Here is a 576716-nt window from a genome sequence, read left to right on the forward strand (position 1 = left end):
AAATTAAACGCTCCCTCGTTCTGGTTGATTAGGTGTTAATGCGATTTAATGTGAATAAATGCATGGTTTCATACCTAACTGGCATTGACTGGTTTAAGAGTAAATTCAATTCAAATGCACATCATCATATTACCAGGCTAATCAGCATTGATTTTTACTCACATCAAGAAGAAAAGGTCGCATGAAAACGAAGGGTATTATTAAGCTTTGGAATCCGTGTACAAATGCAATGTGAGGCTCTGATTTCACTCCAGTTTTGAAGTTTGAAGATAAGATTGCTATCTTTAAGCAACATTAATGTCTAGATTATGGAAATAACGTAACTGGCGAAAACATATTTAATCTATTACAGTGTGCGGGTGACTTGACTCAGTAAGAGAGGAATCTGCCAGTTACAGACACTCTGAAATTGCTTGATGATAACATTGGAGCTCTTAATTAAAGTCTGCCTCAGTGAGAAGATTTCACTTGTGTAAGCCTCTCTTCAGAGTAAGGATAATTCCCATTCATTTGGAGAATCTCTTAATGATCACTCCCACACTGGATTCAACCTCCAAATAATACCATGCCTCAATCAGCATATTCCTCAATCAATTCTGAATGGATTTCCTTTGCAGCTGATTACTTTAATAACTTCAACATATCTATTAGCAAATGGGCATGTGAATCTTTGTGATGACGATTATCATTTAGCTATGGGGAGGGGGGGTAATTTAATTAGGGACTAATATTGCTGTGCTCAATTATGCTCCGGCAAGACATGCTCCTTTTTATTATGAACATTGTTGTTTCAACACAGTCAAATATTGTGGTGTATGAAATAAATAAATTGGGTGTAATAACAGATGAAGTTGTTTTTTTGCTGCTTTGCTCACAAAGGAAAGATCCCGATAATGTGCCATGTGAACCAGTCTCTAATTACACGAGTGGTGCTGCTCTGCAAGGACTCGCACACTCCACTGGATACACACTCCTCTAATGAGATGCCGACGCGCGATATAGACATATTTCACCAGGAACTTTAAGATAAAATCTTAATTTTATTTCACAATAGGAATAAGCGTGATATATCCACTAGGACAAAGGGTTTTTGTTGATCAAGTTATTGTATTTGTAGTATACAATATTAATAATGAATCATTTTTAAAGATTTCTCTATGACAAATGTGTGGTGTCCTGCTTAATTAGTATGTGATGTAATATCTAAATGTAAGTTTTGTGCAAACAGATTTAAATCACATTCAGCAAGACAAAAAAAATTATATATTATCTTCTCCTCATCATGGAAACACATATTTTAATACTACATGGTTAGTTCTGATTTATCATAAAACATCTTTTTATTAACACCTGACCCAAAAGAGATGAACAGCAAAACATATATATCAATAATCTCTCTTATAAAAACAGTTATTGATATTTAATGTAATTGAATATTTAGAGCTGTATAGCTGGAAGATAAATTATTCAGGATAAAATAAACTACTGAATTATCATATTACAGTTGAAAATAAATGTAAAATGATCAAAAAAACAAACAAAAAAAAGGCTTCACTCAACATTCATGCATCAACCTAAGTGCATACAAACACAGTGGCTGCATACATCATCCCAGCTGACAGAAGCACTGCAGAGTGTCATAAAATGTGCATTTGTCATGGCACCTACTGATTTGTCGGGAGACCATCATTCATAGTTCTTAATGTTCTTTCTCTCTTTGCCTATCCAGCAAAGTTAATGTTGTTTAAATGCCCAGAGGAACTGCGATACACCAGATAGCATCCATCTCCACCAATCAGTCAATCAGTACCTGGGAGAGCCCCAGAGAGCCTCTAGATTAGGCCAGTTAGGGTGCTCTCTGGTCGAGTTAGTGGATTAAGACCCTCTCTCAAAAGGCTCAGCACAGCGAGCTATCGCAGCAGCCGAATATGTGGCATTTTCTCTGTTTCGTATTTGCGGCTTGTGGTCTCAAATGTGTTCTTAATCTCTGGGACAGATGTAATTGTTGTACTGTTGGCTGAATGTGGTCTGTTCTTGTGTGGAGCGAGTCTGTGTTGTGTTACACTTGGTCACCTAAAACACCAGGAGAAATCAGTTTACGATGTAGCGTGGCCTCCATTGGATGTAATCGCATTCAAACGACGTGTGGCACTCCATTTATTCTCCATAAATCGTGAAAGATAAATCTGCAAATACATAAATAAAGTCTGGCGTGAACCTGAAAACAAACTCCTGAATACAAACTCTCGGTTGTGCCAGTCAACTGTGCACGATCAACGTGGCATCGGTTCACATGACAAGAAGGATATTTTAAAGACATATATACATTGTTCTGTTTGATTTGCCAGACAGCACTGTGGCATCATTGTGTAAGGGGGAAACTCACAGGGTCATTGAAGGTGCACAGGCTTTTTCCCCCCTTACACATACAAAGCATTCAAATAAGAAAAACACTGAGGGAAAAACAAGCAAACGTTGCAATTAAAGGCCAATCCTCCTCATATAAAGCAAAATAAAAGAACTGTACAAATGGCAATAAAGTGTGGATAATGACCTCAGGATGCCAAAGTAATATTTCCCCCCTCTTTTTAATTGTACTTGTATTCGCCCTCACCGTTTCATGTTATGGGGTCGGGCTTTTTAAACTTTTCACAGCTGTGTGGAAGGGAAGGGGACAGCGTCCTGAGGCGCTTTCAGGCCTGGTGAGGGGAGTCACCGTGCCAGCTCCCAAGACTTGGATTCATTAGCCGCTTTAGCAGCGCAAACATTACCTTAAATGGTGAGGCCATGTGCTGGCAAGGACCCACTCTCGCCTTGTTTCAATTACATGGAATCAAACATTGCAGGTATGCTAGGCACAGGGTCTTTATTGAAAAAGGGGAAAAGGGAGGAGGAAAGTGGTCCACAAAGCCCCTGACCTCCCCTGCCTGTGAAAAGCAAGCTCGTTTTATTGGAAAACTCTTGTGAAGTGAAAGAAAGTGGTAGTTTGGCAAACAGTTTTGTATCTATCAGTAAAATGGGATTTCTTTTTTCCTTTGACAAAGCCGTGCTAACTATTACATAGTGAGTTTTATGGTGAGGCTCCTTTGATTTTACACGACTTGTCAGCCTCGTTAAAACACATGAAGAGTCTGATTGTACACGTCACTCACCGTTTCATTTTCAACATTACACCCATCTCCGATATGCAGAGCAGCATTCTGGCAGTCTGCGTTGTTCATGAGACTCCTGAGGTGCCCACAGCTGGTGCCAAAATAATGCCCTGTACCTCATTGCCCCGACACCACTAAACAGCTCTAATGGGCTCGCATATCTATTAGGAGTCTTTACAGGTAATGAGGTCACTGCATTGGAAAGGGATCCTGAGCACATTTCTATAATGTGACCCAACTGGAGGGAATTATGTGATACACCGAATAACAAAAGGAATCAGACACACACAAAAGTAAGAGGCAAAGCTGAGGGGTTCAGAAAACACAAGTGTGTGGTAAAGGTGGTGAGACAGGACTCTATGTGCTGAATCTGCAAATACAAAGTAAGGTGAGAGATAAATACAAATAGAACATGTTCCATAAGTCACTTTTGTTGCTGAGAAATGAATTATTCCATAACCAGCCATGCTCATATCATATGGTTCATTAAAACACTAGTCGTCCCTCACTGAGGCCTCGGATTGTGGGAATTATGTTGATGAAAGGGATGAAATAGTTATTTTGCTTGATTCCTCTGACACTGACAAAGTTCTGCAAGTATTGTGTGTTTGCCTTTTGTGTATCTTTTATTCAACAGGAGGTCAACTGACCTGCGGTGAGATTGATTGGTGGAAAGAATCTGGAGATAATACAGCTGATAAATCTGGATGACTTCCTACAACGGATCCATTCTATTCAAACATGTGAAGTTAATGCCGGCAGAGCGCAGGTATCACACCGTTCGAAAAGTTTCTAAAAGAGTGTCTCGTCAGCTCTTTAGCAACATCACTTATATCTCACTGTCCCATCCAAAATCAATACAATATTTTTCTCCCAATAAATAATGTAGGCTTGAAAAAAGGTCCAAATGCACGCATCGACAGTTGGCCGCAATTAGGGGGCGGCGGCAGCGGTAACTGATGACAGTCCCTCCCTCCCTCCGGCTCACATGGCATCAGCAGAAAATGAAGACAGGGAGACCACTTTGTCACTGGCTGAGGGTGGAACCTGGAAATGACTCCTAATGGAAAAAAGGGCTCCCTGAGCCACCGCTGCATCTGCTGCTCCAAGCACTTTCTCCGGGCCAATGGGCCACAGGGCCAGCCCCAACTGGTTTCCAGCTCCCTTTATCTAAGCCTTTAATATGCTCTGGGCAGCCAGCGGCGACCGCAAGCTGAGGTCAGGAGGCACTGACGGCTGAGCATGCGCTCGTGTGCGTGTGTGTGTGTGTGTGTGTGTGTGTGTTGTGAGTGTGGATGACAGCAGGAAATGCTATCAGTACCAGGGTACCAGACAGAGGGAAATGACAAAAGCATACTGTTGTGATGTCAACACTAAACACCAGAATGAAAAACAGAGCAAGATCGCAGACAATCTAAGTAAGCAACGAGACTAGAAGATTACAGTCATTACACAGTTCCTGTGCTGCGTCTGTAATTCTCATTACTCACAAGTAAACAAAAAGACATTGTTTTCTTATATTCTTAATATTGTGAAGTCTTGTGGGAGCAATGTGTAGGAGAAACTGCCGTGTTGTCTAAGTCCTAAAGGCGAGAGTCTCAGAGAGCTGCGTGCCCTCAGATCTTTGATCTTTCGTCACCTTTCAATAGTTCTGATGTTCACGTGCCAATGATGGCACATAAACTTTAACTGTTGCACGTTAAAGAAATGAAATTTGGTATTTAACATGGAGGCCTATGAACTGCCAGCTCATAACTCACATTTATATTGGCCCACACACTTAAATGACATGTATTCCTACAAAGGTCTAACGAGTATTCTGAAAAAGTACAGCTGAGACCTGTTGGTAGTACTACATCATCAAAACTCTTCATGGTCTGTTACATATTTTGTGATAATGCAGCAAGACGTTTTTGCCCTGGACAAATGGACAGTCCAGTGACATCTGTTTCATATGACATATTTGACATAATTGGTCATATTTTATAACAAAGCCTTTGTTTTGTGGCTGGAATGACGACACTCGTCCAAAAAATATTGAATCTTTCGAGAATAAAGTTGTAATATGCGAATAAACTCTTAATATTAAAAAAAAGTTTTAACATTACGAGAATAAAGTAATTTATTAATCAGACAAAGACTATCTAGCTGCAATCTGTGACAAGATGAGAAACACGAAGCAATTCAATTTTAAAATTAAATTAAATAATGATACAAAATCTCGTACATTACAACTTTATTTTCATAATATTAAGACTTTATTCTTTGTTGTTTGGCCCTAACACAAGCATGTGTTCACCCTTTTGTTCTCAGTGTAACAACATGTGCTGCTTTAGCTCCAGCTCTGCCCTCTCTCCCTCCTTCTCTCACAGCAGGATTCTCCTTTAGCTTCTTCTTTCACACTAAACTTCAGTCTTATATTATATTATTTATTTTACTGACAGCGTAGCTTAGTCATGTACAGGCAAACGGGACTCGATGTCAGCAGATACTCACCTGTAAAAAGATCGGACCGAGATCGGGGGTAAAAAAAAGTTGATTGATAATCAAAGTATTCTGATTCTGATTGGGGACCCCCCCCCCCCTTACCTGTGTAGTCATTCTCAGAACTACTGGCATGTTTAAAAACTCTCGTGCTGGATAAGAAGGTACTGCTGCTGTCACTGGGACACTGTGCACACCTTTGTCGGTTTTATCTAACTCCTGTGGCTCCCGCACATATTACCCCCTCAGGAGTTTTTTCAGCTCCTCAATTACTTTTGGGAAATTTGCTGAAGGATAAGAGTAAGCACAGATTACAAGCCGCACTAAACACACTTCATTCTGGGACAAACTTTTTTTTAAACAGGCTGATCTAAAGGGGGGGGGGGGGGGGTGACAGGGATGCTAGAATGGAGCTTCCTGTTATGTCACTGAGTTCTGGCCTGCAGGTGTTTCCAAGTGATGGAGAGGGCTCTGGGAAACATTTATATCTCAAATCCACTTTATCGACCGTTCCCCTGTCAGAGCGAAGCTAGCAGTGGTCGGGGGGTGGGGGGGGGGAGAGACGGGGGGGGGGGGTGTAGGAGAGAGAGCAAGTGGCTCTTAGCACACATGCTGACAGTGAAGGAGCCTCTAGCACTCACTCTTTAGCTGTGAGTCTGGAACCTCTTTATGGTGATTGTTTTATCAGCGTTCCTGTCTGTCCCCTGGGAGGCTGGGGCCCGAGGAGGATGACCCTCATTTTCTGAAAGCAAAGTGTTCAGTATTGATCAGTGAGAATGAGCAGCCCGTGACACGGGTTAATTTACTGGACCCGGGAAGGTTCATTGTTTCCTGTCATTCCTGAACTCATCGCATTGACCTTTACCGCCGTGTCCTGCCATGCAATGTGTGTGTGCACGTGTCCATGTCTACACACACACACACACACACACACACACACACCACTGAAATGACTCCACTGCTCAAAGTCTGAGCACAGAAAAATGAAAAGTGAGACAGAAACCTTTCCAAACAGAGAGACAGAAGGAGCCAAACTGGAAACGTGTCTTCACGGCGAGAACGCGGATCAATGCATTATTGCATTGATTCACAATGGGACTTAAGTCCCACAAATAAAACGCTCATAAACCTAAGACACCAGGTCAGGCGTTAGTAAATCCCACAGATAATTCACTGAATATGCAACCGACCACAAAGTGACAAGGGCTGAACGGTTGAACATCTTCAGGACGAGACAGAATCAATACTAAATTCATAAGCTGCGTTGTGAGTGTTAAGAGTGACAGGGGTCAAAGGTGAGTGTCTGCGGGTGAAAAGGCCAGTATAGTTACATTGAAAGGTCAAAGCCTTAATGTGAGGCTCAATTGCAAAACTTATTAGGGGCATGGCCTAACAAGCACACACAGTGTGGGGTTACGTCGCTGTGGACGACGCTAACTTAACAGATACGACAGAACAAAGGAGGGAAGAGCATGTGATGTTGCACCGTCAACGATTTTGAATAATTATGTATTTGCGATGATTTTGACTGAAATTATGATTGCGATATGACTTTCCAAAATGATTCTCATTTTCCTTTGAATAGCACATTTAAAATGATTTATTATATACATATATATATAGTTATATATAGATATATGTCTATATATATAGATATCTGTGAGAAACAATGTTTTCTTCAATCTGTAGTTTAGTTGCCATTTGAAAATTGCAGCAGTCCATATTGTGATTTTGATCAAATTTCGATGAATTGTTCAGCCGAAGTTCAGAAGTATATTTGTATGTATATATTATATAAATGACAGTAGAGGTAAACAGAAGTCTATAAAAGGACATTCATAGCTATTTGTGTGCTATAAGTCAGTTAAGAAGAAATTGATGATAATATTTCAGTCATGCAAAGCAAAAAAAAACATCTTCAGCACAAAGGCTTTTTGGAAGAGTCTCCTAATTCCAAATGTTCTCATTCGTCTTTGCCACGTTTGGTGAACATGGAGGTTAACTGTATTTATTTAGCTCATTTTAAGCAGGATTCAGTGCTCAGGAGATTGGGAGGTAATAAATCCATGAGGTGTCATCTCACTCCCCTCCCCTTTTGCTTGGCATCTGCGAGTGCTATGCCACTTCTGATTAGTGCTGCCTTTTCCTCCCGGAAAGCCAGCAGACAGGAACAAACTGATTACTGCCCATCTTCAGGGGTTTGGAGACACCTAACAGGAGGATTACATTAACATATTAACGGACGCCCCTCACCTGCAGCCCTCAAAATATCAGTCCCATGCCCCTTTATTTTTGGGGAGGGGCTGTGGGGTATGTGTGGTTCATTTCATCTTCAGATGGAGAGCAAATAAATAAAGAAAGATAGTGATTCCCTCATCTGTCACTGATGATAGGTGAAGAGGAGAGGGGGGCCCCTTTGAAGTTTTTCGACATAAAAGGCGCAAATAAACGCAAACACATCCTTTGAGCTACTCACATGAAATTAGGACCTTCTGCAGATGGGCGTAGAAAGCTGGCCTCCACAGCCACACCTAATCACTCTGACGGCAGCAAAGACTTCAGTCTCTGCTCTACTGGGAAACATCTGAATCGAGAATGAGAAACAAACTAAAAAAAAAAGAAAGAGTGTGTGCTTTAATCTGCCTCAGCTACTTTTCCAGTGTTTTTAACAATGTTACGTTTATACAAAACAACAAACAACAAGCAGGAAAAGAAAAGTTTTGCCGCCCCCTAAAATCAATATGAGGAAACTTTGAGTTGGTTGACAGAAGTGTGGATGAAGCTGACTCTGGCTGTGATATCTTCAGTCTTTGATATTTTCACTGTGGAAAAATGATTGCATGATCCTATGAATCAATTACAAGGGTGGACGGGATAGTCCCCCCTATGAACTACCTCCGAGTTAAGACTAACAGGGCAGAACAGCGAAGACATTGATAGTTATCAGAAGTGTAAGTGTGCAGGGGCTCTTTTCACATTATTATTTGAAGTACTGCTCCACACAAAATGAGCAAACTGCCAAATGAGATAAAGGGATTTAGAGACTCAAAAGAATAGAGATTTAAAAATTAATGGTGGAAGGGATCTGCCTTCATGTTTCTACAACTTGTAAGCAGAACATGACTTATAAAGAGTCAAGGAGACAAATTGCTTTTTAGAATAAAGTGATGGTAAAACGGGAAAAACAAGCAGTGAATATTTAATGTGCACCACAGCCTCTTCACAAACAAATCAATATGGTGATAGTAAACATGCGGAGACTCACACTGTGGCATGCAGGCGGAGAAGGGAGGGAGGACAGGTGTCAGAGGCCCAGCCACAGAGTTTAGGTTTACCTTGACATTTGTGAAGGTTAAAAGATTGTATCTGTCTATCTGTGTCAGTCACTTTGCTCAAAGGTCACACAGCTAGTCTATTTTTCATTAATTATAGCCTCAGATGCCTTTGGAATTCACATATCACCTAACAATCCTTACTCCCTGGACCATGGCCGCCAAAAGGTTGTAACAGAAACACATGCATACATTTATAATTCAGCATTCACAATGAAGGCTTTTGTCACGTCTGCTTTCAGGCAACGTGTGCTGGGAAAAGTATTAATTACACAATAACTGTAAACAAGATAAATGAAGAGAATCCTGAAGAAGGGCGATGCAGATGCAGTAGCACCTTCTTAAACGTCTTAAATAAACCCGTGAACAAGTCAGACTGAAAGCGGGACACATTAGCCGCCACTTCCTGACATTAGCTGCATTGATTGCTGTTCCTCTGCGACGTCATGTGACAAAAAGTCTGAAACCATTTTGCACCATCAGTTTAATCTCACGCCCCTTTCCCTCATTGCATCACCATATTCCAGGAATTCAATTACAAGCGTGGTCTAATGAGCAGAATGCCTTCTATAGACTTCCAAGTAATCAGATGTAAACATCATGAAATTTTTATCAGATGCTCTGATGCATGAGCATTGTAAATAGAAAGAGGAAATCCAAAGAGGACCTGAGGATGTGCGCTGAATCCAAACAGTGGCCTCTCTCTAAATCAAGCATTTGATGGTCATAGAGTCTTAGGAGTGTATATTTGTCTGAGAGTGAGCGAACAGTATTCTGGAGTTTAGAGGAAATATTCTGACATGGTAGCTTGAGAATAACAGCTGCAACATGACAAATAATGACATGCTGCAAACTTCCATTCACACAGCAATTATAGACTGAAAACATGGGAGGACAAAAAAATATCATCAACTTTTTCTCCTTTACCCAAGATTTTGAAAAACCTTATCCAAAATACCCTACTAGTACCTACTCTCAACTCTAGAGGGGGGCGGGGCTGTGTGCTTAAGAACACTGATTGGTGGAACACATTTTGTAACGTGTTTTAAGCCAGTGCGGCTGCAACCCATCTTTAAACAAGACCTTTTAAATAAGTCATTTCAAAAATATGGAGCAAAAGAAAAGAACGTGGACGTGGAAGTGGACTGGCGACGACGTCCAGGCTCTTTTGAGCGTATTTGCTGAAGAGGTTTAGCTGGACTTCGACTCAATGACACGAAACAACCTAGTGTCGTTTTCCGAAAATTCTGAGGTGTACTGGGAATTCTTTAACCCAGGTAAATCAAGTTCCTCAGACTTTCAGAGATACACTTATCTCGCTGGGAGGAACTTCTGAACGATAACGTCTGATGAAAAGAAGGGAATGCTGTGGAACCTCAGGTCCACCTGACTCTCTGTTCTTTCTGTCAAACAAACAAACCAGAAATTCATTGCAATTCAGCTTTTGCATCTCTGTCTTTCAGCGTGCAGTGTATTTAACACGCCTGCTTTGACAGTGTTTGTGTTGATATCGTGTTTTCAAAGCTGCCTGAAACAGAATTGGACGCAGATTTTTGTTTTTGTTTCTGTTCGTCTTTCAAATACTAAGATGCAGTCGGTCGTGACGTCACTGACAAGAATCTGAGCTCCCGTTTTGAAGCCTCAGGAGTTTGCGATCAGGCCAGTGACATGTTGAGACTTTGCAGGAGGAAGTTCAGACCCGATCACCTGCAACCATGCGCCATCCAATAAGTCAATACCAGCTGTCACTGATGTCCGGTCATATACGCCGACCATTACCATCTCCATTTTCCTCTAAATGTGAATAAATGGGATCGTTTATGAAACTGACATGGTCTATTCAAGAAGACCTAAAACCAGTGATTGAGACCATTAACTCCTCAGGAATATAATTATTGACCCTGACACTTTATACACGGTCTGTGTTTAAAGTGTGTGAACACAGATATAATGTTTCCCATTATAACACTGGCACTGCTGCTGCTAAGACTTCACATTAAGTCTTGTGAACTGGATTTAACAGTTGGCTTGTCGATTACTCCGCTCCTCACCTTTGACCCGTTCTGGAGCAGTAAATGCTTTTCTTGTTTTACCAGGCAAAGGAAGGCTGAAATAACAACGCTTCTCCTCTGCTCAGGGGGCATGTAAGAGAATGGCACACGACCTGAAGTGAACAATAGGATGCTGTGTGCACTCAGAGCACCTCTCAGAGCATTCCCCATGCAGGATGCTCTACCACTGTGACCGAGCCCTAAAGTGAGCACTGGACACTTCTGAGACATGAAATAATAATAACATCCCACTTCCGTCTCCCTGTTAGAGAGGCGGGGCGGAAAGTATACCAGGGCGTTCTATTGTCACCGTTCACTGGAGAGATACCAGTATCCCCGAGACTTTAATGGGAAAGACAATAGGGTCGGCCTAAAAAGGCTTCCCATTAAAATTTAATCAGAGACTTTTGTCTCTCACTAAATGTGACGATCTGTGTGTGTGTGTGTGTGTGTGTGTGTGTGTGTGAGAGAGAGTGTGTGTAAACGACTACAGGGACAGGTAACAGCACTCACAGTCCATCTCCATCCCCTCTTGTGTTGTTTGTTTCAAGTTCATCCCTTTCTTGTACCTTGGGAGAGTTATTTCACTTTCTCCCAGATGTGTCACTATCCTCCACTAACCACCCAACCACATGGCAACTGCTCGAAAGAAATGTTAAGGGCAAATTGGATTAACACCACGGTGTATGGTCCGGGCACTTAACAAACACAGATGCACTTAAGGGAGCCCACAGAATGATTTGTGACTGAACAAAGAACTAGAGAGATGGAGCCCGGGCACGACCACAGGACCGGTGTAATATGTCATCTACCGGAAGAGCTATCGTCTCAGCCTACTGGAAAAGGAGGAAACTCCCAAGAGCTGAAGGTAAATTATATTGTGTCAAGTAGCATCTGTCCTACTTTTGTGGCATTTTTGTTGTTGTTGTTGTTGTTGTTGGTAAAATCATGCACCATTAGCCTGGTTAGAGTCAACTTTAGATATGTTGATCAAGTCCAACTCAGTTGATGAGTTTGTAAACTTTCTTTGGTTTGCTTTAATTTCATGTAAACCAAATGCTTCACTGCAACCGACGTGGAAATGTTTACTCCACATGGAGTTGGTTTCATGTGTTTTGGGGGAGAGAGCTTCACAATTTGACTGCTACTACTATGCAAGGTTTGGCTGATGCTTGCTGAAGGATGCCGGTCTTCAGGAGCTCTAACTTCCACATTTGTGCATTTGGTAGTTAGGCGAGCTCGAGCTGGGATCGCACAAACAAACCTGAACGAGACCAGACCCTCTAAAGGGTATCAGTCCATGTGGTCTGGTCCATGAGTGCAATTACTGTGTTTGCACCTGCCCAAATGAACCACACTGAAGGGGGAAAACAAACCAGAATCTGATTTAACTGGACTTAAAAGTACAGGAGTAAAGAACCCTAGCTAGAAACTTTTTTATTTTTTTCTAACTTGACAAGTTAGTGTTTCAAATATCCACTCACACTGATGAACTTAAAATCAGTTTTCTTCAGAACCAATAAGTGTAAACACAATAAATGGCCCCAATAACCTAAATTCTAACACTATCAGATTGTTTATTTATTTATATATTTATTAATCGTGGGTGCAAATAAAGAGTGACACTAACACACCAGGTACCAAAGTGTATAAACTGAGGCTCTGGGCACTGCATGTGAGGTTTAATTGACATGCACACATGCATTCATTTTCAGTTCATTTGGAATCTGCCAACCAATAGCCTACTGAATCAACTTTAATTGAACTTCATTTCCTTCATACTTTAAAAACAAGACAATAGTCAATGCTAATGCTACCGGGCCCTATCAGTTTCATCTGGTGACATTTCATGGTGTGGCTCAGCCATTGATTACCTCTGTATGCTTTGTAATTGTTTCTTCAAGGTACTGTGATCGTGCGTGCAAGTGAAGTTCCGCGTATGGATTTCTTTCCCAATTAAGGCTGGAATTATTCACAGGGGGCTAAGCCCTTGACGGCCCGCAAACAATGACATAACATTGGAAAAACATTTTTGAACCAATCGATGAAAAACAACCAAATGATGTTGGCTGAATGATAAACAGCTCTGCTTCCTGGATCTACACCATCAGGTTCTTAAGAGGTCTGATGTCAAGTAGAGTGACACAAACACACTCCGAACAGGCCTGATCTTGTAGTCTCAGAGGCAGCTCATTCTGCAGGAACCCTGCACCACCTAGAGATGGAGAAGAAGCAGGTACGGTAGCGCAGACCTGTGGGGAACGCGGTTCCAAAGGAATGGCTTTATGGAAATGAGGGTTAAAGGGAGCATAGTCCGTCCTCTGATATGGAGCCTATGAAGTACTGACATACACACACACACACACACACATGAAACCATGTTATATGAGAGGGGGTCACCGTTCACCCTAATCACGGCCGTGACATGACATGCTGTAGGTTGCCCCTCAGTGTTAAATATTTATGTCAGCACCAGCGTATTTCCTTGATGGCTGTCAGGACTTTGACACAGGCTCCCTCTCTTTCTCTATCTCTCTCTTTCTGTTCTTTCTGCATTAAAATTCAACAAGAAAAAAAAACAAAAAAAAACACAATACACAAAAAAGGCCCGAGTTAAAGTCTTGTGCTTTAATGCACTTACTATATAAAAGGCAACTGGATGCATTAGAGTATAAGCAAAGGCATGCACTATTTCCAGGTACCTTGTTTCACTCAAAGATTTGCTGTCAAAGGTTAACTGGGAGACTTTTGATGCAATGATCCATATCCAAGCACGAGTCACCAGACACCTTAAAGGTTTGTGCTCTAACTGACAAAGCCCAAGTGAAATAAACAAAACCACAAACGTGAAGCCAACACATGGCTTTGTGTCGTCGCTTTGTTAACTACCTTTGTTTAGCTGGAAGTGATTTCACTCACATGACGCAATCTACAAGATGTTTGGGGGTGACTTGAAATCACTGGAGACAGCGCTCTTCTCTGTGAACCTTGCTGGCTCCCCATGATAGGTGTCAAAGATATTCTAATGAATGTCAGAGTACATTTCAGGGGGCCATGCTCCGTACAAACCACTGGAGTGGCCCATCTTATGGGGCTGCCAAACCCCCTCCTCTCCAAGCTCCCCACTACTCTCTTCATGTTCAAGAGGGTTAAGAAGATTAATCAATGTCAATGTCTTTTCCCTTTTGAAGCCAATAAGGTGCACACTGTCTGACCATGCCCAACAGAACATCACTTTGTTCCGTCGCACAGCCGCCTCTTCACTGCCCTCACTGACCCCCCAGCAGTCCCACTTGTCAAAGTCAAGGGGGCGTTTGGCGTTTGGTAGAGACCGGCCTTCCGGATAGCACTCAGCTCCGCCCTGCTTGACCTATTCTCTGATATTTGACCACTCGGTTGCAAGACACTTGCTCTTTCGAGCTGAAATGTCACTGGGGCATCTTGTCAGCTCACAGACACCTCAGCCTGACAAGCGATTTTACTTTGGTGTGCTACAAGGCAGAAAATATAGGGCCATGGCCATGCCGCACACAAACCATCAGCAAAGCCAGACAGACTACTTGTTACCAAGTGACTGGTCCAGGATCAAAACACAGGTTTTGGTAAGCATGTGTGGTCGGGACACATCAAGTGACGCTGGCTATGCATGACAAAAGAAAGCCCGTCACTCATCGGTTCTCTGGATTTAGGTTTGCGTAATCTTGGTTTAATTATCACAGGTTAGCGTCGGCAATGCAGCTTATTCTTGGAGCGTGGAACATGGCAAAAAGGTCAACCTTTGACTTTCCCTGTGCTGAGTTTACCACTCGCCACTTTCAACCCCCACCCCCCATCCCCGTCTATTCACCTTTAATATTTTCACTAAATCAACATGTTCTTCAGCTAAATGAGAAAGAGCACACTCCGCTCCCCTTTCTTTGACCGCCAGTGGCATTGCAGCATGAAAGAGAAGGATGGGGATTGGAAGTAGCAGTCACATCATTTCTGGTTTGCGCAACCTGCTCAAAGTTTGCAACTAAATGCTTGTCTCCAGTCGAGCTGACAGGGGAGAAGTGGGCGCTCAGTGAACCATGGCCGGGCTGCCATGAAATGACAGGAATCATTGGCATACATTTCAAACAGCCTCGCGCTATCCTATTAAAGTGCCACATCCTCACTTTAAAACAGACAAGAAGGAATCCACTTTGATAGATAGAGACTAAAATGGCTTATTGATTTTCTCATTCCTTTTTTTCTTTGTTAGGAACTTTTAAAAATTACACCCAAACTTATCTTTTTATTTAATTACAACAGATGGGAAAAATAAGAAAAGTGACCTCTTGTGACATCATAGTGTCTGTATCATTACAGCCATTCAGATATTTAAATTGTTATGCAATTAAGAGAAAAAACACAAAACGAGACATTATAGGCAATTGATCAGGTAATCGTTGTGTAGTTATTAATATGCTGAAGAATGAAATAACAAGGTACAACCTCATTAATTAGGTCAAAAAAGCTATTTAACATTGTTAATATTAAATTGCAGTGTCAAAAAATGATATCTGATTTTTTTATTTTTTTATTTAATACTTGTACAAGTAATTATGATTGAGTTGTTTTGGCTTTAGTAAATTCAGCATTTCATTAGTCAGTTGATTCACTTACAGGCAAGACGTAAACTAGTATATCACTAGTACTGACAAAACTAAATGAATTGAGTAACGGAACAAAAAAGGGTGAGGGAAATAGTCCAAACATAACTAAATGTTTTACTTTATTCAACAATTACAACTAATAACAATTCATATCTTTTCATAATAACTAGATTTGTGGTGACGCATTAATGGTAGAGATAGACATTATATGATGAGGTGATTTAACCATTTTGTAATGTTGCTTATATATATATTATATATATATATGTATATATATTCTATTAATAGAAAAAATAACAATAGCAGATAAAAAGAACACAGGGGACGGAAATAAAAAAAGTATTTTATCACAGAGGTACTTTTCACAAATTCACTGCTTACAGCCTTTTACCTTAATTGCTCAACTTGACTGCTTATAGTACATTTAACCCATTATGACAGAGGAAGTAAGGAGAAGTAATGGTCCTTTAAGCAGTTTACAAAGCTGTTAGTAGAGGAGTAGGCAGTCATGAAGTTGAATCAGACAGGGGCGAACATTTCCACAATCATAGAAATGTTTAAAGAATTAGATTTTAAAAGTGTATCCAATTGCATCGAGCTGGTGCTCAGGTTTTAGGTGATACGTGTGAGCTTCAGACTGAAAGAATAACTGCACAGTTTATAGAAAATGCCCAGTAAGTGCTAAAGACCAATTACAGGAACTCTCCAATGAAGCTTACACAACCATTTAAATTCAAGCCATATTTTTAAGGATGGACTTAACCTTTAAAATTGAGCAATGTGGTGCAGTGAGATCGGTTACTTGATAAATATTGTACTGTTAGAAGGGTCATCAAATTAACATAATTATTTCAGAGCTGCCCGGGGCAAGTGATTCATTCAGTGTCAAAGGGCTTGTGTCTAGCTGCAGGGTTGGATTTGATCAATTATATCCTTGTACTGAAGTCAACTGCCTAAATTTTAATTTTAAAATACATTAAATTCACTAATTTGTTGCCTTTTGGTGTAATCGGAAATGCAGGGAGATGTTGACACAGAGCAGGTGGGTTTAAACGTGAGCGTAGATCTCTGAGCGACTTTTCCACGCTTTTACACTGTGTGACTCTAAATACAAATGCACAGAATTAGCCTAATCGGTGACTGTGCCCGGGACAAAGTCCTAACAACCTTGTCAAATGCTTTGTGCCTTTCAGAATAGAGACTGTGTTCTGGCCCATCAGTTTCATAAGGCCTACATTATGGATCGTTGAGTATGTTGAGACACCCATAGCAGGGGATCTGCTGCCATGCTTGATTCCCACACAAATATAACAGCCATAAATGGTGTAAAACACAATGACCTGGGGGTCACGGCCATCATCCTCATCTATCATTCAATCCTCTCTAATTAGGGCTTTTTGTCATACTGAGAGAGGGTTACTCAGTAGCACTTCTGGGGTGTCAATGGTAAAAAAAAAAGTGGGGGTCTCTTTCCATCTGACACTGTGATGGAGATTGAATGTGAGCTCTGGAAAGATAAATGGGCATCCTGCAACCCTTCGACATTATCTGGAAAGCTTCTCTCTAGTCCTCCCTGGGGAATCGCTTAGCAGTGAATATTTGGAGCCACTCTTGTTAAGTTCTGCTTAGGTTTGTCAATAAGTTGTCAGGTCACCGTACTCATTTCTTTTACATTAGCGAGAACATTCAGGGAAAAGAGGAATTCAAACCAGTGAAAAGGCAGATAACGGTCAAGAAAGCCCAGGGTGTTGTTGTGATGCAATAAAACGATAACACAAACATGCATCATAGCCCTAAGTTCTCACTGACAGTGACGACCTGATAATATTGCAAAATGGTGCATACAATTACATTTAAAACAAGCAACTGAAATACATTTGTATTTGTGATGTTTTTTTCTTTGCTAACAGTTAATAAAATGACATTTAAAAAATGAAAAATATGCTCACATACTAAAATTCTTTGGTTTATATGCACAATTAAAAATGCAAACTAAAAAAAAAAATCACTACTTCACAGCTCAACAACTGTTCATTTATCACGACTCCGTGAATTAGGTACCTGTTTAATTTCCTCTGAAATATTCTTGATTTGGGACGGCGTGGGCGTGTAATTGTGTGTGTGTGTGTGTGGGGGGGGGGGAGGGGCTGGTCTCTCTCCCTAACAGCCCCAGCGGCCCTGCTTTAGGCCCAGTGACAGGGCTCTGTCTCTCAGCCACACTTGACTGGGTCCCACTGACACTCAACTGTCAAGCCAGCAGGCCCTCAACCGCCGCCCTAACATGCTCTACAGCTTCACCCAATTAACTTGCTTTCACTTGACATCATGGCAAAGAGCTTCATAATAGGTGGTCAAGGTGCAGTGTGTCTGCATTCGCCCCTCTCTGACGACTAGCAGTGTGCATACACACACGTTCAAGCGTTGCCACATCATCCCCCCCATTCCCCCCACCCCCCACCCTCTGCTACCTCTCAATGCTTTTGTGGCTCTGTAGGTCTAGCGGGCCTCTCTTGGCTGCATCTGCCTGTTCACTGCACTGTGACAGTGAGGGAGCGTTGATCCAGTAAAGGGGGATGCAGTGGGGTACAAATAGTCTTCCATGGAAACCACTAATCCTACTGGACATGACTCAAAACTACAAACACAAAAACTACATATGCAGATATGCACATTTTTCGTGGACCTGTGCTTGCATGAATGCTTGGAAGCACGTGTTAACATGCATCCATGCATGCTTTATAGTTTGGTGCCTGTATATGTTTGATAGGAGTGTGTATTTCCAAATATGACTCTGTGTGTGTGTGTGTGTGTGTGTGTGTGTGTGTGTATATGGAGTATTGTGAGGCAGCTCTTTCAGACATTCAGTAAGTTGGACACCGAAACAGACTGGGCAAAGGAAAGAAAGCGATTTGACCCACGACTGCCCGTTTGGGGAGGAAGGGTCTTGAAGCATGTCAGCTCTGCTCAGGCTCCACTTCCCCTCTGTGTCCTTCCTATTTTTTCCCAAGTGCCAGGCCCAAACTTTGAAAACATCCACCTTAATAGGACCTAGTCAGTGAGAGCTACTCTTCCGTCTATCAAACTGTGATCCAAGGTGTCAGCCTGGGCCGGCTTTGACAGAATGTCTCCAAACGAACAGTACAATGGTGTTTCCCTCCCCAGCTCTCGGCTACTCTAGTGTAGCCCCCTGGTTCCTGGCCTCTCCATCTCACTACACCACCTCTCCCCTAGATCGCCTGCTTGATTTCACCTCTTAAAACACCCGGCAACAGTGAGTTGACTGACAGCCACAAGGTAGCCTAATTGTCTTTTTTTCTATTTAGAGCATACTGGAACACTTTGGTCTTACTTACGGAGAAAAATTAAGTCTCATTCGTCGTTATTTACACACAATATGTTAAACACATGCTATGGTTTGTAAAGAAACTGCTGTGACCACATGAAGATGACTTTTTACCATTCAAAGATGTTGTAGAAATTATGAGTTCAAGTTTTCTGCTGCGGAATGATTTGACCCCAACACAAATGCATCATACCCCAAAACACCAAACTGAGCATATACAGCAAATAAATATTGGGTTTTAAATCCCAGAGCAAAACCCAAAAATTCAGTTTCTTCTTCCATTTTTCACTCTGCCCAAAATAATAAAATTCATAGCTGTCAGGCCCTGTGGCTTCCCAAATTTGAACAGCATCGATCAGGGATATTGACCATTCACCAGATGCAGCTTTTATGAAATTATACCTGCACTCCTATTAAACAATAAACTCCCCAGTGGTTCACATGACTGCCTGATAAGAAAAACCTAAATACGAGATGTCAAAATTAGCATTAGTAAACACTGGACATGCATACATTTGTATCAGTTGAAAAAAACATATGGAAATCACTCAAATGTCAATCAATATGACAATTCTATGCATTAACACTTCATTTTGTTTGGATTTTGCGATATTTAACACTCCTGCACCTTTACATCCTGTTCACTGTATCCACTCAATAGGTTGTGAGAGTTAAGTCAGAGACTCAGAAATCTGACTGTTGTTGGCTTTAGTGATCTGATTGTGCTGTTTAGTTTTAACTAATAATGCTCAGTCTAGGGCCGCATTAGAGTACGCCTAAACCACTAGAATCTCTCTGATGACTTTCACAGCTGAGGCTTTGTCCAATAAATTAAAAATAACATGGCCAGCTATGTTTGAATTAGAGCTACTGTTGCACCCAACACCACGTTAGGCAAAGGATAAAAGTCCTTTCTCAAGGCAGTGCAGGCATGTGCTTTCACCCAGAGTTATGAATCTCATCTGAACTGCAGTGTAGTGCTGGTCCCCCACTCTCTCTTTGTCTATTCACCCAGATGCACCCCTTTTGGCTGCCAGTAAATTGTGTTATTCAAATTGTACGAAAAATACTGAGGATTACCATGAAGAGGCTGAAAATCTGTGCTTTAGCTATGTTTTAGACAGCAGGTACATCTGATTTGTTTTTTCCACGCTGTCCTCGCTGTTAATTGAGGGGGAAAAAAGCAGGGAAATCAGATTTGTGTATTCAGACATAACTAAACGATGTGCCTGGGTGGCATTGGTAACAACATAGGTGTACCCACATTTATTGTACATCTCGTATTTCCAACTTTGCGAGTTCCAAAAAAACATACAAACCTATGTTTGTGAGGACATTTTGTCTGAGCGCCACAACTTCAAAGTGCTTTTTCAGGGTTAACATCTGGTTTTAGGGTTAGAATTGGGTTAAGGTTAGGCACTTAGTTGTGATGGTTAAGGTTAGGGTTAAGGGGAAAGGGAATGCATTTTGTCTATGAGGTGTCCTCACTACAATATAAAAACAAGGTTGTGTGTGTGTATCCCACTCAGCTGTGCAGGTGTTAAGATGGCAACCCTGAGCATTGCCATTCTAACCATCACTGAGTCAACAAATGAGTCCACAGTTGGTTCCCATTGGTTTTTTTAAGTTCCTGCCAAAGCTGGTGGAGACACATCACACAGATACTCATGCACACACACACTTGCCCACACACACACAGGGAAACCAAGTAGTCCCAAGGACACTCGTGTGGTTTCACATCTAGTCAGCCACCCTAACAGACCATTTGGTCTTCCAGTTCCTTTTAACATCCATATCCGCAAAGACAGCACTGGCACAATATTAATAACGCTTCATCATTTCCTCTGGCCTAAATGATTTTTTATGGCGCTGTGGAAACAGCAACCCAAGTCATGAATTGGGGTTTAATCTGGCTGAATGTCAGAGAGGTCCTCAGCAAGCAGACGTACAATGCCACATACAGTAGTCACATAATAAAACATACATCTGAGAGTCTGCCTTTTCCTCCTCGCTCCTCTCGGGCTCTTTAAATGACCCTTTCTGAAGAATACTGTATATTAAAAACTTAGCGTAAGTACGGCTGCACTGGCTTTTCTTCAAGTGTTATGCCCTGTTTTATGTTTCAAATTCTATGCCATGGTTGCTTCCTTTAGTGAATTTTCAATTCATATCAGGATAAGCGGTTTGCTCTCAGGAGTACCATTAGAATAAAACAAGTATTTAGCTTCAAGGAAAAAGCCTTTGAAACGAAGCCCTCGCTATGATAGTAAATGCAGCAATATATCTGAGAGGAAAGGAGTGGGATCTGCCTCTGAAACAATACCAGGACACATTTTAACTCTAGTTCTAACACTTCCCATGAAGCACAATGTTCACGTCATCCGTAGCCTCGATTGTCATTGTCGTCGAGCTGAACTAATGACACCATTTAATATTAAACAAACAACAAAAAACTTAAGCGATCTATACTGCTTAACTGTGGTTTGGCCGTACGTCTTGTTTTCAAGGATGGAATAGCAGTCGGGGAAAAAACTAAGCAAGAGACGGAGTAAGGAAGAGAGACAGACGGGTGTGAATAGGAAAAAAGGAGGAGGGGGGCAGTATTTTAATGCTAGTTGTCACCACGTAATGTCCTCAACACGACAAAATGCTGAAGCAGAGAAACACGAGAAGACTTTTATAAAATCCCCCCACTGCGTCCAACATATCTCTGGGATATTCCAACAGCAGGACATATAAATCTTGGTCTTTTCGCGTCCAAGTCCCTCTCCTGAACTCGGAATTCACACTCACACAAATACACACTTAAACACACTGAGTCCCGTGGGACCCATGAGTGCAGTTTGAATACATGCAGCACACTGGTGTGCCCTTGTTGGAGCCAGCCTTGGCGGGGTTACACCGAGACTATAATAACATGCTCCGAGCAGCAAGACAAGGTGTTGGTCATCTTTAAACTGTCCCATTAGCATGTTTCTGAGTTAAATTAAGAGTCCTGTGTCATGTTTACTACTGTGAGACTCCGCTGAGTGACTCATACCTCTGAGGTATTTGCAGGAGGGTTAAATTTGGACCATTCGTGATTATTGTTCAACACAGATGAGCGAGCCAGAGAATCTCGTGGCCATTGTTTAGTCAGTTGTCTCCTCCGTTTGCCAGTTGTATTCCATAGCCATGCAATGATTTGTTTTTAATTTACTTTCTCTTCCCACAGCTTACATTTTCTCTCCGTCTCTCATCTTGTTATGTGCTTGTGAATGAGCGTGTGTGTCCTCGTCCATTTATTTATTTGTTTTGGTGGACCACAAGCCAGCGAGCTGAGGAGGAACCGTCATTTTGCGTAAACAGTCATGAGACACAAGGGAGGGGGGGTGAGGCGAAAGGAAGGTGGGGGAGAGGGGAAACAAAACTGCAGGAACAAAGAGGAAGACAGAGGTGTAGCATGTTTGGGAAAGACTGTGACTCTCTTGCAGGGCCTGGGGGCACAGCAACAGCAAACCTGGCCTATTCCCCACCCAGAGCTTGTCGACAGGAATTTAATGTCAGCTCTAATGTCTGAACAGCACAGCAGGAAAAGGAGGAGGAGGAGGAGGAGGAGGAGGAGGAGGGGATGGTGGGATAGGAAATACTCTCCCCACCTTCATGTCAAACAAAAGTCTGTGTGTGACTGTGCTGTTGCTGCCACCTGAGGGACACATTAAAATCCTCCCCGCTCCCCCTCTTCTCACTCAGCGGTCACACTCGCACACATACACACACACCACTGCATAAATAACTGTATGAACGGACGCTGTTTTACAAATTCACAGACGATTGGTTGCTGGCCCCCAGGGTCGATTAGGTCGCAGGACCAGGCCTGTCCCCATATGGAGGCCTTTGGTCCCACGCCCAGTTTGATTTCCCTTCTGCCTCAATGATTAAATCAAGCTGGGCATTTCTGTGGAGGTGGGAGCATGAGAAGGGAGGGAGACAGAAACTGTTGCCAAACTCCAGGCAAGCAGCGACGCACTGTTCCAGACAAGTCACACAAACTTGTCTTCCTCTCTCTCTCTCTCTCTCTCTCTCTTACTCCCCCCTTCTGTATCTTTACCTCCTTTGTCTGGATCATCTCTTCTGTTTTCTCAAAACATTCAACGTTTGAGAAATATAAACCAATGAAGGCTTTGCAGTAAGAGTATGGCTGAGGGGAAAAAAAAGTCATTTGTAGAGGGAGGGAAGGGTCTTTAAAAAGGACATAAATCTAAATTAGGTTGAAGAACGTGTTGAGTGGACTCAGTAGTTGCTAACACATTCATGGTCACCAAGCTGCGTGACGCAGCAGGGGTGCAAGAATGTGGGACAAAATCTGCCAGCTGGATACTGACTGCTGGACTTTCAGTCAACTCTGCTGTCCAGTCAAATGTACCGACTCCTCTAACTTGCCGTTTCAGGTATTAATTGATGCCAAAATACTTTAGCATGTCGACAAAGAGCCACGTCCATCTATGGCAAAGTTTTTCAATATAAATATCAGACGTAAACAACATCAGAATAAACTCATCCATCTACGTTTGCTTCTCTTGTGCAAGTTCAGTGAAATGTCAGTGAGTGATGACTCAAAAAAAAAAAGTGTGGTTTTCGTGTGGATCGCAGAAACAACAACAAGCTGGGCTGGCCTAGTATTGTGTGTCTCAGGATGATGACATCATGACACAGCGAGTGGGAGGTATCAAGAGTCGAACAATAATCATTCATCCCCATCAACCTCTGGCTCTGTTTCACAAACCCTCATTGATCTTCCTTCCCACTGTGTGACAGCCACACTGAAATAAACACTAAGTCATTATGTTAATGCACAAACAACTATATGCAGAGAAATAACACAAACACACACAGATCAAGTTCGATCACAAACGTACACAAACTAAAATGTGTCCTTAAAGGTGTATTTGAAGGCAAGTCCATGTGTGTGCATAAAAATCTATGAGCTTGCAAATATAAGATGAAATCAAACACACTCCATTGTCAGGCCTTTTTTTTTTTTTTACTCTGGAGGTCTTAAACCAATTTACACACCGACTTCTTCCACCTACTCACATACAGCCCCATGATGTTTAAATTAAAGAGGGAAAGAGGGGTTTGGAGTGGAAAGCAGCGTCAAGGAGAGAAAGAAAAAAAAGTTTCCTGAACATAGTAGAAAATTATTTTCTCTGGACAGTTTTAAGAGTCGACATCCTGTGCTGGAGTTCTCTAATCATCACCAGTGCAATTTACAATCAGAACACACAGCGAGCCAGTTCAGACCAGCTCATCTGTTGACTTTGGCCCCAGCAGAGCTCCGTGTCCTGCTCTGTGTGTGTGTGTGTCTGTGTGCTGTTGCCATTTGAGACTTGGGTGACTCGGCACTGGGCCCAAGGGCGGGGTGAACCTCTGTGTGGCGGCAGCGACCGCACACATGCACATGTTCCCCTCTCTCTTTCATTCGCACATTAGCTCGCTGGTCTTTTTTGCATACAGGCACACACCATAAACCGTCGACTGGACATGGAACATGGAACAGCACTCCGGTAACACATGCGTGCATACGATTTGGGCATAATGGAGCACTTGATAAACACAGATATGCACGCCTCCGGGAGATTATTGCAACATGCAGCCAAAAACACAATTTAGACGGATATATAACCACAGAAATCCACACAAACACGCACATGCACACGGTGCAGGGGAAAAAAGGCCTTTGCCTCTCCATATTTGACTCATTCAGTGTGGCTCTGCTTCACAATGCACGGCCCTTGTGTGTGCATGTGTGTGTGCATGTGTGTGTCACACTCAGGATGCTCTCCCACCCACAGTTCCTTTGGCCGGCCTCCACCGTGCTCAGGCCCAGTGCAGTGCTGCTGCCTTGCCGCAGGGGCTGAACACAGCTCACTGTGTGTCTGCCCTCTCAAAACCCCAGACTGTCCCGACCAATGTGCTTCTGATTAGGTGGCTTAATTACAGCTGTAAAAACAATGTTGATATAAGCCTCAAAATTGCAGTGTGTCAGATACTATTAGCCAACCTTGGACTATAGCCATTGTTATCCAACTCCTCCAGCGACCGTCCCCCCCCCTTACGCCCCCTTCTATCTCACCCCCACCCCCCTCCCTCTGGCTCTTCCAATACTTTTCCTCATCATTATGATTTTTCCTCCCCCATTCACATTTTCTTTCAAGCCACAAGCTGCAGCACAGACTTATTCTAAGAGGCCAAATGGCTCACAAACAAACAGCAATGGTGTGTGAACTGACCTTGACAGCTTTCTAGAATACCAGCATGTCAGAAACACATGATGACACAAACATCAGCTTCATTTCATCAGGTGTGAATTACTCTTTATTTCTTTGATTAGCCTTTCAGCCTGGGATCCTTGACCTTCTCAGTGGTCTGTGGTTGGTCAAAATAAGGCTCTGGCTCCAGAGCAGGGTAACACGATACTCTATTAGCAAACACTGCAAGGCGGTGGAGGCTTCCAAAGAGGGGAGGTCAGACAGTCTGGGATGGGACACAAGGTTGTGTGTTGGGCTCTTTGTGTTTCAGTGACAGTGACTAAGGAGCAGCAGTGTGAGGTGTGCCAGAAGTCTGGTCCAGGGAAAACACGGCAACACCGTCGAGTAGAGGCAAGGAAGAAAAGCAAAGGAGAAAACCTCAAGTATGCAAATCCTGGGTGGTCCCATCTTTGGACCGCTCTAAGAGAAAGTCCCCTTTTTTCATCCGTCTGCATCCTTGACGCAGCTTCAACCTCCACTCTCCTGAGAACCAGGTGTTGTGGATGAACGGCGGACATTCATCAGGCTCCCTTACAGCTAATCGGCCGAGTTGGGACAAGAGGTTGCGGAGAGACCGACGGCAGAAGGTAGACTTTGACAAAGGGTCAGCACCGTGTTAACTGAGGGACAAGCCAAGGGCGTGTTTCCAAACATTGCAGGCCTCCATGGTGGCCTGCCTTACCCGCGTGGCCTCTTGAGCAGCTGGCACTTCAAGGTTTCCCAAACATGTAATGCCAAGGCCCCAAATTCACATTGGTATGAAGAGAGAGAGAGACAGACCGAAACGAAAGCAAGGAAGCAAACTACCCAGGGCTGTATTGATTCTGTGGACCGGGCAGGGTGTGTCTCTGCCTTTCCCATCCTTGAAAGGCCGTCTTGTCACTAAAGGTGGAGGCAATACCGTATGCCATCATTTGAATAATTGATGACCGATTCCTAAGTAATCAGTGTCCTCACAAGACAATGCATTCTCTCTCTCCCTGGTGGAGAGAAAGAGCTCGGCCTGTTTTTGTCCCGGTGCCTTTAGCAGCAAAAGGTAAAAGCTTTAATGCACTGAAGCCACTGGAAGTGCTGGCTCTGAAGGACTCCCCCTGGAATCAACTGGGATGGTGTGTCTATCCTTACGAGGGGGCCTATCAGAGTGGCCTTCCAGTAAAGGGAGTGAGAAAGAGACAGAGTAGGGGAGGAAGATGGAGTCACTGAGAGATGTGTGAGTGCACAATCTTAGTGTATCCGACACAAAATGTATACTAAGTGTAAAGTTTGTTTAGGTGGTGCACTTGAAAGTATCTGTGCTCATGTACCAGAATGTTTTCATGAGTGCCCCTGTGTGTGTGTGTGTGTGTGTGCGTGTCCTGGAATGTACAGCCCCTTTCTATAAACAGGAAAGGAGAATAGTTAATAGTATCACCACCCTTTTCCCCTCATACTGGACAGTGACTACACCAGAACCTTAAGTGTCGGTTAGTCAGATTATAACCTGAAACTTAATCCTCATCCTCATCACACACACACACGGCATCACATAAAACTCAACAGGACTGTGTGTCTACGGCAGACATTTGAAATGTGGAAATCTGTCATTTATAAGATATGTGAGCAAGGCAACAAAAACACAGAAGAAGAAAAACAAGCCAACAACTTTATTGCTGCTTATCACAACAATAGCAGGCAATTATGGAGTTGTGGTGTTGTTGTTGGGCCGTGGCTGCTGTGGATGTTGAACAGAAGACTCAGTCGGCTCATGTGCGTTTTCTAAGTGGGTTCCTCGTCATACAAAAGCACTCCTCTCCAGTCACACACACTCCCACGTGTACGAAAAGTGATCTGTTCTCACCTCACAGAGCAACCCCGAGGGTCGCACAACACGGTGACTTGAAAAGACCCCGAGCATGAAACAGCATGCAAGGCTACGGCTCCTGGGACCTGCACACGGCCTACTATTACATGTATTGTGATCACTGTATTTGTCTTGTTAAAGCACACGTGCACCAACACAGTATCATACAGGTCATGTTTTTATACCCAATCCTTTACAGCTAATGGAGGTCTGATTGTTTATTTAGCAGACATGTTGTTATGAACTAAAAGCTGGAGTATAACACTTGCTAAAATTCTACTTTTTATTAATAATTACCTCATCAATTTTGCTCTGTTTTGCTCATTGTTTTAAAGACATTTAACATTTGAGAGCTTCTCACCATCATGTGATGTGCTGATAACGCGGTAGAAGATGGATGGGTGGAGCTTGGCTTCCTTTAAAGATCAAAGTATAGTTTTAGCTGCAACAATTATTCATTTAAAACGTTTGAAAGACAACATTATTAGCATTATTTTATGCAAATTCTAATCATTTGATAGGTCCAGTTTCATAACGAATGAATGAAGCAATACATGGTACAACGGTAGTAGGCCTTACAGACATTTCCCAAGTACCTCATGGGAGTCGCTTATTATAAGGTGCTACTCAGGTATTTCCACAAAAATATGGACTAACCAAACTTTGTCGCAGGCCTCATTTGACAGAGGCCTTTAAATGTAAAATACTCCTTTTAGGGTGTTTGCAAAGTGTCTCGGTGAAAGAAAAAACAAACTGTAAATAAAGATAATTCATTCATTCATTAAGTAAATGAAAGCTCTGCCTGGCGTATAAGCAAAACGCAGAGCTTTCAGTGGATTTTTTTAATGCTTACTCTGCAATCAAATCAAGTTGCTGCCACCAGTGTTTTCCGTGGTAGCTCATCTAATGAGGATGTTCCCTGTCTGTGCAATCAATGCAATTCTTAATGGGTGTTGTCATCAGTTATTTTGCTGGAACATATTTGTCAAAGACTGAGAGCGACTGTCCGCTCTGTGCTCTCAGCTGCACACACACACACACGAGCATGTGTGGACAGGAAGGATAGAAAAATAGTTTTTTTGTAAGATCTACTCTTACAGAGAGGTACAACATTAATCAAAACTCTCTTTATAATAATAAAAAAAAATCATTAATATAGACAGGTAGACTTCATTTATTTAAAAACATGTACAAAGGAACACATTATTGGAGGCAGTGTGGGGGCAAATGTGGGAAACCATGAGCATTTGTTCTGGGACTGCCCAACAATGACACCGTACTGGGAATGAAAATGAAAATATTACTAGTAAACTAGAAAATATTATTAGTTTAAACTTATTTAGGAAATGTACACAATGGAAAGGTTAACATTTAAGAGGATGTGGTTAAAATAAGATGGGTAGAGACTGTGTATGTATAAGAAGTGTAATGAAAATGAAAGGGACAGCCCTAGAAAAAGACACGCACACACATTTTGGCTATAATATTAGTTGTTGTGCAATTGTGAGTTCTGAAGAAACCCTGTGCTGGAGTGACTAAGATGTAACTTACAGTGAGACGGTGCACACACATTTCCTTTCTGTCAGCTGAAATGTTTGTAGGAATGCCGTAAGATCATTTCAATATCAAAGGCACATGTTCACATCATTTGCATAAACAGGGGGAGGGTGAAAGCACATTAGGAGCCAGGAGAAGGTCCTTATCCAAATCAATCACGACATGTTACTTGTGTAAAAGCACTTAATTAAAAAGAGCACAAATATCAAAACCTCTCAAAAACATGGGATTGTGATTCCTTTTTATCCCTCCACACACGTCTTTGCTGTTTTCATTATGTTGTGACAGTAAAGTGAAACATTATTTAATATTTAGTGATGAAACAGAGGAGAAACTCTCTAATTCTGGCTGCAGAAGTCAAATTGAGGAGGCAGTTAGATTCTTAGAGAAATGCTGAAAGTGTCAGCGCTGCGGCTTGAGAACAGCAAAATTGCTTATTTTCAGATTCAGCCACATCAAGCAGGTTTTTTTTGCTTTTTTTTTCCCGGCTGTTTGTGGAAGTGCTTGCATATTCATGGCCCGCCTGTTTTGAGAACCTGTCACTGAGCCTGTTATATAGCTCTCCCTGCCTTTCTGTTCAGGATGGCTTCAGAGGCAAAAACACTCCATCAGACTCAACTCTGTCCAGCTGACACAGTCAGGCAGTAAAACTGACAGCCAGCGGAGTCTGGCCTCACAAATGAAGCGGACATAATAAACCACTGACACAGGGGTCACCTTCTGTCACGGCGTGTGTGTCCACACACTCACACAAAATCACATATACACATCACACGAACAATGTCCCTTATTGCTTTTAAATACCCATACATTCTCTCTCACACACACACACACACACACACACACACACACACAGACCATCACTTACATCCTCCCACTTCTCTCCTTTGGCTGGGTTAAATCCAGCAAAACCCCGGCCTTGTATTTGACCTGCCTCCCACTTCAGCTGTGAAAGAGCCAGTGCAGGGAGGAGGAGCTGTTGAGTGCTGGGGCTGCCCACTTCTCAGACAAGAGCAGCTATGGATTTATGACTTAAACCTGACTAGTTTTTTAGGTCAATATAATATTGAAATGTATGGGAATGATTCCCCTGCTGCGTGGACAGCTACCTGCATAAGTCTGCAGGATGAAAACATAAAAACAGAGTGTTTTGGCGGTTATGAAACGCTCTCATTGACGGTCTGTGAAACAGAGGAGGGGTTTGATGGGAGATTAATCAGCATTATCATCAGCATGGCTAACACACTAAAAAGAACATCCCAGTGATGATGTACGTGCGTACGTTTGTGTTACGTTACATGTTGCTAAACGTTTGCCTTCCACTTGAAGATAGTATTGTGTAAGTGTGTTTCATCAATCCGGCTTCCTCCTCCCACTCTATACTGTATGACTGCTGTGCCCCCCCCCCTCACTGTGCTGCACAGCCTCTGTACATGGAGAGCTCTGCTCCACAGTCCCTGTGGAGTTGCCTGTGTCAGTACATTACCTTATAAGTGGAGGCATTGACTGTGGGGACTCTTTGATACACATTCACATACAGTACAAACACAATTGATCTACAGCGGAGCAATGGTATGGGGATGGGGCTGGGGGGGTTGGAAGGGGGGGTTGCTGAAGAAAGATCTACACAAGTACAGCAGATCACAGGCCGTCTTGTTGAATAAGAAGTGTATGTGCAGGAAGGAACAAAACGCTCTTTTGATAAGGATGTGACATGGTGTGATCTTTCCCTGGAGCCACACGTTAAGAACCCGAACACTATCAGCGATCCGAGAAAGGCTCGGCATGCTACTGTAAAAGTGTAATATTATCCTATCAGGCATAATGTGACTGGCTGACTTTCCTTTCTCTTGCTGCATGAAAACATTTTCCTCCTGAGGGTGAGCAAAAAAATAAATAATGACTCCATCTTATGACGACATTTGCAGCTCAATTAAAAAAGTCTTCATGTAAATCTTCCCGTGTGTGGGCGCTGCGAGTTCACCACGTTCACCGTCGTAGGAGGATGTTGTCATCTATTCACCACGAGGTGTCAGAGACCTTAGGTTGTCATGACGATACACAGGGGTCAGACCTCAGCGCTGACATTCCAGCCAAAAGCTTGGTTCGCAAATATAATTATTTACTTGTTCTATATATTTTTTTTCAGACACGGTGGAAAAAAAAAACTAAATAAAAATCAGCGAGTGACTAATGAATTCCTCCTCCATTTACATTTCAAATTGTTGCAAAGGGCCAGCAGTTAGATTCAAATAAATACTCTCACCTCGACCAGACAGCAGCCAGTGATGTGTGTGAAATAGAAATAAGTGAATTGAAGTGTTTTTGTTCGACACATAGAGAGAGGGGAGTCCTCATGAGAGTGATCGCAGATGTCAAGACAAAACAGCTCGTTTCTTTCATACATGAGCAGAAAGAAACACGTTTCACATATTCTTCATAAAGAAAAACAAAAAACAGGAGAAGGACAGGAAAAAAGACCAAGTCCAAACTCAACTATTGCAACCGACTTTTTCTGAGGAAATGTTAAAATGACATAAATATGAGTGTAATGTAGGAAATGATGCCGAATAATTGGATGTAATGGCGGGTCTCCCCTTGAACTCACAGCGCTTCATGCAATGCAAACTATGTTCTAAACCCTTTCGCCGTCCACATTCAGATGAGCTGCGAATATAAACAAGTGAATGAGTGAAAAGTCCTTCTTGGTCTATTTAAACCCTCCCCCGCAGGCAACAGTATTTACAAGGAAACGGTTATCATTTAGTCTCTGTTGCAGATCAAAATGTCAGGCTCCACAGAGAATGTGAGCTGTGCTGTTAGGGCCAAAAGTGCAGTTTTAGAGCCCCAGGATCTGAGGGAAAAAAATGATTTGCAAATGCCCAAATATGTCTAATTGACCTGAAATATCGCCTGTGTGCAGCAACTGTTTGAAATCAATACTGAGAGAGAAAAGAAGATCCTTGAAGGAACATTTCAGAGGATCACCCCGCGTGTCCTTGGGAGCAACATTATGAAGTATGCGAAAATTATGAAAACAATAAAGAAGTCATTGCGGGTCATGTGAATTAAAATTACAAGTGGTTGCAGCCAATTAAGAGAGTGTGAGGAGCCGCTGCTTTTCACCTGCACACCAGCGTAATAGTGCTGCTGGAGATGATATGAATATTCTATGGACATAAAAGCCACATGAGAGCGAATCCACACATAATGCTCTCCCTCTGTATTTGTTTATTGTGTGTTTAGTGAGGGAAATCAATAGGCTGTATTCCCAGCCTTGATTGGATTCACAATTAGCTCTAGTAAGAGGCTCCCTGACAGTGGCCATGTAAGATTCAGCACAGCCGACCAGCGCGATTGTCTTTCCCTCACCTCACATCAGCCGCTGCACTTTCACAATGCTCTCTCCTGTCCAGGTGCCTCGTGGGTGATGCTCAGGTCTGGAGGAAGGGTCCTCCCGTGTGGCAGGTGGGCCATGACAGCTCCGAGATGCTCTTTGACCTGAGAGGAAGGGAAAACAACATCAATGGTAATTCCCCTTCAAACACATTAACTGGGATGAACTAGGTCCCAGCGAGCCCCTCTGAGTGGACTCGCATTGATCGCAGAAATCCATGAATAAATTTAGCACTAATTGATTTTTTTTCCCTCCTCAGAAAATAAATCTCTAATTCTGAGGAGAGGCAGTGAATGTTGCAGATTGCACAAGCACCTTCCCTTTTTAAAAAAAAAATAATAATAATAACAAACAAACAAAATGGAAAAAAAAAGGAAATGTGTTGAGAACAAACTTAATAAGCTAGAAAAATATTTTGGGCGTCCTCTCGCTCCGTCTGATGCAGCAGACCTGTTGTTTTCAGCCGCAGCCACAAGTTTCATCATTTTGTGACCTGGCAAGAGTCAATAAAAAAGTCAACCTTTATCTCAGCTGCTAAACAAACAAAGACAATTCGCTCGGTTAGGATCGGTTAGGATCGGCGAAGCAACAAGCCCAGAAATTAACCCATTAGGATCTCCGGATTCCAGCTACCTCTTTTTAATTGCTTTCAGTGGGGATTGATGCTGTAGTTGGAGGGGAAATGGTGTCGCATGTGCATTTACGAGAGCTCTCCATCCCTTCACCCTGCCAGCTGGAGGAGTGCTACTGTCAATACAGAGAGAGAGCGTTTACAAAAGATTCACAGCATTAAGTGTAAATACTGCACTGGGGTTACACCAAACACATTTTTATTATCGCTCAAAAGGGGGAATAAAAGATTAAGATATAATATTTACGACCAAGAAGTTAACTCGTGTTAAAACGTGCCTACTGCTTTAACCATTAACAAGAACAAAATGTTTTCACGTATATAGATATATATATATCTATATATATATATAGATATATACATATATATAAAAATGTGGGATCTTCTTAAAAATAAATGCTCTCTGGATAATATTATTTCTTTTCAACAAGTTAAAATATGAAGTAATTTAGCATTTCAATTGGACTGGTTTATAATAAGGGATTTTGTTTGGATAAACTGTAAATGTGTTTAATAGATCAGACTAAAAATGTATTTAGTTTATTTTTGGCGGGGTCAGACGCTGTAGTATTTTTGCTTCATGCAAATTTCCACCTTTGCTTTTTAATTTCATCAATGAAGCCAAAATATTTGCTCATAAAAATAAAATAAAAAACACAAAAAAGCTTTGTGCATAGAAAAAAAAAAACGTGCTTTAATTCTATGCTGTGATAAAAAATAAAATACCAAAAAAGATATTGTATTTGAACATGAATATGGCTGTTTTATAATTCAATAATACAGGTACATTTTATAATTACATTAAATACCACTTTGAGTATAGTAACTGGTGTATTACGATTGTATATTTAAAAGTGTAAATTGTTATTGGAAGTGATGACTGAGGAGTCTTGACATGGAAAGTTGTAGACTCAAGTATCATACTGCCACCTACTGGTGAAGACCTTTTTCAAACCGGTTCAATCAGTCAGAAGTGCAGTCAAATCAGTTCCTTATCATAAAAAAATATTATCAGAATTTCAGAAAGGAACCTTTTCTGTGACGAATAAAGAATTTTACTTTTTGATTATTTTTTACATAAAATTATAGATAATATCCACATGCATCTGCATTAACTAGGAGAAGGAAAGTCCCACGGTGTCCTCACTAAACGCTGTGTCCTTTTAAAACACACATGTACCTGAAGACGTTTTACTGACAAACCTCAAACGCTCAGTCGTGCAAAAGAGGAAAAACGCATTCCTGAAATGTTCTCTCTTCTTTTCTTTTTTCTTTTTTTTGTTTGATGGATGAGTTGCACGTTTAATGGCTGGGCAATACCTCTGCAAATAAACCAGACTTGACATTGCCCAGCATTGGAACATTTGGGATGCCCCAGAGGACAGCATCAAAGGCCTCGTGTGTCCTTGGACTCGATCTGTGCCAAACATGCACAGCGAGCTCAGGAACCGCGATCCAACACATCATCGTGTGCACTTGGCTCTGTTTGTTAGTCATCGGCTATTTCTGTCTAATTCGTCACAGTCATATTCCTCCATGTTTTCATCCTGGTAACAACAGGGTTGACAATGCAGTAAATCCATTTATGAGCTTATTGTGCCACATTAAAATTAAGTGGAAACATGAATGTGAGGTTTGTTTGTTTGTTTTTTACCTAAATGACACATTAATACTCAACTCATGGTCTGAACCACATCACTTGGGCTTTGTTTGAAAAATGCAGCCAACTACATGACCTTAATTAGTCGAGCTGTATTCATTCATGTGATTACGATGCGCTGCACAGTAGTGAAGAGAAGCATCTGTCACTTAAACTCAGAAGATTTCTCAATCTTGGAAATGTGGAAAACATTTACAAGACTCTGGATTAAAAAGAATGTCTTTGGTTTTTTTCAACTGTTGCAAATGTTCATGGATTACTGAATATATTCCTTAATCAAATACAGTAAATAATACATTTACCTCTTTAAGGCTGCAACGTGTTTGATAATCAATTAGTTTTTGTCTTGTGTTCCGTCTTGAAAATAATAAGAAAAACATCCTTAATTGTTTGTTTTTGTCTTTCACACGGTCCCAAACAAGATCATTCATTTATAATTACATACACATAAACTGATAACATCAGCACATAATTCCATTTCATCTAAATATTTGTTTTTTGTTGCCGCTTGTGTGTCGATTTTCTTCTCTTTTGTGAATTCATTGAAGAATTCAAGCACTAATTTGTCCCACCACGTCATAAATGCAGTACATTCAAAGAATATTTTAGTGCACGTTAATTCTGCCTGGGGGGATGGTGGGGGGTGGGGGACACACACACACACAATAAGGTATACGTGGGATCGCTTTCCTCCCCGGCTCTTGAGCTTCATTGTGTTTGCCATTTCTAAATCTCCCCACAGCTATGCATCTGCTGCTCTCCAGCATCCGCAATTGGGGAAAGAGACAAGATGTCACTTTTGTGAACCAGCCGTGGTGGACACGGAGGGAAGATGACGCACTCAGAAAAAAGGAAAAAAAGAAAAAGAAGTGGTCTGGGTGGTGAAGCCGGGGCCTGACGAGGGGCCGGTTTCTGGGATGGCCTGCGCCTCGGCAGATGTGCCTCGGTGTCATTCCACATCTGCAGCGAATGAATCACCAAACAGATGTTTAACGTCAAGGCCAGGATGTAACGCCAGCCAAACACACATGAACACGCCAGTCATGCAAAATACACTACATGCATTCACACATGAAGAGACAGAGAGACAGACAGAGAGAGAGAGACAGGGACAGAGAGAGATACAGAGAGAGAGAGGAAGTGCTCCACAAGGGCTCAGACCAAAGGTGCCGACGATCACCTTCACGTGACTTTGACCAAAAATGACAAAATAGACATTTTATCAAGTCTCAGGGTCTCCTTTTAAACTTGGTGAATAATGAGGCCGAATGTATTTTGAATAATCCACACAGTTTCATTTCTTTTGCAGGACCTTTCATGGTAAAGATATTTTGTCAAATCCCCGTTCCAACAAAGAGGGAAAAAACAAAAAGAAACAAATGCACTTCCACAGATGTAAATTTTATTACCTCATTGTTTCTGTGTTTGTTTTTGGGGGTAAAGATGACGAAATGTAACACTATTACAATAAACCACCGACGCCGTAAAACAGATGGTTTCAACCTTTGTAATGTCACCGTGTCACGGAGAACACATTTCCACATGTAGGGATTTATTGACAAAAAGGAAAATATTGTTAAACGACTACAGCATGAAGTAACTTTATATTTTCTGAAACAGGTCTTATAATTAAAGATGAACAGTCGCTCAAGAATTTCAGTCTTCACACAGAATCTCTGATTTTTTTTATGGTTTGTTTTTTCAGATTTTTTGAATGTGTGCCTTAGAACAGCAAACGCTGAGAATCCCTGTGTTAAGACAGGAGCAATTGAAGGTAAGGAGCCTTTAAGAAAGAGTTGCAGGATCTTGGAGAACATTCTTGAGGCCCCTTTCTCGTCTTTTAGAGAAACCCAGACAGATAAAAGGAAACACTCGGGTGGATTAAAGTGTTCAGAATGTATCAGCATCAAACCACTAGAGTTTTTGCCCTCTACATTTTTCAAACACAGTCAATAGATCTAAATATTTCACTGTGCCCTGGCTGATTTATTGTTTGATGTTTAAAAACTTGTGTGGAATGAAAGAAAATTCATTAAAGAAGAAGGCCCCAGAACGAGGCCCTGCGATCAGCTTTGAAAGTCTAGTTTAAGTGGGATATTGATCATTCTCTTTCTTCTGTGACAAAGGCCACCAGGGACGCTGGAGGTGTCGGTGGATGAAGGCACGCTGCCAATAACACCAGACGTGTGTATCTACACTGTAGGTGAGGCTGGGAATTACAGTACTGACACTGAAGAAAACCAATAACTCAAAAATGACCAAACAAACATCACATTCTTGATTCCTTGCTGGTCAAAAGAAAGTGCAGTGCACTCTGGTTTGATGCAGCCGTGTTGACGTGAGAGGGTTTGATTTTTAAAATGCAAACAAACAGTGTTTCTATATGTGCTTGTGTAGATACTTCATTATATCGTCATTATATCCACCTTATACATTTACCCCATGACACCTTGCATGAATTTTGGGGGCAACTTCCAGTGCTTCCTGTCACTGAAGCAGAATCTGTTGGACTGGAAGCTAATTAAACTTCATAAAATCACCTGTTACACCTCAAACAGAACGTTGTGACGGGACACACTGAACGTGTTCATTTACCACCAATTCTGATTAGAGCTGCAACTAACGATTATTTTCATAATCGATTAATCTGTCGATTATTTTCACGATTAATCGATTAATTGTTTGGTCCATAAAATATCAGAAATCTTGTTTTAGTCATGAAAAAAGCTTCAAATCGATTATGAAAATAGTTGTCAATTAATTGAGTAATAGATTAATAATCGATTAATTGTTTCAGCTCTAGACGAGATACAATCAGAATTTGTGTTAAATGTAAAACAGTGTCCGTATTTCCCAAATAATAATACATTTAAATAATCAAATGGACTATTTTGATGTTAATGTAACACCATTTGATTTACTGTGCATTGAGCGATGGGAGGTGAACCTTAACTAACATACACAAGCATTATTAGTCACTTTATTATACTATATGCGTTGCTACAGATGGTGAAACTAATAAGATCAGTAGGACACCATCTTATTTATGTGAAGACAAAGTTAGACCCCTTGAGTTCCACATCACCAAACCTGATGTTTTAGTGAACCAGGTGAACTACAGCAGGACCAGAACAATCCTGTAGCCACGTAATTGCTGCCGCCACCATGGAGAGAAACAATGAGCTCCCAATGTTTCACCCATTATCATTTCAACAGGAATAAGTCAGATAGGACTTCAGCTGTCTGTTGCTCCAAACTCTTCATGATTGTCGCGCTGCATTTCACTTTTGCTTCGATGAAAATGTTTCAATCGTCTCCATCGTACACCGAGAAAACCACAGCACACACGCCTGGGTTTTAGTTACATTCTATCATCCCCATCAGGCTGGATGGATCTGGATTAAATCGGAGTTAAGTGAGAGATTATAAACTTCTACTGACAGGACAGCAGGAGCACAAGAGGAGGAGTCAGTGATGAGGCAAACAAGAGGGCAACTGGTGGAATATGTTCTGCTCCAGTCACACAGTCACACAGGGACACAGTCACACAGTGACACAGTCACACAGTGATACAGTCACACAGTGACAGTGACACAGTGACATAGTGACATAGTGAAACAGTCACACAGTGACACAGTGACAGTCACACAGTGACAGTGACACAGTGACACAGTGACATAGTGACATAGTGAAACAGTCACACAGTGACACAGTGACAGTCACACAGTGACAGTGACACAGTGACACAGTCACACAGTGATACAGTGACACAGTGACACAGTGATACAGTCACACAGTGACACAGTCACACAGTTCTACACGCCCACGCCTAAGTCTTGGGTGAAGTGGCCCCACTATATTGCACGTGTCACTACACTGAACAACATCAGTGTCTCATCTTTAATAATCGGTCAAATGATTGGTTTATTTTAAGCATTTATGAAGGAAACAGCAGTCGTAAAACTCTTACACATGTTATCTGCTTGATAATATAACACGTCCACTGCTGGCAACTTTCAGCACAGCCGATTTCTTTAAACATTACACACGGGGCAAACATCACTTTTCCACTAACCTACAAACAAGACTGCTGAACTGTCCATTATTTGGACTGATATTCACAAATTGACAAATATAATGTCAAATCATCAATGTACCGGTGTGACACTTGAACACACCTGCGAGTTTTGAGAAAAATAATATGATCTTATCGGCAATAAAGCTGTCTCCATCAATCTAAAATTACCATAACCAAACAGGGCAACATTGTGTACTGTACGTACAGTGAAGTCGAAAATGTTCTTACAGAACTATCACTTACAGAAAGAGGGAAAGAGAATCTTCATGGAGATTTCTTGACCCTTGTCGACGGTGGCTCTCTCTTATTTTCTGTAACTGTAGCTGCATTTGGAAATATTTGCTGGATGATTTAAAAAGCCACTGAGAAGAAGCTCCAGTATGTGTCCCACACCCACATCCACCATTTCACAGGGGTTCACAGAACTCCAGTGGCCCACAACACAACATTCAGAACTTTCCATCAAAGCATGTGGTGGATCACAAGCTAAATAGCCTTTTTTAAATGAGATAGTGTCATACTCACGTTTAGTCTTGTCTCTGTTAATGTGTTGCTGTGAAGTAATAACTGATCAACAACTGTTTTCCCCCTGCACAAATATTTTCTTTCATGAGTCGATAGTTGATTATGCCGGAATCTGAGCACGCTGCATGAATCAGCTTTCGGCACAGCTGTGATTGTGCAACACGGCCAGTCTAATAAAAATTCACCACCTCGCTTTCCATGAGCGAGTTACTGATTTCCATGTGATCTCGTCTTCCCTCGCTCCTTTAGTCGATCTGACCACGGAGCTTCTGTGTGTTTCTGTGCGACACTTTGCTTCAAGACACAACCTGAGCTGCACTGAACACGTGACGCTCACTTCGATAGATTGATTTCTCAGCTTCAGCCGCGCGTGTTCGGCATCTTTCCACCTCACTAAGGATCTGTCCCTTCCTCTGCCTTTGCATGACATTACTGAGTGAAAGCACCAATCTGTCATGGACAATAAACAGTCAGTAATATGGAATAATAAATAAATGCACAAACCAGAGGTGAGACGGGCCCTTTACACTCGGATGCAGGCAGGACAGACAGCCCAAACATTCACTCGCAGACGCCGGGTTTCTTCCACGGCGCGAATAGAACCTGGGGAGACGAGTGAGATGCATGTTAGTATCTCTATAGAACATGTTTGTCACTGGAAAACATAAACTACTGAGCTGCTGACACATCTGATGCAGCCAACAGGGACACAAATGCTAATGACTTATCCTGGACACGACTGCTGCCGTGCACTGGCAGCAACACTGACTCACTCTTACAGCAGTAAGTTACAGGCACAATGAATATTTTTGGCTCCACTTAAGCTGGGGAAAAGAACATAAGACTGAATAACTCACATTGGGTACCTTGAACCTTGATTATATCATTGTATTTATTATTATTATTATTATTATTATTTCTCTTTCCTTTGCTCACTGAAGAAAACACCTAGCAGCTTTCTGTCCCTCTTTTCAAGTGCATTTGTTTGAAAGGACACAGCAGGAGGGGCGGTGTGATGTTCTTGCCTCGTATTGATTGACACAGCTGACGAGGGCCCATCCTGCACTTTGGCAGGAGGGTAGGCAAGCATGCGGAGGTGGCGCCCACCAGGGTGCGACGAGGTTGACGACATGGTCGTCCTTCAAAGATATTCCACGCGCAGGTTTACCCTCAGCCGCCCTGTCAAGGTCTGCGTGTGCCCCTCTGAGGGAGCGGAGACAGGGTCATGGATGACACCCGCCTCTGTGCCAGACGTGACAGCACAGCTGGGCCTCTTAATGACAGAGGGGCCCGGCCCAGCACACACCTGCCCATCCTGGGCAGGGCAAGCAACCTCACGGGGGGGGGGAGAGGAGCCACTGCCACATTGGATGGGCAGATGTTCTGGAGAGACAGCTGCACTACAGGGACCTCTCCGTGTCTCTCCTCTCTGGCGGTAATTGAAAACCATGTAAAAGGTCACTTGTGTGATACTGGCCGTCCCTCTCTTCAGCAAGAACACGACAAAAACAGCACTGACTGGTTGACAGCTAGTGTTGCAATTAGGGCTTATTTAGCGATGGACGTCTGCATCATGGTGATATCTGTAAACATCACCAGTGAATACATCTGCATACAAAAGAGGGAGAGTCCATCTGCTGGAGGTCACGGACGGTCGTCCCTAAGAGAAACATAATCATTGGATACATTAAACCAACACTGTTATGACATTTGGACTCCAGGTTGGAAATAGAGGATGGAAATAACACTAATTCCAAACTCAATCAGCCTGGCTCACGGCAGGCCAGCCGCCTCTGTGAAGAGAGTCCACTGTGGTCCAGACAGAGGGTCAGTGAGGGAGAGTGACCTGCTCTCGGGGTTTCACACTGATGAGAAGTGGCAAGGCCCTAACCTCCACAGGATTGCTCTGTGTTTGTGGTTGTCTTAAACAGAACCAGCCACAGAGCTGTCACACATCATCAGCCTCCATGGAGATTTAGAGACCTTCATAGACAGAGTAACAATGCAGCTGACAATGACGACGCATCAGGTAACAAGAAACAGGAGAAGGAAACAAACTGGCCACCACGACAAGCTTAGCAACGTAGGCAAGATGTTAACATTTTCTTTTTTTTTTTTAAAGTGACCTAAATAAATGTGACTTTTAGAGAAAGTGGGAAAGATGAAAAAGCTTAAAATAGTTAGACTGTTAAATACAGCACATCAGGAGATTGTGTCAGTGTTGGATCAGGAGTGGTCGATATAAATCTTGTCTCAATAATTTAGAAGTTTGAAAAAGTTGTTCATTTTAATGAGGAACATACGGGGGCTCACACACAAACATGTGGTTTTCAGGGAACCCTTAAAATCTCAACAAAAGCAAGTGCTGTGACTTGAGCACCAGCACAAACAGGAAGGAAACAATATATTCCATAAACTCGCCCAAATGAGACCGTTATCAATAACACTTGTGTCTGCAGGAAAAACAAAACGAGGCTCCTCAAAATGCATGTTTCTGCTTTGAGTGACCGTAGCCTTCTGCCAATAACAATGTTACCCGCAATCAAGATCCAAACCACACTCACTTGGCACGGCACGCTTTTACAAATTATGTTTTGATTCTGACCAAATGCAGCAGCTTCCTGTCTGATGCTGTTTTCTCTGCGCCTGTGCGTGTGCGTGTGTGTGTGTGTGCGCGTGTGTGTGTGTGTGTTGTATCGTGAACCAAATGCAACAAGGGCTTTTTTTGCAGCAGGAAGGACATTTTGTAACATCTCAAAAGTGCTGCACGCAGCTGATGACAAACTTGGAAAACACGCATCGTGGTCAGGGAAACAATTGTATCTCAACCAGGAATTCAGAGACACGAAACCTCTCTGTGTTCATTTAACCCGCTAAAAATGTTGACACTGGACATCACCATTAATTGTTCCTCATGCGAGAAAACAAAAATATAACAGTCCTTTCTAATCACTATTAAAACCACTGGACTTCTCAATTTAAGCATGTGAATAAGTGATTGTGTGTGTGTGTGTGTGTGTGTGTGTGTGTAGGCCACTTTGAGGAGAGCGTAACTGTGCAACGGCATGTGTGCAACACACCAGAATGCACATTTCAAAGGGAAGACAGCTCCTGGGCTTGCTGAACTTTTGCTTGTTATCAGGAGCTGAGAGTGAAATGGAGAGAATTGATCTTTTGTCTACTGGAGGTGCACTCCCTTGGGCTGCGCCGCTCGCTTGCTCACTCGCTTGGCTGCCATGCAGAGGGCTCTCTTTCTCATCCCCCCCCCCCCCCCCCCAGCCCAGCACCATCCCCTCTTCTCCCCCCTCCCCTCGTTCACTCACTCTCTCTCTCTCTCTCTCCCTCTCTGTCTCTGCATGGCCGCTGCCTCTCCTCCAGCTGACACTTGTCCTGCCGTTACTGGGAGAGATGTGTGCTGAGCTGCTGACACCAGGATTGATCTTCCTCCTTTTCCCCATAAGCTCCATATCAAGCTCCTGGAGACTGTGGAGGAGACAGAGAATGGGTGGAGGGATGGTGGAAGAGGGTCAGGGAGAAAGATGGAGAGGAGTGGGGGAGAGAGGGAGAGAGGGGGGGGGAGTATTGTCAACTCACATCACCTCCTCAAACCAACAACGTTTGGTGCAGAAAAGAAATAAGAAAACAATAAGTTGACAGTTTTATTGCTGGTGGTTGAAGGAACTTTTTGGTTCACAGGAGTGACACCACAATGACGACTCCATTTATAAACATTATCACCAGCAGTTGCTTCATGAATGCCACAATTTGTCAATTATCAATCAATTACAAAATGAATTGTGAACTATTTTGACAAATAAATGTCAATATTTTCTGCTTTCTTCGTCGTCTTTGACGATAAAGTGAATATCTTTAGTTTATAAACAAAACAAGTCATCATTTTTGAGGTTTGGGAAACACATGACATCTGACATTTCTTGATTAAAGAAGAATTCACAGATTGATTTATCTGTATGTATAGTCATTAAATGCTAATGAATTTACTTTATTTACTGCACCTTGGTCAGACTGTGAGGCTGAATCAGTATAAAAATAATAATCTTGTGTTTAACTAAGCAGCAAATTGTTCTTCAGCACTGCAGTAACAGATGTAGTAACAAGTGAATCTTTTGGACAATTTAATAGTAACGAGCTCCTACTGAAACACGGCCTTATGCATGACTTTTCATTTCTCTTTAGTTGGCATTATGTGTTACATCTGCTGTTACGCACATTTAGAAATGGAACAAAACACATTAAGTTCTTTCGCGGATCTAAAATGTTACTTTAAAATACTAAAGTCACTGGATAAGCAAGAGTTTGACAACACATGCTCACGTCCAATTCTACACTTGATCGAAACACAATAATAATATTATTAATAATAATAATAATAATAATAATAATAATAATAATGGTCCTTACACGTCGCTGCTGTTTCCTCGTTGAGTTTCACAAAATGAAAAACACAAATGAATCGATAAGATAATAATTTCATATTTGTCCATACACACATAATCTCACATAGCGAAACCCACTCTACTCACATCAGACTAAAGACAAGCGGATTATGCTGGTGTGAACTTGCACTCAAGTACTAATTACAATAGCAGTGACTGCCACTAGAACTACAATTGTGTGAACTACAATTATTAGAGCTGAAACGATTCACCGATGAATTGATTATTAATCGATTACTAAATTAATCGACAACTATTTTGATAATCGATGAATTGGTTTGAAGCATTTTTTATGATTAAAACAAGATTTCCGATTGTTTAAGCTTCTTAAATGTGAGGATTTTCTTCATTTCTTTGCTCTGGATAACAAAGAAATCATTAAAAGTCAATGATTTTGGTTTGTGGACAAAACAAGACATTTGAGAACATCATCATTTCCAGGCTTGACGAACACCGATCAACCTTTTTTAAGGTTTTCTGATATTTTATGGACCAGATGATTAATCGAGATTATAATCGACAGATTAATCGATTATGAAAATAATCGTTAGTTGTAGCTCAAAAAATTGTCACATGGTTCAACTTTAATCCTAACCCTTAATTTGATGCACTTTAAAGCACAGACATGCACACTGTGACGTGACCCTAACTTAAGACTGAATTCATCCAATTTCAACACATTAATGTACATTATAAGAAGTACTCTTCAAAATCTGGACTTGCTTTTGGATCCCCACCAAATCTTCTCTAGTTTCATGTCTCCTCCCCCTAATTACATTGATATATGTCACCAGATTTCTTTTAATATGGCATTTAAAAAGGAAAAAGGAAAAAGCACAACCCCCTAAGTGGATGTTAAATTACATCACCTATGACAGAAATATTTAACATTAGGACCCTGAAAAATAAAACCCATGTAACCACATGTAATCCAACATAAAGCATTTTCCTGTGTAGCCATATAGTGTAACAGAGAAATTGCAGTGGCTCCAGAGGACTTCTGTTGTGATTGTAAGTGCAGGCATCTGAGTGAATTTGACTGGGGATCTTTACAGTTATTGCTTGTGTGTTATTGGCATCGTGAGGGGAGCAGACCTGGGAGGAAGGGTTAAGGGTGGAGGACGGCGGGGGGGGAGGGGGGCAGGTGGGGGAAGTCTCGCAGCAAACGTGATAATTTGTCGGTTAGCCAATTTCAGGAGGCCGGATGGCCCGATACCCTTGGTAAGCATCCAAGAGCAGAGAGAGGAGAGGAGGGAAGAGGAGGAAGATGAATCAAGTTTAATAACAAAGGTTTCTAATTGCCCCCCCCAACCAAACCCCTCACCCTAGAGCTGAACTCTAATTACAGTCAGAACACGGTGCACTGTCACCCAATATTAAGTTGTAGAAAAGCAGGCCAAGGTAATCGATAAACACTCTAGTTGTGTGTGGGGGGGGGGAAGAGATGAAAAAAAAAGTATGATGCCCCTTCAATTCAGTGGGAACCAGCAGCACCCAAAGCCCTCCTGGCTCATGAGAACGCCGCTGGGACTGTCCGAGAATGATTGCAGAGCAATAATCCTGAGTACACCTCCCCACACCCCCATATAACACACACACACACACACACACACACATTTATGTAGCACAAGGTAGAGCCCCACTTTCCCTATAGGCTCCCGGAGCCCCCGCGTGTCTGAGAGGAAAGGTGAACATGGTCACCCTAATTACAGGAGCCCCAGCTCTCTCACACACTAACACACGCTCACCAGGCATGACTTAAGACAGGCCAATTAGAGCGAGAGGGAGATAAGGGAAGTTTTATTTGTGTACTAATTAAGCCCCTGATGAAATTCAAAAGGGAGGTGGTGAAGGGGATCGGGGGAGGGAGCGTACGGGTAATTGTGTGTTTGAGAAAAGGTTGCTGTAGGTACGTTTATCTGAGAAGCACAGCCTTGAGATAGTTGCTCCTAATCCCGCGCTGAGCCCCGGTACTGCACTGCAAGGTCTCTCATAATTTCATCTGTTACAAAGGCCATGGCAGACTCTGAACGCAAGATCATCAGCAGCATTTATTGTCTGTTTGGCCCATGTTTCCACGCACTAAATCCAAAATAAGTTACCATGCCAAAGAGACTGCTCTTCTGCTTGTTTGTTTTTAGATTTCATTCTCGTGTGAGAAAAATGTGACATTGATTCGACAGCTTACTACCTCCAATTGTCTCAAGCACAACTCAAAAAGTAAAGGATGGGTTTGGATAGTATTTTCTGAGGATGCAGGTTATGTCTCCAGGGATAAATTATATGTTGTTGGTGAACTACATGATGGGGGCGTGTATTGACACTGATGGAAACAGAGCATTCATTAATTCGGCTTTAAGAATATGCAGCAATGTGCTTGAAGATACAGTTAGGAAAGTTTGAGTTTGAGCACTATAAGAGTTTAGACACCTGTCATAGCAGGAACAGCACTGGTGCAGTTAAAAAGAATTTTAGTTAAATACCAATAACAGTTCACAATCTAAAGATATTCCCTTTGCAGTGTTTAACTTAAACTTAAGAGTAAAGCGCTAATAATGACGTTATTAACATTTTTAATAACTGAGAATTGCAATGTCTTAATTTATGAGAGTGATCATATTTTAACCTTTAATATCTTTAAAGCAATTAAATGAACATAATGGAGAAATTGTAGTTTGTATAAGTGTACACATATGTATAAGTTTGACAGATCCCAGAAGGAAACCACAGATATAAATAATGAGATGAATGACGGCTGAGTTCCTGAGCTTCCTCAGTCTCAGGGTTCAGTACGTGCTGCTTTACAGTCCCACAAAATGAAGAGACAGGATGTAAAGATAAGGCATGTGTCCGTCAACAAACATCGTTTGCCAAAAAGCTGTGCTACTGGTTGCTTACCTGTCCAGCTAATATAATTCCAGCTCTGTCTACCGAGTCTAAATACCAACACTGCGAGTATGTATTACCAAAATATTTTATTGTGAAAGTGAACTTAAAAACTTGTGGATTCCCAGGCAGGATCACGTGGAGCGTGTACTTTCCTATCAGCTCCATGGACGCCACAAATTGCCATAATTATGCCGCTGGAAAGAGTGAGTAAATATTTATGCACTACATGTCGTGCCAGAAACTGATTTGGGTCCGTATCCTGTTTTACCTGTTGAAATACCTGCACCCCTGGGGCTGAGTGGGCTTTAGTTTAGAAAGTACAAACCCTCTTCAAAGAAACAAAGGATTTTTGAAGCAGAATGAATCCTTCAGCCACAAAGTACAGGAGTTGCTTTTTGGCAAGTGGAATACTGCATGTTACGGTTTACACAAGCCCTTTACAGATATTTCAGCAAGTAAACTGATTTTATTAAGTATTAAGTATTTTCTTATCATGCAAATTTGTTTGTGGAAACAGGTAGTTTCCTTTTTACATCACTCTGGAATTAGGTGGAAAATAGTTTTACAACTATTCTGCTATTTCAGAGGGCCTTTATTCTGAAATCCCACATCAGAATGGCATGATATTTTGTGAGGGCCACTCTCGACTATCAATGTGAAGTGGGATTTGCTTGTGGGAACAGATAGTTTCCTTTAAATAACAGTCTGGATTTAGGTGGAATATATTTTAATTATGCTATTTCAGAGGGCTTTTATTTTGAAATTCCACACCTGTTGCTTTTATTTTGAAATTGCACACTCTCAACGTAAATCCTAGTATATATACACTGTAGATATTGTAAAACTAAGTGGAGGCTGGCTTTAAACCAGACATCAGACCAGTCCAACTTTCAATAAAATCGCAGTATTGCTTGCTGTCATTTTTAAATCGCAATAGACGCAATATTTATTCAAGCCTAAAATCGTTGTGTCAAAATATGTACACACACAGTAGTCATTTTAAATGTGTTTTTCAACAATTACATAAAAATTAACATTCCGCAATTGTAATTTCAGTTAAAATAATTGCAAATATCTAATATCAAACATATTCTGGTATCTTTTATTTACTACACTAATTTAACAGAAATAGGTAGAAGGAGAGTTCCCACTTCACACAGTGCCACACAAACATTGTGACGTTGTGACACGTTAATCCCGAGAAAAGTAGCACAGAACAGACTGTAAACACTTGAGAATTGTTGAGACAAAGTAAGTACACATACCTGAAAGACACGTCCGGTTTACAGTGTCACCACCAAATTGTCCCGCTTTCATCGTTTAACTAAACAGGTGCCCGGAAGTTCCGACGCACTTTTTTTTCGGGGCCAACCAATAAAAAACACCGATAAAGCGCAGCGTGTTTGTATTCAACGGTGATTCGCGTGAGTGTGTGTCAATCAATCAATCAATCAATCAAAGTATCGCTGTGTATGAGCCTGTCCCTCTCTGAGGGAACCATTCAGGATGAAAGTGATTGGCTTTCATACCTGTCAATCCTGTCAGTGGCTCTTTTTGTTTGTTTGTTTGTTTTAGAATAAATTATATTTACTTCCTGAAACACAAGCATAGTTGTACATGAACTTACTTTTAAAGATTTTAAAAAAAAGATACAATGTTAGACACACCTCAATGTCCAGTTTTAAAACCTTAAAATCTTAAAACCCATTTTTGACCCAGTATGAGGTCACTTTTTATTTGTTTATATATATTCTCTACAGTATTTTTATTGTTCTATTGTCTGTTTTGTTGTTTGTCTTCAGGACTTTGAGGTAGTATTTTTCTATATTTTATTTACTTCTTATCTCTGCTGTACAGCATTTAGTTTCGGCTGTTGTTTTTAAAGTGCTTTATAAATAAAGTTGGATTTAATTTAATTGAATTGGATTGGGATGGATTGTTTGTTATGTGAAGATTTCAGGGGTTCTGACAGATATTAGATGTTATAATAATGGTAACTTTGACTCTACTACCCGTCATCGCAGCCTTCATTTTTCTTGTGTTCATTGATTCGGTTTGATTTTAACTGGTGACCTGGTCAGAACAAGGGCCTTTCTGCATGTTATTCCACTTGCCATAATGTAATATTTCTGTTGTGTATCTGTATGAAGCACGGCTCTCAGGCACCGGTAAATGTCACAAGTAAAAGGGAATTTTGTCTCCTGCTCATCTTGAATAAAATGACACAACACAGAGTCAGGAAACGTTTGAACCATCCAGCGACAACCATAAGTGTGAGTGTGAGAGTGACAGGTTGTGTGTCCCTGTAATGGACTGGTGACATGTCCAGGGTTGACATCCCCGCCTTTCGCCCTGTGTCAGCTGAGATTGGCACCATCGGCCCCTTGACCGACATGTGGAGGATAAAGCGGGGGACGAATGAATGAATGATTGGAGCTGATCCGACAACTACTTGCAAAAGGGAAAAAAGTGGATTATTATGAGGACACAAATGATTTACCTCTTCTTTTAATAAGAAAATATTGAATCAGGTGAATCTGTGGAATGTCCCATGAACTAAAATTGCAAAGCAGTGGTGGTTAAACAGACAATTAACTGTTGCTTGGTGAAGAGAAGCAAAGCCATGAGTGGACGGCACCAGTCATTAAGATTTCTTCTTCATCATTAGCAGTCAATCTTAAAACAGTTCTGAACAAAGTAAACTGGCATTCAGCCACTTCCTCAGAAGCAGCATTTCATCCCTTATTAGAGATTAGCTTCACAGAGACCCCCCGTGACGTGTTGTCACAGTAAGCCATGTTGGGTTGGGTATCAAAGTAGGTGCCCCACCAAGCTTTAGCAGAGCTCCTGCTTTATTAAAGGAGACCCCATGTGGCAGGGTCTTCAAAAAGTCAAGCAATCACGATGATTTGACGGCTCACAGCGGGCGGCTGTGTTGCTCATTTCTGAGACCAATTCTTTGTCTATTCTCCACCATTTTGCAGCTTCAAATTGAATTTGCTAAGTGGAAGATGAAAATATTAATGATGTAATAATTTGAGCTCAAATTCTTAGCATGTGTGATATACTTGTGTGATGTTGAGCGATAAAGGGAATAAGATATGACCCTTATCAGTGAGTGGAAGACACATACTTTCATACAAATGCAGTATTTTATATGCAAGTGCAAAAGTAAGTCAAAAGTTTTAAGATATTGTTTCAACAAATTTGAATTCAAAACAATTTGTTTCGGACAGACTTTGTTGACTGAAATATTCCCACTCACACACCGTTTTATTTCAGGACATCATTTAGATTTAAAATCACAGTCCAGTGAGGAAACAGTTTACAACACATTTGCCTTTCTGTTCACTTTCAATTGTTAAGTTGCAAAAAGACACTGAAAAATTGACAAAGATTTCATGGAGTGATAAGATTTAGTTTTATCACCATTTGTGCTTTATGCATCCACTTGCCAGGAGAGAAGCATTGGGGAGAAATTTGAATAATTTATGCACGTAAATCCCATTAAGATTATCCATGTGGACATTTTTTGATATTAGAGACAGTGTATGATCTCAGGGTGCTTTCAAACTGTATCTGGCTTTACTTACGGTGTCGGTTTCCCCCGAAGCGACAAAGATCAACTCACTCCTGTGTTAATTCTGCAGAAGTATTCAGCACAAAGGTCTTTTCTACAGAGTCGGCAGGCTAACCACCCTTCAGCATTTAACAGCCTCAGTAAGTTCTCTCACAAGTTAGAAAATGACAAATTATTCAGTAAAGCTCTCAGAAGAATGTATTTTATGAAAGATGTGAGGCAAGCAGAACTCTTTCTGTCAAACGATTTGGAGTCATCAGCTCAAAACTTTGATTAACATCTCACTTTTAACCTCAGAAGTTCCTCAGCTTGACAAGAACGCCACGTGAGAATTGCCACTTTGTACTTTCTCACTAATTCATATGAAATTAATGTTGTTTACTGATTTTCTGCAAACACATAAGTCCAATCTCCAGCCATGTGATGGAGTTCCCCTGTTGAATTTCACAAAAATATTTGGAGGTGATGCAAACCCCAGCAACAACCACTGGGTCAAAGCAGGGTGGTGAGCTCTCACATCGAAACACAAATCATCAGAAATCTCCCTGAGTGCCAGACAAAGAGTGTGCAAGTGAGCATTTGAATGAAAGGTAATTCAACTCAGCGCTTGTCATGGATCACACAGAAAAACAACATCCAGCTATTGCCTTCTGCAGCATCGAAGCTGTCAGAGCCTCTCCTTTTTTTGCCCAGTGGTCGCTTCACTTTTCAAAGCAGAGGGCTCGTCAGTGAACCCCACCCACCACGCACAGCTCCCCACAGTGAGGGTGGGAATCAGAGAAGAGGAGGTTTTAGCCTGTGAGGCAGGTGAGTGAGGTCCACCCTGTGGGCCCCGATGGTTTCTCCGTACCCAGATGCAGTCATAGCTCTCAGGCAGAACTTTTACTCGTGCTCGGTATGTCTGGAGCGTGCACATTCAGGGTGTCCATCTCCGAGTGTGATCCTCCACAAACATCCTGCATCCTGCATTACTGTCTGCTAGTCAAGCCTGGAGCGCTGGAACTCGTCCTTGTTTATCCCTGGCAGTGTGATGAATCCAACAGGAATTAAAACACTACAACGCCTCCAAGCCTTGTGACCTCATCCTGATTCCTTAAGAGGTTATTAGCCAAGGGCCACTGAGGAGGACTCTGCAGAGCTTACCACACAGGAGCCAGTGACAGGCCCTGCACAGAAAAACTGCCAGGGAAGCACAATAAAGATAATTAGCCATGAGACCACTCGCCGCCTGTAGCCCCCCGCAACCCACCACCAGCAGCTCGGTATCCCCAGGACATCTCACCCCCTTCTTCTTCAAACGGCACTTAACTCATCGCCATCTCCTCTCCTCCATTCAACCCTGATCTGTCAGACCCATAAGCATCTCATACACACAGTGTAGGTGGTGCAGGAATTAACAGGTTACTTTTAAAGGAATAATCGCTAATTCTTTGTTATTTTTTTATACTTGTGTCTATAGATTAAACAATGGAGATTTATTAAGGCCTTTGGATTCTGTTATTATTGCTTATTTGGACATAGCTGAAACTGAATTGCTCCACTAATGACTCATATTATTGTGTGATCTTGTGGTACAAAGAGAAAATGTAAACACAGTCACAATGTAAAGGGTTCTTCACCTGAAATCATATACTGTACCACTCGACATCAAACAGACACAGGTAACATGGCTTTGTGGTGAATTTAATGAATCTTTCAGAAGTTCAAAAAAAATAAAAACATGACTCCAGATTAATTATTGTGTTGCTCGGTGACTGTTGAATGTGTGAATAAGTAGACGTTGCCAACAGGTTTGCCACATCCACTTAAGATGATGGAGCATGTGTCAGAGTTTCTTCTTCTGCCCTCAAACAGTTTGTAACGTTACGCAATAAACAGTGAACCTTCAGTGTGGAGTGGGAAGACGTGAGAAACACAGGATGAAATCAGTAATAAAACAAAAGCAAGGTAGTCTCATGTTCAGCGAACACCCCACACTCCACCATTATCCCGGCCCTCCAGCGACGTTACTTCTGTCTGAGAACAAGGTAGTGTAATTTAGAATGCATTTCAGGGCAATTAAAATTTTTCAGGCACAATTACTTATTCCCCCAGTGGGGCTGCCGCAATCACTCTATGTGTGTAATGGGTTTACGGCCTTGACGCGGCAAACATGTCCTGCCTATCTGCCTCGTGCTCTTCTCAAGGCTGTGGTTATTAATTGTGGCTAAAGTTGATAAATAAAATCACCAGTGCTCTTAATGCTAATTAGTGTTTGAGATAATATTTATGATTTCATAAGCACATATTTCTCCAAAGGCTCCGGCATTGTGCCCCCATCCATCGGTCATAGGCTGTCTTGGATGTAATCTATCTTTAGGGAGGGGAGAGGCCGAAAGAGGGGCCAGAGGAAACACAGGCAGTAAATACTAATAGTACTTAGTGGGTACTTTGGGAGCAGGAGTATTTCAGGCTATTTATTGAGCTGGGCTTCTAAAGCAAAGATACAGGCTTTTATAGATATACTGTATGATAAATAAGATTGTCCTCCAGAATGGAAAACATTTAGTGCCGTGTGTGAGACAAATATTTATTGATTGAATATATCACCACTGGCTTTTACAGGTGTACCTATTAAAGCAATTAGTGTGTGTATATCTTGTAAATAATGAATTTTTTGGAGCAGAAATGAGATGATCAACCACGTTCACCAGCGAGGTACTAACATGACACTGATGAGAGCGGTGAGAGTGAACCAAGACAGTTAAGTTGTGGACGATAAAAACAAAACAATCCATTGAAAGACGTTACATCGCTCCACAGAGCTCCGGCAAAGAAGATGCAGAGTCAGGTGATAATTATCCGTGCTCTTGCTGTTACAACAAGAGCACGGATACTGTTGGTATAAAAAGTTGTTTTCATTTGTTGGGTTTCCATTCCTCCATCATCTTCATCCCTTTACAGGAAACCTATTTATAGCATGATCCATTGTGGCTTTCCAGTACTTTGTAGCCTGCTGAGATGTTCTTGACAGGAACCGCTTCCGCTCACCTGCCCAGCGCGCAGGCATCGAGAAGCACTTCAGCTACTTTTCAACATCACAACATGTTGGTGCCAGCGACTCACCGGTCTGACTATTGATCCAAGTCACCACATCAAGGTGAGCGTCAGTGCTGCAGAGTCCATAGTGGAACCTCAACCTGAAAGAGCAGAGCTCTCCATGGCTCTAGGCGATGCCCGAAAGAGTGACAAGTGTTGAAACCACTTCAAGGGGGCTAACAGTGCCCTCAGCCCTTTCTAGTCCCCGCATCAAAGCCGAGCGCAGCCTCTGGCAGTTCAGCCCCTCCTCTATCTCCCTCCCTCCCTCTCTCCGTCTATCTGTGGTCCTCTGGGGTAGCCGGTCCTATTCTCCTCTCCCAGGGCCGTCAATGTCAAAGCATGAGTGAGTCCAGTCAAAGCTGCCCCTCCAACACACATACACACTTCTTTTTTTTTTATTCTCCCTCCTCCCTTTAAGTTTTCTCTCTCCCTCTGATGCACAGGTCCCGTCCCCTCTGCATGACTGGCCCTCACTGACAAGAGGAAATCACAGAGATCCTACCGGCAAAAGATGGCGAGTGAAGACGACTTCAGAAGCGTGTACCCTACAGCGATCACTGTCCTGAACTCAACAATGAAGACACCAAGCACGTCTTCTCCGCTATATACTATGAGAACAGGCTCACAAAAAATTGAAAGGGGGGGTGGGTTAGACAAAAAGGTTTGCTGCATGGTGATTTTTTTTGACTTTCTAAGATAAATAAGTGATAGAAAAGTGAGAAGTGAGGGTGCTTTACTTTGCCAAAAGGGACCTTGGGTTTTGCCCTGTGGGCATGGCAGCTTTCATTTTCCTCTTTCCTGCGTTCAAATTCCCAGCCGGTTTCCAGAGTTATGATTGAGTTTCACATATTGGAGTTATATCTGGCAGCCAGACTTGTTTATCTGCAGGGGCTGATAACTGCACTGGCCCGAGTATGAGGCAGAAAGTGAGGGGAGGGAAACAGCGAGTGGGAGGGAGATGCAGAGAGACAGACCCCTCATATATTCTCATCTCCTCCAGTCTTTTCTCATTGATTTAGCATGTCTTCATCAACAGTCTGACCCAGGTACGTCGTTTTTCTTTATCTCACACTCTGGCTTAGACCTCTGCTACGGGATTCAGTGGGAGCGTCTGCCAAGCGTGTGTCAGTCAAAGCAGCTGTAAAAGGACTAAACCAGACCAAGGACAGAGTTTCCCAGAACATTTGGACACCACATTACAAAGTTTTGACATATCAAAGAGCTGCATTTCATGTGTCTTTTGTTTTTAACTCTGTCATTCTGAACTGATTGTTAACAGACATTACTTCAGCTGAGGCCAGCAGAATGAAATCAGGAGAGAGCAGCACTGTTAGGACAGTAACTGGGAAGTAGAATCAGTATCAGTATCACATCACAGGGGGCAACATACTATTAGACTCAGTTAGAATCTCACCACAACTATGACGCCACAGAGGGTGTCAAGGAGTGGCTGAGTCCGGCTGAAAGGAGAGTGAGACAAAGAGACTTAGGGAGGGTTGAGAGATGTGAGGAAAGAGACAGAGGACTGAGGTGAAGTGCACGAGAGGGAGAGAGAGAGAGACAGAGAGAGAGAGAGAGGGAGAGGGAGAGAGAGAGACAGAGAGAGAGAGAGAGAGAGTGCAGAGCTTGCTGGACCCTGACTGTGTGCGAGGCCTCAATTATTCATGCGGCAGTGCACATGTCAAGAGCTCACAGACAAGCACAACAGCAAGGCCGAGCGCAAATCAAACAGCGCATCCGTGGGCAATGCCCACAATGCACCTGGAGGAACACACCTCGGCCCATTTCTCTGTTGTTCTCGGATAAACAGAGAACAAGGCTACCTGAGCACTGCCTGATTCTCCTCAAGAGCCAAGAGCTGCTGAAATCGTCTTTGTTTGTTTGTCCCCCCCCCCCCCACACTTTATTTACTTGCTTCTTCTTTTTTTTGGCAGCGGTGTTGGTGCCTGTGGGCTCGGTCTTTTCATGGCTCATTAGCCCATTGTTTGGTTCACTTTATGTCTCAGAACCAGCTTTCATGCCCATTATGTTGTTTAAGTCTGCTGCCGCTCGTAGCTGGTCCCCAACACATCAACATTAACTACAGCTGAGATTTTGTCTCCTCCAGTGCTGGAGGTTAACAGATGGCTCCAGACTTCCATTCTCATCTTGTCTTAGTTTATCGACCACTGCCTCGCTGTCTGCCCTCTTTCTTCTGTCCACACACTCCCAGGCCTGCTCCAGACACTCATGCAAACTTCTCTCAATATTATTATTGTATTTGTCAAGGTTTCAAAATAAATACAAAAAATAAATAAAACAAATTCAGCAACAGAAATTGCAGCGAACCACAAGATAAATATTTCAAGCCTTATTGGCTGGATTGGATTTATTGGCGTGAATCGACTGGACACATCTGAAAATAGTTTGATAACTAACAATAAAAAGTGTTTCAGACTGTTATGTTAGACCTGTCAGGCATCTTATTTTGACATTCATTATTCTTTGCAGGTCTATTATTTACAATCTGCCGTCTGCTTTTGTTGTTTTATGTTAACACAGTGCTGTATTAGCTGTTCATTTAAATCAGAAATTAAAATTTGAAAAAACTCCTTTTTCTAACCCACTCTCTACTAAAATTTGACATGAAGTAGTTTTTTTATTTGACTAACTCGTCTAACTTGTTTCTAGAATGAACTATTTTATATAACAGACTATATTTTGTATTGTTTGTGACTTATTGTCAATATAGCTTTGCACATTACCAGATATTTCAAAAACCCTGAAATGTAGGCAGCAACTCTGACGTCTGGAACAATGCTCTTCAAATTCCAAATTCAAAAAAAAACACACACACACACATTCATCCATTTGGACAACCCTGCCAACATTTAGTTTACTTTTAAATTGAAAATGTTGAGTTTATTTTTCCATTAAAGAAGTGCACTCTTCTGTCAGCTCACAGCTCTGATTCATGGTCCCTCTCAGCGAAGGGTCAGCGTTTTACTGTCCTCTCTGATTGGCTCCCTGCTGTTGCTGACAGGCAGCACTGATGGGTCACTGCAGCACTGCCCCAGGCACAATGGATTCTGGGACAGCTGCCCGCATCACTGCGAGCACGGAGAAGCCACAGCACCAGCAGTTTTTGTGCCTCTGTGTCCAGAGCTGGTCAGTAGTTGAACCGAAAAGATTTGATTGATTTATTATCATAATTATCTCTGTAAAAGTTGAAGTTTCAGTTTTTATTTTGTCACATAAGCAGCCGTGTTTAGATATTTTAAGACTCGTCATGATGTCATCTACCTCACTGCACTTTTCCCACATATCCTGAAATATGTTATTGGCAAAAGTCCCTGTGTGTTTGTATCCTTGACTGCAATGACAGACAGACAGACAGACAGGCAGACAGACAGACATGTGATGTGCATGGCACCGGTTTAACTGTCGTTCTGCTGAGGAGTGAAGTGGCTCTGGGAGAGAGAAAAATATCACATTCTGGAGACATCATTTTACCGGTCAGTGAATCCCATTTCCTCCACTGTGGGGGATTCCGTGCTGTCGTAATGCAATAATCTAACATGTCTCCTTTAGAGAGGAACTGTTCACAATCACTTTAGAAGTATTTTCCAGGGAGAGTACACAGAGTTATTTAAGCCACTCTGATTTTACCTGTATGTATTTCTGTGTGTGCCTTTTGTTTTTAGGATCGCGTTGAAGAGAGACGCAGAACAAGGACTGTGAGGCTTGTCACCATTGATTTGTTTCCCCTCTTTTATATTACATGTTCAACAGAAAGATAAGCTTCACAGGAAATGACCAACGATAGGTTCCAATGTGTGTCCAATAAACCCACACAGCCACCACGCATCCATGTTTGTTTCATGATAACATTCAAACATATGGGACTTCACATCGGAGTGAGTATTAGCTGAAACGTCCGGTGTTGAGAGTCATTCATGTTCACTGGCTTCTAACGGTGTACAAGTTCTCCATGGTGGCAAATGAGGATATGGGATTGCATGTTTGAACGCTGGTTTCCATGAAATATGACTCATTCTACTGTACTGTAAAGTTCATGAGGGTGTTTTGTGAAAGATCTGATGTAAAGGTAACAAAGAGCAGCGTGTCTATTTGTAGTACACAATGAAATAAATATGTTAAAATTACTTCTTGGCTTTTGGGCCGTGACTTCTTGACGTCATTGTGATCAGCGAACATCCCGAGAAGAAAGACGCCCAATACTGCCGTATAGATTTACTGTTCGTTATAAAAATGACCAAAGTTACGAGACACAATCCTCTTATCTCTCTTTCATGGCTGTTTGATTCCAAACCGACTACTTTAATTATCGTTTGGGAAGATTAAGCACCTGAAGTCTGCGGTGGAATTATTAAAATGAGCAGTAATTAGCACAGCCTCGGTGAACTGCCAGGCGAGAGTGGATCACACCCTCACCGAGGTGGCGTTGGCCTGATACAGATGAACACACACACACACACACACACACACACACACACACATCCCTTTCCCTCGTCTCTGCAGGCGAGCAAAACAGACTCGCTCTACCAACTAAACACAGTCGGCCACGTCGCTCTGCTGTGCGGACAGAGGAAGTCGGCACAGCGGCGTGCTGCCCTGCAATGGCACCAGTGACTGCTTTATCAGCATCCCATAATTTATGTTGTGTTAATTAGGTCCCTGTGGCTGAGGTTGGCTGGTAGCAGTGGCTGGTCCCATGAAGGGGGAAAAGGATGGAGAGAAAAAGATACGGAAGGGGGAGTCCTCGCAGACAGAGTCACATTAACATGCCCTCAGCAATGGCACCAAACTGAGATACAGGCATGTCATAATTAATGCTGGTGAATTATTAATGCAGCTGTGCTGCATGTGCGTGCATGTGCGTGCATGTGCGTGCGTGTGCTTATGTTTACCTGCAGCCTGTTGTGATTTTTAGACTCGCACGTCCACTCTGATAGTTTCAGGCACCATTTGCAACTCATAAAAACATAAAATATGGAAAATGTACAAGATGAAATGCAATATAGGGGTAAACAGGAAAAACAATAGAGTAAAATGTATAAAGCATAGAAATTAAATATTAAATATTAAATATTAAATATTGCAGCTGAATAAACCACTCAAGAGCAATTAAAATGTACATAGTGCCAGTGTTGAGTTTGTACAACATTATGGAGTTATAAGGACAAGTGTCATCATCTGGAACCTGGAGTAAAGCTCAGCTGCTGTAAGGCCGCAGCACAGCCGTCCTGCGTGCTCATTAGCTCAGGCCGAGGTCAGGGGTCAGGCAGGGGAGAGCCGCAGTACGCCGGCACTGTGGTGCACGGGGGCCGACACACAGCCAGTGCTGCAGGCCCTGCTGCTGTGTTATTAGCTCACAGTCTGCTGCCGGGGGCCGGTGCAGGTCACACACTATGGTCCACTGCAGCTCCTGGGAGGATCCTATACACACACACACACACAAACACACACACACACACACACACACACACACACATACTGAGGTTTGAACAGGAGAATACACAATGTGTACACTCAGAGAGAGTACTTCCCATCAAGGAGGAAAGCGCTCACACACGGACACACACATGCACACACAGCCTACATAAAATGGAAAAGCTGAGTGGTATTAAGATCCATATTGACAGAGCGGAATCCCATAAGTAGCCCGGTTCTCTCTGTATGTCAAATACTCCTCTAGGTGCGGATCATTCAGTTTTATTACCTTGCTTTAAAATTCAATTGCTCAAGAGATTTAGGTCTTTTGGCAGAATAAAACACACACACACACACACATCATTCCCTGTAGATTTTACGAGTGACAAATTGAAATACAAGAACAATTCTTAATTTTCAGGTTATATATAAATTTGAATTAAATTCAAATATTCTCAAATATAAAAACAAATATACTCTTTTCTCTTTTCCAGCTGATTGTCAGTAGTCAAGTGTTATACTGAGAACTTTTACTCTTTAGATTTCAGGCTGCCATTTCATTATGCAGCGTAACATCATTCTTTTTAATCCACTACATTTATTTTAAAGGACCACTGTGTCAGATTTAGTGGCACGAGGGGTGGAAGTTGCATATTGCAACCAACCTAATATCTTTTGCATCACGCTCCCCATCCAAGTGTGTATGAGAAACTACTGTGGCCCTCAGGTATCATAAAAAATATGGAAAGCCTTCTCTGGAGCCAGTCTTTGATTTGTCCATTTCGAGCTACTGTACAAACACGGCAGGCTCCGCAGAAGAGGACCTGGTCCTGATGCAACACACACGACTCAGTGGAAGAAAATAAAAACAAAACACTTTTTCAGATTTCAGCAGTTCTCGGGTCTGTTGACATATAAATCACATTCATTGGACCTTTAACCCTGACAACACAGAGCATTTTGGTTGCTTTTTTTAAACCTACAGTACATACAGAGGGTATATAAATGTGTAATATAGAGTCTTATTTTCAGCACAACCTCAATCTGCTGAGAAAAATAATCATTTTCACAAATTATATAAACACACCTGAGCAAAAAGGAGAAGAAAAAAGAAAAAGAAAAGAAAATGTTGTGACTTCTGCACAATTATTATTATTATTATCATCAAACCTTGAATTATTGCTACTTTATGTCACTACAAAAATGCGATATAAAAGTAATCATACTCATATGTGACACATAAACACACACAACCCAGGAGGTCCTTATAAGGAGTGTATTATACCATGGGTGCACCTGCGGCACAGATCCGTGACACTAAGGGTTAAACAAATAACACAACTTCAACCAGTCACAATAATAACACGCCACATGTAACTATGTGTGTTGTTGTTATCTTCCTGAGCATGTTGTCCCTTTAACTTGTGTCATTTAATGTGAGTGTTGTAGCACTTATGTCATATGTTTCATAAATAAACACTGAGCCCTGCATCTGAAGTAATGAGGCAATAAATATGCCTTTTGAACACACATTACAGAGGCACGGCCTGACAAGTCGCACACAGTACCCTACACAGAACGTAATGAAACTGCCTCTCAGGACATTTAAATTGGTAATCACCACACAGCTTTAATCTTGTACACGCGATAAATAATTCAGACAAATGTCCAGTCAGCATATTTCATTAACTCTCACTCAAATCCCTCTTTATTTTCAATCTGTAAAACCTTGAAACACGTTTTAATCCAGTAATGTTAAATGAGATGAAAGCATCATTAAGGCAGCTGTGTCGGTTATTTAAACCAGATCAAGGACAAGAAGGACTTCAGGGCTGAGGGGCCGCGGCATGGACGGCCATGCAGCGGGGGGAGGAGCCTCTAAATGGGCCAAATCCTCGCAGACCTTTGGCATTTAATCCAGTGTCTATTTTAAACCAACATATCTTAAATGTCTCCATGACACAAAAACTAACCAGACCTTTGTATTTTACTGCAACGTGCACATTAATGTGTCCCATAGCTTTGCTGGAGCGAAGCACAACCCCAGTCAACACTGTTTATCATGAATGTGTTGGTATTTGGCACTGTCCAAACATTGGAGCTGTTTACATCACTCTTGCATCACTGTGCTTTGAATAAAAAAGTAATATTTGTCTTCTTTTTCCAGCATGTGTCTTGAGGTTAAAGCTAGCAGAAGTGTAAGTGAGTACACTGAGTACACTGAGTACACTGACACAATGTGCCTGTGAGTATCTGTGCTTGTGTGGTCCGCACTGAATCACTCATGGAGAGGGGAAACAAAAATGAACTTCTAATATTACAGAAGATTACTCTGCTGCATGTTCTAATTGTATCTTCTGTCTCGTACTTCCTGTTACTTCCATGTCCTCTCTGTCAGTCACCTGCTATTCATCATTAATTTAAACGTTATAAACCTGTAACATACAAAAAAGATAAACATAGTATACATAAGTGCATATGCATATGAGTTTTGAAAGCCTTGTGGTTCTCTGCTTTGTAAAAAAACATTTATTCATGTCAGTAATTCAGCACCAGAGCCACAGAGGAAGTCATATCTGGAATACCTAAAGGCCTAAAATATAGATATAGAATATTTCAAAACGTTCACTTTAAAGGTCAAGAACTGTCTGAGAAGAAGATTGTACCAACTTTTAATACGTAGTCTCAATAAGGTGCATGTGTGTGTGTGTGTGTGTGTATTAGGTAGATGAGAAATAGGTCTTATATAGTTTTTTATACTGTTTATTATTATTATTATTATTATTATTGTTATTATTAATATTAATATTAATATTAATATTAATAATAATAATAATAATAAAATTGCTATACTCTTTGTGCGGAACATCAGATTGACTTTATGTCCACTATGTCTCACTGCATTATCCCTGATAAATAAAGATTGATTCATCGATTGATTGAAGGGAAGTCCACTGAAGCTGTGTTGTTGCTTTGTGTTTTTTTTACGTTGCTGAATTTGTATTTTCAAGTTCCTCTGATATCCTCTCCAATAAAACTGTCTGTCAATCATCTTCTTTTCTCTTTTTTTAAGATGTTGTCTCTTCCTGCCTTACTTCTCTCATTATGCTGTCATGTGCACCCTCCATCTCTCCATCTCTCCATCTCTCCATCGCCACCAAGTCTTCACAGTCTCATCTGATGAGTCACTCGTCATCCTTCATCAGTCTCATCAGGTCAGTAACCACCACCAGTGTTTGGACATTGGGGGATTTTTCCTAGTTGCTGCTCAGAAGCAGAAGCCATCAGCTCTGCCCTTTATGTCCCAGCACCAAAGACTCTTTAAAGACCATCATATCCGCCCATTATTGTTTTTAATCTGTAATAACTAGTCACAAGTCTCTCCTGATCGAGCTGTTATTTGATAGGAGACTTGTGTTGGTCCAGATTACTTTGGTCGTGTGTGTGTGTGTGTGTGTGTGTGTGATGAGCAGGTGCCATCTGCGTCATCATGGCAGCAACCTTCAGGTCCCTGCCCGTGCTCGGCCACCTCAGCCACGGCTTCAGAAGTACAGGAATAACAAATCCAAGATGTTTGATAAAAAAATCAAGTCTCTATCCACAAAAGTCAGGAATCAACATGAAAAATGTCAATGTTTGCACAGAGAGGGGAAAGAAAGACGTCCTTAAATATACATTTATTCAGAGCCTGCGAGATCAAACAGCAACATTGATCTGGTCTTGCTGCAGCCCTTGCTTTGCTCCCTCCCCTCTATTTCCCTTCCCTGCAAGTATCGACTTACTGCATGGGCATCGCCATGATTTGGGCCTGGAACTCTGTCACCTCTCCTCAGGGCAGAACCACCACTATTATGGGATAGGGTTCATTTGAAGCCTTAGGCAATGGTGTGTTTGGAGGGCCCCATTCATTCTCTCTGTCTCTGTCTCTCACACACACACACGCACACACACACGGTCATAAACCTCTCAGATGGGCCCTCTTGTCTTACAGTAGTGAGCCACTGTTTCCCAGAGGCCTCGTCAGACCACAAACTACAGTCTTATCAAGACAATGAATGTGAGCCAAACTAATGCCACAATTCTCCTGGATCCTCTTGCATTGATCCAACAAGAAATCAGATTACTTACTGTGACCCATCAGATTTAATTAATCTAAAGTCTGCGGCTTTAAATCGCTCCTTTGCTGACACTTTTTACAATAAAGGAATTCCAGGAACGTGACAAAATGCTTGAGGACATTTTCCCTTGAGGTGAAAATTTAGACATAAAACAGCAGCAAGAACAGCAATATTATCCAACTCATAAAACTACCCAGAAACAAAGGGAACAAAAACGGATAAATATTGACTAATAAGTCAAGCAGACTGTGAGCTAAGTCCATTTAAAAAATGAAAAATAGTTTCAGTAATTTCTCTAAAATGGTGTGTGTTGCAAACTCTACTCAAACAAAAGGAAATAACTTTTTAATCAAATCTACCACTGGGACTGTGCAGTTTAACTCAGTGTTACTCTTGTCCTCTCTTGAAATTCTATATAAAGAAAAACACACATCACCATCCTTATGGATTAAAAGATGGAAAAGGAAATAACATTTTATAACAGTTCACACAACAAAGCAAAGAAAAATGGAACACATGAAACATGAACATGAAACATGTGTCAAACCAAAACAAAGCAAAATACTATACAAAGTTGTGTCATGTACAAATAAACCTTTAATATTACACAACACACATATTCACATCCGGCTTTATGATGGGCTGTCACATTCAGTAAAACTGACCACACAATGTAAGTGATTCTCTTCTCTCTTTTAAAGGACCCTGAAGTTTAATTATCTCATATCCTGGATTTCCAAAACACAAAGTTAATTTCACACCGTAAGTGGAGAAGTGTTTCTGTGGCCTACCGGCAGACAGGCAGACAGACAGACAGACAGACAGACAGACAGACAGACAGACAGATGCTGGGTTTGGTCCAGTGGTGCAGACATGAATGCAACAGCTCCTCTCCTGTGGAGGCAGATCTCAAATTGGTCAGAGAGGAGGATCAATAACACTAGGAACAGATAGAGAGAATGATGGGCATCCCAGGCATCCCACTGAAGTAAATTACATTAGAAACTCAGACACTGATTCAGGATGGAAAAACTACACGTGGGGGGGGGGGGGTGGAACAGCCAGAGGGAGTTTTCTTTTTTTTAAGTTTTATCTAAATTTATGGACCCTCACCGCTTGTATAAAGTCAGTGCAATTTTTACATGACAGATTACCAATTTTGTTTTCTGTTTTTATAATAACTTTTGAAAATATGCTTTTTTGTCATCAAGAATAACTGTTATCGGACTATTATTCATGCGTGTATGGAATTAAAAACAGCTTTATCATAGTTATTGTTGGTTGAGTGTATAGTATTAGTTCCACAATGGTTAAAAAGTGAACTTTTATTAGTACATTTCTGATCATATTCCACAAGATCACTGTACGTTCCTGAGCAAAATGACCAAATGTAAAGCCAATTTCATGATGTAAAAAAGCATTTTTACAAAATTTTACACCACTAACTAATAAGTGAGTAAAACTCAATGCTGTCAAAGAAGTTTGTAGATTACAGACCTCAAATCACAAAGGAAACTGTCCAGAGCGCGTGTGTGTGTGTGTGTGTGTGTCCTCCAATTCTTTGACCTAAAGCTCCTCCTCTGGTGAAAACTTTCCAACCTAAGATTTAATCTTTTCATATCTGTCTGCTGGTGACCGTAATCTCTCTATCTCTCTCTTTTTTCTGTAATCATCGCATCCGCCTCCAGCCTCTCGTATGATGTGACAGCATGTAGGTGACCAGCAGGTTGGCTCCAGGGAGAGCCAGACCCGGAGGTCATCCAGCCACTGTCCCTACGAGGCAGCCCTGCCGCGGGTCACCTGCTGCCCACTTTCCCCTCGTTATTTATCTCTCGCTGACACGTCATTCCTCTTCCTGTCAGAGCCCTTCTCTCTTGTCTTCTTCTATCTCCCCGTTTTCCGCTCTCCTCTGCTGAGTTTGGCACTGGTCCTATGATCCTTTCGCCAATACAGGCTACCCAGGCCAAGGCGTGCTGAGTCGACCCCTTTGCATCACCCTTGTCCGGGTCACATGACATCCAGCTTCAGGGGCCTTCTAACGATGGGGGCTGGGCCATGGCCTATAAGTGAAAGTCCACATTGTGTGAGTTGCTCCGGCCGGCTGGCAGGACTCCTCTCTCTCTCCACAGTCCACCAGAGGGGTAATTACCTCCCCAAGTTGGGCTTGGAACTGGACTTCTTGGCCCCTTAAATCTCTGTGGACCGGCTGGGACGCAGCACCTCCTTTCATTAGGAGGGCAACTTATGGAGGGAGAGCCATGAAAACAGACAAAGTGAAGGCCCTCCTTTGGCTGGTGATAAATTGGTTTGCCTCGCAGATGGGGGGGGGGGTTGGAGAATGACACTCAGAGGACATGCAGGGGATGAGGAAGTCACAAATACAGTGCAGGAGATAAAAATATCTAAAGCTGAAGGTACAGCAGAGATGAAACGCAAGAGCTGTGTTTTTCAGCTTGGCCTCCATCCGGGGCACATCATCAGGGGAGCACACGCCAAGGACAGAGCCCAGAGAGTGAGCAAGTGGTGGGCATTAACATCAATGAGGCTCATGGTAATCACAGGAAAATAATTGCTGTCATCTCGGCTAGGTCACTTAGATGTGATTATCCCAAAGTCAGATACAGGTTTCTGTGCCTTCCCCAACCTCCCAGTCATCTTATCCAGTACAAAGTGAGACGATAAGGAGAAAAGAGGAGCGAAGTGAACATGTAATTAGCGAGCGGTTTCATGTAAGTGCTGTTTGATTTATAATTCAGCATGGCGAGAACCCCTGCTACCTAAGGCTGCTGCTCCTCTGCATTAGTACTGTGACTGGGAGCGGCTGCAGCGTGGGGGCAGAACCTGACTCATTTGTGCTCTGATTGCGGTAAGTTTAAAAAGGGAAGGAGATGTGAGGTCCACACCTGGATATAGTGGGCAATAGATCACAGAATATGGCATGGCAAGGTTTCACAAAGAACTGTTTTATCACTCTCTCTCTCTAATTAGACGAAATGATGGTCAGCGTCAAAAATGACTTACTGAGACTGAACTTTAGTCAGAAAAGTTCGATTGGATGAAACGTGCTCATTTGTGACTCGAGCACTGAGATGAGCAGAAAAGTGTAGAAGTATTGAATTTTACAGTTTTCAAAGCCACACGCGTGTATGGAGTGATTTTCTGTGGGAATTAAGCAACATCATTCCTACTCAAACTGCATCTTTGATAGAGGAGGTTTTTCTGTCAGCAGTGGCCTGGTTTCCCCTCCACTCAGCTTGGTACGCACTGGATTCTCTTTGGTTCCCCATGGGTCCAATGATCCCCAGATCATCCTTTATTCTGACGCCCTTATAAAGCTAACGTGCTGATTTTACGTTTTCAACCTGCCATGATCCCCCACAATCCCCTCTTTTCCCTCTGGTTGCGCTTTCACACTCAAGTGAGGATCCGTTGCTGCTTTGATCGCAGTCCCCCGTTAAAGGTTTAAAATGTCTCAATTCCTGATGATTGTTGGGGCCTCAGTGGTTTACTTTAAGCATTTCCCCATGCCCCATGTCCAAATTCACCACTCCTAAATGAGGTACCCTCTCTCCCAGCTTCCCATCCCAGTGCTGCTTTCAAGTTCCCCCGACTGGGTGCCGCAGCTGTAAGCCCTAGATTTTGTCTCCTCAGTCTTTGTCAAGCCCATTTGCCAAATACAAAAAAGGGCCAGTAAGCTTGGTCTTCATTGCTGCTCTCTAAAGTAATCCCCAGATCTCCCACTTTCTCAAAAATCAATTCAAAGGTTGAGATGAGGTGAAACTCCGTTCTTAACTCATCGAGCTGGGAAGTGATAAAGTCTTAGGATCACTTTTTTCTCGTAATCATTGTGGCTCCATGATGAAATTAATTGTCCAGTTTCGTGTAGCTGTGATGGCAGCTGTAAAAGAAGTTGCACGTTATAAAGCCAAATTCAGCATTTATTTATTTTAAAAGATGCAGACAAAAACAAACAAGAGTTCTTAAGTAAAACATGTCCTTAACCCAGTGGAGTTCACCAGATCTCAAATATTAGCATTAATAGCCCAACACTCTAGGGTTGTTCAACTCAAACAAAACTTTTTTTAAAGGTTTAGTGTGTAAAAATCACCCCCTTTTCCCAAGTAGGAACTACAGTGGCCTTTAAATACCAAAAAGGATGTTGTTGGATACATGGTGCAAGATGGTGGCCTCTGCAAAGCAAGGCCCTTGCCTAAAATACATATAAAAGACTTGTTCTTTTTAACTTTAAAGCAATTATACCTTTATAAATCATACTTATGGATGGTATACCCTTCTAAATGTCACACCTTGGACTTTTAAATTTAAGGCTGCTTTCATACCGAGCTTGTTGTTCTGAAATCAGGGGCCTAGATCGGTTCTAATGGGCTTGCGTGAACCCAGCAATCGCAGGCCATTCCGGCACAAATCACCCGAGCTGAGACCGCCTAGAGAAGGCACGGAGCACTGTGTGTTTGCATGTGTGTACAGAGTTTACGAGTAGTATCCGGCTACAGTTACCCACAAATCAGTGCGACCAACAGCGCTGTTGCATCAGTGCCACTGAGAGAAACAACGTTGGTACCTGATGCATCTTCAGAATACAAACTGTCTGGTTTCTTCTTAGAGATCTTCAACTGTAACATGTTACTCCCTGAGTCACAGGTATGAAAGCGCCCTAAAAGTTTTTTTTTTTTAAATCACCTCAGAAATAAGTCAGTCACTAGTTGAACCAGTCCAAACTGCTGCCTCTGCATCAGTCAGGTCTGGTTGAAAAAGAAGGCTAGTGCTGGGACAGCACTAAGTCTGCCAACCAGCCCTGGCTAATGTCAACCTGATGGAGGCTCCAAACCAGTGGGGTGGGATGTTCCACTACAACCCTCTGCCCTATGGTCTACCGCCATAATTAATATGTTGTTGTATGAAAGTTGAAGCATTTGCCTCCGAAATGTCCCGCGCCCGGCCTCCTTATTAAAGACCTGACCTCCAAGCAGCTGAAGGTTGTGCTGCAAACTTGGCACACCCCCGAGCGAAAACATCTGCTTTCCTCACAGGCAGGACCGCCATGGACCCCACGTCTCAGCTGGTTCCCACAGCCCAGCGAGAGAGAGCCCTTCCACTGTCCTCGCTCGCTGACCCCCACATTTATAACCCCACCTTCACTGCCACTGAGACCTCCTCTCAAGCCTTGGGCCCCGGCCTGGACCTCTCCATCACGGCACCCCCCTCCTGTCCTCATGTAGTACCGTGCCAGTGTGGTCACTGCACTGCTGAGAGGACTGCTCCTGTCTTGTTATCCCCACATCCCCCGCCTGTCGAAGGGAAGGAGGGATGGAGGGATGAGAGGGCATGGAGGGAGAGGAGGAGGAGGAGGAGGAGGAGGAGGAGGCGGCATCTGCACCGCTCCCACAAAGCGGCGACTGTTGGAACGCTGACAGAAGCATCTGTCATCCCCTGCTTTCACACACTCACCTGCTGTCCGAGGACCTGGACTCATACTGTCTTCCCCCTGCACTCCCTCCCACTTTCTCTCCTCCCTCCTGCCTCTGCGAGGGTTCTTGGTGGTGGTGTAAAGCTCTTGGACGCCTCCTGTAGAAATCACACACACTGTAGTTTCTCCCACGTCCATCTTGAATGAATTACAGCTGTCACCAGGGTTGGTATATTTTAAACATTGAATCATTACAAACAGTTTAACAAAAAAAATTAAATATTTAGAATCCTCATATGTAAAATTAAAATGAATGCTGCATAAATGAAACTGTTTATCCCTGTTTATGTCATCAAATTAGTGTTTTCTCTCTTTCTTCTTCTTTTTATATTTTAAAAAGTCTTCATTTGGGTAAAAATGTAAAGGTTAATTAAAAAAAAGGATTTTATTTATATATAATTTTCCACAGAACGACAATTGTCTCTAAACCTCATATAAAGATGAATGCGTTGGCTGCACTTTGCCAAGTCCTTGCCACATTAAGCTACATTAACAGATATGGCTGTGGTGTTAATGAATGTTCTGACCTGTCTTGTGACCACTTTATCATTCTCCAGTGGCAACCCTGTCCATTCCCCTAACACGCTGAAGGGTTGCCAGCAGAAAGGGGGAAAGATGCCAATCCATGTGTATGACACACACACACACACACACACACACATACAAAAAACATGCACAAGCTCAAGGACACCATCACTCATTCAAGTCCAGGGAAGGTGCCCTTTAAATGATGCCACACAGACTTGTGCACAAAAACAAACAACAAAAAACACTAGTTACTTTCTAACAAAGATTTTGAGTTTGATTTATTTGAATTTGGAGCTGGTAGAAGAGGCTATAGTATAAGTTAACAAATTATAAGTTATTTTTCTGATTTAACAGCAGGAAAAATGATCTTTTGAGGTATATTTGTGATTTAAAAATGTCCGCCTATAAAAACATGTTGTAGATTAACATTAAAATGATTATATTAGTATCACTGATGCTTTCATGTGGGGCTGCAACTGCAACTATTTTCATAGAAATGCGACAACAACTGATGCACATCTATAATGTGTAAGTAAGTAACTGGATTAAAATAATTTCCTGTGAAATCATTTGTAACAATTGCAGTAAAAACGACATAATTAAGTATAACGTGTTTGTATAGTTTAATAACTTTTATAAGTTGCATAAATTGAAATATTCCAGTAATGTCAAGGTTCTTCAGAACTATGCTTGAGACTATTACTTTGTATGCAACGCTAACAATTCACGACAGAAGCATCAGTTGTTATTGTTTAATCGGCTCTTGTCCCCATGACACCAAAGATCAGCTGAGAGTGACCAGCTCAGTGCTGGTCAGGCTGCTGCTCCGTGCTGAACACGACGCCTTGAGTGAACTCTTTCCCGGAGTGTCTCACGACTGCCAGTGTGGCGAGGGGGTGGCATTCCAGGAGGGAGGTGATGTGGAATGGCACAGGTCATGTATGAAGCAGCCTTCCTCAGCATGTGAGCGAGAGCGCTGCAAAGAAGAGAGGCAGGTTAACAAATGAGTGAGGAAGGATAACAGGACTTTGTGGCCCTCAGAGACGGAGTGAGTCGGGATGTTCTGCCAACATATCGTCTGCCAGGGTGAAGGATGCACACACACACACACACACTGTCATCTCTCTAAAGCTCCATTGCTAGCCTCTGTAATGGCTGTGTGTGTCTGAGCAGGAACCCCACTGAGCTGGCTGGGGTCCAACACCAAGGTCTCTCACCTCACAGGCTGGGCAGGGGGCCTGGAAGCTCCGGAGTTATTCCTGTGCATGTGCTCAGGTTCCACCTCTCTTCTCCTTTTGTCTCATCCACCCTCCTCTGGCCCATCCTGGCCTCCTCTTCTCCCTTATCCCCCTCTCTGGGACCATGTGGCTGATGAGCCCGTCCTTCAACTATCAGCATCTTCTATTATCTGTAATACACACACACACACACACACTCACATAGGATTTGTGTAAGCTTGCCTGTGAATCTGTGTGGCCACAAATGTTAAGGTCACCTTCATATACTGTTTTTCACATACAGCCGCAGTATCCACTTTATTAGGAACACCCGCTTGTTAATTTAAATATAAAATGAGTCAATCACATGGCAGCAACTCACTGGATTTAAGCATGTAGACACGGTCATGACGACCTACTCAGACGATGTAAGTGACTTTGAACAGGCTGCTCTGAGTATTTCAGAAACTGCTTCAGCGGTTTACAGAGAGTGGTCAGAACTAGAGAAAAAACATCCAGTGAGCAGCAGTTCTCTGTGCAAAAAATGTGCATTTTAAATGCCAGAGGTCAAAAGAGAATGGACACACTGGTTTGAGATGAGACAGGTAACAGTAACTGAAAAAATGATTTCTTAAAACCAAAGTATGAAGACAACACATCTAATAACCAAGGATATTATAGTTAACGAAAACTAACAAATAGGGAAAAAAACATTGTCATAACTGAAATAAAAATAAAAACTAGAGTTTTTTTTTAAAAGCTTAGTTTTCATCTTTGTAAATGAATTTCATACATATACATATATACTGTACATATAAAGTGTATTTAGTTTTTCTCTGCCGGCAATTTTGAAAGGTTGTATTTGAGACACAATACTTTTTTAATTATCACCGTTTTGAATCTTGCACCTGGTAAATGCTCCATGATACAACAAACTAAAACTAATAAAAACTAAATTAAAACTAAGCATTTGTGATAAAAACTAATAAAATCTAGCACAATCTCAAGTTGTGTAACTTGTAATTTAATGGTGTCATTTTGACATTTTCAAATATTTAAGCGTTAGCAAGTGTAAGATGAATCTGTCATGAGTGTAAATCTGCTGATGGTTGTTTTAGTGTGTGTTAAAACCATTGAAACTTAATGAAGCCTCCTTCAGTCTCAGGACACCCATCCATCACACACTACAGATGTTAAGCCTAATTTTGCCACTAGGGGTCACTGTTCGCAAACCAAACAGTGTGTGGTAGTCTGAGGGAGCGCCAGTGTCCTCAGCATTAATACTTAAACTTCAGGGTTTTTTGCTGTTTTGGTTTTTGGTTTTTTATAATCCAAACTTTATTGGCAGTATAACTTAAACGTCAGTGGTCGGAGTAAATTAATTGTTTTTCCAACATTTAGATGTAGGTCATTTTGAACTTTAAAACATATATGAATAAGAATTTAGTAATATTACAAAGTTTACACATGAATCATTTATTTATACTGTCAGATATTATTACTGTTATTCTCTATTCATAATTCTCTCACCCTGCAACAGAGCTGTGGCCACAGCCTCCCACAGAGGTCTCACTCTGACCACATTTTCAGGTCACAATAACTTGTGAGGACTAAACGTGCACTTTATCACCGTCAAAGACATCAAGTGTAACTTAAAGTGAATTGATTACGCCAAATAGTTTGTAACTCCTGTGCGCATGCGTGGAAATTGACGCCCACTTTTTCCCCCCCAAGTCGAGTGGAATGTCTGTTAAAGACGATCTATGAAGCAGAACTTAAAATGTACTCCTTACATTTGAAATCCCTTTAGTATTAAATGAAGCAGTGATTTGTTTCGCGTTATTGTTCCTTTTAAGATAAATACAAACATAAGCAGCGGCATTGAGTGAAAACAGACACCCCTCTTGTAATGACACATAATGGTACGGTCTGTCAACGTCCTGCGCGGGAGCGGAAAGCGTGCGTCTGTGTGACTGTGCGGAAAAGGAGCCGTGTATTGTTTTATTCTCCTCAAAGTACGCGCGACATCGAGAATTCACTCCACTACGAACATTACTGAGGTAATTTCCACTCTCACAGAGGTGAACACGGGGGGGGGGGGGCTGCTTTTACAGCCTGCGGTGTCGTGGATGAGGAGGAGCTCGTGTCTCTGTCACGATGGTTCAGGTGGTGTTTTCTCTTGTTTCTGAGTGTCGATGGCAGCAGGTGGAGGTCACACTGTGAGTGTTTACACTGACGACTGTCATGTTTGAATGATGTTAGGGGGAGGGGCTCTGTTCACCATGATGCCTGAGCAGCTTCACCTCTACTGTATGTGTTGCACGTCATCGACCAGTGAGCTGTTTCTGTTGCCATGGAGATGTATCGTGTGCAGCTAGGTTGAAGTAATAGTTGGTGTCTTATCTCCTCGTGCACGTCTATGAGTTACTGTTGATGTCTGGATGTGGAATGTGCAGCCACATCTTCCCCAGGAGCTGCACCTCCTTATCCCATCTTACATGTATAAAGTCAGGATGGAGGTGTAGTGGTTAGTGTGTGTGTGTGTGTGTGTGTGTGTGTGTGTGTGTGTGTGTGTGTGTGTTTTCTCCAGGTTCTCCTGTTTCCTCCCACAGTCCAAACACAGCAGATTTAGGGATGAGGCAAATTGGACACTCTAAATTGAGTTGGATGGGTGTTTGTCTGCGTGTAGCCCTGTGATGGACGAGTGACCTGTCCAGGGTGTACCCCGCCTTTCACCCTATATCAGTTAGGATATAGTGCCCCTCATGTGGAGGAGAAAGTGGTAGAAGATGAATGAGTGAGTGAGTGAAGTCAGGACGGAGTGATTTAAACAGGTCAAACCTGTCTTTGTCTGTAATCCTGAATCTCTTTATTCTGCTTTTGTAACACAGACCTTTTGTAATGAATGTGTCTTTATTTTGCAGCTTGTGAACACCTTCATTATGGCTCGAGACTGGAAACCCGGTGATCTGATTTTTGCCAAAATGAAGGGCTACCCTCACTGGCCTGCAAGAGTAAGTGTGCAGCTCATTTACAGGCAAAGTAAGACAAATGATCAAGCTTTTAAAGGATAGATTTTTCTTCTGTCCGTAGAATACAGAGCACATAAACACTCACATAGCACACTGTGTAAAGGCGGGGCTTCAAAGAGTACAACATGTAAAGTTAATGCAGACAAGAATGATTACTTGTGATGTGAAACTGATGCTGCTGCTGAGTTATAAAAAATGATGAACACGCACACTCAAATACATCCTGAGTCCAGATCTGGATCAACGCCACAATCTAGTCTACATCCCTGAAATATTCCCTCCTTTTTCTCCTGACCTGCAGTCCAAAGATATCCAGTGTAATGTATAAAGTCTGTGTGGAAATGACGTATTTCTGACTTCAGACCATGAAAAAAGGACTATTGATTATATTGTTCTCGAAGATTAATGCAATATTTTCCATTGGTTAAAAAGGCTTATTGAGAAAATAATAGGAGAAAAATGGAAAATAATTAATAATTATGTTGAAAAAATAATAATCACGATTACTCAGTGACTTGAAAACAAATTCAATTTCTTCCACATGTAAAAAAAAGAAAAAGTGGCTTTAAACATGAAATTTTGAACCACAAAACTATAAATGATTGTATATATCTTTACTGCATGTTTAACCCAGGGATTCCACTGAATGCCTGGGTTCTATTTTTGCCAGATGATGAGCCAGACAGGAAGTCAAACACCATTACAACATTAAAAGTGTTTTTTTCAGAATAAAAGCCCCCGTGTTGTAATAACCGTTTTTGTTTCAATTATTTTGTTTTTGTTATCGTTTTGTTACCAAAATCGTCATTTAAAAAAGAGTGCAGCTACACAACCTAAAACACAGCTCAGTAAAAAGGATCACAGGTATATTTTTAGTTCACTCCTGCTTCTCTCCACTCTCTTACAGATCGATGAAGTCCCCGATGGTGCCGTGAAACCATCCAACATCAAGTTTCCCATCTTCTTCTTTGGCACCCACGAAACGTCAGTCATGGAAATAACTTGCATGTGTTTTTGAATGTATGATGACGTCGTATATCTCCATCCTGTGTGTTTCTCTAAACACATTAATGTTTGATGAGTGTCTGAATAGAGTTACACGTCTGCGTGTCTGTCGCTGTAAACATTCTGCATTTTTAATGCTTCAGGAAGCATCACACGGACATGCGTCCTTACATTGATCTGGTTTTTTTCCAATAGAGCCTTTCTCGGCCCAAAAGATATCTTTCCATACCAGACCAACAAAGAGAAGTACGCCAAGCCCAACAAGAGGAAAGGCTTCAATGAAGGATTGTGGGAAATTGAGAACAACCCAAAGGTTGAGCTCACTGCACCCAAGGTATGTCCTACTCCAAAATCATCTTTTGATATTTATCCTCCAGAGGCGGTACTTGGGCTTGGATGAACTGTTCCTCAGAAGTTGCCCTTTGTCCCTTCCTGTTGTATTTTTCTTCCACTGTTGACGTAAAGTCAGCCTTGCAGGGGTTTCTCATGAAGCAGCTGTTGACTTTTGTTATCTCCCCCTGATGAAGTGACTAATGCCTGATCGTCTTTGAAGTCATTTCAGTGTATTTCCTATTCCAGTTATTATTATGTCACAGTTCTGTTAAAAATAAAACCCTGCTTTAAGATTCTTATCCGTGTGAAAACTGTGTGATCATCATCAGACGCTTGCTTAGTCTTGCTCAGGGAAATATGGCGAGGCTGGTTTTCATATTTACAAGGAATGAAGCATTTGATTGTTAACGAGCAACACTGCATAGCTGCTTTCAGACATGCACGGACTTCCAGAGATTCTGCAGACATTGACATTTGATTCATGTTTATATGAATGCACATTTCTTCTGCTGCTGACTCCCTCTAATCTCTGGATATGGTCTGAAGGAAAATGTAATGGTGTGAAAATGTAGCAAGAGAATCTCCAGATAATCCACAGTGAGTGACTGTGTCCGTATCCACTGGCCTGGATCCTCCAGAGATTCTCCTGCTGCTGTGAACGTGTGCAAAACACGACAAACTCTCCGGACATTATTCAGAGTTCATGTCTGAGAACAGATTCAATGATTTCATGATGGTGACTGTTTTGTTTTCTGTTTGTTTGAAGCCGCTTCCTTTCACTGAAAAGGATTCAGACAGCAGTCCAGACGGAGAGGAAGAGGCAGACGACAAGGGGATCAGATCCAAAGTACGTGTTAGTTTCCTCCTCCGTGTCCACACTTGCTTGTACCTGTGTTGTCAGCTTCTCTCTTCTTTTGCTGTCTTTCTGCTCTTTATCTAACGTGTGTGTGTGTGTGTGTCTGCCTCATACTGACGTACATATGGCATGGCAGGCAGCCACTCACAGTATTGATATTTGTGTCATTACTAGATCCAAGAGTAGTGTGTCTTTCTACATAAGGATACTCGCTAACTTTTCTCCCTTTCAAGACTTGCTTACCCCACCGCACTGCGTCCTATGCTGTCTCGGGTGCATTCAGGTTCCAGGAAGTGAGGCTGAGCAGGAGAATGAGAATGAGGAGGAGGAGGAGGAGAAGGAGCAGGAGGAGGAGGAGGAGGAGAAGGAGAAGGAGAAGGAGAAAGGGTCTCTGATCTCTGAGCAGGGTCCTCAGAACCAGGATGTACGTACGTTGCATGCTAGGATACCATAACGCGGTGCAGCGTGTCAGATTCCTCCTCTGCTGGAAAGGTTGCATGTGGCAGTTGGTGGTTTGTTTGTTTGTTTGTTATGAACTTTAAACTCTTGTTAGACCATGTTTCTCTGGTGGTGGGTGTTTGGGTGAAAGGTTCAATAATATCACGTGAGGCCCAGTGGACATTTAATTCATGTCTGTGCCTGTGCCGTCACTAACAGGGAAGTGTTTTGTGTGTGTTTCACCACCCTGACGGACTCGCGTTGGTGCTTTTTTCATTTCCCTCTCTTCACTCTGTCCACATAATGCTAAATTCCTCTGTCGGCAATGAGCTGCTGTAGCTTTACTTTTGCATGGCTTTGTCTCTGTGCTCTCTGTGGAGAAAGGTAAGTGGTTTCTCAGTTACATGTTTTATTTTCCCTCAGGTTTGTCCTTAACTTTAATGGTAACACTTTCCCACTGGGTATTTCTGAGAGTGACGTCCCAATGACATACAGAAGTTTTCTTTCTAAGAAAGTCTCACTGAGAAGGGAGGAGACGCAGATCATCTGAGGAAATATATCTGGCAGCGACTTCCCAAAATTTGCAGCATGAAATTAGGAATGCCTGAAACCAAAATAGTGTTTTCAGTGGAGACATCACTGCTGACATGAAGCCCAACATTAACAAAGGTGTCACACTTTAGGGTGCAGCTCAGAACGAAGCCACGGATGTTCTCAAACAAAAGAGAGGACGCAAGAAAAAGGTTGGTAGCATCTCTCGGTCGAGTCACTCGTGTCAAATGTTGTTCGCTTCATCATTTTATCATTTTCCTATCATTTGTCTCCAGAGTGACGCTGACCAGGAGGCGGAGACAGAAGATGCTCCTGTGAGTCCTGTGAGTCCGTCAGGTAAACTCCGCTCCATGGGATGCTGTTGACTCTGGTTCTGGAGTCATTTATAGCACATAACGCACATTACATCGTACATTACATCCACTCCCCTTGACTCTCATTCACTCTGAACGTCTGTGACACACCTGATTCAAACAAATGGGTCGTTTATTATATTTGAATCGGGTGTGTTTGAGCGTGCAGGGCAGTGGGTCCCAGAGGACCAGGACTGAGAAGCACTGACCTAAGGACACGACACACTCTCAGCACTGACATGAAAATAGGGCAGAGAAAGGGAATGAATGAATGAATAAATAATGGAATGCGTTCATTAAAGGCAGCAAATAGCACCACAGACTAGGGCTATACATTTTCACTGCTCCACCAATTCAATTGGATTACAATTAATATCAATAACGAGCAGATAAATAAGCTCAACTTACTCTACTTTCATTAAACATTTCTTTACAAGTGTAATTGAAATGAAAACTAATGCTTCTAAACTGAAATGTTGGTGTGTGTGTGTGTGTGTGTGAGATCAGGTGGAGAGGGTCCCAAACGAAGAGGCAGGAAGCCCAAAAGTGAGAAGCTGCTTCTGCAGCAGCAGCAGCAGCAGCAGGACCAGCAAGGCTCAGGAAGTGAAATGTAAGCACATGAATATGAACACACAGTGCTACAGTATCACCGCTGTACAGACTGAGCATTCAACCGTTCTGCTCCAAACCAAGCTTGCCCTTACGTTTGCATTCTTAAAACACTTTCAGGGACACTACTGAGTTGGACAGAAAGAGAAAGAGGGGACCAGAGGACAAGTCTAAGAGCGGAGAGGAGGACAAGAGAAAGAAGAGGGAGGACAGCAAAGGAAAGGACGCAGAAGTGAAGGAGCCTGAAGCCAAGAAGAAGAAGCAGTCCAAGGATGATGGCTCCTCCGGGTCTGACGATGAGGAGGCAGGTGTCGAGTCAATGCACAGACATCTTCATCTGCAGTCAACTAACAAGGATGACAAAGTTCTCATCAATCTTTTTTATCAACTGTCGTCGCAGAAAAATAAAAGCAGAAAGAAACAGCAAAGCTCAGAAGTGGACAAAGACGCTCGGCGGAGGAAAGCAGATGAGTTAAGAGAGTAAGTGTTGATGACGATGATGATGATGTTAAGAATATAATAACTAATGACGAACTCATTACAATGTTTTACTCACTCGCAGGGTCAGCAAAGACGATGGGAAGAAGAACGAAGACAAGGCGGGAGTTAAGAAAAAAGGTGAGCGCCATCATTTTACAAATGAATTAAAATTGAAGTGTCATGTTTATACTAATGGGAGATAATAGATTTTCAATGGGCAGCACTTGTAGTCATCTTGATTTGCACAGCTGAACATTACAAAGTGATCCCATAGTCTGCAGATGTTATAAACCATTGAAAGGCTTATCATTATAATTTATAATATCATATATAATTATAATGTTATAGTTTATAATTGTCCTGATCCATGTGTCTCTCTCTGTGTGAACACTGTAGCAGATAATGTTTATCCTTTGAAAGGTCTGTGACCGTGTTGTCTTTCTTCATTCCTTTGTACTCAGAAGTGTCGACTGACTTTAAGCTCCAGCGACTGCACAGTGAAATCAAGATTTCACTGAAAATTGACAACCCTGTAAGTTCATTTCTTCAAATTTAGTCTTTTTCCAACTTGATTAAAGGACAAATGTTTCTTATTTTGAAGTATTTCTAATACAGCGTGATGAAATTTGATCTTTTGCTTCTTTATGTCGCTGTGTATTTATTTTATTGCTGTTGGTTTCTAAATGGTATTAATAATATAATTCAATTAGTGCTGTCAAGCCATTAATACAATTGAGAGATTAATTAATTATGATCTGTAATTAATCTCCTTTAATCCTTTACGAGCAATATAACAGAAGTTCAAAAATGTTTAAAAAGTTTAAAAACCTGATTATGTGTTTTACAAACGTACTTTGATTCACTTTATCACTATTACATTTTTGGTCATATCACAGGCTTTTAAACATTTGACCTCCCGTCCATTTCTTCACTATTTTGTCCCCCTGTCCATCTCTAGGATGTGAAGAAGTGCTTGGAGGCGTTAGATGAGATCAGTGCTCTCCAGGTCACCACTCAGAACCTGCAGAAACACAGTGAACTGATTGCCACACTCAAAAAGGTATGGAGATTAAACTTGAACCAGAGATTACTTCTTTAACTTCTTCTTTTTTTTGAAGACATTTTTTCACGTTTTATGGCCCAAACGAAAATAATCAACAGATGAACAATTATGAAAAGAATCATTAGGTGTGTTGTCACGTTTGTGTGGGAGGTGAGGACGACCTGATTTGTATTAAAACGTTGCCGTTGTCTTTTTGAATTGTAAAGGCTGTTCTCTCATAAGCACTTATTTCAGCAGTACCCCTTAGAGTCCAGCAGAGGGCAACATATAAGGTTTCCTACCATGTCATGTGAGAGTGTCAGCTACAAAGAATAACATGTTTTTGTCTTTGTTATGACTTTATTTCTGTCTGGGACGATTAACCCTTAACTTAAGGGTTACTAGTGAGTAAGGTTAGTGTGTCTAGACCTGATGACAAAAGTACAGCAGAATGTTACAAAGTCCACACGACAAATGGCGTGTTTCTCTGTGTCGGTCAGTGAGTGAGTGAGTGAGTGAGTGAGTGAGTGACGCTTGTTCCTCTTCATGTTGCAGATCCGCAGGTTCAAGGCCAGTCAGGACATCATGGATAAGGCCACTATGTTGTATAACAAGTTTAAGAGTATGTTTTTGGTCGGAGAAGGCGACTGCGTGCTCAGCCAGGTGCTCAACAAGTCTTTAGCAGAGCAACGTCAGCACGAAGAAGCAAAGAAGGGAGCACTGAAGAGAGTCGAGCAAGCCAAGGAGAACACCTCAGGTACTGGTCCTTTAAAGAGACACATCGACCATTTAAATGTCATCATTTCATTCTATCCAAGTGTTCTCTTCCACGAGGCTTTAAGCCTTTGAACACCAATCATGTCATGTTGTTTATTCACGTCAGTAAATCATAACGACCAAAGGGAAAAAACAGCTTCACGGCGAGGAAACAGGTGCAGTCACACATGCTGTAAATGTCATGGTGGAGAGAATTTACATTAGACTCTCACACTGTGGAACCAGTTGATTACAGTCCTCCCAGTGCAACATCTGTACACATGCAAGTATAAAAACACACGCAGACATTTAGCAGCATCGAGTCCATCAAAAGAAAACAAATACTTTTAAAGTTTAAACTGTACCACATACACATTTGAATATTTGAATATTTGAATATCATAACGCTTTGGTTCAAACAAAACTCAGGCCACATGTGAAAGCTGCGTTGACTTAGTCAATAATAAAAGTATTATTAACATGCAAAGAAAAACGGCTCTGACTGAGAAAACACTGCTCCTTCACTTCACGTAAATGGACCGCTGTGTAAACACTGTGTAAACACTGTGTAAACACTGTGTAAAACTGCGCTGCACTTTATTTACGTGACTTTTTGAAGCAGCAGGTCAAACCACACGAACAGGAACTTCCATCACGATCACGATGATAGCAGTTATCATCTAAGAGACACTCACAGGACGTGTGTTAAAGAAAGTGCTGGTTATTAGAAAATCATCAAGTCATAACGAGTTGAGTCCCATTTGAAAACCAGAAGGAGAACAGAGACGTCATCTGTGTTCGTACTGTACTTCCACTGAAATCACCGCCTCTTTGAAAGGTTCCTTTCTGGAGCACAGCGTGCCAAACACACGGAAAATCCTCTTTATCTCCGTGTGGTCGGGAGCGCAGCATGTGTCGTCACATGCCTGTGAGAGTTCCTGCGTCCACACTGGTCTGTGATGCAGCTATGTTCTGTCTCACTGACTCTCTCTCTCTCTGTCTGTCTGTCTGTCTGTCTGTCTCTCTGTGTGTGTGTGTTTCCGTGCACTGCCTACAGACAAGATTTCAAACGGGGACATGAGCCCTGAAGAGAAGAAGCATGAGACAGAGAAGCTGCTAGAAGACGCCTCAGCTGCTAAACATCACAGGTATGTTTCATGGAAACAAAACGTACAGAAACAAAAGTGTGTGATTATCGTCTCCACAAACGTTAAAGGGACAGCGTTCAGGTCATTTTGCTGTGTTTTGTGCGTCTCTTTGAACGCTGGGTGATGTGGCATCAAGGTTTCACATGAAATCACTCAATAATTAGTGCAAATGTCAGATATGAAAAGATAAAACATTTCTTTATTCAAGTTAAACGTGAGGAAACCAGGTCATTTTAGAACATTGAATAATTATGTCCATGTCACCCTGATATCACATATCTTTTTTTTTTTACTACTAATAGGAGATCAGCAATCACTCTTGACACACACACACACACACAAAAGCAGGTGAACATCACTGTAACCAGAGATTACAATGACACTTGCTGAAATGTAAACACATGTAGAGAAGAGACATTTTGGTTGAACACAAACACGCTGGTTCAGCAGCAGCAGCAGCCTCGCACTCCCTCGCGCTCCCTCGCACTCCCTCGCGCTCCCTTTCCTCTGGTTCTGCACCGACAGAGTCTCACAGCAGGAGTCTGTTCTTTCTGTTCTTCTTTCTCTCTGAACTTCTACCACGTGTAATTCTTTTATTCTACGTTTAGAATCAGGATTTGAAGTTTGTTGCAGGACCAGGGAACATAGTAGAAAAGCTTTGTTCTGATTTTAAAATGCTGTGAGACATGAGGTTATGACTGCATCATAATTAACGTGTGTTACTATGTTGTTTAAAATGATGTGTAACAGTTTCAGGACATATTTGCATACAGGAAGGTGATATATTGGAATATGTGGTTACATTATGGAACATTATATGATATAGTTTTGTCCTGAATCATTTCCAGTCACATTTATTCACCTTCGAATCTGTTTTTGTGTTTGTTTGTGTTTGTTTGTTTGCCAGTAGCACCCCTAAAGCTCAGGAAGAGTCCACTTGAGTGTTGTCCTGCTGCCGCTGCTGCTCTCACACTGTCCACACTGGGCTCACTGACTGGGATCTGTGGCCCGGTCCCTCTTGAACACTGGTTTCCAGTTTACTGACACGTTCTGTCGGTTTTGCTGCTTAAAGGCTCCGGTACATCAAACTGCTTCAACTGTGTGACTGACGACCTAGATTATTTTTGTATTTTGTGTTAACTTCACATTTCTGACTTGCATCGTCACAACCGTTGAGAGTTTAACAGTGAAAAGAGAAAAGACTAGAATGATGTTCATCTATAGCGTCGTGAATTTAGATTGTTCTTAGCATGCATTCCATTTTTATTCTATGCTTTGTCATTTCTTACAGGGTTTAAAGATTCTTTGCCACCTGCACCACTTCTTATTACAGCATAGCGGCTGCATTAGCGTGGCTTCAGATGCGCACATAGAAAAGTACACATAGAGTAAAATGCTTTATTCTCCACCTTGTTTAAGTGTCTATTTTAACGTTGCTCTTCCTTTTTTAACATACTGTAGATGTAAATAAGAGTATTTTTGTGTCTCAGCATCCGTTAATAAAGTAGTACATGTCGTACACTTTGTCTCTGATCGTTTTTACGTTGATAGAAATCATGTCTGGATTGTTGGATAAAGAACTGTATATAAAATAGAAAAAAACGTTTTATATAAAAGTCACTTTTGTCACCCGGAAAGTTTTCAGTGAAAGGTGACGGTAGCTGCTGCTCTATAGTGATCATTGATCTCTGGTCTTCAGAGAAAAAACAACTGTTTTTAAAATGATTAAACTTTATTCCATCATGTTATCACAATAAAGATTTTCACAATGATATTTCATAGAATTTCAAAATAAAAGTGCTTCTTTTGATTTACTTCATAATCATATTATGATGCAAAATAAATAAATCAATCTAAAATGAATGAATTTGTCTACAATGACACCAGAAAAGCGTGTATATGTAATTTCATGTTCATATTTAGTACTTTTTCTATCACCTCAGCCACACACTGTTTAAAGGAAGGGTGAGTGACAAACTGAGGTACTAAAAATAAACAAGTTTTGTCACTGAAAAAATGACAATCTCACTTTTTTTTAACGCTGTCAGGGTTTTTCTGATGTCACTGTTTCAACTTGTCACTCTTGGCGTGTAGAGGAGGGGCTTGAGGGGAGGGACAAGGAGGGCGTGATGTGCGTGTAATTTGCATACCAGGGCGGGAAGGGTGCGCATGAACTGTGGGGAACGCGCATGAACTGTGGGGAACACACACACACACACACACACACACACACACACACACACACACACACACACACACACACACACACACACACACACACACACACACACACACACACACACACACACACACACACACACACACACACACACACACACACACACACACACACACACACACACACACACACACACACACACACACACACACACACACACACACACACACACACACACACACACACACACACACACACACACACACACACACACACACACACACACACACACACACACACACACACACACACACACACACACACACACACACACACACACACACACACACACACACACACACACACACACACACACACACACACACACACACACACACACACACACACACACACACACACACACACACACACACACACACACACACACACACACACACACACACACACACACACACACACACACACACACACACACACACACACACACACACAGAATATGCAAACTCCATGCAGGAAGTCAACAGAAAAGCTTTTATTTTGTATTTTTTATTATTAGATCATACTGCTCAAACACATGGAGTGCTACGCTGCACCTACTGTCTGATATCTGCTGACCTCCAGCACTCTCGTCTGTCACACTTTATTCCGTTTGTTCATTTTAAAATGTCATGGAAAAAAAATACAGAACTCTAAATAAGTCAGTCAATGTCACCTTTAATTTCAAATGCAAAGAAACAGCATTAGTGTTCAGGACACAGAAGAAGAAAACAACAACAACAAAACAACCAAAACTAAACATTTCTTTCCGAAATACAAAGATATTAAACTGTATTGTACAGCATTAAATCAGTGATGTGAGCAGATCACTGCAGAACGAGCTTTAGTTGAAAGCACCACGGTCCACAAACGAATAGGCCAGAAAATCTCCCAGCTTGTTGCCCTCAGCGTCGTAGTGAAGCATCCGGAAACACTTGTCACAGAAGAGACACGGGTCACTCGGAGCTAACCGGTCTTTGGTCGTTAACCATCTGCAAAAACACACGGGACGTGTCACCTTTTCTTTCTATTATTTTATTATTATTATTATTATTATTATTATTATTTATGTTAGCAAACCTTCCAATGAAGACGTGGCAGACGGCACACTTCTGAGTGCTGATCCTGTGTTTGTGGATGAGAAGGGGATACAGCTTCTTGTTCAGACAGTCGGTCTCATGTGTCAGTCTGCAGTGGGTTCAAACAAAAAGACAAATCAGGAGCAGACCCACTTCTTCGAGGTCATGAGGGATGACAGAAAGATTTGTCTCACATTGGTAACATTCAAGAGTTGCTTTCATGTGCGGTTTCCCTGCTCACACCATCTGTTCAAAGCAGAATTAGCTCTGAAGTCTTGTGACAGCGGTGAAATCTGGTGCTTACAGCGTGTTGTGATAGACTCAGGTCAACAGAATCACCCATTGATGGAAAACCCCAGTATAGTTGGGTTTTTAGCCGACATGTAAAGCCGCTTCTCCACTACATGGTCCCGCCACGCCTCAATCACTGTTTGTTTGGTTTGCCATTACAATATAGTACCTTCTCAACATGGGCAGAGTCATCACATGACTACGTTTTACAGGCAACACAAACAAACTAGTGACTTGTAAAGTTGTTTTCAGTGTACTGAGTCATTAGAATCAGTGAATTAAAACAATTAGTTCAGTTCATGCTGACTGAGCGGAGCACAGACGGCGGCAGAGGTTGTGATGCCGCTCGCGATCGCCAGCTTTCAGCAGTGCAGTCACTAAATACACCTGACTCCTCTGTTAAAGGAGATTTTAGATTAGATTTCAGAGTTAAATGTTGGAGATTTTTCAGGATTGTTAAGTCTTTTTTTTTACTGATCTACAGTTTGGCATTGATTGGTTTGATTCTTGTGTCAGACGTCTCATGACTCTTCCTGTGACGGCAGTCTGACGACGTCACACATAGCATCAGCTCAGCTCACTGACCAGAGCAGGTACTAAAAAGTGCTAATGGAAAAGCAAAATAACCGTGCAGAGGCGAGTCGAGTCACACCAGGACCATGTAGTGGAAATCGCTGAATATAATCCTAAACATATGAAACAACCTCAGATCATAACTTTTTATTATTAACAGTTCTAATTTACAATCCTTCAATTCACTTTGAAAATTGGCAAATATTTTCTCTATCTGGACCTTTCAGAATATTACTTCACATCAGTGATCAATAGTGTTTGCTCAGTGACACAAGTCTCTAAATTTCCATTAAGTTCACGTTCACCCTGCACTTTTCGTCACGCAGTTAAAACAGCTGCTCGTTTGGAGCCGTGTTGCCCATGAGGAAGAAGAAGAAGAAGAAGAAAACCTGGCTTATCAAAAACAGAAAATCCATCCCATCCATTGAACCACTGCAGACGAGGCAGCAAGTTCTCCTCACTGACTCTCTTTGGTTCGCTGGATAGTCTGTTTGCATTTTTCTGACTTGTTTGGTGTCGTCAGAGTTCAGATGAACTTTCACTAAACGAAGGAGACAAACTTTGGTCCATTTAAAGAGACTAAAGAGGCTAAAGAGGCTGTATGTGAGAACACAAATGTAGCAGTGTGCGCTAAATATCGTCTAAGATAGTATCTTAATTGTTGTTTTAACGATGTGTGAAATCACAATATCGAGTATGTCGAAATCATTTTGCAAGAACCAATGAAAACATTGGCTCTTTTGAGAGGCCACACATTCACTGCATGATCAAGCCGAGTAGGACAATGTTATCATTAACATCTAATATACTATTAACAAGAGGAAGCTGGTACAACAGGCCTTCCCTGCTTTTACAAACACATTTTTTGAGGATTGCAAAATCGCCAATTATCGTTATCAGCAAAATCCCCAAAAAATATCAGGATATTGATTTTCATCAATATCGCACACCCCTACACAAATGTGTGCTAAAGTCACAGACCTTCTTCTGCCAGCTCCCTTATCATATCTCTGGATTATGTTCAAGTGATCCTTCAGTGAGAACACAGGGATCGGATGCTCTTTGGTGATGTGTGCAGTGATGGAGTCAGTGTGTGTGTGTGTGATGATGAACACTGACCTGACGTCTGTGACGATGACGAGGTGTTCACAGTCTCCCTGGTGACAGTAGAGGTACGGGAAACCAACTTTGAGCTTCAGATCCACGAGCCTGGTGTCTTCCATCACTGCCTGGCTGTATGGCGGGAAATTACGAGCCTTTGCCCATTCGATGACGGTCCTGTATCACAATCATAAGATGACAAAAATAATATAGATAGATATATAGATAGATAGATATATAGATAGATATATCTCTACACAGTGCCGTCTCACAGTAAAGGACAGAGCTTTACTGTGAATCAGACTAAATCCACCGTTTTAAACCGATTCATGACTTTAGGTTATGGATAATTTGAAATGTCCAACTTTGGACTTGAGGTTAATGAGTGAAAGTAATGTGTCCTCGAGCACCGCGTGTGTCCTAAATCACGATTCGTCGCAACAGATAAACTGACACTAAATCATTGATGAGCCTTATTTGTACTTACTGGACTAATACTTACAAAACTTAAGTTCATGAACCTGAAAACAAGTAGAATTAACACACCTCCAGGTTTGGACTGCCCTTTAAACTAAAACATGTTTGACTCTATGAACTGTTGGTTTATTGTGTCTGTCTTTTTTTGACTGCACTTTTCTTTTTAATCTAGTTTTTTTTTTTTTTTTACATGTCGTTCACCAACAACAGACAGCTGCTTCTGCTCTCTGCTGCCAGCGTTGATGCCCATCGAGGCTACGCTTACTTTCTTTCTGCAATATATACAAAAGGCCCCCCAGTTGTTCTCAGCAACAGACTTCAGCCATTGCTGAAATTCAGGGATCTCCAACCAGGAGTCCGCAAACTTACAGTTTCCCATCTCTGGCGATTTTGGAGTTTATTTCGTGCGATTTCGGATATTATTTCGCGGCAGGGGGAGGAGCAGCGCGTTCGCTGTCACAAGACTCGTAACGCCATGTGTACGCGCGCTGCCCCGAGCCGATGTTGCAGGGCGAGCATGTCTGCGCATCGTAGATTTTAACAAACGCGTCGAGGAAAATAAATACATTCATGCATACTTTTTGCAGTCAAACTCTATGGACAACATTTAATTAAGATTTCTCAATACTTTTAAGTAAAAAATTGATTTATCAACTTTTAATACTTTTTAAGACCCTGCGGACACCCTGCAAAAAGTTGCTTTATCAAAACCCTAGTTACTGTAGATGAAGTAAAAATGACTTTTTGTCATTTCAGAGTATCAGTGTCACTTCTGCTCTTGTCCAACCCAAGTTTTTAGGGCATTTTAGCTTGAGAAGGAAGCAAATCAAGAGCAATGTTCTGCCCCAAATATTGTCTGTTCTGCTTATGAGTAAGATTATTTTCCTGAATGTGAACAGCTGGCCAAGACAGCAGGAAGAATCACAAGGAGACAATAAATGAAATGACTTTGTTTGTGCCACTGTTGATTGATAAGAGAAGCTTCACAGTGATATTTAAAAGACAATCGTCCCATTCAGACCTGGTATTAACCTCCGTCCTCAGTGATCCAATCACAGCCAGATCCTGCTCTGTAAAGGTCTGAACGCGTCCTCAGATCCAGAGGGGACATGAGGACAGACGTGTCCACATTCCTGAGCGTGCAAAAACGCATTCCATCCTTAGGAAGTATTAGACACAGCCTCCTCAGCTGATGTCTGATCACTTTCTTGCAGCCCCCGCAGTAGTACTCACTCCAATAATTATATCATTTCCTTTTTCTAATGGTTAAAACGTATTTTCAGAGTAAGAGCATTGATTGACTTTGCTCCTCTTGCCTCTCTTTCTTTATGTTCCTCTCTGTCATGCTCACATAGTTCATTCATTCATAGTTCATTCATTATTTTAGTAGTAAGTAGTGAGGTTCCCGTCAAGCAGGAGCAGGACATTTTGAGGACAGTCTCAACTCAAAAGAAAATACCTTTTTTTTTTTTTAAACTCACATGCTCATATCTTTAGACTCTGGGAATCGCGTGTCGTTGTAGAAAACTCCTTCGAAGAAAAAGAAAGCCGACTTGTAGAGCTCCTGAAAACAGATCACATGAAGATATTATCTCTGTGTTTTGTGACTGGGTCCACAAACCAGAGACCACATACTCTAAGTGTTGCTAGAGCGTGAATACAGAGTGAATACATTCAGATCAGTTTGCTGAAAGTTTCATGCGCTCACTTTGCTGATGAAGTCTGGAGCCATGTCTGGTGTGCTGCTGAACTCTCCCAACACTTGCAAGTCGCTGACGCAGCAAATGGCATCTCTGAGCTCTGCCAGTGTGTGGGAGCCCGTCATCAGCAAAGACGTGTGCGGTCTGATGTAGTTAAACTGAGGGCAATGAACACACACACACACACACACACACACACCTGTGACTACCACAGAGAACAGCAATGCAAGAAACAGTGTCTGTGACGAAGGGAACAAACACACACTTTGGCAAAACTTGCAGGATAGTAGACGTTGATGGTCAGAATGAGTTCTCCCTCAGGCAACTTGTCCGCTTCAGTTTCTGGTTGCCCACCAACAGTTAGACGTTCCTGGATATGAAACAGAATCAACCAAATGATATGATAGTATATGAAGCTTCTCCGACTCTTTTTATCTGCAGCTCAACAATTCCCCAACAAACGCACCAGTTCATCAGCGTAGAGGTCATGTCTGTTCTTGGTGATTTTCAGAGAGGCTTTGTAATCTTGTCTTTTTTTCCTTTGTCTGTAAAAAATTAAATCACACAGAGTTTCTTTATATGCTGTTGGTTTATCAATGAACTGTGAGTGCTGAGAAAGATTCATACATTAGCGTGCTCAGTCTCGGGTCTGGGGGCACAACGTCAGTGTCAGGCTGCTGATCCTTGGGGTGGCAACGGAGTGAATCATCACTGAAAGGACAGAAATAAAAACATGGAAACGATGGGACAAGAAACACAGCCATAGGTATGTTTGTGTAAGTGTATTAGAGCTGCAACTAACAATCATTTTCATAATCGATTAATCTGTCGATTATTTTCTCAATTAATCAATGAATTGTTTGGTCCATAAAATATCAGAAAACCTTAATAAATGTAGTGTTCATCAAACCTGGAAATGATGATGTTCTCAAATGTCTAAAATGATTAACCTAATGATTTCTTTGTTATCCAGAGCAAAGAAATGAAGAAAATACTCACATTTAAGAAGCTAAAACGATCGGAAATCTTGTTTTAATCATGAAAAAAAGCTTCAAACCGATTAATCGATTATCAAAATAGCTGTCGATTAATTTAGCAATCAATTAACAATCGATTCATCGATTAATTGTTTCAGCTCTAAAGTGTATTATCACTTTAAAACAAACATCTAACTTTGGTTTGGGAGAAAGAAAAAGAAATAATGTGTTCATTAGTGTTAGTATTATGACAGTGAATGATCAGACGAGTGCTGAAAAGTTTTTATTATAAAAAAACTGCAGCGGGACATGAGGACATGAGGACAGACGTCATGTTCAGGAATGTGGCCTCAAGAGTTCCCCAAACCCCGTCAGCATGTGGTTTTATGTGGTTTTATGAGTGGATCTGGGAGCACATCAGACCGGACCACAAATGATGGACTCACTGAGCAGATGTTAAGGTCTGAACATGGTAATATAGTCCCTGTCCTCAATGATCAGATCACATTTGAATAGCGCAACACATCCTATCCAATCCACTTTATTCATCGAGCTCATTTAAAAACAACACAGTTAGACAAAGTGTAACTGTGAATAAACGGCAAGTCAAAGGCCAAGGACAAGAAGTGTGTCTTATGACAAGCTTTAAAACAGGAAGTGAAAGGGCGTGTCTACTATTAAAAGGCAACTCATTTCAGAGTCTGGGAGCCAGGCCTGCAACCGGGACCTCTGAGCTTCAGCCCAGTTTTTGGTACATTCAGAAGCAGCTGATCAGCAGGTTACTGATTAGAGTAAAAAACAAAACTAGCATGTTTATGACCAAATCTGAGGATGCGTTCAGGCTCAATTGGGAGCATTCAGATCTGCATTCCCCATTGTCGCACGTCACCCTGATCAATGTCGTGCAAGTGCTTACATTATAATATCATGCATTATATTATATTCCTTGCACACACTGCAATTTCAGTCTCGCAGTTCTTTTTATAATACTGTTATCCACGTTATCATTTATGATCGATGTGTCCTTCCAATGCTGCAATCAAAGTTCCTGTAACTGGGACAATAAAGTCTGATGATGATAATGATAATTGCGGCTCACAGCAGAGGGTTGGAGACTGTTCTCTGAGTCATTTACTGTTTATTCTGAATATAATCTTATGCTTCTTATGTAATCAGAAATCACCTGGAAGTGTCTCATTCCAACAGTTGTTTTAATTGGGTTAATAATTAAATGGGTTGAAATAATGCTGGCCTAGTCGTAGCTAGTTAAAGTCCGGTTAATGAAAAGAAGTGGTGGATATGTTGAGCCTGTTCCACACTTAAAGCTCCTGGTAGTTGAGTATCCAAGTTACTTGGACATGAAAGTAATCAGTTACATTACAATATTACTCTCTGCAATAAAAGGTAGAAAAGACACAGGGACTTCCGGGAAGGCGCATGGAGTGGAAGGCTGCGTGGCATCAGCGCTCTCGACAGTCAAGTGTAAAACTCCCCGAAAACTCGAATAACTAAAGCTTGTAATCACACCGACTGTAATGTGACCGGGGAAAAGCTGGACTGGGAAGGAAAACTCGACTCGCTCCGGCTCAAAAACACGATGACAGACGAAATAGAGGAACCGCTAGCTAGCCGTGAAGTTGAGGAAGACGGCGTCCATGACACCTTGCTGCAAGTAAGACGAACATGGGGTCAGACCTTGAAATTATCAGCAAGGAGATAAGAGATTTAAAAACAGAATTAAAAGATGCCCTTCGCTCATTTAGTGAAACGCTGAGGAGCAACGTGAAAAAAGACTTTGATGATTTCAAACAGGATATAAACCAACAACTTGCTAAAGTTGCCACTGAGCAGCAACTGCAGAGCGGCAAGATCAAGAACAAAAAGATCTGCAGAATAAGTTAACTGATCTGGAATCCAGATCGAGGAGGAATAATCTCCGTATCTACGGAGTTACTGAGGGAGAAGAGGGCGAGTCTGCAGCCAAGTTTGTTCAAGACCTGCTCCGACGTGAACTCCACCTGCCGGAAGATTCTAATCTCAAAATTCATCGGTCGCATCGGTCACTTGCACAGAAACCTGCAGACGGAGCTCATTCGAGACCCATCATTGTCAACTTTCTGGAATTCTCTACTAAAGAGAGAGTCCTGAGAGAGGTATGGAGAAAGAAAATACAGCTGGGGAACAAGGTCCTGTCTTTCCACCACGATTACGCCACAGAGGTTGTGCAAAAGAGAAAGGAGTATAATGCTGCTAAAAGAATATTGAAGGAGAAAGGCGTCCGGTTCCAGGCGCCGTTTACCAGGATGAGGATCCATTGGGAGAAAGGAACTCGAGTCTACAACACTGCCGGGGAGGTTAAGCAGTAATTAGAGAGACGCGGACTCGCTGAGAAGACACCGGCGACACCGGCGACCGCGGCAGCAGAGGCCGGGCTGGAGTCACGGCTCAGTTCCGCCGTGGAGTGGCAGCGTAATGAGGGATCACGGAGGAACTACTCAACAGCAGCCGCACGAGCCAAGGAAAGCTGCAAGAGTTCCGAAGATTCTTTGACTGAAGATCAATGATTATAAAACGAAGCAAAACCGGTAGAAATGTTCTGATATAATCTGTGTTTTTAGTTGTCAGAATAATGGTTACCATTTCTATTCCTATGCTAAAAGAAAAGCGACTGTCGGGGTCTGGGTTACTTAACGTTGGACTCATGTAGAATGACTATACGCTCACTGTAGGCCCTGTCATTTCTAAGTTAGGCCCCTCTTTATCTAAGGGGGTTTTTCCTAGATCCACCAACGGGATCAGATCGTGGGAGGACAGTAAGATCCTCAACTGTTTGGAAGTTCACCTGTTATATTTGATATGTTTGTTCCATGCCACCGTTTTGGCATTGTTAGTGGGGCTACTGATGTTTTCTTTTGTCTTTATTCTTATAAGTGATACAGAGTAACAACGTGAGAATAGCGTCCTTAAATGTGAATGGCTTAAACAATGTAATTAAAAGAGGAAAAGTAATGGCAAAAAATTCAAGTGATATATTTACAAGAAACACATCTAACTCAGCAAGAACATGATAAACTGAGGAAATTTGGATTTAAAAATACATTTTTCAGTTCATTTAAGAAAGGTCCTAAGAGAGGAGTCGCCATATTAATTTACAACTCTGTCAATTTTGAACTCAAAGAAATAAATGACAAAGAAGGGAGATATGTAATAGCAAAAGGGAAATTGGATAATCATTTAGTTACTTTGGTCAATGTCTATGTGCCACCTAACTCTGATAGAATGTTCTTGAAATAACTGTTTGAGATTATAGCCCAGGAAACCGAGGGAATTCTAATATGTGCGGGGGATTTCAACATGATTTTGAATGCTCAACTGGACACAAGTAATAACAAGAGAACTAAGACTCATCTATCGAAGCTTGTCAGCACCTCTCCAGCTGAATTGGTGATGTTTAATGTTTGGAGAGCGCTCCATCCATTTGAGAAGGACTACACGCATTATTCGGCTCCACACTCACACTGTACTCCAGGATAGACTATTTTTTATGAACACAATAGACAGATATAGAGTAGAGGAATGTAACTGACTTATCTGATCACAGTATTACTTATCTCAATATCCATTTATCTAGGAGAAATAAAAATACAATATGGAGATTAAATGTGGGTATGCTGAATAACCAGAAAACACAGGAGGAAGGAGGTTAAGAAAGAAATTACATGCTGCATAGAGGACAACTTAGACAGCCCAGTGGATCCTACCATTTTTTGGGACACGGTAAAAGTTGTAATGAGAGGGAGGTTAATATCGAGGGCAGCTTACCAAAAAAAGACTAGAGAGGAAGATTATAAGAAATTGGTTAAACAATTAATAATACTGGAACAGCAACATAAAAATAAAAATAAAAAAGATGATCCGGCTTTACAACAAATAATCAATGTGAGACGGCAGATAGATGACATCTTAGGTCAAGAGGTTGAGAAAAAACTAAGATTCACTAAACAGACATATTATGAATCTGGATCTAAAGCAACTAAATATTTGGCAAGAAGACTTAAGGTCCAGCAAGCTTCTCAAACAATACATACGATTAGAGACCCTGTAACCAAACAATTACTATTTGAGCCTGAAGAAATAGTTAAGGTTTTTAAAGATTACTATAAAAACTTGTATATCCAACCCACAGCAAAAAGAGAGTGTGAAATGAAAGAATTCCTTGATTCTTTGGACTTGCCTGCTATTGGCAGAGAGCAAAATAAAAAATTAATTTCCAGCATCACGAAGAAAGAACTAGATGCCGCAATTAGTAGATTAAAATCAAACAAAACGCCAGGTAGTGACGGATTCCCTAGCGAGTGGTATAAGACATTTAGGGAGGAATTAACCCTGTTACTTCTGAATTCATTCAATCAGACTCTGACAGAGGGCAAACGGACCCCCCTCTTGGAAAGAGGCCATCATTTCAGTTATTCCAAAGCAAGGTAACAATAAAGAACTTTGTGAATCCTATAGACCTATTTCAATCCTAAATGTGGATTATAAGATTTTTACTTCAATAATTTCAAAAAAGATTGAATGATGATGAATGATAGATCAGATCCAAAGACAGGGCCTGAGAAAAGTACTAATGAGCTTCGACGCAGAAAAGGCCTTTGACTGTGTCAATTGGAGATTTCTGTATCAGGTTTTGGGAAAACTAGGGTTTCATGAACAAATTACACAACGTATCCAGGGCCTCTACCAAGAACCATCAGCGAGGATAAAAATGAACGGACACCTAACTGACAGATTTATTTTACAGCGAGGAACTCGCCAAGGATGTTGTTTTAGCCCTACCTTGTTTGCTATATTTATTGATTAGACAAAGTAACAACCTAAAAGGAAATAGGACATTTCCTAATCTGATGTCGATATTAGAAAATTATGGTAAATACTCAGGCTATAAATTAAACATAGCAAAAACACAAGTTCTTACACTGAATTATTCCCCAGGCCAAGAAATTAGAGAAAAACATAAAATAAAATGGATTTCCAAAGTAATTAAATACCTGGGTGTGGTATTGACAAAAGACCACATTAAAACATTTTGAATTAATTATAAAAACATTAACAATAATATCAAGACAGATATCGGGCAGTGGTCTGCTTTTAACATGGACTTTGAGACACGAATGGAGGTAATAAAAATGAATGTGGTACCGAGACTGTTATATCTTTTCCAGTCCATCCCACAGATGATTCCAGAAACACAATTCAGACACTGGGATACACTTATATCTAGATTTATCTGGGCCGGAAAAAGACCGAGGGTCAGGTATAAGACAACTACCAAAAGAAGAGGGGGGCTGTCCTTGCCTAATCTGAAACTCAAGTAAAGTCCCTGGTTTCTACATGCTGCCCTCTATATCAGGCCAAGATGGAAAGACATAGAGACCAAGATGGAAAGTTTCCAGATTCAGGCATTACTAGGGGACATAGGAAACAAATTGGCCCAACAAAGCAACAATGAAATTATTAAACAAACATTGGCTATCTGGAGCAAGATGGTAAAAGAATATAATATGGAGGGAGACATCAAATTATTAATTTGGCCTGCTCTAGATCCAAGATTCGAACCAGGAATTAGTGATGCTGGATTCAGGCGATGGTGTGACAGGGGCATCACAGCAGTATGCACAATAACTCACAGAGGGCTCTTAAAAAGTTTCAGTGAGTTACAGAAGGAATTCGGACTAGAACACAAAGATTTTTTCCGATACCTGCAATTAAGAGATTTTTACGAGAAGAATCAAACCAACATTGTCTAAAGAGGGCAATACAGTGGTAGATACCCTGACTGTAGCATATAAAAAGAAGAATAGAAAAATAATACCTAACATTTATCAAGGTCTTCAGAAGCAGAATGGGATCAATACAAGATATATTAAAGCAAAATGGGAGAAAGAACTAAACATGGAAATAAAAGAGGAGGAATGCACAGCATTCATCTACAAGTTCTAAGAAGTGGAGAATATTTGGATGGAAGAACTTGATTGGTGTTTTCATTACACCTCTTATAAAAAGCAAGAACAGTGCTGGAGGCAGTGTGGAAACATGAACGCAGATCATTCCCATATATTTCGGCTATGCCCAAAAATTCAAACCTTTTGGGGTTATGTATGTACTACTGTGGCAAAGATCTTGGGATACACAATTCCTAATAATGTGATGATCCTCTATTTCTGTGTCTTTAATGATGTGGTTAAAAAGAATGATCGGTATCTGTGTCAAATACTGTTGATGGCTTGTAAAAAAGTTATAACAAAATGCTGGTATAAATCTGAGTCTCCTAGCATTAACCAATGGATGGACATAGTGAAGGAAATGTGTTACATGGAAAAGATGATTTTCTCTCTCCGATCTAGAGGAGCAACCTTTCCCAGGAAATGGGAGAAATGGACAGCTTTTATCAAAACATCCGAGGACGCTACACACCAACAAGCAAAGTCACTGGACATTATATATAGGACTTTTAACTGAGGAGCCCCTATGTTTTTGTCTGTGTTTTTGTTTTATTTTCTTGTCCGTTAGTTGTCGCTTATACTGAAAATACTAAATAAAAAGTTTTTTTTTAAAAAAGGTAGAAAATGTGTTTGTTTCCAAAACATTAAGTGTCTTGTGCTATTTTAAGGTTGTGTTTTACTATGTTGTTGTTGTTGCTGAGTTCATGTTTACAAACTGTATTCATAACTATAATGTTTGTTGACTCGTGGATTATTGTGAGGGTGTCACCATAGGGGGAGTTGCATAAATTATAGCTTTGTTTATTATTGTTTTGTGAACAGCTGTATCAACTGTTTTTGTATCAGGCTACATCAATGAAAACTTAATATATGATAAGTACATAAACAAACCCGCCATGATGGTTGCCAAGTCTGCTGATTATCAGCAACTTTGGGATTGATTTTCTGGAAAGTCGCTTACAAATATTGGTAGTCATGGGTTGCAGGTTTTTTTGGGCTTGTTCCCAGCTCCATGAGTTTGTCCACAACACTGTTCCCTCCACCTCCCTTTCCACACACACACACACACACACAGCAGAGAACTTGGGAAAACTTGAGTGACAGTCTGATGGAGGAGAGTTTTTTTTTTTGTCTTTCTACCTCATGTTTGGTTCTATTTTATGACATATTGGTTTGAAGCCCTGGGACTTCAGGAAAAGGGGAAGATGAGCACATAAACAGCAGTAATACATTGGTGGAGTAGAATTACCAGAGGTTTAATGAACTTGGTAGAAGAGTCTCAAATTGATTTGTAAATATCCATATCCCATCTGTTTTATAATCTTCAGTTTCCAGGCATAAAGAGTTGTTTAGTAGCAAGAAATAAATAAGGGAGCCAACATATTCTTAAGCTAAAGTAGACTTAAGCAGGCAGACATAGGTGTCTTTAGGTGAAGACATCTTTCTTTCTGTGCCTACTGGATGTCATGTTATCAGTGAGAGCTGATCGCGAGACTCCTTGTCCGTTGATGATGACGATGATGATGATGATGATAATAATGATAAGACTTTACACCAGCACACCTGAAAACCTCGGAACTATCCCTTTAAAAAGTACCTGCACACGGCCTTGAGCTCGGCCATGGTCTCCGCGCTGACCCCCATGTCTTCAGCGAAGTTAGCATCAAACGTGTCCTCGTCCTCGTGCTGGTGGGACCAGTCTCCGGGGTTCAGTCTGCGCAGCCACTCGTTTCTGAACGAGCCGACGTGAAACGGTTTGCTGTTTACATTCGTTTCTTCATAATCCGGTATGTTTACGGTGCTGTCCGTTTGCTGCTTGATCGCCGCCGCCATGCTTCTTTCTACGGCAACAGCCAGTGCGCGGAGGCTCATGGGAAATGTAGTTGTTACTAGTGGGACTAGTGGCGGAAGTGCCGTGACGTGTACAAAAAAGTACAGTATTGCATTCTGTAATGTTTTATGTTGAGCTTTGTTCTCGTACTTTACAAACTGCACTTCTACTCATATAGTAGTTCATTAGGTAAACACGTTTTAAATGTTATGTTAAAATAAATATAACACCCAGAAGTTCATAAAAGTGTATAAAGTAGTAGTAGTAGACTCACTGTCATGTTTTTATTCATAAGGCGATTGTTTTGTTTAGTTGAAACTGGAAAAAGTATTATTTTGTATTATTCTGTTCCTGCAGAAGGACTTAAAGATTCCTTGAAGATGTTACTGTTTTTAGAAATTGAGTTTAAATCAATTGTTTATTTGTATTTCTGTCTTTCATGTCTGCAACTTGACATTTTATTTGTGCTGCTATCTGTCTTATATAGGTCCCCTTGAAAAAGAGGTTGTTCATCTTTTATACAGTATTTTAATTCTGTGGGAAAACAACCATATTATTGTGTGATGGTCACCCTATTATGTCAAAATATGCATTATATTTATACATATTAATCAACTTCGACACAGTTGTGGATTATAGATCACAATTTGTGCTCACAAATGCATCTTTACCTTTTAATGTTCCTTTATATCTTAAATGGTACATTTCTTTGTGTTGTTGGCCACAGTTGTTGGTTTGGTTGTCTGTGGGACACATTTTAATGGAATCTTCTTTGGTTGTACGACACAAAAATGGTTAGAATTTAAAGATTGCACACAGGTCCAGATTATTTCCCTTTTTAGATAAATGTTTTTAATGATTGTTTACCTTATGACATTGAGAAATGTGTTGACCCTGTTGAGTGCTTTCTCTCATTTGTATTGCATTTCTGTATTAAGTATGTATTTCTATTTGTAAATACAGAATGTGACGGTAACAGCATTTCCAAAGTGAGCGGAGTATGAAGAAAGTGTCGTCCATACTCACAGTTCATAAGATATTTTGCAGAATAAATGAAACTTACGTGTAGACTCTGTGTGGCTGAAATTTACGATGAGAAACTACATGTGCAGAAAAGTACCACAACCATATATGACCCAAAAAATCTTGATTTTAATACGTTTTTCTGAAGCTGAAAGGGGATCCTGTTGCAAAGAAATGTTCCAATTGAGGCTGTTAAAATAATTCTGCATTAATTTAGATCGGAGTCAGCTCAAAATTCAAACAAGGGTTTAATCTTGTACAAGACGAGCATTCACAAAGCAACACGCAGGCCTGTTACAAAGTGAAGACTCACTGTCTTAGGAGAAACGCAGGGTATTTATCTGTCAATGAGAATATACTTCTATATAAATGAATTTCTTGTTTTATATTTGATTCATCGTGAACAGTTTCACACCGTTTTTGGACCATAATCCTCCGTCACCTTCTCAGAATGTTTTATTGACCATGTATGTTCAGAAATAAAGGGGCAGTCAGGAGCTTCAAAGAGGAGACTGCAGCACAGCAGGACCAATCACAAAACCACCAGAAATAATTCCTTATACAGGGACATCACATGCATGCGGCTGATCAGAAACGCTAACATAATCAAGCAAAACACCCCTTGTTGTGAGAAAGTTAATCCTCTGTTTGACTGGTCATTCAGCAGCTGGAGGGTTTTGTGACATGATCATTTTTAGAATCCTCCACCCTCTTCCCACCAACTGCTGCAAATAAGTGGAACCTCCTGCCTGACCATGTGAGGAGCTGTACGTCTTTTGGCACTTTTAAAGACAACTTCAAAACTCGGCTTTGACAAGCATATATCCAGTCTTGTATGAAGTACCTAAAAGGGATACTTTGGTAGAAGTTGAAGTCACTTTGTATAATATTACTTAAGTAAAAGTCTTAAAGTATGTGACATTAACTGTACTGTGTATCACAAGTAAGTATAAAATAAGTGAGGACTCAGTCATGGTAGGTCAGTGGTAGGGCAAGTTGTCTTTCAACTGGCAGGTTGTGGGTTCAATTCCTGGTTCTGCTAGTCTATATGTGTCCTTGAGCAAGACATTTATCCCCATGTTGAAATAGTGAAAACTGTAGAGTAAAGTAGCTCATTGAGATTAGAAAAGCTCTATATCAGGGGTGTCAAACTCAACTACAGAGGGGGTTGAAAATAAAAACTGTGTCCAAGTCAAATAACAACAGATGATTGTCCATTTCCATCTGTCTTGCCTGATTTCCTCTGCTGTATTTCAGTAGAACAGTACACACAGGCCTGTAGTCACATGAATCTTCACTTCTTAATAATTTGCTATACTCAACAATTTTTACTAGATGTGTAAATCTAAAGGAGAGGGAGTCAAATATAAATGAGGGGCTGTGTGTTTTCCAAGTCCACATTTAATTTGTTTATTTATATTATTGGCGTGGTGACTTGATAAGTGTGGTAATCAGTGAGTCAGTGGAGGAAAAAAAGCAGGAAGAACACATTATCTGGTGGGTCAAATACAATTGCATGGTGGGCCGGCTGTGGCCCGCGGGCCTTGAGTTTGACACCTGTGCTCTATATAAATACAGACCAATACCAACTCTTCTTCTTCTGATAACGAGTAACAAAGATAGTTAGAGGAAATGAAGTGGAGTAAAAGTAAAAGTTGCTAGAAATATAAATAACAAAGTGTGGATTTTTGACTTGTGTTACATACAGTAAATCTGTGCTGTGTTGTGTGTTGTGTGATGTATGTGCTGTGTAAGCTCATGTATTTTGCTGTAAATGTGTTGTTCTGACCTACAAGAAAAACAAACTGCAGACGTGAACGGACTCTTTAATCTGGCACACAGAGTTTATAATTGAAATGAACTGAATAAAAATAAATATTTGCATTCACACAATTACAGCACTTTTTTGTTCTTTACTTCAGTGTACACTTCAATAATTTACACACGCAATCACAGGTCTGTTATCAGAACTTTTATTTTAATAGGTAATAACATTTATTGATCATAAAATGCAACGCAGTGTCAGAGATAAAGCTTTATTTTTATTATCGGAACGTTATCTTGACATGTTTCTTCTAAGAGCAGATGAGAAAATCAAAACCAAATTAATTCTCTGTGACGTGATGAGGAAGTGGGCTGGGTTTATGAAAGTTTGCCGCGCCCATTTAGTTTGAGTATAAATGCGACATGAGGCATTTTCTGCTCTGTGCCAAAGTTTGAGGCATCTTTTATCTAATTAATATTAAGTATTTTATTGTGCTTCACGTTAAGTGCTACTTGGACCAAATGGAGACGAAAGACAGTTCACTCAACGAGGTAGGTTTTCGTTTACTGCCATCTCTGCACAGGTGAGTGTGTGCGCGCGCGCGTGTGTGTGTCACCTGGTTCGCCGGACAAGAAGCACAGAGACTCTAAACTGCGATGCGATTTTTTTTCCCCGCTCTAAATCATGTTATTTATTTGTTCGTTTACTCTGCTATGAATACATTAATAAAACTGTATTTTTGTCATTGACAGTTTGGATTTTTATCTCCCCCAGGTTTCCTTAAACCACACAATTGAGGAAACAATGTAAGTGGTTTTTAAAATCCTGTTTTTATTTGTGCGCATGCTACGGGTCTGAGCAGTAATGCAATAATTATAGTTTAATTATTTAAACATAGTAAATTATATTTACTTGCATTCCTGAACACAAACATGAGTTTTAGTGGTTGAATTTTATGCTTGATTAATTTCTGACTTCTACCCTAACCCTGTGGGTATAAAAAAGGTGGTCTCATACATTTGTTAAGCACTATATGTGTGTGTGTATATATATATATATATATATATATATATATATATATACATATACAGTATCAATATAATATTTATGCACTGTGAAAATGTAATTCGTATTACCACAGCAACAGCAAAACTGTGCTTTTTAATTATCTGACATTAAATGTGATCATTATCAACAATTCTGTGGTTGAAGGCTGAAGTTTTTCCAGAGTGAGATCAGTCCAAGCTTCTTGGCTTTGATGATCCTGAGCTCTTTCATGTTAAAGTAAAGCCGTCATCACCGTTTAATGACAATAAAGGTAGTGATTCCTTCATGAGCTGCTGTGACACTCATCAGATCAGCTGAAATGGATCTGGAGACTGCAGTGAAGGAATGCTCAGCTGCCCTCGAGCTTTTCCTCAACAACAGATTTGCTGATGCATTGGCTGCTTTAAGACCCCGGTAAGTTTTGTGACTTATGACACACACTTTTCTGTCCCAGCTCGAGCTGCAGCTAACGATTATTTTCATAATCAATTAACCTGTTGATTATTTTCTCGATTTATTGAGTGCTTGTTTGGTCTGTAATATGTCAGAACATCTTGATCTTCACATTTAAGTAGGTGAAAAATTTATAAAATTGTTTATTTATTAAAACAAACCCTCAAAAGCGATGATCAAAATAATCAAATAAGCGTTGCCGCCCTGGTCACAGCGTTTCCTCATTATTTTCTTCTTGAAAACTTGACTATGCACGTTGTGGGGAAAAAAGAGAAAGAATAACATAAGTGCATTCATCTCCACCAGGAGGGGTCACAGCATGTACCATGCAATGGGCTACAGCAGTATCTTGGTAATGCAGGCAGGCATGACCTTTGAACCCAGCGACATGGATGCTGCCATGACATCACTGAGCGAATCCCTGGACACATGCCAGACGTATGGAGAAATGGTTTAGTAATCTTTCTAAGGAAACTGTCTGAATCTTAAAAGATTAAAAGACTGCATGGGTTCCTCTTGAACTACAGTATTGTTTGTTATATATCAGATTCAGATCAGTTCATTCATTCATTCATTCATTCATTGTGCTACTTCTCCAAAGGTCTGTTAAATTGTGCCACTTTTTGTGTTCCTCATTTTGGAAGATTTCGCAGAAAAACTGGAATAGTGGAGACTCTGACCAGCCTGTGGTCCAGACAACCAGCAGATAATCTGACGGAGGGTGAGATTACGCTTCACAATGTGTACATACTTGATGTAATTCAGTGGTAGTGTGTCATTCTGAACTGATGACTGCTCATTTCTTCATTTTTAAAATGTCAGTGTAACCTGTGACACTGATTGTCTTTAACAGAAGAACTGCATGCAGAGCTGTGCTATGCTGAGGTTCTGCTCCAGAAGGCGATGCTCACATTTCTGGACGAGAGTATCATTGGATTCATCAAAGGAGGCATGAGAATAAGAAACAGTTATCAGATTTACAAGTAAGAGGCTCGGAGGGGAAAATGATCACGTCCCTAAGCGACAACAATAATAGCAAAGAGAGGGAAAAAAACACGCCATTTTATTTATACATATTTACGTAAATTCAAGTTGTTTTTTTACAATTGTATCTTTTCCAAACAGGGATTGCCTGGCTGCAGTGAACGTGTCAAATGAATTGGAAAAACAGAAAACGTTCGCTCACTTTAAGGGCGGTGTCAACATGGGCATAGGATCGTTTAATCTAGTAAGAGTTGTGGAAAAACAAACAAACAAACAAACAAGACAACTGTCCAGTCATCATTAAGAGACAATATGCTGATTTCCCATGTGTCTTTTGTTATTTAGATGCTGTCTCTTCTTCCATCCAAAGTCCTCAGACTGATGGAGTTCTTAGGCTTCTCTGGAGACAGGGTAGAGTAGCTCACCTGAGTCCCGGTCTTGTCACAATACATGAAGTATTTTGCAAAAGTAGTTTGATGTCTTGTTATTTACTTACAGGAGTTGGGACTGTCGCAGCTGCGAGAGGGAGCAGCAAGCAACAGCCTGCGCTCCATCCTGAGCACCCTGACTTTGCTGATGTTCCACCTGTACATCACAGTAATACTCGGTCTGTGTATTCATTTTCTTATTCATTCTCTTATTATACTCTATAGTATTGTTTGTAGTGTGTCTGCACCTGCCAAGATTGCCTTGTTTCAATGGTCTTAAAATGAAAATGATTTCTTCCCTAAGGTACTGGTGAGGGAGACCTCGCTGAGGCTGAAACTTTGCTTCAACCCTACACTGAACGGTTTCCTAATGTGAGCAGCTTTTCTTAAACTTTTTGTTGCCTTGCTCAGTGAAAATGCATCATTTCTTTTCATTAATTAATTCATTTATTGTTCTTTGTCCACAGGGAGCTCTCATGCTTTTCTATGTCGCAAGAATTGCTTTGCTTAAGGGAAACTTCACATTTGTGAGTGCTTGTGACAAACGACTAAAGATCACCTGAAGTCGTAGAAGAGACCTCGATTTCACAGCATGTGGGTTTCTCTGCAGGCACAGGAGAAGTACCTGGCATGTATTGCAGCGCAGGAAGAGTGGCATCAGATTCACCACCTCTGTTACTGGGAGCTCATGTGGGCCTACTCCTTTGAACAAAATTGGAATGAGGCTTATCGATACGCTGACCTCCTCTGCAAGGAGAGCAAGTGGTCCCAGGTATCTAATGGGACTATTTAGCACAAACACACAAACTGATTCCAGTCTGACTTGACCATCGTGTTAAATTTTAAGATTGTTTATCCATCATAACATGACCTTCGCTCCTTTCTTACAGGCCATTTATATTTTCCAAAAAGCTGCCATCTTGAGCATGCTCCCAGAGGAAGAAGTCACTAAACTGGGAGAAAATATAGAGGAATTATTCAGGTGTGCAGGGGGAGAGGACAAAACTGTGTCACTCATCTTTTGTTATTGCTGCAGTAAATGTGTCATTTGTGGTTTGTAGGCAGGTGGATGGTGCCAGATTGAGGATTGCTGGAAAATCAATTCCAACTGAGAAGTTTGCTGCGAAGAAGGCCAAGCGGTACTTTTCTTCTAACCCTGTGAATTTAGTCGTCCCTGCACTGGTAAGAACATGCACATACTCTTATATGAAGTACATGAGGTTAAAAAAACAAAAACAAATCAGTTTTAAACGATGTGTGAATCTGTTTGTCACAGGAAATGATGTATGTGTGGAATGGCTTTACAATACTTGGGAAACGGCCTGAACTGACTGAAAACATCTTGAACACCTTGGAAAAGGCAGAGGAGCAGCTCAGAATGGGTCTCGGTGAGAGGAACAGCAGCAGAACTGTTCACTGTGTTGTAGAAGCATAACTGATAAATATTTTTTATTTATCATGTAGATCCATCTGAGTATCACCTGGATGACCAGTGCATTGTCCAGCTGCTGAAGGGCTTGTGCCTCAGACATTTGGGCCGTCTGGACCAGGCAGAGCAGTGTTTCAACCATATTCTTGCCAGGTGAGGTCAAAACCTTTGTACACACAGGACAAATGCTGCAATTTATAAGTGCCTCTGTCTTGGTTTCCCTCTTTTCAATGACTAATACTGCCATCTGCTGGTAGAAAAAGTAATTCCCCCACACATAATTGCAGAATGTACACACTGGTTGCTCTTTTGTTACAGGAGAAGATACATGTACATCAAAGGTGGTTATTCTGACTGTACACACAAGTCAAATACTTTTTGACAAATTAAGTCATTTGAAAGGCACTTACTGTGCATTAGTGTGTTGTTGTCATCATGGACTTACAGTGATGTCCTTCTAAATCAAAGGTTTTAAACTTGAGGTTTTAAACCCCCTCGATTTTATGTTATATCAACTTATAATGAGGACTGGGCAGGACCTCCACCTGTATTATTATTATTAATAATAATGATTATAATGATACCAATGTTTATGTGAATCACAGTTTGCTTCATAGATGTTTTTAATTGTGAACTGTGTATCGTTCCATATTATAACAAACACCCATACTCCAAATATCCAAATATCATTATTGCATTATTGTGATATCATTTTAAGCTCATTTATTTTCTCATGAACAGACTGGACACTCATTGGCCCGCAGGTCGTTTGAGTTTGAGACCCCTGTTCTAAAACATCTGCATTAATATGCACTTGCTGAATAAATGAATTAATTGAATTTATTTTATTTATTCCAGTGAAAGCAACATTAAACATGAGAACTATCTGGTGCCATTTACCATGTATGAGCTGGGTCTGCTCTACAAGCAGAAAGGTGATATCAAGAATGCCATTGCAGTGATGGAGAAAGCCAAGTAAGTGTTGGTTCCAGGTTGTCATGTTTTGGTTGAAAACCTATCCTAAAATGGCTAAATGCAAAATTAAATTAAAATGTACGTTTATGTAAATTAATCTTGTAAATGCTAAAGCTGTGTCTCAGAAATAACAGTATTTGTTTCTGGCATGAAGTGTGTTCCACTCTGCCTAAAATGATTTGTTCTCATCTGGAGTGCTACATTTACTAGCAGCCCTTTGTTCACATATGCATGCATTGAGTCATAAAGAGAAAAGTATTTCAGTGTAAAGTAACAGTTAACCGTCTTCTGTGCAGCGAGCATCAGTTCTGATATGTTGGCACTAATTATAGCGAGTCTCATTTGCAGGATGAACTACAAAGACTACAACATGGAGTCCAGGCTACATTTCCGTATCCACGCAACTCTGAACACAATGGGCTCGTTTTCAGCCAAACTTAGCCCCTCGCGTACACCAGCTTGAAGACCACAGTAGATGGAACTGAAAAACAAAATGTAAAGGTCATGATGCCGAGACTTGCTGGCTTCAGCTCTATGACAACACTTGAAATCCTCCATATGTGCCTACTGCTTTCAGCAATTCTTTTTGTTTGCAATAAAACAAATACAAGTACAAAACTGGTATGAAATTACATGTCGACGGCAAGTGCCATAGTGATATTTTACGTTGTGTTATGTCAAACCAACAGTTTTTAATTTGACCGCTACCTGAATATTTTCTAAAGGTTAAATGGCTGCTACCTTCAATCTGCTTTAAGGGCTGATTTACTGAATACATAATGAAATAAATGAGTTCCATTTGCAACCATGGACAGATGCTAATCTGATTTGCTTTCTTGGTGGTTTGTTTCTGAAGACCCTGGAAGTACAGCATAGACTCAAGTGTTGTGGATGAGCACTTCACGACACCACACGATTAATGTTAACATCTGTGTCGTATTAGATTTTTTTCATTTTTCTCTGAATTTGCCATGACAAAGAGGAAGCCAATGAATTGTGCCAGGCTGGATTGATCATTTTCTTCTCAGCCTCTCTTCTATGAGGCTTACCAGTTACAGTATTCTCAATTAAATCACTGTTCAATTTTAATATAATATTAATATTAAATCAACTATTTAATCCTTTCTAATGCACTTTAGCCATAAATGGCATCTCCTCCATGTCATCGTGCTTTTAGTAGATTATTGAATTGAATGATTTGAATTTATTTGTACATTCTAATCTTAAAAATAACCAGCTCTTACCATACCTTAACCTATTCCCATCTTAACCAACCAGTAACTCACTCAGAAATGAGGTTCTTCCCCAACAACCACAGGACTACTACTGCTCATGACGAGGTCACTTTAACTATATCACTATAAAAAATATAATACAGCAAGAAAAACGCTTCTACAGGTTAAAGTTTCAAGTATTTAGTGTGACCTACACTTACACGACCCTGGCTCTCTCAAATCTGGAGTAGTGATGTTATATGTGAAACGTGTTTCTCCTACTATTTCATGCTGTGAAAAAGGTCTATTGCAGCAGGTTTATTTAAGACATGCTTGCTTTAAACATTACATACACATGTTGCAACTTGCTAATATATAAGACCAACTTTCAGTCAAGTTAATTCAAACAGGCTTTGGGGATTGGACAGTTCTGGACGTCGCTCGACTGAAGCTGCTATTGCGTCTTGTGCCCACTAGGTGGTCTCCAACGATCACACTCCGTTATGTTGTCCACATCCATGTAGAAATCTATGGAATGATGCATTATTACGCCGTTGCCTTTAATCCGTGCATAAATCAAAACCAGATGGACTTAATCCCCAACAGAGCTGCCACGCACAGATCAAAGGACGACACGGGTGTAAAATAGTTAGAGATTTCATGCAAACTAAAATAAAAATAATTAGGACGACCATCAGAGCTAAACAGTCCTGTTTACTGTTTCTCTTCAAATAGTCCTGACTAAAATGCTTCTACAGAGCTGAGCAGCATGCACCTAACTCTGAATACAAAAGGTGACACTATCCTTTCACCATAGCCTCAAAAACAAAAACCTCTGCGTTCCACTGCTGTCAGTGATGGTGACCACGTGGTGTGGCTGAGCTGGTCAGCTGACTTCGCCGGGGAGGAAGAGGAAAGAAGATGGAAGGGAACAGAGACGAAGCAGAAAAATGTATAAATATAGCGACGAAAGCCCTCGAAGCTGGTGACAAGGAGAAGGCGCAAAAGTTTCTAATTAAAGCAGAAAAGCTGTTCCCCACGGACAGAGCCAAAGGTAAGTCCGTGGGAGGCTGTCATTGGTCGGACACTTGCTAACCCAGCTCAGCTCCCTGTGTTGTGTAAATCAATGGCTGTTAGCATGTAGCTAACATTTGCTAACACGGGTACTAGACTAAGCCCGCATCGGCTCACCCGTTGACGTTTGCGTCAGACTCACTAGGAAGTTAATAATGTATAACTTCCGAATGGTCTGTGGTAAAAACAAATATATATGATGTAATTAAGTAAGTTAGCTCAGTTTGAGTGAGCTCAGTAGAAGGCCTGATGTTGTGTTAGCTAACCCTAGCTAGCGCTTCGCTCTCTGGTTCTCTCAGGTGACGTTAAGTGACCACAGCGATGGAAGTGGCTAAACGTGGAGCAATAATACCAGCAGCTAACTTTACATTGTTTACACGACCGATTCATTTGAACATGAAACGTCAGCCCACGGTCAGTGGACGACTTGACCTGTTCATGAGTTGTATTTCAGATCACGTACGTTAGGTCGCATGTTTGCTGGTTTTACGGTGAGACTGCAGGACAGACGTGGAGCCTGGACGTAGTCCGAGAAAGTCATGTTGTGCAGGCATCGGCAGAGACGAGTGTCAATCCTTTAATTGAATGACTGGTCTGGAGAGAGCCGCGAACTATGGGTTAATCCAGGACACAGCTGTCTGTGGGACGACAATAAGTACGTGTGTAGTAGTGAAGGTGGGACTCACAGGTGTTGTGCCCTGAGTTTACAGTTTTGTGAATGACAGCCATCATGCTTTGCATGTTCAACGCTGCTGGGGACATGGGCAAGATGAAAAGGTATTGGGTTCATAACCACAAGGTTGCTGGTTTAATCCCGGAATGGGTCCCCCATTGCTCCCACTACTCCAGTGCCTGCCTTGTGTGTGTGTTCACTACTGGTGTGTATGAAGGATGGTATAAATAATGCAGAGGTCAAATTCACTATCTATAAAAAGATTTTTTTTTTTAAAATGCCAGATTTTACCCACAATTCAGTTTGTCAGAGTCTGCACTGGTCAGCAGTAGTTGGGGACAGTTGGCATGGTTGGTTTGAAATCTGTTAGTGTGTACTGATTACTGACATGTTGCCAACAGCCAATGAAAAAGAGTAGGTGGGACACAGGAAATTGCGTCAAAAGATGAAGATAGACAGGAAGTAGCGGGAATATCAAAACAACCTTTAAACTGTAGACATGATCCTTCTCTTGAGAGTTTGATGCGTTCAGTCGGCTTTAATTTGTTTTGACAAATCATGTAGTCTGCGATTCCTCATCAGACGCAGTCTATAAAAGTGTGATCCCCAGTCTTTCAGGTGCCATAAAACCAGTTAGTTAGTGAGTACTCCAAGTCTTTTCAAAAAAACCACGACTGTCAAAGTTGTGTACTGTGTGTCCCCAGCTTAAGTCTCACTGGTACCACTAGCCAGTGAGTGTTTGAATCTGCTGTTGTGGAAGGTTTTCCCATAATGACTGACATGGTCAGGTATGACGCGGAATAGTCCAAAATAATTACACCCTAAGTCTTTTCCTATCCAGTGTTCCTCTATCTCGATGTAGATGTGAAGAACCTTGATTGCACTCAGACTGAACGTCTACATCCTCAGCTCTGGTCACAGAAACCACATACAGTGGTGGTTTGAGGATGCATGTGGCCACATTCCATAGATGAATGAAAGCAATGCAGGATGTATTAGAGACCACCTCCTCTGCTGATGTTTTCTCACATATTATTACACTCATCAGTGCTCAGTATGTCAATAATAAATATAAAATGTATTATTTAAGGGTTGAAATTTGCTTTTGGATTGAGTTGTCTCTTTCTCTCTCTCCCTGTCACTTGAACAGACTTACACTCAGAGACACATAGATGCACACACACAAACACACTGACAACAGACACATTTGTACAGTCAGACTCTTTAAAAACATAATTTTTCTCTTGCAAACAGTCATTGCCAGTGTGTATTTGATTATAATTCAGGGGAAGCCCTGATCATGTGGTCACAGGAGACACATCCAGGATGCATATTAGTGCCAGGTGTGAACAGTTGTACTAAGCACTGTCCACATGTGATTGAATCACTGAGGAGGGATGTTAATACTGAGTCTGAATGCAGCCTACAATGTTTTGAAGTTGGACTACAAAAGCACATTATAAACACTTTCATGTTATATATAACCTACTGGACAGTTGTGGCTTTATATATTGCTGTGGCATTGGATTGAGGGGTGGTGTCCTCTCCTGTCCTTATGTAAAGGATGGTTCTGTGTATCCCACCATAAAGGAGAGGGTTAAGAAGGAGCAGAAGTAAATGAGCTTCTTTCATCAGTGTGAGATATGTCCAGGTTATTCCGTTCAGGTAGGAAACCTTCCATAGCAGATTTCACGATTTGAATGCACACAAGGTTTCGACGGGCATTCAGAGGGTTTATATTTGCATTTAAACAGCCACATGTATTATGTGGATAGGAATGGCCATGATGGGTAACAAGGCTGTGCATTCAATCCACCAATGTAGCAGAAGCATAAGAGATGTCAGTACAAAGCAGCACACAGGTAGTAGTTAAGATTACAACAGCCACAGGTGTACAACCTACCCATAATACAAGTGCTTTGATACAATGTACGTCCAACTGACTGTTAACCCAAAATGTTCCAATATTCTATGTATGACATTATATACAGTGTTAAAAACCTCTTCAAAAATCAAAGAGGATATTATATAGTAGACTGTTTGTCACTGAGCAACTTGATGATACTAGTCTATGCATTGAGGCCATGATGGGGGACACGAAGATTTGCTTTGTAAGTGTTTAACCATTAATATAATGGTTAATAATCTTTGACATATGGCATCTTCCTCCTCTCTGTGTGACAGCACTGTTGGATGCATTAACGAAGAATGGGAGCTCAGCAGGTAATGGCGCACATCGAAGAAAACCAGCAGAAGGCTCCAGAGCCCAGGCGGAGAGAGAAAGACAAGAGTCTGGAGGTGATTCTACCAAAGGGTTCTCGAAAGACCAGGTCGAAGGTGTTCACAAGTAAGAATTTTGACTTTTCACTACATGCTCAGTTTCTTTTTACATGTGACTTAATCACTTGATTAGGTTAATACTTAATCATCTCTGCAGTGTTTCTAGCTATTGCTATGGGAATGTCTTCAGTGCTGTGTGTTGCCCATGAGTGGAGAACTAGATACCAGGTAACCACTACATGCTCTAATTTTGGTCTAAAATTAGAATGTGTTGGTGCAAACTCTACCCACATGCTCCAGTAAGATCATTACAAAATTACTGATGGCAAATTGTGTTTGTGTCTGAGGTAAACATGGTGCTGGTGGTTACACTCTCCTACAGGTCTATTGCAGTTAATCTTAGTTTGTTGTTCTTTCCCTGGTGTTTTAAACTAAACCCCTTGTGGAACCTTTAGGGGAGTTGCACTAAAGGTTGATGCATAACATTGCATCATGTCTTTAAAAAGAATAAGGCCGGCTTGTCCCCTGTGTTTTCATCAGCAGTCCTACTTCAGTCATTAGTGATAATACATATAATTAACTTTTAAGTACGTGTTGTTAATTTGATCATGCCATTGTATTGTTAATCTGAATGCAGTTTCTCAACAGCATGCATTATTGTTTGCAGAAGAGCTGAACACTTTCTGCTATCAAAAGCTTGCTAATGCTCCTCTTCATTGTCACTCATCTGAGAAACTAAGACATAGACCATCAACAAGTCGCTTTCATTGATCTTTGTGAGAAAGGCACTGTGACAAACACTGTATATAAATACTTTATCATCTGTCTCTCAAATATGTCCCTTTTCACACTTGCAATCCGTGTCTTTCAGAATAAAACGGTGTAAGGACTACTATGAAGTGCTTGGTGTCAGTAAAGAAGCTGGTGAAGATGAACTCAAGAAAGCCTACAGGAAACTAGCACTCAAATTCCATCCAGACAAAAATCATGCTCCTGGAGCAACAGAGGCCTTTAAGAGTAAGACCGCTGTTCTTTAATTTAGCCCTGATTATGAATAAAGTTCCAGTTTGTAACATTAAGGAGGGTTAAAGAGGGTGTGTTTACATCCTTTCTGCTATGTGGAGTCCACTGTTTTTTCTTTACATGCTTGGGAAAGGCATGGGTGAGCTAAGGAGTCCTCAATTTGTTGCACTCTTCAGTCTCACCATTAGATGTCACTAATACCAATTACACACAGAAATGCTTTGTGTAATGTAAAATTGACCAGCTTGTTTAGTGTGTTTGAAGTCTCCATCATTTGGTGTAATTAAAGTAAATCAAGAGGGATTTAACATAACAGTTACTTACATAAACAATGGTTTAACATGTTCATAGAACGTGACCCAAACATCATACCTATCTCTTCCTCCAGAGATCGGTAATGCATACGCAGTGCTAAGCAATCCAGACAAAAGGCGGCAGTATGACCTGACGGGAGGGGAGGAGCCAAGCAACCTGGGTCACTCTCACCATGGAGGCTTTGATTTCCATAGGGGCTTCGAGGCAGACATCACTCCTGAGGACCTCTTCAACATGTTCTTCGGTGGTGGCTTCCCCTCCTGTAAGTGAGCACTCAAATTAACATAGTTCTAACTTGTTAAATGTCCCTGTTAAACTTAACATCATACATTCATCATCTACTGCTATATGCTCCACATGGTTTTTACTTTGGATATTTCAAATTCTTTTTTTTACCATTAAATGAATATTTCAATCTACAGCAAGTGCACAGAACGGCAGAACGAGTTACAGCCAACATACAGATTTTCGACAAGAGAGAACCGAAGAAAGAGCAGACGTATGTAAACTTTGCATATATGTTTACAAATGTGTGAGAGTGAAAAATATTTAACCTTACGAATGTATTGTTCTGTGTTTGTCTCTAGGGTGGTTTCTCAATGTTTATCCAGCTAATGCCCATCGTGCTCCTGATTTTAGTGTCAGTACTGAGCCAGTTGTTGGTATCCCCCCCACCTTACAGTCTCTACTCTAGACCGTAAGTACAAGCATGCACATTATTACTGACACCTGCCACAGTACACAAACAATCCCATGTCCTATGTATATGCCACATTTATTTTGCCCTCAAAACCTAAGAATTGGTCACAATGTTACATCTGTTGATGTCGAGCCTGCTATTGCAAGCTTGTCAAGGCTAATACTAGATTGGATTTTTGTTTGTGGTACCTTTTTTTTTAATGTTATTGGTAAAACATGTGTTTGTCCTACTTTTTCATGTCCAGAAATATGTTGTGAAGAAAGTCTATTACACCAAGTTTATCCAAGACATGGTTGAGCATTACATACACATGATGCATGAGTTAAACTCACTGACTGTTTGCGAATATATAAGACCAACTTTCAGTTGTGTCGTTCTAATACAAATACCAATGATCACAGAATTTGACATAAACACAACAAAGATGATGGTGCCCTGAGAATTTTGCACATTACTGTATTATGCCATGCACTCTTCGGAATATGTGCTTCTATCCAATCTTAATATGCACTGTCTTACCTATGTGTAGTTTCAAACCTTCTACCCCATCTCAATCTCTTCTAGGTCAACGGGTCAGACTTTAAAACGGCAGACAGAAAACCTGCACGTCGATTATTACGTCACTAAAGATTTCAAGTCGGAGTTTAGAGGCTCAGCCCTACATCAGATTGAGAAAAATGTGGAGGAGGACTACGTAGCTAATGTCAGAAATAACTGTTGGAAGGAGCGACAGACAAGTGAGTGGTTAAATACAAGCCTAGTGAATTCTGATGTTCTGAATTCATTTCCCTCGGAACTCCTTTTGTTTTAACACTCACATTGTTTTTCTTTCTTTTTTTATGGTTTCCTCTAGAAACAGACCTGCTGTATGCTGCTAAGGTGTACAGGGATGACCGAATGCGCAAGAAGGCTGAGCTCATGACTATGGAAAACTGCAAGGAGCTGGACAGACTAAATAACCTATTCAGAGGCGGATGAGTTTAGCTCGTCTAAATATAAATTAATAGATGTCTATGATTAATGTTTTTTTTTTATGGAAGAGTCTTTAGACTAGGAGCAAAAAAGTAATTAAATAATCTAGCGCTGTTGTTGGAAATTTGTAAAAAAAAAATGTCCCTCTCCTCATATCTTCCATCAACTTTGCTTCTTCATCACTCCTGCCAGACCCCAGGAATCGCCTTGTTGCAACTTAATGAACCAGTCAACACTGTACAAAGCCTCAGACATCGTCCTACATTTGCTCACCTTTTTATGCGTTTTCTTGGATACAAGATGGACAAGGACACTTGATTGCGTAAAGGCAAGTGTGTCGAGTTGTGACGACCTGTGAGCCATTCTGTGTAAGAAAAATGAGCCAGAGGCTTTTGGCATAATCTGCTTGGCATGCAGCTAAGTCAACGATGGGAGACTTCGTGGGCTCACCTGGTGACAGTGTCCTCCAGCCTAACCATTTTTGAAGAACAACGAAACAAAAGAAGAAAATCAAGAACATCGAGTGCATCTTTTTACTTCCAACTTGACTCAGTGTGGATGGGAATCAGTGGATAATGAAGAGACATCTGTGACTTTGCTACTCAAGGACATTTTTATGTTAAAGAAATGTGAAGATGTTTGGTACTTGACATGGAAAGACACTGGAACTGTTATTTTTTAAATGGTTGTATATTTTCATTTTGGAATGTATGAAAATGATGCAGTTATTTATGTAACTATAGAAGAAAAGATTTTTTTTTCTCTCCATAATGCTCACCTAACCATTAAAATAAAGTAAATCTATTACCATAGACATTGCTGACAGGTATATTTACTTGAATTGAATTGAATAATTGAATATTGTTTTTTAAGTAGTTATATCTGTAAGCTGAATAGAATACAGCTGCTAAATCACAAAGCTATAATACTATTAATTTATGACTGTTCATGTACATATCTAAATTAATTTTAATTTTATTGTAATTGTTAAATAAAACCATTGCCTTTACACCTTTACTGACGCAACTTTTCACATCAACCCCTATTGGTTTATTAGTTGTCACATGACCGCTTCCAACCCGGAAATAAACCATAGCGGTTAAGCTCCAAATCAGGTGTCGCATGAAAACAAGCACAAGTTAAACTTGCGATGCCATCGAGTTCGAGGGAATTAATCAACTGAAGTCAAACTATGCACCACCACAGCGTCACCTGCGTGTTTGTGTTGGCTTTGTACTGTTGTGGGGCTTTCATGCGTGTCTCTGCGTGGGTGAAGGAGCCCGAGACTCCAGACTGGAGGACGACTCTGAAAACGATCCGTAACGGGATCCACAGGATTGACACGTACCTGAACGCAGCGCTGGACTTGTTCGGTGGCGATGACGGACTGTGTCATTACAAGTGTAGTGACGGTAAACCAGCTACTTTATGTCTTTTTGTGATAAACATTATCCAAGTGAAGCGCTTGGTAAATATAACGGTTAAATAATAACAACAACTGGAAATGGCACAGTGTTTGAGAACTACGGTGGCCGTCACATTCCACAAAGCATGTTGTTGTTCTTAGTTTGCTTAGAGATTTTCATTTAAAAACACAAAATGCAGGCTGTGGATGGTTTGTCCATTCCAGCTCCTGTAGAAACATGGCAGCCATCACAAAGCAAGGCCCTTGCCTAAATAACACACTCATGGGTAAAATATTTCCACAAATAAACAAATAATATTCCACAAGTGCACACTTTTCTACTCCACAGTTCTAGTATGACTGGACTCGGCTCTGTAGTACCTGGTTCTTTTTTAGTACCTGCTCTGGTGAGGTTCCCAGTGAGCTGAGCCAGTACTAAAAGGTTACATGAGTCAAATCAAACAATAGTACTGTAGATCATTTAAATAGTTTTACAAATCCCATAAACATACGTTAATCTTCAGCATTTAGCAAGGACATTTCAAAAATCCCAATATTTAACAGAGCAGTGTATTCAGAGACTGTTTCCATTGTGGTCTCTCCACTATCTGCATTGTGTGTCTGCACATTTGAAATAAGATTTATAAAATTAGTATTGAATGCGTGAAACAGGTCATCAATAAACAACAATTGATTGATGCTGTTAATTTAAAAAAGAAAAGACAAAATCAGCCGATTTATAAACTGTAGGTCTCTGTTAGATATCATGCATAATTGCTTTTGTAGGTTAATCACTATGGCTCATTCACTCAGAGATAAACTTAGTTTATTTATCAATTGGAAGCTACATTGTATAGGTTACCAACCCTAGAGTGGCACAGTAAGTCGTTACATTGGTGTGCACTTGATATGGTTATCTCTGACAACAAGATAACGTCAGTGTAAGAACATCAACACCAAAAGAATCTTCACCTTTGCTCACAGGTTACAAGCCGGTGCCTCGTCCTGGATACAAGCATTCACCACCTAACGGATGTGGCTCCCCATTGTTTGGATTTCAGGTAATGTGACAGTTTTTAGGGTGGCCGTGGGTTTCCTGTGTCATGTGATTCTTAATGTCCACAGTAGGAATGAGCCAATACCACTTTTTTGTGTCTCATACCGACATCAGTCCAACTCTGTAACAAACGTTGTTCTCCTAAAAAGAAGACCTTCACAGCCCAAACATGACTCGGCTAAAATGCTGATTTTGGATTTTGTGCATAGTGAAGCATACTGTGTATATGTATGTACACATATATGTACACATATATGTGTACATATATATATATATATATACATATGTGTGAATATGTATATATGTATGTATATAGATGTATATATGTGTACATGTATATGTATATATATATATATATATATACATATACATATGTGTGTATATGTATATATATATATACATATGTATGTATGTGTGTATATATATATATATATATATATATATATATATATACATATATATATACAGTTGACAAAGACAACCTGAGTTTTAACACAAAATGCAGTTTTTAAGTGATGATTTTATTTATTATGGGGAAAAAACTATCCATGGGGCCATGTAGGTTACATGGCCCCATGTGAAAGAGTAATTGCCCCCCTTGTAAAATCATCAGGTCACTGTGGTTAGTCAAATTTTTTGGAAAATGTTACTTGCCACACCCAGGCCTGATTACTGCCAGACCTTTTGAATCAAGAGACCACTTAAATAGAACCTGTCAGACAACGTGAAGTTGCCCAAAAGAAGGAAAGACATCATGCCGCGATCTAAAGCAATTCAGGAACAAATGAGAAACAAAGTAATTAACAACTATCGGTCTGGAAAAGGTTACAAAGACCTTTCTAAAGCTTTGGGACACCAGAGAACCACGGTGAGGGCCATTATTCACAAATGGAGAAAACATGGAACACTGGGCAACCTTCCCATGAGTGGCCAGCCAACAAGAATTACCCCAATAGTGCAGCGACGACTCATCGCTATCAAATGAAAAATACTCAAATTATATGACTTAATAAAATACCTCACAGTACAGATGATGTACAGGGCTGCCAACAAAAACCTCCCTCACAATCTACAGATATTATTCCTGAACAGAGGGGAGGGACACAATCTAAGAGGGAACATGAGGTTCAGGCACAGAAGGGTAAGAACTACATTAAAATCCCTTACCGTATCGGTCACGGGGGTCAGACAGTGGAATAATCTGGATGAGGAGATGAAAAAATCTACAAAACGGAGTGTATTTAAAAAGAAGTATGTAGAGATGACTATTAATCAATACAGAATGACACAGAAGGAAAGTATGACAAAGGTCAGGGACATAAATCTGTAGACACTGTGTGGAGTCACATGTACAGACACACATGGAGTCTGATTGACTGTCTAGAGCTAGACTGCATCTCTTAGTGCTACCTGATGCTGAAACATGTTTTGTCAAAATGTCATAAGAAAAGAATAATTATGTATTGTATAATGAAAATATGTATTCTGTGGATAATGGGGGCGGGACTAGATAAGCTTTTGCTTCTCGCGCTTTCCCTTTCGGTTATGTGTATTGTGTGAACTACACTACGATGACGTGTGATGATGAGTTATCTAACTGACATGACCGAAATAAACATATAAATAAATAAATCTAAGAGGTCACAAAAGAACCCAGAACAACATCTAAAGAACTGCAGGCCTCACTCAGCGTTCATGGCTCCACCATAAGAAAGAGACTGGGCAAAAATGGCTTGCATGGCAGAGTTCCAAGACAAAAACCACTGTTGGGCAAAAAGAACATTAAGGCTCGTCTCAATTTTGCCAAAAAACATCTTGATGATCCCCAAGACTTTTGGGAAAATACTCTGTGGACTGACGAGACAAAAGTTGAACTTTTTATAAGGTGTGTGTCCCACTACATCTGGCGTGAAAGTAACACCACATTTCAGAAAAAGAACATCATACCAACAGTCAAGTGGTGTGGGGCTGTTTTGCTGCTTCAGGACCTGGAAGACTCGCTGTGATACATGGAACCATGAATTCTGCTGTCTACCAAAAAATCCTGAAGGAGAATGTGCGGTCATCTGTCTGTGACCTCAGGCTGAAGCGAACTTGGGGTCTGCAGCAGGACAATGATCTGAAGCACACCAGCAAGTCCACCTCTGAATGGCTGAAGAAAAACAAAGTGAAGACTTTGGAGTGGCCTCGTCAAAGTCCTGAGCTGAATCCTATTGAGATGCTGAGGCATGACCTTAAAAAGGCGCTTCATGCCCGAAAACCCTCTAATGTGGCTGAATTACAACACTTTTTCACACAGGGCCATGTAGGTTTGGATTTCTTTTCCCTCCCTTAATAATAAAAACCTATAAAAAAACCTATATATGTATATATATATACATATACATGTATATTTGTACATATATATATATATATATATATATATATATATATATATATATGTGTATGTGTGTATATATGTATATATATATATATGTGTATATATATGTATATATATACTTGTGTATACATATATATATATATATATACATATATATTATAAAAGAGATTATATAGAGAATTATGAGATGAAGACTTTCAAGCATCAATATGGGCATTCTCTATCAGACTCGGGTGAAAATACAAAAACATGGACATTTTATTTTACTACTATGTGTAATATGTAAGTGGCAAATGAAAGTGTTGATTTTTATGGGTAGGAGTAAGATTTGAATGACATAATTAAACACCATTCTAATCACTGAATCAAGTCCACAATGTACAGATTGTAAACACTCGAGAGTAATCGAGCTGTTGTTTCTAGTTTGACGTAGGCATCCCGTCTATGACCAAATGCTGTAACCAACACGATCGCTGCTATGACACCTGTGGCCGAGAGAAGCACGACTGCGATGAGCAGTTCCAGGACTGTCTTGAAACCATCTGCAGGAATGTGCAAAGAACTCTGGGATTGGCCCAGAGTGTCCAAGGTGAGCAGCTGATTACTTGCTATGTAACCTATAAACTCCATAATACACAATTTCTGAAGGGTTTTGCAGCAGTGACATTACTTGATTTGTTTTGTTTGCATGGTGGGAGGATTGCATCTAAAGTTTCTGTTTATTAACATTATTATTATTGGTTATTAGTATGTTTTGGAGGGGAGTTTTTCACTTTACTTTTGAATGCAATCTGTATTGTGTCAGTGTTGACACTGTTGGTAGGACAACAGCCATTGGATGTTTATTTCAAAGGAAATAAGATACGAATTCATGTTCGCTTATCAAGTTTATCATGTTTATCAAGTGTGGGTACAAGCAGTTGTAACACAATATAGATCCAGCAGGGGGCAAGAGAGAGCCACATTTTAAACAATGCAAATTTCTTATGGGGGAATTTGAGAATCTCTGTTATTGTCACCCTGGTTTAGATATTAAAATGCATTGAAAACTTCATTTTTTAGTCTTCTCTTTTAAAATGCATGAATTGCACTCTCAGTCGAGAGTGAAAGTGAAAGTAGCAGGTGCATCATTTTGATCAAACTTGTCTCCTCTTGTTGTTTGTCAGCTTGTGAGTCAGCGGTGAATCTGCTGTTTGATGCCGTTATGCACCTTGGATGTAAGCCGTACCTGGACAGCCAGAGAGGGTCCTGCGTGTGTCAATATGAGGTGAAGAAGGAGCTGTGACATCGCCACACACACACACGACTTCAGAAAAGACTTCAGAAGCTTTACACTAAGAGAAGGACACGGGCAATAAACCATTTCTTGCAGACCTTTCTCCGGATTTTCTCAGGGATAGAGTGTGGACAGAGTCTCTTGGCTGTCTTTATAATGTGCGCACCTTAGACGTATGAATGTGTTATTATCTTAGGTTACCTTATTGTATAATTAATATATTGCCTGTGCAGTTAATTATTTATATTTTGTCAACACAGTTTAATGGAACTTTGACCTGTGATGAACAGAAAACAGAGGTTTCATTGTTTCTCAATCTGTAATATGTATTAATATGTATGATTTTGTCTATTGTCAAGAATATGGCAAAGCAATAATGTTTCCAATAATGTATAATTGATATTATAAAATATTGTGTTTGTTTTTCTGGAAATCAGCAGCTCAGAAGTACAAACAACTTATGTCATTAAAATCTTATTTTCCCCATAGAAACCATAGATTTCATCAGAACTTATTTAAATGTAAGGATTTTTGTTTTTATTATTTACACTTGTCAACTATTTATGTAGATTATTTTCAGCATGCTGGATGAAATATGTTAAATTGGACTTTAAAATACATTTGTTGGTGATTTCAGCAAAGTTGAAAAACACTTAAATAAGATGATTTGTTGTTTAACAGAAGTAATTTTAGTAATATTTCAAATGAAAATCTGTCCTAATTTGAAACACTACAGCTGATGGATTAATTAAGAAGGAAACAAATAAGACCTAGATAATATTGAAAAGATGCTTAGAATCATATTTTTTTGTTTGTTGTAAAATACTTAATGTTGTTGTGATAATCTTTGTTATTAAACTGTCTAAAGATAACTTGTCTGGATTAAATGTTGAGCTGTCTAAATCCTCGAATGCATTAACCATACCTGAATGTTGCAATATGGCAAAACACGGAAGACCTGACGGTTGAACTTTGAGCGACACACGTGAGAGCCAATCAAATTCTCCCAGGTGTGTTGTGCAGTCAATGAGAGTTCAGGGGGAGGAGTTTGTTCTCCGGGTTCTCTGGCTTCCTCCCACAGTCCAAAAACGTGCAATATGGGGATTAGGTCAACTGGACACTCTAAATTGACTGTAGGTGTGAGAGTTGTGTCTCCTCCTGTTTGTCAGTTTGTCAATCAGCAGTGATTTTAAATGTGCACACCTTAGACCAATGAATGTGTTAATAACTTATATATCTCAGGTTACCTGACTGTATAATTAATATATTGCCTGTGCAGTTAACTTTTTATATGTTGTCAACACAGTTTCATGGGACTTTGACCTGTGATGAACAGAAAACAGAGGTTTCATTGTTCTCAATCTGTAATACTTAAGTCGGTTTGTTTAATATGTATGATTTTGTCTATTGTCAAGAAGATGGCAAAGCAATAACATTTCCAAAAATGTATAATTGATATTATTAAATATTTTGTTTGTTTTCTGGAAATCAGCAGCTCAGAAATACAAATAACTTATGTTATTAAAATCTTAGATTCATGGTTTTATTTTCATCAGAACTTATTTAAATGTAAGGAAATGTTTTTATTATTTACACTTTTTGTTGGTGATTTCAGCAAAGTTGGAAAAACACTTAAATCCTGTTTATTATGCTTTTATTAATAGTAATATTTCAGCAAAAATAGTGAAAATCTGTTCTAATTTGAAACACTACGGCTGATGGATTAATTAAGAAGGAAAACAAATACAATTTAATTTCATCTGTGCTGTATGTCGTACATATAGTACATTTGACAAATAAAACTACTTGAACTTAAAGACCTAGATAATATTGAAAAGATGCTTGAAATCATATGTTTTTATTTGTAGTAAAATAGTGAATGTTGTTGTGATAATCTTTGTTATTTAACTGTCTAAAGATAAAAAATGTTAAGCTGTCTAAATCCTCAAATGCATTAACCATACCTGAATGTTGCAATATGGCAAAACACGGAAGTCCTGACGGTTGAACTTTGAGCGACACACGTGAGAGCCAATCAAATTCTCCCAGGTGTGTCGTTTAGCCAATGAGAGTTGAGGGGGAGGAGTTTATTCGCAGTCAAATCGGTATCGTATGGACGAAAACAGTATCATTTCCCAGTGTTGTCAGACGAGACAGAGTCAAACATGTCCAACACGACAGAAGACAAGCAACACGGTACGTTTTCACTCACGTTCTACACTCTCACACTCACACACACACATTTTCCTTTGAAAAAACAAGTGAAAACACAGTAAATGCCGTGACTTTTGATTAGTTTCTGTGCTGCTACACAAGTGCTGCTGCTGCTCCGCCTTTTCTCTTGAGTGTTCTTTCTCCTCAGTCTCGTTATGTGTGGAGCAGGTTTTTAGCTTTAATGCCAATAAATCATGTCAAGTGTCATGAACTTCATAGTTTCTTGTCTCACCCATTCAGGAAGTGTTGTCCAGGACAGCAAAACGTCAACAGACAGCAGGGGTAAGTACTTCACATTAACATACTTATCTTATCTTATCTTATCTTATCTTATTGGAAAAACACATTCTGATTTTGTTTTGTTTAAATCCTATAAAGTCTGACTTCCAACTAAACAAAAGTGAAACGAACACCACCAAAGATGTTGTAACATTTATATTGCCTCCAGGGTCAAAGTACATTCAAGTCACTATGTGGGATTTATCAGGTTATAATGTAACCTTACTTCCTGTCATTGTGTTAGTTAGTCACCTACAGGTGGAGAGACAAGTGAAAGATATTGAGAGGATCTGCCTAGATACAGTATAATGACATGTTTATTAACATGTCATTATGTGTTTGGATAAAAGCGTCTGCTAAATGACATGTAATGTAATGTAATTAACACAAATACATGTGTCTCAGTCATTCAGGTCATTGTCTCTGACTGAAAACCCTCTCAGACATGTTACATAAATTTTTTTGACTACTGTAGGAATATGAAACCAGAACTGACAAAGAATAGAAAACATCGTCAGCTTTACTAAAGAAAGTTGCCTCTATCTGAAGATAAATAAATAGTTCAATACAACAAAGCTGCAGTGAATAGTCCTGTTATATCTTACACTCTGAACTGCTTGAGTCAGTGTTAGAAACACATGTAAATCACCTTCATGGACAGTTATATATAAAGTGGCAGCATACAATCATGAAGTACATTTCAAGAACATGTGAATGAGTTCAATGATTAATATCCACCTATCAACCCCGGTGTTAACACTGGTAACTGCTTTTACTGATGTGTCCGCCGGTGCTTTTTGATTTACTCAAGTTAGAAAGATGAATTGTAAGACAAGGCAAATCTGTTTGTATAGCACATTATCATGTATGTGCACATGCACAACAATACAAAAGAGCACAGCGGGAAAGAAAAACATTTAAAACTTAGAAAATCAAAGCATTTCCAACAAGCGCAAATAAGTAAAAACTAATAAGATAAACATTTAAAAAATTAAATATATATTAAACATGGAAATGATACAGCAGCCATTTTGACATGTTTAGCAGCTGATCACATTAACGATAGCTTTATGTAAATCAGCACAGTGTGACAGTGAAGCACTGGGACACACTCAGGACTCTAAATTGAACTCCGTCATTAATTTGATTGTTTACACCTGTGCTTTTCCGACTGTGAAAGTCTAAGACTAAGTGAAGGCAGCAGAGACACAGAGACAGAGAAAATAAAATCACATTATTGACGGTGAGCAGTTTTTCACCATCGACGACAACATTTAAACCAGTTTATAATTCTAATGTTGGAACAGACTCAAGCTGCTGCCCTTACACACAAAGTCTAATCTACATATCTGCAGGGTGGCACATGGAGGTGTCCCTTTTGGGCTCTGTTCTTTGCTGTCTTCCCCCACCTGTCAACCATCTATTGAGGACTCTAAGCTGATGGAACAATGGCTGCTTGACCCCATTCCAGCAACTGTGGAGCAATCAATGCACCTGTATTTTCACTGCTGAACCGCAAAAGCCTGAAAGGCTCAATGATCATGAATTTTCAGCAAAAAGAGTGTTTGTGACATTTAAAAAAAGGTGTTAAGCTCGACTTGTCAAGGCGTAATTGTTTTGTAATTCCTCATCATTGCATATTTGATATTCATACGTTGTTTCTTTTGTTTGTTTGTTTGTTTTTAAATGTAGCATGCACAGGAAACCTAACAGAAACGGATGCCTTTATCCACAGGTAAAAGTTAAAGAGCTTGAGATTGTCACTTCACTCTGATCCACTTGTCCTCTGACATTATACGACCTTGTTTCACGTTCAAACAGCTCATCTGTGGATCCTTTAGCGGAGTATACGACGAGCAACAAACGACGAGGCCTTGCTCTCATTTTTAACCAGGAGCATTTCTTCTGGCATCTGCGGCTGAGCGTCAGGCATGGAACCAACGCTGACCGCTACAACTTGGAGAGAAGGTATCACCTGCGGGAGTGTTTAGTCTGAATCACTTGTCTCCACTTGATTGTGTGTCTCCACGTGTGTGCTGCAGTAACGTCTTGTTACGTCGAGTATTCTACTGGCTCAACTTGTTTTGGCCTCTCTTTTAGACTGCTCAACCTGGGGTTTGAAGTCAAGGCTTATGATAACTACAAAGTGAAAGAAGTGCTAGAAGTTATCAAGAATGGTAGGCACGTACATGATTACCTGTGAGACCTCAGTGACTATAACATCATGACTGTTGTCCTGAATGATGTCCTGAATGATGTCCTGACGTCCCACCAGCTGCAGGAGACAACCATTCTGATTCAGACTGCTTTTTGCTCGCCTTCCTGAGCCACGGCGAGCAGGACCACGTTTATACCTACGATGAAAAGATTAGTATTCAGGAGATCACAGCCATGTTTAAAGGAGACAAGTGCAGAAGCCTCGTAGGAAAGCCCAAGATCTTCATATTACAGGTGAATGCAAATGAGCAAAACGATCTCTCTCACTCTATAGTGTTGAAAATCATTGATTTTTAGTTATTAAAACCTAAGTGTGGCTGTGTCTGTCTTTAGGCGTGCCGCGGAGACAAGCATGATGACCCAGTGACCGCTTGTGATGCTGTGGACAGTGAAATAAAGACAAATGAAGTGGTTGTGGACGCCGGTGCTGTATACACCCTCCCTGCTGGAGCTGATTTCATCATGTGCTATTCTGTGGCTGAAGGTGAGTTGTCTGTGTGACGAGATGTTACAATCATCTCACTAAGGCAGTGGAGAACAAACTACTTTAACTACTTTAACTACTTTAAAGTAATCAGCTGTGTGTGGAGCACATGCTGCTCATTAAGAACACAGTGACAGAAAGTGTACTCGCAGCATCAGAGCTAGTTTAATGTTCTCTGTAGTGCATGAGGCCAGTTTTATTTATTTGTAAGATGTGAAAGATGATGGAAAAAAAAACCCCGGAACAAACTTACTCGTAAAAAGATGTTGTGCCTCCTGACTTGATTAAAATCAACGACGGGTTGACGATGGCTGAAAACGCCAAGAAACGCCCACAAAAATGTTTGTTCTGCACAGAAAAAGGTGTATTATTATCAGCAGTTTGTTGAAATAAATGCTTATTGCAGATTCATAGCAATCAGAGTTTGTTAATGTGGTCGCGCTGTGCAGTCACTATCTTGTGTTCTTTATCATTTAAGGCTACTATTCCCACCGGGAGACCATCAATGGGTCATGGTATGTTCAGGATCTGTGTGAGCTCCTTCACAAATATGGGAATTCCCTGGAATTCACAGAAATACTCACGCTGGTCAACAGAAAGGTGTCCATGAGAAGCGTTGGGAACTCCAGTGACCGAAATGCCATTGGGAAGAAGCAAGTACCTTGCTTTGCTTCAATGCTCACCAAGAAACTATACTTCCGACCAAAACAGTAACAGTTTCTCATCTCAGTCATTTCATTTTCTAATTTGCAGGGGCTTTTGGGGCAAAAAAAAAAAAATGATAGAAGTTCTTCTTTAGTCCTCTTCTGTATGCTTGGCCGATATTCAAATTTCATTTTTCAAATCAAATCAGTGGCTATAAAATAACAGGAAGGTTCATTTCCATGAGTTGAAGAAATGGGAATGTTTCTGGGATGTTTCTGGAATGTTTCTGGGATGAGTTGGCCTGAGGCCATCACTTCAGTCCTGGAACCTCATGTCATTCACTGTGGGAGTTTCAGTTTCTTCTTGAAAAGCCAGATTTCTTACCTGGGTGGAACCATGACCTTTTAAAAACCCCTATTTACAAGTGGGCTTTTAACGACCGCTGTATCTCATTTATAACAGGTTTTACGTGCTGATTTTATCAGTTTGGACTTTTTTGGGCAGATAAGGTTGTAATGTAATCTAATACAACCACGCTATCTTCTGTTTGGCCCAAAATGCCCAGTTTATGGGAGAGTCCATATTAAATATCAACTTAATAAAGACTACAAGGTGAATCATGGTTTGCATGGATTGGATTGCAGTGTTGTGTTAAATGCCTTCCTGTCATTTTATCCAGCACATATTTGCACTTATGTGAACCTGTAAGAATACCATGGACCACATTCTGTACTTTTCACAGCTTTTTAGCTTTTAGCGTGCTTGTTTAATCTATTTTAACTATTGTGGTAGCACAGGAATGTTGTCTTTTTCTGTTACTCCATCTGTTTTTTCTTAATGAGTCAAGAAAATGGGAGAAATCTTTGCTCAGGCAAGACTTCTTTAAATCAAACTCCCATCTTTGCTGAAAATGTCCAGTTGCAGGTACGACAGGTGTTAGCCAGTGTCTCCTGCGAGGCAGATAAAGGAGCAGCCACATGCTGTACGTCAGTGTTTCACACTAAACTTTGTTTCAGCTGTCACAGCACATTATCCAGGGACAATGTAATCATGCATTTTGTCCAAGCTCGCACTACCAAAAAGGGAATTTGTGTTTGTGCCGTAGCAGCTCACAGTACTACATTTAATATTGCGTATTTGCACCCAAAAAACACTAGTGTGGAGAATACCTCAGGGAGATGGAGTATCGTATTAAACTCGTGCTGTGGATCAAAACACCGTGAGCTGATCTCTAACTCAGGAAAAACAAAACTACCAGCAGACGTACACTGATCCTGTGTATACCGTTATACTTTCCAGGGTTTTTCTTTTTAAATAAATGATTCTTTTGTGGCAAAAAGTGTATAATCTGTTTTTATTTCACTTGTGTGCAACAATATATTTGCAAATCTCCATCCTTAGGTTAATATTATCTACATGTCATGCAGATCAATACTTTTGATTTGAACAGTCCATGGTGTTTGTATTTGAGATATATACGCGTGTCATTGGCAACATTGGCAACATTATCAACATACTAAATAGAAGACGGAGTGATATGGATTCCTTGTAAAAATGGGCCGTTATCAAAATAAAGCAGGACGTCAGTGTTCATGGCTTCAGCTGGATCTGTTCGAGCGGCAGCTGCATTTGAGTCGGGTATTTCAGACGTCTCAGGTCGTCCTCCACCTGACGCACAAAACACACACACACACACACGCTCATTACTCAGTATCATTTCTGTTGGCTTGTTTGGTAATTAATACAATACAAAGTATTTCAAGAATATAAAAGATCCACCTGTTTCCTACATTTGTACGTAGGTACGGTAGATTGTGTCTCTCTCACTATTCACACAGATTACAGAGGATTAAAAATACTTCACCACATGAACCAACCTGAGCCAGTTGATCCTTCAGTTCGTTGTATCGTTTCACACTGAAGTTTTTCTTGCTGGCCCCCTTGTACATGTAATGCAGGAACTGTCTGTCTTTAGCCTCCGGGTAAACATAATCCTGAAGGCAAACCATAAATCAGATTTGGTGTTAACGTGGGCACAATACACGCCTGTAAGAGAGAGTTAAGCCTGGTTTATACGCGCCGCAACACGCCCGGTGCATGCCATAAAATGCTGGAGAGGTGGGCATGTTACTGTGCGCTCACCATAGGGACAACAGTCCAAACTGAGTTGTGTTCAAAAGCAGCTCCATAGACCAAAGAGATACTCCCATGGTTCTGGAGTCTTGGAGAGTTTTTAATAGAGTAATTAACAAAACAACACAGGAAAGAAATTACATGTAAACTTCATTAAACACTGTTTTGAGACGCAGAGACTTTGATGAGGTGTGAGATGTGAAAACGAAACTCAAATGAGAGAAGGTTACAAAAGGTTATTCAACCGTAACCACGAGATACATTGGCAGATGTCATGTTGTAGACATATCGTCATGTATCGCAACATGATTGTCTTGCAATGTATCGATGATCACAGAATCCTCGTATCGTGGACCATGTGTTGTGTATCGTATCATATCGTGAGGTCCTTTGCACGAGTATAAACACATCTTTTGATGATATGACTGACGTCGCCGAGACTCACCTGTTTGGTAAGGACATAATAGGAAAAGGCTCCTATGCTGGTGGCGTAGGTGATGAAGTATGTAACGGGCTCCATTACATCCCACGAGTAGACCCACCAGGTGAGCCAGGCCAGAGCACCTCCCTGCACCGATAACAGGGCCATGCCAGCCCAGAGAACCCTGGAGGTTTTGAACTCTGCTGTACGTGACAGCTGTGCCTTCATCTGTCGGACAGCAAGACAAGGGAAATGCCATCTTTTACTTTTACTAAAACATTCTAATAAGATACGCAGAAGAAATAAAATTACAAAATAAAAACCTTCTCTAGTGGCGAAAGTTCTTGTTTCAGGTTGTCCAGTTTCTCCAGCAGCTCCCGCTCCTTCAGCATGTGATATTCAGGCGTGTGCAACGCCGTGTGCAGCAGATGCACCACATGCTTCATGTCCTCCAGCTCCATGGCGTGCTCACTGGACGTGCACGCTGAGAGAATGTGAGGTTGAGTCATGCATGAAGTGAGAAAACCAACAAGATGGAGTTGAACTGAAAACGCCGGCACAATGAGAATCATCTCTGGCCGAGGAGAAATGTGTTCATACCCGTCTCAGGCGGCCGAACATCATAAACAGTGTCGTTGATGACCAGCTGAAAGTCCTTGTCCAGCAGAGCGTCGATGAGCGTGGTGCTGGCCACGCGCTCTCCGTCTGTCACATGGAGACAAATGTTCAATTTGGTGCTTTTATTGCAGTCGTATAACTTCATTTAACACTGAGCGGGAATAGGTTTGTGACCAGTGACCAGTCACCACTGCATATATTATTAAACCTGAGTTAGGGAGTCATTTACAGCTCAATAAAGTCACTCATTCCTGCAAAACCTGCAGCGACAACACTGCAACAGAATTAAGGCACATGAGGAAAATGTCTGAATAAAAGTTGAATAAAACGTCTATAGTGCACAGGTTTAACATTTGGTTAAATAATTAAAACCCTTCCTATAATCTTCCCTCTTTTTTAAAAGCACCTGCCATCAAACACACTGGCAGCACTTCTGTTAAACACCCCAGGGCCACATTGACTTTACTAATCGAACTTATATCAGTGGAACAAAGCAGCAGACAAATTGAATTTTAAACATTTACTTGATGATCCTGCTTTAAAGTAGCTTATTTAAACATACAGGCAGTTTGCATCTATTATTTTAACTTCAAGTTTTTAATTAAACAAAAAATATCCACCACTAACGACTTATTTTAATTGTCCTATTGATTATTTATGATGACCAGTCTCATCTGCCCTGTCTGTATTTGACTTTTTGTCATTTGTATTGTTCTTTTTAATTGTTGTATTGCCTTGCTACACACACACACACAAACTTGTATTTGTGTGTGTGTGTGTGTGTCTACAAACAGCGATTTTTAAAGCTTCTAAACCATGTCCCTGCATGTTGTTCTTAGATAGTGTAGATACACACGAGGAAATAGACAAAAGAAAACATGTTTTTCCAGCCTGGGAACATGAGATTCATGTGTGAGAGGCGGAGACAGAATACCCAGCTCTGTGGTAACGGAGCTATAATATGAACCATAAAACACCATCTGTCCTGTATCCCAGTTTAAAGATGAAGATATTTACACATTAGATCACTTATCTGTTACAAATGAAAGACGCTCAAACAATCACTTCAAACTGTAACTTTTCAATATAAACAAATGTGTGTTACATTCAGACCATTGTTAATAAGGTTCTCAGTAGAGCAGTGTTAGATGTGGTGTTGCCTGATGACTCACTACTTGTAACAACACACCATCATTCCTGACTTGTCTCATTTTACATATATGAATAATCAAAGTGTCATCATGTGACTGCAGTCACAGTTACTTTCACTGAGTAAGTGTGTTCATCAAATCAACTTTCTCCAGCTCAGTGCAGACGAGACAGAAGTGATAGTGTTTGAAAGGTCAAAGGTCAGTGCGCTTTGACTTCTCTGTGAGATGAATAAAGTATCTATCTATCTATTATCACACCTTGACTCCATGTCATTGAGAACTGCAAATCAAGCCAGAAATCCTGGACCTGAATGAACTAAGACCTGAATTACAGCCACGTAAAAGCGAAGTCGGCCTATTAGCACCTGAAAACCAGAAGAATCAAGAGTTTTCTGTCCAAACAAGTCTTTACAAGTCCAGACTAACACCAGCAAACTGAACCACATCACACCAGTCCTCAGGTCACTACACTGGCTTCCTGTGAGTCAAAGCACTGAATGGTCTTGGACCAAATAAGTTCCCTATGAAGCATCCAGGGCTCTAAGATCATCAGGGAAAGGTTTACTGTAGAACCAGCACTGAGTTATTCTGGTCCTGAATACCTGAGGTCTGCAAACATTGCAGCTTTTTCTTAAATTCTCAAATAATCATCAGAGTTATCAATTCATTCTTGTCTTTTTAAATGCACTTTTATGGCAAATCACACCTTTATCCATTATGGTGTCTATTTTTATTTGAATGTGGATTTTAAAGTCGTGCTTTTATTCTGTGCCTTTGTACAGCACAGTTGTATGAATAGTGCAATACAAATAAACTCAGCCTTGTCTAATCTTTACAATCAACTTCTATCTAGAATGAATGTAAAGCAGTAGTATTAGTAGTATTTTTTAGTTAGCAGTAGTAATCTATCTGAAAACGAGTTAATGATTAAAAGAGTGTGACCAAAGTTCACTGTGCAGCTTTCACTGCTTATTCACGAGCTACTAAACCTGGCGGCTGCACAGAGCGACTCCACCTGAAGAATGTGGCCTGTCCAGTGTGTGAGCAGCTGACACTACGTCATACCCTTGGAGAACACAGCAGCAGTGGCTCCGGGATCCTCTTTGTGCAGATCTGCGATCAGGTCTCCAACACTCATCAGCATCGGTCGGAGGAAGAACACGCACTTCTCATTCCGAGACGGCAACGGCACCTCCAGAGACAGGCGGCCATATTTGAACTTCAAAAACACGTCTGCTGCGAAATGAGACCATTTAAATGAACACGATAAAATAATATATGTGTGAGGTTAGTTTCATGCGAGTGTAGTAATGGTGCTTCACCACTGGAGGGCGGGAGTGTAGCGTAGAAAAGTGCTTGGCAGTTCCCAAGTAGGGGCAACCTCTGCTGAACCTTTAAAGAGAGAGAGAGAGAGAGAGGGAGGGAGGGAGGGAGAGGGGGAGAGAGAGAGAGAATAAGACAAAAGGTCAATAAAAAAACCAAATAAAAAGGTTTTAAAGTGTTGAGTTTGTTCAGAAACAACAACCCTCCCTTAGCAAAGAGTCATGTGAGCAGAAGGAGGAGGAGGAGAGTAAATCAATCCAGAGCTTTCAGGAAGACAGGATCAGTATGAATATGAATATAAATGTCTTTTTCTAAATGCTTTTCACTCCTGTTCTTAAAGGTAAGTAACCTGAGCAGCTGAGATTATGACTGACTGCCTGGCTCTTTGCTGCTGATGCACATTTTCCATCTAAATGTAGGTGTGTGTGTGTGTGTGTGTGTGTGTGTGTGTGTGTGTGTGTGTGTCTCAGTATAAAGCATTATCAGTCTAAGACCTCAGGTCTCCGTGCTGCTCAGTATACAGAATACACTTCATTATCTCAGACAGCATTATTCTCCGCCGTGTGCTTAGTATTCCTTGGACGTCGTCATTTTACTTGAGATACAAATTCATAGGTATAGCCAATATTTAAAGCCACTGAGATGTGATGCACCGTGAATCTCACGTTGGGCCCAGACACTCGACATCAGTGATTTATAAAATCATATCATGCTCCAGAGCATTAGCCACACCCCCGAGTTTGAACTCCCGTAGCCTTTTGAACTCCGATAACAGATTGCACCAAGAGTGTTCCTCACTTAGCCGAGACTCAGAGGGGTTCTATTACAATACACCACTGTCCAAAACAACACCTAGAGCAACTGCGGCCACTTTGAGAGAATAACAGGTTTACTTGATCGATATCACATTAAAAGAAGACAACAATTGGTTTATGATGCCCCAGGACAGTGTTGGTGGTTCAGAGTAGGAGCTTTAAAGCCCACCTGCATACATTTTAGGTGATTTTGTTGTTGTTGATGTTATTAATCTGCCTCCTTACTGTTCTATTATGCTGCATCCTTCATCTGAAACAGGCTCTGTCATGCAATACTATCAACCCTGTGTCTGTACACCTTCAGTGTGTGTGGGGGCGACAGGTGAACAGGTTTTTTGAGCGGTTGGAATTCACTTTTTTTGTTGTTTTTTGTCAAACTCCAACCTGTTTGACGCCATCTTGGTTCAACAGTGCAATGTTTGTCTTAACTGAGTGTCCACCAGTCGAGACGCCACAACTAAGAATGTGAAACCCTGTTCTAAAGCCACTGCACTGGGGATGCACCATATTGGACTTGTTGCCGATATATCAAGAGTGAGAGGTTGCAGAGGTCGTTTTGTCTCTTCTGTAGTGACATTAACATCATCCCACAGCAGATGTAGATTATATACAAAAAAAGTATAGTAAATAGTTGTAGGTGGTGCCAGCTTAGAAGTCAAGGAGGTTTTAAGCCTACTGTTGTAGTCATTAGTCACATGGTCAGATCTTGGCGTGTTTGCCGATATCTGACGATCGACTGTGAAGAACAATGGGATTTAGCTAAAAAAGTGCATATCCTAAATGAAACAAGGTGCTGAGCTGGCGTGCAGTACACCACACATCACTACACCAGCACTTTTGTTTTCCTGTGGCTCTGTTGGGACATTTCTACAGTGTGAAACAGAGTCTGTGCCTCGGTCACCCCTGTGGGATTAGAAGGAAGTGAGGGGCTCTTACAAACTGATACTTCAATTTTATGCTTTTTCTTTCTTTTTTTATTTTATTTCCCTCTCGTGAGCCCCGAGCATTATTAAAGAGCCATATTAAACCATTGCAGAACCCCGTTAAACTCAAATATTGATAGAAAATGTATTGGAGCCATAAATCTGAAACCATAACATTTCCCACAATATTAACGTATAACATTTTTTTACTTTCTTACCAACCAACGCACGTGTCATTTTTATAACATTTGTTAATGCAAATATCACATGCAGCAACTCACTGTATATTGACATGTAGACATGGTGAGGACAAAAAAAGAAGAAAGGTGACTTTGAAAGTGCCAGACGAGCTGGTCTGACATCTTCACACACCACCATCTCTCGGGCTTTACAGAGAACCGTGTGAAAGAGAGGATATTATTTTGTGAGCTGCAGTTTTAGGGGGGAAAAATTCAGAGAAGTCAGAGAATGTAACTCAGATATAACCATTCATTACTCGCAGGAAAATGTCTAATGAATACGCAACACACGGTACCTTGAAGACCTTTATTAGGTACATAAGACTGTACTAGAGCTGCAACTAACGGTTATTGTCATAATCGATTAATCTGTCGATTATTTTCTCGATTAATCGATTAATCATTTGGTCCATAAAACCTTAAAAAATGTTGATCGGTGTTCGTCAAACCTGGAAATGATGATGTTCTCAAATGTCTTGTTTTGTCCATAAACCAACATGATTGACTTTCAATGATTTCTTTGTTATCCAGAGCAAAGAAATGAAGAAATTATTCACATTTAAGAAGCTTAAACAATCGGAAATCTTGTTTTAATCATGAAAAAAGCTTCAAACCGATTAATCGATTATCAAAATAGCTGTCGATTCATTTAGTAATCGATCAATAATCGATTCATAATACCTAAAGACAAGGTCAGTGAGTTTAATCTGGTGTAATCTGGTCTCCTCATACACTCAGTATGTTAAACAGGCTGAAAAGCACCTGATACTGTAAGTCGTCCTTCTGCCTCGTCCTCTGTGCTTTATTTAATGGATCAATGACTGCAGCCATGTATGGCACACGCACGCTAATCAATTATGTTACTCTCATTCGTGCTCCATGCTCCATGCGTGTGTGTGTGTGTGATCAGTGACTGGAGAGACCAGAGAGTCCAATTCAACAACCGACTGCCTCTAGGGAATGATGCTTTGTGCACACATTCCCGTCCCATACTAAATCAACAGAACGTGGCTTGTATGGCAGACACTGTTGCCGTGTGCGAGCTGTGTGATGAATAATATTATATTTCCACAGCCGTGTGTTATCATTTCCTCTCACACCTTCATGTGGCAGCTACACATCGTCTCACACAACACAGCAACAATGTGTTAGTGTGTTTATAGTAAACACAATTAAATCACTCAATCTCAGGGTTACATGCATAATCTTAAGCTTCACTGTGGCTATTGTGAAAAAAACAGGACACACCTATTGTTTTATTTTCTACACCGACAGCACTGTCCTGCCTGAACAAGCCTGGACACAGTAAACACAAGGGCACCGTGCAGGCAAACACCACTCCCCTAAGATGCCGTGAGACATTATGCACAGTCTGCACAAAGGAATGGTGGCCGCTGTCCATCCCTTGTCCTTCACACATTTTGGAAATCAGACACGAGCTGCAGGGGACAACGCTGCACAGCTGCACCTCAGCACCAAATCATTTCCTCCAGCTGTTCTTCCACAAAACAATCTGTTAAAGGTATATTTACCCCCATGATCTATCGAGCATGTCTAATTTATGCCACGCCAATCGGGAGAGAGAGGGAGAGAGAGAGAGGGAGACAGTGACAAACTGCCGTCTCCCTCCTCTGCAGTAAAGCAGGTCTTGGCTTCCTATGCTGGAGCAATAATCAGGGTTATCTTGTTGACAAGCAGCTTCATTCTCCCTGCAGTCGACCAGCAGGTCACTTCATTATGAATCCTGTCACAGTTGAGCTATGGCTTGTTGCAGCTAACCTGCATCCTGCTTTTCTCATCACATCACCACAGGTTTGATAGGTTTCAGCAGAAGGTGTGACCTCTTAGTGCACACGCGTGTAATCACAGCAGAGTGGCTTATAGGTGTGCCTATACAAAGGCTGTCGAGATGAGAAATAGAATGTGTTCTTGTTGGCATCATGACCGAGAGCAGCCAGCGCCCTAACATGACAAAAGCCGTGCACTGGGGCGTTTGTTTTTATATACTGTAGTACATTTGTGATGGCATGAAGGTGAAAGAGGAGCAGGTTTTATCTCTGCAGCATGTTTAACGCTAATATGTCAACTAACAAAAACCAACATGTAAAACAGAAACCTACATTAATACGTAATATTAATACTATTCAAATGATTCAAATTCATTTAAAGCTGAATTACATTAACAGAAACAATGTAAATGCACTGGTACACCACATCCTTCATCTGTCAACACATACCATCAGACAGAGGGAGCACTTGTCTATACAGCGGCAGCACAGAAGCGTGTGGGGGCAAGAAGTGTTATGAATGAGCAGTAGAATTCACTTCAAACTCTGAGTTGTGTGCAACCGTCTGGCTTTACCAGCTCAGTGTTGCTGTTGCCTCCGTCTGTCCTGATATAAAACAAATCACTTCCTAAGTGCAACGAGATCTAAGCAGCGCTGAACTGAGAAGCACAGAGAGTCCTGAGAGGCTGAGTCAGCAGACGTTTGTTTAGAACTTAAGCACTGCACTTTTAATGCATGACATGATTTTGCACGAGCAGATGGAACAGGTGGGACATACAGTATAGTTCATGACAGCCATGCAAAAAAAGAATCTTTGTTTTTCTGTTAGCTCAGGATAAACCCTTCATCGCTCATGTTGCACAACAATGTTTGTACAGTACAGAAAAAACAAACACTTACATACATACTGTACGTTCTAACACATGCTCAGAGTGGGAGGGAATTCATTTGATTAGAATGCACAACCTAAATCCTACTGACTGAAACTTTAATGGAGCAAAACCAATTGTTTCCAAAGCAAAAAACCAACTTCCCTTCCTGAAGTAAAGCTGCTATGAATGATATTTCCTCTTTGGTCACCCAACACCAGACAATGCTTCACCACAAGGTCACATCAGGACAAGACACACACTGGATATTAACTATCACTTCAGTTTGTTAGTTTAAAAATGATTTACAGGACAGTTATGGTCAGGAAGCACAGAGGAACACGGGGTGAGATGTGAATGAATATGCCCAACAGATGGTCCACTTAATAAAAGGTATAACTTAGGTCTAATCAGCCACTTTATTACTTTATTACTGAGGAGTTTTCATTCAAGAGCAGAGCTGGTCTACAGAGCATGACCTAATAATCTACTCTAATCTACTCAAGTCTGAGTGTCTCCCTGTGGGTGATGTCCACACTTCTTTCAGGACTTAAAACTCCTTCTGTGTATGAAACCATGTCAATTTAAACATAAATGTCAACAGTCAACACGGTAAAACATGAAACACAGCAGATGGAGCCAGATTAAATCAGATTAAAACATTTCTGTGTTTCAGGTTTCTCATGGAAAAGCAAACATTTCTCTCTATTTTGTGTGAAACATTATTTCAGCATAGCAGAGATTAGGGAAGCCACAGAGTACAAACAAACCACAGGTGATAAACTCGCTACACTGGACATCATTTATGTCGCCTCAGCATTTCCTTGGTTCTCCGTGTGTAGATTAGAGGTTTTATCTCTCCAGACTTTGCCACCTTCATTACACAAATCTGCAAAGTGCCTCATTAATGTTATCAGGTTCAACATTGACATTCAGTTTGAATCTGAAAAAGTAGCAAGAGGTGATTCTGCTTTTATGTTCTGGCATCAAACCTCCGCTATCATCTGAGGGGACGTTTTGCTTAAGCACACACTTTCATTTTATGATTTTTGCATCCAACTGTAGCTGCTCTCAGATATTCATGAACTCTGGAGACATTCCAGAGCTTGTCCACAGTGTGTGTGTGTGTGTGTGTGTGTGTGTTGACGCAAATGTCTGCAGAAGTTGCTCCCGAGATTCTCCTGCCAGCTTCCAGACCAGTATTTGGTGACAGCCCTGCTGAAAGCTGGTGCTCGTATTTCGGTTCAGTGACTGTGTCAGACGGAGTCTGTGCTCCGCTCATGCAGGAAGAACTGAACTGAACTGAGTCTAATGATTCAGTTACACCAGAAAACAACGCTTTACCGGTCACTAGTTAGTGGGTCGCGTATAAAACAACAAATCCCAGAGAATGTCTCCACCCAAATCTCCGTACATTACCCGCAATTCATGTCTAAGAAGACCTAGAGTATTAATAACTAGTATTTACCAGTTGGTTTTAATTTCATGACTGAGGAGGGAGGTGTGGCCAGTGTGTGAATAAACCAAATGTGTCACAAATCAAAAAAAAAAACTATAAGGTGAGGCTGGTGAGCAACTTCGTATCGTACCTTAACGCCAAATGATGACCAACTACCCCAAACTCTAGCAGAGATAGACTACAAGAACAAACCAATCAACCCCCTCCCCCTCAAAAACAGCCCCTCTTCAGCCTCTTGAAACATTTTCAATCAATCAATCAATATTGATTGTTTCATTTGACTCAGTAAAGACAAGGCAAATGAAACACATATTTCTTCTGAAGTGCTACTATTAACACATGCAATGAAAACAGTCAGTTGCTGCAGAGCAAGACCTGCATCAAAAACACTGCAAGTCAATAATTCAATGTATCTCCACGCTCCTGCCATGCACAGTACATGCACAGTACATGCACAATACATGCACAGTACATGCACAGTACATGCGCAGTACATGCACAATACATGCACAGTACATGCACAGTACATGCACAGTACATGCACAGTACAGTAGAACTGTAAAAGAAGAATAAAATACTGTCATTAACGCCAGACGCTTTCTGCTGCAGACAGAATAACATGCGTCTCTGACTGTTCTCTGCAGACACTTTGTGGCAAATGGCTATTTTTCAACATTATGAGGCATAAATGTGACATTTGTCTCCGTTTCAGGGGAAAAAAACCTTATTTCAGCACACTCAGCACAAATATCAGTGTAAAGAGATTAGAGAAGACATTGTGGAAAACCTCCCACCAGGTAATTAAATTATGCCATACTGCAGAGGAAGCCGCATCACTTATCTCTAATCTGCACTAGTCACTGAATCATTCAATGTTTACCTGTAAAGTATTACAGTTCAGGCCCAAAAAAGCCAAATCAGCTGATAACAATAATTATTAGAATTATTAGAATAAAATGTCAGATAATCAAAGACTTTGCTCCTGAGTGAGAAGTTGAAGAAACCAGTGAATAGTGGTTTTAAAATGACCCGACTCCAGTTACACTATTGTCTGTGGAAGATAAACGAGTTATTTAAAAATAACCTTAATATATCAGTGTAAAAGCTGAACCCTGTGGTGTCAAACCAGGGATTTAAGAAAGGATTAGGATTAATATTACGGAAAGGATTAATATTACCTTCTTTATTTAAATGTCCTCTGGTATTATCCCTGGTCTGTGTCACTGCCTCCCACCTTCTTCAACTAAGGTAATTTCAAGAAGTAGTCTTGGATAAAATAGACTATTTACTCCTGAAAACTGATCCATTAGTCAGTGGACGTCTTATTAAAGGGGCTGTGCCAACACTTTCTACATAAACTGAAGTGCAGCCACTCCAGTAATAAGAGAAATGTAGACTCTGTAAGGTTTTTAGTAGTTCAATATTCACTCAAAATGCTCCTGCAGCGTATATAAGTATATAAGTACTGAGTCTACAACATTTTTGCAAAGACCATGAAAAGTAAAATAGAAATATAAAAATATAAAAATATAAAAATACAAGAAACATGAAATATTCAGATCATAAACATTAGAATGGTATGTATAATATAGACATGGATATGAGTATGCTGGGTTATGCTTGCTGTGCAGTCGAACAGCAGCAGGGAGGAATGACCTATGACCCCACTCACTGAAGGAGCTGCCCAGTGCTGTGATGGTGCATTGTGGGGGAGGGGAAATCCCTATTACAGTACTTACAGTATCATGATGATATGATTTAAACACATGACTTCAACCACATTTGGGTAAAAATGTGTCTTATTCAGAAATTATTAACTTAACGTCTGTTAGCAGCTGCAGGGATTCTTGGTTTAAATCTGAGACAGATTTTAACATATGTTCAAGTCTAAAAATAGAACTCATCTTAGTCATTTTTGTGCGTGGGTGTGAGTCATGACAGCTTCCACCCAGATATGTTTGTGTTGCTCTGCTGTAAGAGAAACTGCAATAGTACAGCAATTCCCACTCCTGGCCTACACTGTCAGACACTCAGAGAACCCAAGTGTCCTTTTGGGATCTGAGTGCTCCACTCAAGACTCAGCTGACCTCAACACTTTCTCACAGTGTGTGATACCACCGTGGGTGATAAAATGTGCCTAGTTTAAAGTGGACCATTTAACAGCTCGTGGTACATAAAAGTGAGTGGAACCTGACCACAAAAACCCCGAAGAGTGGTGAATAGATGCAGTGTGGTTTTTTACTTTAGGCTCAATGAAGACAATTTCTATCTATCTGCTGCATATGAGAAATATTATGTTCATTTTACTACAGTAGGGACTAACGGTGCATTCACACCAGCCTTTCTTCATCGAATCCTGTTTGCTGGGAAAGTGCAGTTTGTTTGGGGAGGTGTGAATGTGCAACCGAACTCTGGTCCGCCTACAAATGTAGGTCTCGGTGCGACTACACACAGGGCATTGTGGGTACAATGCAGGGCATTATGCGTAAAAACAACCGAAACATATGCACGTGTAGAGCGATAGCTGGGAGAAATGTCTGAGCCTATTGTTGCAGCGTTTCTGTGTCGTATGTTTGCATAAAACGAACTAAAAAACCCAAGACCGACAGGATTTGATGCAGCTCCAAACAGAAGTTATCCTGCATTGACCCAGAGATGAGCGAGTTCTGTTGTTCATTGTTTATCTTGTCTTCTCCTTCAGTAATTCTTGATGCAGCGCTGCTTCAGACGGGGAGGGGAATATGTCATTCAAAAGGTTTGGTTAGGTTTACTAAAGTGTGAAAGCAAACGGACCTCCAATCGAACTGAGTCTGGCAAACTATTAGACATGAAACCGACCTGAAACGTATATATATATCAATATATCAGCATATCGGATCAGCAAAAACTCCAACATCTCGCATCCCTACACAATATGATACAATAAGATGATACTGAGTATAGCAGTGTTGGTGACACCTGTTAAGAGTGTGTTATTATACAGAGTATAGATGAACTGTTCACTGATTTTAAATTAAAAACAGTTACAAAGAACCAAATTGGCCTATTGCATACTGTATATAATGCAGCTTATCTGACCCAGGGTTTATTCTTTACTACTGATGGTAATTTGTATATTCAAGTTACCATCCTCGCATTAGAATACACACACACACACACCAACCACATAATTGGCTACAAACTTTCAAAACAAGTGGCAGAATGAGGTATGAAGGTGATCTGAACAGTGACGTGAAACATTGGCATGGTTGTTGGTGCCAGACGGGCTGGTCTGAGCATTTCTGAAATTGACTGGTATCTTCACACACAACCATCTGGTCCAAAGAAGAAATATCCATATATAAAGAAGATATATCCACATATAAAGAAGACATATCCATATATAAAGAAGATATATCCATATATAAAGAAGATATATCCACATATAAAGAAGATATATCCATATATAAAGAAGATATATCCACATATAAAGAAGATATATCCATATATAAAGAAGATATATCCATATATAAAGAAGATATATCCATATATAAAGAAGATATATTCATATATAAAGAAGACATCTGGTCCAAAGAAGATATATCCATATATGAAGAAAACATATATATATATATATCCATATATAAAGAATATATATCCACATATAAAGAAGATATATCCACATATAAAGAAGATATATCCATATATAAATAAGATATATCCATATATAAAGAAGATATATACATATATAAATAAGATATATATATATTCATATATAAAGAAGATATATACATATTCATATATAAAGAAGATATATCCACATATAAAGAAGATATATTCATATATATCCAACATTTCCAGTGAACAGCATTTCTCTGAGTTAAAAAAGGTTGAAAATGACAGAAAGGAACCAACAGTGACAGAAGAGCATCTCTGGAAGCAGATGGACCACACACCTGGTGTCACTGACAGTGTTTATACTCCAGTATTTAGTATTAGAATACAGAGTATAAGTGAGCTGCGCTGAGGAGAAAAGGTCACAAATCAAATCTGCAGGAAACTAAATATTACAATTAGATATCTTCTTCTAAAGCGTTGAGGCGTATTATTCATCATCCTCGTTGCTGACTGAGCTGCTTTATCAGGGGAATAATTGAATGAGCAGTGGTTGAGTGGTGAGAGATAATGCTCAGTAATGCTCAGTCCTGCTCACTTTGCATGGCTCGATCAGTCAAAGGCACATGTTTAGATGACAGTCAAAGTAATGCACTGGAATAATGTGAAAACTGCAGCAGCAGACCAACATACAGTAGACAGTGAACACTGATCTGCAGAATCTCTACAGAATAAATAATCTAGGCCGGGTGTGACAGGAAACACAGTTCAGAGACACGTCTTTAAGCTCGAGTCAGCTGCCACACAGACCCAAACTTGATGTTTTCATCAAGAGAACAGGAAGTCCCGTGCTCACAACATACAGTATGATATAATATATATAATATGACACGGACGACTCCTTTACCTGGTGTAGAGACGTCGCGGGACGAGCCGTGGCGGGTAAACCGCGGTGAAGAGGCTGAAGACTTCCACAAAGTCTCGCCATAACTTTACCGACCATCCGCACCGAAGCCATCGTCAGCCGTGTTAGAGCCGCGTTCGTGCTGCGATCATACCGAGCAAAGATTCCTCCACAGCGAGGGAAGCCGAGCCTGGTGTTCCGGTGCAAAACGGCCCAGCGACTCACTCTCTCTCTCACTCTGTGTGTGTGTGTGTGTGTGTGTGTGTGGGGGGGGACAACAACAGATGTTGGGATAGCTACGGGACACACAGACAGACTGACGGACAGAGAGGGAGGGAGGGAGGGAGGGAGGGAGGCACAGCCCTGCCTGAGCCGCATACCATTTCCTCCTACTGGCAACATGCGCGCTCTGCTGGGCCAGATTCCACTTTCTTTCACCCCCCCACCCCTCTCTCTCTCTCTCTCTTTCTCTCTCTCTCTCTCTCTCTCTCTCTCTCTCTCTCTCTCTCTCCCTCCCTCTCTCTCTCTCTCTCTCTCTCTCTCTTTGGGCTGTTTCATGACTCATCCAGGAAGGAAAGGCAGTTTTGGAACAAGATACAAGAACAAGATCAAGCACTGACACATTTATACTGTAAATACTCAAAGTCAATTTCTGCATCACAGACATATTCAGGAATTGAAATTTCTTGACTCTCGGTCTCCCTGACAACACAGTGTAACAGATAAACAACACAGTGTAACATAAACAACACAGTGTAACATAAACAACACAGTGTAACATAAACAACATAGAGTAGCAGATAAACGTATTTAAAGAAAAATATAAAATATACTTTTTCATGCAACGTGGCAAACAGTATACTATAAATATAAAATATAAGTACAAATATTTTATATATATATATATATTATATATTAAAATACTGTCCCCAATCCAACAACAACAAACTCCATTCCAAGTGCGGTCTTTAATTCAATTAGAATAAAAACAAATATTAACGGGACGTATCATCAGGAAGCAAAGGAAACATGTTAAACTTTATTTATGAGCCACAACCTGCGTTTGTTCTGTTGCACCGCCCAGTTCTCTGTCTGTCTGTCTGTCTGTCTGCAGCTATGAGCTCAAAGATGTTGTGTAAAGTGGAACAGGTCGACTCGATTTGAATTTGTTTTGCATTTCCATTAGGAATAGAACCAAAATAACCAGGCCCAAACATTAGATCTTTCTGTAGCTTTCCCTTGGAGTCCCAGAGTAAAGGTGCGGTACAGTACAGGTGGAGCCCAGTTAAGGTACTGTTCTTAGTTGAAACGTAAGGCTGACCGAGGGCTTCACCATTCCATTCCAAACCAAACAACAAGACTTTGTATGAGAATAGACTGCAGGTGTTGAAGAAACACCCAGTCTGATGACTTTCGTGGGTCTAGCTCCTCCTGAACCATACCGTACCAACAGTGAGCTGATTGGGTGACAGAAAAGTGTCCTGTTCTCTGACCCAGGCTTTACCGTTCCAAACCAAACTGTACCATGACGGAAACACGGCTCAAGCAAACCCAGGGTCTGCAGTGAAGATGTGTTAAAATGTACTTTTTCTATCTCACTGCCTTCCAAACAGAGCAAACCCATGATTTATTTTGATATGTTCTCACTGATCTGATACATTAAAGATAAGCCGTGTTTCCATCATGGTATAGTTCGCTTTGGTACAGTACGGTACGGTTTGGAACGGTAAATCACTTGGTCAGGCCTGTGTTTGGACTGAGAACAGTCAGCCACATCAGCGAGATACGTAGCGTGACATACACACACAACAAACAACAACGGAGGACATCCAGCAGCTTGTTGTTTTCTGCTGGGTTTGTGGCTGTGTTGGCGTGTTTGCACCAAGTGGAACAGTTCAGTTTGGTTTCCATTAGGAATAGGACTGAAATAACTGTTCCACCTTTTGGTATCCTTCCCTTGCTGTACCAAAGTAATGGAGGAGTACAGTGTGGGTGTAGCTAGACTACAAGCCAAGTAGAGCTGAAACAACTAATCGATGCATCGATTAGTAACTATTTTGATAATCAATTCATCGGTTTGAAGCTTTTTTCATGATTAAAACAAGATTTCCGATCTTTTAAGCTTCTTAAATGTGAGTATTTTCTTCATTTCTTTGCTCTGGATAACAAAGAAATCATTAAAAGTGAATCATTTTTTAAGATTTTTTATGGACCAAACAATTAATCGATTAATCGAGAACATAATCGACAGGTTAATCAATTATGAAAATAATCGTTAGTTGCAGCTCTAAAGCCAAGTAAATGTACTGTTTGCAGTCGAAACATGAGGCTGACCAAGGCTTAACCGTTCCAAACGACACCGTACTGTACAAAACACAACTGTAAAATACAGTTTGACAGCATCAGGAATGTCAACAATTTCCTCAGACAGACAACACTATGAAGAAGAAGAAAATACAGTTCTCAAAACATAAACAAATATGTGATAACTCAGGAACTCAGAGCCTTTAGAAAATGAAATACCAAGAAGGATGGGCATTCAGGCGGACTCTTCTTGTAAATACAATACAAGAATATATCAGCCTGTGTGTAAATGTGTTCTGTCACTGTCTAAAATATAGATATTTATCTCAGGAGTTGTCAGTGAGAGCACAGTGGAGACACAGACAGCTTAAAGCACAGTGAGTGTTGGAATTGTATTAGTGAAACATGATTTCAGCTGATACTTGATGTTGGCATGGGACATAAAAATGTTTGCCATATCAGGATTCACAATGTGTCGTAATCTCAGTGGGGGTTTTTTTTATCAGGAACACAGTATACTGGGCAACTCTTCAACCTGCATCATACATGACACATACACACAAGCACACATGTACATGTTCATCTCATTCTTTTTAACGTCTTTATATTTTTTATATATTTTTTCTTTTTTCCTTTTTATAAATATGTTTCAAGGGCCACACGGTGGTGTAGTGGTTAGCACTCTTGCCTTGCAGCGAGGAGACCCGGGTTCAAGCCCCGGTTGGAACAAGGGCCTTTCTCCATGGAGTTTGCATGTTCTCCCCGTGTGTGCGTTCTCTCCGGGTTCTCCGGCTTCCTCCCACAGTCCAAAAACATGCAATGTGGGGATAGGTAAATTGGACACTCTAAATTTACCATAGGAGTGAGTGTGAGAGTGAATGGTTGTTTGTCTCTATCTGTGTGTGGCCCTGCGATGGACTGGCGACCTGTCCAGGGTGTACCCCGCCTATCGCCCGATGTATCTGAGATTGGCACAGCACCCCCCGCGACCCTCTGGCAGAGGATAAAGCGGTAGATGATGACTGACTGACATATGTTTCAGTTTATATTTAGACTGTACATAGACTTGCATGCCTCTTGTTTCTATCTTGTAACATATTCTGGAGCTGTGAATTTCTCTGTGAGATGAATAAAGTATCTATCTATCTAAACCCACTTCTTTTAGTGGCTTGGATTCAACACGCTTTTGAGATTCAGGCCCACAGTCACATGATTGTATCACACGGTTCCTGCAGAGTTGTCAGCTGCGCATTCATGCTGCAAATGTGTTTTTCCGCCACATCCCTGAGGTTTTTTTCTTTTGGATTCAGAGCTGGTGACGGCAGTCTCCACTGGAGTTCACTCAGCACTTTATTCATTTTAACCGGTTTCTCAGGCTGGAAGGTGCCACCAGAAGATGGCAACGTGTGACCAGGATAGGATGCACATGGTCAGCAGAAATACTGCAGTGATCATATTTGAATCTGTGCAGTTGTAAGCATGTTTGGATAAGTGTATATGCAGGTGTTGTGCTGTTGCTTGGACTTTGGTGAGAGTAAACTGTAGCATCGTCTGAATATAAATGTAAAGCCTCGTTTAAATGCAGTGGTGTAAACAGGCCGAGCAGAGTCAGGAGGAGGATCTCTGCTCACTCGCCCTCCTCTTCCTCACATATACTTCAGATACTGATAGAGAGAGATAAGATTATTATTATTTCATTTACTCTTTTGTTGTTTTATATTTTATTCCACTCCGATCACATACCCTGGTATATACAGTAAAACAGTATTTCTGATTTTCCTCTACCACCAGAGATAGCTTGCGTACCACTGGTGGTGCACATACCACAGTTTGAGAACCAAGGATATAGGGTAATTACTTCAACAAGTGGAGTTATTTTTTCAGGGCCTTTGTTTGTCTGCCTCTGATTTTCTGTTTTTGAACTACAAAAAAACAAATGAGTGAACAAAATGTCCATGAATAAAGGAAGGAAATCGTCTCTATTGTCGTTATACAACCAGAACTGCACAACCCAGTGGAGCGCTGATAATTGATTGGAGCAGATTCAATGGGCCTTTTTCACAGCAGACATTTTGACATTTTTTCAGCAGGTATTATTGATAACAATAAAGAGGGTTCCATCAGTCCATATTGTTAGGACAGGGAAAATCCTGTCAAACTGTCCGTCATGAAAGAGGCCTTTTGTCCCAGTGGACACAGATGGTTTTCCCCCACTTTCTTTAAGATTATGGGGTATTTGGTGGAGACATGTTGTTGTCCTCCTCCTTTGTACTTTTAAACAAGTTTTTAGTTGTACACCGTTCATTTTTGTCTACTTTCAAATGGCGCAGTTGTAAGTTGACTTACGTGCATGTGTCAGTTCCGTTGACGACTTGAGATTCACCCAAATCAAATCCTGCCCTGGTTCATGGATCTGGACTTATTGTCTACAAACGAATGAATGAGCTCTCAGTCGTGTAGTCGTTGAAGGAGTCATTTGCTCTCGGCTCTTCTTATTTATGACCAGGGAGAATCACAATCCAGATACCACCACAGTCTGTTAACACTTGAGTACTATAAGTAAGCGACGACGCTTGTTGAGCTGAGTCTGCTGTTATTATGATCTGACACTGAGTACAACAGCCAACATCGTGTTGTTTCCTGCCAGACAAAGTGTTTTGAAAATGTGATGACTATACAGAACATACTGTATGTGTAGCTTTTCATCATAATAAACCACAGTTAGATCTGTTTTATCCCCACATGGGCTCAAAAAAAAATTTATTAACATAAATTAGATGCAGAGGAGCCAGCGTTTTTTTTTAATTTGTAATTTGTCCAATTTATTTTCCTAATGCTTTTCCCTCCAGACCTTTGCAGTGAAGCTAAGATTTCTGAGTCATCAATAGTGTCCACAGAGGGGGGACAGGAAGGTTGGATGTGATCAATAAGTGTTTGGTAGGCAGGAAGTTTTCTCCATATTGAAATTAATTAGTTTTGAATTTTTTTCTTTAAAAGAACATGCCTCACTGGTGTGCACAGTAAATGTGGCATTTGGCAGTCGTTAGCTCCCAGTTTAACTTAAAAGAGACACTAAATAAATTGCAGACCAAATCTTCTGCCCAGTTGCTGTTTTATTTTTATTTATTTATTTATTTTTTTATTGTTTTGTTGCTCAGCCATTATCCATCACTGCGCTGGAAGATTTATCCTCTCACACAAACCACAAGACTGCATCAGCTCTCAGCTGAATGAATGTATCTGTGGGGACTGTGCCAAGTTTTTGGACTGCTGTGTTTTTTGGACTCTTGGCCAATGAGGAAAGCTGCACTTTAATTATGAAATCTGCTTGTGTAGAAATGTGCCTGTCGTTTCATTAGTGAGGAATCAAAGCGATGTGAGGAGTAATTCTGTAGTTGTGTGGTGACAAATAATATTAATTGCTGCAGACTGAAATATATAATAACACAGACACTAAACGAATACTTCAGGGAAGATTAAATCTTGTATATTCTCTTATTTTTCTCTCTTTTACAGCAATAATATGGCCTTAGAGAACCTACTCCACCACGATGATGCTGGGACCCAGAGACATAGACGACTTGTTCAGTAAGTTTTAAAAAATCTACTATTATTATTATTATTGAAAAAAGAAGGATTGAGTGCACAATTGTTGCCAGTAGATGAACTGTTTTCAAAGTTCCCCTCATGAATCAGCGTCAACATGAAGCTGTGATAAGGCTGTCACCTGGAGCTCTCGTTGCATCAACGTTACAAAGTCATTATGCGAGATAAATGATGCCTCACAAATAAATCTATGGTGTTTATTGAGCAATAAGTACGAGCTTATTACAAGACTGCCGTCATATCTGAAGGACATTTGTCACCATCTTGTGAAGTGACACTAGTAGATGTTTTGAATATGTTCCAGCAAAGAGATAAAAATGATAAATTACTCAAAGGTGTTTTGTTGTGTTGTGAATATAGTTTACATAATATCACAGCGGGGGCAGATGTCGTTTTTTTAAAGTAAATACTTCAAATATAATAGATTTTAAAATCAATTTCACTGACAGTATCCATTCAGCCATTTTCCTTTGTTCTTTGTGGGTCATGGGGGGGGGGGGGGGGGGGGGGTTGGCTTGAACCAGCCCCAACTGATGTTGGATGGGAAACAGGATAGACAGGTTACCAGTCACCAGTTTTCTTTATATCATATACCACATCCACATTTGTCTGTTGAGAGAGGCACTCACACTTAGTTAACCCAGCATTTATAGATGACCTGCAACTCATCAAATCCATTTCAGTCAATTAGACAGAAGGAACTCTAAGACACTGCAGTATAATCTTTTATTTAGTGTGTGCAGCACCCACAGTCTTAACTTAGAGATGTTTTCCATCAACTGTTTATATGTACAAAACACTACGTAAGCACAAATACAGCCACGGTGGAATAATGTCATCCTGAGAAGAGAATAACGTCACAGTGTGGCTGTACATTCATGTTAAGGCATGTAGACAGTGCATTAGCAATGATGATATTCAACTATATACATATATATATATATATATATATATATATATATATATATATATATATATATATATATATGTACTGCTGCTGAGAGTGTGCACCACAAAACACACATTTATGGACTGAAGCTTCTCACATGAAGGCTCATGGAGCACTGACAGATTCATTTTAACAGCATTATATTATTGTTTTATATTATTTTGTTATTGTTGTTGTGTGTTGATGAGCTGCTTTCACGACATTATCTTGGTAGGAAGAGGAAGAAGAGTTGTGTCCGATGAAGGGTTTGTTTTGACCTGAGATGTTGGTACAACTGCGACATCTACTGGCAATGAATGTTGTGCACATTCACTCACACATACAGGCAGAGGTGGAAAGAGTATTGAAATATTCTACTCAAGTAAAAGTACTGGTCTAGAATTGTACTCAAGTTAAAGTAAAAAAGTAGCTTGTAGAGTAAAAGTTACTTAGTTACTTTTTTAACAAGGTTCTTGTGTCGTGTAAAAAGAACAAGGAGACACAAATCTCATCTGACAAAATAAAATATGTAAGCACATAATGTATCTGTCAAAATGGGTCAAAGGTCACAAATGCTTTAACTTCCTCACTCAGTCAGGGACCTTAGTTAGCGCCACTTCATTTGTCCTCATTGTAAAAATGTTTTATGATTCATTTTTGATTTTTTTACAGTTTTTCTTGATTGCTAAGACACATTTCTTGAAAGCTGCTCTCTTTTCTCTAAACTGTCAACACAAAAGCCAATTTTCAAGCTACATTCACAAAACTTCAGACTCTTCTTGCAAAACCAAACTTTCACCTCAAAACAGTTCAATTTGTGCTCAAAACTGAACTATGTTGTCAAATCGTGCCCCGAGTCAATCAAAATTAAAAACACTACTGAACAGTCACTAAACACTTCGTGGAAAAATAGAAAACACAATGCTCAGGACATGAAGCTGGAGAAATAAATGTTTATTGTTGACTGTAGGCTAAATGCATGTTGCAAAACAAAAAACCTGTGCATTTAGCACTTGTACAAAAAGACAAAAAACTGAAATCTTGTGCATTTACACGTAGCACTTGTAAAAACAAACAGAAATCTTATGCATTTGCCACTTGTGTACAGTAAGCCCATGTAAAAATAAAGTACACAAATATACAAATAAGTTTATTACTCAGCCACATCATCATGTCTCCGTACTGGGTCAGGCCACAGGACTTCATCCACATCACAGGCCACATGTTGTCTGGCCAGGCAACGGGGTAAAAACCTCTGGCATGCTGTATCCAGACTGTTTCATGCACAGTCTGACACGATCAACAGTAGAGAGGCTGACACTGTTGATACCCTCAACATTTACATGGTCCTCAATGATCTTCTGCTGAATTTCACTCAGTTTAATGGCGTTGTTCTCACGGACCATATCAATAATTAGGGTCTCTTGGTGTGGGGAGAACATACCCGTCCTCCCACCCCCATGTGGCAGTCTTTCAATTCTACAAAAAGAGAACATGTAGTTATAAAAGATATACATGGAATACTAGGCCTACAAACAGTTAGACCAACCCTCCATTACAATACTACAGTACATTGGTACAGTGATGTACTGAAACATGTACTTACTTACAGTATACTGTGGTACAGTATATAGTATGTCATACAGTAATTGTTGTCAACATTTACAGACTGTACTATAATGTCAAAAAAGGTAATTACCTGTTCTCTTCTCTAAACCTTGGGATTATGGTGGACACAGTGAATCCACTGATGTTTGGTTGTAGCCTTGGTCCGGCCGCCCTCGTGCTCATACCATGGACAAGAACATGGTCAATCACAGTCGCTCTGATTTCATCAGATATCTTCACTGACCACCTCGACCTCCTCTCACACGAACTCTTCCTCTCAGATTTCTATCCATCATAGGGCCTCACAAACCAGTGCTCTCTGAACTGGCTTATATGTTCCCTCTCATCATTAGCCACAAGTGTGATCAATTTTGAGTTGTTGTGTTCACGTGGTGACACTTGTGCTTTAACTGTGTTTGACTTTTGTCACCTGTGCTCACCATTATGCAGCACGGCTGCATCACAATGAAAATGTGTTGGCAAGTTGTGTCTAAACAGGTGAAAAGTGCTTATGGTTTTGCCAAAAGAGTGATTGAGTCAATCAGTGGCTTCAGGCAACTGAGCATTTGGTTCAGACAATAATGTTTAGTGTTTTAGCAATTGAGAAAAAACTGTAAATTCAGGCCAACATTTATTTACTCAGTAATGGATGTGATTTAAAAAGGTAATGAAGCACACAAACACACAAAAAACCTACTCAAGTCATTACTTTCCACCTCTGACACCGCACTGACTTACATTCATCTGGACGGTATCTCTAACCTTCTCTGTAACCAGTTAAATCCTAACGCTGACTTTAATTAAACCACAATTCAAATAGTTTCCCAGAAAATAGGTCCTGTCTCAGTAGGACTGGAGTTTGGTCTCCGTGAGGACTCCAGAGCGAGGGAGAGAATACACTAGGAATTCATTTGAATAAATTGTATGAAGCACATGTGGTGTTGCTATTCTTAACTGCAGTTTAACACGCAGTATTTCATAGTATTGAAGTAGTTTGTATTTTATATCATTTTGCATTAAAGGTCTTTGTTTTCCTTTAAATGTAAAAATGAATTGCAGGTTAAAAAAATAAAAAAACAACAACACTTTTTCATCATATTTGCTGATGTGGACTGAGCTGCTGAGCTGTTGTCAATTCTGATTCACAACGTCCTGATTCACTTTTATTTATCATTTATTCATTTAGAGATATATATGTTTTCTTAGCAATTTTGCTTGGTCATGAAAAGGGTTTTCACAGAAATAAATGCAAATTGTACGGAATTAGAATTGAACAGAAATCTAGCACGGTGCACCATTATAATATTAATGTCTAGATTACAATTTATATTAAAATGTGACACCAAAGTAGTCAGATTAATGCACTTATTATTCAATATGAGCACACAGTGCAACTCTACAGTACAGTGATAATTCAAACTCGAGCCTTAGAAACCTGTTCAAGTTGAAAACATATAGCCTAGAAGAGCATCAGGACGTTTGAGGTAATTAACACATTGTCCAGCAGCTGTGAGCACAGCTTGTGCGGAGGATATAGTACATGATATATTGAAAGCTGAATACAAGGATTTATGAATCAATGTGGAATCTTTCAAAGAAGATTGATCATTTTTTTTTTTTTTATCTAACCCTATGAGTAAGACACCTACCATTAAAAAATAAAGTACTTTTCCTGGCCTTGTTACAGTATGATCATTATCTAAGCTTGGGTGTGTGGTTGAACTGTCAGATTGTCAGCGTCAGAGGGACGGGCTGTTGTTTGAAGTGCTGGGAGCACACAGCCAAGGTAATTGTGTCTGACAGGCAACGATAATGATGAGGCGAAGATCAGATTAGCTGCAGATCCCCAGCCAACAACCTCCCACTGTTTGCCTTCACATTATCCTCCTGTCTTAATTGACCAGGTTGTAACTCCCCTGAGCCCCTTTGTTATTATTTATTAATAATTCATTGCTAAATAATTCACACCCTTGGGCCCTCAATGTTAATTGAGATGAGTGGGGTGGCAAGCAGTGCTGGTGGGTATGTGCTTGTGTGTGTGTGTGTGTGTGTGTGTGTGTGAGAGAGAGAGACAAACAACAACCTGAGAAAACATGGGGAGAACATGTTGTGTCTTTCCTGCGGCCCTGAATCAATAAATGTCATTATAGTAAAAGTAAAAAGTTAGTTCTTTGACTGAAAACATGAACAGTCCAACTCACAGCATGTATGATATGTTGACTTTTATGTATTTAACTTTGTTATTGAGATAAGCTCAAATAAGCTTTTCCGTTACACAGTTCCAGCACTACTCGGATATTGAGCACGTTGTTTTCCATTACTTGAAGGTACCTCCTCCACGTAGGCGTGGTCGGCATACCTGCGTGAAACTGCTGCGAGGCAACACGTCTGCACCTCTTCCACAGACCACAGTGTATTTTTGTGGACGGCAGCCGTGTGTGCTCGCTGTAACACAACGGTTGGGTTTGATGGACGTCGCTCTCATGTCTCTTCCAGTGACGACACTCTCTGACCAATCAGTGGCCAGCAGTCTGTCGACTCAGCTCGCTTTTTAGCAGGTACTAAAAAAAGAAGCAGGTACCATGTACTAGGGCAGTGGTTCACAACCTTTTTTCCTTGAAGCCCCCCTTGCTTGTGTCCAGGACAAACCAGGCCCCCCCGACCCGAACCCTTGTCCAGGGCACGCACACAAAAAAGAATAAAGTAAAAAGTTCATATGCAAAAATAAACAGCAGTTGTAGGTTTTTGTTCCTATTCTCACGGTGTGTATAGATAAAAACTGTCCTGTGTTTCCATTAAATCAAAACCAAGGTATTGCCTTTGATCCCAGTGAGTCTTCTGTACTTTGACGTTTCTCACACAACAAGGAACGTTATCAAGTCAGTCAGTCATCATCTACCGCTTTATCCTCCACCAGACGGTCACGGGGAGTGCTGTGCCAATCTCAGCTACATCGGGCGAAAGGCGGGGTACACCCTGGACAGTTCACCAGTCCATCGCAGGGCCAAACACAGATAGAGACAAACAACCATTCACTCTCACTCCTATGGTCAATTTAGAGTGTCCAATTTACCTAATCCCCACATTGCATGTTTTTGGACTGTGGGAGGAAGCCGGAGAACCCGGAGAGAACCCACGCACACACGGGGAGAACATGCAAACTCCATGCCGAAAGGCCCTTGTTCCAACCGGAAACTGAGGAAATTATAGTTTTGATTTGGGTGATACTGACTTCTAATTATCCAGAAGGGTGTCCGATTGGGATGCACAGCTATAATTACATTAACCTCACAAACTCAGAGCAGTCAAAGCTCTGCGCCCCCCCCCCCCCATGTGATCTCTGGCGCCCCCCTAAGGGGGGCTTGGACCCCAGGTTGGGAACCATGGTACTTGGGCATTAATGACTTATCATTTTTTTCAGATGGACTGATCTGTCAATAAAGTCGGAACCTCTAACCCATGTAGGGCCTCCCTCCACACACAGAGATTGCATTGTGTAGCAGCGCACATACAGAGATACGTCAATGCGTCAACCACTGTTGGTTATTAGTAACGCCGTTACTTTATTCAGTAACTAATAATGTAACGCGTTTCTTTTTTAAATTCAGTAACTCCGTTTCCTTTACCAAACGCTGCGTTACTCCGTTCCTTTTGGTGAGGTCTTACAACGGCACACAGTTCCCATAACATTTCAGCGATCAATAAAGTTTAATTGAATTGAAAAACAAAGCACTTGTCGCCCTCGAGCGTCCCACACGTAATCAAACACGCGCCACCGGAAGATGAGTTTATTCACATTATTTTCAACTGCAGAGCAGATGGAAAAACAACATTTGGGTAACTTGTAGACTGTGTCCCGGTTCAAAAATACTTTCTACGGCGAACGACAGCAACAGCAATCTGCTGAAGCACCTGGAGGAGCGGCATGCTACGACAAAGTTAGCAGCTAAGGTAGCTAACGCAGCATCACAGCAGCGAGCACACACACACTACACCCAAGCAGCAGCGGTTGGAGCTCGAAGGACGGACCCATAGCCAGGCACAACTTGATATAACAATAGCACGGTATGTTTAATTGTTTATTTGTTTATTTATTTCTCTTTTAGCAATATCAGGATATTTTCTATATTCCAAGAGTCCAATGGTAACAGTTTACAGATAAAAACACGCGTATTTTCCCCTCAGATATGTAGTGGAAAACATGCTACCCATCTCCACGGTGGAGGACCCTGCTTTCAGACAGATCATCAGCATGGTGCCGTGCACAGGTAACGATACTAATAATGATAATACTAATAATGATAATGATAATGATAATACTAATGATAATAATAATAATAATAACAATAATAATGATAATAATAATACTACTACTAATAATGATAATAATACTAATAATAAGAATAATAATGATAATGTAATAATAACAACAACAATAATAATGATAATGATGATAGTAATAATAACAACAATAATAATAATAATGATAATAAAATGGAACTCGCATGCAACAAAACAAACTCTGGGAAATCAATCAACCTGCCGTTACTCACACATACTAAACTTACTGTTATGCTTTTGCCTTCCCTCCGTCAGTCGTGGCGCAAAATGCATCACTCTGTGTCTCCACAGACATGAACACTTCGAGAGTTGTGTGGCGTTAATAGGCTTAATCAGAGTTGTGTGAACTCCTTTGCTTACATGTTATATTGAAAAGTTACACACTACAGCTTTAACTGGCTCAGTATGATGATTAAAGACACAACATCCTCTATTTGCTTATTATTTGCTTATTTGTGCTGAGACATGTTGCTGCTTTTCACACCAGTGCAGATGGAAATTGTTTTGACTTTTGGTCAGAAATGATATTAAATTTGAAAATGATTCAAACTACAACACTGTTTACATCTGGCATTCCTTTGTCTTGAAAGTGATAAACAAACTGCTGGTTTGTGTTTTGTGCTGATGTGAAACATGACTCAGAGATAGATCTTCACATTGGTCTCAATAGTCTACAATCAGTGGGACTGTAGTAAAACTACAAAGTCAGTTTATTTATTTCACTATCTGACATTGTGATGTATTTATAAATGAAGCACTTTTGCCACAATCCTACATGTAACAACAGAGCTGTCCAGTAGAGGTCACTATCAGATCATCAGAGTCTGCTCCTGTGCTGTGGGGCTGCGTCATGTGTTTGCAGAGCTGCTGCTGCTGCTGCTGCTAATTTGAAATGACATGCTTTGTTTATGTTAAATTATTCATGCAACCTTTCATTAACACCATAAACAAACACAAACAGCACAGCATAGTCACGCTGTGCCAAAGAGTGTTTTCTTAAGGAAAAGCTCAACCTGCATTCTGTATGTTATTATTGAGAAGGAGGCGTCCTGAATCAAAACTCTACTGTCCGTCTGGTTCTCCTCTTTGCTCACTAACTCACTGGTGATCAAGTACTAAAATATGACATGATTAGAACAGATACATCACACAGAAGCCAGTGTTTAAAGTTTGAAGAACTTCAAAAACTGAAAATGCAGATTGTTTCATTAGTTACAGCGCCACTCTGTGCTGTCAGTTAGTTCTTCCCTCGCTATTTTTCTGTCTTCGTCTGATTCAATCAGTTTCACTATGCCAAGTCGCTTGGGCCCTGCTCATCCTCCGAGCTTTGGCTTGATGCTAAATCTCTTTTAAGCAGAGGAATATGTCAAAAATCAAATCAACTCTGAACCCAGTCTTCTAAAAGTTTAGATTTTATGTCGGGAGAAAATTTCTGGGTTGAGGGAAAAACAAGTTTCTGAAAAAAAATATCTCCCTCGTTTGCATTTCTTTGGGGAATATTTCATCTAAAGCTGTCGACAAGGTCCATACAAGTCTCCCGCTACCACAGAGCACACAGACGGTCTTTCATGCTGTGGTGGTTTGGGACCAGAGAGGAAGGGCCAGCAGAGAGAAATCTGTCTACCCGAGCTCAGTGTATACACTACATGTATTTTTGTAGACATTGCTGTAGACTTCACTTAATCTAAGAGTACATCAAAGCATCCTCTGCTCCTCTTCTCCAGCTAAATCCTTCTCTGGTCCTTATTACCAAAGTGCTCATAAATGCCTTTGGGGAGTTGAGAAGTGGAAAAAAACACAAACAAAAAACAAACATGTTTGCTTTTATCTTTGAAATAACTATTTATGCTGGTACAAATGAGCATTCTGAGAACTGATCATATTGTATCATGGTGGTTGAAGATGGAAAGATTCACGCTGACTGAAAAAGAACAAAAGGAAATCAGCGCAGAGCAGAGAGTGCATTGTTTTGGTGACGTTTGCCAGAATGTCATCATCACTGCGAGATGGAAGAGGTCTGCCAGTCTCCAAAATGACTCCTTTTGATTCAGTAGTTTTCGAAAAAAGTGCCAGCGAACACGAGATCAACAAATGGCTTGTACCAGTCTGTTTTTGATTTATTTTTGATGGCTCTGATGTGAGCATGGGAGTGAAGGGACTGGTTGTATACTCCAGTGGACTGTGGGGCCGGGGCCAGGGAGTAAACAGGCTCTCAGCAGCACAGGAGTCTTTCCATCAGGAAAGAGTAACCCCATGGAGATCCTAGAGAGTTCTGAAGCCAGAGATGGTGAATAATAGAACAAAGTGGGAATGAGTCTTCTGAGGTTTCGCTACTCTTCAATATCCCTCCAACGCATGGATCCGGGATGTGCATGTGTGTGGAAGAGAGAAGGATAGAGAGGCCGCTGATAGTTGCAACCGCTCCATCCACCCTGACTAAACTGTAAAGACAGTCAAAGTTACCTGACATGTTTCCTCTGATCGAGTAAAATGCAACTAAAGCACCAAACTTTGCTTGAGAAACCATTTGTGTACAATACAACATCAAAAAAAAGTCTCGATTCACATGACAGCATCCAAACTCAATCCATTTGAACAATGGGGCTCCCCCCTCCCCCACTGAACCCCCCCTTTATTCCACCTATGAAAAATTCACCAGAGCCGCCCCCCTACGTTCCTCCTCTGTGCATCTCCAACACAGAACTGACACGAGATAAACGGAGAAAGATTCAAAGGCAGGCCGGGGCTGCCTGTCTCCCACAGGGGCGTCCTTTTTTACCCCCGCTACCACTGCTGAGAAATCAAAACTCTGTGGACATCACACGGGCTGATTGAAGTTTGGTGCCTGCTCTGGAGCAGCCCTTTGCCCAGCGATGGCAGGCTTCATTAGAGCTGTCAGTCAGGCCTCGGTGACAGGGCAGTGCCGCGGGGCAGCCTCAGGGCCCAATCAGTGTTGGGGTCCCCGGGAAAGGGCCATCAAACAACCCTATAAGATGATGCTGTCACCCTGCATTGTCGTGCTTCATGCTCAGCTTCCATTGATCACATGATTAATAGCTCAGCTCCACACCACACTTTTTTTTTTTTTTCTTAACTCTGGTGTGAAGCTTTGGTCTTGCATTTTTAATCACTGACTTCCAGTATGGAAATGTGCACCCTGGACGCCTATAGGAAGAGTCTTATTGAAAGCCCTCTCACAGGCAGCTCCCCAGCAGTGGCAGTGGGAAACAGGAGCCAGTTGTTATTTTTCTTCTTTGCATCATTCCTGCCTGCCTTTCCCAGCGTGTTGCAGTTACAATGAGTCACATGATGTAATGAAAATAAATGAGCCAGTGGGTGCTCCTCTGTCCAACAATCTCAAATGGGGAACAATGAGACATCCACGAAATCGCGGTACACGACTCAAATACAGGAGCAAACAAAACCCAAACAAAACAAAGTGACCGTCTTTGAATAGCGAAAAACTCAGACTGCCTAAGTTCCTTTCAACAATATACAGAGTGCAATATTCTCAGTACCGCTATGTTATTCAGAGTGTTCTTCCAAATATTTGGAGAGAAGGAGGAGAGATGAAACGGGAATAGAACAATGGGACTTTGGCTGTGTTATGGCATTAGTGCACCTCGCCCCGCCAGCCCTTTGTAGTGTGCGGTGTGTAGCGTCCGCGTCCCCAGCCAGTCCCCCGCTTGTTCTGAGTCCAGGTGGGGTCTCGGCCCCCCCTCCCCCCCGCCCCTCCATGTTTCTCGCACACACCTGCTCCATCATTTACTCACACACACATGCACACATGTTTTTGCTTCCACTCGTGCAAACATAGATTAAAGAATGTGCCAGGAGTGCCACTGAAATGTTATTTTTCAGTTTGGTATAAGATGCATTATTATGCATCAGATAGATATATAGATAGATAGATAGATACTTTATTCATCTCACAGAGAAATTAACAAAGACAAGACCTGTGCTCATATGTATAGAAAAAGAATCATATAAATCATATAAAAAAATCATCAATATTGATCGTTATCCAGATTGTTGCTGTCAAGTGCTGTAGTTATATGAATAATCATAAGGGATGTTGCTAATGTATTCAGGCTATCTTCTAAATGTAAATGAGTAATATATTCTCTGTGGATGAACAGCTAACGAGCGCCGAAAGTGAGGCAGAACTAGATTAAGCATTTCCTCCAAAAGTTGCCCTTAAAATGCCCAAAACCATTTCAAAGTGGACGTATGTCTGATTCATTTCTATCTCTCACACATCAAATCCAAGAAATCACCTCATCACTGCATGATCCCCTCCCTGTGTGCAGTACCACCACAGACCACCGGAGGATGCTTAGAATTATACACTGCAGGAAAATGAAGTTGTTCATCCTGGAATAAAAAATAAAATAAAAGAATGATTTCTCCTGTGACAACATGAGTGTTCCTCATGTTCCCAGTAAAAGGTGATCACCACCAAGTCCCAGGGACTTTAGACTGTAGACTTTTATCCAGCAGTCAAAGGTAAATAAAATAACAAAAAATATGTTCTGACCTATATTCTCTCTGCTGCAGCAGCATCCCAAAGGAATGACAGGTACTGAGGCGGCAGACACGCGTCAACTCCTCACATACACACAAACAAATATGAGAAAAAGATTCACATTTCATCAGGAAAAATTAAGCTATTCAACATTAAATTGAAATCCATGGTCCTCGTGCTCTCCCTCTGTGTTTAGACAGTGTTCATGGTCAGCGTGTAGAGGCTGCTGGAGGTAATCCTTGGTGATCTGCCCTAATCTGTCACAGATATGCAGCTGAAGTGCAGAGAAGCTGTTGGGGTGAGCGTAGAGAGGGGGGAATGAGTGGTGGTGGTGAGGGTGAAGTGGATTACAGGAGTATGTCTGCATTAACTGACTGGCCTTATCTTTTAAATGCTTTGCAAAAAACAGCTTTGGCTTGTACACAGGGAATGATGCTATGCTACAGGGGATGGAGTTGTGCGTACAGTATGTGTACGCAGGCGTGTGTGTGTGTCATGTGAGCTGAGCTTATTTCACGCCAGCCACACAGGCCTGAGAACAAAAATGAGTGTCCCTATGATAGAGAGGAGCACGTCCAGTGACACCTTGCTTGCTCACATCTCAACCTTCCGTGTTTTTAAAAAAACACACAGAAGTGCAACAGTCTGATTCAGTTTCAGTCTCCATTTCTCACTGACTCCATCTGTTTGTTACCCGATGATCACACACATCAAGTCTCAGAACTATGAGCTCATGACATAATCTTTCCTGGTGTGAAACCACATGCAATTATGGTTTGCACAGTTGTTATGGAAAAACAACTATTGTTGGTTGTTGCTGATGAAACTGTCTCATGTGTCAAAGCTGAGCCCTGGTTTGGAGTCCAGTTTACACACACACACACACAAGGACCCTGCATCCAACCAACCAACACAACTATTTCACCCATTTTTTGTGAAGAATTAACTTAAAATCATGATGCTGCTGCTACATGTGTTTGATTCACACTCCAATACAGAGAGCAGTGTACTGTAGAGCTTTTCTTCTTTTTTAAGGAAGTGAGTTTGATGTCAAATTTGTGTCAGTTTTATTTCTTCTTTCAATCCCAACTTCCTGTGTTGTTGTGGGAATGAGACACGTATCTCAGATCCACTGTCTGATGATCGAGTAACACATTTATCTCTGGAAATTTGTAAAAAAACAAAAAAAAACAACTATATATTTTATGGGTGAAGTGGCCCTTTAAGTGAGAACCAGCTAAATTGTCCTCACTGCTAAAATTCTTTGTTCTCCCTGTGTGTGTGTGGGTTTTCTCTGGGTTCTCCGGTTTCCTCCCAGTCCAAAAACATACAATATGGGGATTTGGTAAATTAAACACTCTGTAGGTGTGAGTGTGAGAGTGGATGGTTGTTCCCTGTGATGGACTGGCAACGTGTGCAGGGCGTACCCCCGCCTTTTGCCCGGTGTCAGCTGAGACCCTCATGTGAAGGATGAAGTGGTAGAAAATGGATGGATGGATATTAAGTGGTGGGCCACTGTGGTCCACATATGGTCCCAAGTTTGAGCCCTCTGTTTTTTGTGATTTTTGGTCCTCAAATACAAGAACACACAAAGACAAAAAAATATCTGAAACCATCTTCACCAACAACTGATTTGTTGATTGATAGCAGTTGCTGAAACTCTTCCTAACACAAACAGTGCGACAGCCAAAAGCACACACAGTTCTGGACTCGTGCTGTCCCTCATCTCCAGTCACGGGAGGGTCACCCCTTTGGCCCTGAGAGAGAGAGAGAGAGACTGTGTGGATGCTCTCATGTTTATGTTTAGGAGATTAGCAGTGATGAAAGAATGTCTTTTCAAGTCTGGGCTGGAGGGGCCTCTGCTCAATGCTCCACCCTTTCACCGCACACGCACACGCACACACACACGCACACACACACACACACACACACACACGTACGTGCACCCCGTTTAACAGACATACGTTTATTCTGTCCACCATACATACACGTGTCATGCGTATGTGCGTGTTTGATTTGTGCTTCAAAAACACCTGAGTGGAAACACAAAATGAGGTCACATTAAAGATTTTTCACACTTGGTGAAAGTTGAGACATGGATATATATATCACTGTTGTGGAAAAGTGACAGAAACCATGAATGGAGCGATGAGGAAAACCACAACATTCCTGCCCTTTCAAACTTCAACAATTAATTCAAGCCACAATGAAATGCTACTATATATCAACAACCAGGGAGCTCTTTATTCATCTGTATCCTGTCATCCCTCTGCGGTGACGCAGACTTGAATGAACTAACTCCCAATATTTGATTCACAGCAGTGGAAAGAAAGAATCACACATAAATATGAATTTTATTGACCCAAATCTTTGAAAATTCACTTTGCATTTGCATCTCATCAGTGCGTTCACATTGTCCTCTACAGCCACCAGATCTTACCACATTGTAAGATTTTCAAGATTTCAGTAACGTACATGTTATTGATTGTGTCGTCCTCTGGGGTCCTGGATCTTTTTTTATACTCTACGTGGAAGCTGCACTGACACTTTACCTTCATCTATCCTCCGCCCTCTCATTTTCCCTTCATCACTGAACTCCAGTGAAAGAGCGTCATTGTTCTGCTCCATCTGCATGTGGTCTCTCGCTCTGTTCTCTCTGATTCTCTGTGTCTCTCTCACAGCCATATGTTCAGCTCTCCCATGTGTTTCTTCATCACATCTCCTTGTGGTGTCATGGATTATAATGTGGCTTAGTCATTTTTTTTTGGCGGGGGTGTGTGGGGGTGGGGCTGGGGGGTTCCATGAGATGAGCCCAGTCCTCTGGATCTTCCTTGTTATTATCCCTCCTCACCAAACCAAATAGAAGAAGGTATAAGGATTAAATCTGTCTGTCTTTCTCTGTCGACGGTATTTGGAAGAGGGAATCTTTCACTTTGTTTCCCATCAGTTTGTAATATAAGGCAGGATTTTTACCAAACAACACATCTCAAGACTACTAGACATGATTCCTTTCACTCTTGAACCATTTGTCTGAAGTGAATCCGTCACATGTTGTGTTGGACCAGGTATTAGAGGCTTCTCTCCTGATTCTGGTTTCTTTGGCATTTTGACAAGGTCCCAGGAGACACAGTTTCACTCCCTGCAGAGATTCACGCTTGGGGGGGAAAAGCTCATACTCTAGACCTGAGTTCATGCCTGTCTTTAAAGCGACTAAACACTTTGATACTGTCTGCTTTTATTGCCCAGCCTGGTGACTGTATCCAGCCTCCTTTATTGTCTTGGCAAGTAAACTATTCATTCATCAAATGGTTGGAACCACATATGTAATTGGAGTTTTCAGAATGATTACTGATTGTGGGGGGCCCTGTTGGGAAGCAAACTCCCTCAGGTCTTACCAAGTAAAAAAAAAAAAGAAAAAGAAAAAAGGTGGAAAGCACCTATTCAGGTAATGCCAGGAGACAGAGGACGGGGAAACATAGGTGTGTTACTAGAATGTCTTGGCAACTATTTAAATGAACACAGTGCCAGATGATTGGCTTGATAATCTGCACTGTGAGCCACCGTACTGCTAAAGTACGCTGGCAAAGAAGACAGAGAAGGAGACATATGAATGAGTGAAGAAGAAAAAAGATGAAACACTCTTGTAAAAGCCGCCTTAGTGAGCAGCGAACCTGGAGGCACTGGTGTGGCTGCCAGTGTGTGAAACATGATCTGACCTCTGTGACAGCTGCTGATGTGTACACTCACAGGTTGTAGACGTGTGGGTCGTTGTGTGCATCTATTCTGTGGCGGTGTAGGGCTGGGGTTGACGCGATGACGCAAAACAAGCGCTGCGAGGCAAACGATACGGCGCCCACCTCCATTTTTAGAATTTGCAGAGTAAGTTAAGTCACATTCCAGACGTCTCGTGTGTTGTGTCCCCGCGTCAGTCACTTGTCGCGGCGCTCACAGTTAGTAACACGCAGTAATGTGACGCCACGGGACTCATCGTGACCCACATCACTGTAACACCGGCTGGCAGCAGCCTGCCCGTGCTGCGGCAGTCCTCCATTATTTGGCCGAGGCTTCCCATAAAGAAACAAACATATTGACTCAATCAACTCTGTCCTCATGAAACTTGTATGAGCAGACAATAAACATCGTGGATGCGTTACACGGTATATGCCTCAATATAAAGCCCATAGAGTGATCAAAGCGGCAGTCTGTGGCGCAACAGGATATTTGAAGACGTGCTGTAGATGTACAGTGTTTGTTGTACAAGGGGAGCAGATGGCACTACCGTTGACCCCTCCGTGTGTCTTCCTGTCCCCTAGCTGAACCACAGTGTGAGGGGGCCCTTATCTGGTCAGACTGGGCGGTAGGGAGGGGAAGGCTTTGAAGGCACGCTTGTGTGGCGATGCAATCAGGCAGACTGCTGTAGGGCCACAAAAACACCCTCCTAACCCCCATGCACTACCCCTCTTCGACCGGCTTTTGCTGTTTGCCACCATGGGTGGAGGCTTGTGGAGCGTGCACTGACGCTCCTGGACCGACCCTGGGAATTATGCAAGCGGCATCACGTAGAGTCTTTGCCATTCCCCCAATCGCGAGTTGCATCTCCAGGAGAATCTCCTGGAGAGATAGTCACTGTTAGTGATAAGTCACTAACAGAACCCCGGAGGGATTTGTCACAGATTTTCCACCCTGGACAGAAAAATAAATACAGATTATCTGGAGAGACAATGTGATCCCAGTGGTTTTCCCCACTGCTCCAACCTCTGCGTGGAGGACACTGCAGAGAAAGCCTCTCAGATATCAAGAGAACTAAATGATGTACGCTGTAGGTCGTAGCCTGTAGTTAGCTGTCAGAAACTCATCATAATCTGTTTGTGTTTGTGATCAGTGACAAAGTGGGAAAGAAAGACTTTTTGAGCTGTCATTCAGGTTTCACTGAAACTGTATCTGCAGACGTCTCTGAAGAAAGCTACTGCTTCTACTTCACATGTGGTCATGTATTCCAGCTCTCCTCATCTTTTTCCAATTATTTCTTGTGCTATAAAAGACATAATTTCATCTCACTAACCACTTTGATGCTTTCATCTCCCACTAATATGTTCCACACTAGCATTGTAACAACACTCTAGCACTCACAGATATTGATTTGGATTAGGTTCTGTCACGTTGGGGTATTGCGTAAATGAGGCTTTCTTTCCCCCTTTATTCTCCCCTCACTCATTCTTGTTCCCCCTCTCCCTGTCACATCTCCATGCTGCCTGCTCACAGAACCCTTTGATGTGCCTGCTTTAATTTGGAGCTTAATGGAATCTGTAGCACTGCTGCGCCTATCAGTGGCAGCATCGCAGATCCCAGGGTTCATTGCGGTATGCCTCCATTCTGATTAGTGGGCGTCAAGATAGCTGTGAAACAATGGAGGCGGGCTCGTCGCCCGAGGAGACCAACTGCATATCCAATGCGGATCGCAGTGTATCGGAAGCCTCTGTCGCATTATTGCCCATGTGCTTCACTGGAGAAAAGACCCATCTGTGGCGCTGGGTAATAAACAACTGTTGACCTCATGAGGAGTTATGATGTATTGATGAATTAGACAGTTTATATCAAAGGATCAAAATGTATACATTCAAGAATTGGAAGAACGTGTGTTACTATGACAACAGGGAAAATATGTTACTACTACAGCATTTCCACGTCCACTCAGTGTGTTATCGTGCATGTTAACAGTCACGTTTTAGTTGGATTAAGACAATAATTCAGTTTTCTTCATGTCAAGTAAGTCTGACTAAAAATCAAGCTAGTCTTAATCCAGACTAACATACCTGGAACTTGTGATAGTCATAGTTTGATTACTCCTGCATTTATACACTTAGTCTGATTACTAGAGTCGGAATTGCTGTTCTGCGCATGCATCAAAATTTCCTCCCCGGTCTAGTAGAAGGAGATGATGCATAATCTGCAGTACTGTTGCTGGAAATCATAATAGTTAACAGTTACTAAAAACAATCAAAGATGATAAGAGTTAACTTTTTTCTTTCAAACAGAAAGGTCCTGTAATTATCAATTATCTTAAATGTTTTTATAGTTTTTCAGTTCTCAGCCGACGTGCTGGTACCAAACAGACAGAGCCACAGCACGATCCATCTCACCATTCACTGTTCACAGGAAAACAGATTCAATACGAGATATGGCACCGCCTACAGAGGCGGATTCAGACATACGTGGCCAAGAAGATTTTCTCAACTCGACTTAAGTTGTGGCTTTTTCTTCATGTTTGTTTTATTCACAAACCTAGAAGTCACTTTGACTTGGCCTGCATCAGTCTGAATGAATATAGTACCAAAATAATCGGCCCCGAGCGTTCCATTCTCTGGCACCCTGTGTTTGGGGTACCAGAGTAAAATGGTACGGTGCAGTCAGAGTGGAGCTAGCCCGGCTCCACCCACGACCGTCAGCTGATTGGGTGACAGAAAAACATCACTCTCTTGTGATCGGTGTAAAGTCCGTTCTCATACTTGTTGAGACAAAAAGCAACAAGCAGAGCAAGGGGGAAAAAAAAAGATGCTGAATGTGCTCCATTGTTGTCTGTTGTTGTGTTGTGATGCGTAACGCTACACTGCCATTGGGCACAGTCCACACTCGGGACCCAGGACTGTACCAAACCAAACTGTACCATGATGGAAACACAGCTTATCCTTCAACAGTCATTTCTGAAAAATGTTTTACAGCCAAACTCTCTGACCTTTGACACGTGTGTCATGTGTGTGTCATGTGTGTGACGTGCAGCTGATTTATTCCTCTGCTCACACCCTTCCCATTCTCCTCCTGTATAATATGCCACCTTATGGATCTGACATGTTCTTGCCTCACTTGCAGTTTTATTCATTTAAGGGAAGTGTTCAAGTAGGAACCTATAATTTGGAGTGTGGACTGGCCAGAGCCCGGCAGCATGACTGAAACTAGACGAGCTGTCAGGGATTTATCACGCTGCAGTCCTGACAACAACTTTCAGTCCATGGGGTTTATAAATCAAAGCAGGTGGTTTCCTCCCCGAACACCTCTCCACAGGATACAGTGCTTGGGGGCAGCAGGTTATGAGGGAGCGATGATAAAAGTACGGTCATAAATCAATTCTTCTTCCTTATCAAAGGCATATTTCAGTCGCTGTATGTACTGTTTAACTAGAATGCTAGTAAAAAAAAAAGAGAGAGAGAGAGACTAGAAAAGAGAAGGAACTTCCATGTGTGTGTGGAAAGAAGACAGGATCTGGGATCTGGGATCTGAGGCCTGATGAAAATACGCCCTCAGCCATGCATTTGCTCTGTATTCAAAGACACTGGCAGTCGTGTTGAGACAGTTTGCGAGCAGGGGGAAATCCCCAATGCAGGGGCCTTCATCTCTCCTCACATGCTCAGCTTAATGAACTTTGCTGCATGTAACGGCACATACAGGAGCTGTGGTGGAGGTGCTCTGCTTCTGTCTTTCATCCGTGTTTGTATTTGATGTGTGAGCCTGCCAGATCATTATGTTTGAGGGAGAGTTGTTTATGGCTTTAAGGTTGTGCTGCTGCTGCGTTCATTTAGCCTATAGTCTGTATCACGCAAAATAGCACAGTGATATAAATCTGTTATATTATATAATATTATTTACAAAGATGACTTTTGACTCCTAAGAAATGGAGACATTTTTTTCAAAATGAGAGACTTTTATGCACACAATCTCTGAAATTATGAATAAAAGTGTGTAATTGAGTTGCCTATAGTGTAAAGAAGTTCATTGTTGCACAGCATTTCAGTGATTTTGTATTTTCCACAAGATTTGGTCAAAAAAATCTCATCTTTTTTAACAGTCAAAGTAAATTAGCTCTGTGAAACAGCCTCGTTTTCTGTGGCTTCACATTAAAGCATTCCTCTGAGAAGAACTGTATTATTACTTGTCCCCGCATTCATTTGATGTTCGACTACTCCTCATACAAACACATACGTGTGAGCTCAAAGTGTAAAATACACACTTTATATGTGATATCACTTGCTTACAGTGGTTTGAATCCTCCTCATGCAGATCCAAATCGAAAAGTTAAACCTCAACTTTGGTCAAACTCAAATTCCAAAAACACCCACAGGCTTGTAAACAAGATTTGCTTTATTTGTGTGGTGCACCCTTTGCTACATGAAGGTAGAACCCTGCCACTCAGACCTACCGCTCTCGCTATAGTGCACTCTCGCTTCCCATCATCGCTCTCTCTCATCTCAATGAACGCAGTGACATTTAAGAACCGTGACGATAAGGGCACACGGGAAAATGTCTAATACTGTGAAGCAGTTTACTGACTGTTGGTTCTTTGATGTACTGACATGCAAACCTTTATGGCTGCCGGTGGAGACACCGTCTCAGTCGACTCTGTTTGCACTCGTGCTCATAAATCGATGGACGTAACGAAGTCAACAATGAACCTGCTTTCGCCGAGCTGTCTGTTCCATTCAATTCAAACATACGAGGAGGCTGTGTAGCTGCCGCCCCGGCTCTGCTGGCTCTACCTGTGCAGGAAGAGCCTCTCCCTCTGATGTCGGTCTGTAAATTGACTTGCCTTTTCAGGCTTTGACCCTGATGTCTGATGTAAGACCAAGACACCCACACATCAAAGGAAACTGAGGGGCGGGAGAATGGATTTCTGTTTTGGAAGAAATATTGACTTTAGGCACTGAGGTGATGAGGTGTCCAGCTCATCGCATCCGGTGTGATATTACAAAACCTTAAAATAGATTTTTTTTTCCTTATGGGTGAGGAACAGGTGATTGTTTATCTATATGCACAGGGGTTTGTGTTGTCGTCCACAGTGACACGAGGAGACATTGGTGTAAAAATGAAGCGCTCCCCTCAAAACATCAGACATAATAATCTAGAGTTAAAGAGTGAAGGAGGACTAAACAGGTCTCACCTCCTCCTGCGTGTACGTATCAACCTGTGTGAATCGCCGCAGACAAAGGCCTCCTGCTGCTCATCCTGCAGCAGCATAAACATACCAGCACTGCGGTGGGACCAGGATGTCATGGCAAACACACACACACACACACACACATTCTCTACGGCTTTACCCTCTTTCTAACCCTAACCTTAAAACCAAGTCTTAACCCTCAAAAAACCATTTAAAGTTGTGAGGACCTGCTAGAATGTCCTAACCAACTATATTGCATAGCCCATATAGTAGGCAGTTGCCTAGGGCGCCATCTACTGGATACCTATACCTATAATACTATATAATAGTTAAGACTGTAATGTAACAGTGTTTTATTTGATCATTTTCTATATGTATTACTATTAGGGATGTATACCGAGGACTGTTACTTTTTGGTGCTGGTTTCTAATTGGGTCGGTACCAGAGTACCGTTAAGATTCTGGACAAACGGTACCGTTATCAGTACTTTTTTTTCATCATCACCAAACACTTGGAGCACGCTCATAGTATGAAGCATGTTTGATTGCTATAACAAAGTTAGCAGCCCGGCTAACGCTAAAGAGGTCAAGACAGTGACGTCAAGTCACGGTAAGTTTATATATGTTACGTTTATCCTGTGTTCTTATGAACCAAGCAGCAGCTACCACAGCTCCGCTCACATTGCAGACGACCCCATTCACAATGGCCAGACAAATGAAGACGACAGCAGAAAGAATGCAGGAACGCCACAGGGTCGTCACAAAGTTCATTGTGAAGGATCTCCAGCCGTTTGCTGCAGTCCGATCTAAGTGGTTTAGGTAAATAGGCAGCAGTTAGTCCACTTGAAGTCAGCGTGAGCACTGTTAGCTGTCCTGTTGCCTTTTCCATCAAAGTAAATATGTTGCTTTTCTTTAACAAAAGCTGTGTGAACAAGAAGAGGCTTTTGCCGTCTCCCTAGTTTTCGTTTTCTTCTGAGAAGCATTTGTAATTGCACAGGTTCTGTTCTGCTAAAGCTTTAATATTACCTTGTGGTAATCAAAAAAAGATGGAATCTAAAAGATTCCTCTTGTAACGTCTTTATTTTTTACACAAAATGACATGTTGTAGTATCAATAAGAGTATCAATAAGTATTTGTACCGATAAGGAGTATCAGTATCGATGAAATCCTAACAATATACATCCCTAAGTACTATGCTATATGAGCAGGACCGGCCCTACATAACAGTGATGGGTTTGAACCAAAATGAGAGCACACACAAACATCACAGGTGCTGATTCCCAGAACAAGTAGTGGTTTTGCTAAATTCTAGTAAAGACTCTGGTTTAAAAAGCCATGTTGAGTCACATCCTCTGCCAGTAAAGGCTACATTTGCAGCCCAGTCGTTTATGGCCTGTTAATATGAAGCACTTCATGTTTTCAAGTTGAAGTCATAAAACAGGGAAACACAAACTTCACACATGCACTTGTTAAGACAGGTGTGTAAATAGAAACATGTTGAGTAGCAAAGAGACTGTCACACACGGTCTGAACTTGCAAGAAGGATTTTATAGTCAGTTTTTGTTTAGTTTCGGTTTTACCTAAACAAACATTACCAACAACCCAAACTTAACCAGTTCTTCCGACATGAGGTTCTGCCTCATTAGGACCAGGTTTTGATCTCCATGAGGACTACTGGTCCTGACAAAGTCAGTGTTTATAGCGACACACATGAGCACACACTCTTAATTGCACAGCCAAAGCCTCTGATGATCTTTCTTGCAAAAAGTTCGCTGAGACTCTAGAGCCATCTTCAAGGTTCAGTCAGCCGCTCTGCTCAATGAGGAGTTTGTGGGATGGAAAAGCATTTAAGCCGGATTCACAATGGGGATCTCCACAAAGCGCGCTCAGAAGACGGCAAAACCAAGTATTATACAGCTTTCTTTGAAGAGTGGGAAATGCCGGTTGTTAGGTTTCCCCAAAATAAGCAGCGCGGCACACTGTGGGTTTGTACCTTCAATTTTTCTCCTTGTACAAATAAAACTAAACATGGGGGAAACGCAAACACACACACGGCCTCGCTTGAGCGCACAGGGAAACTTCAGTAGATTCAGGGGCACGATACAAAAAAGCCTCAGTGATTTACTGCACTTGCACACACATACACACACTACACATGCATGGCAAACCGCTTCCTTACCCTTCACCACTAACTAGAGTGTAGCCGTGTGGGAGTTCTGTCCCTCCTCTGACGGCTCTTCTCGTAATCATGGGCTGGCTGCTGCCTCAGCCACAGCTCTGCCTTGCTCAGGAGCCTCCAGGAAAACAGCCTACCTCACAGGTGGCTGGCTGGCTGGCCCGCTGCCACAACAGAAAATAGATATGAAAGCTAGTATCTGTGAAGGCGTCACACTCGGGTGCAAACCATACACACCAACACACACACACACACACACAAAAGGGAGGATAATTCCCTTGGCCACATGAAAGCAGGAGGCGGTGGGCAGAGCGCCAGGCAGCACTACCTGGAGACAAAGGAGCAGCACCTCTGGGAGGGGGTTTGATGTTCATCTGGGATTCAACATGCTGATGGATCCTGCCTGTGATGGGGAGAGAGGGCTGGTGCATGTGTATGTGTGTGTGTGTGTGTATACGCAGATGAATATATTTGAGCCTGCAAGCAATGTGTGCTCCCAGCATGCTGCAGCTCCGTAGTCTGCAATTAATCTCTCCGACATCAGGCCTTCCCCCCAAGGAGGGGGCAGATTTCTTTCTGCTGCTACTGATCTCCGCCGCACAGAGGGCCCGCAGGCGTACGGGTGGTTTGAGAGCTCAGACAGGAGGGGATCCACCTGAACGCTGGGAGAGAGACATTAGCAAAGGCACAGCTCACCTGCTTTGGCAGCGCAGAGAGTGTGATGTAAGATTAGTTTTCATTGTTGTCTGATTGAGTGTGGGAAGGCACTTTAGGTAAGGGCAACATGTTTATTTTCCCTTGTTCAGATCCTCTCCTGATCGGGATGTTTATTACGACGTACCTACATAGTTTTTACCATTGATTGAACGTCGTGTCACTTCACATCATGTGATTCTAAATCAGAACGCCTACGGACAGAACTTTGACGGCGATCACGTGGAGGACAGAGCGGTAGAAAATGGATGAATGGATGGACAGTACATTTTGACAACATTTAGTCTCATATGAGCTCCACAGAGTCTGTCGGTGTCTCAACTCCCAAAGATATGACAACAGGAGAATCACCAGGATTGAAGAAACGAGGTTTTGGAAACAGTATGTCGTTGTAGAAGTACAACTCTGATAGTATCAGAAAATAATGACAAATGTCCCTCATGAGCTCCCAGAGTTCACAACAGTGAGTAGATTAATTAGTTTATTGACAGAAAATTAATGAATTCATTACTTTGGTAATCAATAAAAATCACTAAGGTTACAAAAAGCTAGTTCCAGGTCCTCAAGTGTGTCTGCTGTTGTTGTTGTTGTTCGGTCTTTTGTTTGTTGGTCTGCCCTATATTGTTATGGCCGTTTCTATATTTGAAGGTGCTATATCGTGCATGCATGTAATAACATCCACCTTCTGCTTTATGAGGGTCACAGGGGGCGCTGGTGCTAATCTCAGCTGACATAGGGTGAAAGGCGGGGTCAACACCTGGACAGATCGTCAGTCCATCGCAGGGGACAAACAACCATTCACTCTCACATTCACACCTACAGTCAATTTAGAGTGTCCAGTTTGCCTCATCCCCAAATATTGCTTGTTAGTGGACTGTGGAGGAAACCCACGTACACACAAGGAGAACATGCAAAGGGCTTTTGTTCCAACCGGGTCACGAACCCAGGTCTTTTTGTTTGTGCTTCAAAGAGAGACACATGCTCAGGCTGCTGTAGAAATATGTCGGTGCAAGATGGCAGCCTCTATTAGTGCATATGAAACTAATACATTTACCTAAATGTTACACATTGGACCTTTAATGTTTTAATGCTTTCATCTTAAAAGGTCACATGCATTGAAGTTTTGATCTTGAATCTGTTGCGTTGTGAGATTTCACACAGTTTCCAATTAAGTTCCCTCACTTTCATCCACGCCATTAAGTGTCTGGCTCAGTTCTTCTTCAGTGGAGTCACAGTGACGATGAATCAGTCCATCATTAATGTCCTAGTCTTGTTTAATCAAACGTTTAAACCTGAAGGTTTTCAATTTTGAAATAATTGAAATAATTCCGAACAGAAGGAACAGAACGTGATCTTTTTCAGCGTTATGTAATCTGAACAAAGGCAAGCGAGTGAAAAAAGAGCAACGACGCTCTGGGAAACGCTGCTGCACCGCTCTGCCTCCTAAACCGTGGTGCAGCAGTGGTGCTGCTCCTGCTGGTGCCAGATAATCCCATGTTTATGTTTGCATGTGTGCACTGAAACATGCGTATAGTGTCACTCCACATCAGTACAAAGCATGTGTGATGTGAGGATTACCACGCCGAAGCTACGCCGCGCTTTTGGTTCCGTGCGGTGGTACGACGGTTGGCTGCTGTGCATCCCCACCCTCTGCACTGTCCTAATGATGTTGTCTGAGCGCTGAGGGGTGGAGATGTAACGGGCGTGGAAGAGGGTGCGGGGGTGCGGGGGGGGGGGGGACTCGTAGTGGGGGTGTTGCTTATCTCCACTGCTCCGCAGCATTTCTCTTAATTAAAACTCCTATCTGTGTCTTTGAAGTTCATAATGAGTCAGTTTGGTTACACAGAGGAACAGAACGGAGAAAATAAGGCCAGGAGTGATGTTTTCGCTGTAAATTCCTCCACCTCTGATTCCTCCTGGTGTTTCACACTATAGTGAGTGTATGTTGTTGCATATTACATGAGGATATAAGTGTTGTTGCACGTGTTGTGGAGTGACCATTAAGTTATTTACATGAAAACAACCCCAAGGAGCGATGATGTAGGAAATGAGGCTGATAAAAAAAAATTAAAAAAAGGAGCTACTGCAGCTCGTTTTTCATTATGGGATGTGAATGGATTTAATCTTATCACTGACTGCTCCTCACAGCTTGTGCTGATCTCTCTCTCTCTCTCTCTCTCTCTCTCTGCACTGCTTTCACAGGCCTTTCAGATTACAGTCAAATATTACAGCCCGTGACCAATCTCCAATTAACCAAATGTTGTAGGGCTATAGTATCACCCTTGGCTCCTTTCATGCTCCTTTAACGTTTTTTTTTTTCCAAGGGTCTAGAATATTTTGCAGTTCTGTAGTATAAAATATAATTCTGTTAAAGCCGCCTTACTCTTCCACACAGAACCGATGGAAGCTTAACCTAAATAAATCAGTCTCCCTGTAATGTATTCCAAAATCAGCTTGGAATTAATTGAACCTCAGAAATTATATCCCAATCAAGAAGATTCCAGTTCTCAAAGGCTGACCAAGGAATTGCAGTGTTTTGCCATAAACTACCAGACATAACCAAGTGTCAAATGAGCCAGTCTTTAGACAACATTACATTCATCTCCTTTAGACACTGGCAGCGCTGTGGTGGTTCCCAGCTATACTCTTGTGTGTTTATGTATCACTGACACTGACATTATAGGGAAATAAGTCTATGTCTAAGTCTATAAGGGGCTGTCCACACAAAAGTGAGTCTCGGTATCTTGACATATCTGTGTTTCATCCCCAGAGTGGGAAAATCTCAAAACGCGGTGCTTTGGTGTAGACATCAGCATCAGTAGGGGCCGATCAAGTGAACCCAACTGTTCAGTAGGAGTGTGCGACATGAGCTTAAAATTATACAACAATATGCCATCATGATATTGCAACAACAAGATCTGTGACAATATTTCACAGACATTTTTTATTTATTTTATTCTTTTTTTTATATGTATTTCATTGCCTCGTGTGTTTTATTTATCGTTCTGTACATCATTTTACTCCACTGTGGTTGTTTTAAAGTGCTTAACAAATATAGTTGGACCCTCCATTGTAGGATATAGCAGTAGATAATGGATGGATGGATGGAGAATTTCAAATTAAAAGTGTTTCTTTTAATATGCATTAATTAATATTTAATATGCCAAAATAAAGGATGCATCTAGTCATTAAAAAAACATACAGATATGACTCATTTCAAGTTGATATCGATTGGAGGGCTATGTGTGGCCCATGGGCCATGAGTCTGAGGCTGCAGGTGGTGACAATAAATGCACTACTTTGGAAAAACAATGATGTCATAATCTCACTTCTTACGTCGCTTCCTCACGATTGTCTTCATTGTCGTTGTCTTCTCGTGTTTGCAGATTGTTTGGTCTGTTTGCCTCTTGATAACTTTTATTTTTCTACTTAGTCCTCCATGACTTTCTCCATTTTGACTGTGTTTCTGTGACTGTGTTTCTGTGATTGTGTTTCTGTGACTGTGTTCCTGTGATTGTGTTTGTGTGACTGTGTTTCTGTGTCGGTGTTCCTGTGATTGTGTTTCTGTGACTGTTTCTGTGATTGTGTTGCTGTGACTGTGTTTCTGTGATTGTGTTGCTTTGACTGTGTTTCTGTGATTGTGTTGCTGTGACTGTGTTTCTGTGATTGTGTTTCTGTGACTGTGTTCCTGTGACTGTTCCTGTGACTGTTTCTGTAAATGTGTTTCTGTGATTGTGTTTCTGTGTCTGTGTTCCTGTGATTGTGTTTCTGTGACTGTGTTTCTGTGACTGTTTCTGTAAATGTGTTTCTGTGACTGTGTTCCTGTGACTGTGTTTCTGTGACTGTGTTCCTGTGACTGTGCTTCTGTGATTGTGTTGCTGTGACTGTGTTTCTGTGACTGTGCTTCTATGATTGTGTTCCTGTGACTGTGTTTCTTTGACTGTGTTTCTGTGGCTGTGCTTCTGTGATTGTGTTTCTGTGATTGTGTTCCTGTGACTTTGTTTCTTTGACTGTGTTTCTGTGATTGTGTAGCTGTGACTGTGTTTCTGTGATTGTGTTTCTGTGTCTGTGTTCCTGTGATTGTGTTTCTGTGACTGTGTTTCTGTGACTGTTTCTGTAAATGTGTTTCTGTGACTGTGTTCCTGTGACTGTGTTTCTGTGACTGTGTTCCTGTGACTGTGCTTCTGTGATTGTGTTGCTGTGACTGTGTTTCTGTGACTGTGCTTCTATGATTGTGTTCCTGTGACTGTGTTTCTTTGACTGTGTTTCTGTGGCTGTGCTTCTGTGATTGTGTTTCTGTGATTGTGTTCCTGTGACTGTGTTTCTTTGACTGTGTTTCTGTGATTGTGTTGCTGTGACTGTGTTTCTGTGATTGTGTTTCTGTGACTGTGTTTCTGTGATTGTGTTCCTGTGATTGTGTTGCTGTGACTGTGTTTCTTTGACTGTGTTTCTTTGACTGTGTTTCTTTGACTGTGTTCCTGTGACTGTGTTTCTGTGATTGTGTTGCTGTGACTGTGTTTCTGTGACTGTGCTTCTGTGACTGTGTTGCTGTGACAGTGTTTCTGTGACTGTGTTTCTTTGACTGTGTTTCTGTGACGGTGTTCCTGTGACTGTGTTTCTTTGACTGTGTTTCTGTGACTGTGTTCCTGTGACTGTGTTTCTGTGATTGTGTTGCTGTGACTGTGTTTCTGTGACTGTGCTTCTGTGACTGTGTTGCTGTGACAGTGTTTCTGTGACTGTGTTTCTTTGACTGTGTTTCTGTGACGGTGTTCCTGTGACTGTGTTTCTTTGACTGTGTTTCTGTGACTGTGTTCCTGTGACTGTGTTTCTGTGATTGTGTACTTTCTAGTGTGAGAAAAATGACAACCAAGATGCTTTTATTACTTTGATGAAGTTGGCGTTTGACACTGATGTCAGTGAAAGACTGATGTCTCTCAGGCAGTGGTTTGTTCTGTGATGTTTCTTCTTTGGCAAGCAGACAAACACATTCTTAGCAAACTGAATTTTCCTTGAGCATTTGTTCTTGTTCTCCTTTTGCACTCCATGAGAAGAATCTTCCTTCCTTCCTCTCTCAGTTTTACCGCAGTTGCTCAGACTAGACATCTTCCCTGTTTCTTCCAAGATGTGAAACTCCAGAAAGCATGTTGTTTATTTTTCCATCTTTTTCTTGAGTCCAGTGAACTTCAAAAGACCTAATATTGTAAATACATTTGATGTTGTCAGGGACAAATATCGCAGCTGAGACAGGTGTAAAGTTTACAGAAGATGACGGGAAGGGGGTGTAAGTGAAATTGCCTCATTGTGTGTCACATTGTTGTGACTGTGACAGTCATTCCAGTCAAACGTGGTACTGGCATATTGTAAGAACCTAACTTTAGCCGAATTATCAGTGTATTAATGTTGTAAATCTACAACAGTCTGAAAAAAACATGTGTTGACTGTCTTAAATACTTCAAGACCCGAATAAAAAGAAATCATCCAAGTAATGAAAACCAGTTACCAGGCCCTTGGGACAACAAATCAGGCTGTAAACACATCATTGTTAAAAGTGCAACTGCTAATATGTTCAGCTGCTTCATTTCATATTCAGCATGTGACAACAACATGAGAATGAATTGTGCGAAACATCAGCAAAACAAACGGAATCCATTTGTCATGATCTAGTATTTCTTACCAAATGACCCCAAAGCAGAATATTGAGGTATTAAAGGGGCAGCCTTACAACAAAGAAGTCTTGACCTTTCATGACCTTTCAATTATACATCCATATTTACTTGATTTAGATTAAAGCATCACCACTAAAACACACTCTTCTAGCACATCTTTGGTCTTTTGTGCCATAAAACCAAAAACAATAAGTGAAAATTAAATTGAAAATCCGGAGATAAAGCTCTGCATAATAATCCATCTCATAATAATCTTTTAGCCGTAAAATAATAAATGAAACCCTAATGATGATTTGTGGAGGAAAGCAAAGTTGATGTTTCTATCGTTGATATCAATGGGCAGCGCTGCAGACCTTCACACTTTCACGAACCTCTATTACTGACACACACACACACACACACACACACACAGCCCTGGGCCTGGAAATTGGCTTTGTGCACCCGGAGGCAGAATTCACTGCAGCATCTTGAGAAAATGCATGTGCAAGGACACAGCAGTCCTCTTAAGGTCTGAACCTTTGATCCTTAAGAGACCCCCACCTCCCTCTTACCCCTCAGATACTGGCATCAGTGTAATTGAAGATCATTACCAAACCACAATGCAAGCCTCTCAGCGAGCGTCTCCATAATGGAAATGAATTGTGTGGTGCAGAGCAGCTCACAACAGCAGAAAATGAAAGCCAAAAGGTAGAAGGAGCGAGGGACATATTCCAAATTGAAATGAAGTGGAAATATCCTGTCCACGGTGCCATTGGTTATAGCCAAGGAGCCGAAACGAGCAAGATTACTGGCTTACATTTGTAGCTCCTCAGTGTTTTTGTTTTGTTTCGCTGAAGTGGGGTGGTATTAGGGGGTTGTGTGTGCACTTCAAAAGAATTTGTAACAAACCTAATTCATCTGAAGCGTAGGATGAGCTGGTAAGAAAGATGAAAGATGAAAGTGAGTTGGCATGGAAACAGAAAGCACATCAGTGCTCACTGGCACACAAGAGGGCTGCCTGTGTTGCATGTTGCATTTTTGCGGGAAGGGATCCAGAGAGGCTTTAAGTGCTATCATGACCTTACAAACAAAATTAGCCAATTATGACTAACTAGGGTCCTCAATTTCCACTTTTTTATGAGACTGTGCTTATCATGTTTTCCACCATTTTTACACAGACGTGTAATCTGGAGCATAGAATCAACATTTTTGTTACACACCTTCGAGTGTATGTTTGCTTCATGTACGCTGAGCAACATGGGAGCGAATCCAAGACTTCCAACACACTTAAAAAGCTCATTCCATCTCCGTGTCAGACTTTCTTTCAACCTCTGGCTGTCCCCAGCTCTGTTTTTTTTCCTCTTATTGTAGATGCAGGTGAAGTATTAATTGGAAACCCATATATCTTCTTTTTCCATTTGATGTCAGGGAAGGGGAATTCCACAAGTTGCTACTGCACAGACCTCCAGTGCTGCTGTTGCTGCTGCTACTACTACTACTACTACTGCACACACACACACACACACACACACAGGTGTGTCTCCATGAGGACTTCTGTCTGTGTTTATGTCAAAGTTCCTAAAGAACACACAGATTTGCACTGTAGAACCTCAGAAATGAGTTTCTACCTCATTTGGTCCTCATGAGGAGTACTGGTCCTGAAAAAGGTCCTGAAGAGTTCACAAAAACAAACGCGCACACACACAGACGCCCTTATAAATGTCAGCAGAACACAAAATAAACAAAATAACAGTGAAGATCTCAGAGGGGGAAAAAAAAGAAAGAAAAGTCTTTTTCTGCACACCGAAGCAGCATTCACAGAACAAACACAGCCCAAGTAAGAAAACAACATGAAAGTAGACAATCATTTCCAGAAAAGCAAACACTGGATGAGACTGTTGCCCCCAAACATTTATGGTCTGAACATGTGAAACAAAGAAGGCTTTTAAACAGGTAAACCGCCAGGACACAGTGTTTACCTTTTCATGTTCTCTCTCCGCAGAAAGGAGTTTGATCTTTTTCTCCTGTATTTCCCGCAGTGTCACAAACACAATGCAGAGTCTCGCGGCTTCAAAGGCCGCCGGTGACAGGTTCAGGGGGAAAAGATCAAATATTCATTTCTAAGACAGTGAATGGAAATTTAAATGAAATACAGTGAAAATAGGAAAGTGACTGCTTGTGTCACTGGTGACAGGAACTCACATGAGAGGAGGAACCTTTGGGCTCTGTCGTTTTATTTCTGCATTTTTTATTATGTTGTTCAACATGGTGAAAATTCTTGTTTTTGTCTAAAGTGCACTTCATCTTTAAAGTTCTTTGTTTGACGACGACACAAACAGACGGACTTCAGGCTTGTTGTCGCTGTAGCCTTTAACTGAAACATTAATCATATTATCATATGACAATCCTCTCTCAACTCACTTGCTTCAAACCCTCAACAAAATATTCGTCTGTGCTTCTGTGGCACACCCAGCAAAGAGCTGATGTAATTAAACTGCAGTAATATGACATATTTAATGTATGTCCTTCCAAACCAAGACCAGCATCACTCTCTAATGGCCTCGTGTTTATGATTATATGGGATATTGATTTCAGCTCTTTAAAGAGACGTGTTTTTTTCCTGTCATCCAAACATCTCTCTCATGGTTGCTTGTTTACAGCGAAACTCCTTTAAATCGTAAAACAACAACAACAACAAAGACAGATAGCAAACATATGCGTGTAAAAGATTCCCACAGCAGTTCTCAGCAAACAACCTCCGTCACTCTTTCAAGCAACTGAACAGCTCTCATGTTCATGAGGATGTCAACTGAAATGTGGACGGAGTGAAAACCCATCGTGGAGCGTCTCATCAATATGACAATGATAACAACGAGGATGACCTTGGAAATCCTCCAAAGCCAAACTTCAGAAAGGGAGGAGGAGCTCCCTCCACTTGGGTTAAGTGTGTGAAGAGGTGGAGGGATTTAGTGGATGACTGTGATCCCTGCCTGGCCGGCACACAAAGAGGGAGTGTCTGCGTCGAAAAATCAGAATATGAGGAAAATCCATCACCGCTGTCATGTTTTCCTGGTGTTTGAAATGAAACGTTAGCGCCACTGATCACATGAGATCCTCCCCGTTATCCTCGCTTGTTCTCTTCTTCTTTTTTTACCAAGGAAATGGCAATATATCATCCCAGCTTACTTTTGTTTTATGTGTGGATGCATTTAAAAGTGTGAATGACTGCTCCAGCAGCAGCAGGGAAAGCGGAAGGCGGACCAGCCAGCACATGTTGAAAGGCATGGTTGCTCTTTAATGTGGCTCCAGCTCGGGAGTCCTGGGCCTAATGAGGTGCTGTGGAGTTCCGCTGCTCCAGCTCCCATCGCCTACACGCCAGCAGCCCACATACGACTGCCACTGTTGCACCATTCAGGATCATTAAGGAGATGCTCCCGAATTCCTCGAGGGAACCTGAAAGTGAAGAACAGAGAAGATTAAAAAAAAGAGAGAAAGAAAATGACAGGCTTCAAGATTGGCACGCGGAGCGCTGGGCGAGAAACCATCGTCTGTTTGCCAGCGGCCGCACCCTGCAGCCAGCACACACACACACACACACACATTCATGTTCGACATTCATGACTTGAGGGGACATTGCATTGATTTACACTCATTTCCTGGAGATTTACTCTAACCTTAACCACTATTACTACTGGCCTAATCCTAATCCTGACCCTGACCCTAACCTCAACCTAACCTTAAAACATATCTTCACCTTAAAATGCAGTAATTTACGTTATGGGGACTTGTTTTTTATCAGGTCCCCATAATGTGACTGGTTTAGGTCCCCACAACATTAGTAATACCTGGACACTCATTAAACACACACACACACACACACACACACTCAGACAGACTGATCCTTGATCAACAATCAGGAGTTGCTGTGTGTCTGAAGGAACAGGAAACTTTAAAATATTGTAATTTGTGATTTCTGAACCTTTATTTATGTAAGAAAATAAACTTTCACCCCATAAAGTGTGTTAAGGAAGAGTTAAAAGACCATTAATAAATGTCACAATTCTTAGCAAATCAAACAAATGAAGACAGACATTGAGAGGGTTCATGTTTGTCAAGCCTTAATCTACAGCCGTATGATGAATAGACTAACGATGGTTCTCTTTAAAGATGCTTGTTTTTTCTCTCTGATGTGAATAAAAACACATTTAGAAGTGAAGATCATCCAAACTTTGTCTTCTGCTGTGGTTTTAATAGCTAATGCAGACACATTAAAGGATTTTGCTCTGAAAGTCTATTCCACAATGATTTCAGCAGTAGATTTATTAACCCTTTAACACCGAGCGTATCGCAGGCGCACACGTTTGCACAAGCGCACTTTGCATCGCGCCAAAAACGCGTGTAACGCGTTTGACATGTTAAAAAAGTTACATGTCAAAGTGTCATTTTTTTGGCCTGTTTCTGGACATTGAGACAAAGACTCAACCAAATGTTATCTTTAAATATGTGTTATACTTTAATTTAACACTTAATTTAATTTTACTACAGTGTGTTTCTTCATTTTAAATTGTGTATTATTGTAAATAACTGCCAGATATTGAAAGTTATTTGGGAAAAATGGGCAAAAGCACTGACTCACAGGACATTTTCTGGCCCTTTTATGGTTAAAAAAAAGTCTAAAAGTCCAGACAGACATTTTGACTGTGAGGTGTTAAAGGGTTAAAGTTAGTTTTATTACCTACCACAGACAGAGAAGAAGAAATAAATGGAAATAAATGGTTTCCTATTGATTATGTTTTATATGTCGCCTCAAAATAAAACTGTTATAAAATATATTAACCTCCTTGAGTGATAATATGATGAACAACACATGGAAATGAGATGGAAGGCAAAACTGTGGATCTACGGCTAAAGAGGCGTGATCACTCAAAGACTTTCATGGGTAATTTGACTTGGATAAGTCTTGGATCAGTGAAATTAGTCAGACTCATTGTTCCCACATTAGTAGCCAATTAAATCTACTTACTATAACAAAAAAAAATTCCCGTCTGTGATCTACAGCAGCATGTCCTTCACAAGACCAGGTCTGTAATAGACTGCACTAATCACAACAACTCTTTGAGTTTCAAGCTCTTCCCCTCAGGCACAGATTCAGTCAACTGCACTTTTAAGTGCAATAAAGGTTTAAAGTTCACGTCATAAAAATGCTTCATTTGCATTTGAAAATGAAGCATTTTAGCTTTTTTTGTTTTGTTTTTTGTCAGATTTTTGTTTGTTTGTTTTTTTTATCCTGTGCCAAATGTCCTCTCTGGGACAATAAAGGTGAATTGAAGTGATAAATATTGTAATGTTGTAATCTTGTAGACATTTGAAACCAAACCTCCATTTGCTTGCGTTACACTACACATATCAAGTATGAGCTTCAGAATCAAAACAGCCGTTCCAACATCAAAGAGGGTTAATAGAAAAAGTGAAAATTCCTGACTTGGTAATATTGGTGTGGTTATTTTTGTATGTGTATGTGTATGCACGCTGCTGCTGCTGCTGCTGCTGCTGCTGCTGCTGCTGCTGCTGCTGCTGCTGCTGCTGCTGCTGGTGTGTGACAGTGGTACATACAGCCAAACGAACAGGATGAATAATCCTCGACACCATCAAAGGATCCCCAACAGGGAGCTCAGGCCATGACAGCGGCACATACGGCGAGTCTCCCAGTCTGTCTCATACCCCCTGGGGGACGGCGGTGGCTGAGGAAAAAAGGGAGTGAAGTAGAGAAATGGGTGAAATGACGGAGAAGAGAGGAGGAGAGGAGGAGAGGAGGAGAGCCGAGAGGGGAAATTGGAAAGGGAGAGAAAGAAATAGAAGAGAGTGGGGGCTGCAGTAGAGTGTTAAAGAGCTATTCCTTTGGTTGATGGAGCCAAAATGTAGAGTTGTGTCTGTATTCAGGGACGTATAGGACTCACTCGCCCCAAAATGATGACCAGCTTAAAGCTGTAGTTCATTATTTAAATATAAACTAGTGTCCATTAGATTCACACCGATGTTAAATGGCTTCACGCAGTGTTGATGAAGTTTGTCAGCTCCACAAAACTCTCTCTGTGTTTCACAGTATAGTGGACTGGAGTCGAGGGCCGGGTTAACTACGACCACCAGCAGTGTTGACCAACAGGGTGCAGAGGAGGGGGGAGGGTGTGTTAGGAGGCAGCCAGACAGAAGGACGGGGAGGAGAAGAGAGGAGGGGCTTTAAGCCTTAGAACACACAGCATTTAGGAAGCTTTTTTCATCATAACCTAGCAAAAGTGCAATTTTCATCAACTCTATAAACACACCTGAGGAAAAAGTATTTTTTTTAAAAAAAGAATCGGGTTGAATTTGTGAAATTTGGAAATACGTCAATAAGTTCAAAGTTCACTTGGCTCTGATCTGTGCCGTGTGAGGGTTAAATGTCGGCACTATGAACTGACTGATATGATGGAGAGAAGGAAGGTTGATATATTATGTGTGGAAGGGAAGCAAGGCCAGGAGCATCAGAGGTGGATTCAAACGTTTCTACCAAGGTTGAGATAGAAAGTCAAAGGGGTAACGAGGATCGTGAAGGAAGAGCTTGTGAAGAGTGTTGTGGAGGTGACCAGAGACATCAGACACACCGGGAAAAAGGCCACTCCAAAAATAAGCAATATAAAAATGAATACAAGATATTGTTAGAAGTAATAAGCAAAAAAATCTGCCAATGGAACAAGTGAAAATTCTCTTGGTAAGATTTCTTGAAATAAGACATTATATTTAAGGCTTACAAGATTGATCTTGAAATTAGCTGGAAAAACACATTTTCAGCTATATTTTACTAGTATTGTGATGTTTTGTCTCTCATAATAAGCTTGTGATGCTCAAAAATACTATTTTCCCCTCAAAAGTAGCATCTTTTTTTGTCATCCTGTTTGTTTCAAGTGTATTTAACAAATGTATTGTGACACTGTTCTAGATTTAAGTCCACCACCTACTTCAAATTAGATTAGAAACTTGTCTTGAAAACTTGTCTTGAAGCTCCTGACGTGTATTAGGCAGCGTAAGAAAAATAGCCTTTGTCTCAATTCAACTTAAAACTATTTCTTGAAACAAGACGATTCATCTTTTTCAAATAACACAGCAACTTAAAAGCTTTATGACATAAAGCTTGTTTCATCTGAGATGTGACTCAAAAAAACACTTTCCACTTAACAAGATAATCAAGATGCATGGTCTAAAAACAAGCTCCTTTATCTCACTTTTATCTGACTCTTTATTTTGTCTCTTATTAAGTGTGATGAGATATTTTAACTAGAAATTAGAAAAGTATACTTCACAAGATTTAGAGTTTTTGCAGTGCGGCATCATGAGTTTGAAAGTGATGTCAGTCAAAAGAGAAAGAGGAGTTCTGGAGTAAGTTAGATGAAGTGCTAGAGAGTTAGGAGAGCGTGGAGATTGGAGCAGACCTCAGTGGTCATTGTTTAGGAAGGGAACACAGATCATGAGGAGGTGTTGGTTTGGAGATGAGATAAAGTAAGAGAGGCAAGGTGGAGATGGTTTGATCACGTACAGGAGGAGGTCTAGTGATTACACTGGTGAAGATGGAGCTGCCGGACAGGAGGAAAAGAGGAAGACCACAGAGAAGGTTCATGGATGCTGTGAAGGAGAACATGAGGACAGTGTGTGTGACAGAAGAGGACACAGTGGAGGCAGATGATCCGCTGTGGTGACACCTGAAGGGAGAAGATATCATAAATAAAACCAGACCTTGACCTTGACCATGACACACAAGGACTTGCTCACACTCTGGAAGACCTTGATGGAACCAAGACCACGAGGAGTTGGCTGTTGTGTTTCCATCCTTCACACTTTTATTCCCCCTTCTTCCCCTTTCATCTCCTCTCCTCTCAGCCTTGCTGCATTACCGTCTGACAGGGAAATACAGGAGATCACAGCTGGCTTGAGGCCCACAGATAGCACCGCTCTCTAGTGTCTACCACCGCCTCAGATCCTGGGCCAGTTCTCCTGACCCGCCTCTGAGGTCAACCTTGGCTGTTCTCTACACCCTCAGTGTGTCTCCTGAGCCGATGCCCGTCCCACCAGCGCTGGCACACACACTTCCCCTCACTCCTCTTCCTGCCAGCTCTTTACACAAAATCAAAGAGGATACAATGCCGTGTTTTGGTTAAAGAGATTGACGTGTAATTAACCTTTGACCCCTTCGCTTTGTGTCAGGAGAGGTACGGAAGGCAGGTTAGCTAACAGTAGGAATGTTAGCGGCGTACCGCGGGGGATAGACGAATGAAAAGACCGTCCATTAACCCGTGTGACTCACACAACCTCTGCTGCTGTGGAAACTCCAGGAAACACATCTGAGACAACAGTAAGGAGACGATCAGAATAATGAACTGCATATACTTATACAAGCAAAAGTTGATGAATCTTTGAAGAATTAAAACATCATTACAACTGAATCATTTTGGAAATAACATTTATCAATTATGAATCTATTACTAAATGAATCGATGAATTAACAGGTTTTAATTATCTTGAACTGTAACCCTGATCTAAGCTTTGTATCGAATAACAAACCTCACACACAACTATTTTGATAGTTGATAGTTTCTATAATAACTGAATGTGTTAAAAATGTATGTTAATTTAACTTAAATGTGAATATTTTCTGTTTTCTTTGCTCCATATCACAACATCACTAATAATCACGGAATAATTTTTGCTTTGTGGACAAAACAAGACATTTAAGAACATCATCATGTTTTCATTTTCTGGACTAAACAAGTACTCGATTGACTAGTTAGTTGCAGTCCTAATTGCACGCGTACAGAAGGTTTAAAAAGGTCTATCGACAGCTTAGGTAACGTAGACAGAATCAGACGGATGATTTGTGTTTTGTAGATAAAGTGGTCGTTTGCGTTATCTGTGTCAGTGTTGGACGCAAAATAACATCCCTGACTTCCACAGAAGCACAAAACAGCCGTTTAACAAAATAAGACGTTTAACTGCACTGCAGTCAGTGGAGGTTGTCGACCAATAACTATTCACATCAATAACATTTCATGGAAACATAAGTAAACCTGAAAGTTGCTCTTTATTTTTCTAGTCAAATCTATTCATTAGATTAATGATTCGATTAGAGCTGCAACTAACGGTTATTTTCATAATCGATTAATCTGTCGATTATTTTCTCGATTATTCGTTTGGTCCATAAAATATTAGAAAACCTTAAAAAATGTTGATCTGTGTTCGTCAAACCTGGAAATGATGATGTTCTCAAATTATGTCTTTGTTATCCAGAGCAAAGAAATGAAGAAAATACTCACATTTAAGAAGAATCTTGTTTTAATCCTGAAAAAAGCTTCAAACCGATGAATCGATTATCAAAATAATTGCCGATTAATTTAGTCATCGTTTCATCGATTAATTGTTTCTTTGTTAAATTGCTCTAGATTCAACCAATGACTGCCTAGTTGCAGCACTCCTTCTGTTTGTTTGTCGTCATAGAAACACAGAACAAACCTGTGATCAGATTAGCAGCCACATTGTTCAAATCTGATTCTAATCTCAGTCATCACAGATCAGCATGTACACCAGTGATACCCAAACTTTTCACACGTTCCTGTACCCTGTAAGACATTGACCTTCAGCCTCCAATCTAATGTAGTGTGTACACCCAACACACAAAAAATAAGCTTTATTTATATCAATGAATTTGACTGTATGTCAGTTTCAAAATGTAATCAGGCCGTTTGCTTTTGTTTTTTTGTCTCATTGATAGGAATAGAAACCGCTGATGTACACAAATACTTCATCATCGTATATGTGGGACCACTTGTTATTTATGTTGGAGATAAGTTAAGTTAAGGAACTTCATAAGCTGACACTAGCTTGAGAGGACGACACTCTCGGTTCTTGTCGTTTATTTTTAGGGGTTTAGGGGGAAAAAACTGCGTGGATTCAGCTCTGACTGTCCTCATCCGTGTTGCATGGCCACATATTTGAAAATTAGAATTAACAATCGCATTTCTGTGTCCACACAGCCCTTAAAAATAATAACTCAAAAGCCTGGAAATCTGAGCTTAATCCCAGTGTTCCCGCTTACCTTTACATACATGAATAACGGAAGGAGTGAGAAGGTGTTACAGAGACATGTAGATGTGCACAGTCATACGGCTCAAACGCTGCTGCTGCTGCTGCTGCTGCTGCCAGTTTAAAGATAGTTCTCATCACATGACCCTCTTCTGAGCCATCCCTCCCCCAATCTGGCAGTTGTGTGACATTGTTCATCAGCAATTACATAAAGCCCTTTCTGCTGCTGCCGGTGTAAGGCGGCATCTATTCACATGCAGATGTTACTAAGTCCTCCTCGTGTTTTTGTTTTGGCTCCCCCCCTCCCTCACCCCCTCACCCCCTCCCTCCCACAGCTTCATCTATTTATGCATCTTGTTATTGACAACATGCTGGAGAAAAAAGCAGGTCAAGCTAAAACTGTGGACAGGACAGAAATATTCATCAGTGCGCGGCCACCTGCACGTTCTGAGCGTATAGACGACGACATGAGCGTTTAACGGTCGGCGTGACGCTCTGTCGTCTATCGTTTTTCTTCCTAAAGCGACTGAACAATGGTCTGATATGTTTCATTCCTCCCTCAGTGTCGCAGCAGCGTTTCATCATATGCTGAATTGTCTTCTTTCATCGCGTAATGTCACAATAATTCAGAAATCACGGGGACATTACGCAACGCGCTGTAACTCTATTACCTCATTGTCACAGTTGACATTGTTGTGAGGGCGGGCACAGTGTCTTCCAACGCTATAATCCCACACATTCAAACGTCCCCTCGCACAAGAGAGAGAGAGAGACACACTGTGACTTCCTTCCTGTGCCAGAGACAGCGAGTCACTCTGTGACTGCTTGGCCATTTCTAATTATTTCATGCCCCTTGGTTCTGCACATGCAGGATGACACGGCATAGTGTTAGAGAAGAATGAGGGTGATTGACAGCCGGCCCCCATCCCACAGGAGCTCATTAGGCTTCCCGACTAAAAGCTAGTGGGCACGCTCACGCTGCTCTTGCCTCCTTCTTCCTCTGGTCTTCCTTTTAGTCCTACATTCAGTAAGTTGGAAAAAGAAATGCCTGAACTCAGCTGCAAGCAGAGACTGAACTTAGTGTGCTCTTATCTCATCTGATCTGAGGATCAGCTCAGAATAAAAGTTTTTTTTCTCTCTCTTCTCGAGCCCTGCACTCTTTCATTTTAAGTTTCTTTTTCTCTGTGAGGTTTTCTCCACTCATCTCAGCCCCTGTGCCTCTTTTACATTTGGGTTTGAGAGAGTATTCTCCCTCTTGCTCGCTCGTCTCTTGCGTTCTCTCTTTGGCCCGCTTTTCTCTGCCTCTCTTGGGGTGATACAAGGCAGTGGTGCGGGTTCTAAGAAGCCCTTGAAGTGTTTGCTGCACAGAGAGTACTTTAAAAGGCCATTTCATCATCTTCATGAAGCAGCTCTTGAGACCAAGCTCAAATATGACTTATGTGAAACTAGTATAAACTCCCTGGAAAGTTTTGTTGGGCGCTTCACCGTGCTGTGTGTGGACGTCCTCTCCTGCTGCTTGTTTGTCGTCTTGTTAGCTTCAGATCCTCATTTATCTACAGAATGTTTTAAGTTACTGGACGCTGATGGCTTTTAATTATCGTGAACTGTAACCCTGATCTAAGCTTTTATGTTTTCCAGAACTAGCGAATTGCAAGCCTTTCTCTCACTCACACACACACACACACACACAGACAGACACACACACACACACAGACACACACGCCACATTTCCTCTGCTAAATTAAAAAGTGGAAGGCTTGGTTGTGCAAAGACGCCTCTCTCAGTCTCACACGTTAAGGGCCCAGACTTCACTGGGTTTTGTGGAGTGGCAATTATGACATGCCAATTAGCCAGAGACAGAAAGATGGATTTGCACCTCATCAGTTTGTAATCCGCTCTCGAACTGAGGAAATCTCCAGACTTTGGAGCATCAGATTCGGTTCATTCACCACCCGTCATTTAAAGCATCTGTCACTGCACACGTGTGTGGGGCTAAATACATACAGATTCAAGGAGTCGTGCATACGGCGTGTCACATGACAACAAAGGCAAACATGTGCAGGAAGAGAGATACGTTTGAAATACGGAGAGTAAAGTAGGCGAGAATGTTTGATTTTTGTTTTTGAAAATCACAGAAATTGTTGTTAGAATTCTCTAATATCTTTTAATTCCTTTATATTCAAAGCTTTACTTAAGAACAATCACAATAGCATTCATTTACATGGCAGCACTGAAGAGAGTTTATCTAATGGATTTATTTACCTTGGGCGTGGTTCACACACACACACACACACACACACACACACACACACACACACACACACACACAGAGAGACTATTGTGTTTAAATGGATGCGTGGCGTCTTATTTATCCTGCATTTGTTTTGTTTGAGTCCACATTGACCCGGCTCCCATCCCTCCTCTAAAGCTGTTTGCTGCTTCTGTCTCCCAATTATTTTCCAAACACATCTGAGGAAGTTCCCATTTGTGCTCATGCAACTCAGTCTCGTCAATTACTTCTTCTGCTCGCTGTGTAGTACCAAGACTTAAAGGCTCAACAGCTTGTCGTGGGAGCCGGGGTAAATACGACGCTCTTTGAGGCAGTGTTGACTGTCAAATCACACGGTTTCATCTGCGATTAACATTATTTACGCCGTTGTTTGTCCTGGGTTTAGGTTGTAAGAAATTAATGATGGATTTTAGCAGCCCATAAACACAATCTTTTTTCAGTGCCAAGCCAATGATTAAATACAAATTAAGAAGAAAGCGGCGGATCAATATGGTTTTGATCATTGGTTCATGTTCTGTTTGATGTCTCAAATAAGGAGCGCATCATCCCAAAAATCTAAAACCTGTTGCCTCAGTTGCAGTAAGAGCCGTTCATTTCATGGTGTAGGTTTGTTTGGAAATAGCGAGGTTTACTGGAGTGTCCTTTGAGTCTGCTGATCTCTGACCCATGACCACCATCTTCACACCATTAACCGATTGTCACCGGGGACCAGAGAACAGTCTCCTGGGATTTTGACAGATTTTACAAAAACTCATGGCTGCACATGATGATCAACCGATACATATGACTGGAAAACAAAAAAATCACTCATAAACAATGACTCTTCTTTATACCTACAAGGGAAAGTGAATCATCTCATCTTTGAAAACATATTTTCATTCTGACAATAACTCTAACTCTAATGTGCCAACTCAGCGGAATGACTGACTCATATTTCTTATAAAAGACAACTGGTGAACCAAAATCTGATATTACTCACACTGGTGTACCAAACAGAAAGAGCCTCAAACACAAAACTCCTCAAATACTCAATATTAATCCACTGAAGCGAGCTGTTATTACTGCACTGGTGTGGGTTTGTTTTAACCCTTTAAAACAAAGTTGCACGTCAAAGCTAACATGTGGTTATCACGGTAATTCACTGATGCTGTTGCAGGACACCTCTGAATCAGTGTCTGTGTCACCAGGGAGGAGAGAGTTGGAAAAATGATTGTACATAGTTTCCATTTTTTGGCCTGTTTTTGCACATTGAGACAAAGACTGTTCGAATTTCAAATTTATCACACATTATTCTGGAAAAATTGGCCTTTTATGGTTAAAATAAGTAAAAACAAAGTCCAGATGGACATTTGAGGCTTAGGTGTTAAAGGGTTTTATGCACATTTCTGTAAGAATGTATCATTTTCTGTTTTTTACCTGTCTTTGAGTTTAGTTTGACCTTTTATAAAATAAAACCATTGTTGTTCTCAGCTGTTTCATTATTGTTAATGATAAAAAGTCAGGTTGTCCATCTTCTGATGAGGTTTCCCAGAGATACTATTCATATTAAACAATGTTTTTGTTCATGTGAACAGAGCCGCTCTTTGTTTGAGTCAAAACATCAACAGCTGAACTGTGTGTCTGGGCTGCTGTAGGAACATGGAGGCGCACGATGGCGGACTTTGTCAAAGCATGACCTTTCACTAAAGTGCAGTATAAAAGGCTTATTCCAAAGATGTTTTTATTTTTGAGGAATTATACGCTACATACGGGTAATATATTCAGTTTCTGCCAAAGAAAAAACAAAGTATGCTTTTTTAAACTTACTCTCCTTTCTTCACTGATAGTAATATACCAACATGTAATTATGTGATGCTTTAAGTCGTCTTTACATTACTACTGCTGCTACTACTGTATAGAAAATCACACAAGACGCTGATATGTTGACAAGCTGCATCTCTACGTGTGACGTGATTCTTTCAATGGCGACTTGTGACATTGTGTCGTGACAGGAGCTCACTGTGCAAGTCTTCACTGACAGGCTCGCACACGTGAAGCCATGGAGGAAGTATACGCAACACATCACTGACAGCGACACTTTTAGCCCTGACGAGGACAACCAACGCAAACGACGACAGAAAAAAAGTGTGAGGAGAAACAGGCGGTGTTAGTCGTGCACCATAGTGTATTTTAATTGTGCTGCATCCTGAGTTCCTCCTCCTCCTCCAATCAGACAGACTTACTCAGGCACACTTCAGAGTGACCACGAGGGAACAAACGAAAACAATGGCAGGGCAAACAAACCAGCCCTGATCTGAAAGCGCTGAAGCGTCCTGTGGTAGGAGAAACAGAGCTGTCACAGGGCTTTCCCGAGCAGACAGCCATTCCTTCACGCTCCCGTGTAGATTTCCCTCCAAGGCTTTTACTTTCCCAACATTTTTCACCCTACACTTTCTTTGCGTTCACGACTTCCTCACTGCCGCATCTCGGTGTCCCCCCCTCCCTCTCTCGCTCTGTCATTCAGCCCATCTGGGCTGCCTGGTGGAGTCGGGAACATCGGTCCCTGTCAGCGGAGCTCAGTGGGGCCCTGTTGAAGACACAAAGGGCGGATTACTGCAGCTGCCACTCACACTAAGACCCACACAGCAGCTCCTTGGAGTCTATACCAGTGTCCTCAACCCTCACACTCAGGCCTATCACAAAGGGACATCATTAGCTCTGGCACAAAGGAAACGCCTGCTCTCCTCGTCTTGAGCAACACCGCAATCAGGCCCACAAATAGCGTGATTAGTTACGATGATATGCATGTGTAATGTATGCTAAGGCAGTATCATCTGCTGAAAAGAAAAAGGCGGGGTCAAGGAGCTTTGTTTTTATGGAGCACATTTTCACAGTTTTTGTTGCATGCATGCTGTGAGCGGTGTTTTTTGTCTTGTACACACTCAATATACATATATATGTATATATATATAGTTTAGTTTATAATCAAGCAATTAAAAAAGCTTTTTGTTCATGTTTCCTTCCCTTTAAAGAATCTTAAATATTTCTCGAGTATCAGATTCAGTGTAGACTTCATCACATTGCAATATATTTTAATTATACATTAAAAAAAAAAAGTGTTTTAATTGGACGAAAATTCCTCTTTGTCTTGATTGTGGCATCTGCTGAGACTATATGTTTTAGTCAGAGAAATCATTACATTTATCTTCATTGCAAGAACAAAGACTCTCTCATCATCAAACAGGCACAATACACACAGTTTCTTGTCTTTCTTATTTAATAGTTTCTCATATCGCTGAAAAGAAGCAGTTGTTTGGTGCTTCTGACCAATATTAACTTTGTTTTCACTGTTTTTCTGAGGAGCTCATCTGGTCGTCATGTGTCATGCACTCAGACACACAGCATTTGTTCTCTAAACACCAGGCTGAAGACTTGTGTAGACACGGCATCATTTATTAAATCATTTATTCGCTCATGTTGGCTCTTAAAACAAAAATGCACATCTTCCATTTTACAGATTAATCAGGGAGCTTGAGTTTTCCCTGTCAATTGTTTTATCCTGGGGGATTATATCAGCATAACAACAGCCTGTGAATGTGTTGGATTAAAGCGAGGAAAAACATAAAAATCAAGTTCAAAGGCTTGAAAAAGAAGTTGCCTTTTAGGTTTGAACCTGGAGCAGCGGCAGAGCACAAAGAGAGGAAGCGTTCCCATGTTTTAATGTGCGGTGGGAGGAGTTTCTGTCGATGAAAATGTGCGAACATTAATCTCTGGAGGATCGGTTTCCGTTAAATTATTGTCCAGGTTTTGTCCCTGGACTCGACATGGCTTTATGTCTTTATGTCTGACAGTGTGGTGCCTGAGAACGTGACCCCCGTCACTACTGGCATTCCCAGATATATCAAACATGTACGCGGCAGTGAAACTGGATGGAGATGGAAACACAGAAACGCTCAAGGGAGGCTTGTTTATGAGCATCACTGGAAGTCAAAGGAATCAGAAGAGTGTAAATGGCAGTAACAGCAGTGAGGAGGGCACAAACACTGGAACAATACCAACAATAAGGGCAGTGGGTCGCCCCACCCTGAATGAATTATCTTCCCCATATACTGTAACCCAAGTATTTTAATGACACACAAGACAATTTGTTAAAACAGTATGAATGTTTACAGAACACGGCTCTTTAACGAGGCTGACATTTCGCTCACTTTTCTTGAATCTCACTCTCGCCGGCCTTTCGTGACCACACTTAATGAAGCAGATGGCAGGGCGAGGCGGGGAAACGGGGGTTTTTGGCACAGCTACCTCACTATACGTCCTCTAGGATTTTACTGTTTCAAATTTGGCTGAAATTGGTCTGTGACGGGGGCGAGACTGGGGCCAGGAGTTCAAACAGTCTCCGTGCCACATTTTCTCGCTCTATTAAAATAAGCCCCAAAACAAACAGGGCGGGGCTGTAGCTTCACAGCAGACGCGACGTCACATGTGCCCTCCGTGATGCACAGATCGCACTTGAGAAATATTACCTGCAACCACATGTCAGAGCTCAGAGGAAATGGGAGGAGGGGGGAAAAAATGGCATTTTTCACTTTGGGATCAGCCCAGAAAATGAAGGCCAGTGAGTGAGAGTAGAAGTGTGCCTTTGATATCCACCTCACACACCGACAAGAACAAGAACACACTCAATAACCAGCACATGAAGTAAAAAACATCAAACTCAGCACACTTTCCCAAACCTTTACTCACTCACTCACTCCAGACAGAACTTTTAAATGATGGTGTCTGATCACAGCTTTTAATGTGTTAAAAGATAATCATTTAAGACATATCAGTATCAGTAATCACCACTTTTATCAGAAGTAATTAAAACAGTGACGGGATAAGGGGATTGCTTTTGTCTACCCAGGAACATGGCCCATTCTTTTCTTTCCTTTTTTTCCCCTGTGCCCGAGGCCTGCCAAGAAGAAATGACTCATTTGCAGCAATTTCTTCATGTTGGGAGACGTGGAGGGAAAACCCTTAGAAAAAGGAAAGAAATTAGTTGTTTCCCCCACTCTGTTCCAGAGTGCCTACAATAACAATCATTGGATGCTTTTTAAATACAACAAAGGAGCCGAGCCAAGGTGCCGAACTAAACCTGTCAAATTGGCAGCATGTGTGTGTGTGTGTGTGTGTGTGTGTGGAAACGCTTTCCTCTCCAGTAACAACTCCGGGGAATTGTGGACATTTCCTCTGTGAGACTAGAACAAATCAATCAGCACAAGTGAATATCACACTCCAGTGGTTTTAACAGTTAATATCCTGATGGTGTTGCTGCACACAGGAAGTCAGCCTCCAACCTGGTGAAGCATTGCAGTGCAGGTTCTCTTACTCAACATTCATTAGTGGTGAAGCATCTTCCATCCTCCAAAGCAAATCTTCCCCTATATCCAAATGTTATTCTCTTTCATGTTTGTTTTTTTCTCTCCACACTGTGCTTGTGATGACACAACATAGCACTCGCTGTTGTGGCATCTTCACCACAGTGACCACTAGGGGCATGAAAGGGGCTGTTGTCTCTATCACCCCCTAAAAAAAACAACAACGACCAAAAAAAGCACTTTGGAAATGAAAAGGAAGATAAGCAAAATTACGATCTAAATTATATTTGACAATATGTAAATAAATGAGTAAAACGATAACAGTACTGACACACACACACACACACACACACACAGAGACAGAGGCAAAGCAGGCTGGCTGTGTTTACTGTTTGGCCCCGTGTGTTGATGTGATGAGACACTCAGGCTGATAACACAAGGCCAGAGATACTGCAGGTCCGTGTTTGATCTCAGGCAGCCGACGCGGGCTGAGCGGGGCGATGGGCAAAGACGGAGGACTGAGGTCAGCGAGGTGTACTGTGTGCTTGATTACAGACTGGATGGGGGGCCCCGTGACCTCTTAGCAGGTCAGCACTGAACTCTGACCCCCCGACACAGCAGGCCCTGACGCGCTGTTCAGTGCTTTCTCCAATAACACAGTGGGATGAAAGGAGTAGCTGTGTGTATACTGAGAGGACGGGGCCACTTCCTTTTTGGACCTGAAGACAGAAGCTCGCACCACAGCAGCGCACAGTGGAGGACAGCTGGTCGCTGGTGTTGAAGCTCGTCCAGCCTCTGGACATATGTAGACCCCGTGCAATAAAGAGGGGCCTTGTCATGCCTCTCCAACCTGATCAATTACACCGGGGGAGAGTTTGCCCTTTCCCACAGAGAAAGTAAAACTATAAGACTTTCACTTATAAGAGGACGAGAACACGGTGTTCATACACACACAAAACGTGTCACACTATTTGTTTTATTTTAATAAACTTAAGACCTACTTGGTTCATTGTTATGTGAGAGAGAGACGTGACAACAGTGGACTGTAAAACATTATACACCGACAATGTACATGAGAGAGTAAGTGGAAGCTAACCTTAGCTGGAGCTCGTGGTTTTGCTTCCCCGTCGTGGAGAAAATGATCCACACTGGCATATTACAGACCGTCATTTCACTTCTCCTCTGGTCAAGACATTTTTGAGAGGGGTACTGAGCTGTTTGACGTTCTGACCCATGGTTGAAGCTCGCTGTGTAGCTTTCCTGACAGTGCTACCAGCTGTGTTATTGGGTGGAAGGAGGTGGGTGGTGCAACGGACCAAAACATGAATAAAGTTTTTGTCCCCCAAAAAACATTTAAATGACTATGGTTTTCAGTCAAAGCAGTATTTAATTGTGTGGTAACTTCCTTCATCTCTGATGTAACGATATATCGTGGTCATTTTATGACTTGCATACATTACATTTCTTACATAAATATTGCAGTAAACATGGCGTTACATTTTGTGTTGTGGTCCGTTGGAATCGTTCGCACAGGCGCGCTCACACGTTGAATGACAGCCCCTATCAATAACTCAAACCCATGGTGCCAATATGCAAATTCGGGTGAAGGTGGTTGTCCCAGCTGGGTGAAGTTTTTATGTAAACACTCACTGTCAATTTCCATCGAGGCACCTTAGGTCAGCCAAGTGTTAATCTGCCCATTAATCTTCAGGGGTGACGGCAGGACACACACACACACACACACACACACACATGAGAAAGACTGCCTTTCATGATATTTCATGCAGCAGAGGAATTTTCTTTTGGCTGCAGTGAAGGCATCACCCTGTGAACAAGTGCATGGTGTGGACTGTGAGCTGATACAGTGGGGAAATCAGCATAGAGAGGGGAATATTGTGTGCATGTGTGTGCTGGTCCGGTGTTGTGTAGTGTGTAGTGTGTTCCTGGTTTTCCTCCAGCTTGGAGAGTGTAAGTTAATACCGGCTCGCCTGTGAGCGTGAGCCAAGTCTCAGAGGAAAAGTGATCCCTAACTCTCTCTGTGTCTGTCTCTGAGAAGCTTTCTGAGCACTTCTCTCTCTTCTGTCATCATCGCTGACTTGAGAAGATAGAAGGGTGGAGTCAGGTGCCATTTGGCATGAATCACCCTTTATCTCTCTGTGACTAAGACACAAAACGGAGTCTCGTGATTGGATTTGGGAATCTCAACAGTGGGTGGAGAAATTGATCCTCCTGATGAAACTTGTTTTTCAAGTGCATTGTTTTAAATGAGTCAGTGTGACTCTGTGGATGGCAATGTTGGCCACAACCATAGACTGTATATACAAACGGATGGAATGTGGTCTTTAAATTTCCTCCTGAAGCAAACCAGGAAATAAGAGTATATTTGGCCACTAGGGGGCAAAGAAAGTCTATTGCCATGTTTCCACTGAATGGAATAGTAGATAGATAGATAGATGGATGGATGGATGGATGGATAGATAGATAGATAGATAGATAGATAGATAGATAGATAGATAGATAGATAGATAGATAGATAGATAGACAGATAGAGTAAATATTTTCCTGTGGAGTTTCAGGTCAACTTGTTGCTTCTTATCCACAACTTCAAATACCTTAATAATACCAAAATCAAATGCAATATGTGTAGTTATGAAATCTGATTTAAATTTGGCTTGAAAAATGTGGATGGTAATCTAAACGTAGCCTTAGATCATTTAACTTTTTAATATTTTAGCCTGTGAATCAAAGCCAGAAAAACACAGCATCCGCTCTATAGTGATCAGAGTTACTGGCAAATGTCATTTCTCACTATATGGGAAGACACCTCAGCACCTCAGAACACCTGCATCATAGAGCCAATATCATGGCTGTATGACATTTATTTACCTCTGCTGAATTTTGCATTTATTGCTCTTTCTCTGTCCTCAACCATCTCCAGTGTCCAAATTGCACACATCCAAAATACAGGTAGTGTAAATACAGCACACAGCAAGTTCAAGGAAACAAGTTCATTTTAAAGACAGTTTGTCTGAGACGGCCTCCTGACAGCGTCGCCATAAATCAACAACTCATACACCTTCCCCTCTCTTCCTTCAACTTACCCCCCAGACACCCCCTCCCTTGAAAGAGGGTGAGTCATCATCTACCAGTCAAAGAGCAGCACAAATAATCACTCACCTCAGACCTGGCCCGTTTTTGATTTGCACGTTTTCTTGGCTTTAATTGCCACTTCTTTTCATCATAATTTGATGTTTGTTTCCTGTCGTTTTCTTGGTGATGGCTGTGAGCGCCGGGGCTATAATTTCTACATCAAGGAAGTTGTTATGAATGACTAGCAGGTGCAATAGACAGATGACTAGGGATTTCTCCCCTTAACTCACCTGGCGAGTACATTTACTGAGATACTGAGATACTGACAAATCCTCACACACACACACACACACACACACACGGAGCAGACCGGTGTCACAAACAGTGAAACTAACACACAACACACAGGCAACACGGGCGAGTAGCAAATAATTAGGGTAATTTCTGTTTGAAGTATTGCACATCGAAAATAGAACAGATAAAAGATGAGACAATAATAGATCTGACGAGGACCTTGACTGAATGTTGTTTCAACAGAGAGCATTTTGTCTGACACAATTCCTACCGTCTGCTTTTATAACTAAAGACTTTACAAATGAAGGAAAAACAAAATATGCTCGATATACATCTTGTTCATCAACTCTCTCTGTCTCTCTCTCTGTCTCTCATCACGATGTGTGAACCATTCACATATTTATTCCCAGCTTCACTTTGACGACTGGTCTGCTGGTGATGAATTATGCCCTGTGTGTAGATATAGCGCGTCCTTATACAACATGCAAAATGTAGTATCGAAAGTGAGAGACAACTGAATTCAGGTCACAGCGCAGCAGGAAATCTTCCTTTTTATGTGAGATCCAGAGGGGTCACTCTTGTGAACTCATTAGGAGATAAATGCTAATGTAGCTCTGTGTTTTTCCCTCTCTCCTCTTCCCTTTTCTCTCTTTTCTCTCCACACCAACTTTCCTGGTTATTTTAACGACCACAGCTGTGATACACGGCACCTTGCTGCAGAGTCTAATGTAAGAGAAAGTGTTTCAGATGCTTGTGACGGCAGCTTCATTAGACAGGCTGTTGTTTGTTGCCTCGTCATTGACTTTTTTTTTACTTATTACTGACATAGCGCCACAGCAAACGTCGCTCATTAAATAAATGAAAAAGCACAGTGGAATGGAAAATCTATATCGCTCAGTGAAACGTTCATGTCAGTGTTGTGTCCATGGTGAACAAATGATCTCCTCCTCGCAGCCTTTTAATCAGGAAGATGGACTTCTTTCTCTGCAGTGGTCTCAGCCTCACCAGGCAGCAGAAGACATTAAATAATAAATCTCGCACTCACGCGCTGCACGTCTTCTTTAAAGACCAGAATATGAAATTCCTGCTAACTTTCAGGCTATTTAGGAAAGTTTCTAGAAACAAAGTGAAATGGATCGTCTTTATTTTTCTCATTCGTTTAGCGAGTAGAATAAAACAATAAAACTCAATTGAATATGTGCAAAAACAGCATTACCATTATTGTGCTGCCCCCTGTTGAGATTCCCTTTCAGTATTTCTTTATTCAGACCACAACATAAAATGTGCTGATCATTTCAAATTAGATTTCCCCCCCCCCCCCCCCCCCTTATAGGGCAGCCCATGGCCAAGTGGAAAGGGAACTTGGCTTGTAACCGGAGGGTTGCCCGTTTAAATCCCCACTGGGGTACCCCTGAGCAAGGCACCCAGGGCTGTCCGCTGCTTCTAATTCTGGGAAGGTTTCGAGTAGAGGATGGGTTAAATGCAGAGAAGGAATTTCCCCTCCGGGACTGACTAATTAATTTAATGAATTCATTTAAAGGTTGAGTGTGTGGGATTTAGTGGCCTCTACTGGTGAAGTTACAGATTGCAGTCCACTGAATATCCCAGGTTCAAGTGTGAAAGGGAGTAACTGTGGGGGGTTTTTTTCCAGGTAACGTAATAAAGCAAAATGTATTTTCTAGAGTTTTAGGTTTGCTCCTCCTCCACGTGATAAATAACTTATTTTAACGTAACAACAACATGATGTATTTTTAGGTAAAAAAAAATAAATCATGTTTAGGAATAATTATCTCCACCAAGGAGGTTATGTTTTCTAGAAGCAAGAACCCACTATCACATGTAGATGTGATGGTGTTTCTATTGTTTGCTCTGGGAGCACTTTCTATTATTTTTTTGCATTAAGAATTTTTGAAATAACCATTAAACTAACTGGTTTGGGAAACACGACTAAATGTATTTATATTCTTGTTATTGTTATTTAAGCAGCAAGTCTGAGGTTGAGTTTAGTCTTCATTATAATTTAAGAAATTGTCATGAAATATAAAAATCCCCATGTGCAGCACATGCAGTGAACATGTGACATCTATTGCACATGTGTCCATCTGTGGTTCTTCCACACATTTACTCAATTTCTTTCCCTGTTGTCGTTGTGTTGTCCCACACAAGAGCAGAGGGTCTATAAGGACAAGGGATGACACTTTGTGTATAAAGTTCCCGACAAACTGTGCTTTGTGAAACTGCGCTGTACAATTACATTTCAAATATAGAGCATATTAAAAGTGATTGTAATTGATTAAGAATTACAGCTGGATCCTCTTTCAGACATCTACCTAATGTGATTTAATTTTTTAATTCGTTCAAAAATAATTAAAAAGGTGATGATGATTATGTTTGGAAGTTGTTGCCCTGAAAACAAAACATTACGATTAAAGTTAAATATGATTATTATATATTATGATGCCAATAAACCAAAGGCAAACACGACTCATTTAATTTCCGTCTTTTCTCTGAGTTTGGATGTGTTCACCTCTTATCTCAGGCCCTGCAGGCCTGATCTGTCTCTTTTTCGTATCTTTAACAGGCCTTAATGCCCTGGATTTCCCTTTTCTATCAATTTATGATTTTTTTAAAATAACCATGTCCAAGGTGAATGCTGAAAAAAAAACATTCAAAGAAAACCAGGTTGTTCCCATTAGCGTGGATTAGGGTGGTGGTGGTGGTGGTGGATGGAGGTAAAATCATTTCAAATCGTGCCAAAAAAAAAAGCGTCAGCTAATTAAATTAAAACAGCTCTGTAATGAAGTGGAACGACACTTTTCTACAAAGTGGGAAGCACAACAGTGAGAGACGATGAGTTGTATCACACTGGAAACATTAAGTATAATGTTTGAAAGTTTCTTTTTCTTTTTTTTTTTTACAGAAATGAAAGGTTTGTTTGTTCGGTTTCGCCTGTGTGAAATCTTTTTAACTCTCTCTCTCTCTCTCCATCACGGCTGCTGTGTGTGCTGCTGGCGCGCGTGTTGGCGCCTGTATCTCGCGTGCGTGCGCGCAAGTGCGTGCTCGTGTGCGCGCGCTTTCCGCTATACTCTGGAATGTAGCCAGTCTCGGCTCTTTTGAATCCACACTCCGCTTCCAAAACCCCAAAGCTTTTGATCTTTTTTCCCCCCTCACTGTCTCCTTACCCGGAAGAGAACCTCTCTCTCTCTCTCTCTCTCTCTCTCTCTCTCTCTCTCTCTCCCTCCCTCTCTCTCCCCCCCCTCTCTCGCTCTCTCTCTCTGTTTCTCAGCTGGGATGAACGCACACGTGGAAATGTTGGCACGGCTCCACACTCGGACCAAATTTAGTCATACAAAGGCAAGAGAGAGGAGGAGGGGGAGGAGGGATGGGGGAGCGGGTTTGCTGCTGCTGCTGTTGGGGGGGAGCGGGGCGGGGGTAAGGGTGGGAGTGGGGCGGAGGGGAGGGGAGCCGGGGATGAAAGAGCCAGCCGCCGCAAGATCAAAGGGAGCCGCGGCTCCGCCCCGCTAACCCCACCTCCGCGCTTTATAAAGATCTGCCTCCACATCCCAACTTTGATTCTCACGCAATCTCTCACTCAGTGCTCACACACACACACACACTCTCTCTGCTGTCGTTACATGTCATTTTTACATGTCTTTTTTCTTCTGTCTTTTCTAATAAAATATCAGAGTCACTCCACGCTTCTCCCCGTTTCCTCTGCCAGTGTTTCCTCATACTTGTGGCCTGTTCTCACGCGTTCATTCTTAATTAATCACGTCATTTCACCTCATCAGTTCATCTGTGTTGTTTTTCTTCAATTCAAATACTTGTCGGCCTGTTTGTCTAGGCCACGTGCTGACAATACAAGTATAAAACTAATATGAAGGGCGTCTGTTTGTTTGTTTGTTTACATATCATATGCGTTTTCATTTTGTTTTCTTTTAGATTGCAACAAAATTCTATTGCAAATAACGTTGGGTTAATATGTTATTTACGTAATGAATAAATAGTAAAAGTCCACATGAGAATGTTAGAGGTTGGTCATATTGTGTGAGTTTTTATTTCTATTTTAATCCTCGTGTTTGTCTAAAAATACAACAGATTAAAATCCATTTATTCTGTTTTGACTCATATTGTAATTTCTAGTTCATTTGCCGTGATTGTTTCCACACTCTTCCTCCTCGTGTCTGTCTGTCTGTCTGACTGTCTGTCTGTCTGTGAGTCCATTTGTTGTGAGCTGTGTATAAACCTCAGCCTCAGGAGGAGTGTCAATCGGTGCGGTGTCAATCAGAGCCTCGGCTTCTCTTTCATCTCCTCCTTCCTTCCAGTGACTGAGGAGAGAGAGAGAGGAAGAGGAGGAGGAGGGAGGGAGCACGGCTACATTACTAACACACACACACACACATTCAACACACTGGTTACATTACACTGTGGAAGCAGCACGAGAGCAGTGTGAAGTCAGTCCACGGCGGCATCTCTCCCTCTGTCTCGCGCGCGCTCTCTCTCTCTCTGTTGTTTTTGTGAGTGTTTTATGACTTTTCCGTGTCTCCATCCTCTTCACGTGAAACACTTCTCAGGATGTTTCCTGTCGCGTGAACGCGACCTCACTGCGTCGCCGCTTCACTGATAAAAACGCTGTGACTGCTGCTCATCCATCAGTCGCCTCTTCTTCACCTCCAGCAGTTTGCCCCTCTTCTTCCTCCTTCTTCACCTCCACCTTCAGGGACGACGCAGCTTCTTCAGAGTGGACCTCAGAGGACGATATCATTGTTTTTTTGTTGACTTTTGTGAGTCTTGTTGTTGTTGTTGTTGTGACTGGACCACAGTACCCGTCGTCACTTGTGTTGACTGACAAACCGGTGATGACATTTTAACTCGTGTTTTTTTTTGGTCTCTTTTTTTATTTTATTTTTTTCCTCATGACATTGAGGCGAACACCGGACACTGATTTCTCCTCTCTACTCAGCTTCCTGTGTCTCTTTTTGAGTGTTTTTTAGTTTTCTTTAATAAAACCGAGGGGAGGCGGACAGACAGACAGACAGACAGACAGCAGCGACTCCTCTCCTGTTGCTTCACATAAGAACGCACCGGCTGCGTGTTTGGCACGCCGCGTCCTCTCCGTGTGACTCACCGTCGACGCTTCGGCCGAACAGAGAGGACGTTTGTTGGGGGATTTTACCGGGACTTTTCCCCGTCCCGTGTGCCGCCGTCCTCGGTTTCTTTGAAGTAAAACAAAAACAACATTATTTTTTGTGTAAAAATGCCACAGTTATCAGGCGGCGGAGACCCGGAGCTGTGCGCCACGGACGAAATGATCCCGTTCAAAGACGAAGGAGACCCACAGAAGGAGCAAATCTTCGCCGAGCTCAGCCACTCGGAGGAGGAAGGAGACCTCGCGGACATCAAGTCTTCTCTGGTCAACGAGTCAGAGAGCAGCCCCAACAGCAACAGCCACGACGTGAGTAACGCGCGTGTGTGTGTGTGTGTGTGTGTGTGTTTCCACTCAGGTGCTGAGTGATGAGGAAGAATCAACTGTGAACTTTGAACATCAGAGAGTCTGCAAACAAACTTGTTTCAGCCAGTTCACCACTGAAATCCATGCTTTTCATTCAGGGATGTTTCAGTGATCAAAAAGAAATGATGTGCATGTTCTGCACCAGAAAGGAAATTTTAAAAAAAATCTAGGCCCTGAAAATATATTCTGTATTTAGTGGATTATGTAAATTATAAAGCACCTTTTCCTGCACATGTGTCTCCAGTTAGGTCATGTACAACTCTGCTGAATTTTGTGTGAAAAATAATAGAATAATTGATGCCAACATGTTCATAAAATGTGCCTTCAGAACCCACACAGATGCTCATTTAAATACAATTCAGCAGACACAATAGAGGCCTAAATTTTTCTCTTTATCTCATGAAGTCATTGTGATGAATTTGCAGAAGAAATATGGAGAATATATTCTGGGATGTAAGAAGTGGGGCCTTGTGTGCTGCTGCCTGTGAGAAGTAGGCCATTGTCTGTGTGGTGAAAGCGTCAGTGCTTGTAAACACAAGCACATGAATCTGTTCAGCACACATGGCTGAAAACCTAATAACAAACAAGATTATTAATTTACATCAAAGCTTGAAAAAAAATTCAATTGAAATTGAATGACTCCATCTGATTATTATTATTATTTTTTTCCTCAGGATGTGGTCTTTGCATTTTCGTTTCCTGCTAATTCCAATTATTATTATATTGGTTAATATGTATTTGCAGATGCCAGTAAATTATTTTAGGCAGAGAATATATTTTTTTATTTTACTCTTTAAATAGTTTTATCCTCTCTGATCAGATAACGCAGATATTAATTGTTAAATGTACTGATGTCATTGTGTATGTAGACGTCAATTAATTTTTAATGTTTATGAAATGGTGCTTTACATTCAGTGCTTGTGTCACAACATTTTATTTGCATGCACAGAGACTCTAGAGGCTATGAAATATCAGTCAAATTAAATTTTTTTGCATCCATCTTCCCGTGCTCTGACCTGCAGGATGAGGAGCTGCAGCTCTCATCACAAACTTAAATCGGCTGCTTCATCATTAACCGCAGTGATAATGAAATTTTAGGCACATCCTGAACAAGACTGTACACACTCGCCACCGAAATGTCCTACAGACGCACGAGTCAGAGGCTGAATGTTAATTAGGAATCCAGTGAAGTTCCCTCGCTCAGCTTGACGCCATCCTGAGGCGTGTGAACTCCAAAAAAGGTCCTCGTCCCAATTGTGATTTAAAGGGAGAAAGGAAATGATGTGTGAAGTGCTGAGGATTTTTCCTTTTTGTCTTTTTTTTGTATATAATTTTTTTAATCAAATACTGTCCGCAGCGTTTTCTCCTTTTTTATATGTTTTTTGCGAGGCTTTAATTTATAACATCAATACGCCTCTTATTTATTAGAATTTGAGCGGTTAGAGATGAAAACCAGAGTGGACCTATATGGCAGAGAAAACAAATTAATTTGTGAGCTCCTTAAGGACATGAAGCTTAATTAAGTGGTTCTTTTGAAGCTTTGATGCAGGCTGCTCCATCACCCCTGTATAGATAGTGGTGTGTGTGTGTGTGTGTGTGTGTGTGTGTGTGTGTGTGTGTGTGTGTGTGTGTGTGAAACCCATCCTACTGTAATCGATTCATCATGGTGTTATTTCTTCTTCTTCTTTTCCCAACAGGCAGCTAGACAGTCCCAAGTACAAGATTCATATCATGAAAAACACAGAGACCATCATGAAGACGGTAAGAGACGCAGCCATGAGCCAGAGTTTGTTCAATCAGCACTTTTTTAGGACAGTCTGTAAAAAACACTGACTTTTGGAATCAAAGTTGGGGCGAGTGCGAGGAAAGCACCTCCTTGCACCTCCTTGTTTTCCGGGCACGGAAGTGATCAGTCACACTCTTTTCTCTTATCAGAGACTGTGTTTCTGTTGCTCTCAGACAGATGAGCTCTGATCCAGGTCTAGTCAGGACATGCTGTACCTTCATGGACACAGCTACCTGTTACCAACCTCACAGATGAGGGTACCTGCACAAAACCAAGGATGCTTGATGAGGAAAGACGATTGTGTGTTATTTTTTCTTTTTTCTTTGTGTTTTAATTTACAGTGACCTTCATAGTCTTCTGAAAAGAATGTACATTTGGTTCCTGTGTTCCTTTTGAAACACGATTGACTCCAGTAAAGGATTTGTACACACCGCTCTCTGGTTGCGCCGTCACATGCAACACGTTGCTGTCGCTCATCGCTCTTTGCTGTGTGACTATTGTAGTCTGACCCCACTGCTGCAGGTCATCATTACAGGGCTGTGGAGTGTGTCTCCTCTTTGTTCCCCTTTCACTCATGAATAGGATCCTCTCAAACCAAACACAGGCTTTCTTCACAACAAGACTTGTATACTCCAAACACTCCCAAAGCCCCTGGCCTTATTACACAGTGTGCAGCTGAGTGGCGAGTGGCGCTGTATAGAGGCCTCTCGCACAAAGCTGCCCCCTCTCAGGTCAAAGGCGTAGAGGAACAGTTGGGGCGTCTCCTGTTTTGACACAGTCTGTATGTTCTTCTAATTGGTGCTAATTGGCACAGAGGGGCTTCCATTGTTCCTGTGTATAATGCAACCCTCCTCTCCAAGACTTGAAGAAAGGGCACAAACAAAAGGCTGCGACAAAATAGGGCACGGGTTAAAGCATTGAAAAGTGATACTATTACAGCATCAAAACAGGCAGAACTTTGGTGTTTATCTCTTTATGACCTGCTTGCTTTTTCTTTTTTTGCCCAATGTACATTTTGAAATGTGGCATTTTAAGACGTGTCTTTGTTTTGTGTAAAGCTAATTTCATGACGTATTTGATTAATGTTTATTTAAATGAATGAATGGTCTCCGTGCCTCATGCAGATACACAGCAAACTGACTCATGTTTTCTTCTCATTTTTTAAACAGGAAAACATCAAGACATGTACAGCAAAGGCCATCCTTACCCAGCCTACCCAGGTTACATCATGATGAGTAACATGAACAATGACTCCTACATGAACAACGGCTCCCTCTCGCCCCCCATGCCCAGAACGGTCAGTACCACCTCTCCTATTTTAATGTGATAGATTATCCGTTTAATTTAGTGATGTGAAATTTAAGTTTTTTATCATTTCACGGAAACGGTGAAATTGAATGTATGTGTGAAGCGTCACTGTAGTTATTTTCTGTTGGGACATTACAGTGAATTGTGGTAAAATGATGCTAAGAGTTGCTGCTCTGAAACAACAAACTTAGCTTTGCTTTGCTTTGTGTGGTTATTACATTTCATGTTGCGCCTGTTTTATTCTGGATATAAGGCCACTGAAGAGTCGGAACACAAACCTGTTGATTCACCGGCCCTCACAGTCTAAAAACATAACTCTAAGGTTTAAGACATTAGTGTATCACACAGTATTACTGATGTGACAAAACATGAACTTTAATGTTAAATACACTTCATAGAATAACAGTACACTGAGTGCTGTATTGGATAAAGTCTTGGATCTATATCAAGCGTTGATTTTGATAAATTATTTTTCTCTAATTCATATAAAAAATGTTTGTGTTTGGGATCAAATAAAATGGGTTAATAACTTGACTCCTCAGTGGTATTTTACCTAAATGATGTGCTGTCTTGTTCCAGCATTGTGCGCACAAACTGCCTCAGTGTTAAGCAGACAAGCATAATCTATAGAGTATTTCTCATCTTGTTAAAATCTTATGTCTAAATGACCTAAGTAAGCCCTCTGCTAAGCCCAGCATGACTGAGGAGGCCTTAAGGCAACATCACGTCTTTTGAGGAGGAGGAGGAGGAGGAGGAGGAGTTTGTACTAATGGTGTATGTTGGTGGAGAACTCGTCCCTGTAACGGTATTAATTTCAGGCCAGCTGCAGGTCTGTCACTGGCGGCTTCCTGTGTCTGTCCCGTTTGCAAATTTCTCCTCTCAAGACGGACATAAAACACAGGGCACTCTAGCAGCTGTCCACTCTAATCCTGTTTTGTCCATGTCTCTGGTATCACACTTGGGAAGACAACCGGCCTCAGTGTGTGCCATGGATCGGTGTCTCCGTACAGGAAACGCTCACACACGGTGCAGGAAAAAGCAAAAAGCCCCGGGTTGTTTTGTGGCTGTACGCTGCATATGAATCCGTTTCATCAGGGTTAAGTTTTGAAAAATGTGAGTTCTTGAGTGAGAATTGACTTTGTGGAGGCAGATGTGATTGTCGGGGGCAGATGCCACATGCTGTGTGTAAAAGATCTTCATTCATACGCAACCTCTGCCGCAGAATGATGTTAAAGTTGCATTGCTTTCCCCTCTACTGCGCTGCAGAGGGTGAGGGCATATGACATTCTGGAGAAAACGTGATCCTGATTAGCTCATGACTTGCTCTCCTCACTTCACAGATACAGTACAATAGTTTATGAAATGTGGGGTATGGTGCTCTCCAAATTCTCTTTTTATGGACCATTTTCCGCTCAATTTTATCAATTATTCCATCATACTCAGTGAAAACTTGTCAGAGGTCTGTATGGAGACCAGCTGACTGTATGAGAGGAAATTACCCCTCACTGCAGATGAATAAGGCCAGACAGTTGGGGCAGCATACTCACTGCCAAAACTTTTAAATCCCTGCTTTCATTTCATTTACCATGGCTGCTTTTTTTTTTTTTTTCACCCAATTTTGCCTCAGCCCCGTCTCCAATAAAACGGTAGTCATTTTATATACGTTTCTCTCACTTATCCAATAAAAAGAGCCGAGGCTTGGTGGAAGGATCATGGAACATGAGTGTTGTGGCTTTCTCACTGATGTCAGATTGCTGCCTCTGCTGCCGGCCGTCGCAGCCACAGTATCTGCAGGCCTGGGATCGGTTTTCACTCAGATCAAAGGCACATTCACTCTTTCATTCTCTTCCATCCCTGGCCCCACTGCCGCCCCCCAATCCCAGCAGTTTAGATTGATTTGCATTGACCATGACATTCCCGCACATGCCGCCCAGTCATGATGGAGCTGTGGGGAGTTGCTGATTGTCAGCAGATTTCAGTGCCTCCAGACTGATAGGTCACCTCCGTCGTAAGAGCTGAGATTTTGGTGTCAACATACCCAATGGCGTTCCGTTTCATTTACCGTGTGGTTATAGTGGATTTAAAACAAAGTTGACCACTTCAAAGAGCCACGGGTGTGTTATAAATATGCTGATGTCTACCTAAACCTACAGCTGTTTCAGGATACAGAGCCCGCGGGCTCAACGTTGAGACCATTTCATCGTTTTATAATGTGCCCGCTTCCTTGAAGAAGCAAAAGGGCTTTGTGTGTGTGTGTGTGTGTGTGTGTGTGTTGGAACTGGTGCCTCGTTGTATGGCATTTAAAATGATGATGATGTTTGTCTGTTTTGTCACTGCCAGACAAACGTAGTTGTGTTGATTTCTGAGGAATGTAAGACGGTAATGCAACCGTCATGTTTGTTGTGTACAGAAATGCTTCAGTGGCGCTCGTTTGTCATTGCCACAATTTCTATAAATGTTGTGATTGGCCTGATCTAATCTGTCTGAATGGGAGGGGCCTCAGTGCCTGCTGATTGGTCTGGTTTCCAAACTAAACATTATAGTATGTTACCATGTCTGCATACACAAACAACCAGTGTTTTTAATGTTTGAAGCATTTTGGGTTTTTTTCATCAAAGACCTTTCACCTCGTGTTCGTCCTCCGTTGCTTTTATCTCTTATACTATTTGAGAACACGCCACAGCTTGTAAAGGTTTTATTGTCGGGCATTTGGACGGATGACAGAGAGAACACAGTACATCTTTTCTTACTGTTAAATATAAATCTCCTTATTTCAGTGAAGTAGAAAGTGTTCTGTGCTTGTTTTTACACTTTTGGTCAGAGTTTCATAATGCATCCCATAGTGGTGGTGGCGTGTGATCTTTCAAAGCCTTCAGGATGTCATCTCTCCAGGGTTTGATGTGTAGAAGCAAAGTTGATTGCATTGATGGGTTTGTTTGTCTTTGTCTTATCTCCCGACACGTGATCCCATCCCTTAGCCCCCGGGATTTGGAAATGACAGTTTCTAAATAAAGATCGTCATGCAGGAGACGGATATTTTTAAACGACCTGAAATTAATTCACACTCTTGTTTTTCGAACCCTTACTTTTAAAACAAATCTCCAGTTTTGCTTGTTCAAACAAATCCTACAGTCCCTGAACTACCCTTTGAATAAATTCATAAATGCCTCGTTGACGAGATAAAAACACAGCTACTGAAATGTTGATGTTTTGCAGACAAACAGAGCATGAATATTGTTTTTTTTACCTGTGAAGATTTGTTGCTGCTCTTCAGTCTGAACTAACAGCTTGAACAGAGAAAAAATGGATTGTATCTTTGCCTTTTTCCTATTTTTTAACTAGAATTAGCTGCTGCTGTTGTGGGGGGAGTTTAAAGAGCTCCCTCTCCTCCGCTGTGCACCCTTCTTTTCCCATTGGATCCTTGGTTGCAGATCCTCACAGTGAGGAAGAGGGTGTGTGTGTGTGTTGGGGGTGGTGGCGTAGTGCTGCACTTCTCTTTGATGTAGTGGGAACGTGACGGATCTGCTAGCCAGTGTCTCGCAGCGTGGAATCACTAACCCAGGCTTACCTAACGGGATTTGGTAGGACCGCTCTGGTGTCCCTCAGTGCCATGTGTGTCCTGAGCTCATGCCCCCAGCACCACCGTGGAATATCCCTGTTAAAGAGAACACTACATTTACCAACAGCCTTCCTTCTGTACACATAATGTTCTAGATGGCCGCTCGTGTAGTCTTACAGCAGGGTGGATATGCTTTTATGAAGTTTACTACAGTTGGAACATTGCATTTTGCCTCTAAGCAGCTGGGCACCATATGATCATCACCCTGTCAGCACGTTTGATTCAGAGTCAGACGTCTCTAGTACGGTTCAGTCAGTGTGAATATAGTAAAAACGTAGAAGTATACTTTCGTGTTCTGTGTCTTGTTCACCAAATGAATTGTTTTTCCTTGAGTCGGGCATCGTTCATATCAAAGAGTCACACTGACATTGATGTCATCTGCTGTGAATGTGTGTACACATGAAGGACATCACCGGAGACCTCACACAGAAGAAACACTCGGCGTCTCTGGCTCTTTGTAGTGCCGCTGGGTCTCTCTGTTTTCATAAACAGCACCATTAACGCCAAGGTTTCTTCTTGTCCTCCACCGTCTGGTAATGCCGGTTGACACGTTTAGTCCATATGCACGGTGCTAATGATGCCATGTGGTTGCAATCACCTTATCTGTGCGTTTCATCTTTTCTAATGGAGCCGAGCAGTGTGATTCTCAACCAGGACAAAGAGATATGCGTGCTTGTGTAACCAAAACTGATTTAGTTTTCCTGGTAGTGTATGTGCACGCTGACTGATTCTGTAAAAAGATATTTGCCTTTTTGAACGCAATAACTGGCGTTTATTGTCACCAAGGCCAACACGCTATTGTGCCACGTTAAAGAAAAGTAGTAGATCCATCAATTTATTCAGATCTGCTATGGTATGGATCTGCTATACATGGGAACTGGTTGCTTTAAATAAATAGAGACTGACTAAAAAATCAGCAGTAAAGCTGCACAATTAATCACTAAATAGTCAAAATCACAATCTGACAGTGCAATATTCAAATCGAAAGACAATTAAGTTATTCAGTTCGGATTAAACGTGTGACTTAATAGCATCATGATGGAGTTGTGCAGTGCTGCAGGATTTCACTGGCCCAAGCATCATTTATTCGATAAGAAAATGTTTTTGTTTATTAAAAGAAAAATTATATATACATTTTTTTTGCTCAAAAGTGTGTGTATATATGTATGTATGTGTGTGTGTGTGTGTGTGTATATGTGTATGTATGTATGTATGTATGTGTGTGTGTGTATATGTATATGTGTATATATATATATATATAAATTAATGAATCAAATCTCAATCACATCTGTCAAAAATAGTCACAATATTTAATGTTTTCACCATGTCATGCAGCCCAAGCAGTCAGTAGAATCCGAAACTTTTGGTTTCTTTCTGTTTGATACAATTAAGCTACGGAGGAAGTTAAAATCCAAATGTTGGGGCATGTTACTGCTCAAAGCACAGCACTCATAGATGATGACACTTTCTCCGCTCCCCATCCACCCACTGAGTTGGATGAAGCTTAACCAATCAAGCAGTGCTGCCTGGAGCCAGCCAGTCAGGCTTCCATGAAGAGACTGTCGCTCAGGCCCACAGCACCTGCTCAGAGGGCTTCACTCTTCACTCACAGCCTGCTGCTGATCTACAGGGGTCAGCCGAAAGCCTCGCCAAGGTTGTCCCTTATGCCCAAATCCGTTTGAATGGCCTGGGTGTGGACTTCCTGTAAGGGTGGTTCAGACATGTAGACTAGAGGGGGGTGGTGTGTGCACGAGTGGAGTGTTTTTGTCGATTTGTTGTGGAGCTGTTGTCACGCTCACCGTTATTATGACAATGCGTAATTAGAAAAGACTGTGGATGACTCTCAACAATGATGTTGCGGTGGAGTTTATGGCCACTGTGCCAAATGAGCGAAGCTCAATTCATATTTCTGAACACAACTTAAAGCTTTGTTTACTTTGCTACTAAATCACAAGTTTAACTTAACTTAACTGAGCCAGTTTGGATGTAAAGCCCTGATTTGTGAAGTTCCATAAAGCTTGATCACAGTGCCTCACTGTTCGCTGATAAAGCTGTAAATTGAGTATAAAATATGAATAGCTTTATTGACTTCGCCCTGACAGCTTGTAGGTCTATATAAAAATGAGCAGTGTTCCAGCTAGTAAACTGCAGCACAGGGAACAATAGGACCACAGGAGTGAAACATGGGTGCAAATCCTGCCGGCTGTATCCAGACTTCAGAGAGGCTCAAACAGCCCTCACTTTGTCCAGCTAAGAAATGGAGCTATGATCAATAGCAGCTCTGTTGTATGAAGTTGGTCAGTCTCTGGTTTGCGCTTGCCCTCCCTCCTTCTCCGTGCTGTTTCATATTTTTTCAGAAGCTCATTATTTCTTTCTGCTGTGGGTGGGAGTGCTAAAGAGGCTCACATGCAATGTGGATCTGACAGCGCTGAAATATTAATGGTCCCCAGTGTAGGAGGTTGGTATAAGGCCTGCATAGTTACAGTACAAAGGGTGCCTTCTCGCCACCAGGCTTTATTAGCCGAGCTGTTAAATGAATAGATGGATATAGCTCACACTCTTTCTTTCTCCATGCTTCCTTTTGTGTTTTCCCTCCGCACATCAAACCACTTTCTCTTTGCCGAGCCGTTTCCAGCACGTACGCTAAGTGGCTATCAGACGCAGACTTGCATGTGCATGTATGTCAGCGCTACACGACACTGTTGCATTTTGTGTGGGAGGACAAAAGAGGAGGGCTTTGCTATCAGTTCATTTTGTGTGGTCTGGGCCATAAAAAACACCCCGTTCTTTGACTGTGAAAAAAGCTGCCTGTCTTTAATTTTTGGGAAACCCATAAAAGTCAGTCGCTCCTTTCATATCGGCGGCAGAATTGAAAACAAATGCTACATTCTCCCCTCCTCTCCTTTGAACTGGCCAATTATGGAGTTGTGAAAATAAAAATCAGTCTGTAGATCTCTTTACTCCCCCTCTTTTCTTTCCTTCCCTCTTTCTCTTTTCTTCCTCCCTTACTTTCTTTTTTTTCCTCCTCCTCCCCCTCTTGTTTTTGAAGAAACCGAGGGGGGATCACTGATGTCAAAGTCAAAACCGAGAGCATTAAGAAAACTGGCGAAATGCAATACAGCTGCAATCCGACATGACGCTAGAAAATAGGGCTGAGGAGCAGAAAGCCTCTCTCCCGTATTCCCAGGGCGCGCAACTGCTCCCGGCCTTGGCTTTGATCTCTTCAAAGCCTCTTGCCTCCTACTAGATGGAGAGTCTTGGCTGCTGCTCGTGAGTGCTGGAGAGAGGCAGGGAGTGAGGTTGGGGGTGTTTTTTTTGGGGGGGGGGAGAGCCGTCGTCTTTTCCTTTCCAGGGCTGAAATCAATCATGGTGCCGAGGAAATTATGCGTAATTCAACCCCAGCCAGATTAGTGACTCTCGTTACCTGAGCGACCGGAGCTCGGTAATCTGTGAGACACACCGGCCTCACCAGCAGAGGAGTAGCCAGGACAGACGAGGGCACTTGAGGGGGGGCTTGAGGGGAGAGGTGGTGAAAAGCAGACTGTCATGCTGCTGTCCAGCAGAGCACAAAATCGGAGTACAATGGAGTGATTACACTTGCAGATGTAGCCATATTTATGACGAAATGGATGGAGAGAACAGAGAGAGTGAAAAGTGCTGAATGCCACGAAGCTTAGCAGTCGGTGTACTAACGAGCCCGCTGCCTTTTGTGTTCAAACATGTGCGTAACGTCACCTCCACTGTGCTTCCAGTCCTCCCCCACCATCCGCTGTGTTGTCCCCCTCTCGTGCCATATCTCTGTCCCTCATGCCCCTCCACAGTCGGCTCCGAAATGCAAGCCCGGCCAAGGCTCCTGCCCCAGGCGCCCAATTTACTATGGCTGGAGTAAAGCTCAGTGGCCCCGAGTCACAAAGGAAAACAGCAGAGCTGAATGCTGCTCTTTCCCTGCTGCTGCTGCTGCAGTTTGTCTGATCCGTGCGACTGTTTCAGTGTCTTAACACGCAGCAGTAACATGTAACTATTTACACTCGTGTGCTTTTTGTCTTTATGAGGAGATTTATCCCAATTATGTTTGCTTCCAGTTTAGTCAAATCTAGATTGTGGTAGCAGTTTGATGCTTGTACCTAATGCGTCTACAGTATTTAAGTGGAAGATAATTTAGATTGCAGACGAAAAATTGGGAGAATCACGTTATTGCACTAGTTAAGTGGAAATATATGATTGCCTTAGCTTTGATTCCCCCTGTGCGCTCTGATGTCACAGGGATGAGAACAAGGCTTTGTTTTTTCCTCAGCAGTCACTCGATACAGGATGATGAAACCCACAAAGATATCTAGCAAGAACGTGTTTGCTCGTCTGATGAGCTCGCCTTGTGCTCCAGGTTTCTTTTGATCATTGGACGGTTTGCTTGCTAACGGTAGGCAGTTCTTGTCCGTGATGCACATGAAATAAACCACATACGCCAGCCTGCCATGGCAGTATACGTCGTTCATCAGCACCTTGGTGTCTGCTATAGTCTTGACAAGGCAGGCAGAGAAGTGGAGCTCACTCTAAAAATATAAAGGTCACGCTGAATGGATTATGTGGCTTCAATGGAGCCACCGTCCGGCTCGGCAGGAGCCCTTAAATCCACCAGCAGTCATAACCCTTAGCTCAAGGGCCAGGTGACGCTTTTCATGTCCTCCAATGGAGAGACATCACAGAGGCATCCTCGACTTTGAGCTGCCCGTCATCAAACAATGCATCAGCACATCAAATCACTCCACCCCCACTGCACACTGATCGTTTCATATGAAAGTGCTCATCAAGGCTGCCTCACCTTAAAATCTGCTTTATTTTTAAAGATCTGTTCTCCCAATTAAAAACACTGACACTATTCTTCACTGAAGCAACAGTTCTGACTTCTACTTCTTAACTTTCATTTTTTTCACTTGTTTTTTCCAATGAGTTCAGACCTGAATTCTCAAAAAATCTCAGACCACTTTTATGTCTGTGTATCATCGTAGTAACCTTAGAATTTGTCATTTAAACCAGAGATGCGTGACTCATATTGTACCGTCAATGAAGCTTATTATATAAACCTGGTAATAAAGGTTTATATATTTATAAAAAATTTTTTTACAAAATCTATTGGGTTATCCATTATTTATTTTGAAAAAATAACACGAAATAGACCCATTTTTGGGGGTATATTTAAATTTTGCTGAAAATATTTAGTTTTATTTATTATATTTCAGTAGTTTGTAGTTCATCAACGAATTGTTTGAGTTTTCTAAACTGACACTCAAAGCAACAAAGTATATCTGTATATCAAAGTATATTAAATATTTAAATCCAACATTTAAGATAAGATTATGTTAACACATATGAACATGTGTCTGTGTGTTCATTATGTGGCCTCAGGTGCAGGAGTGTGCCCTGTAATGTTGCCCTGAACCTAAGGACTTTCTTTTGTGTCCCTGAAATTCACTATTAGCATTTCTTTAGAGGTGTCGAGGGATAAGCAGACGTCCGTTGCCGTGTTGTACATGGACATTGTTTTGTTTGTATTAAAACCCATGAAACCCTGCCACAAAGCTAATTGATTGGGTGGAGTTTTCACGTGACCGTTCAGATTCCTTGGAGAGGTTCTTCAAGTGCTCCCTGCTTCTGTGGCCGTGGAGAAAAGGCGTTTGTTCAGAGGGGATCAGATTTGAATAGCTTTGTGCTTTCCATTCAGGTCTTAGCAGGGGCGTGTGCGCCTGGCTAAGAAGAAACCCTAAATGTGGGGTTTGATTAATGACTAATTCCAGGCTGAAAGGCAGTTGTTGGTAGTCTTTACCAGTTAATCCCTTAAAACGTGGAATCACACCCAAACAGTGGGCTGCTGGTATTGTTGCACGGTCCATAATGTGAATGAGCCGAATGGTTTGCAGTGTGTTTCGCCGTCATTAATGTTATTTTGTATCGTGTATACTGATTATATGTAGAATCAGAGCAGTGACACAACACACGTGCACATGTCTAATAAGGTTAAAGGATTGTGAAGAGGAAAATATGTGTACATCCTGTAGAAGACCTTTCAATTGAGGTGAGCTGAGCACTGATCATGTGACCATAGGGTCAAAGGTTGGGATAAAGGACAGGATACAGGTGTGAAACGACCTCACTCGCAGTTTTGCCAAAATGACATAAGCTTAATACTAAACACTATCTTATGTAACATTATGTCATCAATGGCACAAGCTCACGCTGTCAATATTGTTATTCGCTCTATTCTTATGAGCTATGTAGGTGAGTGCGCATCTGTGTGAAGGGAAACTAGGTCAGTACTGTCTGCAGCTCAGGCAGAAGCCGCTCTCATTCAAACCACCTCCCCATCTATGTTTTCCTCATGTGTGCCATTGAAAAGCTTCCTCTGCTGCTGCTGCTGCTGCTGCTGCTGCTGCTGCTGCTGCTGATGCCGCCGCCCAGCTAGTTTGCAGTGCTAACATTTACCCCTTCCTTTCTGTAGCTATACCGTGCACTCAGTGTTGCTTTGGAGCTAGCTGCATGGAGCTTAGTGAGTAGTGTATTGTCTGTAGCTCTCATCTCCACAGGTAGATATGCACAAAGACCCCCACTAGACTCTATTTCCCCCCCTCAACGCTCAGCTCCCAAATCCAAACTGACAGCCATTCATACCCAGAATACCTGAGCGAAAGCTGGGGGGGTGACACTATCTAGGTGAAGCAGGCAAATCCCCTCTTGTACGACGGATCCATGAAGCTCCTGGTCCTGCAACTCCATCAGCTCCCCCCCACCCCCCCCATTCTGCGCTGCATTTTCTCACCCTCGTTCTTTCTGTATCTGATATTGTTTGGGGGGGCTAAGGCTTCAGTGCACTAGCCACACAAACTTAGCCTGTGCTGCATTTTTATTTGTGTACATCTCTCAGGGCCCTCGTGTGGATGCTGGCACCACCGTGCTGCCTGGCATGAATGCAGCTACTCAGCAGACTGGAGCTGGCTTCTATTGAAAAATCATGCAGTGTGTGAAAGCAGAAGCAGGGTTTCCATAAATAGCTGCTTGAGAGCAATGTCAAGTGATGCGGGAGCAGAAACTTTGCTGCTTTGCTTGTGGTCAGTTTTAAAGGCTGAGTTCACACATGAGACCAAGATTAGAAATGTAGCTGATGAAGAGTGAATGGTAACACAGTGGCTAATGTAGGTGAGATGAACTCTGTACATCAGCCACTTATTCTGTTACTAGTTCTGTAATGATGCTTTTTCTGATACAGTTCTAGCTAGAGCTGAAATTATCAATCGATTACTAAATTAATCGACAACTATTTTGATAATCGGTTTGAAGCTTTTTTCAAGATTAAAACAAGATTTCAGATAGTTTAAGCTTCTTAAATGTGAATAATTTCTTCATTTCTTTGCTCTGGATAACAAAGAAATTATTAAAAGTGAATCATTTTGGTTTGTGGACAAAACAAGACATTTGAGAACATCATCATTTGCAGGTTTGACGAATGCCGATCAACATTTTTAAAGGTTTTCTGATATTTTATGGACCAAACGATTAATCGATTATGAAAATAATCGTTAGTTGCAGCTATAGTTCTAGCACGACTTGGCTTAGTTTTTCTTTTGCTTACCCATCAGTGATAGTACCTGGTACTCGTTTAGTACCTGCTCTGGTGAGGTTCCAAGCGAGCTGAGCCGATACTAAAATGTGACGTCAACAGACTGCCGGCCACTGATTGGTCAGAGAGTGTCGTCACTGGAAGAGTCATGTGCGCAGCATCTGACACAAGAATCAAACCCATTTATCAAGGAAGTTTCTAAAATCTCAATGTTTAACAGAGGAGTCTGGTAGAGCTGCAACTAACAATTATTTTCATGATCAATTAATCTGTTGATTATTTTCTCGATTAATCGTTTGGTCTATAAAATATCAGGAACCCTTAAAAAATGTTAATGAAATGATGATGTTCTCAAATGTCTTGTTTTGTCCACAAACCAAAATGATTCACTTTTAATGATTTCTTTGTTATCCAGAGCAAAGAAATGAAGAAAATACTCACATTTAAGAAGCTTAAACTATCGGAAATCTTGTTTTAATCATGAAAAAAGCTTCAAACCGATTAATCGATTATCAAAATATTTGTCAATTCATTTAATCATTGATTCATCGATTTATTGTTTCAGCTCTAGAGTCTGGTGTATTGAGCGTCAGCACTGCCGAAAGCTGGCGATCGTGAGCGTGAGGCTACGTCGCGGCAGGCGTTCAGTGACGACTCCGCCCACATCAAAGAGATGCTGTAATGGAAAGTAAATGCCTGGTACTAAACTGAGTAGAGCCGAGCCAAGTCGTGCTATTAGTGAATGGTGGAAAAGCGCCGTAAGACTCGTGTCATCCGTGGTGTTACTGTTACTTTCACACGTATCATTGTCTCCACTGGTCCATGATGCTACAGCGAGCAGCCATGCTCTTCGTGGAGGGGAAGATGCCTCGTGGGTGCTCGTGTGTGTGCAGTCTGGCTTTTGTGTGTGTGTGTGTGTGTGTGTGTGTGTGTGTGTGTGTGTGCGCTCGCAGGCCTGCTGACAGTGGCACTTCAGCAGAATGTTTGCCCTTTCCTCAGTCCTTTGATGTGACCAGGTCCTGCTGTGATAATGAGCCCCGTGCCCTGCTGCAAGGTGAACATCCAGCAGTTCGCCCACGGCGCTGCCAGAGCAGAGGCCCCACCCCCAACACGCTGCCACACACACACACACACACACACACACACACACACACACACACACATATGCACACTTTGCAAACCCAACAGTGGAGTAGAAGACATCCACTCAGAAGTGATGGTGTCATCAGTGACAGATATGATAGTTTAGGATGAGAGGTTATTGCAGGCAGACAGAGGGACACGTTGATGTGTACGAGTCCCAATTATTTACAGATCAGCGTCTTCATTAGGAATGATTGGGCGTGGGGTTAAGAGCTCCTGATGTCAAAGTATGTGCTTAACGCATTAACACATTGCTGCTTTTTGGTCTTCTCATGTGATCCCTGACCTGCTGACAGTAATATATATGACCAGCCTTCAAACAAAATTTTTTTATTTAATTTTATTTTTTTTGGTCAAAACAATAATTTGGTCATAAATCATTTAGTACAAAAGTGTACATTATGTTTTTAAAGCAGCCGTGTTCTTTTTTCAGTACTTGAACTTAACTGGCTGTAGCTCAACAGGAGAGGAAAATAACAACTGGTTCATCTCTAATGATCTGTTGCTCTTCCGTAGGTTTTTTTAATAGCACTGTGACGCAGAAAAAAATGACTTTAAAAAGCGGATAAAGTCTTTTCATCTGGGTAGGCATATTTCACACAAATTATCCTCTTTGCACGTTGCAAATGCAAGTGTGAGAGCTCGCGCGATTGGCTTGCTCGGAGCGCACGCTCTTCATGCCAACTGAAGGATGATGGGTAATCCACCTCGTCCTCGACAATTGTGCTTGTTGGTGGTGGAAAAACTTAATACTGTTAATATCTCCTTTCTGTTCATACGTAGCATGTATGTGTTAAATACCTTTCATTATGAGGTTTTTGCAGTCGTGTAACCCTTCACCATGCACCATGACTGCACTTGCTTCTATGCATTGAGTTTGTATGTGGTTCCTGTGTTGATACAGTGGCTTGTGTTAATAATATGGTAAGTGTTTTGTGTGTCTGTGGGTGTCATCGTGGTGTTCAGAGGAAGATTGTTCTTGTGTCACCACTAAAACCACAATACTGTATTTACGGTATATGATGCATGCTGAATGAAGCTATGTGAATAATTCACATTTCACAATTTTATTCATCTGACCTCAACACGTCATCACCCTAGTGTGTGTGTGTGGGTGTGGGGGGGGGGGGTATTCTTTTGGATTTGGGGTGTGACAGATGCAAGTTTTTCTCCAGGGCAAGCTTTTGCTGTTATCCATAGCCTCCTCCGCGTGTGTCCCTGTGGTTGGCTTCACTTGTTCGTCTCATTACCCCGGGCGCGTGGCGCTCCTCCGCTTGCTGCCGGCCTGGCTTTCTTCTCCATTAATTGGGTTTCGTTACATTAAGCCCCCTGGCCGAGGGGCCGTCCTGCCAATAAAACATTCCATTTTTAGCACTCTGCTCAAAGCTGGTGGGGTTCAACCTCTCTGTGAGTGGTAATTGGTTATTTATTTAAGCTTCCTCAGGTTGGTCTCCACTGGTTTTGGTAGAGAGAGAGAGGGTGGGGAGGGAGTGAGATTCAGTCCCTTTTCTCCGTCCTGTGTTGTAAATGTTTGCTCACGTTTGTTGGGAAAAGGTTGAACAACTCGCACACAAATGCACCCGAGAGTGAACACCTGGTCCAAGGATGACTGTAGGATTTCACCAATGGACACACCCCGGCCTCATACTCAAACTCTCTGTATTTACAGAGGCGCTCTGCCAGTAGTCTTTGTCTTTATGAGCCTTATTGTCAGTGGAAACGGTAGTCAAAGATATTTCAACAATTGTAAAAGGGTGTGTGCTCTCAGCCCGTGATTCACTGCTATTTTAAAAGATTTCCTCAAGTAGGAATCGCGTCATTCTATTGAAATGTGAAGCAAACCATTGATGATACTATTTGCCCTCTGTCTTGGATTCTTTGAATTCTCCTATTTTTTGGTGCAACCTTTTCCTCTCGTGCAGAAACTCCTCTGAGTGGGTGAGGTTAGGTTTTGGGGTGAGAAGGGCATTTGCATGGGAATCCGTAGCTGCCGCCATCTCCCCAGCTGTTTTTAACACACCTCACATGGTGGTTTTTCTGCACACTTGATTGTAGCTGCAGGCGGATAGAGTCCTCATTGCATATAAATTACAGAAGTGGGAAGTGATTATTATAAAATGTGTATTCCCGCTTTCCCTTTTTTCCACTCCACTCTGTAGAAGTGGTATAATTGAGTGGAGTACAAAAGCCGTGCTGTTGGGGGGGGGGGGGGGGGAAGTTGTTCCATACAACACATATTGAAACACACTCTCCTTCTTTGCAACCGTGGCAGGATGATAGTGGAATCTGACAGAATACAAGTGTAGAGACGCTGGTGTGCCGTCAGAGGTCCGTCCTCACAAAAACAAAACAAACCAAATGTCCTATTTCTCTTCCCCACCCCCAGTTTGAGCCGGCGCGCCAAGTCACTGGCTTCCCCGTACTGAAACACACTGTATGTCTCCTCCATGGAGGGCTCTCTGCCATCTCCGGTTCCACACAATGAATTTCTCTTAAAACCACATCTGAGGGGTTCTTTCAAAGGACTGGCCAAGCCTGGTTATGGAATTCCAAATGGAACGTTCTCTTTTCAATCTCTGCTGCCTCTCCTCTTTCACTCCCCCTGAAAAATATGAATAGAAAGTTCCTAAGCCTATTATTTCTCCTGTATTGTGAAGGGGACCTCCAATATGGCTGCACGTCTGCTGCTACCAAGGGCTTTTAAAATCAGGACAGGGATGACATAACATAGTCCCTCATGGCTGTGGTCAACTGAGTGTAGCTGTGTGTTTTTGTCCTATACCTGTAGTTAGGTTTCTACTGAACCCTAATACACTTTTCACATTCAAATTCTATGTATAACGTGTGGGATTAAAGTTTGACTGAACGCTTAATTACAGATAATTGTTGTTGTCGTCTTCCTCGGGTAAACCATGGGTAGTTACAGCATGCAGTGTTTGTAAATATGCACCAAAATAGCCATACGTCTGTATTGGTTTCTTCCTTTTTTGTTAAGTTACCAAGTTTTGGTGGAAAGGACAAGCTTCATGCTTCATGCAGGTGCTGAGGAGTCAATAACCTTTAATTCTTTCACATCACTGTCATTTTTACTGCGAATGAGCACAAAAGAATAACATTTGTTTCCACTTGGTTTCTTTCTGGTCCCTTGGAGAAGACTTTCATCTGAAATGATAATCCCCCGGGTTCTTATCTCATTCTCAAAGGATAACAAATGGGAGTGGAGAGGCGTAAAATAATATGGGTGAGAATGCTATCATTTAGCCCCTGGTGTAGGCACGTCCCTGTGCCCCGGCCCTGGTTAGTCCTCCTTTAGGGTTAGCAGCCTTGACTAATGAGTCCTCTGTAGGATGAGGCTGACACTCCCACACCCACAGATTATCCCATCACCTTTGACTCTTGCTAGCTGGGGTCAGAAAAAGAACTCACCTGGACTAGTGTGAAAAGCTGCTGCATCATGGCTTAATTAGTTCTCAGGCAGGATTTGTCTTTTGTTCCTGGGACGTGTGAAACAGAGCGTGTTTGCAGCGTGGACGGTAACAGGCCATGGAGTTTGAGACAAACATGAAACTGGAGATGAAATTCTCAGCCTGATTAGGAGTGTGGATGATGCTTCATGTGGTTGTGGACACGGCTCGGTTTTGGAAACACTGCTGACATTCTGCTCTTTGTGTTCCTGGTGAGGACATTCCCAGAAGATGGAGGGAGGGCGGAGGGCGGAGGGAGGAGGGAGGGAGGGTCTTGATTTGAGAGTCGTGCCAGTCTGCGAGTGGACCGGGAAAACTCCGACATTCCAGCCATCCCTGTGTCCAGGGCATTTTGTGTGTGTGTGTGTGTGTGGTGGACGAGTGGACGGGTTAGCACTGTAGGAATGTCACCACGGCACACACACACACACACACACACATGTCTGCTGGGACATTGAAGTGAGAGCTAATAAAGAAACATTGTCTCCTCACGTTTAGAATTGAGACGTATATCTTTAACGGCGTTATTAATCACGTGACCTTCCTGTGGGAGCGCTTGATTAACATCTCCATGAAGTGGTTCTCTTTGATTCAAAGCGACTTGGTGTAAGACACGTTTCACCCGCCGGTGAACCGGTGTCTCTGCGGTTATCTGCCATGTGTCCTGTGGAGGTGATATTTTGACTCCAGCTCAGCTCTGGGCTCAGATTGTAAATAGTAGATGTAGCATGGCTAAGCATTACCATGTGTTCAGTGCTGCTGAAGCATGTAAGCTCCGTTGGCTGGGGGTTGGGGTTGGGGTTGGGGCCTGGCTCGGCCTATTTTAGTTGTCAGGAGGGCAGGTCTCTCTGAGTCAGCGAGGTATGGATCGGGGGGGGGGGGGGCTCGTGGCTGGACCACTGTCGTCGTGACTACTCCTGCATTAAGTACCACTGCAGACATCTGTCTCTCTCGCGCCCTCTCTCTCTCTCTCCAAAGCCAGCCCCCCTTCTTCTTCTTCTTCTTCCTCCTCCTCCTCCTCCATCCCTCATCTTTCCTTCCCCCGGCTCTTGCTCTGTAATGAACTCCCCTTATTCACCAGCTAATGACTGCCTTTGATCTCCCGCCTAAGACCTCTTCTCTAACTCTACCCTGAGAGTCTTTTTTCCCTCTCTCTCTCTCTCTCTCTCTCTCTCTCTCACTCTCCTCTCTTAGCTCTATTGCTTTCTCGCTACTATGCACTCCAGCTCTGCTTGCATCTTCCTCTTCAGCCGTCTCAAACATGCTCATGCACCTTTCTCACGTGTTTTTCCTGGGTTTTTTTTTTTATCTTTCCTTGAGGGAATGGTGTGTGTTTTTTACTCTGTTGACCCAAGCTAAACAAAGTTTGGAGGTGTTGGACACATGTCTCTAGAGAAAAATAAATCTTTTTTTACCATATTAATAAGCTTCACCAACATATGAAAGTAGAATGTTCAGCACAACAGAGCACCGGCGCCGCGTACCATACCAGCCCCCACATCATGTGACCGGGGACGGAGCCATGTTATGCCTGGAATAATGCAGCTGAAGTATAAACATGACTGTTTTCTACTGTTTTTAAACATCCTTGGTTTTGTTTTTTTCTCCACAGTCCAACAAAGTCCCCGTGGTGCAGCCGTCCCATGCAGTTCACCCACTCACCCCGCTGATCACGTACAGCGACGAGCACTTTGCTCCAGGATCTCATTCTGGCCTTCATCCCCAGGACACGAGCAACAAACAAGGTAGGAACAAAAACATGACACAAATCTAGAGCTGAATCAATAAGTAATTGATAACTGAATTAATCGACAACTATTTTGATAATCGAGTAATCGGTTCGAAGCTTTTTTCATGATTAAAATAAGATTTCTGATTGTTTAAGCTTCTTAAATGTGAGTATTTTCTTCATTTCTTTGCTCTGGATAACAAAGAAATCATTTAAAGTGAATCATTTTGGTTTGTGGACAAAACAAGACATTTGAGAACATCATCATTTCCAGGTTTGACGAACACCGATCAACATTTTTTAAGATTCTCTGATATTTTATGGACCAAACGATTAATCGAGAAAATAATCGACAGATTAATCGATAATGAAATGAATTGTTAGTTGCAGCTCTACACAAAACATTACATTACATTACATGTCATTTAGCAGACGCTTTTATCCAAAGCGACTTACAATAATAAACATCATTCAGTTTGCTGTGATGGTAAAATAAATGATTGTTGTTGTCCAGTTGGTTTATAAGTCGTAGTAGAACAAGATCTTCTGTCACATCTGAGCCACATTACATTACATGTCATTTAGCAGACGCTTTTATCCAAAGCGATTTACAACAATAAACATCATTCAGTTTGCTGTGATGGTAAAATAAATGATTGTTGTTGTCCAGTTGGTTTATAAGTCGTAGTAGAACAAGATCTTCTGTCACATCTGAGCCGCTTGTTGTAAGTAAGAGAAGGAAAATCTACTCGGTCTGCAGAGTACTGTCCCTACTGTCCCAGAGTACCTGTCAGAGTACCGTCCCTACCGTCCCAGAGTACCTGTCAGAGTACTGTCCATACTGTCCCAGAGTACCTGTCAGAGTACCGTCCCTACCGTCCCAGAGTACCTGTCAGAGTACTGTCCATACTGTCCCAGAGTACCTGTCAGAGTACCGTCCCTACTGTCCCAGAGTACCTGTCCCAGAGTACCTGTCAGAGTACCGTCCCTACTGTCCCAGAGTACCTGTCAGAGTACCGTCCATACTGTCCCAGAGTACCTGTCAGAGTACCGTCCCTACTGTCCCAGAGTACCTGTCCCAGGGTACCTGTCAGAGTACCGTCCCTACTGTCCCAGAGTACCTGTCAGAGTACCGTCCCTACTGTCCCAGAGTACCTGTCAGAGTACCGTCCCTACCGTCCCTGCTGAAAATGATTTGGCACAAATAGTTTTTATGTCAGGTGTGCAGCGTGGGAACATGCACAGCTAAAGCGGAAACTGCCGGTGATTAGCTGAGTCAAGGCCGGCTGACACAGTGTCATCAGCACTCTGGTTTTCTACGCCATCAATGAGGCTGAAGATTTGGGGGTGGGAATAAAACCTTAAACCCTGTTTTCACCAAGCGGCACAGATCAGTCCAGTTTGATATGCTGTGCAGTTATTTCTGTTTCAACTGTTAAAAGTTGTGAAGAATACCAAAATAACCACTGTCTCGGAGATTAATCTTAAAACACAACACACTGTATTTAAATGTACTGTGCATGAGGACAAATAAGGATTTCAAGGCAGAACACCATGAAATCATGGCTGTCCTGTTCTGTGTCACTTTCTTCTTCTTCTTCTTCATTGAAAGTATTGGTGGGTTACACTGTATTGCTCTGGATTAATGTCACTCTATCAGTGTAGATATTGTCATTAAACTCTACACAACGTGCAGGTTGTGTAGAGTTTACTAGTCTAAACTCGACCGTGGTACCGAGCTGCGTGAGCCCCTTTCACCATGATTGAAAAAATACAGCTGATGATGATCAAACTGAATTTGATTAAAGATTATTTAATGTGGATTGTTCAGTTCACATGTGACACCAGCTCCGTGTAGTAACTATATGATCAGTGTTTCCACTATTGAAGGTGGATGTAGTTTTTCCTTCTTCCGTCCCATACTAACAACGTATGTGAATATCATTAACAACTTATTTGGCCTCTTCACTGAAGGAAAAAAGTAAAGTAGAGCTGAAACTATTAAGCGATTATTAATCAATTACTAAATTAATCGACAACTATTTTGATAATCGATAATTGGTTTTAAGCTTTTTTCATGATTAAAACAAGATTTCTGATTGTTTAAGCTTCTTAAATGTGAATATGTTCTTCATTTCTTTGCTCTGGGTAACAAAGAAATCATTTCAAGTGAATCATTTTGGTTTGTGGACAAAACGAGACATTTGAGAACATCATCATTTCCAGGTTTGACAAACACCGATCAACATTTTTTAAGGTTAACGATTAATCGAGAAAATAATCAACAGAGTAATGGATTATGAAAATAAACGTTAGTTGCAGCTCTAAAGTAAAGCAGTTGTTAATTGTCTAATGTGCTGTATTACATACTGAGATGAACAGTACCACCAGATTTAAACTAGGCCAAGTAGTCAGAAATCAAATGTGATTTTACTGAACTCCATCAACACCCAAATGAACAATAACCTGTTTGTTGTTGTTTATTTGTTGTTGTTTTTACATACCAGCCCTGTCAGGAATCAATAGACACATTTAAAACAAAAAAGTCATCCATTGAAGTGTGATGTTGCGCTCAGCTCCGCTGCCCTCTCCCTCTGCACTCTCTGCTTCTACGTAACAACAACAAGCTGCAGCTCTGACAGCTGCAGAGGAGCAGTAGAGGAGCAGCATAGGAGCAGCAGAGGAGCAGCAGAGGAGCTGCAGAGGAGGTGCTCAGCACCGCGCGGCTGGAGACTTTGGCAGCTTCTTGTGAAGGCGAACAGACACGGGGCCCTCCATAGTTTTAGTTTTGTCCCACACCTTTATCTCTTCTCAAGACTTTCTTCTCCCGTGGCTGTTGACAGTTGAAAAGAAGGAGAGGAATCGAGACAGAATGTAGGCGACGATGATGATGATGAGGAGGAGGCAGCGAGGTTCTGAGGGACCGTCTATAAATAACAAAACAGAACTGAGCACAAAGTGAAGTGATCTGAAGGCAGTGGGATATTTAAAGAAATTGTGCTCCACATATTATGCCTCAGGAATCATGCACCAAACACACTTCATTTAATGGTTTTTTCTACTATGGTGTCGACACACAGTCGACTGCATCATACATTCACTTGGTTTTAGAAACTCGTCAAGTAATACAATAGAGGGCTGTCAAGTTTTTTTTATTGATATTTATACATAGAGATAATGTATAAAGGTATTTGAATACTCCCCAGCCCTCACTGGCACTCACAAAGGTGACATTTGTACTGATTTACTCTCTTACTATTAGTCACATCATTGTCTGTGCCAGACGCAGGTGAACCTGATGGCCGGTTTGTTACTTTAACATCTAGGGTGTAGATGTCGCAACCTGTCGTGACTTTACTCATAGGAATGAATCTGAATTAACCCCTCCCCCCTCCACTAGCTGTTCACTGTATTCATATTTGACAGAAGAGTTCAGTTCAGTTTTTATTTACGAAAAGCTGCACAAGCTGCTTTTCAGCTGCTTTGTTGTTAAAAGAAGGCATACAAAACTGCTGTAACTCAGACAGTCTGATGCATTTCTAGGCAGTTCAGTCTGAAATTGAACAGGTTTTTTTAGGTTAGCGTTTGAATTTTCTCCCTCAAATTCGAATGGGTATCCAAATTTTGGATTAAAAAAAAAAGTGACAGCCTAGTACAATTCATAAAAGAAAGATTTCCATTTTATTTTGCTAATCCACAGAGATCCACCAAGTTTCAGGCAAACACTGTACAGCAGATGGAGCCCCTCGAGGTCTTTTACTTACTATATTTGATCTTTGCACTTATAGCCCAACAGAAATCTGCGTCCAAGTCATGCAGTTGCAGAATTAGCTGCAAATGATTTCCCTAGGCATATTTATATGTGTATACCAGCTAAGCTAAGCCAAAAATGCCTGAAATGAATCCTCCTTTATTCTCTTTCTTGCTGTCAATCCCTCTCCCTTTTTCTCTCTCGCTATCATATCGACCAAACGATGCTCTCCCTTCCTTAGTGGGCTCAGACTTTGATCTGCTCCTTAATTATGAAAAACAATCATGGATTTTTTCATTATGAGCACGGGGCCGCAATGCAGGACGGAAGTTCAACACGGGGGCTTTGGAACATCGTACTTTTGAACCTTTACATTGTTTAAAACAGGGCAGACTCATTTAAATACAAATGACTTCCACATTTAACAATGAAAATCATGTGGGTGTTGTTTGTTTTGAGAGGAAACGCGCGTGTGAAGAGCTGTCGGGTGTCAACAGGAACGTGTGAATGGGGAGAGTGAGTAATTAGGCACCTTAGGGGTATGAGTGACAAGGTTAACACGCTGGGTCTCTCTCCTCCTCCCTTGCCGCCTCACCCCTTGTCTCCTTCCCTTCTGCCCTCAGGAGGGCCCTAAGGAGTGTTCGGTGGTGGATTAGTGGGCAGGGGGTAGTGCTGTGCGCGCTGTGATTCCAGCACTGCAACACTGGCTTTGGAGATATAAGCCCCCTGCTCGCCCTGCCTCTCAGAGTAGGGAGGCCCCTTCAGACCACAGCTTGGAGAGAGACAGAAAAAAGAAAGGACAGAGGCAGGGAGAAAAGGCTGGTTCCAGCAGGGATTAGAAGATGGTGCTAATCTAGAGGCATTTGCCCTCTTTTCTGTGTGTGTGTGTGTGTGTGTTTGTGTGTGTACAGTAGGTATGCTCCACTTGTCTATGAACAGAATTTCTCATTCTACAAACCATTTGGACCACAAATGGCTCTCAAATGAATATTGAATAGGTGTTACTGCAAAGCAGAAAAGCACATAGTCAAATTCTCTTCAAGAGTCCCTGTGACACCAGCTGGAGCAGGCGAGCTGGAGATGGAGGAGCTTAGTCCTGAAGATCCAATGACTGTTCCACAGTGTCAGTCCCACGTCTACAGGGAGAGTCGCAGCCTCAGCACAAAGACAAAGCTTTAATTAACCAGCTCAAGGACACTAAACCACACTGGAAGGAAACTAGCTAAGTAGAGACAATATCATCCCTCTCTGTGGATGATAATGTGAGGTCAAGATGCACGTTCAAGCCCTTTGACAAGTCTTAGACCTGAAGTATTTGAATCCAGGTCTTCAAATGCATTATTATCAACACAGTACTGATGCTTCTCAGGCTGATCTGCATTTAAAGCCTTAAAAACAGAGACGCTCGCTCCATTTTAGCTTGCAAACTCCCAATGTTGCGTTTTAGTCAGGATGTGCGCAAAGGGAAACAATGATGCACTTTACCTGCATTCACTTCCTGCCTCATTCTTATCATCTATGACTCAATAACTCATCAGCTGTGGAGAAAAAGCATTGTTTCTCTTTTAGTTTTGCTTCATCTTCGGTCTCATAACAGAAATCCTTGTACTTACTTTTTCACAATTGTTGTTTAACATGAGTAATCGTTTGTGAAACAACAGCAGAAGAGAGAATTAGCTTCAAGTTTCACCCACAGGCGCATGCACAGTGTACTTATGTGATATGCATTTTTTAAGTGTTATTTAGGATAATAATAATTATTCAGGATGAAAAAGCAGTTGTGTGGATGTGGAGTAGCCTAACCGTTGTGTGCCATTTTTGTGTTTCAGGAATGCAAAGGCATCACCCTGGACCAGACATGACCAACTTCTACTCCTTATCTCCTGGAGGAGTCGGACAGATCACACCACCGCTGGGATGGTGAGTCTCAAGCCTCTTCCACATTAAAGTTAGTCGGTATGTACTGGATTATATGTTTTATGATAAAATTTAAAAAAAGGTGATTAACACCATGTCCACTGCCAGTGGTTGGTCTTTCCCATGGTGCCAGCTTCAGCTCTGCACAGGTGTGTGTGTGTGTGTGTGTGTGTGTGTGTGTGTGTGTGTGTGTGTGTGTGTGTGTGTGTGTGTGTGTGTGTGTGTGTGTGTGTGTGTGTGTGTGTGTGTGTGTGTGTGTGTGTGTGTGTGTGCAACAAAAACATCACAGTAGAGCTCAGTGACCACGTTACAGTCTTGATGTCACCCATTAGAACCTGAACTCTCATGGTGTTACTGTACCACACTGCTATGGAGCGATACCAGCTGTCAATCACAGAGGACGACCTGAAACTTCCCATAGACTTTAATTGTGGCTGACTTTTTTTTTTGCAACCAGAGGAGTCACCCCCTGGTGGCTATTCACTATATTGCTACTTTCGGTGTTCTTCAGCTTCAGCCTGGGTCTTATTGAAGCTGAAGCTGATGGAAACATTTGTGCATTGCAGAGTCATTTGACTCTGAAAAACAAAATAAAAAAACAACCCGTTTAAATCCAGGATTTAACAGGGTTGTTGTTGTTGTTGTTGTTTTTTTTTTCCTGTGGACCTGGTATCAGACAGACACGGCAGAACCATGCACAGTGGATTCATGTAAACGGGGAGCAATTACTCTGCTGTCTTCACATCAGATACACACTGACACTGTAGTTGCTTTGTGCACTGAATGGAGGCAAGTTAGCCAGCAGCAGCAGCAGCAGCAGCAGCAGCAGCAGCAGCAGCAGCCGCAGCCATCACAGGGAGGTCTGCCTCTGGCTGTTCCTGCTGCGCCGCTGCAGCTTCACCCACACTGCTGGTCTTTTTTGCCCAGCACACATGTCAAACACATCACCGCATACGTGCCCCTGAATAACCATATGGCTGCTTAACCCCCATCAAAGGTTTTTGGAGGCACTTCACTCTCTGAGCCTCACTCCATGTTATGAAGGGCTTTTTGTGTGTGTGTGTGTGTCTTTTACCTCCATTTCCCGTGCTGTTATTTTTTTTTTTTTTTTCTGTTTGTCAGCATATTTTACCTTCTGTCTCTCTTTATGTTTCTTCACTATCTTTTTTGCTGTCAGTGTGATGTTTGCAAAGACAGGGCTTCAGGGGTAATAACACTGAATGAGGCCAGATGTAAGATGCAGCATCAGGCAACAGTTGAAGCCCAGGCGGTCTCCTCCTGCTCTGTTGCTTATACCTTCAACAATATTATTACTTCAAATATATTCTAGCCCGGTTTTCCATCTAGGAAGTCTCTCAAACATAGATTTTTTTCCTACTTATAATCAGGATTCACACGGGTGCTTGAAATCCTTAAAAATGCTTGAATTTGAGTGTTGCCTTTGAAGGTTTGAAAAGTGCTTGTATTTTGGATAAAGAGCCTTTATTTCTTTCACAGCAAACAGTGAGCTGACTCAATAATTTGCTTATTAGAGGAAGAAACTAAATATGTTAGGGAGCCTAAAGTGAAAACACATTGACATATTTTGAAACATAAAACTTCTGTATTCTTTCTGATACTTACACTATTACGAAACATTGTTTTCACTTTGTTTTCTGCAGCTATGAGGCGCTGAGAAACTGTGAAGAAGTTTGGAAATTGAAAGTGCTGCAAGTTAACGTTAAATAAGTGTATGAATTATTAAACCTTAAAAAAAACAGTAACCTACTATGTTGTTTTTGGTCATTTTCATTTGGCTTAACCCAAGATTATTACACTATAATTGCATGAACATGTTGTAAATGAGTGCCAAAGGATCTAGATATACTTGAACTAGAAGTTTGAGGCACTGAAAATATTTCTTAAAGATATCTTTTGTCACTGGAGTGACCTTCAGGAGACCAGCCTGCTTAATTAAAGGGCATGTCCTCTGCTGTAATGTTTGCAGGTTCTCACACCACATGGTCCCTGGCCCTCCAGGTCCCCACGCCACAGGGATTCCCCACCCGGCCATCGTCAACCCACAGGTCAAACAAGAGCCAACGCATGACACAGACATCATGCACATGTGAGTCCCACAGGCACAGAAATGGCTTTCATCAAACTCTCTTTCACTCACTTTTTTTTTTTTTTTTAATTGCAAGCCACTACTTCTCCCTTCAGCCCTCAATCAGCAGTGTTCTTAGACGACATACTTCCAGGAATTTGTGCACCGCCACCACCACCGCGGCAGCAGCAGGCCACTGCTGAACAAACCCTCTGTCAGAGCCTTGTTCTTGTTCCCTTGATGTGAGCAGATAAGCAGCGAGGGCCCCGTGCTCCACTGATAACAGGCCTATGCTTCATTTGGCCTCAGGGATCACAACACACTCTGCCAGCCACAGATACAGGTCCTAGATTAGTGCTCGGATGAACTGAATTCACATCCACAGTGTGTGCAGTGGGGATCTGATGCTTCCATTATTCATGGCCAACCTCATACCAACACTGCACAAGTATGAGAACGGTTGTTAGAGAGTAAGTCGGCAGAGGGCGGGTTCGTTTTTGAACATTTGGTTGAAAGCGGTTAATCTGCAGTAAAGTGAAAACGTTTGTTTGCCATTACTGGTGAAGTAATGGCTCTGCACGTCGTCGGGCTGCACATGATTAAAGAAATGAGCCCATCGCGTGGCTCCCCCAGTCACACGTCTCACCGTTGGCTGACAGCAACCAGTCCCTTGTGTCTTTTGTTGCCATCGCAGCCGTCACAGTTTCCCTCTGTTCCACCGCTCTTCCTCTAACCTCGTATTCATCATCTTCAAACTAAACTCATAGAGTAACAGATAAACGATGACTAATTATTGCCGCCTCATCCCTTTTTTTTTAATTATTTATTCTGATTGTTTTGACTATGATTGTAATTCTAATGTCAGTCTGACATCCTGATAAAATAAAGGTTCATTCCATCCCATTCCATTCCTACCTGTGCTTTACTTGCATCCCTGTTGTTTTCTTTTATTTTGTTACTACAGGAAATCCCAACATGACCAGAGAAAGGAGCAGGAGCCCAAAAGACCGCACATCAAGAAGCCACTAAACGCCTTCATGCTCTACATGAAAGAGATGCGTGCAAACGTGGTCGCAGAGTGCACGCTGAAGGAGAGCGCCGCCATCAATCAGATCCTGGGACGAAGGGTAGGTCACATAGATGCTCTTCTCCTCTTCTGCTCTAAATCCTACTTTTATTGATTGGGTTGAATCGTGAGTAGATCACAGTTCAAGCCGAGGCTTTAAAGTTCCAGAACTCCACGTTCCGGGTCAAATTAGTTTAAGAGATCACAAAGGTTGAAGGTTCCTCTCTCTATTATCATACAGTATTTTAAGAACTAGTCATGAGAAGTATCTTAACGATCCCCCGAGCCAATTACTTGCCTCTTAGCGGCACAGCTACAAACTGACTATCTAACTGACACTTAATCAAATTGGCTTTAATAAAAAGTGCCTGGATAATGGCACAGTTTGAAATGACAAAATTTGTTCCTTTTGAGGATTGGGGAAAGAGTGGAACCACAGAGCCATGTTAAAAAGCCTTAACGAATAGGCCCAGCGGTTGAGGCAGCCAGCCACAGCAAAGCCTAGTTTGTGGCCTGCATAGGGTAATTGCTTGCTGACATAGTTTGAATAAAAAGCGCTGCTAAATTGGAACCAGTGTTTTGATATGAAATCAAAAGTTTTTTCCCCTTCTCTTCTCTCCCTCCGACTCTTTTGCATGTTAATCTCTTCATCATGTTTTCCCTTCTTCTTTGTCTCGCTTTTATCCCCCTCTTTTTTCTACAACAAACGTTTGGAAGTTGAAACAGATTTTTTTCAGCACACTTCTCTTTACGCAGGAAACGTGTAACTGCATGCCAACAATTGACTGTATGCTATTTTTTCCCCCCTAATCTTTTTTGGACTGAAACAGTGGCATGCTTTATCTCGGGAAGAGCAAGCTAAGTATTATGAGTTAGCCCGCAAGGAACGGCAGCTCCACATGCAGCTCTACCCAGGCTGGTCCGCTCGAGACAACTATGTAAGTATCAACAGAACGGGCTGACAGAGGTGCGCCTGCGTGTGTTTGTTTGTTGGTTGTTATTGTTTGTTAATGTCAGCGTCTTAAAATGGAACACAATCACCACACACACACACACACACACTTAATTGACACTAGTCCGCTCCATGCTAATAGGGTCCATTTGTGGACCCTTTGTTTCAGCCTAATTTGTAATTCATAGCACTGTGATTCACCCTCTTATTACCATCCACACTCAAATGGATTGTAGCATCATGGGCGTTATTATTGGCCACAGTGAGTGAAAATTGCCTGGTAATGGCTGCGCTTGTCTTTGATGTTGTGCATCAGTGTGGAGCTTTAGATGTTAGACTGAGCTGTGGAGGCTGCATCGTACATACAGCAGAAAGAAGCAGCAGCAGCAGCAGCATTATGTGTGTTAATGTAGGAGGTTCAGCTGCATTAAAGATGCACTCTGTGTGTGTGCGTGTTCATGTATGTGTGTGGTGTGTATGAATCTGTGAGAGAGAGCACCAGCCTTTATTAAAAGTGTGGCTCCGGCACTCACGTTCACTCCACCACCAAAGTGCTTTGTGGTGTTTATCTGCCTCCCCTCGGACGCCGACAGCATCCCTCCTCCTTCTGTCTCCGCCGCTCCGCTGCAAAAGAACGCCTCGCTGAGGGGAAGCTCTGCTGCACAGCGTCAGCTACAGTGACAGTTAACCCACTTCCCATTTCATTTGCAGCTTTGTTAGTACAAACGTGTTCGATGGGTAACGGAGAGAAAAAAGCAGAGGAGGGACTTTCTACTTGACGTACTGTAACGATAAAAGGAAACGACAAACATTTTGTGTCCCTGTGACCCCTCCCACAAATAAAGTCTTGCTGTGTACAGGCAGCATATCAGGCATGGAAGCAACCAAAATAGGCAAGACACTGGCAGTGAGAGCATGTAGCATTGATAGTTTTTCCCCGTGTACCCCCTCTCTCATCCTTTCTCTCACCCACTCTCACTTAGTCTCTCTTCTTCCCTGTCTGCCGCAGCAGTAGAAGGCAGATTAGCTCATGAATAAGTGGATTAGCAGACTTTGCAGCAGGAAACCAAAGTGGTGCTCATATTTGACTAGAGCTACTCTCCGCTGCTATCTATACCTATAGTCTCCCCCCTGGGGATTTAGAATAAGCTATAAATCCTTAAACACTCCTACCACCTGGCTGGAAAAAGAGTGGCACTCTTCAGTCATTGAGCTATAGCCCAATTATTGTGAGCATTTTTAATTGCACTTCATGTTAATAGTGGTCTTTTAAAAAGGAGTATGTAAATCTGACGCAGAGCAAGCAGCCACTTTCCAGCCCCGGCATGGTCACGACTCAGAGAAATAAGGCCCAGAAATGACAGCAAGTCATTTAATGGCAGTGGAGACGGGGGCCGGGTGCACTTGAGTCAAATTGGCCTGGTTGTTGATCCGTCCCTCTCAGCGTGGCAGTTTGCAGTGGAGTCCGGAGTCCGGGGGATGCTGGTTGGGTGCCCAGCAGGGGATGAGTGAACATGGCAGTCAGCAGCAGGATATCAGAGTGGTCTAGTGAGCGTGAGTGCTGGAGCCACACTTTATGCGTTCCTCTGTATATTTTTAGGGGAAGAAGAAGAAGCGGAAGAGGGAGAAGATGCAGGAGACGGCCACAGGTAAGCAACAGTTCACTCGTTCATTCTTGCCTTCTTTCTTTCTTTCTTTCTTTCTTTTGTTGTGAGTTACAATTGTCATTTTAACAGTAAACTTATTTGACATTCCTGAAAAGAGATATATATGTATATATATATATGTGTATATGTATATGTATATAAATAAATATATATATATATATATATATATATATATATAAATAAAACAACTCTCTAGGTTTAGAGTATAGACTGTACATGAAAGTAGCCGCAGTCTTCAGATTAGTGATGTCACCTGCAGCTGTCAGTTCTCTATCGTCTATTTTCCTCTCAATGGGAAAAAACCAAACCTCCTAATTGACATATTGTGCTGTTGAGGAAGACCTGCCTCTCGCGAATGAGACCGTTAACTCTGTAGGAAAATGTTTACTGATGTTATAAATCAAGTAGACGTCGGCTCATATTCCTATAGACTTCCATTCAAACAGAGTGGTCCCCTGTGGTACTTGTGGACTTGATGTACAGTCTATGGCATTGACGAGTAATGACTAATGTCTCCTACTTGGTTCCGTCTTGGTTCTGTGCAGGCAGATTTGTCCGTCTGTGTGTCTTCTGCCTCCCTCTCATCCCCGTCTCCTCATGTTACACCTACTTTGGGATTAGTCTGTCCATTGTATATGACTGCGTACCAATCCTAGTCTTTGCATCCTTTGCTTGCTTGCTGCACTACACTATGTCTTTCTGCTGACCTTGTTTAGCTGTGCTTCTGAGCTTCCTCTCAGCACTGCAAGTGTAATCCATTGACAATTAGGTCTTAGGAGGACAAATGTCAGTTTATATCTTGGTCTGTGCACTGTGTAGGCCAAAAGTGATGGTGACGTTCTATACCGTTCAAAAGCCTCAAATCCTTTTTTAAAAAAAGATGCCGTTTTCTGCAGGTACAGGCCAGAGAATGAAAACGGCGTACATCTGAGGAAATGGTAAGACAAACCCTCTCTCCCCTCTTACTGTCTGCTCCAGTTCAGTATATGTCAAGTCTTTTCAAACTGCTAAACACTGACTCGAGAGGATGTACTCACAGACTAATCCTAAAAAGGTCCACCCTAACCTTGCCATGGTCATTGTGTCAGTGTTGTTCAGGCCTCAAGAGGGAGTGTTTGCTCAGAGGCCTTGTGTGTGTGTGTGTGTGTGTGTGTGTGTGTGTGTGTTGAGCACTGCTTGGATAATAAGTCAGATGATGTGTCAGCAGTTTTTTTGTTGTTTTCTCTTTCCATCATGTGTCAAAAAAAATCTCCAAATGAAAATGCAGGTTTTCTTAATGTATATTGTTAATAAATCAGACACGTTCTCCTCGCGGTGTTTTTCTAAATTAGACATCTGAAAACAGTTCGCCCTTTTTTTTCCACTGTGGGTGGAGGCGAGGACGTCAGCTCGGCTGCATATGGACTACATGTGTTGTCTCCTCCTGCATCTTTGTGGAGCAGAACAGGACTCAGCAGCAACTTAATGAGATGCTATACCTTAAAAAGACTTCATGGTGTTTATAATGCCTCCATGACAAAGACACTCCTGTGGTGTCTTTGTCATGGAAACATGTGAGAAATGTAGAGATATATTGATTCACGTGACCAAACTGTCACCTGTCCATCTGCTGTTAACAGGATTAACTTTTCCTGATGTGTGGCACATATGCAAGTCTATATTCCCTCTTTCAATCTTCCTTATGTTCACTGGATCTTTTGCCTTCCATCTATCTCCGTCCCTTCCGTCTCCCTCCCAGCGAGTCAGCTCGCATCCTGTTATTCCGCTCCCTTTCGGCAGCAGAGAGAAAGCCAGGCAGATGTGACAAATCTGGTCTTAAGACCAAATCACCCCGACCAGACAAAGGTTTTCCACATGATCGATTCCTGACCCAGTGGCTTTCTCTGAACCGAAAATTGGTTGGGCAGCTTTTCTTTCTTTTCTGTGTGTGTGTGTGTGTATGTGTGTGTGTATGTGTTTTTTTGTCACTCCTATGTTTCAAAGCGTAGAGGCCGAGGCAAAGAGAGCGAGCGCTAAAAAGCACTTTATCTCTGATCCAATAATTAGCAGCTCCAAGCCGCAGCGGGATGGACACCCTTGCTGATTCTAAATGACAGCCTTAAACTAATATGCATAATACCAAGGATACTGCCACAACTCCCCAAGCCCTCAATTTATGCAGATCCCAAAGAGCTGGATTGAGGTTAGCACAGTGTAGACGCCAAAAACATCTTTAAATGAACTTATTTGTCTCTTTCTTTTCATCCGTCGCTGCCTCGACCCCATCTGTCTCCGGCTTGTGTGAAAGGTCTGGACGGACATTTGTTAATGAGTTCATTCTCAGGAAACCATTTTTCCAAACTTGGGAAAACGTTTGCCACAGTAGATTTTTTATTTTTAGCACTTTTAGCACAGGCGTGATGAAGAACATTTAAAGAATGATTGGGGATGAACCTGCTAAAAATGTGCTGCAAACAAAACAACGTGATGGAGCTCAGTGACGACGTCTTTTGCTTTGGTCCTGTATTCAAACTCAACAGCAAGTCAACCTTTTTAAGGTCCTAATGAAATGAAATAAAAAAGAAATAATAACAATGAAATGCTGAACACTGTCAAATCTTAGTTTTGCACCAGAAGCAAACAAAGAAGACATTGCCACGTTCACATGGGTCCTGTGTTCCCACTCATTCTGATTGGAGCCAACACTCGCGTGCAGTCATTTGATCTGGAAGCGAATGTCGATGAAACACACCGGTCACAGACACCAGCAGCATTGTGACGAGTGGGAAAGGGGCGACGTCACAAAATGAAAGGCTGTTCATACTTACACATACACGCTGTCATATTAACACATTTTATGGCCGAGGTTTTTATTTCTGAAAGCCGGAGTTGAGTCGTGGAGCAGTGTTTTATGGCTTGACGTTGGTTGTCTTTGTTATCGTAAGCATGTCACACAGCTGGCTCTCACCACAGCGGAACAGCACTCGCACAAGTCATTACTCTTATTGTGAAATTAGGATTAGCATCTCTTCCCCCTCTTCACTCCGTGCTCCAGCCCCTTGTTGCTCACCCTGACCCGAAATGCACACCGATACTCCTCGTATCATCACTGTGTGTGTGTGTGTGTGTGTGTGTGCAAAGTCTTTGTTTTGTTTCTCCTCTGCCTCCTTTTGCACTGTGTAAACCTTTCGTCTGACTCAGGCCACTGATTCACAGCCGACGCACACACACACACACACACACACATGCCCTCAAGGCTTTCTTCCGTTCCAGCTGCTACACATTTCTTTCACGCTCCCAAACAAAGGTGGCTTTTTAATTCTTCTGGTGAAGACTATGGAGTTGCAAACACTTGCAAACTGCCATAAATCTGCATGAGTCATCGAGCACTGACTCTTATGAAGGTGCTCTTTTGTTGTGTGTGTGTGTGTGTGTGTGTGTATAAATGATTCAGGTTATCTTGGACTTTAAAAACTGGTCTTTGTAAGAGCATCGTGGGTCACATCTGACCACATGTCCTCGTCCAGGAACTTGAAAGAAAGTGTAGCATGATCTTTGGTGGCTTCTCCCTCTCTTTCTCTCTTTCTCTCACTGTTGAGCCGGCTCTGCTCCGTCTGATGTGTGCAGCCAGGAGTCAGCTGTCAAAAGACTTTGATGAGCGAGGAGGAAGGATTGTGTGTGTGTGTGTGTGTGTGTGTGTTTGAGAGAGAGAGAGAGAGGGAAAAGGAAGAGCAAAAAAAGGGGCCGAAGAAAATCTCTCATTCTCAAGACTGCAGAGTTTACCCAATCTCACTCAACTGCCACTCATCCTTCAGTCTCCATCCCTTATTTATCTCGCTTTTCTGGATATTTGTTGCCTCTCATCATCATCTCTCTCTCTCTCTCTCTCTCTCTCTCGCTCGCTCTCTCTCTCTCTCTCTGTCTCCATCACTCTCTGCCGTTCCTCTCTTTCACACACACGTGAGCAGCCAGCCACAAACTCCAGCTGCAATTAGGCGAGATTCTGTGCGTCTGCCTGGATTTCGCAAGTCGTTTGAATTTGGCAGCGAGCCTCCAGGCCACTGAGGCACAGCCCAGTGGCTCCACACCCTGCCTTATTAGTGACCTGGGATAATTGAGGAAGGAATCCGGATCATCGCAGCAACAAAAAAAAGAAGACTCTGGGTCTTGCTGTGAGCGGTGCAGAGGAGATGAGAGAGAGGATGTTTTTAAAAACAACTACTTCTTCACACACACACACACACACACACGAATGATGAAAAGGAAGTGGAAAAGAAAGATTTGAGCTTAAATCGGAGCGACGCCCTGGCTCATGTTACTGTTGGGAGAACATGGAAGTTGGAAAGGTTCAACCCCCCCCCCCCCCCGTTCTCCTACTCTGACCTCCACAAAGCGTTCTCTGTGCTCTCAGCACTAGTGTGTGGACGTACAGAGAGTGGCAGAACATCACACTCAGTCATTGCAGTTTATTCATGTAGTTTTAGCTCAGACGTAGAAGTCTCTCACACCGACAGCTCGGTCCTCTCCTGACGGGGCAAACGTACGAAACACGAGAGAGGAGGAGGAGACGTCGGGATGAAGGTACGACCCTCTTCAAGTCTGAAGTGTCCCTGTTGTTTAGGCTGCGGCTGGAAGTTTGTTTTGATTGAGTCATGGGTCTATTGTGTTGAAGTTTGGGCAGCTGCAGTAACAGTATGAGGGTCCGGTCTCCTCAGCTTTCTGTAATGTCTTCTTCACTTCCTCCCTTTCTCTCTCTGTCTGCCTCCCCCCCACCCCTCACCCCGGTGGCTCCTGGAGGCATTGCAGTCCCGTTTTGGAGGAGACGAGAGATATGTGGCCTTGTAAAACGCTCCCCTCACAAGATGCTTATCAGTGAAAGCAAAGGCCCTGCAGGTAACACGGGCGCAGACAGGAAGAGCTGGGCTTGAGGAAAGCAGTGTTTATTTATTTATTTGTTATTTTATTTTTTGCTCCAGTCAGTCTGGCAATTGTTAAAAGAGGCAAAACCTCAGCCCCAGCTCTCGTTTTCATCATTCACTCCTCTCCCTGCTCGTCTCCTCTGTCCTGCTGGTGAATGTGAGTGGCGGTGGAGGCCTTTGAAGCGAGACCACAGCAGAGGGAGCAGTCATTGTGTAGGGCCCCCCCCACCCCCCCTCCCATCAGCCCCAGCCTGCAGCGGCTCAGACTGAGCTGTGCGGGGGCACACGGCCAGACTTCAGCTGCCTGGGCCCCCAGCGATGCCGCCTCAGATGTGGGCAATGCCCCCCCACCACCACCACCTCCCCCTGCCTCCCACACCCTCCTCTGCTCCCCTAGTCTCACCCTCACATGCCTGAGGTTTGGGGTTTTTAGTGACTCCCCCCCCTCCTCCTCCCCTCCCCCTTTGACCACAACCAGTCCCCACCCTTTCCAACTCTCCAATATTTAAGTCTTTCCTCGTCTTCCTCTTCACCCGTTAAGTTGTAGCTCATCCTGACTCACGTCTGAGTTTGTGAAATCCTTCAGGGGAAATATTCAACATCCCAGTCTGACTTTTTTTTCTTCTTCTTCTTTTTCTTTTTTTGATGTGAGGTTAAAAATTTCAAAGCTTTTTTTATTTTATTGTCATTTTCTTTTATGTTGAATGTCTTAGAGCCAAGAAAGTGCTGAGAGTGCAGAGCATTTTCTGCCAGGTGCTTTTTTTTATTACCCTGGTGTCTTTAAAGCTCCAGTGTGTAACTTCTGTCGCCTCTACATGACACACACCTGGATGATCTCTGTTCCCCTGTCGAAACTGTTTGTAGACAACAATTAATAATATTAATTAATAATAATTAATAGAGATGTATAGAGTTGCTGTGCCCCCGTCAGCTGTGACATAAAATGAATCAGGGAAACACAAGATTAAAAACATCATTATTTAAAAAAAGCTGCATTTTGTGAACGTATTTGTCAAAGTCTTGTATGTTACAGACATTAGTTAATTTTAAAAAGGTGTCACCAGAGTGGTTTCAGCTGCTTTTATTTTGGCGGCTTCTGTTGGTGATCAATCGAAAAATATTACTTTGGACTTTGAGAAATTGTGAGGCTTAATTTAGGATTTTTTTTCCCTGACTATCTTCAAACAGTGAATCAAGAAAATAACGGATAATGAAAATAATCATAGTGTGCAGCTTCACTAGTGAACTTATAACAGCGAGAATATCTTCCTTTCAACTCAGGTGTTAATTAAATGACTAAATGAATGTTGTGAGGATTGATGACCCTCACACAAACATTCAGACTACTTTGTTTAAGTAATACAATCCTTAGTTCAACTCATTAAAATCATGTCCATAACTATCCACTGATGAGGCAGCGAGCCACAATCCATTTTTCCAGGCTACAGTGGTACCACTCGGTGTCCTGTGAAGAGACAATTACAGTCAGTTAAAGGTGTTTCCTCTGTGTGACAACAACGATAAGTGGCGTTAACAACAAGGCAAACGTGTGAGTGATTCCCGAGCATCAACTTTTTCACAACTGCATGGTAATGATTCACTGTAAGGAGAGCTGAAGACGACACTGGAGGCGTTCTGTGCTTCGACATCCAGTCACCTGAATGACTGAGTGAATGACAGGATGTTTTAGTGTAATTTAGTGTTCATGAAAGTGTGAATCACTTGCATTCCTCTTCATTTGCCATCGCTCTTTCCTTCTCGGGCACCTCGCCTGCCTGTGCAGCAGACACCTCTCTCCCCTCGCTTATATTTAGAGTCATTTGTCAGCGGTGTTTTCCTCTTTAATGGCACAGAAAGAAACCCCAGTGCTCTGTGTGAGGGAGGGAGTGAAGGGGCTGAGGAGCTGGGTTGGTGGTTGTGGAGGTTAAGGGGCTGTAAGGCAGGCGGGGCCCCAGCTGCCGACTCTTTGATTTGGCGCGGGAGGTGAAAGCGGTGATTGAGACGCGAGGTCGTGCCAGTTATTTTAACCTCCCACACTTCAAAAACCGGAGCGAGAGCTTGTCCGACTCCTTCCCCTTTTCTCCCCCCCTCCTCCCCCTCTGTCCTGTAGAGGGAAAGGATCGGAGGAAAGAGACCAAGGGGAGACTAAACCTTTGCGAGCTGTCTGAACAGAGAAGCGTTTCATTTCCTGCACAAAAAAAAAACTCCAGCCGGCATTCCTGAACACTAATGTAGAGAGAGGAGGAGAGAGGAGGAGAGGAGAGGAAGAGGAGAGGTCAAGTTGCTCCTGAATCTCAGGCTTTTTTTTGTCGACTGGACCTTATGAAGTGCTGGCCTGCTGCCCCCCCCCCAACAACCAACCACCACGCAAACACACATCCCTGCTGTTAGCCTTTTTTTTTCGCGCACACGCACACACACACGCACACGCACATGCACATGCACATGCACATGCACACTTCTCACCCGCAGCCCTTCGGGCCTCTTCCCCAGGCAGGAAGGCCAGTGCTTTTCATGTCTGTGGCAGGGGGAGGAAAAATGCTCCCCAGGAAACAGGGAGCAGTCTCAGGCGTGCGGGCTGGCTTTGAGATCCTGGGATAAAAAGAGGGAGAGCGGCAGAGGTAAATAAAAGCGACAGGGCCTCGCTCTCTCTCTCTCTCTCTCTCCCTCTCCCTCCCTCTCTCTGCCTCTCTCTGTTTCTCCCTCCCTCTCTCCTCTCTGTTCCTTTCAGTTTGTGGTGCTTAGGGTCAGCTCTCCTCTGTCCTGTTCCCTTTTATCCACATGTGGTAAAGCAGTCTGCAGGATGGCGTGTGTGCGACTGTCAGGTTGTGAGTGTAAAGATGGCGGCAGACAGCAGGACTCTCTCCTACAATAACACACTCTTGACTTTGCCACTAAAACCTTTTTCTTTCCCCTTTTTTCATTTTCTCTTCTTGGTTTTTTTACAAAACGTCCATGTTTTGAGCGGCAGCTTCCACGTCTGTCTGTGCCGCTTGACTTTGATCTCAGATTCTTTTTGATGCTGCTCTGGTCTAAAATAACTCTGCGTGGCTTGTCAATAACTAACGTAACTCTATTATGTTAGCGCGAGTCCAGAGAACACATTTGCAGCTCGACAAAGCGTTTCCTGTCAGTAAGAGTCCCGTGAAGTGGATCGAGCAGTCGAGTGACATTTTTACACCCCGGCGTCAACCTGACCTGAACCACAGACACTCGGATAATTACTCACTGAAATGTCCTGAAGTTTTTAGCAGCTGGGTCATTGTGACGATCCTGCTCCCGTGCAGATTATTCCCCCCCCCGTCGCCCACCTGCTGGCAGCCTAAATGTCAACCAGAAGAGACACAATTGGAAGTTTGCCTTAAGAGACTTGAGAGGAGGAATGAGTCAGAGAAGGGAGGGCAAAGAAGAGCGGAGCGTTGCCAGCTGGGTCACGGCAACCACCACGTTAGACTAGATCAAAGCCAGACCAGCCCACATCCTGTCACTGACCTATAACCCCGCCTCCCCCTGCCTCCCCCCCCCTCTGTAGCCCAGTGCTGGACCCGACACTGTGTGGCTCTCTTTCAATCAGCTGTAGCGTTGAGAACAAACAACAGATGATTGATTACGTTGATGGTAATGATTGTAATTTGTCCCGCCCTGAAAGCACGAGGAATGTGTGCGTGGTGAGACACACTGAGACTCACTGAGTCACTCTGAGTCATGTTGATTGGTCTGGTGTTGGTTACTGTGACGTGAATGTGACCTGTGTTTTTCAGCACATTTTCCTTTGTATACACACACAGTTACTTAGTTATTTTTGGCTGATTAATCCACTCTCTGTTTTCTTTCTTTCTCTCTTCAGGAGGAAAACGGAACAGTTTCTCCACATGCAAAGCGAAGGCAGCAGCGACAGGCCCTCTTCTAGAGATGGAGGCCTGTTAGATTCCATGAAGACCCTTAAATCCTCCAGTTCTCAGAGGAACCCCCCCAACCCAGCCCACTGCACCCCACCCCACCCCGGCTAACCCCACACCCTTTCCTTCATCCCAGTCACATGCCACCACCAAGAGCCCCTCACTGTTCTGACACTACTCCCTTCCTGAAGGCGCCTGCTGTGCTGAACAAGACAATCACGATTAGTCGGAGCACCGTCACGAAAAAAACAAAAAAAACCACGTTCTCGCACGGAAAACATCACATTTTGACGCCTGTGTTTTTGTCGTTTTCCTCTCACAAATCAACTTTTAATGCAATCCAAGGCACTGCACTGAAAAACAGCAGCAATTCTGGTGTGCACACAAACTCTTGTTTTCTCTCCCCTGCACTGCCCAAACTCTCCCGACACGTTTCTAAGTTATTGTAACTTATTGGTCACCTCCGTTGGTTTGTATAGTTTATTGGGCCAACCTTCACACCGTCACCGCCCTCTCTTCTTTCTCTCTCTCACTGGATTTCTTTGAGACCATTTGGGGTTTTACCCGACTGACCAAACACCTCTTTTTAGACTGCACTAAGGAAGACGGAGGGATCTCATCTCGTCTACGAAACATCCTCGAGACGGCATTTTAGTTTGTTTGCTGACCAGTTGGTGCACAAAAGGATCAACAATTTAAGTCGCTTTTCATTTTTAGACTGAATCTTGTTTTGAATGCTTATTTTTTGTATCTTGAACCTTGTTTCAGTTTCTTGGTGTATATTTTAGTGTTTTGTTTTTTTTAATATTGTTTTTTTATATAGTGGTATATATGAAAATAAGCTTTGGACACAGGAAAGCCATTTTTCTTGTTGAAGCGTCTTGCAGAAAATTGAAACTTAAGGCTTCTTTTGATAACTATTTGTAACAAATAGTGACCTCGAGTCTTGCTCAGATGTAAAATAATGCTCAGTATGTGTACTTTTTAAAAACTGTCAGGATATGTCAATTTTCTTGGTATTTTTGCAGGCAACATTAGGACAAAAGGCAGGAGTGATCGCTCAGAGGCCTATATTTTATTGTTCTAAAACACAACAAATGAAGCAGATATATATATTTACCCCAGCACTTGGCAGTCTTTCTTTTATTGCAATGGACCTTTTGTCTTTTCTCTCTGGTAGCTAATAGTGTGTCTTTAGCCATGTTTATTCCATGCAAGCATCTCTGTAACATTTTGATTTTAATGCTCTCTTTTAGTATTACTTGATAAATTCCTTCTTTTTTATTTTAATTATCATATTCTGGGTCACTGTCATCTTGGTTTAGCATTTTGCTTTCCAAGTGGTCATATTTGAACTGTTTGTTTTTTTGTTTTTTGTTTTTTTTTAAAGAAAAATAAAAAGGCACCATTGGCTCATGTGATCACTTGTGTGGTGGAAAGACCAGAGCTCAGAGTGCAGCACTTTTAATGATTAGTGATGTATAGCAAAAAAAAACAATTTAACTGGAAGCTGAAGACGTAAGCACACAACACTCAGGGCTACAGTGACGTAGTAATGTTATGGTATGATCGTCTGAGTATAAACATCTATCAACTGGGTAATACGGTGTTATACGGTGAATACTATGACGTAAACAACTGTCAGACACGGACTACATTTCATGACGTAAACATTTTTGATGAAAGGGACGAGATCAAAGAAAAAGACTCTGAAAAAATCTCAAGTCTCTTAAATGTCTCATTTCAGGTCCAACAGCACCACCTGGTGTCCATGATGGCATTACAGGACATTTTAAAGAAACCAAGTGGGTAAAGTAGGTGCTTTATAAACCAGATTCTGACGGAGGCTGCAAGTGTCGAATGATAAAGTGTACATTAAATATGAAATCAAAGGCCTCTCCACTCACACTGTAGTTTACTTGTGTTTACTCTTGAATGTTTTACTGTCTGCTGATGGAGGAAATGGATATGAGAGACATTATGTTCAATCTTAAGCATCAACTGTCATTCAAACAAAGAAAACAAACACCAAGTACTTCAAAAATCTATTTAATATCTTTAAATCTCTTCACACATATCAAGTTGCTATTCAATGAATGTGTGGAGAAAAATGGACTGACGGACAAAGACCCGGAACACAGAAGGCACCTTCTCCGGTCACACCGGTCCAAACCAAACTCCTCTTCACTTGTACTTGTAGAATCCTTCTCCAGACTTTTTGCCATATTTGCCTTCCGCCACCAATTTGTTCAACAATTCACTCTGGGCAAAGAGCGGGTTATCAGGATCCTTTTCACTCCAACCTACAAAAATGCAGTGACAGACAATTTAAAGTTAGGTTTATTATCACAGACTGTCCTCAGACTACCTCACTTTAGTTTTTCATGTCATGTAAAAAGTAGGTGAACAGAGGGAGGGAGACAGCATTGCTCTTTAAATGCCTTGTGTGCAATGATTTTCTCCTGATAAAAAAAGATGCTCTCCTCAAAGTGGAAGACAACCTGAGACACTGTGCACCGTAGTTTGTAGGGGCGGGAATCGCAGGATACCTCATGATACGACAGGATATGGACGACGCTGTGATAATCAATGTATTGTAAGACAAGCATAGAGCGATACGTCAAGAGATCTGTCTAACTGAAGAAAACTAAACATATGTGATTAAGTATAAAGTGCAGGATTTCTCTATTTATTCACAACATGGAGAACAAAGTGCATAAAGTCTATGTAGTGAATGTAGATGGGGGATCTCTTAACGTAGCTTTTCCTTCTCTTCAAGTTTCCCTCATTCATTTGAGCAGAGTCTGATCTGGCGTCGCAGCTCATACACATCTATTCTAGTCGATGTGTCAAAGTTCACTGGTTACAACGGCGGTGCGTCGGAGCGGATACGCAGCACTGCCATTTCTGGTGGACGCCCCAACAGAGCCGCAGAAATTCAGCAGAATTCAGCAGAGGAAGAAAAATAAAACATCCCGCGTTGACACCACATCGTATATCACTTAACTACATCATAGAAAGAATCTTTGCAAGCCCAGCGTGCTCCTGTTTGTTCAGTCCGTTTGTTGTGTTTACAACATAAACAGTGTATTTGCGTGCGAAAAGCACCGTGAGAAAACCTCATCTTGCGACGCATCACATCCGTTCTGCAACCAGTGAATTTGGGGGTGAGAGGATGAAGAAGCGCTGCAGCAGTGTATACGGCGTGAGACAAATGATGTATATTTTTAACATTGTAGAATGCAGACCGTGTCTAATAGACACTGTACCTAAATTCACGTTGAAAACGTCCAAATAACGTTGTAAATACAAGTGAACCTGTATTTCCAGGATGCTTCACTCACCGTCCATAATAAATTTCATAGTGTCTAGTCCTACATAGTCTGAGAGCTCAAACGGCCCCATGGGATAACCAGCACCGAGTTTCATGGCGACATCAATGTCCTCTTTGGATCCATGACCTGAGACAAAAGACAAAAGAAAGATGCTCTGATGTTTCATGTCTACATCATTTCACAGTCTTTCCAGTGTTTCCACTGCTGTGGATGTGCTCACCTCTCTCATGCAGGCGAATGGCCTCGATGATGTAGGGAACCAGCAGGCGGTTCACAATGAATCCCGGGGTATCCTGAGTAAAGACGTGTTGAAAACGGCTCAGTGGGCTGATGTGGTCTGAAAAAGACCACGTCAGGCAGCGACTCTTACCTTGCAGGACACTGGTGTTTTTCCAAGTGCTTTGCTGAAGTTGAGGAGAGAATCAAAAGTCTCTTGACTTGTTGCTGAGGTTCCAATGACCTGAGAGAAGATGAATATATATATGCACATTTTTAACCTTGTGATAATGGAATACATTTTAATGAAGTATGTGATAATTTTCTCTGTTGGGTTGAATTAGGATGAATGTGAACCAGTACATTGTGACAATGTCTCTACTGTCGGTTCATGTTTTCATCTTCTGCACAATCGTCATTTTGGCTCCAACTTCTCTCTCTTTACATTTACGATGTGCTTCACTCGGCTTCTCTTCGCCTACTCTCGTCACTTGAAACCGATGTTGGCGCCACTTACTTTGTGTAAACAAGGCAACAGACAGTAGGCATGTTGCAATCAGTTGTTTTTAAGACGCACCGCGATGAGGACACACATGATGGATTATAGCCACATAACACTGCTTATTGATTTTCCAGTTGCTATAACCTGATCTATTCTTACCTTTCTTTGTCCATTTCCCCACAGGCAGTTCCTCTATGACTGAACAGCACACGGTACTTTATCTTACCTTCAGTCGCTGCGGACAGTCCTTACATTGGTGCTGTATGTTTACGCTTGTTTAGATGTGCTGTCTGCGTCCTATGTGACGCTCTCTGTGCCTTTTAAATGCTCCTCTGGGACAATTATAGTGGTTTTAATTTAATCGAATTAACTCTATTAACTGATCTCATGAATAGATCTGATTACAGGGATAGTGTCATTTAAACTGAAACACAGGACGTGGTGCGAGGTGTTCATCAGTATCCTCTAACAAACAGTCTCTTACCTCTACAAGCTTCATCATAGGGACAGGGTTAAAGAAATGAAGGCCTCCAAATCGGTCCAGCCTGTTGGTGGAGCTGGCGATGTCAGAAATGGGCAGGGAGGATGTGTTGCTGGCAAAGATGGTGTGTCTGAAACACATGGTGAGCAGCATTGAGTAATGAGGAATCAGTATGGACGGCAGTTTAGACTTAAAGCAGATGTGAGCCTTTCAGCACTTTTCCTTTCATTGTGCAAATGTAACCAATACCTCTGAGTGTTCTTAAATACTGATAACTGAAATAGAAACAACCCACACAGAAATCAATTTGATCCGTTGAGACTGGAGCTGGTGTGAAATGATGCTGCTGCTGCTGCTGCTGCTGCTGCTGCTCACACGTCTAATCTAACACTTTAACTGAAAAGAATAAAACAGAAACAGGCCACTGCTTACTCTGGTGCCAGCTTGTCGAGATGTCCAAAGAGATCCTGTTTGATTTTCAGATTTTCCACAATGGCCTCCAACACAAGATCTGAGCTCTGAGCAGCAGATCCGGCGTCTGACGAGGTCGACACATTCTGCAGGACTTTGTGCATGAACTCTTCACCTGCCTGAAAACAAATGAAAAACACAACACTGGCCATTAATCACACTTTACTCCGACTTCATATTTTGTGTTGATCTAGCGCATTTCTCACCTCTGGCTTATCTGCAAACTTCTTCTTGATCACCCTTTTAAGGCTGCCTTCGATTCCTTTGACAGACTTTTTCAGGATGTCCTCAGATGTGTCCACCAGCGTCACCGAGTGGCCGGTTGATGCAGCAACCTTCCGGAAGGTAACAAGTTGATTTAAATCCAGCCAAAACCTTTTCAGTGACTGTAAATCTTTCTAATCTTTCTAAAATCCTTTTGTTCAAGCACTTTATGAACTTGCAGTCTGCGTTTACATATACATATATATATATATATATATATATATATATATACACATATATATATTGTTGGCACTGATTCCTTTCACAAATAGGAATCTTCATTTTTGAGTGAAGAAAGTGCATGGGAGTCATTCCAAATTATAACACTACACGTAAACCTTTTTGCATAATGGTGACAAAAACAGCAACGAGTCAAACTGCATTCATGTACAAAGGTCACATTCTCCAATCGTTGCTTTACAAAGACCAAATATGGAGAGAGAGACACCTTGTGGTGAATGTAAGAAATCCACTGTACTGCATCTGAATCAAGCGCTTAATGTGCAATCTCTGGTTATATTCCATCACAGGGAAATACTTAAATAATAGATAATAATAGTAAAATATCAGTGCAGGAACAATGGGTCATTGTGCTGAAAGACACTGGAAAATGTTCGACAACTTACTGTATATTCTGTGTGGTTATTGTGTCTTTAAAGGATTAGAGCTGCAACTGACACCTTTTCTCATAATCGATTCATCTGTCTATTATTTTCTTGACTAATTGACTAAATGTTCTTGAATATTTTGTTTACAAACCAAAATGTACTCAGTTTTAATAATGTCCTTGTCAAATGGAGCAAAGAAACCTGACATTATTCACATTTAAGAGGCTGAACACGTGTTTTAATGACTGAAATAGTTAATTAAAAGCAAACATAATAAACTCGCACTATCCCTGTGATGTGACTTTCCATAAACAGGAAGTATTTTCTGATCGATCAATGGTCTGGTCCCCACACAGACATGAGGAGACATTAGGACACTTAGGACACTAAGGACACTAAGGACAGAAGGACACAGCTGCACAGCACGGTAAGGCTGTGACACGTAACATAGAGTTAATGAGTTATTTTTGTAAAGTTCAAAGTGTACTGGGTGAACGTGTGGCGGTTACACTCGGTTAGTTTGGTTTGTTCCAAATCTTTGTTCTCGGTCTCAAACTTCTACGGTCACCTGGTGACTTACAGCGAAGCTAACTAGCTAATGTGGCTAACCATGTCAGAGCACCGGGGGGGGGAGAGTTTCGTGTCCTACCTGCGCGATTCCTGCTCCCATCTGTCCTCCACCGATGATCGTCACATGTTTAATAACAACATGTCTCACAGCCGAGGACGAAATACCTCTGCAGATGTGGTGGCTAAAGAAAGCCATGGTGTGTGTGTGTGTGTTAGAGCACAGTGACTGCTAATGTTGTGTTGAACTCCGCGTCCCCCCCAACACTTCCTACTGCGCCCTCTACCGGTGGTCAGGGTAAGACATGTGTATTTGTCACTTTGAGGTTAGGTTTACATGGAGCCAGAGGCGTGTGTTTGCTATATGCGGGCTATGCGAATGCCCCCCCAAGTCACCAGGGGGCCCCAGAGCTGCCTCATCTGAGAATCTTTAGCCATCTCATTAAATCCCTTATATGCTTAAAACAATATATAAATAAAAATAAGGTGCAAGATAAACTGTGGCTGGTGTTTTGTGACAAAGTGACACCCCCAGAGTCTGACAGACTGATTGACAGCTAGCCATCATCGTGAGGTTAATAATAAAAAAAAAACAGTGTTATTATGGCGCCAAAAACAAATGATCTTGTGGGGACAAAAGAATGTCAGAAGGAGAAAATGGAGGAAGAAAAACAGTAAAAGGATAAAGGTAATTTGTATTTGTTCACACTTTGAGAGCTGGTTATTTTCTCCTGATAGCTGCACTATCACGGCTTGTTCGACCGATCGCTCTTAACTACCATGGTCTCATTGAGGTCATGTGACCTAATGAATCCAAATCAGTGCAGTATAGTCCATCTAATAGTATTTAATTTTCAAAAACAACAGGGCTTAAAGATCTCAGGCACAGAACTTTATTCAATGCATTTAATTTGACGTTACAAAAAACAAAACAGAGAAGACGACGTTTAAACATTAGATATAATAACACAAACGGACAGAATGGACCGAGCCGGGGTAAAGAAAGGAAAGTTCTGTGCCTGAAATATTACTATATTAATCGTCAACCATTTTGATAATCAATTTGAAGCTTATTTCATAATTAAAACAATATTTCTGATTGTCTCAGCTTCTTAAATGTGGACAAACATCAACATATTATATTAAAATAATTTAACCTGAGATTGCCAACAATCTTCACGTCACTGTCTGTGAGGGAATGTATTTTTAAACTGTTACATGTCAAGTGATCGTGATTCTGACAGTTAGCAGGTCTATATCTGCAGTCAAAGGAATCTAACTGACATTAACCTCATACTTATTTGAAGCACTGATTCACAAAGACTGATCTATTTCATTCCATTTCATCTGTTACTACTTATGTTCTTCATTTCTCGTTTACCTCCTGTTTTCCCTCAGTTTCATGATAGTGTTTCCTCACTTCCTTCTCTCCCTCCTTACAGTTGAGTCTGACTCAGGTGAACCTGAACCATCATTTAATGATTTTCCTTGTTTCTCTTTCTCTCCATCATATCATAATGTCTTGGCATTACCAAGTAAAGTGCTCAGTCATAATTTATACTGTGATTTAGCGCTGTACAAATAAAATTAATTGGATTAAACCCAGCCCCGGATAAGTGGAGGATGATGATGATGATGATGATGATGATGATGGATTAAATAATAATATACGGTATACGGATGAACATTTCCTTTTATCCTTGCAAAAGTAACACATCAGTATAAAACATCACACTGGACAAGCATTTCTAATATGTATCATCATTACTTTTAAAATACTAAGGCACAATGAAAGTCTGATGTGAAATATACAAAATTAAAATTGATAAATTAATATTATAATAATAATAATAATAATACAGACATGATAATGTTAAATCGTATCAGTCCACCGTCCTTTATCAAGTGGATTTGCATAAGGAAACCTGGTTTTAGAGTTAAATCCGTCCAAGTCTTCAAGTACGAGTGCTCACGCACACAGTGAACGGGCAGGGTGCCAGTGTGAGGCCAAAGCGTCCGTGAAGTGGAGGAGGAGGTTTTCCCTCAGGAAGTCTGAACTTGAAGGCCTGCAGTAAGCAGGTAACCATCAGGAACAGCTCCATCTTCGCCAGCTGTTCACCCATGCACACCCTACGTCCTGAGGGACACACAGGGGACGGGTCATTAGCTTGTGGTGCACAGACAAAATAAAGATTCATCTGTAGATCAAGGTTTTAGCCATTTGACCCAATGACATACCAATCCCAAATGGTATGAAGCACTCTCTCCTGAACAACTTTCCATCATCATCCAAGAAACGTGCCGGGTTGAAACTGTCTGGGTCGTCCCACACAGAGGGATCTCTGTGGACAGACCACAGATTGGGCAAAATAACTGTTCCTTTGGGAATAGTGTAGCCTCTGAACTCTGAAGAAGGAAATACAACACACCACAGAACCATTACCTCAGGGAATCAGCTTCTGAAATGATCAAAAACTTTATTATCTTTATCTTTATCTCAGAGATCTGACATTGACAGAGTACAGTCTGACAAACAAGGTTGTGTACAATTCACCTGTCGTCTTGGAGGCCATGTGTGGGATACCCAGAGGAACCACTACCATTAATCTCTGCACCTCCATGATGGTGGCTTCAGTGAAGGGCAAACTTCCCTTATCAGTCAGAGATGGGACCCGATGTTTCCCCACCACTTCATCAATCTCTGCCTGGACCTGGTCTTGGTTCCAAAAAAAGCAAAGCAACATTTAGCACATCTTCCATTTAAAATAAAAAAAAAGTCCTCGTAAATTATTATTAGTAGTATTTATTAATATTATTGTTATTGTTATTATTATTATTATGATCAATAATAATAATAATAAAACCAGCAAAAAAGGTGCAACTTAAAGACACTTTGTGTTGATGCACCAATCACTATGATTATGAAACAAGAAGTGGTTGGTTGTGAAAATATTCATCAAAACTTCATGCATTTCTAATGGAAACCTACACTGGGAACTTTCTGAAAAGCTAATAAAGAATAACTGATCATTTCATACATATTGTAAGATATTGGAGGCAGTGCTACACTCCACTGCATTCTGTAGGATGGATTGTTGCTTCCTTTACCTTGAATATCAGGATAGAGAACCATGTAGAGCAGAATCCACAGAAGTGAATTAGAGGTAGTGTCAGTTCCAGCAATGAAAAGATCACTAACTATATAAAAGAGGTAATCGTCTGTGAAGCTGCTGTCCTCTTGTCCAGCCGCTTGCTGCGACATCATCTCCAATAAATACATGTCTACAAAATCCCTCGGGTTTTCAGGATCTAAGGTTTCCCTGTGTTTGGTAATAATGTCCTTCAGAAACACTGTGATGTCTCTTTCCACCTGCCTCAACTCTCTGAAGACCCCAAAAGGCAAATAGTAGAGAAGCGGAAAGATGTTGATGAGGAATGCCGGGCTGTTGACGCAAATCTCCAGCCCGCGGTCCATCAGGCCCAGCAACAAGCGGAACTCGTGGTCTTCATGATGGAAGCGTTGACCCAGAGTCATTGAGCAGATGACATTTGACACAGCATTACGGATGAGTGGAGTAAGGTCCACACCGGCGCCACCACACTCCTCATTCAGCCGCAGCAGCTCTGTTTTGATGGTAGCTAGGCCTTGATGGATGCAAGGCTCAACGCTCAACTTCCCCAGGCCGAAGTTTCGGAGCACGGTGTGGCAGAACCTGCGTTGTTTCTTCCATGTGGACCCGTAAGGTGCAAAGACTATCCCTTAAGTTTAAAAAAGACAACAAGAAATATACCGTTATATACTGTACTGTATCGTTGACTTAAATACTTCCCTAAAGCCTGTAGTTGACGATGCAGGCCTTTCAGTGGGAAAATACTGCTTGGCCTTTGAAACCTTTCAGTCTTATCAGTGTTACATAAAGAAAAGAAATACCAAACTCAACAACTAACATACTTATTAATAGCCCAGCAACAATGAATAGGTTATAATTGCTTATAATGTTCGGTTTTAGTTGAAACGGTGTCAGAGGCATTGATCAACTTTGTTTTAGACACTTTCTTGTGGTGCTGTTCAATTGTAATGTCTGAATCTATAGACTGGATCATTAACATTAACACAAACCACTGCCCTTCACTGCTTCAATAGATGTTGTTCATGTACAATCTGGGTGGATCTGGATTGGAAGATTTTGTCTTTGACAAACCTGGCATTTCAAAATGGGCCTGAGGACTTTTATACCCACTCTCTGTCGGTGGGTGGTTCAGATGATTAATGGTTAGGTAGGTCAGTCAGTGGGTTGGTCAGTAGGTAGTAAGATCTTAGGTCAATAGGAAGGCAGGTTGGTGGATTGGTAGGTCATTGGGTCAGTCAATCTGTCTGTCTGTCTGTCTGTCTGTAGGCAGCTATGTAGGTCAGTCAGTAGGTGGCTATGTGTACTGAACTGAACCTGGGAATTTTTTTTGAGTTACAGGTTTCAGTTAGTTAGTCTGTTTAAAAACAGAATATAGAAAGACATTAGAAATCAAATTCACAATATAACTGTAAACATTATATATATACACATATAAATATATATGTATATATATATATATATATATATATATATATGAAATATTTATAAAATATCAAGAGATGATCCTGCTCCAATAGCCATACAAGAAAATAAATATAATATTATAACAGAATATAAACATATTAGCCGATTCTTGATCGATTAATGGATAAATAAGTAGTTGCAGGCCGGTGTTACCTTTGCGTTTGGTCATGATGGTGACAGCAGGGATGTCCGGTCTGTCAGAGAAGTCCTCGGGACGGTTGGACAGAGCATCTTTCACCACTTCATAACCGTTGAGCACGACGATCAGCTGAGTCCCGGCAAACAGGCTGAACACGTTGCCGTAAACGTTGGCGTGTTCCGTCAAAGCGACCACGGCGTTGTCCACCTCGGCTCTGCCGCGGTGTCGTCTGAACCTCCTCTGCAGGAAAGACGGGACGAGGAAGCCGCCGAAGTTACCCACCACCGGCCAAGGTCTCGGTCCTGGAGGAATATTGTCCAGGTCGCGTTGTTGTCTCTGACACCGTTTGACTAAATAATAGACGAGCAACACAAGCACCACAGGCGAGAGAAGACAGCTGCTCACGTGCTCCAGCAGGGGACACATGGTGTTAACACATGTTTAAAACCATTTAAACGAAAATACTCTGAAGCATCACGTGCAAGCCCTGACACGACCAGCCAGTCAACATAAACTCCCGTGTTGTCGTGGAACAGTCACGGTCCTGTGACATTACTGTCTTCCTATTGGCTGACACAGCTGTGTCCACTGGGTTTGTTTAGCCCCAAAACTTGTCTTGCAGGTGTCACCGTTACGGTTTGTTGTTTGCTGCTTGTTTGTGTCCACAGACATCTAAAACAAAGCCAAGGAAGAATAAATGAAACAGGTGGAAATGGCTGTGGTAGATACATGTTTCAGGAAGAGGGAGGAGCACAGGGAGGAGCACAGGGTGACCTACTGTACGAGGGTGGAGGATGTTGCTCACAGGTACAATGCAGAAGATGCAGTCTGAAGGAGATAGGAGACTGCATGGTGATGACTTTGGAAACTAAGAAGAGGAAGCAAGTGAAGGATAGATGACTGGGAACATGCAGCTAAAGTGGTGAGGGATACAGCCAAGAAGATGTTTGCTGTATCTTCCGTAAGGACAGAGGAAAGAAGACATGGGATGAGGGAGTAAAGCAGAGTATTCAGAGAAAGAGGATGGCAAAGAGACAGTGGGACAGCCAGGGACATGAAGAAAGTAGGCACGAGTACTGGGAGTCTAGGCATGAGGCAAAGGAGAAGGCTTATAGTGAAGTGAGAGACTGGACACTGAGGGAGGAGAAAAGGACTTGTTTTGATTGGTTTGACAGAGCGAGACAGAGCATGTGCAGCAGGTTAGAGTTTATTAAGGATGATGAATGAGGAAAGAGAGCGAGAGGAGGACAGATAGAGGCGAGATAGTGCCTCAGGAGGTGCAGAGGATTAGTAAGGAGGAAGTGAGGGCAGCTCTGAGGACGATGAAGAGTGGAAAGGCAGTTGACATACCTGTGGAGGTAGGGTAGTGCTACCAAGTTTCAAGAGCAACAGTGATCTGCAGAGGTTAAAGTTGATCATGAAGATGTGGAAGTAAGAATTGAAGACCAGTGAGCAGCAGTGTCCAAGAAAGATGTACCACAGAGAGCTGATGATAGAGAGGAACTGTGGTGTGGTGTGGTGTTCAGGGTGAAGGTGGTGGTGGAACTTCCTGTTTGCCATGGTGGCACAGGTTGACAGATGAGGGGGAAAAGGGAAGACCACAGAGAAGGTTCATGGATGTGATGGAGGCAGATGATCCACTCATTGTTCTCTGTGTAGCTGTGAAGTATGTGTTTATTTCATGTTGCATCGTCTGCATGTGTCACAGTAGCTTCTGTCTGTGTCGTGCTTGTAACAAAAGACAACACTGTTGCAGTCTGACAACATAGAGGGGCCGTTTTATTGATCAGTTCAATCTTTACATTGTGTATCAGTTTCTATAGCAACACATTCAATACATTCTTTCTATGATCTCAACCCGGGGGTCTGCATTCATACAGACGTCCAAACAGTGTCCACTCAGAAGGTTAAGTGTTAATTTATCATTGAAAAGCACCTCTAGTAATCCCTGTGTGTAGTGCACATACAGTACAAAGCTTTGGGTAGACTGAGGTGGACAGATTATGGTCTTTTTTTATTTGATACAAAAACCAGACAGTTCTTGCTACTTACCTTCTTAATAAATACAGTATATATATATATATATATATATTAGAATCATTCACCTTGTGCTAAAATCAATGCTGTGCTGCAGTAAGTTTAAAAAAAAAAAATCTCAACATCAATAACATACTGGGAAATGAACTCGTTCATGTCGACTGTTTCTAGTATAGTGTTTATAATAGTTTTACAGTGTCTTTAATATCCCTGACTATCTCAGAACTATAGTCATACTTTTTATAATACAGGAAAGAAACAGAGAAATAGTGTAGAGTATATCGTGTGTGTGCGTGTGTTTACAGTTGCAATATGGTTGTGTGTATGTGTATTATTATTATTATTATTTCTACTAAACCTGGAGAAACAGAGACATTTAAAACAGGAAAATGATGACTTGTTATGAACAGAGCCGTGTGGTCGCGATGTTAACGGCCCGCTCACATACATATTTACTCAGTCACTCATTGGTTATATAGATAGGTTGCCATGGTGATCAATCACATGTACGATAAAGAACACAACAACACAGAAATAAACACCAATCTCATTGTCGTGAAACTACCTCATAGCTCTCCTGTGTCCGTCAGTGTGTGTGTGTGCGGAGTATGAGGCAACCCGTTAATACATTAATAACAATATAATCAATTAGGATAATGATTAAAAGAGAGCAAAACAAGAGACAATATATTCCTTTCTTTTTTTTTTAGAGTGGACGGGCACACAGAATGTTGAATATATTACATCGATGTGTGAACGCAGACAAACATTTCAGAAGTTCAGTGTCTCTGACATCATCTTCCACCAGTCCATCAGCTCCTCCCGCTCCTCCTCCTTCCTCTCCATCAGAGACTCCAGCTCAAAGTCCACCTGAGGACAGACCCACAGGGACGTGGCAAACAGATTACACACCGTGTGTCCTCATCAAAGTGTCACTTAACCACATTAATATGTTTGTTTAAGTGTAGAATCAATTTGAAATATAAATTGCTTGGTTTTCATTGTTTTGTTTTTTAATCTTGTCTTTAATCTCGTCTTGCATTGCCATGTTTGTACAGCAAGCCACATTTTGAAGTGTAAACATAAACAAAAACAAAGTAGAAAGTCCAGATAAATAATGTCCTCACAAGGTGACCAGATAAACTGAAGAATGTGTAAGATAATAGACATAGAAGAAAAGAGGGGATTCAAAACTATTTTCTACTACGAATTTTCCTTTACTATGTTCTTATGGCATGGTTCTTCATATAATATATTGTTAAAAGTATATGAACGCCTTTACATCACATTAAAGCATATAAAACAAAGTAAACAGGACGAGCACCAGTCAAATACAGTATATAATATCTCCTCTGATACAGTACGGTGTCCATTTGGATTTGGACTGGTGTAGTTGTCTGTGAATCTTACCCTGGTTGCAGGGCTGTAGGGAACAGCCACCTTCTTGATAACAGACAAATATCCTGGAGCAGACGCTGCCACTTTGTAGTTTCCAGGAGCCAGCAAGCGCCAATAATCTCCATCTTTGGCTACAAAATACAGATCATCGTATTAATACATATAATGTGACTTAGGGCTGAAAAATTAATCGAAATGGCCCCACTGCGAATTTCAAATTGCGGGAAGCGCAATATTTCATCATACACAACTCATTTTAGCTTTAATATTGTCACAGAGTGAAGAAAACATCTTTGTTTCTCACAGATCTGCACAAACATCACACAGTAATCGTTTGAAATATGCTATTCAAATGAAAATTAGAATCATTATAAAAGTGATATATATATATACTGTATATATATATATATATATATATTGTGCAAACACAATTAGATATTCATATAAAGTGGTTCAGCCCAAATGTAACTTACAGCAGATGCACAGCTATGAATAACCAGTGACAGTTTTGACATAATATTTTGTAATTACTCAGTAGGTAAAATTCAGACATATGTCAAATATGTCCACAAGATGGCGTTATTACAACATCTCACCACTGCATGAAGCACTTAAGACCTCCAGTCTATAAAAATACATATATATTAGTGCTGTCAAACGATTAAAATATTTAATCGTGATTAATGTCACATTTTTATCTATTCTAAATGTACCATTATTTTTTTCTCATTTTAATGCTCTTATCAACATAGAAAAGAGGATGGGCTTGCTTTATTGAGACAATATATCTCTGTCACCTGCATATTTAGAGCTATTCCTCTTATTGTGAGAGCCGCACAATAATAAGAGAGGCTGTGTATCAGCCTGCAGTGTGTGAATAAAGTGCCGTTCTTTAAGATACATCATATATATATACATTATAGATATATATATGTATACATACAGTATATATATAATAATGTATCTTATTTTGCAATGGACAGTGATACCTGTTGTCATGTCATGGTCAATACCCTCCACAGAGATGGTGGCGTTGGAAATGGCGTTTCCCTGGAGGTCACGCACAAAACCTTTGACTCCACGATGAACCTAGGCACGCGCGCACACACACACACACACACACACAAATGATCATGTTATTATGATTGTGAAAAGAACTGTTGGCTGTTGACACAGTTGTTGGACTGTTGTCCTCTTTAGTAAACATGCTGTCATGTCATCACAGAACCTCTAAGGTTACACTGAGTGGTTGTGACTATTGACTTCAATTTTTAATGTGTGTAAATGAATAACAAACATCTTATTTTTATTTATTAGCGTTTCGCTTTTCTATGAGCCTGTAAATCAATGGATATGAAGCATCTTGGTTCTGTTAGTGGGACAGCTGCGTCTAATAAAGTGTTAAAAGTGAATGAGAATGTTTATTTATGGTCCAGCTTTGCTGCCTACCTGCTCAATGTAGTTGACAAGTGAGTTGCGGTTCTGCTCCCAGTAGTTCTTGAGTTTCTCCTCACTGGGGAACTTATCACAGCTCAGCTCCAGTGTGATCTCAAAGCAGTTACTGCTCAGGTAGTTGAAATCCTGCATTCCTGTTTGTAAAGAAACACAGAATGAAGGAGAGCAAGAAAGACTTCAGGAACACAAGGGAGCCTGTAACACACACACACACATGTTACTTAGTATGTTATATACTGTGTGTGTGTGTGTGTGAGACAGCGCTAACACAATGACGTTAAGATCGCAGCATTTGAAACTCAGTGCTTTCAAGAGCAATATCAGGACGGAGTATTAGGGCCAAACTGAAGAGTTTATGAGAATAAAGTCCTAATATTAATATGGAGGGCAGCCTTAGTTCCACTCCTTCTGGATCCAAATATTCTAATAGTATAATAATTATAGTCATTATCATTCTAATTGTTTCTTGAGAAACATCAAAACCTCTTTGAACAGAACACAGATGTAACCAGTGTCAGCCGTGCAGTCGACCGCGTCCTCTTTCACAGGATGTGTGTGATTCTTTCTTGGAAACGAGAAATTGATCATCTGAGATTTAGCTGTAATAATAATTATGACTTTATTCTCCAAATATTATGTCTCTATTCTCGAAAGATAAAAGAAAATACTCTGTTGTACAATATAAATAGAAGGTATGCCTAATAAATACATAACAGTTCAAAACTATGAAAACATTAATACAAGATAAAATAACAGTACATACAGTACATTACATGTATAAAAAGAAACAAATGATAAATTATACATTGGAAATTTGACTGCATGTTTAAATTTTGAGTTGTTTTGGTTTTGAAAATGGACACTTATGGGCTGTTTTGTTTTTTTGTTGATGATGTAATTGAGGGTGTGGCTAACTGTAAGTGACCGACCATCTAAGGTTCTCTGAGTTTAAGTTGAGGCAGACGTAAATAAGAATTAGATTCTTCTCACTGCTCCTTTCCAATCATGAAAAGTGTTTATGGATTTGTGCAACACTGTACTCTACACTTTCATGAAAGGACCAAAGAAAAGCAAACAAAAAACAGAACATTTGCTGCGTATTTAAATACAGTTATTTTGCCAGTTCACAGTCACCAGCCTGACGCTTGTCTCTCACCTCCTGGGACACTGTACCAGGCCCCTCCGTTAGTGATGCCATCTTTGAAGCTGGAGTCGTCATCGTTCTTACGGCACGGGGACCGGTGTGGGTCCGACATGACCGGGTTGTAAACAGAGTAGGCTCTGGCGAGAGACTTGAACGTCACATCGTCTGGACTGGCGCTGTACTCGTGAGTGGATCCTTAAAGGACAAGTGAGCGGGAAAGGAACAAACACGCACGCAGTGTTTAGACAGCCTCTGTGATCACGTAACAACTGAGCACCTGCATCTGTAGTCCACTGAACCTGAGCCTGTGCAAACACACCGTGTTTACTCTGGGCAATTATGCAAAGGAAGGGAAAATCCATCTGATTTCAATTAGAGTTTGAAGAAAACTAATAAAATGTTTCAGTTCCACGTCGTTATTTCTCTCATTAACTCGCGGAAACACGAAGGCAACAAAAACACGTCATTTACAACACAATACTGTGCGTTCATGTACCAGTGCGGGTCTCGTCGTACGGGTAATTGGCCACCACGTCTCCTCCGTGCAGGTTGGCTGAGAGGACAAAAGGAATATCCATGATCCAGTGGATCACTGCCTTGGTCTCTGGAGCCAGCTGCAAAAGAAGGAAACATCATAAAATACTCAAACATGAAAAACAGATGCGAGCAAGTCGAAGGCATGTCAGCATCTGAAACGTTACCACTGCCCAGCTACGCTCAGCAGATGTCTTTAGAAAGCATTGAAACACAACACTGGTCATATTTTATGTTTTGTCTCAGTGCCAACAAAACCCACGAAAACGCTGACGCCAAGAAAAATATACAGAAAAAGCTAAAAGACGGGGCAACGCCTCATCTTTCACATGTGTGCCTGTTACTGTACCTTGGTGTTTTCATCCACAGCCTTCTTCATGTTCTGCAGCAGGTGGTTGTTGGCTCCGCCCTCTTTTTCATTGACGTATATGATGCGGTCCAGATCAGGGAAGTTGCGGTTCAGGTCCACGCCCTGTGCGTTACTGCGGCCCACGAACCAGTCCTTGATCTCTCCGGGCTGCAAACAGGAGAGCGGTGTCACACTGTGCTGGTGCGTGCGTGTGTGCGTGTGTGCGTGTGTGTGTGTGTGTGTGTGTGTGCGTGGCCGTGTTTTCTCTCACCTGCGACGCAGCCTTCTCAAAGCCGTCGGGGTTCATGGAGGGCATGAGGTGGATGCGGGTGTTGTGAATGAGGTCGATGATGGTCTCGTTGCCCTGCTGGTACTGGTTGCACAGGTACTGAGCCAGGTAGATGAGCAGCTCTCTGCCCACCGCCTCGTTTCCGTGCATGTTGGCGATGTACTTGAACTCCGGCTCACCTGCAGGGGACAGAGGGACACTTGCTGGGTTAATGCGTCTCTTTTAACATTGTATTCAGCCGTCATCTGTGCAGGTTTTTAAAGTGTAACTAAACCCCTAAACCACTTTTTCAGGTGTATTTCTCCAGTGTACATGTATTAGGATGGGGGAAACATTTATTCTTGGATGCATCGCAATTCAGACGTCCCAAATGTCTACATTTTGATTATTTAAATAACGGAAAATAGACGAAAACAGAAGTCAAGGCCTCACGGGTGAAAGAGGGTAGGATAGTAGAGCTGCAACTAATGATTATTTTCATAACTGATTAATCGTTTGGTCCATAAAATATCAGAAAACCGTAAAAAATGTTGAAATGATGACGTTCTCAAATGTCTCGTTTTGTCCATAAACCAAAATGATTTCTTTGTTATGCAGAGCAAAGAAATGAAGAAAATACTCACATTTAAGAAGCTTAAACTATTGGAAATCTTGTTTAAATCGTGAAAAAAGCTTTGTATGCTTGTTATGCACCAATGACACCAGAACAAATGTGCAAATCGTACTTGGCAATAAAGCTCTTCTGATTCTGATTCTGATTCTGATTCTGATCCAGGGGCAAATCTTCACAGGTTACTTTAAAGTATTCACATCATATATGTTGTGATAAACACCAGCGACTACATCAAACTTTTGCCATTGGCTATTTCAGTCCATGTTTCTGTGTTTGGATTAAAAGTCGGACTAAGACAATAATTTGGTTTTCTAAATGTCATGTGAACACGTTAGTCTGACTAAAATCAAGCTAGTCTTAGTCGGACTAACATACCTGGATAATGTGATTCATAGTCCGATTACTCTTGCATGTATGAACTTAGTCGGACCGGAGTCAGGCTTGCACATGCACCGAAATTTCGTCCCAGAAGTAGGAGGAGTCACACCATGGCATCAGTGAGAGCGAAAGCTAAGTACAGCAGGTAGGAAACATACAGTGAACGCTGACATACAGGGCAACAGCAAACTGATTCAGTACGCACTAACTTATGATTGATTGGTACAGCGCCACCTACAGAGGCGGAGTCAGGCGTATTCTCCGCATGTATACTTGGGCTGGGCAAGTTGTCCGATTGTCTGTCTTAACACAGTTAAACTGTGACTGGTTCACTCTCACATCACTCTCTTGTCTGACACTTGTTTTCCCAGACTCCTCCCCCAACAGGAGCTGCTGTTGAGCGCCGTCATCTTTCTCGCTCATTAGCAGCTGCAGTGTGGTGTCAGATTTCACTACCAGACCACTCTCCCTCCCTCCCTCAGCTCTCAGCCTACTTCTTTGGCATTACTTATAACATAGGTGAGTAGAGTCGGTGGAAAGTCGCCATTAGTCACAATCGAGGTATCTTTGCTGATTCTAAACCAATGCAACGCTAATCTGCACAGAACTGGTCAGGTAATCCCAGGGAGAAACATCACTGCAATGTCATATTCTTTGTCAGAAGAAGCGATTTGAGTCCGTTGCCATGGAAACAACATGTCCTTTATCTCTTTTGGGCCAGGAGAGTGTCGCTGATAAAGCATTCTCATTGGTCAGTGAGGTTACCCTGGATACAAACACACACTGGACCTTCACACACACACTGAGTCATCAGTGGAAGGAGTAAGTAAACACAATTGAACGCTGCGACTCTATTTGGAACGTAATGACTGAGAGACAGTGATTAGGATTGTTGGGAGACATCGACAGAGACTGTAGTCTCTGAATGTTGACTGAATGTTGCTGGAGTGACAGGTCCAGGATCAGATTTGACTAAATCAGAGAGAGAGAGAGTTTGACTCCAGGACATGGTGAGACAGAGTGAGGATCCTCAGGGACACGTACAACAATAAATCAGTCACCAGCTTAGCCTTGTTTGTGTCAGCGTCCTTCAAAAACAATGTGAAGTCCTGTTACATGTGATATAAAGGAGTTTGTTTGTTTTTTACCATAAAATCATCCAAAATGAACATATTTATCCTTTAAATACCAAAAATGCTTGATGAAAAACTTGTGCATGTGAGTAACTCATTACTATACTAGAGGAACATGGCCACACATACTGTATGTGTCTGTTAGTGATGAATGAGTCTCATGAATCATCAAAGTACAGATTGTGGTGAGTGAACACAAATATGTGCCTCCATGTGTTCTTATGAAAGCTGCTTTATTTTCCATCTCCTTCATCCCTCGTCCATGGACGTGTTTAATAAGTGCTATTTATATCAGCATGTTTTCTAGAGCTGCGTCTAATTGCAATGACCAAAGCTCAACATCTGTTTCACATAATAATTAGCCTGGCTTAAAGTCAACTAAGCAACTGACGAGGAACGTAAAGTCCGTGCTATAACTCTTTTGACTGACTACAAACCAGGGATGAGAGGCTGAAAAACACGAGGGGACAACTAACGAAAAAGCTGCTCTGTTCTCATCAACATGCAGCACGAAGATTTCTGAGATTTACTTTTATTGTATTTTGAATCCAAATTGACATTTTTCATGGACTCAAACCAGAGACGGGCGACTTCTCTGTGGCTGAAAGACAACAGAGGACGTCTGCGACCCACTGAAAGAAGCACGGACGTCCAAAAACAACAACAACAACAACAACAACAACAACTCGGTAGCCCTGGTTAAAGTGACAGTCCAGGTTTTGAGGGAGGAGACAAGGTCAGGTGGCAGTTTCTTCCCTCAGGCTAACACTGACAAAAAGCAAAGTGCCTGTGATGTCCCCGCTGCTCCTCTAATTTGACAATTTTCAGGTTTTTGTTTTTTTTGTAAATCTCATATAAACAATCTTCTAAAAACTGATTGTAGAAGTTACTTTTCTGTAGAATGAGAAATGCTGTCGGCCAGTTTTATAACTGCATCTTCAAGCATCAGTCAATTTTAGCAGGTTTGATTTGAGCTGTGTGTTTAGGTCCTGAAATAATTCCACTGGCTTCATGACGAAGAAGGTAACGAGTATAACCACACACACACACACACACACACACACACACACACACATACACGCACACACACACTGACCAGCGCACATCTGGTAGTCAGGTTATTTTTAAATCTGGTTTCTCTTGCTACTAATGATTTCAAGATTACAATTAACTCTTTCTGTCCCAACATTTGTGAATGTTTTTTACAGACTTCAGAAACCTGACAGAGCTGTCAAGCCCACACACACACATGCACACACACATACACGCACACACACACACACACTTTAAAGCTGAACTCCTGGCTAAATGAAGTTTCAGTGATTGAAGCTGTTGGACAGATGCTCAGCAGCGAGGGAGGGAGCTCTCGTTTCTCCTTTAAGAAACACGCTGTAACATCGTTGACGTCCATGTTGGTGTGTGACAGAGCACAGAGCTGCACGAGCCTCACACACGTGTAACAGTTGACACTCATAGAGACAGATGTAGGAACTGTGTATGGACCTGTGCATAAACTGTAGGCACTGATGAATTGACAGGAAGTCTAAAGTTTGGCTAAGAAGAGAAGCTGAGGCGAGGCCTAATCATAGTTCAGTCATCATTTACTGTATTATCTTGTTTTTTCACTCCCTCAGCCTGGTCTGATAGTATTTGTTGACAGATTAAGGATGTGGAATACAACTAATGACACATCATCACCAAACTTTAGTCACTGCAGCTTTAAACACGTGTCAAAATATGGGATGTGCACTTTTTCTTTAGATTTGACTGACTATATAATCTAGTGGCTTTGTTTTATTTACTAATTTATATTATTTTTTTAGTGTTCATTCTATTCATTATTATTCTAACTTAGTGAGCTGGCGTTTGTCCCACAGCAAGTTGGGAGTGGTTTTATACTTTAAACCATAAAACCATTCCAGTGAAAGCTTGATTTTAATCAGGAAATGTTTTTTTTGTGTTTTTTTAACCCTGAGAGTGTTCACACAGCGTTTGTTTTTGTTGTTTTTCAGTGGCATACATAGACTGACTTTTGTGGAATTGTTTTATAGTTTTTAGACACTTTTATAATATATTTGTTCAAGTTTAGAGTGTCAGAATAAATGCTTTGAAAACTGTTTGATCTCTGTTTAGATATCTCTGTTTAGTCTAAAGGCTAGGCTAAATTCAATGCCATTTAAAACCGTAAAAAAAAGAATGATATAAGACACTTTATACTGCCCATTCTTATCGCCTCTGTCTATATTAGAGTTCTTAAACTCGCGGTCTGTGGTCTCCCACCATTCAATATCAAGTTATGAGTTATTTCTATATTTGTTTTTTTCTATTTGGAGATTGATTAAGTGTCAGAAGTAGTTTTATTGTGAACTATATATCATTCAATAAACAAAACAAACACTTTATTTTGAAATTCATGATATAATTCTCTTGGTGGATTTTTTTCCACTTGACCGGCCCCCTACTGACCAGACTAGATGCTCAGTGGCCCCTCAGGTCATTTGAGTTTGACAGTTTGAGACCCCTGGTCTGTGTGTTTTAATGCTGATGACACAGAACCAAACAAAAAGAACTTGTCTCCCTTTTCCTGCCTCTGTGTATAACAGTCCTCTGTGTTTGTCTGGATCTTTAATGTGTCTCATTAGTGGGGAGTGTCTGATTGTGTGTGAGAGGCTGATGTAGCTCAGTCACTGCTGATTCCTGCTCCGCACTCACACACCAATGTAAAAAAAAAAACCCACTTCATCATGATTTCATGAACCACTCTGTCCTGTGTGACAGGTGATCAGCGCGCTCTCTCAGACGACCACGTAACAACGGCCGCAGCTGCAACGTCATTAAGGAAGCGCCGCATTAGAGGGCTCTCAGTCGTCGTGGCAACCATGACAGGGGCAGGTGTACACGGAGACAGATCAACTCAAACGCTGAGTAAACACACTCTCTCTGACACACACACACACACACACACACAGGTTTATGCAGCTACACTCTGCATTGGCTCCTTTTCATTAAGACAGTCTGTAGCCAAAGCCTTAAAGGTGCAGTGCGTAACAGTTATTACGCACAGTTATTGGCAGAAACTGAACGTACTCAACACTACCCATAAGTGTGTTTGTATAAGGGTATAATCACTTGAAAATAGAAATATTTGGGCTTTTACATAGCCTTGGAATAATCCTTAGATTTGTCTTCTTTATGGTGACCTCCATCTTACGCCACCATATTTCCCTGATGTGCACAGATGAAACAGAGGAACCAGAGTCACCGTAATGAGGCTTTGGTCCACATGAAGGATTCTGCGCCTTTAAAAAGTGTTAATACCACAAAACGTGCTATAAAGAGGAAAACAATAATAACACACACACACACAGAGACTTTAAAGTTGGACTAAACAACTGCAAAGCCTTGTGGGGAGATGCAGTAGATGACTGGGAAATGAAAATGATCAAAAATTTACAGAAAGTCCCTCAAAAACGTCCGGGGAAAAAACAGATGAAAGGCTATGAGAGGGGGCGGGACCTTGGCTGTGTATCTGTCGGCTTAAGGCCAGCAGCATGTCATTATGCGTAGAAGTCTCACAGGATGTTACGACGCGGAGAGGAAGATGCATGCCGGGTGTGTGATGTATAATAAATGACTTCTGGCTGATGCGTTGGCCTTTCTCTGTCTCTCGTCCCGTCGCTCCCTTGTTCCCCTCTACATCCTCGCAGCCGCCTCTCTCTCGCTCACTCGCGCCACCATCACGCTCCCAAACAGCGGCCGTTTTTTCAATCATCATTCCTTCTCATTCTCCCTTGTCATCCATCTCCTCTTCCCAGTCGACTATCTCTGCAGACTGGACACCTCACAGCAATGCTCTTCCAACATCTATGTCTGTGCGCCTCCATTTTTCTGTCCTCTAACAGAAACATGTTTTATTTTTATACTATATTTATATATATATATATATATATATATATATATGTATACATATATATATATATACATATACATATATATATATATACACACATATGTATAATATTCAATAAACCATATGTTATTAAATATAAGTGTAAGCAGCAGAGTTCCGTGTGCACGCTCACTGGGGATTATATAGTCCCTCTGTCGTGTGATAAAACAGTCCAGTGTGGAGTCCTGTGACAGTCTCCACCACATGAGCTCGTCCTCAGCATATTGAATGAAACCGTGCTTCAAACTGACACGATTTCTTTCTTCTTCTACTTTTTTTTACCTTCAGGCAAACTTAGTAGTGATAGTATTTCTCGTCCTATTAGAAGCCTTGTAAATACTTCCAGACATGAGAGTCACAATCGTTTAGCCACATCCACTGAGGACGACCCCGTTTTTTTTTGCTCTTGTGTAATTAAATCTGATCCAGCTGTGAGATGTTAACATCTCGTTTCTCATGAGAAATACAGACAGTAACTGAAGGACACATGTTCATGCTCAGGCTTCTCTACGTAGACTATGACTGTAGACCTAGAGTGTCAAAATAAATACAATTCTGTTTACTGTCTATTGGACGTTCTATCATTTCAAACCAATCTGGCTATTGTCCTCCAAACTGTGGCATCAACAAAGCATTTGCACAAAGAAAACTGCTCTGGTTTCACCGTGGGCCAAATATGGTTGTGCGTGCAAATCCCAACAGTTTCTAAACTGTTTCTAAACTGCTCAGACCTCAGACCACCTGGCACCATAACAAAGCCACATTCAAAATCACTTAAATCACTTCTCTTCTCCATTCTGCTGCTCAGTTGGAACATCACTAAGTCCCTGAATGTATTGTTTTGCTGCCACGTGATTGGCTGAAGAGATTATTCTCATTAAAAAGCAGTTGAAGTGGCGTACCTAATAAAGTGGCTGAGTGGTGCAGTCTGTAACACAACGTGATAGATGCATGGAGGCACAAGTGCAGCATTTTTGTTGGAAAAGTGAAGCATAAAGTAACAAAAGTAATCTAATGAATATGTGAAAAAACACTGTACTTGAAGCAAATGTTTGACATCTTGAAGATTATGCACAAAGATTTCCTCCCTCTGAAGTTTACATTCTAAACTGAGGCCACATCCACACGGAGAGAGCCAAATGTAAACGCTTTGAAAAAGTTTCCTGTAAACACGGCAACTAAAGAAAGAAATGTTATCACAGACCAGACAGTGACAACTTAGTGACTTTGTCGCTATAATTATATAACAAAAAAGGTTAGCCAGCACTCCTACAGTTCAATAATTGACGGCAAATTTCCTAAATTTGGTTGCTGCTTGTGAGGGTATCACATTCGAGAATGGGACCGTGTAGTGCGCACATAAACGTGGGCCTTATATCGCCTGCATTTCAGCTGGAGGTTTACAAAAAAATGGAAAAAATGGCACAGTCTATGCCCTGCTTTAGAAAGTTTGTTGAGTCTGTAGTCTCCCATGTTTTTAAAATCAAGTGTAATGCTCTTCTCACATAATATTTGAGAAATAATGTGAAATATGTGACCAGCCACAAGAAAACCAGCAACAAGTCGGGTAAAGAATTTTCCATTTTTACAGAATATGCACGTTGAAATCACAAAGAAGCCACTGCATGCTTCAAATCACAGTATTGGGGTCTTAAAACCTTGATCGCTGTGAACCAATTCATAGTTGGGGTTTGGTGCCCTAGACCTGCTATTGATTAACCAATGATGTTCAAACTACAGATATCAGATTGTCACAATTTCAGACATTTCTTCAGTTCTCACCATTCTACCAATCGTGTGTAAAAGTGTCTCTCCTCTCTGTTGGCTCTGTTTTGGTCTCCAGCAGCTCTTCAAAAGAGAAGAGAGAACTTTGACTTTAGTTTGTTGTTGTTTGGAAACATCTGAATGCTGCATCTTCTTTGCAACGTATCCATTGTTCAAATAAAACAGATAATAGAGTAAATGGGTAAATGTCATTTTCTACCACTTGTTTGTCACTGTAGCGTTTGTGTTTGCACTCTTGGTTATGGGCAGTTCCTGTGCCGCAGTGTATGACAGATGGCTGCTTACTGACAGATGCATGAGCTCAGGACCATCGTCCTTTGGAGCCAGGCAGCCAACCACGGGCTGCCAGTCAGCTCAGTGCACTAAGCCGATCTGTTGCCCCGGCAACCGCTATTTTGGCTCCACCTAAGAGTTTTAACACATTGCAGGGTCAGATAAAATATGAGACGGGGCGCCTTAAAGATGTCTCTGCAGGTTTGATTCTGCTTGTCTCACACACACATTCATCATTTCATGTCCTTGCAGTGAAACCTCTGAAAACATCCTTTTCTTCCTTCTCTCTCTCTCATTTGTCCTCTCAGTCTCTGGAGCTTGTCTGTCTCTGTCTCTCTTTTCACCATCCTCCTCCTCCTCCTTGCTATGGATGTTTTGCTCAGCAGAGATGGAGGGTAGAGAAACAGAGAGAGAGAGAGAGGGGGGAGAGAGGGGGGAGAGAGGGGGGTTGCCTTCCCCGATGGTGAAACAGCGGCTTGGAAACTCATCTGGTAGTAATAAGGTCTCCACATTGCTACTGTGACTCATGCGTGCGTACAGCCACCACACTATTACAGGCTTATTTTGTACGTATGCATGGTCATAAGGACGGTGATCATGTGATCTTCAAAACACGCACAGCCCGTGGAGCACGGCTATGAACACAAATACTCCCGGAGAAGAAAATACACCTTTTTACCAAAAAGACATATAGTGGAAATGCCACAGAAGACACTGTAAACAATGTAAAGAGTAATTACAGGCCTTGGTTCTTCTTTCTTACGAAGCCTCAGGCTCAGGATTACTGTGATGGAATTAAATCACTTCCTGAGGCCAGTTGGACAGAACTCACGACCTATTCCTGAACATAAATAAAGGTTCATTTTAAAGATTTAATGTACTACGACGAGTTAATCCCTTAATGTTCCTTTCTCTACTAACACAGTGTATTCTCACAGTACTAATGTTCCCAGGTTGCTCGTGTAAACTGTATTAAAACAAACATAAAGAGTCGACATAGTTTTTGGGTTTGCTGGCTAAGGACAACCCAGGCGTAAGAGAGGAGTGAACAGCCACCAGGGGGCGACTCCACTGGAGTTAATGGTCTGAATCACTAGTTTTTGGTTGATGTCAGTTTTGTAAATGATGTTTCTATTCAGAGACAAATAATAGACACTGAAGCCTGGCTCATATGAGTGGGGTGGACACCAGTGTGAGTGACAGCTGCTATTGTCCAATAGGAGCCTGGTTGTAGGTAACATCAGTAAGTTTCCTCAACAAACTGCAAATCTCGAGGCTTCAATATGGGTGACGTAATGACTGTTTACCGCATGGTCGCACACTAATGTTTCAGATGAATATGAAAGCGCTTTTATAAAGGGGTTCAAACGGATTTCAATATAAAGTCACCTTCCATTTTATTAGGAACAGAGGACACCAGATAAAGGGGCGGGAGAGGCCTCCAGTGTGGTCTTTTCACTGCTGTAGGCCATCTGCTCCAAGGTTTAAGAGAATTACTTGGTTGCAATGATGTTTACAGACCATTCTCTGTAAACCTTAAAGATCCCTGTGCATGACAATCCACGAGATCAGAATTTATTTCTGAAATACTCAGACCAGCCACTCTGGTGCCAACAGCCACTCCTCAGTTTGAACATCAGGTCAAGGTTGTCAGGTTGTTGCCACGTCATTGATGGATTCATTTTTTGTATTAGCAAGCAGCTGAGCAGGTGTACCCATACGATACGTGATACATGGTCCACGATACCAATAATATCACGATACAGGGATTCTGTGGTAATCAGTATATTGCAAGACAATCATATAGCGATACATCACGATATCTGTCTGACTGAAGAAAACAAACGTTAACAGACGTTAAAAGTGCAGGATTTTCTCTGTTTATTCACAACATAGAGAACAAAGTGCATAAAGTCTATGTATTGAACGTGGATGGGGCATCTCTTAAATAGCTTTCTCCACTATTATCCCGCTGTGAACTCCCTCTTCTTCAGCCATGAGGAGACATGAAGAAGTAACGCCTGGTGAGTGAAACTGGCAGGGATTGTTTACTTTAGAGCACCTGACATATTGATTATTTTATGCACAAGGAGGGACGATGATATATCACTGAATTGATATTTTGACCCAACCCTAATATACAAATTGATATTGAACATTGGGCTTTTTTCCGTCTCAGTACATAGTGTTTTTTGAATTTACAGTAGGGCTGAACATTTTGGAATAAATATCTAATCAGAGGCAATGGTCATTTTAACATCATTATTTTCATTTGAATAAAACAAAGATGTTCTCTTCAGTCTGTAGAACAAGACGTCTACAGAAGAAATGATTGTATTGCATTTTCGATAAAATTTCGAGTAACTGTTCAGCATTTACAGTCTGCCTTTTATCGAGTTGGAGTCTGGAGTCAAATGTCAAAGAAAACTTGCATGGTGTTTTTTTTTTGCTATACAGTGCATGTATGTATGTATGTCTTTGGGTGTTTGACTGTACAGAAAAACAAGAAGCAGTTGCACATTAAAAGTTCCTCTTTGCACTTCCTGTGGTCAGTGTTTCAGCTGCACATCAGATAATAAGGGGCCATCTTCTACTCTGCCGCTCAGTCCAGAGTTGACTTAAGCCACAACTCATCATTCACTCATGTGGTATCATCATTGGACGACAACACTTGTGTCCGATACCAATATCAAAATATCTACCAATACTGATATTAGTCTGATACAGTCATTTTAACACATATTGTTCTCCCAAAAAAGAAGAAATAAACAGCCCAAACATGACTCAGCTAAAATGTTTTTGCTGGTTTTCATTTATTGTGCATTAGGGGTGTAACGATACACGTATTTGTACCGAACCGTCACGGTCACGAACCAGGCACTCCTGGGTGGTTACAGAGGTGGACTGCGGTCCGTACATGTGGCGTACATAGTGTTAATATGGCCCGGACCATTTAGCCTCCGGCTCGGCCCAAGTGTGGGATAACTTCCAGGTTCACTCTCATGGTGGAAGACCAATGAGCCCAAATATCCCCATGTTGCTAAGTCAGCAAAACACTACCTTGCAGTACCTGCGACCTTTGACCCTAGCGAAAGGGTGTTTTCTACAGCTGGAGACTTTGTAATTTCCCAAAGAGCTCTGCTTTCTGCTTTTCTTTATACTGAAAAGACATAAGCTGTCATTTAAGTTAATGCACTTTTATTTAAGAAGTATTTTATTTATTGGAGAATTGCAGCAGTATTTTTTTGTTTTATGCATTTTATTTGTATGTTTCATACTGACAGCTAAAACTGTTTAACTGTTGTGTTTGTTTACTAATTAAATGTATGTTCGTTTTTCATTTTCCCCCTTAACAATGAACCATACCATGACTTTAAAACCGAGGTACCATTACACCCCTACTGTGCACAGTGAAGCACGTGATATATTGGATTCTACATTTTTTATCTGTCCAATATCTGATCTTGTGATTTTGACCGATTCTGACCGATACGGATTCAGGTCCCTTATCACCAGCACATGCAGGTTCATTTCATCATCAGTCAACAGCGCTCCTTGTTTGGTGTGATACAGTCAACATCACTCTGGTCGCATCTGATTAAAAACGCGTTCCCCACTGAGGCGTGCCGTGCCATGCTGTGCCATGAACACTTCCCCACGATCATGAGTCAGGATGAGCACGAAAAGATCTTTATCAAGCATCAAAATGGCGGCTTTGCGTGGCTGATCTGTCATGTAGATTCCTCTGATGTAATGCAGTCAACACACACACACACACACACACACACCTGCGCCGCTGCTCCTGCACATTTCAGCATCATCGTGACTGATGCGGTGCGTTATCACAGCGTGTGGAACTGGCTTTTACTTCCACGAAGGAGAGCAGGGAGCGGTGATGGGGCGCACACTATCACCGCATTGTGTGTGCGTGTGTGTGCGCGCGTGCGTGCGTGTGTGTGTGTAACTGACCAGGCTCGTGCGTCCCGGGGTTGTCGGACATCTCCAGCACCAGCAGCTCGCGGCCCTCGAAGCTCTCCCCGATGGTGTAGATGCGGCTGATGGTCGGACACTGCAGCCACACGGACACCAGCGCCTTCCGCAGCTCCTCATAGCGGTGATACTCGAAGGAGATCTCGCCCTCGGTCCCTGCTGCGCTGCTGACCAGGGAAACCACCGCGGTCCCGAATAAAAGTACCGACACGAAGAGCTTCATTTTGACGCGTCTGTGTGTCTGTGTGTGTGCTCGGGCTGTGGCTTTGATCCCGGGTGTTATCTCGGTGCTGCAGCTTCAGTGGAGTCTATAAATATCGCTGCCTCTCTGATCTGATGCTGCTGCCGCTGCTGCTGCTGTCACTGCCGCTGCTGTACCTGAGCGCAGACTCCGTGTTTCCCTCCAGCGCCAACACACAGCACACAACATGTACACATCCTGCTGCACTTTTCAAAATAAAATGTTAGCTGAACGAACGTTATATTTATTCAATCTTAAGGTGAGATATAAAGTTACAGTTTGGTGGGCTTTATGACGTGTTCTTTATTAAATATCAATGGAATTAAATAATAATGATTGATAATAACACAGCATAAAAGCCATAAAATACAAAATAACCAAATAACCTGTATATTATAATGACATCATGATTTCTACCATCATCCATAATATAAAATAGTGGTAAAATAAGATAAAAAAAATAGATGTTAAAACATTATTTTAATGTAATGTAATGTGATGTAATGTAATATAATTCGCCCTATGTCAGCTAAGATTGGCACAGTGCCCCCCACAACCCTCATATGGAGGATAAAGTGCTAGAAGATGCATGATGGATATTATAACGATACGATACGATACAAGATACGATACAAGATACAATACGTTACGATACATATGATATGATGTGATATGGTACGGTACGATATGATATGATGCGCCGCAATAAGATATAATATAAAATATAATACGATATGATACCATACCATACCATACAAATATATAAGATATAACACAAGATGTAAGATATTATACGATACGATACAATGAGATAAGATATAAGATATAAGCTATAAGCTATAAGATACGATACAATAAGACACATTGTTCCATATGAAAGCAAACACTTTTATTTTGAAATGATGTGAACTATCATCAATAAAATCGTCAATGCAATATCATGATGCATGATCTTGATATCATTTTGAGTTTATATCACCCAACCTTACTTGGTTTTTCCCTCTCTATGGCACTTTTTTCACTTGACTGGCCCCTCATGTGGCCCTCAGGTCATTTGAGTTTCAGACCCCTGCTTTATGGGTGTTCGCTGTAAAATAGTAAATGAAAAAATACATGAAAAATAAACACACAACATAACCAAACATTCAAAAACAAAGTAAACACTGTTTTTTCACATTAACACGGTATATTGTCACTTTTATTTCACCTGTCATATTCATGAATCTCCTGTTTTTCTGACTCACATCAAAACTTGAAATTACAACAAATTCTTCCCCTGATTCTGTGTATTTTTCTTTTGTTGTTGATGCTTTTATTCTCCTGTTATCTGCACATATAGTTTCTCAACAGTTTATTGATTATTTGGAAAACAAATGATGGCAGTTAAGTCAATAAACTATATAAGTGTTCGTCCTGCAATAGCATATTTATCTATTTGTTTCTTAAGTTCTCTGTACACCAAAAATAAAGTTATAGCATTAGTGCGTACCAGACTTCCTGTTTGCAGTGGCTGCTGGTGTCTGGCTTGATGCTGCTGCTGCTTCTGTGTGAGCTGCATGTGAGTGTATAGGTGTGTCCACACAGTGCAGCAGCAGGAGGAGACAGAGGGAAACTACTCTCTGTGTCCATGTATGTGTGCTCATGAAGGATGGCTAAGCTTAGCCAAACTACCTGTTTGTCACAAATGAATAAAGCTTTGTCACATCTGAAGATATGATACAAAAACATCTTTTTGCCTTCTCTGTTGTTAAGTACATTGACTTTCTCTGTAAAGAAATGTACTATTAATAAATAATTACCATTGCATTCTTCATGTCTGATTACAGCTGTGTGTTTTTTCCACACCAGAAAATCCACTTTTAACTTACAGTATATAATAAAAGAGACGAACTACTGAAATGTTATTTGATTCGATTAATTAGAAATGCTCGATTTTTGTAAATTATTTGTTCCCATAATCAGATATTCGAAAGGATTTATTAGTAAATTCTTGTCTATATTTTTGCTTAATTTAGTAGCTAGTATTGATAATTGTTGTTGCATAGGGTGGGCATCATGGAATACAATGGTAAAGGACCAGAATGCACCTGGTCCTATGGCTCGTTACCACACGGAGAGTTGCAGACAGAATTTACCTCTATTATTTTCTTGCTTTTTGGATAATAAAACAAATCAATAATCAATAACCTGGACTGGAAATTTAGTTGCTTTTGCCTGGATGAGATGCAATAGTCGTCTTTTGGTTCATTTTAAATTTGACTTTTATTTAGATTTGTTGTTTTTTGACAGCTACTAACATCACTACTTTAAACACCATTACTGTCCAACACTTTTAAAATGATCCACATCCTAAACAATCCATACTTTGTGTGTTCAATTAAAACAGACACACTTCTTACATTAACTTACATTAACATTTAAATAAAACCACTCAACACCACCAAACACCTGTTCAAAATAGTTTATTTTCTAATATCACAAAAAAACAAAAAAATACAAGCTCAAGATTTTTCTTTTTGTAAAAATTAAAACAGCATTTTTCATTTGTGTTACAGTCGTAAAAAAAAAAAAAGAAAAGGCTTAAACATCTGGGGCAAATCCCTTTTCATCACTTGTTTCAGAAGTCAGCACTGAGTTCAGAAAACTTCCTCATGAAAAGAGTAAAAACTCAATTAAAGTCGAGAGGAAGCATTAAAGTGCTGAGAAATTCAGAGGTAAACAAGAAGCATTTCACATGTCAAAGCAACAAATCAATATGAGGATGTTGATGGTTTTTATTCAGCGAGCATTCAGCAACAATTCTCTTCGGTGCATAAAGACACAGAGGGTGGACTGGAGACAACAGGCAGTCTGATTCAGAATCAAATCAATTGAAACAACCTTCAGTGTGTGTTTAACGTAGTGAACTGAGACCAAAAACAGCAACTGTTTATGTGCTAAGTGTGTGAGCGGTGCTTTACTGCGCTTTCTTCTCCTCCTGTTTCAGCATGTGCTTGTTGTACTGGTTGTCCGTGTTCAGCACCTTGTCCCACCAGGTGAACGTCGACGCGTAGTTCCCAACGAAGTTCATGTGGTGGAAGTCGTGGAAACGAGCGCCAGCGTAGAACGGGATCAGGTGGAGGGGGTTCAGAGGAATGTCATACCCACTGACACAGGGAGACAAGAAGAGGGGAATAAAGGTAAGCTATGTTATAATGTTGCCACTCCCTCTCGTACCCTTAGATCACCCTCCTTCATCCACCTGACTGACGCCTCCTTCAGCTCGTCTCACCCATGATGTATGTATTATAAGAACTGGATAGAGCCCCTTTGGCTCCGGTCATTCCTATGGAGTTGTTCACCCACTGCGGCCCATAGAGCATGCTCAGTAGTGTTACTCCCATAATGCCTTTCGGCGTTGTGAACGAGCCGTCCATGGATTTATAAATGAATGTAAAAACCAACAATAGTTCAGTAAACTGAAAAGTGACGTAATGACGTAATTACAGGTTAAAATGATCAATTTAATGGTTCATTTAATTGACCGTGGCTACTAGTTTATATGTGTTGTTACAAGATTGTTACTAATTGTTACATCATGTTGTTTTCTTAGACGCTTTTTGCTTGATTTTCCATTCACTGATATACTGTGTGCTAATAATCAAAATGTTGCTGTCACAGAACTCAGGGATTTTATATATTATCGTCCTTTTATATTATAGTACTTTTATGATGATTAAAAAACAATTCCGTTGAATATTAATCATGAATATGATTTTGGTCTCTTTGCTATGCTTTATATTTTGGTTCAAATTTCGAACAGTTTTTTTAGGTGGTTTACAAATAAAGCTAACTTATCGTTATAAGTACAATTGATGGTAAATATAATAATAAATATATAATATTCAAATAAAGTCAGGCCAGAAAACCTGCAGACTCATGATCATATTATTAGGAACAATAACAACGTGTTAAAAGTAGTTTTATAACTCCAGATTCTTTCACTCTAATTTATCAGTAACTTTATGAACAGATAGTGACGATGTCAGTATGAATCCACACAGCAGCTCGTTCAATAATGAATTTGAAAATAAATCGAATAAATAACTAAAACCTGTTTTGTCGTAATATTAAAAAAAGAAAAAGAAAACCCATCATTGCTTTCATTTATTTACATTTCTCATAAAGTTTTCACATCGTACGGTTCTCTGACAGTGTGCTCGTACACAGCTGTGAAGTCACTGTGGGAAATAAGATTTTTCTGGGCTTTTTATGGCCTTAAGGAACATTTTACAAATTTGAAACTCCATGAATTAACAATATAGAATATAAAGATCTATACATGCCTATGTCCATGTCTCGAGGTGTCCTGTGGACACGTTTATACGCGTTCTCGTTTACTATTGTGCTCAATGGGAAAATTGCTTTTTGGGCCACATGAGTATTTTTTGTCCACATGACAAAATTGTCTTCAAGGCAGAGGGGGCGGTGCTCTATCCAGTTCTTATAATACATCCATGGTCTCACCACCAGCTCTGGAACTCATCTATTTAACCCTTAAAACACAGAGGAATTACGCTGCTTTTTTCCATTACTATATTAATATAGTAATAATATAGTAAGAATGTGCAATATAGATTATCTTTGATCCTTTTTTTCCAGCACAACGTATAGGCAATCTGAGGATTTTTTTTTTTTTCATTTGCACCAACTATATAAACACACCTGAACAAAAGTACTCAAAATCTTTAAAATCCTGTTTAATCTAATTTTAGTGTGTGTTTCTGTACTCATTATTCAATTTCACTTTATAGTACAATCTGATGGGAATATGTGGTGATCTCTGGCGCCCTCTAGTGGTGAAAACTAAACGTTAGTGATCACAGCTAACATCAGAAATGTGCAGGTTCAGTGTTTATTGTCAGCAGTGATGTGGGTGTGACAACTTTCCTTTGTGTTATTTTCAACACATATTTGAAGAGGCGGAACCTCATTTCTGAGAAACTGGTTAAGTTTAGGTCGGGCTAAGATTTGAATCATGGTCAGTCACTAACTGGTTAGGGTTAAGGTTAGGGATAATGCTTGACCATGTTTTGGCTGTCCAAATATAAATGACCTCAGAAGACTAGCTGTTAGTGTGGGTTAGTTGAGTGTGAACTGTAACTGTAGCCCACCTGTGGACGTCGATTGTCTCGAGCAGGCGGAAGCACACCCAGGCCCACAGGAAGAACACGTGGTTACAGAAGATCATGATGCCAATGAAGAAGCCCGCGCCCAGGATGAGGGTCTCAGCAGGATGGGCGTATTCTGCCTGCATTCCAAAAGGAGACTGAAGAACAGCGGAGACACTCGTTATGGTTTTGTTGCGACAACATAATCTGATAAGCAACTGTCCTGTTCACACATTAACCAGAAAAATGGATTGTTTTTACTCACTGTGAACTCATGGTGGACTTTGTGGATGTATTTGTAGATCCTGCGGTGATGCAGCAGGCGATGGAGGAAGTAGTGCCAGGTGTCCTCAACCACGGCACAACCAAAGCACTGAGTCAGGACATACGGCCTGGAAGTAAGAATAAGAATAAGAATAAGAATAAGAATAAGAATAAGACAGCACTGAGTCTAAAATAAACAATGCTACAAAGTCATTAGCTCAATTCAAAATGCATTTTTTCATCCCCTCCGAGGAGCATTTATTTAATTTTTTTAAATATTTGTTTATTTGTTTTCAGGTTGACATATTCAGACAAAGTTATCGAATGGTGGTTTCTTTAGGTTTAGAGTTAAGCATTAACTGGATATGGTTAAGGTTCGGGATAATTATTTGTTTTGGCTGTCCGAATGAATGGAAGTGTGTCCTTGAAACAATACCTGCACAAACCAGTGTGTGTGAGTGTATACCTGGTATTCCTTATGTTGTGAGGACCAAAATCCGTCCTCATAACGATTTTTGAATAAATTGCACTTATATTGACAGAAAATGCGATATCAGAGGGAATGGTCATTTTTACATAATTATTCTAATTTTTATTTGAAGCAAATATTTTAAATTATTACTATGTTTAAATGCTTTGTGCAGATCTGTGAGAAACAAAGACGTCAGGACAATATTTAATATAAAATGGTTAGTTGATATTTGTGCCTCCTGTGATTTGAAAATTGCAGTGGGCCTTATTGCGATAAAAAAAAATGTGATTATAGTTCAGCCCTACCCATATTTATGTTTGGCTGAGGTTAGGGTTAGGTTGAAGTTAGGGTCAGGATAAGGCCAGTAGTAATTATGGTTAAGGTTAAAGTAAATGAATGTAAGCCAATGCCATGTCCTCATGTCCATGTGTGTCTTCCCTGCAGTATATTAGTATTATGGTACTTTTGTGAATGACGTGTTGAGGTGTGTATTACTGCCGTCAAACTGACCAGCGAGGCATGGAGTCCCAGTCATACGGGATGTTGAAGAATTCAGTGAAGTAATAAGTTCCACAGATCAAAGGCAGCTGGATGAAGAAATGGTTGAAGAGCAGCATCTTGAAACATGTCCACTGTTTCTCCCACGTCTCCGGCTTGTCCTGCATGCACAGAGGGAAGACTTATAAATTAAAGCTCAAACCAAAAGACAAGATTTTTCTGAACCAGACAACAGAGAACATGCACAAACCGGCTGGATCTTGTATTTCTGCATAAAGGGCAGGAACTGGAAGAGGAAACCAGGCAAGCAGAACAGGAAATAGATGAACTCGTGGACGATGAGTGACCCCCAGGTTGCGATCTGAAACTTGGTGTAGTTGTCCAGCATGTAGCCCCACGCGTACTCCAGGGAAGGCTGCAGGGGGTTTTTGGGTAACACTGCATCGACGTACTCCACTGCGAGGTACGCAGAGCTCAAGATGTCTGCTGTGCCGTTCACCGTCATGATGGACAAAGCGAGGTGACTGCAGGTCCAGAGAGAAGACTGAGGAAAACAGGAACAGAGTTATTCAATATTTAAATCGACTTTAAGAGTAAGAATACTTAATGACACACAAAATTACTTTGAACAAATATTGATTTAACAGGATTTGTGGTTTGCCTGTGTCCACACTGCAGTGCACTGACCTGATTTCTGATAAAAGTAATGTATATACTAAACATTACATATACAACCTTTGTTGAAATGATCTCAAGTTTACATTACTTTTAAACAGCGTTGTAATGCAACAACGTACAAATACTTTGTTACTGTACTTAAGTACAGAATTCACTTGTCTGTATTTTACTTTGTTATTCATTTTTATAGCAACTTTTACATTTCCGCTAACAATCTTTGTTACTCGTTACTACCAAATAAAATCAGAAGAAGAAGAGTTGGAATTATGGTCTGTATTTATTTACACTACAGTTTACACCATTTCACACATCTTTCATACCCATTCACCCACTTTAACATGGAGTTATGTGTCTTGCTCAATGACACATATAGACTAGCAGAGCCAGGAATTGAACCCACAACCCTCCAGATGAAAGACAACTCGCCCTACCACTGAGCAACCTTCTCACTTTTTTAATACTTTTACTTCTAAAACTTAAGTACATTTTATTTCAGAAAATGACTTGCGATACTTAAATACAGTAAATGTTTTTAAGACTTTTACTGAAGTAATATTGAAATAAAAAAGTGACTTACCAAAGTCATTTTCTGGTCAAATACTTTAAGGTACTTCTAAGGTAAGACTACAAGATTCTACTTTTGAGCAGAATTGACGTGTCATAAAAATCTACCAAGCAAACATTAATAAACATCATTTAATCAGAAAAATGACATGTATAACTGCTAATTAAGGCATAAGGGACAACTACAGAGTGTTGTTAAACATTAATAATGTTAAAAAATACATCAATAAATAAAACATCTCACCCCCTGCTCTCTGTGTGTGTGTGTGTGTGTGTGTGTGAGAGAGAAAGAGAACCACGCGACACTAACATTAAAATAGCTCGTCAAACTAATGACAAATAAACGAACATTTAGCAGCGGAGTGTGTAAATGTCGCTACACAGTTAAAGTTCGGACTAAACCGCAGAGAGTCTCACCTTTTCCGCAGAACGTCCCGTCTACCTGAGCCACAGGCGGAAGACCGGCTAATGTACAGTGACACCGAGCCACGTGATTGGCTCCGAGGAGAAGGAGACTGACGTCAGTGGGCTGAGCGGCCGCTCTGATTGGTCCGCGTGATGGAGTGATGATAGTGAGACTGGAGAACTCTATAGCAACAGCCAATCAGGGGCCGCGTGTGCTTTCATAACATTCGCGGCGTTAAGTGGAGTGTTTGAGGCAGGAGATGGTGTGGTTACGCTTTACGTGTGTGTGTGTGTGTGTGTGTGTGTGTGTGTGTGTGTGTGTGTGTGTCCTTCGTCTCATAATCACACTATAAAACATCGATTACTATGTCCACTCACTCACGACCCTGAAGAGGCATTAACAAGTAAACCGTTTATAACAAATGACCCCATTTTATTTTATTTTTTACAGTAATCTAATCTAGATGTAACAAAAGCATGAAATAGTCTTTCAGCGTCCTTTAAGGACACAATGTTCCTAATTTTCAGAATGTTCCGCAGGTGGAAGAAGGCTGTTTTATGTGGGTATCAAATGACATTTCCTGGTCAAAAATAACTCCAAGGTTCCTCACAGACAAAGTTGTTGTCTGAGGTGTTTAGGACTGAGTATAATGACCTCAGTTTTTTTTGACTGATACATTAAGTGTTTACATATCAACACTTTCATTTGACTTTAATTAAAAACGATTCATGTGAGATGTGTGTCCCCTTTGTAACTTCTACTCTGAGTACATTTTAAACAAGCTACTTTTTTTACTTTAACTTGAGTACATTTTAAAACCAGTACTTTTACTTGTACGTAAATAAAATGTTATCAAAGTAGTGGTACTTTTACTTGAGTAGAATATCTGCATTGCATGGGGATTACAGGTGCAGTTTTATAATTTGCTATAATCTGGCATGTGCATGGTTTACACTCACTAGGAAAACACAACATTAACATAAAACCAAACATTTTTGACCGTAGGCCAAAAGTCGAAATCCAGAGTACAGACACCTTAAATACCACAAGTAAAACAAGGCAATCAGAGAAGGCAGACTTCACCCCATTCACACAACAAGCCTATGGCGCCCTCTGTTGGTCATGTTGGCAAGTGCAAGCAAGTGCAGAAGCACAGACAGACAGACACACAGTGCCACAGACAGACACACAGACACACAGAGCCACAGACAGACACACACACAGAGCCACAGACAGACACACACACAGAGCCTCAGACAGACACACACACAGCGCCACAGACAGACACACACACAGAGCCACAGACAGACACACACACAGGGTCACAGACAGACAGACACACAGAGCCACAGACAGACACACACACAGAGCCACCAAAAACAATACTTCACTCCCATTCCATGGGGTGAAGTAATTATTAAAGTATCACACACAGATTTCATTTCAATGTTTTACTGATTTGGCAAAGTTTTAAAAACAGATTATATCATTTCACAGCTTTAAATACAAGAAGCATATTTATTAATGATAATATAAAACAAGTAATGAAACATTTTCAAAGTCATTAGCCTACGTGACATTCCTCAATACACTGACAAGAAACAGCAAAAACAGTTACTATTGTAGCAATTTTCAATATAACCGGAGACAGAAGAGAGAGAGACAGAGAGAGACAGGGAGAGAGAGAGAAAGAAATGAAGAGTAGGTTTGGTCACTTTCCAGAGAGAGAGAGAGAGAGAGAGAGAGAGAGAGAGAGAGAGAGAGAACAGATTATTAGAGTAATAAAGAGAGACAGAAAAAGAAAAGAATACATTAAAAATTGGCACATTCATAGTACGTCAGGGTGTGCAGTAGTTAATAGGGTTGCTACACCAAAAGAGAAGAGGGCACTGTTTAAGAATAAGAGGTTAGAGACAGGGACCATGCAGTGAGTTCAGGCTGTTGTTGTCACGACGACGGCTTCCAGGTGACGCCAAAGAACTGATACATCCAACTGTTTGACTCTTCAACAGCTTTGCCCTTTGTAACTGTGTTTGGTAAAAACTAAACAAGGCTTCTCCTTTGCCAGAAGAGTTAGAATTCCAATGAACGTCCTTCTTTGTTTAAAAGAAAGAGAGAGAAAAAAAAAGAGAGTACATTTTCTGCATCTGCTTCTAACGTAGCTGTTCTGAATTCATGCGGACTAAAGCGACCCAAACTCCCCACTTCTCTAACGTCACTTCTCAAAACGTTTTTTCAGCTGTGCTCTGTCCAGTAACAGTACTCAAGGCATAACAAAGGAGAAGAAGAGGAGAAGAAGAGAAGGAGGAGGAGGAGGAGGAGGGTGTAACTTTGACATTCAGGCACTCTTGAACAGCAACACTGCAAAACTGTAAAGATCAAGAAGTCAGACAGAGTGCGCTCATGCGGCGTCGGACCAGGCGTCACCACACAGATGCACACAAACATACATGCTCACATGTTCACGTGTGCAAGCAGTGGAGCACCTTTAAAAGGCAAGCACACGCACGCACACACACACACACACACACACACACACACACACACACACACACACACACACACACACACACACACACACACACACACACACACACACACACACACACACACACACACACACACACACACACACACACACACACACACTCAAAAACACACACTTCTAAAGAAGAATAAAAACAAAGGAGAAACAAAGATTTTCAGTCCAGTTGAGAATGGTCATTTTTCTGCCTTCCTCTCCCATGGATTAGATCAGTGGTCTTTCTCAGAGCTGTGTCTTGTTAACATATAGTCATGTTAAAGTAACCTTTTGCAGTTACAGTAGCTTCATTTCAGTAGCATTTCAATGGCACTGCATTGATACAGTGGTGCTTCAAACTGGTTTGTCCAGCCGCGGCCGCAGTCCTTCCAGCGGGGGATTTAAACCACAGGTTCCATCTCTCCCCGCTCGTTACAGCTCCCCCCGTTCAGGCAAGTGCAAAAATCATCATCATCATCATCATCATCATCATCATCATCATCAGCATCAGCATCTTCAACAACAACAATCTTGTCCTTGTTTCCTTCACCTGTGTAAGTGCCTGTGCTAGTGCTGCCCAAACATCCACGCACTGGCATCATAAACAGATCCAAGATCAGTATTCAGCAGGAGAATACGTTCTGCTCCAAATCAGTGGCAGGTGTTAAGAGCGGTCATAAGGGCTTGTCAATCACAGTCACGCCTGTAAGTGGACAAAAGAGATCAGAAAGATGCATCAGTATTGACACAAATCATGTTTTTACAAAGCACATATTGAAACATAAAAAGCAAATCAAAGCACAAAATGGTGCAACAACAAAAGTTTGGCACATGGTTTTCTTTTCTTCTCTTTCTACATTCAGTATAATAATCATTTTTCTCTATTTGACTGCTCTAAATCAACCATTCTTTGTTTCTACAGCATGTCATACACATACATTTAAACACACACACATTTAAACCTGCATACAACCTAGTCATACATTCAATTAATGCAAACAAAAATGACAAAGAAGGAAAAACATTTAGTTTCAGGTGAACATCATCAACAACAAAAGCACGTATATTTATGTTCAAAAGTCAGATGCTGTTTTCAACCACGCTATACTGACCATGCAGGATAATTATTTTATGTTTGCAGTTTTAAAATAACAAATCTTTCAGGAAAAAAAACATCTTATACAGGTTAAAGTGTTAAATAAGTGTTAAAGTTCTATTCATTTAAAAAGTTCAGTCACACAGTTTGGTGATACATCATTGTCCTTCCTCTTCCAATACCATAATCAATACGCCAGGGCAAATATCCATATTTTAATTAACAATTGAAGGTGCTCTGACGTTAACAGTCCAGTTTCACTCGCTGAGAGTCACCACCTGCCCCTGCGCTGCTCAAATGAATGAGGGGAACGATGGTAGAAGTTACCTGGGGTTCCCACCATGTACAATACATGTGAATGAATAGAGAGCACAGTCTGTGTTTGCTCACACTAATCACTATCACCATCAAACATTTTCAGAGTTGGGTAAATGACTATTTGCAATCCTGCGTCGTGAATGAAAAATACCAAACATTTTTAAGTTAAACCAGCGGAGCTTGGTGGAACTTAACCACAGCAGTTTACAATCACACACACAGCCCCCGCCGCTGTGTCAGTGTGTGTCAGTGTGTGTCAGTGTGTGTCAGTGTGTTCACACCTGCATAACTGCGACCCGTGCTCATGCAGGTGGGCAGCAGCGTCCACTTGTCCGAGTTGGGATTGTAGAACTCCACCGAAGCCAAGTTACAGCTGCCGTCGTCGCCTCCCACCACGTACAGCAGGTTGTTTACGGCGCACACACCTGGAAACACACGTAGTGAAGACTCATGGAGCGACACGGCAGGACTTCTGCACGACTGCTGCATGCTGCATGACTCACCTGCGTTGCGTCGACACATGTTCATGTCAGCTACTTGTCGCCAGCTGTTTGAGGCCGGATCATAAACTTCACAGCTCTTCCTCACTAAGGGACCGTCATGCCCCCCCACAGCATAGAGTAAACCTTTTAACACACCTACACCTGGAAACACAAGTTAATCATAGTTTAAGTCATTTGGCACAGTATGAATCTTCATGTGTCTCAGTCATTTTTAGATTGTTATTTTGGTGAGACCACACACACACACACACACACACACACACACACACACACACACACACATACACACACCTGCTCCACTGCGTCTTGTGCCCATCTCAGCGATGTAGTTCCACGTGTTGTTTTTCGGGTTGTAAGCTTCCACTGTACTCAGACATTGTCTGGTGGCTCCATCATAACCTCCTATTGCATACAGGATCCCTGAACAACACACATGTCATCAATGACTTTGACTCACTGGACAAAATATAAGAAATTATTATATTATTATTATTATTATAGGACTATGGAGGGCGTATGAATTGTCGATCCTGCAGTATTTCAATATTTTTGTTTAATTTCTCGTCGTCTTCTTCCGTTTTTTTGCATTCTGTGATTAAAAAAACACACCTGCAAACTTCTGATTTAAACAAAGAAAAAAGTTAAAGGAATACAGTGGGTGGCTTGATTAAGTATCTTTCAAATCTGTCCAGTTAAAAACACTCATCATTTTTAGGTTTTTGAGGAAACTACAGCTGCCAATGTATATTAGATTTCAAATTACAAAGAAAAAGAATCCCAGACTCATCTCTACTAACAGTAACAGCAGCATTTGTTGGATGAATACACAGAATGAACGACACAAACAGTCATACCAATGTACAATATTAGATTTAGCGGAATAAAAATATACCATTGTACCAAAAGCATCAACTCCCGTCTCTACATTTATTTCCATTTATGGTTTCAACACCTCTGTCTCAAGACTAAAATAATTTAGTCTTTATTTTTAACCATCTTTTCTATCTTTATCTTGCTGCTGACTGTAAAACCAAACTGGGAACTGTACTCACCATTTACGACACCCACTCCCACACTGCTGCGCCGGGTACTCATGGGTAACACATGAAACCATTCGTCTGTTTTCGCGTTATACGCCTCAACTGTTGATAAACCTGCAACAAAAAAAACACACAGAAAATGTGTTGGAAAAAACAACATAAGCAATCACATATTTTCTGCTTTGTAAAGACGCCTCTGAAGCCAAAGCCGCACACGAGCACAAATGCACCTGTGCTGCCATCGAAGCCTCCCACGGCGTACAGGAGTCCATTGAGCACGGCGGCGCCGAGCGTGGACCGCCGGTCCTGCATGCTGCTCACACTGGTCCAGCGGTCCATCATCGGGTCGTAGCAGTCCACTGTCCTTACGCGCAGAGAACCGTTGAAGCCGCCCACCGCGTACACGCAGCCACTCACGTACACCACGCCTGCAGACACAAACAGGAAACAGCCACAGGCCTCAATGTGAAGATGGTGGGATCAATGTCACCTGGTTGTGTCCTAAAAAGACATCACTATCTTCCCCACTGACAAGGTTTAATAATGAGGTTATTCTTTGCATCCTTCTGTATCTCACACTGTGTTGTGCTCTGCTGGCAAACGTCTACAAACATATGCGGAAACAACATTCTGACTCTTGACCTTATTCTGAATAAAACAATTCCAATAGTGGTGTTTTTACACAGAACCTCACATTCATATTCTCTTCTAAATGTTACACAGCAAAGGTCGATTTTAATATCATTCAGATGTATAAATCTAAGTTATATGACCGTCTTGATCCCAGTAACAGAAATGTGAATTTTAAAAAATCTGTGTGACGCTGGTAAACACAGGGATATTGTTGTTCGTGTAACACAAACTCTAACACATTTCCCACCATCTCATACTGCTATACTATGTAGCTTTCCAATATAAACAATGTTACAATTAATCTATTGTTGAATGAGTTCACACAATGTCACTTAAGCCTATCAGCTCCACACAAATCTCTCTGTGTTTCCCAGTATCACAGGGTTTGGATTTCTTTTTGCCTAGCATCATTTCTGCACTGCACAGGGGAAGTGATTTGTTTATTTAGTACAGACAGACAGGCAGACAGACAGACAGAAAGACAGACAGAGACAACAGCAACATTGCGTACAGTGAGCAGCGACTAACAGGTTGGAATATGACTGAAAACACAAAGAAGTGACCACAAAGTTTCACTAGTGAATTTTACTGCTCAAAAATGTTAAAGAATGGAAGAAAAAAAACTCCCACCTGCCCCTGCACTGACTGCATATACACGAACAATCCCTGAGGGTAATAGAATTACTTGACTGAGCCAGTTTTCAGATGCAGCATACAAATAATGTTACATCCACCAAACAGAGGTAAAATAATAATATCAACAGCAACATAAACCACTGCAGCTTTGATCGTTATTTCCCTGAAACCTGTTCATGTTAACATAGGTATTAACGCTTTATTATATTTAAAAACATTTTCTTTAATGGTAACGATCTGGTTACACACCTGGAATTATATGATTTATTAGCTATGATGATAACAAAGTGTCTTGTTTGTGTAGTTGAGGGTTTATTCCCAATCTACTGTATGTGATTATGGGATTATGTTTTTTTTTATGGCTCCTACCTGCTCTGCACCTCCTGGTGGGGAGTTCAGCCACCTGGTACCATCGCTGCTCCTCAAAATCGTAACATTCAACGCTGCGGATGGCCTTGGGAGCCTGGCCTCCGACCACCACCATCACCTGAACACCAACACAAACAGCAGCGGCACTGCATGACAAGCTGAGGATATATTATAATATTATATGTAATGTAAAAATATTACATATTATAATGTAATATTTGATTTGACCTTGTGAGTAAGTGACTGTGTTCATACCTTAGGACAGCAGGCTGGCGTCCTCATGCGTGTGCGTGCAGTCTTCATCAGAGCTCTCTGGTCAGCGGGCAGCAGGTGGTACTTCATGGCTTCAATCAGGTAGTCTTTACACGCACTGCTATTCTTAATCAGAGACTCCTCCTCCACCCGCTGTGAGAGAGGAACCAATCAGGTGGCAGGATTTACAGCGACACAGTATAATCTGACGAGGCAGCTTTTGTACTGAACAGTTGATTTGAGTAAAACCAGGAGTTGCATCAGAGTCATGCAGACGCAGCCGCTCATACCTGCACCAGATACTCTCTGGAGAGGAGAGGCAGGCGGACGTGCTCCATCAGGTGAGCCAAGTGTTCCTGACGCACATCTTTATCATGGTTGACCCAAGCGATGACTGCTTCAAAAACCTGCACAAGAGTCAACAACCAAACACAAGCACACTGTCTGCATTAGTGACCTTGTTAAGTAAGCGCTGAGCTCTTTTTCTTTCACCACAAACACATTTATGTTTTTATTCCCCTTTCTTTACTTCTTTTTTTGTGCACATGTGGCTGCTGGTGTGTTTTATTCTGTTTCATACAAGTTAAAAATCAACTGTAGTGACTTCAAAGAACAAAGGAGGCACTGAGTGGCTGAAGTTGGGCCTGATTGTGTACCGCTCTAAACAAAGATAATTAAAAAACTGAGACTTCAAAACAAGTGGAACCGAGTCGTAATAGTGTGCATAAACTCTAGAGCTGAAACAATGAATCGATGAATCGATTATTAAATTAATCGACAACGATTTTGATCATTTTGGTTTGTGGACAAAACAAGACATTTGAGAACATCATCATTTCAAGGTTTGACGAACACAATCAACATGTTTTAAAGTTTTCTTATATTTTATGGGCCAAACGATTCATTGATTAATCGAGAAAATAATCGACAGATTAATCAATTCTGAAAATAATCCTTGCAGCTCTAATAAACTCATAATTAAAATAATCAAAGTAATCAAAGACCCAGCTCACCGCCACGGCTCCTTCTCTTAACATGCCAGGTAAGCAGGTGATTTCCTTAGTTTAATATCCCCACTCATACACCTGTAACTCGCTATCCCGCTTATCCAATGTGATCCCAAACTAATTTAAACACTAAAACAAACAATTCCAAAATAACAATCAATACACACTTAATATAATGGAAAAAAACACTATTAATGCAATTAATTCATGGCCCCTACATCAATAAACACGTTTAAAAACCTTTCCCTCTTCAGGACCTTTTTCTGGCATAAACGCTGACCTTATCAGGACCAGTAGTAGCCAAAATCTTGGTCCTAATGAGGAAGAGCCTCATTTCTGAGGAGCTGGTTAAGTTAAAAGCTCACATTTGACTTGTGGTTCTGGTTTTAAGGTCAGAGATAAGGCTAAAAAGAATAAAAATATTATTTAATAATATAAATATCTGTGTGTGTGTGTGTGTGTGTGTGTGTACCTTCTCTTCTGTGGGAATGGTGAGCTTGTCACTCGCGATGAGGCTGGACACTTGATCCATGCCTAAATTCAGAAACTCTTCACTCCCAACCACTTCAGTGAAATGTTGTTCTGCCACCAAAAAAACACAAAAACAAAATGAAGACACCAGACGAACACTTTTTCTCGCTCTAAATTTCCACATTTGCCCTAATTATAGCTGTTCTCATTCTGTCCCACCTCCTCTGGTTTAAGTAGAGCGATGCTTAGAGCAGGTGCTTTCTCCCGCACACCGACACAAACCTGCGTAGCTGTTGGCCTGCGTGAGAAGCTGAGAGCAGGCGTGCAGGTCAGCGAAGGCTCGTATTCCCAGACAGTTGGACGGATGAAGCTGAGAGCTCAGAAACTCACAACACGCCTTTTTCACCTCATTCAGCTGCAACAGGCCCGCAGCAGGTAGTAACGCCTGCCACACACACACACACACAGGTGTTAACTATATGGAGTGCAGATTAATTCCAAGCCTTTTAGTTTTGTTTTTAATCTGTTTCAGCTTCACTTCACTGGCTTCTGGTTAATTTTAGAATTAGAATTTTCTGATTTTAATGAACAAGGAGCATGAGGTCCTCAGCCAGGGACCGACAGGACGTCCCACAGGGGGGACAGGGCTTTCTCAGACGAGATCAGACTGGCTAACTCCTTATCCTCTTTTAAATACATTTCTAATAAACAGCAATTGGTTGTGATGAACTGAAATGATTTGCAGAGAGAATAAAATGTACCATTTTCAAGTTGAAACAGGTCGCTGGGGCAGGATAGACCATGCTTATGCAAACTAACAGGTTTAATACAAAAGGAGAGAATATCTGTGTGACTGTGGACTTCTTTTTTTTATGCCTGTGTTAAGAAGAGCTGCCTGGAAAATCCCATAACTGACAAGCTTCAGGTCAAGTGGGTTTTTAGCATCCTTAACCCTCTATTTGTGATGTAAAATATTAATTTTGGGTCATTAATGTGACAGGGACATTATGTAACCATATTAATCCAAACGTGGAGTGGCATACAGTATAGTTGCTATATTTAGCACCTTTCATTACAACTCATTTAGGAATGAAAGGTGACGTTGGTAGGATAGTTTGGGGCGTCACTGATAAGTAATGCCACAATAACCTTTTAGCACAATGACAACTGAATCTCTGCATCTCCTTTAGACTGGGTTTACAGTTCAGAAGGAGAGCGCTCCCTGGCTGTTCTCCTAAAGTGCCGTGCATGTGCATACAGGTACCATCAGTGGAAAACGAACCCTATGCTGCTGTAAATACAACCAAAAACAAAAGTCTCTCTTTGTAATGTGATGTTTGTTTGTAATCTGCTGGATTTGTCCTGGGGGAGACATCCCTCCTCTGGTTTCTCCCATTTTTCCCCTGTACAAGGGTTTTTCCTCACTCCATGTGAGGGTCTAAGGACAGAGGCTGTCACTTGCTGTACAGACTGTAAAGCCCTTTGGGGCAATTGTGTTTGTGATGTTGAGCTATATAAATAACATTGACCTGACTTGACATTAAATACAATGAAAGACTTCAGAAATGGGAGCGGTTGCCTCGGGTCACAACATCTACATTTTTAACTGGCATACAACATACATTTTAAGCATCTATGTTTCTAACTGTCCTGCCTACAGTACCTTCATTATACTATTCCCATATTTATGTTAAAAACACATTTGGCCGAGTGTCCACTGAGAGACTGTAGCTGTGAGTGCTTACCTGCACGTTGTCCTCTGTGACCTGTATCTCTGCTGTGTAGATGTAGTCGACCAGCAGGCCCAGAGTCCAACCATCCATCTCCTTTATCCTCACTCGCTTGGCCCTACTCTCCGCCATCTCCCCTGTCAGTGCACACAAACATGAGCCTTCAAACACCACAGAGACAAACACTGTGTCGTGGTCAGTGGAGATAAAAGGAAGTAAACAAAAAAAATAGACATCACTAATAATAATATTAATAATAAACAAATCCATATGTCATTATTCAGCAGGGATGGAAGACCTCACTGACCTGTGAACATGGCGTGGAAGTAAGGGCTCCCAGCAGCCAGAACCACTCTGTGAGCAGCAATCTCTACATCCTCTGCCACGATGGTCACATCACACAACAGATTCTGGCTGCACTCACATGTCGGACATGGAGACAAAGAGAGAGAGAAACATGTTCATTTAAAGACAAGACAATGGAACATCCCCAGGGTTTGAGATGACAAAGGAGCGATGACAGCGTATTGTCTCACCTGCGCAGCTCGTTCATGACTTTGAACGCCTTCCTCATGTGTCGATGGTTGAAAGTGATGGGACCTTGCCTTTCCACGCCATCTTCTTTGTCCAGACTGTGTGGACAAAGTCTAGTGCACCTGCGAGGGACAGCAGAGACAGAAACACACACATGACATGAACATTAGTATGAAGAGCGCACGTCACCACCACTGTTACTGTTGAGGGGGAAAAAACTGCCATCAATGTCTCTAAATTTGATTTACACTCACTTTAATCACCAGCGTGACCTGGTTTATGTGGAGGAGCACCTGCAGTTCAATATCCATTGCAACAGTGGTTAAAGGGCTCCTCCCCCCAAATGACATTAAAAAAACATGCAATCAGAGACCAATTTATTGATCGTCCATCAGGTAAAGCAGGCAACTGCCATGGTAACCCAGAGCCCCAGGTTCATTGTGTCAACTGGTTCTGGCCATTTGATTAATTTGTAAATATCTCAGGGATCTAAAATACGACATCAGCTAAATCAGCCCAGTCTTATAAAATAACTGTCTGGAGGATCCTTGTTCCTACATCTCATCTAAAACTTCATTTTTGTGCCGTTTGCTTCCTAAAATTGTTGAATATTCAATCCACTGACAAATTGTTGCAGCTCTGCATTACCTCAGTTTGGTGTCACTAAGGTTTAATCTTTAACCTTTTAAAATAACCTGCACCACCTGCAGGACACTCTGGCCTTGGCGCTGCTTCCCATAGATTTTGGTCTGTAAGGACACAGTTTGCAAAAAGTCCTGATCCTCACAACTGCCACAGCTGTGGATCAAGGGTTTTAAATGTAAAACTTACATTTCTGTCTCTGCCTTCAGTGTCTTTTACACTCATTCAGACTTTGTGCAATGATCATGATTATTATCCAATAATGTTATATGTAATAATAAAGATTGTTTTGTGTATGAATGTCTAATATGAAACCAGGTGTTAAATAAACTTGTAGTGATTATTAGTATAACAAGGAAGACTCTTAACATTTCACCATAACCTTTACATCTGGGACTGTTGATCAGAATAATTGAGATAAAGTAAGATGTAAACGTGGACATTGGAGTTGACAGTTTTTGTAGTTTTTCATGGATTTGATATAATACTGAGATCTTGAGTGTATTGTCAGCTGTGTCACTGTGGTTCTCTGTGCTGACTGAATGGAGGTTCTGGTTCTGTTCTATAATGATCCTGTGCAGCACTTTTGTCACTTTGTTCTGAAAACTGTTAGACAAATGGCATCACGTGTGTCTGTGAGCAGCACAACTCAAAAAGTAAAGGAATAAAGGTTTGGATTGGTGGAAGAATTGATTAGATTTCAGTTCTTATAATCATTCTTTAAAAAACAACTGTGTATTGACACAGAGAAATTGAATATCATGTATTATTATTATTATTATTACAACAATAACACATAGTTTTCGTATTACTAGTACATGCACTTATTTCCACCACTTTATGAAACTAAACATTCATGACATTATACTGTTCACTGCTGCTCATAACAGAATCATGTGCCTCACACACACACACACACACACACACAAGGATTCATAGCTAACATGCATCAAACAGCCTGCTGCTGCTGCTGCTGCTGCACCGACAGGCTCTGTGTCAGTCCCCGGTCTCCAGTCCTCCACCCCCGGCCACCGAGCAGCAGCCACACCGGCTGTCCCCCTCTGTCAATGCGGCACCATCAGTCAGGCAGCAAGTGGACAGAGTCAACACACACACAAACATGAACGTGCACTTACAGCGGGTGACTGTCCATGATGGTGGTGTTGTTCAGAGGCTGCACACTTGGCCCAGCAGCATGCACCATTCCATATCCACAGTAGAGGCTTCTTCTCCGGGTCCAAAACTCAGGCGAGCATCAGTCCACAGGCGGCGGAGAGGGGAGCTGACGGAAGCCCACACACACATACAGACACTACACACAGCAACAGTGTGTGTCATCAACACATTCACAGACTCCACTGACTGACTGACTGACTGCGGTGACTGTGTGTGTGTGTGTGTGTGTGTGTCCGGCTGCTGCTGCTGCACCCAGCCGACTGCTGCTTCTGTCAGCCGCGCAGGACCTGAACCGACCGCTGAGTCAAAGCAGGTTTATTCAGATTTTATGTCTGCTCTACTTTTCCCCCCACAACATCTCCACCTACTCCTCCTCTGTTCTCCCGTGTGTGTGTGTGTGTGTGTGTGAGTGTGAAGGCTGACGAACAAGACTACCTGTTATTTTTCCAATCGCTGATTAAACAGCACAAACAAGGACATGACTGCAAAGACGGTCCTGGGAGCAGACAAGACGTCCCACAAGAACACACTGGCTCCCTCTAGCTGTGGAAGACTGAACAATAATAATAATAATAACAATAATAATAATAGAGTGTTCATTCCAGCTTTCTAAGACAAATTATATCTCCTTTTCCATTGATGTGTATAGGCTATCAACAATACAATTCCTAGATCTACTACATTATTACTATATCTATCTATAATTACAGTTTGATATATCTACAATTTTATTTCTGACTAATAATTCATAATTTCAGGGGAATTGGAGACATCTTGATGTGATATTATGACTTACTATATCTTTAATGCGCCGACTCAGACATCATCAAAAACAACAACAATAAATATAATAATAATCTGATTTTTGTTATGTCAAGAACACCGCTCTGCAGAAGTCTGTTAGGATTGTGTTTGGCTGTACTGTCACAGTGTGGACAGGCGTTAGGTGTGAAGCTGGAGGAACAAGTCTGTTATGGTGTGAAGACACTGAATGTATTTGAGACGGCACGCTGTCAGATGCATTGCTTTGCTATAAACACTATAAAGATTCCACTTCAAAGTTTTAACAAAGAGATATTTAAACTTCTTAATGATCAAAGTGAGTTTATATAAAATAGATACACCCACTAACAGACTTAAATATACTACACAAGATCTAAAACCTGTCAATAGCATCAAACTGATTTGATCAAGGTCTTCTATAACTACATTATGTACAGTAACTGCTTTCCCCAGTGTTTTCACAAATACAAATGTCAAAAGCAAGAAAAGCACAAGTAATGTTTCAGTCCAGATTAAAAATACTCACAAATTGTATTTTATTTTACATTTAAAAATAAAAAAAAGAGTTGGCAGCAAGAATATATACGTGGAACACAATACTGTTTAAATATATAACAAACTGTTCTCCTGTCTCTTCACAGGATGCACATGGTGGTGTGGGTGTGTACTTTCCTTGAGTTTATGCGTGTTAGTTTGGTTTTAAAGGGGCGGGGGGCAGACTAGCAGAGGCCTGCTCCAGGAAGGCCAGTGGTCCAGGAGGAGGAAGGTCAGAGGGTTTGCGATGTTGAACGCTCACATCCTCGAGCACTTGTTGCCAGTGATGCAATTTGGATAAGTGCTTCTGAACCAGCATTTCTTTCCGCTGTAGCTCATTACGTAACTCTGACACATCCTGGAGTGAGAAAAAAAAAAATGCATGTGAGAAGAGACAAAATGAGATGGACAACTAGTCCATAAACACAGATTGTAAGTCTAAGAAATGAGCACCCATAAACTGTCCATAGAATGTGGTTCACATTAGGGCTCAACAATTCATCCAAATTTGATCAAAATCGCAATACTGCTGCTGCAATTTTCCAAAAAAAAAAAATCATGTGTGAAAAATGACCATTTTAGATTAAACATTGTCCTGACCTATACACATCATATACTACAGACTGACAAAAACATCTTTGTTTTTCACTATTCCGCAAAAATATCACACAGCAACCATTTTAAATGTTATTCAAATAAAAATGAGAATAATTATGTAAAAAGCACCATTCCCTCTCATATTGCGAATCATATCACAATAGCAATTTCAGTCAAAATAACCGCAATAAGATATTTATTCAAAATCGTTCAGCCCTAGTTCACATCACAAGCATTTTTTTAAATAAATAAACCCTCAAGGTGAAAAGTGGGTAGATATTGTGAGATGGAGACGACCAAAGAAGTCTTTTATATATATTTTACCTCTTTCACCACCTGCTCTGGTTTCTGCACGGACAACTGAAGCCTTTTCTGTAAGAAGAAGCACTCCGTCTGCCGAGCCACGTCCAGAAACTTTTGTATGCACTGGTCAACACCTGCATTTAACAGACACATAAAAAAGGACACAACTGAGTAATATCACTGAAATGTTAAAAACATTAATATATGTTTTCCATGACAAAAAATACAAAAAACTAATTGTAGCAACTTGAAGACAGGTTTTGAATCTCCAGAGATTCTCTGGAGATTGTCCAGATGTGTGAATGTGTCAGCAGATGCTGTTCTGGACAATCTTTGGGGAGTCCCAGGTATAATCTCTGGATAATGTTGCAGTGAGCTCATATCAAGAGAAACTCCAGAGAATCGGCAGGAACTGAATTAGATAGATGATAGATAGATGGATAGATACTTTATTCATCTCACAGAGAAATTCACAGAATTAGTGAGAAGCCAGGAATCGCCCTCTCACCTGAATTCTCTTCTGCTGCTGCGACTGTGTCTTACACAGACAATATCCCACTGAACGGCAAACTACCCCTAAACCTGGATAATGTCTGGAGCCTAATGACCTGCCAGTTACAAATCCAATCCCTGCTGTGTTTGTGGTTATGTTCAGTGGCTAATTCTGATTCTCATGTATCCTCTCCCGTACTAAAGGGCTGTACACCGTTGGAACAGGTCCCAGAGGAGAAATATCTCAAAACACCACCTCCACACTGGGAAAGTGATGATGTCATAATAGCACCTCTCTTGCGCTAGCATTTGCTGTCTTTGCCGTTGTCCTCTTCTTGTGTTTGGAGTTTGTGGATAGGGCCCCAAGTCTCACAATCTGGTCTCTTACACATTAAACACAAAGAAGTGTACTCTTCACTCACCTGTTCGAATCTCCTCCTGGTCTGTTCCATTAACGTAGTCTTGGCTGACCAGGGATGCAAAACAAGCCTACGAAACAAACCCAGAGACAAACATTATTTCAAAAACTGCCTTTGTTTATGAGAGTGAATAATAATCTTGCTTAAGTCTTTTCTCCACATAGAGATAAAAAAAAGTCAGAGTGCTGCACTGAGCTACGAAATGTCTGTAAAAATCAGGTGCATTTTCACGTGTGCCCTGATGTACATTATTGTTCATTAGTTTGCAACTTTAAAGGCATCCATGAATTTATAAAGGATCACATCTTATATAATAATATTTTTCTTCTGGAATGCCACACTCTCTTTCTCCATTTACATTTACTTTGGATAACTAAATGCAGGGAAATGTAAACTAACTCCACTCCAATGCACACCTCTTAATAAATGCATCTCCTATTTCATATCCATATATGAAGTACAAATCATATCAGATTGTATTGCTGCTGTAAAACAAAGGACACGTAAACATTTCCTTACATATTATACAGATATTTTAAAACTATAAAACGTGTCATGTTGTCTCCTGGGTGAGTAAAGGTGTTTTATTCTTTACAACAGCTACTGTTGTGACTGTTAAAAGCCTGGCTGTTAGCGGTTAGCACACACAGCTAATGGGAGCTAGCACGTTGATCTCCTACCTCGAAGGAAGCCTCCAGTTCATCTACCAGCGTGTTTGTTCCCTGCGGCCGGGCAGTGGTACCGGGGGGGAAGCCTGGCTGACCCGGACCACTTGGACCCGGGACTGGATGAGCTCCCGGAGGCTGCTGACCGGGAAACATCCCACTCAAAGACGACGCCATCTTCTTCTTCTAATATTGATAATAACAACTTCCGGCGGGGTTTATGCGGAGACGTGCAAGCTGCCCCCCACCGTTCAAAGTTCTTCATTACAGTTCTTCTCATCCTGTCATCTCCTCAGTCTCATATCTTTTATTGCAAGGGAAGAAAGTTTTAACATTTAATGGCCAAGTTTGACTATCTGGAATTACAGATATCTGTCACTAGTCAAAACTACTGCAATTCAGTTTTTACTAGTCAGAATGCCATTCATGTGTATGGGGTTTCATTTTAGATATCTACAGATATCTGCTTTAAAAAATGAGGCATGATTTAATGTTATTATCCTAGAATTTATAAAGCTGTAATGGGCATTTTTTCCCCCAATTATTTGTGAATTAATACAAGTTTCAGTAACAGCGCTTCTTTCAACTTTGTGGCAACAGTTTTGGCAAATAAATTGTTTCCCCATCGTAACCACGCCCCCCAACCAACAACACTGGGATGGTTTAAAACACAGTTACCATCACACATCAGCACTAAGGCTCTTGTGGCTATATAAGACTGGATTCCATCTTCTCATGTGTATGATAACCATTTCAGCAGCAATGAGAGGGTAGTTTTGTAATAAGATATCAAACTATCATATGTTTGTAAGGCTTAGCCTTGTGGTAAAACCCACTATGTACTGAAAGAGAAAGAAACAATTGTGTAGAAATGTGTATTTCATAAAAGGCTATAAAATTAAAAGGACATATGCATTTACAGTATGTAAACATCAAACATCCAAGAAAATTATACTATTTATTAATAATTCTGCAAAGACTTTGACTCCTTGGTCTTTGGCACTCGATCTCTCTGTGGAAAGATCACAGAGAAAAGGTTGCCAAATGATGGTTCCAGAGTCCATCTCTCAGCTGTGCTGCGTCAGTCCAGCTGCAAACTCCACCAGTGTACGCGTCGGTCTTCCAGACATGCCTTTCCTCAGATAGGGAACTTCATCTTGATTACTCATTACACCAGCGATGTCCAAATGAGCCCAATGAGGAGCCGTGACAAACTCTCTCAGGAACGCAGCCGCTGTGCACGCTCCGCCGGAACTACAAAGAGATGAACGCACGTAAAAAAAGCTGCAAATAGACTCGTGTGAGACTCGGGCGGGGCTCTTGCTGAGCGTCACGAGATACATACCGGCTGTACTTGCCGACGTTGTTGAGATCGGCCAGCTGGCTCTCAGTCACCTGTTTGGTGTAGTGCTGGAACAGAGGCATCCGCCACACTCGGTCACCTGTCACAACACTGGCCTACAACAACACACCTTTAGTCAATACAGGAGCTGAGAGACTGAGACACCGTGTGTGTGTGTGTGTGTGTTTAATGTGCATACACATCACCTTGTGAAGCTGCTCCCACAGCCAGTCAGAATTAGTGAAGACTCCAGTTGCTGCTGAGCCAAGTGCTACATCCATTGCACCTTAAAAAAGACAAAAAAAGAAATAGTGCTTCTTTGACAGGTCATTATCAACACATGGATTACATTTTAGTAGAGAGTTTAAAATCGCACCTGTTAGTGTAGCAACATTAACAATGGCTCTGGGGCTGAAGGTGTGTCCATAACAGAGGGCGTCAGCAAGAATCAGTCTGCCCTCTGCGTCTGTGTTATCAACCTGTGTGTGGAGAGAGTACTAATACTAATACACATACTAATACACATACAAATACAGTCAAATCACGGCGCTCTAACGTCCTATTTTGTCCCAGGTTCACCCACCTGAATAGTTTTTCCATTCTTGGCGGTTACAACGTCACCTGGTTTGGTGGCCTTTCCACTGGGCATGTTCTCACACAGCGGAGCCAGACCTGATTGAATTATACGACGCAGACAGACAGACTGAGAAATCCACCGTCATATGGACACTTACAGTATTTCTCTTCAGCCACAATTCATCATCCTACTGGCAAATAATATAACCATTCACCACCAAGACTTTTTTTTTTTATCTGGGCTTTGTATAATGGAAATATTCTTCTAATTGTTAAGTTAAACAAAGGCTTATTTCATACATTTGTGATTTTTTGAAAGCTGAGTGTGCTGAGTGTGCTGAAATAAAGAAGTCATTTTTTTTTAAATTGACAAGTCTTTGACCAACAAAAACAAGAATATTACAAAACAAAACAAATGTTTTCACATGTGAAATGTTGAATTCTGCTGAAACATGGGCCCTAATAATTTAATAATAAAAATAAAGAAACAGGAAAACAATCATTGGAAATGCTGAATCACCATTTGTAGCTGATAAAAACAGACAAACAGACGTTACATCGACTATCAGCCAAATGATTGGTTTGGTTTCATTAATATTATATAAAAAAACTGTAGGATTGATATTTAATGTCATGAAACTCACCAATAATGTTGATTGGCAGTTTCAGAGCCGCTGCTGTGACAATAGAAGCACACACGGTGGCAGCACCGCCCATGTCAGCTCTCATTGCATCCATAGAAGCAGACGGCTTCAGAGAAATGCCACCACTGCAGACACAGAGCATGAAGACGACTGTTTCATTTACGATTCGTTGCATATCACAGTGATCTACAAGGATGTATTATTCTGATTTACGTGTCAAAGGTGATGCCTTTGCCCACTAAGAGCAGCGGGGCCTGTGTGCTGTCAGACGATCCATTGTAATGAAGCTCCAGGAAGACAGGGGGCTCCTCTGAACCTTTGGACACACTGAGAAATGCTCCCATCTTCTGCTCCTCTATCCAAGCCTCAGATCTGCATTAACACACACACTTTTCTTATTATTCATTATCAATTATAAACCGTCACACTGTAAAAGTCTATTAGAAAAGGATGATGCACCGACCTCTTATTTACCGTGACTCGCTCAGCGTGTGGTGCGAGTTTCTCTTCGATGGTGTTGGCGAAGACGGTAGGAGTGATGTGATTTGCTGGCCCTTCCATCAGCAGCCGTGCCAGGTTTTGACCTTCTGCATACGCGACTCCTTTCTCCCACCCGACCAAGTCAGCACTAAGAATAATAACACACATGCAGACACACAGTTACATAAAACTACTACGGAAAAACATTTCATTATACTGGAAACAAGTGATCACTGAATTTTTTAATTATTAAAATAATACAAATCTAGCCACCAGACAATTAAAAGCTTGTCTAAACAGACTGTGATTAAAAGAGTCAGTCAAAGGTAAAGTGTTCCACAAACGAGGAGAGACAGACTGGAAAGAAAGGTCACCTCTGCTTTTATATCGAATTTTAGGCACCGACAGAAGATTCTGACCTGAGTGATGAATTACTACATATGTCAATACTAAAGTTTAAAGTCAATACTAAATTTGACTGGTAGCCAGTGTATTATAGTAGTAGTAGTAGTAGTAGTAGTAGTAGTATTGTTCTCCTTGTTAATGATAATTATATATGTACATATATATGTATATGTATATATATATATACACATATATGTATATATATATACTGTATATATATATATATATATACACATATATATGTATGTATATATATATATATATATATATATATATATATATATATATATATACACACATACATAGATAGACATTTGTCTATCTACCTTTTATGAAGCTGTGCTGTCACTTTGGTCTTCTTCTTGGCTTTGAGTTGGTCATAATGAAATAAGCCCAGAACAGCCCCCTCAGCTGCTGACTGGGAGTCACCACAGCCGTCCACCTCCACGTGGTTCACCTCCAGGTCCTGAAGTAAGCGGCAGCCAGCTGAGCGCACACAGAACACCACAAAGAAATCAGCAAACTCCAGCGAATCCTCTACGTAGCTCAGTCTACACCGGCGCAGAGGTCACATGTCCTTACCTGACACTGCCTGTCTGATGTTCTCCTTGCTGGTGTCCCAGTTCTCTGCACCACACACCCCTGCATTGTTCTTACCAAGCCCTACTACTGCCACACAGGGGAAGTCCTGGAGAAGACGCAGCACAGGTGTTATCACCTGGTTACATTGATGTTACATCACTCATTTCTCTTAATCTTACCTCATGGATTCCATAAAATATTCTAGTTTTCCCTTTCTTCAGAGCAGGTCCAGAGCTGAAAAATGCAAAACAAAAGTTTATTGAACAAACCTGTGGTGAGAGTAGATCATCTCACACACTGAGATGATCTCATACCCATTAGGAATACGCTATTATATTTGACTGCAGGCTGTAAAGCAGGGGTCTCAAACTCAAATGACCTGTGGGCCACTGACTGTCTCGTCTGGTCAGTTGGGGGCCAGTCAAGTAAAAAAAAGCCCAACATTTTTGGGAAAAGCAGCCGTTGCGGTGGACATCATGAGCTCAAAATTACATATCATATATATACATATATATATGTCTTTTACTTCTTCTGTCTTTTATCCATTATTCTGCACAGCACTTTGGTCCACTGTGTTTGTTTTAAAGTGCTTTACAAATAAAGCTGGATTGGATCATTTCAAAATCTAAGTGCTTGTTTTAATATGGAACAATATTCACAATAAAAAAAACAAAATATTTATGATGCATAATTAATCTACTAATTAAGAAAAAAAAAAAAAAAACATACAGAAAGGACTTGTTACAACTTGATATTGATATTGCCACATGTGGCCCCCGGGGCGCAACTTTGAGACCACTGCTGTAAAGAATCTCCACTCTACCCCTTGGCATTTTTCATGTTTTGTTGCCTCACAACCTGGAATTAACATGGACTGTATGAGGATTTGCATCATTTCATTTACAGAACATGCCCACAACTTTGAAGATGTTTTTTTTTTTTTTTTTTAAATTGTGAAGCAAACAACAGATAGGACAAAATAAGAAGTTATCTTCTTCCTTTCTTCCCAGTTCTTTTACTCAGTTTGAACCTCAGCAGGTCGACCTGACTAAGTCTACATGCCTAAATGCATTGAGCTGTTGCAGTGATGTATGGTAACATGCAGTATGTACCTAATAAAGTGGCGAGTGAATGAATCTTTGCTTTAGCCTAACGTTTGCCGACAGCGGCATCTCATCGGTTTGCAGATGGTGAAGACTCACATTTTCAGTAGTTCAGAGAGTTTCCCAGACACCGTTTGGTCAAAGCCTTTGGCTGCTTGTGTCAGATGAAGACTGGCCTCCTCTTCCTCCTTCTCAAAAACCCCCAACACTAAACCCTGCAGAGACTCACAAACACAACGACAGTTAAAACACACACACACACACACACAGTGTTGTAATGTAACAAAGTACAAATACTTTGTTACATACAGCACAAAATTCACATATCTGTACTTTGCTTTGTTTTTGCAACTTTTATTCCAATACATTAACTCTAACTATCTTTGTTACTCATTACTACCAAATAAGATCAGAAGAAGAAGAGTTGGTAAATGGTCTGTATTTGTATAGAGCTTTTCTCGTGTTGACGACCACTCAAAACTGCATTTTCATACCCTTTTCCAGACCATAGCTGCCGGTACAGCTGTCAGGAGCAACATGGGGCTGAATGTCTTGCCCAAAGACACATTGGTATATAGACTAGCGGAATCAAACCCACAACCTCTCAGTTGAAAGACGAATCGCTCTACAATGGAGTTACTGTCTCTCAATTTGATTCCTTCACTTTTTTAATACTTTTACTTCTAAAATTTACTTTTCATAGAACAGTAAATGTCATATACTTTTAAGACTTTTAGAAAAAAAAATGATCAAGTAATTTTCTTGTACTTTGAGTCAGATATCCCTTTTAGGTACTTTATACAAGACTTCATGTAGGTTTGTGCCGCATTTGTTCGTAGGCCACTGCAGTGACTTCCATTCATTTGAACAGCCTACAAAAAGCACCATCACTTAACCTTCAGCATAACCAGTTAACACAGCCTTTTTCAAACTGTGGGGCAGGCCCCCCTGGGGGGGCGTGGAGACTTTCCAGGGGGGCGCGAGTTCTGTTTTTTTTTTTAAGTCCTAACTAAAGTTTGGCAGGTGGAACTTTTGGTCTCGCTGTAAGCCGGACTCATTTAAGTGACGTACCACAACAAACCTACCCTGGTGACAAGGTTTGGATAATAGAGAAGTTTCTGACAGAGGCAAAAAGAAAACTGTGCAATGTTTCAGAAACTAACGACAAGCCAACGTCAGCCGAACGGAACAATGATTCACAACGACAAAATGCCACCAAAGACCTCTCTGTGTGTTGTGTCTCAAAACATCGGCAGGGGACAACATTTGTATTGTTAATACAACTTTTTTTTTATTTGCACAGCAAATTATTGATATTGGTAAAGTATTCTTTGTTATCCAAATGTATTTATTGTTTAAAAAATGACACTATTATAGTTATAATTGCACATTTCATATTTTTGTTTGAAATATTGCTTCTCACGAAGCAATATTGAGGTTATTTGTATTACTAAAGCAAAAATGTTATTTGCACAACAAGTTATTGAAAGAAAAGTGAAACGTGTGTTCTAATATTGATTCAATAAATGTTATACTTGACACATTGTTACAATTTTGTGAGAGTCGGGGGGGGGGGGGTTAGGGGGGAACCACAGTTTGAGAACCACTGGGTTAACACCTAACCCAAACCTATCCATAACTCAAACTTTAGCTCTAAACTTAACCAGTTCCTCAGAAATGAGCAACTGCCTTATTAGGACCAGGTTTTGGTCTCGATGAGGACTACTGGTCCTGACAAGATCAATGTTTATGGCACAAAACGTCGTAAAGACATGCATGTGCACTGATGCTCACATGAATATAAGCAGTAAATAAGCAGTCACTGATGTAAGTCATGTTGTCCGACTGCTCACCTTCCTCTGGTTCAGGTGAGTGTGTGAGACACACAATGTCCTCCTGCTGTTGCTGTAGTTGAGCCGCTGTGTCCGCAGCAGCACAGTCGTGTGTCGCGCTCTCCTCACGAGAAACATCGTTACCTGTCAGAGGTCGCACACACACACGAGCACAAGATGACATGGTCGCTTTTTCAATGACGTCACCAATAAAGCGACGAAGAAGACTCTTTGTCGCCATCTGGCGTCAGATTATGTAAATTATTTTTTAATTCCAGACCTGTTGTTCTACAAACATAAAGATATTTTTGTTCTGTTTGAATGTTAAAAACCAAAAAAAAACCAGAAAAAATAGTAAAGCATAATATTATTTATTGATTAAGAGGTCAAATTATAGTTATTTACTTGCATTTCCGAATAGAAGTGGTTGAATGTTATGCTTGATTAATTTCTGATCTCTCAGAGAAGCCCGGTTAGCCGACTACAATTTGGGTATAAAAAGGTGAATTTTGTTATTTGCCAAATAAATAACAATAGGTTTTAGTTTTAAACTCGTTTTTAAAAGAATTCTCAAATATTGAAGTTCTCTCGTTTTTATGACAGGTGGTCTTATACATTAGCACTGTAATTGCCTTTGCGGCCTTGAAATGCCTCCGCTTCTCTATAGGAGCCTTGTTGTCATAACAACCACTAACCAAAACACTCTGAGATTATGTAACTAACATCTGCATTAATTTAATATAATTATAATATAATATGAGAATACTGTTAAAGACCAAGCCAATGCAAATATATTGGTTATCAGTTGAGTTTAAAAGTGTAAAACCCAACTGATGATAAAAAAATGTGTGGAAATAAGTTTATTTTTCTCCTTATGGTGAAGTGTAGAGTGTTTGAAATCACAGGGTACCCCATGATACCATACCAATAACATCACGATACAATGAGTCTGTGATAATCAATATATTGCAGTTACAATAACAGTTTTAGTTTGTGAAAAACGGTTTTTTTTGTTTTACGACAGGTGGTCTAATACATTTGTTTTACATTGTTGAGTCTTGAAGCCTCTGCTTCTCTGTAGGAGCCTTGTTGTCATAGCAACCACTGACCAAAACACAGGGAGATTATGTAAACAACATCTGCATTAAATTGAATACTGTTAAAGATCAAGCAAATACAAATATATTGGTTATCAGTTGAGTTTAAAACGCTTTTCTTTTTTTTTTTACTTAAAGAAATAAAATAATGTATTGGAAGGGAATTAGTCCTTTTGTTTTTCAAACAAATCATTTAAACAATCCAAAAAGTGTTATTATTTACAAGCTTTAACTGCAGAATAAACATTTAACTAGACATAGACATAGTTTTTGGGAGGGGAATTACATTTTTGTAAAAACGAGTTTTCCACTGAGTTTGAGCGGCGCCATGTCTTCCAATGTAATCTGAGTCTTGTAGAGTTTTTTTGGGGGGGGGAACAGTCCAGGAACAAGATGGCTGTCCCCGGACAATAAATCTCTCTTTCTCTTCTTCTATTTAGGAACGCGAGCGTCAATCCAGCGCGAGCACTTAATCCAAACAACGTTAATCCAAACTGTTCGTTTTCAGAGGAGGAAAAAAACGTTTTTTTTTCTTTGACGCGTGAGGTTTTTTTAACGGTTTGTTGAAAACTTTCCACAAAGACGAGAAAAAGTGCGAACGCGTCAATTACTTTGACTTGTAACGCGATGTTCGACTTCATGTCGGTTATTTAGTGAGTTTACTCACTTTTTATGCACTTTTTTTGCTTCACAGACGTTAGCAGAAACACGAAAAATGCCTGAAATGCTTCTTCAGTCTTTCTAAACACTTATTTCTTTTCCTGGAAAGTGTTATTAGTATTATTGTTATTCCAGATGTCCCCATTTACCGGACTCATTTAAACATCGAAGTGGACCATGAGCTCATCCCGAGTCAGACCGCAGCAGCTCCCGCAGAAACTCGACTCCAGCGAGGGCATCGAGATGGAGAACATCCAGCATCCAGAGCCGGGGCTCGGCGGTGCGGTCACCCCGTCCCCTCCGTCCCGACAGGCATGGAGCCGGGACAACCCGGGGTTTGAGCCCGAGGATGAAATCATGGAGGCCGACTGGCCACCGGCGAGTCCCGGGAGGAGGTCAGTGTCCACGGCCTCCAGCAGCAGCTGCAGCAGCGGCCTGGGCAGCTACAGTGGCGGGGCCAGCAGCCCGCACATCCCCGCTGGAGGACTGTACCCGACCCCGACTGTGGATGCCCGGCAGCAGGGGAGACATGATCACCCCAACTGCATGAAGCAGATTCTGCACAAGATAAGAAGTGAGGCTCTTTTATTTCTGTCTAATGTAAACTTTACGATTTTGGGGAAATAGAGAATAGAATGGACGTTTCTTTTTATTTGTCATTGCACTCTTGGATACAATCCTGCCAGTGCCACATGCGCTTGCAATGAACGTCTGTATGAAATGCATCAAGAACTCTAAAAGTTTAAAAACTCAAGACTTTTTCTTGCACTGTCCCTTTAAATCGAGCAGCCTTCATTTTTATGACTCTTGAGTGAAAACTCTGAGATTTCTGTTATGCAACATAATCTTTTCACACACGTTTCCCAAAACATTTAAACTTTGGCTAATTTTGTCCAAACTCTGTACTCAGCTCTGAAAACCCATGTTGAAACTAGTGAATTGTATCGAAACAATACACTTTCACAGCTTTTCTAAGCTTTCAGCATCCAATAAACACTGGTGTCATTAACGTGTTCATGAATGTTTTGAATGGAAATAAGTTTATTTTTCTCGTGGTGAAGTGTCAAAATAAGATTCTCAGTACATCAGGGGTGAGAGTCGCATGGCCAACGAGAACAATAATATCATGATACAACGATTCTGTCATAATCAATATATTGAAAGACAATTTTACAGTGAGACATGACGATATCTGTCTAACTGAAGAAAACAAAACAGTGCAGGATTTCTCTATTTATTCACTACATAGAGAACAAAGTGTATAAGTCTATGTAGTGTACATGGATGGATATTTTGACCCACCCACCTATAAACATCTAGTTTTATATAGTCTCTGTACTGTAACTTTGATGTGTTTCTAAGTGTGCGAAATAATGCATTTTTCTGTTTAGAGATTTGCAAAACCAGGATTTAGAATTATATTCGAGTGAGAGCGACGGAATAGTGCGTCATCACGTTGTTCATACATGAGCAGAAAAGTGTGTAAATGTGTGTCTAAAATGGGGAAACTTCAATTCATTATTCACGGTAATAGATTTAAAAGATGGCAAAGCATTAGCATATGACGCCATCAGAATATTAAACTACATTTCTAAGGATGAAGATATGAATTGTGTCCAATATACAGTACATGGATCACATTTTTAACTAGTGTAGAGCAATGAAAACCAGAATAATTGCTGATTGTGTTGTTTCAAATTCCGATTTAAAAAATGCTTTGAAACCTCTGAATTAGTATCGAGCTGTGCAATAAATAATGATCTTTATTATATATCAGTGCTTCCCAAACTTTCTATACGGGGACCCATTTTTAAAAACGACAAACCATCCCGACCTACTTCAAAATATAAATTGTGAGCACATTTGTGCATGATATTACTTTACTGACATTTCTACAAAATAAACATTCATCCTAGATGGAAAAATTGTACATAATAAATGCATTAACATGACCCTACATGATATAGGTAAAATGAAATATGTAATAAAATGAAGGAATCTAAGTTAACGACAAATAAAAACACTGGTGTCTATGATTGTGCACACTGTGTATTGTTGTTGATGCCAGTGTGATGTACTCACCCTGTGTCGTGTTTGCAGTCCTGTGGGGCACAGAGCTGATGGAGGACAGCGACAGCAGCCGAGAAAGATACCTCAGGAACGTCCTGAGGGAGATGCTCACGTACATCGCCTTTCTCATCACCATTTGCATCTGTAAGTAAACATTACAAACGTAACATTTAGCACTTTAGAATTAGAAGTTTCCTCACTCTTGTTTCTTCTTTGTTTGTTATGGATACGGCCTAGATTATTTTTCTCAGTTCATGTGGAATGAACAAGTCAAGAGTGATTAGACGATCATAGAAAAACAGGAATTAATTCCTGGACTGAACATTTGGTCTAAGTGACTCAGAGGGCTGATGAAAATGGTTCAGTTATTTTCCACACTGTCAGAGCATCCTGGATGGTTTTAGCAGCTGAACACTTCACCTATTCATGCAGTTTTTAGGACACTTGTATTCCACCAACTGCACGTAATAATACTAATAATAATAAAGAGGATGACTCTTTGGATTGGCAAAAGTCATTATGGAATGGTATGATGAAATAAATAAAAGTAACTCCGTGTCTCTCTATTTTTATGTGTCCTCTGTAATGAGAGAAGCCAAACTGTGGTTGAGGGCGGATCAGGAAATGTTTCTCCTCTGGTCTGCACTGCCAAGCTGAGCTTAAACTTACTGTTTAAAGCACAGATCCAATCCAATCCAATCCAACTTTATTTTTTAAACAAACCACAGTGGACAGAATAAATAAAAGACATAATAAGTAAAAGGTTCAAAATGAGATAAAACAGCTTAAAATAAATGAAAAATCATAAAAAAACACAAAAAGAAATAGCAGCCATACAATAAAAAACTATAAAATCAAGTCAAATTAAAAGTGTCTCATGAAGTGTCAAAGGCCAAAGAGAAAAGGTGGGATGACTTTTGAGTTTTATTTCAGGCTGGATGTAAAAAAACACACAAACAAAATGTCCCTGTAGTTTTAATTCTGTGTTAATGTTGTTGTTTTTTAAACGAGTGATTGAGTTATATCTGTTTTGCAGTGACCTATGGGATGGTGAGTGCTAATATGTTCTACTACACCAAAGTCATGTCTCAGCTGTTCCTGGACACACCGCTCTCTGCAGGAGACCCAATGACTTTTCGGCGCCTCTCAACGATGGAGGATTTCTGGAAGGTAAGATCTGAACATGAATTGTTTGATATGTTTAGTAGCTCTGAATCATCGACTTCCTTTTTGTTGGCCTGTATTTCCGTTAACCCTAAATAAATCAGTTGATAGTCACCTCACTCGTGAGCTTAAAAGGTGTTGGTAGGTGTTTCAGCTCTGTCCTGCGCTGTTTTGCAAATATGCCACACTCAGATATTTAAGAAATGCAGTTTCTCAGGTCAAAATACAAATGAGAGTCCACAGCCTTCAGGCAAACTGAAAACACATCAATGCAGACATCTTTGGTCAAACACATAGACAAATAATGCGTAAGTTGGTATTTACATCTCCTGCTCACAGCTAGATAGCAGCATTAAATTACAGAACTCATATTTATTAGAAGCATAATAGAGATTGTTATACATTTTTGTGAATAGATTAAATCCAAAGGAAGGACAATAGTTTAGTTAGTTTTTTCTGGTGGGAAACATCAACCTAATTAAAATAAAGGAAGTGAAAATAAATCTGACTTTCCTAAACCTGTAGTTCACAGAGGGGCCTTTCGTCAACAGTATGTACTGGGAGGTGTGGTACAACAACAAGAGTCTGCCCGAGAATCACAGTCTCATCTACTACGAGAACCTCCTCCTCGGAGTGCCTCGACTCAGACAGGTCAAAGTCCACAACGAGTCGTGCTCCGTCCACGAAGACCTGCGAGACGAGGTTCAGGACTGTTACAACATGTTCACGCCAAGCAACGAGGACACGGCCCCCTTTGGGCCAAAGAATGGAACTGCGTGAGCCCCTGTTTTTTTAATGATGTCATCAGTGATCCGTGATCAGCCACCACATCTCACTCCTCGTGTGCGTGATGAAACATTTAACAGATGTCCTTATTTCTGGGTTTGTTGGCGTCTCTCAGGTGGGTCTACACGACCGAGAGCGACATGAACGACAGCAGCTACTGGGGTCAGGTGTCGAAATACGGAGGAGGAGGATATTACCAAGATCTGTCTCGCACGAGAGAGGAGTCACTGACCCAACTGCGGATCCTCAAAGACCACCTGTGGCTGGACAGAGGCACCAGAGCGGTTTTTCTCGACTTCTCAGTCTACAATGGAAACATCAACCTGTTCTGCATTGCCCGGTGAGATCACAACTCAACAACACAGCAGACATGTGTCAAAACAAGCTGTAGCACCTGAATAAAATATAGAAATAAATAAAACGGGTCTGTCAGATTTATTGACTGGTGTGGAATAGAAAGAACGACGGCACCAGTCACAGACACTGTGGATTGAGTTGTTGATCAGGCACCAAATTTACATTAAACTTTATTTATCTAACAATACCAACATTAGAAAAGCCAAAAAGGACAGTTTTGAATTGATATCTTATTCTGTGATTATTTGGACAAGAAATGCGATTGCGATATGATCTGCGATGGTAATCTTTCCATCGTTATTCTCATTAGAAAAAACGTGTTAAAAATCATTACTGTGTGACATTTGTGTAGATGTGTGAGAAACAACGATCCTCTCTTCAGTCTGTAGAATAAAGATGTTTATAGATCAAGACAATCATTCATCTAAAATGATATTTTCACACATATTTTTTCATTTCCTTTCAGTAGGCCGCATTGTGATTTAGATAACATTACGATTAACTGTTCAGCCCTAGACAGAACCGCTAACTTCTTTTAATAATAATATGCATTAGGAACATTTTAAATACCAAAAATAAGTCAGAAAATGCCCAAGGTGACAATCAGATTGCAATTTCTTCCCTGAAAACACCCAGAAAATAAGAACACGTCCTATAAATCAGAGAAGAGCAGCTAAAAGCTTCCTGGAAGCGATTATCTCTAAAAATCTCTATTTTTCTGGGCATCAACAAAAACATGAACAGTGTTCAAATTCAACATGACTGACACAGAATGACATAAAATATACATACAGTACATACATTTCCTTCTATTGCTATTACTAAGCATTAAAACAGGGGTGTCAAACTCAAATGACCTGGGGGCCAATGAGCATCTAGTCTGGTCAAGCGGGGGCCGACAGTGGAAAAAAAGGGGAAAAAACAACTATTTAGTAGCCGGTGGTCAATATAAGATATTCATTATGATATTAGACAGAATTGCAAAGTAAAAGTGCTTGTTTTGATATAAAATGATTCACAATAAAAACATATTTATGATGCACAAAAACGGAGAATTAAATTGAAAATTTAGCAAATAATGATGAGGATAATTGTGATTAAAACAACTTAAATATATGTCATTTCATGTTGAGTGTAATACATTGAATAAAGCAATGATTACAACCCAATGTCTTATTACTATTATAAAAAATACATTTAGTCTTATATTCTGTCTCTACTCCATCACCTTGCACAGTGGTGGGCGGGCCGCATGTAATTGATTGGTGGGCCACATGTGGGCCCCGGGCCACCAGTTTGACACATGTGCATTAAAGAAAAGAAAGAAGACATATGAACACCTTTTAATTGTCTTGTCACCATTATAGCACCATGAACACTGAAGTATTCCGACGCATTTCCCAGGTTGTTGGTGGAGTTCCCTGCCACCGGTGGCGTGGTCACGTCCTGGCAGTTCCAGACCGTCCGCCTGATGCGGTACGTGTCCAGCTGGGACTGCTTTGTGGCGGTGTGTGAGGTGGCGTTCTGCATCTTCGTCCTGTACTACGTGGTGGAGGAGGTGCTGGAGATCCGCATCCACCGCCTGCATTACTTCAAGAGCCTGTGGAACTGTCTGGACGTTCTCATCCTGGCGGTGAGCGTCGAGCGTCCTACACGGTGTCGTTAAAGTTGTGCCATTGACGTGACACGGAGGTCGCCGTGTTTGTGCTCTTCTTGCAGCTGAGCGTTGCCGCCATCGTCATGAACGTAACCAGAACAGCCATGGTAGGCAGTCGTCTAAAAGGTCTGCTGGAGAACGACAGATCTCACCCCAGCTTTGAGCCTTTGGCCGACCTGCAGGTCCAGTTCAACAACGTGGCTGCAGTCATCGTCTTCTTCTCTTGGGTCAAGGTATTCGTGTTTTCCTGTCCGTCTGTAATCACTCGTAACACTGTAAGAACCCCACGACTGTACTCAGTATTTTCCTTCACATCCTCTCAGCTTTTTAAGTTCATCAACTTCAATAAGACCATGAGTCAGCTGTCCAGCACCATGTCCCGCTGTGCCAAAGACCTCGTGGGATTCGCCATCATGTTCTTCATCATCTTCCTGGCATACGCTCAGCTGGCCTACTTGGTGTTTGGAACCCAAGTCAATGATTTCAGCACTTTCCAAGCCAGCATGTAAGAATACTTTAAAGTTACTGGAGCTGAAACAATTAATCGATTAATCGATTACTAAATGAATCGACAACTATTTTGATAATCGATTAATAGGTTCGCAGCTTTTTCCATGATTAAAACAAGATTTCCTATCGTTTTAGATTCTTAAATGTGAATATTTTTTTAATTTCTTTGCTCTGGATATCATAGAAATCATTAAAAGGGAATCATTTCTGTTTGTGGACAAAACAAGACATTTGAGAACATCGTCATTTCCAGGTTTGACGAACACCGCTCAACATTTTTTTAAGGTTTTCTGAAAATACGCGACAGATTCATCGATTATGAAAATAATCGTTAGTTGCAGTTTTAAAAGTTACACTATATGGACAAAAGTATTTGGTGTAATTCACGCTTCAGCATAGCAGGACATTTCAGACACTCCAATTTTGTGGCAACAGAGGCTTTTTTTGAATTCCAACATAAGCAAGGACTAGACTATACATACATGTGTCTGTGGAGTTTGGTGTGGAAGAACTTCATTGTGAGCCTTTGCTTCTCGTGTGACGCCAGTGCCTGACGAATGACCACAAATTCACATGGAAACACTTCAAAGTCTTCCATGAAGAGTGGAACCTGCTATAGCTGCAAAAGGAGGACCAACAGCTCCTTATTTAAGTCCTGTATATGTATCTAAATACGTCATTAGAGTACTTTTGTCCATATAGTGTATAAACCCACAAACATAAACAATACTTCTGACAGTTGATTAAAAATGTGAATGGTTCTTTGTGCAGTTTTACCCAGTTCCGCATCATCCTGGGAGATTTTGAGTTCTCTGCGATCGAGGAGGCGAACCCAGTGCTCGGACCGATCTACTTCACCACCTTTGTCTTCTTTATCTTCTTCATCCTCATGGTGAGCCGACGAGCCGACCCGGCACCTATCGTTCACTCACTGAAGACGGGAACACATTTCCTCTTACTTTCTTTCTTTGTTTCTGTGCAGAACATGTTCCTGGCCATCATCAATGACTCGTACTCCGAGGTCAAGGCCGACATGTCGCAGCAGAGGTCAGAGATGGAGATGACGGACCTCATAAAGAAGGTATTGATCTACATGAGTGTGTATCTATGAATCAGATAAAGTGTCAGTGTAGTTTATCTTTATTGTGAATGTTTGGGTCATTGGATAGGGTGTGATAGTCGTCACAGTTTGATGTAGTTAAGTTTATTAAGACTCATTTTGAACATGACAAACGGCCACTGCAGTCATACTATGTCAGAAAGACCAGCCACACAGTGTAAAGCAGCTGTTAGATAAAGCTTTCCTGTGACGGTTCCTCTCTTAGGGCTGTAACAAAGCTTTGATGAAGTTAAGACTGAAGAAGACGGCGGTGGACGACATCTCCGACAGTCTGCGTCAGGCGGGGGGCAAACTCAACTTTGATGAACTGCGCCAGGATCTGAAAGGGTGACGACCACAAGCTCAGACCGCGCTCAAACAAAAACTACGACTTGGGTTTCATGTGCCGTCTTTGCTTCCGTCTGTCCTGAGTGTTTCTTTGTTTCTGTCTTTGCTCAGAAAGGGCCACACAGATGCAGAGATCCAGGCCATATTTGCCAAGTATGATCACGACGGCGACCAGGAGCTGACAGAGCACGAACACCAGCAGATGAGAGACGATCTGGAGAAAGAGAGAGTGAGTGACGACGATCAGACATTTATGAGATGTGAGCTGCTTCAGGGATGAAGGGAGTTACAGTAGAATAGTAGAACTAAGGGGAGGAAAGTATTGAAATGATGAACAACAACCACAGCAGCAGCTGCAAGATGCTCAGTGCTTCTCTGCTCATACGTTAGGAGGACTTGGATCTGGAGCGCAATTCGCTGACGCGACCCAGCAGCGGGCGGAGCTTCCCTCGTACCCAGGACGACTCGGAGGAGGATGACGACGAGGACAGTGGCCACAGCTCTCGTCGCCGTGGCAGCAGCTCGGGTGGCGTCTCCTATGAGGAGTTTCAAGTGTAGGGAACTTGAGTTTTCAGGGATTTTTTTCCCCCCTCTGTTTCACAATCTTGGATCGTAATATTTCTATGACTGCAGGAGTAAATAACGGTTCCCTGTATCTCAGGCTGGTGAGACGCGTGGACCGGATGGAGCACTCGATCGGCAGCATCGTGTCCAAGATAGATGCTGTGATTGTGAAGCTGGAAACCATGGAGAGAGCCAAACTGAAGAGGAGAGATGTGCTCGGCCGACTGCTGGACGGAGTCATGGAGGTCAGACATGACACATGCACAAACCGTGTGTTTACATGCGTTCAGAGAAGCTACACCGGGGGGGGGGGGCGGGGGGACAATGGACATGTAGTCTGGTCAAGAGGGGGCCGGACTACAGAAAAAAAGTGGGGGAAAAAAAATCAATATGCAGTATATGTGCACAATATTCCATCATGGTATTGCATTCAAGAATTTCAAAATAAAATACTTCACAATAATCATATATATATGAGGCTAAACAAATCTGTTAATGTCAAAAAGCAGAAAAATAAACCATCAAATACTATACTATTATATTCGGTGCATTTTCTACCACCTCGCCGGCAGCTGTGCCTCTGCCATGTTTTCATGATAACATGATATGAAGTGGGGGGGCCACATGTGACCCACGGGCCACCAGTTTGACACCTCTGAGCTTCACACTACATGTTATACTATAACACGTTAAACAAGGCAATCAGAGACTTCACAACATTCACGCAACGATCCTCTGTCGGACTCTGTTGCTCATATTGGCGAGTGTGGAAACACAGACAGACAGACAGACAGACGGACAGACAGACAGACACATAGAGCTGCTAAAAAATACTTCACTCTCACTCTGTGGAGAAGTAACAAGTGAAAGGTCTCTTCCAGTTTGCTGGTTAAGGACAACCAGGATGTAAGACTTTATTGAATGTATTAAATAATCTGTATCAGTATTGAGATTTTCCTCACTTCATCGTTTTCTGTTGATTTTGTAAATGTTGTTCTCATTAAGAGGAAAATGGAGGTTAAAGTTCAGCACACTTGCTACTTGGTTTGACAGGATGAGCGTCTGGGCCGGGACACGGATGCTCACAGGGAGCAGATGGAGAGGCTGGTGAGGGAGGAGCTGGAGCGCTGGGAGTCTGATGACATGGTGTCACAGGTCAGTCACCCACAGCCTCGCCCTCGTCCGTCCTCCTCACTGTCCACCGACGGCCTGGAAACGAGCGCCAACGGAAGCGGCCACGCGTGAAGAGAATGGACGGACACTGCGCTTTTGAACAATAATCCGTCTATTGGAAATGACCCTTCAGTGGTACAAGTAACTTATGATGCTAGACACTTTTTTGCTGAACAAAATAATTGTTGAAGCTGTTAAAATTCCTTAAATTAAACTGAAAATTTGAGTGACAAACACTCAGGCTTACCTCACCGTAGGTAAATAAATGCACTGAAAGAGTGTGAGGTTCAAAAATGTTGTTGATCCGTCTCTTCAGCTATTATAGTACGAGCTTAACAGGAGAACGCGAGGGAACATGAAGAACGTGCGGTGGAGGCTGGAGAACGATGAAGGATTTACAGTTCAGTATTAATATCACAGTATTGGATGCAAACATACTCGGTTATATTCAGAATACTCAGTGTACGATTTTAAATATGCTCACCTGCTTCTGATCACTGTATCCACACATTTAAGTGTTTCAAGAAAAACCAAAAAGGCATTTGTTTAAATGCTGATTTCGCTGATTGTTTATTTTTCCATCTTTTCTAACATAGGTACACGTGTGGCACGTTTGTGTCGTGTTTACTCATCCTCTGTACACCAATTAAGCTTCTAATTAAATAGCTTATCACTTTATGATACATATTGTAACTTGAAACAAACTTCAATTTGGAGTGCGTCTAATGTTCATGGGAAACCCATGCATCTATGTTTTTCAGTGCCTTACTTTTTTATACAGTATATATCTGTTATGCCAATTAAAGTGTTGTCAAAAAAAAAAAGGTTTGGTTCATTTGTTTTTCTCTCTCTAGTTTAGATTTAAAAAAATATATAATGTAGAATCTATTATTAGCACTGAAGTATTAACAAGTAGAGACTTGTTTATTTAAAGCATTTACTTCTGGTTTCCATTTAATAATTAAGAATTATAGGTAGATGTAAAACCTTAATAATAAATGCAAAAATGAAATTGTCAAAAAAGATAAAGACAAATTTTCTACAAATGCAAACAGACCCTGAGCAACTAATACCAGTTACCTACCTTTATTTTAAACTTTTATATTTGATGTTTGCAGATAAAGCGGTTTTAGGGGATTTCAGATATATATATTTTCTGAATAAAAACCATTGTTTTAAATATGAATATATTCATCCCTTGACAGTTCCAGAATCACTGCAGGTCAACACCGTCATGTTTTACAACCGTTAAAACAAGATTACAGGAAAAGTTTATGTACTTGTGTCAGAATATTCAAATAAAATTTATAGACATTTACTTTGGAACAATAAAAAAAAAGTTCTACCTGATGTAATTCTACAGTAAATTATTAATAGTAAAAAAAGTTAACTTTAGTGTAACTGGGTTATCCAGGAAGAGTAAATCAACACCACTAGTTAAAAAAAAAGGCATAGTCAGATTAAAAGAAATAATACAACAAATGTAAACATTGAAATATTAGAAATCTGTGCCCATATGAAGTATTTGTATGTCTACATTTGACAAAATCCTCTTGTGGGCTCAAATAAATGAAAAATAACGTGCATTTACGTAACTCACGTCATCACAACAACGCAACTGTTTGTTCTGAAATGCTTTGATTATCCATTCAAGTCAAAATCAAACGTTTTAAGTGAATTTCTTGATGTAGCGGAGTTTCAGATAGGCGATGATGAGGAATATAACGGACATGACCGTCAGGGCCACGTGGTTCTCCCACAGTCCCCAGGGGGTGTACTCGATTCCCAGGTAATCCAGATACTGCTCTCCTGTACATCTGGAAGACAGCGGGTTAAAAAAGTTCAGAAAGTCTCTTCAAATCATGACTTTGTCTGTAAAAAGTGTGAAAAGACGTCTTTACTCACGTGAGTACAGCTGTGCTCACACTGCAGTTGGACATTTCAGTCGCTGTGCTGGTGTTTCGGATCATGAGCTCCTCACAGAACTTCAAACCCACAAACTCATTGATCTCCAACGCCTGGACACGGAAACACACACGGTGAATACACACACAGTGAATACACACACATGTACGTAAATAATGATTTATTTACTGGGACTCTTGAGCAGAGCAGTCTGTGTTCATTAAAATTCCTACTATGACAAGTCAAAGCTGAAGGTGTTCAGAGTTTTCTAAGATCAAACATCAACAACTGTGAAAGAAACATTTCAACCAAACAACCACTGCACAAAGAATAATCATAATAATAATAATAATAACAATAACAATAACAATAACAATAGTAATAAGAATGATGATAATAATAATAACAATAACAATAGTAATAAGAATGATGATAACAATAACAATAACAATAACAATAACAATAACAACAACAATAATAAAATAATACTAATAATACTAATAATACTAATAATAATGATGATGATAATGATGATGATGAAGTGACCAGAAGGTCGACACAAATGCACACAAAGCAAAAAAGAAGAAAATCAAAAAGACAATGAAGACACAGAGGGACAGAAAAGAGACACAATAGTACAAAAATACACAAATCTAAGAGAACAAAAGTGATCATTAACATTATAAATCTAAACCGTATTAATCCCCTTAGGGAAATTATTTCTCTGCATTTGACCCATCCTAGAATTAGTAGCAGTGGGCTGCCACACTGAGTAGCACTTGAACCAGCGACACTCCAGTTACAAGCCAAGTTCCCTTTCCACTTGGCCACGGGCTGCCCATACCAGAAATCTGTGTATGTCTTTAGTCCAAATGCTCAGACAACACAGGCTACAGTGTTACTGGTTTCCACATGTGGAAACATTATGGTGTGATTTCTATGTAGCGTGTGAACATCCCAACTTTTTATTTTTACTTTTAATTATTTATTACTATTATTTAACCTTTATTTAACTCTGTTTAAATTCTGTGGAACTCAATTTTGGCTCTAATTTGGGCATTTTCACCAGACCTGACCTGACAGAGTTTCAAGAGTTCATGTTTCTCCAGTTCAGTCCGAACTCTGGGAACAATCATGTGATAATTAACCGGCTGAAATGATGATTTACTGCAGATGTTCAATGTGAAAACATACATTTTTGACGTGTACATGATTAGAAACAGTGATCTACTATGTGGTACAGTATGTATGCACACGACTTACTGCAAGGCCATAGCGAGGAATGCTGAAGTACTTCAGCCAAGCCAACCAATCCATGACAGTGGGTAAGTTCACCAGGAGACCTGAGAAAATCTGCACACACAACACGACATTCAAAATCCATCCATTATCTAGAACAAATATACATAAAACTGCCCGAGTGCTTGATGTTCAAGCACATTCAGCAGCTGTTTCCATCCTTCCATCCACAATAGAATAATAAGGCATTCATTCAAGGAGAAGAATCGCTAGTTCCTCAGCCTAAAGACACAGGAGGTAAAAAGCAGACGTGAAGAGATGTTTGTGTACGTGTGGCGTCTCTCACCATCATGAAGACAAAGGTGATGGTCATGAAGATGTTGGCAAGAGCCACGACGCTCTGGTCAGCAGAGATGGCCATGGTCATGGCTGTGGCTGTGTAGGCCACCAGGGTCACCGTCAGCGTGAACACGGCAAAGGCTGCCACTGTGGATTTCAGCCCTGACACACACACACACACACACACACACACACACACACACACACACACACACACACACGACTCAGTTAAAAGCTATGAGTTCTGTTTTGACTCTCGGGGCTGATATCTTCAGGGCATCATGTGATGATGTTGGTTTCTACACATGTACAGTATGTTCACACACACACACAAACATTACCGATCATGAAGTAAACGATACAGCTGAAGATCAGAGAGGTGACGGTGCGCAGAGTGATGTCAGACAGGATCTTAGAGAGGAAGTAGACGGACACTCTGTAGTAGCCACTGATGTACTCGTGTCTGCCAGTGGAGACATATGAAGACAAATCAAATACTCACTGTGAATTAACACACACACAGACATGGGTAGGTCAAGTTCTCAATTTGTTCTCAGCCAAGAACATATATACTATATATATATATATATATATACATATATATATATATATATATATACATATATATATATATATATACAGTATATATATACAGTATATACACATATGTATATATATACATATATATATAATCTTGTTTTAATCATGAAAAAAGCTTCAAACCAATTAATCAATTATCAAAATAGCCGTTGATTAATTTAGTAATTGATATATAATCAATTAATTGTTTCAGCTCTATTTAAGAGCCATTAAGGTGACCCTCACAGATGTTTTGTACACACTGAGCAGATTACGTACACAAAGAGTTTCCTCTCAGTGATGAAGAGTTCGGCTGAAGACACCGTGCTGAAACACTGATTGGTGGTGATGAAGAAGAGCGCTCCCATCCTGTAGGAAAACAGTACAACAAAGTCTGGTCATTACTGCTCTCTGGGGAAATGCTAACTTTATATTATTATTATTATTATTATTATTATTATTATTGATGATTATTATTATGCCTTTTCATAACACACAATCAGAGTGTGTCTGTTCAAATACTGATTCTAGGTGTCCAGTGACAACACTGAAGGATGACCCTGGTTTGAGATTAGGGTTTATGGACAGAGTGTGTGTGGAGATAAAAATGTAATATTATACAAATAAATATTAGATAGATAGATTGAAACCTCTCAGACAGATTGAAAGACATACACTTTTTACAGTATACAGTATATGTAAATTTAGTTTCCATTAGGGGACAGTGTTGTAAAAAGTGAGAAATAAAGAGGAAAAACACTTTATTATTCATTCTTATTGCTTATTGCTTATTCTTATTGGTTTTGCCTTTGTTCTAAATTAAACTGTAAGTTATTAAATTTCCTTATGTTTAAGGATTAGTAACTCTGTGTGTGTTTCTTGCACTTACACAGTTTTAAATAAAGAACACACATTTAGCACGTTGTTTGGACACTGACTCACGTATGACTGCACGTACAGAGCAGAAAAACATGTTGCCTGACATCCAAATCACCTTAATCTGATAGTCTGATAAAGCCTGGATTGCACTGTACAGATTACATGTGGTCCCTGTAAAACTACAAAGACATAAGAGTTGACAGACTCCTCCGCTGTGGCCCGGATATCTGACCCTGCACCCACTAAAAAGGAGGGAAGGGGTCAATAGCGTTTAAGCCATTTAAGCCGCGTAGACTGGTGTCTGCCATACTGCCTATGCACTGACCATGAATTTAATGGCATTAGGTCTTTTTATACCACTGAACTTTGCAAAGAGAGACAGAATCCACTGAGATTGAGATTTGTGATGTCCTTCACGGAGCTTGTGAGTACCATGTTGTGCCAATAAAACGTGGTAAGAGGATTAGCTGTGCAGGCGCTGCTCTACTTTTCACACTTCCAACAGCAACCAGTGACTTAAACATGTGGAACATGTGGAACAATCCTACACAGCCACATACAAATAAATGAGAATATACAAAAAACACATCAGTTTCCCCAAAATTGGCACAACATGTTAAACCTCAGTTACTTTACTCATCTACTTTTTATGAATTAAAATAAGCAGTTATAATTTATTTCTACATTTTCCTGATGCTTGTGTCATAAACTCAGTATCACTGATAGAGCTTTTTTAGTCAAGTATTAATATAATATGTATTCTGTATAAAATGTAAAGGCGTGTCCACCTCATCTCGGACCCTTTAAGAGATTTGTTCTTTGTTCACTCACCTGTTCTGGATCCCACTCTGATCGTCTTTGATTCTGAAGAAAATGGCTCCGACAATAAGAGCGAGGAAAACGTTGACTCCCACCTGCAAACACGTAAAAACACGATGATAGTCAATGAACCTGCACACAAACGGCAGCAGTGACATATTGTTGTTTGATACAGATGTGAATGAATATGAATACTAACCCTTACAACATACACAAGTACTGCACAAACCAAATGTTACCAAATGCATAGCAGACAGCACGCTCTCCTTTTCTCTCTGTCTGAATTCATCAAAAGTCTACAGGGGGCAATAGAAGTTCCACAATGGATCTTTAATCCTCATCTCATTTTTATAGAGAGCCAAACTTGGAATAAACTTGGAATAAGTATAATGTGTGCACAAAATACTAATTAATAATATTAATATCATTCCCATGAATTATCTTGAGAGCTACGTCAGCAAAAATGGGCCTTTTTAACATTTAATGGAGTTTGAAAATGACCATTACAGATATATGTGACGTCATTTTGACGAGTAGAAACTGAATTGCGGATATTTGTCACTGTGGTTTTGACGAGTAAGAATGACGTCGCAGATGTCGGTAGGGAATATCCTGTCTACAGATTAAATGTTAAGTTTTATTTTAGGTTGGGAATGAGTTACAAAGGTATTCTCAGAAGCCTGGCATTGCAAGGAATCATTATTCCCATTGAATATTTTGTGCGCACGTTATATCTATTTTGTGGCCACAAATTAGAGATTTTTTCCCTCATGTACATTTTCAGTGTTCTCTGTAAAGCTCTGCGTGTTGACCTTTACGAAGGCGACTTCTCCAAAAAAAAAATACTGTTTAAAAGTGTTTTTGAAAAGTAAGAATAAAACTTCCCATTGGCCTAATAGCTTATTAATTGTTTGGGATCAAGAGTCAAGTTGAGCTCCTGCTCCAACCTGGAGTCTCCAAGACAACAGGCGAGTGAGAAAAGTGAACACAACACAAGTTTTAATCCTAACATTTTACAGATTACGACAGGACTAAGCGGTTCCCAGGGTCAGGGGATAAGCTAATAAGGTTGAGCCTTTTGCACCTCATTTCCCTCAGCCCCTCATGTGAAAGTGGGACAGGTCATGATGGCATCATGTGATGAGTACCAGAGCAGGGCCACAGGGCTTTTGGCCAGATATGATATCAGTTTAGACCCTGACCCAAAGAGGCAAGAGTGGCGTCACAACAGTCACCAAAGCTGATTATGGTGCCGACACCACACAGAGCCCCTCTTGTAGATTATTGTGACTTATTTAGTGCCAATTAGCTGTTAATAACCCTTAAAGTGATGAGATTTCTGATCTCAACACATTGCTGTCTCTGGGTTCCTTTAATATTCTGACAAATTTGTTCCTAGATGCAGAAAATGTCACCTTCACAAAAACTGCTGTAGAAATATTATATAGAATTTTGTTTCCACTTTGAATGAATCTACTACTTCTACTTCACTACTTCAGCCTGAAATATACAAATCAAATATTAATTATATTTTTGAGATTGACAGTATGTTTACACAACTCCACCCCCCAAAAATTGCAATCAGGAGAATTTGATTGTATTTATTATTAGGTCCTGATTCAGGTCAGTGATTGGCAGATTTATTTTGATGTATGGTTTTTGTTCTAAAAATTACTGACTAATTTGTTCCTAGCGGCAGAAAATGTCACCTTCCCAAAAACGGCTGTAAAAGTATCAAATATCAGTTCTAAATGTTTCCAAAAATAAATATCCTCTGGCAAATTTGAGTTATATTCATTCAACACAGACAAAATGACTTGACAATAATAAAAAAAAAAAACGGAATGGCACAAAATGTCCCTTGGAACTGTAAAGGGTTAAGGATAATAAATGTACTCTGATAATAAATTATTATTTTCTGCTCTCTTCAGCAGTAAGGTAGACGTGATGGTTTAATTTAAATATAGATTTCAGTGTCACAACAGTTCTGAAAGTTAACATGTGGGATTAACTGAAAAAAATATACTGTAGTGTTAGTAGTTTTTGAATGAATAATAATAACTCTTTTTTTTTAATAATAAAAAACCTCTGCTTCACTTAAATATGATATAAAATGACAGTGGCTTTAACTATGCCTTTGTCAGACTTGACTTTACCCAGAATACATAAAATGAGCTCTGTCCTAACTCTTATTTTGTGTTGTTGGAGCACGTAAGTTGCTGAGTACTTGAGTCTTGTAAAGTGTTTACCTGTGCGACAGATGTCTGGGGGTTCAACATGAGGTTCTGGAAGGTCCTTCTGAGAACCCAGTGCAGCTGGTGGAAGAAGGAGCTGTTGTAGGTGATGGTGCGGGACTTTGGACGCGAGACACACTCTTTATCGTGGACGATGCGCTCCAGCTCTGCCCTTGTGTCACTGGAGTAGCTGCAGTTTTTAAACTCCCCGATGAGACGCTCCTCGATACTCTGCCTGTATTTGCTGAGCTCCTCAAAGTCCAAATCTGGCCACGCACACAGGACATTTTGTAATTAAATCTTTCCACACACTACCACACACAGACCTTTACATTAAATTACCCTTAAGTTTATTTCTTAACTTGAAATCAGAAGACACTGTTACACCTCCATCATAGATGTGATGGTATTACGTATTATGGCTTTACCTTCAGAACCATGCACTGTGGTCATAGCTGTACCGGTGAAGTGTCCGTTAATAACGTCCAGAAAAAAGTCAGCTGGATTGTTGTGGGGCTCACAGGGATATCCTGACAGACACACACACACACATCCATGTATTTAATCTCTCATATAAACACAGGTGCTGCATAATCATATATATATATAATCTTATAATCAGAATTATTATTAATTTCTTCATTTTTTATTTTTATTATTATTATTATTATTATTATTATTATTAATAATAATAGTAATAATAATAATAACAATAATAAGAATAAGAATAGAATAAGAATAATAACAAAACAATAATAATAATATAATAGTAATAATAATAATGATAATGATAATGATAATGATAATGATAATGATAATGATAATAATAATAATAATAATAACAATAACAATAAAAATAATAATAATAACGATAATAATAATAATAATAATAATAATAATAATAATAATCATAATAATAAAAATAATTATAAAAAAACTGTGTCACCGATGTTGGCGAAGTAGTCCAAAGCATTCAGGGCTGGGCCGTGATAAACCATTCTGCCACTGACCAGCAAGGTCAGAGTGTCAAACAGTCTGTAGATGGAGTAGCGAGGCTGGTGGATGGACATGATTATGGTTCTTCCATGACTGGCCATTCTGAAAACAGAATTTAAAAAATAAATAGATGTAGTAACAGGAAAGTTTGTCTGGTCCAAACTGAGCAAAAACAAATGAGGTCAAACTGTTGATTTTTATCGTTTCAGAGAGAAACAAATGACAGGAAGTTAATAAATGTTTGTGTAGAAAAGCATCTTAACCCCTACTTTATGTTTAAATATAAGTGAGTGGGACAGAAAACATGTTGACAGTGTTATTTATTACCAATGTACGTATTTCATGTCGTTAAGTCAAAATACTGCGATCTGTGTTCACTGAAACCACAAAGAATGGACAGACTTTCTAATGAGTTCCATGCTTTACCTTTTCAGCAGCAGCAGCACAGAATTGGCCGTGCTGGCGTCCAGTCCTGTGGTTGGTTCATCCAGGAAGAGAACTGATGGATCAATGATGAGCTCCATACCGATGTTGGTCCTCTTCCTCTCTCCTCCTGAGATTCCCCTGCTCATCTGTGTGCCCACCTGGACAAAACAACAACGACAGGGATCAGTCACTCGGTGTATGAGGTTTGGATGTATAACTGTGTGTGTGTGTGTGTGTGTGTGTGTGTGTAAACCTTGGAGTCAGCCACTTTGGTGAGAGCCAGTTCTTTGATGAGGTGATTGACTCGAGCCTCCTTCTCACTCTGAGGCACAGAGCTGTGCAGACGCAGAGCTGCTGAAAAACGCAGGTTCTCCCTCACAGTCAGAGTTCCCATGAGCACATCGTCCTAAGAGAGAGATGAGATTCATATTGTCCTGCACTGCTGTCTTTTTCATTATCTAATGCCCTATCCTCCACTGGAGGAACAAGGGCTTTTCTGCACCCCCCAGACCCTCATGTGGAGGATAAAGTGCTGGAAGATGGATGGATGAAGATGGAAAAAGTGTCATCATCATTAAACTTGAACTGCACCTGAACAACATATCCAGAGAGGCACTTAAAGTCTGGAGGCTGTGGAGCTCCGTCAATGAGGACTTCTCCTGAGAGACCTGCAGGATCCTTCCTCGCCGCCAGAATATCCAAAAACCTTTGCAACACAAACTGAACATTAGATAACCCTTCTACAAGAAACACTGCATTGAATTTTGTTGTTGTAGGAAGTCGTTGGAAGTACTCACGAGGATTTCCCACTTCCTGTGGGTCCAAGAATGGCATTGAGTCCAGGTCTCATAATCCCACTGCAGCACAACATTCAAATGTATATAAGATCGTTGTCACATATTTAAATCTGTCTCCATTCATTTCATCTATAATCTTGGATTTTCACTGTTTAAATGTTATTCTACAAATATGAAGTGTGTGAAACGAAACAAACAGGATGAAATCAGAGGCAATTAAATTACAGACATTCTTTTGACTTCAATTTTCTCTTAAACTTTGCACTTTGTAGCAAAAAAACGAAATTGTATATTGGATCAATTTCTCAGGGATAAAAGAATTTAAAGGCAAACATTGAAACACATTTAAATGTGTCCCCATTCATTTATAGATTGTAAAATCTCAGATTATATCTCAGATCAGTTATTTGCTACTATTACTCCTGTGAAACAAACTTTTTTGCTTTTTCTGAATTAGCTTCCTGCTTTTATCCCAAATAACCTGTCCATTAAAGGAATTTCACACTAGTTACAGGCACGCAGAACAAAAACATGCTATACCACGTGAAACTATGTAGGGAAAATAATTCAAAAGCAAATTGTTGTCGCCCAGAAGCACGAGAGAACATAAGAATCTGTGATATGAAATGGAATTAAAAGAGTGAATAAAAGCCTGGAAGTGGATCACTCAACAGTTCCCCTGGCAGACTGTAGTCAGATTACATGCAATAAACCATGCTTAATATCATATAATTAACACTGAGGCAGGAAAAAAAAAAGCTTGTGTGAAAAGATTCATTCTTCCCTGGGAAACGTCAGCGTGACTTAAGACCAACACACAGAAACCAGTGTGCGAGGACCAAGTTACACTGGGTCAACGTGAACATCGGGGCTTTTTGTGTTGAATAATCAACAACATAAAATGTTTTGAGAGTTATCGTTGAGTTAAGTGTGTGCAGCCTGTCAGAATTGATTTTTATGAGAAAAGGTTTCATTATCCTCAACATCAAGCTTAATATTAGACTAAATGAGCAGAGGGAACAGAAAGTGGCCAACGTGTCACAGTTCACAGTTCAAATACCACACGTCTGTCTAAATCTGTGTCAAGAAGAGTCACTATGAGCAGCGCCGTGTGACAAGAGAACAGAGGAACTGACTTGAGATCCAGCAGAATTTCCCTGGTGCTGCTTTTCCTCCGACAGACGCCGCTCTTCAGCTGGACTTTGTAGTGGATGTTGTGGAAGCTCACACTGGACCCACGCGGCTGCTGGTCCTGGTTTGAGGATCTGACTTCCTTTGAGGTGGACGTCCCGTTGGTGCCAATATCCTCCATCATCACAACGCTGATGTGGTTCCGTCTCTGCATTGTCATCTAGAGCAGGGGTCTCAACTCAAATGACCTGGGGGCCACTGAGTGTCTAGTTTGGTCAGTAGGGGCCGGTCACGTGGAAAAAAGTCCAACCTTTTGTGAAAAATATTCATATTTATGTTGATATTTCACATTATTTCAAAATAAAAGTGTTTGTTTGTATATGGAACAAAAAAAATAGTTCACAATAAAAACATATTTATTTACAAATTGAAACTATTAGTAAAAAACATACAGAAATAACAAGAAATTGAAAGTGGGGCCGCAACTTTGAGATCTCTGATCTAGAGCAAACGTGATCTGATGAAAACCTGTCTTTATCCAGGTTTGTCACAGAAGAACTCAAAGTAAAGACATTAACCACAAAAACTCAATAATAACTGTATATACTTTTTTTTTTTTTTTTTAACACACTCTCAGTTGTTCTAAAATATGTTACACTCATTTTATTACTCATTATATTGTATTCATAATAATATTGTAGTATAAAACTGTAAAAAAAATACCATAATACATTTTTATTAAAAATGATAGTAATTTTTAATAAAAAAGTGTTTAATCACATGGTTCTCTTAAAGTGCTATGTGCTGGTTTGAACTTTTACAACAACACAATTTCAATATGTTGTGCAGGAGAGAAAAATGTCTACATTTGTATACAGTACAACCTTTTATAGGTTACATGGGTGATGAAAAAAACAAGCATTTTCTAAACAAACAAACAAAAAAGTGTTATTAATTATTATTATTCAGTCCTTTTTTCCTGGCTAAATGACTCCATTCATATTTAGGCTGTGGTGGATTGTAAAATCAAATAATCTGGGTACTTCAGTAATTCAGTTAGTGACAGCGCTACACGACCTCGTCCTATAAAGAAAGACAAACAGTGACTTACCGAGAGAGCAGTGAGAGAATCCTGATGCTGCTGCTGCTGCTGCTGCTGCTGCTGCTGCTGCTGATGCTGCTGCAGACTGATGGAGCAGAGAGAGACTGAGCAGGCGGACTAACATCAGCTCATGACAGCGGGGACAGGTGCCTCACAGTCAGTCAGGATCCCAAACCCCACTTTGAGTTAACCCTTACCACTACAACACACACACACACACGCACACAGTGAGGTCAGTGGAGGTCAAATGTTCTGTTTCTAGGAATATTAGTTTTGTATTATATTTATTATGGTAAATTATCTCTATATTTATGTATTTTCTAATGTTGACGGCCACTCAAAACATATAATTACAGATAAAATACAGACTCACAAACCTGTGAGTTGAGAGCTTCATAACTCCCTGCCTTGTTTTTATGACTGCAATGTGTAGCTTGTGTGTTTTAAAACAGATTTTCACTGAATGACAATAAAACCTTCTATTTTATTCTATTCTATTTTATTCTATTCTATTCTATTCTATTCTATTCTATTCTATTCTATTCCAAATCAATGGCAACAAGACATTTCTTGACCAAACACACAACTAGGTGTTTGAGGACGAGTGGGTTGGACTCGACCCAAATAAAATTAATCTGCAGCTGCAAAACCTATTTGACCCATAAACTGAAGATGACATCATGTAATACATTTTATATCTATATATATAGATATAAAATGAACTATCGTCTGTGCCATTTATGAAATTTAAGAACGACAAAAAGAAAACTGCTGTTAACAAAGGAAAAAAAAACAGTGCCTACCTTGAAATAAACCACAGAACTTTGTCCATTCTTCTGTTATTTGTGGGAAATTGATCAAATAAAAAGTGACCCACTTATAAAAAATATTATAAATAAATAAAACACTGCTCAGAGTTTATGTGGTTCATGCTTGAGAAAAGCTGAGTGTGTGTCGTATGTGGATGCAAAGACAAATGTGCACTGACTTCATTAACAACATGACTTCATGTAAGTGTTGGAAATGACTTTCAATATATTTTAACACAGGTCTGTTGAGTTTTGGGAGGTTTTTAAATATCAAATATTTTGACAAACAAGGGATGTGACGCATATTTTTAGTAGCACAAATATGAAAATGCTCTTATTCCTCACCTTGTTAAATAGATACATAAATAAATAAATGAGTGAGTGAATGTGGTGTCCACTTTGAAAGAAAACATTTAAATAAAATACTTTTTTTTTTCTCCAAAGCTACAGGGAGCCACTGCAGAGTTGCTGAAGAGCCACAGGTTGTAGACCCCTGAACTATGAAATGTCACACATTTAGTAAACTTTGATCAATATTTCCCTCCATGCCCTTTAGAAGTGCTGTAAAATTATTATAGTTGGCAGTAAATAGACAAAAGCCCAGAGTCAGACTCCACCTTTAATCAATAAATAATAACTTAAGGCTTTAAATGTAGATCCACAGAGTCTGATTTAATGTCAGTAAGGACTACTTAAGTGATGCCTCCTTAGATATGGCTGCTTGAATCAAAACATTTACTTTAATCAAATGCATTTAAGGCTCATGTCCAACTCTTATTTTTTACGGTTGATCATGATCATGTGTGAGTGTATTTTATATTGAATTTTATCATCACCATATTTCTGTTCCTTTGTAAAGGACTTTGATAAGTCCTATATAAATAAAGATTATTAAAATATACACAAAAAGTAACAACATTGCAACAAACTGCCACCAAACTCCAAGCCCATGTTTTGATGTGTAGTTTTTAATTGTGCGTCATGATCACAGTACAGTAATGGGAACAGTGCTGTTGGGGTAATCAGATTTAGGTCCCATTTACAGGTCCACGGCAACAAAGAAACAGGAGTATGTGAAATGCAGTGAAGCAAAAGACAGTAAATAAAACACTGAACTCACCGAGAGACAGCTTCAACAGATGTAGTGGATGCGTTAAAAGTATAAAGACAAGGTCCTTATATATAATAAAATCAAGGCTTCCAACTAAATTACAAAACACTGATAAATAGCTTTGGAGGAAACTGACACATTTGCTTCTTTCATAGTTAGAACATGTACACTGATAAATATAGATGCTTCCATTTGTCTAGCTTCAACAACCACAGATAAAAAAACAACAACAAACAAAGCCTGTACAGACGATCTAATGACGGTTCAAGTCTGCTCTGCACTGGACACTCGTGCACTCACATTAGATCAACCAAGACAACGGACACAGCTTATTCTCTCCTCCACAACGACAGGGACCGATTGTGTTGTTTTAGTCATAGAGGGCATTTCAGCAAACATTCACATTGTCACACAAGGTTCTTAGCTGAACATTTATATGGTTCTGCATTAAGTGTGCTTCATTATTCTGGCTGAAAAGACCGAGTATTTAAGCTACTATTTAAATAATGAAGCTTTACACACACACACACTGACGCAAAGGCCCAGTGCATTTCAGATACGAGACTTAACCAAGATACTGAGTAAATATAACAGAATTATCCGTTCTCCAGTAATACATAAATATAATTATTTACAAAACTTTAGTATACATGTCTACGCCCAGCACACCAACGAGGCCAGGTTCAAATCACGACGGAGATGAACACTTTTCCATCCTGAGCCAAGAGACAATGGTTGAGCCACTGAAATGATGTTAATACAAACAATGAGCAGCTCCTCTCGCACTGCCCATCAGTTCACCAGATTCCTCAACATTCAGGGTTCACGCCATCACTTCTGTGCAAAATGGGCATCAAAAAAGCTCATCAGTGCTTCAAGTACTTCTGAAGTACAAAGAAAACAGCAAGTTGTATAAACTTGTTTTGTGCTGAAGAAAAACATCAGGAGCCCAATGAAATTTTAACTGGGATGTTTTGACCCACAAAACTAAGAAAGGAAGCTCCAAAATCCACAGTCATTAAAACCTACTCACTGCCTTAATTTACTCATGATACTTATACTTAAGTGACTTTGGAAATGGGGAGGTTGTCCATTGGTGGGCAAACTTGGGCATTATGAATACCTAAATAGATAAAAGTGCATCTGAATGGTTTACATAAGGTGACAAAAGAATTCAGCTAATGTAGAGGGACTACATGTCTGCTGAGGGACGCCTCATCACTGTTGATTCCTGTCCGTCATTCAAACACTTATCAACTTTTAGCACCTTAGGTCATTGGCTTACTAGAATTAAACATTGCATAAAGGGGTAATTTGTTTATTTAGTGCACCTGATTCACCAGAGGATAATAATAATAATTACCACAGTGCTCTAAACAGCAGGTTTTAACCCAGGGGTCTCAAACCAACGATGACCTGGGGGCCACTGAGCGCCTCGTCTCGTCAGGAGAAAAACAAAGCCCAGTAGTGTTGGGCGATAAGAAGTTAAAATTATACAACAAAATTCCACACAACATAATGTTGCAATAACAATATTTGTGTCCACAGCTTTCAAAATAAAAGTGTTTTGTTTTAATATGCAAAAATATATAGTTCACAATAAAAATGTGTTTATCTAATCTATTAATTAAAAAAATCAAACGTAAATAACATGTGGCCCGCGGGCCACGAGGTTGAGACGTCTGTTTTAACCCATATGTGTTACTGTTTGGGCAAACAACACGTTCGATGTTTCCCTTAAGGGCAGGGATTGTATTGCACACAATAAGTAAGTCCACAGACCGACGTGTTTCATCCACCGTCTTGTCGACTACGCCCAGCGGCCACTGGACACAAAACTCCGACTGAAGGAAAAACTGGTCTCTGAACTCTTGTACCTTCCCCAAGCACCGAAGGGCACCACGATAATTGTGCTGTTGTCCTCCGAGCCATACTGAAGAGCCTGTAAGAGATGAAAACCAGAACAATTAAAGATAATGTTCTGTTGGTGTAAAGTTGTATTTACTGGATATTTCAGTTCTGGTGTGACATTATGCTCCAGCACCACAATGAAAACCACAATTCCAAATGATATATATCAATACTAGTCAGTATAGAACCTCAAATACCTGATCAGATATTCTCTGTGCTGCCTCTTTGGGGTCGTGGCACTGGTTGATGACGTCACAGATTTCCTGGCTGTTCATAATAAAGTTAATGCCGTCTGTGGTCAGCGCCAGGAACGTGTCATGGACATGGTGCAACTGGGAAAAATCAGTACGCAAAATAATGTCAGAAAAGTCATTGTGGACAAATAAGCCTGAAACAACCTGTGTTGTGGAATCTGAACAGATTATCGTAAGAACTCAAAACATACCGTTATTCTCTTGGTTTCAGGCTCAGCGATGACTCCCATGTTCTTCAGGTCAAAGTCTCCAATGCTGCGCGTCATGGCTAGTCTGCCATTGACATTAGGCTGTCCCAGACTATTCCAGGTTATAAAACCCCCACTCCTCTTAATCCTTGAGGATTGTGCAGAGGTAGAGAGCAAAATGTATAATAACTTTAAAAACTAACTTTAAAAACTTTCAGATGTTTTAAAATTATATTGGGGCTGTGGTCATAGTTTCCAGGTTCACCTGTCCACACATGTCCACTAGGATCTAAGTGATGTAAGTCTCATCATCTGCTTTTGGTCCATGACCATTTATGTACCTCTCCTTCTCGTCCTTCCTCTCAGGAGTGTGGTCATCAGTGAGTTTATGGGCTTTGCCCTTACGGCATAGCATGGCGCGGCTGTCCCCCACACTGCCCACCACCAACTCAATGCCATCCCTCAGCAGGGCCACAGTGGCAGTGGTTCCTGCATTGATGTCCTGCGCTACAGAGACAAAAACAGAGACATTAGAGGTAGAACCAGCCATGAAGGTTAACACAGAACAGCTACTGTCCACTTTGCTCACAGCAACCATGTGGTGTATCTCACACTCTCACATCCTCACAGTTAAGTATGGAGACATGGGTGGGAAGTCACAGTGGACGTGACATGTACATAGTGCACTAGAGATTACACAGTAAACAGTAGAGGAGGCAGTTACACATGCAGGTTGAACTTTTTCAGTTCCAGAGCAATATTCACAGCAGAGTTGAGCCTAAAACTAAACCTAAAAAATTATACATTTTCATGACTAGTACAACATGGGTGTACAATATGGGCAATACAAGACCTCATCTAAAAATATCCTGATATTCAACAATAAGAATATTCGTTTTTTTCCTCCTTTGTTTTGCAGGCATTTTTTCTAGACTTGATGATACGGTACATGATTCTAATATTTTGCAATGGTTCTGGATCTCATTGTTAAAGCTCCAGTGCGTAACTTTTAGTTGTTTTTTGTTGTTATTATTCTTTGTGAAAAGAAACAATGTAACATTTCCTGTAAACTACGGCCTTCATCCGAAAAGGGGTTTGTCAAACAACACTATCAGACCTGACTGATGGAGCGTTTGTTTGTAAACGTCGGAAGCACAGGGATGGGCGGGCGGGGGGGGGTTTAAGAAGCATTTACTTCGTCAAACCGCTAAACGACAGGTTTTTTTTAGCTTTAATTTTTTTTTTAAATTTTTCTTGGGCAGTTCTTTGTGTGTTTGCAGCAGTCATGCTTCATTAGCACAATGTACCTGCTGTCTCCGTCTTGACATTAAACAAAATCAATTCCTGTGTGCAGTTCAGCAACATGAGACCTGAACACTGCTATACTGAGAAAGACAGAGTTGTGTGGCACTGATAGGCTTAATCAGCTTAATCAAATGTGAATTTCTCTGTGAGATGAATAAAGTATCTATCTATCTATCTATCTATCTATCAGCATTGTATGAACTCTTTTGACAATGTTTTGAAGGTAACAGACATTATTTATGCTTAGAAGTTGCACATTGGAGCATTAAACATGATACGGCTCATGAACTAATACTGACACTGACATGATACATCTCATACAACCTGTCAAACTAAAGCGCTGTCTCACAAAAAGTTTTGCATACACTTGGTGAGAGAAGAAAAGGAAGAGAGAGAGAGAGAGAGCGAGAGACAGAGCTAGAGGAGTGAGAGAAAGATAGGGAACCTTCCAGTAGTCCAGGATTTAGGACCCGCTGGACTCTCCTTCAATATCTAGCCTCTCGCCATCCACATTGGTGCCAAGGGCCTCCAGCTCTTAGCTGGGTCAGCAGCTGCCGTAGATAACATGCACACACACACACAGGCATATTGGGACATTTCACAGTGTGTGGCCACTGTATGGCCACAAAACAGGTATACTAGCTTGAAAATCATTATATAACCTTCATCAGACATAATGCTGCTTGAGAAAAGCCAAGCTAATTTACTAACTTCAGTATCACTACAGCAAACATGTAAACAATGACTTATTAAAAGACATTTTTGCATTAATTTGTTTGAGGGATACTCAGATTTGCTACAGATCAAAAATATCAACAGATGGGTGACAATTCAAGGAATTCACAACCTTAATTGTGCTTTAAAGGTTTTTGGTTTTCAATAGACTTCAACTGAATGACTTCTCTTAATGATATTCAATAATATGGGAATCTGATGCTGGTGGAAAACATTTACCCCATAGATGTTTAACTAGGTTGAGATCTGGTGACTAAAGGACCATATAATGTGATTCAAATGTAACATGTCGTCACCCTGTTAAAATAATCGCCTAACTCATTTTAACTCAAACACAAAAAATTTCACCACTTCACTCACACACTTGACATAGGCCATTATCTTAAAGGGATAAAATCACACGATCTGATCAACTGAGGATGTAGGCCATGCTTCATTACCATAGGTGGCCGCATCATGAGGAGTTGATTTAGGCAAAAAAAACAATTTTGACAAAAAATGACTTAGGCGATTATTTTAACATTGCGACGATGTTTAATCACAAGATCAATCAAGATTTTCCCCTTAATATGTCACCGATCTGTATGTAGATGCAACACTGGAAGCAGTCAGGCATGAGTGTTTGCTCTACCTGTAGCTGGTTTATTGTTCATCGGTTATAAAGTAACTCTGGGTTAAATGACAGACGTCTAACCATTAACGCTCAGGTCAAATCACTTGGGATATCCAAGGCTTTGAAAGCCTAAGGTATTAGAGTATTGAAAAGAGAAGAAAATGCCATTAAATATACTTAAATATAAACATTAGTGTGCATATATACAGTATGACTATGTACAAGTACCATGAAAGAACCTACCATTTGGAGAGAAGTGTAAGTGCCTTGAAAAAGCTTTTTCTACTTCAAGGAAAGCCTTTGATAAAACTAATTCCAGATTTGCTTCCTTAGGCAGAAGATCCCTGAAACAACAAAATGAGGACAAAGAGGAGAATGTTACCAACAAAAGACACGTCTTTCGTTCATTCATTCGCAGTATAATAATAATAATTTTAATGATTTTCTTACTTGATAAATTTTTCCATGTATTTTTCACAGAAGTCAGCTGCTTGCGGTCCACCATGCCCATCAAAAACAGCAAAATAGAGGACGTCTTCTGTCATTTGAGACACCTGGAAGCGGTCTTCATTCTCTTTGCGTTGACCAATGAGAGAGGCACAACCCACTTTCGATAAGCTGATTTTAGGAATGGGCTTTCCATAGCGAATGCTGGGAGGCAGCAGGATAGGTTCATCAATGCGATCGTCCCAAATGCCAAATGAATCCCAAGTTGTGGGACGGCCACTGCTGTCTGGATCAAAGCGTGTGTTGCTTTGTCGTTGTTCTGATGGGCTGTAAATTGATCTACGAAAGACTGTGAACTGGAGGTGGCTGTCTTGTTGCAATGGGAGTGGGACTAGGGCTGCCTGAAGAAGACCGCTGCGAGGCACATAAGGAACACTGCACCTTGCCAGGCGCGCAAGACAAGCAGCTGACATCACCTTGACAGCACAAACACTGGAGGAGCACCAGATCCAGAGGAAGGGGGATGATCCAACACAGAAGAAAAAGTATTTGGTTAGATTGGAAAAGAACATTAATGATTATAAATGACAAAACAGCAATAATATAATGTTTTAAAATGTTGTTCCACTAACCGACCATGGAACAACTTGACAGGGTTGTTCCAACAATACTGGTTTGGGTTAAACTCCAATTTCCAAGTAGGAAAAAAATGTCTAACAATAAAAAATTAGTGTCAAACATTCTCTTAAGATTTCATAGTGGCCTTTTCAGTGGCTAAAATCTGCTTGTCTCCACTGGCAGCCATGTTTTCACTTAGACTATGCATCTATGTCTTTGCTCTGACTATATCACTTCCTCACAACCACACTTCATGAAACATCACTTAAACTATCACTTAAAAAATGTAATGTCCTCTTTTACACATATCTCTGATCAGTTAAAAGCCATCTTACAAAAAAGGGAGTTTTCAAGAGTGATTTATAATAAGTAATAATAATATTCTTATGTAGGTCAGTCTGAGGGAGCGGTCATGGTAGCATAGCAGTGAAAGGTCTGTTAAATGACCTGAGGCAAGTCCATGCAGGATTTTAAAAGCCAGGAAAAAAAAAAAACTGTTTGAGGGGTCAACAAACAGTATTTCATTACAAGTCTCCAACAGAGACAGAGAATACGACAGTAATACACAGAATTACTCAATTACTGTTTGTGTGCCATTTGGTCAGTTATCAAGCAAATAATGAATACTTGCATGTTAGGGTATATGTGAGATTATGATTGAACTGTTATCTTTGTCATTTAAAATGATAATACATATTGTCACAGACTGTGACACATGTATTTGCTGAATAAAAGTATGTTATACTGCGGTCTACAAACACACCTGACGAACACGACACCTTCACACACACACACACAACAAATGTTACACGACTGATGCAACATCTACACAACTAGCCGCTACCGCTAACAACATACGATACACAGCGGGCCGCGCCCACGTCTCGGTTCAATTAACCTAAATAACATGTTTGCGGTTATATGTCTAAACAAATTCTCAAAGTTAACGTTGGTTATTTTACATTCCTGTGGCGTTTTCACTGGGTAGTTTAGCCAACTACGCAACGACTGCTAACTTTAGCAGGTTAGCCATATACGTAGGTGTAGGGCATTAGTTGCACTGCAGTTAGAGCGACGTTATCGAGTCAGTCTTCTTCAGCTCACAGTGAACTATACCTCAGGATCCTCTAGTTGTACTGGTAAACTCCGACGCTCTTCAGCTTCCTTTAGAACAACCAGCGAACCTTCGTCCTGTCGTCAGTGTGACGGTCTCTCAATGTTATCAAATAAGGCCTGTGACGTCACCACACCAATGAACTAAGAACGTGTACGCCCCTTTTTTACGCCCCCTAACCCAGGCAGATAATTGGTTAACGGAACAATTATTGACAGCTGTGTGCGCCAATCGTTGAACGGTAATGTTGGTCCGCTGCAGCAAATGAGAAAAGCCTTTGATGTTGATATGGCAAACCTTTTTAACATTTTAATCGCCAAGTTGGATTATGTGGAGTATATCTGTGACGTCATTCTTACTAGTCAAAACAGTTAGTTTCAGATGTTTGGAATTCAGTTTTTACCAGTCAAAATGACATTCATTCATGTGTATGGGGTTTGTCATTATAGATATCTACAATCCAGTTGCAGATATTTGTAAATAACTCTAATTCCAGTTTCAGATATATATAACATCATTATAACTATTCACAATTCAAGTTCAATCTGAAACTTAATTCAAGATATCTAAAAAAGAATTATGACATAGTAGATATCTGAAACTGGAATTAGATATACGCGGATCTACAACTGAATTTAGGAGATATCCATACACACGACTGGCATATCTGTCTATCTCCAAAATTCAGGCCATAGATAAGGGCCTTGATCTTTCATGGGGTTTGTGTTTTGCACCATTAATCTATGTCATGTATTGTGTTTATGTTTGGTGGTATGTGGAAGCCTTTGTGTCCAAGACAAATATCCTTCGGGATAAATAAAGCAATCTTGAATCTTGAAAAGTGACGTCATTCTGACGAGTAAAAACTGAATTGCAGATATACAGTATATGTAACAGTAGTTTCTGTGTACTTGAATTAATTAAATAGGGGATTGAGTGCCTTGCTCAGGGGCACCTCAGCCTTTGAGACAGGATTTGAACCAGCAACCCCATACAAATATAAATGTCTGTTTTGAAGCATCAAGATTCAGCTTTTGACTGGTGCCATGTTGAGATTTTGCAACCAGAAGTTCAGAGATGTCACCTGCTGCAACCAAGCACTTATTGGATTATACCAACACGTCTGAGTATACCACTCAGACGGGTTGTGCTTTAAATGGGAACATCATTTTCAAAGTTGACATCATGTTCTACGGAAGCAGTTTGTTGGCGTTGTAAATCAGTTGAGAAGTAGGAACATTATGCATAGTCTTCCATTCAAATGGAGGTCCCCTGGTGGCACATCCTCCTGGTCAACCAGCAAACTGGACGACGTAGTTTTCTGGTTGATAAAAGGCGAGTGGGGCTTTCGATATTTGTAAAACACAAAGTTCAACAGGACAGAATTTAGAATATTTGAACTAAACATGGTTGACTCTGTGGTTGTTCACCCAGGAAGACTACGTCCACTGTTTATAGAGTCTATGTGTTAGACATGATGATATTGACAATAAGCACTGGTTTCGATTCACTGTATTCCTATAAGAGTAACTTGTCAGTGATGTTCTGAAGAAACAAAACACAATGAAAAACACTAGATAGAGATAGATAGATAGATAGATAGATAGATAGATAGATAGATAGATACTTTATTGATCCCGAAGGAAATTCAAGCATTCAAGCATCCAGTAGCAGTAACATACATTAAACATACATTAAACATACATTAGAGTTAACAGAATTTTTTTTTATTATTTGTAACTATATTAAAACTATAAAGTGACCGCAGAAGTAAAAGTGTTAAAACAAATATGAGAAGAACTACAGATGGGGATAAAGGACTGTGTACAATTAAATTAGGCTGTAAACAGATGAATGAATGAAATGAATGAATGAGTGAAAGTGAAAGTCACAGTCACAGAGCAAGCTTAAAGGAAACATAAACAATCTGGAGACAGAAGGACTTATTAGGATGTAGGGCTTGTCTTTGTTGATATAATCCAGGTACTTCCAGTTCAGTTATAGCAAGGGATAGATACTGGGGCCCCAGGAGGGGTTTGGGATCCCATATGTACGGACCTGTCAGGATTACACACAGGGGAAAAAAACAGACCAATCAGACCCTGTGACGTAAGGTGACGTAGTGAGCGATGTCACTTCCGCGTTTGTTTTCTGAGCTGAACCGAGATCAGACGCCCAATTTCAGGATGCATCCGCCTAGGTAAACACCCCCTTTATTATTATGATTATCATTATGTCCTTCATTTTTCAACAAGCTACGTATGACACAACGCATCTTTAATTACTACGTAGACATCGGTGTACAATGCTTTTCTGTTCTGAGTTTTAAGACTGACAGTCATCGTTACTGTAGCTTGCTATGCTTAGTTAGCTAACTAGTAACGGACTTCGTTACGGAGGGTCGTTTTCAGTCGTGTGGGTTCGCTAGTGAAGGGTTTAACCCGGTAGTGTCAATGGATATGTTTAGTTTGGATATTGTGTTTATCTTGTCTGATGACACAGACATAGAGCCATCTACTAACGCATTCACTCTGTCTCAAGCAGCTGGTCAGTATATTACAGCGTTACTGTACTATTACCGTATTCGTTAATGACAGGTCCTTCTTCCTCCTTGTCCACCAACAGCTAACTTTATATTTATAATTTTCCTGGTTGTCTAATAACGACTTATTTGTTTATAAACACTTTGTAAATTATGTTTAAACGGAAGGTGTTTGAACAATGTTTTACAGGCTATTATGAGTTAGTGTTTCACAAAGTCGTGTTCAGTCTTATCAGCAATAGATTCCAATTCCTTTTATTTCCTTGACTAATCATTTAAAATGTTTAAACTCCAATAATAACTGAAGTTAAGATGTGATATATGTATACCTAACAAATTGGCAGTTGGGTGCCTGTATATTCTCCACACAAATTAATTTGGTGATCCTGGTCCTGGACACCTACTTTCACCTCTTCTTTTATTATTGTGATTTTTTTGTTTCATTTGTGTATTTTTTTTACCTTTGGTTAACTGAGATAGTAACATGCATGTACTGACAATATGGCTGGACTCCTTGGAGCTTCTTAAGATGGGATTATGCTGTCAGGTTTTATTTAAACACTGCATGTTCTCCTGTCATACAATAGCCCTTACATCATTCTCATAAACAGCCACACCTACCTCTAAATCTATCCTCACTTTATTCTTAAAACATCACAAGGGTTCATACATGTGTCACTCTCCCTCACTTGTTTTCGTTTTTCCAGGGCTGAAATGTGTATGAAGAGGAGAAAGTGGGGCTGATCTTAAGCCTGAACATCATAGTCTTCATCCATCTGGCCAGCCTGCCTCCTCAGATTGGTGATCATCCCCCTCTCCCCTTGCCAACATGCTGTGCTGGGGTAATGCAAGAGATGGACAGTTGGGTATCGGTCTGGAGAGGAACCTTGTGTTTGAGCCAAGGAACTGTCATGTGTTCAGTGGCAGAGGACTGAAAGAAGTCGCATGCGGAGGGCAACACTCATTGTTCCTGCTGCATGATGGTACTGTTCACTCATGTGGCTCCAACAGCTGGGGCCAGCTGGGCCACAACAAACCAGGGACTTGCCCAGGTTAGTTTAGAGTGTGAACAACACGTTAATCAGCTCTTGTTTAATCATTACATATTGCACGTTTCACCACCGTGGGCAGTGCTTTCAGTAGGTGTGTGGGGAAAGTTTCCAAGCATGTGAAAATAAGGGCGTGAACATGATGTTGTGTTTTCGTAAAGGCTGTTTGTTTTGGTAGTGATTGGATAGCGTTACAGTTTCATTTTCTCAAGACATAATGAGCCTATAGTGTTGCAGGTGCAACTTGACTTACTTTGGTAGATATACTCTCATAATAATAATAATAATAATAATAATACTACTTATTTATTTCATGATGACTTGAATACAATAAATGACTAGTAAAATACCTAGTAAAACATGGTAAAAAGTATTACCATGTACAATATGGCAATGTCAAATTTAGATTAATAGCTAGTGCATTTTATTTAGCTGTATTACAAGCAGCAAAAAAATACATGTTTTTCATTTAATAATATAAAATAACTAGGCAAATTGGACACTCTAATTGACTGTAGGTGTGAGTGTGAGAGTGGATGGTTGTTTTTCTCCGACCTGTCCAGGATGTACCCCGCCTTTCGCTCTATGTCAGCTGGGATTGGCACCAGCACCCCCCCGAACCCTCATGTGGAAGATAAAGTGGGAGAAGATGAGTGAATATAAAACAAGTTATATAAGTGTTGTCCGCAGCTACCATATGGCCACTTCTACATTTGAAACACTCGTAGCTTGTGAAGTGATTGCAGACATTAATAGGTCTGTGCTGGTAACATGTGGGTGGGAAGTTGTGTGATGTGCAATGCGGATGTGGGTGAAGCTTTATTATGAACACTTTACTCTTTTACTTTTTTTAAAGTATGCTTGTAGCTTGTTTAACCCAGTAACTCCTCTGTGTAAAATCTGCTTTATAGCAGGAAACCAGGAAACTTAATTTGCACTTTCTACTGCCTACTCAGTTTGGAGCCTGTCCACCTTCATTGTGCAGTTTCATTTTTATTGTATTCAATTTGAATCTCAGGTGCTGTTTTATCCTGCCTGCCCTCATTTTTATGTATCCATGGTTCTATCGAAAATATTTTTGTTGAGATAAAATACCGGAGTTTCATGCCTTGCATGGGTTGGGTCCATGAGAGCACTATCACTGTGTTATGATTTAACAGAGTCTAAAACGTGATTAAATTCCATTTGTTATACGTATGTTGCACACTGACACACTACAGTGATAGTCTAAAACAAAAGTTAATTCAGTGTGGATGAACAAAACTTATAATGAGCTGGTTTAGTGTTTGCAAAATGAAGAAATTCAGCCCTGTTGCCTCACTGATGAGCTCACCGTCCTCTCCACAGAGGCAGTAGCAGCTCTGGATATGCAGAAGATAACAACATTGTCGAGCGGTTGGGCCCATTCTATGGCGGTGAACGAGCATGGTCAAGTTTTTGCCTGGGGGGCTGGTGAAGGGGGTCAACTTGGCCTGGGGACTGCAGAGGTGGCTGTTCGAATCCCGAGGTAGAAGTCACGCTTTTAGTTTTAGTCAGGAAATAAACTTTGCAAGAAAATGTAGTTGTTTTTTTAAGCCCGTTGTTGTATCTCAGTGTGAAAACAACATCATAATGTAAATGTTTGCCTTGATAAATAATTGTTGTTCCTGTTTTGCTTAGGTTGGTCAAAAGACTGTATGACCATCACATCTCCCAAGTCATGTGTGGAAATCAGCACTGCATCGCACTTTCTAGAGGTGTGATATTCACAGCGTCGTCACTGCACGCCAACACTGTTCAGATCTAGAAACTTGTTTCCATGCAAGAATTTACTGTACATATCCAAACCTAACACCACAAAACCTAAAATTGATTTTGGGCATATTACGTTTTCTTTTTGTTCTCTACATGCTTGATTTTGAGATTCAGATTTTTTTCCTAGAACTATTTAAATCTCTGCAGACTGAATGAAAAATAATTAGACATTTTATTATCCTCGATGACAAGAATCTTGTTTTTAAGAGTTTTATTTATCTCAGTAAGTGACAGTAATTAAACAGTGGGGACTGCATGGATGGTAAATTTGTCTTTGTACTTGAGATGGTTGTGTGTTAAGTTAAGGATACCAAGGTTATAGTTGAACTCATATCTGTTTCTATCTGTCTCTAAATGCATCTTGTGTATTAGCTCATACTGTGTTCCAGTTATCGATGTGGTACAGACTGTATAATACAACAAGTCTTATCTGTCTCCTCCCTCCCAGATGGCCAGCTGTTCACATGGGGCCAGAACACCAGTGGTCAGCTTGGCCTGGGTAAAGGAGAGCCCAGCAAACTGTTCCCTCACCCCCTGAAGTCTCTGGCAGGAATTCCATTGGCACAGATAACTGCTGGAGGAGACCACAGCTTTGCCCTCTCCTTGTCTGGAGCTGTGTTTGGCTGGGGCAAAAACAGAGCGGGACAATTGGGTCTCAATGATAGACAAGGTTGTAACCGCAAAATAATCAGATTTGTTACCAAAAAACACAGGTGTATTGATTATTCCCAAAGGGTTGTTCTGAATGGATATAGAAAAACCTACTCTATGAGAGAGGACACAAACACAGCACGGAGAAACAGCTTGTTTTCAAAATTAAATGTATTAATAACAGAAAATTCACAGCAGCATACAATCATCATTCATACACTCTCAGTGCGTAGGTATTTACAGTCTTGAATTGTCCGGACACGCACTTCATTGCAATTACGCAGAGGCACTGCAGAGACCAATTATGCCCAGTTCTCGGCCCACGAAACAGCAACAAAAAAACTCAGTGAAAAAAAGACTAAACACAAAAAGCACAGCTCCGAGTAATCCAACGGCAAAACAAGAGTCCAAATGAAAACTATAATCCCAAACGAAGAAGCAAACTCGGGACGTTGAGAATAATCCAGCAATAAGAAAGAGAATGCAGCGCCTCACCGGTGCAGATTCATCCTCTGCTGCGATCGCCCTTCGACTCCTGTAAAGTTGAATTATTTTAATCACGATGTCAGAGTCCACTGTCTCTGGATGCTGCTGACCACGCAGAGTCTCTTGTAGACTCCCTGAAACAAAGGCCAACAGGCCTCAGCACTTCCACCATTTACAAACCTGCGCGTCGCCGAATGTCCACCAATACCGTACTCAACAAAACAAAGATCACACATTCACCAAACCACACCCTCACATGGCTATATGCAATAATATATAGTATGGCAATAATATTATGCTGTACACTTTACCTATCACTATTAAAAAGCAGGTTACTAAAGTGACTCCTTATGGAAAGCAGTCTTTTTGAACCAATGGTTATAATTGGTCAGATTTAAAATTAGAAGTGTATAAAAACATGTTGAACAAACTCCTTGTTTCTTTTCAGTTCTCTTTTGAAAACTAAAGTTCCTGCTCTTGGATGCAGTGACAGTTCAGATTCCTTTAAATACATTAGATTAGCACAAATGTACACCAATGTGACTTTTCTTGTTTGTTTACATTCTTGTCCTCAGACCGTGCTGTCCCTTGCCACATCAAATTTTTGAGATCTCAAAAGGTTGTTTACATCAGCTGTGGCGATGAGCACACTGCAGCACTCACAAAGGTACGGATATTGATGATACCGGTACAGTAAATACCCACATATTCTGAATGTATTGTAATGTTTATTACATTTAAATAAAGAAGTGATAGATGGGTGTGTGACTTTGTATGTGTTAAAAATACAAAATCTTATTCCAGCCAGATTTTGTGTGTGTGACAACCTTAATCCACCACCTGACACGGCAGCTTTAAGTGTGTGAGTTGTGAAAGAGGTCTGTATAAATCTGTAAACTGTTTTCTGGCAGGACGGCGGCTTGTTTACATTTGGAGATGGCACGTGGGGTCAGCTGGGTCACGGCTCCAACAACAATGAACTTTTACCCAGACGAGTGATTGAGCTCATGGGCACTGAGGTCTCCCAGATCACCTGTGGCAGGTACTTCCCACTCTAAACCTACAACAAGTTCTTTTAATCCAGTCTGTCTTTTTGAAGTCTTAAATGTTGTTTCTGGAGTTTTCATATAAGGCTACATGACCAAAACCTAATATCATAATAAGAATGATCTCTTCATTGACATCAAATATTATCATGAGTGGTGTAGACATAAAATAACAAACATAAAGAGTGAAACAAATCAGTACATTACATTACATTACAGTATTAGAACAATATGTGACAAACCTCTCACTGTGCTAAGCAGAAAACAAGCATCAATATCAATATACTGTGTATATTTAGCTTTTGTTAGCATTGCTATTGAGGAAAACTATATGGTGGTTAATAATATCACCCAGCCCAAACTATCAGTGTAAATGTATTCTATGTGAATGCACTGACAGAGTATGGTTTTGTCTCTTGTGCGGTGTAAATTGTCTTACTGAAATGTTCCCTTTGTCAGGCACCACACGTTGGCATTTGTGCCTTCCTCTGGTATAGTCTATGCATTTGGTTGTAACAGCCATGGCCAGCTCGGCACAGGGCTCTTTGGGGATGCAAGAAGCCCGTTTCCTGTGAAGAACAGTTTCCTGGGAGGTGGTTTTCACAGACCAGGTAAGTAGAGCAGTCTGTAAAAAGGCTTTTTAAACATGCCTGGCCTGTAGGAGGTAAAAACATTCTGTTTTTGACTCTGGGAAATAAGAATTCATATCTAAATCTATGTTATTTTAGAGATATAATGGATATAATTTGTAATTTGTATTATTCTGCATGGAGTTTGCATGTTCTCCTCGTGTGTGCGTGGGGTTTCTCCAGGTTCTCCGGCTTCCTCCCACAGTCCAAAAACATGCAACATGGGGATTAGGTAAATTGGTCACTCTAAATTGACCATAGGTGTGAATGTGAGATGAAATGGTTGTTTGTCTCTATGTGTGTGTGGCCCTGTGATGGACTGGCGAACTGTCCAGGGTGTGACCCCACCTATCGCCCTATGTCAGCTGAGATTGGCATAGCTGACATAGACCCTCCGGTGGAGGATAAAGCAGTAGATAATGGATGTATATTATATTTTTTTGGGGGCCGTTGCATTGACACACTATTTAAGGCCTTACAATTATTATAGAGACACAATGAGCAAGCACTTGACCACAGTGGAGGAGAGGTGGGAGGAAAGGGGAATGGAAAGGATAAATCCACAGCAGCTTGTTTTACAAAATATCTGAATTGCTTGTTATTTGAAAGTGTTTACTGACAATCTATTGGCTGTGGGTCAGAGGAAACCCCTTTATCCTTCTTTAATATTTGTTGAATTTGTTTGTTTTATTTGTTATAGAATACTAACCTGCTAACACATTTGATCTTATCTGTATTCATTAGAATCAAAACAATACACAGTGAACAAAATCATCTGTGGGGGAGACCATAGTTTCCTATTGTACTCTAATGAACAGGTATGTGTGTCTCATTGTACTACTTTAATAAATGCTTTATAGTTTTTATTGTCTGCCCACTTTATGACAGCGTGACTTTTATTAACCTGCTGGTTCCATTGATTCTTTGTTAAACAGTTGTTTAATGCAACATTATTTGAATCATAATTTACAATGTTGCCAATAATTATCTACTCTGTTCTATAAATTCCAAAGGTATTTGTGTCTGAAGATGATGATATGTAAAATCAAATACTGTAAGCTGAAAAAGACCGAGTTAAATGTGTTAAAGTTAGTGTATTATGATCATCAGTATCTATAGTGGTAGAGCAGCTAGCGTATTTTTCTGTTTTTCTGTTTGTAAGATTTAACACAATAGTTTAATCCTCTCATCTGCATCATCCGTTTGCCATCACTAAACATTCAACACTAAAAGTAAGCATTGTGTGTCTATAGTTACCATGTTTCACCACATGGTGGCATTCAGGTCAAAGCCTTTATCAGTTCTTGTGTGGGCACTTTACAGTATATGGTGCAAATGTTTGCTGCATATATCCAGATAATATTCGGGGGGGGGGGGGGGGGGAACTCTGCACAGATAAAGACATTATGTAAATAAGCTTTGCTGCACAATATTCAGACCTCAGGCATTTCTTATTCATTTTATAATTATGGAGGAAAGAGACTCAAACCCCCTCTCTCTGTGTGTACTGAACTGTACTGAGCTACTTAATGTTGTTATATTGTGTCTGTTTCTCTTCAGAGCTCAGCGCCCCAAGAAGACTTCAGAGTGTTTAATGTCAGTAAAAGCCTCTCCCCAATCAATTATGAAAAGTTAAATTCGTGGCGGTTAAAACTGATGTACAGCACAGATTCAAGTGTCACAAAGTAAGTCACAAATTTGGCAGTAAAGTCATTTAATTTGGCTATAATATTTCATTTTCTTTGAACAAAGTTGATACTTTTTTGCTTTGTCTTTCTTCTCAGTGACATTATAATTCAACTCTCCTCCACGGCTTGTTGGAATGCCAGCTTCTTGGACCAAAGGTAAGGTTTCCTCACAGAGGAGCTGTTGGTAGGCTTTGTGTAACATAGCAGCATAGTACCATGCATTGACGCAACAATCATAATGAGAATAATGGAGCAAAATAATGCAAGAGTCTACATAAAACACAACATAAAATGATCAAAAAGAGAGACAACAATCTATTTAACTAAATAGTTAAATGAAAGAAGAGGACATGTCTTGCCTAACATTCCCATGGTGATTGTGTAACATTTAATTAAGGCAGTAACAATGACTCTCCTGTACATAACAGATGGAAAATGTCTGTCGAGGCATCTGCACATAGCTGGACTATTCTTCCTCTTTGTGTTCTGCCAATAAAAAAAGTACAGCACATAGTGTACAGGATCTTTGGACTTGGTCCAGGCAGGTGACAGACAATACAACCCCACAGTCACACTTGGCAGTTTAATTACACTTTCCATCTTCATTTTTGCTCAAACGTCTCCTAGCAATCTGGCACGCAGCAGTTCATTTTAGTTCATAATATTACTCAAAGAATGTCATCTCAGTAGGTTAGTTATGGCCATTCTGCCACGTATACCCTAATGAAATAAAAAAATAAATCCATATTATGTAACCAATGATACCACGTGGTTAAATGCACAGACTTGTGTGTAAGCGAGACTCCATGGGAACTCATTCACCAGGGAACTCACAGGCTCCACTTGCTTTGCTTTGTCACAAACAGCATTCTCACTCATAGTGTCAGTGCTGGGAATGCACTCCAAATATCTCTGACCATTAGTCTGTGACTGTTCTGTTCTATCATCTCATCAGCAGATACTTATCATGTTCTGAGAATACACTGTGGAGAACATGAGGGTGGAAAAACAGACGCCTGGAGACAGATGACACTTTTAATACTGCACTTTCTGCAAAAACAGCTGAGAAACCAAAGCTACCAAGAACGTTTATTCAAGCGCTGTATTTAGTAATGAATTACGTACTAGTAATTGATATAATATTAAAAACATGCCATGAAGATGAGATTTTTGAAGTCATCAAAGACAAATCCAGCCTAAGTATGGATAGTTTTGTGTGCACAGACCAGCTCTGATACCTCCGTACTTTACTGCTGATCCATAAGTCTTAAATTATACTGGAATCCATTGTTCTCTGGGTTTATACGTGAGACAAACAGCTGTGGGATGTTCTGTTGTTGTTTATAATAGAGTTATTTCTTCAGTACTTCAGTGTTACATTTAATGTTTCTTTAAGGTCAGTCTTTAAATGTAGTGGGTCCATACAGAAGAGGGCTCTTGACAGATGTATCACAGACGTTCCAATCTTATGTCATTCCATAGCATCATGTCTAATGGTATTTGTGTTATAACTAAGTAAAAACCTGTGGCTTACATTGTAAACAGTTGCTGTCCTCAAAGCTCTGGGTTTTCTTGGTTTTGTGAAGGCTCACCTACCATTGTGTTGTGTCACATGACCAGCTGGAATAGATGGACGTTTGATCCAAAGCAGCATAAAGGCTTTGCCACAAAGTCTCTGATTCTGAGCTGTGGCCTATTTTTGTCCTGTTACTGCTCCCTGAGATTTCACAGATGGTCCAGATAATCATGTTTGTTTGCTTTCCATAGTGATGATACACACTTCAAAACCAACCCAAAGATCCCAGGCATTGATCTCAACTCTGTACGTCTGATATTTGAGACGCTCAGCAAACCGGCTTTCTCTGAACTTCTGGAGCAGGTACTGGTTATAAAGAAAGTTTTATTGACACTTTTTTCTTCTTCCAAACCTAGTTTGCTTTATTACAAGATCACCCATATGTACAGTAACAGTATGTGGTAGTGCCTCAGCTCAGGGCCCATAATGATGAACACAAGATCAAATTAGTGTGAGTAATATGAAGTGTCCTGCATAGCTGTAGCCATGAAGACTATAACCCAACTACTTCTTTCCTCTTCCCTACAGAGAATTGTATCACATTGGTTGGTTCATTGGTTTGATTTCATGGAGCAACAGCTCACAACTGTCATGACTATTGTTTGTTTTGAGTGAAAAAAAACCTCAAAACGAACTAAGCTGTTTTAAGCTTACATTTAGCTTAAAACTAAAATTTCTGCCTTAAATTCATCATCAAGTGTTCAGAAACAAGACTGTTGAGCTCATAGTTCATAGTCACAGACCCTTGTCTGAAAACACATGACTGATTCAGAACCTCTAACATAAGCTCAGTAATGTTGGGTTTAGTAAATGTTAACGTGCATCTCAGCCCAACATGAAGGCCGCATTCCAAACCACTAATGACCCGTGATATTTTACTCCTGCTGACTCATGGATCCAAGTTGTTTTGGGCCTGGACAATATCTCTGGTTTACAACCAGTTTGGTTTCTTATGTTAATATGATGTTGTGTTAACATGAGATTATTGTGTCCAATCATTTCTTTAGGCCATAAAGAGTTTTGAGAGTCTGTTGATCCCTCAGCTACCACACTCTCCTCCTGATGTCGAGGCCATGAGGATCTACCTCATCTTGTCTGAGTGTCCGGCCTTGCAGGACTCCAATAACTACATCCGCCTCACTATCCCACTGGCAATGGCCATCCTGCGGCTCGACACCAACCCCAGCAAAGTATTGGGTATCACACTGAACACACTAGAAATCTTTTTTTGCACCAATCATCACACCAACAACACAGAGCATGATGTCCCGTCATGCCATGCACGGAACACCATGTGACATTGCACCACATTAACCCTTCTGTTACCGTCCTGTCGTCACTGACAGGATTCGGCATGCGTACTTCTCATCACCGTAAGTCCTAGACCGTTTGTGTAAAAACTATAGACTGGCGATCTGTCCAGGGTGTGACCCCGCCTTTCGCCCTATGTCCGCTGAGATTGGCACAGCACCCCCTGCGACCCTCATGTGGAGGATAAAGCGGTAGAAGACAGACGGACGGACGGATGGATACCGGAAAGCAGAGAAAAAGAGTTTTGCGCTCATATACTTGTCATTACGGTAGCCCTCAGGACGTCCACAGAATGACCGTCCAACCACAGACAAGATTCACCAGCGCGTTGCACGTTTGTGACGTCAGCCTCTCAGTACCGTAATTCCTAAACTGCCAGATATCGAAAGTGAAAGTTATCTTGGATCATTGAACATTTTTTGATAAAATCTAAATAAATCCAGGCGGCCTCATTATCATGATGTCATAAGAGGGTTAACTTACAATATTGTATGCCAGTGTCCTCATTCATCTCAATGAATATTTAAATACAACATCAAGCAAGGAAATACTTACAGAAATTGAAAAAGGGGACCAGTCTGGTCTGAATATGCAAACACACCTAAAAAGAGATGAAGCTGCTTTAGGTGATGTTACCTTTAGCATTCCACTGTCTACGTCACTTCATGAAGCACCTGGTGTAAGGGGCTTCGAGTTCTGTAGTGCAGTGGGCTGCTTAAAAAGCTTTCTCTAGATTTTCTTGCTTTATTAACCTGAGACTGAGAGATTCCTGACACTGCCTCAGTCACAGCTGCTGGTCTATACTGTACAGCTGTTTAACACACATTTGAACTCACTGTTTTTATGTCGTTTAAAGGTATTTTCTCATTTGTTTACGCAAATCTTTTTCTCTTTCCTGCAGACAACTGGTGGTGTATTGTGGACAGCAGCGTGTTTACCAGAATGGTTGACATGTACAAGCGCATTGTGGTGTTTATGCTAACAGGAGGAAAGACGCTGCTTGTACCGGTGTTCTATGAGAACTATTTCGTTGCTACACTGAGGCTGCTGGAAAAACTCCACAAGGTAACCACATAAGTTACTCCTCCTCCTCCTCCTCATTCGTTATGTAGTTAATTGGGTTGAGTTGGTTCATCCAAGTGAATCAAACCTCTAGTCTTTTATTGTTTTTAAGTTTTTTTTGCTCATGTTTTTCCTCACATTGCGCTTGTGGCTCACAAACAATGTGATGTGTGTCTCATTAAGGTCATTTATTATTATTTATGTTGGTGGTTCGTATGGTTGTTCATCTGTCCTCATAAACTTTTAAAATGGCATCTTTTGCTGGGTTTGTATGACATAATACATAATACCTTTTGCACCTGATAAATACTCCATATTACAAAAAACTAAAACTAATAAAAACTAGCAAACCCACTCTAAAAACTAATTAAAACTCATTTTAAAAACAAAAAGATAAAAAACTATTATAACCTTGCATTCCTCACAACAGTCTGAAGGGGAAATGTGTTCTTAGTACCTGCTGAGGTGACTTGAGGTGTTATATTGTATACTGTGACATTTCCAGCTGTTAACATTGGTCTTTGTGTTTCATGTTCCCAGGTAAACATAAAGGCCCACCATGTGGAGTACAACTGCTTTTACATCCCAGACATCACCAGCCTGGTGGACATTCAGGAAGACTACCTCAAATGGTTTCTGAATAAAGCTGAGATTGTGAGTACTCCAAGTCTCTGGCTATGTCGCACTTCCGTGTTACTCAGTACACACACACACACACTGCACTAATACATAATATTTGCTCTTCTTAACTTCTTGTGGGTGTGGTGTACCTGTCAGTCAGTTCCTGTTATCCAACAAGTGTCCCAATTCTTAGAAAAGTCTCTTTAGCTCAGTGAATATTTGATCATGTTCTCGGTGACTCTGTGTTAAAGTGAGGTGAAATCACATTGCTCTTTTTCTCATTTCCTTTCTCTAGAAAGTGGAATCATCCCCGTCTCAGGTACTAGAATTCAGCAGTGACCGTACACGTCCAAGTTAGATTTCTGGTTTATTTAGTAATACTTGAGTTATAAGTATAGTATAAGTATATTAGTATAATAATTGAGCCACATCTTTTATCTGCAGAGTGACTTTCCTTCAGTGAACCTATGTGCCTACCCGTTCATACTGAACGCCCAAGCCAAGACAACTATGCTGCAAACAGATGCTGAACTGCAAATGCAGGTACCTGCTGCTAATATCTCATATCTGAGTTCTTTGTTTGTCCTATCATATCTGGATTGTACTGAAATATGTTCACTTGGTAATTTTTTTTAAATTGTGTATTTCTTTTCCCACTTGTGCCTGCGACTGTTCCAAAGATGGCAGTAAGTGGTGCAAACCTACACAACGTCTTCATGCTGCTCACACTGGAACCCCAACTTGCCAGAAATCCTTATCTGGTGCTTCATGTGCGCAGGAACTATTTAGTAAGTGATACTCTGCGTGAGCTCACCATGTACTCTGACGTGGACCTCAAGAAGCCGCTCAAGGTAAGACGATGAAGATGTTTCCCTAATGCTGCACCTTCGGTGCTCCTCTCATCGTCTCATCTTCTTCTATTTTTCCAGGTGATCTTTGATGGAGAGGAGGCCATAGATGCAGGAGGAGTGACTAAAGAGTTTTTCCTGCTGCTGTTAAAGGAGCTGATGGATCCTGTTTATGGGATGTTCACCCATTACAATGATTCCAACCTGCTGTGGTTCTCAGACAAAGTAAGTTCTTAAAAGCTGTGCCTTTGCAGTATTTGTACTACTTCTAAATCAAAATGTATTATTAGTGATAAGTGAACTCTGTGACTCTGTGTTTAAGTGTATCTAACACCGTTTATGCAGCGTAAATATTTTTACATTATCAAATGCCTTTATTTTCCTTATGAAGAACTGCAGCTGCACACAAACAAACACTGAGTGTTTCCTTATTGATGAAGATATTTATAATAATCATGATTTCAATTGCCAAGGTTAAGTTTGTCTAAACTTACACACTTTCTCTGGATGAGAGAGAGCAGCATTTAAGTTAAATTCAGAATCACTCTTTGATTAGAAGCTTCCTTTTCCTTTGTTGGACATTTGATTGCAGTAATCTTGTGATAGATCTTCAGGATGATTCCATTGACCTTTGTCTGACCTGCAGTATTGTTTGTCGTGCATTTCCAAGAACAGCAACTGTGCCTGTGTTTCTGTTATCACACTCGTACTGGTACTTGTACGGTCAGTGGGCACACTGTGGTTTACAAAACACTGACCTATAAGGGGAAAACATCCTTGAACTCTGAAAATCATCATCAAAATCAGTCCCTGACCTTTTCCCTGTCTATGCAATGTCACATACCTTTATTTTATAAATAATTATTTAGTTCACTTAATTTATCTTGGACCTAGTGTGATCCTAGAATTGTAAAACATTTGAATTTTGGCTTATTCATATAGGCAATCAAAATTTAAATGTATTTTTTTCTAGAATGTGCTCATATCTGTACTTAGTACTATTATTTTTGGAATAATAAATGGTTAAAGGTTAATCTGACTGGTATATTATGTTCTGTAGTATCAAGCTGAAGGTTCATTTGCCACATGAAGTCACCGGTGGTTAAAGCACCCAACATTTCTGGTGATGCCGAAAAAACAAACTATATCATTTGAATAATTAAGTTGTGTTGGATGACCTGCCTCAGTGATCAAAGGCTCAGTCACCATCAGTTACCTCACAAATATTTATTTAAGTATTTACTCTATATATACTGATATTAAATGTTATGTTTTTGGACAGTTGCAACTGCAGCTGTGCCAGAAAGGCAGTGGACATAAGTCGTGTCTTTCCTCTCTGTGTCTCTAGTGTTTTGTAGAGCAGAACTGGTTTCACCTGATCGGGATCATCTGCGGTCTGGCCATCTATAACTCCATTGTGGTAGACCTCCACTTCCCCCTAGCCCTCTACAAGAAGCTGCTTAATGTATCACCAATGCTGGAGGACTTCAAGGAACTCTCCCCCACTGAGGCCAGGTAACTGCTGTGGTTTTTCTGCGTCACATGTGCTCCAAATTTTCTATTTTGCTCAAGTCCAAATAATCTGGTTTGGCCATTGTGTCTTGTGTTTCCTGTTAGTCCACATAACTAAATCATGCAAAATGGTTAAGCAACAGTCCTTCATCCTGTTTTTGTTCGACAAATAAAAAGTAGCTCTTTATTTTTTGTCATCAGGGTGCAACAGTGTGTCGCTCCCTTACACAACCAGTGTTTTTATGCTCTGGTTATATTGTCTGCCCTTGGAAAAGCCTCTTTATTGAATCTTCAGCAGGGAGGGTCAGTGTTTCCTTGGAGCCTAATTGTCTCCAGTTGACTATTGATTTAGAGATTAGTCTTTGGAAAGATACAACTATTGTGTTGCCATTAAAGACAACACAACCTCAAAAATGATATAGCATATGCTGCACTGTTATTTTGACTGGTGTAGATGTTTGAGCGGTTCAGGTCATCTGACACTGACAACAAAGATAACACATTGTGTAAAGATTCATTGGATTTGTTCAGTGTTTTCAAAAACACCACAAAATGCACTCAGCTGTGAGACAATAACAATCCATCCTCTGTGACTAATTAGCATTTCCCTTGGAAGCCAGTGTGTCCACTTTCCAGGTTTCCTGTGTTTGGGTGTTGAATATCCAGCTTGTTCTTAGCAGGAAAACCAACATGGCACTCCCTGTGAGTCATTTCTTATTAATAGCCAATATGTGACCACTAAATATCTAATAGAATAGATAGTATTATCTTCTTGATCCCTGGTTTTCATTTTAAAAGTCAAACAGGGCAGACGTGAAGCTACTGTGCTACAGGGTAGAAGCCAACGTGGCACGAGTTCAACCGAGTCGTCATTTTTCCACATAAACCCTGTCCTGTTTATGGCCCAGAGAACCGCAGTGAAAGCAAGGCTTATCCTGTTGTTTTAATCACTAATCGCTTTCAACAACACCATCATGACAAGTTTAAACGTTACCTCATCATTTCCATTTACTCTCTGCAGGAGTCTACAACAGCTCCTAGACTATGAAGGAGGTGACGTGGAGGAGACCTTTCTTCTCAACTTTGCTGTGAGCATTACTTTTCTGTGACTCTTATTAATGGCACCCTGAAGCATAATTATATAGCAATTCTATATTTATCCACCAAAAAGACAAAAAAGTCTCAGTGTTTTCAGACTTTCTGATGGTGGTTTCAGTGAAAGACGTGAAACTGTTGAAGGAGTCAATGAGTGGACGACTATTTTCAGATGTGGATTAATACACATGTAGTTCACTTGTGAGTGTTAAGGCACGAGGGCAGTGTGTGCTGCAGTGGTGGGTGAAAGCATGAATTTTGGCTGTAATCTGATTCCTTAAACGACCAAGGCCATAATCACTAATACTGAATCTGCTCAGATTAAAAATGCCTAATATATAGTTTTTTGTGTGTGTATATCACTACATTTCAGTTACATGAATTATTCATATATAGGTTTTTTTTCACAGTGGATAGTTTGAATTCACTGCCGATTTTGGTCTTTTTGTGGGATTATTCGTTAACAAGCAACACTCAGATTACTCCTTTATCCTGATAGCTGTGGCATTATCAGCTCTATAGCTAACAAACTCCACTCTTGCCTCCACATTAACACTTTGATCTAAGATTTGCTGCGTGTGCTGCGTTTAAACCCCAGATCACCAGGCAGAATTACGGTGTGACAGAAGTCAAGGAGCTGATCCCAGGTGGAGAATGCATCAGTGTGGACAGAAACAACAGGTGAGGCGGCTCGACAGAACACACCTGCACAGCATTTCAACACACAAACGCTTTCTGTACCGTTTCTCCGCTCTGAAACGAGGCCTTTTGTGTTATGAATATATCTAAATAGACAGTGTTGTTCTCTCTGACAGATAAAGGTATGACTGTGTGTTTTTTTCCTTCTCTCTCTCTGAGATTATCGTGTGCCCTTACAGCTGGCAGCTTGTGTCCCGTTGTTCTGGGTGAAGGTCATGTTTTGTGTTAAAAAGATTTTGGTATTTGAAGCGTCGCGTCTGTTGTGTCCCGCCTGGTTCTTAAGCTCGTCCTTGTGTGTGTGTGTGTGTGTGTGTGTGTGTGGCATTGATTACAGTGTTGTGTGGAGGAGTTGTGGGGTGGGTGGTGTCAACATGTCTGGCTGCTGGTGCTGAACAGATGGTGAGAGCGGCAGTGACCCGTGTTGTTCCTGCAAAACCCCCTCAGTATTGGCATATTAAACTGTAATAAGAGAATTGTCTACTGCTGTGGCACAAAACATCATAACATGGGTTGATTTGGACTGAGGGTTCACTGCTGATCGTTTATGTTCTCAGGGTTTTGTGAACTTGGTGTTTTATATTGTTTAATAGGATGTGTAGTGTATTTGTGAGCTTTTCTGTTCCCTGCAGCTCAGTTTACGTGTTGTTTTAGCCTCTTCATCCCTGACCCTGCTCGAAAATGACATGCCCAAAATAAATAGAGGACATCTCTGCAATTACACGCTCCGTGTGAATGATCTTGGTATCAAAATAAAGAGAACACTTGTGAGATTCCATCAGAAGTGTAAACATCACTGTAGATGTCACTGTTCCAGAGTAAAAGGCAGATGGAACCCAGCATAAATGAAGGACTGCATTTTAGAAACTTGACTTTTTCCTTTATGTGATTGTTTTTTTGTCCGTTAAAGCTGCCGCTAACCGCTAATCTACACAATGCTGATGAAGCTTGTCTCTCTCAGAGACATTCCTGTGACTCATTTTACAGCACGTCTGAAGTGGTAACACAACAGCTACATTGTGCATGGAGAGTGGGATGGCTGCGTCTGTCGGAATATGAGTGAAAATGCAAAGAAATGCTCACGAAAAGTTAATATTGCTAGTTTTTATAATAATAACAACACTTGCTTGTCTTATTATTTCTTTGGTCTCTCATTGTGCCCTGACCCTAATGAACATCTGACTGCTCTGCAGTTTTCTATGGAAATTAAACTGGAATATGTAACTTTGGATATACGTTTAAACATGTATAGAACATTTTGTTATTAATTAGAAGTGTTTGAACTGATGAATGAAAAAACAAACAAAAAAAAACAAAAACGTGCCGAGTCGCCGGAACTGTTGTAGTGGTAGTAACCTAACCATAATTCTACCCCTTACCCTAAAACCAGGTCTTAACCCTGAAAAGGCCCTTTAACCTTGTTTCCCCACAAAGATAGAAAAACATGTACACACACATACACAACACAGTGTAGGAGGAAGAGGGAATCTTTAGTAAAGTCATGCTTTGAGTCCTGATCAATTCTGTCTGTGATGATGCAGCTGTCACACACACACACACACATCATCATCATCATCATCATCATATCATTCATTTGGTGTGGTTTGTGTGTGTGTGTGTGTGTGTTTCAGGAAGGAGTTTGTGGAGGCCTACCTGCGCTACGTCTTCTCAGACTCGGTGAGCGAGCAGTACTCCGCCTTCTCCTCTGGTTTCCTGAAGGTGTGCGGGGGTGAGATCCTGCTGCTGTTCCAGCCGTCAGAGCTGATGGCCATGGTGGTCGGCAACACCAACTACGACTGGGAGGAAATGGAGAAGGTCAGTCTGTGAGCGTCAAATACCCACACACACAAACACAGAGTTATACATCATTGTGTTTTCAAGCTCCCTCCATGTGTACAATCCCAGAGTTGGATTGAAACACAGTATCATGAATAAATCCTTGGATGTGATGATGGTCATGTTTCATCAAGTGAAGCTGGAAGTTTTACTTTACTTTAACAGAAACTTGTGACTCAATACATCACTTACACAGTTGTGCTTTGACTCTGAGTCTGATGTCATTAGTCAGAATGTCTGGAGATGCCATTGGTTTGACTTGTCTTTGGTCCATCAGCTACATTTTTGACAAACCTTATGTGTTGTGAATAAGATTTGTTATCCCTCAAACCTGATCTGATCTTTCTACTTTTGAGTATCTGGTGATACCAAATCCCAATCTGAAACTTGTATTTGCCTAGATAACGGAGCTGCACACAAAAACGGTCACTGTCAGTAAAAATAAATAATATTCCTGAATGAACTTTGTGGAGAAAGAGGAAAAAACCCAAATGTAGACACAAAAACAGTCCAAAGTAAATCTTTCACTTTGAAAAGCGACAGCAAGGCTGGGTAAGCAAAAAAAACAAAAATACGTTACTGTGGCTGAGAAGGCTGCAGGTTATTGACAGGAAGTCAAAACAATCTGGCAAATACTAGTGAACTGATGCAGGCTTTAAACAGTGAGTGTGTGAGTGGTGGCATTCAGACTAATCTGCAGCAGGTGAGCTGGAGGGAAACCAGGTAACGGGGTTTCTCCGGCCAGTCTGCAGGGAAAAAGACAAGCGGACACAAACACACCCACACACTCATGCAGATTATTTATATTATTATTATTATAACAGGAGGAGCCAAACCAGTGCTCTGTGTGTGTGTCTTGTGTGTCTACAGTTCTGTGCAAACATCTCCTTAGCTTTGTGGAACTGGAATGATTTGACCGAAAGTTGGTCAAATCATGAATGTTTCACACACTGAGAAATAATTATACTCTATGATCATTATAGTCGTTTTTTCCCCTTTGGTTTTTGCAGAATGCCGTTTACAAAGGTGAATACACGGCCACTCATCCAACAGTCAGATTGTTTTGGGAGGTTTTCCACGAGTTCCCTCTGGACAAGAAGAAGCAGTTCTTGTGTAAGCATCTCTCCGACACCCAGACGTGTTCTAAAGCAGCAACATGTTCACATGCTGATTTTTAACTCCGCCCTCTGTGTCTGGCATGTGCAGTGTTTCTGACCGGCAACGACCGCATCCCCATCCACGGCATGGAGAGCCTGCGCATCATCATTCAGTCCACCACGGCCGAGGAGCACTACCTGCCAGTGGCCCACACCTGCTACAACCTGCTGGACATGCCGCGCTACCAGACCAAAGACACCCTGCGCCACCGCCTCACTCAGGCCGTGGAGCAGTACGAGGGCTTCAGCCTGGTCTGAAGCGTCGCAGGAGAATCTGCAGCGGTTTGAAATCGAAAGCACTTTAACAGCAATACACGTCGCACATGTCGGTGTCAAAACAATGTCACAGGAAGCTGGGGGGCGGGGGGGCGGGGGGGAGGGCCCGGGGAGGGTCATTGATTATAAAAGGTCTACCTATGTTAATGCAAAGTATTTTGGGTTTTTATTGCTTTAGGCAAAGTTTCTCAACCTCTCAGGATCATTTAAAGGAACAAACTAATGGATATGTTATTTAAAAGAAAACACATGTTTTGCTATATTGACATAATATGCACAACAACGATGACCGAAAAATCAAAGGCCACAGCAGGTTGAGAAACTCTGACTTTGATGATGTGTAGTTTAATTTATCTGTCTTTTTTTTTCTCTCTCTCTCTCTCTTTCTGCAAAGCTGTGTATTTTATATTCAATTCATTAAATTCTATTTTTCACTTCTAAAGGTTTATGTTGTTACCTTGAGATAAATCTGCTTTTTTTGTTGTTGTGTGGTATAATTTATGAAATAAAGTGGTTATTTTTTGACAGAGTACTATGTATGTATATACAACGTGCGTGTGCGTGTGTTTGTGCGTGTAAAGAACTCTTTGAATACAATATTTACAGCTGTGGTTGGTAGAAGCAAACACTGTTGCCTTCTACAGCACAACCTTCCATGGGTTTTTTTACTGGATGTTGTCGTGTGAAGGGAAAAAATATGACATTTAGGGAATTATGTGTGTTCGCTTTGTGGTGGAGAGTTGGTTTGAGAAGTCACACACACACAGACACACACACTTGTCCCAGTGCTGTGTTCTTTTGTGTTATTTCTTTCCATTTTGTGCCACTTTGTCAGCACGTAAAACTGGCTTCAACTTATTTAGTTAGTATAAATGTTGGATGAGCACTGTCACAGTTTGTTCTTTTGACTCAGAGTCAGAATTCACTTAGTTATTACTTATGTGTGTTTTTTTTTTTTTCAATCATCCCGTGTAAAAATGGAACGTTTGTACAGTGGATTATATGCAACACTCTCTTGGCTGGGACTTTGTACTGAGATAATGAGGAAGTTCATTTCTGTATTCCAACCACCTTGTGTATTATGACGTTGTCTCATACATGACTTTAGTAGCAGTTCACATGGTGCTGCCATCATCACGTCTACAAAGCAGTGGTGACGTACGTTTACCTGTTAGCTGTAGCTACTTGTACACTTTCCCCTCTTGACTCAGGTGTCAAACTCAAGGCCCCCGGGCCACATTTGGTCCGCCATGCAGTTGTATTTGGCCCCACAAGAAAACCTCTCCTGCCGACTCAGTGACGAGTACCACACTTCAAGTTACCTTGACAGTAAAATAAATACATTAAATGTGGATTTGACGAATATACAAATCCCATTTTTAGACTAATAATGACACAAGATTACACACGAGAGGTATACAATATTAGAAATGAAACAGTATGACTGTGTTGAAGATTAATTGGACAAATCTTCACATAAACTGTATTCACCTGTAATCTAAAAAAACAAAATCAGCTGTCATATTCAATGAGTAGCTGCTTTATTTGACCTTTATAGCAGTTTTACCAATCAATAAATTACAGCCAAATACAATAAATGTATAACAGTGTGTACATTTGTTTAAGAAACAAATTCCACTGCAACTAAAAAAAAAAAGAATCATTGTTCTATTAAGTACATATTCCTGAATATACTTGAATACTTTGACTTATGCAGGACTCTTGATTGTAAAGGAGTACTTTTTTTTCTTTCTCTCTCATAAAAACATCAAAATATTTAAAGATCACACAGAAAAGTGTGTGATGACTTGAGGCTGTCGAGAGCGACGGAAACTGTCAGGTACAAAACTCCCAGGAAAAGGAGAAACTGTTGTGTGATTATCTCGTTTGTTGTTTCCGTTCACAAACATCACATGTAACGTAGTGACCACTTCACTTTAAAGGCACTGTTGTTGGTTTTGTTGCCTCTTGTTAGTGTCAGATCAATCCTCTCATCATGTGTCTCCACCCTGAAAGACGTCCCCGTTCTTATCATCGGTGCAGGTTATGAAAGCGTGGCAGTGCAGGTAACATAGTTGATATCAGATGATCAACTGTCACTCGCTGTGTTTTTGTTTCTACAGTCAAACCTGATTCTGTCTTTCATTCACTTCAGTCACTGTTGCCTCATCAATAACAACCTGAAACAGCCCATAAAGGTAATGAAGGCTCTTCCCTGTGACTTCAGTCTGTATGTGTCTCATTAAAGCTGATTATCTCCCGCAGAATTCAATCCTATGCAACAGTTTGTGCTGCCCTCTAATCTTTAGAAGGGGAAAAAGGCTTTTCTTTTTCTTTTTTTTTGCATATTATTGTACCAAATCTACACCATGTTCTCTGTTCCAGCCACAATTTTGTTTTTGTTTAAATTAAACAATACAGTGTACAAATGTGTTTCCTGATTGTCTCCTTTAAAAGCAGTGGTTGACCTCTGTAAGTGTAAAAAGTGTCAGGTTTCTGACTTCCTCTTCTCCTCGGGTTTCCATATTTACAAACTGGACTATTACGATTATTAACCACAAACTGGTTCATAATCAGAAAGAACCGTCAGTGTATTCACACAAAAGGAAAACTACACAGTCCAAAGTTCAGTAAAAATATGATTTCATTCATGATACAAAATACAAATACAATTTATGTACTAAAATGTACACACTCAAAACTCATTAAGCCTTGACAGTGTTTAAATTCAGTAAAAACAAAATTCACACTGATAATCATCCATTTTGGAGAAAGACAGGAAAAAGTACTCGCTCACAGAAATGTAAACATACACATTGATCCATATTTACAAAAGAACAAACTGATCGGAGGACGGACGAGAAGGAAACACAGAGCCGAAGCCGGAGTGTCAACGCAAACACGCCAGTGATTCCCAAAGACATTTAATTGCCCATTTGACTTAAAGTCAAAGTTAAAGGGCAGGAAAAGGACATTAAATGCATAAAATATACAGTCGTGTGCCGAGTCAGGTACAGGGGGAAATACACGGGCCGTCGTTTTATCCAATCAAATGAACATTCGAGCAGGTTTGGTTCAGTTTGTGTCTTTTGATTCTATTAGAATTAGAAAACCACTTCTTTTTAACGAGCTGACCAAGTCAGGACTCGAACAGTGAAAGCAATCGTTTTAGTCAACACTGTCCAGCTGATTGAAAGTTCTACAAATAGTAACATCTCCCTTACAAAAAAACACTCAACATTTTGATCACAGAATCCTTCTTTAAAAAATAGCAGTGATTTCATTCATCCATTATTTTACTTACAAGTTATATATATATTTTTTTAAAGACTTTCTACATTAAAGCGTAACGCGGAAAAAAAAAAATAACTTCAGTTCTCATGAACGCATTCAAGAGAATAAAATAAATTATTAGCAGTATAAGTGTGATTCAGGTTATTTGTGCGCTCCATGCTTCAGTCAGGAAGAGACATCTTATGTCCTCTTGTGAACGTCTAAAGAAAACCTGTCAAGTGATGCCGGAGACGTTTGAGTGGCTATAATCAGGCGTGGTTTGTTGTCTCTCTGCGGGCGTCCAGGGGGAAAACCCAGCTGCTGCTGCTGCTGCTGCTGCTGCTGCTGCTGCTGCTGCTTCTCCAGCTACAGTCATGAGCAGCACAGCTGACGACCTGAGGCAGAGTCAGTGTCGGCTCTCTCCTCCTGCAGGTTGAGATGTGACTGACTGTACCTCCAGAAAACTAAGCAACAGTCCTGTCATTGGTTCCCTCAGATGAACTTGGTCGAGTCTCTTTTGCTGATGAGGACTTCCAGCAGCCGCAGCTTGGCTTTAATGTGCTTGTATTCGGTGTACTCTCCTGCCAAAGGGGAGCGGTCCTCCTTCTGCACATTTCTATGGGAGCAGTACACGAATGTTATTAAGAAGTGGCGAGACGGTTAAATTTGTTTTGTTTATGCTGCCTAATCTCTCCTTTTACCTTCCGTTTTGTCTGAAGAACTGGTCCTCAAACTCCTTCAGGTTTTTGCGGATTCTCTTCTTCTCCTCTCTGGCTTCCTGGAGCTGCTCCACAAGTTCCTCTCTGGAAGAGAAAGAATGGAAGTATTTAAATAAATGTGAATAAACGGCTTAAATACATTCATCCATCCATTCATCGCGGGGGCCAATCCCAGCTGGCATAGGGTGAAATGCCGGGTACACCCTGGGCAGATCACCAGTCCATCACAGGGACACACAAACACACACACACACACACACACACAACCATCCATTTAATTTGCCTAATCCTCACATCTGCACGTACGCACACACGGGAGAACATGAAAACTCCTGTTTCAAACAATTCTACTAATAATTTCTTTGTGAACTATGAAATAAACTTTTACTTTTACTTAATAAAATAAAAATATGACAAAAGAAGAAATGCCTCTTTAATGAAAGTAGTAGTAGTTAAGTATTTTAACATTTAAAATACAGTAGTCTCAACCATAAATAGCTAGTTTAATGGTGTTTTACAAACTTTAAAATATTCATCTACAAATATTAACTTCAGTGATCTGAACTCTCTTCAGTAACTCACATGGTTGCAGAGTGGAGGTTGGACAGCCTCATGTCGATGGCGTGTTTGGACGGAGAGAGGTCATCCACGGGGGAAATGAAACCGTCCACCTCCTCGTCCAAGTGGTCCAGGAAGCTGAGCATGCTGAGGTCAGGCCGGACGGTCACGGTGAACTGGGTCTTTGAGTCTCCGTCGTCCTCGGAGCCGTCCTCCTCTTCCTGCGGGAGGCAACGAGAGGTGAGTGGCGGCGCCTCAGACGCGCCGGTGCATGAGGGTCATGCATGCATGTGTTAGTCATCAGTGGTTATAAATCATCACAGCACAACGCTCGACGTTCGTGATTCATGTCAATACTCATTAGTATATAAAGATATATATATATATGGATGTAATGAGAGTGGTCGACGGGAGGACACACAGTCCACTGAACATCAAACTAGTGCATTTACACCAGCCATAAACATCTCATTAAACACACGGAGAGCATTTTGATTAAAGGTGAAAGTCACTTGCAGGATCATTGTGGTTCACTGCAACATGGGCCTTGATTTTGAAGCTTTGACCATCGCTTTCTCTCGTTATTACTGACGGAATGAGCCGGGAGCTGATTAATTCACAGCCTCACACGATCGTGTTGATCATTTTTCATTCTCCTAAACATGAACATGTGTACGTAACTTTAATCCAAATAAAAACGTCACTCAACTAACTTGAAATCTGAAATCAATCCCAGACATCGACCGACTGGACACAAGTTATTCAACAGAAACGATGACCAAAGCTGTTCAAATAAGACCCAGATTGACTCTTTGTTTCTCTACGTGTCTATGCTTTCATCAAGATTCAGACATCATGTCCTGTCAGCCACTGATTCAGAGTTTCTACAGATGCTGGTGGCAGGAAACAGGCAACTAACCAATCAACAGGCAGCAATCAGGCTCATTAGAGGAGTCCATGGTAATACAGTACATAAGGGTCAGGTGGAGGAGGGGGGAGCTGGCGACTGATTATTTGAAGCAGCAGCAGCTCTTCACCTTGATATCGTCGAAGAAGAGCGAGGTTTCGCCCTCGATAATGGGCGGAAGGAGGGGCCCTCTGCGCTTGCTGGAGGGAGAACCCTGTGGTGACGGTTAAGAAGGAGGCGTTAAGCCAGAGTACGCCACGCCCCCGTGCACTTCTCACCAACTCATCCTTCTTTAACAGCGGAACAACCTTTCCTCCAAAGAAGGTTTAAATGCCATCGACGCTAAAAAGGTGCGATTGACCCTGCAACTCACTGCAACCTTATTTGACTTAGATGATAAAAATGCTGAATAACTTCTGTTGTACAGAATAATCTACAGCACTGCTCCCCGCCTGCATGCTGGGGATTAGAGGTAGTCATTTAAATAATGTTGGTGCATCATGCAGATCAAATCTTACGTAATGAAAATGCCTATTGCATATACTGTGCACTTTTGTTTTTACACCTCACCCTCAAAATGTTCGCTGGACTTTTGTTTTCACCCATTTTTCCAGAATTGCTTTCAACATGTGGCAGTTATTTACAACTTGCTGCATGTTAAAATAGCATATTAACTATTTAAAATGAAGAAGTTTAATTTAGAAAAAAACACTGCAGTTGTTGAATTTGAATTTTGAACAGTATGAAACCTATTCACAATAACATTTAAAAAACTCTTCTGATTCTGTGGCTTCCTGCAACAGCGCGAGTGACATGACCATAATAACCACATGTTGGCTTTAACGTGCAACTGCTCAGCTTTCACAAACTGTTTCAGTAAACATCGCAGTGCACTTTCCACACAAACGTGTCGTCTGTGACACGGTCGGTGAAGGAGAGTTTTACCACGTTTGTTTTTGTTACACTTGCTGACCTCTCCTTGACTCCTCGCCTGTTCATGTTGTCACCTCCTATAAACACAGCCACTCGTGAGCTTCTTCACCAACACACATGACCAACCGAGCAACTAAAGCTGGACTTAGAGCTCACATCGATGGATAAACACGACTGTGGCACGACCCCGTGGCAGTTAAAGTTTTTTTTTTTTTAAAGTTTAATTTTATTAATCCCCTTAGGGAAAGTATTCCTCTGCATTTTGACCCATCCTAGAATTAGGAGCAGTGGGCTGCCACACTGAGTAGCGCCCGGGGAGCATTGTGAATTGGGTACCTTGCTCAGGGGTACCCAAAAAGTGGGGATTTGAACCGGTGACCTTCGGGTTACAAGTCAAGTTCCCTTTCCACTTGGCCACGGGCTGCCCAACAAGTTCTGAAAGCCACCACAGTGTCTGCAGTCGCGTGGACTCTGCTGCTGCTGCTGCTGCTGGATGATCAGCAGCAGCAGCACTAACAAAACAAAACAGCTGAGGAAGAGGATGAGGAAGGAGGTTTAGACGAGTTACTTACAATGACAGGGATGGTGGAGGCTCTGCACAGGATCTGCTTGACCAGGCGATATCTGTCATAAAGTGGTTTCATGATTTGCCTCTCGCTCTTGGTGACCTGAAGTCAGAAAAAACATCTTGTTAGCAGGGGATTGGTTTCTTTCCCCTGCAGCGAGGAGGTCATTAAACACAAAGCAGTGGGCAGGGACGGGGGTGACAGAAAGGTCGGCTGCATTTCCTGATGTACAACAATACCATTCGGGAGAGGACACAACACGATTACTGCAATTGGATTTGCTCGGACAAACAGAGAGCGCGTCACTTTGGTTCTGTTCTGGATCACGATCATACGCAGTAAACAAGATGTCAGTGCACTGTGTGTCTGTGTGTGTGTGTGTGTGTGTGTGTGTGTGGACGTGACTTACAGGTCGGCCGTGTATGCTCTCATAGTAGAGGAGCGCCTTCTGTAGCGCCACCTTCTCTGCTCCGATCTGCTCCCGTGTCATATCCTGTCAGGAAAGTGGAAAGGAAGTGAGTCTACATGTTTTTTTTTAAATGAAATCAGTTTTCTTGTCAGTTGCAAACATAGACTGTACAGAAGTGCACAGTTGAAGCTAACCAAGTAGTTAGAGAATACAGCGAGTAGACACCAGGGGGCGACTCGTCCACCAGGGGGAAATAAGCCGACTTAACTTCTCACTTGATTTACAGCGTCAGCTGTATATAACACCATATATGCCCTTAAACATCCTGAACACACTCACGCACGCCCTAACATTAACCCTGACCACAATCTAAATGTAAGCCAGGTCCTGAGCAGGTGACAAACACACACATGTACCTTGATGTCCTCGGGTCGGTTCACCTCCTCCCTCTTCTCCTGCAGCTTCTTCAGAATGGCCTCCAGCGTGGACTCCACCGGCGGCTTGGGCACCTTCTCCTGCTGAGGCTTCTTCTCCAGCTGAGAGCCGAAGCTTTTGGGCAGCGTGTTGCTGCGCTGACGGGTCAGAGGCGGCAGATCCTCCTCAGACTTCATCAGCTTGTGTTCTGTTCATGTTTTAGTAAAAAACTACACGTGAGCTTCACTGCTTTTAATTTCAATGATTGTGATTTTTGATTCGTCTTACCTTTGAGCTCCTTACGAAATCTGGCCAGTTCATTCACCCACCGCAGCACTTCCGGGTTTGCAACTTTATCACAGTGGGAGGGCTGTGTGGCAAGAAAACAAAGTACAGACAGAAAACACAGTAAAAATCTGATCTTCTTGTGACTGTCGCAGTAATAAACTGTTGCCTTTGGACATAAATGTGACGTATATCACAAATAAACAAGAGCAGAGATGGATTTTGTATATTAATGAATCTTCCCTCTCTCTTCAGACAATGAGTTCTTTCTCCTCATGATAAAGGAGCTGGTTTCACGTCTTACCCTGTATTTTCGCTCCTCTTCAAACCGCTCTTCAAATCTGTGGATCTTTTTCTTCAGGACGTGAATCCTCTTCGTGAGCTGAGCCGTCGTCAGCTCCTCTTTCTCGTCGTCGCACGAGCCGAGCGATGAACTTCGCCTGCGACTGCAAAGATGAAGCGACGTCGTTAGCGTCACCTTCTCTCTACTCCACAAACAACAACCACGTCCATAATAATAACGAGTGTCTTACCTGATGAAAGAATGCGCGTTTGGAGGCGAGGGAGGCACTTCAGTGTCGTCCAGGTACTGCTGGCTGTGTCCATAGGCGTAGAAGCGAGGCGACACCATCGGGTCGCTGTCTTCCTCCAGCAGCTGGCTGATCAGTCGTCCGCCGGCGTGAGGAGACAGACGAGCTTCCTCGCGGTCCATGCTCTCCCTCTGCAGCGATGAGTACGCTGGAACAGGTTCTGAGGAACACACACACACACACACACACACACAAATACACACTTTGAGTTAAAACGTGTCAAAGAGAAAAGTAAACACAAAGACACCAAGCAAACAATAACAAGCTCACCCTGGTACAGTCACAGCAAATACACCATTTTTTTTTTACTTTTATCATATTTATCTAGAACTGAAACAACTAATCGATGAATCGATTATTAATCGACAACTATTATGATAATCAATTAATGGGTTTGAAGCGTTTTTCATGATTAAAACAAGATTTCTGATTGTTTAAACTTCTTAAATGTGAATATTTTCTTCATTTCTTTGCTCTGAATGACAAAGAAATCATTCAAAGTGAATCATTTTGGTTTGATGAACACCGGTCAACATTTTTTTAGGTTTTCTGATATTTTATGGACCAAACGATGAATCGAGAAAATAATCGACAGATTAATCGATTTTGAAAATAATCGCTAGTTGCAGCTCTATATTTCTTTAAGTGGTGCTTGTTTTCCATAGATCTGCAGTGAGTGCTCGTCAGACATTATCTGGGATCCTCTGTGGTGCTGTAAAAAAAAAAAAATCACTGGACATGATAAAGCTGCTCTTTCTAAAATTGTGCAGGAAAAAAACCAACAACAACAACAACGACCTTCCTCTGAGGCTCAACAGTCCCAGATAAGAGTACGACACACACCCACACTCCCCTGGTTACAGCCTCTGCTCTGGCAATAATTATGTCTGGGGAAAACAGTCAAGCAGGAACCCCTGACAATGCCTGGGCTATTAATAAAAGCCGGGTTCTCTGTGGGATAATGTCAGTGCACAACTCATGTCAAGGAGGTACAATAAAGGAGTCTGAGATTTGGTTTCCACCCTGCACGGCGAGAGGCACGCCATGATGACAAGGCTGTTCAAGCACTTGTGCATGAGAGAGTTCATTGTTGTAATAAGGGGAATCACCGCAGGGAGGGCAAATGTGTGCAACTCGGCGAGAGACATAACGCTTCACATTTTCATGGAAAGAGGAGAGAAAGCATCGATATCTGGTGTCAACACACTCTAGAAACACGCTGCAGAGCGGCTACGGTGGGAGAAATCACGGGAGGACAAGAAAACACACTCTCAAGGAAACCAACTGTCAGTGTCAACACTCGCGGTAACAGAAAACATGCACACCCAGTCTCACGCAGCACATGCGTGTTGTTCTACGCCGCGGCGAGTCGGCGTGTACGGGAAGCGACGTGGCTCAAATTGCAGCTGGAACTCCTGCAGGTGCAGTACGTGCAGTTTATCAAGTAGCAGCTCGCAGGCATGTTTAAGCTCGTTCACAGCAGCAGGTGAAACTCTTCATCACACTCCATGTCTTCATTGTGAGGTTTATGATCTCCGTCAGACTGAGCAGTAACGCTCCACGACATTCTTAAATGAATCCGTTAAATCAACTGCTCACTGACGGCTGAGGATTAACTGGACTCATGAAACAGAAAACATGCCAGTGTCTCTAAAGGTTGGTGTGTGTGTGTGTGTGTGTGTGTGAGACACTCAGCCGCAGTGTTCCAGACCATTCAAGCATGTTGCCATGCAGAAGAGAAGGTCATTTAGACAGGCCCTTCTTTCTTTGTGATGTAACATAACACTTAACATTAAAGGTTGACTGATTTATCAGCCTGATTTTCTTTCCATAACAGGCTACTTTTATTCGAATTCATCATGTTATGTGTAAGAGTGAAAGACCTGTTCAATTAATGTGTAGGATAAGCAATGTTGTGCAGAATTTGTGTTACATATTATGAGACGGGGGAAAATCTAACAAGCACACAAACAAAATTACATTTCTGCAACATATATCGGTCATTAGCTCCTCTATAGCAAACCTCACACCACAAACTCCACTTACCATCACAACAACTCGAATGGAAAATGGATTTAAAGTCAAGGAAAGGGGTGTTATAGTATGAAGAATCTGGAAGAACAAAGGGGAGAAGAGAAAGATAAGACTAAGATGAAGGAGTGTCACATTAAAGCGATGAATCACAATCCCATCACACTAACTCATGTCTAACGTGTCCATGTCCATTCTGTGTCTCTCCGGCACCTCTGTTGGACAGACGAGGCCAGAGCAGCAGCAAGTGTCAGGTCACCAACGATAGATATTGGCACAAATTGTACTGGCACAATGTTCTCACAGCCCTGATGCGCTCATCCGACTGTTTATAGTACAGTGGGCAAACATCCAGTAGCTCTGCTTACAAACCACTGTACTGTACTTTTTATTAAATGCTGATCAATTCTGGCTATTTTTGCCTGGGAATAAAATCACTATTTTGCTTTATTTTCTGAGACGTTACCAGCGAAGAGAGAATCACAAGTTCACTCTCAAGTACATGTTAACAGTTGCAGCTCGTGCTTTAAGCCCCGCTCATGAGGAGATACTGCGCATGTGAGCGTCCCTGTGGCGTCATTGCTGCCATGAACTGAGCTACAGTATGTGTCCAGGACAGAATGTGCAGGAAGGAGGTTTAAGAAGCGACACCAAGAAGCATATTTTGATGTTAATATAAAAAAGAAACTGGAGGGGTAGACTTAATAAACAAACAATCCACCTCTTCTACATCCTCCCTAAATGTAAACAACATTTAAATGATGAGTAAACACAGTGAGAGACACTTTATACTGAACTCAAACACAATGCAACACACCAGAGTAACACTTTATGCAATATTCTACACAACGAATACTGCAACATCACCAAGACCTCTGCATCACCTTTGGCCACTAGAGAGCTCCACAAAGCATCTGACGGCATGAGAATGCTTCAAACACGAGGCTGCTGAAGCTGGGAGATTTATTGCATGAAACAATGTTGCTCTGTCTGCTACATCAAACAGGAAAGAGAAGTGTGGGGGTGGGAACGAGGACCAGTGTTTGCAGCAGGAGAGGAGTCGGCGCTTGCTGCAGCGTGTCCCTACACTACTGTATTTGACCGCACTAATCAACCTGTTGGTTATCATTCCAGTACAGTTCGGAGAAAGCGTCTTGGCTTTCTCTGCTCAGAAAAGAAATCTCCACCTACTTCCTCAGTGTTGCAATATCATAAGAAAACAATCACCGTCTCAGCACACAGCGATTGTGCAAAAAAAATAAAAAAAAATCATTTCTGCACAAAAGCCAGCGCAGCTAAAGCAAACAAATTAATAATAACAACCTCAAAAGGAGGTCTGACAGCAAAAAGGGAGTTGGAGTAGAATATCAATAATGCAATGCTTGTTGGCCAGTTCTGAACAACTCTGTTAAGTTGCATTTAAATTTGACCTGGTTCAAAGCTGGTATTGACTGCACGTGCACACATGCATCACTGTCACTAAGTTTGAACTGACTTTTTAAAAATGGAAAAAACATCAAATGAATGCCAGAGCATATATATATATATATATATATATATATATATATATGTGTCAGGTCATTATCAACATGTGCCCTAAGCGCTTCAGCCTTAGACTGGGAAGTACAGCAGCAGTGGAGTCTGCAAACAACTCAGTCACACAAATTGCCAAATGAGTGTCACTCACATCCTAATTAGATGGGCACTGTTCACTTCTTGTACAAAACCACAGGAGAAGCCACAACCACAGATGAACTAAGGACTCAATGTTCTCATGTGGTTTCTCGGGACGAGCCCATACAATACACACGGCATCACAATGAACCGACACTGCAGAAAAAGTTACATTTAACACAATCTGTAAACCCTAAATATGCTGCAAATGTTTTGAAATGGTTGGTTATAGCTAGATGATAAATGCATCAGCACACAAGTCGTATAAGCAGATAAGTTGTTTCAATTTAAGTAAAAGACTATTAATCGAAATGTGTACGGTTGCAGTTAAAAACTCGCAAAAGGCACTATTTCATAATTATGTTTCTTCTTCTGTTAATTCTTCTATTATCTATGTAAACATACACAACATAGGTTGGGACAATGAATATCTTTATGTTTACGTCTTTTTTAGGAATAGAATTAGTCATTTTTTGCATTATCTGCGCCAATTTGGGTGCCTTGCTCAGGGGCACCACAGCCCTTAACCCTGGAGCCCAATTCCTTTCCTTCTTGGTCACGGGCGACCCTCTTGTACTGTATACTGAGAGGTTAATGTTCTGAATCATCCTTCATTCAGTCACACAAACTGCAAAAATAAGTGACACATCCTGGTCAAATCCCCACCGTTTGCTTCCTAAATAAAGCCACAGGAGAAGCCACGACCTCAAATGAATTAAGGACTCAAGGATTTCATGTGGTTTCCAACAACAACAACAACAACAACAACAACAAATGTACTGCACTGCAGTGCTGCCTTGTCTTGCCAGCCGAGCACAAACACACAGATCCAGGCATCTCTTCCACATATTAGTGGCTAGAACTTAAGAGGATCCTTTTTTTTCCAAATAAATCTTGCAGGAGAAGCAAAAAAAAAAGAGTTGCATCAGGAGGAAGGAGAGGAGGAGCAAAGGGTGTGCAGCTGCTTCTCACACAGCCATGTGCAGAGCAGGGTGGTGGAGGGTGTGTGCATGTGTGTGTGTGTGTGTGTGCATTCCTGATAGTAGTAATACATATGTATATGTTAAATCGCTGCAAGCAAACAACATTGAAGACGGCAGCTTCAGTCTCACCTCCCCAGTTGTCAGTCTCCTCGGTCAGTGTCGTCAGGTCCAGGCGAGGAACATCCTCACAGCTCGACCTCTCGCAGTCCGAGTCTCGAGCCTCTCCTCCTCCTCCTCCTCCTCCACCACCTACACCTCCACTGACCCTCCCCGTGTCACAAGTGACAGGCGAGTCCTGGATCTTCATCCTTAGCGTCTGGACAACCATGAGAGAAAAGAAAACAGCTCTCAACAATGACGGGCAGCCCGTCGACACACTCTTTAAGTTGAGTCACACACTCGCTCCCATTGGCCCCGCCCTCACAGAGGAGGCCGCTCCCTGCTCGCCATTGGCCGCCGTGTCTGGTCAAAACATCCGCCCATCTGTGTGTGGGAGAACAAGGGAGCGGTGGCTCCGCCCACCATTCCTCAACCCCTCCCTTGCTCCCTCCCGCCCGCTTATTTTCCTCTCCCTACTTCCGACGGAAGCCCGCCACGCTCGCGCTCTTGACTGACAGACGTGTTCGACCAGACCCTGCCATGGCCCCCACCCGCGAGTGGAGCTGGACGTGTTTGCTCCACAGAAACGAGAGAGGAGAGAAGGGAGGGAGGGGAGGGGACGGGGGACGGGGGAAGGAGAGACAGAAAGACAACGAGGACATAAAAAAAAAAACCAGACACGTGAGGCAGTACACGTAGGCTCACTGACACACACACACACTCTGTGTTAAACTGTGGAATTACAACTCTTCACACTCAGTCAGTCCTGGCACCAACAACAAGAGACTTTTGTAAATAAAATACAGTGATTTAACAAAAAAATAGACAGGATTAGTACACAGACATTAGACTACTGTTTCAAAATGAACCAATTACAGTCAGTAAATGGTTAAAAAGTAAAAATACATAGACTGTTTCGATCTAAATGCACTATGAAATGACAACTATTCTATCTTCTAACATAATGAATCAGTTTCATGGAGCTGCTGTTATGCTATTACATCGCCTCACTCTCTCATCACTCGTTCAAGATACAGTATGTAACGTAGCGTTAGCATTTAATTATCTAAAAACAAAGAGGCTTATGTTCAATATTTTGTTGTTTCCACCACCCTTTAAATCCATAGAAATACACAATTCTACTCAACTTAATGGACCATTTTAATTTTATCTGCTCAACCCGTGTCTGCTTTAAGCTCTGGGGCGAAAAAAACTCTATGAAATGTGAACATGAGGAAAAATTTTTTTGGTTCTACAAGTTAGCCTTTATTTTATTGTGTGCATTTGTCATAAATGCCTCATCAATGTCATTTGCTGTGCCCTGTGAAGCCTAACAAGGAACCCACATGAGACAAGACAGCAATCCCAATCCTGGTGCCATCAAACTTGGTGTTGTAAAAATCAATTAACGGATATAAAGTTAAAAAACACACACAAATACACTGACATACAGACCAATATGTCTTGCATTTCTCATACAAACACATCCAGAGTTGGCACTGCACACACTGGTGCACTAAATAAGTCACCGGCCTGTTGGACAGTTGTACGTTCCTTACATTTATAGATAGACTAGCACTATAAACCACTTGATGTTCCATCTTATAATGTCCTGTATGCTGAAGCTGCCGTGCCGTGATTTCCTTCTCGCGTTGGCTTCACACTCCCGATAATGACTCTCACAAGACTTGCTATGTGCAATAAAACAAACACTTTAACACAAGCACCAAAGCAGTAGTCACTTCAACCATTTTGGTCCCAGAAGATCTTTGAAACGGATGGTCCCTATTTCCTGGTGAGAAAATGGACTTTTAGACTGTTTGCGACTCCCACTTGTCCCATTTCCTACACTTAATTTACAGCAGCATGTATCTCATCCGGTTCTTTGTGTTGGTAGAAGTTTTCTCTAGATGGAAAAAGACTACTGTCATCAACTTATGGATACACATCGGATTTACTGTATGTCCAATCTGGGAGCACAAACCAACGGAATGAGTATTAGGGCCAACAAAAACATGAATTCTTTTTCTCAGAATTTTGGCATTAAAGTCAGAATTCTGACCCTAATCAGCTTTGTGTTAACGTAATCAAACATTACAATAACACCCAACGTGCACCAGCTTCTCCTCTCTCCCCTTCCATCTCAAACTTTTTCTGCGTTTTGTGCGTTCATGGTGAAGCAGCATGGCTGAGTTCTTCACTGGGTGTCCCTGAATTTCTTTCCAAGGGGTTCCATTTCCTCTGTCTGGGCGTGGGACCAGGCTATTTTTAGGAAAAACACGCTGCTACTAAACCTCATGAATGTCAAAGGCGACTTACAGGAAGGAGTGCGCTTCAGTGTGGTCACAGCAGCCTTTGATTGGTGTTTTTGTAAATGATGCAAACTTGTTGTTGTTAGTCTGTGTGTGTTCTTGTGCTGAAGCTAAAAACAGAGAGTTATCAAGTCTCATCAGCTGCTGCTGCTGCTCGGGAAATCACTGATGTGATCAGAGGAAAGTGCAATCTGTTACCAGCTAATGGCAGAAATTTCCCCTGAGTAGCACTGACCATCACTGAGACCCCACTCAGCCGCTCCATGAACAAGAACATACCGCACCAGTTTACCGTGTCAACAATTAAGAGCTCCTTATACCACAGACCCACATACACACACATGTAATCCTTCACATAACAACACCATGGGAATAACAGGTGCAGCTCAATCAGCCTCCAGAACCAGTGCACACACATAAACAAAACTCTCAAATACGTCCATCACTTTGTGTGGATGAACCAAATGACTCATGTAGTTAAACTTGCTGAACACGTGGACATGGTTAGCATGTCTTTGTGGGAAAATATCACCACGTACTATATATTATAGTGATCTTTGGTGGTTTATGCCATCTGAATATGATTTTTAAACTGCTGTTTATTCTCTATTGTAACGTGCCCTCAACTGCAGGAAATTCAGGCTGCAGACATCGTGGCACTTTCAAGTGTTTTATTGGACACCACAACTGGGAAAGTGCTGCTGTCACAGCCACAACTCACGCTGAAATAACAATAATCCACCATAGATCCAAGGATGCTCCGTGTGTGTCTCACACACACACACACACACACACACTACTGTTTCTAAGGTAGGGTAGGAACTTAATGTAAGTAATAATGACCTTAACTGTGATTAGATACTGGTGTTGTGCCAATTTGCACCTTATCCTATACAGACAGTGCATAAGATAAGTAAGACTACTTAGATAAGACTATCTGCATAAGTACACATATTCAGATAGTCACCGTGTGATTTAAGTATGGATGCAGCCCTTGATCACATGTTGCCCCTTTAATCACAGTTGAGGTCGTCGATTTGATTTCTGACACTTTTCACATGTAAATGAACCAAACATGGCGATCTGATAGAAGATCACACGGGTTGTTTCCTCACTTTTACTCTCGTCTGTCTGTGCTTCTCTTAGAATCTCAATCCGCTCTTCACTGAGCCATCGTCAGTGTGGAGAGAACAATGTGTCATCACTTGAAGATGCTCACAGAGACAAAATCACGGAGGATTAACAGGAGCGGCGCAGATGTTACAGTTCACTGTAAATGTCTCCTTGTAATGCCAGCATAGGTACACACACACACACGCACACACACACACACACACACACACACACTGTTCTGTGGATAATCAACCGCTGAATTTACTTAAACAGCCGTGATTGCATCATCGTGAGAGGTCCAGCTGTTGTGTGTGTGTGTGTGTGTGGTTGGGGGAGCTGTATTAGACAATGATTAAGCCATGTATGGACAGCTTATACACAGTGTACAAGCAAACACATGGAGGAATTCAAGGGGCATTTTGCTGAGAAGGCAGACAACACTGGACACACCCATGCATGCATGTGAGCACACGCACACACACACACACACACACACACGCACACACACGTGTGGTCTACTCTCTCCTTTCAAAACACACACACAAACTGAAGTCATGTCAATAGACTATCAGTCGTCGCAGACAGTAAATACTAATGTGTGTTTGTTTCCATTGTCTCAACATAAAGAGCAACAGTTTGACCTGCATACAACCTCAAAATAATGTCTCCAAGATTATTTTGATGGTGACATGAGCTTATAGAAGGGTGAATGTCACCTCTGTCAAAGCCTGAGCAGGTCTGCATCGCCTGCATTGAAACTATGTTACTTCCAGTTTCGTGGGCAGTGCCACAAAAAGAACTATAACATTCTACTTCATCGCATAAGCCACAGCACCGCTTCTTTTTTTTCCCCACAGCTAGTTTTAGTTTCTAATATCTTGAAAAATAAAAGATTGTAATCATATTTGTGTAAAATGCTGTACACAATAATATAATAATATAATATCTTACAACAATTGTAACAAACAATACCGTTTACCAATGTTTACACTGTGTTACTTTAAAAACCTCACTATCTATTTTCTTGTGTTGTAGACACAAGTTGTCTTTGTTACTAATTTACAGACACCAAATATACAACAAGACACACTTACATATTGTGACACACTTTAATGGCGCATTTCCACTGACTCTACTCGCCTCGCCTTCGCACGGCACGGTTTAAGTAGCGTTTCCACTAGCCTAGTACCTGGTACCAGGTACTATTTTTAGTAGTCCCGTCACAGGAAGAGACCTCCCACACACAAATCACACCAAACAGCGCTGAACTGTAGATCACTTAAAACTACTTAACAATCCTAGCAACGTGGGTTAATCTCCAACAACTACAGAAGTGTGGTGTAAAGTCACTAGTCACTTGTGTGTGTGTGTGTGTGTGTGTGTGTGGGTGGGTTTGTGTCGTGTATAAAACAAAGTCACCGCAGTTTCACTCAGCTGTGCAGTGATGACTCCGCCCACGTTAAGTAGGTACTTTTTTGTAGTGAAGATGCAACCTAATCGTGTCATGTCGTGCCGAGGCGAGGCGAGTAGAGTAGAGCCGGTGGAAATGCGCCCATAAGTGTGTGTGTGTGTGTGTATGTGTGTTAACAAAGTGTGTCATTATTTATTTGTCTGTTGATTATTTTGTAAGGGATACATTGTTACTTATGTTACCACTGGACTATTTTATCATGATTGAGTCTATTGAGCAGTGACAAAATGTGTCCTATGTGCAACATGAACAAGAGCGGGGAGAGAAACAAAATAGAGTGTTTCCCAATCCTGGTCATTATGGAGCCACTGCCTGCTACAACACACCTGATGCAAATGAATGGCTAATTATCAGGTGTTTGCAGCAGAGCTTGATGACGAGCTGACCATTTGAACCAGGTGTGTTGGAGCAGGGCAACATCTAAAACAGGGCAGTGGGCCCCTGAGGACCAGGACTGAGAAACACTATACTAACTGAGACTATTTTGAACCAGGCGTCAAGGTTTACAGCTAAAATAAATTGGGTCGGAATCTTCAAAGTCGGTTTCCACTGGGAAACAAAATATACGTGTTTGTTCTGTGTGAACTGCTATGCCATCAGTGATTGTGTCAATGTAAGCTATAGAACATCAGCGAGGAGGAAGGACATCATACTGCTACTGCTACTAAACTACTTTTCTGAATTAACAGAAGGAGAGCTCACAGAGGCATGATGAAATCTTTACTTTCAGTCTCACTGAGCAGTGGAACCATGGTTCTGCTTGACTGGTGTGAACGTGTGCTAGTTTGCCGAGTGCACACCAGGGTTCTAAGTTCTGTTCAGAACCCTGGTGTGCTCTCTGCAAACACTTGGTGCTTTCCGGTGTGACAGTGGTATCAGAGAGAGACTCATAGGAAGAGGATCCATTAACGCTATCTTACCTGTGGAGGAGAACGGCGGTCCCCTCTTCTTGAAATGTCATTCCTGGAAAAGCAAGACAGTTTTACCACTTTTATTTATTGATTGATTTTAGTAAATAATTATTAACTGACCATTACAGTAGATTCTGTCAAAGCGAGTGCAAGACAGAGGTTTATCTCACAGGAAACCGCTGCTTATTCATACTGTGTATGTCTGCTGTCTTTATCAGATAATGCGTGTAGAACCTGATAATGTAATAACTTCCCGATAATGTAATAAAGTGCATTTCCCAATAATGTAATACACTTTTGACCAATAATGTAATAAAGTATTACATTAACAGGAGGTTATTACATTATCAGGTTAGCCTTCATTTCGCAGGTCCTGATAATGTAATAATTCCCCAATATTGTAATAATTTAACAGCAGAACACCCGTTACTTGGGTTCAAGTGGTGATACTGTGTAAGTAACGCAAGCTCGAGAGCTCTAGCGCCACCCACAGGACAAAGTTGGACATGCATGTATGTACATTAACTTTTGACTTGTTCATCTGTTTTTCACAAACGATGTATCACTGGAACCTTTGGGCCAAGCCGAGTTCAACGCATCCTTAATGTTTTTTCGGCCATATTGGATTTTCTGCCATCTTTGATTTGATTCATAACCTTTCAAAGGCTTCTCTCGTCACACATTTGATGTAATCTTCTCAAAACATCGTTCAGATGATCTTCAGAACATGCCACACAAATGCATTCAACATCTTGAAATTCAAAGGCACTTGGCCGTGGTCACAAGCCATGCTCTCATCCAATGACAATGCTTGGTAAAGAGTTCTTTCAGTCTTAGAGCCAGACCACTGTTATGACCAGATTGTTTGTATAACTTCATCATACTTATTGTGCATTCGTCTGCTGAATTCAATCCCAGACTGTCAGACAATGAATCTCTTATATGAATCCATGGTAAGAAAGAGCTGGCTAGGTACTTGAAGAGTTCAGAGACCCTATTAATTGTTGCCGGCATGCACATATCCATTTCAAGGGTGTACTTGATAATTAGTCGCCACATTTCATCAGGAAGTGTTGAAGGAGGTTATGGAGTAACAGCAGGGGATGGAGTAACATCAGGTGATGGAGTTACAGCAGGTGATGGAGTTACAGGAGGTGATGGAGTAACAGCAGGTGATGGAGTTACAGGAGGTGATGGAGTTACAGCAGGTGATGGAGTAACAGCAGGTGATGGAGTTACAGGAGGTGATGGAGTTACAGCAGGCGATGGAGTAACATCAGGTGATGGAGTTACAGCAGGTGATGGAGTAACATCAGGTGATGGAGTTACAGGAGGTGATGGAGTTACAGCAGGTGATGGAGTTACAGCAGGTGATGGAGTAACATCAGGTGATGGAGTTACAGGAGGTGATGGAGTAACAGCAGGTGATGGAGTTACAGGAGGTGATGGAGTTACAGGAGGTGATGGACTTACAGCAGGTGATGGAGTAACATCAGGTGATGGAGTTACAGGAGGTGATGGAGTAACAGCAGGTGATGGACTTACAGGAGGTGATGGAGTTACAGCAGGTGATGGAGTTACAGGAGGTGATGGAGTAACAGGGTTGAAAAGATTGTAACAATTCTCTTGATATTCAGGAATATCCAGATCCAGCGTTCACTTCAAGTTCATGTGTTGGACTCGATTCAACACGTCTTCTAGATGTGATCCTGTGAGACTCCTCCTCCTGAATGCCTTTAATGTATTGACTAATTGGGCCATCTAAGCTGACATAATGATCTCCATGACCCTCGGCTATATGACCAATTACTAAAGTGGTCCTCGCTATATTCTCCAGATGGTGAGACAACTGAGGAAGCATCCACAGCAAGAGTAGAAACAACCAAAAACTGAACTTGGAAAATTTGAGCAGCTCGCTGGAGAGTGATGTGATCTCCATAAGTTCCCAACTCACCCATGATATTAATGTAGTCATCCCAGTTTTGCACAGTAACAAAGTTTAACAAAGGTGTGCCATCAAGACCAAAAGGATTTGCCACCAAATCAGATACAATTTCCTGTCTAAGAGTTGTGGATGACCTAAAGATTCCGAAGCTTGCTAACTGGTCAGCCATAGCTGCACATTGACAATTGCCATCTGGGAGAGAATCAAAAGCTACTGTCATTCCAGAAGAAACAAATGAATGAATCTGAGTGACTTTTTGCAATTAGAAAAAGCTTTCTTTTCGCATTAGCTGACTGATTCAGAGTTCTTTTTTCTTTACTACGGGTGACACTAGTTACATTAGCTACTGAAAACCATTTCTGCTCAGGGACAGAGGATTCTGACATTTGATACTGGACCTTGTATTTGGAGCGTTTCAGATTTCTCTTGATGATCAAAGATGGCAGAAAATCCAATATGGCCGAAAAAAACATTAAGGATGCCTTGAACTCGGCTTGGCCCAAGGGTTCCAGTGATACATCGTTTGTGAAAAACAGATGAACAAGTCAAAAGTTAATGTACATACATGCATGTCCAACTTTGTCCTGTTTGTGGCGCTAGAGCTCTCGAGCTTGCCTTGCTTACACAGTATCACCACTTGAACCCAAGTAACGGGTGGTCTGCTGTTAAATTATTACAATATTGGGGAATTATTACATTATCAGGACTAACCTGTAATAACCTCCTGTTAATGTAATACTTTATTACATTATTGGTCAAAAGTGTATTACATTATCGGGAAGTTATTACATTATTAGGTTTTATTACATTATCAGGTTTTATTACATTATCAGGTTTTATTACATTATCAGGTTCAACACACGTGTGTTATAAACAGCACATTATGCCTCACACCACACAGACATTTAAAACATTTAATTACCAATGTCCACCACATCACATCACATCACACATTACACACAAGAGATTAAGTTAAGAAAGTTACCCTTTCTGAAATGTATCCATGTGTTTTGCTCCAGGTCGTCTGTCCACACACTCTCTTACCTGGAAAAGATGCAAACATTTGAAATGTTAATAATCTATAAAGCTGACTTAGGACAAGTTTCAAAAATGGATGTAGGTGTATGAAGTACTTTGTGTTATATTTGTATGAGAAGTTATTTAGCATTTTTTGACATTGTAATATCAACATGTATCAGCAGGTTAATCTTGGTTTACAGACTCACAAGTATGCCAATAATAGGTCAAAAATATTACAGGTAGTTTCTCATTAAAAATAAGTAATGTGCTAAATAAAACTGTGCCAGTTTCGAGGCACTTCAGTCCACATTAAAGTGGTAAATTGACCAATTGACATTCACAGGCAACCACACGGCTGTCATGGATTAAAACAAAGGACATTTAGAAGCTGCAGAGGAGGGAAGAAAGATGCAGTGTATGAACTTGGATGTGTATAAACAAATCTTTTATAAAAAGCTTTGAGATCCTGAAGACCTTTGATCACATTCACACAGAGTCAGACACTCAGCACAATACTTAGCTGGCCATTCAGATCACATACATGTGTGTGTGTGTCATTGCATGTCATCTTATATGTTACATAAAGGCTTGGCACAGGGAGCAAAGGATAAATAAAAAGCTCAAGCAATCTAGATTATCTTCCCGAACAAATCTATTTCCACCAGTCAAAAACAGAGCACCACACAGCTGATCTTTACATTAGCTTGAATCATGAGAATAATAATCCATCTGCTTGCATGCAGCTCAAGTGCCCACAGAAGTCGGTTCATGTGTGACAAGCATCGCCACACGTGTCCTTGTCACATTGTCATTGTTTAGAAACGCTCTGCAGTAACACACACTGATGATGGAGGTTATTTTACAGACTATATTTCTTTATTGTTAATTGGTTTAGACATTTTTTGTTTGGTTTGGACTTAAACTGATTGGAAACATGTCCATCACAACAGCACCAACACCACACATATTCTTTCTACACTGCTAGATCAAAGTAAAAGCAGAGGAATACACACCGAGTGCTAATAACAAAACCATGTTTTCCCCTGAAATCTAACTACGAAGAATACAAATGTTTTTCTACACAACATTCAGTTCATTCAACAATAGATACCCACCTTACTGAATGAAAAAAGTGGTTAAAAACTTTCATTCTTTTTAGATTAAAAGGATAAACAGCACAGGAGGACACATCTGTTACCACAAGGCGGTACATTTAACTCATTGAATGAAAATATATCATTTTTTTAATAGAAAATCTATTGAGAAGCTGTGTTGAGTTTAAAATAACCTGGATGGAGAGTTTGGTTCATTTATCTATTAAAAAGAACACCAGCAGAATCAAGACCACCTCATTGTCATGTGCAGCAGATCCATTTTAGAGGCACTTACCTCTTTAAGCGTAATGCAGTGGGTATATGCAGGATCTTAACCACGGGTAAACCTGTCTTTCTGTTTTTACCTCTTGTGACTCTCGTAATAATAATAATAATAATTATGTGCGCGTTAACACAACAGAGGAAAGAACCTCGCAGAGCACTGACAATGTGACAGTGTTTCATGTACTTTTATCTTTCGCATCTTTCTCCGCAGCAGCTGAATACTGTTAGATCACTGTTTGAACGATGGAAGCAGTGATCGGGCTTGCATCGTTCACGTGATGTCACAATTCCAAAACTCCACTAGACTGCCAAACTTCGCCAGGGTGTCATGTTTTACAGCGCAGATGAAAACCTGCATCTACTGCAGAGTCACCTGACCTCAGAGACCTCAGTCTCATCATGTTCTGCCTTCAGTGTCTTCTGTAGCAACATAATCTAGTCAAACCCAGATATTCAAGACTAACAATATCGTAAAGTCGACATTAAAGGTGGACTTTAGTGAAACGGAATAATTGCTTGACAGGATCCAAATGCCAATTGCTTGTAGACTTAAAGACTTGAGACACTTGCAGACTTAAGTAACCATGACAACCGCTGAAAGGGCTTGTTGCTCTCTGGTGGCTCGTCTTCTTTAGTGGATAAAAGCTGCAGATAATTGCACAGTCATGGATGGCCCTTACAGCCGCACTGCTTCGAGGAAAAAGTGGTTCACAATGACTGCGGCGTGCTGCATATTACAACCCTCTGTACAGTGACAATAGCAGGGAGCATTTACGCAGCTGCACAGCTTCCTGTCATCCTCCGACTTAGCTTCCATTTAACGATTCCTGTGAAGTGCAACAGGCTATTATTTGCAGAAACAGTGATGATGGGGGTTGAGCGGAATGCTTTGAAAGTCTTTCTACATTACAGGTGCGTGAGTGGAGCGTGAACACTGTGATGCTTGGGGTTCGATGAAAGCCCTTCATATTTATATGTGACACGTTAAAAACCTGCGTTATTGAGGTTAAGACGAGGAAGAAAGAGATGGTGTGACTCACAGTGTGAACATCCTTGTTGTCAGTGAGCTGCACCAGTGTAGGGTTCTGTTTTGGCTTCCTGGGTTTGGGGGTTTGACCCGTGTGACCTCCGCGTGAGTCCGCGCTGCTGCCGACCGTGTTCTCCCCCACGCTTCCAGAATGTCTTCCACTGCTGGATGGGATGTTCTCCTTGTTGGTGTCCGACCTGACGGACACAGCCCTGAAAGAAAAGGATGAGGAAGTTAAGTTAAGTGTGGTCTGTCGTTAAGTGTGGTCTGTTGTTAAGTGTGGTCTGTCATGGTGAAACACGACAGGAAACTAAATGCCAAGGTCACCGCAGCACCTCATTTACTTATACCTTCTCCGCTACAGTGCTGTTTAGTTTCTGCGCTAATTCTATTTACCGTCTTATTTACTGTCCACGCTCATATTGACATTTCGTGGTGTCTTAGAACTCATGCACTCGTCTAATCCATGTGACACTGATCTCTTTGACTTCACCAGGTCTCTCCATCAACAAGGATTAGCTTGGAGCTACAATGACTCCGGTTGTTATGATTGTGCTAAGTCTCAGTGGACAAGCTTACAATGTCAAATGAAACCTTACAAATGCTCTTGTTTCCAAAACAGCACCTGGTGGAAAGAGCACTGGACGTTAAATCATTCCATTTTATTTATGTTGAGTAAATGTAATCAAATTGCCTTACAAGACTCCTGTAAACAGATCATTCCTCTCCTCCCCGTGTATGTGGGAGTCATGATGGACAGACATATAAAGACGATTCATTAAAAAACACCACAACTGTCTTTGTATTACACACATTTCTCCCTTCTATGTAAAAAAAAAAAAGGTGTGAGACTTTGATGTGTAACGTGTGCAATTTCCCTTTGATGTATTATTATTATCATCATGTGTGGCACGACTCAACGTGGGTGAAAAGGTCATGAGTCATGAATAAAAGGTGTTTTCAAACGACAGTCACAGGTATACAGCACATTGTTGAGGGGTAAACTAACACGTTGCTTATAGAAATACTTGTAATGTCTGTTTCTTGAAATATAAAAGAATAAAGTTGTTCCTTATAATAAAACTATTCAAATTCAATTGTGGAAACTTGACCGTTCTTTAGTGTTTTCATGTTCATTTTCCGGCTGTGAATGAGTACAGTAAAAAATACTGCAGTTCCTGTGTGTCGAAAATTAAGTCATAGTTAGAATAACAGTGAAAGTGATGCATAGAGAGAGGATTAATATAAATGTGTTTAGGTTATCATGTCACATCACCAAGTTTAACCTAAAAATGGTCCATTCCTGCTTTTGTAACTTTTAAAAAAATAAAGAAATGCCTGTGACACGTCTAGATCTATACACATCTTATTCTACAGACTGAAGAGACCATCTTTGTTTCTCACAGATCTGCACAAATCATAATCATCGCACACATTTACATTTTTATTCAAACTCCTGAAGTAAGCCTCTCTGTATTCCTTCGCCCGTTAAGATCTTGTGTCACGTTACAACTTTCCAGGAAGTACAGGAAGTCTCATCCTGGTGCTACAGCTGTATACACATGAACACTACCCCAATCAGGTCTGATAGTTTTGCCTGACAGAGCCTGTTTTCAGATGAAGGATGAAACATACAAATAATGTTGATGGTATTATTATAATAATAATAATAATAATAAAAGCAGCGTTAATGACACAAATGGAGATAACACATGACGAGATTGAACTAAATCTGGTGCCACCAACTGCTGAAAAAGTACCTGTCTCTTTCTCGATGTCTCAGATACTCCTCCTCCTCCTCCTGCTCCTCCTTCTCCTCCTCCTCCTGCTGCTGCTGCTGCTGGTCTCTCTGGTGTCGACGTCTCTGTCGCGCAGTTGGCGTCACCTTTGGAGATGTCCTACGTGGGGTCAACTCACACTCCTCCGAACCTTGATCCCCTAAAGGGTTAATATTAAACAGGTGCTGCTCCACTGCTGAGCGTATCGTCCTGTCCAGAAAACTGCAGGAGATAAAAAGACAGGGACACAAATGTATCCATTTAAGCTCCGATAACAGAGTATTTGATTTTCTTCTGAGCAAACTGTAGTTAAAGTGTAACCTGATTAACTACAAGAGCAACGTGACATCACTTACTTCACCACATCTGGAGTGCAGCAGACAGGAGAGAGGTGGTCACTGAAAGAAAGACACCAGGGGAAGGTGAGTTAATGCAATTGAGACAGGTGGTCACAACAGGTCACTGAGCAACGCTGGAAATCCCCCAGGCTCTGAATCTGGCCCTTGGTGATCAAGGCATCTAGTGTGCATGAGTGTGTGTTGACTTCAGCTGTGTTCACAGCATAAGTGCGTCCTCAGAGAGCGAAGGCACCAGCTGATGTGGCAATTGAATATTATGGTTACTTGAATTTCCTACGTGCTCTCTCTCTCTCTCTCTCTCTTAGCGCAAACACCTACACGGCACATCTTTGCGGCAGCGATAAAGAATATCACATAAATCTTTGTGCGTCCTTTCCTCCGAGGCACTTAAAAAATGTGATGTACAGTTTTAAAGGTTAGAAAAACAGCATCAAAGAGATTTTAACCAACCTGAGGAAGTGCTGCTTTCATTACTCATCCAAGCGACCATCCAATGTGGTATATTGTAAGCATCTCAGCATTCTCTCTCTTTAAATATCCTATAGACCCTTATTTTGAAATGTCTTAATTTATTCAACCCATTATTAAACCAGGTGAGTCAATTGACACGTGTCTTGCGACGGGCACGAGTAAGCGCAGTGCCAAGTTTGACATTGTTTGGATAAGTAACGCAAAAGATATTGTTAAATATAATGTTAAATGTATCAGTAAAAGAAGCACACAGTGGCTTTCACCGCTCTACTGTAGCCACTCCCCCTCTCACTCACACAGCACTGTGGGCTACCTGAGAGGATAAGTGGGCCTTTTGGCAGAGTGCAAGATGTGTGGGTGATTATTATGTCTGAGCTCAACAATAAACACTCCCTGAATGTGGTGTGTCTGCATTAAAATGAGTCAGCGGATTTTACTCAATGCAGTTTACGTGCATTACAATGAGTCAGCTGATTTTGCAACAACACGCCAACAAACACAGGTATGCAGTGGCTATTCAAAACTACGTAAAACATGATGTGCAACAAACTGACACTTGCAACAAATGACAATTCCGACTGCAAGGTCCCAAAAATAAATAAATTGTTATGCAACCATGTAGTTCAATTTTCCATATTTATTGTATGCCATTATGTCAGTATCAGGATTTGCTTTCTACCATACACAAACAAAAATATCACTGAACTTTTGATGTGTAATAGTAACAATGAGCACTTAAACACACCAAACTAACAATTACTAAAAACACACACGTGCACTGCACTAGAATATTAAGAAGCGAATGGCTAAAAGAAAGGGTCAACATTTTCTATATGATAAACAATTTTTCTCTGTCCTTGTGTCCAAATACTCACAGGTCTAAAACTACACATATAAAGTAGTTTTTTTTTCATTATACATAGAATCTGACTGTAGCATTGAAAAAGAAGTAAAACGTTAACTACACCATTTGGTTTATCATTGACAGACAACGTTCATACACAGTCCACAGCTTCTTTTCCCTGAAATTGACCATTTCCCTCTATTTAATGTTACATGATTTTTATTCATCAGAGATTCTATAAAGCTAAAAAGCTGTTTTTGGAAGTGTTTTTGGTAGATTGTTCAAGAAACATGAGTAATCTGAGCTGTGACTACATCTAAGTCAAACATCACTGAAGCAGCAGTTGTTAAATGTGCTGAAATCTGTCTTTAAATGCAAGGAACGTCTGTCTGACTGTTGATCTCATAACTGTCCAACGGGTCATTTGGCAGGTGACGTACTCAGGGCACCAGTGTGTTCACTACCAGCTTTGACATTGTTGGGATAACAAATGCAAGTGATGTTGGTAAAAAAAAAGAAAGGAAACAGACACACATAGACTTACTGGTACACGTCATGTCTGCTTCTCCTGGAGCAGAACCAACTTGACACATATGGGGGTCACGTGAAAGAAATCTTCCTAAACACTGATGTTGACAGTAATAGCAGAGCTTGGCAGAGGCCTCTGTACAGAGCACTGATAAAGCAGAGATAATCCTGGAATAATGGAACGACACTGTGAAGGTGACTGTGGTGAACCTGTGCAGAATGACGCACACCTGCACAGACATTATCACAGACGTGAGCGGGGAGAGCGAGTCACAGGGAAACACACACTGCAGTGTGATATGAACATGAACTTGTATATTATACAGTATTTCTGTTTAGATTTTGAGTTTTCATCTTCCATCTTCAGTTTCATTTCTAGTGTTAGACAAGACGGGGAAGTGGGGAAGTGAAAGTGAATATCTGCTTGGGCAAACAGGCTCCATTAAAAACCAACCAATTATCTCTGGGGACAGCAGGAAGAATAATAGGTCAAACCTGGGACAGCAAGAGGTGAAAATAACAGAGATGGTGTAATAACTTATTACTTTTCAATGTCATGGGGCTCACGTTCATCAAGTGCAGAAGAAATACAACCAATGTTAATGAGATATAAATTTGCATGATATAAAAGTGGTGAGAAGTTGAATTATACTGTAAAATTGCAATAATGTGCAATTATAATGTGTCACAATAATGTGACAAATTGAGCTTACGGTGGCCTACATGTGACAGTTTGAAAGGATTTTTAAAAGTTGTGAATAAGCTGCATATTTCACAAATTAAATTAAATTTAAGACAATTCTGAAAAGTAAACAATTTGTATTGAAGAAATGTATTTTGTATTTCTTACAGACTGTGCCCACTATTGTAATGGTCAGTTCATTGAGTACAATGTTCTTCTCAAATTCACATCTTAATGCTCTGGTTTCAGTTTCTTTGCTCCTCTATTACAGTAAAATGAATATTTTTGACTGACAGATTAGTCAATCATGAATGATTGATTTTATTTTACCTTTATTAACGTTTAATCTCTTTGATTTACCTTGGGAGAATCAGAAGATGTAAGTGTACATTGAGTGTATATATAGTTTCTTCTACTTAACCCTTAGATGCACCCTTGGTAAATTATCCCTTTGTTTATCCTGGGCAGAATTCTTTTTTTTTTTATGCATGCATAGACTAAGACTTTTGTGGAATGACATGCCTTGATATAAAATTCCAGAAATCTGGAAATCTATGTTAAATTTATCTAATTTATGTTTTTTTTTTTTTTTTTTTTTTAATCCTGTTTAGACTTTTCCAGTGTCAAAATAAATGTTTTTAAAATTTCAAGCTTTGAAAACTGCTTGGTCTCTGTTTTTGTGTATGTGATCGTTCAATTCAATATGCATTTTTAAAAATTTGAGTCATTTTTGCTTGTGGTGTGTTTATATAGATGGTTAAAATTAAAATAAATTATAATTTCATCAGATTGTCTATGCTGTATATACGTTATACATAGTAATGGAAAAAAAGCAACAAGGGTTCTAAGGGTTAAATAAACTAACTTTGTAAGTAAAAGTGATTTTTATGAAAAACTCAATTTGGCTTTAAACAAATATCTATTTTGGCACATAATGTTAAATCCTGTTGATGAAACAAACAGCTGGGTCTGGCTGAGCGTAAGTGTCAAGTGTAAAACATGTTGTCATTACGTATCCATCTTGCAGCTATCATCATCGTCTCAAATAAGCCTCATGTTGGCATAGGTTATGGAAGTGTGGCAGTTTGTGATTTACCAAAGAAAGTGATATCACAGCCCGCAATATTTAGCTGTAAGTAAAGATGTAACGATGTGAAACCACTCTGGTATGAGGAGGGATTGTTTTCTGGCGCGTCATGGTGACTCTTGCAGTTCTGAGCGACTGACAAAAGACAGCCGAGGGTAATGAGGTTGAGTCACTGTGTCAGAAGTGAAATAAAAACATCACCTCCAGAGCTCCAGAGTGAACTCACTACACAGACTTTTCTTTGACACATATACTAAAAATGGAACTTGATGTCACTCCTGCTCTCACCTAGTGTTAGATCAGAACAGATAAGCTGCTGTGACTTTTTAAGCTTTAGTCTTGGAAATCAAAGTGTGACTTCTTGTCTTTCCATTGTCTGAGTTAAACTGCAACATGAATGGTTCATCTTTGAAAAAGCTGGTTACTGTAACACAGCACTTCACCTCTGAAGAGTTAAAAAAAAAGATGACCCAGTTTAAGAATAACTGGTCTGTCAAAGAATAAACACTGACCTGGAGAGACACTGATTCAGGGAGGATCACTGGATTTATTATAGTTAAATAAATAGTTTATGTTTGGAGACACATTATTTTCCTTTTTGAGAAGAGTGAGTGAGGAAGATTAAATATTATCCACAGCTTAGTTTAGTTTAGTTTGAGAAACAGAGCGGTCTGCACATAGATTTGATACTGTTATATAGAATTTAAATTTGAAAAATGAACTTCTTATGTGTATAAATTTGCACAAATGCTCACTAATGCACTTTAACATCTTGAACACTGTGGTGAAGGGTGAACCATGTGTTAGCCATTTTTCATTCCGCTCCAACAACAAAAGCACGTCATCTTTAGCAAGAATGGTGAGGCTGGAGATTAAAGCCTAACTCTTGCCAAGAAGTAGACAGAGATCAGTGAGGGAGACTCATAAGGGACTTATGAGGGAGGCTCCTCCCCAAAAAGGGGGAGGAGTCTGGGATAACAAGCCTTGCTTTGATTAGACAAAAGAGTGATGTGAGTGTGACCCAGTGATGTAAGCGCACACTACAATAGCTAATGGCAAAAATTTGAATGCAGTCACTGATGTTTGACCAGACAGAGGCAGTAGATACTGATTTTTATCACAATTTGTATAATTTCAATACTTTACACTAAAAGGTGAAGATTTGCATAATATTACTAGATACAAATACACAATGATAGTTTTTACCTGAAAAGGGGGGTTTGGGGTTAAGTTACTGTTTAAATCAAATGGAAGACCAACTCACCCTTCCCTTTACTAAGTGTGTCAGAGAACTACAGTGGTCTTCACATACCTAAGAAGAATATGAGCACTGAACACACAGCTTTATCCACACTACCACTTTCGCGCTGCCTCTGCTATTTCCAACTTCTTGGATTCTGCCAATAAACCCGCAGCATAAATATAATTATCCTATCAGGATTGCCTGAAAATGCCATTTCTCAATGACCATTGATGAGTCAGCAGGTGGGCTGTTTTGATTTTGATGGCGTCTGTAAGATCTGCTTGACAGTTAAGTCACTGATTTATAATCACACGTCCTGCTGGGTGTGATTTTAAAAAGCCAGCAAAGCAAGTCTTTGTTTTACAGAAGCTTCGGTGTAATTGCTCTATTTAGGAGCCACTAATCAGGAAAATTGCTTTGCAAATATAATTAAGAACAAAATAAGATGTTTCTGCGGTAATTGCATAAAAATTGCTAACTTCACAGCTGACACAGCAGATGCTTATTCCATCCACACACACACAGACACAGATGAAACCTGTATGAGTTTAGATATTTTTGTATTATGTTTTAACAATTATATAAAACTATGATTTTTTTAAAGTTTCAGCAGTGATTATAAGTAATCATGTATATTGTTAATAATCAACGGCATCAAGTATATCTCTCAACTAGGCATAGAACATTTCTGATTATCCTGACCAAAATAATATATAAGATAAGATACTATTGTAATAAATGATAAAATCCAGATTATGTATTCATATAATTTTTGATTAGATTCTTAAACAGGTGGACAGAAACATCACAGATAGGATGCATTTTGTTTAATGTTAATAAGATCATAAAGTAATGGGGAAAGATGTAGCTCCCCCTTATGGCACACACATTTTAATGTTTTTCTCCATTCACCATTATCCTACATAATATCCTGTATTGCTATACATCACTACTCTCAACTAGGGATAGGAATCGGTATCAGTCAGTATCGTATCAGTCCAATACTGGTCAAAATCACTGGATTGGATATCGGACAGATACAAATGTGAGTCATGTTTGGGCTGTTTATTTCTTCTTTTTGGGAGAGCAATATTTGTGACACAGTTGGAGAATGATCTCTTTGAAATGACTCAGCACAAATGTGTTGTTAACAGCTTCATAGTTCATAAATGGTCTAAAATGACTGACTAATATAGATACTCGCGTTTGTGATATCGATATCATCCCATCCCTGCTCTCAACTGAGAAAATTAAACACTTAGTGCATGGTTACAGCACTAAAACTGTTTTAGGGTGACATTAAGAGCTCAAACATGACCGATAACACATCACACACAAACTCACTCTGTCCATGCCATGACCACTTTATTAGGTAAACCAATAAAATCTAATGAAATCAAAGAGTTGACCTTTTTTCTGTGTTGGTAAGCTGTTTTTGAAAAAAGATAATTAAAATTGCTGAGTGTATATAGCTTATGTAATATTACATATTAGAGATTATGAGTCTCATAGCACAGATATTATCTACTAAATGCTACACATACTGTACATTGCTGACTTTATGACTGACCACATGTCCAAGCCTTAGATCAGCGTTTGGATTGACACCTCAGAGCATCATGGACAAAAAAAGAGTTTGCATTTTTGCTGCTACTAAAAAAAACATATGTAAAAGCAGTAAAAGTCTTATCTCCATTGAAATATTTAGGCCAACGTCATAAATATCTCCAGTGATATTGTTGCTATGGTGTAATTGTAGGTTTTAACCAGACAATCAAAAACCCTTTTTTTTAACGTTTTTATAAGAATCATAAAATCATAAAGTGTATTTACAATTGTACAGTATGCAGCTTTGACGCCTGTAACCTTATAACGCTGACAGCAACAATAACGCTTGATCACAAACACAGTCGCCCTTGAGCCGTATCAGCTCTAAGGTCACATTAGCAAATAAGACTCAAAAGAAAATGTGCCAACTGCAAATGACTAACTGAATGAGTCATTAACACTGTCCATGAGTCGACACACTGCTGTGTTTGGACGGCTTTAAGTCCACACACACTGTCAGCACCCACTGTGGAATAATGACAGTGGGATAATTGATGATTAACAGGTGATTATCAAGGAGGTGTGGTCAGGCAGTACTAAAAAGTATGTGTGTTGTGTTTGCAAAAACACTAACATTTGTTCTATCAACACTGTCTTGCGTTCCTAGTGCTTTGTTTTATTTTTTACTCATATTACGCCATCTTCCATCAATGACAAGGAAATGTATTACTGCAAATGATGCGGGCCTAATGGTGATTTTATGCTAGATATTATTACAATTATATTTTATTACAATGACCTGACAATTTCATTCATCCAAAAAAACTTTAACAGGAAACAAAATACCTTGTTTTGTTAAAGCAGTGCAAAATATAATTGGTTTACTGTAATGCAATGTGTAACAATCAATATTCTGCAATTTCTGAAAAAATGATTGAATCAAAGCTGCAGTGTGTAACCTGTGGTAATTATTGTTGTTGATGGCATTATTATTCTGCCTTCGTTTGTCTCTGTGAACAGAAACAATGTCACATTATTATTCCGTCCTTTAACTGAAAATGGGCTCTGACAAGCAATACTATCAGACATGACTGAGGAAGTGTTTTGGCGCTTTTCCATTAAACAGTTGTAGCACGATTTGGCTCCACTCGACTCAACTCGGTTTTTATTTATCCATTAAGGATAGTTTCCTCTGACGAGGTTCCAAGCGAGCTGAGCCAATACTAATATGTGACGTCATCAGACTGCTGCCCGCTGATTGGTTAGAGAGTGTCGTCACTGGAAGAGTCATGAATGTGAGGTCCGACACAAGAATCAAACTGATCAATGCCGAACTGTAGATCAGTTAAAAAGACTTCTTTTTAAATCTGAAATATGCGTCGATCAAGGAAATTTAAAATCTTCACAGAGGAATGTGGTGTTTTCAGCGATACACCAGTGAGCCGAATCATAACCCGTTCAGCCTTATTTCAGTTATACAGGAAGTACTGATTCTGATGATTCAGCACACCAAAAATACCGCTTTGCTCGTCAATAGTTAGTCTGTTTGTGTCGCATATAGACGTCACAGCCAGGTTGAGGAGAGACTATGAAGTAATGGGGAACAAGTAGCATGAAGTACCAGGTTTTTTAAGCTATAGAATTCATTTCTGAGACTTTTCATGGGCATTTGTTTGCAGTTGTCTCACATCACTAGCACAATGTTGCTGTTGCCTCACTTTGTCATGATGAACATACACATTGTCGCAGATTACTTTTCCATTGATTCACTAGAAGCTTCAGACTAAACCACCACATCACTCTGAAAGACGGTGACTTCATTCAGACGTGTGTGTTGTTGAGGTTGTGTGTCTGAAACATAGCTGCCTCTGCCACAACTACAAAACAGTGGTGAGCAAACTGTTGCATGTGCATGTTGCCCTGCTTTCCCACTAACTGGTGGTTCCATTGTTTCCGATGACAATGCACTGAAGCAGCACACAACTGCTTCTCCCCCCCACCACCCACCCACACACACACACACACAAAAAAACTTGTTTTTGAATCTTAATGTGGACACCTCATAGAGATAATGCATTCCCTAGTAAGTACATAACCCTAACCTAAACCCAATTCTAACCCTAAAACCAGATCTTAACCCTGGAAAAGCAGATTTGAGCACCACCTTTCCCAAAATGTCTTCACTCTGTGCAGTTTATACGATTTTTAGTCCTCACAAAGCAACAAATACAAGAACACACACCTCCAGCCCACGCCAACAGACTTGTGCCAGTTTTTGACACTGAGTGAAGAGACCTACCTCATGAAGAAAGGAGATATCGGCCTCTCTTCTTCTTGGGAACTGGAATATGAAAACAAACACGGATTAATAATTAGTTTGCAGTACGTTGCTGTCAAATGCTTTCGTATGAAACATTAACTTCCACCATCACCTATTACTACATGTTACTGCAGCAGGAAACAGGATCATAAGGCTGCCTTTTGTCTGCAGAATAATGGGATGCAGTTCTACAGATGGGTGCTTTTGTGGAACTTATCTGGGGTAATTACAGAGAAATGGCCACTTTAATGTATGTTAGTGACACATGATGAAATTATGCAACAATAAGAGGAACTGGCTCTGGATCTGATGCTGAGATTGCTTAACATTTTCATGTCCTGGCACTAACAAGCTGAATATTTCATAATCAGTGGTGCTGGATGTTTCACTTTCCTCTTTCAAATCAAACCAGAAAGAAAACCACTGCAACCTAAACCTGAACCAAGCTGCATTTATTTATTTTAACATGAAGTTGTCTAACCCAATAAAATAAAGTATTTATATCAGTCTTTTATTTTGAGTGAATACAGCAGAGAGAATAACAGCGTGATCTTTCATCCGTTTGTTTTTTTTGTTTGCTTGTTTTTCTCTTGTGGGGAGGGTGTTAGTGAACCTGAGAGACGTGAGCGCTTGTGAGAACAACATAAACTCTATTTGTGTTCTCACTTTACAAATGTACTACGGGAAAAAAAATCAGTAAGAGGTTTTTAGTATCAGCCTCGCAGTTACAGACACGAGGCTTAGTTTGTTTTCCAAAACAAATTCACATAATGCTTCAATACAAATGTGCCACGCATTAACAGAAAGAACTGGTGTCTAATCAAGAACTCAAATTATAGATTATATTATGAATGCTGGTAGTTAATAAGACATTTGAATATGTTTTTAATCCATGTCAATTGCTCCATCTTCTCCATCGTGAGAATTTGACACCAAGCATATTAATTACTGAGGGTCAGTGTATATAAATATATCTTTTTTTTTTCCCCTCTCTGGGGGTCGCCACAGCAGATCATCCACATATTTGGTTTGGCAGAGATTTTCACACCGGATGCTCTTCCTGATGCAATCCTTCCATTTATCCAGGCTTGGGACCGACCGGCACAAGGTTCACTGGATGTGTTCCCCAGCCCTTAACCTGGCAGGGACTGGAACTGGCTTCTGTCACAAGACAAGTTCCATTTCTTCTTGGCTATGGGCTGCCTGCACTGAGAGTCAGTATATATCACTTAACAAATGCTGAAATAATGATGGATATCGTAAAGCTGCTGTCAGCGAGCTCATCTTTGCTGCTGTTGCTATTCCCCTTCCTCCGTCAAACAACTGTCACCACATGAACATGATAAACAGCCTAACCTCAGGGGCAGAGAAGGTTGTGTGTTTGTGGCTCCTGAGTGGATCCTAGAAAAGACCCATGGCACTTATCAAACACTTCACATCAGAAAGAGCTGTCAGGAAAATAGAGCTATTATTGAGTATTGAATTTGGATTTTTGTGTTAGTCCGACTGAAATTGGACTAAATAGAATTTCAACTAAGTACAACTAAAACTCCCAGATAATGTAACGCTGTTTGGAGTTGAATTACTAGTGCTGGTATATACAGTATTCAATGAGACACAAACTGGCCTGGGAACCGTGCACATTACGCAGAAGAAGACAACAAGAAAAACACCCTTTAAATGCACAGTTTAATCGAGCTAAGGCTGAAGTCTGACTGAGACAGGCAATTGGACAACTTGCCAAGTGTGAGTATATACATGTGGAGGAGAAAATCAATTTATTGGCCGTGTACGTCTGCCTCTGCCTCTGTATCTCTCTATAAGCTAGTGCTGTGGTTCTGTATGTTTCATATCTGCTGTACATAGTAAACGTGACACAAACTAGATCAAGCATGGCTCTTGTGGTGGCTGTGTTGTCTGAAGAAAGATGCCCATGCCGTCACCACTGCACTTGATAAGTTGTCTCCTACTTCCAGTTTAAAGACAGGGAGGAAATTTTGGCGCATGTGCAGAACGCCAAGTCCTACTCCAGTCCGACTAAGCGTATACATGCAGGAGTAATCGGACTATGAATAGCATTATCCAGTTATGTTAGTCAGACTAAGACTAGCTCGATTTTAGTCGGACTACTGTGTTTACATGACATTAAGAAAATCGAATTATTGTCTTAGTCTGACTAAAATTGGACTTTTAACATGCATGTAAATACACTGATGTCCAGGACAGAATAGTGGAGGCTGACACACTTAATTCAAGAAGTTAATTTTTTTTTTTTAATTAACGGTACAGTCGAGCTACAATCTTAACTGTGTTAAAGTGTTAAGCTTATCTGTGGTACAGACAGAGCAGCTTTAATAAGATAAGTGTCCTTTCTACTGTTTCATTGACGATGTAAATATTCTGGCTTGCCGGTTTTGTTTAGTATCAGAAAAAGGAACAGAATAATAGAGGATTGTTGGTTATAAACATGCTGATTCTTAGACAGACCTTCTAAACAATAAAGGACTCAGCTGTTATTGAGTGAATGTTTTGGTAACTGTGTGTTTGGGTACGTGACATGACTTCATGAGGGTTGCGGTAATAGGCAGGCGTAACTGTTGGTGAGGAAAACACTCAGGCCACTCAGACCTCACACCTCAACAGCTTCAAAACAAAGGATTTAGATTTCAAGTCAGGCGGGAATCAAAATGGGCCAAAGTTCATCAAACTTCATCCAAAAATGTCCTCTAATGACACAATTTAGAGGAAACTTTCTTGTTCCTTACTTACAAATTCTTTTGGGGACTCAGTGGCAAAAGTCCCCTTCAAATAAGCAGCCACTCATGTTCTTAACTGGTGTTACTCAGTCTGGCAAGCGTATTAAAACTATGTGTGCCGTCACAGCCACCTTGGATTGCAAAAGCGGAAATCCTGCTTACCCACTACCTTACTGAGGGGATAACGAGAAGCTTTGTTGGAATGCTCTGAAAAGGCCGGATCTCTCAGTGGTGAATGGAAAACTACAAATGAGACATTAGTCAATCTGGACACAATCCACTTTTTAAGCATTTATCAAAATATGCACACAAAGGCAGCCTAATCCTCAGGGTAAACTGCAAAGGCCCTGCCTTACCTTTTACAAAATCCCTCTCTATAACATACAGCAGAAACACAGGTTGTTGGTTTGTAGCACTGAGGGGACTGAAGAACAGACTGACTAAGTAAAACCACAACAAGTGTAGATCTCAAATGCATCAAGGCTTTGGTGAAATCATTTTTTGGTTGTTGTATAATAATTCTAAAAGGTCTGATCCCTTCACGACCAATGAGTTTTAGACGAGAGCTGGACATTCTTAGAATACCGATGAGCACAGGCGGTCAGGATCCAAAGTGTGTTGGATAAGCCTTGCTAAGCTATGCACGGTATATGCTCATACCATCAGAAAAAGGTGTTAGAGCAACATACGGCCATCATGATCTAGGTGTTAAAAATGGGGTAAAGAACACCTGCAGCAGAATGCAACAATTTACAGGGACAAACCAAAACACCACCTTTTTTCAATGACATGAGTTCAGGTTTGCAGTTTGGTTGCACTGAGATTAAAATGATTTGCCGAAATGATCATAGCAAATGTATTTACTCTTTCGACGCCAGTAGGGATGTCCCCATCCGATATTGATATCTGATATCGGTCTGATATCACCCAAAAAAACGCATATCGGGGTGTTCACTGAAGACACGCTGTTACCTGTGAAACACGGGTGCTCTGGAAACACCCCATGAGCACTTGGTACTTTCCTCCTGATGAAATGAACCAGACCCTGTATGATATTAATAATATAGAATAATATAATATAGAAAAGAATCCAATATGCTTAAGTTGAAGGTTAAAATTGATGTAACCCATTGGTTAATAATAAATGGGTCAGTTTTTCTCATACCTACTGTTGCTGACTGTAATATCACTTGATCTAAACTATTCTAACATTCCACACTACAAAATAAGTCATTAAAGTATGAATAATTCGTGCTGATATCGTATCGGATCAATATCGGTATCGTACGTGAAAAAGTTGTCTCGGGACATCCCTAGACGCCAGGAAACGATATCATATCACCTGAAAAACCAATGAATGTTTGGCACTTTTGTTGTTGCCACTTATTCAAGAGGCTTCAGCTGTACTAAAAAAAATTGATGTAGCATTCCAGTTTGAAAAGTGAAGCAGAAGTGGAACAGTTAGCCACCAGAGGCGACTCCATTGGAGTAAAAATAAATTTAAAATGAAAAAGAGCTTATAGTTCTCATTTGATTTATAATTTAATTTCTAACAGCATATATGAGTGGACACCAGTATGATCATCAAATGTGTAAAAAATGGGAGTTTGCATCTAGAAGACAAGGTCCACTTATTCATAAATAAATAATCATTTATAAATGGTCTATGTTGGGCAGTTACAACCATATCAAAACTGAATAATCCTTTTAGCTGAACTGCTGACACCTGGCGAACTTTCATTATAATCTTAGTACAGAAAGCACAGATTTGAAAAACAGGCACTTCATTAAAAACATTAAAAGTGCAGCAACACCAGCGTCTCCTCCCGCCAGATGTTTATCTGTGCTGTCATGCCTTTAGCCTCTCAGGCCAACAATACTGTTATACCCACAGGGAGCCTGCACTCACACCACACTGCAACGTTCCTCACACCCACCGTTTTCCAACAGGCTTCTAAGAAACCTCATAGTTACATCACAAGATTCAGCGTACCATGGCAACTCCACACAAAAGCCAGCATGCATCCACTACGTGCAACTGCCCGATGTTCGGAGTAAAATATGTTCACATAATGCTGATATGTTGGCTCACGGGGCTGTGAATGAGCATGGTGTCATATTTCAGGCACAGGTGAGAGCACCGGGGTATAAAAAAGTCTTTCAGGTAGAGGAAGAGATACACGAGAGGATCTAAAAGTAGAGGAAATGCTGAGAGTGACGTTTTTCATTTGCACTAAACATGACCAGTGGCCAGGGCGACTCGGGGCGGGGGAAGATTCTGGAATGAAGCGTGAAGGTGTCGTCAAGAAGTCCTGCGGCACCAATAAAGTCCTCTTAAATCCTTGACGTCATATTTTCCCCAACACATTAAATGATTGTCATGCATAAAATAATATCATTCGACGTGAGTGCAGCTAATGAAATGAAAACACCAAATTTCACTGATGTTTGTGAAAATCACAGCGACTTTAGTGAAAACATTCCTCCAACAAACTCTTTGAACAGCACCTTCTCCATTTCTGACCATTGATAAGTCGTCTTTGATTGCTGACCAGTTGTACGTGTCTAATTTTTTGGCTGGTTTCAGGTGTCTTTCAGAAGTCCCCCGTGAGTTCAGGTTGCTGACACACATTACTGAGATCTCGCGGTCATGTTGCTTGTAGATCAGTAACCTAATACGACCTGACGCAGAGAATTTTACTGAGTGGGGATATAATTCACCGAGAGATTTACTGGCACCCTGACACGGTGAGGACAACTTGCCACCGTGGATGTATTCAAACTTAGCCACTTCATTTTCTCAGGAACATCTGCTCAGCAAGAGTTTCCCGGTTGGCCTTGTTAAAGGAACACAAACAAACAATACTGGTCATTTACCTTGGGGATAAAGGCTTAAGATAAAAAAAGGTAAATAAGGTAGGTAAATAAGGTTTTCCACACAATTTAAAAAGTAATATTTGATGCAAGGTAGAGTTTTTATCCAAGAATCTGTTCCTCTTCCTACTTTTGACAGGACTTTTAAAACTGACTCAGACATACTTGCATGCAGTGGACTGTATTGGTGTCACACTAAATAACTGTTAATGGATCTGGCGCTGACACAGATTTAAACTCTGATTAATGTCCTACTAAAGGTCACAGTGGGGGGGGGGGGGGGGCTTCTAAAAGCTGTACTCGACAGCATCATCATTTCCCACCTCACTACTTCAACAGCACACACGACATTGATCCAATGATCCAATGACAGAATGAACACACTATTATATATTATAAGGGACGTAGTGTGACCTCCATCGCTGCTGTCAGGTGAGTGTGATTTGCAGCGTGTGGACTGTGCACGTGTGAAGGTTAATGCTGGTCTAAGCTCGTCACTTAAAGCGCCGAGAGCCCCAACAACAGACACAGCTGTAGCCTGGTTATTTCCAGGACTGAGGACACTTGACACTGAGTGGTTCCAGTTTCAGGTTCTTATAATAGGCTTGTTCAGATGCCAAAGCCACATAGCTGCAGATCTGGTGCGTTACATCCCTGATTCAAAGATTCACCCCCATAACGCCGCTGATAGCTCCTCACCTATATGCAAACAGTGATTGTTTCCTATTTATCTTGTCTGCTAGGATTTCCACCCCCAGCAAATAAGAATTTGTTTTAGAGGTAGGTTAATCAATAGATGTTAAATTTTTACAACTTGCATCTGATAATTCATGTTTTAGTCATTTGATCTAATCATTTTAATTCTCAAACTCTTAATCAACACTTTTAAGTCCCTAAAAGTGAACGTTAATATTTAATTTATATATGTTTTGCTTTTTTATGTAAAATACTGCATATAAGTCCAGACAAAAATGCAGGTATTTTTCAATAAATGAACATTTTTGCATATGATTGTTACTAACAAACTGATTTTTAAGGATCAGGCCATAGAAAAACCTGTGTTGGTTACTATTTTTTAGTTTGGAAAAGTATTATGTTTGTGTTTTAAGCCGACTCTGATATAACCACACACACATACTGTATGTACCTCTGTCACCAACTGGTCATAACATACTTTCTGAATTAATAATAATTGTTATGCAAATGCTAAAAATGTAGTAGTAATTATCTACAGTTTCCTTAGATGCTTTGATCACACTGACCTACTGAGGGCCTCCATGCTGCCAGAGGGGCTGACATTGAGAGGGCTGCGGTGCGAGGCAGTGTCTGGGGCATCTTGGCGAGTCAGAGTTATGGGAGTCGTCTCCATTGCTTCTGGACTGAGGCTCCGCAGTCCAGAAGTCAGGGGCACAACTATTGGTATGGAGCGAGGCCTCACATGAGGTAATCGAGCAGAGCAGCTGGGCTGTGGGACAGTTTCAGGCGAACGCTCACTCCTCACCTTCCTCATCTGTGTCACGGAGAAAGGCAGAGAGACAGAGAGAGAGAGAGAGACAGAGAGAGAGACAGACGCCAACAACAGGTGAGTCTCGTGACAGGAAACACGAGACGGCGCAGGAGGGGAAACGATGCACAGCTAACATTTCAATGCTCATAAAACCACAAAGAGACACTTTCAACCGTTGCTATAAAACATGCATTCGAGGATCTTCTGAGTTGACCTGGAGGGCAATAAAATACCACAAAAGCTGTGAGGAAAAGGAGGTTAACTTATAAAACTGTCAGGTTAGACCAATGTTTGTCTTACCGTGTCGACCCTGAGTGGGCGTAAACGGCGTGAACTGCCAACCGTTGTGTAGGAGAAGAACCGTAACCGAATTACCGCCACATGGTGAAAACTACCCTTCTGCATTTTACAGACTCTCACTCAACCAAGGAAACCTGGGAGAAATCTTAAAGAATATGTCAAGAAGCTCACTTTTAGTACATAAAGAGACCTCTCTCTCTCGAGCGGTTCTCCACGTACACTGAAGCCAAGTGACTTTGGTGAGCAGGGTATGAAATGGGTCTGACGCTAACAGCTTTAGTATTGATAATGGCCAAAAACAACCAATGCTAAAACAGGCTGTAGATAAAAGGCTAATGGTTGAATTAAAGGTGTTTTTTTTCCTTTACACCAATTATCTGTGGAACATTTCCATTTAGGGTTTAACTTAATGGATTGTTCTAAAAATCTATGGACTCTGCCTCCATTTAGACACATTATCATTGGTGCACTTAATGGACAAATCTTTCAGGACATAATTAGCTCCACTAGCTTCTTTTGCTGGACCTGGTTCACTGACCCACAAAGACTGGGGATGTTTTGTTTTTTTATTAGATTCCATTGAAATATCATGTGGACACAATGGAAAAGTCCACATTGTTAAAAATCCAGGTGTAATTTTCCATTTCTTCTTTTATCTTACTAGAAGAAACAAGTAACCTTTTCATTTAAAATAGAAATCCGACTTGAAACCAAAGGCATACACATATATAGCCTCTATTCCTGCGTTTGCATTTTCAAACAGAGCATAAACACAGAGGAAATAAATAGGTCAGATGGCAAAGAACAGACAAAATGAGGTTATGACCTGGTTTTTAAAACATGGCCTGAGAAATAACTTGAACGTTTGTGACAATAATCCTCAAACAAATTAAATTGGTACTTTAGTGAGCTTTCTCAGGTCACTGGCCATTAAAACAACCTGTACCTCTGTTAAATGATCTCTCTTCAGAGCAGTGACAGCTCGTCTCACAGATGTCAGTTTGTAACGTGACCCACGTCTGTTCTTCTGAAAACCACAAACACTTTCACTAGACTTTGAATAATGTTCCTTTTTTTGACAAAGTAACTTAATGTTATGTGCTTTCAACAAAAAATTACGTAGTATTACAACTGCTGTCTGTCCGAGTCAGTGAATGTGGAGCAAAACACAACTTCCCCTTTGATTCCACAGTTTTAAAGGTGCATAATAAATCACACAGATACAACAGACATGTTTAGAGCTTCTTAACTCAAGTGTGTGTTTTTTATCGCAAGAGGCAGACTCACTAAAAGATACAAACTCATGTTTATTGCCCATATCACGTGTGTGTGTGTGTGTGTGTGTGTGTGTGTGACCTTTTCTGGTCCTAACCCTGTCAGGACCAGTAGTCCTCATCTGAGATCCTAATGAGGCAGAACTGGTCATGGTTAAGGTTAGGTTAAGGATCAGGGTAAAGGGTCAGGGAATGTACAGTATTGTCTCAATGAGTGTCCTCATTGAGACAGCTGTACAAAAACGTGTGTGTGTGTGTGTGTGTGTTTGTCTAGCTACCAAAAGACCTGACCTGAGAACGATTCCTTTAACATACAGATCTCACAGTGTCACAGCATGAAGCATATGATGTAATAAGACACTATTTTTGTCTCATTACACTGAATGTGAGTGGCAATCGAGGCCAAACTGTGTCGAGTCTGATCATAAGAGTGAAGTCAATGTTTTTTCTAGATGAGATGTAGAACATGGAACTGTAAAGGTCAACATTTACAGTGATGATCAATCTTTATCTTGATGATTGATTAATGATTAATGCAGTTTATGAGAAACGCAAGAATTGTCGAGGCTGCCTCTTTCCTTCTCTCTGCCACGTCCAGCCAAGCCCTGTTTCACAAGCTCACTTGTACCAGTTTACCAGAGTTTCTCACCACTTTTGTGTTCCTGACTGTTTTGAGTTCAACCAATTTTTGAATTAAACTGTTTTAAACATTCTACCTGTCAGAGTATTTTTGGGTCCCTTTGTCTGCACCTTAACAAGAATTTACTTTTATTATAGGAAGTTAAGGCATTCTAAAAATGGTGATTGGTAATTTAATATGAACTAAGCTAATATTCAAGTTAGAATTTCTGGTGCCTCTCAACTTTACATCAGAGGTCTCAAACTTATTATCATGTCATGCTGACAGATTATAATAATAAATATGTTAGCAATACTGTTTTAATGTTATTATCATAATACATTACATTATATTAATCACATTATTAAATGTATTACATTCAACATAAGCCTAAACATGTAAGGTATATAAGGTGTTTTAATAACAGCACGACTGAACATTTATTTTCTCTCAACTGGTCTCCTCAGCCTAGATTCTAGGCTGTTCAAGTTCAAGGCTCACTCAAATACAGAGTGGGCCAAAATTTAAAACTGAACAAAGCCGCGGGCCAAGGTTGAACAAATTAACCTTTTAATAGGGACCCAAACAAGTTTTGCATTGAATATTGAACAAGCAAGGCTTATATAACTTTATAGTGACATGCAAAATCGAGTTTCAAATAATAATAATAATAATTAAAAAATATCAATGGCATATCAAATAAAATTTAAATAAAAAATGAATGCACCCTAAATACAGGATAAGCGGTAGATAATGGATGGATAAAAATTGAATGCCTCTTTTCTATTTGCAGCCTTCTGAGGTAAATATCAAAATAAACTTTTTCCACAGGCTAATAATACATTTGAAAATAAAATAACCATAAAGAATGAATCAAACATTCAAGCCTTGAAGTAGCAAGAGAAAGTGCATGAATAAAACGTTAATTATTGCTCAGTTTGCTACACTGATTTGTTTTAACACTGAATATGGAACAAGCAACGCTTATATAACTTAATTGTGCAAAATCAACTTTCAAAAAACAAACGAAAAAACATCAATGGCATATTAAATAAAATTTAGATAAAAAATTGAATGCCTCTTTTCTATTTGCAGCCTTCTGAGGTAAATATCAACATTAACTTTTTCCACATGCTAATAAATTTGAAAATAAAATAACAATGAATAAATCAACCATTCAGGCCTTTTTACTGCTCAGTTTGCAGTTGGCGGTGCCGCTGTATAATACCGGCGGGCCAGCTCTAATGTTAATTTGATATTGCCTCAAGGGCCAAATGAAATTACACGGCGGGCCAAATTTGGCCCGCGGGCCAGAGTTTGACACCCATGGCCTAGATGCTCATTGGCATTTAGGTCATTTGAGTTTGAGACCCCTGCTCTAAATATTGTCACATTATTTGACTGCTGATGGCTACTGTTCTGCCACCAGCAGTTTCAGTCAAACACTGTGTTGCTATAGCAACTCCATTTGGCACAGTTTCTACAGCCGTTCCTGCAAAACTGACAACATCACATCTGACATTTGCTAAAAAAAAATCATTTACTGAAGGTAGTGATTTTTATAACCTCGGCCAAGAACATTTTTCCTGATATTGTCCTGAGGGGCTGTATGTGGGAACGCAGATGTTTGCAAATGTTGATCACATTTTTGAAAAATGCCCCAGGGTGAGCCAATGAGAAGAGAGCAAAAAAAAGGAAATATGTGCAGGCATGTTGTGAAAATGTTCTTGCAATTCTGAACATGCTTGATCCAGACAATCTCCTGCCATGTTCTTTGCACGTGAGCGCCAAACTTGGACCCAATTTTCTGGCAATTTCTCAGAGTTTCTGTGTGAAAACAGCTCGAGAGACAAACAAGCGTTCTCGTTCACACCTATGTGCAATTTAATCAACCTAAACTGCACGTCTCTGGACTGTGGGAGGAAGAAGCAGCAGAAAGTCACTCCGACATGAGACAAATGTGCAAGCTCTACACACAAAGAAAAGGTTTATCCCTAACTGCAGAGAAAAGGAAGCGTTTTTTTTAAATCAGCAGATGTTTTTACTCTCTGCTGAGATTACAGAATCTTACTGTGTGTCAGCATTTCCTCCGTCTACAGTGACACTGCTCTTGATATGTCCACCACATTTACGCCATCAGATCTTTATTTGAAAGATACAAACCTGCACGTGGGATTACAAAATAATCCTAATTCATCAAATGCAGCTCTCTCATTGGCCTCTATAATAATGTAAATAAACGGATGCACAAACAGGACATTTCCAAGCTTGTAATTCCATGAAAATGTTTGCCTACTGCTGTCATTTGTAACAATTCTACAATAGACGTTTGACTCTGGCTGCAAATAAACATGTTTTTTTCCCTGCAGCACAGTGCCTTTATCAAATCACATCATGTGACTGACCAGCGAGGCCACAGGCACCGTCTGCCATCTGAGAGCTTCAGACTTCAGGCTAATCAGCACTGAGGCAATACGGACGGATAAGAAGGCAGTAAAGTATTTATTTACACAGGGTGAGAACTGAGCTGCAGTAAACCACCACACCAACCGCTTTGAGGATAACAATTAATTACAATGACGGGATCAAACTTATTTTCTGTACCTTCTTCCTCCTTGGTCTGTCCATTACAGAATTAGTTGGAAGTCCATCATTTCCTGCCAGGTCTTTTTCTCCTTCCTGGGAAAATGCATAGAGAAAACGAGAGCATGAAAAAATGAGCGTACCCGATTCCCACTGGTCAAAAACACGAATAATCCCACATTTAAACAGGTTTTCACCAGTGGGAATGTGTTCTCCCGGGTTAGATAACTCCAAACAAAGCCAGACTTTATCGACGGAATATGCTAATTTCTTCTACTGTAATTATCATGTTTATAAGGCAGAGATGAAAAAAATAAATCCAGCTACAAAAAGTTCGTAAAAGTTGCTTCACCTGCTGCAACAGCTGCTTTAGTAGAGTGTGATGTTTTACAATTCTTTATATCTTTGCTCTGTTTATTAGAAGTCAGACTAAACTCAGTAACGTCTGTATAAATAAAGGTCATCATGTATTCCCACACACCGTGAACTCAAATACCATTTGAGGCAGCACGGACTGGTCAGCTGACACTGATAACATCTGTAAATCTCACACAAACCCACACAGATGCACAGAGAAATGGCTTTTCCAAAACATGCCCCATGTTATGTTAATACGACGCGACAGATCACATGATTGGAGTTAAAAAGGACTAAGTAAGGGAATTTGAAGGGTTCATGCAAGTTTGACCTGGGAATGTCAAGCATAAACAACAACGCGGCATTTCAGCGCAAACAGAGGCAGACAAAAGCATCCAGTGACACAAACACACAAACACACACACACACACACGCAGGCAACAGAGCTACTGAAAAGCAGAGCACGCACTTTTGTCCTGGGAACTGTTGCCGGTGTCTTTGCATCGAGGTGGCTGGGCGACTTGTCCGTGTCTACATCCGTCACGTACGTCCCCTGTGACCACAGAGAGGACAAGGACGATGCTCTTTTCTTTAATGTGTATTTATAATCTGTGTGTCACTTACAGCAATAAAAGGTGAATTCAATTGTGCTTAACACTTGCTCTCTGCTGTCGTTATTCCTCTGCAACTGTGACCTCAGACAGTAGATACAAGTCTGTGTGTGTGTGTGTGTGTGTTCTGCTTTTTCTTTGCTTCTAAATGCCCTGACAACAGGGTTCAGAATAGATTTAAAGATGATCAGACACTCGTGTAAACACTCTCCAGCGATACTCCCGCTCATCAGCACTTTAACAAGTGAAGGCAACACCAGCGATGATATGTGCTGCGTTCAAAGGCGTTCAGAGGAAAGTGGCGCGGGGGCCTCACACGAGTGTGTGTAAGACAATCTTATCTGACGGAGGGGTTTCCCACAGGTCAGCAGGTCTCATGTACCAATGTCCTTACAGGCATTCCAACACAGCGCTGATGTTCGTGACGGCAAATACGATCACAAAAACATCACCCAGTATCATCAAAGTGTTTGAAAATCAAATGAGTCCAGGCAGCATGCGCTCACTTTATTCTGAGAATGTGTCAGAACTTCAGGACGTTAAGCGTCACATGGGAACCTGACCTATGTGCGATGATGTTAAAAAAATGGTGAGGGGTCAAACTCACAGGGGGCCCAATACCTCAGTCACTGCCTTGTCTGCGGCATCAGATGCCAGCAGTCACGTTTCAAAGCAATAACAGGGTCATCCATCAACAACGGAGAAGATGTGTCTCCAAGGGATGAAGGGTGTTTTTACAAAAGTCCAAAAAGAGTCATATTTTAGGACTTTAAAAGGGCTATTTGGACTAAATTTATTCAATTTTACAAACAGAGGTGGAAAGTAATGAATTATACTGTAATTGAGTAGGTTTTATGTACTTTTGAAAGTAAGTAAAGTGCAAAGTAAGGAGAGTTTGACCCAATTGACTGATGTGTTTACATGTTTTGTAAAGTTCTGCCTTTAATTAAAAACAATCAATGTCACATTAGTGTCTCCTTGTCCTTTTTGCACAACACAAGAAAGAACCCCAACCTTGCTAAAAAAGTAACAAAGTAACCTTTACTCTTTTTTTTTTCGTTTTACTTTAACTGGAGTACATTTTTAGACTAGTACTTTTACTTGTACTTCAGTTAAAATTGATCAAAATAGTGGTACTTTTGTGTAGAATATTTCAGTACTCTTTCCACCTCAGTAAATATATTCATATATTCATTTTCCTGTGTTGCTATTCAGGATAATTTGGTAATTAGGATTTTTGTGTTCCCAACACTGTTGGGAATTATCATCTATAATTTCAAAAGTAACGTTTTATTGTCAGTCATAGCCTCCATATTTCTGTAAACCAGACTAAAAAGTCAAAACATAAATATTCTGTATGTGTTTACTGTACTTTAAGGTGGGTTGTTGTTATTCCTCAAGTAGCTTAAGATGCAGCAACAAGGTGGTGCCAGGAAAAACAGCAGAGCACACAAACCAGCTGATCGATGAAGACAATAATGAATCAACAAGTGAAGAACTGCCACTTGTGGAGCAGTTGTTGCTGAGAGACAGTGAGTAAGATCAATACTTAAATAGACCTCAGCCACACATCATTTTAGGCTGAATTTGTTGTCATCCCAGGCCACTTTTTAAAGTCCAACACGTGACTCAGTTGGTCGTTTGTCTTTCCACAGTCACTACAGCTGGTGGTTATACTAACCAGCAGCAGCAGCAGCAGCAGCAGCAGCAGCAGCAGCAGCAGCAGCAGCAGCAGCAGCAGCAGCAGCAGCAGCAGCAGCAGCAGCAGTAACACAGATCTATTCCAAATAAAATAGTGGCAGCTGGTGTTCCTGTGAGTATACAACACCTTGACAGAGATAACGGTGGACAGCTCCTCTTTGTCTGTCTCAAATATACTGCTGTAGTTGTGGATGAGCTTGACCATGATCTTGTTGCAGATATTTTGGTCCTTCATTGCTTCAAAACCTGGAGCCACACTAGAAAAAAAAAGGAGAGAGAGTGAGAAAAACAAACAAACAAAAACAAAACATGTGTAAATAAATGACAAATTTCAACTGTGTGTGACACACAACAGAATTCAACTGGCTCACTGAGTTTCATGTCTGATGCCACAGTGAACAGCTGTGTGTTAGATATACGCTGCCTGGCTGTGGGCCAGACTGTAGGCCTGATTATATAACATCAAATACACACAGATACACACAAGCACCAGCTGTGGTGAGGAGAACAGACTGTACAAACTAAACTGTATTTTACACTCAGGTTTATTTTATGCAAGGGTTCCCGAGCTCGAGCGGGTTTATTACCGGAGATGAACAGAGCGGGAAACCCAGTTGTTTTTAGTTTACCAGCTGGATGCATATGAAGGCAATTATTATTATTTATGACACACTGATGACACACAATTACTGTTATTAAGTCTCTCATTGCAACAGGTGCATTGATATGTTTCATGTCGTTTTGAAACCACAGAGAAAACCGGTATTTACTTGGTTCTGTCTTCTGTACAGAAGACACATCTCACTTTTCAGACCCAGCACACTGACAATTGAGTTTTCAACTTCACTACATAAGCTACAGCACCACCTGCTGGCCAAATATGTCTACAGAAACACAGAAAGTTTAGGGTAATTGTCAACAGGCAACTGTTTTCATTGAAAAATAAATAGAAGTCATTTTTGTTACAGGTGAGTAACTGGACTTGAGTTTCATTATCTTACTCAATATGTGTAGTGTGTTACAACAGAAGAATCAAACCCACGTTTAATTATCTGACTCACTGAAACAGAAATAGTGATAAGATGATTGACTCACTCATCATGTGCTTCCCAGTCTAAGCCTGGCTCATTTACTCTGTCACTGTTACTGAAACAAACACAACCAAGCCAAAGGTCAAAGCACCAAACCTCCTCAAAGAAACCCTTTAACAATATCAGATATTTTCTTCACAGGTAAAAGTCACATTATTACGACCAGTGTCACACTGAGGACATTCATGTAAAACCTACAGCAGGAATAAATGAATGAATTTCAACTCTACACATAATAACCTTTCTTCAATAAGCTGCAATAGCAAATGTTTTAGATCAACAATTACTCCTCACAATACTCAGAGACTCAGAGAGTCCTCATCACTTTGGTCTGTTGGATGGAGCAACCTTTTCAAATCAAATCAAAGTTTGAACCTGATTATATGTGTTTGTTTAGTTTGTTTGCTTAAATCTTATTGCAACACACCCAAACATGCAAGAAATAGATTAATGCAGGTTTAAATGCATTACTGCCGTTAATAATGCCATGAATTACTAACACTATTGCATTATGTCATCAATTACACATACAGTATGTGACCACAATGTGTCTTGCAAACAGCATCAATTTCCCAAATAAAATGTGTGAGTCCCGTTTTTGTTGTATTGTGAAGTTTCTAAAGTGTTTGCACCGTCCTGTATACAAACATAAAGTGTGAAAACACACATTGATATTGACATTTCTGAATTATTATTATGCACTGAATAAAAAGCTTGAACTCACTGGAAGACACTGGGTCCAAAGACCGTGGCAAGGTTGAGGGCGGTCATGCGGTTGACGTTGTGGTTGGACGCCACAAGCGCGAGGAAGTGGCAAAGGTAGCGAAGGAGACTGAGGTGGACATCTGGAAGCTGCTGGAGAAGCTCTCTGGTTTCTGACCATGAACCGTCATCGCCGCTCTCTACAGGCACAAGTTTGATATTAGGACGGTGACAAATATCTGACCTTTCAGAAGAGAAAAGTACAAACCTGCAGAAAACTGATCATTCTTGACACTGTTCTGCTCAGGTCTAAATGACCAGTGATTAGTGATCAACTCGTTTTCACATTTTTGTGAATAATATAGACATAGAGAAAATTGGTTAACTGTTTTATAGCAGGACACTCTCCATCCTCCTGCTCTGTGTAATATCTAATCTGGAGTTGTGGTGACTGTGGTGAGTAATGTGTACGTGAGCATTAGAGCCTGAAAATATGTTGAGACTGTTACTCTGATGATACATAATTGGGTCAGAGTTGGATAAACGGATATGATCCTAATGACAGAGTGACGCAACAGCTGGGAGTGTGTCTGTGTGCACATGTGCACGTCTCTGTGTGCAAGTGTCACAGTGGGGGGGCGGATTTATAGCTTAGATCACATGTGTTTAAGTCAGTGATTCTCAATTATTTTCTGTCATGCCCCCCCTAGAGGACAGAAATGTTTCTCCCCCCATGAATTGAAATACTATTGAGAACCTGATCATATTTATACTGTATACTGTATGAGTTGTCCTGCCCTGCCTCTCATGCCCATGACACCTCATGACACCTCACCGCGCCCCCCCCAGGGGGGACCGGCCCACTATTTAAGAAGTACTGGTTTAAGTTCAGTTTCATGTCAAATTGGCTGCTGTGAAAATGTTGTCAACTGCTATTTATTCTGATCATGTTTTGCAGGGTACTGCATTGTAGATGTTGATCACAAGACCGAGGACTGGTTAATTAAACAAATAAATTAATACAAATGGAGGCAAACACACTTTAGAGGCCACTTAAACAAACAGGAGGCACCTCAAAATGTCAAGGACAAGGACATCTTAGAAATCACAGTCATTGTTTTCAAAAAATAGCAGACATGTTTTACTCCCACATTTGTAAAGGCCCAGAAAAACAATGCCAGGGTAGTCTGAGTAACCTGTGTCCAATCTGGCCAGTCTTCATTGATTTTTCATGGATTCACGGGGCAATTTGTACACAAAAAGTGCGTCCAAATGTACACCATGTACAGCAAACTCTTCTCCCATTAAACAAATCAAACAAACAGACAGTGAGGACAGTTTCACCTCATTTTATGTTGTGGTAAGAATAGAGCACATCATGGTTACAACATATTTCCTTGTTGTTGTTTTAGCAGGAAAAGCACACACTGATGACAGTTGTGTTACGTTCATGTAAGCCAGGACAGCGCAGTGTCAAAGTGAAGCAGAGGAAGCTACTTAGCCATCATTAATTTGATTGTTTACACGTGCCATCTTCTTAGTACACCTGTCAAAATGGCCCATTCATTCAAGCAGAAAGCTTCTCCTACCTTGGTAGTGCTGTATCAGCGCCTGTTGGACTGTCGAGTCTATGAGACCCTCTGGTAGTTCCCTGAGATACTGTTTGAGCAAACTGGCCACCGTACATGCATCACATTCAGAGAGAAGGTCCACTTCCTCGCCAACGTCCAGCCGCTGTTTCAGGGTCTCCACGGCGCGGACGTTCCCACTGACTCTGAACAGGCCCTCCTGATGCAGGGCTGCAGCAAACACAGAGCACAGACACTGTTCATGTAGCACAGGTGACAGGTGTTTCAATTACTCAGGGACTTTTCTTCAAATTGACACACCCACCAATTCAAATCATACAAGGCTGCAGTATTAGAATATATTGTTGTGACTATTTAAATATGAACATGATGTACAAGATGGTGTTTCATTTGTATTTTCTATTTAAAAAAAATAAAATTAATAATAAATAAATCTGATCTAAATGACAGCTACTGCTGGCTTGACACACAAATCCAATTAACACACACACACTTTCCTTTATCGCTCTATAAACATCTATAAAACCACTATCATGCCTGACACAAGACTGAATAACACATATTTTTAATCCCTTACATGTCCACCCTATGTTTCACCCTATGTTTCTTAAAACCCTTAATTCCAAAACCTTTTTTTTTCTTTCCATACAATTCATTTTTAATGAGCTTGCAATGCCCACCTGCAGTACCACCACATCCCACCAGGGGACCACAGCCCAAACCTTGGGATTCACAAAACAAAAATAAAGCAATAAAAACAAAAGTGTCTTGTTTTTAGTCAAAGGAACTAAAACAACCTGCCCTCAGATAACTGAAAACAATGCAAGACAATTTGTTGACAGTCCCTAAATGAAAGGTCTGAGAGGAAGAGAAGTCTGAACCACAAGTTATCATTTCTTCTGCTGACATCTAGTGGTAGACAAGAAGAAGTACAGGAACAACAATATAGGTCATACCAGCATGTTTCTATGGTTTAAAAGAATATTACATGTGATGATGATGATAAAAACAACACAATAACTCGATTTTCTCTGTGCCTCACAAGCCTACTATAATATACTTTAAAACTATGGAAGAAATGAAAAGCTGGACAAATACATAAACCTTTGTTTCTTTACTAAAATGCTTTGCTGGGATGTCATTGAAAAGGAATGAATACTTTTCACAAAGAAACACACAACATTCTGTGATTGTATCACTGAAAGTGTTCATTTACATAAAGTAAATTATAAAAGAACACAGTGATAAATGTGGGATTTGATTTCGTCTAAGAATATAATACATTATATACATTTAAAACCGACGGCACTTCTTAAACTGGTGTAATTCTCCTTTTTCCAAAGACAGTGAAGTTCAGAGTGGAGAACCTAATTTTGCTTTCCCTTACCATGTCTGCGAAGATGCTCCACCATCCTCCGCACCACCAGAGGCGCACCATCCTTCACCAGGCCCTTGTCTCGCAGCTCGAACAGGGAGGCGCCAAACAGCTTGGTGTGCTTTGCTGCCACAGTCCTGGTTCTCAGCATGGGGATCTGGACCATCTTCTTCATGTCTTCTTTCACCAGCACAGCCGTCTTGTTGTGCTGCACAGAGAGGAGCAGCGGAGAGCAGCAGTCAGTCACTGACTGTGCAGCCACAGTGCTGGGCAGTGCTGGTTCCAGCACCAGGTTCTGCCGAGACACCGGTCCATGTGTGGAGCTGCTGCTGGTACATGGCAGTGTCCTGCACTCAGTGTGTTTGCAGACACACTGTGATGAAGTGGAAGTGCAAGTGGACGGCTGACATGGCGTGCATGTGTTGCTACGACAAATGTCAGGTTACCATGCAACACCTACGACTAAAGGCATGTTATGACACAGTGACTCAGGCACTGCACACATACGACAAACATGCAATATGCACAAATAGCAGACTAGTAAAAAAAACACATGAGAATATATATATATACTGTATATATATATATATATACATAGGTTAATAATGTATGTGTATACAGTGCACACTGTGTGTGTGTGTGTGTAACTGTTATCTGTTAAGTCAAACAGTGCCACATGTCATATCCTACCGCTCTGTCGTCTCTCAAAGTGCAAACACAACCTTGCCACACAAACATCAGCCTCTGATGCATTAGCAGCACGTAGATAATTCTGTTTCTGCATCATTTGGCACATTTACATAGGACATTACACGTTTATGCGCGAGGAGCAAGAGAGACGACGCACAAACCAGACGCAGGGGGAAAAAAACAACTTCCTGTACTTAGAGCAACACAAACATTCAGAGCAAGTTTTACTCCTGTAACCATAGCTACAGCTGCACCATGTGACATCCTGTCATTCCAGTGTTCACTTCAGACGAGTGAACTGACCTGAATGAGAGGCCCTGGCTATCAGCTGGTCACAGCGGACCCAGCTAACAATCTTCATACAACCTTTGAGACCATGCATGACACCGTTGGTTAATTACTGTGTGGTAGATGTAAATGAAGCAGAGTTGATGCTCATCCCACTCCCTGTGTGGCCAGTTGATTAGACAGCATGGGTAAAAGGCTGTGCCACACTCAGATCAGCTAATTAAAAACCCAACTCACAGATGGCGCTAGGGTGGCTAAGGAGACGAGATCTTTCCCGTGGCAGATGCTTTAATAAGACGACGTGCATCCACACTCAAATGAGCATCTGAGAAGCTTTTAGAGGACAGGAGATATGTGTTAATCAGGCTCACTAATGCATGGCTCTCTGGCAGGTGAGGTGCAGAACATTATACCGACTGCACCTCCTGAGTGAGTGTGAAACATAATTAAGTACACTCATGGTTTGACGTGTGCCTGAGGAGCTGCAGCAGCACACTGACTGGGCTTCTTTTTTAAACTAAAACCAGCTGCTGTCACTATAAATAAAACTCCTGGACAGGTGTAAAAAGTGATTTTAGGAGCACAAATCTATCTTCTGAATGTTTCACTCTTTCACTGTTGAAGAGACAACAAATGCAAAGTTGTATTTTTATGGATCAATATTTACTTTACACTAAAAAGAACACCACTTTGTTGTTGGAAATGAGGTTAAAGGTTCACGGCACAGTTTTAGGTGGCAAGAGAGGAACTTTTCACAGGTGGAGTTAAGCCAGTCTGAGCTACTGGAGGTGTGTTCACGTCACTGTGGTCGGCCAGACTGAACAGATGTCTCCTAAATCTGTCTTTACTATACTGCACACACACACACACACAAAGGATCAACTATTGATTTTGTCAACACAAAAATACAATAAGCAGCCTCATCGCAACAACACCAAGATGAGAAACAAGAGAAACATGAGTTCTGGTAAAAATGGGTGTAAACAAAATATCACTAGAAAGCAGATGACAACAAATACTGTAGGCTAACAATTAGGGAGGGGACAATACCTGATATCACAAACTAGAGTATGTGCCGATATCAGTCCAATACAGTCATTTTAGATCTTTGAAACTATGAAGCTGTTAACAACACAAAACAAGACGTAATTCTCCAGCTGTGTAACATTCATTCACCTCCCATGAAGGTAAGAACACAAGCCCACAACATGACTGTTGCTAATGTTTTTTTTGCCATATATACTGTATGTGTAAGACCTTTGGATTGTATCTGATTTTACGTTTTTATCCGCCCGATATCCGATCCGGTGATTTTCACCAATATTGGACCGATACTGATACTGAGTAATGCAGAGAACACCCACAACACACGATAATACAATAGACTATTAGCAAACAAGGCTCCTAAACATAAACCTGCATGTAAATGAGTCCTAGATGACAGACACATTGATTTCAATGTAGCAGACAGTGTGGTCAAGCACACCTCTGACTGTCTGAAAATGTTCTGTCTCATGAGAAGTCACTGCAGTCGTCTGTGAAGTTAAATCTAGGACAAATCATACTGTAGTAATGTGTGTCCACACTTATGAACCTGCAGGTGTAAAAAAATGGCCAAGAAAAAAGAGAAACACACACTGTGATGTTCTCCCCTCTCCCTTCTCTCCTCTCTCCCCTCTCCCCTCCCCCGAATGTTTTCACACTACAACTTCTGACAGTGAGTGTGAAAAAAGAGTGAGTCCTATTGTCAAAAGACTTTTGAGAAAGTCAGAAGGACAATGACTGCCAAGAGTGTCATTGTATTAACACCTGTCAGGGTTGAGATGCTGTCCTTAAACATTTTGGACAACCAGGTATACAAGACGACTCACTGGCCAAAGGAAGAAGTAACTAAAAACTTGCTCATGAGGGTAACAGCAAGTTGGAGCATGTGTCCCCCTCCTTCCTCCTCTCCTCCAGCCTCTTTCTCTCTCTCTCTGTGGGTGGCATTGGAAGCAACAGCAACAGCTGCACTCACAGCTCACACAAACTTCTTTGAGTAGTTTTTTTTAGTGTTGTCCTCATGAGGACAAACTTTCCATTAGTGAAGAGAAGTGGCCTTGGAGAAGAGTTGGATATTTGCTTGGAAAAAGTGACAGGTTTGGACAGGAAATGTGAAGTTTAGAGTTAGTGCTCGGGTGGAGCAGCAGCTGTGAAGCTGCTTTCTGTGTTCACAAAGCAAAGAGAGAGTTTCAGAATGTCTGCATTTATTGAGAAATGTCACTTTAAGTTAGGGAGGAGAAGTTAGTTCCCGTCCTGCTTTGTCCCGTCCTGACATGTCAGAAAGTCATAATTTGTCTGCTCAGTCCACAGACCTATAACGGATTCTTTTGCCCTTAATCACAGATTCTGCTTGAACCAAGTCAGGCTTTTGAAGCTTTGTACTCACACAGATGGTAAGAGCTCCTGCCCCCATTCTCCCACAGAAGAAAACTGCAGAGACAAAGATGAGGTTGGAAAAACTGCTTCTAACTTTCCTCCTCCTCCTCCTCCTCCTCCTCCTCCTCTCTTCTCCTCACTCTGTGCCAGGACACAGTTCTGGATTCTTCCCAGTGGTGGAAATCCTTCTTGTCATAACATACGCCATCAAAATAATCCGGAAGCACAACACCGACAATCCAGAGAAGAGTCAAAGTTCTGTCAGGACACCGGTGGACTATGTTCAAGCCATGAGCACAGATTACTGCCTGTCTCGTTCTCTTCCTCCCTCCCCCCCCTCCTTCCAGGCTGAAATCTGAGCTCAGCTCTGCCATTGGTTGATTTGCCCAGTCATGTGATTAAAACCCCCAAACTTTAAATCTGTCCATGCAGGACTCTGTATCTGTATGCCAGTGAGGGAGGAAATGAAGAAGGAGAGAATCGAGAGTGGAATAAGAAATGATGTTCTGCTAAAAGTGAAAATAATTAACAAAATACAACTTTAAAAAAAACATTGACTCATGGCTACAAAGGGTACGAAAGATTAAGAACTTGAACCAGTTTTTGACTTTATTATTAGTCATTTGTGATCATTTATAACACAGCGTGTTCATGCATACATGTTCTCATAAGTTAAAGTCACAACAGCTTACACTGAAATAATGATTTCATGTCAGTTATACACAAAACCTGCCAAATTAATCTTAAAATTAAAACATACATTAGAGCTGTAAATAACATTGTCTTGATGTAATTAAACAACAACATTTGTTCTAAAACTATTCAGATAAGAAGTAAAGAGGTTCCGTGACTCGGTCGGTAGAAAATATAAGAGGTTTGTAATAAACTAAATCTTTTTTCACATATTATGGTTTACTACTTTCATATATAAACTTCTTGATGTTGTTGTTGACCCAGTCGCTGAAGGCAGAGACACGGGTGAATACAGATGGCTTCTTGTCTTTGATGCAGCCCTGAGGTCCAAAGCTGACCACACCGTGAACCTCCCAGGTGGACTCGGCGCCAGGAGCAGCAGCAGCAGCCGTGCACGCGAAAGGACCTCCAGAGTCTCCCTGCAGGAGACCAGGAGAACAGATCAGCTACTATTTACTGTGAGTGGATGCACTGGTGAACACCATGGAGGGCCACTACAAAGATTTTCTGAGCCCTGTGTTATTGGGGACGACACATGCTGCTTAAGTTCAAACCAAGCATCAGAATAAGGAAAGAAAACTACTCTAATATGTGTACCTTTATGTAAAGTGTTACCAAAAATATATTACAGCTGTAAATAACATTGTCTTGATGTAATTAAACAACAGCATTTGTTCTAAAACTATTCTCTCACTGGAAATATAAGAAAAATATAAGAGGTTTGTAATAAACTAAATCTTTTTTACATATTATGGTTTACTACTTTCATATATAAACGTCTTGATGTTGTTGTTGTCCTGATTTGAAAAGAAAGAGTGTTGCTTGAAGGCTAAAGCGGCAGAAAACTACTCTAAGGTTTTACTCCTTAAGTGTTGGTGTGTATATTCTAAGATAAGGTGGTCAGATTAGAGTTTGCGTTACATTAAAAGCCATCGCACAATGATATCAGAAAGTCCTGTTAGAGAACTATCATTTACCGTCTTTAGGTCTTCTTCTCATACAGCAAGACAATATTCACTTCACTGTGTCTGCAACGTCTCTGGGAATAAGCAACTATTAATCAGAGGATTTTTGTCTTTTATAAAGTTTGAGAGAAAGTCTCCAGTGTTGTTTTTTTCTCCATATCTTCCCTTGTCCTCACTTGCACGCTTACTCATTACGGCAAACAAATAATGTTCTCTGTTTGTTCCAATGTTCCTCTCTAATGTTCCAATTTTGTCTGAAAACTGAGCAAGCATTTGCAATCAAGGCTGACTGATCACAAACAAAACAGTGAACAGGATGCCAAATCATTAGTGGACAGCTCCTTTATGTAATGTTGGGGGGGGGGGGCATGGTGGGAATCTCAGCAAACAAGTACCATTCTCTCTGTTTCATACCTTTACCAAGAAGGTCCTGTTATCTTTTTTCTTATTTGTCCGTAAACAGGATTATTATGGGGTAGGGCAAGACCTAAGGAAGGACTTAAATGTCCCAGCTGATGTGGACACACTGTCTTTCTTTAGCATTTACCAGTGTGGAGATGTGAGGTCTCACAATGTGTCCCCTCACCTGACAGGCAGACTTAAGCTCATCTGGAGACTCATATCCAGCACAGATCATGGAGGGCCTCAGTGTGTCCCACCAGTAAGCAGGTTTACTGCAGGTTTGGAAGTCAACAACAGGAAGAGCTGCTTGATTCAGCTTCTCAGACACTTTTGGAAACAGATTACCTGAAACAGAAATGACAAAAAGAAAAGTTAATGATGTTGAAGACACTGGTACACTCTCTGAAGTATTCAAACCAAGGCAATAACAAGGAAAACAAACAGCAACACACAACTACATACAAATGTATTGGCGTTAAACTCATTATGTGAATACAATTAAAAAGAAGATTTTGGTTTCTGGGGGTTTTCTGGACCCTCGCTCTCAGTTAACTAAAAAAATGGGTGCCAGCAGGGAAATAAAGACAACATAGACTTTAGCTATTTATCAAAATGTTCTTGCCACTGAAAGACTTTTCTGAACTGAAAAGAAAGAATATTCACACAATAACACATTAATGGCATCATTCAGATTCATTTAAAAGAGGCATTTCCTTTAACAGGATACACATGTTTGATCGCTTCTACCTTTCTCGTCCCCCCATCCGGTAACAAAGCACAGCTTCCCAGCTGGCATCACAGCCCCAGGCTTGGGCAGACAGATTGGGCTGATCTCCCTTGTCATATTGACAGGCTCAGTCAGATGCACCAGGGCTATATCATTGGTGATGTCCGTACGATCCTGCTCATAGACGAAGCCCTCGTGGCGGATGATAGTGTCCACCTTGTAGCACCTCTCTTTTGAGGGAACATCCATGGAGGAGTTCATGTGGTGCTTCCCGAGACACATGCGCCAGTAGGAGGGTTTATTTAACGGTCTGGAAGAAATCCACATTATGAGTGATTTAGATTATAGCTCATTATGGGTTTCTAAAATGACAGTCTTTCTGTGGTGGCATCTTACACCATGAAGCAGTGAGCAGCTGTTAGGATCCACTCACTGTGGATCAAAGAGCCTCCACAACCGTGCATGTATGGTATAGGAAGCATTGGTGAAGCCTGGAGAAGAGACTGAGAATTACTGAAAATATAAGCTCTGTTCTCTCACTCACTTCCAGTCAGTGAGGCTCCACAGAGATGCACAGGATGGGACAGTGCAGTACCTGCATGGAGACTTGCCACGGCCACGAGTGGGGGATCGCCTCCTCTCCATTAACCACCCTTGGGGTCGCTGTTCTGGGATTCACCGCTGGTTTTCCACAATTCTCTGGCCAGCCTGGAAGGAGACAATGTACAATTTAGTTGTAAGCCAACAATTGTTACTAACTTTAAAGTATATTTAAACCATAAGTGTTACACTTACAATGACAAATGAATAAACTCAAAAACAAATGAAACTGGGACACAGATACTGCTATAATTTATACGGCTGCTATGAAGTGAATGAGGCCTACACTTACTGATAGTAACACCGTCCCATGGATTCGGGGTGGGAGCGGGTAAAGTTGGGATAACACTGGCATCAGTGGTCCAGTACCCACGAAACCCTTGCTGCTGATTCTCTTTGTTGGCGAGGAATCGAATGATAACCTTGTTGCCGGGGATGATGATGGTGGATGGAGGGGCAAAGCCACAGAATCGACCTGCATAACAGACAACAAAGGTGTCATCATCACAGACAATCTCACTGATGACAGAGACAATGCAGAACACAACAGAATAACCAACCTAGTGATGCCATGTTTTCTCCATTGAAGATCTCTACATAGTCCACACACTTTCCCAGCGCATTAACAGCCTGCAGCTCGAAGTGAGTGAAGGCGACATGTACACTTTTTGCTGAGGGGATGGTGATTCGCCATGTGCAGACAGACTGTGCCTGGTAGTCACTGGGCCAGTTAGGAGACATGACTTCACCCTGATTACTGCTGAAGCTTCCTCCACAAGGAGCTGTGTGTGGTGAGAACAGGAAGGGAGGGAAGAAAGGAAGGAGGACAGAAAAGAGATAGTTTAGTTTGACTGAGAAACAAATCCCTTAGTGTCTTATTGGTTGTGCTTTCTCTTGTCTTACCCACAGCTGGATCCACTGCCTTCCAGGTGGCACTGAAGCCTGTGTCCACCACCTTGTCATTGGAGGAGAAGCTGATGTGAAGTGAGTTTCCATCGCTGACCAGGTCTTTTGGAGGTACGTGGCTGCAGAATGTGCCTTAGAGGTACAGACATCTGTCATGAGCTTGTGTGTGATGTTAAAGTCTACATCATACTTGCTTGTGTTTCTTATTTTTGCACGTTGTTATAAATAAAGGGGAGAACAAGCACCAAATGTAAACAGGAGAATGAGAACATCATTTAATCTTCTCATTGCTATGTATTTTTTGTGGGAGATGTGTAACTGCCATTTTTTATTTAATTTTTTTTAACTTGATAAATCAAGAAGAATCCATTTGTAAAATGGCTCTGTGTAAGCTGTGTAGTTTAGGGACAGCATACTGCAAACCAAATATATATAAGTGTATATACAGTATACATTGCATAGCATTATGTCTCGTCCTGCCCAGACATTTGAATGTTGCCAGATATTTTGAGGATCTAATCCCACACACACACACAAACAAAATGATCTACCACTTTCCCACAACATGAACATAAAGTATCTGCAGTATCTTTTAATTAAAATGAAAACTGTGAATAAACTGGCTGATGCAAGTGAAGCCAGTATTTCAATATAACATGCTAATCTCTGATGACATAATGGCCATTTAATGGCTTTACCCACATGACCATCATGATATTCAGGCAGCCTGAATTTATTTTGATTTTATGGCTGTATAATTGTCAAAAAATGTTCAATGTCTGCCCCCTTCTCCAAGATAACGTTCACTTTTATTATCTGGCAGTTATTCAACCGTTTAGGAATTACAATACTGATGTCGCAAAACTTTGCTTTCCGCATGCCAAATCCTGTCTGCAACGTCGACCGGTTTTAATACATTAAGTTCCTTACAAACAGCCTTTTTAACTTGTTTGAGTTCAGGCATTCGGTGTGAAGACATACAGTAAATCTGCAGTTTGTGGATTACTCTCAAAATGTCATGTTTTTAGAATACAGTGTACACATACCTAGAGTTCCTATTCTGTCTGTGAGACTGACTTTGTCATTTAAACACATCTCACTCTCCTCAAGGGAGAAATTGTGAAACTGGAGATGCACAACTTTGCCCTCCGGCACCAGGATGTTCCACTGGCAGCGGGCTTTGTTGCTGTAGCTGCCCGGATAATGCATCGAAGACACGGTGCCGCCTGTGCCAGTCAAGTCCTTTGGCCCTCCACAGCCAGATGCTACACAGGGAGAACAGAGGATGAAAAGCACAAAGAGAAACAGACCTGTACCATATTTACTGGGGCATTTCCAGCTGGATTCATACTGTGTTCATGGTAGATGTCTCTGCGGATGACATTTGTGATCCAGGGGAGGTAGGCAGAGGAGCGAGTAAACACTGAGGGCTTCTTATCCATAATGCATCCAATTGGGCCAAAACTGGTGATACCATGAACCTCCCAAGGGCCACCAGGGGTATCTTGGCACACCAGAGGTCCACCGGAGTCTCCCTGTCAATCAAAGTCATCAAGCAACACCATCAACTTTTTATCTCATCAGCTCATTATGATCTATGTTCGTCTTATCACTGCTATTTGCAATCTGAAGACCTTGGGCTCTTAAGGTATACTTAGTTATGTTTTGTTTTCTATATTAATACATCTTTCATTTGTAAATTCTAAATATTTTAGTGCTATCTATCTATCTATCCATCTATCTATCTATCTATCTATCTACCTACCTACCTACCTACCTACCTATCAATCTATTTATCTATCTATCTATCTATCTATCTATCTATCTATCTATCTATCTATCTAAGCCATCCATCCATCCATCCATCCATCCATCCATCCACCCACTGATCCATCCATCCATCTTCTTTTACCTGACAGACAGACTTGAGCTCATCAGGCAGGGTATAACCACAGCAGATCATGGAGGTCTTGACCTGGAACCACCAGTAATCCATCCTCTTGCAGGTGTCATATGGCACAACAGGCAGGGCCACCTGGTTAAGAGCCTCTGCCACCTTAGCATTAAGTGAATCACCTGTAAAATACACAGACTGATTGTTAAAGAAAAAAGAAAAAGGAGAGAAAAAGTAAATGTGATACTCTGGGGAAAATAAACTAGAGGCTATTTGCACATTAAGTCCACTAGAGGGCATGCAACCATGCAACATCATAAACACTGTAGGATGTGAGTGTCTCCTGCATGAGGTGGTATATTATTGTGTTATTTGACTGAATAATACAGTAACATCAAATGGTTACACATTAGTTTCATTTCATACAAATGTGAACTACATGTGCATGTGCATGTGCCTTTTTTTCATGATGTAATTAATCAAATCAATGATTAAAGAGTTCCATTTAGCTCCCACACTTTCAGGGTGCATGCAGACTCGCTCTCACACTATCCTGACTATTATGAAGAGAACAAAGCAGGCACTATGCTTTCCGTGTGACGTGTACTGAACATCAGACTCAGACCTCACCGGTTTCATCTCCCCAGCCAGTGGCATAGCACTTCTTGTCTTTAGGTAAGACTTCTTCCTCAGAGGGAAGGCAGGCGTAAGAAATCTGGTCAGTGGGTTTCACTTCCCCGTCGAGCCTGATCAGGGCAATGTCAAACTCCACTGTTGGCACGGTGGGATACTTGAAGCCCTCATGACGATAGATACCAGACACATTAAAGCAGCGTTCGCTCGACTCTGTGTAGGTCAGGTTGTGTTTGCCAAGGCACATCTGCCAGCGCTGCAGCTCATCAGCATAGCTGGACAGGGAACCAGCAGAAAGAATCAATAATTACACCTCATTGTTGACAGTAAACACACAACAGGACATTTCATCTGATATAGAATATAATATTTTTACAAAAGTAAACCCTTTTTTTGTGATGTAAGATAATCCAGGACCTGAATCTTTTTAGTCCCAAATTACATTTTATTCTTGTCATTTGTCTTAGTCTACCTCTTTTACTTTGTAGCTTCTTCCTCGTGTGTCATCTCTGGAGTTATTTCCTGTCAGCCTGGTTTCTCTCCATTCTCTATTCTCTCTTTGTCCAATTATCTCTGCCTCACTGTAATTAGTCTCCGTGCTCTTTGTTCATCTAGTATTTTTGGTTTTCTGTTTCTGCACTTTATGTTCCACGAGTATTCTGCGTACACGTCCTAATTTTGATTATATATTTTAAGTACATGTTAAAAAAGAAATATCCACTTGTAAGCTATATATATATAAACTGCTTTCACTACAGAGGACTGTGCACCATTAGCCAAAGAGTAGAGGCATCCCTAAAGGCATTTGGGCTTGCACTATAACATCTGTCTCCTGAGATATTCACACAGACTTCTCGCCACTCAAAGAAAACCTTTCTTTATACAAATGGCTTTAGCAGCTTCCCTTAGTGATGATGTGAAAATGGTGACATAAAGCTCTTACTTTATGAAGCAGTGAGCAGCTGTGAGCACCCAGTTCTTGTGGATCAGAGTGCCACCACAGGTGTGGGAGAAGGAAGGTTCTGGGCGACTGGCTGGCCACACCTGAAACAAACACACGGAAAATGAACTGAACTCTTAGGGAGAACAAGAATTACAGATTCACTGATGACTGCATTTGTAAAGACACAGGCATGCTGTACTTTATTTTGATGTGAATATTCAGTGTTTAAGTGTAAACAGTCCCACCTGCATGGACACCTGCCAGGGCCAGGAGTGCGGCGTGGCCGGCTCTCCATTCACTATACGTGACACAACAGCAGGAGGAATGGCTGGTTTGCCACATGTACCGGGCCAGTCTAGGACATGTGAGAGAAAACCTCAGTAAAATAACATCATGCCAAGACTGCAGCTGTGGCATTGTAACAGGAAGTCTGTAGAGGCAGAGATGTGGACTATGTTGTATGCAGATGATATTGTAATCTCTAGTGATAGAAGAGAACCTGGAGAGGTGAATATGCTCTGGAGAGAAGAGGAATGAAAGTAAGCAAAAGCAGTTTAAGAGTTTAAACCTGGAGTCAACCATCCAAAGGTATTAATGGATCCTCCTCAGAGGCATGAGCGCATAACACGCATCTACCCTGTGCACTACCGGGTTGATTTAAAAATTATTTTATTTGCTTTTAAATGCCCTCATAATCTTGCCCATCACTAACTTTGTGATCTGCCACACGGTCACTAAGATCTGCAGATCTAAAAGACAGGAGGCGGTGTTGGAGGTGGCAGAGCTGAAGATGCTGAGATTATCGTTGGGAGTGACCAGGATGGACAGGATTAGAAAAAGGCAAATTCGAGGGACAGCTCGAGTGGAACGTTTTGGCTGAGATGGTTTGGTCACATGCAGAAGATGGAAGAAGAAGAAGATACATCATGTATGTATTGTTTTGTTTTGTTGGCTGTATAAACAAAGGTTGAATAAGTATCTGCAGCCAACAGATACGCTCTCATTTTGAAGGAAAGTGGCTCTGGGTCATCTGTTGGCACCAGTGTTTGTCGCTCTCTTTCTCTGTGTATGTGTTTTTGGCATTGACAAGTCTATTTGTCTGCAGTGTTCACTGGATTAAGTGCGTCAAACTTAATAATAAAAACACATCTGCATACACACAATAGGTCCTGAAATGGGCTCAAATATACACAAAGACATACTTCTTGTTGGTCATCCTAAAAGTCGACATCACATTGTCCTGGTCACTTTCCCTCCAACATTTATTTATATTTTCATTCTTACACGAGACACAGGCCACCACTGGTCAGAGTCAGAACTGAAACGTAAAAAATAAATAAAACAGGAGGCAGCAGAGTCTATCTATAAAACTCTATTCCAGCAATTGGCCGGGCAGAGGCCTGAGCCACCTGGGGCTCATTGCAGTGTGAAGAATGGGAATGTGACAGCGAGCAGCGAGGGGAAACCAAAGCAATGGGTCACTTCACATTGTGTTCGCAGCACACCTCATCACCCTGTTTTACTGCACCTGTAGGCACTGCAGGGATAGATACGGGGAGGTGAGTGTGAAGAAGCCGCGAGGATGGGAAGAAGAAGGGATCACATAAATATAGGGCAAGGAGCCGGGACGTTGGCCACAGTGACCAGTGATATGACGAAATATACACTGTAACACAACTGCACAGACGGGCGACTCAAGAAGCTCAATGCAGACGTTTAATATTAATAAATATAGCTTGGTAAATGGTAAAACTCAGTCGGGATATAAAAGCCACTCTTAAAAAAACTTTCTGTCAATGACTGACTGACAGACTTTTGTCCTTGATTTTAAAACTATAATATTTTGTTTATAATATAATTAAATGAATAGAGATTAAAAAGATGGATAAATTTAGTGTATGTGGAACTGAGGTTAACTGCAGGATTGGATTAAATTATCTGTGGTTTCATTAGTTTGAGTACATTCACATCATCATCTGAACCATTATTAAAACAATAAATACAGATTTTTTTAAACAAATTTGTGCAGTTTTTTGTTGTTGACATGTTTTAACAATTTTGGATTTTGTACCAAAATGAATAGGAGTGTTGTAGTGTCATTATCAGGCTGATGCAGATACTTCACCTATAGCGATGTTGTCCCAGGGATTGGGCTGAACAGGTGGTTCAGTGGGAGCAGGCAGACTGGGGTTTGTGGTCCAGTAGGCCCTGAAGCCTTTGCCCTCAGTAAACAAGTCTGTGTGGAAACGAAGCAGCAGCCTGCTGCCTGTCGTCTTGATGGTGGCAGGCAGCTTAGACCCACAGAAAGGACCTAGAGTAGATTGAAAGGATCATTTGTTGAGCAGTTGTATTAAATAAAGCTAAAAAAAAAAGGGTTAATGGGATCCACTTAGATTTTGGTATTTTTGATGCAACTGAGCATCAGGAAAATGAAATCCAACAACTAACTCACCGTGCGTTTTTATGAGTGCACCAGTCAAACCATTGATGTCATACACCATGATGTTGTCATAGCACTTGGACGAGAAGATGTCCTTGTCCTCCAGGTCAAAGTCTGTGAATGTCAGTGTGATTTTTTTCCCCAAAGGCAAAGCAATGTTCCACATGCACTCAGTGTTAGCCTTGTAGTTCATTGGCCAGTTCTGGGACTTGATGACTCCAGTTTCCTCCTTGGAGGAAATGCCACAGCCCTGGATTTCTGACACAGAAAGAAAGAGAGTGATCAACAAGTATCTTTATGTGATGACAGAGCCCTTCAGAATAAATGCACGATGCCACCATGACAAAGGGTGGAAACTGGGTGTGTCTCGTTTTATTAAAAAAAAAAAAAAAAAAAAAAGCAAAAAGTGACTAACGTAAGTATACTTTGATAATGAAAATGTGTCATTTTATTTACAAATAAGTGTTATTCTTTAGATCTATAATGGAATGGGCAAATTTCCAGATTAAACTTGTTATTATGATGTTAAAACTGAACGCACACGGTATAATGGCAGCGCAAAATTGACATGAATCATGTTCATATTGATGCCCTATAAGAATTTAGTGTTTGATGTTGTGCTCTCAAAACACAAACAGGATAAATCCAATATGACTTTGTGCACTGTTATGTTTATTAACATCATTTCTCTCAAACAAGCGGCTCGTTTTGCGTCATAAATGTTTTTATTATGCCATATATATTGTTCCACATCAAAACAAACACTTTTATTTTGAAATTCTGTGAAACATTGTCACTTCATTTTTCACTTGACCGGCCCCCAACTGACCAGACTAGATGTTCAGTTCAGGTCATTTGAGTTTAAAACCACTGGTCTAAAACATAACATCCGAAGTACTAGTTAATGGATAGTTTGAATAGTGAAAACGTGTTTTCCTACACACATTGTATAATCAGCACATACACAAATACAGTTTGCTGGTTATTTTTTGCAGGACTTTCAAAGTTAACGTGTTAATCCTTGCGATTAATAGAGATGAGATTAACGCGATAAAATAGCGCAACTTTTAGTTAATGTTGATGTGTTTTCTATTTGTGTTGGTGTTTTTGCACTTTTGCTCTTGTTGCATACAGGATGGCAGTCATCCATGTTTAAGATGACCTGGTTGGCACTTGATAGGCCTGAGTATCTTTGAAACCACATAGTTCTATGTGTAATACTGTGTTTAAAAAGAAAGATACAATTAAACAATGGTGGACCCACTGCCCTGTGTATTTCAGATGTTTCCCTGCTCTAACACACCTGGTAACGACCCATTTATTTGAATCAGGTGTGTTGGAGCAGGGGAACAACGAAAACATGCAGGGCAGCAGGTCCTGAGGACCAGGATTGAGAAACCCTGATCTAGATGAATGAATTTCAAAATGTGAATCAATTGACATCCCTACTTTTTACTCATCATGGACTAATTCTATATCATTGTATTACTACTTTTACCTGGTAAACTAGAGTAACTCTTCGACCTCTACACTCAAGGTCTCAAGTCTTTAGTGAGGATAAAGAAACAGATAAACAAGTTTTATCTTGTTTTTTTATGCCCCACAATGCACTTTGAGCTGTGCTTCAATAGAGTTCACACTCCAGCCCGCAACAGTGTAGCTGCTTTTATAAATATATGACAGAGAGGTGAGATGTTTCGCGATTCGGCAAGGTGTGCCTCAGGTGTGAGAGTGTGAGTGTGTGAGTGTGAGTGTGTGTGTGTGTGTGTGTGTGTGTGTGTCAGTCCTCTGTACCTGTGATGTCCTCAGGATACACGGCTTCCCACTTGGCGGAGAATCCTCGGTCTGTGAGGCGACCGTCAGACTGGAAGGTGACAGAGAGTGTTTCACTGGCACTGACCACCACTGGGGGAAGGATGTAGCCACAGTGTGTGCCTGACAATGAGAAAGACGAGGAGGAGGAGGAGGAGGGAGATGAAGAGATGGTTCAAAGGATGCAGCAAAACAGTGAAAATGCACTAATGAGTGAACACTGTGAGGGTGTTTGTGTGGGGGCCAAAAAACTGGATGGACAAACAACAACAACACTTGGCCCAGGAGGTCACATTTTTAAATCTAATCCCATTTTTAAACGGACATTTCAGGACAATAATAAGATAGTGTGATGACAGTATGGTGATAAGTTCATCATTTCATAGTAATACAATCATATTTCCCCTATTTTAGCTCCACTCCAATGGCTGCTCATACATGTTCAGATTCACAGATGAAATTCTTTTGTTTTGAAATCCCTAAATGTCTTTTATGTCGCCCTACATGGACATTATTTCTATTTAATTAAATTTTTGTTCTAATGTATTTGATCTGTTTGTATTGTGTTCTATTTGGATCTAACTTGTATCCACGTTTTATGTATTTTAATTTATTTGAGTTGTTTTTAGATGTATTTTATTGCCTCTTGTGAGCTTTTATGTCTTTTATTTATTATTCTGAACAGCACTTTGGTCCACTGTGGCAAGGTGGTTACATTGGTAAATGTGTGGTAATAAGGAGATGATATTAGAATAACACAATCTCACACATTTCCCATTCTTATTACCACACTGTTACTTCTAGGCATAAGACGGTGTTACCATATACCATTACATTACATTTACACTTATTAATTATTAACATACAACTACCACACTATCATCATTCACTTACCTTTATCACATGATTACTATTGTAACCATGATGATGAATGTTGCAGATATAATTCCAAATAAAACACTCTCGGTACTTAAATGCATTCATTTTCCTAACCCTTTAGCCACATTTGTTTTGTTCCTAAACCTTTGGGCAAAGAACAAAAACAAATTGTTACTTAAAGTGATGTTATGAAACATTTAAATCAGAAGAGACGGCATACATACTTTTAAAATTGAATTTACTCGTATCTACATGAAGTGTATACTAATCATACGAGATGAAGGAAAAATACTAAGCAAATTTCTTAGTATTAAGATTATCATAATACAATATATATTACAGGATACATAAAAAAAAACATAACTAGAATAAATATCCAAACCTAGAATGCTGTGATCATCTGAGATGATGAGTTTGTCCTCTTTACACTGTCCCGTCTCTCCTGTGATGGCCAGTTCAGTGATCTGCAGTTTAACCAGGAATCCTTTGGACACTGAAATCTTCCACGAACTTTTCAGGTGAGGAGGATACGCATTTGGAAAACCCGCAGACTGGATCACACCTTTGCGCCCCTCGAGGATCACAGGACCACCACCTCCTGCCACCAAAGTATGATAATAGATATAAATAAATATGTTAATTAAGGGAGGTTGAGTATTGTGTGTGCATCAGGCCATAAAAGCTTAAATATACAGATGAATTCATGAAGCACATTCCTCTCATATGCAGTGAGAAACATGAATTCATCCTCATTTGGAGACTGTCCCCTTTTAGAGCTGGTGGAAAACTGCACACGTATGTAATGTAAGAAACACGCTAACAGTCATTGCCTGGGGAAAATGTAGGAACACTGGTAATGATATGGTCACTGTCATTCAGGTTAGCATTATTTACTTTTATTTTCATAAATCAGTGCTATTTGATACTACGACCTGTGTTGGTGACCCGGTCGGAACATTTGCATGCTCTCCCACTGTCCATAAACATGCAGATTTGGGGATTAGGCAAATTGGACACTCTGTTGTGAGAGAGAAAATTCTAAACATATTTTTTTATTAAGCAACAATTTTGAACATAAAACATCTCAATAGCGAAGAGATCCCTGACTACAGATGTCAGGGATTGTGTTGTGGTTGTAATAACCAACACAGATGCATGGATTATTTGTTATCTGTTGTTGTACTTGAAACGTGCCATTGACTAATATAACAGAAAAGTAGGTCCTGGGAAGAGCACTCACCTGTCGATGTAGGAAATGAGGTGGTTTGTGTGGTGGCGTTGGGTCTGGATGTGGGTGTGGGATTTGTTGTGGTGTAGCTGGTTTTGGTGTAAGTAGCATTGAATCCTTTTGAAGTCAAACGGTCGTTGGATTTGAAGCGGACCACCATTGAGTTGCCGCTGGACTCCACTGGCTTTGGCATCGACCCCCCACAGAATTTACCTTTCATGGGAAAAAATGTCTGTGTTCAGATGATGACAAACATTCATGGAATGATCAATAAAAGCACCATGCTCAGACAAAGGGGGGTTTAATTACATTGCACATGGGGAGATGTGTTCCTGTCCATTTCCAAACCATACCTGCTGCTTTGCACCATTATTTAAAATCGATTTTTGCCATATTCTATTAAGAGTTTTTGTTATTTTTTTTATTATTTATGTTTCTACCTTATTCTACATCAGCGTTTAATGACACATGACAAGATCCTGAATAACACTCAAAGATAGGTCGGTATATGATGTTATTGTAAACACTTTTTATCATACAGTACGATTTCAGTATCATAGGTATAATTTTATTAATAATAACACAATTAAAATGCAAAGGTTTTTGATACAGTTCTTGTATCCTTGCACTTGACAGGCAGAAACACACAGGTTAGATCATCAATCCTGCTTAAACAATTCTGTCAGTCTGTGCAGCCACTTTTGAATTAATTAAGTTTAAAATAGACTCCAGAAGCTTGTCAAACCTTTAATTGCATTCTCATCTTTTATACATGGACCAACATCGTTGATACTGTTAATGTTGAACAAAGTCTGACCTGAATCCTGCGCTGCATAATCACATCCAACTTTTAAAATAAATTGCACTGATGACTGAATATTCAGTGGTGTGCTTTCTTTGCTGCACGGCACACTGAGAACAACATGGATGATGTCACGCTTACCCATTGAAGAAGAGCCAGGCTTGTATCCATCATAGACCTGAACGTAGTCTCCACAGATCTCCGGGACCAGGTCAAAGGTGTTGAACGTCAGTGTGACCTTCTCACCTTCAGGCACCGTGATTCTCCACTGATTCAACAAACAAGCACAAGCACGACACTGTCACACACATGCAAACCATGTAAAGTTTTCTAATTTTCTTTTCTTCATGTGTTGTTGTTCATGTCTCTGTGTTTTATTTTTGATTCACACATGCTCAAGGAATCAATAATTTAGGGGTATAAACCAATATTTCCCTCATGGAGACACACACATACAGTACATACACACACGCACACATTACACACTCATACTTTTGCTTTTACATTAATGTTTGTTTGTTTTTTATTGTTGTTGTTTTTTTTTTTTTTGTTATTCTATATAATTTGTGATTATTAGTTTGTTATCACTTTTATATAGTGAGATGATTTTTTTTGGAGGTTAATTTTGTGTTTTCTTTTAAATATTGTCAAATTTCAACATTATTTAGTTAGAGGCTTCAAATAAGCCCACTAGGCTTTCTGCCTCTTCCTGCACTGTATGTTACTTTGTATTCTTTGTCAATCTTGTATTTTTTCTTTTAAACTGTGCAAACTAAAATAAACAATAAACAATAAACAAGAAAGTCTTAGTCTGCTTTACACAATATTTCCTATTTCCTTACGACAGCAATCAAAAGCACCTCTTGTCATTTAGAACTCCAGAAACACCGTCAACTTGTATTAAAATCCATCCCGCTGTTGTGACTGTACTATGGGATGGCTTTAACTGACAAACATTTACATAATAAGTGAAGATCAATGGCCTGGAAACACTTTGAAAGCTGCAAACATGGTTAAACTGATGAGCTCTTGTAATTAAAGTATTAACGGCTAAATCAGTGTTATGACGTGCTCGGAACATCCAAATATTACTCACTTGCTGAAATTAATAAATGACTAAATAAGTAAAGAGATCAAATGAATACAATGTTTAAAGCAAAAACCCACTCGCTGTTGAAATAAGTAATTCAAGCAGTTGAAATAATCTGAATTGTTATTTAAAAAAAGTCAGTGTTGGCGGCTGTTGTTGGTCACTTGCGACAGCCTAGGCAGTCACAACCATCTGTGCTCATTAATTCCCTCTCCTTTTACCTCTATGTTCTACTAGAGCTACTCACATCACGTCAGCAGTGTTTCTAATTATTAGTATACCTGGTATAATGCTCCATTCAGGTAGTCCTTCACAGAAAAGTGAGGGGTCATCAGATCCCCTCGGTCACCTTGGAGAAAGCCACCGGCTCCAGCTATTTCTGGCATTCGAGATGAGAGAACACTTCAGCTCCACAAGGATACAATATAGCTCTTTTTCCCTCCACTCCCACCCACTATCATTTCCCTTGTCCTTCTCCTCTGATTCCTCCAGCACCAGCACTCTCTTTATCTCTCCAGCAGACATCCAGCATTATGTCAAATGAATCATCTTACCGGCCGTGAGCTCTGGACCAACAGCTTTGTACTGGGCTTTGAATCCTCGGTCTGTATTTCTGTCGTTTGTGTCAAAGTAGACCGTCAGGTGGTTTGTCAGTGTCACCACTGGATTTGGTTTGGTGTGACCACAGTATTTACCTACACAGAAAACATGTAGCGAGAAAGGTGCAATTAAAAGATGAGGTTACAGAAAGTCATGAGGAACTAGAGGTGGGTCCACCTCACTCGCGCTTTGACATAATCTCAATCTTAATTCTTGTGAAAGAGAATAGACATGTATTTGAGGTAAGCCTCCTGCCGTCTGAAGGGTGGGCGTAATAGATCACTGTGATTTACGCATGGCTTTAAATGTTTGCTATGTTGGTGTGCGTGTGCACGTCTCTCTGTCTCTTTATCATTTCCATATCAGTGTGAGATTTTGTTTACCCATGACTCCCAGAGAGTCTTGAAGTGTGACAAAGTCTGACGTGCAGGGTGAACTTTCCTCCAGTGCAAACTCCTCAAACCACAGATGAATCACCTGCAACCAACAAAAACATTTATTCGTTTCCTGACCAGTGGTCTGTCAAACTGAAATACCATGAATGAGCCTGTCAGGAACAGTTGAGTTGTGACTGTCGGATTTAAATTTTAGTTTCAGATAAATAGATTGATAATAGTTTGCCTTTAGTAAAAAACAAACCAACACACGTGACATTTTAACTCGATGGACTGTGAGCGTTAACAGGTCAAGGTATTGAAAGTATTGTAAACTTCCCTGTCGTGGGACTAATGATAAACTCATTGTCACCTTGTCAGGTTCCACAGTGATTTGCCAGGTGCAGCTCTTGCTGTTGTCATAATTGCTGGGATGGTTCCAGCTGGTGAAGGTGCCGGACTCTCCCAACAGCTCCCGAGGTCCACCACAACCAGACTGCGGCTCTGGGAATGTGTGACAGAGAAGTTTATAGCAACGTAAACACTGTTTTAGAGGAAACGGCAGCTTGTCACGTGAATCAGTGAACTTTCATTTATTATACAGTATTATTCATATACAGTAATGACATTCACGCTTGCTGCTCTGTGAGATACTGGTACTGGACGACACTCAAATCTCAACCAAATTCTGTCACTCACTGTGCTTGGGTCTAGGTTTTGGTAGAAAGTCATGTTGTGCGTTTCATTTGAATAAGAAATTGTCTGAAAAAAGTTGAATATTTCAGAAAGTATGAATTATTCAAACATTTTGAATGGACTGCATGAATAATGTTCTAATTGAGCTGAACATTACGAAGTTTGAATGAAGTTGCTAATGCTTAACTAACTAGTATATTTGAAGAAGTTTTTAATTAATTTTAATCTAGAAGAATTTGCCAAAAAATATAAAATATTCAAATTAGACAAATACAAGCAAAATGTCCTAATTGAGCTGCTTGTTGGAGTATGTGGAACCAGTAAATGGACAAATATGGAGAAGTAAGAAGAAGAACTTGCCGCTGCAGCACAACATGTTGTGGGATGTTTGCACTAATTATTTTCACAGCAGAAGTGGAATTGGGCGTCGCCCCAGGTGTTCCTCATGAATATTAACGATGACTCAGCAGTCCCAGTAATTCATTTCATTGTCTACACCTGTGCGTCTCCTATTGTGACATGTCAGTGTGTTTTGTTAAAATGATAAAAAGGACTTTCGAACAACAAACAGCTGAAATAAAGAAATGTTTACAAAGTGATTAAAAGAATGAAATGTATTTGCAGTGAAAATCTGAATCAACTGCAGCGCCTTGGGAACAACAGCATTGATTACTCAGTGTCCTCGTCTGTGAGTGACTTTTCCCTTGTGGCAGGAGCTGCTTCTGCTCAACAACAAAAAACTAGAATATACACTTTATTTATTTAGAGCATTGCTGTTATCATAATCATATTCTGTTATTCACGGTGTATTTCCTTTCCTTTCCATTCTATTTAAGACTAAGGGAATCATTTAAAGAAAGAACCTCATTATTTTCAATGAATACAATTTATTCCTGTACAAAAAGCTTGACGTTACTTTTCCTTTGAAACAAGATTCCTGATGTGTGGGTTTTTAAGTTGAGTCACATACGACTTAAAAAACTGATTTTTTTTATTGATTTTGAAAAATAAGCAGTGAATGTACTTTATTTTGTATTAAATATGATCTTTAGACTAAACGGATTATTCTGGAGACCAGTTCTACAGATCAAGCATTTCAATTCATAATTATGTCTGAATAGAAAATGAATAATTGACAACAATATGTGAAGCTTAATTCCTCATTCATAGTCTGTCCATTGTTGTCATGCAACCATTATGTGAGGGTGATGTACACACTGAGCCTGTATCACAGAGGCAAACAAACATTCACACTCACGTTCACATGCACTCTAGAGTCTCCACTTAATATGATCCCAATGTCAATCCTGTGTATTTAGGTGTGCAGTCGAGGCGACGTCGTAATACTATAAAATAAATTAACATTCATTTAATCTTCAAACACAAACACAAACTGTCCCCCACTTCAATTTCCAAGCATGTCTCACATGTGTCTCCTCTTATTAAACGTTTTTTTCACTGCCTGCTTGAGGCCAGACTAAACGAGGGGTTTCTAAATGAAAAGGGAAATGGCTTTCAGTGATGTTATTACTATACTATTGCTGTGTTTAAATCACATTTTAAGCCCTTTTTTGACAAATGAAATGGTTTGTTTTTATATGTTGATCTTTGCTGTTGGCTGATAAGGACGTGTCGTGCACCCTCAGTGGATTACTCTGTGTTAAATATTAATCAGTGAGTGTGTGTGGCAATATTCTTTTAAGAACTTAAGAATTTTGATTTTACATCTCTTAAAAAAATGGAATTCTGTACTTCTGTCACTTCTGTAACAATAATTTGGACTTTTAAAGAAAAATTAAAGTTAACTGCACAGTTAACAAAACATCACTTCCTGCATTCAGCACTAAGACAATGTCATGTAGGTCAAACTAAACAGCAGGTTCAACTTGACCACTTGAGTCACAGACGTAAAGAAAGCTCACTTTGAGTTTTCTGTCAACATCTCTGTCCCTGTAGAAAAATATTCTTTACTCTGGAGCAGATAAAAGTAAATGCATTTCTTTCTTTTTTTTTTACTTATTATTATATAAACTGTTGAAGTATACACACTCACCTTCGACATGAGGGGACGACTCATCAGCTCTGTCTATGAAGAAGATGACCACAAGGCCGATGCAGGCAGCAGTCATGGCCACAAAGAGAAATATCAAGCACTTTTCCAGGGTGCTCATTCCGCTGGGCCGACGGGAACCTTTCTCTGCATCCACTTCCATCGCGGCACCAGACTGAGCCTCATCCAACTGCTACTCCAGCTTTTTACTCACACAAATTCAAAGGTCCAGGATGCTGTGAACTTTGACAGTGTAGAATGGACCTTGAGCTCACTCAGATGTGGCATTACAGCATAACAGCCAAGGTGAAGTGGATGTGGCTGAGATAGAGATTATAATAACGATAGGTTTACGAGTGTTGATGTTGTTGTTTCTTCCCAATAAGGGGCTGATTATGGATTATCTTTCAAGTGAACTGATGGAAATATAAGGTAAAAACCTCTGATCTGTGCCACAAAAACATGCTGTTATACATTTAATTTCCTGTTGTGGATAGTCTGGTACGTGATCAGATGCAATAAAACATATAGATTAGATCATACAGAGAATATGTTGCACCTGTCCATCTTCCAAACATGTTACCAAAGTTCTCACTGTAATAACACCTGAGGGTGCAGTCCAATGTCCTTTGAGGTCCTGACATGATAAACAAGATTACCCATAAATTATGTGATAGATTATCTCTTTTTTTTATGTATTTTAAATGACTAGGTTGATCACACTGAGATAATGCCATGAGCTTTACTTACATGATAAAAAAAAATACTTTCAAATGTTCAAATCTTACTACTACATAACTACAAAGTAACAAAGTTTAAAAGGTTTCATATTTTATTGTTCATAGTTAAGTTCCCACCTAAACAACTACTAGACCAATGTTGAGTCAGTCTCAGTGTTCAAATGAATCACAACCAAAATGATTAACCACACCGATCGTCACATATTATAATAAGAAATCTACCTAAAAATACAGGAAAACAGAAAAAAAAAATTAATGAGTACTTTAATTTTTTTAGTTTACAACTTGTACCAGTACCAGCCACCAGGGGGCAGACTGTTTTTTGGGAAGTGTTGTGATCTCATCAAGTTTGGATGAATTCAAATCAATGAATTGGATGAATTAAGACAATGGCTGCTTTTCTCCCTACAGGTCCATGAAAAGGCTGAAAATAAATGAACGCTGTACGATGGGAGAAACCTATTTTCTTTTTGTTTAAGACACCCCTCAAAAGATAAATGTAGTATATTGACGTTCTGTATGTGCATGAGTCCTTCTGTGTCTTCCTCTGCTTCTCTCTCCATCTCACCTTTATCAGTTTGTTGTGGATCTTCTCACTCCACCAGGGGAGCTGTGATTTATGGGCTCATCTGTCAGCCATAATAAAGCAGTCTCTAATGAAGCCAGGAAAGGTGACCTTTGTGTATATGCACGTGTGTGTGTGTGTGCGTTTTTTTTCAAAATGTGCATCTTGGCACATGTACTGCATGCTCTGTTACAAAGGCTACAAGGTCATGAGCATCTGAGCTGAATGGTAAGCAATCAATGAAAGGAAAAGGCGGATACAAACATGTAGTTGTGAAAAATCATAGAGCAAAAGGGAAACAGACCATTAAAAACAGCATGTAGCCTCAAAATAATGAATGTTAGAGGAAAATAGGGGTGTGATGCTGAAACCTGGAAGTGTTTGATGAAGAAGCGCAGCCCAACTCTGCACCACAAACAAATGTAGGCCACATATTCCACTGGGAGCGAAGCAGCCATCAAGAAGAGGAGCTTCTCCTCCAGCAGCTGGCTGATACAATGCAAGGGTAAAGCACGGCAGAGAAGGCTTACACACTGTTATATGGCAGAGTTTAGGTCAGCTTTAATAACCCCACTGTTAAAGGCTTATCCTTCATTATGATTTCATCATTGAATAAAGACATGGGTGTCTGGAACGGAGAGAAATGGAGGTTCAGAGAGAAAATGGGGAGGGGTTCACAGTGGGAGAATGAGACACAGGATAGGAAAGATTGAAAATGGAAACATTGTAAAGTCTTTGCTTGAGAGCAGTCAAATCTCCTGAGCCTGGCTTATGTAAGTTTAAGTTTAACACTGTGATCATCAGCCACCGCTAATTACCCACTCCACAATTTACAAATGATTTGTTAATAGTCATTAACACCAGTTCCCTTGGTAAAACTGTGTCTGTCACAAATAGGTGATCCGTGAATGGACACATCCCGTCCCGATGACGGTCTGAATAACTGTGATAGTGACTGGACATGTGCTGGAGCATCTGCATCTGCTGTCTGTGTGAGCGGAGGAGGCGGGTGGGTTTATGAAAATAACTGGGTCACTGAAATCCCAGCACCAGGACAGCTCAGAGAACGCTATCACTCATTTCTTATTATTTCTAAGTGTCCTTAACCATACAAATCTGTATAAGGCTGTATAAGTATTGTTTTTAACAACTCTTACAGACTGTCTGCTTGAAGATCAGATCACAGCTGACATTAGTGGACATTAGCATGGAGTCTGCTACTTCTTCTCATGGACTAGTATATGTCTTTGAGTTCACGCTCAACTCCACGTCTCTCTGTGTTTCTCAGTATAGCAGCGATTGGTTTTTCGTGTTCTAAATAACTGTTGTTTTGACTGTTGAAGTTGATATGTTCACATTTTTCCCTATTTGAAATAACAAAAAGACCAAATAATTGATTCAATTTAGTATTTAGTATCATCAGTGAAGCCTGATACACTGTAGTACCTTTTAATCCAGAAGAATAAAGTGTTATCATTGATGACAACACAAACTACAGAGCTGAGCTGTTTTAAGACATTACAATAGACATGTGATTAAACACGTAGTAGAATATACAGTAAAGGTTTTTTTTGTCACAAATATTTTGATGTCATGTGAACAATATGTTCACAGGTAAGGTGACATGTCATCAAAACACAGGGGATATGCTTATTTAAAAAACAGATTTTCTTAAAGTATCAGGACACACACTGATGCACAGTTTCTTATTCTTATAGAAAAATATAAAACTTCTCCAGACATACTGACATTAGTAAAGAGAGTTATCAGTACACCATGAGGGTCCCAGGCCAAATTCAACCCCAGGATGTTTTTCTATTCCACCAGAAAACAGTGTGAGCAGCTACATGAGTTCCTAAAAATGCCCTTGGAGTCAGTGAGAACGCTGTCCTGAAATCCATCTTTGACTTCCTTGTCACTGGGATAAATCTCCCACTGTGCAAACCACTGCCTGAGGTCAGATCGAATTTGTTCTTCCAAATGGGAGCCTTTCATAATGACACACTGAGCGGGGGGTTAATCAAAATGCAAAACACAGCTTATTAAAAATGGGGTGAAGGGGCGAATGAGCTTGAATTATGTTTAGTGATTGGGGCCTTCGGGAATGGACAGAGGTGATGTGTGACACAGAGGCACTGTCGCCTCCAGAGACATTCACACATTCACAGGCTCTTGTTCTTTCACAAATGAAGGTAAGATGAAGGATTGGACACAAATACAGTGCATTTGTCCACTTTAAACGGATCAAAAACAGATATAAGGCATTTAAGTCTGTGTTGTTCTTTACAGAGACCATGAGAACAGAAGACATTTCGCCCTTTTATCACGTCATGACATTAACACAAAGTGACAAGCTTGTTAAGACAATAACAGCAGTCATGTGGAATCAGTGTTACAAAAGGCGGAGCAGTAAATTCACAGTGAAAGGAAGTGATGGCCATTATATAACAGTTTTCTGAGTAAAAATGAGACATTACCGTGTTCTTGCGCTGGATAAAAACGTCTGACATCACAATTCTTGCCCTGCAGTTCACTTCAAACACTAATGATACATGAATGCAGCACAAAAACAATTGGAATTGCAAACACTTGTGCACATGCAGAACCTTTAATGTTAGAAAAATGGTTGTCGAACACTGGCTCCTCCTCAACCATTCACAAAGGCAATTGTTTTTCAATATTAGCTGTCATCTTACATAAGGTCATTTTTAGTATTCCTCTGTCAGCTCAGGCTCTCTGTTAACCACGAGGTGCACACTTCTATATATATATATTTATAAGTGTAACAGACATATAATAAACAGTCAACTCACAGATTTCTCTGTTCAATGCAGATTTTTTTAAAACAAACAACTGCACATTCACATTTCTCCTATGACTCTGCACTAACTGCACATCATCTAATCTGATCAAAAGCTTCTCTTAACCTTTCACTTTTACATCAGCAAAGCATTCCCCAAAAACTGTACACCTTTTCTTGGAAATATCTCCAGTATTGGTTTTCTGATTGACACAGGTTACAAGGGGAGATTTTACATTAAAACAAGCGATGTTGACTAAATGTAAACTAAACATGCATACCTCAGAAACATCCATTACACGAGTGTTGAATACAGAGGTGTTATATTCTCTCAAGCCTGAGTCTCTGGCTACATTTGCACTACCCTGTTTAAAAATGCATTCATTCTGCTCCAGATACACCTGCCAACCGCATCACTCAACCCTGAAAACTAAGTCTGGAAATGCTGCGGCTCTGTTTTCATTTGGGAAAGGCAATGGATGTCGCCCGCTTAAGATCTACGAATGGATCGATACCACTTTGTCGTTCATTTTCAACCCAAGAGAGGCAAATTAACCTAATCCCACATCTGCAAATCTATGGACTGTGGGTGAAGAGAAGTCACTCACACACACGGGAAACGCCTACACTTACAGGTGACAAGGTGTACATATTCATTTTGATTATATATTATATATCTGCTCCTGGTTGATCTCTCTTCTGTCTCTACCTCACATCCCTCTTTCATTTCTCTCCCCTCTTTCTGTCCCCCACCTCTCGTCTGTGCCCCATCTTCCCTTTCACCACAACCTGCCGAGGCAGATGGCCGCACATTTTTTTGAGTCTTGTTTTTTCTCTCCACTGATGCCTGGTGCTTTGCTCATTGTGTGAACTGTTGGGGTTTCTCTTCTCTCTGTACTGTCGTAAAGGTTTTTGCCTCACTATGTACAGCGCCTTGAGACAATGTATGTTGGGATTTGGCGCGAAACAAATAAAATTGATTTGATGGTCTAATCAGGTGACCCTCTTCCTATGAGGCAACAATCCATCAAGTCACTTGTATGTATCTACCAATATCACTACGACATTTTGTCATTTTACAAACTTTTTCTTTTATTTGAAAAATGAGTCCACAGAGCTCACATGATCACTACAGTGTGGCAAACGTGCATTCTCGTCACATGTGTCTCTGTACAGCTTGAGCTTAGTAAAACACCTATGCAATATTTAGGGGTTTGAGATTGTATCAGATTTCATGATATTCTTTTACCGATATTTGATCCAGTCCTTTTAACTTGGATTGGACCGATACCAATACTGAATATTGTATCAGCTCTTCCCTATTTGTAACCTTGTTAGAGCTCACAGAAATGTCCCACTGAGCCTGACACTGGTCTATCACCAGCGTATCACATACTGTACCTTTACTCACACTGTTACATCTCCTGTGAATATCACTGATGTTGCCTCACACTTACTTTTTGACTATTTTTATTTCTGTAATATGACAGAGGTGCTTTACTTGTTTCAAGTCCGTTAACACATCACAAATGAAGAAAGTCTACTTGTTCTTTTTTCGGTTACTTTAATAGAAAACCATATAACAGAGATTAAACAGTGCATGTATGCATTTTCTTTCCTCTTTTTCTTTTAAACAGCATAAACACTTACTAAAAATAAATGTGCACAAAAAGAAAATACAGCCATCTTATAAATATAGAGCCCTAAAACACCTCAGAAACATATAGAAACGCACCAAATGTGATGAGATGTAGGTGTAACATGTTTGCACAGACATTCCGACAGTAAGTAATATGTCTATTCCATGATGAATGTCATACAATGTGAAGATCTGGATTCATTTATAAGATATACAGTACAACTGCCATCGTAACTAATATACATGCGTTTTTTTACTATTATTGCCTTTATTATTTAAAAATTGCTAGAAGTTTTCTCTCTCTTGTTTTTTTTATATATATATTATCTATTTCTAGAAAATAAGTCTTGAGTTCATCATATTTTTTTTCTATTTCCTACTTCCTTTGATCACAAACATCACAAGTAGTTTGACTCTTTAATGCAACAACATTCCGGTATACTCACTTACTTACAGGGACCGTCAACCCATCACTGTTTCACTTGGCTTTAGAGTCGTGACGAGCGGAGGACAAACATTTTGACCTCTAGGAAAAGAGGGGAGCCCGACATTGGCTCTTTCTCTGTGCTGTGCTAGTCAAGGACAGAGGACGGAGGGGGACGCACGCAGCAGTTGGGCCGCCTGACATTTTGCAGCATTGACCTGAAAATGTTCTGCTGCCTCCTTTTGTTCTTCCTGTCTTGTTGTGGTGAGTCGACAGCAGAGACTGACTTTCGGAGGGAAGTCTGGACTATTAGTTTCCTCTCTTGCTCCTTAATTTTGCACTGCAAGTGGCTCTGAATGGCAAAACCAAGGGACTCTGGGTCTACAGAGGCCCCGTAAACCTCCCAAGTCATCCCTTGTTCATCCCAGACGACGTCATGGACGCTCTTGTCTTTCGTCTTTCCTGACTGATCATCGCCCTTGCTTTTTCCTTCCGGGCCCGTCTTCTTTTTGCCCGCATGTGCTTCCTTTTTTTTGGATGTGGTGTTTTTTGCTGCTTTTGTTTGCGGTGCCCGGTCAGGCTTGGTGGCAACAGCAGCCTGAGACGGTGCAGTATTGTTACAGTCAGCAGATCCAGACTTGGAAGCACCCGCTGTCGCTGGGGGAGTTCCTGATTTGAGAGTGGGAGCTTCAGCAGTGCTTGTTTTTGCTGCAGATGTCTGAGCTGCAGTTTTACACTGGGAGTTACCAGTCTCTCCCTGCTCCCTCTGGCTGCTGTGTTCAATGTTGATTTGATAAACTGGCTGGATGTTACATCGAGCTGGCACAGGTTCTTTAAGCTCAACTCCAATTCCTCCATCTGGTTTGGAGTTAGAAACCATGGCTGCAGTTTGGTTATGACACATCTCTGCCTCTACTGTAAGTCTCTCTGACCTTGGATCAGTAGAGGTTGATACAGGAGTCTTGTGCGTCTCCTGGAGACACACACCCCTGTCCTCCTGATAGACTACAGCCAAGCTCTGCACGTCCTCCTGAGGGACTGCAGCACCGCTCAGCCTGCGGCTCAAAGGCAGCAAGCTCGGACTTGTGGCCACGGCTTTACTGCACATGTTAGCCACTGCTTGCACCTCCATATCATGACACTGCTTGACTGTGGTGGATGACAGGGATGAGGTCATGGTGGAAGCCTCCCTGTAGAGTTTGTAGTGCTCCTGCTGCCCTTCAGAGACAGCTGTGATAGTCTGGCCGGCTCCTTCAGCCACCTGCCCACACGCCTGTATGATTTGTTTAGCCTGCGGCAGAGAAGCAGAGGCCGACTGTGAAGACAATGGCTGATGTTTATCTGAGGAGACTTGTTTTTTCTTCTCCAGTTGCTTCTCTGACACAGTTGAAGTTGAATTGTAATTTGTAGACCTGTCTTCTTCTTCTCTGCCGACGGACAGAGGCTTAATAGAGCTGAGTGGAGTTATAGTGTCCAGGCTTTTCTCAGGTGTGGGAGTCTCTTGCAGACTGTCACAGCTCTGTGAAGGGTTTGGTATATGATCAGGGTCCATAGATTTCTGTATTGTAGCAGTGTCCTGGTTTTTGTTAGCCGATATACTGCCTTCACTTCCCTCTTGATGTGCAGATGCTGTTTGTTTTGAATCACAGGCATTGATAAGATTTTTATTACTTGTAGTAACGTATTCATTATTGTTGTCCTCTGGTGCTTTGTCTTTGGCCGAGGACGGCAGCTTTACACACTGCTCCGCTGCTGCACTTGGCCCTTTTATTCTGCAGTCACTGGCGTGTATGTCGACTGTTGACGCTGTCAGAGCAGATGGCACACCAGCCGTACTTATATCCTTTTCATCACCCAGGCTTAACATTTTCATATTAGCGTTAGAATCCCTCTGGTCGCCCCCTGCCTCACCCGCACCGTTGCCAGGTAGAGAAGTATCTGGCATCTGTTGGTCTCCACCTGTCACTTGCTCAGTTTTTATCTGGTTTCCATGGTCTGGAATTGGTTCACTTCCCTTGTTAGCTGTTTTTGGGGTGTGTGGGATGATGTTAGTGGGAGCAGCAGTCACTGGTAAGTTGTCCTGTGTGTGATCAGGAGATGTGAGGATGGGGTTTGGACAAACCTGTGAGAGTTTCAGGTCGGCCTCTTTAGTCCAGTTGGCATTAGGCTCCTTATTGCCTAGTGCGTCCACCGCAGCCAGCTGAGGCACCATCTGGACCGTCACTGTCCTTTTTGGGTTAGTTCCCATGTTCTCACTGAGTTAAGTCTTTGAGTTTCGTTGTAATCCAAACTTGGAAACAGTTGCTTGACCTAAGTCTCTGAAAGAGAAGAATAGGAAATAATTAAGCTTCCATTTTATTTTTTTTATTACATTTCACTCCAACCATCACCTGCTCGTAGTTCCCAGGTCTTGTAACCAAAGGTGAGCGGACTTTTCCTCACAGGCCCGGAAGCCAAGTGAAATGTGACATCACTGTCACATTAAATCACTGCTTGTTTTTATGGGCTTTTTAATGCCTGAATCCACACTTTTATTCCCATGTATTTACAAAACACTTGTTACTTTGTTTGGATAAGTGCTCTAGAAAATGTTTATATTATCATTATTATTATCCTAATTATTAATTTATCTTTCATAAATATTAGAAAATAAGTAATTCCAGCACTGTTATCTAATGAATCATAACATATAATCAAAAACAATACTATATGTATATTTGTAGTAATATGGAGTAAAACAATGACTTATTACAAAAAAAATTGTACATTTATTGCAATCTGACCTCTGTGCTACTCTGTCCCTCCTCGAAAATGCTCAATGAAACTTAATTGTGCTTTAGACGACAATGTAAAAACACAAATCCACAAAATAAGCAGCTTTTAAAGTAAGTACAGGGTACAGAATGAGGATTTTGATGTATAAGGCTGAATGTGCTGACAAATAAAGGATATTTAGGAATAAAAACTAGAGAAGTTCTTCAGATTTTAAAGATTTTGAATGTCTTTGTGTTTTTTTTAAGAAAATATCAAATTAGGTCATTTTTGTTTTTTTAAACTGCCACGTGACATGAAACTGAACCCTAAAACCAACAAGAAATAGCTATTTTGAAGATATCTGATATCTGTTAATGTGTATTTATTTAGGTCTTTGTTGGTCTTGTGATCATCAGTTCAGTCTAGCATTTAAACTGTGACCTTTCTTATTTTACAAATGTCTTCATCCAAGGCCCGATGAACAACTCCATCTCAGGCTGTCCCCCTAATGTGTTAAACTATCTGGGCCAATTGTGCAAAGTAATGTGCCAGCACTCAGCAGACGTCTGAAATATCTGATCCCTCCATGCACGGTGATGGAGACTTTGATTACACACACACACACACACACACACAGAGAGAGACAGTGGTCGATGCAAACAAAGAGGAAGCAGAGCCTCCCGTGTATACTTTAGCAAACAGCACCAGTGGGCCATTTACATTTTACATATTCACTGTAGGGATGATCATCCATTCTGCATTATGCTCAAGACTGCAAAACCAATGTGAAAGTCCGCCTTATGTTTGAAGTATTTCCATTGTTCACTCCTCCTTGCACCTCTCTGGTCTATGTTATACTAAATATGATGAATGTATGAATGTTTACTCCAGAAAACATTAGGGGAAAAATAAGTGCCCCCACTACAGTGATTATAATGGATGCTTTGTTGTACTTGGTCACCTGAAAGCACAGTTTTTAAATGTAGGCTTGTGTTTTGGGGCCATATACAGGTGTAGAGCACTGCTGTGTGCTTCCCCACCATGCATCTGTCCGTCTGTTGGCAAAGTGCAAATATTTATGGAAAGCATATCCTGGCCCGTAATTAGACACTGTGCGTGAACATGTCCCAGTGTCTGCAGCAGTTGAGGAATAATAAACAACGAGAGGAGCGAATGCACAAAACGACACGCACACATCAAAGTGACGCACACGACCTAATTAACATCTCTACATTTGCAGCGCTGTCCCAAAGAGCACGAGAATGGGTTTTGACCTTGCGAATGAAGCAGGAGGATGGCTTACTTACCTTCACAGACGCTTTTATGTCCCGTGCCGCGCGGTGCCGTTTGCGCGTCCGTGGCTAAACCCTGGGAATGAACGTGGAAAATCAACCGTGTGTCAGTGACACCAAGCCACGCCTTGCACAGACGACCACAATATGGGTATTGGAGGTTTCATCGATCCTCCACAGCAACGCGTAAAATTCACGCACCCCGACTGACTGACTGACTGACTGTGCGCAATGAGTCATTTCTGTCTGTCCGATGGATGAGGATGATGATGCTGCTGTTTTAGACTCTTCATCAGTGCTGCCTCATGATTATTAGAAAAAGTGAAGCTCTCACAAAATGGACCTTCATAGTGTGTGTGTGTGTGTGTGTGTGTGTGTGTGAGAGAGAGAGAGCATGTGTGTGTGTGTGTATGTGTGTTATCCCAGACTGAACTGGTCCAGGCAGGAAACGTGGTGGTGCAGCGGAGTAAAAGCCACAGATGAATGGATGAATGGGGGGTGAGGGGGAGCAGTGCAGTTACACTGCACAGAGGCGGTTCTCTCACACTTCAAACTGATTTCAATCCAAGCATCAGTCTTTGGATCCTAGTGAACCCCATGCTGTGCCATTTTTCATTATTTCAGGTGATTAGAATTTTGTTTTTATTATCATTCCACTACATGATGAGTCTTTTTAAAGGGCTTCACTGAGGCATGCACATTTTCTCTTACTCAATTTTTTTTTACCACAACGAAGACACCCACAAGATTAAATAAATGTGGCACCCACTCATGCATTTCCCCTGATATACAGTATATAGTGCATGACTAAAGTAAAGGTCATTTACTTGATTTACGTGATGTTTGAGAAAGCCCACTCTCAAACATCTGTAAGGATAAGGCATAAGGGAACTAAATGGCTGCTTGGGGCCCCTGGTCAACATTTTAACATATCTTTTTAACATGTATCTTGAGATATATTTAGATATCTGAATAGGGTTGAGCTTACGCTTTTTGGTTTTATTTTAGAATTAAAGATTTAAAAACCAAAGTCATTAAACTGGTTTAATTAAAGTTCAGCGTCAGCACACTTTGGATTCATACTAAGCCACTTTTCAAGTCAAGTCATGTGGGTTATTATTATTATTTCAACCATGTACGTACACTGAAGCGAGAACAGTGTTTCAGCAGCATCAGTGGGTGTTACATTCAACAGTGTAGGACAGTGCAGACAGACACATTCAGTGCAGACAGACAGAACAACAGTCAGACATAACATTGCAAGGGACTTGGAACAGAGCGCTAGTATCTGTAAGTAAGTGACTTTTGTGATTCTACTGCCCTCTTAGGTACAAAAACAAAACAAGAGTGTAAATAATTAATGAATGCAATTTAAAGTGTTACATATCAATAATAGTCAGTAATAGTCAAATTCAGCTTAGGGCCCCATAAAGGCATGGGCTGGCTCTGGTAATGGCATTTCAAAATTATTTTGAACTTTAACTGAGCCGTGTTATTGTTGTGGCTCTGCAGACAAAGTATAAAGTATTACAGTGTGTATGTGGCTGGTGGCATGTCTGCGTTGATAAGATGCTCCAAAATTGTAGGTCAAGTGATGCTCAAGAGGCCATGAGAGTCAACTTAAGGATCACATGATGATGCTGAGTTTCATAACAGGGCCTTTAAAAATGATTCAGCTGTTGTGGAAACAAGGTCAAAACTAGCACCGAGTCGAGGCAGAGCAGACCATTTTATCATACAACATATTATCATGTCACACCACACAGATTATTATATAAAGTGAGTCATAAACTGCTGCTGGGAGAGATTCAGAGGCTGTGAGGGAGGGGGGTTAGAATTTAAGGGGAAAACTCAATATGTGTCCACACAACCATGAAAAGCATGTGAATTACAGTTAAAGATGTGAAACTGGTCAATAAAACAATATCCAAAGTACAAAGAAATGGTTTTTATGATTGACATGTTTGTGGCATCTATTATCACTATTATTATTGATACTATTACTATGATTATTATTATAGTAAAATTACTATCACCATCGTCATTATTACTATTTATTCTAATACTGATATTGGCATGTTTGTAATTATTCGGATTAAATGGGCCTCAATAATAATTTATATGGGTTTCAGATTAGTGGTGATGATGGTGCATGTTTATTGGCTAGTGCCGATAGACTGTATATATGAACAGCATGTATCATAATAAATATGTGTATATACGTATCTCTATATATTTATATACTAAATTATCTTGCAATAAGATATACATTTGGATAATGTACACTTTGTTATAGGGGATTTTTTTTGGCAAAATAAATTATTGAGTGGGAAGCAGGGATAGGAGCTAATAAGCATATGCTTCTTCCTACTCATTTTCAGACAAAATACCGATATTTAACCTTCAGCTTTCAAAAAAACTGGAAGACGAATAACAATGCGATATTTAGGGGCCTGTGTTGATGTTTTGCTATCATGCTTTATCTTTCCTGAGGCGCTATAACAATGGTTTTGTGTTTCACCCACCAGTGCTGTTGTAATATTCCTACATCCTGACTCATCCCAACATAATCTCTCAGACTGTAATCTACTGTAAGTGGTTGCTTTGGGGACTTTTCAAATATAGAACGTGTCTCCTCTTGGAATGCAGTGATTGTACGGGGTAGACCTCCTGCCTTTAAAAGCCCAGAGGGACTGATTAGTCAAGAGAGTAAACTGCGACTTAATTACAGTTGAGTGCACCAGTGGTGAGCAACTCCACGCAGGCTTCATGCATCACTGACATGCCAGACTTGTGCTTCAGGGTGACAGCTGGTCGCCTGCATGGAAAGTGACACCGTGGCAGAGAAGGAATGTCATTTAACAATAAACAATGTGTGACTCTAGTAATGTGTAAAAATAACAACAGGCTTTTAAAGGAATCTAACGTAACACAGACAGTCACGCTGTGGATCTGGCATCATCTTGTGGTTAATTTGGGTTAAATAAAACACTGTGTCTGTGTTATGGTGGATTAAACCAACCTGACGTGCAGGAGATTATCATTTTAAACAATAGTAACAATAAATATACTCCCTGGCTAATGCATGAAAAGGATAATTATAATATTTAATTGGGGTTTTTGTATTAGGGTTCATAGTAGCTACACTGGCATTTTATTGTGAGTTGCCACCAATTAAACAAAGAGGAGTTTTAAAACATGTTTGATGAAAATAAAAAAATATGGGAAATTTATTTTTAAGGGTCAGATTTGGCAGGCTCCTTTCCTACGTAGAATGACCTGTGCAGGCTGCAGTATGGTGTGTGGACAGTAGATGGCGCCACAGCAGCATTTAAAGCACAAACAGTTACGGAAATGGTTGGCATGTGTTATGTTCAAATACATCAAGTCACTCAGACTTCAATTTAAATATAACCTGAAATCTGAAAGTATGTCCACCATTTCCGGAGGAATTTTGCCACTATTTAAAAAAAGTCAAAATATATCCATATGTATTGGGCAAATGTAATGATACACATGTCATCCTTGTGTAGTAAAGAGCGAGCATTGAAAATGCAGCGAAGTGTCCGGTGTGAACGCAAACGCATCAGAGTCAGACTGTTGTCAAGAGAAACGTCGCTGATCTCGGCTGCGCGTCTGTTAGCACCGACAAGAGAAGCTGTGTTTGACTCTATCGTCGTCGGACTTTCTTGTCTCGGTAACACTGCGGTAAGATGGACTTTATATTCCTGCGTAATACAATCAAGCACACAAATGTTTGCCACGCGCAACCTCATTTGTGCAACGTAATGCTAACAGTTAGCTAACAGTTAGACGAATACAATTACAACCTGTTGTCCAAACTGTTATGAGATTTGAAGCAGCTGTGAAAGGAGGTGGTTGTTGTTGTTGTTGTTGTTGTTGTTGTTGTTGTGATATCCAGTTAGTTTGAGTGTTTTTCCTGAAGTGACACTGAAGTCGATAAATCTTTATCAACTGAACAGTCATGATTGTGTCAAGATAGCATTAGCTGCTAGCATTCCATTGTTGTGACCGTTTATTTGTCGTCATTGTTTTCACGCTCACGTAGTGAAATGTATTATTTGTTTTAATAGCTAACAACTCTATTGACATTGATTTCATTAATGTCACACGAGACAGACCAGTCACAACTGATCATAGTGGAAAGGGGCATTTACTAAGATGGTAAACTACCTGTATGTTTGTTTGTTTTTTACATTTAGATACATTTACATTACAAAAACATTTTACATTTACATTTACAAACAACACTTTAAGTATACACTTTACAATGAGTAATATTTAAATATTCAGCGTTCAATAACACATGATTGGGGTCATACATGTCAGGACACTGGATTAGCAAACACATTACATCTGCGTCCTTTTACTGATGTGGATCTTTGATTGGTTTTTGTAGGACATAAGAACAGCAATAATAAAAATGGTCTGCAGAGACAAAACGCACTATTTGTTCTTTTCATTCACAGGCCAGTGTACCAGGTAGTAATCATTAATTCATGTAGTACTTGTGCCGCCTCCGTCTTTAAGTATATAACAATCCTGTACGTAGTTGTCCAGCCTTAGCTTGGATATAAATGATGTCACATTGCTCAGTATTTTACTGACTCATAACTTATCAGGACATGTTTTGCACTATGAAATAAAAAGTAAAAGGATTCTTACCTCTTTGCAAGACTATATGCAACTCATATACCCATTTTTGGCATTAACAAAAGTGCCTGTAATATCTGTAATATGTATTAGAATGCTTATTGGACTGTTGGATTTTTTCTTGTTGTGGTTGCAAAATGATTGATGTCTGTTTTTTTTGTTCTAGATGTTGGGGTATGTATGGCAGTGGGTCTACACTTCCTACCTGAGATACTGGCTGAAATGGCTCATAAGACAGCTGACAGGGAAATGTGAGCTGCAGAGAATATGCTCCACATATCGACCCGGGGCTACCAGGACAACAAGTGCCGGTGAACTAAGCCGATCTATGATTTTTATTTCTTACATTTTAATTTTATTCTCATTATATTAATTTTCTTGTTTGTCCTGTTGAAGAATACTCCCTCCGGTCATCTAAGAGCAAGGTAAGATGATTTTACCTTGAACAGTTTTTTGATATGTGTCAAACGTGCTTCTATTTTAGAAATCAAAAAAGCCTCAGTGTGGGCAGTGTGGGGATGACGCACAAAAACACACCCATTGCTACACTGCTGTCTCTCACACCTGTTGCCCCCCCCCCCCCCCAGCTAGATTAACTACATTAGCTTTGTGTGCCAACTGCAGTTGCTGGTGCTGAGGACATGAAAGAACTGGAGTTAGAGGAGAGGCGTTGTTTCTGAAAGGTTGACTATTGACCTCTGCAGAATAAGGATTTTGTGGTTACTTGAATAACAGAACACTCACAATTGCAGTATTCACAGACATGGTTTTGCACATTATCTCAGACAGATTTCATGTCACCCCACTTAGATATTTTGTTGCTATTTGCAGCGGGTGGTCACTGCGCTAAGCTCTCTCTTGAGAGAACCTTGAAACAATGAATGCTGCAAAGAAGTGATAAAGGTATTAGAGCCCTAAACATCTATGCCAATTATTGGTATATATATATATATATATATATATATATATATATATATATACACATATATTCTTTGTAAATACAGCATGCAGGCCTAACATTTCAGTATATGCACTTAGTTTTGATTCATAAATTACAAAGTGGGTCCTAGCATTCTTAAGTTTGGGAATGGTTGCCCTCAGGTATTTAGATTCAGTAGGTGCTTTCTCAAACATGATTGTATGATGTACTGTATATCAGTTATTTACCCACCCATTTTTGTTGGATATAAGGAGTCAGGTTTTCATAAATATGTAATCAGCAACTTTGTGGAGATTGATTTGAGATGAATTTCTGGAGCTGCAGCAAATTATAAATCTGATAAATTTGAGGTAATTTTTAAAATCACCAGAGATTAGTCTTAAGAAAACAGTCTTTGCCGCTGACCTCTTTTTTATGCTGTTGTATGCATGAAACCCAGTAGAGACATATCATATGATCTTAATCAGGCTTTATCTTTCATAACACTTGCCAAGCACAGATGAACTGATTTTACTTGTCATTTATGGTTACAGCTAGTTAAGCATTTTCTAATCCTCAGTCCAGGTCAGTTTGAATGCTAGATCATCTTTTTTCATTGTATCTGAGGTTGACTTAAAAGATATTTCACTAGAGTTGACAGCATAGATTATATAGCAACCACTGCACCAGTATTCTGCCTTGTGGCTTTGCTGTTTTATTATTTGCCCCATGATTTCGTCCACTGTAGGTTTTAAGAGGAGCTTTGGAAAGCAGCCAGGATAAACTTCAACAATGTGTGGCTGAAATTATGAAAGAGAAGAATGTGGAACCCCAAAAAGATCCGCTGTAAGGTTACGTTCACAAGTTTGAATTTGTTTCCAAAAATTCTTACATTTTCATCATATTTAGTTAGACGTTGTATATTATTATTCTCTTTCTAGGTTTAAGGAGAATCTGCACACCTGTCTGCTACAAATAACTGGATACAGCAGCCTCTATATGTCTGTGGAAGACTTGAGAAAGGAGGTCTTCAGCTCAGAGAATAAAGGACATGAGGCAATGATTTTGAAGGTGTGTGTTGCGGCTTCTTCATCTATACATGAAAGTAAAGTTGCACGTTTAATGTCCAATGTACACATGGGGTATTCTTATTCACTGAACACTTTACTTTTACACCTGCTTATTCATTTAGTTTTCATTTCAGCCACTCATGGCAGCAGTGCAGTGTATTAAATCATGCAGATGCAGGCCAGGAGCTTAATGTACACATCACTAATAGCTTTTGTGTGATGCTAGTGCTAAAGAGACACATGTCTGCCGCTGGTTTTGTAATCTCACCCATCAGCCCTGAAATACAGTACTGTGCAAAAGTCATAGGCCACCATTAGATTTGTTGTTTTAACAATGCTATAATGACCATACAGTATAATTATTTCTCCATCAATTTATTGGAACACACCCAGAAAATACAGGTAACATGTATGCAGGTTTAAAACCACAAATTTGCTGGGGAAAAAACAGCTTCTACAGTTTAAAGTGTCAAGCATTTAGTGTGACGGTTGAAAAATAACACTTACACTGGAGTGGAACCCTGATTAATGTTACTCGTAAAACCTCTGTTTGTTTCTTTTTAAAAAAAAACATCTAATAGGAAAACATGAAAACTAACTTCTAGATAAGACACTGTCTCCAAATGGGTCCTTGTTGATTCTTAGGTAAATACTGTAGATGTTATGGTCAGAATTTGGCATCAACAGCACCAATAAATGTACCAACCTGGCTTGTCAACAGTGTAGGCTCGTGGTGGAGTAGTAATGATGTCAGTCAATCATCATTTGAATGCCACAGCCTAATAGTTGCTGACACTGTCCATTCTTTTATGGCCTTTATGTAGTTCCTGGGTGATTGTGTTAGAAAGCAGGTGTCATTTCAAACTGATTATATGAACACTGATTCAAGGAACTCCTTTGGCCTGACAGATAAGATTTGAATATGGCACGCCTTAGTTTAGATTGAGGAATAGACTTAATGCTTCACCTTTAGGAGGAGAAATAAGAGTTCTCTTTTTTTTAGTGAACATTTAAATATGTTTAAACACTGATTAAGATATCCCAAATATTATTTTTAAAATGTTTAAACTGAAACCACTCCACCTGTTACTCGGTACAGTGACAATTAAAATGTGTGTGTCACAAATATTTGTACCCTGCAGCTGTGGGACATGTTGATGCCAAACGTCAAACTGGAATCAAGATTAACCAAACAGTGGGGAGACATTGGATTCCAAGGAGATGACCCCAAGACTGATTTTAGAGGAATGGGCATGCTGGGACTAATCAACCTCATGTGAGTGAATAATATTTTTAACCCTAACCATGGAAATGCAGTTTGTAACCTGATGCCATTCATATCACAGCAAAGTTAAAGTACAAATGTAAATCTATATCCTACAAATATTATGTCATATTGACTTTCAGTGGCAGTGAGTGGGAGTTTTCTCCGCTCTCTGCAAACCATTGTGAGCTCTGTACCTGTGCTGTAAACAGGAATAAATTATACTTAAAATCAAATCAAAAGTGTATGGAACAAGTGAAACCCAGCACTAACTCAGAAAGCTGACACAAAAGTGAACATACTTGAACCCTACATGCAACCGCAGCAAAGTTACATATGTAATCATTTTGTCACTATATTTTATTTCTAATGTCTAAAAAAAAAAAAAAAAAAAAAATGCAAATTCACATTGTTTACTGTTTCACAACATCATTTCTCATTGGAAAAAGCTACATTTTCAAATCTTTTAGAATGAAGGTATAAAACAAATATGATACTGGATACACGTGCACTGATGCAGCACAGATAGTAAGGTTGGGGAATAAATAATACCGCATTATGCTTCTTCAATATACATATAACACATTAAAAACATGCACATTATTGTGATTTTAATGTTTTTCCACAATTTTTAATTGTTTTCCTGCCTTAAAGATGTTTAAAAACGGCATTCATTGGTTTCTGTAACTCTATTATTTTATTATATATATATGTATATATATATGTATGTATATATATATATGTATATATATATGTATGTATGTATGTATGTATATATATATATATATATATATATATATATATTATAATGTGAAAACCCTTTCACCATGTTACTCAGCACTATATTGAAACCTACTGTAATTTTGCAAATAAGCAAGAAACAACCAAGCTGTAAACCAAGAAATTAGCAGGTAGTATTTGATTTAGAACTCTAAATGCTAAAAAAAAATGATAGTGATCCGACAATATTTTGCTTTTTTGCAGATTTTTCAGTGAAAATTACCCAAAAGAAGCTCAACATGTGTTGTCTCATGCAAACCATCCGAAACTTGGGTAAGGGACATTTATATATGAGCACCAGTGTATTTTCTATTAATATTTTGTGAGTTTCATCTTAAATCACATCCTTACTATCACTCGACCTAGAAAGAAATGGACTGGAATAATCTTGTTAGATTTACAGAAGTCACTTTTAGCATCTACTCATTCTGAACATGTATGGTAGGTATTCATATGCTATAGTTGGGATCAACTTGACAGAGATGGCCTACAGTCTCCTGAAGAGCGGTGCTTTGAAAGCACATTTCTACAACACGGTGAAGGGCGCACCAGAGCTGCAGCACTTTCACCAGCTGTATTGTGAGTAGACTCATCCTCTGACTCATCAAACACCTCTACATGTTAAGACTGAACTCTCTCTAAGTGCGTGATTTCCTCTCTTCCAGGTTACCTGGCGTATGAGTTTGATAAGTTCTGGCTGTTGGAAGAACCAGAGAGCATCATGCAGTTCAATCAGTACAGGGAAAAGTTCCATAACATAGTCAAGACACATCTACAGGAGCCCGACGTGTCTCTCACACTGACTCTCCGCTCCAAAAACTAACGCAAATAACAGACTGCAATGGCTTCAGAATTCCCCGTAGCCCCTGGTGACAGAAGGCGAAGAGGTTCAGCACAAGTGATGCTGAACGTCAACAATCGTAGAGGCTGACTGAAACTCACCTGGATTTGAGAAGTTTAGAAAAACACGTGTGGTTTTGTGTTTTATTCGTCACATTCAGCTCCTGTTATAGTCAAAGAGCAGGTTGTTTTAAATTATAGCACAAGCCGACCAGCCTGTACCTCAGTGATGACCATTCCAGTTTAAACTGTTTTTCAGAGAATTGTGGTAATAATAATAATAATAACAATAATGAGTAGCTCTGAGTTTAATGAGTGTTAAAGCACTTTCCGTAAGCAAGCAGCCAAATAGTTTGTGTTACAGCGACAGAAATATGGTGATTAACGGCCATGTTTTTTTAGCTGTCATGTTAATATTTGTTGTCATAGTTGTCCTTCTCAGGAATTTGATATTTACGTCCACTGATCATGGTTAAAACGTCATGAATGTGTTCTCCGTCTGAAACCTTAACATCTCCACTGCACCATCAATGGAATCTGTATCATGTGGTGATGAGCTTAAATCCTTTGTACGCCTGATGCATTTTCCTTGTGATTTGTTTTTGAGGACGTTATGTGATTATTTATTCACCTTACTCAAAACCTATAAATTCACTTTTTGACGTTTTGGGATGTCCGTGTCCGTGTTTGAAAGACCAAATTAAAATAACAACAACTTACAGCATCTGTACAACATGTGAAATATATTTAGATCTTTTTTTTTCATGGTTATTTTTTTACATAAAGGTTAAAGCTGCCTCAAATGTGGCAGATTTACATTTTCAGCTCTTAAAGTGCAAACTCAGTTTATCACAGGAGTTCATTACAAAAATGAATGTGCTTGTTTCCTCCCATAATATTTGGAATGGACTCATGATAAAAGAACTGCCTCTCATATCTTCATATGCACAAGTTCAACATGACATCAAATGCTATGTAGACTGTCGTCATTGTCGCCACAGGACAAGACGATTGTTGGATATAATCCTAAAACAACAGTCGACATTCGTTTGGTTGCTTCATCCAGTGTTTGAGGTCGTTTTCTTTTTCTTTTAGACAAAGTGAAACACACATCTCAGTTTGGTGCTTCCGTCCTCCCCTTGGCCACCATCATGGCCCTCTTGATTTGCTCGAAGGTGACAAACATCACGACGTTCCACGATCCTAACCTCAGAAACGATGGCACAAATCTATGTGAAAACAAAATAAAATGAGAGAAAATCAGAGACGTGTGGTGAAAATCAAAGGTTCAAATCTGCATTCTTTACACTCACAACTGGCAGATGAATGTGTTTGGAGTCTTTACCCTTTATAGAAAGCTGTCGGCCCCTCTTTAGTCATCATGGTCCAGGCACAGTTGATGGCACTCTTGTACTGGCCTGGTGGTGAGTTCATGTACCTGGTCTTCACCACATCCACCGGTGACGCAATCACTGTGGTGACAAAGCCAGCGCCAAACGCCGATACGAAGTGGCACGGAAGATTATCTGAAGAGAGAGAAAGAGAGATGTAAATACATGCAGCTGCAGTGGGTTTTTCTTTGGCTGATACTGATTTGTAGAATTCAGGGCATGTAGAACTAATTTTTGCCCATATATAAGCCAATTTTCCTTTTTCCCTCCATCTGATAAAATATAAATGCTCACTGATAACAACTAATATAAAAAATGCTTAACTTCTGTAATAATAATAAATGTATAGCACCTTTCATACAAGGATTGCAGCTCAAAGTGATTCACAATAAAAAGGAAAATAACATTTCAAAAGCAAACACAGGGTGGAATGAAAAGGAAAAGTCTAAAAGTAATCTCTTTTTTAGCTTTGAAATAAAACAAAAGATGCAAATAAAACAGTAAAATACCACACAGGGTGGAATAAAATTGGAAAAGGTAAGAGTCAAGAGGTTAAAATCCTGTTTCAATTTTAAAATAAACTAAAAATGCAAATAAACACAACAATGGGTGGAATAAAAAGGAGTGAGGTGAAGGCTAGAGTAAAAAGAAGAGTCTTGAACAATACTTATAGTCTGTCAGTGCAAATATATACTACTTTCATTGAAAATAATCTATTAAATGCATGGAACAAATCAAACAACAACAAAAAAACAACATTTTGATGAAAAAATCAAGTTTTAGTGGCTTTTTTGTTAATAAGAACAAATGTGTAATTTGTAATAATTGTCAGACTTGTGCTATAGCGCATTATGTAATGTGAAAAAGGGTTATATAAATATTATATAAACTAAGATATTTACTGCATTGGAGGGGAAAACAACCACCATGTTCTGGACAGTGAGTGTGTCGTTATCAGCGCTGGATAAGTTGAAAAGGTGAGAGGGTGTGTGGATTTCTGCCCAATCAGCTGTCTCCCTGTGTGTGTGTGTGTGTACCTGGTTTTCCTTATGTTGTGGGGACCTAAAACTGTCTTCATTATGGGGGCAAAAATCATGTCCCCATGATGTAAATTACTAACATTTCATCTTTTAAAATTAGGCTGAGGTCAGGGTTAGGATTAGGATTATGCCAGTAGAAATTATGATTATGGTTAGTCTCCAGGATATGAATGTAAGTGAATGTAAAGTCCTATGTAGTCATGGAAACCAGAGTGTATGTGTGTTTGTGTGTGTGTTACAGCTCAGACACAGATGTAAACACATTCTTTCTCACCTGACAACAGGTTACGTTTAAGGATCGCCTCCTTGATCAGGTCATACGTGACCAGCTCTGTGCAGTTGACCAGTGCGTTTCTCGTGATGTTGGGTAATGTGCCTGAAGAAGAAGCCACAACAGAATGAACACTGATCCCCTTCACTCTGTCACGTCTTATTTTTTACTGATGGATGAGATGAATTTGAATATGCAGGGCACCTTTCCAGAGACCACGTAAGCCTTCGTTCTGAAAGATGTGTCTGTAGGCCTGCATGGTGCCATTGTAACGGCGAGCCACTCCGTCCAGGTTCACCTGGGCCTGAAATCGAACCTTGACGACGTCGGTGGGTTGTGCAAAGCTCACTGCCATCGCACCTGTGGTGCAGCCGGCCAGGATACGAACCAGCACACCTGGGTCTGGAGAAGAATAGACAACCATTAATAGATCATAACCAAGTATATCTGAGTACTGTAATTTGATCATTTATGTACTTGTACTTCAGTTTGTACCCGAGCACTCACACAGTGGTGCAAGGACCACCAGTGGTGTTTTCCCTGGAATTCTTATTTTCCTTCTTCCCAAAGAATCTCTAATTTGACCCCTAAACATGAACGAAAATTGGCACGCAAATCAGAACTAGCGAAAAATATGTTGCTCGATGGCTCAGTAGTGCCCCCTCATGTCAAACGCCTATGGAGCGCGCTGAAACTTAGTTGCGCCGAATTTCACAAAATTTGGTGGGAACGTGGTTCAGCCCAAGACGGAAGAAAGATTCCATTGGGGCCATGACCTCGACTCAACAGGAAGTCGGCCATTTTTAATTTGGCGTCCATGTTGGCGTTTTGCAAGTTTCGTAACTGAATGTCTGATGAAATGCTTCTAGATCCTTTTCAGAGATTCAAATGGGCGTGGCCACGGCAGCCATCGGAATTTTGACGAATTTTTACCATTCGCCACGAAACAGGAAGTGCACTATAACTTTGCCGTAGGCTACATTGGCATGAAACTGGAGGCGTGACACAAGCGACCAATCCTGAACACGCCTACAAACATGAATTTGACCCAACGAGATGTCAGCAATTTTCATTTGTATTGTTATGCTGTTTACCCCATGACATTTCAGATATTAATGACAGTTTTGTGTTCTTCTAGAACATATTAGGAACATTAATTACAGATTAGCTACCCTACCATATTTATAGTTGTTAAATTAACTTGACCTTCACACTGATACTTTTACTTTGTTAAAACTGTGAAGTTGTGGGGGAAAAATACCTAAAAATAACTTCCCCACCATCAATACCCTTAGGTCTCTAAACACTGCCTGAGACTCTTAGAACACTTGTTATTGTTAGTTTAGTTTACTTTTAGTTATCTTTATCAATCGATATTGGGATGCTGTTGCCTCACACATCTGCACATCTGGAGGGAGAATTCATTGAGGTTTAGAGTGTGTTTCTCTCTTAAGATAAGATAAACTTTATTGCCTTTGATGAAATTAGTCTCGGACACACACAGTATCTGCTGAACAACTGCACACAGGATGTTGTGGATGAGTTGAGACATGTATCTTCTACTGTTATCACTTACTGTCCTTTCCACCAGTGTAGAAATTTTTGACATTGTCGTAGAGGCCGATTCTGATGGAAGCGAAGCACAGTTGCCTCTGTAATCCTGCCACCAGCCCATTGTACAAGGACCTGGGTCCCTCTGTGCGCACCATGGTGGTGATGGTCCCGAACACGCCTCTGTAACGGATGCCTGCCAGTCCTTTCTTCTCTCCCTGAATCTGGGGTCACAAGTTGTAGTCAAGGCTAAAAGCAGCTCTACAGAGCAGATGTGAGAAACCCTCAGACTGAACTGTGCTGTCAGTGTGTCGCTGTACAAGTTCATATGAAGCGGACAACGTTGAGAATCAAGCTGGTCATCTAGTCAGTGTCACATCCAGATAAGGTGTAACAGACTTCAGTGAATATGAAACAAACATCTTTCATGTCCTGACTCCTGCAGGAGTGAATGATTTATTGAAGGTTTATTTATTATCGTTGGCAGTGAGACTGAATAGATACCTGTAGTCTGACTTTAGCCGTGTCCAGAGGAAACGTGACAAGGTCTGCGATGCAGGCTGCTGCTCCAGCACTCGCCATCTTCACCCCCAGAGGAGGAGGAACATCTGTGGGTTTAAGTCCTACCATGTTTCCCGCTGCTGCTGCTGCTGCTGCTGCTGCTGATTCACAGAGACAAACATGCAACATCAAATCAGTGTTGGATTTTATCCACAAATCATTTACTCATGTAATGGTCGTATTTTGGAAATACTTACATTGTCTCAAGTTTCCTTTTGATCCTCTGGCAGAAGTTGAAAGGCTGGTTTATAATCCATAAAGGGCCTCACTCTACCAAAGGGAAAGAGACATCTTTTGCTCTGTATTTATGCATTTTGGAGCTGGCTTTTTTTTTATGACATCCACAGAGAGGCGTTACTGTCTTCTCCTGTGCACTCAGGTCAAATCAAAGTCCACTGGCTGTCAGAAAGTCAATGTTCAAATTACCCCACAGCCCCAGACACTGTTGTTTCAGAAAAACAACCATTTTACTTTTCCCTATTCTGGGACAACACATGACAATGTTTGCATCCAGACAGTCATGTATTGCCTCGAGTGTCTGTAAACTTTCATTAATAATCCTGAATGTCATTTTCATCAAACATCAATACCTTCAATGGGCTTCAGACAAGCAAGTAGAATTTAGAGATGTTTATGATTTTGCTTCTGACTTAATATCAGTGAATTACTGCACTGTAGGCCAAGCGCTTGCACAGTCATAATGAAACATAATCCGTCGGGTTCATCGGAGGCTTGTCTCTGCTCTCAGCCAATCACAGAGCGTCCGTGTGAACAACAAGGAAAGTGTTTAGTGATGATTGGCTAAATGATGGTGCCTGTTCAGCAAAGCCGTGGCGTGTGGTATGTGCCCATGTGTCCATGTGTCTATAAAACCCTTTATGGTTTCTAATCAACAGTCACATATTTGTGAAAGTGATCGACAGATCAAGAGCTTCGGGGGTAGAAAGGTCGCACAGTTGTGACGTCAAGTGGTGAACAAAGGTCAGCGTGGGGTAAATAAGAACTTTGCATCACATATTGTTTGTCGGCCTCGCTTATTTCGTAATAGACTGTCCCAACTCCAACATTAAATGTTATGTAGAGAGGAAAAAATGTGTATATATATATATATATATATATATATATATATATATATACACATGTAACGTCACATTATTTTGAATGTCATATATTTAAATACATGAGATATGGTCAGTGTAACTGATGTTACCTCACATTGTTCCCGACTGATTAATTATTGCTCGTCTTACATGTGTCTGAAAGGAGCCGCTTCTCATTCGCTGTGGGTTCACATGTCAGTGAGCTCACTGAGCTGTGATTGGTCGACCTGAGACACAACCCTGAGTGTGATTGATCCACACACACACACACACACACACACAGAGAGACAGCGACGTCCTGTAAGTGTCAAAGGTCACTGTCGCTGTCGTCACTATCATGAAGTGCTCAAAGCGATGTTTGCTGCCGGTAAAATTATCTTTTATCCTCAGTTGAATAAAGAGCAACATTTAGTACAAACTTTACAAATGGTGTTAAAATGAAGCGCAATGGAGAGGACTTTCAACAGTGTGCCTGGACTGGAAGTCTTACAACGTCAGGGTGAACTTATAATTATGTTCAGATTTTTCACTTAAATAGTCATACTATTACTTATACTCACACTATTACTTGTAATTAAGTAAGTACTGCTCTGGAAAATGTTCTTAAAGTATCAAAAGTTAAACTTCTATCAAAAGCTCAGGGTATGATTAATGAATACTGGTCGAGGTTAAGATGTTATCATGTATTTCATGCACTTTACTCTTTTGTGAAGTGAATCTGTTGTGTAACTAAGTTTAAAAAGACCTTTAGTGGAAAAAGTACAGTATCATTTGCATATAAGTATAAATGAACATATTGAAGAAATAGAAAAGTAGTCCTCGAGTGCAGGATTTTAATAAATGGACATTTATTATGTTACGTTTCATCACTTTATTGTAATCAGTAGCATAGAAATCTTCAGTCGTCAAATCTCCCTAAAAGTGCTGATCAAAGTGTTTGAATTAATCTCAGTCTGGATGATATGAAACTAAACTACATGTAAAGCTGCAATTGACTTTAGGTAAAAGAAAGAAAAGCCCCAGACATGGAGGAAAAAAACTCTTCATTTGTGGCTACAAATGAATATTATCAATATAATATTTATGAAGTTTTCTGTTAAATTGTTATTTTTTAAAGTAGCCTAAATGTACTTCCACTAGATGGCAGTAACATTCTGTAGTGCCCTTGTGTACAGTGATATTTTTTAAAGGACTTGGAGAAACAACATTGAGACGATCAAACTGTAAATTTATTTTGATGGATTTCGGAGTGATACACAAATCATCAAGAGTTAAAACAAACTGACAATTTAAAAAAACTAAACAATGTACATACAACAGAAAAAAAACATTATAAATAAAAAAAAATTACAAACCTAAAAAAATGTAAAACATTTTTAAAGAAATGGAAAATGGCAACATTTCAGTTGGGAGCGCAGGCGACAGTTGCCATTTCAAAGGCAAGCGAATACATTAGTGAAATCACATTATTGTAAACATAAAGAAAAGTGCAGTGTAGTCTTATTTATAAAGAACATTTATCTCACTTTGATTTCCTGAACCGTCAAAACCTCTCTGACACATTCAGTGTCAGTTTTATAGCTATTAAGAACTATTTAGGAAATAAAGTGTAAAGGGGCGACAGTATTGGGAAACTGGGAAGTGAAAACCCACGTACATGTGCGACAGAGATTATAGCACTTTCTACCAAAGTGACCCACTGCATCTAAATGGTGCTGAGCTACAGAGAGTCTACACAGTAACATGAAAATTCACTCACATTGAATTTTCACAGCTTTATCATCTTTAAAAAAACAAAAAAAGGAAGTCTGGATTAGCAGCTAATAAAATCATGACATATATAATGTTAGGTGACTGTACATACCGTAGACTACTGGACTGTATCTGTGGACATTTACATATACATAGTACAACCGATTACAATATCCACACCTATGTGTAATGTCTTATAAAGTACAGCTACTACATGTACACACACTTTTAATTGGAGCAAACATAAATATTAACGTCCCGTTCCCTCAGAGCTGGACAGAATCTAGTGATTGTTATAATAAAAGTCTTTCACATCTGGTATAATACATTGGTCACTTTCTTTTAACCATCGTACATATACATTTTCCATTTACCTTCATCTAAACCTCTCTGTGACGCTTCGACATCACCGTGCTTCCCTTTTAAAAGTCTCTGTGAAGTCTCTTCTGAGACCTTAGCCTGATAATGAGATCTCATAGTCACTTGTGGACAGCAGGGGGCGCCCGATTTTATGCACATTCTTTGCATTAGTGATACGAGATGCCACGTCCACCGGCTTCTCAAAGTAATGTACGAGGGCCTGCTCGGTGAGCACGGAGGCCAAGAACTGCTCAAAGGTAATGGCCCAGTCTTTGTCAATGCTCGTGCTGTGAGGCAGCGCTCTGTCCAGGGGTCCGCCACCACAGGGCCGGTTACTCCTCTCACCATTGGCGCCGGAGTCGCTGCGCACCAGCACCGTGTCTTCTGCGATGTCCTCGCACTGCAGCTTTTCATCCAGCTCGTGGGAGCCGGCGCTCAGCACAGAGTAAGACGACATGGAAGAGTCATCTTTGGTTTCATCATCAGAGATGAGCATGGCAGACGACGTGCCGGTGTCTTTGAGAGATGAGTCCTCCAGCTTGATGTCGTGCATTGGCGGCAGCTGCTCGTCCTCTTCGTCCCCTTTGCCGTCCCCGCACGGCCTTGACTGGTTCTCCAGGTTTGAACAGACAAAGGTGTCTCCCTGCTCCCTCTGCCGAAACATGCCATCGGGCACGGCCTCCTGACTGATTTTGGGATCTGTGGCATCTCTTGTGTATACGCTGGGCTCAGATTTAGCCTCCATGTTGTGGTCATTTCTACAAGAGGATGAGAAGAGCTTTCCCACCTCTCCCATTTCCAGCAGCAAACTGGTGACCGTGGCTGTGGCGTGATAGAGCTCCTGCTCTGAAACATCCTCACTGAACATGCAGTACAGGGTCTTGCAAAGTTCTATGAACTGACTCTGAAGAAACAAAAACATCAGATCAGTTACACTAAACTACTGTGTACTGACTTTGTCATTTAAAAAAAAACAAAAAAAAACTATACACACAAACACAAAATACCTGATTCAGCTTGGGGAGGTGTTTTGTGTTTTCTGGTTTAGATTTGCTCTCCTGGTTCCACAGTTTCAGGTAATGCTGGTAGTCAGGTGCGTTCAATTTCTTGACTGTAAAAAGAAAAAAAAACTGTTATTAATTTCTGTCAGAAGCTTAAAGGGATAGTTCCAATTGTTGAACATGAAGTTGTATGACACAGACCCCAGGAGTAGAGTGGATTCAACGATGTTAAAGGTGACATCGAATGCTTGTATCACACATATATGTTAGTTATGGAGGTCTACTTACATATATTAACTTGTTTTAATGATTAAAAACCTCCTAATAGCTGCAAACGAGCCGATCAAAATATCTCCTCACTGACGCTCTCGTCAGCCGCGCTGTTTCAGACCAAACAGTTGCTGTGATTGGCCAGCCAACGAGAGCTTTACAACCGTCCTGTGATTGGCCAGGTACCTGGAAGTGACGTAATAGATAGGCCAGCTCTCAGATACACAGCTCCCCCTCTGGCACGGTGGATGCTCTGCATCTCAGCAGCTACAACGAGAGTAGTTCTTCTTCTTCTGCGGTTGAATGTACGCAACCGGATGTGCCCGGACTAGTGCCCGCACCGGGAGGCGCTACGGTGGTGAGGATTTCTGATGACGACATCAAATTAAGGAAGTGTCGATCCGCTTCGCAGAGCCCAGGAAAACAATACAACACTATTTTCTCAGCAGTGGCTGAACTGTTTGTTCTGAAACTTTAGGGTTTCATAAACGAGGTAATGACGCAGATACACACACAAACGCAGCGTTAATTGGAGCTTCCGGTCTATGTCACCTTTAAATCATTTCACTCCTGCTATATACATATACACATTATACATACATATATACATATATATATATATAATATATATGTCGTTCATATTCGTATAAAATTGTTCTTAAAAGAAAAGATGTGTACATCTTGTATAAATGCTGAAGTTGTTTCTTTAATGCATCCTGTAAGAACTTAAAAAAATGATAAAATATACTTTCTTTGTCACTTTCACTTGACAAAAATGTCAATCTGTACAGTATGCATCAATTATTTATTCATCAAATTATTCAAATGTGAAAACGTGTCAATAAGCAATAATCATTAAGTAAGTAAATTGCATTTCTATAGCACCTTTCACAGATATAAAATCACAACGTGCCTCACAATAAAACAGTAATACAATACATAAAACAACAATCATATAAAACCCTCGTTCAACTAAAAGCTTGTTTAAAAAGCCAGGTTTTCAGCTGCTTTTTTAAAAGAGTGGACACGTTAGCCAGCGCAATGTGGGCGCTAAAGAATTCCAAAGTGTAGTTTTCTATTCGAGCGACACACTGTGACTTACCCTTCTCTGTCTTAAAGGTGACTCTGACAAAACCATCATCCTTCTCACTTCTGCACTTTGAATCATGACCTGAGGAAAGACAGAGGATGACCATGATCAAAAAAAGATGATAGATTCAATCAGATTATATAAACACACTGCACAATGTATGGAACTCTGCCTTACATGCATTTGCATGTTTGTCATTGTGTCTGTTAGATCATCACTGCTACTGTACACAATTTACAAGGGTCAGAATCACTGGATCGGATATTGGGACGGATAAAAATGTTAAATGTGATACAATCTCAAATCATATATACTGTATATATACACATATATATACACATAGTATATATATACATACATATAGTATATATATACAAACAGTACTGTATATGTATGTATATATATATATATATATATATATATATATATATATATATATATATATATATATATATATGTATATATATATATATGTTTATTTATTTCTATTTTATTTTCTTCTTCATGAGAGTTGGGGAATTCTGTCTTTAAAATAGGTAGAAATGGCATAAACAGCCTCATACATTAAAAAGTCTAAAATGACTGTATGGGACTCCAAAAAGTGGTATTGTGCCATCCCTACAATTAACACTGCAAGCAGCATCTGCAGTTTCAAGGTAACAGTTTCTTTTTTTCCCCTGCTGATCACATATTGTGGTTCCACACACAAACACACAAAAAACATCTCATTTATCTCAAGCAAATCTCAACCACGACAATCTTACATCCTTAAACGCAACAGCAGAGAAAAACACCACCACCAATGTCAGTGGTAAACTAGAAATAGAAATGTATGATCCTTGGTTATTTTTGTGCACATGTGTGTTTTTAAAAATGTCGCATTAGTGTGTGTGTGTGTGTTAAAAGTGTAGCTCTGTTATTTGCTTGTTTGTGGATATTTGTCCTCCTGGATTGGCTCACGGCATGAAAGGACACTTTAAACTCCAGACAACAGCAAGTAACCTCTTTTTCTCAGTCCTTCTTCCAACCATGCCAAAAATAGACATCTGTCATTAACGCTGAACTTTATGAAAAAACACACTGTGAGCAGAGAGTGTTTGGGAAATTAGAGAGAATTAGATTATCCCTCTTTAGCTTGTGGTCTTTGCCTTTGTAAGCTCACAATTCAGCAGCAGAGTGTTTGCTGGTTTCATATTAGCATTATTTTTTTTTGGTTATAGCAAATGAATGAATGATTAATGACTTTGTTTTTTGTTTTGTTTTTTTATTCAAAATGTATTTAACCAAGTAAACAACCTGGTTAAAAATCATTGCAGCCGAGCCTGAACAACATTTAGAGCAGACTCGAAAACTCGAAAGCCTGTGAAATCGAATAAGAAAGGCAATAAATAATGGCGTCATCAGCATAAAAGTCATAGAAGGTGTTTATGTAAATGGAGAATAAAATGGGTCCTAACACTGAACCCTGTGGCACACCTTTAGTGACCTCAAGAAAGTAGGAAGAGGAAGCGGCCACTTGAACACACTGCATTCTATTGGACAGTGAGTAAAGACACTGAGCCTCCGGTCTTTCTCTTCCCTCAAACATGTCGTAGCTGTGGTGTGAGATGTGATTGTGTTTTTATTTCACATTTCTTTAGGGCTCCATGTGTTCTTTCTTCGGTTGTTTTATGCACATTATTCTGTCAGAAATTTAACACAGACGGCCTTTTCGAAAGCCTTCACTGTAACATATTCCATTTTATAATTTCATACCCAATATATTTATTTATTATTCTATATCTACACTTGACTATTTATGTGATTTGTATACTACAATTTTGTCTTGATTACATCTTTCATTACTTATCTACATGTATTTTCTCAAATAGTATTTCACTTAAATCGTATAATGTCTAATAATTTCCCCCATTAACGTTTTTTTTATTTGTCTATGTAAGTGTGTGTATTTCATCTTCATGGTGTCAAGAGAAGAACTCGATTCAAAGCCGTGTTAAAAAACTTGCTTGAGTCTATAAAAAACATTAATATGTAATCAAGATGTTTTCTTAAAATGTCCTATTAAGCTTCTTGGGCAGATGATGACGTGTGCGTAAGGTGGATATGTATGATGTCATATCATTTTACAGAATAATTTAGATCAAAGGACTTTAAAACAAGTTATCTCCACATAAAAAAGAAAAGTCCATCTCAGGACCTTACCGAGTGACAGGTCTGGAGTGATGTCTTCAAAGAAGTACTGAGTGGCTTCAAAGGCAGAATCAGGCTCCTCGTGTTCACGGGTCATTTCTGTGAGAAAGGAATGAGTTACATTGTACTGCTATTATTAAAAGATCAATACGACTAAAAACATGGTAAAAAAACAAGGTTTGAAGCTGAATTTACAACACAGGGAATATTTTTTAATTGGTTTTAATTAACATTTGATGTCATCATCAAATGCTGACAAAGGGAGACATGAGAAAGTCCCTGAACTGCCCTGACGACAACTCACCAGGTAAAACGTGCATCTTGTAGAGAAGCTTCAGCTTCTCTGTGAGGTCTCCGTGACACAAAACACCTACAACACAAGCACAGGCTTCAGAAATGAATTCTTCCTGAGCTGACTTGAGTAGGAGATACAGAACCTCATCTTCTCACCCAAGCCATTGATGAAATCCCTGAAATTGATGAGCGCATCTCCATTCTCGTCGAGGAGACGGAAGAAGTGCGCGGCCAGGGGGTCCGAGTGGGCGCCGTTGGCCCAGGGAAACAGCAGGTTGAACAGGCCCTTGAACTGCTCCACGTCTATGCGGTACTGCTCCAGGTAGGGCAGGCTGGGGTCGTGTCGCTCTGTGGGGTTGCTGCTGCCGCCCCAGTAACAGCTGGTCAAGTGCTCGGCCTGTACAGAGGGACAGAGGGTGACAACTGACAACTGAGACCATGTGAATCATTCGGAATCAAAATAATGGATATGGATTGACTAGAAAAACAACCATTTGCATAGTTGTCATTGTGTCATGTTTGTGAAAACCATACCATAAATAAACATTTGGGAAAATTACTCCTCAAAGTGTGTTTACACAGAATGTGATTAAGTCAATCCTGAGGTTTTTCATCCGTAGACAAGTGTGAGAGCTGGTCTTCAGCCTTAACATAGTGAGAGCAGGACACGACCTGCATATATCATGAAAGTGTGAGCTATTACTTACCTTAAATAGCACGTAAAGTTCCTCCAACTCATCAATACTGAAAGCAGTCTCTGTTACAATAGTTCTGACCTGTAACATAATCAGATGAAGTAAAAATAGAAGAGAGAGTGAGGTTCAAAGTTAAGGACAAGCCGGGTATCTGATGATGACCTGAATGTGGTTCTTTCTTCTAAATTCAAAATCTAATTTGAGCTGCAGAGACTTAAAGAGTGTTAAAGTCGACACGACAGGGTTCAGCACAAGTATTGAAGTCCACAGGGTTGGAAAACTCACTGTATACAGACACAGTTTCTTACACATTTACTTCATTCCAACATGTTTATGTCTTTACCACGTTGCGCTTTGTCGTGTCCTCTATGGTTTGAATGACCTTCAGCCTCTGTTTGAAACGCATCTGTTCAATCACATCTGCGCGGATCGAGCCAAACTTCTGATAGAAGAGGAGAAACAGAGAGAAGCAAAGGTCAAACTAACTGTGAATGAAAGACTGCCACATTACTTAATGAGAGGTTAAACCATATAAACTGAAAACACACTGCAATTCAAAGGTTGTTACTTTACAACTTCACTGAGGAGAAAAACAGAAACCAGGACTTGGGCCTCACTTTATAATATTTATGTCTTTAGTTTTTCTCAAAGTGTCTCAAACCAAACACAAATGTCCTGAGGTCAAATACCTCGTAGGAGCTGCGGACCAGCTTAAAGATGTCCACGTCGGGATGTGGTTCTCCGTTGTCTGTTAGTAAGGAGTGCAGGTGGGGGATGGGGGGTAAAGTACTGTCCTTATTGGTCACACTGTCCAAGTACCTACAACACACAAACACAGGAGATTACATTATTAAGCAGTCATTTGAAATGGAAGCTTCTTGCCCCTGCCTGCCCCTGCACTGCTGCTGTAGACACACTAACACTTCACATTTACATGCACAGTTTAATGGAGCTAAGGCCGTAGTCTGACTAAGACCTGCAGAGTCTGAGTATACATGCAGAGGCGAACATTGATTTATTGGCCGTCGTCTCCGATTTTGGTACGTGCTCAGAACGCCAACTCCAGTCCGACTAAGTGTATACTAAGCAAGTAATCGGACTATGAATGCCATTATCAAGGTATGTTAGTCCGACTAAGGTCAGCTTGATTAAGCGGTTAACATGACATGAAGAAAACCAAATTATTGTCTTAGTCTGACTAAAATCAGACTTTTAACATGCATGTAAATGCACTGATTAGTTAGATCATTTCTGTTCATAAAGACCGAGCAGAAGCAGGATAACAACATAAAAAAAAAACATCGACAGTAACTTTAGGATCTTAAGACAGTGTGTAATCTTTTAAAAAACAGCTCAAGACATTTTCATTCAGGCATATCTTTGTTTGTGAATATTTTACGCTTTATTGTCTCTTGTTTACTTGCTTGTTTTTTTTTTTTTTTGTTTGATTTGTGCTCTGATTAGTAATGACCGAGTGTGAATAGAAAAGTACAGACTGAATGGACACTGGTGTGTTTTGCCAGTACTTACCTGCCTAGTACAGTCATGGCCTCGCCATCATCCTTGCAGCACAGCAGCTGATCGATGTTGGCGTGCAGCACAGAGAGCGCCAGCTGAAAGATGACCTTAATGCCGTCGTAGAAAAAGCAGTCCACCACCACCACCGCGCTCTCAAACGGCATGACCGACAGGAAGAGAGTGAGAAACCAGGAGAGAGAAATTGTGGAGATGACGCCGAGGTCCTGCATGCAGTCGTACAGCTGTGGAACGTACTCCCGGGCCAGTTCCTCAAACACGCCCTGATCAACAAGAGCTCCTGAGAAAAAAAAGACGAGGAGATTTGTCTTTGTTCTCGTGAATTAAATCCACTATAAATCTCAGCATGGCTAAAATATCTACTTCCACAACACAAATCATGAAGGCAGCATTTTAAAAAACACACTACACACCAAGAACACACCACATACTGACCTACAACCCTAGTGTTGTAGTAATCGGGCAGCATCCTCTCACAGAGCGCCACCAGCAGCCAAAACGCCTCCTCCTCTTTGGCATAGAGCAGCAGCACGGATGTTACAATATTCATGGCCTGTGGTTTTGAGGGAAACAAGGAAACATACGTGTGTCAAGCACTGACAGTTTTCTGCCACTCCACGTGAAAAACACAAGGAAGAAAGTGTGTGCGTACCTGACAGTATCCAATATTGGGGTTTCTGAAAGCGTAGGCGGTGAGGACTCTGCGGAGGGCAGCGATGCCCATCTCGTTCTGAAAGGCCGGGTGTTCAGGCAGAGAGCGGTGCAGGTCTCTCTCAATCTCCTCTGTTGCCAGGTTGTATTTGCCCATAGACTTCTCCACCAGGTCTTCATAGTATCCGGGGTGAGTGGCCATCTCGTTGATTGCTCCTATAAAAACAAATGTAGTTTAAAAGGTGGTAAGATGAACTCTTCTGATCACTTTCATTGATTAAGATGATAAAGAAGCTTCTGTAGCTCATCAGTCTGAACGCTGTTACTGCACATCTGTAAGTTTCACAGCATTTTTCCTACAGATCCACGCTCAGCTGATTCTATTTCCATTTCATCACTCTACTCATGTCAAGATTCAGCAGTCACTGACCTATTTCTTTATGTCACTTGTTCTGTAAATATATAATAGGCCATAGTAAATAGGCCATTACATCAATTAAACTGGCATTTAGTGTTAATGTGCTGAAAGCGCTCCAGGACTGTTTACAGGTTTAGCGAGTCATCGGCACAGCACAACAAACTGAGCACAAATAAGTGTATGTTCCAGATTTGAAACGCATTTCAGGCTTTGCTGAGCTCTGTTGTGCAGACGATTACTGGAACAAGCCCCAGGACAGAACTAGCTCCAACAACCTTGGATCTAAAATTAGACACTGATTAGGCAACAGCTGAATGTTTCAAGTAAGCTTTGTAAATATCTACATTATTGGAGATTAGCGTGACAAGAAAATCATTTCTGAAAGCACGTGTTGAGGCGACTAAGTCTATTATAAGTCTGACAATAAGCAGAGAGAGCAAAGCCGCTGCTGCTGCTGCTGCTGCTGCTGCTGCTGCTGCTGCTGCTGCTGCTGCTGCTGCTGCTGCTGCTGCTGCTGCTGCTGCTGCTGCTGCTGCTGCTGCTGCTGCTGCTGCTGCTGCTGCTGCTGCTGCTGCTGCTGCTGCTGCTGCTGCTGCTGCTGCTGCTGCTGCTGCTGCTGCTGCTGCTGCTGCTGCTGCTGCTGCTGCTGCTGCTGCTTAACATGACCAGTCCTGTCAACACTCATGTGCATACCTGAATATTAAGTATGTGCTACAGAGGCCTCCTTCAGACTATTAACATCTGTCTCAAGAAAAACAGCTCTTAGTTAAGGATGCAAAAGGAGACATTTGAGATTTAGGCAATCACAGCACATTTCAGGGAGGTCTGGGACACGTGTTAGAGATGCTCTGAGGACAGTAGCACTGTTCATCTTTTGCTTTTAACAAATCCCAAAATCCCATCAGCACAACCGTAGCTGAATTTTCCGTTAGTGTTAAGTACACGTGTCACTTTTCCCTCAGAGCAATGAGCAGCGGCATTATATATATATATAAATAAACTATTGAAACTTGCTCCCAAAATGAAATAACTCATCCTTTTTAACAATGATATATAGTAGTAGTACTATAGGACTACAGGAGTATAAAACTCAACTGTTTGAAAGACAAATTCATTCTTAAATAATCTAATAATCTAAATAATCTAAAGCGAGGCAGAGGACTATGGTGGCCCTTGCAAGCCAAAATGTGTTGTTTTTCTTTGCGAAATGCAAGGTTTATTCATTTGGGATGCTGTAGAAACATGGTGGCCTCTGTAAAGCAAAGCTCTAAAGTACATATAAAAGGATTCTAAATCTACAAATCCAAATGATTTTTCTAAAAATACAAATCTAAAGCGATTGTACATTGAAAAAAAACAAGAAACAACAACAAAAAAATAACATACTGAAGCTACACTCAATTTCTGCCTATAACTCCTAATAAATATTTATACAGCAGTAAAAATGGCTTTTATAGAGGCCAGTTTAACCTATAAAATACAAGGTAACTCTAGGTTAATAATGGTCAATAAATGACGTCACATAAAAATAAATAATTTATGCTGTGCTCAAACGTAAGCATGTAGTCTGCAAGGTGTGGTCTCATCGGGTCCGGCTGATACGTGAGTCAGTTGCAGTAGAGTTTGCTCCCAGTGTGCTGAGCCCTTGTCTAATTCCTCACCGGAGAAAAGCAGCCAGAGTTCCCCTCTCATGTTCTCAGGAATCCCCTTGAGGACCAGCTCCTTGGTTTTCTCAGTGCGGTACATACACACTCCCTGCCCATACTCAAAGAAGTGGCTCTTCCACGCCTGCTCCTTCATGAACTCTTTCGCCTGAGGGAAAAAAAAGAGGGGGAAACCAATTCCATGACATGCTGTAGAGCGAGTAAAATCACTGTGACTTTATTTTCCTTGATGGATTAAATGAAGTGTTTGCAGCACTTATCAGGGTTTGTACTGTAACAGACAAAGTGTGACTGCACTCACCAGCTTGGGGTTGAACTCCTCAGGTGAGCGGCGGCGGTACATGGTCATGAGAGCTTGTGAGGCCGTGGGGACGCTGCTGTCGTTGAGGTTGAATGTTCGCTCGCCCTCTGAACCCGAACTGTGCTGTGGACTGCTGGAGAGCAGGGACCCGTGCTGCGAGTACACCTGCGGCGGACACATGCCATGGTGTTGTTTTACAGAACAAACAATATCACAAAGAACGAGCAAATAATTACCATTTCATCTCCGGGTCTTTCCTACCTCGTCATCAGAGCTGTTCAGGCTGCCCGTGAGTTCCCTCTCCAGGCAGATCTTGGAGGTGGTCTGCTGCAGAAAGTCTGAGATTCTCTGCACAAGGAAGTCTCGGTCCTTGAGGTTTGCAAACAGGAAGGTCATGCGATTCTTGGTACTGATAGAGACTGGACTGGGCAGCACGTTGGAGCTGTCTGCTTTCTCCACGATGGTCACCTGGAAGAAGGAATATATTCACATTCTTAGTCACCATGAAATAATAAATGATGACCGAATTTATCTGAATTCAGTAGCTGGTGTTTGTCCAGAGAGAGGCAGAGGATACACTGATTTTTATCACAATATGTATAATTAAACATTAGTAGATACCCATAAAACGCTGGTTTTCACCTTTAAAAAAGTGGTTTAGGGATTTAGTTACTCTTTAACAATGGGGTATAAAGCCTTCATAAATGTGTCCATGTCTCAGTTGTGTAAAATTACACAACAAGACAGACTGACCTCGCGCAGAGGGATGATGAGGCTGCACAGTGTCTCCTCCTTGCTCGTGAAGCAGATGTAGTTGGTGGAAACGAACATCTGTCCTAGGATGTGCATCTTATTAAAGGGAGTCCACAGGGTGCAGTCTGTGTGTCCATCCAGTTTTTCATCTTTGGGCAGACGGAACAGAGCGCGGTAACGCTCGCTCTTAGCTCGGGCATCGAGGTCCCTAAAACATGTAGAGTTCTCTCAGGTGACTTTTGTAAAGATTTCATGTAGACGTTTGGTTTAAGGCTGGTATTTTGTTCAGAGAAACAAAACATGTGATTTTTCAAAACCTTACGTCCACAGAGTTTGCATGTGGATAACTAACCACTTTGCCAAGCATACAACACATTAAACTTCAATTATCAATGTATGACAAGTGTTCTTTCTCACCTCTTGAGTGCCGACACCTTCTTGGGAGACTTCTTCTTGAGCTTGGGCAGCGAGCGGTCCTGCTCGAAGCCTTTGTTGTCCAGGAGCTGACGCATGGCGATGTTGGCCAGCTGCTCCGCCAGCTTGAACGTCTCGTTGATGTTGAGGAAGACGGAGAAGACGTGCTCGTTGCTGCGGGTGCTCACCTTGATCGCGTCAGGCAGCAGGAGGGTGGCACTCTTCTCCAGCTGGGTCATGTCAGCCCAGCGCACCACCAGTTTGACTTGTAGTAAGAAAGACAATTATGAGTGGTGCATTAGTAAGGTCCATTAGTAGTATACCATTAATAATACAACTCACAGGCAACATCTGAACAAGCCAGAGCTTATTTTAACACTTGTGGTGTTGCACTTCTGCGGCATCTGTCATAATCATTTTGGTCTTTGGAGCTTACTTTGCACCCTTTGGTGCTCACTTGGGCAATTTATAAGTTAAATAATCTATAAAAACTACTTTAAAACAAGAAATAACATATGTCCAACCTTCTTTTCCCAGTAAGTAGGAGTAGAAGCAGAGGTGGTTGATGCTGAGGTAGAGCCATCCCTGCCGAGGCACCTTGCCTTTCCAGTAACTGCAGGAGTAATAGTTGACCAACTTCTCTTCATCGGGCATCCCAAATATCTTACGGAACTTGGCGCTGGCCTCTTTGAACTTGTCCGTGTCGTCATCCTCTTTGACGTCGTGGTTCTTATTGTACTCTGCAATGATGCCCTGCGGCGAGATGCAAAGCAGAGGAGTGAGAAAAGGCAGACTCGGTCACATTTAATCCTGAGAAAACACACACTTCAGGGACGAGATACCAGGGATTTGGGATCTGACAGAAACCTGCGTGATTTAACAGACGTGCAGGCCGACTCTCTCCGTTCTCCTGTGATACGTCTTACAGGACACATTAATCCAGCCCGGTCAACTCACTCTCATTTGGTTACAGCGTGTTTCTACTCACGCTCCAATTGCTGTTCAGTCATAAATGTCACACGTGTTTAATACTTGTGATTTGAAACTGGGCAGAATCTGATGCTTCCAATGACTGTTAACCCGTCACACCACAGGATAACTTGGCCAGATAATCTGTTCAAATCAGCCTAAAATTCGGAAGATGCCTACGATTGACGAGATTGGGAACAAAATCTGGCCAATTATCCTCCACTGTGGAGCAGGATTAACCGATTCTCTTCAATCTGAACGAGATTATATCACTGTTTTATAAATGCTGGCTAAAGGATGCTGTGGGAGATATTTAAATCAGCTAAAGCACAATATATCAGATTCAACATGTTTTTCACCCACTACCTGAAAAAAAGGTGTATGTGGATGTGACTAGTTATTATTAACCCCTAATTTCCATCAAAAATGAAGGTCAATGATTTGGTTATTCCACACAGAAATGTAGGAACTCATATTCCAAAGACTCAAGAGAAAGCTGTAGTTACCTGGACCTTTCCTTTCACAAAGTTGGTAATATCATTCTCATTCTCAAAGATGGAGAGCGTCTGCAGCAGGTTATGTTCCAGCCACTCCCAGTGCTCTGTGATCTCTTTACGGGAGGTTCCTGCAGAGGAGGGAGGAGGGAGGAGGGAGGAGGGCAGGTCAGGGCACAGGAGAAGCAACGAGGTGTAATGTTTCATATTGTGATGATCAGACTATTGTACCACAAATTTTTCATCAGAATTAGTTTTTCTTACAGAAATATTGTATAATAAAATGTAATTTTATAGGGTAATGATCCAAAAGTCACTGGTTCCCATTTCATAGTGTCATCCATGTGACGGTGAATTGGAGATTATTGAGATTTAAAACTGTAGATCAAAGAAAATAAGTAGTAGTAATAAAAGAAAGTAATATTAACTTGCGTTATAACAGGGATTTTTCACAAGTTTCAACATGTAAAGATCAGACAAATTATAAATAAGTTAATAAGTGAGCAACATCCGCTTTAGCAGCAGGTTGAACCCAAGGTTGACCCCACTGACATCATGTCACATGAAAAGAACCAAGACTAAACTGCTCTGTTTTATATTTGAACAAAAACACCAGGGTGGCCATTTTGTTTGGCTCAGTAATCAGGGAAGTAGAACTGATTTTTCACGGCCAAAGGAGAATTACATTGGCCATAATGGCTGCCATTGTGGGCCATTATGCCTCCACACTGCTGCAAACAGCACTTGAGTGAGTGCACGTATACTGCATTAGCCACGTCTGCCAGACTGCTCCACTCTGCTGCTTTCTCTGGGCTGCAGAATTAACAACTGGGAAGGGTGGGGCGTGCGGGGGGAGAGTCGAAGAGAGGGGCCAGTCTTTAGTCAGCCACCATTTCAGACAGGCAACGCAAATATTTTTCCTACACAAGGATTTACTGCGTGACGCCTGAATTAAATGCATGTCAACACCATCATCATCATCATCATATCTCAACAGTGTCCATCTCCATAAATGAAATGACAGTATCTAGTACCGTAATGTAATCACGCCTCATACGGAATGACTGAATTTATTGGATCTAGTTTACTACAGCACATGTCCTTATTTGAATGTAAACAGCAACACAGAGGAGATTATTCTTCTAATGGCTTTTTAATGTGTCTTCATATACTGAACAGCAAATGCTTTAGACAGGGAGAGACGTTTTACAGACGGCAAACTACCATGACCCAAATCTACTAATAACATTATAGATGTTATCTGTGACACCTAATATCATTTAACCAACAAAACCAAATAATCTCCATCATCGCAGTCTTAGTAAATGACGGCTTTATACTGTAGTATGTCCAAGATTATTCTCTTTAAGGCTGTAAAGTCTAAGTAGATCTATAATAGCTAATGTATTTTCAGGCTCTGCCGATGCACAATGTCTAAAAAACAGAAAACTGATTTTGACAACTTGTTAATATCAAATGGGTTGTTCTTTTGTAATTAATTGTCAACAATTTTGATAACCAATCAATCAGTTTGAAGCTTTTATCATGATTAAAACAAGATTTCTGATTGTTTTAGCTTCTTAAATGTGAATATTCTCTGGTTTCTTTGCTCCACATAACAAAGAAATCATTAAAAACTGAATCATTTTGACAAGACATTTGAGAACATCTTCATTTCCTGGTTTGACAAACACTCAATCAATATTATTTAAAGTTTTATGGACCAAGCGACTACTCGATTAATGGATGAGGAAAATAATGGTTAGTTGGACATGAGAAACACTCATGAATGGATGCAGATTAAACCACCATAAACACCAGCAGATGACAAGAGATCATAATGAAAAAAAAACCAACATCCAATCATATTAAGGTATTGATTTTTGAAAACATTCCTGTAATCCTGCCCGTTGAAACCACCGGGGCATGATGTAATGGTTGGCATGCAGCTACCATGTTGTAGGGAGGTGCAGCAAGTTAAGTTACAGAGGGCTCTATAGTGTCTGACTGAAATAACCTCCATCACTCAAACAGATCAATTGCACAAACTGCCTCCCTATGTTTGGATAAATGGGTTAAAGTGTGCACACCATGAGCGATGATTGAGTAAATTAAAGAGTCAGGAGTCTGGTAGAGGATCCTGTACGGTGCCATCCGAGCACTCGAGTCCAGGACGACATCAAGGGTCCCAACCAGCAAACCTACAAAACAAGAAAAGTTTAATTAAAGACTGACAAGCGAAATGACAACGTGACAAACTAAGAGCATTAACGTTCGGGTCAGTTTGCTGTGCTGAAGTTACGGGGGGGGAAAACCCATGAGACCTCTGTGGTTAAAGATTAGAGAGTATGAAAAACAGCTGCAGCAAGTCTGTCACGGTGCTCGAGGTGTGGGTTTGTTATACATGTTCCATGACCTTTTTAATAATATTAATAACAACATGTCAAGCCCACACAAGCTGGCTAGACCAACAAACCAGAGAAGAACATAAACTTCAAATAACATTAGACATTAAAGTTAATTCTGTTCCGGCATATTTACAGTTTCATTCATTATAGGCATTTTCAGTTCAACACAATAATGACAATACAGATAAAAGTGTGTCTCATACTCAATCTCGCCTTATTTACATAACCTAGTTTTCTTTCAAAACCTTTTTAAATCTGCAAACTTCAAGGACAAGATGAAGGATTCCTGTTCTTTTTTTTTTTTTTTACTGCATATGGGTTAGAGATTGCAGTGTTGCATTTGTGAATGTGACAAAAAAATAGGATTTTGTTACTTGAAAACTTACAAAAATGTAATAAAAAAAAAAAAAAAAATCAGATAAATCTAATGTAGAGAAATGATGGCCTGCACCAGAGAATATTTCTATATACTGGTGCATCTAAAGCTTTCACAGACATCAGTGAAAATATCTGCTGCTAACATTATTAGCAATGAACGAGGACACATTTAGTGTCATATTTAGAAAAAACCTGTTTGTCAAACGTGGCTCTTGAAATTGACACCAGACACACTGAAGCTTTGTGTTTCACACTCACAGTTTATATGAAAAAAAGAAAACAATATGGGAAATGTCCCTTAAAGGTTCCCTTAAAGGTTCTCTTAAAGGTTGTCTCCACACTCGATCAGATAAAGGTAGTCAGTCATTGGTAGGTGAGCGTAGAACAACCACCAGGTCAATGTCAAAACATCAGGTATACATACTTTCGCTTTCAATGAGACTATAGTTCAAACAAGTGTTAAGTGTAGTGACTAACTGGCATTATCATGATGAGTAAATCAATTGTTCAAAGGCCATAATGACCTATGAATCCATTTGGTTTGTGCGGTTTGAAGATGAAATGTCATTGGTTATGTTTCCGCCTCCCGTTTGGTGTTAGGGTTAACGTTCAGCCATTTTAAACAGGAAGTGCCCTCTAACTTTGCCGTACGTTGACCTTATATGTGACACCAGGGACCTGTCCTGAACACGTCTGCAAAAGATCACCTCCGTACAGGAAGTGGAACCCCCGAAACAGGAAGTAAAACCTAACATTGTCCGATTGACACAAAACTAGACATGTGGGTTACGGGACATTCCCTGAACACGTTTACGGACACGCCTTTCACCCAACAGGAAGTCGGCCATTTTAAACAGGAAGTGCCCTCTAACTTTGCCATACGTTGTCCGATCTGCACGAAACTTTATATGTGAGTTAAGGGACCTTCCCTGTATACTTATACAGAGACGCTTTTGACGAACAGGAATCGGCCACTTAAAACAGGAAGTGCCCTCTAACTTTGCCATACGTTGTCCGATCTGCACGAAACTTTATATGTGAGTTAAGGGACCTTCCCTGTATACTTATACAGAGACGCTTTTGACGAACAGGAATCGGCCACTTAAAACAGGAAGTGCCCTCTAACTTTGCCATACGTTGTCCAATCTGCATGAAACCTTATATGTGACACCAGGGACCTGTCCTGAACATGTCTGCAAAAGATGACCTCCCAACAGGAAGTGGAATGCCCAAAACAGGAAGTAAACTCTAAGATTGTCCGATCAGCACAAAACTTGATATGTAAGACAAGGGAACTTCCCTGAACACGTTCATGGACCAAACAGGAAGTCGGCCATTTTAAACAGGAAGTGCCCTATAAGTTTGTCATAAGTTGCCCGATCCCCCAGAAATTTGGAAGGACATGCGCGGGGACGCCGCTGAAAATAACTAGTACTGAAAATAACTAGTACCGCGAGCGATTCACCAAAGTAAATCGTGTTTTTGAGGCCCTGAACATGTCGCAAAACTTTTTGCAACCGCATCAGACCTGGTGTAAAATTACGTCTATTAGTGGTGCGGGGAATGTGCGTCAAAAAATGAAAGTTTGATCATTTTTATTAAGTGAAATTAACGTAGCAAATGTTGTATAATGTACAGGCCATTTTACCTACATGCATCTCATCATGCGCACAGTTGATTAATCTTTAAATTTTTAACATGTTTGTTGAGGTGAAGGCTGCACATTCAGTGCAGGATCATTTCAAAGCGCACATTTGAAAGCTTATTAACCTTTAAACCTGCAGACTTTATAGATTACAGTAAGAATGTATCATTAATGAACGATTAGCATTTATGTGACAAGCTTTTGCTGTTGGCTTGTTGACTGCATGTCTCCTCAGTCAGTCACACTGACACACCTATACGGGAATTTCATTTGTCACCTCCAAAAAACGTGCGACAACATTGCGAGTGTGATGCTTTTCCTCGAAGTGTGTGATTACTGTGGTTCAGAGGAGAACATGTAGTATATGTTCAACTGAGACGTGAGGTTATTTTTATTCAGCGCAAACACATGATGAGTCACCCAGAGAGAAGAGGAGGGGAGACGTGTAAGGGAAGTTCAACTGCCGTCTCATTTTCATCCATAAAACACGTTCAAGTACTGTGACAAACAGCTCATCGTTCGAACCGGACAGAATTAACGGCCAGACCTTTTGCTCTCTTCCCACATCTCAATCTCCCTGCTTTCAGTGATGTGTCATCGAATCTTTAAAAGGATCGAGGCCTCAACAAATAACTGGCAGTTCTGTAAAAAGGTGACCAGATATGCAGATATGTCAGATGTCGTCGACTGCTGACCGGATGTATTTTACGAGAACTCATTTTCAACAGCGGCGTATGTCAGTCATGCAGAGAGCAACCACATGTTGACATTCTACCCACTTATTTACCCACTCATTACCACATTATACAAGTACTTGGTGCTACACTATTACATGCACAAAACCTTAACAGTGCAACAACCATTTTCTGTGCATTATTATGAATTCCACTTGTATACAGTCCTGTGTATATTGTTTCTCATTAATGGAGTGACACAGATTTCATATCCCATGTGCTGCTGTAACATAAAAGGATAACAATCTTAAATGCCTGTGAAAACACCTATGAAATCCCCTGCATCATCATCATCATCATCATCATCATCATCAAGGGTGACAGACAGACAGACAGACAGACGCTGCACAGAAAAAAAAGCCACTCGTTGTCCACAGTCCCACTGAAACTAATGCGTCGATGCAGCTTGACAGTTTGATTTTATGAGTTTGTGACAAACAATCATCAGTTGTGTGAGTGGACTTCCTCTTACAAACCATGCATGTATTAAAGTAGCTGTGATGAACCAACTGACACACACACACAAAAAAAGTCACAATAAGCAACACACGTGGAGCTTTGTTGTCAACAATATTGAGCGGAGGTTTACACATTAGAAAGGAGAGCACTGTCACCTGTTCCCTCCTCTTCTCAATCCAACACAAGTGAGATCAAAAAGTGACAGAAGCCTTTGTTTGAATACAAGAGGGGGAGTTATTTACATGGAACATTAGAAGTCCACATCCTCTTTCACACCTCCGCTTATACAGAGATCAGCTCCTTCCATGAACTGGATGAGTGGGCGCACAACTGCAAAACAAAGGCATCGTGCCGCTGCAGTGGCACATGTTGTGCTTATTATTTCTGGGTGGCTGGAACATTCCTCAAAGTGTGCCGTCTGCTTCTGCACAGAACAGGCCATAAAGCATGTGATGCTTTTGGCACTTCTTCTCACAACCGACAAACGACTTCCTCTGATCATTTTTCACACGGTAAACCAAACCAACCGCGTGAGAGGGGGAAAAAAAACTACTTGGCTGTTTTTGTTTATATCGTCTCTGTGTAAAAGAGGAAGAAAAAACAGCTTGGGGGAGGGTTGCTGGTGCAGGACCTTTCCATTGATTACACAGAAGCAAATAAATATAAATAAATCCATGGTGTATCAGATAACGGAAGCGCGGATCCTCAGCGTCACATGCAACTTTAACATTATCCACTTATTAAGTGTATTTTGCTGCTTTTGTACCATGCTACATGTACTGATATAAAGCATGGGTTATCAATTGCAAGGGAATTACGTGGCCTACAAAGAACAGGCTCATTATCTGTCCGAGATAGTAGAGACTATGAGACATTGTCTTGTACTCTGACTCTAATTATTGTGGAACTTTGTGCGCTGAGAACTTTAGTATCAAGGCGGCACCGGTGAGTTCATTTGCTGTCACTATTGTGTGGACACACTTTACTTCCTCCACAATACACTTAATTTGAAAGGACATATTTAGGAAAAGATCTCTGAGCTCTCCCTACAGGCAAAATGATTTAATGTTTTAGGTTCTACCACATTTTATTGATAAACAGATTATTAATCAGTCAACAGATTAATCACAATCGATTTGAATAAATGTTTCATTTTTTTAAGGGTCAATATTATGTTCTGTTTACTTTGCTCTATGACATTTAGTTCTAGATTTTTTATTTATGGACAAAGAAATAACATGATAGCACATTTTTGTGTTGGATACCGATTTCACAAACTCAAGTATCTACCGATACTAATATTAGTCATTAGTCATGTTTGACCATTTATGAACGATGAAGCTGTTAACAACACATTAGTGCTGAGTCATGTCAAACACATAATTCTCCAACTGTGCAACAAATATCGTTCTCCAAAAAAATAAGAAATAAACAGCCCAAACATGACTGATTTCTATTTACATTTTTACAGTCTGTGCTTAGTCAAGCATGTGATATATAAGATTTTTAGATTTAATGGGATTTTATTTTCTATCTGTTAATGTTTTCACCAGTATCGGACCGATACAGATACAGGCCGATACCATTTCCTATCCCTAATTTGACCCTTTGAAGAACATTTTGAGGTGTGGGAAACACAGTTTTCTACATTACGTGGACATTGGACATTCGCTGTGGCCCTGGACACTACATTAACCCTTGCATGTGGCACCAACTTGGATGAATTGAATTTCACAGGTATGAATATGCAAAATTAGTCAAATATAAAAAGAAAATGTAGGAAAAATAAACAGAATCTGATTCTGAGAGCAAACACACATTTGCCGTTTTTCCACCACCGTCACCGGTCGTGTCAGATCATGACACTGATGATTATTGCGTGTAGCTCTGTAAAACTGTCTGTGTCCTGATGCTGCCTGTGGCTTCTGCTCTTGAGAACAGTGCCAGTGTCACAGAGAGGTCAGCACCGATTGGCACAATGAGTGAGCTCAGCATTAACATAACAATGACATCATCGCCCAACACCATTTATTATTATCTTATTTTAGAAAACAAAAAAAAAAGGTTTGCAGAGTTCATGTTTTGAAAGAGTTTATAAAAATCTGTAATCCAGTTTTGCATTAAGATGACTAAATTAAGATTAAGATGACTTGTCTTCTCAGAGAATATCTAGATATCCCATTCACATTCACAGCTCTGACCATATTCGGGTTTTACATGAATTTGACGAGGTACATTCTTTTGTCAGATAGTTCACTGGATTTATTTTGTAAAATGTTTGTTTCCAACCTTGAGGCTGGGTTTTCCACAAGGGGGAGAAAGATTTGCTTTGGTGAATGCAAGATAATTAGGCTATGGGGGATTTGTCTTTGTATGTTTTTTCTCCAATTAATCTTTGCTTCATCTTGTGGCTTTAGTCTATCATGGAGTTAAAAGGGATGAAAAATCATTCCGCAGTAGAACAAATCCCTGAGTTTCTGAGGCATTAGGGATGGGAATTGGCTTAAATCTGGCGATATGAATGATACACATCCTAATACAGGGGTGAGAATGTGATATATTGGGATGCTATAAAAGGCAATTGTCTAAGAGTTAAGATTCTCATCGTAAATATTACAATGTTTTCTTCCTCTAGTAAAAGGAGAGAGAGAGTCAAATGGCACAAAGGTTTCACGTACAAATGAGGTAACAGATGTGAACTCACACACACACACACACACACACACACACACACACACACTAAACATATGCATTCAACACCCTTTGAAGAGCATCAGCACATTATTCTGTCAAATTCATTCACTATAATATCTCCTGACCTAAATATCTACAGGCTGGATTTCTATGTCATCAAAGAGAGCTACTTCCTCTAAACAACCCGGTACATGAGATAACGTACTCGCCTGTATATTTGTTTAAAATACAAAATGATGTATCTTAACAAACACTTTTCTTCACTGCTCTTGAATCCCTGTGTCTAATATGAGCATTTAACTAACACTGATGTTATATATAAAAGCATGTTCCACAGAAAACTGTTATTTGTACATATTTACTACAATTGCAGAGAAATGGAGAGAAATAACGGTTATAGCCAGAGCCAAACACAACCAAGCAGAGTAATGAACACAACTGACAGCAGGTATCAGACTATTAAGCTGCGACCGCTGACCAGTCACTTCTATGACCTGTCCCGCTTCCCTCTCTCTGCTGCTGCTGCTGCTGTTTGACCCATTTTGGATGGAATAAGCAAGAGGGAGGAGGAGTGAGAGAAGGAGAATGATTCAGCAAGATCGTGCAAACAGACACCGTCTTTAGTTTCACTGTTTCACTGAGGCCCACTAGCAGCTGCACAAAAATAGACAAACACACACGGATGTACACAAATGTAACAAAAACATGTTAGAAAATGTAATATTACAATCATGTCACTAGTGTCACAAACCCTTGTGTGAAATATTGATTAATATCTCCTTTTACGATTATTCTGATAATGAAAATTAAACACAATTCACTTATTGTGCGCACTCTTGTGCAGACTCACACATGAGTCTGCACAATCCTTACGGTCAATCATCATGACCTCATCTCTGTATGACCAGACCAGACAGTAGAGTGCTTTCATTTGATGCAAATACTTGGTTAAAGTTAAGTAGGTTGACTGAGAACCACCTTCTCAAACTTTGAGGACCCTTGAAATGTTTCTACAGCAGCTTAAATGGAAAAAGGCGTAAATGGAGTGTGAATTTCACGTTCTGAAGCAGAAGCTTACTACACACATGAAAAGCATCACCACGCGACACGCATGTGGAGGATAAATGGTAGGAAATGGATGGAGGGAGGATTAGGTGGTTTTTTTGGCCACAAGAGTGTTTTCCCTGTGATGGACTGGTGACATGTCCAGGTTGTCCGCCCGCCTTTGGCCTTATGTCAGCTGGGATCAGCTCCAGCCCCCGTGACCCTCATGTGGAGGGTAAAGCGGTAGATGATGAATGAGTGAGGAGCTTTTGTACCTGTTTAATGTTTTATGTGTTGGGTATTAGTGTGTGTTTTTATACATCTCAGACGTGAATTCCTGCTGGGTTAAAGGCGGCTGATATTTTAACATTTAGTTATGTGATTTCTCTCTTTGAAATCACATAACTAAATGTTATGACCCACTTAAGTAAGTGTTAAATAAAGTGTTTTCAGACTTATTTGTCCTGCAGAGCATCAGCAGCCCATCAGCTGATTCTTCATTTTGTTTTTGTTTTTTTCTTTATCTAACCCCCCCCCGGCACATGAGCTGGTAACAGACACAAATAAACTGTAGGTGCCCTTCGGTTTTTCTTCTATTTATATTTCTTTGGTTTTGTTTGTCTTTTATCTGCTGTCTTCTCCATTTGTAACAGAAAACCCAAATCAAGCGTTGGTGTGGAAGTCAGCTTAGGCTGAAGGTGTGTAGTGGGATCATGCTGTGAAAATACACACAAGTGTAAGTTTGAATTGTTGTCATTCAAACAGTGTGCAAGTACGTTTTTTCCCCAAAGCAATCGAGTACTGAGTCAAAACATCAAATCTTTTCTTCTACTGACCTTTTTTTCTTCAAATCTTAACTAGTAAACCTTGTACAAAAAATTGAATTGCTAGAAATGCTAGTTACTGGTGTCTTACAACTGCTCTTTGACTCAGTTCATCAGTTTTTTCAGAATAAAAGACAACAAATTCTGCATGGATCTGTTGTTTTTTTTTAATCTGATGTTTTAATTCATCTACAGGCCAAATATTACTGCTGGTGGGAAAGTTTTGGCTGACCACTGACTTTAACTGTGCAGTGGAACATAATCCTTTTCCAGTGAGTGATCTGAGGTCAAAGTTCACGGAGCTACAAAGTGAGTGATCATGAAATTCCGATGATACATAACACATCAACTTTAAACTTCACCTCCTTCACAGTTGTATAATGACAATAAAGATGCTTTCCTTCATTGCCATTTATTACGGACACCTGCAGTGAAACCATTAGATGTCACTACTTCTTAAACCCGTGGTATACTTCCACTGCATGTCAGGGTCCTGTAGTAGTATCCCACTTCACCATCGGGTGGCGGTACAAGTCTGGAACGCGGAGAATAGGACACAAGGAAGAGACCAATGCTACAGCTTCAGACGTCGCCGTCATTAGATGCTTGGTGTGATCCATAGATTTGATGTTGACGTGTTATTTTGTTTTTAATGGAAACGTTTTGACCTGACAGTTTGAAAGTTTGTATATTAGTAATGTTTTATTTATTTTAACCTGGAATTTTAGATTTATATTAAAGTCGCACGGTCATTGTATCTGTATTTAAATATAATATGTAAATATTCGATATGTAGAGTAGTATATATTTGTACACATTATATATTTATAGAGTAGTATATGTATATATATATACTGTATATATATATATATATACACACACATATATATATATATATATATACATACACTACTCTACAATAATGTAATATATCTATTTTCCACATTGTATTATTTGTATTGTATATTTTAAAAAATAGGAATAAATTAATAAATGAAGTTAAATATTTAAAATGTGAAAATAATAACAATATATATGCATTTATTAAAAGTATTTCATATGTTCATTTATCAACACCGTAGGTGGCGGTAATGAGGCTGCAGCACTTGGCGCCAGCCACCATTCAAACAGCAGAACAATACATACTTGCTAACTTGAGTATTGAGAAACAGCCACATACTTGTGTACTCCTGTACTTGTCAAGTATATACTCCCAGCGTACTTCTCAAGTATATACTTCCCAAGTAAGCAAGTACATACTTGCTTACTTGAGTATTGAGAAACGACTGGGTGTCAGCCAGTTTGAGGGTCAGATGACTATCCTTCTCCTTCTTCTATTGTCAAAATGTTTTGCTTGGTGGGCGGGGCTTACACTCCACGCACAGCATTGATGGCGTGGAAGTATACCAGGGCCTTTACACAGTGGACCTTTAAGGATATATTTGCACCAAAACTGCCTCATTCCCTGTGCAATAGTGCAAATGATAACACCGTCTTCCCTGAGTGCATGATTTTGCTTGTACATACTGTGTATATATATATATAGTGAAGCTTTTGTCATTGATCTTGTTTGCATTTGTTGTCGTGCACATATTTAATAGTATTTATCAATCTTTATTCCTTGCTGTATTTCTACTTTTCTACCTTGCTGTGTTGTTGTTGCCTGCTGTAACAGTGTGTCGCACGAATATAGGATTATCTAATCTTATCTTATCTCTTATATTATCTATATATATATGTTTGGTTTATTTTGATAAATGGAATCTTCTTTTTTTTAATGCAATAAAAGGCTCGAACATAGGGAAGAACAACATTTCCACACATTCAGGTGAAAGATCACCTGTGACAGCTGACTCTCACCACGTGGTTTTCTCACCTTTCACCTGGGCCGTTTCTTCACTGCGTCTATAGTGATCATCATCATCATCGTCATCATCATCATTACACAAACACACAGACAGACAGACAGACTCACCAGCCAGTCCTCCGCCTCCTTCCCCGTGGCCCTTCCGTTTCTGGAGGATGAAATAGGGGTTCGCTCTCTCGGTGATCCACAACGCTCCCGCCAGTAACACGTCTTCAGGAGTGACCCACATTTTTCTCCAGTCTTTTTTTCCCTCCTCCCTCTTGTTTTTGTTTTTTTAAGAAAACATTGAACACACGCTTTCGCCGACGACGACCATGAAACTGGTCTGTGCGGTCAATCAATCAATAAAACGCAGACGAGCCTTTAAAGACACAGTTCTGCTCCTGAACGTTGATGAGAAAGAGTTGCTATAATTAAACCTGGCAGCAGCAGCAGCAGCAGCAGCGGAGGCACGGATCGGCACAGCTCGGCACGGATCGGCCAGGATCGACTTCCAACATGGAAGCGCAGACAGTAGATTTCCTTCTTCCAGGATTTGATATAAATGAATTTCTCCCAGGTTTCTTCGCTGTGGAGCAGCTCGGGGTTTGCTGCGGTTGCTGGATCCGTCTTTGTTGTCGATGGACGAATCGGCAGGTGTGACCACACTCGTTTGTTTATACTCGTGTGGATGAAAACAACGCGGAGGACGAGCCGTCAACAGTCTCCCCGCGGAGTGTCGTGAAGCTGCGGTGTTTACGCAGTAACGACAATGACGCTGCGGTACACTCGTCCTTCTCCTCCGTCTCCGTCTCCTTCTCCTTCTCCTTCTTCTCCTCCTCACTCCTCTGCTGCTCACGAAATAAAGACAGCGCGTCACGGGCTGGCCATCGCGAGACGTCACCGAGCAGGAGGCGCACGCGCACGAGAGAACAGAGACAACAAAGCCAGAACAAACCTGTGGAGTGCACATATGTCTACATGTTGTCTCTAACTTTCATGTTTATATAAGGAAGCGCAGATGGTAACACGAGGACATTCATATTTCCCCCTATTTATTGTAATATACTCATGTAAATAACATTGTTTTAATCTATATTCCTATTTCTTACTCTTATTTTCATTACTTATTTTATTACTTATCTATGAATGCACCTTGAGCTCTCCATGTGTATGAAGACAATGCCATGATGAATATAGATATATACATACATAAAGATTATATGTGGTGCAGCCGCTCCAAAAAGCAAATAAACAAAACAATTCACTTGATTCAAGTCTGTTCACTTTCTTCATGTGACCCTGAAAGGTCACAGGTTGAGGTTCCACAAACTGTCACCTTAATCTTCTCACACAAGAACAAACAACGTTCAACCAATATATACAACGCAGAAAAGAGCCATCAGATTAATAAATGACTCAGAATATAGAGTTTAAACACAAATGAGCCCTTCTTTAAAAATACAAGCTCGAAAATGTCTTTAAAACAACACAAACAATAGAAATAGCAAGAAATAACTTACTTCCAAATGAAATAAAGAAAATTGTTTTGTGTGCCAGGACAATATGAATTAAAGCAGAGGAAAAACATAAATCAGCTCAAAAGAATATACAAAATACACATTTTAAATAAATGTAGGGTTGAAGAACAGCAGTTTAATCCAGGACGGTGTTTAAAGCGAGAAATAATCTTATGTTGCACTGAGAACATTGTATAAAATATTGTGTTAATATTTGGTGATGGGATTAAGTAGTATCTATCTATCTATCTATCTATCTATCTATCATTTATCTATCTATCTATCTATCTATCTATCATTTATCTATCTATCTATCTATCTATCTATCTATCTATCTATCTATCTATCATTTATCTATCTATCTATCTATCTATCTATCTATCTATCATTTATCTATCTATCTATCTATCTATCTATCTATCTATCATTTATCTATCTATCTATCTATCTATCTATCTATCTATCTATCTATCTATCTATCTATCTATCTATCATTTATCTATCTATCTATCTATCTATCTATCTATCTATCTATCATTTATCTATCTATCTATCTATCTATCTATCTATCATTTATCTATCTATCTATCTATCTATCTATCTATCTATCTATCTATCTATCTATCTATCTATCTATCTATCTATCTATCATTTATCTATCTATCTATCTATCTATCTATCTATCTATCTATCATTTATCTATCTATCTATCTATCTATCTATCATTTATCTATCTATCTATCTATCTATCTATCATTTATCTATCTATCTATCTATCTATCTATCTATCTATCTATCTATCTATCTATCTATCTATCTATCACAACTAAATGGCACACAGACATAAGGAGATTGTGACTCATATGCATAAAATGTATGTTGGGTTTCCTGCTCTTTCTTCTTTCGTCTTAAAAGGGTTAGGGTAAAACAAAAACAGGATGTGAAATATCATGTGTGTGTGTGTGTGTTCTTGGGTTGACTCAGGTGGTTGTTTACAAACTTTCCCTGCCGATAAATCCACCGTGTGTTACTGCAGGGACAGAAATGTGATGATATGATGAAATACCTCCACTCTCTCCAGTTTGGTTTCCTCTGTGGGTTCGTACACAAGTATCATGGTTGTATGTGATCACGCTGTCACCGCCGGGTGTTTGCTCATTGCGGCAACCTTTGGGTTTCTCTTTAGTATCGTCTCCTTCCTATGAGAAGGAATTCCACTTTAAAGGTTCGGTATGGGATATTTAGATTTAGGAGGGTTTATTGGCAGAAATGTAATATACTACCCATAAATACCTTTGTATAAGTTTAAATTTAGCATTGAGTGAAAAGTCCAACTTCTTGGGGAAAACAAAGTGTTCAGTAGGGGTGGGTGACATGAGTTCAAAATTATAACAGGATATTCCTTCATCATATTGAATTTTTGTGAGGATATGTCACAGAATTTCAAAATAAAAGCTTTTTTGATATGGAGTGATGTAATATACAGTAGTTGCAAAATGGATTCTATTCATTAAAAACACATACTGAAATCACTCATAACTTGATATTAAGTGGCCGGCCATATGGAATCAAGGGGAGGGTCCCATGTGGTCCATGGGCCGCGAGTTTAAGACCTCTGTTTTGTGTTTTGCCATGGACGCTGACTATGCAAATGAAGAATAACATTATTTATGGTATGCAAAGGCCACCATAGTTCCCTGATGCGAATAGGAAAGGAAGGAGTGAACAAAAGCATCCTTTATTTTTTTGCAATCTGCAGATGTCACTAATTCTTACACACTGGACCTTTAAGGTAGGATGACTGTGTGATTTGGTGCTAGTGAGGAACTTCCTTTTTCCCTGATAAAAGTTAAAAGAAAGCAGGATATATTGTAATGATGTGCTCGTCATTAAAGCACATTACATTTCAGGTCATTTAGATCAGATCACATCTTATGACTGTTGCAAAAACAACAAACAAAAAACCAGCTGTTGATGTGAACTAGTGGAATATCAGTGGGATAAAAATTAGAAGGTCAGTGACACCACTGCCTCCTCCTGTTACATGAGAAAGTTGTGAGGTAGCTCATTCTATGGGTTCTAGGAAGGTTCTAGGATGTTTATCACAGGTGATAAACATCATGTATCATATACAAAGGGATTTACAGTTTTACAGTCTTGTCAAACAATCACCAGCATGATCATTTCTTGGAAAAATCTGTTCCCCTTCTTAGTTCCTGTATCACGTCCCCATTTGATACACATTTTTTTCAGTTCTTCCTTTAAAAAGGGAAGAAAAACTTGCCTGTGTGGTTTATGGACTTGTTCTTCCCAACAACAGAGACAGAAAGAACTTCTTTTCAAAACAAAATATGTGGGTTTATTGTTTGTCGTCCAAAGACAAATCTTTCTTTGTAGTAGTGATCACAGAGGAAGCTGAAGGAACGGGAGCTCATTCCATTAAGTAGGACATATAAAAGTCAAAGTTAAACCGAACTCTTAACCTGCAGAGCAGAGTGACAGTTTGACACAGCAGGACGGTGCAGAAACAGTCAATAAACATCTACTTTTACAGTCAGTATTCGTTTCCCTCGCGATTGCTTCGAGACTGCAGTTAAACAAAAGCAGAATCAATATAGAGAAGTATACTTTCCACAGGTTATGTATACTGGTACACAACACACTGACTCATGTTCATCATTTGTGAGTGTCAGACGCACAAAGATGAAACACTGAAGAGCATCATAACCAAATGACGTCGTACAGGGTTCACTTTAGACTGTCAGAATGTCCCTTATCAATGGGGATTCTGCACTGTTGAGTTTCATCCACAGGTCAGAGGGAATGGCCACTCTGATCGCATGGGAAATTGTTTTCTATTTATTTCTATTTTAAAGAATTTCCCTTTTCTTTTCACTATAGTCTGTATGACTGTATGCACAGTTCTCATGTCTGACTTTAAAAAAAAACCCACACACATACTGTGCATCATCGTGGGGACAGCAGTGCTCAACGTCACCGACTTTCATAATCAGACAGAAATGAAATACTGTAGTAATGCTCCTATCTGTCCACAGAGGGCGACATAAGCTTCACTGTGATTTTCCTAAACACTCAGAAGTTCATTGTTGGACATCTCATTTCACACCCTCATGCTTCAATATCCACAGCGCTCTCAGAAAGGCCCTCCACGACATTTGGGCTGCAGAGATTTGCAACGAGCGCTTCCTTGCAGCACAGTTGGCTCATTTGATTTCACAGTTGCTCATGGTTTGGGATTTGCAAACTCCCTTGCCGACGACTTCAAAAGCAGCACCCTTGTAAGTTGCGACACACTGGCCATCGGTGCGAAGGTCTGGCTGAATCCTGTTCCATAGAGTCAGCTCTTTATCTGGTTCACCTGAAATCAAGTCGATGGTTTGCTGCATGAGAAGAAAATCTTCTGCTCTTGTCTACGCAGTGATCCATGCAGGGTTTATGATGGTGGTATGTATTGCTATAACACCAAATTATGGAAATTGGAGCAGAGATTTATTCCCATTCGTCCACAAGAGAGAGAAAACAGCAGGAGTGTTTAGGAATGAGGCCTACTTTTACAGAATTTGTTCCAAATGTGAGTTAAATAAGCTCGAGCTCTATGTGGACTAAAGGTGTGAATAAATACACATATAATATTATTGCATGGTGCAAACACACGTTGATGTATCACATACTTGTGATTACGTGTGATGTTTCTCTGTTTACCAAGAGTGATTTGTTTTAAACCATTTATTCTAACTTCAACTTTCACTCAGGAGCCAAAATTAAATTATTAAATTAGATTATAAGGATAATCATTTTAATAACACAATCCAGCTTCATTGTTTTGTACAATGACAATAAAGACATTATTCTAAACGCTTGGTGAACTGTAGTGCAATTATGTAAACAGAAAAAATGTACAGAGGCGTGTTATCTACACAACACAGGCACCATCATCAAATGTCTTGATGAGGGGTTTTTGGCAGTTTCTAGGAGCAACAACTGGTGGTCACATTTTTTGCTACTTGTCATGTTATCGACACAAAGCATCCATCTATACTGTAACTAATGTTAGAAAACTAATAGAAATGTAAAAGAAAATGATGATAACACGTCATTCTAATGATGAATCAGATGTAAATATGTTGCTCAGCATCAGTGATCAGTGTCATTGTGGCATATTCAGATTGGTCAGTTTGTAGGTTGTAGCAGTAGAAGCAGCAGCAGCAGCAGCAGCAGCAGCAGCAGCAGCAGCAGCAGCAGAAGCAGCAGCAGCAGCAGCAGCAGAAGCAGAAGCAGCAGCAGCAGCAGCAGCAGCAGCAGCAGCAGCAGCAGCAGAAGCAGCAGCAGCAGCAGCAGCAGCAGCAACAGCAGCAGCAGCAGCCAATGCCGCTTTTCTACTACATGGTCCCGCCTCGCCTGGTGGAGTCATCACTGCACGGCTGCATGAAACTTTGTTTTACAATCAAACTAGTGGCTCGTAAAGCAGTTGTTTTCTGTGCACTGAAACATTAGAATCAGCTATTAAAAAAAAGAATTGTTCAGTACTTCCAGCATGACAGGAGCACAGACTCACAATCGGCAAAGTTCAGCAGTGCTGTCACTAAATACACTATTAATGTTAAATATTATTTATTTAACATCATGGTAATTGTTGGAGATTAACCCACGTTTTAAGGATTGTTAAGTCTTTTTAACTGATCTACAGTTCAGCATTGTTCGGACGTCGTGCTAATGACTCTTCCAGTGACGACACTCTGATCAATCAGTGGCCGGCAGTCTAACAACGTCACGCATAGTATCAGCTCAGCTCGCTTGGAGCCTCACCAGAGCAGGTACTAAAAAAATAGTACCAGGTTTCGCTAACAGAAACACAAAAAAACCATGTTGTGCCGAGGTGAGGCGTGCCGTGCTAGTGGAAAAGGAGCTTAAAAGTTATGCACTGCAGCTTTAAAGGAGAACTAGAAAAGTACCAGGTATTATTGCTGATGGAAAAGCAAATAAAACGTGTCGCGCTGTGCCGAAGCCAGTCGTGCCGGGACCATGCAGTAGAAAAACATCTTTGATTGACTACTATGAATATTATCACAGTTATCAGGCTGTAGTACCTGGGAAGCCCTGGAGAGTAACTCTGTCCCCTGGTACTGCTCCACTTGGAGGATCAAGGATTTCAACCTTGTCTGGTGAGCTGGCACACATGACCACAGCCTGGGACTCCACTCCACCCAGACTGGTCGGCTTCAGGTTACACAGCAGGACTGCCATGCGGTTCTGCATCTGCATGATGGAGAGACAATTAACTAGCTTTCAACAGCTTATGTGCCTGACCCTGACCCTAAGGTGCAGCTGAAAAGATATCTTAAAAAACCTCATATTGTACACCAGACCAACCAGATTAGTTCTCCATTGTTCATTCTGCAATAATGTTAGATTCATAAACAACTATACTGGCTGACTGTGTGGATGAAACCAATGCTCAAACATAAAGAAAATGAACAAAACCAGCTTAATTAAAACTTTGTTCTTTTCCAGTGGTAGATTTCTAAAAAGAAATGGTTTTCATGGAGGACGTTGGCAAACACATGTTTCTATTTAAGTTATACAAAATATGTAGAATGTGTTTCAGCCTGGCCTCCTGTCCAAATGAAATAACAACAGTGTTTTCAACTTTAAGGCATCAGGTAAGGGAAGACCTGCCCTTTTTTGAACATGACAGGTCCATGTGCACGTAGAGCCTGTCAACACATCAGATGTGGGACGGCACAGAACACTGATCAGTTCCTGACGTGTTGTTCACACCTGACATTAAAATCCTGGATTCACCTCCCGTCACCTCAGGTCACCTGATCTTTCTTTAACTGCACTGCATTCAAATAAACACTGACATCCTGTTAAATCTGAGGATGTTAATGTTCATCAAACACATGGGTTTGAATTTAAAACAAAAATATATATCACAGTTATTATTAGTTGAAGCCCTGATTACTTTGACCCATTTTTTGTTTGTTTGTTTGCTTTTAAGTGTTTTATGTTTTTTATGCTTTCCATTTTTATTGATTTCTTATTTATATCATTCTGTACTGCACTAAATGTCCTCTATAAATAAGTTTGAGTTGACTTGAGGGTTAGGACTTGAGACTGTATCTAAAAAATATCACAATATATGACAGAAATTGGTAAAAACCACACGGGAAAAGTAACATTATGGCACCATGATGTACCTGATCCACTGGTATGTGGTTCACCAGTTTGCTGACTACTGTCCTGTGAGTCGTCTCTCCCACATCGACCTGCGCCACATACACACCGTCAGTTTGTGGAGGCCGCAGGGCCGTGATGATATGTCCAACACGCAAGTCAAGACGAGACGCGTCCACTGCAGCGTCCTCCTCCTCCTCCTCCTGGCTCTTTTCCACCTTTTCCCCAACTGGCATCAAAGAAAGACAAAATTATTTGGACAAATCAAAGCTGTAGTTTCTCGCTTTTCAGTACAAACAAATGGACAACTGTATTTTTTTTTTTTTTATAAATAACTACATGATTGTCCAATATTGAAAATGTGTGCTCTACACTAAACAATCAAATAATTAGCGTAACGCAGCTCTCACTCTATGACAGACCATTTTTGCAGAAGGCTTGATCTCTCCTGTCCAGTTGTGACCATGCATTTTTTACTTTATATACCTGAACTTTGATTTGCATTGTTTTAAATCATGTGTGTTTGCTGGGTGTGTGTGTGTGTGTGTGTCTCCTAAATTATTTTATTGTTCTCATTTTACCAACTGCAAAACAAATTTCCCCTTGAGGAACAAATAAAGCTCTGAACTAAACTTTACTTAAAAAATGATTTAAAAAAAGGTAATCATAATTATTCCAATAAACCCCTGCCTTCAGCACCTTTAAAAGGGCCTTCTCACAAAAGCAGAATGTTTCGGGGGGCCCCTCTGTCAGTTTGGAGCCCCAGACATTTGCCTGCATGGCCTAAAACATTGCAATGCCCCTGCTTTAGAGTAACAACAAAACCCTCTCTACTGTCAATTTTTGGAGATTAAAGCGAGATTAACGGAGATTAATTTGGAGATTTACGCGTGTGCAATCACACCAGCCCTTCTTAATCGAATCCTACAGTAGATCATTTGTTCGTTTGTGAATGCGCAACCGAACTTCAAGTGAAGCAAATGCAGGAAGCGGCCTACAACACATGGCATTGTGGGTAAACACAACCAAAACATACGCACGTGTAGAACGATAGCCAAGAGAAATGGTTGAGCCCATTGTTGCAGCGTATAAGTCGTATGTTCACATATAACAAAATAAAAAACCTAAGACCCAAGATAGGATTTGATGCAGCTCCATGTTTTGTTCTTATGTGGCGGAAACATGTCTTATGTGCATTAACTGATAGATGAGCGAGTTTTCTTTTCAGTAATTCATGATGCAGCGCCGCCTCAGGTGAGGAGGGGAATATGTTATTCAAAAGGTTTGCTTCGCTTGAATCAATTGCAGTGTGAGCAAACTCAGACCGGCTGAGTCCCCAATTGAACCAAGTCGCGAGTAGATTAAGGCAGACTATTAGTCTTTTCAACTGATCTACAGTTGATCTGATCTCATGACTCTTCCAGTGACTTTTCAGCTCGCCAGAGTAGGTAACAAAAAGAACCAGGTACGATCCCGAATGGAAAAGCAAAAGAAACAGAGTAGAGTTGAGCCGAGCTGTGCCAGAACGACATGGTGGAAAAGCGCCAATACTGTTCAACGTCTAAACGTCTGAGTCCCAGTTTCCCACAGCACCTGAACGCACCTTTGGACTTGTACGTTGACACTCGGCCACGGAAGCCCATCTCACGCAGTTCCCGGCGGACAGTCCTGGAGCTCACACAGGTCCCAGAGGCGCTTTGGAACTCGGAGGTGAGAGCTTCCACCGAGGGCAGACACTTCTCCAGCGCCACCTTCTCCAGCACTTGACGGTGCTGCTCTTTGAGCTTGTGCGGCCGGCCGCTGCGGGGCAGGGCCGTCGTTATTCCTCCACGTTTCCACTTCAGGATCACGGAGCTTACCGTGGAGCGAGGCAGGTCCAACAGGGCGGAGATCTCACGCACGGACTTTTTACTCAGGTGACATCCCACGACAGTGCCCCGCTGAAAGTCACTGAGCTCCTCACTGCGACCCATGATGTGTTTGCTTTGGAGAGAGACGAGAGACGAGAGACCGCATCCAGCAACGTTCTCCTCCTCCTCCTTCTCCTCCTCCTCATCCTCTCCGTTCTCCTTTTCTTCTGTGGTTTTTGGCCGATTTAGTGTCACTGAGCATATTACTGCCCTCCTCAGGAAAAACTTTATTATAACAATAACATTCCATTCTATTGATTTGAGCTCTCTGGATACACCTGCATCATAGAATCAATTGTGGGTTTTTACATTTCTAAATAAAAAAGACTAAACGGATATTTTGACAGATAATAATAATAATAATAATAATAATAAGAAGACTGTAGATCTCTCAGTTAGAATGAGTTACTTAAAATTAATTGTGTTTTTATTGTGAACTATGCAGTATAGGTCCATATCAACACAGACAAAAAACGAAAAACCACTTCTCCTGAACAGTTGGACCTTTTTTTCACTTGACTGGCCCCTGATGCTCAGTGGCCCCCAGGTCATTTGAGTTTGAGACCCCTGCTGTTGACTACTTTAATACTTTCATTTGAATATGTGAATGTTTCTTCCTCTACTGTACATTTCAGTGCCTTTTACTAGATTCTGAATTTTATTAAGCCAAATGAATAAACAAACTTTTAAATAGCAGTGGCAGCCCTTACATATTTAAAATACTCACAATATATAATACAGTAATATATTATATGCTATACAGACACTGCACATGTTCATTTTACCTCAGGTAAATAACCACATCATATAACCTATAAAGTAATACAAACTCAGGTAAACATCTCTAATTTACAGATACATATATTTATTAATAAACTACTTTTCATGAGAGTATACTCATTGTCAAAAAATACATTAAATGTAGTATAAAACCTGATTTTCATAACTTCAGCTACCACCCATACCCTGTATGAGAAGGTTGTATACTGCCACCTACCGTTCACTGACGTGTATAACATGATTTTAAATTTAACTTCATTATGTGGGAAGACTGTATACTGGGTGACGTTATTATGGTTTTTCAATAATGTTCTAAAAGCAACTGTAGTTACTGAGTGAGTTAATATGAAACAAGCAGGTTTACTAAAAACTGGAGAAACTTGATTCACATTTATTATCAGTAAAAATCTTGAGACATGCCTCATCGTACAAGAAATGGACAAAGACTCCTTAAATAATACATATATATTTATATTTTAATACAAAATAACAAGCAAGTCATTTCTGCTGATTATAGTGTACAGTATATTGGTACCCTGTCACCCTGTATGCCCCGATCGTATGGATTATAGTACAGATAACATATCACAACATTACATAAGAAGCAACAAATGTGCCCGCTGTCTTCAGTATAACCACTCATTATTCACTGGAGGAACAAAAGTGCAATACAGGAAGGTTTACACAAGAAGAAGAAAGAAGGACGACAACAATAATACCTACAATAGAGACAGTGACGGTGTTCATTAAATGAGTTCCTTCATTTTAATGAGTATTCCTTCTCCTGATGAATGAACACTGTCTAAACCAACATAAATCTTCAACTCAAATCCTGCTTGTGACACCAATTATGTACATACACTCTTCACTAACACATGAATATTCAAAAATAATTTCTCTTCTTTCAAGGGCATTTCCATTTTCCCCACTATTGGTAGCAAAATACAAACTTTGTTTGAGAAAACCTGTTGGAAATGATCAGTAAATGAATTTTGCATTGTTTCAGGTCAAATTTAGGACAACCGTCTTGTTTTCCTGCACTAAATGTAGTGACATGGATTACACCTCGGGTCTTGTGCGTCTCAAACTTCCTTAATTTGTTACTGAAACACAGTATGCAGACAAAATGAGAGATGACCCAAGTGGTTAATCAGTCATGTTTGAATAATCTGCCTTTTCACAGCCTGCGTCGCTGTTGCTTGGCTCTTCAGTCTGACAGAGAAAGTGTTTGTCTTGCTCGTGTGCAAATGTGAAGACGTCAATGAGACAGAAGAAGGTGGGATTAAGAGAACAAGAAAGTCAATGAGAGAGTGTTTGTGTGTTGTTATATGTTCTGTGTTATCTCACTGGCATCTGTATCTGTGCTTAGCTGACATGAATCGCAGTCTTTTCTCCTGCATGTCAATAAAAAACGGTGTATAAGGATAAAACATACTGAAAACTGCACCATTGAAATGTCTAGACACACAGTACATGCTGTATAAATATTGATTCTTCCAGAAGGCGTTCACACTTAACATGGAAAGTACAGGTTACATGTCCAACTGTACAGCATGTGCTAGCAACTCATTATAAAGTGAGGTCATTGAAAATGTGTCAAGCTTTTCCCCCTCAAGAAAATGAAATGCAGATGTTAAGTCTCCCAGTGAAACACTGCTGCCAGGACACAACTATTGGAACCTTCAAATTTACAGATTTACAGATACTAATAGTGACTATGGACGCCAAGCTTTCACTAGACTGCAAAACATTTGCTCATGCATCCAGTGATGGTGCAGTGATCAGGAGAGCATGCACTTATGTATGTGTGTGTGTGTGTGTGTGTGTGTGTGCGCTATGTAACAGGGCATAATGGAAACATTGACAGGAGAGAGAAAAGGAAACCACAAGTTAAATTGTATATTGTGTCTCGTCAGTGTGCAAGTCAACAGGATTTGTGAGAGGAAACACAGGACTGTGACAGAAGGATGAGAGGTGAGAATTCATTGCAGACTACAAATGTTAACAGTCAGCATCACTCTCAAGAGTCTGAAACTGTGTCCCAATTCCATATTTACTATTATAGCATACATGGTTTGTAACAAGGACAGCGTGCAATTCATGTGTCACTTCTTGAGTGTAATTAAAAGGAAACTAGTAGTTTAACAACATCTATGGTAATCTATGGTAGTGATCTTCTGCACTTTATATTACTATATACATATATATATATATATATATGTATATACACAAATAGATATTTATATGTATTATTTTTAAAGTGCATTTATGTTTGGACTTAAAAATGGCTGTTTTAACAGGCCTGGTTAGTATCTGTGTTATTCAAAGGTGTGTTTTGGGGTTTAACAAGCAGTAAACCAGATTCAATTCTGGTCCGACTGCCATTACAATGACCACAATACATACTAAAACAAGCTTACGTGAACAATGGCACTCAGTGAGGCACATACCTCTCTGCCAAAGCCAAACAATCCCACATGAATTATTAACAAATTCAAAGTCTTCAAATATGTCAGATTTTTCAGTTTTTGTTTTAGGAAAGTGCTCAATAACGTAACCTGTTTGGCAGATGTAATTACATTCAAATATTGGGACATTCTTTAGTTTAAGAGTGAGTCAACGCAAAGAAGAAATCCCTTGTTATATTCAAAAAGACAAAGGGAGTGTTTTGACTAACATTGCACAGGGTCTGTGTTACTGTAGATGTCGTCCCAAAAAATAACTTAGTGTGTGTAACTGTAAACATTTCCATGCTGTAAGGATTTCATGCCATTAAATACTTAATTGAATTACTTAAATAGAAACTGTCACCATATCAAATGAAAGAGTTCCCCCTTTTTCCACTGAGTCTTCTTTCTTTTTATCTAATCCTGTTGATTTTTCAGTTTTACTTCATGCAGCGATTTCCTGTTACTAGACCTTTATTGGCAGTCAGAGGGATGAACATACACGGACAACAGCGATTCACTTGGCACAGACTTGTTGACATAGTTATTTATACTGGCTGGCTTGACACAAGTAGAAAGTTGACACCAGTAAGAAGTGTGTCTACATGTACTGTATGTATGACAGTTGTGTTGTGGTAACTCGTAGACCAGCAGCAGTTTCAGTAGGGCAGTGGGTGACATCACTTCAAACTGCTTGTGGCAAGCTATGATTGTCAAATGTGAGGACACACAAATCTACTTGGTGTTTGTTTTTGTTTTTGTTTTTTTTATTCTGCTGGTTTTAGGAGTTTAAAAGTGAAGAACTCTGCACAGTAGTGACACAAACACCTAAGACTTAGAAAGTACAGCATCATGTGTTTCAACTTCTTAATGCAACATGGACACATGTACTCAACAGATCTGTGCTTCAAGTTTACAGAGGGAAAAACATGTTACCCAAGTCTGATGCTGACAAACTCGTAAGAAAAAGCTAATATACAGTGGGCTTTATATGTGCTACGTGTCCATGTGGAATACATTGGCAGTGATCTTACACCAATAATACGCACCTAATATTAAAGCTACAGCGGGTGTTAAAAAGACCCTACTGCTCATTTTGTGTCCAGAAGCAGTTTTTTGACTCCTCATTAAGGCCAGTGACGTCTCACTATATTCTACTGTGAAGAATGTGAAGTGGAGAGCAACGAGACCACCACAACATGAGCGCTGTGTTCACCAACAAGACAGCAGAGTGTGACTGCAAGAAAACGAGCAAGCAACATGTCCGCACGACACACAAGCAAATCTGTTTTACGAGTACTTCACACAGAACTAGAGGGTTTTTTTGTGCTGCTATGGGTTGTATTGCTCATTTACCCATCTTCTGTCACTCCATGTCACTTCCTCCTGGGCGAATCTCTCAACAGCCACCGATCACTTTGCCCTGCTCTCGTCCTCCTTTTCCTGGTGATCGTCTCTCCGCTCTGACTGGCTCAGGATTTGGCCTCGTCACATTCCTGCTCTGTGGACAGGTCCATTTCAGACCAACCTATCTCCATGCCCTCGATGAGAGAAGTGTCTGAATCAGTGCTGAGCGGAGGCTGGTGCTCACCTGTGGAGGAGGGTACAGTATGACAGGTCACTGAAAGATGCAGCCACATCAGTACCTCTGAACAGGGACAATCGAGTCCTGTGAGACAAGGTTTGGCTCTTGGGGTTTAGTTATTTCTCCTTTAAAGCTGCAGTGCATAACTTTCAAGCTCCTTTTCCTCGCCTCACGCCTCACCTCGGCACGACGTGGTTATTTTGTGTTTCCATTAGCGACAGTACCTGGTATTTCCAAGCGAGCCGAGCTGATATTATGCGTGACGTCGTCAGACTGCCGGCCACTGATTGGTCAGAGTGCCGTCACAGGAAGAGGCATGAGCCTGACGTCTGACACAAGAATCAAGCCAAGCAATGCCGAACTGTAGATAAGTTAAAACGACTTAACAATCCTAAACACGTCCATGTTTCTGTAGCCTCTGTCTGCAGCAACATAAAACACACTTCTTGTGTGCAGAGCGGGAATGTTGCTGGTGACACACACACAGAGAGAGAGAGCTGATGGACTTAATCAGCATTGTGTGAACTCAATCAAAAGTTATGCACTACTGCTTTAATTAGTTTCTCATTGTACAGTCTACTTTTGAAACCATTTGCGAGCACTCAACTTTGGCCCAAATTTAATTTAATTTAATTTAATTTAATTTAATTTAATTTAATTTCATTTCATTTCATTTCATTTCATTTAAAGAAATGTTATATTTGCATAGTGCTATTGGATAGAAAAATGCATTCATTAGCATTTTAGAAAACACAAACTAGACATTCATGATCATCCAGGCACTGAATCAACACATCTCTGAAATAGTTTGAATAAAAATTGACAGAATGCTACAGATGAGATGGATGACAAAAGGAAAAAAAAAAAACCACACCATCCAAGTTAATAGTTAACCTGATGAATTGATCTCTATTGATTGGATGATTTTGTGACTTTTGGGACGTTGAACATGCCAGGCAACACGTCGAGACTGTCACTCACGACGGAATATTATGGACACATGTACAGACACACATGGAGTCTGACTGACTGTCTAGAGCTAGACTGCATCTCTGAGTGCTACCTGATGCTGAAACATGTTTTTGTCAAAATGTCATAAAAAAAATGATGAAATTATGTATTGTATGATGAAAAATGTATTCTGTGGGTAATGGGGGCGGGACTAGATAAGCTTTTGCTTCTTTCCCTTTTGCTTATGTGTATTGTGTGAACTACACTACGATGATGTGTGATGATGAGTGATCTATCTGACATGACCAAAATAAACATATATAAATATATAAATAAAAAAGGTAAGTAAAACATTATCATCATAAAAATGTGCTGAACGTGTTACTGGGCAAAGACTTCTTTGAGCCTAAAATATTGACAGCATAGCACTGAAATATCATTTACATATGTAGAGTAAAACCATGAGGTTAAAAGTGGAAATCTGAGACTGTGACTACTTTTTTGTTTTAAAATTCAAAATGGCTCTTCTGTAGAGTAATTGTGCCAGCATGCTGTGACAGAGCTTTACACAACATATGTACTTACTGCTGGCGATGATGTGGCTCTCCCCTGCCTGACGTGCTGTCTCTGCTTCAGCCTGGAGCTGCTGCAGGCCGATCCCTCTGCCTACAGGATCCAGAACCACCGAGCTCTCGTTAACAGTCATTTCACTTGCCCCGCTGATGGGGTTGGTGGGTGGACCTCCGACAGACGTATCGTAATCTGGAGGAATCTCATCCGAGCAGTCCGCGTTGAGCTGGAACGCACAATATGCATCTTCATCAGTTTGATGTTTTAGACTTTTAAACGCACAGTATGTCATTTCCACCAAAGATCTAGTTTGATGACGTGCATGAAATGCAAAGACAGAAGGCAACACATTGGCTAACCAGCCATTCCGAACATTTCCTTCCTCACGCTGATGGGGTTTGCGCTGGAAATTACGGCTGTCACGTCGTAGTATACAAATGCGGTTGTGCATTAAGGAGTCATAAGACAGTGATGTGTGTATGCTGTACATGCTGTTCCAGCGCTCATTAAAATCAAAGTTTTCATGGTCATTTCAAGTACACTTCTCAAAAAACAAACACACAAAAAATAGTTTGCCTTGTTTCATTTCATAACTTTAAAGTCCCTCTAAAGTGATGAAAAACATCTCCTCTGGCTTTGTCACAAACGTCACTGTCAAATGTAAACACACTGTTATTTAACTTCCCGTTGAACTAACAGTGAAGTGACTCTCACTTCGCTGTTAGTTTGTTTGGAACAAATTAACATAAACACTTCAGTTTCCTATACTGAAACATGTAGAGACTTTGTATTTGCTTTACAGGGACTTTAAGGTTAGATTACTCTAAATGTGAGAATCTAAAGCAGTTGCATGTGTACATATATAACTAACACTATATAATGTAATATAATGTGCAAATAAATTAAAAATGGACTTACTGGCACTCCTAAGGCTTTGAGTATGTTCATTTTACACATAGGACACGTCCGGTGATCTTGTAGCCATGGGTCTACACAGTGTTTATGAAAGACATGTCTGACAAAACAACACGGCAGTGCACATTTGATTAATATCAACCACAAACAACAGCTACAACAGAGAGTACAGTGAATGGCGTGTCCTTTAAGTTATGGAACATGTACAGTACTTCCTCTATGCCCCGAGGACAGCGCTTATTTTAAAAAGTGATCAAACAAACGTTACCGGCATGGTAATATCCTTATGACATCATTAGGCTTGTAACCTTCAATGCAAACTGCACAGTTGTCGAAGTCTGAATCAGTCTCCTAAAACACAGAGCAAAGGTACAGATGTGGGAAGTCTCCTATATATCTATAAGCCTCCTAATGTAAAATAAGTACAGTATAATTTCAAATTAAAGTTTCCATTTTGTCAAAGTCATTTATACATTTATAATTTACTGTTTTCAGTGCAGAAAGCATCATATACCTTGTCGCCTTTCTTAATGGTTCGCACTTGAAGCTTGCTGATGGCTTTTTTGGCAGCATCTCCAAGACGTCTCTGTAAGACAACAACAATATGTTAAGAAATGACTCGTTACTGACTACATCGAGGGGTTTTTAACAGAGGAAAGCAGTATTCTAATATCTAATACTCAAAAGTTAAAGTTAATACACAATATCACAATCCATCTGCTTAGTATTATGAAAGTCAATAAAGTGAACAAACACCTAATATAGTTTATTATGCTGAGCCTTAATAAATAAAAGAAGAAAATTACAGGGTTTCATATGAAACACGTTTTAGGAGAATGTTGAAGATGGGTCTGGAGTCAAGAAGAGTTTTACTATACTTGGCTGCCTCTCAAATAAATTGAAAGCCTTTTTTTTTTTAAATTGTGAATTCCTTATGTGACATAAATCAACATAATTTGAACAAGCAAACAATGGTTGCCATGGCAGTGGCTCCTGTCATTACAGATGTCAGAGGCGGCCATTTATAATACAGAGATGGCAAAAGCAAACATTTGCTCAGTCAGTTCAAAGGGCTGGAAGGATGAGCTGGTTTCTCCCTATAGATCTATAGATCTATAGAGCCAACACTGCACAACATGCTTAACTGCACAGGCCAATGTCAAAAGTGAGACCTCAGCACTATACTGCACTCTCTGTGTCTCTGTAAAACAGATATGAATCATTTGATAAAGTTACAGTTTGAAATAAGCACAGTCCGGTACCTGGTTGCGATCTCGTGCATTCGCGTAGCGGAACCTCTGGATGTAGTAGAAGACGAGCCATGCGAGAGAGATTATCATGAGCACGATGAAGGAAATGGAGACAAACACTACCGATGTTCTGCTCACGTACTTCTGCAGGTTGCGGGTCCCTATAGTGATGTGTAACGTGACCGCAATATTCTGCTCCTGCAAGGCCACAATCTCACGACCTTTAGGCTCTGGGATCATGATGACAACAACGTCACCTGTATCTGCACAGACACAAGAAAACACCAGGTTAGTGATGTAGGAGATGAATCAGAGCTGCAGGAAACCTTTGAAATACTGACTTCACTGATGACAATGGTGCAACCAGAATATTCATGACTTCAATTTTCATTTAAGGGTGCATTTTTACACACTATAGGCATGAATTTTGGCAGTATTGTCCATTATTATTTGATCTTATTTCCAGCTCAGCTCCTACAGTAAGGCTAAAATACAAACAAGTGTTACACTCATAACATTAAGTGCAAAAAATGTGCCATTGAAACCAATTCTGCAAGTTTTGATCTCACACAGACATGTTTTATTCCATTAAAGCATAAAACATTTACTACTCTCCACCAGATGGCTTTTTTCCGGCATATAAAGAAAAAAAACATGCTATTTCCACATAACAAACACAATAAAATTACTTTGCATGTAGTACATTCAAAATAATTCCTATGTTCTGTTTTAATCCGGCTTTTAAAGGGTTAAAATCTTAATTTTTAAAATCAATTAGTATTTGATATCAATAATTAGGACTGACAGGACTGAGGTGAAAAAACAGCTCAATGAAAGTAGAATATATAAATAATGTATCATATTTATATAACATTTCTTGTGTTTAGTGGTACCAATAATGCAGCTCGGTGCACTTCAACACGCCTCAAGTTCAACTAAAGCAAGTAGTGGTGATGCATTAAAATGCAGATGGCTAAAAGTGAAGAAGAAGTCGGATTATTTTGTCCTGGACAGAGAAGCAAAAAAAGTCAGCCCGGATCACTGAAGGGGACCTTGGCCCATGGGGAGCCAGTGCTACATAGTGAGCTATTCAGTGCCCATTGTGCAAATACTATCTAGGATAAAGGAGCAATAGAAGAGTCATCATGCCTAAACATGTCAAGATGATCAGAATTACATCAACAGTTATATTATATGTGATCTGTGGCCTGTGGCTTCATGGAACCACAGTGGAATACATACAATGCATCCTTCACCTGTTTAGCCTGGTTACACCAGTGGCAACCAGGAATAGTTTCACTTTGATTCTAACATATGAGGTACTTCCATAAAATAGTGTCATTCATATAAATCCCTTAACGTAACAGGTCTGTTAAAATCTGCATTTCATGTGACATATATCTAGCAGAGGGAGAATAATTGTCTTTTTAAGCTATTTTATTTGAATGCATTTGCAAGAATGAGCTGAGTCAGTGGTGTTTGAGCAGAAAACAAAACTGTTTTACTTTGGGAAAAATAAAGCAGTTTTTGATAACACATGAATAAAACACACACAAAGGTTTTTCTGTGTATTACAAGAGCTGCTCCTTCAGAAGGACTTTTTATTGTTTATGTTAGAGTCTCTAAAACAAACCCTTCTATCAACAACAGAGAAAACAAAAGCTTGTTTGGACAGCTAACTGCTGTGTATGCTATAACATCTATGGGCCTTGGACAACTGGCTGTTTCCTGTCATTATTTAAGTCCCGGTCAACATGTGTTTACAGAGATACTATATTACCTGATTTCCATAGACAAACAAACTAACTGTCAGGACTCCCTCGCTATGTGACTGCATAACAACCATGGGAACCTTTGTATTTAGTCATTTATTTAGTTTATAGCCTCGAACACACAGTCCTGACATGTCGATTTATGGTTTTATTGGGTGGGACCATATGGCGTGTAGATGGTGAATCGCCGCGATGTAACAACGGCCTTTATGAACACACCACCTCATGTGGAAAAGCAAAACTGTTGCATCCAGAATGAATATATAGACTTTAAAATACAGCTCATGTATGACTGAACCTCGGCTTCATAGCAACAGAAACACTGTAACAGACGGCATAATCAGGCATGTAAGGTTTCTCTAAGCCTTTACTCTTATCTCCTTCTGTTCACCGTGACGCAGCCAGAGCAGACAAAAATAGCTGTTTCTAAAACAGGAGGACAACGTCGGAGACTGAGGCTGATCTCGTGGACAGATTTGTGTCTTTAGGCCCATTATAGGCCAGCATGTGCAAGAAAGAAAGAGAGAACAAATGCCTAATGGGGCAATTTTGTTGACAACATCCTTTAACTGCAAATTCTTTGACATTTTTGGCTTTCTTGTGGAGAGCTGCATGAGAAAATGACACCACTTTAAATGTGTACCAGCAAATTTAAAACCTTAAGTATGGAAACGGGGGCAAGCAGCTAGCATGGCTCTGTCAAACAGTAAAGCACCTTAAATTCTCTTTAATTATTAACTTGTTATATTTGAACCACACTGATGATAGAGACAGTGGGGTCGGCCAGTAGCAGCAAACAACCTGACTGTGGATTACACACATGCATGGGATATTTTTCTAATCCTTAGATAAAGTCACGTTTAACGTCTGTATGCTAAGCTAAGCTCAGAGGCTGCAGCACTGATATGAGAGAGACATCTACTGTATGGTTTTAAGTGACTCTTATCACAGCTCATGGAGAGAGGATTAAATCAGATTAAGTATTAATCTTTGATTGGGTTTGCTGGAAAATGGACTTTGTCGTTTACAACTTGATCAAGAACAACAAAGTGATTAAGGATCTTCAGTCTCTGAAAGGATAAATATTCAATATGCCCAACCTGTGCACTGAATGTGACGTTAGCAATATTGTATGACTTTTTTGACCACACAGTTTCTGGTTTAGTTTTCTCCAGGTTCTCCCATTTCCTCCCACAGTCCAAGGACATGCAGATTTGGGGATTAGGCAAATGGGACACTCTAAATGGACCATAGGTGTGAGTGTGAGAGTGTACTATACTGTAGGCTACTGTATCTGCTCTGAAGACATGGTTGTTTGGACATTAGAAGTCCAGCTTCACAAATGCACATGTTACTGCAACATACACTATATGGACAAAAGTATTCTGGCACCTGATCATTACATCCACAGGGACACATACAGAGGACTTAAATAGGGAGTTGGTTTCTCTTTTGCAGCTATAACATCTTCCACACGTCTTGGAAGACTTTCCTGAAGTGTTTCTATGGGATTTTTTGTCCATTCACTCAGGAGAGCATTTATGAGGCACTGATGTTGGACGAGAAGCACTGGCTCACAATCTCTGCTCCAGTTCATCACAAAGGTGCTCGAGGGGTTGAGGCCAGTGCTCTCTGTTCAAATTCTTCCACACCAAACTCATCGAACCATGTCTTTATAATCTTTGCTTTGTGCACTGGGCCTTCCTCAAACTTTTGCCACAAAGTTGGAAGCATACTTATTGTCCAAAATGTCTTGGTATGCTGAAAGCGTTAAAATTGCCCTTAATCTGAGATAAGGAGCCGGTCTGAAAGTCTGATTGAAACACCTGAATGCAATACTTAACCAAGCCAAATCCTTTTGTCCATATAGTGTATAATTTATGACAGTTGTAACAATAAATACCGTTAACCAACTGTGGGGGAAACCCAAGAGCAAACCCTACATTGTGTTACTTTAACCGGCTTTAACGCTGGCACATGCAGTGATGGAGGACATCCATCTTTAAAGCATGTTGCCTGTGTTAGTGGAGCATTTATGTCATATTTAAGGTCATAACAGATTTTCATTTTAGCCATACAGTACAATTTGTAATTGTAGTAATTTGCTAATTGTAAAGCAAAAGGCAGAGTGTTCCTAATTGGCAAACAATTGGCCTAAATCAGTCATCCACACAGACAGGATCATGAAATAAATTTGGTGACACACACACATGACATATGATATGTGACACACATATTTGTTTTTGTCGATGATGTTATAGTAATGCCTGTGTTTGGCCTCTGACAGCAAAAAAAATATGAAAACAGGCTCTGTCAAGCAATACTATCAGACCTGACTGAGGGAGAGTTTGTTTGTATGCAGTGGTTACAGGCAGGAGGGAAGGGACATTTATCTTGTTAGCCTGCTGAAGGACTGGCCTTTCTGAGCAGTAGAATTCACAGTGGGCAATTGATTGTGTTTTCAGTCATTGTCCAGTGTGTTTGTGGTTGTCTTGCTTGACTAAAACAATGTTGCTGTTGCCACAGCCTATCTTGTCATTAACATGAAGATGATAGGGTTTAATCCACAATGTGTGAACTCATTTAGTACATTCACTACATTTTTAGGAGGGATTTAGTACATGTTTTTAAAAGTTTTAATTCATGTTTTGTTTTTTTTTGTTGTTTTTTTACAATATAGGCTATTTAAGGTGTGGAAAAAAGTTTGGGAGACACTTCACTAGATAGAGACACAAGCATGTGGTGTGATGACTACTCACACACACACTGAGAGGTGAGCACAGGGAGGGAGAATCAGAAAAGACCACAGGGAGCTGGACTTGGCTTGGACGCTTCCTGACGCACAGTCTCTTACCTGGATGTGGCATTGTTATGGTTTCGTTGGGGCTGCTGGAGCCAGTGTTGTATATGACAACAGCGGAGGCGTTGAGCTTCGCTATGTTACGGATCTTCTCTCTGTAGGTACAGTTTCCCGCAGCCACCAGAGCCACCCAGGAGGCGGTGGTGTGGGAAACGGGAGGGAAGCGGACGTGTGGCTCGCACGCCTGCCTGTCCTGAGGGAGGGTCGGCACCAAAACCAGACCTTTGGCTTCTTTCTTGGGCGAGTGCTCTCCGTAGCGTCCGCATTCGGTTTTCTCTGTCCTGACCTCCGAGGTGGCGGGGTCCAGGTAGCTGATGTTGACAAAGGCGGTGTACCATTCCTCTTTCTCTGCCACAGTGAAGTCCAGACAGAGCAGGTGGACGAAGCAAAACGACAGCAACCACGTCGAGAGAGCCAGACTGCGGCACGCTGGGATGAGCGACGGTGCCATTGCGCCCTCCTCCTCCTCCTCCTCCTCTTCCTCAGTGGAAAAATGTGCAGCCCGCCGCTCTTTTAAAACGAGCCACAGGTTGCAGATGCATTCACGTGAAGTCAGGGCCAGACGGCGGCCCTCATTAAAGGGAAGCCCAGAGCTGCCTGCAAGAGTCCACCCCACACACGCGCGCTCACACACACACACACACACACATACAGCCTAACACCTGCTGCACCGCCGTGTGTTGTTGTTGTCTACGTCAGCTCTTTCCAATTCTATGACAGGATTGGCTGCGCGCTCACCGACACGTGACCTAGGCGGAGACAATACGTATGACGACGAAACCATTATAAATGACAGACAGACAGACAGACAGACGACTTTATTAATCCCTTTTGGAAATGAACAGCTCCAACATCCACACACAGCACTGTTAAAATTAGAGTCACACTTTACAGGAGACCGGAAAGAGAAACACCCCAGGTATCAAACACCATACAATATAGAATGAAATATAGAATAAAATAAAATAAGATAAAAATGAACTATGCTATATATTTATATACATATATATACACACATAAACACACACATATATGTATATATATATATATATATATATATATACATACACATATATACACATATACGCATACACACATATATACATACGTACACATACATACATATATATACACACACATAGGTACATACATATACATGTATATGTATATGTATGACTACATACAGGCTTTTGGCAGATCCTGTGTATTTTGGATAAGTGTTGAAAAATACAAGAGATACGTTTATCTCTTTCATTTTTGAATGTACACCGAGTTATATAATATTTAAATGCAATTGTTGACCCCTTTAAACATTATTATGGTTCATTTAATTGGATTAGGATGTAAATCACTGAAAATGTGATGCATCGGCTCACCGGGAAAACACACAGTGTGTTACTTATGGTTATGGAAGCCCGTTTTCACCATTTAAAAAATAAACATATATATGATAGATATATATACTTTGCTTGACATAATTTTGAGATTGTATCTCATTATTATGACCTAGTATCTCACAATTATGACTCATAGATACTAAGACTCATATATACTAAGTCATAATTATGATCTCATAATTACGACATAGTATCTCATTATTATGCTTCATAATTACAACGTATTATATCATAAGTACTTAGTATAATGATGACTTAACATCTCATTATTATGACTTAGTATCTCATTATTATGACTTAGTATATCATAATAATGACTTATTATGTAATTACTATGACTTTTTATTTCGTAATTACGACTTAGTGTATCATAAATACGACTTAGTATTTCATAATTATGACTTAACATCTCATTATTATGACTAAGTATCTCATAATAATGATTTATATATATATATATATATACATATATACATACGTATATATATATATATATATATATATATATATATATATATATATATATATATATACATTTTTAATTGGCGGAAACGGGCTTCAGTACGAATTAAGTGAAGCTTCATCTCAACTCAAACCTAGGAACCAATTTCTTGGCGGTGAGTGTTTCAGTCCGTTCGCCTTTCCCGATCGGACCCAGTAGCTATCGTCGTGCTCACTTCTCGGGTAAGAAAATGTTAAAATCCCAATCGTGAACTTGTTGTGACACTTGTGTTTAACACTCTGGAGCTTGAACGTTACTATTAGTCATCCCAAATATGAAACATCCACTATTAGAGACTGTTAATTTTACTCGCCGTGTACGTGTTATGAAAATGTGCGAAAACAGCGAATCAACAACGACAGAAACGTCCCAACGGCTCATACAGCTCCACATATGTTGTTGAGACGTTTAAGTTACAAGCCAACGTGTGTGTTTTAAGACAGAAATCAGAAAGAAAATTCGAATTAACCCGTAGTTATTTTCTGTTCGCTAAAGTGCGGAATGATTAGCTTTGCTTCGTGTTATTGGTCTGTTCTTGGTTTGGCTAAGATAAAGCTGAAATAAACCTGTTGTCATCTTATAGTGAGCAATATCACCGTGGTAGAGAGATGCCGAAAAAGAAAACCGGGGCACGGAAGAAGGCCGAGAGCCGGAAAGAGAGAGAGAAACAGAGCCGAGCCAACCGGGAACATATAGAGGTGGCCAAACACCCCTGCAACTCCAACATGGTAAGTACACAACACGTTATTACATTAGTATTAACATGTCACATGTCACATGTCACACAGTACTGGTTTTGTTTATTTCTTATTATTTTGTTGTGATCTGTTTTGTAGGATTGTGACAAATGCCAGAGGTAAGTGAGTTGTCCTCTAGTAACAACTGGGGCTGGGCATGAATATTACTATTATATATTATATTATATATAATATATACTATATATACATATAGTATATATTATATATAATATAATATATAAAAGTTTGGACACACTTCCTCATTCAAGTAAATGGAAAGGTGTGTCCAAACCTTTAACTGGTAGTATACATACACACAAATTTGACTCATTGCATTGGAAAAAAACTCCAACGATGTCCCGCATGATTTAAATATATCTTGAAGCTACTCCTCTTAGCTCAACATGCTCTAAATCTGTGTCATTTGGTCCCATGCACTGGAGTTTAGAATATTCAAATATTGGATAAATAAGACACATTCAGATTGAAATGCCCATCCCTAGTAACAACACACACAATTAAAAAAAAAAAAGAACATGTACAATATAAAAGGTCACTGAGTTAACAAACCTTTCTCTCTGGTAGAAAACAGAAAAACAGAGCGTTCTGCTACTTCTGCAGCTCAGTGCAGAAGCTTCCAGTCTGTGCACAGTGTGGTGAGTAACAGCATTACGTTTCTGTTGTATGTTTATAGTCAATGTACTAATGAATATTCAAAAATACAAACACGAACAACTCCACAAATATACTCTTAAAGTGTTTACTGTGTTGCCTTTTTGTGTAAAAGTGATATTATTTGTATTTGGCCTCAGCATACCATTATGTTCAAGGACATTAACCATCCAGGGCTGCAACAATTATTCAATTGATTGATCATTAATTAATTAAGCTGTATTTCAGTATCCTTGCCTCCAGCTTGTAATGCAATCTTCTTCTTCTTCTACTTTTCTCTTCTTTTTGTGACATCTTATATGAAACTTCTAAACTGAAATTTCAGGTAAAACTAAGTGCATGAAGTCATCAGACTGTGTCATCAAACATCCTGGGATCCACAGCACTGGGATGGCCATGGTGGTAAGAGAGCATTTCTGAAATGATATTCTCGTGCATCATATTTCTGGAACGCCTCTTTATGTGGTGACTAGTCCGCACTAACTTTGTTATGCAGTTATGCCGGTTTTCCTATGTCGAATATTTATTAGTTACACCATTTGTTTTAAACTCTAAAACAAAATTTCTTATGAAAGGCTTATGAACCGGGCTTGAATCATTGCCCTACAGTATAATCATGGTATAGGAAACAATAAGCAGACATCCCATGACTGCAGTTGTACAAACATCATCACTGGTAAATGTGTGCCAACAGCGTTAGACACTAGCATAAGCGTCTGATGCTGTATTGCTGCGTTGTACTACGACTTGGATGTAGTATGTACACAAGTATGGACACAATAAAAATGCAAAAGTCACCCGGAATGATGAAAAAAGCAGTCACGATGAAGTTGATGAATGACAGCTCAATGTCTTTTTCTATTTTTTGCTGACAAATCTTTCTAAAAAGTTTTACCAGACCTATTTTCTTCTTTTTTACGTGAGTCACATGGGTCTTGAAAAATGACTTTTTCTCTGTTGACCACAAGGGGGCAGTATGTGACTTCTGTGAAGCTTGGGTGTGCCACGGTAGGAAGTGTCTGAGCACTCACGCCTGCATCTGTCCCCTGACTGAAGCGGACTGCATTGAGTGTGAACGTGGTGTCTGGGATCATGGTAAGACACACAGTTGACTGGAAATCACATGATCACTTTACCGTTACACTAAAAATGACCACTGGCTGTGCTGACTTTCTGAACAGGAGGGCGGATTTTCCGTTGTTCTTTCTGCCAAAACTTCTTGTGTGAGGATGATCAGTTTGAGCACCAGGCAAGCTGCCAAGTCCTTCAGGCAGAAACTTTCAAGTGTGAGATATTGATTTACTTTCACATTGTCATTCATTGAATGGGTATGTAATTCAGAGAATGTGTGGAATGGTTATGTGAGGAAAAGAGAAGTTGATTACAGTTTGTTTTTTTTGTTTTCTCTCATTTTGCATTGCAGGTATTTCCTGCAATAGATTGGGTCAACACTCCTGCCTGCGCTGCAAGGTGATGTGTTTATCAGTAAAGAAATAACAGTCTTAACATCAAGGATGCACTTTCAGTATTCTGTATATTAAAATGGCCATATTGTGGTCATTTACAGGTTCACAATGTTAGTTTTGGGTTTATTAGAATGAGTTAACATGTTGTAATGTTTACAGTAAGCATCATTTGTCTTTTACTGTCTCTCCTCTTTTTATTTCCAGAAACATATTTGTTTTTCTCTTTGCCCACTTTTCAAGTGACCACAGTGGACACTTATTAACCAGAATGAAAACAACAAAAAGGCATTTACATGAATTAACCAGCTGCATACTGTAGTTCAGCACCTGGGTCCTGGTTTCAACAAGCATGGACACCAGTGCACCCTCAAACTCCTTTAAATACTGTATATGGGAGGCGCCTGAAGTCCCATCTTCATGCCTTTCCACAGTTTCCACAGTTGGGGCTTAAATTTGAGACTTTTTTTGAGGCACAATGTTTCTTTCATTTCTTCCTTCCCTCATTTCTCCTTGTCTCTGTTGCTGACGAGCCCTGATAACATGATGCTGCCACCACCGTGCTTTACTGCAGAGATGGCATTAGCCAGGCGATGAGCAGTGGCTTGAAGTTCTTCCCAAAACATTCACCTTTAGTCTGATCAGAGAACCAGAGAATATAGCTCCTGGCTAATGCACTGCTGCTGAGACGGCTGTCCTTCTGTCAAATTCTCCCATCTTAGCAGACCTCAATTGTTCTGAAGCTCTGATTGTCACTGTAAGGTTGTTTGCCGTCTCCCTGACCAAGGCCACTTGTGTCCACTTCTGTCTGTCCAGCGAGGACACTGCACTCCAGCGAGGACACATAGCTTCAGAAACACATTCCTGACATTGCTCTGACCTCTACCTCTCTGCAGCTTTATTGGAGTTTATTAGAATTCACAGTTTGTGCCGTAATGTTGTGTGGGTTTGTCACAGAGGAAGTTCTAGACACATCCCACAGACGATGAAAGGGTGGCAGTTTTATCTGCTTACACATTACATCAATAAGAAAGTATAGGGCTCAGAATTGTCTCAAGTTTGGAATGTTTTGTGTCATGATTCTAATGTTTGCTGAACTCTGTCCTCTCAGGCCTGTTACTGTGATGACCACGCCAAGAGCAAAGTCTTTAAACAGGAGAAGGGCAAAGCTCCACCATGTCCAAAGTGTGGCCATGAGACACAGGAGACCAAAGATCTCAGCATGTCCAGTGAGTTTCACACAAACGTGTAAACAGAAAGTGTTTCTTGTTTCCAGGAAAGCTGCCGTTGGGGGGAAGTTGCAGTTGCTCAAGCCCCCCTGCTGCTGAATCATGATAAAAGAAAGAGAAAGGAACTCATTTCCTTAGCAAAAGGATTTAGCCCAGCTCATTGTGATATTGAATATTTGTTTCTTTTTATGAAGAAAAAGATGGGCCCCTTGTACGATTACTGGAGTTTGAGTGATGTGATTCCTTTAGTTTGAAGGTTCGACAGTAAACTTAGAAATAGCAGTTTTCCATTCATCAATTCATAGAACATGATACTGATCACCATCACCAACTGTCAATAATTGATAACTACATATTCCTGAAGGTAGTGCCTCTCTTTAATGCACTTCCATTACACTGAAACACTGAGGTCAGCTTTTGATGAATAAAACCAAAGGCAATCACATGTTTTATGCCAAGGAGAAGAAAATCTTTCTCTCATGCAGCAGAGAAATGACTCAAGAACACTTTCCTAATTCAATCGAAAAATAAATGATATCAAAGAGAGTGAGGCAGTACGCTATAGTGAGGAGGCTCAAGCTGGAAATGTCCTGTATTATTTTTATACGTCATGAAAAACTATAAAATACAGTTGAGCTATATAATATCAGATTAATATTACAGATTACAGACTCACAAGCCTTTTGTATCCCTATCCTAATCCATGACTGTGTTTTCCTTAAGCTCGCACGGTGAAATTTGGCCGCCAGTCTGGTGTCGACGATTACGATTGCGACGGAGCGTCAGGGTACGACTCCTACTGGAAGAACCTGGCATCTGGAGGTACAGGTCAACGTGATGACGACGGAGAGGACGACTACGATGATGACGATGATGATGATGACGATGATGACGATGAGGAGGAGGAGGATGAAGAGGAAGAAGAGGAGGAGGAAGAGGAAGTGGCTGCTGATTCTCTTGCTGCTCTTAAATTGGACGCGACTGCTACCTGAGCTAAGACAGAGACCGGAGATCTTATTAGTGAAGAGCACTCTCCCATAGATCCAAGTGATTCTCTGTTGATGTTCACAGTTGTTACAATATATTTAGAGTCATACAACATCCATGTCAAAAAATAAAATCTCAAAACTAATTTTGTACTTTAGTGAACTTGTTTTCCGAATTCTCCCAAAAATACCACAGACAGATGATGTCCGTGCCTTTTACATGAAGACCGCTTCTTTTCTTTTCTCCTCTGCAGTCAGGGCTGGATTAATACACTGGGAGTCATCAGAGGCCACAATTAGCAGTTCAACCGTTTTGACTCCTTTCTCTGGTTTTATTTGAGATTATGCACTCTGTAAATTTTGAGCCCTCCACATAACCTTTGTGGATTGTTTTTTTATATAAACATTTATGATCCATGTACACAGCAGAGGTTTTTCCTAGAGTTACTGCCAGACCGGAAACCTGAGCCACTGAGCGATCAGGAGGAGGGTCCAAGCGAGAGGGTGGAATTTCGTGTGCTTCATTCTCACGTGATCATTCGTACATGCAGTGCAGAGTTCTGAAAGCAGCTTTTACAGTTTGTGATGTTTTTAATTTCTGCTCTGGTGAAAGGTTTCAGTCCTCTCCTTATTCAGCGTAACCGCACACCCCAGTAAATGGTATTGACCAGAGGTGGAAAGTAATGAATGACTGTAATTCACTTTTTTTTTTTGTACTTATTTATATGTACTAATTTTAATTTTGCTTTCGTTGGAAGTACTGTACTAAACTACATTTCAAATCACATCTGTTACTGAGTAAAAGAAATGAATAAAAATCCCATACTGGAAACTTTGGCAGGGAATGAAGCGGACAGGTGATTTGGGGATAATTAAGATCTGTGTGAGTGAAAAAGTTAAAAGCGTTTGTGACCGATACATTATGTGTTTACATATTTTATTTTGTCAACACTTTCATTTGTAACAGTTTGCCTTTAATTAAAAACAATTCATGTTAGATTTGAGTCCCCTTGTCCTTTTGCAAGACACAAGAAAGAACCCCAAAAAAGTAACTAAGTAACTTTTTTAGCTCCCTTTTTTTTTTAACTTTAACTTAAGTACATTTTTAAACCAGTGCTTTACTTGTACTTAAGTAAAACGTTATGAAAATAGTGGTACTTTTACTTGAGTAGAATAGTCCAGTACTCTTACCACCTCTGGTATGTTTTATTTAATCCATATCTGTGTTATATTTCCCTCATTTTAGATTAATTTAATGTAGCTCTTGATAGAATTAAGGAGCACAACAAACAAAGTTGGTCGGTGTTTAATGTTAAAACAATCAAGAAAACAACTTGAAGAATATGTATTGGTCCTACGGTTGAAGATGGAAACTTATGTACATGGAAATCATCACTTTCATGTCCATTTATTAAATTGACGCAATAAAGTGTGGTGTGATTTAATAAGTCAGGCTCTACAAGGTAAGATATGTGTGTGATTATGTCTTTCCCAGTAATCGCTCTACACTTTATTGTGGTCATGTGTTCACCCTGGTGTGGTGCAACACTAAACTTTGTCCTGGTCTCTGTAAATATAGCTGTTGAGACGTGTTTATGTGTAATTTATAATCAAGCCACTCTTTAAAAGGATGTGTTCATTTCACACACCTGCGTGTCTAGTAAAGGACGACACATTTTGTATTGCTTTATGTGAACGTTAAATATTTCAACACAAGTGTTAAAAATAAATTTTTGAGTTTGGGAATTTTTACAGTATATACTAAATTCCAGAATAATATAAAATGCTCATATATTAACATGTTTACCAATGTTTAAATACATAACACAGTAATAATACATGTGTAATCCCTTTTTCAGGCAGAATAGAGCAAACTGAACAAACGATCTTTCACAGCAGTGCAGAAGACACCACGTCAAACGTCATCTATCTACAAGATCATAAGACACGTGGCACTATTGTCAAAATAAGTGTCCATGACATAAGAGATTTGCTCCAAATGTACTGGGTTGGTTGAACCCCTCCTCTTGTCGTGGGATGGCAACCTTGTCATGTTTGGCTTTAATTATGCACCGAGCTCAGGCAGGTGTCCTCCTACTGTCATCTTCAGCAGATAGGCTGGGAATGCTGGTTCCAGTCTGGAAGCGATGACATTATTTATGTGTTACAACCTTTTTCAGGTCATCTTTAAATACAGTCTATGATGTTGAAAAATAAATGTGTCAATGTCAATGACAGAAAAATGTATACATCCAAGTCAGATTTCAGAAAAAGTCAATTGAGACCCACAGTAAGTACATAATGCTGCGTCATACACTCCCACACTAAATGATGGGTTAAAAATAACCCAATTTGGGTAGTTTTTTAACCCAAGGGCTGGGTCACTATTGCACCAGGCAACCAGCCCACCAGTAGTTATTTTGACCCAGCAAGATGGGTTGGTCCATTTTAACCCACCAGATGAGTTAAATACTCTACCCAAATGCAGGGTCAAATTAACTACAATTATGGGTTGTTTCAACTACATATATTTGTTATATATTATATCCAAATGCTGGATCAAATATACCAGATTAATTAAATTGCAATACCGATATCTATAAAATTGTTAAACTACAAACCTATAACAAAATACATGCTAAATTTGGTCATGCAAAGCATATATTATGCAATAAACACTTAAACAATAATGGAATCTTGGAAAAAATGTATTATTATCCACAATATAAATGTTTTCTAATTCAGGTCACTGCATGGAACAGTTAAAATCAGTATCAGTAAACACCTAAACATGCTCCTTGCATGCAAGTACTCTTGTTTGGAGGAACTTGACCAGTTTGGACTCCCAGAAAACTTTAGAATTGATCCTTCTTGAGAAACTTCTTGAGAAACTTCTTGAGAAACTTCTTGAGAAACTTGAGCCTAGGGCCAGCTTGTCATCAGCTCTTTGATGGTGGCCTCGTCTACAAGAAGAAAACTTTCCTCATCAATCCCCTCCTCTGAAAGACAAAAATAGAAAAAAAAGACATCTTTGTTTTTCCAACAGAGAAGAGAAAACAAAAATGTAACATGAAAGCTACATGCATATTCCATCATTTATTATTAAAAAACAGAATGAAGCACTGAAAGCCTATGAAAACAGGCTCTCACAAGCAAGACTATCAGACCTGACTGAAGTAGTACTTTTGTTGTTGTTTATTTTTTATTATCAGTCACACACCAACATGTTTGCCAGTTGTTGCCTGTATGTGTCCTGACATAAAACAAAGCACTTCCTGTGTGCAGTGCAGAAGCGCTGCCAGGTGACGCTGGATCTGCACGTGAAGAAACACGGAGAGAGTCACGTGGAGCTGCTCATTTGACAATGATTTCACAGAACAGACGTTTGTTTATCTTTAACAGTTACGCTGTTTCAAAGCGCCTTTGAAACGCGAGTCTAAAGTGATTCAGCTTCTCTGGTGCCACTGATCTGCCACTCTAATAAGAGGTGACAGGCTGCTTTTGGTTGTTTGTGTTACTGTGAGTGAGTGAGCGCGTGCACACTTCAGAGGAACCACGTAACGAACGAAAGGAGGAGTAAACTGTGCGGAGAAGCAGTTGCCTTTAAGGCGTGTGTGTGTGGGACAGCAGACCAGAGGAAATCTCCACCGCTCTGACTTTAAACCCATGTCAGTGACACTAGACTCAGGTCAATGAGGCTGAACGGTTTATCAACGCAAGGGAAATGCAAAAATGTGACCTTGGCTTGTGGCTCTGCTGGGTTAGAGGGCAACCGCTGCCGCTGCGCAGATGACAGACCTCATGACGGCACTGATCTTCGACCAGCTCTTAAACCCCGGAGACCAGCGAGCGGTAAGCTACCTGTCTCTCTCTCTCTCTCTGTGTGTGTGTGTGTGTGTGTGTCTGTGTGTGTGTAATCATTTCCCTGGGGTTCAGACGCGCTCAGCACGAGCACGTTCACAGCACCTAGAACTACATAGTGCGCGTGGAGGTCGGAGGAGGCGTGTCCGCGCGGGACCCACATGGCTCCACTTTAAGCGGTTTAGTTGTAAAGTGAATCATTCTTCTTCTTGTTTGGTTAAAACCAAACAAATCACGGACTCTCACTGGGGAAGTTTCGCTTTCACTTTCGCTGCCGATGACGTCATTCCGCTTCAGCCTCTGTGTGCCTGTGTTTATTTGTTTATGTAGTGAAGTTGAAAGTGCAACAAGTCTCTTATTCTTACTCTTATTGTACAGTTTCTGTCAAATCAGTGGCGTTCGCTGACATTTAAAAGCGCAGGGGCAGCATTTTTTATTTTTTATTTTTTATTTTTGACCTGTCCTGCCCAGTAACAAGGACATGTACGGTAATATGATTGACTGCATGCCTTGTGGTGTCGGGCAGAGTTGCTGTGTCTGTGATACTCGGCTTGTAGTTATTATTCTTATTTTTTATTCTTATTATGTGGTGTGGGGACGGGAAAGACGGGGGACCACATTATACTGACATTCATTTGTAAGAAAGTTTATATACAGTAGTAATCAACCACATGAGAAGAGGGTATCCGTGGTTACAACAGCTGTATCAGTTTAACTTTATCTTATAATGTAGTGGGATGTGTGTGTGTGTGTCCGTGTGCATGAGCGTGCATATTTGTGTATATGTGCAGGGTTTATTATTAGATGTGGTTGGAATCTGAGTGGAGGACTGAGCCAATGCCCGGCCACCTCCCAGCAGTGGCCCGATAAGGATCCAGCTGCCTAGTGCGCCCAGCAGTCACACAGGGCAGGAGAGACCTGCAGCCACCACTCCCAGGGATAGCTACGCAGCCACTCTGCAGAAGACCAGTCGGAGGGGAGCGAGGTAGAAGCCCCCCCACCCAGGTTCATCCCAAGGGTGCAGGCGTCGATAAAGCCATGGACAGAGGCCGAGTCACCCCACACCCAGGCTAAGGCCCCGTGGCGGGGCCAGCCCACCACCGGCGAAAGCAGAATCCCCCCAGACCGCCCACCGAGGAGGCAGGCCAGAACCCTCCACAGCCACCCCCACCGCCCACCAGTGACCGACTGCATGCCCCCCATCCTAAGGAGGGAGCCGGCAGACCGTCGAGCCAGTACAGGGCAGGTCCCCCAAGCATAGGTAGGGTCCAGAGGTCCATGTTTGACCCTGCTGTGCACAGGGCCCCACCAAACATCCTGGAGCGCTGGTGCCCAGCGTTGACCCCCGCCGGGCCAGCAGTCTGCCGCCCGCTGCTGCACCTTCAGGGAGGCGCGTCATGATGGGCCACAGCTATACCACCTGGGCACCCTCAAGACTGAGCAAATGGGACCAAACCCCCCCCCCCCGCATCCAGCAATGCCCCCAGGCCACCACAACCGTCCCCACCCAGACGCCAGCCCCAATACAGCCAAGAAGAGAGCAGGAGTCGGGCACCCGGGAGAGCACTCACATCCACCCCCAGCCCCAGCCCACCAGGGAATGATTTGGTGGTGTGTGTGTGTGTGTGTGATGTGTGATATGGGGTACGTTTGTTGGTATCTAGTGTGCAGTTAAAATGGAGAGGGAAGATGTGGCATGGACATCCCACTGCTGGCAGACCCCCCCCCCCCCAGACACTAATGTCTATCATGCAATAAAAATTATGGGGAGAGCGGCAGACGCAGGGGCACCTGCCAGGGTTCTAGGCAGGATTTTATTTTAGCGTAATTCACAGCTATTCACACACATTGTGTGTGTGAAAACAGGCACACGTTGCAGTGCATACTCTTTACAATTCAAAGTTACACTTTAATAAGCAGCTATTATCATATTAAGTGATATAATTGAAGTGATTACCTGACCGAGCATTCATGCACATTCCTGTGCCTTTGTGGACGGTGCAGTAAGTTTTATCACTTCTCAGCGTGAGGAATGTCATGTGTGGTGTGAAATATGATACGATACTACCTGTGTGTTTGCTGTTATTTCCACGCTTCGATGCTGGTGTAACAGACTGTTGTGATATGTTAAATGGAAGTAGATTACCGCCCTATGTGGAGTGATATGAGAGCACGTAAGAATACGTGTGTGCTCTGTACTACGCTGTGTGGATCTATCATGCTGATCGTATAACCTCATCAATGACTCCCGAATAACACAACGCAGACTATTGTCTCATCTCTCGTAATTTCGTCGTGGTTGGCGGATTTCTGCTGTTCGTGTTCTCCCGGCTATCTTGTGTCTCATCCCGTTTATTGATGTTTGGTTATTGATTTTGTGAATAGGTCAGGCGACCCCACTGGCATGATTACATCACACGAACATCACATGTCACAGCAAGGAAATCGGCACGGTATTGACACTGGCGCGCAAAATTGAGGGTGTTACACAATTATTTAAACGTGACGCCCTCTATTTAACATAACGCTTGCAAAGTATAACGCAACGGGCCGTTATGCTAAATGCGCTAGCTACATTTGTTAGACCTTTTCATAAATGTTCCCTGAGGTGATATATTTCTCTAAACTTTCACTTTAATTAGATACACCAGCTCTTTTATTTTCTTTTTTAATGACTCAGAGGTGCATTTTAGAGAGAGCAGGTATCTACTTCAACAACATGCGTTGTGCTGTAGTACTGACTGTATGTTTCATATTACAGTATATAACATTTCGAGAGACACTTTTGCAGGTCATCAATTGTGCGGTGCCATTTCGACTGTTTGTTTTGACATTCACTTACTGCTTCGCAACTATTAGAGAGGATTTGAGAAATGTAACAAAATGACAGAGAAAAACTGTCAGCGCCTCATTCTGTTCGAAGGCTGTGGACATCTTCACAGCTAGAATGAAGGAGGAGGAGGCATGTGCATATCAGTTACAGCAGTTAACTGTGTGTCACCACTGTGTGTCGGTTTGAGTTTTAAATGAAGTTCAAACTTAAAAAAAACAACATGAATTCTTCAAATAAAGTGTAAGCCACGTCTATGATTTAATACATGTTCAAAGTTATTAATGACTTGTAATTAATTGTTATTACCTTTTATCACTTCTAGAAAGGCATCCAGTTCCTGTCCTACAATACTCAGGTGTGGCTTTGTTTCTTAATTATCAGGTAGGCACAGACACACACACACACACACACACACACACACACATTTAAGTGTGATATTCTCCCTCTCATTTGAGGAAAATCTTGGGTTAAACATTTTAAGGTCAAATGTGTAACATTTAGAAGAGTTTATCTGCTGAAATGGAACGTACTACCCATAAGTATGTTTGTATAAGTGTATAACTGCTTAAAAATAAAAATGGTTTAGCTTTATTCAGAGCCTTAGTATAAGCCTTTTGTGTGTACGTTAGCAGAGGCCTGTGCTTTCTGGAGGCCACCATTTAGCACCTGCGTGTTTCTACAGCAGGGATGAAAACACAGGAGAACAACATCCTTTCTTTAATGTGAAGGCCTCCGTGTAAATATTTTAAATAACATGCAGTAAATGAAGCTGTGATTCATTTACTGAACATATCAACCTATTCATAATAATAAAGAAATGGCAGTAAACGTGGGTCATAATAGTTAGTCATATTTGAGAAGCAGTCAGTAAGATCAGTAAGATCTTAAATCCTCAACTGTCCTCCAACGAAACGGAACTATGCAAGAATTACGACCCATGGGTTCATTTTAACATACTGTAGGTGCCCTCTAGTGGTAATATAGATAACAGCAATCTGCTACCTTGGGTGTGTCGTCATCGAGTAGCTTTGATGAGGTTTCCACCGGCAGTTCACCGAGTGGCTAAAGCATTGTACTTTGGTGTGATCGACATGGGATCGGATTCGTTTTACACGGGGAGGTGGAGTAATGTCATTTTACCACAGGACATCTGTAATATTAAGGGCCAGTTCGCACTGGAGACGAAATCTCAGTAAAACTACCACAATTGGGAGGGAGTCATGGCCCCGTCTGTCCCAGGACACCTTCACTGCGCCCAGTCGTGGAACTGCCGCTTTGAGTGGTGCTCAATTTATGCAACAGCGTCACCTCCAGTCGCCATGCGCGTACTACGCTGCTTCTTGACGTGAAGACACACATCAACATAGCAACCCGATTCATGCTTGAAAATCTATCTACTCGCATGGGATTAGTATAACCTGCGGTAATTGTTCCGGACCTCCAGTAAACTCAGGAAAAATCGTCGTAATCTCTACTGACATCGTCCAGTAATGATTACTGACATGACATTTGGACGGGACTAAAATCACTGAGAAGCTCTAGTAATAATTACTTTACCCCACCTCCTCATGTAAAACTAACCCTGTCTGAATAGGGCTATTGTCTGTTTTTCTGCCCTTACCCTAACCTCACATCCCAGTGCGTTAAAAAGGGTCGGTTTCAGTTGCCTCATCCCTGCCACGGAACTGCATGTTCCTAATCAGTTCATTCATGAAGGACTTGACAAAGACAGGTTTCTACAAATTACACAACTGTATTTTTTTTGTAAGCACAGTATGAATTGTAGGGAAGCGTCTCCTTGCCAGTTGCAACTTGTAGTATAAAAACCTAGAGGCCAAAATACCAAGAAAGTGTGTTTATCTGTGGGATGTGAGGGGAAAAAAAGAGCTGTCATCAGTTAACAAAAGGCTCACATAAAAGTTACGTCTGCTTGAAGCTATGATTGGAGAGCTTGTCCTACTGGTAATTTGTACCACAATTATTTTATTATTTGGACACAAATAATCACAATAAAAGCCTAGTTGGAATAGAAATGCTTCATGTAAACATGCAAGTCCATTTACTCTGAAATGGTCCATTTATCATCATTCTAGTCGGTGTTCATGTAAAGAGTTGTTATTATCAGAACTTCCTGGATCGAGTCATCATGCTGGGAACAGAAATACAGCAGGAGTGGAAAATGTCAAAGAACTCCAGATGGAAGGGCAGTAAAATAAATGGCCTAAGTGTCCTACTTCCCTCTCCCACTGAGCCTGTAGCTTCAATACGGAGAACAAAACAAACTTTGATTGTTTATAATACAGAAGGAGGTGAAGCTTCCTTCTAATTTCTGACAGTCGGACAACTCTGCCCATGTCTATAAATACTTCATTCATGTGCAGAATACGCACGTCATGGATTAGTTATACATTAGTGGATTGTTTAATTTAAGTCTTTATTGCAGATTGCTCAGGAGTTCCATAGAATAAAACAAATCAATAATAAAACCCACACCAAATGCAATCAGTTTAGACAAAAATCACACATAAGCTTTCTGAGCCTGGACCTGGACTGAAAGGGGCTCTTCATAAGGCTGGTTAAAACCTCATCTTTAAAAAATGATGCTGTAGCACAGATGTTCATACGTCTTAGTAGTGCTTCACATGTAGGAACGCAAACATCTGGGAACCTGGAGCAGCAACTTCATTCCTTCACTATAGGCCGTGATGAAGCTTTATGCAACGTGAATTTCACATTAAGAGAACACTTGCTACTAAACTTACAAAGCAACATATTAGCCTGAGCAAATTGTTTACAGCACTGTCTGTAGTTATCTCCAATCATCAGTAAGACAATGTTCAAGGTATTTGATTTCCTTGTGAGGAAACACAGGGGAAAACTAGTTTCCTGTCCTCCCTGCTTCTGACAATCATGACATCACTCTCTTTGGCATCATATTGAACGCACATGGACTAAAAGTGTTGTCATTTCTAATGAGAATGATCAGTGGCTTAAATCTGTTTCTCCTTGAGTCCCCGGTGGCAGCTGTGTTTTCAGTGAGCAGCGTTTGAGTGCATTGATGCTGTCAGTGCTGATTGTAAGTCAGCATAACTTAAAAAGATTTTATCACTTAGACATACTCGTATCTCTTAAAGTGAAACTAGCGACTGTAACGTTCTACACAGACGTATTTGCTGATCATTGTCTCTTCTTTCTCTTCAAGCTTCTTAGGTCTTCCTACATGTGCTGTTTCTAAAACGGATGCAGCTAATTTACAGTTGTGTTTAACCAAGCTTAATCAAACCATTGAGGTGAGAGAAGGTATCATATATTTCTGTTTTCATACCTTCATATTTACTGTTTGGCGATACTTTGTTGACATGTCTGTATTATTTTAATTTTTTTTACCATTTCAGAAATCTGATGCTATGCTGTATGCTCCGTCAGTCGATGTCATGAATGTAAGTTCAGATTTGGCTTTAGTCTGCCACATACATTTAGGTTCATTCTTGTCCTTCGAAACGATAAATTGACAAAACAAACATGCAGCTCAAGCTTCACTTGCTCATCAGCGCATGTTTCTGTCCACGTGTGAGCAAATGAGCCAACTCCGCAATGAAGGCCATATAATATGGATAATATCATCTTTGAAGCTTTCGATGGGCATATTTGTGCACTTAAGTCAATTGGATGTTTAAGTTAGGAAACCTTAAACCAGTGTTTCTCAACCCCTGGTCCTGGAGACCCCATTGTCCTGCATGTTTTAGAAGTTTGATTGAAATAAATAACGTTACCAGGGTTCTGCAGAGCTTGATGACGAGCTGACCATTTGAATCAGGTGTGCTGGAGCAGGGAAACATCTAAAACATGCAAGACCTGAAGCCCACCTACCACGAATAGTCTTTTAGTATTAGTATTTTTACTTTCCCAGGGTTAATGTCCAATGCTGGTCAGCTTTTCCACTAGAAACAGCTGCTGCTGAAAATAACCCAGTGAGAGCAGCGAAAGTGAAAGTTAGCCAGCTGGACAACCAAAACAATCCCTCGTACAAAGCCATTTGATCCATACAACTGTTGATTATGGAAACGTTACTACTATGTTTTCCCAATCGAAGCTCAAAAAGCTTAAAACTCAACTTGAAGGCTTAAATTCCTGGTATTCTTCCAACTGGGCCCTGTGTTAACTTAGAAACAGTTTCATAATCTGTCCAGCCGTGACAGGTGACAGTGGCTGTTGTGTAATCTTTGCAGCTGCGTCATTATTTTCACCATAAAATAGCTCCGATTATTATTTTAATTGTCTTTGGCAACATTAGTGGAGCAGTAGTGTCACTGAAAGTATCCAGGACAGGACTCCAGGACAAACTCCTCTCTCCAAGTCTCACTCTGACTCACGTGTCCAGCTTCTCCTTCCTGAGTTGTTGCAGGAAGATGAAGCTGGAAAATGACGTGATTGCCCCGTGAGATTACACTGCAGCCGTCACCTAGCGTCATGGCCAATGTCGACTGGACCCATTATGAAAGTATTATTCAGGCACATTTAAAGACATAGGGCACAGAATTGTCCTTTTAAGTCAGAATTCCCATTTTTGTCTTGATACTGAGGCACTTCTCTCTCTTCTAGGACAACTGTAAAGATATGAAGCTCAAATGTTACATGTGGGAGTTGATAATGGTTCTCAATGAAGAAGAAGTAACGGATACAACAGCCAATTGCATCTTTGAGTACAATGAAGACCTCAAATTTAACTCTGTAAGTCTACAAAATCATACCCACTGTAAAGCTAGTGCAGGATACTGTATGACACAGTGTCACTTTCATTCCTGTGTGTTGTCATGCTTTTAAATGAATGATTCATTGTGTCTTTCCTTTTCTAGTTTGGATGTCTACCATGTGAAGCATACTCACTTCAAAACACATCAACATTCCTTGACAGATTATATGACCTATTGAAAGAAATGACTGCATAGGGGAATATGTAGTATTATGCTCAATCTGTAAGCTACAAATATGTATTTTTATATCTCTGTAAATAATTGCATGTTTTTATTTTGTAAATATCACATAATGACTTTGTTGGCCTTTGTGTATTTGATATGTTCATAAAATCTGTTGTAAATGACATGAATGTAAATAGATGTAATGAGAACTTTGTCACAGGTCATTGTTTATTACTGTACAGATGCCTTTGTCTTTTGAAGAAGTGAACCGTAGCAGCATATACTGTACTGTATCTATACGGAATGCATAGCTCATTGCTAAACACTACTGAAGGTACACAATATTCCTAGTTTCACACCCAGTTATAATAGATGCTCACTCCAGTAAATGATATCCGACAAACAATCTGTCATTTTATTTCTTTACCATCTTCATCATTCTCAAGCTGCAGCTCTGCAGTGCTCTGTATTTGACAACACTCATCTTCTGCCGCGTTATTCTACACGTGAGGTTTGCTGGTGCCAATCCCAGCTGACATAGAGCGAAAGGGCGAGGTATACCCTGGACAAGTCGCCAGTCCATCACAGGGACAAACAACCATTCACTCTCACCTATATTCAATTCAGAGTGTCCAGTTTGCCTAATTAAATGATATTAACATGCACATAATAGGGGCTCAGTGGCTGCACTGGTGAGACCACACCAGAAGTCCAGTGTGACAAATTGGTTTAAAATAGAATCAGAATAGAAGGACATGTTAGAGGCCACTTACCACAAATGTTTAGGCCAATTATTTTCTGAAAGCTGCCATATCTTATTTTAGAGAGTGAGGTGTTCATGTAACAATATGTAACAATTCTGAAGAGACGTTTCTTACCAGAAAAGCTAAGATACTTGTAGAAGTTATATTAATTCAGTAAAAGTCTTAAAGTTTGTGACATTAACTGTACTTAAGTATCAAAAGTCATTTTCTGATATAAAATGTACTTGTTTAGAAGTAAAAGTATTAAAAAAGTGAGGAGTAAGGATTGAGCCATGGTGGCGCAGTGGTAGGGTGAGTTGTCTTTCAACTGGAATATTGTGGGTTCAATTCCTGGCTCAGCTTGTCTATATGTGTCCTTGAGCAAGACACTTAACCCCATGTTGAAGCAGGTGAATGGGTGAAAACTAGTGTAAAACAACTCATCAACAGTAGAAAAGCTCTGTGTAAATACAAACCAACTCTTCTTCCTCTGATTCTAGTTGATAGTAACAGAGAGTGGAGTAAAAGTTGCATAAAGTTATATAAAGAAATATAAAGAAAGTACAGATATGTGAATTTTGTACTTTGTTACATTATAACACTGGCAAGATGGCCAAAAATGTTATGATGAAAAGGTTTAAAATCAGTCCATAATTATCATGATAATGAAGTTGAAAGTTAAAGAAACTGGTTAAGTGTGGTTTTAGATTTCTTTATGGACGTAAAACAACAAACTTTAAAAAACATTCATTCATTCATTGAGTGTTTGCACAGTGCATAAACATTATTATCATTGTTAGCAATGGGAATCGGTATCGGTCAGTATTGTTTCAGTATCAGTCTGTTACTGGTCAAAATCACTGGATCAGATATTGGACAGAGAAATCCAATGTATCACATGCTTCACTATGCACAGACTACACATGTAAATAAAAAGCAGCAAAAGCTTTCTAGCTGAGTCATGTTTGGGATGTTTATTTCTTATTTTTTGGGAGAGCAATAATTTGTTCCACAGTTGGAGAATGATGTATTTGAACTGACAAACGTTTGGTAGATATTTAACATCTAATCTTTGTAAATAGACTGAACCTCTGATATACTATTATTGAGTACATTTATATCACAATTTAAATGTGATTGAATAATCGCTCAGGTCTACTTGATCCTAAAAATCATGTGAAATGAATAGAGCTGAAACAATTACTCGATGAATCTATGATTAATCGATTACTAAATTTTGATAATCGATTAATCAGTTTGAAGCTTTTTTCATTATTAAAACAAGATTTCTGATTGTTTCAGCTTCTTAAATGTGAATATTTTGTCAATTTATTTGCTCCATATTATGGAAGCGCATTGCATTCACTTTAAAAATTGAGTAATTTGAGTAATTATTTCTGTTTTTCAGAGTAATTTTTTTTCTGATTTACTGAATAATTTTTTTTCTGAGTTTAGAGTGCATTTGAAACAATAAACACGTTCATTCCTTTATTAAGAGTTTGATTTATAACAACATGGAAGGCTCGTTTATTTTAATCAAGTTTTACTTTGATCTGGGTTGAAGACACTGGGGAGATAGTCCTGTCCTGTCCTTAAGTCACATACTGTAGATGGCATTACCATTAGATTGTCGACTTTATGCAGGAACCTGAGGACTTTGCGGTTGTTCAGAAGGAAAGCTCATTCTGATCTACTAGACAATGACAGGGTCAGTTGGACAGAACTGGCATGCACCATGGATGCAAGATGATGCATTTGAAATGCATTCAGGCTGGCTAAGTGCTGGCTAAGTGGTGGCTAAGTGGTGGCTAAGTGGTGACTCAAGAGACAATCAGGAGACTGCTGACAACATTGGAGTCACTGGCAGGTCGGAGGTTCTCACGAGAGTTCTCGATAATTCAGAAAAAAATGTACTCAGAAAAACAGGAAAAAAAATATTCAAAAAAACAAACCAAAAAGTTAATTACTCAGAAAAACTCAGTTTTTTTTTTTTTTTTTTTTAAATGTATGCAATGCGCTTCCATACCATATAACAAATAAATCATTCAAACAAATTCATCTTGACATTCAAGAACATCATTATTTCCAGGTTTGACAAACACTGATCAACGTTTTCTGACATTTTATGGACCAACCGATAACCCGGTTAATCGAGAAAATAATTGACAGATTAATCGATTACGAAAACGAGTTAGTTAGTTAGTTGTAGCTCTAGAAATGAACAAGACATAAATAAATCCTCTCCACGTTGTGGTCATCTGGTGAAGAGCAGATTTGTGAATGCAACACAACATGTAGGTGATGATTTCAATTCTGTCACAAACAGTCTGATGCTGATGCAGAAAACAGCAGTGGAATCAAAGTGGACATGAGCAGTTAATGCAACTCACTCACATACACTGTGAAGCTCAGACAGTAGTACTGTGTGAAGACAATCAAACATCACTGCTACTGAGACAGCGAGACAGTGTCCTCCATGAAGACAAGCGAAAAATGTACAAAATATTTTGGATAAACAATTTTAAGAATGATAAAATTCTAATTATGTGGTACTTTATTTAACTGTTAAATGAAATGCACAGCATGACACATGATGATACATAATATACATTGTATACAATAACACATATCAACTTTAAACCATTGTTTTATTTATAAATAGGCTTTTTTTTTTAAGTCTAAACAAAACTAATACATTTTTAAACATGCATTACAGTCCAAGGTATCAACCCTCAGAATATAAAAAATGATTGTAAAATACAAAAATAAATAATGGAATTTGCTTTATATCATACAATGGTCCATTTTCCTAACCTCTGGTTTTACTTTATGTGGTTGCACTGAGCTGTACCTAGAGACACAACACAGAAAATGCAGTGATTGATCAAAAGGCAACATTTGTTCTGAAACACTGGTATGGTCATTCAATTCTCATGAAACTATGTCTGCAGTAACAAAGGCCACTTTTACACACATCACGTAAATATCAGTTAATCCAAACCTAACATGAGAAATGGAGAGTTTGTTTACAGTTACGGTGAATGTGGAGAGCAGTTTTTACACCACAGAAGTCACTGGATCGTGGAAGTTCATCCTTAAACCTATGAAGTGACTGAGGTCTTGTGTTATATCATTAACATGCTGCACAGATTCACACAACTCATCTACAGCAGTCACTGCACCGGCCAGGGGAAGAAAACAAGGCAAAAAAACCCACAGTGATTGAACTGTACTCGCCAGAGATTGAATAAACAAACATCAAATACAGACGCAACCAAAGGCCAAAGAAAACTAAATTTCACTTTGATTTCTACATGTTCATATCTGCTTGGACAGGACGCAGTGACTGATGGACTTGCTGTTCGTGGCTGATGTGATCATTTCACGAGTCCACTTTGCCGTAGGTTCCCTCTGGTGGTCGGTAGCACTTTGGAAAGGCCATCAGCTGCAGCATGTTGAAGGCATATTTCCTGCATCTAATGTTCTTTTGAACATTCTCAATACGACATCCTTCTCTGATGCACAAACAAAGAGGGTGAAGAGGAATGAGAGGAAAATGTGAAGGGAAAACAAAAAAGAAGGAAAGAAATGACACATGAGTGATGTTTGTGATGACAAAAAACACAATGACATATTTGACTTTATGTACCTCATTGACGTATATGATCATGTAAAAGGGGAAAATTGTGATGAATGTTTGAATGGACAAACTAAGCAGAGTTTGCGTTTTTGCATTTTGAAACGGAAGCTTAACGCACAAATGAAGAAGGCGGCTCATAAGCCTGACCCATAAACTGACACAGAAGAAGAAGGAAATGAGAGTTTAAACATCTTTTCTGGAATGCAAAGGCCACCATACTTCCCTGACATGTTTGGGGAATGAAGGAGTTTTTTAAATTATCACTTGATTAACAAACTGGGACAAACCTTTGAAGCAAAAGTACAGTTCCACCATAGCAAGGATATCACACGTGGGTTTCAGAGAGAGTTTTGTTGTAATGCTGACAGAACTACTTAAGATTTAGTGACGGTCAACAAAAGCATAGTGAAAGAAAGTTCGACTCACAGGAGCTCAAAGGTGTTGTTTTTCTGTTACATGACACTGTGCAAACAGTTTGAACATCATAACCAAAAGGTTTAATGTCTGTCAGCATTCAAACTGAAATTGCATCTGATGAGTCATTTGGTTTTTCAGTGAGTGTGACCTCTGTATCAGTGTTAGTCACTTTTTATCGTGTCTGCTGGTCCTCGAGCAAACACGAGCACCAGACTTTTAATTGTGGTTATTTCATACCTTCTGATTGAAACACAGCTCCTGCATTTTCCCGACCATACCATTTAAACACCACTCATGAAAGAGTCACCAGCAAACACAGAGGAAAAGGAGTAAGTAAAGATGGCATTGTCAGCAATTTATTGATATTTTGCAAGCAGAAAAACAAGACTTAAAATGAGCCACACGACCAGTAGGTGGGAGCTAACAAGCAGCAGGGCAATGGGGTAAAAGTGTCGTGACGCCGGTTTGTTCTCTGTCCCGGCGCCGGCCTCAGGGTCCTCATACGGCCCAATGTCACCCTGGGTCGGCCGACTGCAGGGGGCGCCCATCAGAGTGAAACACAACCACCAGGGATAGATCAGAACATAGCGGTGTTAGTTCAAGCTCCATGATCACTTTCATGCTGGTATCACATCGTCCACTTAGATGCACTGAACTATTAGTATGGACATTTGCCAAAAAGCCTCACACACACACACACACACACAGGCAGTGATCGAGAGAAGGAAAGAATGCTGTACTGGAAACAACATCATCAAATGAGATTGTGAGAGGATGAATGGATGAGTCATGTTTATGGTCATGGTTGAACAGGTTTTTACTGTCATGTGATTCTTGTCTGTTCACCTGTATTGATATTGCGTGGGATTATTTACCTGAATGACAAACTTTATCAAACAGTAAGACATTTGGAGCTTCTTTAACAAGGAAAGGACAAACGTGCACATGCCTGGAGGTTTGAGCCGAGTGGGAGAAATGGCATAAATGGAATACCTGACAGGTCTGACGCACTTCATGTTTTTTGGTCGCATGCCCAGGAAAGAAAGTTATGTAAATGATAACCGCAAACACTGTACACAGCTGTGAAGATGCTGCTATAGTTGTCTACATCTGGGGCCTCATGTAGAAAAGAGTGCGCAGCTTTCATGCTGAAGGATGGCGCACTCACAAACTTTGAGAAGTACGTATGTGAAAAGTAAATTGTCACATTCATAAAACCGTGCGCACGCCGAGTCCTGCACAACTTTTCTTTATACAGTACATCCAATCCAACGTGAAACTGAGCGGAAGTGAATGAGTGGCACACACCCCCGCCCTTGCTCCGCCCTTGCTCCACCCACACATTCATATACAAATGACTCAGCTAGTCTATGACTGATAAAACGCCCTCTGACGCCTTCTTCCTGAAGAACAATGACAAATGTGGCAGCAAAGAAGGAGGAAAATAAAATAAAAATTGCTCAATCAATGCATTCATCTGTGATGTTGAAATCTGAAAAAAAAAAAATATTTTTGGAATTTGTTTGTTTTGGTATTAGTGATAAACGTCTCTGTCTCTTCTGATGAAAGACGCAGCTGTGGTGGAATAACTTTTTTTACAGTTACTTTGTGATCGTCCCATTTTTTCATGTGTCTATTTACACCGCTGAGTTACATTAAGGAAAGATTCATCTGTATGAAATTAATTTCAGTCATTTGCTCAAAGTAAGTCTCTCTCTCTCTCTCTCTCTCTGATGTTTGTGTGTGCGCTGCGATCCGCAAAGTTCCACGCCAAGTACGTTTTTATATATATGCCGTCGTGTGTGTAAAAGAAAGCGAGCACACACCAGCTTTTTGTGTATGCATGTGTTTATACATGAGGCCCCAGATGTTTTATATTAGATCAAGGAACAAATATGGCGTGTCCTATCACATTAACAGATGGAACCAATCCCAGATAAAGTTGGGTCAAGCGGGTACGTCACACCCTGCATGAGGCGATGAAGATAATAGTGATGATGATAAATGTCTTTAATGTTATATTCTGTACATGTATGTGACAGACTGCATGTCTGTCCGTCCTGAGGTTTCTCCCATTTCTCCGGGTTTTTTGTGGAGTTTTTCCTCACTGGATGAGAGGGTCTAAGGACAGAGGCTGTCACTCGCTCTTCAGACTGTAAAGCCCTTCCAGGCAAACTGTGTATTCTGATGTTGGGCTATATAAATAACACTGACTTGACTTGGCCACTTCACCATTTGTGTCTGGTTTGTTCCGTGTCAGTCAGTCAGTCATCATCTACCGCTTTATCCTCCACCAGAGGGTCGCGGGGGGTGCTGTGCCAATCTCAGCTACATCGGGCGATAGGCGGGGTACACCCTGGACAGTTCACCAGTCCATCGCAGGGCCACACACAGATAGAGAGAAACAATCATTCACTCTCACTCCTATGGTCAATTTAGAGTGTCCAATTTACCTAATCCCCACATTGCATGTTTTTGGACAGTAGGAGGAAGCCAGAGAACCCGGAGAGAACCCATGCACACACGAGGAGAACATGCAAACTCCATGCAGAAAGGCCTTCTCGCTGCAAGGCGAGAGTGCTAACCACTACATCACCGTGTGGCCTGGTTTGTTCTGTGTACAGAATATTATTTGGATGGAATTTACATATTCACCTGTGAATATGTAACATTAAAAGTTTTGAACAGATGTCTGGACATAACCTAGGATGAATCACTTCATGTCATTTTAGGCATTGACTCACTACATTGAGATTAAATCTAATAATTAAATCTAACTGATAAATGTCAGTGGGAGAGCAGGACCTGTGCTGCATTCAAACAGTGAAATACCGTTTGAATGTAGCACCTGCAGTAAAACCAGTGCACCACTGTTTCCCTTCACAAGCTGTGTTTGAAACATTCAGTGTGTGCCCAGTGATACTGATGTTAGTACTTATAGAACCTCTCTTGTTTCCGTGTTTGATTATATGCACAACATTGTCCCCGAATTATTTTTAGATTCAGGATTCTGAACTATTGAACTGAATTATTTTAAGAACATTGGTTTGTCCAATATAAGCATACATCAGAATATATTTCAGGTTATTTGTATCGTAATGACGACGGCCTTGACAAACAGACCTCGCTCTTAATCGCCCTTCTGTGTATAAACAGATATTTCAGACAACAGCAGCGTTCCTGCAGGAACACATGATGATGATGATGATGATGATGATGATGATGATGATGATGATGATGTTTATACTGGCATTCATGGTGATGGGTGGACAACGTGAAGACACATTTCCTTGGATTTGTGCCAAGGTGGAGGTGCAGGTGTGTTTTTTGAAATTTGATTAAAATTAAATTGTAAGCATTTAAAAGAATAACTTGCACCTGGATCACTTTTATTCAATCGACTGTATCTTACCTCCGCATACAATCCAGAGCGCGGATGAAGAAATCCTTACTGAGCTGGTGTTCATCACGTAGCAGGGCACACTGCTCTAATGTGACAGACATGGAAGTTCGGTCTTTGGCACTTTTACAGCTGGTGAACCTGATGCCATTTAATCTTCGGCAGATCTGGGTGGAGGAGTAGAACACATCATGTGCAATTAGTGCAAACAGCAGAAGTCATGATCTATTACAGAGTGCTTTTTTTTTTTTAAACTATTTTGGAAATGAAATTCCACAGACATCAAGAGATCTGGTCTTAAATTAATAACAAGAACTTGGTCTTGCTGCTTGTTTTACTATCTTTATGCAGAACTCCTTCAGATTGTGTAACCAAATGAAGAAAACTAGATACTGTGTATCAGTTATCATAGACAATCCATCACACTCAGGAATTTTCCAGTGCTTCTATTTAAGCCAACACTATATCAACACGGCCAAGTGTTCACACACTGCGGTTCACAGAGATTTATCTTCTTGACAAGAACAGAAATGTACAAAAATAACAAAACTCACTGCTCCAGCAATCCACAGTATCTCCACATTCTTTCTCTTCTTCGTGACTACATTCTGGCCCAGGGTTTCAAGTAATTCTTTTATATCCGTCTGTGTTTGAAAACATGGTAGACCTGTCCAAAGAGAACAGGAAACACATGGGAAGTGATTGTGAAGACGACTTTGATCTGAAACTAATAACATGTCACACATTAACAATCGTTGCATCACTTCCACTTAGTACTTACATTCTAGTGGCACCTTTTCACTTAATGATTTGTAATAGGCTTCTAATGTCTCAAAGTTCTTCTGGTTTATTCTCTCTTGTAGGGAGATATCTCCAAACCTGATGGGATTACAGAGGCAATGCAATAACATTTGTGTTTAAAAACAGATTATGATTCAGTGTAAAACACAAACTGCACAACAGTACGAATAACATTTGTGTTTTAGTGGGATTACATTATATTATTTTTATTTTTATTCATTCATTAAAAGTAAATGTAATTGTGTTACATATGAAATAATTTTTTTTTTGAAAGATATTGAATTAAGCTCTGAATATAAATATAATTTTTTTTTTCAGAGGTAAAGATAAAGGATGACATGAACATAGCCAGATAAGGACCTAGAGATACTATCTCAGGGTCCTTATCTTAACTTTCATGAAAGCATGAAGTTCTTAAAGAGTAAACAAACAGTGTGTGTCGTACCTCTCTGCTATAGTCTGCTGTTCATTGATGCCCACATTGAAAAGCACTGGGAATACTTGCAGAGGCTTTCCCTCCTTGATCTCCTCAGGCAAGTTCTGGAAAACCAGTCTTGGTAATGGCACTTCTACAGTGAAGTGGTCACTGAATGCAAGAAGAAACACAAAATGGAAGTAGTATGTATAGTAGACAGCGACGGGTTAAAGAGAAATGGGTTTGCTGTGCAAAGTTGATGACATTTGGGAAGGTGTACCATTTGACACCAAAGACAGGCCCGGACAATCTGTAAAATGAAAGTGTGTTTGCATGCGAGAAAGATTGGGCAAGCCACTAGATGTCTGACATGCAAGTGGGAGGTAAAACGAGAGTTACACAGAGGATAAGATCTTATTGACTGTGGCGTACTAAAGTTTGCCAGTAACCATCTTAAACATGATTTGGCCTTATCAAATATACGACCTGAAAGTGACCTTGGACATTCGTCATCCTGATAAGCCAGTCGTGTATGTATTTCATAAGCCCAATGCAGTTCCTCAACTATTTAAACAAATGCAAACTGTCCAAGTGTTTTATGAACATGGATGCTTTAACATAAAGAGAGAGTAGGAGATGAAATACACAAACAGATGTTTACCACTACTGCTTACAAATCCAACAACAGCATAAGTGTTACATTTTGTTTTTCAATTTAGTTTGTGAATAGTCTGACGCTAAATCATTGAGGTTTTCAACAGCATTGAGGTTTTCAACAGCAGGGAATTAAGAACCCTTCCCGTCGCCCTCAGCAATTCAACCATGCATCTTACGCAACTTGCACAAATAAGTTTAAGTGTGCAAGATACAGGACGGATGCTTTCATGAATAAAGCAGGGAGATTTGACCCGCTCTCCAAATAGAATTGTTCCAGTCTGTTGGTAAAAGGAAGGTCCCACAAATTGAACCACTGGGACTTACAGCCTGCCTCTCAGCCTGTATCACTGTCTGTTTATATAGATGAAAAACATGCCTGATTGACACCTATAGCTCAGAAAATACTTCTCCAGCAACTCGACTAAAAGGTGCGGCTTTCACAACCTTTGTGCAAGGTTATACTAGAATCTATATGACCTATTTCTCCTAAACATTTGACCTTTTTAACTCATGTTTAAAAGGTTTATTAAAACAAGAAAACATATTTGAGTTTGGTGTCAATGCTCCGATCTTTTCTCTCCCCACAGATAAGAGGTTGATCAGTAATGAATTATACAGGCCGATAGCACATTAATAGTCTGAAGCATTTAAAAGCTGATAGGCCATTAATCAGCTGATAGCCTCATACCCACCCAGGAAAAAAAGATCGGACATTTAAAACATGACGAATAAACGAATAAATGCAGTAACAACATTCATTCCTATTTTAAAGTGTATTTCCACACTCCTCTTTTGACCTAATGACCTCAGACTCAGTCGTGCATTTGTGACTCCGGAGGTAATGAAATTCACAAGGTTCTTTGAATGTATCGCTGTGGACTCCGCATTATTTACACTAGCTCTCATCATGCGCTGGATCTTAATGGATCCAGCAGCAGTCTGCATCATTTGGTTTCATGGAGTGTTTTAAAAAGTTGTTTGTGTTATTAATCACCTGGAGAAACTCGAACAGCAAAAGTGTCTCTTACACGAGCGAATATCTAGTGACCCATAATTAGTTTGAGGCGTGCTCCTAGCTAATAGCGACCGTGTTTGTCTATCCTCCATGCAGAGTGGTGATCTGCGTCCCCACAATGTGAACAGGGTGAGCGGGGACAGAGTCCGCTGATGCCGACAGGTTATAAAAATGCCTATATCAACCAATTATCAGCTGATATGTTTGTAAGGTCGACCGGTGCTGGATTATATTACAAATCATATCAGGAGTTACGAGTAAATATCTCAAACACCCTGTCAGAGGCAACAGGTGGATGTTGGAGCGGTGGTGGAGCTGAAGTACGGGCAACGACGCTGGGACAGGGCAGTGTTGTAGTTTAAATACGCTGTCACACTGGCGTGTCTGGTATGTACTATGTAATACTATGTACTACTCTTGCGTTCATATCAAATTACGTGTTTGTGTTTTTTTTTTCCATGTACAGTACTGTGCAACAGTTTCAGGCACCACCAGCTCTGCTGTTTATTCTGTCTGTCAAATTCTGTGATCATTGGAATTTGGAATGAAGTGATGTGACTTAAAGCTGCTCTTATATATTAGCGAGCTGTCAATGAGTTGAACTCATGCAACATGTGTATGTGATGCTCAAGCATGTCTTGAATAAACCTGGCGTAATAGACGTTTTTTTTTTAGCAGATATTTCTTTATATGAAATAGTAGGACAAACACAGGATCTATCAGTAACATTAATTAAGGTTTTTTTTTTTAAACAACAAAAAACTGCATCCATATTTTCTGGATGGGTTCCAGTAAAGCGAAATAGAACTAATTATCCTCTATTGTCGTTATAGCGTTGCAAAAACAACAAATCTGATGGTGGCCTAAGACTTCTGCACAGTACTGTATATGTGTACACATGTTCGCGAGGGAAAAACACATTGTTGAGTAAACAACAACAAAAACGAAGATACGAAGATGAACACGTTTGACGTTTTTTAACAGAGTGGGAGAGTTTCTATTTTTTTTGTTGAATGAAATGGGAAACCATTGTGTCATTTACATTTACAGTAAATCTGGCTGAGTTAGAGGTCTGTGTCTGTCTGTGTGAGGGAGAGAGAGACAGAGAGAGAGTGAGACGAAGGGATGGGTGGGATGTCCATGTGTGCCCTTGTGTATGAGTGGTTGGCCACCCCTGTGCTATGGTGAGTGAGGCATGTCACGCTACATTTGTTGATTTGAAAGAAATCGTCTCGTTAGATTCAAGCACAAACGCATACAGAAGAGGGGGCGAGGCCTCACCGTTGGCCACACACTAAAGGCTGAAGGTCACTGAGGTCATCCGTCTTGGCCTCTGTGATCCTGAACACAACTCGCTGCAGGTCTGAGATTCCAACCTCGAGGTCTTCCAGCATCCCGATCTCTTCACCTGAAAACATTTTGACACCATTTCATTGTTGACTGTTACTCCACATGACATGAGTTTGGCTCAAGTTATTTAAATTCTGCTGACTTTAGTGTTTCATGTTTGGACACTTTAAGCTAAAGTAGAGGAAACTTGATGTGTGTGAACACTTTTAGTAGCTTTTAGTTTACTTCATGGCACTGAAGTCCCCCTCAAACAAAGAAGAAGAAACACTGTCAGAGCCCTGGCTCTGGCTGCCCAAACATGTTTTTTCAAACTCACACTAAGACTTCTTCGGTTGGGTGTGGACTAGTCAGTGGAACTACATTTGTTTACATTTAAGAATATTTGTGGAATGTGAGCATGCAACTCACTGACTGCAATTAAATTCACTGTCTATAATATCTACAGCTTTAATTCCATTGACCAATCTTTTTTGACTTCTTGGTGAGCATCCTTAGTTTAAAGCTGGGGACACACTACACACCTTTCACGGTCGTTACTGCTTTTTAAAAGACTGGGATTCACACATTTATGATGAGAGATCACAGACTACGTGATTTTCCTGCTACTTCCTGTCTTTGTCTTCTGGTGGTATGTCCTGTGTCCCACCTTCTCTTGGGGAACACACTCACTTTTTCATTGGATGGACTGGGACTGAGGTCGGGTCTCTTACCCTCACACACTAACAGATTTCTGTGCCAACCAACAAGTGCTGACTGGTGCAGCCCAACTGTGAATTGTGGTTAAAATTGGGCAAAAATGTAATGTAATGAGAACTCTGATCATGCTGCTGCAGGTAGCGAGAATATTTATTTGGTACATTCTCCCGTCTCTGCATTGATCTGATAAACATCCATCTTCAAGACACAGTGATTAAATTTCACTTGGAATTTAGTGTTTAATGAAGTTATTATGTAATTAATCTTGTTACATGCTGTGATTTATTAAAGTCTAATCATCATTCTAGCTTGGCTCATCTAAACATAACAACTATTTATAATTTCTTCTTCCAGTTTTGATTAAACATCTTCACTCACTGTAGGTGCTGAGCAGGCTCTCAAACTGGGCTACAAGGCCAACCAGGTGGAGCTGCCTTAGGAATCCTTTGTCCTCCATTCCAGCATACAACCTCATGGCGAAACCACAGGCTAAGGCTGCCAGCTAAAAATAAATACATAAAGAAACACATGAACATCACACACACACAAAAAAACATACATTCATGCAAAGCCAAGCAGGTCCAACTGCATATTTTCTGACTCACTCATGTTAGATCTCCAAACGGAGGCTGTGGTCATCATTTTTGGACAGGCAAAGCAAACGTTTGGGTTTGCAATGTGTCACAACAACAACAACAACAACAACATAGTAAACTTCATTACAGCTCAACTGGCTAAAATGAGAGTGTGACCTGTGAAAGGCCTTCTTTAGCAGGGCTGTGTTAGTGTTGCCTGGCAAAGTTCGTCAGGAGCTTGAGTTACCACTGTTAGCTCTTGCTCTCCAGTCATACAGCACCATGCTTTTGTTTGGTTGATTTTGACCTTGCTATTTAAATGTCTACCATTTACAATCATTTTCACTCATTCATACCAACAATAACACACTCAATAACATGTAATGGTTTTGGGTTATTGTTTTCAGAACTTCAACAAACCTAAAACCACACTTCTGATGAACCAAGACAAATAGATTACATACGATATCTTCACTTTCCCTTCAGGACTTCAAATAAGTCATTATTCTGACAGTGTTGCCACCTACTGCCTGACTGAAGACCACATCTCGCCTCTGTTGGAGGAGGAGGCCCTGTGGTATGCTGCAGGCAGCCTCCTGCAGCAGCACAAACGTCATGGCTTTCTTCGCCTTTCCCACCACTTCCATCACACACTCCTTTAACCTTGTCACCGGAGGACACAGCTGCTCCCTCCACTCACCTGCAAAGAGAGGGAAAACAGAAGACATTGGACATTTAGGTTTGTCTTTCAAATGAACTTTTATTGGCAAATCACACTTTTATCTCCTACGATTTTATTCTCTATTTACATTTGAACGTTATTTTAATGTCTATCTTTTATTCAGTTTTATGCTTTTATAGTTTCGCTGTTCACGTTTGACTGGAAATGGGGAGAAATATAAAATAACACATGATTTTGTTTTCTTGTTGCAGGCATCAAATGGTCCACAGTATGCTTCCAGCCTTTAGTGCAGGAATCAGAATCAGCTTTTTGGACACGCACAATAAACGGACAGACTGTCTCTCTCTCTAACCAACTGACAAATAAGTCTTGGGGCTTGGTCTGAGGGAACACTTTAGATAAATAAATATATGAATAAGTGTAAATACAGATAGATGAACATGAATAATAATAACCAGTTACATCGCTGACGTGTGAAGTCTGATCACTACAGCTGTGCTTCAGTGAAATTTAACAAATGAGTCAGGTTGCTGTAAATAGTTAAAGATCTGTATTATACTGATTTCTGACACCTATTTGTAAATGTTCCCATTTTACACATTTTTTAAAAAACAAACACATCAGAAGTAGTTAAGTTAGTTAGCGGTAGTGACGGTAATTAGTTGAGCTTATTAGTTAGAGTGTAATGTGTCTGAATTGCAGACACACATTCTCTTTAGTTCCCCTGCTTGGAAATAAGAGCCTCAAATGACTATTTGCTAATTGTCAAAATACACCAAACTAGTGTTACAGTTGTGATTACCACCTTAGAGCCAAAACGGCATACTCAACACAAGCTGAGAAATAGTTTGCAGGAATTGGAACACAGCACAGCATTTTATTGTGTCCTACATTCATTTGCTCAATAAAGCAGGTTTCTTACAATCCCCTCACTGGCTAATAGGGGGCAGTGTTGGATAAGTAATGTGTATTTGAGCTGCTGTAACATACTGAAAGGTTTCTCTCTCTCACACACACACACACACACACACACACACACACACACACAGGCATGCACACAGCACATCACGGTTGCCCTCGTCTGTCAGAGAAATCATGTCTTATCTCATTTTCTCAAACTCCGCCTCTGCACAGAGAAGGAGGAAACACAACTCCAGCTGTCATCTCTGCAGCAGCACACCTGTCCAAACATCTAAACCCCCACAACGTCTTGTCAGTAAAGTCTGGGCTTCACTGTTCTTCACGGGAGATAAAGCCTATTTCATTATTCTGCCCATGTTTGTACGGAGACGAGCAGGTGACCACTTGCTCTGAGGCTGATGAGCATCTTCATAAAGGTGTTTTGGGGGACTGAGCAGCAGGCCTTGATCTTACCTACCAGCTGACTGCTGAATACATTCAGATACCAAATAAAATGGATGCACCAACCAACACTAGCACATTTGGCTGTGACACAGACTCACACACACACGCACACAGACGTGGCCTTGTCGCCTGGTCAGAGTAATGCTGCAGCAGCGTGTGCCAGTTGGCAGCAGCAACAGACTGGGCACTTGTCTGGACACAAGCTTGAGGCAGGATTTCACTGAACGTAAGGGAAGACGAGGCAGCGAGTGGTCGACAGTGAACGACCCTGCACTTTAAACACTGCCTTTTCATCCACTAAAATGGAAACAAGTGAAGTTTTTCTTTTGCTCATGTTTAAAACAACGTGGAAACTGCACATACATTAAAGTACTGTCTCTCAGCCACACTGCATTGATCAATTCTAATCATTCAATACTGTCCCATCAGATTTGACAGTTCATTCATAACTCCAAGCGTTTTGAAAGTGACTTTCACATGAATGCACACATGTCCACACGCTCCTCCGCTGTTGTTTGGCTTTGCCACGCTGTCGGTGCATACGTGAAGGAAAAAAGCCACGTTCATTCTAATATATGGCCATTAATCCTCGCATCACAGAGCCACATATTAGATATAGTAGGAAGTGACAGATGTCTTTGTTCTCATCACTGGTAATGTGAACACAGTGACTGAAAATATATACTCCATATAGGTAATTGATATTATTTGAATGAAAAAGCTCCTGTGATGATAAATGTGTTGCTTTTTTTCAACACACAAGTCTCAATCATGAAGCGTTTTTAATCACCGTTGAATCTGAGCCTTCTTACACACAGCAGGCTGCCTGCAGACACTCATTCAAAGGCTTTAATCATGTAGAAAAGAAATCACCAGCAGCAGCAATCACCTTTTGTGCTGCTTTAGATTATTTTATCATGCTGATTTTGGGCCGAGCTCCATAAAGGTATTTTTTTTATATCATCTCCATGGGTACAGAAGGGGCAAGGCTATTCTAAGAAGGTAGTTAGACATTTTATATACATAAAAGGTGTGCCGTATAACAGCACATATAAATGCATGTCTTGGTCTTTGACATGTTTCTTTGTAATGGTTTTGTCCTGTGGCAAACAACAAACATCTGTAACCCTGTAACCCTTAGAGCATTTTGGCTGCTTTTTTCCATCACAAGCGTTTAAACACACTATATATACAGAGGCTATAAGAATGTGCAATATAGAGTGTCTTGTCTTGAGCAAAAAGTACTTAAAAAGTTTAAAATGGGATTGCATTTGTGAAATTTGGAAATACGTCACAGTTCAAAGTTCAAAGTTCACTTGGTTTCACAAAAAGAAAAGAAAAATGCACAATTATTGCTACTTTATATCACTACTAAAAATGTGATATAAAATGAAAACTTGACTCAACAACACGTGAGAAAATGAAAAATAAAATGCATTTTTTAAAGCGTGAATACGTGACCTATAAACACCCCCCCGCCCAGGATGTCCCTATAAGGATTTGTGTATCATTCCCATGGCAAATTACCATGGGTGCACCTGCGGGACAGATCCGTGCCATGTAGTAGTATACTGTAAGTATTGTGTTGGTGTCAGATGACAGATACGTAATCCCATTAAAATCACAACAGTTATTTACCGGGGTTGTTGTGTGAAGTGAAGACATCAGCCAACTGCTGCTCGGTGACTGGCTCCTGTTTGCTGTAGTCATCCTCCTGGAGTTTGTCCACCATGGCAATGACACAGTTGAGACATTTAGCCACATTGGCCCACACCCTGTCCTAAAAGAGCCAAAATAAACAATCAGCAATCAGCCCCGCTCCATTGAATAGATCAATTTGTCACACATTCTATAAATGTATTGTGTATAAGACTCCCTTATGTTAGCAAACATTACAGTCTAAACGGGCTTTGTGTCCTAAAGGTCAAAAGGAAATTGCTGTCTGGATGTTCAGTGATTACTGTGAAAGCGTTTGCGTTGTTTGCAGCTTTCTCTTTTCCTGAGCTCCTGCTATTCAATGATGAATAATGCTTTCACCTTGTGTGTGTGCAAATAATAATAATGATGATGAAACAAAAAACAATCCACACAAAGTGTGTGTAACTTGGTCTCTGTTGCTTCCAAAAGTGGGATCTGAACTTGTTATAAATATGAGAAATACTCATAATGAAGCAGTGGTGTGCAGAAATCCTGATAAACTCCTGCTGTCAGTGTGGCAGACAGTGTCCTCACACGCAGACAAACCAGTCGTAAACACTTCACACGGTGACAAGTATTCTGCAGTTATTTTCTGCTGTCAGTTTGTCATGATGAAATGTTTGAACCCCTTTGAGAAAAGCTCTCATTAAAATGAAAAAGTAATGTTTGGCTTGCAATCTAATTTTGCAAGTAATTGAGATTATTTGCCATAAAAATGGTTTATCTGTAATAAAGCTTATTTCCCCACGTGTAGTCCCCAGTGAAGGCCGGCAGTAAAAATAACAGTTTGTCATACTGTACTTAAATAAAGTCAAACAGCTTTGATAGACTCAGACTCACCCATTCCTCCTCGTCATACTCTTTATGGTGCGGGATAGAGTCTTGGTGCTTCAGAGCAAAGTGAACACCTTCTGCAATGGTTGTGGTTTGGGATCCTTCCACATTATTACACATCATCGTGCTCTCAGTGACTGACGTGGCTGGACTGTGGCCTGGAAGTCCCTGAACTGGACTCTGATTCTGGTCACTGCACGGGTGGATGTGACCTTGATGCTGGCCCATCTGCACCGGGCTCTGCTTCTGGTTTTTGGAAACGTAGCCGGGCTGCGCCGCGTGCAGCGCTAGTAGTGCACTCTTGACCAATTCATCCTTAAGTGTGTGAACAAACTGTTCTGTCTGTAGCAGAGAGGAAACAGATACAGGAAAGAAAGGAAGATAATGAAAGTTATTGTTGGATAGAAAACACATAGAGAAACAGAAAGTGACTGTGGGGGAGTGGGTGTAAGATAATACAGGTGGAAGTGAGTTTGGACGGGGTAACTATTTACAGAGCAAGTGAAAGGAAAATGAACACACTCCTTCTCCATGAAGTAGCTGCTCTCCATTACTGCAGCACATCCAGTGAGCAACAAACACCAAACAATTCAATGACTCCTCCTTCAGCCTGCTTCTGTAGGAGAACACCTCTTTTGATCTCAAATTCACCAGCGACTGTAAGTTGACGATGATCCCGGAACTAAGGAGCCTTTGCACTCGCTGCTGCCGCTGTGTAAAAAACGATAAGGGCTCTCGAGAGTAATTGAGTTAGCACTGCAATAAGCAATTCTATTACTACAGCAAAACACGGCCTCACTGAAATGCATGAGCCAAGACGCCACGAAAAGAAACCCACATTTTTCACACAAATGCCCGCCTCCCTGATGTGGAGAGAAGAGTCAATGGATTTGTTAAGATTGCCAGGAGTTGTGGAGATGGTGGTGTTAGCAAAGAAGAAGATAACTGTGGTAAAAAGGAAAAAGAAGAAGAAGAAGAAGAAGAAGAAGAAGAAGAAGAAGAAGAAGAAGAAGCCAGGTCAGTTCTGTTGTGGAACTACGAGAGACTCTGTCAGAACAGTTTTCTGATTTCCCCTTCATTCATTAGTGCAACTACCAAGAGAGCAGTAAGGGATGAAAAATGTTGGTATAAGAATAATTTTATGCAGCAGATTTTCTTTCTGTGTCTTTTCTCATATAATCATCTTCAGACATTAAATATTTATTTCTGCCCTCAGGTGGGTTGCGGCAAAGAGTTGCTCTCCAGACAAGAATTACTTTTTAAAAGTTTCGACTGTGTCGCGGGGGGGCATTTAAAGGTGCTGTGCCATTTGCAGACATGAACTCGGGATAATGTGAGGAGAACGGAGTCAGGACTGAATTAGCTGGGAGATCGTCTACGTGAGACGCATTCATAACAGCAGTGAGGGGGCGGAGCCCTGTTTGATTATGCAGCAGGCACAACTGTCACCTGCTGCGTTCTCGTGTAAGCTCACTCGGACATTATCCAGAGATTAGACTGAAAATCTCTGAAGCTAATTCTGCAAAATCTCCACATAATGTTAACATTTCAGTGCACGTCTGAAAGCAGCTTTAGAGTTACCGGCTTTTCTATCCCCGTTATTGATCACTTTAAAAAAGAACACTCTGATAAATATCTAAAAGACGGCAGTCTTGCCCTCTGGCTCTGTTCAGTGAGTGGCAAAGAGGCAGAGCAGCAGGTTTTTTCCTATGCAAAGTGTGACAGATTCTTTAAGTCTTTAAGACAGTACCTGGAGGAGCTGTGTTATGTGTAAACTTCAAAAGTCCAAATGTGCTGAACTGGACAGTAATCGTCTTTTTGCTTCCTGTGTCCTCGTGAAAATTCCTAAACTAATGCACAGACAAGGGCGTAGGTTTGTGTATGGACGGTGGGGACATGTGCCCACCAATACTGGGAGAAAGCCTGAGTGTCCAATATTAGAGACCGGGTAATGTGTGAATGTGTGCGAAATGCTGTGAAAGGAGAGCGAGAGTGTGCAAGCGGATTTTATGAGCAGAAAAGTCGCTGCTAGTCACAGAGGAGACGAGAGACAGCGCATGTGGTGATGTGCTGTTCTGACAACACAGCGGTGAGGTTTTAGGTCCCCATTGTCTCTGGCCTGCACTGGGGGGTTGCGGGGCAGTGCCCCCACCAATCTTGTAACCAAACCCACACCCTTGTGCACAGATGAACAAATAAATTCTTTTTTTTACCGTTTTGTTCACCAAACACAGCCCAACTAGGTTTTGATTAACTCTGGTTTCTAAGCCGAATCTTTATGTTCAGATTCCCGATTTATATGTTATTATCTACTGTACGTGTGATTGTATGTCAGCACACAGTTGGTTTGTGTTCTGTCCTAATAGCAGATAACAGAATTATCATATACATTCTGTTATGATCATGTGCTTTGAATAACCCTTTGCATTAACTCAAAGCAATCGCACTCAAGTCTAAAAAAAACATATGTTCATATGCAAAAAGAAACAGCAGCTGTAGGTTGTTGTTCCTGTTCTCACAGTGTATAAAGACAACAACTGTCCTGTGCTTCCATTAAATCAAAAACAAGGTATTGCCTTGTTTTCTTTTGTACTTTTATGTTTCTCACACAACAGGAACGTGATCAGGTGTTGGTGATAAATATCTTAATAAATTGAAAGGTGGACCAAAAAAATGATAGTTTTTATTTGGTTGATACTGACTTCAAATTATCCAGTAGAGTGTCAGACTAACTATTATATTAACCTCACAAACTCAAAGCTCTGCACCCCCCATGTGATCTCACGCTAATGTACTCAACTAAAATGTTGGGACTCTACAGTTTGACACAGTTAATTAATAAGAGCTACTGAAATAAACAGTAACAATGTGAATTCCCTTGGTTTCAAAGCTTTTCGCTCCGTCATGACAGTGACAACGACAGACAACGGAAATCTACTGATCAGTGCCTGTGTTTATTCAACTGTTACTGCACTTACAACTCCCTGCTCTCTAACTGTCAACTTGTTTGCACTTTTAAAACCACTGTTTGACTTTAATTTCTTGTTTGAAATATGTTTCATGTATTTGTATTTGTTATTTTAATAAGACGTGTGCTACTGACCTCTGGGCCAGGTCACCCTTGTAAATGAGATCAATGGGTCTTTCATCTGGTTACATAAAGGTTGAATAAAAAAATAATAAATGGTACTGGAGTCAACAACAACAAAAAAAATCACCTTTTATACTTTTTAAACTCATCTCACACAGAATGTTGGCCACAAATCTGACTCATTCTAGTTATTGAGAATAATGTGTAAACTTGAAAGACATAAAGCTGATAAAAACTTTTATTTTTCTTCCTAAACCTGCCATTATGATGTTACAACAGTGAAAAGTAAAGGACAGGACAAGGTTATCTCTGAAAAAAATGACGACTATCAATAAATAAAGTGTGTTATTCCATATCCAAAGTAATAATGAGAACTGTAATGAATGTTTTCACACATGAGTGCTTAGTATGACACAACAGAGAGCTACTGCTTCCTCTTTATAACAACCCAACAGAAAGCACTAGAGACACAGCTGTCTGTTGCTTTTTTAAGAGACGATTGTCCACAGTGTTCATCTTCTGATGCCGCTACAGATTCCATTATTAAAAGAGCAACACCATCATATGTCCATCCGTTCCTTTAACTGAATTGACCTCGAATCAAAAGCTATAACGAATGTAACCCACAATGAATGAATGAATGGGTGATTTGATGAATGTTTGAGCAGAGAAAGCAGACGAGGACTCGACTTAAACCACCGCCGTTCTTACTCATATGGTTTTAATTGCCTTGCATGGTTTCTAATGCTGTTCTATTACTGTAAGTCAAATTGCCTGCCAAACGTCATTTCTGCTATTCTCTGCTACCCAGTGATTTACACACATGTATATACAGAAGTAAACATCATTACAAAGACAGAAATGTCCAAATGACTAAAAAATGAGCTGATGAAAAACCTCAAAATGTGAATTTATATTCAAATTGAGCGCTGCTTATCTGACCTCAGTGTTAATTTGCAATCTACGAGAGCATGCATTATTCATTATCTTGGCTGAGATGAGTGAACAAAGACACTATTTAAAACAAGCCGGGTCATATTTGCACTTCTTAACAGCAGGGTCAAAGAATTGACATATTGCACAATACATGTGCTTTTATGATAACTTTAAAACAGATTTTTGACTAAATGCCACTCTGGTATTTTTATATGGGGTCAAAGTTCACACATCAATTGTGTTTCTCGGTTCAGACACATTCCCAAATATCCAGTCAGTGTTGGGTTTGTACCAAACAATTTACAGGGATGCGCATGATCTGCTGCACTGCAGAGTGCATTTAGTTATTGTTTGCAAAGTGAAATTGAGTTCCCTCCTTTGGGCAAAGGAGTAAAGCAATTTTGCTTCTCCAAGTTGCAACTACTACTACTCCTCAGTGTAGCCGTTCCACACATACAGTAACTGTTTTAGGGATCGGAATTACTCTGAATCCCTTGAGAGAAATTTGTATCTGCAACGTATCTGCAGATGCAGAAAATGTCTCTGTGGACTTTGAAGAAAACAACAAGTTACAATTGATCTATAAAAAAAGAAAAAAGAAAACTGAACAAATGTATTTGTTGCAAATAGTTTTAACTTGAGAAAAAAAACACATTTTGGCCCAGTTGGAATTTGAGCTACTTCAAAATAACCTCAAATGAAATGGAGGCCACATGAGCAGAGTCGTTTAGAATCCAACTGTACCGCTATTTGCAATATAATTAAACGTAATTATACTGTGAAGAAAATCAAATCTCTTCACAGGTAACCATTGTTGTTATAGACTTATAATTGTATAGAACATAGCTGTGTGAAGGAAAATGCCTTTTTACTGTCATTAATAGACTGAAATAAGTATTAGCACCAACAGAATTATAATCATCACGCACAGAAGGACAAAGGCACATGCTATGTGTCCAACACTATTCAGAATATGCTCAGGAAAAGTCATCTGCAGTGAAATATTGATAGTCCTTGTCTAAATATAGAAGAAACAAGTCAGATGAAGCAACTATGTGGAAAGAAAATGTGTGTTCTCCAATTGTAACATTGTCTTCTTTAAAGATGTGACTCACTGTAACTTCACACTCACAGCAGAGACTCACATCTGCGTGATGGACATCAAATTCTGTTTGACCTGAGTAGAAGTGAAATTGTGTGAGTGTAGTGTGTGTTTGTCTTCTGGGATACACAGTGGTACAGGGTCTAGCATTGTTGCCTCACAGCAAAGTCCCCCAGTTCCTTTCTCTGAGGAGTTTGTATGAACATCCCCTTGTGCCCGTGTCAGCTGGGATTAGCACCAGCTCCGACCCTCGTGTGGAGGATAAAGCAGTAGAGAATGAATGAATGAATGTTTCTCGTTTATGGCGGTTTATTGAGTTCTGTGGTTCTGTACGTAGTCCAGAAGAGCAAGCTTAAAGGAGTCCTGTAACTCTCATAGTAAATAAGAAACGGAGCGTGTGCGTAAATAGTTTTCTAAAAATAGTTTACTTTTAGACATATTATTTCAATTATTCCAAGGTGTAGAAAACATTAATCATTACTTAATGCTTCTGGCCAAAAATGAGACTGGCACATAAAAACCAACATGTTTACCAAAAAGTGTATTCTGTTATCACTGGATACAGACAGACTTATTTCGAGTTCTTGTTTTCAGCTGGATACTGTAACAGAATATTGGCATTTCCAAAGTTCTGTATCCGAATGAGCTTGTTGGAAGAACTCTTGAAAACAGGTTGGAGAGTTTTGGGTTGTATAAATAAAACTGACTGTAAGATTTGTGTTATCCAGCTAAAATCCATACACATCTCTATGCCACGCAAGAAAGCCACAAAAACAAACAAAGGGTTTTCTTGTTTATAGACATTTACAGTGAGTTGATAGTTCATAGTTCATAACCTTTTGGCCAGCTTACGTTTAAAGATAAAAACAGCAAATCATTTCATTCATTTCTTTTGCTCTTTTGACTGCTTCTTAAACAGTGATGCATTTACATTTACAATCTTATTAAATCTGGACATGTCTTCTGACCTATGACCTCAGTCTCTGCCTGCAGTGTTTTATAATGTGAGAGGAAAATAAGTAGCAAAAAGAAACTCAGTTTAAACACAGACGATTATGTCTACGAGCTGATCATTTGGTCAGTTAAATAAACTTCATTTCATCACTGGAATGGTCGTCACATGCCCCCAACTTAAGTGTGTGTGTGTGTGTGTGTTGTGTACAACTCTGATGCACTCGACTAATTATTAATGTGTGCAGACACTCGGGTATTTGTGTGTCTGTGAAAAAAGGACGAACAGATGTGCAGGAGGGAATGTTTATATAAATCATGGCATGTTGTTCAAGTCTTTGAAATAGTGGTGCCACTCAAAGCTCAACTTTGAAAACACACACCTACACACACACACACACACTGCACAAGATTTTAATCAGAGCGGAGCCCTGCTAGTGCTGACCAGGCCAGGGGTTTACTTGGCCAGTGTGTGCATGTCTAATCAAGGATGAGAGGAAGTGGTGACAGAGCAAATGTACCAATTATGCAGGCTGATTGGGCTCTATTCCACTGTGGCAAAAAACAATCTCTCCCACAGCAGATTGCAATCTGACAGCACCAGATGTAATTCATTAATTATACTGATAAAAATGCCTCAACTCCATAAACGTCCACGCTGCTATTCTCTTTTGTTGGTTTGATGTTTTTATGATGAGTTATGGATTTTTCCTGAGGTTGTCTGTTGCGTGTGTGCTCGTGTGTGCTCGTGTGTGCTCGTGTGTGTGTGCAGCTGTATCAAAACAACCTGCTGGTTCTTACAGTTTTCAAGTTACTTTGAGGAATTTTCCATTTTCTTCTATTTTCTTTAGTAAAATAACAGAAGAATAATATTACCTGAGCTGGTACTAAATTGCTCCTCTGAGATGATAAATATTAAGTTGTCAGTAATGGTCAGTTCAAAGCAATACTTCCATCTTTACAACCTCAGGTTTTAGGATCCATCATTACTGCTCATTGTCTTAGAAGCAGAAGCTCTAAGTAAATAATTAAGATATATTTGGATGAATGTGGGTTTAAATGAGTTAATGATGGGAGAAAAAAGCTTTTCAGGCAGAGGTTTTTCAATGCGTTACATATTTCAGCCAACAGGAGTAAAGGCATAGTCTGAAGGGAGTGTGGATAAAGGACTGGGGACCTTCTCACCTTGTCAGAAAGGTTCTTGAGTACATCCTTTAGTCCAGTTGAAGAGTGCTCCTGGGCAGCCTGGAGGAGCTGGTCTGCTAAGCTTGTAATGAGGGGCTGGAGAAGGCTCATGGTGCTGAGTACCTCCTGAGCTTTGGCTGTGTGCTCTGGTGAGTAGTAGATACACTGGTATGCGGTGCTGAAGCTGTGATGGAGGGAAAAAAAACAAAAAAAACTACATCAATTCATGGTTGGCAGACTTTGTCACAGTTGCACGGTCATGGACTGGATTCTTTTGGTTTACGTCGTGTCCACTTGCAAATGGCCAGTAAAAAAACAGGAGGAGACAGTGTGATATCAAACATATCTATAATACCTACATATTGTGCAGATGAGCCTTTAACAAAACAAAACAGAAAAACAAGCAAAACAAAACAAATCAAAATTGAATAAAATGTTATTTTTATAGCACCAATCTAAAGCTTACAATATTAAACAAAACCTTACACAACAAAACATACACATTTAATCCAGTGTATAAGAAGTCAAATATTAAATCAATATGTTGTACAATAAGACCACGAACAGCATCTGTTTTCATAACAGCATTTTTAAATTTTAATGATGCAACACCCTTAGATGCACTGTAGCCGCTCTAAACTGTGGCAACCGCGTCTAAAGATGTTGACCTTTCCTTTCCAGTTTCACTTGCAATATACAAACAAACCAGACTCCAGACAAAATACACACAATGTACTGTAGCTCATCTTTATCAGTTGTTTTTGCTTCCACCTGATGAAAACCATTAGTTACAGAGAGGGATTCACTTGGATACTGATTGAATTTGAGCGACAAAAATCTGCATACAAGGAATTTACAGGCTATAAAAATGACGTTGTGGTTCTGACCTTATGTCATTTTCTGCTGCATTAAAACAAACAGCAGCAACACTTTCCAGGTGCTCATCTCAACTGTTAGATTGGACCTGTAGTGTCACTCCATTTTCACTTTATAAATAATTAATCCCTCCCTCATTTCTAGGGCGCTTTTTAATCTCAGACAAAAACACCTCCTGTCAGTTTTTAGATTCAGGGCAAATCATTACAATCAAACATTCTCCTCGGGTAAAGTTCCTGTGACTTTCAACGAGTTTCCACTGACTTCCTGCCATCGCATGTAAGTGTGACCGAGGTAGTCATTTGCAACCCTCCCAGGTAGTATAGAGTCAGCTCTGCAAGCATCTATGTAGGACAGACCCCAGAGCCGGAGCCTATGGCATAATTGACATAAGAGTGAGAGAGGGTGTGTGTGTTTGTGTGTGTGTGTGAGAACAAAGGGCTGGCGTTACACACTGCTCTGTAGCTCTCTGAATACGTTGCAGCAGAAAAGGCTCTTTTGGATATCACCCTGAGGGAAACACCACTACCTGATGTATCAATAAGTGGTCAAATCTGTAGGTACTAGCCACCAACCATGTCTTTCACTGGTTAACTTTAAAACCTCGGCCTTGTCATTACAGCTAATGAGCCCTCTGGAGGACTGCCACCCACAAGCTCGGAGCTAATCAAAGGAATCGCTACGTGAGACAGAGACACAGTGCGAACAGTGTAAAATACTCAGCAGCAGAGAACGACCCCATTTCTACCCAACAACTTCTCCCCACTTCCTTAACCACACAGCGCCCAAGATTTCAGCCAAGTCTGTAAACCTTGTTAATTCCCCGTGAGCTTCCGTGTGATTTGTTTCACTGAGGTATGCAGAACTGAAGAACATTAAATCCTACCGGAATGCAACAATGGAGATACTCCAGAAAAAAGGCAAATGAGAATATGTTATAGGCGTGCGACTTCTTAACAATTCAATAACAGTCCTGTTGACTCATAAGTACAAATCCAATCCCATTAGGGGGGGACTATGGGACTCTGCAGGCTATTATGAATGTAGGAACTTACCACCTGATGCTAGAGCACAGAATTGATCCCCAGTCACTAAGGCTCAATACAGCAGGGAACCTTAACTGCATTATCAGCAATGCTGTCAGTCCAAAGAGGGTCAACTAAGATGTCAAACCATGCAAAGTTAAAACAGCCTAAATATGTCACTGCAAACTTGATGGAAAAACCAGAAGGGGTGTTGCACACAAGGATGTGTTTGTCATTTCAACCTTGGCTTAATATGTAAATGGAAAATGCTGCAACGCTCTGAGCCAACACTCTCAAAACATTATGCCAAAAAACAAGAGGTGCACACAGTGTAGGAATAAACAGTATTTAGTGCATAAGGAAATAATAAAGACATATTTGGATAAATATGGGTTGAATTGAGCAAATCTCAACAGTTAATGAATAAACAAAACTGCTTTTCATACACATTATATATACCGTGACTTGCTCTATTACCTATAATAATCACAAAGAGATTTTTCTTTTAAAAAAGACAATAAAAGGTTTGGTGGCTCTTTGTAACTTAGCCTATAAGTTTCCTGAAGCAGAGGCACACACAGCAGTACTGGGAATTCTCTTACACTATTGTATACAGTACATGAATGTTTACTGATATTCATTATACGTGAAGCCTGCATGTTGTTTTTATCGATGCCCCGCCTATGTCCCAAGGAAGAGCATTTCTATTCAACTATTTTGTTGTTTTCCCCAAACAAACCACAACAGACTGTGAGGTTTGCCTTTGAGAGTTCCAACTAATACAAGTGACGCACAAGCTAAATGTGTCCGTGCCACAGTAAAATAAAGACCAACAAGCCTCTGATTTCTTGCGGGAACACATGTACTGTATGCAGACTCACCACCTCATGAACAGAGCTCTCTAATGTGGCTACAAATTGCATTTAAGTCTCCTCTCTCAAATATGAGCTACAGTAGATGAAAGAGGCTTATTTGTACAGACTCCATTACATAGTATGCATTAATTATATATTAGGGGTCATTATCTCGGTTAATAGTGAGCAGCATCTAACCACGTCCACCTCTGAGCCAACAGTGGACTGTGCACAGGGCATTTGATGATATTGTTATCAGGCACAAACACCATTTTTTTTGCCACATCTGCCTGTGTGTGTGTGTGTGTGTGTGTGTGTAACTCAAATGATGGATGGATTTTCAAAAAACATTTGAAACTAATTACTAAAAAAAGAAAAATACCCAAAAATTCTCAGCAAATAATAGGGGAAGAGAGTCAGAAAATAATTTTCCATCATATGATAAGTGATGTTTTGTAGAAATCCCAGGAAAACAACACAACAATATTCCGATGCTTCTGCATCCTTGAGGACTATATAGACATGAGCAAGCATATTAAGATGGAGAAATATGGTGGAAAAATTATAATATCAGTCAAAAGTGAAGTAGCACATTAACTTTAGCAGTTGATATGATTAGAGACGTATCTACGGCTTATTTGCATCAACCAATCATTTCGATGATGAATTGTGATGGATACATTAGGAAATGGCATTATTATAACATAAGCTTCAGTGTTTAGCGTGGGTGAAGGATATGCATGGCTCCTCCAGTGCTTCTCATCGCCTCCTCTTTAAAACCACACTAATAGTGTTGTTCAGGTTTTGCTTGTCTGTTTTTTTGTTTTTTTTTAATAAAAAAATTATATGCTGATACATCTAACTGCACATAAAAAGTTATACTCCAATTATGGCACTGATTCTAGGATGCAGAGTTAAGTTTAATATTGGATTTTTATTAGCATCTATCATCCAGAACTGCTTGCACATTCAAAGGTCTTCGCTTTTAGCTAATTAACTCCTTATAAAACAATTTGAAAGATGTCAGGTTTGTTTTCCATCTGAAATGTCTTCAATTTGTGTGAAACGTCTTTTATGTGAGCCAGACCTTCACAGAATCCCAGTTCATGCCATGCAGGGCACGGAGGAGTGCTCTTTACCCATTTTTCCAGTAAAACTTTCAATATTTAGCATCAGTTTACTGCATGCTAAAATATTGTATTAACAATTTAAATATGAAGAAAAACAAAACTTTTTATTTAGAAAAAAGCACTGTAGATGTTTTTTTTTTAAAATTGAACAGTATAAAACCTATTTAAAATAACATTTGTTTGAGTCTTTGTCTCAATGTGCAAAAACAGGCCAAAAAATGGAAATTTATGTACAGGCGTTTTTCCAACTCTCTCCTCTCTTGTGACAAAGACGCTGATTCGCCGGCTTCCTGCGACAGCGCCAGTGAAATTACAGTCGTAACCTCACGTTGGCTTTAACTTGCAACTTCTCAGCTTTCAGAAACTTTTTCCGATTGCGTAATTGCACAATGCGCAAACATGATTTTAAGTTTGCACAAAGTGGGCAGCTGTGACATTTCTGATGCTTGTACAATTGAACGCAGCCCCTCACTGGGATATGAAAATGAAAACAATGGAGGCCACTAGATGTTCCACATCTTCAGGGGTAATATTTAAATGTATCTGGCCTTTGAGGCATATTTGGGCTGGTACTATATTTTCACATGCAACTCTTGTGAGGGAGTATTATTTTCCTCTAAGGTGAAGCTCCTCCAGACTCCATTACACAATGTCAGTACATCATTGTAGTGAGAGGAATGCTTTTAAAAAGAATTGCTGGCAGACTCCGCTGATAATGTATGATAATGGATTCTTCTTAATCCCACCTCATTTCTATTTGTGCCCCAAGTGCTCTGTGCGCCTCTGGCAATAAAAACAGAGGTTTGCTGCTGCTCCCTCTGCACAATACATGCACTGTACGAGTGCTGCACCTGACTGTGCTTTGCACCTGCTCTTTGATTCATGAAAGTATCACACCCTCATTTTCTTATCATGCAAGATTCACACAGACAAATGACACTGGATCTCCTGCAGAAGGGATCCACAGGCTTCTATTTACATATATAGTGCTTAACAAATGTACCTCATATCACCACTGCCCTAAATGAACAGCATTGTAATGGTTTCTGTAATAGTTAATACACCAGTATGTAGACACTCTTTAACCGAAATGATATTTTTAATGCTAAAATATAATTATATTGTTATCCATGAATTTTCAAATGTACTGTTTCACAAAAAATACTAAAGCACATTAAGATGTCAAATAATAGTTGTATTTCTGAACAGAAAAAATTGTTTCAGTGGTTGAATGTTATGCTTGATTAATTTCTGACTTTTCTGCCGCTTCAAATTTGGGTATAAAAATGTGAATCCAGTTTGTTATTTGCCAAATAAATAACAATAACAGTTTTTGAAAGATTTATAAAACATTGATGTGTTCTCGTTTGTCTATGACAGGAGGTCTAATAAATGTGTTAAGCACTGTACATATTTTAATATCTGAAAATATGAGCATGAAGTATAAGATGCATAACCAATAATTCAGACTGATTCATGTTTCTTTTTAGCAGGTTCTTTTTCTCCTGTCCAAGCTTTGGGATAAGATGGACATTGAGAGTTTTCTCTCATCCATAAATAATGTATGTTAACATAGACAGAGTTATCTTTCCTTTCCCGACGGTATCGACTCAAACTCTGTTGTAGGAGAGAGTCTTGATCTGTCTGTCTGCGTGTGAGCAGCATCAGGAATCTGTGCTGTATACAGATCTTATAGATCTAATAAATGCAAATGTGAAAGGACAACTGATGCTCATTGAGTTAATTGTTTCCTCGTTTGGCCAGTAATTCCAGCCATGGTCTCAAAAGATGCTCTTTTTTCCATCACATGCTCAGACATTAGTGGGACTCAACAAAATTGGAGAAGACTCCAGTTTACTGACAGATTACTGCAACTATCAGTGTGTCCAGGATGAACTTTATCCTTGGCCTTTCCTCTGTGATCAATAGAAATTGGTTATAACGTAATGACGGGGAGAAAATTGCTCTGCCCAGAAGCCTAATTAAGCCAACATCTCCAGTGCATGGCTAATTAATGGAGCAGAGAAAATTAATGAAGAGTTTGTGGCCTGCTGCTGACAGCCAGCAGGAGTAAAATGCAGCTAAGTCAGCAGAGTGCTCTGCAACACTGCAGGTGACTGCCAAGGCCTCCTTCGTCATTTCAGCAGCACCCTGTAATCATAGTTTTCGCACCAGGCCACTGCCACATGGCTACAGCAAAAATATACAGATTGCTTTGGAAAAATGTTGGAAGATCTGATCTAAAGCCAGCTTCTTCTTTTTCTTTTCAACTGCAAACACCCATCTGCTGTGGAATCCTCTGGGCACTGATCTGATGTCACTTCACAGTTAAACAGCCATAGCTAGTCTCCGTAATTCACAGACAAGCTAGAAACCCTGATCTGAGACCAGATAAGCCTCAAGGCTACTGCCAGCATCTCTCTGCATCATCTAAAGAACCAGAAGCAGGTAAAAACTAAAAAGCTGCAGTCTTTAGCATGGGGTCTCAATCAGTCCCAATGTCTGGTTCGTTGTTCACTCAAATGGTATTATTTTGTGGTAAAACATGTTATTAGTCACAATACATCTGCTAGTTCTGCTTGATCAGGAGGCAAATTTACAGAGTTCAGAGACACATGTCGAAAGCATGGGCTCCACCGCACAGCTCCCGTACCATTAAGGTACATCACACCTTACAAACAAAGCCAACTAGAAAGTTAATAGCTTTATATTCTACTACACACACACACACACACACACACACACACACACACACACACACACACACACACACACACACACACACACACACACACACACACACACACACACGCACATTTTAGTTCCATAAAATCTTTCTCCCAAAAAGTGTGTTGCATCATTATGCAGATTAGCTGAATAATTCAACAGAGGCTGTTAATGAAAGATTAGACCACCTCAGCAAATCCACAGCTATGTCTATAGGGTTCAATTAAAAACGGATAAAAATCCAGTGACTTTTAAAACAGCCATTTATGTGGGACTGTACACATTAATGAAAGATAAATGCTCTTGCCCTGTGTGTACATGTGCAGGGTTTCTGAAGGAATACTAAGTGTAGCTATTGATTAAACTCTTTGCTGGCCCATCCTGAGAGACAAACTACATTGCATACTCTGGTCATTGCCAAGTTTGGCCAATGCAGGTTTTTAATGGATCTGGAAAGAACCCTCCTCCCCTTCTCCCAGTGTCCAGGGAACAAAGACAAATGGTTCTTTTATTGCCCTCCTGGTAACACCTCTGAGCTCAGGTTTTCTCCCCTTTCCTCAATCCTTTTCCGTCTTCTCTTTGATGAATTAATATCACATTGAATAGCCCAGTCTCACATTTTGCCGATAGTTCCCTTTTTAATCAGATGTGATTACAAAGGCTGTGTCTGACGTGCACGCAGAAATACTGTGTGTGAGTGTGTGCGTGCGTGTGTGCGTGCATGCGCGTGAATCTTTCCTGTGCTGAAACAGGTCAACTTGCAGTGCAATTAAATGCTTCTAACCTCGACTACAGCACAGAACTCTATTCACACTGAACAAAAACCTTCCAGGCTAAATATTGGATCAGACATTTGGTGCATGCAAAATCAAATCAAACCATTAAATCGCAAATGTGCTTAATATAAAGTAAACGCACACTGTCATTACAATTCACAGAGTTTATTTCCATTTCTGACGATGACTGACAAATGACTACATTCCAGGTCAAACATGGATAAGGCTCAGCACGGGCCGTAGTCAGTTAGTGAGGCGGAAAATTGGAAAATTTAAGCTACAGTGAGTGATTAGCTAAGTCAAATATGAGACAAAAAGCTCTGTCTCCCCAGTGAATTCTTTCTCAAGTCTAATCTTTTATTCAAAGAAAATGATTTCACTTCAGTGGATTCTTCAAAAATATTCTAACCTCATTCTAGTTCATGGTGGGAGATAAAACTGACCGTCATCTGCAAATGCATTTGTGCACTTTGGCGTAAAGAAGTCGTTTCTTTGCTCCTCACTATCAGCAAAGCACTTCAACTATTTTCCTATCAAGTTATCCATTTTATACTCTCACCTTACTCCTCTCCATCTCCCCCTCTTTTCTGAGCTGCAAACTCTGTAACTAATTGGATCTGGCATGGTCTGTAATGACTTTGCACTCCATGGGGAGCTTTGGGAAAAATCACCCTTCATTTTTTCTGGCATCACTCAAGTGACCACATACTGAATTCCAGGGACGTGTACCTCAATCCTAAAGCAAAAAGGAAAATCTCAGATTTGAAGAAGGGATAGATGGCACCTTTAATCATTGCATGTGTGTATTAATAAATCCTCAATTTCTAGTACATTTGTCATCTAAAAATGGTTGTTTTTCAGGTCAAGGACTTTTTTTTACACACATACACCAATTAGTGATAGTGAATTTGTCCTCTGCATTAAACCCATCCTTATTACACATCTGTGCCCGGGGAGGAATGGGGGGATTGCTCAGGACCACCTTACTTGCATGCTTATTGTATTATAATAGTTATCCAGGTGCATCTCATACATTTGAATGCTTTGTATTAAAAATGTTACCACCAACCATTAAGTGAGCAAAAATGTGTTTTTTTATTGTCATTCTTAAAACCTTGCATTGAAGTATGAGCTCCGGCAAGCAGCAGGGAAGTGCTAGAAAAATGTTACCATACAACGCAACTAGGAACAGCTTGCCAGAGGAAAGAAAAACAGTGCAGGAGAACTCATCAAACCTTTTCCATCTTGCCCGTTGCCTGCAGTCAAACTGAGCTGTCAGATGAAGTGGAGCTCCTTTCTAAATTCAGCACGGCTTGGCTGTAAGTAACTGCATGGGGCTTGGAAAATCAAGTCCACAGGCCAGTGACAAATTTGTCTGTCACTTACAATTATGCCCAAGTTAAATTCTTTTGTCAATATAAGCCTGTTTCCACCTCAGCATGTGTCTTGTATTCAATCCCCCATTCCTGCTCCACAACACGTCTGCATGCTGTACAGGTTTGTATTCCCTACCTCTTTTTCTCTGCTTCGTATCTGCTGAGGAGACGCTGCAGACCGCCACACTTGAAGCCCTGAAAATGGGCTGCGGGGGCACCGACAGTGATGATGTCATAGAAAGCATCTGTATAATGAGACAAAGAAAAGAGAAAGAGAAAAAGATGTAATTAAAGAAAAAATACTATCAAAGTAAAGTTTTTCAACTCCCATGAGCCCTCCTCTCTCTTTACTTATCCTTTGAAACATATTTCATACAGTAACTTTCATATATACACAAATGGCAGCTATGCCATATGAATGCTCACAGAAAAACCTCACTGCATTATTCTGCAGTGAACTGGTGTATTTGCTTTCTCCAGCTATCTCTTGGTTTTAATATAGCAGTGGAACCATTTTACACCAGAAGGACGGCCAATGTCATACCGGCGCCAAAAGTAAATACACATTTCGCAGAAGGCTAGGTGAACACAGCGGTGACTAAAACAAAACAAAAAAAGCCTTGTTTTTGAATGAGTAATGAATGAGGCTGACAGCTGAATCAGTAAAACAGCAAAGAGGTAAAGTGGGTGGACAGGGGAATATGGGGGTGCATATTTGGGGGGGGATTTATTAACAGGTCAGTTAATGAACACCAAGGAACTGTGTAAGAAAACACAAAAAAAAGAAAGAAAAACACTTTAATGTCACAACACAGCTCCAGTGTGTTACCACAGAGATGTGAATGATGTGACAAGCAACTCCAAACCTCCGAACACCACCACGATAGACCAACGGTGGTTAAAAGTTGGACATTTGCTTCTGCCCACTGTTTCCATTAATTATCCCTATGTTTTGTCATGAGGCTCCTTGTCCACCACATGTTTGGCCCCTGGAGTCCAAGCCCTTGTAATTGCTTCACCCACAGCATAAGTACACCGGAATATAATGGTGAGTTTCAGGACATCAAGCACAATGACCAATTTGTGCTTGATTCGCCTGCTATTCCTCTCACAGGCACCATCTTTTTCTCAGTAAATCACCGACTCAACAAGCTTCACTCTTAAAGGAAAAACTGATGGTGGCAGCCAGAACAAGACTGAGTATAATTCATATTTAACCCATTTCATAATCCTGCCTTACACTGACAATTTATATTTTTACTTGACCCAGATGAGTGCTAAACGATGCTTCCAGTTCAACTTTGGCAAGCTGAGCTTTTTGGGCTGAAAATAATTTGGAGATGAGAGACAATAAAGCCATTACCAGCAAAATAAATGAATACTTTTTGAGCTCTAAGTGTTTTCTCCCCCTACTTTCCCATTACTTGCTGTATGATCAATGGGGAAAAAAAGAAAATGGATGGTTTAGTGTTGTTGAGTGGGTTACCAAACTCAAGGAAATGCATCACTTCAGAAAATCAAATACAGCCATAGAGCTATCGATTACAGTTGGAAAGTGAAATTCAGCTTTATTAAAGAGCTGGTTCATGTTTTTTCCCCCGACTGATTGCAATCATTTATGTGTTTTTCCATTTTTCAAATCGCATAATGTGTTATTCAGACTGAATGGCCATTTTGGTGCAACTACTCTGTTACTCTTTATTATTCACAATGGCATGTTTGTTGTTTGGAGGAAAATCATAAAATAAATAATAAATAAATACATCATGAAGCAGCACAGACTGCAGCTCTCCAAAACATTTTCATCTGAAACTGAAAAGCAAGGTGCACCCAATATACTGCTACCTGCACGTGTTATTGTGCAGACGGGTAAAAAGCTTCTGTTCCTCATGTCATTTCATGATGTGATAATATTGGTCGATTTTTGGACAATTCATAACAAAAATAGAACCTGCCTTTATTAATGACTGCAAGTAGATTTAATTTTTCTTCTATGGATATAGTGAACAACAGGTGAGATGCAGACAGTATATTATATGCAGAAAAAAAAGGGGTAAATGACATAAAACAAAGGGGATGTTGTGCGTGTATGGTTGTGGGTCACCAAACAGTGTGTATCCTTTAAGTGTGTAACTTCAGCTTCTTCTGCAGTATGGAGTTTACTCACAGAGGGCCTGTTCAGACTTATTCATTTCACATCTACAGTATAAGCCTGACTATATGTTCTCAATCACCTCCTGTGACCACACGCTCTCACATCTCACTTTCCTGCTCAGCACGCTAACACATACTAGTCATGTCGCCATTTCTATCTGAGAAAACAAAAACACGTTTGGTTCATTGTGTCACTGAAGCGGCTCAGAGGATGTCAGCTGAGTTGGTCATGGGAGCTGATTCATGTAAAAAGACTGTAAAAGTACAGTGATTTAGGAGATGTCAGTCTCTAATGCATCCTGACAAAACAAACCAGACCCAAACACACAACCACCAACATTTCTGGGGGAAAAATATCTCCTGTGAAAAAGGTCTTTTACACCAAGTTTATTCAATACATGCTCGATCATTACAATCGCATGTTGTATGAAGTAAACTCACTGACAGCTCCAGTCTTAGTCACATTAATCTAATCCAAAAAACAACAAAGCTGGTCTTAGTACAGACTTTTGTACAGTACTAAATCTATATACATTTGGTCGTTCACTTTTCCTCTAACCATCGAGTTCACACAGATATCACAGATATTCTGAGACCGCAGTTAGTTGCTTTAACACACTGGGACGATTCCAGGGCAGTAACAGACTCTGCCTGCCAGAGATCAGCAGTGGAGGAGACAGCCCAGTCTTCCTCTCGGCTGAAAGAAACGCTCGGGGATTCATTAGTGTATTGTCTGACTTTCCTAGGCCAAGAGATATCTCACCTTTCAGCCTAGGTGACGATGAACCAACCTGTCTGAGTCCGCCGAGCGCCCCAGACAGATGGAGATGTCAGGCATGGAATTACAACCACATTTGTCTGGTGTGTTGTGGAGGATTTTAGGTTTCTGGTGGACAACCAATTCACCTCAATTCACGTGTTACTGTCAGTAGCACATGTGAAATAATAATAGGTCTAAGACCAGGTTTATGGCAGTTAGTGTAATACCTGTTTTCCTGGGGCACGTCACCCGCATCCTCTGGGTGTGCAAGTTTATTGGGATGAACTCCAGAGATTTCTGGGCTTTGCAGCAGCTTGGCTTGAATGACCGACCTGGAACAACAGGGAAACAGAGTTTGTCATTTTGCAATAAAACATAAACGTGTTGGGAAATAATTGAAGGTAGACACATCCCTGTGACAGCATCGTGTATTACTGCAAGCTCTCATCATCACCTTTCCATGACTTCCTCCTCATTGTCTTGTTCATGTGTTTTTGAAGAGAGGAACGAGACACAAGCTGTAGGTCTTTGATTTTCCCACGAAAAGATAATCTTTGTGCAACTGAATGACTTGAGAGCTTTAATGACCAATTCATCGACACACGGGAATCTGTCAAATAAAATAACAGCTAATTACGTTCCACTTAACTTAGAGCTTAAGTGGAAGTATAGCTGCAGTGCAGATTCAATTGTACTTGTGTGGACATTTTCACAACTTAATTGCTCTAATATTCAAAGTAAAAGTGAGTGACTGCGTAATAAGTACATGCTTTCAAAAAAACCTGTGCAATGTTTCAAATCATTAAGAACAATTTTATCCAGCTCCCTCAAAGAAACCAAACCTGTAGCAGCAAAAAAAATAATAACATTTTGGAAATAGTAAACTGCAAACCACTATTCAGGTTATGGTTATACTTCATATACTTATCAAGCTATTCTGGCTGTAATGATTCAAGCTAAATCATTTAACATATCTACATAGATCAGGTAGAGAATGTGTCAATTAGAGATTAACAGGCATCTCAGACGTAGCTCGCTTTCAATCAGTGGCTTGAAACATCCACTAATAGGCCTTTAAGCACAGGATTTTATGCCCCTATCAACCACTGCTATGCTCAAAATGTCCAATTAGAAATGTCCTGCCAAATGATAGGTATTTGTGGCTTAGAGTTAAGCTCAAAATCACTCTCTGACGCTGCATGCTTACTGCTCAAACCTAAAATATGTAAAAAGGCTTGATGAGCCTCTTTGAGACAAGGCTAAGCTTTTAAGAACACTCAAGCAACAGAGGGATGTTGTTGTATCTGTAATTCACTTACAATGAGAATATTCACAACTGGTCCATCATATTACAAAATTTCATCCGATATAAAACCTTTGATTGAATCACGACAAAGACAAAACAAAACTGCCAATAACCAATAAAAACAGCTTTAGTGCATGTTTTCCAGCTCATGGGTGATGAGTTATAGAAAACACTGATTGCATGTGCGGTATATTAAACAATGACATTTAGTCATTTATTTAAATTATTTGCCGTCATGCTTGACTAACTGTTGGATAATACTTTTGTTTCCTGCCTCTCACCTCTTCTCTCGTGTGTGTTGTTAGTTTGTACTTGGCTGGTTCTCTATTGTCTGACTTTGAAGTTAAGTACTCTGCATCTCCCTGTGTCATTTTGCTAATAACTGCTTTTCATCTCCGCTCATTATTACTTGCTTCTCTGTATGTCACGCTCAGCCTGCCATGCTACGATGGCGTCTTTGTTTGGATACCTGCCTGTGATTAAAAAAGACTTACAAAGACCTCCTCTATTATTGTTACATATCAATCCTTCTGGGAGAAGCATTGGAAATCTGTTATCAAATGGCTGTAATATGCGACCGAAAATCAGCAATAGAGCTTCTTCATTGTAATGAACAACTTTAACAAAAAGAGAAAAAGAGATTATGACAGCCTTTTGGGACAATATGTAGCGTGTGTGTGTCAAATTCAATAACTTTTACTTTTCACGGCCAGAGAAATAAAAGCACATTATTAAATCTAACATGAATTTCTTTCTTTTTTTAGTTTTATAGATATTTACAGCACCATCCATCTGTAATCTCGACTAAACTGCAAATGTTTCTTGGTATTATGACTATCCTTTCTTTATCTTCCAAATCCAATCTAACGAAGTGGGTTCAAACTGCAATATGAATCCTCGTCAGAGAGATCATTCCCATCTTCAGTCTGTCTCTCAGGTTCTGACTGTCAATGTGAGCTTATTTGTCCTAATCTTCCTCACAACTCAGGCTAAAATCACACAGAGACTGCATCAAGGTTGACTGCTCTTTCTTAGTCACTTATTTATTTCCTATTGGATAGTATTGGTTTTTAATGATCTTGTTTTCCTTTGTGTGTGTGTGTGTGTACCTTGTATTGTGCAGTCTGCTTAACAACTCGTGGAGCTATACAAACAAGCCCAAATAACAAAACTACATTTTAGCAACATGTCCAAAAAAACCTCAACGCACAAGTACCAGTATTTGTAAGCAACTTTACAGAAAAACAAGCCCAAAGTCGCTTATACATAATAAGTGGACTTGGCAACTGTGGTCAGAACCCCAGTATTACAGAGGCTCGACTCACACTCAGTATAGATAGGGAAACAATGTTACCTGCTGGCATGTTGGCCAAACATGAAACTAAATGAAATAAATAATAAAATAAATCCACAGCCTCTCCATAATGTGACGAAACAGAAGCAGATAACACACATGACTCAGCTGGAGCTTTTATTTTTATTTCATGTGTTCTCACTGTGTCGTCAGATTTGCTGCAAAATGTAAACAGATGCCACTTAAAACCACTGGACAATTAATGGACTGTTATTTGTTTTGTTATTTTTACAAAAGGAACTTTGTTGCAACTCTTTCCTTTGCAGCAAGAAGACCTGGGTTTGCGCCCTGGTCATAACAAGGGCCTTTCTGCATGGAGTTTGCATGTTCTCCCTGTGTGTGCGTGGGTTTTCTCCAGGTTCTCAAGTTTCCTTCTACAGTCCAAAAACATACAGATAGGCAAATTGGAAAGTGAAGTGTGAGAGTGAAAGGTTGTTTGTCTCTATGTGGCCCTGTGATGGACTGGCAACCTGTTCATGGTAGATAATGAAACATATAAGCCCGAAGCAAACTAATCATTTGACTAGCTGGATAGTAAACACTGTTACCAATTTAATAAGGTTGAGATTGATTGAGAAATCAATTGAATACCATTTTTTTTCCTACACCCAACCCTCGAGAGGAGCTGTTGTGTCACAGCAGATGGAAATACGTGAGTGAAAACAGGTTCTTGCTCTTACAGGTGAGCACTGAACATTTGAGAGTCATGATATTATTTGTATGGATTGTACATTTAAACATAAAATAGTCTTTTTACAAACTATTTTTTTCACTATCACTGCAGCGTGGCATACGTATACTATATATTCCCCACTCACGTTCTGGTGACATGACATTAGTGGTGCACTCCTCTCTTTAAAGCCTGTACTGATATTTATGTGATATTTTGGATTGTATGTTTTTCCATGTCTGATATCCCCTCCAGTAATTTTGCCCAGTATTGGACTGACACCATTAATGACTGTCATGGTAGCATGTGTCTGTGTGTTTGGTACAGACAAACACGAGGCATTTAATAATTCAAACCGTACTAAGTGTGCCTTTCTGTTACTCGCATATCTGATGTCCACTCGATGTTGACAGCTTTATTGCCAAGACATGCAAACTGTGAGAGGTCCCACTGGTTAAGTGATGTGAACATGTTCTCAGCAGCCATGTTAGCAGCTCTGTGAGGCTGCACTCACAGGCACAGGCACAGGCACAGGGAGTTAGAGTTCAATGCTATTATCAGTCTGCTGACACATTAAGCTCAATGCTACCACGCTAATGTTCAGTGGGACAGAAAAAAAAAAAGAAAAACTCTCGACGTATAATGTTAGTGCAGATTTGTTCATGCAGTCGGAGTCAAACTGGTCTCTTTAGTGCACCTCATCATATTTCTGTGCTAGGACGAGCTATTTCTAAAGGTTAATATTCCAGTCAGTGGCTCAGCTGTCATTCCCGCTCAGTAGTGTCTCACTGAAGGCTGCGCAGCTCTGGGGACCTGACTAATCGAGCAAGTGACTGTTGTAGGTTAGATGAATTAGCCATATCAGATCCCCATCTGTCTGCCCAGGTGGGCTGGCGTTGTGACAGAAGGGCTGGATGCCAGCAGTACTGACCAACATCTGGTCAGTATCTCCTCTTTTTATCGTTCCTGTCATTTCTTTGCTCTTGGCCACATCTCTGTACTCCTTTCATTCCTTCACAAGACAAACAACCAATATCCTTAGCTTTCAAAGGCATCTGCCTGGGGTGCCTGCGAACACGCTGAAAAGAAGAAGAAAAAAAGAATAACCCGACTAAATCACAGACTGCAACCACCACCAGTGGAAAAACATAGTCCTGTAAGTGTCAAGCCTGTCAAATCAACGTAGGGATTGTATCTTCATGTTCCTGTGATGCTGAGAGCACAAAAGCCTCTTTGAATTAATCCACAAAGTGGACACATGCTGCGTTAACCGTGGAATCAGTGTGAGAGTGGGTGAACTAGACACGTCAGTCATGTATATAGATGTCCTATTTATTCCTGTTAAATGTTGGTGTAATACTTTTTAGAACAAAAACAGACAAATCAAGCCTTTCCTCCTTCAGTCCAAACTCACACATTCCCTTTTAAACGTTATAATAGGAAGTTACTGTCGGCTACTTTTATGAACTGATAAATGAATGCCTGCTGTCTTTTGCTTTGTTCCTCATGTGTAATATTTGTATTTCGTGTTTATTTGTTGTTAACGTAGTTGTCCAGCTGCATGTACTGTATAATGCTGCTAAATGACCTCATCTTGTCAGCAAGATTTTGGGCTTAATGTGACTTCCTTGTAAAAAAAATGAATGTCAAATAAAAGTTTAAAGTTTTTAATCTTAACTGCTGTCACCTGAAGAATAAGCCTTAGCCTGTGCACAGCAGAACATCTTTACCTGGAGGCAACAGACTGAAGAGAATACTGACACACACACACACACACACGCACAATTACACACAGAGTAAGACACGAGCTATCATGTCCAATCGTTCTTGTTATCTGTTCACTGCCTTCATCTACGATGTTTAGCTCTGGGCCTTAAGCTGCAGTTGTCCCACAGGTGTCAGATGTGTGCAGAGAAGTGCAGGAGACACTGCAGGTCCAACAAAGACCATGTTGACGGGATTATTTGTGTGCCTTGAATTTGGTGTCTTGTAAACAATAGCTGTAAAGGATGATTAATTCATGAATGGAGAACCGTTATTAGAGCATCGGAAGTATTCGCTGAGGTCAGCTCATCATTAAAAATGGATAAGGAACGTGAACATGAGGACAATTCTCTGCTTCTCTCTTCTTCCTACCTGCTGTGTCTTGGACCTTGTTTTCCCATTTTACATTTTGAAAGTAAATAAATAAAACTAATGCAAAACCTATAAAGTGTGTACAGATCACAGATTCGTAAAAGTAGGCTCCAGGCTCTCTTACAGCGGATTAAAAGACATCCAGACTGTGAACATTTCGGTGCACACAGAACGTACATACAGCTAATAAAACACTGAAGCCAATCCTCATATTGGCCATTTGTTTAGCTGCGGTAATTATCTTTTCAGTCCTTGTTTGTCGGTCTTCACTTCCCCTGATCTTCACACTCAGCTCTCCACCTTTTGTAATCATACCAGCTATCAATAATTCATCCGCGCCAGCTTATGCACCCGGCTTGTTTTTCCTCTGTCATCCTTCTAAGGTAATGCAAGAGTGGATTAAAGAGGTGAGTTGGCTGAGAGCTCCTCCATTTACTGCAACATCTACGCCACACAAGGATCTTGTAAGGAACCATTATAACCAACACAATATTATCTATTGTCCGCTGCCCTCAGAGGCCCACCGGCAGTGCACAGGCTTAACCACCGTCATCTGTTATCAAGTGGGTGAAGCACAATGCACACAAACATAATTAATGTCTCATTACGGGGATAAAAGTAAATCAGAGTAAAATCAACTCCCATAACGTTTGTTTATCCATAGCAGGCAAATGTAGGAGGAGATAATACAAATATCATCCATGACCATTCTGCTTTTCCTGTTAAGGGACACGAGTGTATTACAAACACCTATCAGCTATTTTATAACTGTACAATAAATATAAATGTACATATTACACTTAAATCCTGTGTTATTGGGTGATTTTTATTATTGCTGGTGTTATTATTCTGCCTCTCTGTCTTTGTAAAGGAGCACAATGTAATATTATTGTACGCTGCATCCTTCACCTTAAAATGGGCTCTGTCAGACCTGACTGAGGGAGCGATTGTTTGCATATAGCGACTGTGCAAACAAGAATTCAGTTTTGTCATTTTTGCATCCCATCCTGTTTGCAGGCGTTTGGCTTTATTAGCAGAATGTTGTTGTTGGCTCCGTCGGTCTTGACCTAGAACAAAGCACTTCCTGTGCGCACTGCGGGAATGTCGTGAGATCTAAACACAGCTATACTGAAAATATAGAAGCTACATGGAGCTGAGCGGCTTCATCAGCATTACGTGACCTCTTTTCATAAGGATTTAAATGTATATATTTAAAAGTTACACACCACCGTTTTAATCTACAATCGTAAACAGAACAAATAAAACCAAATGAACTATCCGTGCCACATGTTCAACGTG

At 40.7% G+C, this 576716-nt stretch overlaps 29 protein-coding genes and 2 long non-coding RNA genes across 50 annotated transcripts in view; 10 read left to right on the top strand and 21 right to left on the bottom strand.

Moving 5' to 3' along the window:
* Positions 1-27437: 27437 nt before the first annotated feature.
* LOC131466419 (uncharacterized) lies at positions 27438-39583 on the bottom strand. The gene is made up of 3 exons (XR_009241422.1): positions 39482-39583; positions 32059-32187; positions 27438-27545 (listed from the first exon to the last, which is right to left on the bottom strand). It is a non-coding gene; the product is annotated as an uncharacterized LOC131466419 (long non-coding RNA).
* A 29730-nt stretch (positions 39584-69313) lies between these two features.
* LOC131467609 (uncharacterized) lies at positions 69314-75489 on the bottom strand. The gene is made up of 3 exons (XR_009241513.1): positions 75424-75489; positions 69766-69956; positions 69314-69524 (listed from the first exon to the last, which is right to left on the bottom strand). It is a non-coding gene; the product is annotated as an uncharacterized LOC131467609 (long non-coding RNA).
* psip1a (PC4 and SFRS1 interacting protein 1a) lies at positions 71660-81888 on the top strand. Its single transcript, XM_058641611.1, has 17 exons — positions 71660-71825; positions 72690-72779; positions 73705-73781; positions 73998-74136; positions 74902-74982; positions 75275-75415; positions 76113-76172; positions 76257-76317; positions 76842-76944; positions 77064-77247; positions 77344-77423; positions 77506-77561; positions 77885-77955; positions 78382-78483; positions 79021-79222; positions 80279-80369; positions 81277-81888. Exons 2-17 carry the CDS (start codon positions 72708-72710, stop codon positions 81308-81310), a joined length of 1554 nt encoding a protein of 517 aa, XP_058497594.1. The 5' UTR covers positions 71660-71825; positions 72690-72707; the 3' UTR covers positions 81311-81888.
* A 1375-nt stretch (positions 81889-83263) lies between these two features.
* On the bottom strand, positions 83264-96670 carry snapc3 (small nuclear RNA activating complex, polypeptide 3). The gene is made up of 9 exons (XM_058640083.1): positions 96403-96670; positions 88454-88537; positions 88293-88371; positions 88092-88196; positions 87835-87984; positions 87608-87690; positions 85668-85826; positions 83686-83793; positions 83264-83597 (listed from the first exon to the last, which is right to left on the bottom strand). Exons 1-9 carry the CDS (start codon positions 96636-96638, stop codon positions 83450-83452), a joined length of 1152 nt encoding a protein of 383 aa, XP_058496066.1. The 5' UTR covers positions 96639-96670; the 3' UTR covers positions 83264-83449.
* Positions 96671-99848: 3178 nt separating this feature from the next.
* Positions 99849-105550, top strand: LOC131466677 (tetratricopeptide repeat protein 39B-like). Of its 2 annotated transcripts, none has more exons than XM_058640081.1 (18): positions 99849-99975; positions 100199-100230; positions 100781-100885; positions 101231-101362; positions 101569-101645; positions 101778-101907; positions 102050-102152; positions 102254-102319; positions 102407-102515; positions 102641-102708; positions 102804-102863; positions 102947-103108; positions 103227-103318; positions 103398-103518; positions 103613-103724; positions 103801-103918; positions 104624-104740; positions 105089-105550. In XM_058640081.1, the coding sequence occupies exons 1-18, from the start codon at positions 99946-99948 to the stop codon at positions 105201-105203; spliced, it is 1749 nt and encodes a 582-aa protein (XP_058496064.1). In that variant the 5' UTR covers positions 99849-99945; the 3' UTR covers positions 105204-105550. The 2 variants fall into 2 exon arrangements, with proteins under 2 accessions (XP_058496064.1, XP_058496065.1); XM_058640082.1 differs by having other exon boundaries at positions 99907-99975; positions 100177-100230.
* Positions 105551-106820: 1270 nt separating this feature from the next.
* dnajb14 (DnaJ heat shock protein family (Hsp40) member B14) lies at positions 106821-113803 on the top strand. The gene is made up of 8 exons (XM_058640084.1): positions 106821-107008; positions 109886-110048; positions 110853-110998; positions 111393-111581; positions 111742-111818; positions 111907-112016; positions 112584-112756; positions 112873-113803. The coding sequence occupies exons 1-8, from the start codon at positions 106876-106878 to the stop codon at positions 112995-112997; spliced, it is 1116 nt and encodes a 371-aa protein (XP_058496067.1). The 5' UTR covers positions 106821-106875; the 3' UTR covers positions 112998-113803.
* A 264-nt stretch (positions 113804-114067) lies between these two features.
* pla2g12a (phospholipase A2, group XIIA) lies at positions 114068-119981 on the top strand. The gene is made up of 4 exons (XM_058640085.1): positions 114068-114403; positions 115381-115457; positions 118257-118422; positions 119000-119981. The coding sequence occupies exons 1-4, from the start codon at positions 114184-114186 to the stop codon at positions 119116-119118; spliced, it is 582 nt and encodes a 193-aa protein (XP_058496068.1). The 5' UTR covers positions 114068-114183; the 3' UTR covers positions 119119-119981.
* A 1226-nt stretch (positions 119982-121207) lies between these two features.
* LOC131467154 (caspase-6-like) lies at positions 121208-126287 on the top strand. The gene is made up of 8 exons (XM_058640895.1): positions 121208-121305; positions 121564-121605; positions 123295-123337; positions 123424-123570; positions 123703-123779; positions 123878-124053; positions 124153-124303; positions 124782-126287. Exons 1-8 carry the CDS (start codon positions 121275-121277, stop codon positions 125015-125017), a joined length of 903 nt encoding a protein of 300 aa, XP_058496878.1. The 5' UTR covers positions 121208-121274; the 3' UTR covers positions 125018-126287.
* LOC131467153 (calcium uniporter protein, mitochondrial-like) lies at positions 126286-141482 on the bottom strand. Of its 2 annotated transcripts, none has more exons than XM_058640894.1 (8): positions 141188-141482; positions 130594-130663; positions 130337-130504; positions 128103-128207; positions 127826-127986; positions 127527-127730; positions 126826-126942; positions 126286-126616 (listed from the first exon to the last, which is right to left on the bottom strand). In XM_058640894.1, exons 1-8 carry the CDS (start codon positions 141296-141298, stop codon positions 126539-126541), a joined length of 1014 nt encoding a protein of 337 aa, XP_058496877.1. In that variant the 5' UTR covers positions 141299-141482; the 3' UTR covers positions 126286-126538. The 2 variants fall into 2 exon arrangements, with proteins under 2 accessions (XP_058496877.1, XP_058496876.1); XM_058640893.1 differs by having other exon boundaries at positions 130337-130507.
* Positions 141483-201197: 59715 nt separating this feature from the next.
* On the top strand, positions 201198-244903 carry lef1 (lymphoid enhancer-binding factor 1). 3 transcript variants are annotated; one of them, XM_058639708.1, is made up of 11 exons: positions 201198-202531; positions 204286-204349; positions 205544-205671; positions 223130-223262; positions 228827-228917; positions 230902-231021; positions 231956-232127; positions 232897-233004; positions 234625-234667; positions 235582-235623; positions 243431-244903. In XM_058639708.1, the coding sequence occupies exons 1-10, from the start codon at positions 202334-202336 to the stop codon at positions 235614-235616; spliced, it is 1092 nt and encodes a 363-aa protein (XP_058495691.1). In that variant the 5' UTR covers positions 201198-202333; the 3' UTR covers positions 235617-235623; positions 243431-244903. The 3 variants fall into 3 exon arrangements, with proteins under 3 accessions (XP_058495691.1, XP_058495690.1, XP_058495692.1); XM_058639707.1 differs by having other exon boundaries at positions 201199-202531; positions 234619-234667; XM_058639709.1 differs by having other exon boundaries at positions 201205-202531; positions 231965-232127; positions 234619-234667.
* A 612-nt stretch (positions 244904-245515) lies between these two features.
* On the bottom strand, positions 245516-250197 carry hadh (hydroxyacyl-CoA dehydrogenase). Its single transcript, XM_058639711.1, has 8 exons — positions 250009-250197; positions 248694-248822; positions 248449-248606; positions 248020-248146; positions 247188-247277; positions 247038-247110; positions 246827-246943; positions 245516-245785 (listed from the first exon to the last, which is right to left on the bottom strand). The coding sequence occupies exons 1-8, from the start codon at positions 250123-250125 to the stop codon at positions 245667-245669; spliced, it is 930 nt and encodes a 309-aa protein (XP_058495694.1). The 5' UTR covers positions 250126-250197; the 3' UTR covers positions 245516-245666.
* Positions 250198-250796: 599 nt separating this feature from the next.
* Positions 250797-255351, bottom strand: LOC131466463 (cytochrome P450 2U1). The gene is made up of 5 exons (XM_058639706.1): positions 254675-255351; positions 253035-253685; positions 252481-252642; positions 252165-252332; positions 250797-252063 (listed from the first exon to the last, which is right to left on the bottom strand). The coding sequence occupies exons 1-5, from the start codon at positions 255084-255086 to the stop codon at positions 251882-251884; spliced, it is 1575 nt and encodes a 524-aa protein (XP_058495689.1). The 5' UTR covers positions 255087-255351; the 3' UTR covers positions 250797-251881.
* A 1067-nt stretch (positions 255352-256418) lies between these two features.
* Positions 256419-274376, bottom strand: cpe (carboxypeptidase E). Its single transcript, XM_058641675.1, has 9 exons — positions 273967-274376; positions 261849-262045; positions 261578-261745; positions 261191-261308; positions 260707-260889; positions 259545-259684; positions 259085-259184; positions 258108-258226; positions 256419-257567 (listed from the first exon to the last, which is right to left on the bottom strand). Exons 1-9 carry the CDS (start codon positions 274208-274210, stop codon positions 257469-257471), a joined length of 1368 nt encoding a protein of 455 aa, XP_058497658.1. The 5' UTR covers positions 274211-274376; the 3' UTR covers positions 256419-257468.
* Positions 274377-276673: 2297 nt separating this feature from the next.
* On the bottom strand, positions 276674-282362 carry msmo1 (methylsterol monooxygenase 1). The gene is made up of 6 exons (XM_058639652.1): positions 282272-282362; positions 280863-281156; positions 280625-280773; positions 279644-279770; positions 279382-279536; positions 276674-277374 (listed from the first exon to the last, which is right to left on the bottom strand). The coding sequence occupies exons 2-6, from the start codon at positions 281115-281117 to the stop codon at positions 277185-277187; spliced, it is 876 nt and encodes a 291-aa protein (XP_058495635.1). The 5' UTR covers positions 281118-281156; positions 282272-282362; the 3' UTR covers positions 276674-277184.
* A 1402-nt stretch (positions 282363-283764) lies between these two features.
* klhl2 (kelch-like family member 2) lies at positions 283765-295671 on the bottom strand. Its single transcript, XM_058641634.1, has 15 exons — positions 295149-295671; positions 293373-293492; positions 293144-293250; positions 292852-292973; positions 291389-291551; positions 291108-291217; positions 289919-290035; positions 289632-289781; positions 289377-289494; positions 287969-288166; positions 287751-287852; positions 286990-287118; positions 286699-286839; positions 286477-286620; positions 283765-285484 (listed from the first exon to the last, which is right to left on the bottom strand). The coding sequence occupies exons 1-15, from the start codon at positions 295214-295216 to the stop codon at positions 285456-285458; spliced, it is 1818 nt and encodes a 605-aa protein (XP_058497617.1). The 5' UTR covers positions 295217-295671; the 3' UTR covers positions 283765-285455.
* Positions 295672-296477: 806 nt separating this feature from the next.
* med28 (mediator complex subunit 28) lies at positions 296478-299181 on the bottom strand. The gene is made up of 4 exons (XM_058640945.1): positions 298997-299181; positions 298320-298386; positions 297427-297539; positions 296478-296863 (listed from the first exon to the last, which is right to left on the bottom strand). Exons 1-4 carry the CDS (start codon positions 299156-299158, stop codon positions 296660-296662), a joined length of 546 nt encoding a protein of 181 aa, XP_058496928.1. The 5' UTR covers positions 299159-299181; the 3' UTR covers positions 296478-296659.
* A 745-nt stretch (positions 299182-299926) lies between these two features.
* lap3 (leucine aminopeptidase 3) lies at positions 299927-307988 on the bottom strand. The gene is made up of 14 exons (XM_058640492.1): positions 307852-307988; positions 305967-306089; positions 304213-304328; positions 303190-303244; positions 303011-303116; positions 302755-302914; positions 302007-302171; positions 301757-301915; positions 301544-301668; positions 300907-300995; positions 300700-300802; positions 300530-300609; positions 300327-300439; positions 299927-300235 (listed from the first exon to the last, which is right to left on the bottom strand). The coding sequence occupies exons 1-14, from the start codon at positions 307858-307860 to the stop codon at positions 300049-300051; spliced, it is 1590 nt and encodes a 529-aa protein (XP_058496475.1). The 5' UTR covers positions 307861-307988; the 3' UTR covers positions 299927-300048.
* On the top strand, positions 307880-318263 carry pkd2 (polycystic kidney disease 2). The gene is made up of 15 exons (XM_058640491.1): positions 307880-308276; positions 309803-309916; positions 310809-310942; positions 311462-311712; positions 311838-312062; positions 313484-313712; positions 313799-313969; positions 314060-314241; positions 315018-315138; positions 315229-315327; positions 315572-315693; positions 315805-315922; positions 316084-316247; positions 316355-316502; positions 317311-318263. Exons 1-15 carry the CDS (start codon positions 307880-307882, stop codon positions 317500-317502), a joined length of 2667 nt encoding a protein of 888 aa, XP_058496474.1. The 3' UTR covers positions 317503-318263.
* Positions 318264-318567: 304 nt separating this feature from the next.
* abcg2d (ATP-binding cassette, sub-family G (WHITE), member 2d) lies at positions 318568-329057 on the bottom strand. The gene is made up of 15 exons (XM_058640493.1): positions 328780-329057; positions 327644-327703; positions 327438-327552; positions 327100-327252; positions 326847-327004; positions 326371-326522; positions 325853-325954; positions 325440-325690; positions 323203-323285; positions 321772-321861; positions 321255-321376; positions 320921-321075; positions 320599-320688; positions 319336-319448; positions 318568-319247 (listed from the first exon to the last, which is right to left on the bottom strand). Exons 1-15 carry the CDS (start codon positions 328992-328994, stop codon positions 319100-319102), a joined length of 2007 nt encoding a protein of 668 aa, XP_058496476.1. The 5' UTR covers positions 328995-329057; the 3' UTR covers positions 318568-319099.
* Positions 329058-331632: 2575 nt separating this feature from the next.
* On the bottom strand, positions 331633-339134 carry ppm1kb (protein phosphatase, Mg2+/Mn2+ dependent 1Kb). The gene is made up of 7 exons (XM_058641050.1): positions 338984-339134; positions 337253-337741; positions 337046-337146; positions 334491-334656; positions 334153-334297; positions 333905-334039; positions 331633-333738 (listed from the first exon to the last, which is right to left on the bottom strand). The coding sequence occupies exons 2-7, from the start codon at positions 337720-337722 to the stop codon at positions 333607-333609; spliced, it is 1149 nt and encodes a 382-aa protein (XP_058497033.1). The 5' UTR covers positions 337723-337741; positions 338984-339134; the 3' UTR covers positions 331633-333606.
* Positions 339135-341107: 1973 nt separating this feature from the next.
* On the top strand, positions 341108-360933 carry herc3 (HECT and RLD domain containing E3 ubiquitin protein ligase 3). 2 transcript variants are annotated; one of them, XM_058641210.1, is made up of 25 exons: positions 341108-341181; positions 342231-342575; positions 343920-344079; positions 344232-344308; positions 344815-345036; positions 346079-346170; positions 346415-346545; positions 347009-347160; positions 347923-347996; positions 348739-348863; positions 348963-349022; positions 350634-350745; positions 351450-351639; positions 352655-352818; positions 353356-353469; positions 353732-353755; positions 353881-353979; positions 354117-354287; positions 354366-354509; positions 355633-355799; positions 356818-356884; positions 357490-357572; positions 359219-359402; positions 360434-360536; positions 360630-360933. In XM_058641210.1, the coding sequence occupies exons 2-25, from the start codon at positions 342353-342355 to the stop codon at positions 360836-360838; spliced, it is 3147 nt and encodes a 1048-aa protein (XP_058497193.1). In that variant the 5' UTR covers positions 341108-341181; positions 342231-342352; the 3' UTR covers positions 360839-360933. The 2 variants fall into 2 exon arrangements, with proteins under 2 accessions (XP_058497193.1, XP_058497192.1); XM_058641209.1 differs by lacking the exon at positions 341108-341181 and adding an exon at positions 341305-341528.
* Positions 360934-363247: 2314 nt separating this feature from the next.
* On the bottom strand, positions 363248-419529 carry fam13a (family with sequence similarity 13 member A). 5 transcript variants are annotated; one of them, XM_058641563.1, is made up of 26 exons: positions 419081-419529; positions 415687-415882; positions 414300-414509; positions 412733-412910; positions 411045-411174; positions 409075-409158; positions 408270-408344; positions 403228-403475; positions 396315-396356; positions 387610-387651; positions 387236-387475; positions 385489-385687; positions 383035-383093; positions 380114-380156; positions 374328-374514; positions 371557-371622; positions 369454-369670; positions 369225-369366; positions 368924-369005; positions 368638-368843; positions 368222-368305; positions 367819-367914; positions 366444-366527; positions 365431-365627; positions 364831-364932; positions 363248-364745 (listed from the first exon to the last, which is right to left on the bottom strand). In XM_058641563.1, the coding sequence occupies exons 1-26, from the start codon at positions 419105-419107 to the stop codon at positions 364622-364624; spliced, it is 3360 nt and encodes a 1119-aa protein (XP_058497546.1). In that variant the 5' UTR covers positions 419108-419529; the 3' UTR covers positions 363248-364621. The 5 variants fall into 5 exon arrangements, with proteins under 5 accessions (XP_058497546.1, XP_058497549.1, XP_058497547.1 ...); XM_058641566.1 differs by lacking the exon at positions 409075-409158 and having other exon boundaries at positions 419081-419526; XM_058641564.1 differs by lacking the exon at positions 371557-371622 and having other exon boundaries at positions 419081-419520.
* Positions 419530-419666: 137 nt separating this feature from the next.
* zgc:154142 (uncharacterized protein LOC555481 homolog) lies at positions 419667-439011 on the bottom strand. Its single transcript, XM_058641562.1, has 25 exons — positions 438808-439011; positions 436432-436562; positions 436068-436161; positions 435639-435779; positions 435366-435463; positions 434136-434262; positions 433205-433405; positions 432347-432562; positions 431068-431208; positions 429286-429531; positions 428959-429144; positions 427079-427188; positions 426834-426934; positions 425888-426165; positions 425276-425439; positions 424715-424898; positions 424410-424628; positions 423361-423495; positions 423018-423239; positions 422750-422932; positions 422453-422565; positions 422254-422348; positions 421878-422167; positions 421315-421475; positions 419667-420182 (listed from the first exon to the last, which is right to left on the bottom strand). Exons 1-25 carry the CDS (start codon positions 438965-438967, stop codon positions 419976-419978), a joined length of 4203 nt encoding a protein of 1400 aa, XP_058497545.1. The 5' UTR covers positions 438968-439011; the 3' UTR covers positions 419667-419975.
* A 4097-nt stretch (positions 439012-443108) lies between these two features.
* Positions 443109-449385, bottom strand: gprin3b (GPRIN family member 3b). Its single transcript, XM_058639503.1, has 2 exons — positions 449034-449385; positions 443109-447290 (listed from the first exon to the last, which is right to left on the bottom strand). The coding sequence occupies exon 2, from the start codon at positions 447218-447220 to the stop codon at positions 445121-445123; it is 2100 nt and encodes a 699-aa protein (XP_058495486.1). The 5' UTR covers positions 447221-447290; positions 449034-449385; the 3' UTR covers positions 443109-445120.
* Positions 449386-452575: 3190 nt separating this feature from the next.
* On the top strand, positions 452576-459232 carry elmod2 (ELMO/CED-12 domain containing 2). Its single transcript, XM_058641142.1, has 9 exons — positions 452576-452726; positions 453859-454003; positions 454089-454117; positions 455360-455457; positions 455553-455682; positions 456824-456957; positions 457930-457998; positions 458171-458304; positions 458391-459232. The coding sequence occupies exons 2-9, from the start codon at positions 453859-453861 to the stop codon at positions 458546-458548; spliced, it is 897 nt and encodes a 298-aa protein (XP_058497125.1). The 5' UTR covers positions 452576-452726; the 3' UTR covers positions 458549-459232.
* Positions 459233-459436: 204 nt separating this feature from the next.
* Positions 459437-463691, bottom strand: ucp1 (uncoupling protein 1). 4 transcript variants are annotated; one of them, XM_058641146.1, is made up of 7 exons: positions 463577-463691; positions 463323-463459; positions 462844-463042; positions 461472-461669; positions 461271-461372; positions 459911-460091; positions 459437-459794 (listed from the first exon to the last, which is right to left on the bottom strand). In XM_058641146.1, the coding sequence occupies exons 2-7, from the start codon at positions 463446-463448 to the stop codon at positions 459680-459682; spliced, it is 921 nt and encodes a 306-aa protein (XP_058497129.1). In that variant the 5' UTR covers positions 463449-463459; positions 463577-463691; the 3' UTR covers positions 459437-459679. The 4 variants fall into 4 exon arrangements, with proteins under 4 accessions (XP_058497129.1, XP_058497128.1, XP_058497127.1 ...); XM_058641145.1 differs by having other exon boundaries at positions 463323-463462; XM_058641144.1 differs by having other exon boundaries at positions 463323-463474.
* A 1999-nt stretch (positions 463692-465690) lies between these two features.
* tbc1d9 (TBC1 domain family, member 9 (with GRAM domain)) lies at positions 465691-492305 on the bottom strand. The gene is made up of 21 exons (XM_058640520.1): positions 491493-492305; positions 481422-481532; positions 479344-479462; positions 478393-478621; positions 477872-478133; positions 477455-477662; positions 476963-477169; positions 476702-476866; positions 476398-476548; positions 474320-474534; positions 474103-474220; positions 473662-473947; positions 472821-472950; positions 472475-472573; positions 472144-472212; positions 471593-471833; positions 471447-471512; positions 471155-471241; positions 468965-469033; positions 467599-467702; positions 465691-467495 (listed from the first exon to the last, which is right to left on the bottom strand). The coding sequence occupies exons 1-21, from the start codon at positions 491611-491613 to the stop codon at positions 466686-466688; spliced, it is 3867 nt and encodes a 1288-aa protein (XP_058496503.1). The 5' UTR covers positions 491614-492305; the 3' UTR covers positions 465691-466685.
* A 2389-nt stretch (positions 492306-494694) lies between these two features.
* On the bottom strand, positions 494695-501324 carry LOC131466486 (aminoacyl tRNA synthase complex-interacting multifunctional protein 1-like). Its single transcript, XM_058639744.1, has 4 exons — positions 500685-501324; positions 499105-499310; positions 497992-498160; positions 494695-496262 (listed from the first exon to the last, which is right to left on the bottom strand). Exons 1-4 carry the CDS (start codon positions 501052-501054, stop codon positions 496108-496110), a joined length of 900 nt encoding a protein of 299 aa, XP_058495727.1. The 5' UTR covers positions 501055-501324; the 3' UTR covers positions 494695-496107.
* Positions 501325-503591: 2267 nt separating this feature from the next.
* rnf150a (ring finger protein 150a) lies at positions 503592-514806 on the bottom strand. Its single transcript, XM_058641340.1, has 7 exons — positions 514116-514806; positions 509502-509752; positions 508754-508825; positions 508508-508590; positions 508243-508339; positions 507340-507550; positions 503592-505809 (listed from the first exon to the last, which is right to left on the bottom strand). The coding sequence occupies exons 1-7, from the start codon at positions 514570-514572 to the stop codon at positions 505691-505693; spliced, it is 1290 nt and encodes a 429-aa protein (XP_058497323.1). The 5' UTR covers positions 514573-514806; the 3' UTR covers positions 503592-505690.
* Positions 514807-516108: 1302 nt separating this feature from the next.
* Positions 516109-521253, top strand: znf330 (zinc finger protein 330). Its single transcript, XM_058641717.1, has 10 exons — positions 516109-516202; positions 516604-516748; positions 516857-516876; positions 517343-517413; positions 517755-517831; positions 518398-518524; positions 518611-518715; positions 518853-518899; positions 520004-520121; positions 520845-521253. The coding sequence occupies exons 2-10, from the start codon at positions 516629-516631 to the stop codon at positions 521111-521113; spliced, it is 954 nt and encodes a 317-aa protein (XP_058497700.1). The 5' UTR covers positions 516109-516202; positions 516604-516628; the 3' UTR covers positions 521114-521253.
* Positions 521254-536026: 14773 nt separating this feature from the next.
* The window catches only part of inpp4b (inositol polyphosphate-4-phosphatase type II B), a 254171-nt gene continuing 213481 nt past the window's right edge, over positions 536027-576716 (bottom strand). For 7 of the 8 annotated variants that reach the window (XM_058640948.1, XM_058640950.1, XM_058640951.1 and 4 more), the window contains 13 exons: positions 570179-570283; positions 567174-567282; positions 558274-558457; positions 551015-551350; positions 550115-550256; positions 546957-547129; positions 546233-546356; positions 545090-545216; positions 542167-542307; positions 541702-541799; positions 541475-541587; positions 540933-541087; positions 537861-538051 (listed from right to left, as the gene is read on the bottom strand). In XM_058640948.1, coding sequence (XP_058496931.1) covers positions 537877-538051; positions 540933-541087; positions 541475-541587; positions 541702-541799; positions 542167-542307; positions 545090-545216; positions 546233-546356; positions 546957-547129; positions 550115-550256; positions 551015-551350; positions 558274-558457; positions 567174-567282; positions 570179-570283 — 1982 coding nt within the window. In that variant the 3' untranslated portion in view covers positions 537861-537876. Of the gene's footprint in view, positions 536979-537860; positions 538052-540932; positions 541088-541474; positions 541588-541701; positions 541800-542166; positions 542308-545089; positions 545217-546232; positions 546357-546956; positions 547130-550114; positions 550257-551014; positions 551351-558273; positions 558458-567173; positions 567283-570178; positions 570284-576716 lie in introns of those variants that run through there. The other variant, XM_058640949.1, reaches the window with a different exon arrangement.

The sequence above is a fragment of the Solea solea genome, chromosome 10, assembly GCF_958295425.1.
Source record: "Solea solea chromosome 10, fSolSol10.1, whole genome shotgun sequence".
In the NCBI taxonomy this organism is placed as follows: Eukaryota; Metazoa; Chordata; class Actinopteri; order Pleuronectiformes; family Soleidae; genus Solea; species Solea solea.

Coding starts and splice junctions, on each gene's coding strand:
- psip1a (XM_058641611.1), top strand. CDS start 72,708: ATGGCTCGAGACTGGAAACCCGGTGATCTGATTTTTGCCAAAATGAAG. Junction 74,983..75,274: donor ACAAGGGGATCAGATCCAAA/GTACGTGTTAGT, acceptor GGGTGCATTCAG/GTTCCAGGAAGTGAGGCTGA. Junction 76,945..77,063: donor CAAGGCTCAGGAAGTGAAAT/GTAAGCACATGA, acceptor AAACACTTTCAG/GGACACTACTGAGTTGGACA.
- snapc3 (XM_058640083.1), bottom strand. CDS start 96,638: ATGGCGGCGGCGATCAAGCAGCAAACGGACAGCACCGTAAACATACCG. Junction 88,197..88,292: donor ACCTCTACGCTGATGAACTG/GTGCGTTTGTTG, acceptor TTTCATATCCAG/GAACGTCTAACTGTTGGTGG. Junction 83,598..83,685: donor TGCCACGTCTTCATTGGAAG/GTTTGCTAACAT, acceptor GTGTTTTTGCAG/ATGGTTAACGACCAAAGACC.
- LOC131466677 (XM_058640081.1), top strand. CDS start 99,946: ATGGAGACGAAAGACAGTTCACTCAACGAG. Junction 102,709..102,803: donor ACACTGAACGGTTTCCTAAT/GTGAGCAGCTTT, acceptor CTTTGTCCACAG/GGAGCTCTCATGCTTTTCTA. Junction 103,519..103,612: donor ATTTAGTCGTCCCTGCACTG/GTAAGAACATGC, acceptor TGTTTGTCACAG/GAAATGATGTATGTGTGGAA.
- dnajb14 (XM_058640084.1), top strand. CDS start 106,876: ATGGAAGGGAACAGAGACGAAGCAGAAAAATGTATAAATATAGCGACG. Junction 111,582..111,741: donor CGGTGGTGGCTTCCCCTCCT/GTAAGTGAGCAC, acceptor TTCAATCTACAG/CAAGTGCACAGAACGGCAGA. Junction 111,819..111,906: donor GAACCGAAGAAAGAGCAGAC/GTATGTAAACTT, acceptor GTTTGTCTCTAG/GGTGGTTTCTCAATGTTTAT.
- pla2g12a (XM_058640085.1), top strand. CDS start 114,184: ATGCACCACCACAGCGTCACCTGCGTGTTTGTGTTGGCTTTGTACTGT. Junction 115,458..118,256: donor CCCCATTGTTTGGATTTCAG/GTAATGTGACAG, acceptor TGTTGTTTCTAG/TTTGACGTAGGCATCCCGTC. Junction 118,423..118,999: donor ATTGGCCCAGAGTGTCCAAG/GTGAGCAGCTGA, acceptor GTTGTTTGTCAG/CTTGTGAGTCAGCGGTGAAT.
- LOC131467154 (XM_058640895.1), top strand. CDS start 121,275: ATGTCCAACACGACAGAAGACAAGCAACACG. Junction 121,606..123,294: donor AACGTCAACAGACAGCAGGG/GTAAGTACTTCA, acceptor TTTTAAATGTAG/CATGCACAGGAAACCTAACA. Junction 123,571..123,702: donor CGCTACAACTTGGAGAGAAG/GTATCACCTGCG, acceptor CCTCTCTTTTAG/ACTGCTCAACCTGGGGTTTG.
- LOC131467153 (XM_058640893.1), bottom strand. CDS start 141,298: ATGGCTTCGGTGCGGATGGTCGGTAAAGTTATGGCGAGACTTTGTGGA. Junction 130,508..130,593: donor TACACTCCCGCCCTCCAGTG/GTGAAGCACCAT, acceptor CTCATTTCGCAG/CAGACGTGTTTTTGAAGTTC. Junction 128,208..130,336: donor TGCTGCTGTGTTCTCCAAGG/GTATGACGTAGT, acceptor TCCATGTGACAG/ACGGAGAGCGCGTGGCCAGC.
- lef1 (XM_058639707.1), top strand. CDS start 202,334: ATGCCACAGTTATCAGGCGGCGGAGACCCGGAGCTGTGCGCCACGGAC. Junction 205,672..223,129: donor CGCCCCCCATGCCCAGAACG/GTCAGTACCACC, acceptor TTTTCTCCACAG/TCCAACAAAGTCCCCGTGGT. Junction 233,005..234,618: donor GGTCCGCTCGAGACAACTAT/GTAAGTATCAAC, acceptor GTATATTTTTAG/GGGAAGAAGAAGAAGCGGAA.
- hadh (XM_058639711.1), bottom strand. CDS start 250,125: ATGGCTTTCTTTAGCCACCACATCTGCAGAGGTATTTCGTCCTCGGCT. Junction 248,607..248,693: donor AGTTTGCAGATAAGCCAGAG/GTGAGAAATGCG, acceptor ATTTGTTTTCAG/GCAGGTGAAGAGTTCATGCA. Junction 245,786..246,826: donor TATGAAATTTATTATGGACG/GTGAGTGAAGCA, acceptor GCATTTTTGTAG/GTTGGAGTGAAAAGGATCCT.
- LOC131466463 (XM_058639706.1), bottom strand. CDS start 255,086: ATGTGTCCCCTGCTGGAGCACGTGAGCAGCTGTCTTCTCTCGCCTGTG. Junction 253,686..254,674: donor CATCATGACCAAACGCAAAG/GTAACACCGGCC, acceptor TTTAAACTTAAG/GGATAGTCTTTGCACCTTAC. Junction 252,333..252,480: donor CATGGCCTCCAAGACGACAG/GTGAATTGTACA, acceptor TTCCTTCTTCAG/AGTTCAGAGGCTACACTATT.
- cpe (XM_058641675.1), bottom strand. CDS start 274,210: ATGAAGCTCTTCGTGTCGGTACTTTTATTCGGGACCGCGGTGGTTTCC. Junction 261,746..261,848: donor TTGAGAAGGCTGCGTCGCAG/GTGAGAGAAAAC, acceptor TCCTGTTTGCAG/CCCGGAGAGATCAAGGACTG. Junction 258,227..259,084: donor TGACCATGACATGACAACAG/GTATCACTGTCC, acceptor TGTATTTTGTAG/CCAAAGATGGAGATTATTGG.
- msmo1 (XM_058639652.1), bottom strand. CDS start 281,117: ATGACGGTGAACGGCACAGCAGACATCTTGAGCTCTGCGTACCTCGCA. Junction 280,774..280,862: donor AGAAATACAAGATCCAGCCG/GTTTGTGCATGT, acceptor CTGTGCATGCAG/GACAAGCCGGAGACGTGGGA. Junction 279,771..280,624: donor TGGGACTCCATGCCTCGCTG/GTCAGTTTGACG, acceptor TCTTACTTCCAG/GCCGTATGTCCTGACTCAGT.
- klhl2 (XM_058641634.1), bottom strand. CDS start 295,216: ATGGTGCATGCTGCTGGGCCAAGTGTGCAGCCTCTGAACAACACCACC. Junction 292,974..293,143: donor CTTCCACGCCATGTTCACAG/GTCAGTGAGGTC, acceptor GTGCACTGACAG/GGGAGATGGCGGAGAGTAGG. Junction 286,621..286,698: donor CATGTGTCGACGCAACGCAG/GTGAGTCATGCA, acceptor GTGTGTTTCCAG/GTGTGTGCGCCGTAAACAAC.
- med28 (XM_058640945.1), bottom strand. CDS start 299,158: ATGGCGTCGTCTTTGAGTGGGATGTTTCCCGGTCAGCAGCCTCCGGGA. Junction 298,387..298,996: donor AACTGGAGGCTTCCTTCGAG/GTAGGAGATCAA, acceptor TTTGTTTCGTAG/GCTTGTTTTGCATCCCTGGT. Junction 297,540..298,319: donor CCAGGAGGAGATTCGAACAG/GTGAGTGAAGAG, acceptor TGTTAAATGCAG/GTGTTGACCAGTGCATACAA.
- lap3 (XM_058640492.1), bottom strand. Junction 302,172..302,754: donor ACAGCACAGCTTCATAAAAG/GTAGATAGACAA, acceptor TATTATTCTTAG/TGCTGACTTGGTCGGGTGGG. Junction 300,610..300,699: donor TAATGTTGCTACACTAACAG/GTGCGATTTTAA, acceptor GTCTTTTTTAAG/GTGCAATGGATGTAGCACTT.
- pkd2 (XM_058640491.1), top strand. CDS start 307,880: ATGAGCTCATCCCGAGTCAGACCGCAGCAGCTCCCGCAGAAACTCGAC. Junction 313,970..314,059: donor TCTTCTTCTCTTGGGTCAAG/GTATTCGTGTTT, acceptor ACATCCTCTCAG/CTTTTTAAGTTCATCAACTT. Junction 315,328..315,571: donor TGACGGACCTCATAAAGAAG/GTATTGATCTAC, acceptor TTCCTCTCTTAG/GGCTGTAACAAAGCTTTGAT.
- abcg2d (XM_058640493.1), bottom strand. CDS start 328,994: ATGACAATGCAGAGACGGAACCACATCAGCGTTGTGATGATGGAGGAT. Junction 326,523..326,846: donor GTGCTGCTGCTGCTGAAAAG/GTAAAGCATGGA, acceptor TTCTGTTTTCAG/AATGGCCAGTCATGGAAGAA. Junction 323,286..325,439: donor CCCAGACATCTGTCGCACAG/GTAAACACTTTA, acceptor ACGTGTTTGCAG/GTGGGAGTCAACGTTTTCCT.
- ppm1kb (XM_058641050.1), bottom strand. CDS start 337,722: ATGTCAGCTGCTTGTCTTGCGCGCCTGGCAAGGTGCAGTGTTCCTTAT. Junction 334,657..337,045: donor CTTACACTTCTCTCCAAATG/GTAGGTTCTTTC, acceptor TTGTCTCTGTAG/CGCAGGACATCAATGCAGGA. Junction 334,298..334,490: donor AGGAAGGACGAGAAGGAGAG/GTACATAAATGG, acceptor ACAATCCTCAAG/GATTAAGAGGAGTGGGGGTT.
- herc3 (XM_058641210.1), top strand. CDS start 342,353: ATGCTGTGCTGGGGTAATGCAAGAGATGGACAGTTGGGTATCGGTCTG. Junction 353,980..354,116: donor ATGCTGAACTGCAAATGCAG/GTACCTGCTGCT, acceptor ACTGTTCCAAAG/ATGGCAGTAAGTGGTGCAAA. Junction 359,403..360,433: donor ACTGGGAGGAAATGGAGAAG/GTCAGTCTGTGA, acceptor TGGTTTTTGCAG/AATGCCGTTTACAAAGGTGA.
- fam13a (XM_058641563.1), bottom strand. CDS start 419,107: ATGGGGGCAGGAGCTCTTACCATCTGT. Junction 411,175..412,732: donor TTTGGACCCAGTGTCTTCCA/GTGAGTTCAAGC, acceptor TTTTTTTTCTAG/TGTGGCTCCAGGTTTTGAAG. Junction 409,159..411,044: donor CCACCGTTATCTCTGTCAAG/GTGTTGTATACT, acceptor CTGTGGTCACAG/GGGACGTACGTGACGGATGT.
- zgc:154142 (XM_058641562.1), bottom strand. CDS start 438,967: ATGGAAGTGGATGCAGAGAAAGGTTCCCGTCGGCCCAGCGGAATGAGC. Junction 426,935..427,078: donor CCTGGCAGGTGTCCATGCAG/GTGGGACTGTTT, acceptor TGTTTGTTTCAG/GTGTGGCCAGCCAGTCGCCC. Junction 422,168..422,253: donor GCTGCTCACTGCTTCATGGT/GTAAGATGCCAC, acceptor GATTTCTTCCAG/ACCGTTAAATAAACCCTCCT.
- gprin3b (XM_058639503.1), bottom strand. CDS start 447,220: ATGGGAACTAACCCAAAAAGGACAGTGACGGTCCAGATGGTGCCTCAG.
- elmod2 (XM_058641142.1), top strand. CDS start 453,859: ATGTTGGGGTATGTATGGCAGTGGGTCTACACTTCCTACCTGAGATAC. Junction 454,118..455,359: donor TCCGGTCATCTAAGAGCAAG/GTAAGATGATTT, acceptor CGTCCACTGTAG/GTTTTAAGAGGAGCTTTGGA. Junction 457,999..458,170: donor GCAAACCATCCGAAACTTGG/GTAAGGGACATT, acceptor CATGTATGGTAG/GTATTCATATGCTATAGTTG.
- ucp1 (XM_058641146.1), bottom strand. CDS start 463,448: ATGGTAGGACTTAAACCCACAGATGTTCCTCCTCCTCTGGGGGTGAAG. Junction 461,670..462,843: donor CTACACTGGTGGAAAGGACA/GTAAGTGATAAC, acceptor ATTCTTCTCCAG/ACCCAGGTGTGCTGGTTCGT. Junction 461,373..461,471: donor CTTACGTGGTCTCTGGAAAG/GTGCCCTGCATA, acceptor CTTCTTCTTCAG/GCACATTACCCAACATCACG.
- tbc1d9 (XM_058640520.1), bottom strand. CDS start 491,613: ATGTGGGTCACTCCTGAAGACGTGTTACTGGCGGGAGCGTTGTGGATC. Junction 476,549..476,701: donor AGGAGTTCAACCCCAAGCTG/GTGAGTGCAGTC, acceptor TTTTTCCCTCAG/GCGAAAGAGTTCATGAAGGA. Junction 474,221..474,319: donor CCAATATTGGATACTGTCAG/GTACGCACACAC, acceptor TCAAAACCACAG/GCCATGAATATTGTAACATC.
- LOC131466486 (XM_058639744.1), bottom strand. CDS start 501,054: ATGGGTCGCAGTGAGGAGCTCAGTGACTTTCAGCGGGGCACTGTCGTG. Junction 498,161..499,104: donor ACCACATACCAGTGGATCAG/GTACATCATGGT, acceptor TCCATCATGCAG/ATGCAGAACCGCATGGCAGT. Junction 496,263..497,991: donor TACTCTCCAGGGCTTCCCAG/GTACTACAGCCT, acceptor ACTTGATTTCAG/GTGAACCAGATAAAGAGCTG.
- rnf150a (XM_058641340.1), bottom strand. CDS start 514,572: ATGGCACCGTCGCTCATCCCAGCGTGCCGCAGTCTGGCTCTCTCGACG. Junction 508,826..509,501: donor ATGCACGAGATCGCAACCAG/GTACCGGACTGT, acceptor GTTGTCTTACAG/AGACGTCTTGGAGATGCTGC. Junction 507,551..508,242: donor TCAAAGCCTTAGGAGTGCCA/GTAAGTCCATTT, acceptor TGTGCGTTCCAG/CTCAACGCGGACTGCTCGGA.
- znf330 (XM_058641717.1), top strand. CDS start 516,629: ATGCCGAAAAAGAAAACCGGGGCACGGAAGAAGGCCGAGAGCCGGAAA. Junction 517,832..518,397: donor GCACTGGGATGGCCATGGTG/GTAAGAGAGCAT, acceptor GTTGACCACAAG/GGGGCAGTATGTGACTTCTG. Junction 518,525..518,610: donor ACGTGGTGTCTGGGATCATG/GTAAGACACACA, acceptor CTTTCTGAACAG/GAGGGCGGATTTTCCGTTGT.